General features: G+C 46.3%; 1 protein-coding gene across 5 annotated transcripts; it reads right to left on the minus strand.

Annotated features, from left to right (window-relative positions):
• Window positions 1–44,104: 44,104 nt before the first annotated feature.
• Window positions 44,105–487,256, minus strand: LOC123757626 (maltase A2). Of its 5 annotated transcripts, none has more exons than XM_069326926.1 (15): window positions 487,055–487,130; window positions 464,086–464,343; window positions 434,547–434,674; window positions 428,645–428,743; window positions 428,356–428,525; window positions 404,439–404,492; window positions 352,920–353,087; window positions 326,447–326,593; window positions 299,429–299,636; window positions 298,754–298,893; window positions 252,604–252,810; window positions 226,651–226,863; window positions 174,577–174,744; window positions 152,347–152,418; window positions 44,105–44,364 (listed from the first exon to the last, which is right to left on the minus strand). In XM_069326926.1, exons 2-15 carry the CDS (start codon window positions 464,337–464,339, stop codon window positions 44,293–44,295), a joined length of 2,100 nt encoding a protein of 699 aa, XP_069183027.1. In that variant the 5' UTR covers window positions 464,340–464,343; window positions 487,055–487,130; the 3' UTR covers window positions 44,105–44,292. The 5 variants fall into 5 exon arrangements, with proteins under 5 accessions (XP_069183027.1, XP_069183026.1, XP_069183023.1 ...); XM_069326925.1 differs by lacking the exons at window positions 44,105–44,364; window positions 487,055–487,130 and adding exons at window positions 117,058–118,322; window positions 487,188–487,256; XM_069326922.1 differs by lacking the exon at window positions 44,105–44,364 and adding an exon at window positions 117,058–118,322.
• Between the last annotated feature and the right edge of the window lie 39,830 nt (window positions 487,257–527,086).

The raw sequence follows: 527,086 nt of genomic DNA on the forward strand, positions 1-527,086 counted from the left end.
AGCACTTCCACCATATCATTTGAGGTGTTTAGCAGCTCAGTACAGATGAGTGTGTCTTTGATGTAGAGGCTGACCCCACCCTGAAGCCGGTGTTTCCTATCACATCTGAAAAGATTGTACTCTGAGATCCATATTTCACCATCATGGTAGTCCTTTGTGTGGGTTTCCGTTAGGGCTGCAAACACTGCATTTGCTTCATGAAGGAGACCATCTATAAAGTGAACTTTGTTGGATTTGCGTGTTTTTATACCCTGGATGTTGGCAAATATAAATGATGTTATCGTGTTAGTGGAAGTGCTGGAAGCCTTACTTGGTGTTAATATCCGAGGCTCTGGTAAGGAGGCCACTGTGTTTGCGTCTAGGGTGTGTTGTTTTGGAAGTGATTCGTCCAGTTTTGGTAGTAGGACGGATGTTGTCTGGTGTAGTACCTGTGTGCTTGTTGATAATTTGAATTCCAGTCTTGTGGGTATCTCCGTTCCCCTCTGTAATCCTGTAGTGGTTCCATCTGACTGTTCCTCTCTTATATTTACTACTCTGTTTCTGCCTTCCTCTAAAAAATTTCCTGTAGTGTCATATTGATCTTCCCGTCTATAACGCTCTGTACCTCTCACATGGAATTCCGGACACTGAAGATTGTAGCATTTTTTGTCCCTAATTGAAAATTGACATAATTTAGGGTGGAAGTATCTACACCCTGTTCCAAAACGGCATGTACCCCTTTCCAACATGTTCCTGCATTTTCGATGATGCAGAAAATGGCATTTTGCTCCTAATTTTCCATATTTGCATATTCCTTTAGCGTAGAATTTGCAAATGTGTTCCGGTTTTGCGTTTTTCAAGGTATTTATATCTGTGACTGTCTTCTCTACCTCTTTATTGGAGCCATCTCCGTTTTTCGTCCCAATTCCTTCATCTATGCACTCTGCCTCACTGTTGCTCTCATCGTTTATATCATCTGGCTCTGCAATATTGCTGTTATTTTGTACCACAATAGTCTCCTCCTCCACACTACTGCTGCGGTTCTCCAAACTATCTGTTCCTGAGTTTTGGTCGTTATCCAATGTTGACCTTTCCCAGTCCGCATATATCACTGGTAGCCTGTCTGTGAATGATAATCTCTGTGACTCGGGAATGTTTTTCATCAGTTTAGTTATGTTCTCTAACATTAATCTGTCATCTTTGCAAACCCAGTAAATTCCTTGCCTTTTTATGCATCCTGGAGCTAATTCTGTACAGCCCAGGTGGAATCTTATGTTACAGATGCAGCACGTTACGCCTGCATTTCGTTTTCCCAGTACTCCCGAACACTCGCCACACCTCTCCATTGTCTGGTGTAGTGTGTTGTATTTGAGAGTCACTGTATGGATCACTTGTTGATGTCAGTCCTTTTAACTCTTTATAAAATTATATGTATATATATTTATATGTTTAATATTTATAATATTATATGTATACCGTATTATATTATATGTATTATATGTATTATATGTATTATTATTAGTAATATTATGTATGTTATTTTGTTCAAACTTTATGGCAGGTACTTAGCGTAGGGTAGCGAAGCTGGTCCCCCGGTGAATACAGGTGACCTCTTGTTGTCCCAGGTTGATGTCACCAGTTTCTAGTTACCCGATTTATAACCACTGATGCCGCCTCTTGCCACTATTCTATATTTCTAGTATTCTATATTTATAATATTCTATGCACGATTTTCCTTCACTTCCAACTTATATGTTGTTGTGATACCCGCTCCACATCACTGTTCCACGAATCACCGTTCACTATTTTTTTTCCTAATACACGCATGTACACAAAGCCTCGTTCACTGGCTCACACGTGTCTCCCGTTTATTCTCTATTTAACACAAAGTTCTATTGTTAATGACTATTTTCAATTTTCCAGCGGGTCACTATGCACTTTGTTATGTCTGTAATCAGTAATCCATGGCAAATCTTACCTAAATAAACATTTGATTTGATTTGATACTAATCTCTCTCATCTCATTTTTTTTCTTGCAATGTATTTGTTATCATTTTATTAATTCTGCTAGAATTTACCTACTTAAAATTATCTGTTAGATTAAGGACCCGCCCGAAACCCTGCGCGTACTAGTTTACAAGATTGTAAATACTACGCTATGTATTCTCACAAACCCAATGTACCTTCTTGTATATAAATAAATAAATAAATAAATAAATAAAAGCTGACTTTACCTAAACTCAATGGCGAAAGCTAATCAAATATACATAATTGAGAACCCGGGATACGAAAAGAAACAGGTAGCCTGGACAAATCATGAATTGGAGAACAGTTGCTGAGGGAGGACGAAACGTGATAACACGTCCAGGGTAGGCTTAAAGCCGGGGCATGACAATGCTAAAATTTCTTTTAATTAAATTGCAAGGCATAACACATCGTAACTAAAAGTGCAATAATATAAAAAAATTATATAGCCAGCGTTTAGAGTATAGACAAACAGCAGCACTAAATAAGAGTTGACTTGAACATTAAATATCCTGAAACAGCAATAACAGCACTATCAAATATATAAACATAGGCATGAGGTAAAACAAATGGCATCTGCTTTGCAATACAAAGCGATGTTTCTGAAAAGGGGGACAAAGAAACAATTGTTCAGCGCAAGTCTGGGGCCATAAATTCCGGGGCAGAGAGGGGCTCTGCCTCACTCTGCCCGCCACCGTCGCTGCACGCGAAACTCCCACCCGCCTCCCCTTCATGCAAGTGGCAGTTCCCTGTCATGCTTTGTGCCAGTGTTCCTCTAGTCTTCCCCAGCGCAAGTGGGGAAGGGGGGTGCAGCGCCGGTCCCCAAGTGTCCCCCTGTCTGCAGCTAATACTTTGCCCAGTCTAGGTGCTATAGTAAGCCCTACCTTTAGTCAGGAAACCCTTCTCCTTATTTCTGAGGTTGGAAGAAAACGTGCTCAGATTGGGGACTTGTTTATTTTATAATGGTAAATAATAAATTAATATATAATAAATTAATATATAATAAATTAATATATAATAAATTAATAAATAATAAATTAATAAATAATAAATTAAATAATAAAATAATTATTATTATATAATAAATAATAATAATAACAAATAGTATAATGATAAGCAATTATTTTTAATGAATCAAATAGCTAATTAGTATGCATGATAAATAATTATTGACTAGTGCATAACAATAAAGTATTAAGGAATAATTATAATGAATAATCCTTAATGATAAAGTAGAAATCAATTACAATTAATAACTACATCCATAGGTAGTAAATGAAAGTTGCATTAATTTAATTAGACTAATTACAATTCATGGGAATATTTCTTAGCTATCTGCAGGCTTATCACTTTGGGGGTTCCGGCGGAGCACCCCCAATCCCGCGAGGGCCAGCGGGAGAAGGATTAAGGAGAAAATTCCTTACTCTTACTAGCACGTAGACTGGGCAAAGGATTAGCTGCGGACAGCGGGACACTTGGGGACCGGCGCTGCACCCCCACCGCAGGCCAGCTGGCCGGACCCCACCCCCCCCCCCCCCCCCGAAGGGCGCGGCCCGGTGGCCGCAAGGAGGCCTCAGAGTGGCGGAGCAACAACGTCCCGGGCGTAGTCAGCTGGGGGTTTCAGCTGGTTGCTGGACCCGCCATTATCTCCGTTGGCGAGCCCGTCAAGAGAGCTGAGTGGCCCTACCAATTCTAAAGGTAAGAGGGCGTGGTTGGCTGGAGGCGAGCTTAGCTCAACCCCCAACCCCGAAGGGCAAACTCGGCGGCTGGCCGCTGTAACTAGGAATGTGTGTCGACCTCATGGGTGCAGTAGTCTGCCCTCGGGCTCCATCCCTTTTCCTTGTTCATCAATGGTGTACCTTGTGCGCCTTCCGTAGTCGGTTCTGGAAGTATTAAGGCAGTAAGGGTGGGCAGAAACGGGCATGCAGTATGAACGTGACGGGCAAGGAACCTACCCCTTAAGGGTACTGCTGGAATTAGTTTCTAAGAGGAGAGGGACATTTCCGGAAGCGAACTGGGCAAGTGTCATTAATGGATAAAGCCAGGGTTATACGCTGCAGAAACTCTGAAAAGAAACACTGGCACAGGGAATAGGAGTGACTAGAGGGGAAAGGAAGAGAAAAAAGGTCTTCCAGGAAACTAGTCTGTAGCGAAGTGAGGTAACTATCAAACCGAGCAGAGCTTTAGCGGGAAAAAAACCCAGACAAGTAAAAAAGGTTGGGGAAACCAGTTACCGTAACTGGGTCAAGGGCAGACGTTTATCCAGGGGGAGGGATCTAGCAAGTAATAATTCATTTCAAAATAATCCAATAGAATAGTATAGAACAGCCCAACATAATCAATATTTATATGACCACTATGTATACAATATCAAATCAATATATAAATAAAACCATAAATCAATTATAAGAACAGGTCTTAAGGCGTAACTGCAACATGCTTGCGTCCAGAGTGACATGAATTATAAGGATGGTAACCGAGTCCGTTACAGTGATCTCCATTGTAAGTTGGCCTCCGAAAAGCATGTTAAGAGCTCAATAGTTAGCCTAAGAAACTGCCTTATGAGGCGTAAATGAGTTTAGTCTGAGTGTCAATGAGCATTCTGCGAGCAGCAGTACCCCAAGAACTTCAAGATCTGGGGATCTGAGGCAAAGAGAAATGGACACCAGGAAGGCTAGGGATCCGTAAATGTAAAATAATTAATGTAATTAATATAGTAAAATAACAGAAATAAGGACGAAAATAGTAAACCAACTCCCAGACTCATAATAAATTTCTACGGACAAGATGGAAATAAAAATTGAATGACAGTACTATAAATTAGTATAGCAACTAATGAAGATATACATACACATACACATATATATATATATATATATATATATATATATATATATATATATATATATATATATATATATATATATATATATATATATATATTTATATATATATATATATATATATATATATATATATACATATATATATATATATATATATATATATATATATATATATATATGTCGTACCTAGTAGCCAGAACGCACTTATCGGCCTACTATGCAAGGCCCGATTTGCCTAATAAGCCAAGTTTTCATAAATTAATTGTTTTTCGACTACCTAACCTACCTAACCTAACTTTTTCAGCTACCTAACCTAACCTAACCTATAAAGATAGGTTAGGTTAGGTTAGGTAGGGTTGGTTAGGTTCGGTCATATATCTACGTTAATTTTAACTCCAATAAAAAAAAATTGACCTCATATGTAATGAAATGGGTAGCTTTATCATTTCATAAGAAAAACATTAGATCAAATATAATAATTCAGGAAAACTTGGCTTATTAGGCTAATCGGGCCTTGCATAGTAGGCTGAGAAGTGCGTTCTGGCTACTAGGTACGACATATATATATATATATATATATATATATATATATATATATATATATATATATATATATATATATATATATATATATATATATATATATATATATATATATATATATTAGTATATTTTGGTAGCAGTCTTTCCTGTAGACATATATTATTAAATATGACCGAAAAAGTAAGATTAATAATTCTAACACGAATTTTCTCAATCTTTCGTACATTTCTTTTCACTGTTGGAGGTAAATAAAAAATCAATTCTCCAAAATTCATTTTTATTTCTAGTCTGACGCGACACGAGCGCGTTTCGTAAAACTTATTACATTTTCAAAGACTTTAGTTCACAAATACACAACTGAATAGAACTTACGCATCTCCGATTTTATATCTACATTTGAGTGAGGTGGAAGGGGTGATGTGGCATTAACACAAGACAGAACAAGATGTGGCATTAATAGGGTATTAATTTCATCAACACAAGACAGAACAAGAGTATTAATAGGGTATTAATTTCATCAACACAAGACAGAACACGAAACAATGGATATTGAATAGAAGTGTTTGTAGAAAGCCTATTGGTCCATATTTCATGATGCTTCTATATTGGAGCGGAGTCTTGAGGTGGGTAGAATATAGTTGTGCAATAATTGGCTGTTGATTGCTGGTGTTGACTTCTTGATGTGTAGTGCCTCGCAAACGTCAAGCCGCCTGCTATCGCTGTATCTATCGATGATTTCTGTGTTGTTTACTAGGATTTCTCTGGCGATGGTTTGGTTGTGGGAAGAGATTATATGTTCCTTAATGGAGCCCTGTTGCTTATGCATCGTTAAACGCCTAGAAAGAGATGTTGTTGTCTTGCCTATATACTGGGTTTTTTGGAGCTTACAGTCCCCAAGAGGGCATTTGAAGGCATAGACGACGTTAGTCTCTTTTAAAGCGTTCTGTTTTGTGTCTGGAGAGTTTCTCATGAGTAGGCTGGCCGTTTTTCTGGTTTTATAGTAAATCGTCAGTTGTATCCTCTGATTTTTGTCTGTAGGGATAACGTTTCTATTAACAATATCTTTCAGGACCCTTTCCTCCGTTTTATGAGCTGTGGAAAAGAAGTTCCTGTAAAATAGTCTAATAGGGGGTATAGGTGTTGTGTTAGTTGTCTCTTCAGAGGTTGCATGGCTTTTCACTTTCCTTCTTATGATGTCTTCGACGAAACCATTGGAGAAGCCGTTATTGACTAGGACCTGCCTTACCCTACAGAGTTCTTCGTCGACTTGCTTCCATTCTGAGCTGTGGCTGAGAGCACGGTCGACATATGCGTTAACAACACTCCTCTTGTACCTGTCTGGGCAGTCGCTGTTGGCATTTAGGCACAATTCCTATGTTTGTTTCCTTAGTGTAGACTGCAGTGTGGAAACCTCCGCCCTTTTCCATGACTGTTACATCTAGAAAGGGCAGCTTCCCATCCTTTTCCATCTCGTAAGTGAAACGCAGCACGGTATGTGTACATATATATATATGTACACATACATATATATATATATACACATACATATACATATGCACACACACACACACACACACACACACATACATTCACAAGAAATAAATAGTACCTTACAAATATAAGAAAGGTTTCACTAAGAAATGTAAACGAAACATAAGCGCTAGAAGGGTAGGGAAAAACATAAAATACTCCTTCCAAAGTACGAGGTCGCAGGACCATTAGCCGGCTAACATTGCGGGCCCGCCCAGCTAAGGGCTCCACAGGGGCCCCGGCTAAGGGCATAACGGCTGGCCCAGCTAATGGGCTTAGTACGGGCCGACCGAGGGCATGGCGAGAAATGCCAGAGAAAACGATAACAAGTAAAGCAGAGGGAGGGTAGGAGTAAGGCGACTAAAACCCGGACCTAATAATAAAGAACTTAAATAAGTAGTAGTATGATACAGTAGGAACTGTATAAATAGATAAATAAGTAAATGTCCCACACTGGGGAGGAGGAAGTAAGCAGGGAAACCCTAACCTTAACAAACCAACGATAACGTAGCATGCACAACACAAACACTAGTGGTCAACAAGGGCAAAATAAGGGCTTAACAAACAACAGTTGCCAAATGTAAACTGTAAAATCCTGCCTCTGAACCTCAGCAGCTGGAACACCCGCAGCTGGACATTGGCAACTGGTGCATCGACATCTGCCAAAGATAAATAAATAGTGGCAACTGGCCACCAGGGAAAACTTCGGATATAAGTAGAAATCCAACTGCAAGACAATTAGGGACCATATAGAACCTGGGAGCCAACAAGGGAATGATGAGTATCTTCGGCCGCTGCCGAAGATACAAAATTAGCGGCAACGGGCCAAGGGGAAAACTGCAGCGGTAAGGGAAGTGCGACTGCAAAACAGATCATGCTCAAAATAATGCTGGAATATAACTCTTTAGAGAAAACGGGATTAATGCATGGAGCTGAAATAAATTACAATCAAATACAATAAACTGAAAAGAGTGCTAATAGTCTCCACGTCGGCTGGAACGCTTCTGCTGGAACTTCGGGGCTGGCGCGTCGGCAGCTGGACCCTTGGGAGCTGGAACGCAGTAGGATGGGCATTATCAGTTGGGACTGCTTCAACTGGAACATCAGGAACAACTTCAGCCGTAGCATGGGGGCTGGTCCAACAACCGCTGATACGCCGGCAGCTGGACCATGTTGCACCTGGACAGCAGCAAGCTGGGACAGCAACAGCTGTATCCACAGCAGCTAGAACACCGACTGCCGGGAATGTCAGCAACCGGAACACCAACAGCTGCAGCAGCTGGACACCAATATTGAGGAACAACGTAGTAAGGGAGTGGCGGCTCGGACACTAGGGCAGACGGCTGGACCAGCTGCAACAGACCCAACCGAGCATCGGCCGCTAGAACACAGTGACACGTCGCAGGAAGAACGTCGGCCGCACAACCCCTGAACGAAGCCAGCAAAGACATCGGTGGCTGTGAAAACGTTCCGGGCTACACCGGCAGACAAAACGTCTGGATAAACCAGCGGCCTGTGGGGGCCACTGTGACTTCCGGGCTACACCGGGCAGACAACACGTCTGGATAAACCAGCGGCCTGGGAAGCAGCAGTATCTTCCGGGCTACACCGAGCAGACAATACGTCCGATAACCAGCGGCCTGGGAGGCCACACATGTCTGGATAAGCCAGCAGCCGGGAGGCTGCAGATTTTTCCGGGCTACACCGGGCAGACAAAACGACTGGAAAACGTTTACTGTTACTGGTAAACGAAACTGGTACTGTCTAGCTGTCAGTACTTAATAACTTTATGACAAAGTCAAGAAAACAAGTATAAAGGTAAAACAGTAAGTAAAATGACATGCACTTAGGCAATGCATAGTTAGCAATAAATTGCGGATGGAACTAATCATAATACGAGTCCAAGATAAACTTAAAGGGAGAGGCATGAGGCCCGAAGACAGCGTCTAGGACATCCTAGCTGACTTTACTTAACTTAAAGGTGAAGCATAAGTTAAACAAACAATTGTAAACCAGTAAAGTAAAAACATGCAGCAAGAGCGATGTAAAATGCGGGAAATTTGCTGAGAAAACTAAACGTAAATGCAGGGGCCAGAATAAACTTAAAGCAAGAGGCAAGGGCCCCGATCCCTACAACTATCACATCCTAGCTGACTTTACATAACTTAAAGGCAAAGCAGAGGTTAAACAAACATAAATGTAAAACCAGCAAAGAAACACGCAGCTTGACACTGCATAAAATTCATTAATAAATTAAGGAAACTTATGGAAAATACAAGTCCATAAAACTTAAAGCTAGAGGCCGGAGGCCTGTGACACAGCAGCTAGCATAACCTAGCTAACGTTACCTAATAACTTAAAGGCAATAAGCAAAAGTTAAACAAACCTAAATGTAAAACCAGCAAAAGAAAACATGCAGCTTGACACTGCATAAAATTCATTAATAAATTAAGGAAACTTATGGAAAAACAAGTCCATGAAAACAAAGCTAGAGGCCGGAGGCCTGTGGCACAGCAGCTAGCCTAACCTTGCTAACTTTACCTAATAACTTAAAGGCAATAAGCAAAAGTTAAAACAAACCTAAATGTAAAACCTGCAAAAGAAAACATGCAGCTTGACACCATTAAATTCATTAATACATTAAGGAAACTTATGGAAAATACAAGTCCATGAAAAATTAAAGCTAGGGGCGAAAGCAAAGGTAGAATTACAGTAAATATTGTAGCGTGAGGAAACACGCCATGACTAACAATCAGACTGTAAAGAAGGACTTATATAAAGAACGTAAATAATAAATAACGGCACAACAGAAGTCCCCCAAGCAGCATACCTCACGTCGACTGGGTGAGGGAGCTTAAGGTACAGGGCTGAGCAGTTGGGGGAGGTGGGGTGGTGGACAGGCCTCCTCCCGATTGTGCTGCAAATAACAACCACCTACTGGAGAAAAACCAGTGCCCCATAACCCCGAGGATCACCTCCCCCTCTAGGACCACTGCACCTGCATTTGGTCACCAAGGCTGAACCAACAGGCGTGCTTCAGGGCGCGAGCACCAACACAGAGACAAACACTGGTCCGGCGCGCCAACAACACAAACACTGGTCTGGCGCGCCAACAACACAAACATGGTCCGGCGCGCCAACAACACAAACACTACCTTAAATGTTGAGAAGGGCAGGACGCCCCTGATGGGTCGGTCCGAGTCGTTGTCGGTAGGAACTGGTGTAGGGTCCATGCTGGGGGAACAGTTGAGCGGGCTAAACTTCTGTGTTTACGACTCGCTGAGCAGCAGTGAGCCGTTATGTAAGAGCAGCTGCTGGCTTGGGAAGAGGAGCCCCGCAGTCTCCGTCCAGGTTTATATAACCTCGGCTCGTTGCGCGCGCAGCTTGGGGCGGTTAAAGTCAGCTTCCAGACATACATTCTCTTCCACTCAGAAAACCCACCGTTTTTGGGAAAAACAGTGTTCTTTTCCTTGGCGGCACGGCCTCACGCCCTGGGAAAAACTTCTCCCATTGTCATATTAGTTTTTCCCCAGTCACTAGGTATTTTCTGCCCGCCTGTTAATTCTAGGATTTACCATTATGTCTTGGTCAGGCTCCGTTAAGTGTTATGTGATCTATTCACTTTATTTCCCCTTTGTGTCTTGACTGTTATACCTAGTTCTAATTACATTTCTTCTGCCATTAGGTTTCTGCAGAACGTGTTTGCCATGTCACTAGGCTAAGCTTACTTACTACGGGGAGTACATTTTAAGTTAAATATTAGTATTCAGACATGGACATGTTACATTTGTTAATTCCAACTTATATATTTACATGTTCTGCAGAATTTAATTTACTAATAAATTAAGCCTCCAACCTGGCTGTGTCTTTTTCCCCCTGATCAGAAAAGGAACATTTCAGTAATACATTGTAGCGTGAGTAAGCACGCCGTGACCAACAGTCAAACTGTAAAGAAGCACGTTTATAAAGAATATAAATAAATAATAATTAACGGCTACACATAAGCCGGCCAAGCTGCAGACCTCACGTCGACTGGGTGAGGGAGCTTAAGGTACCAGGGCTGAGCGGAGGGGGAGGGGAAGGGGGTGTTGGGCTGGCCTCCTCCCGAATGTGCTTCGAATAACAACCACCTGCTGGAGAAAACCCGGTGTCCCAGACAACACTGAGGGGCACCTCCCCCTCTAGGACCACTGCACCTGCATTTGGGCACCAAGGCTGAACCAACGTCGAGAGTGACATCATCTGGCATCGTCGGCTGCAACGTCGATGCCTGCTGTTATAAATTATATGTGTGTGTGGGGCTTCTATGGGGGACTTGGTATTATTAAGGGGTAAGGGTAGTTAGAAGACAGAGTATCAAATATGGGAGAGCTAAAAGGCCCGGCCCCCAAAATAAACTATCCACAGTAGTAATAACTTGCTACTAGACCATATATGTTAGTCTAAGGGTTGATCAATGCGCTCCCACATAGGAAGAAGGGATACTCTGTAATTCATGTACTTATTTATTAACCCCTTAACAACCCCCCATATACACTCACACCAATAACAATAATAATAATAACTTTACCACACTATCTTACGTTAAAAGCCTTGGTCCACTTAGGCAGGATACAAGGTTTACACTAATAACAAGCTAGGGTAAAATACTACTGGATAAGCACTGAAACTGGATGCAGCTTAGGGTAGGGAAACCACGTGGGACCCTAATACAAAACACAACACTTAGGGGTACCCAAAACACTGGCAAATACTACCCCCAGGTCTCACCAGTCGTTACTACCAGAGTAGGTACACTTAATAATGCCCCGTACTTAACTTAAGGATACAGGAACTTCAGGTATTGAAATAAGTAAGAGGAGAAGGGAGAAGAGTAGGGGTGCAGCCACAGAGTAGATCTCGTCCGCACGAACGCCAGCCAGAGAAGAGGCAGCTCCTAGCGACCAGCTAGCCTCCCTCATGTCGTGGTGCCAGGAAGGAGCCTAATTGATCGTGCAGCTAAGCACATTAAAGACCTTCCCCTATGCAATGTATTGTTACTTTACAAATGATTAGAAAGTATTAGTAAGCAAAGTTGGTGCCTATGTTATTATTTAATAATCAACCCCCAGCTCAGTCTTTAAATGCTCTTTGAGAAACAATAATAGTCTTACGTCTGGCAGGGAAGATACAAACAATTGCCGCTCGCGATGCACTCAACTGTACTACTAGAAAGTTTAATAGTTCAGTTTTGACCTCTGGTTTCCACTGGAGAACCCAGGGTCGTAACACTCCTCCCCCCTTCAGAGAAAAAAAAATGTGACTACTAGAATAGTAGTCATATTTTTTTGTAAGAGTATACAGAGAATAAAAAGAAAAAACATATGACAAAAACAAAAAATCAATCAAAAACAATTTCTCTGCAAAAAAAAAAAAAAATACAAAGGAGTTCTCTGAAAGAAAAAAAACAAACACAAAAAATTAAAGAACAGGGAAGTAAAGAAATTGGACATGGAATATTTAATGTCACAGGAGAACCTAAAAAAAAATTAACTAAAGCATGACAGTTGGTAAATGGCTTTCTGTGGCTCAGATGAATGTTATTCAGGCAACCTGGGACAGAGCGTCGGCTATCACGTTGAGTCTGCCCGGTAGGTGAGTAATGGAAAGATTGAAGTCCTGTAGGTACAACGCCCACCTGAGGATGCGTTTATTCTTACCCTTCATCTGAGTCAGGAAGACTAGTGGGTTATGGTCCGTGTACACTTCAACTATATTACCTGTGAGGTAAACTTCGAACTTTTTACATGTTAACACTAGCGCCAATGCCTCTTTTTCTACCACTGAATAATTGCGTTGCGCCTTGTCGAATTTCACAGAGTAATAATATACTGGGTGTTCCACCTGATCATCCCCCGTTTGCAACAACACTGCACCAGCACCCGAGTCAGACGCGTCAACATGAATTTTAAACGGTCGGTCGAACCTTGGACTAGCAAGCACTGGGGCGGAAGCTAAGATCAATTTCAAATTTTGAAATGCCTCTGCACAGTCTGATGACCACTTAAATTTAACGACTTTCCGCAACAAGTCTGTGAGAGGAGTGGCAACACTGGAAAAGTTCTGACAAAAACGTCGATAGTACGCACACATACCGATAAATCTTTGAACGTCCTTTTTAGACTTTAGTACTGGATACTCCAGAATGGCACTGATTTTATCTTGCCGAGGTAACACTTTTCCTTGGCCCACTTCATAACCGAGGTACGTCACTGTGCCTTGGCCAAAATGACGCTCGAACGCTCATCCGCTCCTGACGACCCTGCTCCCCCTCCAACTTTATCAGCTGCTCCTTGAGCCCACAACATCCCTAACATGATGTAACAACCCCAGAAGGCAGCTAAGTACCCAGTGACCTAAATGTGACCGAAATATTCGACAAAACCTAACCTACTACCTCATCTCGACCTCATTAGTGTTGCTCCCTGGAGGAAGCTAACCTGACATTTGCTGCTGCCATATCAACAAGTCTACCCCATCTGCTGCATACATCTCTGCTGCTACCATGCTAAACAATTCTAAGCTCGGCAAGGCCGTAAAGAATGATAGCACACCTATCAGGATGAACCCAACCAGCCAAGCTAGCAACAGGAATAATGCGGCTGTCTCCCCCTTAGGGGCTACCGGGGGGAGTACCGACCCTCCCTGCGTCAACAATAACAAACCTTCCCAGCTGATTGAAGCGTCGTCACTGACTCGAGCCTTACAACAGTTATGTAACCATATGGAGCAACTTAAACGAGCTGCCTCCCCATGTACTGACTTTAAGCGTCCCGCTGATAATCCATGGCTCAGATTATTGACTCAAATACATGATGACCAAAAGTCTATAATCCGAGAGCAGTCGGACCTGATAATGAAGCTTCAGAGTGATGCTTTGGCAATGCACAAGGCTAACCAAGATCTGTCTGCCAGAGTCGGCCACCTCGAACATGAATTAAGCTCTCTTCGGATCTCGGTTACTAACTTTAAACCAGCAGAAACCTCTAAGAAGCAAGAAGAGATGTTACAAAAGTTAGAGAACCACTTTAACTCCCTACAACAGCAACACACTGCAACCCAAGACGAATCAGACCAACTTAAGCTCCTTGATTCTGTCATCATCTCATCACAGGATTTTCCCAATGAAACTGACTGAGAAGACTGTACTGCCATCGTGATCCAGGAATTGCGTACTAAGTTGAATTATTCAATCGAAGCAAGAGACATTAAGTCAGCTTATAGAGTGGGTACCAAATCATCTGGTGCAAACAACAGAAGGATACACGTGAAGTTAGATAGCTGCTCCCGCAAGTCAGACCTTATCACTGCTGCAGTCGCTAGGAAATCCAAGGTTTATGTGAACGAATGTCTTACCAGATTCAGGCAAAATCTCTTATTTAAACTACGTGGAATTCGCAATAGATCCACTGCTATTAAACATTGTTTTGTGCGCGATGGTAAAATAATAGCTAGGAAGACTGACTCTGGAAAAACTTATGTCATAACCACTGAAGCACACCTCACTTCTTTCCTGGATGACTGTGGGATATCAGCTGAATAACCAGAACATAATTTGTAGTCTCACATACAAGCCAAAGTGTACTTAAGCTCTGCCTTTCCTTTCCAAAGGTGTTTATTTTTATTTTTATTTTAATTTTTACTTTATTTTTTGTTTGTCATCTTTGCCTGTTTTATACTCTTAATTATTTGTTCTTAGTTAATCCCCTTGTCACTAAACCTAGGGCTTTTTATTACCCTGTTAATTAACCATTACTAAGCTAATTATCTTCAAGACCATTTTTTTTTATGATTATTATTTTTCTTATTATTTTTTATTTTACATTTATATTGTCAGTCTCTACTGATTTTTTGTGTTTTATTTTATGTAATTTCTGTGTCCTCCCTGGCTATCTATTGGATCTTTATTTTACTTCTAAATTGTTACTATTTTATTGTATCTGCTCTTATTCTTGTGTTTTGCTTTATCGTGTATCTTGTATCGTGATCCCTCTGCATCTCTATGCACACTGATATTGATCCTGATCAAAATCTTCTGTCTCATATCTATACCAACCAGCACATTGATCATCATTATTGTAAGTATTTCACAGCACACCAGGCTAAAAACAAACTCCAAAATAGCACCTGTCTATCAGTTTATAACCAAAATGTTAGATCACTTGGTAAACATTTTGACGATTTAAATGCACTACTCACAGCACTAGGTACTAACCTATCGTTCATTATTTTAACAGAAACTTGGCTAAATAAAGACTATACCCAACTCTACAACTTAGCTGGTTATAAAGCCATTCATAACTGTAGGCCTAATAAAAAAGGTGGTGGCACAGCTATATATTACAGAGATACATTTATCTGCAACAGTGTTATTAGTGACAGAGATGACTACTGTGAATATACTTTTGCTCAGTTTACAATTAAATCCCTTAAATCCTCTTTGACTATTGGAGCCATCTATAGATTTCCTAATACTAACATAGCTTCCTTCTCAGATAACCTAAGGTATCTTATTATAAACAACAATCTCAACAAAAACCACATCATTCTGGGAGGAGACTTTAATATTGACCTGGGTCAACAAAACTGCTCTCAAGTTACAATACAATACAATACAATACAATTTTATTTAGGTAAGGTACATACATACAATAAATATTTACAAGGATTGTTTAACTTATAGGTATAGCTAGTACATACAATGCCTAAAGCCACTATTACGCAAAGCGTTTCGGGCATGATAAACTTAAATGACAAGCTTGACTATTGACTATTGACTAAGTTGACTATTTCCTTAATAGCATGAACTCCTGTATGCTAATCCCCACTATCACCAAACCTACCCGAGTCACTCAAACATCAGCCACTACCTTGGACCACATATGGACAAACATAACAGCTCCCCTTGTATCTGGTATAATCTACGACAGAACAACTGACCACTATCCTACCTTTCTCATAGCGAACATGGACATAACACCACCAAAAAGCAAGAAACTTTCATTTAGGCTACACAGTGAATCAGCTTTAGACAATCTTACAGAGGCACTTCACAATATTAACTGGGATTCTGAATTCAATAATACCCATGATATAAATTCATTAGCTAACCTCTTCCTCTCCAAAACTCTAAGCCTCTACAACCTTCATTGTCCCCTTCTTACAAAGCAAGTAACTGACAAAAGATTAAACAATCCATGGCTCACAAGTGGCATTCTCAACTCAATCAACAAGAAACATGAATATGAAAAGAAAGTTAGGATTGGCCTAGTTTCAAAGGAAGTAGCTAAAAGGTACTCATCAATGCTTACCAGTATCATAAGAAAGGCAAAACTTGCATATTATGTGAATAGATTCAATGAAGCAAAAGGCAACATGAAAAACACTTGGAAAACTATCTCTAGTATCCTAGGAACTAAACAACACTCACATAACCAAATAAAACTCTACAAGGATGGGGATATACCGTCAACTGATTTAGAAATGGAAAATGAATTTAATAGTTTCTTTTCATCGGTTGGTGCTAATCTTGCCAGTAAAATCCCACAGACTCAGACACATATTAACACATATCTCTCAGGCAGCTATCCAAACTCTCTTCTCCTTTCACCAATCAGCCCGGCAGATGTTGTGTCCATCATACACTCTCTAAAACCCAAGGCAGGGAACACCAGTGAAATTCCGTCCATTGTGTACAAGAGAGCCTCCCATGCCCTTGCCCCACCCATAGCACTACTGTTCAACAAATCTATAGAGTGTCACACCTTCCCTGATATCCTCAAAAAAGCAAGAGTAACGCCAGTCCATAAAGGAGGCAATCCGGCGGACATAAACAATTATAGACCAATATCAAATCTACCCATTCTATCAAAAATATTTGAAAAAATTATTTACAAACAGCTCTATTCCTACCTCGTAAAATTCGACATACTCAGCCCCTGCCAGTTTGGCTTCCGGTCCCAAAAGAGTACCAATGATGCAATCATTAGTCTCCTTGACATTATCTACTCAGCCCTTGACAAAAATGAGTTTCCGATTGGATTCTTCATTGACCTAAGAAAAGCCTTTGATACTGTTAATCACAACTACCTCTTACTTAAACTCCAGCATTATGGAATCCGAGGCCTTGCCCTTGACTACATCCGATCCTATCTTAGTGACAGACACCAATATGTAACCATCAATGATACAACTTCTTCCACTCTACCAATTACCGTTGGAGTGCCACAGGGCAGCATCTTAGGACCTCTTCTATTTCTTATATATATAAACGATCTGCCTAATGTCTCTAATATTCTCAAACCTATATTGTTTGCTGACGATACTACCCTTATCTACTCAAACCTCAACCCACATACACTAAATAATGTTGTGAATAATGAATTAAAAAAAGTCCACTTATGGATGTCAACGAACAATCTAACATTAAACATCGAAAAGACTTACTACATCTTATTTGGAAGCAAATCATCAAATGGAATTCAGCTACAGATAGACAACATTAACATCAGTAATAAAAATGATGGCAAGTTTCTTGGCCTATTCCTAGACAAGAGACTCAACTTCAGCACCCACATTCAACACATAACTAAGAAAGTCTCTAAGACAGTTGGTATACTCTCCAAAATCAGATATTATGTTCCTAACTCTGCTCTCCTCTCACTATATTATGCACTAATCTACCCCTATCTTAATTATGGTATCTGTGCATGGGGGTCTACCACTGCAAACCACCTTAAGCCCATCATCACACAGCAAAAATCTGCTATCAGAATAATAACTAACTCTGCTTTCAGACAACACTCAGCTCCCTTGTTTAAATCTCTAAACTTGCTAAATATTAACTCCCTCCACACATTCTCTTGTGTCAACTACATTTACAAAACCCTGTTCTTAAATGCAAACCATGCTCTGAAACTCTCCCTGGACAGATGTAATAGGACCCATTATCACCACACCAGAAATAAATATCTCTTTGATATCCCCAGGGTCAAACTTAATCTGTGTAAACACTCTATGCAAATTAAGGGACCTAGTCTATGGAACTCACTCCCTAGTGAATTGAAAAACTGTAAAACTTTTGCCTTATTTAAAAGCAAAACCAAAAAGTACCTAACTTCATCTATTTAGTTTCCTACACTGAGCTTTAAATTTGCTCTGTACCTAGTGGTACCCAATCTCATAATTTTTATGTAATATCAAACAACCTTATCATTGTGTTCATTGCTGTCTTCTTTTATGTGCTAGCCATATGCTGTATTGTGACTACCAATTTTTGTCAACTACCATTCAAGCTGTCATTGCAATCAATCTTATATTGTTTCTGCTGTATTGTGCCTACCAATTTGTTGTCAACTACCATTTTAAGCTGTCATTGCAATCAATCATAGCTACCTATGTGCTTTAATATACTGTACCTATAATTTTCTCTCATCTTTTTTTTTTTCATTCCATGTAATCTGTTATCATTTTTTTGTCTATAAATTTTGCAAGTATTTACCTCCTTAAAATTTTCTTAGATTAAGGACCTGCCCGAAACGCTGCGCGTGCTAGTGGCTTTACAAGACTGTAATTACCATAATTGTATCCTCACATTCCTTATGTACATTCTTGTATATGCATAAATAAATAAATAAATAAATAAATAAATGACACTTTTTAGCATTTAAGGTAAGATTTGCCCTTTTCAAGATTGCAAACAACTGGCGTAACCTAGCTATGTGGTCAGCCCAATTACTGTCAAAGAGCACGATATCATCTAAATACGCCCGACAATTTGGCACCTTAGCGAGCAGAGAGTTCATGAGTCTCTGGAACGTGGCAGGGGCATTACGCAAGCCGAACGGTAACACTTGATACTCAAAAACACCCTCGGGTGTCACAAACGCCGTTAGCTGTTTAGCACGTTCAGTGAGTGGGATTTGATAATACCCCCTCGAGAGGTCGAATTTCGAAACGTACTTGGCATTTCCCAACTCGTCGATGCAGTCCTCGAGGAGGGGCAGCGGATAGGCATCCACAATGGTCACCTTGTTGAGCTGCCGATAGTCGGTGCATAATCGCCAGGAGCCGTCTGGTTTGGGGACCAAAAGACAGGGCGAGCACCAAGAGCCCTGGCTCGGCCGGATGAGGCCGTGCTGGAGCAAGAAGTCGACCTCCTTCCGTACGATGGCCTTCTTTTCTGGACTCATCCGATAGGGTTGAAGGCGAATGGGAGTGTAGTCCGTCAACTCGACATCATGGCAAATGGCATCAGTCTGGGTCGGGACCTCCCCGAACAGACTGGAGAATTCATCAACCAACGACTGCACCTCTTTATGTTGGGCCATCTGCAAATGGGACAGTCCCTCCTCCACAGCATTCACAGAACTAGAATTATTGAAAATGAGATTAGTTGGGACCCCAGAACAATCATCCCCTCTCTCACTGGAAATGGAAACATTGGTTAGTGCAATGGGCCTGGGGCCCTGGAACTTCTTCAGTCGATTTACATGTATGAGCATTACCTGGTTACGTTTGTCAGAGTGCCTCACTTTGTACGTGAGGTCCCCAGTCTTTTCTGTCACAATGTAGGGGCCTTCGTACTTGTGGGACATAGTGTTCCCTAGTCGAGGCTTTAATACCAGGACAGGGTCGCCAGGCTGAAATACCCGTAACTTAGATTTAGCATCGTTACGTTCTTTCATCTTTTCTTGGGTCTTGCCAAGATACTTTAATGCAGCCGCCTTGCAGTCCTTGAGTCTCTGGTGGTGTTGCGCAAAGAAAGCCGAACCTTCGGTTAACGTTACGTTCCCTAACAGATTCTCCTGTAACATTTGCAAGGGTCCACGAACTTTATGGCCAAAGACTAACTCAAAAGGAGAACAACCCAGTGAACTTTGTAATCCCTCTCTAGCCGCAAACAAAACATACGGTAAATTCTCATCCCAGAAGGTGTGGGAACTCTCGCATGATGTCTTCAACATCTGCTTCAGAGTTAGATGGAAACGTTCAATTACCCCCTGACTCTGTGGATGGTATGGGCTGGAAACCTTATGAGTTATTCCATGTTCCTTACAAAATTGCTCAAAAATATCAGACTTAAAATTAGTACCATTGTCAGTTTGCACGACCCGAGGCAGTCCAAAAGTGGAAAAAAATTGCAACATACGAGCAACAACAGTTTTTGCTCGGATGTTCCTTACAGCAAAAGCCTCTGGGTAACGAGTAGTGATACACATCATTGTGATTAGGTAAATATTACCAGACTTAGTTCTAGGTAATGGTCCAACACAGTCCATTACCACATGAGAAAATGGTTCCTCTGGCACGACAATAGGCCTTAGAGGAGCTTTAGGTGGAGTCTGGTTTGGTTTCCCAACCAGTTGACAAACAATACACGCATTACAAAATTTTGCCACATCGCTTTTCAGCTTGGGCCAGAAAAAATACTTTAAAATTTTGTGATACGTAATATTAATACCTTGATGTCCCCCCATAGGATCATCATGAGCAGCTGCCAAAACTCTCTGTCTATAGCAGGTCGGCAACATAACCTGGTGGACTACCTCCCACTCATTTGACAAGGGAGCACTCTGTGGTCTCCATTTTCTCATCAAAATCCGATCATTGTAGTAGTACCCAGTTGCTGCGTCTACAATTTCCTCCATAGAGACGGCTGTTTCATGACAATCTGCAAGAGTGGGGTCAGCTTTATGTAACTCACTAAAGGAGGCATCTAGGCCTTGGTCAGATGCCATTGGCCGAGGTTCAACAGTGTTCTCCTCCACCTCCCCACTACTCTCGGTAGATGGCGGTGGCAGGCTCTCCACAATGTCCTCGGCCACGTCATCGAGTCGGGCCATGAATGTGTCCGCGAGGTCCACTTGGTTTTCACCACTCGGAAAGCTCCTCGTGACCTCGGGATTTACCACCTTGGCAAGCACAGGGCTGCCCTTACATTTAAGTCCCATAGACCTGGTCACCGCGCACGCAGGGTACACAACATTATCCTCTGCGGCGGGTGGATCCAGGCAAACCTTAGGGGTAGGCAACATAATAGGCAGTCTGGAGTCCCCTACCTTATCCCCTGCTAAATCATTACCAACTATTACATCAACATTAGGGAAAGGTAGGTATGAAGTGACTCCGACTGTACAAACACCCTTGTGGAAATCAGATTCCATGGTAACCGTATGGAGGGGTACTGCTCGAGTATCACTAGTGACACCCTCGACCAGTACCACCTCTCCAGTGTCGAGAGTGTTGGCACCTTGCAATGCACTCTCTAAAATTAAAGTCTGGATGGCACCGGTGTCTCGGAAGATCACCACGTCCTTCCAGGAAGAACCCTCAGACAAAAGTAGTCTCCCTTTCGATAAGAATGGGGTAAGCAAGTCCAACCACTGTGGGTTGGAGGTCTTACTCCCTAACCCTTCTGAAGGCCTCAAGCCCTGTGTCACAACTAGAGCATTGGGTCTTTTTTCCGGGTACAGTTGCCAACAACGGCTAATAGTGTGGTTTGGACGATTACAGTGACCACAAAAACGTCGGGGAGAAGAGACATTACTAACAGAATTACCCTTCGGTTCACCCTTAGGTGCCGTGGGGCTAGACACTTTAACAGGGTTAGTTATGTCTGAAACAGAAGGTGCATTAGGTAAAGGGTTAGAATGAGCTGGTCTGGACTGGCTGTGGGTATAAGTTTTGTTACTCTGTGGGGTACAATTATTTTTATTGGGCCTTTTGCCCGCCAATTGGTAGTTTTCTGCCAACTTGGCCAAATCCCCTATTTTAGAATTTACCTCTACCCTTCCTCTAATATACTGTGAAACATTCTCTGGCATAATATCTATAAAATGCTCCATTAAAATTAAGTTCCTGAGAGCCTCGTATGTTTCGGCTTTCGCCGAGCGAATCCATCTATCAAACAATCGAATTTGATCATTCACAAATTCAGTGAGCGGTTGGTTGTGAGTAGGCCTAAGGTTGTGATAAACTTGGCGGTGAGCTTCAGGAGTAATTTCATATGCCCGCAAAATACATTCCCTGACTTTATCATATTCAGAACACTCGTCGTCAGGCATGTTTATAAAAATATCTTGTGCTTTACCCATAAGTCTTCCCTGTAGGATTTTCACCCACTCTTCCTTTGGCCAGTTCATGGACATGGCCAATCTCTGAAAATGGTTGAAAAACCTTTCAGGGTCCGACTCGGAAAATTCAGGCAAATTATGCTTTTTCTCATAATGCCTGGGGTTTGAATCCCCGGCAGGTGGAGGTCCACTGGCATTCGCTCTAATTCTAGCCTCCTCGGTTTTGAGTCTTTGCTCCTCTAATTTTATTTTTGCTAACTCTAAAGCTAATTCTCTATCCCTATGAGTTGCACTTTCTGCTTGGCTAGGCTGGCATAAAGGTGTATCACTTGCCAATAGTTCTTCATCAATACAATGTTGTAATATTTCATTCACCAAAGTCCACTTTTTATCCGCGTCATTTAATTCTAGGCCAAATTCCTTGCCTAACAATACTAAATTAGACTTTTTAAGTTTCTTTATCTCTACCACTGAAGGCTCGCTTGCCAGTCTCTGCATTTCAGAAGACATCACTAATAATTTTAGCTCCCAGCCAAAGAAAAAATTAAAAAATAAAAATTGGAAAAAAACAAAAATTTGCACGGCCCCTAACACAAGGCCACACTAACCTTAATCGTGAAGGGATCCAGCTGGGTGTCCAGTCAGTGCAAGAATGTCCTTTGCTAGATGAGCTGGACCCTAGGCTAGCACACAACCGTTCTGCGGAAATAAAAAATTTTAGTTTTGGCACCCAAGAATCTAATTTTTTACACTTATAATGTTCCTCCCGGACTGGCCAACCACTTGTTATAAATTATATGTGTGTGTGGGGCTTCTATGGGGGACTTGGTATTATTAAGGGGTAAGGGTAGTTAGAAGACAGAGTATCAAATATGGGAGAGCTAAAAGGCCCGGCCCCCAAAATAAACTATCCACAGTAGTAATAACTTGCTACTAGACCATATATGTTAGTCTAAGGGTTGATCAATGCGCTCCCACATAGGAAGAAGGGATACTCTGTAATTCATGTACTTATTTATTAACCCCTTAACAACCCCCCATATACACTCACACCAATAACAATAATAATAATAACTTTACCACACTATCTTACGTTAAAAGCCTTGGTCCACTTAGGCAGGATACAAGGTTTACACTAATAACAAGCTAGGGTAAAGTACTACTGGATAAGCACTGAAGCTGGATGCCGCTTAGGGTAGGGAAACCACGTGGGACCCTAATACAAAACACAACACTTAGGGGTACCCAAAACACTGGCAAATACTACCCCCAGGTCTCACCAGTCGTTACTACCAGAGTAGGTACACTTAATAATGCCCCGTACTTAACTTAAGGATACAGGAACTTCAGGTAAGGGAAATAAGTAAGAGGAGAAGGGAGAAGAGTAGGGGTGCAGCCACAGAGTAGATCTCGTCCGCACGAACGCCAGCCAGAGAAGAGGCAGCTCCTAGCGACCAGCTAGCCTCCCTCATGTCGTGGTGCCGGAAGGAGCCTAATTGATCGTGCAGCTAAGCACATTAAAGATCTTCCCCTATGCAATGTATTGTTACTTTACAAATGATTAGAAAGTATTAGTAAGCAAAGTTGGTGCCTATGTTATTATTTAATAATCAACCCCAGCTCAGTCTTTCAATGCTCTTTGAGAAACAATAATAGTCTTACGTCTGGCAGGGAAGATACAAACAATTGCCGCTCGCGATGCACTCAACTGTACTACTAGAAAGTTTAATAGTTCAATTTTGACCTCTGGTTTCCACTGGAGAACCCAGGGTCGTAACACCTGCCCTGTTCCTGTGAGCCTTACAGTTAGGACGAAATCTACCGTACCGTCGTCCGGGATGCCAGCGGGGCGTCACTAGGTGAAACTCGAGGCCGTGCTCTGACGCCGGCGGACCCTAGCCGGCGTGGAAGGAGTACAGTCCTGCCAGGAAGAAGGGGGGCCCAAGCCACACCCGCCGGCTGCGAGCCTGGGGAACCCAGCTTCTTGGCCCCTGAGAGGGCACCGGGTTACACCAGTCAAACGAACGGTGAAACTTGAAATGGAGGAGGGTACGAGCGTCCTGTGCACACCGGGAGACATAAGACTTCATGGGACACTGCAGCCGAGGAGACACCGGGAAACCCGTGCAACAACGTACAGACGAGGCATCTAGGGACTAACGCGCCGGGCTACACCGGCCAGGCGAAAAACGCCAGGGGACCCACATACGGGACTACACCGGTCAGACGAAACGTCTGGGAACAAAACGGGCTGGCTACCCCAGCAGGCGAAACAAGTAGGAACAACATGCCTGGGGACTCCGGACAGACAGACGACGTGTTACCAATGCACCGGGCTACACCGGCCAGACGTACCGTCTGGGAACAATGTACCAGGCTACACTGGCCAGACGAGACGTCTGGGGACAAAACGGGCTGGCTAAGCCTGCCAGGTGAAACATCTGGGGACAAAGACGCCTGGGGACTCCAGGCTGACGGAACAGCCTAGTACAAACGTGCCGGGCTACACCGGCCAGACAAAACATCTGGGAACAAGCGCCAGCTCCACCGTCCATAGGAACGTCTGGGAACAACGAGCACGCCTGACGCGCGCCCCCGGGAAGGGGCCGCCTGAAAACACAACGGAAAACCCAAAAAAACGGGGCTCCTAGGGCAGCTTAGTCAAGCAAGCCATGTGGCCTAGCTGCGGGACTGAAGTGGGCACCAACCTGGGCCACGGACAGTAGCTGCACAAGAGGCTCACAGCTAAGCCCAACCCGACGTCGAGAAAAGAGGCGGCCCCTAGGCAAGGTAGCCTCATGGCCTGCCCAACGTGAGCACCACTACAATGCATGGGCGTCTCGTGCCCGAGGGCGAGGAAAGCACGTGCAGACCTAGCCCCGAGCCAGTGGGGGCCACGCGCTAATCCACGAGGTTTAACGCCCAAGACAGAATGGAAGGAAGCGAGACACAACCCAGGGCAAGCTCTCCACGTAGCGCCATGCCACGTGGCCAACGCCGCCCAGGGCATGGGTCCTGGGGCAGGCCCTGGCAAAGGACAGGAACCTGGCCACGTGGCGTCGCCGCCTGGGGCGACACCTTGGCCTCTCACAGGAAGCCCGGCCAAGCGCCCGTCCATGTGCGGCGTGAAGCCTGGCCTCTAGGGCAGCCTAGGGTACCCAGCAGACCGGCGTCAGGGAGCACGCGTGGAGGCGGGAAGAGTAGCCAAGGGCAGGAGGGGAAGCCTAGGCTCTCCCTGACGCCCACCCATAGGGACGGCGCCGACGTGGCGTGGGCCCCAGGGTACGGGCCCCCGAGGGCATAGGCCCACCAACGCCAGGCCACGTGGCATCGCCGCCAAGGGCGACGCCGTTCCGGTCACAGAACGGCCAGGTAGGGCTGGCGCCTGGGCCCGGCACGCAGCAGGGCCTCCGGGGCGCGTCCAAGGCACACGTACAGGCCTCTAGGGACATGGCACACACGCCGGCCTTAGGCGTGCACCAGCAGCAAGCTACAGCAGCGGCAGCACAGCACGGGCCAGAAGGGCGCCCCTAAATCCCCCAGGGCAGCATAATGGGCCGAAGGCCCTAGGGAACAAGCTAAGGCCAGTCGGCCAAGCGGACAGCACGCTGGACTAGTGATCCTGTGGTCCTGGGTTCGATCCCAGGCGCCGGCGAGAAACAATGGGCAGAGTTTCTTTCACCCTATGCCCCTGTTACCTAGCAGTAAAATAGGTACCTGGGTGTTAGTCAGCTGTCACGAGCTGCTTCCTGGGGGTGGAGGCCTGATTGAGGACCGGGCCGCGGGGACACTAAAGCCCCGAAATCATCTCAAGATAACCTCAAGATAAGGCGGCTACACGGGCCATGAGGGGACGGCGCTAAGCACACGCCAGCACTGGGGACGGTCCTGACTAAATTTGAACGGAAAACCTCACATTACCTTGGGTTTAGTAGTGTAGGGCAGGAGGCTCCTGCCGTACCAGTCTGGGAGGTCGAGGGTCCCATGATATCGGGGAGAGAGAGGTCGGGGACCGGGGTAGCTGGTGTGATGTCCATCTCCTGAGTAGTCCAAGCTTAGTCCAAGTAGTTTCAAGTGCAGCGGCTGATGCGGGCAAAGTGAGGGCAGAGCCCCTCTTTGCGCCGGGTATTATATGCCCCCAGAACTGCCCGTGCAGCACCAGCGGTTGGCGCTGCGCAATTGTCTCTTTCTTCTCCACCAGAAACATCTCCGCTTCCTTGGAAGCAGAGGCCATATTCATATTTTTTACCTTGATTCCAAGTACCTCTACCACCTCATTGGACGAGTTCAGGAGCTCTGTGCATGCCAGCTCCTCTTTAATATACAGACCTACTCCTCCACTTGACCTAATTACTCTGTCACATCTATATACATTATAATTCGGAATCCAGATTTCACTATCCATGTGGTCTTTTGTGTGGGCTTCTGTAAATGCACCAAATATTGAGTTCGGTTCTATTAGGAGGCCATTTATGAACTTAACTTTATATCTTGATTTTGGTTTCAAGTCTTGTATGTTTGCGAATATGAATAATTTACCACATTGCGTGTCCCTTTTGGTGGGCTTTGGTAGTTCTGAATTTCAGTTCTGTAGCTGAATTGCACTCGATGATTTGCTTCCAAATAAGATGTAGTAGGTCTTTTCTATGTTTAGTGTTAGTTTGTTAGTTGACATCCATAAGTGGACTTTTGTTTAATTCATTATTCACAACATTATTTAGTGTATGTGGGTTGGGGTCTGAATAGATGAGGGTAGTATCATCAGAAAAAAATATAGGTTTAAGAATATTAGAGACATTAGGCAGATCATTGATATATATAAGAAATAAAAAGAGGTCCTTGAGATGCTGCCCTGTGGCACTCCAACGGTTATTGGTAGAGTGGAAGAGGTTGTATCATTGATGGTTACACATTGGTGTCTGTCACTAAGATAGGATCGGATATAGTCCAGGGCAAGGCCTCGGATTCCATAATGCTGGAGTTTAAGTAAAAGGTAATTGTGATTAACAGTTTTAAAATTAAAAGTCAAAGGCTTTTCTTAGGTAAATGAAGAGTCCAATCGGAAACTCATTTTTGTCAAGGGCTGAGTAGATTACGTCAAGGACACTAATGATTGCATCATTGGTGCTCTTTTGGGACCGGAAGCCAAACTGGCAGGGGCCGAGTATGTCGAATTTTACAAGGTAGGAATAGAGCTGTTTGTAGATAATTTTTTCAAATATTTTTGATAGAATGGGTAGATTTGATATTGGTCTATAATTGTTTATGTCCGCCGGATTGCTTCCTTTATGGACTGGCGTAACTCTTGCTTTTTTAAGGATATCAGGGAAGGTGTGACACTATAGATTTTTGAAAAGTAGAGCCATGGGTGTTGTTGTTGTTGAGTTAGGGGCGACGACGATCGTGGGATCGGATGCGCCCCGGCGTGCCCGTGAAGGGTGAATCGCGAAGCCAGGAAAGGCGAAACGTCAAGCCAAAACGCGAAACGAGTGACGCCAAGCACTAGAAACTAATATATGCCACATGGCAAAGAAACGCACAAAGGGAGAGGCAGAAGCACATAATATAACAGGGCAAACAAACAGCTAGAGGGGCACACAGCATGTCATAGAGCAAATACACAGGAAATCAGAGCACATACTTGCCGGGAACCTAGCCCGTGGGAACCGTACATTGAACGCCTCCCAGAGCACCCATTGCCAAAGGTCTCGTCCATCCACCGGGGACGCCATAACATCCGGAACCGGGGCAACAAACACCTGCAAACTGGGGACCCAGATGGTAGTACTCATGAGGCGAGAAGTTGCTATATACTCGCCCCCACAGGAAGGGAACTAGGGGTCCGTCAGACAGCAGTAACTCGGCAATCTCCGAGCAGTGACCCGACGGCATCACAGATGCCGGCAACACGTCCCCCAGGGCCCCAACACACACCCGCACCACAGGGGCACCCGCGGCCCCGGGCACACCACCAGACGACAGCAGGGAACCCGGACGGCGCGCATCCTTCCTTAACGTCACCACCAGGCCACGCCCAGCACCAGAGTCCACACCATCCCTGGCAGAGGAAGCCACCACCCCCCACTGCGGAGAGTTCCCCGGCAGAGAAAGAACCGAAGGCACGTCCGAAACACAGGCACCAGCACCAGCAGGCACGTGGACCTCCGCCAACACGAACTGCGGAGACATCGACGTATCTGTATCCACACCGTCAACACCTGAAGACCCAGTCACTGAAGTTACCAACATCGGCCCAGGCAGAAGACGAACGCCGGGAACGTTTGGGCACAGGCCGGATATCGTCAGAGCCGGAAGCAGACCCAAAAACACGGGTACCTCAAGCCGGATGAACCGATGCCCTACACAGAACGGCAGCAGCCTCTACCACAGGGGAAACCGGGCCACACACAGCAGGAGGCTCCGCAGCCACCCCAGCACCCAGCACATCCGGGGCCCGAGTCACGGACACAGGGCCAGGCGCAGCATCCGAAGACGAGAGAGAAGACAGTGACGTCACACAGGGAGCTTCAGGAAGGCCCACGGGAGCAGCTAGGACAGCGACAGGATCAGGCAGACCAACCGACGGTACCGCAATACCCGGAGGAGGGTCGGCAACAACCTGGAAGAACGTCAGGCATCACCGGGGGAGCTGCAGCAGCAAACGGGACGCACACCTCCTCATTTTTTATTTATTTATATACAAGAAGGTACATTAGGTTTGTGAGAATACATAGCATAGTACAATAATTGCACTCTTGTAAAGCCACTAGTACGCGCAGCGTTTCGGGCAGGTCATTAATCTAACAGATAATTTTAAGTAAGTAAATTCTATCAGAATTAATAATATGATAACAAATACATTGCAAGAAAAAAAATGAGATGAGAGAGATTAGTAAGTATATTAAAGCACATTGGTATATTAAAGCTCTGATTGATTACATTGACAGCTTGATTGGTAATTTAAGCAAGATTAATAGACACCATACAGCACATTGACAGTACATATAAGAAGACAGCAATGATCGCAATGATAAAGATGTTCAGATTGGGTACATAAAGATTCGGAGATTGGGTAGCAATAGATACAGTGCAGTTTTAAAGCAAAAGGTAAAAAACTATGAAGATGAAATTAGGTACTTTTTAGTATTGTTTTTGAATGATGCAAAAGTTGGACAGCTTTTCAATTCAATAGGGAGTGAGTTCCATAGACTGGGTCCCTTTATTTGCATAGAGTGTTTACACAAATTAAGTTTGACTCTGGGTATATCAAAGAGATATTTATTTCTGGTGTGGTGATAATGGGTCCTATTACATCTGTCCAGGAAGAGTTTCAGAGCAAGGATTTGCATTTAAGAACAGGGTTTTGTAAATGTAGTTAACACAAGAGAATTTGTGGAGTGAGATTATGTTTAGCATGTTTATGGAGTTAAACAAGGGGGCTGAGTGTTGTCTGAAAGCAGAATTTGTTATTATTCTGATAGCAGATTTTTGCTGGGTAATGATGGACTTGAGGTGGTTTGCAGTGGTTGAACCCCATGCACAGATACCATAATTAAGATAGGGATAGATTAGTGCATAATGTAGAGAGATGAGAGCAGAGTTAGGTACATAATATCTGATTTTGGAGAGTATACCAACTGTTTTAGAGACTTTCTTAGTTATTTCTCGAACGCTCATCCGCTCCTGACGACCCTGCTGCCCCTCCAACTTTATCAGCTGCTCCTTGAGCCCACAACATCCCAAACATGATGTAACAACCCCAGAAGGCAGCTAAGTACCCAGTGACCTAAATGTGACCGAAATATTCGACAAAACCTAACCTACTAGCTCATCTCGACCTCATTAGTGTTGCTCCCTGGAGGAAGCTAACCTGACGTTTGCTGCTGCCATATCAACGAGTCTATCCCATCTGCCTGCGTACATCTCTGCTGCTACCATGCAAAACAATTCTAAGCTCGGCAAGGCCGCAAAGAAAGATAGCACACCTATCAGGATGAACCCAACCAGCCAAGCTAGCAACAGGAATAACGCGGCAGACTCCCCCTTAGTGGCTACCGGGGGGGGGGGGTACCGACCCTCCTTGCTTAGTTTAGTTCATTTATTATGCACCCCATACCCATCTTGTGGGCGGTAGTGGAAAGGGTTACAGAGGCACATAATGGGCTCAGGGACTGAACCCCACAATTCATTTAGCTAAGCAAGTTACAATCTTGATGAGCTAGTTACAAAATTCAATATAAGTCATCACATCAACAATGGGTTCGAGATCGACCTCAAGTACAGGTTCTAAATTAAGCAACTGACATATGTGGAGAGCTAGTGTCAAAATTTATATGTTTGTCCTGCACACCGCCCCCCATCCAGTGGGCAGCGGTGGATAGGTTACAATCACTTAGTTACTACCTACAGTTAGCAAACTGGGGATATTTGGCTAAAATTTCTGGTAGCAGATCATTTTGAATGAAATATTGACACATCGCTGGAACATTGGTTATAGAATTGTCTCTAAATTCACGTATCTTTTCGCACTCCATCACATAGTGACGGAGGGTGTGCGAATAATTTTGTTGACACAGTTTACATTTGGTCAGGTCTACATCAGCAGATAATGAGAATTCCCAGAGATACTTGTAACCGAGTCTAAGCCGAGCAGTAGTAACATCTAGAAGTCTGCTGATTTTATTGGATGATCCATAGATGTGTGGCTCCTCTTGCATGATAGTATGATGATAGATGGAATTACTGGTGTCAATTTCACTCTGCCTCAGATCTACAAGATCTTGTTGAAGTTCTCGGTGTACAGCTGCTCTCAGATTGCTCATTGACAATCCAAGGTTACACTCAACGGCTCCTTTAAAGGCAGATTCTTTGGCTAACTTATCAGCTCTATCATGCATTCGGAGGCCAACATGAGATGGAGACCACATGAAATGGACTCTGTTACCATCCTTAATAATTTTGTTGTATTTGTGTCTAGCTTCGGACACGAGCATGTTACAGTTATGTCTTAAAGAGTTGAGAGCATTTAAGGATGATAAGGAGTCACTTACAATTAATGTATCAAGTTTTGAGACTTGTACACATTTCAGTGCAAGGATCAAGGCAAATAGTTCACTTGCGTCAACAATAACAAACCTTCCCAGCTGATTGAAGCGTCGTCACTGACTCGAGCCTTGCAACAGTTATAAAATAATAATAATAATAATAATAATAATTTTTATTTAGGTAAGGTACATACATAAAGAGATTTTACAATGTTTGTTGGCTTTATAGATAGAGCTAGTACATACAATGCATAAAGCCACTATTACGCAAAGCGTTTCGGGCAGGAAAAACATTAATGACTAAAGCTTAAAACTAATGGGTAAAAAGAATAAGATGTGTTGAGTACAAATAAAAATAGAGGTAAAAGAGGGGGGAACATTGTTGAAAAAGCAGCACAAATACAATTACAAATTATTACAGAAAATTACATTCAAACAGCGTTGATTTGAAAAACAAAAACAAACAAAAAAAACATACATGGGTTGACAACAGAGGGGTAAGGTGAGTTACAGGGAATTTATTAGGTAGTGCTTCGTTTTTAACTTAAACTGGTTGAGAGAGGTACAGTCTTTAACATGGTTGGGAAGGTCATTCCACATTCTGGGCCCCTTGATTTATAGAGCATTTCTGGTTTGATTAAGTCGTACTCTAGGAATATCAAAACTGTATTTATTTCTGGTGTGGTGCTCATGGGTTCTGTTACAACCTTCTATGAAGCTTTTGAGATCAGGATTGGCATTATAGTTTAGCGTTTTATATATGTATAATACACATGAGAGAATGTGCAGTGACTTAATAATGTCTAACATATTCAGAGATTTGAGTAGGGGTACCGAGTGATGTCTGGGGCCAGAATTGGATATTGTCCTAATAGCAGCTTTGTGTTGAGTAATTAGAGGACGTAAGTGATTTTGGGTAGTAAATAATAAATAAAGTAACCATATGGAGCAACTTAAACGAGCTGCCTCCCCATGTTCTGACTTTAAGCGTCTCGCTGATAATCCATGGCTCAAATTATTGACTCAAATACATGATGACCAAAAGTCTATAATCCGAGAGCAGTCGGACCTGATAATGAAGCTACAGAGTGATGCTTTGGCCATGCACAAGATTAACCAAGATCTGTCTGCCAGAGTCGACCACCTCGAACAGGAATTAAGCTCTCTTCAGATCTCGGTTACTAACTTTAAACCAGCAGAAACCTCTAAGAAGCAAGAAGAGATGTTACAAAAGTTAGAGAACCATTTTAACTCCCTACAACAGCAACACACTGCAACCCAAGACGAATCAGACCAACTTAAGCTCCTTGATTCTGTCATCATCTCATCACATGATTTTCCCCATGAAACTGACAGAGAAGACTGTACTGCCATCGTGATCCAGGAATTGCGTACTAAGTTGAATTATTCAATCGAAGCAAGAGACATTAAGTCAGCTTATAGAGTGGGTACGAAATCATCTGGTACAAACAACAGAAAGATACGGGTGAAGTTAGATAGCTGCTCCCGCAAGTCAGACCTTATCACTGCTGCAGTCGCTAGGAAATCCAATGTTTATGTGAACGAATGTCTAACCAGATTCAGACAAAATCTCTTATTTAAACTACGTGGAATTCGCAATAGATCCACTGCTATTAAACATTGTTTTGTGCGCGATGGTAAAATAATAGCTAGGAAGACTGACTCTGGAAAAACTTATGTCATAACCACTGAAGCACACCTCACTTCTTTCCTGGATGACTGTGGGATATCAGCTGAATAACCAGAACATAATTTGTAGTCTCACATATAACCAAAGTGTACTTAAGCTCTGCCTTTCCTTTCCAAAGGTTTTTATTTTTATTTTTATTTTATTTTTTGTTTGTCATCTTTGCCTGTTTTATACTCTTAATTATTTGGTCTTAGTTAATCCCCTTGTTACTAAACCTAGGGCTTTTTATTACCCTGTTACTTAAAGTATCTTGGTATTTGTTTCTTGTAATCATTTATTGGAATTAATTAATAGTATAATTGTTTATATAAGCATCTACCTCAGTATCTTAGTAAAATCTTCCACATGAATATACTCTCACCCTGTTTAATTTTACACTTATTAGATTATATTAGAGTAAATTTCAAGATTTAATTAGATTTACATGTCATCTTTTTTTTCTTTTCTTTTTTTCTCTCGGAATTATCTATTTGAGCTCACTGTTTTCTTAGGTTCATACCAATTATAGGATTTTAATTAACCATTACTAAGCTAATTATCTTCATGATCATTTTTTTATGATTATTATTTTTCTTACTATTTTTTATTTTACATTTATATTGTCAGTCTCTACTGATTTTTTGTTTTTTATTTTATGTAACTTCTGTGTCCTCCCTGGCTATCTATTGGATCTTTATTTTACTTCTAAATTGTTACTATTTTATTGTATTTGCTTTTATTCTTGTGTTTTGCTTTATCGTGTATCTTGTATCGTGATCCCTCTGCATCTCTATGCACACTGATATTGATCCGGATCAAAATCTTGTGTCTCATATCTACACCAACCAGCACATTGATCATCATTATTGCAAGTATTTCACAGCACACCAGGCTAAAAACAAACTCCAAAATAGCACCTGTTTATCAGTTTACAACCAAAATGTTAGATCACTTGGTAAACATTTTGACGATTTAAATGCATTTCTTACAGCACTACGTACTAACTTATCTTTCATTATTTTAACAGAAACTTGGCTAAATAAAGACTATATCCAACTCTACAACTTAGCTGGTTATAAAGCCATTCATAACTGTAGGCCTAATAAAAAAGGTGTGGCACAGCTATATATTACCGAGATACATTTATCTGCAACAGTGTTATTAGTGACAGAGATGACTACTGTGAATATACTTTTGCTCAGTTTACGATTAAATCCCTTAAATCCTCTTTGACTATTGGAGCCATCTATAGATTTCCCAATACTAACATAGCTTCTTTCTCAGACAACCTAAGGAATCTTATTATAAACAACAATCTCAACAAAAACCACATCATTCTGGGAGGAGACTTTAATATTGACCTGGGTCAACAAAATTGCTCTCAAGTTGACTATTTCCTTAACAGCATGAACTCCTGTATGCTAATCCCCACAATCACCAAACCTACCCGAGTCACTCAAACATCAGCCACTACCTTGGACCACATATGGACAAACATAACAGCTCCCCTTGTATCTGGTATAATCTACGACAGAACAACTGACCACTATCCTACCTTTCTCATAGCGGACATGGACATAACACCACCAAAAAGCAAGAAACTTTCATTTAGGCTACACAGTGAATCAGCTTTAGGCAATCTTACAGAGGCACTTCACAATATTAACTGGGATTCTGAATTCAATAATACCCATGATATAAATTCATTAGCTAACCTCTTCCTCTCCAAAACTCTAAGCCTCTACAACCTTCATTGTCCCCTTCTTACCAAGCAAGTAACTGACAAAAGATTAAACAATCCATGGCTCACAAGTGGCATTCTCAACTCAATCAACAAGAAACATGAATATGAAAAGAAACAAGGGATTGGCCTAGTTTCAAAGGAAGTACCTAAAAGGTACTCATCAATGCTTACCAGTATCATAAGAAAGGCAAAGCTTGCATATTATGTGAATAGATTCAATGAAGCAAAAGGCAACATGAAAAGCACTTGGAAAACAATCTCTAGTATCCTAGAAACTAAACAACACTCACATAACCAAATAAAACTCTACAAGGATGGGGATATACCGTCAACTGATTTAGAAATGGAAAATGAATTTAATAGTTTCTTTTCATCGGTTGGTGCTAATCTTGCCAGTAAAATCCCACAGACTCAGACACATATTAACACATATCTCTCAGGCAGCTATTCAAACTCTCTTCTCCTTTCACCAATCAGCCCGGCAGATGTTGTGTCCATCATACACTCTCTAAAAACCAAGGCTGGGAACACCAGTGAAATTCCGTCCATTGTGTACAAGAGAGCCTCCCATGCCCTTGCCCCACCCATAGCTCTACTGTTCAACAAATCTATAAAGTGCCACACCTTCCCTGATATCCTCAAAAAAGCAAGAGTAACGCCAGTCCATAAAGGAGGCAATCCGGCGGACATAAACAATTATAGACCAATATCAAATCTAACCATTCTATCAAAAATATTTGAAAAAATTATTTACAAATAGCTCTATTCTTACCTCGTAAAATTCGACATACTCAGCCCCTGCCAGTTTGGCTTCCGGTCGCAAAAAAGCACCAACGATGCAATCATTAGTCTCCTTGACGTTATCTACTCAGCCCTTGACAAAAATGAGTTTCCGATTGGACTCTTCATTGACCTAAGAAAAGCCTTTGATACTGTTAATCACAACTACCTCTTACTTAAACTCCAGTATTATGGAATCCGAGGCCTTGCCCTTGACTACATCCGATCCTATCTTAGTGACAGACACCAATATGTAACCATCAATGATACAACTTCTTCCACTCTACCAATTACCGTTGGAGTGCCACAGGGCAGTATCTTAGGACCTCTTCTATTTCTTATATATATAAACGATCTGCCTAATGTCTCTAATATTCTCAAACCTATATTGTTTGCTGACGATACTACCCTTATCTATTCAGACCTCAACCCACATACACTAAATAATGTTGTGAATAATGAATTAAAAAAAGTCCACTTATGGATGTCAACGAACAAACTAACATTAAACATCGAAAAGACTTACTTCATCTTATTTGGAAGCAAATCATCAAATGCAATTCAGCTACAGATAGACAACATTAACATCAGTAATGAAAATGATGGCAAGTTTCTTGGTCTATTCCTAGACAAGAGACTCAACTTCAGCACCCACATTCAACACATAACTAAGAAAGTCTCTAAGACAGTTGGTATACTCTCCAAAATCAGATATTATGTTCCTAACTCTGCTCTCCTCTCACTATATTATGCACTAATCTACCCCTATCTTAATTATGGTATCTGTGCATGGGGGTCTACCACTGCAAACCACCTTAAGCTCATCATCACACAGCAAAAATCTGCTATCAGAATAATAACTAACTCTGCTTTCAGACAACAATCAGCTCCGTTGTTTAAATCCCTAAACTTGCTAAATATTAACTCCCTCCACACATTCTCTTGTGTCAACTACATTTACAAAACCCTGTTCTTAAATGCAAACCATGCTCTGAAACTCTCCCTGGACAGATGTAATAGGACCCATTATCACCACACCAGAAATAAATATCTCTTTGATATCCCCAGGGTCAAGCTTAATCTGTGTAAACACTCTATGCAAATTAAGGGACCTAGTCTATGGAACTCACTCCCTAGTGAATTGAAAAACTGTAAAACTTTTGCCTTATTTAAAAGCAAAACCAAATGAACCTAATTTCATCTTCTTAGTTTCCTACACTGAGCTTTAAATTTGCTCTGTACCTAGTGTTACCTAATCTCCTAATTTTTATGTAGTATCAAACAACCTTATCATTGTGTTCATTGCTGTCTTCTTTTATGTGCTAGCCATATGCTGTATTGTGACTACCAATTTTTGTCAACTACCATTCAAGCTGTCATTGCAATCAATCTTAGCTACCTATGTGCTTTAATATACTGTACCGACAATTTTCTCTCAACATCTTTTTTTCATTTCATGTAACTGTTATCATTTTTTTGTCTATAAATTTTGCAAGTATTTACCTCCTTATAATTTTCTTAGATTAAGGACCTCCCCGAAACGCTGCGCGTGCTAGTGGCTTTACAAGACTGTAATTACCATATTATGTATCCTCACATTCCCAATGTACATTCTTGTATATGCATAAATAAATAAATAAATAAATAAATTATGTGTTGTATGTGGGTACTGAAGTTGAGTCTCTTGTCTAGGAATAGGCCAAGAAACTTTCCATCATTTTTATTGCTAATGTTTACATTGTCTATCTGAAGCTGAATTGCATTTGTAAATTTACTTCCAAATAAGATGTAGTAGGTCTTTTCTATGTTAAGTGTTAGTTTGTTGGTTGACATCCATAAGTGGACTTTTTTTAGTTCATTATTAACAACATTATTTAGTGTATGTGGGTTGGGGTTAGAATAGATGAGGGTAGTATCATCGGCAAACAAAATAGGTTTAAGAATGTTAGAGACGTTAGGCAGATCAATGATGTAAATAAGAATTAAGAGAGGTCCCAAAATGCTGCCCTGTGGCACTCCAACGGTTATTGGTTGAGTGGCAGAGGTTATATTATTGATGGCTACACATTGGTGTCTATCACTAAGATAGGATTGGATATAGTCCAGTGTATGGCCTCGAATTTCATAATGATGGAGTTTACGTAAGAGGTAATTGTGATTAACAGTATCAAAGGCCTTTCTCAGGTCAATGAAGAGTCCAATCGGAAACTCATTTTTGTCAAGGGCTGAGTAAATTATATAAAGGAGACTAATAATTGCATCGTTGGTACTCTTTTGGGAGCGGAAGCCAAACTGACAGGGGCTAAGAATGTCAAATTTTACGAGGTAGGAGTAAAGCTGTTTGTAGATAATTTTTTCAAATATTTTTGATAGTATGGGTAGGTTTGATATTGGTCTATAATTGTTTATGTCTGCCGGATTACCTCCTTTATGAACTGGCGTTACTCTTGCTGTTTTAAGGATATCAGGGAAGGTATGACACAAGGGATTTGTTGAACAGCAGAGCTATAGATGGGGCAAGGGCGTGGGAGGCGCTCTTGTATATAATGGATGGTATTTCACTGATGTTCCCAGCTTTGGTTTTTAGTGAGTGTATGATGGACACAACATCTGTCGGGCTGACTGGTGAGAGGAGAAGAGAGTTTGGATAGCTGCCTGAGAGATATGTGTTGATATGTGTCTGAGTCTGTGGGATTTTACTGGCAAGGTTAGCACCATCCGATGAAAAGAAACTATTAAATTCATTCGCCATTTCTAAATCAGATGACGGTGTAAGGCCATCCTTAGAGAGTGTTATCTGGTTGTGGGAGTGTTGTTTAGTTCCTAGGATATTAGAGATGGTATTCCATGTGCTTTTCATGTTGCCTTTTGCTTCTTTGAATCTAGTCTCATAATATGGAACTTTAGCTTTTCTTATGATACTGGTAAGCACTGATGAGTACCTCTTAACTACTTCCTTTGTAACTAGGCCAAACCTAAATTTCTTTTCATATTCATGTTTTTTGTTGATTGATTTGATTATGCCACTTGTGAGCCACGGGTTATTTTTTCTTTTATCAGTTACTTGTTTGGTAAGGAGGGGACAGCGTGTGTTGTAAAGGTTTAGAGTTTTGGAGAGAAAGAGGTTAGTTAATGAGTTTATATCCTGTGTATTATTAAATTCAGATTCCCAGTTAATATTGTGAAGTGCATTAGAAAGATTGCCTAAAGCTCATTCACTGTGTAGCCTGAATGAGAGTTTCTTGCTTTCTGGTGGTACTGTGTCCATGTTTGCTATGAGGAAGGTAGGATAGTGGTCAGTTGTTCTGTCATAGATTACCCCAGATGTAAGGGGAGCTGTTATATTAGTCCATAAGTGATCCAAAGTAGTGGCAGATGTTTGAGTGACTCGGGTGGGCTTGGTGATTGTGGGGATTAGCATACAGGAGTGCATGCTGTTACGGAAATAGTCAACTTGAGGGTTGTTTTGAAGACCCAGGTCAATATTGAAATCACCTCCTAGAATGATGTGATTTTTGTTGAGATTGTTATTTATGATAAGATTCCTTACATTGTCAGAGAATGAAGCTATGTTGGTATTAGGAAATCTATAGATGGCACCGATAGTCAGAGAGGATTTAAGGGATTTACTGGAGAACTTGGCAAAGGTATATTCACAATAGTCGTCTCTATCACTGATGACACTATTGCAGATGAAGGTATCTTTGTAATATATTGCTGTGCCACCTTCTTTTTTATTAGGCCTGCAGTTATGAATGGCTTTATAACCAGCTAAATTGTAGAGTTGGGTATAGTCTTTACTTAGCCAAGTTTCTGTTAAAATGATGAATGATAAATTAGTATCATTTATCTCATCATCACCGGAGACTGCAGCCAGTGGGAGTGGCGGGAAATCCTCTTCTCGGAACAAGTTGACAGGAGCAGCTGGGGCCTCAGAGCACCCGGCAGCCTGATGCCCCAACAGGCCACACCGGAAACAGGTATGAGGCTGCCGGGCATAATACACCCGGACGTAGTATCCCATAAGCCGGACAGAAGAAGATATATCCGACCACAGACGCATCCCCAACGTGCGAATGTTCGTTCGCCTCCCAGTGTACCTGAGAGTACTTGTAAGCAATCTACCTCATTTTTCATTTTTGCTCAATTTGTTTTTGTATTGCTTAGTCTTGTTTATATTTTTGTTTTGTATTTCTATATCTTGTATTTTGTATAGTCCATGTTTATATGTTTTTTCGTTAATCTCATTTATTACCTAGGTTGCCTAGCCTAGCCATACTCCCTTACTCCATTGTACCCCTGTAAGCCCCTTTTGAGTTTGCTTTGTTCTGTATTGTGTACATCTTTTTCCCTATTTTATAGCTTATTTCTACCTTGTTATTTGCCTTTCTTCCCTTGTTTTTCCTGCAATCAGCTTTTTTTATGCAGACAAGTATAGACCCTGAACTTAACCTCTTATCCACTATCTATGACAATTATCACTTTAATGATCTAAATTGCAGATATTTTGCAGCACATGATGTAAACAATGTATTAACTCATAATCACAATATCTCTGTAATCAATTTGAACGTTAGATCCCTAGGTAAACACTTCGATGATGTTAGTGCCTTGATTGAAGCTATTGACAACAAATTCTCTTTTATTATACTTACTGAAACATGGTTGAAAGAGGATACTACTCAGCTCTTTAACATGCCTAACTACTCAGCAATTCACAACTGTCGTCAACTTCAGAGAGGTGGTGGCACTGCTCTTTACTACCACCAAGAACTAACAAATGCTTAAAAGAAATTAGAACCAGAGACTGCTATGGGGAGTATATCTTCGCCAGCTCAGAGTCAAGGGTGCCGAGTCTGTCCTGACTGTGGGTGCAGTTTATAGAATTCCTAACACTGATGTGTCCGAATTCAACTCAAACCTTAGAAATCTAATACCTGATAACAGACTGAACAAAAACCACCTAATAATCGCAGGGGACTTTAATATTGACCTCTGCGAGCCTGAACACCCCACTGCTGTTAGCTTCCTCAACTGTATGAATTCCTGCTTCCTCATACCCTTAATCACTAGACCTACTAGAATCACTGATAGAACTGCCACGACGCTCGATCACATCTGGACAAACATAACCTCTCCGCTTACCTCAGGTATAATCACCGATAGCACTACAGATCATTACCCCACATTTCTCTTAACTAACATTAGCAAACCACCTCTTGAGTCAAGAGCGATACGTTTTAGACTACACAATGAAACTCCTATAGACAATTTTATAACTGCTGCTGATAATGTCAACTGGGAGTCCGAGTTAGGTAACATAGTGGACATCAACCTAGCAGTGCAATCTTTTCTTCAAAAAACTCTTAGCCTTTATAATACCCACTGTCCTATGCTTACAAAACAAGTCACAGCCAAAAGGCTTAACAATCCCTGGCTTACAAAGGGAATACTTAAATCTATTAATAAAAAACATGACCTTGAGAAGAAGTATAGGTTAGGAATTGTCTCCAAAGAATTCTCAAAGAATTACTCATTATTGCTGTCTAAGATAATTAGACGAGCCAAAACTAAATACTACGAAGATAAATTTACCCAAATAAAGAGCAACATTAAACAAACTTGGAGAACAATTTCTCAAATATTGGGATCAAAGAAGTCTTTAAATAACAAACCGACTCTCCTGTCTAATAACGATGGTCAGCTTTCAGCCTCTGATTCTGCTATTGAGTTCAATAGGTTCTTCTCTTCCATTGGTTCATCCCTTGCAAATGATATTCCATCTTCCAGTACAGACATTAATGACTATCTTTCAGGTAACTATCCACAGTCTCCGTACCTAAAGCCTATTAATTCCACTGACGTCAATGAGATAATCCTTTCCCTTAAAACCAAGTCTGGTGCCCTTGAGGAGATACCAACTTTAATTTACAAAAAAGCCTCCAGATCTTTAGCCCCTGCTATTGCTTTGCTCTTCAACAAGTCACTTGAACTCCAAACCTTCCCAGATATTCTAAAAAAAGCGAGAGTAACGCCTGTCCACAAATGTGGTAATCTCACAGATGTTAACAACTACAGACCTATATCTATCCTGCCAAACTTGTCAAAAATTTTTGAAAAACTAATCTATAAGCAGCTTTACTCATATCTAGCCAAACTCAATATACTTAGCCCTTGCCAATATGGCTTCAGACCCAAAAAAAGCACTAACGATGCACTTATTAGTATGCTTAACTCGATTCATACAGCTCTTGATAAAAATGAGTTCCCTGTTGGGTTGTTTGTGGACCTGTGTAAAGCTTTTGATACTGTCAACCACCAAAACCTTCTTCTTAAATTACATCATTATGGAGTCAGAGGACACTCCCTACAATACCTCAAATCCTACCTTACTGACAGGCTCCAATATGTTTCTGTGAATAATACAATTTCTCCCACCCTACCCATCAACATTGGTGTTCCCCAGGGCAGCATACTTGGCCCTCTCCTCTTTCTCATCTACATTAATGACCTTCCAAATGCCTCCCAACACCTCAAACCAATTCTATTTGCTGACGACACAACCTTCATTTACTCCAGTCCTGATCCCCTTGCTCTAAATGCCACAGTAAATACTGAGCTAAATAAAGTCCATCTGTGGCTAACTGCCAACAAACTCACCCTTAACATTGACAAAACCTTCTATATTCTGTTTGGCAATAAATCCTCTAATCAAATAAATCTCAAAATAAACAATACCCAAATTTGTAACAAATTAGATGGCAAATTCCTTGGCATTCTCATTGACCACAAGCTTAATTTCCAGGGACACATTCTAAACATATCAAAAAAAGTTTCAAAAACTGTGGGCATTCTTTCTAAGATCAGATATTATGTACCACGCCCTGCCCTGGTGACTCTCTATTACTCCCTTATCTATCCATATCTCAACTATGGTATTTGTGCTTGGGGCTCTACTACCCAAAATCACTTACGTCCTCTAATTACTCAACACAAAGCTGCTATTAGGACAATATCCAATTCTGGCCCCAGACATCACTCGGTACCCCTACTTAAATCTCTGAATATGTTGGACATTAAGTCACTGCACATTCTCTCATGTGTATTATACATATATAAAACGCTAAACTATAATGCCAATCCTGATCTCAAAAGCTTCATAGAAGGTTGTATCAGAACCCATGAGCACCACACCAGAAATAAATACAGTTTTGATATTCCTAGAGTACGACTTAATCAAACCAGAAATGCTCTACAAATCAAGGGGCCCAGAATATGGAATGACCTTCCCAACCATGTTAAAGACTGTACCTCTCTCAACCAGTTTAAATTAAAAACGAAGCTATACCTAATAAATTCCCTGTAACCTACCTTACCCTTCTATTGTCAACCAATGTCTGTTTTTTTCTTTAAAGAGCGCTGTTTGTCGACATAATTGTATTTGTGCTGCTTTTTCATCTGTTTTCATTTCTTGTTTTCATTCTACTCATTATGCTCAATTAGTATTAAGCTTGTCATTTAAGTTTATCATGCCCGAAACGCTTTGCGTAATAGTGGCTTTAGGCATTGTATGTACTAGCTCTACCTATAAGTCAAACAATCCTTGTAAATATTTATTGTATGTATGTACCTTACCTAAATAAAATTGTATTGTAAAATTGTATTGTATTGTATTGTATTGTATACCGCCCTGAGGAGAGCGTGTTCACCGCACGCTGACAACAGTACCAACCCCCCCCCCCCCGAAGTAATGCCAGAGGAGGTCTTCAGGGAACTCCAGGGAAGTCATGGAGTCAGTGTCCAAGTCACTGACTTATGTCAGTGTCATGGACACTGACATAAGTCAGGGCACCACTGCGGTCCGAAATCGCCACAGAGCCGGCATCATCCGGCAACGGCAACATACGCCCCTCGTACCGACAGAGGAAGTCCCGGTACTCCTCCTCCTTCACAAACTTAACAACCCGGTGGGCCATAACAAGCTCCACACCGTAGATAGCCTCCACCGGGATACGAAGCATGTCACACATCACCATCTCGATGGTCGTATAACCAGCCTTACAAGTGAACTTCAGGCCCACGGAATTCACACGCGCAACAGGAGGAAGATGGCCCCCCCCATGTCAGAACCGCCACGTAAACACGCAGCCAGGCAGGCAATAAAACTGGGAGGGCAGAGACGCCCACACCACCTCGCGACCAAAACGGCAAACAACCCCAACAGCCACGGAGGGTCGGTAAACGTCCTCACTCCACGGCTGTTGGCAGTCGACTCCTCGAGCTATGGGTGGCGCAAGGGCATGGGAGGCGCTCTTGTATACAATGGACGGAATTTCACTGGTGTATCAGAATGCAGTGAACGTGTAGATGAAGCTGACGAAAGAGCAGCTTTCGTGGGAGTCCCTGTAGAACAAGCAGTGCCCTGGCAGCGACGGAGAGTCGGCAGGACAGGCTGTGGATCTCACATGATGTAGTTGCTGATTAAACTGTCAGATGAGTAAGTAACGCTCGCGGTGCAGCAAGCTGTAGTTGATGAAAATGCAGAGATGATTGCGGTGAAAATCATAGCTGTAGTGAGGTTGTTGGGAGCGTTCCATGGCAGGTGGCAGCGGTCCACACCATGCAACAGCAGCAGTAGAGGTCCAGTGAGAATCCATGTTGTAGTCGGTCGTGGCTGGGTATCGTCGCAACACTCTGGGGTCACCAATGTAACGTACGATTATGTTATGTTGTTGAGTAGATTAGATACACAGTATTTAGTGGGTTTTCATATTTATTTAGTAGTCTTGGATACAGCAGTGTCCTAGTTGTTGAAACGGAGCTTGGAGCAGAGCAGAGCTGAGTGAGGCCGGAGTCGCGGAGCTCTATGTGGGAGAGCGTTGTAGCTCGACGCGGTCCTAGTCTGCTGCCTGTTCTATGTCGAAGCTGTAACGTCTTGTAGACGATTAGAACTGCCTATGCTAAGTGCTACATTCTTGACTGGAAATTATACTGTCCGCTATTCCTCATATCGCTTGCTTATATGGTGACTACACCTCAGCTCCCTCCAACAAGATGGGAAGAGTATTACCTGTAATTGGAGAAAGGATTGTAGCTTCTGTAATTAGTGCTAATTAGTTATGCTATCAAGATAATGAGATAATGGATAGAGTATAAGATTAACTCGCTACACCTGGCACAGGAGCGGTGGAGAACCCCGACCTTTGCAGGTGCACTTTAAGTAATCCCTGCTCGTTGCACGCGCAACTTAGATGCAACTCTTAGTCATAAGTTTTATTCTCACAGAAAACCCACCGCTTTTGGCAAGAGGAGGGTTCATTTCCTTGCAGACTTTTCTTCGCACTCCCACTCTATTTTCTTCTCAGATGGGTCCAAGTCTGCAGATGGTGTAAGCTACTCTGTTGTTTTTCCTGACCACACATATATGTGTCGCCTGGCTCAATAGACTAGCATCTTCACAGCAGCACTTTTGTTCTTTTTTATGCTCTTTGTCAACTGCTTTCTCGCTGTCATCTTCAATTGTTGTTGTAGTTGACTCTTGCAGTGCACTCGTGACTATGGAGTCTTTTTAATCCAGTCCATCCTGTGATAGTTGAAATTCAACATATTGGCTGTTTCTTCTCTCTTATTGACCTGCCAGAAACTGTGTGTGTGTGTTGGTAGCTTTACAAGAATGTAAAAATATCAATGCTATGTACTCTCATAAACCCAATGTACTTTCTTGTATATATATTGTGACGATAATCTCTTTCAAGAGAGATTGAGCCTGCTCTTCCCTACACATTCACGTCATTCAAGTACAAGATACTATATTGAAGATACGTCCACCAGTATCGCCAAACGTTTTGCCCAGGAAGCAAAGCGTACCATGCACAACCCGACACACCGGCTACCGCCCGCCGTCAACCAGCAAACTACTCATTCTCCGCCTGCCTGTTGCTGATTGGCTGGTGTGTCACCGCACCTGCACTCACGCCACTACATGAGTCGACGTCTGGGCCAGCAGCACGCCGTCTCCTCAGAATATCCCTGTGCTCCTTGGAGTTGACATCTCTCTATAGTAGACAAGCCTTGGCTGTCGTGTACTAAGGGAGGTGGCAGCTTGAAGCCAGTATTCTCAACACCTGACCTGCTTTGATTTATTTTACTTGCACTTACTTGTCTTAGAGTAATTTTTCACTGCCAGTAATTATTCATGTTGTTTTGTTTGTTGACTTGTTTTGAATTTTACGAGATTGTCTTTATTCATATCTTGTTTTCTAGAGTAATTAAAATTTCATTGTTTATACTTTGTGTTTTGTGTGTCTTCCCATTACCTTACCACAGACAAAAGGACAAACTTCTCTTTTTTTTTTTTTGTTATGTGACGAGGCCCTGCCCCCAGCTTTTGAAACAGCTGAACACCAACACTTTACCGTCATATTTCATGGGGGCCTGTCTGGGAGCTTCACTCAGGTACTGGTACCAGATTGTAAATTTGTGGTAAGCGTACTTGGCTTTGGTAAAGTAGCTTTTCACTATTTTCAATATTCAATTTTATTTTCATATGGTGCTGTATGTATTGTGCATTTCGAGAGTAGCATATGGTGAAGGTGAGACAACTTTGGATTACGTGGTGACTGTAGGCCGCAGTCATTCTCTTAATTGGTCATCTCTCCCTCCGTGTTATTACTCGTGTTTACCATCTTTTGTCCCTAGGATATTTCTCATATTTTCGGCAGATCATCATATTGGTACCCTGGTACTGTGGTCTGTCCCCGGGTCAAGTGCACCTAATCTTCTGCAATCTGACGGTAGGAGGATAAAGAGGGCCATAGTTCCTCTCGCACGAACTTTAGTTGCTGAATTGGGACCTCAGCAGCAGTTCTCGTCACCAGTTGACACCTCGCACCCCTACACGTCGGTCAGAGATGATGATATTTACATTGGTAGGGAATTAGCCATCTTTTTCAGAGCACAAAAGTTCGCTAATTCTGTAAGTATCATATTAATTTCAGTGGGAAAAACTTGCTTATGTCCTATAGACTCGGCAAGGTATGCCTACATTCTTGGACTACCTAATTCACTTTTGAGGCAATTAACTGTTTCATTTGTTTTAGAAACTCAGTTTCGCTTATTTAGTAGGATTTTCTTGCCCTTATCCTCTTACATGAGTACCGGGTACAAGATTTCCTGCGATCTTGATTTATTAATCATTTACCATCTTGAAATTAACATTAATTGTTAACGATTCCACAGGATAGGTACCAGTTGCCACGTAGTCCTGTTTCTGACATTCACCATATCACAACAGTATGTTTTTTCTCTTGTAATGTATCTTTATCATTTATCAATTCTGATTGAAATTACCTACTTAAAATTATCTGCTAGATTAAGGACCTGCCCGAAACGCTGTGCGTACTAGTGGCTTTACAAGAATGTAAATACTGTACTATCCAATGTATTCTCACAAACCCAATGTACCTTCTTGTATATATATAAATAAATAAATAAAAATAAATAAAAAGTATATTCGTTGTGCATTTATTTGCTAATTTCACCATGTTTCGTCTCCAAGCTTTCCGTGCAGATCCAGCAGGTGAAATAGGGACCTTAAGTCGTGCCAAGAGGACTGAATTACAAACTCTTGCACATGAGTATCAACTAGAAGTTCCCTAGCTAAAAAGCCCACAAAAATGAAATACATAACCTGTTACTGGATCATCTCTTAGAGGAAGGTAAGATTAACTCTGAAACTCACAAAACTTACTTTATTGCAGATAAAACTGATTTGGCAACGATGAAACTCAAAATAGACCTGGCCAAGATCGAACGAGAACAGCAAAAAGAAGCCCTCGAGCAACAAAGAGAAGCAGCTGCCATAAGAAAGGAAGAACAAGAACGTGAGATTGCAATACTCCGTGAGCGGGAACGAATACAGCTTGAAACAAAACAACGCCAATTGGAGATGCAACGCGAGCATGACAAACAACAAGCAGTTCTGGCTATGGAATGTCGTCAACAAGAATTCGAGTTGGAAACTACACACCTCGCTCAACGCCAGCAAGCTACCGCCAGTCTTCCTGTCAGTTTCAATATCTCGCATGCAAGTAAGTTAATGCCACCATTCGTAGAGACAGAAGTTGATGTATTTTTTACCACCTTTGAGACCCTTGCTAATCAACTTAGTTGGCCTGCCGACCAATGGGCAACCCTTCTCAGAGTACATCTCACAGGTAGAGATGCAGTTACACTCAGTACTTTGGCGTCTGAGAATGACTACCAGACTCTGAAACAATTAAGCAGTGTTGGACGCCTACCTTCTCTCCACCGAGAGCTATCGAAGAAAATTCCGTGACCACCTGAAGGCAAGTACCACTACCTTTCTCGAATTTGCTAATACCAAAAGGAGATAGTTTATGAAATGGCTGGAAGCAGCACATGTCTCTACCTTTGCAGAACTCGTCAACCTCATGCTAGTTGAAGAATTCTTGAGGCGTGTGCCGCCTCCTGTCCGTTTATATTTAGCAGATAAAGAAGAGACCGACTACCTAAAGTAATAAAATAAAAAATAAAATAAAATGTTTATTTAGGTAAGGTACATACATACAATAAATTTGTACAAAGTTTGGTTGACTTATAGGTAGAGCTAGTACATACAATGCCTAAAGCCACTATTACGCAAAACATTTCGGGCATGATAACCTTAAATGACAAGCTTAATACTAATTGAGCATAATGAGTAGAATGAAAACAAGAAATGAAAACATAGATGAAAAAGCAGCACAAATACAATTATGTCGACAAACAGCGCTCTTTAAAAAAAAACTGACATTGGTTGACAATAGAAGGGTAAGGTAGGTTACAGGGAATTTATTAGGTATAGCTTCGTTTTTATCTTAAACTGGTTGAGAGAGGTACAGTCTTTAACATGGTTGGGAAGGTCATTTCACATTCTGGGCCCCTTGATTTGTAGAGCATTTCTAGTTTGATTAAGTCGTACTCTAGGAATATCAAAACTGTATTTATTTCTGGTGTGGTGCTCATGGGTTCTGTTACAACCTTCTATGAATCTTTTGAGATCAGGATTGGCATTATAGTTTAGCGTTTTATATATGTATAATACACATGAGAGAATGTGCAGTGACTTAATGTCTAACATATTCAGAGATTTGAGTAGCGGTACCGAGTGATGTCTGGGGCCAGAGTTGGATATTGTCCTAATAGCAGCTTTGTGTTGAGTAATTAGAGGACGTAAGTGATTTTGGGTAGTAGAGCCCCAAGCACAAATACCATAGTTGAGATATGGATAGACAAGGGAGTAATAGAGAGTCACCAGGGCAGGGCGTGGTACATAATATCTGATCTTAGAAAGAATGCCCACAGTTTTTGAAACTTTTTTTGATATATTTAGAATGTGTTCCTGGAAATTCAGCTTGTGGTCAATGAGAATGCCAAGGAATTTGCCATCTAATTTGTTACAAATTTGGGTATTGTTTATTTTGAGATTTATTTGATTAGAGGATTTATTGCCAAACAGAATATAGAAAGTTTTGTCAATGTTAAGGGTGAGTTTGTTGGCAGTTAGCCAAAGATGGACTTTATTTAGCTCAGTATTTACTGTGGCATTTAGAGTGTGCTAAGTCGGCTGACACCTACAGCCTCATCCACCGGCTGACACCAGAACCACCTTCCAGTAAGAAGTCTTGGTACAGTTACGAGAAAGTGAGTACCGATCAAGCTGGCTCGCAATTGTACTGTAAGTATTGTAGACTCTATGGACATACCATAGATAAATGTGGTAAGTCTCAATACAAAGGAAATACTGAATCCACTAAACCCAAACAGACTCCTCCTAAGTCCGGTAAGCCTGTGATGAATGTTGGTGTTCATGTTAATGATCTTTCTCTTTTTCAGTAAACACCTGTATACTGGAACTGTCTCTACCAACGGTTCAAATCCGGAGGGACGTTTCAAACTGAAGATCTTGAGGGACACAGCGGCTCTTCAATCAATTATTTTGAAATCAGCTGTGCCCCATATCGCCTACACCGGAGAAACTGTCTTCATCACTGACCTCACTGCTACCACTCCTTATCCTCTTGCCAGAGTCCACCTGGATTGTCCCTTCGTGACCGGAGAAGTCCAAGTCGCCATCAGGGAAAAGCCTTTTCCCATGCCTGGAGTGCAACTTCTCCTGGGCAACGACTTGGCAGAAGACCTGCAACCGACCAACCTGATCGTCATGGACAAACCCCAGGTGTGTACCTCTGTAATGGATAATCCCATCTTTGAGTATGTTCCAGCAAAGGTTCAAAAGAGTGATGAAGTTTCTCCTCCGGTTTTAGTGACCACCCGTGCACAAGCTGCACGACCACAGCCAGCTGACTCTACTGCTACCGCTGTCCCTCAAGACCCTCAGAAACTACCCCCGAATCTGACCAAGTTGGAGTTCCGTAAGTTACAGAGGGAAGATCTTACCTTGACACCATTATTTTTCCAGGCTGAGACTCAACCTGACAGTATTCCTGGGTTCTTCCTAGAGAACGAGTTGCTCTACCGCAGATATAGACCCAGTAAACTGAAGGAGGAGGACGATTGGGCCAACGTCGAACAACTAGTGATTCCTGCCAGCCTGCGGCCCACTGTTCTACACCTGGCCCACGGAGCACTCTCACACTGCGGATTTAACAAGACCTACCACGGAATCCGTCAAGACTACTACTGGCCAGGTATGGTAAATAGCGTCAAACAGTACGTCAAACAGTGTCATACATGTCAGATGGCAGGTAAACCGAACATCTCTATCCCCAGAGCACCGCTGACTCCCATACAGGTGCCTGCAGAACCTTTCCACAGACTTATTATAGACTGTGTTTGTCCTTTACCTCGGACCAGTTCAGGTAACGCCTATATCCTAACCATCCTGTGTCCTACCACCAGATTCCCCATAGCAGTTCCAGTAAAGAACATTACGGCTGCTACGGTTGTGAAACACTTACTGAAGATCTTCACCCAGTATGGATTTCCAAGGGAGGTTCAGAGCGACTGTGGCACCAACTTCACCAGTGATCTCTTCAAGAGGACACTGGAAGAGTTCAACATCAAACAGGTATTGTCCAGCCTCTATCATCCTGCTTCACAGGGTTCTCTTGAGCGTAGTCATCAGACTATTAAAGCACTCCTGAAGAAGTTTTGCAATGAAACCTCTAAGGATTGGGATAAGCAAATTGATCTGATGATGTGTATCTATAGAAGTCTTCCCAATGAGTCTCTAGGAGTATCTCCTTATGAGATGCTCTACGGACGTAAGTGCCGTACTCCTCTCAAGGCTTTCAAAGACTCTCTACGTGATGCCACCTTCAGTGAGCATCAGAATGTGCCCCAGTTTCTTCAAAACCTACAACACATTCTAGAGAGGGTACACAGTTTTGCCAAAGATAATCTATTGAAAGCACAGGAGAGGATGAAGACTCATTACGACCAGACCAGCAAAGTAAGGACATTTAAACCTGGGGACTTCGTGCTTGCCTATTTCCCTATCCCAGGTTCTCCTTTGCAAAACAGGTTTTCAGGACCCTACCGCATCAAGGAGTGCAGAAACAACCACAACTACGTTCTAGAGACTCCAGATAGGCGGCGGAAGACCCAGTTGTGCCACGTCAACCTCCTGAAGCTATATAACGGTACTCCTCCCACTATAATGATAACATATTCTTCCTTTAAAGTTCCATACATCCACAGTGAGACCTTCCCTGCTTCTCCTCCCGAAAGCACTGACACTGAGTCAGCGCTTTCCAATTCGGAAATCCTAACTGATCTTCATAATTGTTTTCAGGACAATCATAGTGCACCTCTCATCAAAATCTTCAAAGAACATCAGGAGTTGTTCCGAGATGATCCACAAGAGTATAATGTTACCCAGCACGACATCCAACTGCTCCCTGACACCCGGCCGATTCGTCAACCCTTCTACCGAATCAGCCCTAGCAAGAAGGAAGTCATGCGTGCTGAGGTACAGTACCTCTTGGATCATGGACTGGCTACACCTTGTGAGTCCCCCTGGGCCTCACCCTGTATCTTGGTGCCAAAACCCCAAGGTAAGGTTAGACTTTGCACGGACTACCGTAAATTAAATAATGTGACTGTCAAGGATGCATACCCCTTGCCAAGGATAGATGACATCCTTGACGCCATTGGTAATGCCCAGTACTTGTCCCAAGTGGACTTGCTCAAGGGGTATTATCAAGTGTGTCTAACAGAGCGAGCCAAAGAAATATTTGCCTTTATCACTCCCTTTGGACTTTTCAGGTATGAACGCCTTCCTTTCGGACTATGTAATGCCCCGGCCACCTTTCAGAGAGCTGTCAACCGTGTCATCCAGGGCTTGGATAACACCTACGCCTATTTGGATGATATTGTGACTACCAATTTTTGTCAACTACCATTCAAGCTGTCATTGCAATCAATCTTATATTGTTTCTGCTGTATTGTGCCTACCAATTTGTTGTCAACTACCATTTTAAGCTGTCATTGCAATCAATCTTAGCTACCTGTGTGCTTTAATATACTGTACCTGCAATTTTCTCTCATCTTTTTTTTTTCATTTCATGTAATCTGTTATCATTTTTTTGTCTATAAATTTTGCAAGTATTTACCTCCTTAAAATTTTCTTAGATTAAGGACCTGCCCGAAACGCTTCGCGTGCTAGTGGCTTTACAAGACTGTAATTACCATATTTGTATCCTCACATTCCTTATGTACATTCTTGTATATGCATAAATAAATAAATAAATAAATAAATAAATAAATAAATATCGTTGTAGCATCCAACACCTGGAGCGAACATCTGCAACGACTGTTCACCAAGCTCCTGACAGCCGGCCTCACCATCAACCTGGGCAAGTCCACCTTTGCCAAAGGTAAAGTGCGTTATCTGGGTCATGTAATTGGGAGTGGCAGCCTAGCTCCGTTAGACACACACACTCAAGCCATCAAGCATTATCCACAGCCTACCACCAGGAAGCAGCTCCTGCGCTTCCTTGGTCTTGCCTCCTACTACCGTAGGTTTGTGAAGAATTTTAGTACGGTAGAAACACCATTGATCACTTTAACCAGTCCCAAGCAACGGTATAATTGGACCATGCAGCAAACCGTTGCTTTCGAACAACTCAAATTCCTCCTCTGTTCTAATCCTATTCTCGCCTCGCCAGATATCACCAAGCCTTTCATCCTTCATGTCGACGCCAGTGGTACCGGCATCGGGGATGTCCTGATGCAGCAACGAGGCGAGGAGGTTCTACCTGTCAGCTACTACAGCTACAAGTTGAAACCCCACCAGAAGAATTACAGCACTATCGAGAAGGAGCTACTCTCCATCGTCCTGAATCTCCAGCACTTTGCTCCATACCTACAAGGTGCCAGGTCTACCACCATCTTCTCAGACCACAATCCTCTCCGCTTCTTACATCAAGCCCAATTCAATAACCAACGTCTTCTACGATGGGCTTTATATCTGCAAGATTTCAACCTGGAGATCCGCTATATCAAGGGTTCTGACAACATCATAGCCAACGCCCTCTCCAGAGTCTATGAAGTAGAAGCAACTCCAACTATCACTCTACCACATGAAGACGTAACTTCTTCCAGAACCGCAGGCTTCGGGGGAGAGTTGTGACGATAATCTCTTTCAAGAGAGATTGAGCCTGCTCTTCCCTACACATTCACGTCATTCAAGTACAAGATACTATATTGAAGATACGTCCACCAGTATCGCCAAACGTTTTGCCCAGGAAGCAAAGCGTACCATGCACAACCCGACACACCGGCTACCGCCCGCCGTCAACCAGCAAACTACTCATTCTCCGCCTGCCTGTTGCTGATTGGCTGGTGTGTCGCCGCACCTGCACTCACGCCACTATATGAGTCGACGTCTGGGCCAGCAGCACGCCGTCTCCTCAGAATATCCCTGTGCTCCTTGGAGTTGACATCTCTCTATAGTAGACAAGCCTTGGCTGTCGTGTACTAAGGGAGGTGGCAGCTTGAAGCCAGTATTCTCAGCACCTGACCTGCTTTGATTTATTTTACTTGCACTTACTTGTCTTAGAGTAATTTTTCACTGCCAGTAATTATTCATGTTGTTTTGTTTGTTGACTTGTTTTTGAATTTTACGAGATTGTCTTTATTCATATCTTGTTTTCTAGAGTAATTAAAATTTCATTGTTTATACTTTGTGTTTTGTGTGTCTTCCCATTACCTTACCACAGACAAAAGGACAAACTTCTCTTATTTTTTGTTATGTGACGAGGCCCTGCCCCCAGCTTTTGAAACAGCCGAACACCAATGCTTTACTGTCACAATATAAATACAATAAAAAAGAACTCCAGCAGGTTTAAGACAGTAGAGTTTTGCTGGGTTCCCAGTTATATTGGTGTCCTTATATGAGCGTGCGGATGATAGCCACCGCTAAGGTGGCTATCTGCACTTGTCCCATGTCCTGCAAAGGTGTTCCTTATTCCGAATTCTACCCGGTTATTCATTCTTCAATCCTTACCCATTGGCAGGGTCGTTCATCTGTTACTGGTAACAAACCGTGTGCTCTTAAGGGTAGTGTGTACCCATGGCCTTCCTTCTACCACCGAAACCAGCAATGGGAAACGGCTCTGACGAGGTTACTCATTGGCCATACATATTTAACTCACAGGCACTTAATGTAGCTCTGCCCAGCTACTTATTGGCCCTCTTATGGTCATGCATATTCTTATTGAATGTTCCGACTTCCAGAACGTGTGTGTGTCTAGCTTCCCGACCGTCCCTCACAGTCACTTGTCCTTCCAAAGAATCTTTGGTGAATCGGATACCTTTGCTATTGTTTGCCTTATGCAATTTTGTTCTCGTATTGGCATCCTTAGTGATATTGAGTGACTTTTGAATATCCCACACATTTGAAGGTGCTACATAGCCTTCCAGGCTTGGTTCTTTCTTTTGATAATTGCTTACTTGAGTATCAAGTCTCAAGTATTACAGTCTCCGTGGTGTAGTGGTAAGACACTCGCCTGGCGTTCCGCGAGCGCTATGTCATGGGTTCGTATCCTGGCCGGGGAGGATTTACTGGGCGCAATTCCTTAACTGTAGCCTCTGTTTAACGCAACAGTAAAATGTGTACTTGGATGAAAAAACGATTCTTCGCGGCAGGGGATCGTATTCCAGGGACCTGCCCGAAACGCTACGCGTACTAGTGGCTGTACAAGAATGTAACAACTCTTGTATATATCTCAAAAAAAAAGAAAAAAAGTCCAGGTTCCTTTTAATTTAAGCAATACTAGTGCCATGCCAGGACTCTTTCAGTTCATATTAAAATTATAATTCCCAATATGCAGCTTTTTTTATTTTTTAATCATTCATAATGATCTGTTTTTGTTTCATGTTGATTGTTTTTGGTCTGTAAATTCCTTTAACCCTTCCACTGCTCAGGGGTCCTGGGGATATATACACCCCTGTGCGCAAGAAAAAAAAATTCAATTTTTTTTTTCGTCTTCTAAACATTTTAATTTGTGTCCCTTGAGCACGGGAAAAATAAAAAATAAATCTTAGGCGACATATTTTGGGCGCAATTGACAGAGGAAGTCTGGCAAAAAGTGGGCGTTGACAGAGCGGTCGTCAGACCCGGTCAGCGTCACCCGCGTTGACAGGTGGGAGTTGCCACAAAGATATTATTACCTAATTGTTTCAATGTCTCCGATTGATTTTTTCTTTGTTTTTTTTGCAGTAATATTATTCAATAGTGTGTATTCTAATATATTTATATAATAAAAGTGGCGAATAATCGCTATACTCAAAAGTATGGTGTGCATATTAGTGATTCAATTATTATGTTCATAAAACAATAAACAAATAGTTTCGCTGCTATTACACTCTATACACAGGTTATATATAAGTATCTGCATGTTTTGTTCACCATAACAAACCACTAAGTTGGTATTGAGAGTCGAAAAGCAACGAGGAGTTACCGCCACACACTCGCTGCCACTCCCTACCTTACCTTGAGGTTACCTTGAGGTGCTTCCGGGGCTTAGCGTCCCCGCGGCCCGGTCGTCGACCAGGCCTCCTGGTTGCCGGACTGATCAACCAGGCTGTTGGACGCGGCTGCTCGCAGCCTGATGTATGAGTCACAGCCTGGTTGATCAGGTATCCTTTCGAGGTGCTTATCCAGTTCTCTCTTGAACACTGTGAGGGGTCGGCCAGTTATGCCCCTTATGTGTAGTGGAAGCGTGTTGAACAGTCTCGGACCTCTGATGTTGATAGAGTTCTCTCTCAGAGTACCAGTTGCACTTCTGTTTTTCAACGGGGGTATTCTGCACATCCTGCCATGTCTTCTGGTCTCATGTGATGTTATTTCTGTGTGCAGGTTTGGGACCAGCCCCTCTAATATTTTCCACGTGTAAATTATTATGTACCTCTCCCGCCTGCGCTCAAGGGAGTACAGTTTTAGGCTCTTTAGTCGGTCCCAATAGTTTAGATGTTTTACTGAGTGGATTCTAGCAGTAAAGGATCTCTGCACGCTCTCCAGGTCAGCAATTTCTCCAGCTTTGAAAGGTGCTGTCATTGTGCAGCAGTACTCTACTCTAGAGAGCACAAGCGTTTTGAAAAGTATCATCATCGGTATAGCATCTCTAGTGTGAAAAGTTCTTGTTATCCAACCAGTCATTTTTCTTGCAGTTGTGACGGCTACTTTATTGTGTTCTTTAAAGGTAAGGTCTTCCGACATGAGTACACCCAGATCCTTTACATTGCCTTTTCGTTCTATGTTATTCTCAGAATGTTTGGTAACAGGTTTATTGTTTGTGATGTGTGTCTATGTATGTACTAACACGTTGTACTGAACGGGGTGAGAATAGCTTGAGCTACCTCATCCCTTTGTGTGTATTTTACCTCAATAAACTTATTTCAATTTCAATTTCAATTCAATTTCTATGTTATGATTTGCCTGAGCTTTGTATGTGGTTTCCGTTTTTATATTTTCATTTTTTCCATAGCGCATGAGCTGGAACTTATCTTCGTTAAACACCATATTATTTTCTGTAGCCCATAGAAAGACCTGATCTACATCTGACTGGAGGTTCGCCGTGTCCTCTATGTTGCCTACTCTCATGAAAATCCTAGTGTCATCTGCAAAGGATGATACAGTGCTATAGGTTGTGTTCTTGTCTATGTCCGAAATGAGGATGAAAAAAAGTACTGGAGCAAGCACAGTACCCTGGGGGACTGAGCTCTTCACGGTTGATGGGCTGGATTTTATTTTGTTGACTATTACACATTGGGTTCTGTTGGTCAGGAAATTGTAGATCCATCTGCCTATTTTTCCGGTAATTCCTTTTGAACGCATTTTATGTGCAATAACACCATGGTCACATTTATCAAAAGCTTTTGCGAAATCTGTGTAAATTACATCCGCGTTATGTTTGTCTTCCATAGCATCTAATACCATATCATAGTGGTCCAGCAACTGCGACAGGCAAGAGCGCCCTGTTCTGAAACCATGTTGTCCGGGGTTATGGAGATGCTGTGATTCCATGTATTTTGTGATTTTACTTCTTAGCACTCTCTCAAAGATTTTTATGATGTGCGATGTTAGTGCTATCGGTCTGTAATTTTTTGCCTCTGCCTTATTTCCTCCTTTATGAGGTGGTGCTATCTCTGCTGTTTTTAGTATGTCAGGAATAACGCCAGTATCTAGGCTTTGTCTCCACAGAATGTGGAGGGCCTGCGATAGTGGTTTTGTACAGTTCTTTATGAATATGGAGTTCCAAGAATCCGGGCCTGGTGCAGAGTGCATAGGCATACTGTTTATGGCTTCTTCAAAATCCAGTGGGGATAGGGTGACGTCTGATATATGATTTGATGTTGGTATCGTATCCATGAAAAATTCATTTGGGTTATCAATCTTTAGTGTGTTTAATGGCTCGCTGAAAACAGAGTCGTACTGCGTCCTCAGTAGCTCGCTCATTTCTTTGTTGTCATCGGTGAAAGTTCCATCTCCCTTTCGCAGGGGCCCGATACTAGATGTGGTTTTTGATCTTGATTTTGCATAGGAGAAAAAATATTTCGGATTTCTTTCTATTTCCCTGATGGCCTTTTGCTCTCTTTGCCTCTCCTGGGTTTTGTATGATTCTTGTAGCTTCCGTTCAATTGTTTCTATTTCTCTACCTAACCTTCTTCGCCGATCTTGAGATAGGGTGCGACTCTCAAGTTGTTCCGCGATTCGTTTTCTTCGCCTATATAGGGAACGACGTTCCCGTTCCAATCTGCATCTCTTCCTCTTTTTTTCTTAGAGGTATGCGGTTTGAACATATTTTTAGTGCTACTGAGCTTATTTTTTCCAGGCACTGGTTCAGGTTTGCATTTTCTAGCTGTTCTTCCCAGTTTATTTCTGTGAAGTCCTGGTTTATTTGCTCCCAGTTTATCTGTTTATTATTGAGGTTGAATTTGCTGAAATCTCCTCCACCGGGAATCTGGACTGGTTTTGAAGGTCTACTCCCCATGGTTGTCATAACTTCAATTAAGTTGTGATCTGAGTAACAGGTATTTGTAATCATTATGTTCCTGATCAATTCATCATTATTAGTGAAAATGAGGTCCAGCGTGTTCTCCTTCCTAGTTGGTTCTACTATTTGCTGGTTTAAGGCAAACCTGTCGCACATCCGTAGCAGGTCATTTGCATGTGCCTGTTCATTTAGGCTACTTCCTGGTATTCTTTCTGATATTACTGTATTAGCCAGGTGCTTCCATTTCAGGTGCCGTAGGTTGAAGTCCCCAAGCAGGATGATGTTCGGAGCTGGATTTGTGAGGTTTTCCAAGCAGTGTTCTATTTTCATTAGTTGGTCTTTAAACTGCTGAGGGTTTGCCTCCGGTGACTTATATACAAGGATAATAACTACATTTAAAATCTCTATTTAGATTATCAGCACTTCCACCATATCATTTGAGGTGTTTAGCAGCTCAGTACAGATGAGTGTGTCTTTGATGTAGAGGCTGACCCCACCCTGAAGCCGGTGTTTCCTATCACATCTGAAAAGATTGTACTCTGAGATCCATATTTCACCATGATGGTAGTCCTTTGTGTGGGTTTCTGTTAGGGCTGCAAACACTGCATTTGCCTCATGAAGGAGACCATCTATAAATTGAACTTTGTTGGATTTGCGTGTTTTTATACCCTGGATGTTGGCAAATATAAATGATGTTATCGTGTTAGTGGAAGTGCTGGATGCTTTAATTGGTGTTAATATCTGAGGCTCTGGTAAGGAGGCCACTGTGTTTGCGTCCAGGGTGTGTCGTTTTATTTATTTATTTATTTTTTTATTTTATTTATTTATGCATATACAAGAATGTACATAAGGAATGTGAGGATACAAATATGGTAATTACAGTCTTGTAAAGCCACTAGCACGCGCAGCGTTTCGGGCAGGTCCTTAATCTAAGAAAATTTTAAGGAGGTAAATACTTGCAAAATTTATAGACAAAAAAATGATAACAGATTACATGAAATGAAAAAAAAAGATGAGAGAAAATTGTAGGTACAGTATATTAAAGCACATAGGTAGCTAAGATTGATTGCAATGACAGCTTGAATGGTAGTTGACAAAAAATTGGTAGGCACAATACAGCAGAAACAATATAAGATTGATTGCAATGACAGCTAGAATGGTAGTTGACAAAAATTGGTAGTCACAATACAGCATATGGCTAGCACATAAAAGAATACAGCAATGAACACAATGATAAGGTTGTTTGATATTACATAAAAATTAGGAGATAGGGTAACACTAGGTACAGAGCAAATTTAAAGCTCAGTGTAGGAAACTAAGAAGATGAAGTTAGGTACTTTTTGGTTTTGCTTTTAAATAAGGCAAAAGTTTTACAGTTTTTCAATTCACTAGGGAGTGAGTTCCATAGACTAGGTCCCTTAATTTGCATAGAGTGTTTACACAGATTAAGTTTGACCCTGGGGATATCAAAGAGATATTTATTTCTGGTGTAGTGATAATGGGTCCTATTACATCTGTCCAGGGAGAGTTTCAGAGCATGGTTTGCATTTAAGAACAGGGTTTTGTAAATGTAGTTGACACAAGAGAATGTGTGGAGGGAGTTAATATTTAGCAAGTTTAGGGATTTAAACAAGGGAGCTGAGTGTTGTCTGAAAGCAGAGTTAGTTATTATTCTGATAGCAGATTTTTGCTGTGTGATGATGGGCTTAAGGTGGTTTGCAGTGGTAGACCCCCATGCACAGATACCATAATTAAGATAGGGGTAGATTAGTGCATAATATAGTGAGAGGAGAGCAGAGTTAGGAACATAATACCTGATTTTGGAGAGTATACCAACTGTCTTAGAGACTTTCTTAGTTATGTGTTGAATGTGGGTGCTGAAGTTGAGTCTCTTGTCTAGGAATAGGCCAAGAAACTTGCCATCATTTTTATTACTGATGTTAATGTTGTCTATCTGTAGCTGAATTGCATTTGGTGATTTGCTTCCAAATAAGATGTAGTAAGTCTTTTCGATGTTTAATGTTAGTTTGTTCGTTGACATCCATAAGTGGACTTTTTTTAATTCATTATTCACAACATTATTTAGTGTATGTGGGTTGAGGTTTGAATAGATAAGGGTAGTATCGTCAGCAAACAATATAGGTTTGAGAATATTAGAGACATTAGGCAGATCGTTTATATATATAAGAAATAGAAGAGGTCCTAAGATGCTGCCCTGTGGCACTCCAACGGTAATTGGTAGAGTGGAAGAAGTTGTATCATTGATGGTTACATATTGGTGTCTGTCATTAAGATAGGATCGGATGTAGTCAAGGGCAAGGCCTCGGATTCCATAATGCTGGAGTTTAAGTAAGAGGTAGTTGTGATTAACAGTATCAAAGGCTTTTCTTAGGTCAATGAAGAGTCCAATCGGAAACTCATTTTTGTCAGGGGGTGAGTAGATAACGTCAAGGAGACTAATGATTGCATCGTTGGTGCTCTTTTGGGACCGGAAGCCAAACTGGCAGGGGCTGAGTATGTCGAATTTTACGAGGTAGGAATAGAGCTGTTTGTAAATAATTTTTTCAAATATTTTTTATAGAATGGGTAGATTTGATATTGGTCTATAATTGTTTATGTCCGCCGGATTGCCTCCTTTATGGACTGGCGTTACTCTTGCTTTTTTGAGGATATCAGGGAAGGTGTGACACTCTATAGATTTGTTGAACAGTAGTGCTATGGATGGGGCAATTGGGCATGGGAGGCTCTCTTGTACACAATGGACGGAATTTACTGGTGTTCCCTGCCTTGGTTTTTAGAGAGTGTATGATGGACACAACATCTGCCGGGCTGATTGGTGAAAGGAGAAGAGAGTTTGGATAGCTGCCTGAGAGATATGTGTTAATATGAGTCTGAGTCTGTGGGATTTTACTGGCAAGATTAGCACCAACCGATGAAAAGAAACTATTACATTAATTTGCCATTTCTAAATCAGTTGACGGTATATCCCCATCCTTGTAGAGTTTTATTTGGTTATGTGAGTGTTGTTTAGTTCCTAGGATACTAGAGATAGTTTTCCAAGTGCTCTTCATGTTGCCTTTTGCTTCATTGAATCTATTCACATAATATGCAAGTTTTGCCTTTCTTATGATACTGGTAAGCATTGATGAGTACCTTTTAGGTACTTCCTTTGAAACTAGGCCAATCCTAATTAAGTTTCTTTTCATATTCATGTTTCTTGTTGATTGAGTTGAGAATGCCACTTGTGAGCCATGGATTGTTTAATCTTTTGTCAGTTACTTGCTTGGTAAGAAGGGGACAATGAAGGTTGTAGATGCTTAGAGTTTTGGAGAGGAAGAGGTTAGCTAATGAATTTATATCATGGGTATTATTGAATTCAGAATCCCAGTTAATATTGTGAAGTGCCTCTGTAAGATTGTCTAAAGCTGATTCACTGTGTAGCCTAAATGAAAGTTTCTTGCTTTTTGGTGGTGTTATGTCCATGTTCGCTATGAGAAAGGTAGGATAGTGGTCAGTTGTTCTGTCGTAGATTATACCAGATACAAGGGGAGCTGTTATGTTTGTCCATATGTGGTCCAAGGTAGTGGCTGATGTTTGAGTGACTCGGGTAGGTTTGGTGATTGTGGGGATTAGCATACAGGAGTTCATGCTGTTAAGGAAATAGTCAACTTGAGAGCAGTTTTGTTGACCCAGGTCAATATTAAAGTCTCCTCCCAGAATGATGTGGTTTTTGTTGAGATTGTTGTTTATAATAAGATTCCTTAAGTTGTCTGAGAAAGAAGCTATGTTAGTATTGGGAAATCTATAGATGGCTCCAATAGTCAAAGAGGATTTAAGGGATTTAATTGTAAACTGAGCAAAAGTATATTCACAGTAGTTATCTCTGTCACTAATAACACTGTTGCAGAGAAATGTATCTCGGTAATATATAGCTGTGCCACCACCTTTTTTATTAGGCCTACAGTTATGAATGGCTTTATAACCAGCTAAGTTGTAGAGTTGGATATAGTCTTTATTTAGCCAAGTTTCTGTTAAAATAATGAAAGATAGGTTAGTACCTAGTGCTGTGAGTAATGCATTTATATCGTCAAAATGTTTACCAAGTGATCTAACATTTTGGTTATAAACTGATAGACAGGTGCTATTTTGGAGTTTGTTTTTAGCCTGGTGTGCTGTGAAATACTTGCAATAATGATGATCAATGTGCTGGTTGGTGTAGATATGAGACAGAAGATTTTGATCAGGATCAATATCAGTGTGCATAGAGATGCAGAGGGATCACGATACAAGATACACGATAAAGCAAAACACAAGAATAAGAGCAGATACAATAAAATAGTAACAATTTAGAAGTAAAATAAAGATCCAATAGATAGCCAGGGAGGACACAGAAGTTACATAAAATAAAACACAAAAAATCAGTAGAGACTGACAATATAAATGTAAAATAAAAAATAGTAAGAAAAATAATAATCATAAAAAAATGATCTTGAAGATAATTAGCTTAGTAATGGTTAATTAACAGGGTAATAAAAAGCCCTAGGTTTAGTGACAAGGGGATTAACTAAGAACAAATAATTAAGAGTATAAAACAGGCAAAGATGACAAACAAAAAAAATAAAATAAAAATAAAAATAAAAATAAACACCTTTGGAAAGGAAAGGCAGAGCTTAAGTACACTTTGGTTGTATGTGAGACTACAAATTATGTTGATTGATTGATTGATGAAGATTAAGCCACCCAAGAGGTGGCACGGGCATGAATAGCCCGTAAGTGGTGGCCCTTTTGAGCCATTTACCAGTATCAAAAGATGATACTGGAGATCTGTGGAGGCGCAACTGCACCCTGCGTGACGGGAGATGTCTCCCGGACCAAATGGTGACCAAATGGTGAAAATTATGTTCAGGTTATTCAGCTGATATCCCACAGTCATCCAGGAAAGAAGTGAGGTGTGCTTCAGTGGTTATGACATAAGTTTTTCCAGAGTCAGTCTTCCTAGCTATTATTTTACCATCGCGCACAAAACAATGTTTAATAGCAGTGGATCTTTTGCAAATTCCACGTAGTTTAAATAAGAGATTTTGTCTGAATCTGGTAAGACATTCGTTCACATAAACATTGGATTTAATACTAAGTGTAATAAGTACACTTTTGTACTGTCATAACCAGTGCATAATTGTACTTATGGGGCTGTTACATTTACCCAACTCCCTCCCCTGATTTAATTTTCCCCGTTTTCTGTTAACACACTCAGAATTTTAGGATGCAGTTTTCAATTTCAATTACCAATACACAAGTTTTAAATATCAGGAATTTCTTTTTCAGGTTTATTAAACAATATTGATTTTATACAAAATTTTAAAATATCCTTAGTTACTTTACAATTTATTGATATATTTTAGTTTTGTTTTATTAGTTTTATAAAACTGTAATATCAATATAGCTATAGGTTAAGTACTAATTGTAATTAAGAAGCAATAAAATTATTATCTTCAAAAACTAAGACGGTTAGGTGAGGTCGTGGTTTTCTATTCAGTTTTTTAGGGAAACTCAAATATTCACAATATATTTGACTACGATTTAATACTAAGTGAAAATAAGTACAATTTCTAACTGCTATGAATAGTACATAATTGCACTTATTTGTCTCCTTACATTTACCACCCCATTTTTGGAGGACGGGCTGATCTGTGACTGTCTTGTCTACCTCTTTATTACAATACAATACAATACAATTTTATTTAGGTAAGGTTTATACATACAATAAATATTTACAAGGATTGTTTGACTTATAGGTAGAGCTAGTACATACAATGCCTAAAGCCACTATTACGCAAAGCGTTTCGGGCATGATAAACTTAAATGACAAGCTTAATACTAATTGAGCATAATGAGTAGAATGAAAACAAGAAATGAAAACATAGATGAAAAAGCAGCACAAATACAATTATGTCGACAAACAGCGCTCTTTAAAGAAAAAAACAGACATTGGTTGACAATAGAAGGGTAAGGTAGGTTACAGGGAATTTATTAGGTATAGCTTCGCTTTTAACTTAAAGTGGTTGAGAGAGGTACAGTCTTTAACTTGGTTGGGAAGGTCATTCCACATTCTGGGCCCCTTGATTTGTAGAGCATTTCTAGTTTGATTAAGTCGTACTCTAGGAATATCAAAACTGTATTTATTTCTGGTGTGATGCTCATGGGTTCTGATACAACCTTCTATGAAGCTTTTGAGATCAGGATTGGCATTATAATTTAGCGTTTTATATATGTATAATACACATGAGAGAATGTGCAGTGACTTAATGTCTAACATATTCAGAGATTTAAGTAGGGGTACCGAGTGATGTCTGGGGCCAGAATTGGATATTGTCCTAATAGCAGCTTTGTGTTGAGTAATTAGAGGACGTAAGTGATTTTGGGTAGTAGAGCCCCAAGCACAAATACCATAGTTGAGATATGGATAGATAAGGGAGTAATAGAGAGTCACCAGGGCAGGGTGTGGTACATAATATCTGATCGTAGAAAGAATGCCCACAGTTTTTGAAACTTTTTTTGATATGTTTAGAATGTGTCCCTGGAAATTCAGCTTGTGGTCAATGAGAATGCCAAGGAATTTGCCATCTATTTTGTTACAAATTTGGGTATTGTTTATTTTGAGATTTATTTGATTAGAGGATTTATTGCCAAACAGAATATAGAAAGTTTTGTCAATGTTAAGGGTGAGTTTGTTGGCAGTTAGCCACAGATGGACTTTATTTAGCTCAGTATTTACTGTGGCATTTAGAGCAAGGGGATCAGGACTGGAGTAAATGAAGGTTGTGTCGTCAGCAAATGGAATTGGTTTGAGGTGTTGGGAGGCATTTGGAAGGTCATTAATGTAGATGAGAAAGAGGAGAGGGCCAAGTATGCTGCCCTGGGGAACACCAATGTTGATGGGTAGGGTGGGAGAAATTGTATTATTCACAGAAACATATTGGAGCCTGTCAGTAAGGTAGGATTTGAGGTATTGTAGGGAGTGTCCTCTGACTCCATAATGATGTAATTTAAGAAGAAGGTTTTGGTGGTTGACAGTATCAAAAGCTTTACGCAGGTCCACAAACAACCCAACAGGGAACTCATTTTTATCAAGAGCTGTATGAATCGAGTTAAGCATACTAATAAGTGCATCGTTAGTGCTTTTTTTGGGTCTGAAGCCATATTGGCAAGGGCTAAGTATATTGAGTTTGGCTAGATATGAGTAAAGCTGCTTATAGATTAGTTTTTCAAAAATTTTTGACAAGTTTGGCAGGATAGATATAGGTCTGTAGTTGTTAACATCTGTGAGATTACCACATTTGCGGACAGGCGTTACTCTCGCTTTTTTTAGAATATCTGGGAAGGTTTGGAGTTCAAGTGACTTGTTGAAGAGCAAAGCAATAGCAGGGGCTAAAGATCTGGAGGCTTTTTTGTAAATTAAAGTTGGTATCTCCTCAAGGGCACCAGACTTGGTTTTAAGGGAAAGGATTATCTCATTGACGTCAGTGGAATTAATAGGCTTTAGGTACAGAGACTGTGGATAGTTACCTGAAAGATAGTCATTAATGTCTGTACTGGAAGATGGAATATCATTTGCAAGGGATGAACCAATGGAAGAGAAGAACCTATTGAACTCAATAGCAGAATCAGAGGCTGAAAGCTGACCATCGTTATTAGACAGGAGAGTCGGTTTGTTATTTAAGGACTTCTTTGATCCCAATATTTGAGAAATGGTTCTCCAAGTTTGTTTAATGTTGCTCTTTATTTGGGTAAATTTATCTTCGTAGTATTTAGTTTTGGCTCGTCTAATTATCTTAGACAGCAATAATGAGTAATTCTTTGAGAATTCTTTGGAGACAATTCCTAACCTATACTTCTTCTCAAGGTCATGTTTTTTTATTAATAGATTTAAGTATTCCCTTTGTAAGCCAGGGATTGTTAAGCCTTTTGGTTGTGACTTGTTTTGTAAGCATAGGACAGTGGGTATTATAAAGGCTAAGAGTTTTTTGAAGAAAAGATTGCACTGCTAGGTTGATGTCCACTATGTAACCTAACTCGGACCCCCAGTTGACATTATCAGCAGCAGTTATAAAATTGTCTATAGCAGTTTCATTGTGTAGTCTAAAACGTATCGCTCTTGACTCAAGAGGTGGTTTGCTAATGTTAGTTAAGAGAAATGTGGGGTAATGATCTGTAGTGCAATCGGTGATTATACCTGAAGTAAGCGGAGAGGTTATGTTTGTCCAGATGTGATCGAGCGTCGTGGCAGTGCTATCAGTGATTCTAGTAGGTCTAGTGATTAAGGGTATGAGGAAGCAGGAATTCATACAGTTGAGGAAGCTAACAGCAGTGGGGTGTTCAGGCTCGCAGAGGTCAATATTAAAGTCCCCTGCGATAATTAGGTGGTTTTTGTTCAGTCTGTTATCAAGTATTAGATTTCTAAGGTTTGAGTTGAATTCGGACACATCAGTGTTAGGAATTCTATAAACTGCACCCACAGTCAGGACAGACTCGGCACCCTTGACTCTGAAGCTGGCGAAGATATACTCCCCATAGCAGTCTCTGGTTCTAATTTCTTTTAAGCATGTTAGTTCTTGGTGGTAGTAAAGAGCAGTGCCACCACCTCTCTGAAGTTGACGACAGTTGTGAATTGCTGAGTAGTTAGGCATGTTAAAGAGCTGAGTAGTATCCTCTTTCAACCATGTTTCAGTAAGTACCCCTACTCGGTACCCCTACTCAAATCTCTGAATATGTTAGACATTAAGTCACTGCACATTCTCTCATGTGTATTATACATATATAAAACGCTAAACTATAATGCCAATCCTGATCTCAAAAGCTTCATAGAAGGTTGTAACAGAACCCATGAGCACCACACCAGAAATAAATACAGTTTTGATATTCCTAGAGTACGACTAAATCAAACCAGAAATGCTCTACAAATCAAGGGGCCCAGAATGTGGAATGACCTTCCCAACCATGTTAAAGACTGTACCTCTCTCAACCAGTTTAAGTTAAAAACGAAGCTATACCTAATAAATTCCATGTAACCCACCTTACCCCCCTGTTGTCAACCCATGTATATTTTTTGTTTTTTTGTTTTTCAAATCAACGCTGTTTGAATGTAATTTTCTGTAAGAATTTGTAATTGTATTTGTGCTGCTTTTTCAACAATGTTCCCCCCTCTTTTACCTCTATTTTTTATATGTACTCATCACATCTTTTCTTTTTACCCATTAGTTTTAAGCTGTAGTCATTAATGTTTTTCCTGCCCGAAACGCTTTGCGTAATAGTGGCTTTAGGCATTGTATGTACTAGCTCTATCTATAAAGCCAACAAACTTTGTAAATCTCTTTATGTATGTACCTTACCTAAATAAAGATTATTATTATTATTATTATTATAAGTATAATAAAAGAGAATTTGTTGTCAATAGCTTCAATCAAGGCACTAACATCATCGAAGTGTTTACCTAGGGATCTAACGTTCAAATTGATTACAGAGATATTGTGATTATGAGTTAATACATTGTTCATATCATGTGCTGCAAAATATCTGCAATTTAGATCATTAAAGTGATAATTGTCATAGATATTGGATAAGAGGTTAAGTTCAGGGTCTATACTTGTCTGCATAAAAAAGCTGATTGCAGGAAAAACAAGGGAAGAAAGGCAAATAACAAGGTAGAAATAAGCTATAAAATAGGGAAAAAGATGTACACATTGTATTGGAGCCATCTCCGTTTTTCGTCCCATTTCCTTCATCTATGCACTCTGTCTCACTGCATGTTGCTCTCATCGTTTATATTATCTGGCTCTGCAATATTGCTGTTATTTTGTACCACAATAGTCTCCTCCACACTACTGCTGCGGTTCTCCAAACTATCTGTTCCTGAGTTTTGGTCGTTATCCAATGTTGACTTTTCCCAGTCCGCATATATCACTGGTAGCCTGTCTGTGAATGATAATCTCTGTGACTCGGGAATGTTTTTCATCAGTTTAGTTATGTTCTCTAACATTAATCTGTCATCTTTGCAAACCCAGTAAATTCCTTGCCTTTTTATGCATCCTGGAGCTAATTCTGTACAGCCCAGGTGAAATCTTATGTTACAGATGCAACACAGTTACGCCTGCATTTCGTTTTCCCAGCGCTCATATTTTCCCTCAACACACGCACTAAACTTTCTCCCCCAACAATACCATTTGTGGTGTTATTACACTATATACAGACGTTATATATAAGTATGCATATGTTTTGTTCACCACAACTCTATAGCTAAGCTGATATAGTTAGTTCAGGCACTAAGAGTCGTCGCTATACACAGCTGGCGGCTCCCTAAATCATTCAAGGTCACACGGACTAAACTTTCTCCCCCAACAATACTGTTTGCAGTGTTATTACCCAATATACACATATTATATATAAGTATCTACATGTTGTAAGCATTGTAATTGTACACCTAAGCTTGTAGTGCGCCCAAAGAGCATAGTGGCCACCCTCTAAACAGCTAGACAAATCATGCAGACGACGTCACCTCCGTCACCCATATGACTCCTCCCAGCATAATCCTTTTGCTGTTATTACGATTGATGAAGATTAAGCCACCCAAAAGGTGGCACGGGCATGAATAGCCCGTAAGTACTGGCCCTTTGGAGCCGATTGATTGATTGATGAAGATTAAGCCACCCAAAAGGTGGCACGGGCATGAATAGCCCGTAGGTGGTGGCCATTTTAAGCCATTACCAGTATCAGAAGCTGATACTGGAGATCTGTGGAGGTGCGAATGCACCCTGCATGACGGGAGATGTCTCCCTTGTGAATGTGTTAAGATGAAGATGAAGCCACCCAAAAGGTGGCACAGGCATGAATAGCTCGTAAGTGGAGGCCCTTTTGAGCCATCACCAGTATCAATAGATGATACTGGAGATCTGTGGAGGTGCGACTGCACCCTGCGTGACGGGAGATGTCTCCCGGACCAAATGGTGACCAGATGGTGTCTTTGGAGCCATTACCTTCGATGTTAGTAGTAGTTGTGAAGGTGAGGAGAAAGAAAAAATGTTACGGTGTTGGAAGGAAGTTTCTAAGGTACTCTTGTATCTCATGGAATGTGACGGACAGGGCAAAGGTAGTTTTATTATTAATCATGGATGAAAGTAAATTGAGAATATTATCTTGGAACATTAATGGATTAAAAACTAGAGCGGTGGATGTACACTATTATACTCTTAGAGAGGATATTGACATAGTAGCACTCCAGGAAACTGGGGATAGGGATGGTAGCATACTGAGGCTAAATGGCTATAGAGGCTTTCATTTATATGCTGATGGAAGAACTAGGGGGGTCTCATGTTATGTCAAAAGTACCATACCTGCCGAGATAACTGGAATCCCTCAAAGATATAGAGGTATTGAAAGTATTAGCTTGCGGATACAATTAAAGGACCGAGAGTTAAATTTCATTAATCTATACATCTCTGATAGCTCCCTTGATTTACGATACTTGCCAGATTCCTTCTTTTCTGAAGATACACTTGTGGTAGGGGATTTTAATGCCAGACATCCAGCTTTAGGATCAAGGGGTAAAGCAAATAGGAATGGTTGCAGATGGTACCAGTTTTTGCAGGAACATGAAGATGTTCAACTGCTGGGCGAGCCCTCTCCTACTCATTTGAAGGGAGGGAGATTAGATTATGCTTGTTTAATAAATGCTGAGGGCATAGAGGGGAATTGTCTTACTGTGGATGAAATGCTAAGTGATCATTTTGCATTACAAATACAGCTTAAACTAGATAAAAAGCATGCCTGCCTTCAGAGGAAAAGGTTAAAGTTTAATGAGGGAGAATTAAGGGGTGTTGTTGGCCATATTAAGTCTTGGTATGATACTTATAAGCCGGTATCGGCAGAAGCATTTTATGAAGATTTAATTAAGGAGGTAGATGTGTTTAATGCAACATTGAACCGGAAACCATCTAGTATAAAAAGGCATCCCCCCAGAAAAGAAAATTATACACATGACAAGATGCTTAAGGGGTGGACATTAACAATGAGGAGAGCTCACAGGGATTGGAATAAGAATGGTAGGACTGAGGAAGGGAAGCATGCTTTACTGGCAGTTGCTAGGCTGTGTGGGGAGAAGAGAAAGGAAATTAGGAGCAAGTATTGGCAGGAATTTGCAGAGAAAGTTGGGAGTAACAGAAACTTGAAGGAAATCTGGCAAGACGTAAATAAAATAAGAGGTAAAAAGCACAATTTTGTTGCACATCCAGACCCGCAAGGAATTGCAAATGGGCTCGTAAATAAATGGGCGGAAGCTGCCAAACTTAGTTCATTACCCGCTGTAACGAGAGAGTCATTAGATTCTTGGAAAGATCTAAGAAAGGATTTTATACTTATAGCAGGTAACAGTGGTGATGTCACTTGCACAGGTATTACCAGAGAAGAACTAATAACGGCGATTAAAGTTGGGAAATCTACCGCACCTGGGGAGGATGGAGTAACTTATGAAATACTTAATGAACTTGCCACTATGACGAAAAGCCCACTTTTAGACCTCTTTAATATTAGTTATAAAGAGGGCAGTATTCCCAGTAAATGGAAAAAGCTATGATCATCCCTATCCCTAAAGCCAATGGAGAGTATAGACCTGTGTCTTTAACCTCGTGTTTTTGTAAAATGACGGAGAGGATCATTTTAAATAGACTTTTATATATAATAGGTGATCAGCGGTCTAGTAATTTGTTCGGGTTCCTCAAAGGAAAAAGTACCTCTGATTGTATTATTAAATGTCTAGCTAATGAAAATGATTATTATAGAATTTTCATTGATTTACAAGGAGCTTTTGATAAAGCCAACAAAGAGGTTATTTTATATGAATTAGCTAGTCTTGGTGTTAAATGGAAATTATTGCGCTGGATAGGGGATTATCTTTACGAAAGGAAGGCTCAGGTGTGGTATCAAGGTTGTATGTCAGGTGTGAGGTCTTTTGAACTCGGCACACCTCAGGGAGGAGTGTTGAGTCCCACCCTGTTTAATGTACTAATGAATAAGATAGCATCTGAGAGATACTCAAATGGGGTAACTCCGATCATATATGCCGATGATATTTTGTTTCAGGGCAAAGATATTTCAAAGGTTCAAACAGTGTTGGACAATTTCGGAAACCTGTGTCACCATATGGGATTGGTGGTTAATGAAAACAAAACTAAGTTTGAATGTAGAAGTCGGAGCCCCATTGTTTTGAAAATAAATGATAAAAATATAGAGAGAGTTAATATATATAAATATTTAGGCATATATGTTGGATATACCCATGAGAGTTTGGAAGCTGAGATGAACAGACTGTTGGGTCAATGTCGGAAGAGATTACAACCTCTGAAGGCTTTGGCATGCTGTGGAAAGGGAGTGGGAGTCCCTGTGCTACGAATGTTATACTTGAGTACTGTAAGATCTCTTATTGATTATGCTGCACCTGTCATTTCTTGTTTTGGTAAAGGTAGGATGGGCAAGTTGGAGAAGGTACAAAATGAAGCAATGAGAATTATCTTAGGATGCCCAAGAAATGCTATGATTGAGATAATGAGGATGGAGTTGAATCTGCAGAGTATTGGGGATAGAATTTCAGAGATAAATGTAGCCTCTGCCATTAGATTAATGAGAGGTGGGGGAGCTAATGAATTAATCCTCTCGGTTCAAAAGGTGGGAAGTAGTGAACAGTGTATGATGAAGAAGAGAGTATATATGAATAAATTATGTTATAATGTTATAAAGTATGATGTTATTACAGAGTGTGTTGCTGTGCCCAAGAGAAAATTTACACCACCATGGGAGGATTGTAATGTAGATGTAGTAATTACTCCCTTGCATAAGAAAAAAAGTATGTATGAAATAGGAGAGCTGAGGGCAACATATGATTGTATAATTAGAAAACTGCCTACGGAAAACACTCTACATGTATATTGTGATGGGTCAGTAGCTAGGGATGGGAAGGCAGGATGTGGAGTCTTGATCAGGGAGTACACTGACATCGGCACTGTAGATACTGTTATTGGACGCCGCTTAACTGACAATGTCTCTTCAACGCAGGCTGAACTCCAAGGAGTATTAGCAGGATTACAGGAAGTAGTCAAATGTGGTAAAAATGCTTGCTTCTTTATTGACAGCAGAGGAGCGTTAGAGTCTTTAAATAGCAGACGCCCAGTATATCAGAATATTGTGATAGAGTGTAGAGAGAATGTTAAGAGACTAGAAAAAACTGGGTATAAAGTAAGATTCATGTGGATCCCTTCACATGTGGGAATACTGTTGAATGAGGTAGTTGATGTACATAGCGAAGAGAGCCACTGAAAAAACTCTTGTTGATGTTGTATGTCAGTTATCCTTGAAACAAATAAAAACAAGACTCAAGGTGATTCAGGAGGGTGAAGAAATGATAAAGAGAATGGCAATGGTGGACAGTAGTAACACACTTAAGAATTATTCAATAATAAATACAAATTCGTCCTTCACTTATGGTAAAGGAAAGTCTACTTGGAAGGATTCAATTTACATGAGATTACGATTAGGATATAAATATATCTGGCAATACGGTGTTGATGTCAGTGAAAAAGATAAGGAGTGTAAATTATGTAGTATGCCGTACGCCCACACCTTAGAACATTATGTATTAGAGTGTCACCTTATTGAAAAATATAGAAATAAGGAAATAAATAGTGTACCACATCAAATTGTTTGGATGTGTGATAATGGTATAATAGACAGTATACTTAGGAGCTACAAGAATTTTGCCCCAAGAATGTAACAATTATATGCTGTACTTGCTGTATGCAATGTTAAATGGGATTCTTGTACTGTTATATGTCTATTTGTACTCACTGAATTTGTGCGCCCCTTGAGGGACTTGAAGTAGAGGGGGGTAGAAATAGCCTAAGCTACTCTATCCCTTTGAGATGTATTTATTGCTTATCTCAATAAACATACTGTACTTGAACTTGAATTACCAGTATCAAGAGCTGATACTTTTGATCTGTGGAGATGCAACTGCACCCTGCGTGACGGGAGATGTATCCCGTCGCTGTTATTACACTAATACACACATTATATATATAAGTATCTACATTTGTGTTCACCATAGAGAACCACTGAGCTGGTATGGTGAATGCAAACAATAACAGGTGGCCACACAGTCAGTAAACGATGCTGTAATTTTTTTTTTGTTTAATCAACACTGTTTGTCAACCTATTGTATTTGTGCTGCTTTTTCAGTCTTGTTCCCCCCTTTTTTTTATTATCTGTATTTGTATTTGTTCTTAACACTTTTTATTCTTTATGCTCAATTAGTATTAAGTTCTAGATATTAATGTTTTTCTTGCCCGAAACGCATTGCGTAATAGTGGCTTTAGGCATTGTATGTACTAGCTCTATCTATATATCAATCCATTAATGTAACATCACTTGTATGTAAGTATGTACCTTACCTGAATAAACATATTTATTTATTTATTTATTTATCTCCCTCCGTCTCTCAGCATCACTCCTCCCACAGCGCTAATTATTACAACAATCCTGCTATTATCACAACCCTGGTTATTTATATCACAGTCAGGGGTCATCTGTAATATTGTCATCGCTAAATAATAACAATTATATATTTATTTTGATATTTTTCGGCGATGCTGTGGTCACAAGCTGAACAGCAATGCTGTTCGCTCATGCTGCGTGCGCCAGCCTTGGTTGCTCCAACAGTACTGTGCCTCTCACACCTGAGAATATTGCCCACGATTTAAAAAAAAAAATGGTGTCTGTTTACAAGAGCCCTGAGGAAGCTAATGTGAACCCCATGTAGCCGCGGGCCATTTGAATCGGGCCTGGCACCCTATGGCGTACTGTATATATACGCCATGCGCACCGTGGGACATGTTACTCAGGGCGTATATATACGCCATGCACACCGTGGGACATGTTACTCAGGGCGTATATATACGCCATGCGCACCGTGGGACATGTTACTCAGGGCGTATATATACGCCATGCGCACCGGTGGGACATGTTACTCAGGGCGTATATATACGCCATGCGCAATTTAAGGGTTAACTACTACAATTGCAAATACCCTCTGCCATTTATTTACAATAAATATTAGATGTACAGTTAGATGACTACATGAATAGTCTTAGTATTGTATTGTACAATACTATAAACTGTGTTGTGCTGCCACTGAATTAACAAGACCAGCTTGTGCTACAAAAGCATGACAAAATATTATTTTTTGTACATTTTTACATTAAAAATAATGTGTATGCCACCAAATCCAACTTATATATTGTCTAAATATGCAAAAACATTTATCATTGATAAAAGAAATGTTCACAATTTTGTTTAGATAAATAGCTGACAAAAGGAAATTTGTCAGAAATAGAGATTTACATTAACCCTTACACTGCTACAGCCTGGGCAGTAAATGAGGGTGTAAACTGGGGCTGGGCAAAAAAAAATATTTTAAGTTTAAATTAATATTAAATGTTAAACAAATCTTCTACTTATTGGCTTCAGCGTCGTGAAAGTTTCATCCCAATTTTTTCAGAAATAGATTTTAGACAATTTTTTTAAAAAGAAGAATGTTTTGTTGATAAGGAGAACAGCTCCTATGGCACTGGCACTGAAGGATAATGCAGCAATATAGAGATGCAAGCACCTTTCCGATGCAAAAAAAATTAGTTAGAAGTCTCCACAAAGTGGATATGCAGCTGGTGCTTCTATAGCATTGCTGAGTAATACATAATAACACAAATAATAAGGAGTATGTTATTATGCTCTATTTTTTTATAAATCATACAAATACATTGTCCAATGGTAATATCTGTTACTTTCACCAATGTCCACAAATTTTATTTTTTAAGAGATTTTTTTTTAAATATTTCTTTGTTTATTATCTGATTTTGTTGTAACCTCTACATCCTGGAGAATGCATACCCGTCCCTAACTATGTGAAGATAGAATTAAATTGGTCAACAAATAAATCAGTCATAACTGGCAAAACTTGGGACTTAGAATTTTTTTTAGCAGATTTTTTCACAGATTTCAAACTCTATTTTCCTTGTTTCTTTAGATTGTTTTGATGATTAGGAACCAGATTAGGGATTTTTTACTTAAATAAAGTATACCCTAAATAATTATAATTATTATAATTATCCCTATATTTTGTTTTTTTGGGTGATTATTTTTTCTTGATTTCATGTCAACACATATTGACCTACAACTTTCACATATTTGAGTACGAATGCCAAACAATGTTTATTAAAACATACAAGTAAATTAATGAATTAGAACTACCTTATACATTGTCGATAACTTCAACTTCAATTATCTCTAAAACTAGAGTTTCAACTTTGAGTTAGCTTAAAAAAATCCAGTTTCAAACCAATTCTCACCATTTTTACATACAGTGTTCGAAGTTGTCTGTTCTACAATACTATTAGAATAGAAATTTCATAAACCCTAAACGTTTGGTGTTATAAATTTTGTTGTCTGAATTTGGTGCATATTATAAATGCCATATTGAGGATTTTTTTTAAAGTAAACTAAACTGAAAATCTATATTCTAAATCTATTAAAATGAAGACCATATACTATTCTGAGAATATAATAACACCTAATGAACAATTGGTGATATTTAATAATTTTGCAGCTGATCTGAAAATCTGAAATTTTCAATGTTTAATTTTATAATTATTTTTAATTTTCTTCGTTTTCAAGTTATGTTGGTGATCATTTAGACGAAGTTGGAGTGTTTGCCTAGCAGATTATGCACAAACAATTGGAAAGCGTTAGAGCAAATTTGAGAAATTTAACTTATGGTGTAATCGGGTCTTGTCGTATTTATACGCCATGCGCAGCTTAAGGGTTAAGCCAGATCAGGTCCAGAACGATATAATCTGGACTTTTTCAAGGGGACACTATTATTTAGTGGGGAAATACAGTAAAGTACTTTCAACAATGGTAAGGGAGTGATCATGTCAACTGAACCTCACTGCCAACTGAGAGCCTCGAAGGACTCGTTGGAAATAATTTCCACATTTAAAGTTGGAGAGGCTTTAACTGTAAATAACCAGCGTTGAATGTAATGAAACGCCATTTTCTGGGTGAGACCCGGAGGCTCCCCGGAGCTTTACCGGCTGATATGCTAATGTCAGACTTTGGCATCAGTCATGTGTATGGAGTTCTAGGGCCTATCGGGGACCACGAGCCAGAACCTGGCCCCCTCAGAGAGGCAAGGGGAGCAATGGCCTATAGAAACCCCCGTGTGGTTGGAAGCAGTCTATATCTGCCATCAACCGGGTCAAGCATCCAGAAAGGTAAGCATTCCAAAACAAACCCCTATTCTGGTGAAAATTGCTACCTAAGCCGAACTAGGGGATAGAACTCTTCAACAGAAAACAAGGAAACTAGTATGACGTCATACGTCACCGCGCCGCTGTCTGCGCAGCTCCCCCCTCCCCGGGAGGGGGAAGGGGGAGCCCCAGACCTCCCACGCCGGCTATCCACCCATCAGTTCTGAGGCTGGATGTCAAAACACCCGAAAAACGCCAACCGGAGGGAGGGAGGGTTGCCGGGGAGCCTCCGGGTCTCACCCAGAAAATGGCGTTTCATTACATTCAACGCTGGTTTTCTGGGGGGAGCCCCGTTGGCTCCCCGGAGCTAACTACCCACAGAGGAAGGTCTAAAGGGACAAAATCGGGAGGCGGACACCGCGCACCCCCCAAGGAGGCGAGACAACCGGCAGCAAACGCCAACCCAAGGCGCCACAGCCCCGAAAATCCTGGGAACAACACGAGAACCACGAGCAGCAAGGCCCCTGCACGAACACCAAAAATCCATGCCCGAAAGACTGCAAGGCCACGTCGCCCAGATGGCAGCGAGAGCAGCGAAGCCACAAACGCCACAGGCATGAGGGAAGAACACAGGCAGCTTAGCCGCAAGAACACGGCTGACCACCCGGGACACTATCACCCGCGAACCGGGAAGAACAGAACCGGATGAACGCAAAACGCGCTCCGGACCCAAACGCCGTGGCACGCAAACAACAGCGGAGGGCCGCCACTGAACACAAAAACGACACACCCCCGGCCCAACCAACGAAGCACCAACAAACCCTGGACCCCTCCAGAATGCAGCAGCCCCACCCAGCGCCAGAAAAGATGGAGACTGCTGCCATCAAACAACCAAAACGCTAAAACCGAAGGAGCAAGAAAACTCAGCGACTCGACCCCCAGAGGCAAAGGCCCAAAGGAAAGAGCCGACGAAAAAACACACCAGAACCGAAGGGGCACTACCAACCGAGGAGAAGACAGAGCACGCTGACCAGAGACCAGGATGGTGCAAACGGCGCACAAACAGGCTGGAGGTGAAACGACGCACAAGACAGCTGACTAACGGTGCAGAAGCAACACCAAGACCGAAAGCAAGCTGAAGCGGCTCCGCCTGCGCCGCACGAAAAGAGGCGACCGTATGTGGCAAGACGACGGCCCCCAACCCCCACTAGAAAACCAAGCGAACAAGAGTAACCACCTAAGAAGGGACAGGAAAAGGAAGGACCGCCAAAATACCCCATACTGCCGCCAAGAGAAGCACGCAGGTGGGACACCTACCACGAAGCCACCCGACCACCAACCGGAGGCGAGACCACGAGGCAGAACATAAGCAGCCCCGACAAGGCCCCCCCGAGCCCAGGAAAAGGTGGAGCCGCGAGAAGATCTCGGGCGCGACCACCGAAACCCAGGCGGCACAAGGAGATGGAACGTCTGCGCAACAGAAAAACTCCCCAAAGCATGCAAGCCCGCCAGGAGTTCAGAAACGACGGGTCCGACGCGAGACATCGCAAGACCCCCCCCCCAAAAAAAAAACAACTGGCAGGGCAAGCTAGGAAAACCAAAGAAGGTGGAAGGGTCGCCGCCAAAACAGGACCCGAACCAAGGGGCACGAACAACTGCAATAGACCGAGACAAAGAAGCACATCACAGGACACAGGCTGACCAACGCCTAAGAACACACGCAGAACATCCCTGCTGCAGAGGAGGCAGGAAGAAAGAGCAGAAGCACAAAAAAAAAAAAAACCAGGAGAACAACCAGGGGTGGACAATCAGGCAGGGACAAAAACCCCATGCAAACCCCAGGCACAAAACGGCAGCAAAGTGCCACTCCACAACCGGACACAGGAACAAGGACACGCCACCGTGAAACACGGTACCAATGCACACGTGCAGCAGCAGCAACAGGCACCACTGCAACATGCAACATGTAAATAGCAACTCCCCTCTGCAAAGGCAGAGAACGGAGCAGGCAGACCCCAGACAAGGCCAACGGAGACAGGACAAAACCCTGCAGGCCCAGAAACCTGCACCAGGCGACCGACGGCGGAGAAACCCCACTCGATACCTGCTGGATGAGGTACTGGGAGCTCTTTTACATTTGAAGCCCGGCCCAAGGTCAGGCCAGACCGGCCAGAGGATGGCCCACCAGGCAGCTGCGAGGAGCATTCCACCGGCCCACATACCCCGACAACCAGGACGGGCTGGAACTGCCATTACGAAAACAGGCCAGTGCGCCCTGGAAGTCCACGGACGAACCAGCAAGAAGGCTTATGCTCGCAAGTAGGTCGTGTAACAAGCACAGACCACTGATGGTAATACAGTGTTCCCCAAAAGTGCCAACAGCACCACTGCACTCCACTGGTACTATCCCGCAAGTTCTACCAGATAGGCGGGACCCAAGAGCCAGAGCTCAAATCCTGCAAGCACAGCCAGGAGCCTTACCAGGTGAGTACAGAACCAACCCTACAACCCCCACACCTCACAACATTAAAAAAGGAGGGTCCCCTGAATGACTCCAGCATGGGTTGGACATGCACATGAGGGGGACAGGAAGGGGTGATAAAGGGACAGTCACTGGTGTGCGAACGGTCTCAGTCGTACAAAAATATACCTAAATAAAGACAGGTATATAAACACCGCCGCATCCAGCGCCCGGCCAAAAGACGCCAGACCGCAGAAACTCACCTGGCGAATGGTGGCACGAACTTGACACGACTCAACCGTGCCCAGAAGAACTTGGGAGCACCGCCAGGTGAAGACGCCAGAGCCAGACCCTGCCGGACCCGCAGGAGAACAGGGAGAGGCGAAGGAGGCGGTCCACACCCATGACACAGGGAAAACCGCGGTGTCCTCCCCACAACTGGGAACCAGGACACCCCCGGCACGAAGGGGCACATACCGCAGCCAGGGAGAAGAACGAGAGGCGAAGCACTGTAGCAAAAAAGGGCGCAAAACCCCAGCACTGAAACACCGCCCAGACCAAAACAAACTCCACGGCGCATGCGCATAACACGCTGGCCGAACCGCACACCCTCCCTGCGGGAAGGCGCCAGCCAGGACTACTGCACGAGAAAAGGAGCCAAAAGAGGAAGCAGGAACAATAAAACCGGCCAAAGAAGCAAAGAGCCCAGAAAGGAACCCAACTGGGCGACAAGTAGCCCAACCGGGCGACAAGTAGCCCAACCGGGCGACAAGTAGCCCAACCGGGCGACAAGTAGCCCAACCGGGCGACAAGTAGCCCAACAGGGCGACAAGTAGCCCAACCGGGTGACAAGTAGCCCAACCGGGCGACAAGTAGCCCAACCGGGCGACAAGTAGCCCAACCGGGCGACACGTAGCCCAACCGGGCGACACGTAGCCCAACCGGGCGACAAGTAGCCCAACCGGCCGACAAGTAGCCCAACCGGGCGACAAGTAGCCCAACCGGGCGACAAGTAGCCCAACAGGGCGACAAGTAGCCCAACAGGGCGACAAGTAGCCCAACAGGGCGACAAGTAGCCCAACAGGGCGACAAGTAGCCCAACAGGGCGACAAGTAGCCCAACAGGACGACAAGTAGCCCAACAGGGCGACAAGTACGAGGAGCCGACAGACGTTCCAATAATGCGGGAAGTAGCGAAAAACCTTCCCGTACCCTCGAGAACACAGAAGCCAACACTAGTCCCGAAGGCACACGAAGGCGCACCCGAGATCAGAAGTCACGCAGAACCCCATCGAACGGGGAAACATGTCAAAACACCGTCCCAAAAAGGGGGGGGGGGGGAGGAAACATCCACCCACAGGACGGAACCAACCGACTCAAAGGCCAAGGAAACGAGCCCGGGGAGGGGCCGACGTCCAACAGCACGTACGGCGAGTGGGAAGGAAAGACCCCACTCCGCGTAACCACAAGCCCCGCCTAGAGGGGGATAAAACCCCCCACGGGGTCTAACGGGGCCAAGGCCCCAAGTCAGCCCCTCCCCAGCCCCGGGAACCTACACGACAGGCCCCGGGGCCAAGCCGTTCCCCCAAAGCCCCGGCCGTACCAGAAAACCGGGGCAGCCGTGAAAACACTAAGGAAGGGAGCCCACTGGCAGACTCATACAACACGGCTGGAGGAACAGGCCCAAATGCCCCCGTCACTACCCCGGAAGGGGAATTCCCCGAGACTGCCCGAGTCTCAACACCACCAAAAACCCCGCCCTGAACCTACAGACGGTAAGGAACCGGATGCAGGCAGGAAGGGTGAACCAGGGGAAAGACAAGGGGGCGTGGATGGAACCGAAGCAACCAACACCCCCAAGTCCCAAAACGAACTACAACGGGGCAGCCCCGGGGCTCCCGGGGAGGAAACCACGAGAACGTTGCCACCAACAAGGCTCAAGTGCAACGCCCCTGCTGCCCGCACCCGCTTTGTTAGCACAACTGGGTAACCGAGCCACAACAAGCAAGCAAACTCGCAGGACTCCGGGTCGAAGGTGTCACCGACCCCACAGGCAGCAGACGGAGGCAAAACAGAGAGTCACCCAGAGACAAAAGGTGAGAGCAACTCTCAAACTCGCTGGAAGCGAGGGGGGGGACTCTGGGGTCACATCCATCGGACCCGCGCGCCCCCAGGGGTTTCCCAGGGTCCCGAGCGTTTACTTTAAGAGGACTCGCGCTCAGGTAATCCCAGGCAGGGTACTGCTAACCGGCACCCAAAGCTACCAAACAACTTTCTAAGAGCTGAACCCCCGGGACGTGTACACTCACGGGGACCTAGCAGGGGTACCACCAGAAAATACTCAGAACACAAGGGACACAAGGGGCAAGAACGAAGGCAGACCCTCCCACCAGGTAGATAAACAAAAAGAAAAAGAAAACCCCGCAAGAGGACAGCGTACCCAAGCGGAACAGAGCCGGCCGCTATGATTGGTAAAGACAAGCTGCATAGTACCCCGCGCCCCACCAGTGCAAACACTGCCCCTTACTCTAAGGCGAACAAGGGAGACAGAACACCCGAGCACACAAAGAGCGGCCGAAAACCAAGCAGGGGCAGGACCCAAGGAACTTGTGGAAGGTGGCCCCAAGCCCCAAGGGCAGTACTTACAGGGCACCTAGGGAAGGGATCCCTAGGCGCATGCAGCCCGAGTACTGAAGAATCACTCCCGGCTCACGCACCACCTAGAAAACAGACACCACACTCTAGGTACAGTGCTGAAACAACCACTGGAGCCGGAGCACATAACCATTGCCTATAGCATCAGCCAAAGAACTGATGGGTGGATAGCCGGCGTGGGAGGTCTGGGGCTCCCCCTTCCCCCTCCCGGGGAGGGGGGAGCTGCGCAGACAGCGGCGCGGTGACGTATGACGTCATACTAGTTTCCTTGTTTTCTGTTGAAGAGTTCTATCCACTAGTTCGGCTTAGGTAGCAATTTTCACCAGAATAGGGGTTTGTTTTGGAATGCTTACCTTTCTGGATGCTTGACCCGGTCGATGGCAGACATAGAATGCTTCCAACCACACGGGGGTTTCTATAGGCCATTGCTCCCCTTGCCTCTCTGAGGGGACCAGGTTCTGGCTCGTGGTCCCCGGTAGGCCCTAGAACTCCATACACATGACTGATGCCAAAGTCTGACATTAGCATATCAGCCGGTAAAGCTCCAGGGAGCCGACGGGGCTCCCCCAGAAAACACTTAAATATTAAATACATAAATAAATTAATATGACACTTAAATATTATATACATAATTAAATTAATATGAAGCTTGTCTTTTGTTTACCATAACATATAATTAATAATACATAATGCCAAGGAGGATAATGCAATACCCTTTTCTGGGGGGAGCCCCGTCGGCTCCCCGGAGCTATCCCAGGGTGATATGCTAATGTCAGACTTTGGCATCAGTCATGTGTATGGAGTTCTTAGGCCTACCGGGGACCACGGCCAGAACCGGGCCCCCTCAGAGAGGCAAGGGAAGCAATGGGCCTATAGAAGCCCCCGTGTAGTTGGAAGCATTCTATGTCTGCCATCGACCGGAACAGGCACCCAGAAAGGTAAGCGCCCCAAAACAAACCCCTATTCTGGTTAAAATTGCTACCAAAAACCGAACTAGTGGATAGAACTCCCCAACCGAAAACAAGCAAACTAGTGTGACGTCACACACCGCCGCGCCGGTGTCTGTGCAGCTGCCCCCTCCCCGGGAGGGGGAAGGGGGAGCCCCAGACCCCCGCGCCGGCTACCAACACCTCAGTTCTTGAGGCTGATGCTATAGGCGATGGTCGTGTGCTCTGGCTCCGGTGTCGCTACTGCACTGTGCTTTGCGTGTGGTGTTGGTTTTGTGGGTGCGAGAGCCAGGAGTTATCTTCAGTACTCGGGCTGCATGCGCCTAGAGCTGCCTTCCCTAGGTGCCCTGTGAGTACTGCCCTTGGGGCTTGGGGCCACCTTCCACAGGCTCCTCGGGGTCTGCCTCTGCTGGTCCGGTTTACCTTTCGGTTTTTCGGCCGCCTGTTGGGCTCTTGGGTGTTCTGTTCTCCCTTGTTACTGGCAGGTAAGAGGCAGTTTGCACTGGTAGGGGCGCAGGGTGCTGCTCAGCTTGTATTTCCCGACATCGCAGCCGGCTCTGTTCCTTGGGGTTCGCTGTCCTCTTGCGGGGTTTTGTTTTTCTTTTTGTTTTTGCCTGGTGGGGGGTTCTGTCATTTTATTGTTTGTTTTTGCCCTTCCACTGTTCTCCTCGGTGGCGCCCCCTGCTAGGTCCCCCTGAACCCCACGTCCCTGGGGTTCAGGGTGCTGCCAGGTAGTCCCAGGCAGCACCCTGCCTGGGACTACCTGAGTGCGAGTCCTCTTAAAGTAAACGCTCAGGACCCTGGGAATCCCCTAGGAGGCGCGTGGGTCCGATGGATGTGACCCCGGAGTCCCCACTCGCTGTGTGCGAGTTTGAGGGTTGCTCGGTCCCCTTGTCTCAGGGTGACCCTCATTGTTTTTGCCTCTGCCACGCTGCCTGATGGGTCGGTGATACTTTCGACCCTGAGTCCTGTGAGTGTTGCTGCTTGCTTGTGACCCAATCCTCTGATGATTCTATTCGGGTACAGGCGGCGCGTGCGTTGCAGTCTAGGTTTCGTCTGTTGCAACGCGCTCGGTTGGTTGCTTCCCCGGATGCCCCGGGGCTGCCCCGCTTTGCTTTTCGAGACCCGGACATGGGGGTGGGGGTCGCTTCGATCCTGGTTCAGTCCGCACCTCCTCGTCCTTCCCCTTCTGTTCGTTCTGGTCCCCCGCCCCTGCTTCCGGCCCCGAAGCGTCTGAGGGTTTCGGGGTCGGAGCAGGGGTTACTTGATCTCGAGACTCGGGCAGCTTCGGGGGTTGCCCCTTCCGGGGGGGGCAGCAGAGGCATTCGAGTCTTGTCTCCCGGCCGAAGCTTCAGGGTCTGACCAGTGGGCCCCCCTTCCTCCAGCTTTTCCGGCTGCTCCGTCCTTGTCTTGTGGGGTCGGGGCTTGGGGAGAGGACTCGGCCTCGGGTCCTGTGGTGACGGACCTCGAGGCTGGGGAGGGGCTGACTTGGGGGCCTTGGGCCCCGCCTGGGTTTTTCTTCCCACTGAGCGGGGCTTATTGTTACAAGGAGTGGGGTTTTCTTTTCCCCCCTCTGCGTACGAGTTGGATTTGGTGTCGGCCCCTCCCCGGGTTCGGTTCCGTGTTCCCCTGGGTACGTCGGTTCCGTCCTTCCGGAGGTTTTCGGCTTATCGCATCCAGCCTGGTGTGGTGCGAGCGGCCTTTGCAGCTTACCTCCTGCGTGACCCGGATTATGCCTCGGAAATGGATCCGTCCACGTTCAGGTTTGGGACTTCGTTCCCTTTCTGGCTCCGTTACGAGGTTCCGGAGTCGTCCTGGCTAGCAGACTGCCCCTTGTTTGGTCTGGATTCCTGGCATTCCTTCTGTCGTTCCCGCACGCTGGAGTGGCGGGAAGCTTCCACGGTGCTTCAGGTTTTCCTGGGGGGCGAACTTGAGTACCTGAATGAGTGCTTGTTTGCCCCTGCTCTTCCCCGCGATGTGGGCGTTATTCAGCTCCATGTGCAGGTTCCCTCCCTTTCGGCGGCGCTCGTTGCGGAGGACTTGCGCGCCCAGGGCCTTTTGTGTTCGGCCTTGCGGTTCTTTTCCCTCCTGGAGCTGTCTTCGGATTGGCTCATGGAGGATGTGGGGAAGCTTGGGTCCGTCCCGGGGTCCGGGACCTTGTCCTCGGCTGCGCGTTCGTCGGCTGCCTTGTTGAAGCTGTTCACGCCGATTTTGCGGGATGCGGTTTCCCTGTTTTATGCTTCCCGTCTCGCGTGTCGGCAGGCGGTGCTGGGTTCCTCCGTGGAATCTGCTTGGGCTCTGGCTCTTAGGCGTTCTTCACCTTTTTGTCCTCTCCTGTTTGGGGAGTCGGCCGTGGCGCAGTTTATTCAGGCTGCGTCGGCGGCTTGTCGTCCGATGTCGGACTTGTTGGTTTTCCGGGGGTCCCGGGGTGGGTCTTCCCGGAAAGGTCGTGCCAGGGCTCGAGGTTCCTCTCGTCGTGGTAGGCCTCTGGTGTCAGGTTTGGGGTTGGCTCCTACTGCAGGACCCTCCCTCGTCTGGTCGGCGCGGTGTTCGCGCTGTGCGGGGTTCTGGGTCTCGTAAGGGTCGCCGGCCCTTTCGCGGTTTGCCCCCTTGACGGGGTGATGGGGGGGGGGGGCGGCTTGCGCTGTTCGCCCGCGCCTGGTCCCACGATTCGTGGGCCTTTCGGGTCGTGTCTTGCGGCCTGCAGTGGCGTTGGGTGGCCTCTCCCCCCTTTGGGGGGTCGGGGCTGGCAGGGCAGGTTTCTTCCCCTACGCTCTGTCGAGTCGTCTTGGAGTGGGTACGCTTGGGCGTCGTCGAAACGACGTCGTCCCTCAGATGGGTTTCCCGTCTGTTTCCGGTTCCGAAACGGGACTGCGCGGACCTGCGGTTCATTCTGGACTTGTCCCGTCTGAACCCCTGGGTTCATTGCCCCTCCTTTCGGATGACTACGCTGTCGCAGGTTCGGCTCCTCTTGGAGCCGGGTGCTTGGATGGTGTCCCTGGACCTCCGGGACGCTTATTGGCATGTCCCGATTCATCCGCGGTTCAGGGACTGGCTCGGTTTTGTTGTGGGGCGTCTGAGTTACCGCTTTCGTTGTCTCCCGTTCGGGTTGAACCTGGCACCTCGCGTGTTCACGCACCTTACACGAGTTGTGGTGGCTCGTTTGCGTCTCCTAGGTGTTCGGGTGTTGGCCTACCTCGACGACTGGCTGGTTTGGGCTCCCAGCCGGTCAGCTTGCTTGCTAGCCAGGGATTTGGTTCTTTCCCAGCTCGCCGAGTTCGGGTTCATGGTGAACTGGAGGAAGTCCCATCTGGTTCCCTCTCAGGTTCGGACTTGGCTGGGTCTCGTTTGGGACTCTCGAGCCGCCTCCTTGTCTCTCCCTCCGGAGTCTCTCCTGCGGCTGCGGTCCCGCCTTCGTCTGTTTCTGGAGGGCCCTCGGGTCACCCGGCGGTTGCTCGAGGGGCTGTGCGGGAGCCTGAACTTCGCGATGGTGGTCTACCCGCCGGGTCGGGTTTGGCTTCGACGGCTGTTCTGGTTCCTTCGGGGTTCCCCCTTCCGCCTCTCTCGCGATCGCAGAGTTCGACTCCCGGGGGCCTTGCGTCGGTTGCTGCGTCACCGGCTTCCTCTTCGGGTTTTTCGGGGTTCAGTGCCTTGGCGCCTACCCGAGCCCTCGCTCGATGTGTACACGGATGCGTCGTCTCTCGGCTGGGGTTTTGTGACCAGTGTTCACCAGGCCGGCCAGGGGCGTTGGGATCCGTCCTTCCGTCGAGCTCACAGCACGGTGCGGGAGTTCGCGGCAGTGTGGTTTGCTCTGGGGAGGATTCGGGTGGCCCGCGGATCGACGATTCGGCTCCATTCGGACTGCTCTCCGGTGGTTCATTGCCTGAACCGCGGGGGTTCGATGCGGTACTTGTCTCTTTGGGGTTGGTCGCTTCGGGTGATTCGTCTGCTGAGTTCTCGGGGTTTGGCTCTCCTGGCGGTTCACGTCCGGGGCGTGTCCAATGTCTTGGCCGACGCCCTGTCTCGCTTCGTTCCCCTCTCCACGGAGTGGACGGTCGACGACGAGTCCTTCCGTTGGCTTTGTCAGACGTTCGGGCGCCCCGAAGTGGACCTCTTCACGTTGGCGTGGTCGCGGCGTCTTCCCGTTTATGTGGCGCCCTTCCCCGATCGCGAGGCCGTCGGGGTCGATGCCTTTCGGCTAGACTGGTCGAGGTGGGGGTTCCTGTACCTCTTTCCCCCGGTTCAGCTGTTGCTCCAGGTCCTGACTCGCTTAGAGACTTACCAGGGGAGAGTTGTCCTTCTGGCCCATTGGTGGCCGGCCCAGCCTTGGTTTCAGGCGCTGGTTGCTCGGTGTCCGAACCCGAGGGTTTTCCCGCGGCTCCGCCTCTTTCAGCAGATCGGGCCGGTCCGTCACGTGGCTGGTTCGATCTTCTCCTCGAGTCTTCGCGTATGGTTTTTCTGATTCGAGTCTATCATCATCTCTATGGTGATCAGGTGGCCTCCTTGTTGGTGTCCCACCTGAGGGCTTCTTCTCGGCGGCAGTATGAAGTTTCCTGGCGGTCCTTCCGTTTCTTTTTGCGTCTTCGTCGTGTTAGCTCCTTGTCTGTTCGGGTGGTCTTGTCCTTCCTCTCGTGGTTGTTTCAGGACCGTCATCTTATGCCTAACACTGTCGCTTCGTATCGTGCGGCGCTGGCGGAGCCGCTTCAGCTTGCTTTCGGTATCGATGTTACGTCTGCGCCGTTTCGCAAGCTGTCTCGTGCATTGTTTCACCTCCGGCCTGCTCATGCGTCGCCTGAGCCGTCCTGGTCTTTGGACAGAGTGCTTGCTTTCCTTTCATCTCCTCGTTTCGTTGTGGCCCCTTCGGTCCAGGATTGTTTTTCCAAGGCACTTTTCTTGTTGGCTTTGGCCTCTGGGGGTCGGGTAGGGGAGCTTCATGCTCTCCTCCGGCGCAGGGGTTTCTGCTCTTTTGGTCGTGGTGATTGTTTTGTTCGTTTGCAGCCGTCTCCTTCTTTTCTGGCGAAGAATGAGACTGCTGCGTTCCGGAGGGGTCCATGGGTGGTTGATGCTTGGTTGGTCAGGCCGGGGGTGCATCATGTTTTGTGTCCGGTTGCGGCGCTTCGCCGTTATTTGCGCGCCACAGCTTCTGTGTCCGGGGACGCGCTGTGGGTTGATCCGGTTTCCCTTCTTGCCTGTTCGCGGGTTCGGGTCTCTCAGGTCGTCCGCAGGGTTATTAGGTCTAGCCAGCCTGCGGTCTATCCCCGTGCCCATGACGTTCGTAAGTTCGCGGCTCTTGCTGCCGTCTTTGGGAATATGTCTTGGTCTGATATTCGGGCGCGGGGATTTTGGCGGTCGAACAGGGTCCTGGCTGCTCGTTACCTTGTAAATGTCCCTGGGCCTCGTCGGGCTTGTGTTGCTTTGGGTCGGCGGTTGCAGCCAGTTGTCTCGGCTTCGAGTTGAGGGGTGAGCGACGACCGCCTCCCGGGTAAGTCCCTCTTTTTTCTGTCTGTGGGTAGTTAGCTCCGGGGAGCCGACGGGGCTCCCCCCAGAAAACCAGCGTTGAATGTAATGAAACGCCATTTTCTGGGTGAGTCCCGGAGGCTCCCCGGCACCCCTCCCTCCCTCCGGTCGGCGGTTTTTCGCGTTTTTGACATCCAGTCTCAAGAACTGAGGTGTGGGTAGCCGGCGCGGGGGTCTGGGGCAACCCGCTTCCCCCTCACGGGGAGGGGGGAGCTGCGCAGACAGCGGCGCGGCGGTGTGTGACGTCACACTAGTTTGCTTGTTTTCGGTTGGGGAGTTCTATCCACTAGTTCGGTTTTTGGTAGCAATTTTAACCAGAATAGGGGTTTGTTTTGGGGCGCTTACCTTTCTGGGTGCCTGTTCCGGTCGATGGCAGACATAGAATGCTTCCAACTACACGGGGGCTTCTATAGGCCATTGCTCCCCTTGCCTCTCTGAGGGGGCCCGGTTCTGGCCGTGGTCCCCGGTAGGCCTAAGAACTTCATACACATGACTGATGCCAAAGTCTGACATTAGCATATCAGCCTGGGATAGCTCCGGGGAGCCTCCGGGACTCACCCAGAAAATGGCGTTTCATTACATTCAACGCTGGTTTTTTGGGTGTCATCAGCTTCTCCTGCCTCGCCACAAGACGATTGAAAACCTGAAGTTTATTTCTGTTGTCTCATTAATAAATTAAAGTGAGAAAATAATCAATACTTTATTAATTCATTGAATTTATAATATAGTTTGATTTTCTAATTAATTAGAATTTAGAGCCCAACTCAGAATTATTAGTCCTGGCTCTAATGAGAAAGTCAGGGGGAGTGGGGAAGAAGGCTCACCATTATGGATGAACAAAGTCCACATTGGTGACATATCTTGTTGACATTAACAATATATCTGCATTAGCTGCCAAAAAGCTGAATAGCTTCATTGAGGGCAATTTTTGCTTTTCTCTGCCTCACAATTGACAAGTATCTAACATATAACTTTAAATTTGGCTATTTCTTGTGTTATTCAAATCTGCATTTGAAACTGTGTATGGAGTCTGCCTCTACCACATCACTACCTAATGCATTTCATTTGTTAAATACTCTGGCACTGGAAGGAAGTTCCAGTGTCAGTGTTAACACACTGTAGTTCAGAGTGCCACACTCACTTCCTTACTGTGAGGAAGTGAGTGTGATTATGCTTCAAGACATCCCCATAATCAAATGCGAGAATAATGATTCTTTAGCTTCAAAATGACGTTAACAATTGCCGAAATGTGGGATTCTTTAATAACAAAACACCTTATAAGATCCCAACGTTAATTAATAATTTACCAGCAGGAGAGAGGTGGTTCCAGCAGTGATGAGTCTTAATGGAGGCAGCCATTTAACCCTTGATGCACACTCTGGTCTACAGATTTCTTTAACAGCTAAGCTCTTTTAAGGTTTACTAACAATTTAGATAATCTAGTGTTTTCAACAAATAAATAAATTGAACACATTTAATTATGAAATCAAACAGAACTTAAAGCACTATATAATCTGATCTTAATATAATAAATTACCCCAGTATGGGAACTGTGTGGAACAAATAATTATGGAATACAGTCTACTTGCTTTTAACTAAACTAACAATTAACTTATCCACATAACACCACAATTCTCTACATACACTCGCTTTTCCTGCAAGTGATGGATCATACATTTATGAAGACAAATATTGTTAATGTAGGATAAAACCAATATAAGTGCTGCATTAATAAAATATTGTACAATTTTGATTCAACTCCTGCAAAGCTGTGAAGACTTGTCACCCTATGCACTTAGCAAAAATGTACTTGTTACAGTAGTGTGCTTGTGTGCAGTACAATACAATATAGTCTATGCTGTTCATATTTCTGTACAAGGATTCTATCAACCACTTTATAAAACTATTCTATACAGAACTGTGTGTAAGAATTCACTTCACATTAAAGTATAGTAGGCTACATACTTTACTGGATTATACGTGTCTATCAGCTGCAACATTATACTTATTACTAAACATTCACTACAATATTTAAATATGAATTGTCAGAAGTTTAAGAATGGTTTGTTGAGTCATTCACAAACAACTGGAACCATGATATATTTAAAAGTTTTGTCAGAATTGAATTGTATCTTGCTTAGTTGTGTACTGCTTGAAAGTCATTAAGTGTACATAAAACTTTTTGACAATGTCATGTTTACATTTCTTTTGAATGCCCACAATTTGCTGTAACAGTATCATATAACAGATATCTTCAGCCAAATCTGGCTTTCATCACCAGTGTTCCTCCTCATTCCCAAGACCATCAAGCTTGGCCAATTCCTTCATCAGTTAACAATTGATACTTTATTGTACCTACTAATTTAATGTACCAAATTTTACTTTAATGTACCTACTAATCTTTGTCAAATTTTCTTACAATGTATCTGTTAACATTTTTTAAATTTTGCTAGAAATTACATACTTAAACTTATCTGTTAGATTAAGAACCTGCATGAAACACTATGCATGCTAGTGGCTTTACAAGAATGTAAAAGCATCAATGCTATGTACTCTCATAAACCCAATGTACCTTCTTGTATATATATAAATAAATAAAATAAATAAATAAATAAATTGACAACCTGAACCATGATCATTGGCTAACCATTTATTGAAGCCATCCACTCTTGCCTCCTGACCAGCCTGAAGGAACATATTATGGATCTATTCTTAAAAACCATAAAATTCACAAGGAGATGTTTCTTCAGCATTTATAACTTTCAATTAAACGCTTCCTCCGAGAATTTTTGTTTACGTTTTCTTCTTTTTTATATTTCTTGAGATTCTCTATTGATCTCTTGACTACTATGTTTCTTCTGTTAATATATTCTTCTTGCTGAGTAAAATAATCAAAACATCTTCCAACATTGCTGTTTGGTACATCCTTTAGTGACAAGGCTAAAAACTGTCTTGACCTTTCAAAATTCATTTTCAAACTGTACACAAATATTGCTCACATAAACCACGTATTCTGTGAACTGCAGTAATTACTGGTAGTAATTGCATGATATTCCTTAAGGCACTAGGCATTATAGCCTTCCCTATGACTGCACACTTTCTCTTATGAGAGGTAAGTACAGTGAGATCAAGTTCAGTTTGTTGAGTGTGAGACACTAAAGAACTAAAATGTCAGAGAGCCAACAAGAAGCAAGACAAATATTACGGAAATTTTTACTCTCCCTGCAATGCTTCAGTCTCTCAATGGATTCCCTATGAGTGACATAGTTCTTTTTCAGAATCTTTGTGATCTGTATAGAACACTTCCTGGATACCTTAGCTGTCTAGTGCATTGCATCATGCAGTGAGCCACAACTCAAAGAATGAAAGTTAATAGGGAAGGTGTAACTTATCAACTGTTTCAATGTCCCCATTCTCTTCAAGATTATATTGCAAAGCATATTTAATATCCAACAGGATAGGATCACTCTTTCCCAAGGGAGGAAGGTACTAGATGTCAAATATCTCTTCTTCTCTCCTGGTGAATATTAGATCCGGTATTGACGGAACATCCCATTCCCTCATTCATGTTGCCTGCTTAACACTATCGCGTGCAGAGCGTGCGCGCTGCAGACTTTGATGTCATGGGCCTGGCGGTGCAGGTGAGCGTGCGGTCGAGCGTGCTGTCGAGCGTGCGGCGACACCAAAATGTGTATACTCGTTTTAGTTTTCTCACCTTAATTCTTGTGCTACGTCGTTCGTTTTGGTATCATTGTGTTAGAAATAGAATTGCCTACAGGTGTATATGCATATAATGTCCAAAAGCCCTGTGTAACTCCCCACAGCAAAGCTCAAAGTCGGCAAAAGTTACCCGTGAGCGAACAAAATTAGTAAAATGTGAATACTCACTTCAGTTTTGTCACCTTAATTCTTGTGCTACGTCAGTCGTTTTGGTATCATTGTGTTCGCAATTAAATTCCCTGCAGGTTTATATGCATATAATGTCCAAAAACCTGGCAAGACTTCCCGCAGCAAAGCCTAAAGTTACCGTGAACAAGCACCAATTTGCACACCATAGCCTAATGTATATACTCGTTCAGTTTGATAACCTCAATACGTTGCTCGTTTTGGTATCACATTGTTCACAATATAAAGGCACATACAGTGGCACCTCGACTTACGATTGCCCCTACTTATGATAATTTCGAGTTACGATGTAAATTTCATCAAAAAATGCGACTCGACATACAATGGTGTCGTCGACTAACGATATTTGTTGGTACATGTTCGGGTCGACCGAGCGCGTGGTTCCCGGTCACGCGGTCCGACCTGCCTCAGTTTACTACAGCTACCCACTTAGTGATGATTGCGCCTATTGTGTTTGTGGTGATTTTTTGCATTTTGAACATTAAAGTAATTATTATATATCATGCCATGAGTCACAGGAAAGTCAGTGGTAACGCTCAACATATGAGATCCCATGTAAGGATGACCATAGAGCAGAAACAAGAGATCATTCGTAAATATGAAGATGGTGTGCGGGCTGTTGGACTGGCTAGGCAGTACAACAAATCTCAGTCAACGATATCCACCATACTGGCTAAGAAAAAGGACATTATGGGTGCTAAAGTGATGCATCATTACAGACAAATGTTAAAATGAAGGGAAAAACAAATGTATCTTGACAAATTTGTAGTGAGACAAACAAGCAGTGAACCACAACCAGGTCCTAGTGGTATTCAGGCAAAACGTAGGAGAGAGAGTACCCCAGAGAAAACATCACTGCCTGATGTAATAATGGAAGAGGACTCCCCTTCCGAACAGTAACAACTCTCCTCCTCCCCTCTCATCACCATCTTCCATATGCCATTAAGAGCCCTCCATAAAGGTAAGATAAACTTAGGTACTGTATTGTAGTTAGAAAAAACATTGTATTCAATATAAAATGTATTTGTATGTTAATATTTTGGAGGGTGGGGAACGGATTAATTCAAATCTCTTTATTTCATATGGGAAAAATCGCTTCGACTTACGATGCGTCTCTGGGAACGGATTAGCATCGTAAGTCGAGGCCCCATTGTATTTTAAAACTAGTCCCATAATAATAGAGCAATAACTGGAATTTTAACAAATATTTTAATTTTAGAGGCTCATCATGACAAAATTATTTATATCTTTCCAAAATTATTTATATCTTTCTGACATAAATTTTCGTGTTACATATTTCATTTTGGTATCAAATTGTTTGTAATCTAAAGGCATGCATTTTAAAACTACTCCCATAATAATAGCACAATAAATAGAATTTTAACAAACATTTTAAAATTTTGACCAAAAACGTATTTATAATCTTTTACGTGTTTTGACATCAAGTTTTGTGTTACATCTTTCATTTTGGTATCAAATTGTGCACACTCTAAAGGCGCTCATTTTGAAACTATCCCGAAGTTGATCAGATAAAAAATGAAGTTTATACAAATATTTTTGTATTGGAGACGAGCACAGTCCACGGCTAGGACTCGAGAGAAAAAAGTGGAAGCGAGCGGTGTCCAAAGAGATCGATAGTGTTAACGTGTTAATACATGAATGTCTCCAGAATGAGGTTTACAAATCTGCCTATCCAAATGTCCTCCGTTCTTGCTTCGTAGGCCTCCCAGTCTATTGCTTTCAAGTTGAAGTCCCCCAGTACTGTACCAACAATCGTGATTTATCTTTATCTGCTGTTACTATAATCTCTCTCATGACCATTATGAGGCCCTCTCATTTGTCATCTAGTTCCTCCTTTGTCCATGTGTTGCTTGCTGGTGGGCTGTAGGCATTCATGATTATCAGTTTATTACACAGAGAAATCATATTAATGTGATATATCAAAGAACAAATCCACAGGAGCCTTGATGAGGGTTCGAACTTATGCGCTGATTGTTCCCAGAGGTGGTGCAGTCAACTGTACCACGACATGGTAAAAGAATTGCAACCTGGAGTGCTGCTGCCCCCCACCCCCGAGGGGTCCCAAGGCTTCCACTGAAGCCTAACCGGGGTTTCACACAATTCCCCCATGCACTTGGGCTCTGTCAACCAATAGTACTACCTCTGATGCTCCTAAAGACCTGCAATGCCATTATGTCAACTTCTTGAGGGTTTTTGGTTATTAACTCTCATACCATCAGGTGTTTTTTCACCAGCACAGCCACTCCTTTTGCCTTCTAATTTTCCTGTTATGTCTCCAAACTGAGTAGCTCCTTGGAAATATAACCTCATTTAAAATATTATATTCAAGTTTTGTCTCTGTTAATGTGATAATATCTGGGACCTTAAGCTGAATTATATCTTTTCACTTCAGTATTTTTTATCTCACTCCATCTATGTTGATATAAAAAAATTCAGGAACATGTTCCCTTTTCCTTTGTCTTTTACTCCCACATTTTTCTAATGATTTTTTTTTGGTTTGTTTTTGTGTACTAGCTAGCCAGTCTCTAACACTTTGTAGTAAAAATAATTTATTTTTTCTTAATTTCTATTTTCATTTAGACGTTTCGCTTCATCGAGGTTTGTTTTCAGTTTTTCTCTGTTCTTTTGAGAGGTTTTGTCTTAATGACCAAAGTTTGCCATCCTCATCACTCTGCAATTTTATGGCATTTCTAAGCACTTCTGTCATTTGTTTCACTCCATTAAATGTCACCCTTAAGGGGCTATTTTTGTCTTTCTCATATTTTCCTATCCTAAAATCACTGACATTTTCCTTTGAATTAAGGCCTTCTCCTAAACTTACTATTTTCTCAATGATTTTCATCTCTTCTGCTGCTCTGTCCACTCTAGATGATATTTCATTTTCTAAACATCCAAAAATGATTACGAACTTACTTCCATAATCTAATTCTATCTGCAGTGTTTTGTACTAATTTACTGTTGGTAACCAGTTCTTTCCTAATTGCTTGTCTGATTTCTGCCTCTAGTGTAGGGGGTATAGGTGTATGTAGGGGTGTAATTATCTAAGGGTAGCTACAGGATGAGAGCTATGCTCGTGGTGTCCCGTCTTCCCAGTACTCTTAGTCATATAATATTTATATTATATTGTCACACTGAAAATATTATTATCAATATGATATTGTCATATTGAAACTACGACGGTTTTGGCCTCTACCACCTTCCCACTTAACTTGTTCTAACCGTCTACCACTCTGCAAAAGAAAACTTTCTCATATTTCTTCGACACCTTTGTTTCTTTAACTTAAATCTCTGTCCTCTTGTTCTTGAAGTTGCTGGTTTCAGGAACACCTCTTTGTCAATTTGGTCAATTTCTGTGAGTATTTTGTAAGTGGTGATCATATCACCTCTTTTTCTTCTATTTTATAGTTTGGTATATTTAACGCCTCTCCTTGTTACTCTTATACTCTTATTTTTTAGTTCTGGAAGCCATTTTGTAGCATGCCTTTGCATCTTTTACATGTTTACTGATGCACTTCTTGAGATATGGGCACCAACAACTGCTGTATATTCCAATTTTAGCTTCACAAAAGTCATGAACAGTTTCTTTAGTATTTCACAATCCATGTAACACAGTATTCTGTATGTGTTCCTCTGGTGACAATTTACTATTCAAAACCACCCCCAGATCTCATTCTTTATTAGAGTTCTTTAATTTCTGACCACATAATTTTGTGAGGGTGTAGATGTGCGATTAAGTTAGTGTGTGCATTTAACAGTGAGTATAGAATACAGTATGTAATTTAACCCTTAAACCGCTAAGGACTTTTTGCCCTGCAACACCGTCAGGCGGAAAAAAAAAAAAAAATCTTTCGTCTTATGTGTTAATTTGTGTTCCCTAATCACAGGAAACATAACAAAAAATCGTGGTTGCATATTTTGACCGCAATAGGGCAGGGAAGTCTGGCCAAAAAGAGGCATTGACAAAGGAGGCGCCAGATGAGGTCTGCTCTGCCCTAGCTATCAGGCAGGAGTTGCCACAAAGATATTATTACCTAATTATTTCAGTGTCTGATTTTTTTTTTAAATTTTTGCAGTAATATTATTCAATAGTGTGTAGTGTGATATATTTATATAATAAAACGGGTGAACCATCGCTATACTAAAAATTATGGTGTGCATATTATTGATTCAATTATTATGTTCATAAAACAATAAACAAATAGTTTTGTTGTTATTACACTATATACACAGGTTATATATAAGTATCTGTATGTTTAGGTCACCATAACGAACCACTAAGTTGGTATGGTGAGTCAAAAAGCAACGAAGAGTGGCCACCACACACCAGCCAGCCACTGGCCGCCACTCCTTTCCTCACCTCCTCACTCACCAACATTCTCCTTCCACAATACTGTTTTTGCTTTTATTCACTATATACAGACGTTATATATAAGTATCTACCTGTTTTGTTCACCATAACTATACATCTAAGCTTGCATAGTGAGTTCAGGTAATAAAAGACGTAGCTACACACACAGTCAGCTGGTGGCTGCCTCTTCTCACCCCCCCCCTTACACACAATGTGTTACTAAAACATACCCTATGCTACACTTGCAATGGATGATTACTTTTTTATACTAGATCTCCAAAATAATAAACTATGCTTATGCTGTATGTTGTAACTTGCCAGAGTAGGTATGGACGGTCATGTCTGCCAGAGGCCTGATCATGGCACTAACTCACTTTGTACAGAGTACACCTATAATTAAACTAATTTTTACTAATAATAATGTCTTGAGAAATAAGAGACAGCAGCTATCTAAATTTTTTAAGTCTAAATATTTTAGACTAATATATCAAAATAACCATAATTTTAATATAAAAATACATACTGTATCCTGAAATCTTTGGCTTACAACCAAAGTAATGTGTATTTTCAATTATTAAATATAATTTAAGTGTTAATATATGATTTAACTTGTTTAACCCCAGCACTGCACCATGCGGCATATTGAAGAGTGTGGTGGTGCACCAGCCAACATGTGATGATGTTAGTTTATCATAAGAATTTAACCCTTAAAGTGCGCATCACGTCATATGACGTGTTGGAAGTTATTCCAGTCAACTGCGCATCACGTCATATGACGTGTTGGAGTACTACCCAAGATTTAAATGGCCCGCGGATACACAGGGTTCACCACACCTTCATCAGGGCTCTTGTAAACAGACGCCATTTTTTAAAAAAATCGTGGGCCAAACTCCCGGGTGTTATTGGCCTCAGTATTGAGTGAGCAATCAAGCCTGACGCATGCAGCATGAGCTAACAGCACTGCTGTTCAGCTTGTGACCACAGCATCGCCTAAAAATGCTAAAATATACTTGTTCATGCTATTATGTAGCGATGATAATATTACAGAAGACCCCTGACTGATAAAACTGACCAGGGTTCTGATAATAGCAGGATTGTGGTGATATTTAGCGCTGTGCACCATGGAAGGAGGAGTAATGCTGTGGGAGGGAGGGTGGTGGCGATGTCTTCTGACTGTGTGTGGCCAATTTTTATTGACTGCACTCACCATACCAGCTTAGTGGTTCGCTATGGTGAACACAAATGTAGATACTTATATATAACGTGTGTATAGAGGGTATAAACAGCAAGAGAAAGTTGGGAGCCGCCATTTTGGTGAGGGCGGTGGCGTCGTCTGCATGACGCCACCGTGCAGAAGACGGTGTTGTTTACTGGTTACCACGATGGTCTTTGGGCACCATACCAGTTTATTTGTACAAGTATGGTGAATAAAACAGGTAGATATTTATATATAATGTGTGTATATAGCGTAATAACACCACACAGTATTGTTGGAAGAGAAATATTAGTGCGTCTGGCCTTGAGGGCGGCAGCCATCAGCTGACTGTGTGAGGTCCTACGTCTTTGTGCCTTTACTCACCATACAAGCTTAGATGTACAGTTATGGTGAATAAAACATGTAGATACTTATATATAACGTCTGTATATAGTGAATTATAGCAAAAATAGTATTGTGGGAGGAGAATGTGGGTGAGTCAGATGACTTGAGGGAGGGCGGGAGTGGCTGGCTGGTACACGGCGGTCACTCCTCGTTACATTTTTACTCATAATAGCTACTTAGTGGTTCGTTATAGCGAACAAAACATGCAGATACTTATATATAACCTGTGCTTATAGTGTAATAACCGACAAAGTATTTGTTCACTGATTGATGAACATAATTGAATCAACAATATGCACACCAAATTTTTGAGTACAGCAATGATTCACTCATTTTATTATATAAATATATCAAACTACACACTATTGAATAATATTACAGCAAAAAAACTATGAAAAATCAATCAGAGACATTGAAATAATTAGGTAACTATCTCTTTATGGCAACTCCGGCCTAACAGCTGGCAATCAACAGACTGCCTGGGACGCACGCTGAGTCAGCGCCTATTTTTTGCCAGACTTCCCCGCCCTATAGCGGGCAATATATGCCACTTACAATTTTTTTATTATTTTTCCCGTGATCAGTGAACACAAATTAACAGGTTAGGAAGAAAAAATATATATTTTTTTTTCAAAATTACATGCGCCTGTGGAGAAGAAAGGATATTATACCCCTAGCATGTTAAGGGTTAAACTCTCATGCATACAAGGGAGCTCACATTTGCTTCCTCAGGCCTCCAGTAACCATCCCCCATCTTGAAGAAAAAAATCCTGAATCCTTCACTTTCCTTCCATGGCCTACGTTATTAAGGCCTACATAATGCTCCTAAGGCCTTAGGAACATACAAGGCAGCCATACTATGAGCCACTGAAATTTTAACAGCAGCCAGTGAGTGAGTACCATCATATATTTCAGGCAAAATGTATGCTATGTCCAATTATAAGATTTAGACTTATATATATTAGTATGAATAAATACATGGTGTGCATGTATTTATACACATATATCTGAATATATATATATTTTCAAAGTTATACATAATGAACACCATCTTTGACACTTTGATACAACTTGTTAAAACAAAAAAATCAGCTTTGAATGTAATGAAACACCAATATTCTGGGCAAGCTCCGGATAGGTTCCCCTGAATCTATCAAACTGACATGTGCCACATTAGATTGGTGCCATCAGTCCCTGGAGTTCTAGTGCTTACCGGGGGCCACGAGCCAGAACCTAGCCCCCTCAGAGAGGTGCAGGGAGCAATGGCCATTTGAGTACTCTACATTCAGAGTTTGTCATGTTTGCCATCGACTGGGGAAGGCCCCCGAAAATGGTGTTTCATTACATTCAACGCTGGTTTTCTGTGGGGAGCCCTGTCGGCTTCCTGAAGCTAAATACCACGCAGATAAGTAAAAACAGGGAATTACCCGGAAGGTGGCAGTACCGCAGGCCTCACGACGAATATGAGAAACAGGCCATCCCAAAGTAACACGAGGCCACAGAAGGCCTGGCATGTTGACAAGATATCTGGCAGCCAGGACCCTGTTTAATTTCCAAAACTCCTGTGCCTGAATGTCGACCTAAGACATATGACCAAAGACAGCATCAACAGCTGCAAACTTCCACACATCATGGGCACGAGGATAGTCCATAGGCTGCCTAGACTTAATAACCCTGCAGACAACCTGAGAGACACGAGCCCTGGAACAGGGAACCAGAGAAACCGAGTCTACCCAGATCAAGTCCACTATCGCTGAACTAGTAGCGCGCAGGGAGCGATGTAAAGCCGGAACCGGACACAAAACAGGATGCACCCCCGGCCTAACTAACCAAGCATCATCAACTCATGGAACCCTCCGGAAACCAGCCGTCTCATTCTTTGCCAGAAATGAAGGAGAAGGCTGCAAACGAACAAAACAACTCCCAGGACCATAAAAACAGTGCTTTCTATGTTGGAATCTTCACGTTCCAGTCTTGATCTTACTAGAACAATACCAGAACAAGTAAGAACTACTATTTGTTCTTAGCAAGAACAAGACTGGAACGTAAAGATGCCAACATAGAAGACACTGCTCGACATGCCATGCCCACTACGCCCGATTAATCTTTGTATGCGATTCGTACACTTTTTGCGACTTATTCTTCACACTTTTATGCCTTACTCTTCACCCCTTTATGCCTTAGTCTTCACCTATAGGAGGTAGGTAGGGAGGAAGGGAGGGAAGTAGTGAGGGAGGGGGAGAATTAGTGAGAGAGGGAGGGAGTTGGTATGGAGGGAGGGAGGGAGGCAGGCAAGGAGAGGCTGGGAGGGAGGGAAAGGCAGGCAGGGGAGGGAGACAGGTAGGCAGGGGGAGACTGGGAGGTAGGCAGGGAGTTATCGGGAGGTAGGCAGGCAGGCAGGCAGAGAGGGAGGGAGGGAGGGAGGTAGGCACACACGGAGGGAAGGGGGGATGTTGAGTTGAACTACATAACCTTGAAGCATAGAGTGTTTATGGGATGTAGGGTGGGGGAGGTCTGTCGGTGGTGGGGGAGGGCCGGGCTGACTCTGATAAGCTTATCACACTATACCCCATTAGCCAGATTTGTTTCTTAAATTCTGGATGTACATCATCATATCTGGTTACAAATTTTGTTTAGTAATATTATTCCAGGTACTCAGGTATGGTAAAAATGAGGACCTTAAACATAATACAGGGTACAAAACACAATCAAATGTGCCCATAGTAGGAAAACAGCATGTAAAGGATTTGGGAATAATGATGTCTGACGACCTAACGTTTAGGGAGCATAACCAAGCAAATGATGTGTCAGCCAGAAAAATAATCGGATGGATTACGAGAACTTTCAAATCCAGGGATCCCATTACAATGGTTGTACTCTTCAAGTCACTTGTGTTTTCCTGTCTTGAGTAATGCTCAGTACTCACTTCCCTCTTCAGAGCAGGAGAGATTGTGGAAACAGAGGGAATACAGAGAACATATATGGCACGCATAGACATGATAAAGCACCTAAATTATTGGGATCGTCTCAAAGCTCTCCAAATGTACTCACTAAAAAGAAGACGAGAGAGATATCAAATAATACACACGTGGAAAATACTGGAGGGTCAAGTACCAAATCTACACAATAAAATAACAACGTACTGGAGTGAACGATATAGAAGAAAATGCAGAATAGAACCAGTGAAGAGCAAAGGTGCCATAGGCACAATCAGAAAACACTGTATAAACATCAGAGGTCCATGGTTATTCAACACCCTCCCAGCGAGCATAAGAAATATTGCTGGAACAACCATGGACATCTTCAAGAGGAAACTAAATTGTTTCCTCCAAGGAGTGCCGGACCAACAGGGCTGTGGTGGGTATGTGGGCCTGCGGGCCGCTCCAAGCAACAGCCTGGTGGACCAAACTCTCACAAGTCAACCCTGGCCTCAGGCCGGGCTTGGGGAGTATAAGAACTCCCAGAACCCCATCAACCAAGTATCAACCAGGTATCAACCAGACTCACTGGAACCCTATGAGGACACAACGGCTGTGAGGGGTTCGTTGATGCTACCTGTAGAGAGAGAAGGCCTACAGGTCCCCCAGGCAGCTCCACACATCCCAGCTAACTTCCTGTCATTAGATGACCTCCTGGAGACAATCAACATCCACCACCAGAACTCTTCCCCACATTCCAAAAGTGGCAGGGAAATATACAGCCCATTTGCAGCAGGGAAATATACAGACCTTCTTAGGAAAGTGAATGAACAGTCTGTAAATCTTAATGCCCCGAGCCACCATCAAAGTATGGCATAATTTGCTCTTGTTTGGCAATATTTGCTTTGGCATACCTGCAAGAGGAGGCAAGTCACTAGCCTCATCAGTCACTAGGGCAATAAATAATTTCCCCAGAGCTGACAACTTGATCCCCCATCCCTTCTCAACGCAAAAACTGCCATGACAGACCGAAGAGTTCCAATGACAATTTTAAACCAGGAACCCATGTGACCAAAAAAAATGAAGAGGGCAACACAGTAGGGGCAATTAGATTTCTTACCAGTGAAGATACAATCGCACGTAGACATACCACTACTGCCGACTCACTGAGAGAGAAGCACCCTCCCAGAGTACCATGGGAACCCACTTCATGGGACACAAATGCCCCAGACCTGGGACTTCTATTTCTTCAAGTGTCAAAGGTATACAAAGTTATCATGTCATTTTTGCCAGGCTCAGCAGGGAGGGACACTGGAGTAAGGCCTCAGAACCTCGAGGAGATGGCAAATCCAGTTCTCGGCAAAGTTGCCAAGGCACTACTGTCAGAGGTCACGATGTTTGTCAACAACTGCCTCTCTGGGTTGATCCTGGATACAAATAAACCCTTCTTCTTTGGAGCATCTCTTTGTGCCCTTAAGAAGAAGGATGGAGTCAGACCCATTGCCGTGGGTAACGCACTTCGGTGCCTCTTTGCTAGGGCAGCTGTCAGAAACATCCGCACGGAAGCTGTAACGATGTTTCGACCCCATCAACTAAGTTTTGGTGTCCCCCATGGCTATGAAGCAGCAGCTCATGCAGCACGAGCCTATATTAAGCACCTTACAGAAAATAGGGCATTAATTTAATTAGGCTTTTTACATGGTTGAAAGCATTTTTAATGGGATGTGGTACTGGAAGCAGTTCAAACAAGGTTTCCTTGTCTACTCCTCTTCCTTTTAGCAGGGTACAGTAGGGAGTCGACACTGTTGTTTGGGGAACATGAAGTTGTTTCCGCAGAAGGTGTCCAGCAGGGAGACTCACTTGCCCCTTTTCTTTTCTGCATGGCTGCTAAAGAGATCACAAGCAGGTTGACCAGCAAACTCAACATCTGGTTCCTAGACGATGGCACCCTGGCAGGGACACAGGAGTCCCTGCTAAGAGATCTACAGCTGGTGAAATCTAAGGGAGAGGAGTTAGGATTCACCCTAAATCCATCAAAGTGTGAAATCATCTCATCTAGCCAACCAATCATAGATGCAGTACGAACCGCGTTGCCAGGAGCCCCAGTAATCGCTTCCACCAACCGTGTGCTACTAAGGGCACCTCTGGGCTCTAGTGCCATTGAAGTAATCCTCGAAGAAAAGCTGAACGACCTGAGGAAAATGGAGGGAAGAATAGGGGCTTTGGATGCAAACGATGCTTTGTTCCTCCTCACTAGATGCCTGGCTTTGCCCAGACTTACCTGTTTCCTAAGGTGTGCTCCCTCCTTCGACAGTCCAAAATTAACAGAATATGAGGCACTTCTAAAATAAATTACCATGAAAGTATTAAACCTCTCCCTGCAAGATGACCAATGGGACCAAGCAACGCTCAGAGTTAGACTTGGGGGTACAGGTATTCGCAAGGCAACAGAGCATTGCCAGCATTCTTATCCTCAACCAGTGCTACAGGTAAATTAGGGAATGAAATACTACCAGAATACCTAAGAGACTCCATTGGGATTTATGATCCCAAATTTTCTTCAAATTCAAATTTTCCTGCCCGAAACGCTGCGCGTGCTAGAGGCTTTACAAGACTGTAATTACCATATTTGTATCCTCACATTCCTTATGTACATTCTTGTATATGCATAAATAAATAAATAAATAAATAAATAAATAAATAAATAAATAATTTGCAGATGGAGTCAGCCAGTGGGACAACCTTGCCAACTCTCAAATTCGACCAACTTTTACAAACGATTGCAAACAGGCCAGATGGGACAACCCCATAGTGGAGAACATTGCCACAGCATTGCTGGAGGCAGGTTCTGGGAAGGACAAAGCACATCTTCTAGCCATGCAAGCTCCCCATGTTTGCTGACTTCCTGTTGGCTGTTGCTAATTCTGCCTTGGGCACCCTTCTGGACCATCGGGCCCGAAGTATTGGTGTTGCCCTGTGCCTTGCTGCCCCTATCTCCACCGAACAGCGGTGTAGCTGTGGCAATGCATTGACAGACCAATATGGCAGCCATAGTCTCTCATCTGTCGTAAGTCACTGGGGATAGATTGGCAGACAAGAAGCAGTCAGTGACATCCTCAAGAAGCTTGGCTACAGCTGGGTGTCCAGCACGAAGGGAATCTCAGATGTGCAGACCTGACAACAGTAAAAAATGCCCAAATGGAGTCACCCTGCAGCCATGAGGGATGGTAGACAGGTCATGTGGGACTACATGTGTGCGTCTACATTGACTGATATCTATCTGCCTCACAGTACAGCTGAGGGAGGCGGGGCAGCCACCTTTAGGGAGACTCAAAAAACTAATAAGTACAGGAACCTAGAAAGTTGTTACAGGCTCGTGCCGATAGGCTCTGAGACCCTGGGAATCTAGTGTAAATGTGTACTTACGTTTCTAAAGAAACTGAGTGAGGAACTCATCAGGCAAACTAAAGACTGAAGAGTGGCCAGTTTCCTGTTCCAGCGCCTCAGTGTCACGATCGACAGAGGAAACGTTTGCTGTCTCTTGGGCACGTACCCCACCTTCGAAGAGCTGGATGAGGTCTTCGAAAAGTGATTGTTATATGTGTGTGTGTTTTCTGTAAACTGTAACACAATGTAATGAAATTAATAAAAAAAAAAAAAACAGCGTTGAATGTAATGAAACGCCATTTTCTGGGTGAGCCCCGGAGGCTCCCTGGAGCTTATCGGGCTAATCTGTTATATTAGACCGGGACATTAGCTAAGGAGTTCAGACCTACCAGGGACCAGCGCCAGAATCTGGCCCCTTCAGAGAGGTTTCAGGGGAGCAATGGCACTGGAAAACCCTCTTGTGGTTGGGGGTTTTCCTTATCTGCCATCGACCGGGGTCAGGCACCCAGAAAGGTAGGCATGACAAAACAAACCCCACATGGTAAAAACTAAAACAAAAAAACGAACAGAAAGGTAGAAACTCCCTACAATCCCAAAGAAACAAGCAAACAAGCAAACATCACACTTTACTGCCGTGCCGATCGCTCGCGCAGCCCTCCCCGCCCCGAGAGGGGGAGGGGGAAGCCCCAGACCTACCGCGCCGGTTGCCAAGCTTCATTTCGGAAGCTAAGCTTCAACCAACGTGAAAAAAACGCCGACCGGTGGGAAGGAGGGTTGGCAGGGAGCCTCCGAAGCTCACCCAGAAAATGGCGTTTCATTACATTCAACGCTGGTTTTCTGTGGGGAGCCCCTACAGCTCCCTGGAGCTTCATACCCAAACAGAAGGAAAAGAAAGGGCTAACCCATGAGGCGGCCGCCACAAACTCCGCAACGCGAAGCCGAGACAACAGGATGCAACCTGCGACCCAAGGCAACAAGAACGCACTAGAGCAGATGCGCATAAAGAATGGGCGGCCAAGAACCTGTGCAACCCTCAATTCCCTGCGCCCAAAAAGAGCCCTAGACGTCACCAACACAGCAGCAAAAGCTGCAAACGTTTGAACAGCACGGGCACAAAGACAGATCGCAGGCTGGAAGACTGAAAAACTCTGAGGACGACCTGGCAGACCCGAGCCCTGAAACAGGGAACGAGGGGAACCGGAACAAACCAAAGCGCATCCCCAGACACGGTACGCAGGTAACGGCAAAAAACGCAACCGGACAACAGAGGACGAACCCCCAGCCAAACCAATCAAGCATCAAAAACCCAAGAACCCCTCCGGAAACCAGCCATCTCGACCGTCGCCAGGACGGAGAAAGGCTGCACACGTACAAATCTACCGCCAGTACCAAGGAGCAGAAAACTGAACTGAAGGTGCTGCCACAAACTGAGGAGGAGAAGGCACCCTGATCAAGGACCAGGACTGCGCAGGTGACGCATGAGCAGGCCGGAGGTGAAACAAAACACGAGAAAGCATACGAAATGGGGCTGATGTGACGTCCACCCCGAACGCAAGCCGGAGCGGCTCTGCCAGTGCCGCATAAAACGAGGCAACAGTACGAAAACATCAAATAACTGTATTCCAGAAAAACCCAAGAAGGACAAGACAACCCGATGCGAAAGAGAAGACAACGTACAAAGAGCAAGAAAAAGTGCATAGAAACACCTGGAATGTCATACTGTCGCCAAGACGAAGCTCACAGGTTGGACATCGTCAACAAGGCCACCTGAACACCACAGAGATGGTGATACCCGCGTCAAAATACCAGACGCGAAGAGCCGAGGAGAAGGCTGAACCAGTCACATACAGGATTGATCCGACCTGCCGAAAGAGGCGGAGCCGCGGGAAAACGCCCCGGGTTCAGACACCTATCAAGCAGCGTCTGAAAAGAAGCTGGGCCGGCCACCAAGGAACCATAAGGACTGCTCTCGTGGGAATGGGCTGCAACCGAGCCAGAACCCGAAGCAACAGCTGGACCGGGAGAAGAGGAACAGGTACCCCCACCTTGACCAGTCCTGCCGAAAAGCATCCAACATGAACAGCTCGCAGGTGGGTAAGGGCACCACATAAAATGGGCGACGCCTAGACCACGCCGACTCGAAGAACGTCCATGGCCAGGAGTCCATATGTCCGGCAGAGCCAACGAAACGAGTCGGCGACGACTGGCCAATCCATGAAGGAATGAACCGAGACAGCTGTCCGCCAGGACACAGGACACACCCCGGACATGAAACTCACGGTTAGCCAAACCCCGAGAATCCAGCAAACGAGCCACTCCAAGGAACCAACCCCAAAGGTCAACACCTAAGAGAAACCCTGTGGTTCCGGCAAGAACTGGCAGAAAACAGTCCTAATGGAGCTGAATGGTAAAGCACCGAGTGACCCAAACCCTCCGAAGCGCAAACCAGACAGCCACGAACTCCCGAACCGTGTTGTGAGCCCGATGGACGGATAGACTCCACCATCCCAGGCCGACCTGGTGAACACTGGTCACAAAGCCCCAGCCGAGAGATGACCCATCTGTGAACACATCGAGCGAAGGCTCGAGGAGGTGCCAAGGCACGGAACCCCGAAAACCCCAAAGAGGAAGCTGGTGACGCAGCACCAACACAAGATCCCCGGAGGAACGAACCCAACGATTGCAAGAGGCGGAAGGGAGTCTCCGAAGGAACAAAACAGACGCTGAAGCCAAACCTGACCCCGCGGGCAGACCAGCATGTCGAAGTTCAGACTCCCGCACAACCGCTCGAGCAACCCGGGACCCCCTCAGGCACAGCCGAAGGCGGGACCACAGCCACAGTAACACTTCTAGAGGGAAAGACTAGGAGTGCCCCAATAGCTTTAATTAATGCCCAGGTCTGAACCCGGGATGGAAACAGAAGGAATGGTCTCCAGATCACCAGGAAACCAAACCCGGCGATCTGGAAAAAACCACACCCCTGGTGAGCAGACAAGCAGACCGACGGAGCCCACACCAGCCAATCGTCGAGGTAGGCCAGACACCGAATTTCAAGCAGACTCAGACAGGGCACCAAGATTCGGTAAAGATGCAAAAATACACCAAGTGCCAATAATTGACCTGGAGGTCCAGGGCCACCATCCAGGCACCCGGCCCCAACAGAAGCCGGACAGGAGACAACAGTCCTTCTAGGAGGGCATAGAAACCAGGGCGCAGACTGAAGAAGTCTAGAAGAACCGCAGATTCGAAGGCCCATGTCTGCAATGAGCAGACGGGAACCCCAGAAGGATGGGGCGGATCGACCACGACCAACACACCCACCAAGATGACATGATGAAGCGCAGGGAAAGAAGCCCACCCCGCCAGCTCTGAACCCCCTAAAGGGGAGAAGCCGTCCACCGCCGCCACCAGAGGCCGGAAGACAACCAAAAGCGCCCACCAACAGCAGGACCATACTAGAGTCAACAGAGCAAGCTGCTCCCCCAGCGTCCCATCAACAGAGAAGGGAACAGAGCCCCTTCCGAAAGAAAAAGTATATATACATATCATGTATATACACATACATATACACATACACACATGGTATGTGACACACACGAGCGTATGCACAGACACATGTGCACACACACACACACACAGTGTACACATGTACATGCGTACACACACACACATACACTTGAAAACAAAAATTACAAGCCACCGACCAGTGGGCAGAGCACACACCGGCCTGGCAAAGAAGGCACAAAACTGCATCAAAAGGCCCACCTTGACAAAACCTCAAAGATCCCAACAAGACCACAACACGTGAAAAGATCCAAAAAGATCAGTCTGCAAGCCAGGAAGACCCCGGAACCCCAGAAGGCAGAAACCGGGTCACACACGAGGAAACAAAGCCCCCAGAACCCACAAAGAGGCCCAAGAGAAAGAAACCTCTGGAACGAAACCAAAGAACCCAAAGGAACCCGGAATCGAACCAGGGGGAGCCCAAACCACCACATTTTGCCGGCGGAGAAACCCCACAGAAAGGCAAAACACAGCCCCCACACAGAACCCCCTGGAAAAACGGTCATAACAGACCGAAAACCGAGGGACAAGGTGTGGGAGAAAGCATAACAGCCAAGGACACTGAGCCCAAACCCAAAGGCCCAGACTCAAAACAGACAAAATGGAAAACCCGGTGTAAAATCAACACTCAAACGTTCCCAGAGGAACAGGAACGGGCAGAAAACACCAGGAAATCAAAGAAACGACAACAGGAGAATAAAACCCCTGAAAAAAGGTGAAAACTCACCCAAGAAGCTCGGTCGCACACCGAGTCGCATGTAAACAAACCGCAACGCCGCCCTGGTGGCCACGCCGGGAACCCAGCAGACGAAAATGACCACCAGAACAGGGGCTGTGACTGACGCTAAAGATACAAAAACACGCCAGCAAAAGTGGGAAGCAAGCAGACTGGATGGGCGAAAAATGCCGCCCAAAAGCAGAAAACCCAGGCATGGGCAAACTGCCCCAGAACTGCTAGCAGGCATCCCCCACAGCCCCGGGAACCAGCAACAGAGGCCCTGGGGCAGAGCCGTCCTCCAAGCTCTCCGCCCTTAAAGAAAAGCAAGAGTCCATGGGAAAGGCAGCAAAAAAAGGCCGCTGGTAAGACCCAGAAGCCTTAGCAGGAGGAACTGGCTCGAAAACCTCCATCCCCCAACCCAAACAGGGCAGCCCCCGAAAACTGCCCAAGTCTCGGCCCCAACTAAACCCTGCCCCGACCCCAAAACCCGCAAACGGTCCAGAGCCGGGAACAGGGAGGGAAAGGGGCGAACAGCACCTAACCAAAACGGGGCAGCCTCGGGGCATCCGAGTGGGAAACCAACCTAGCATGTTGCAGCAACCTAACCTAGCTTGCAACATGGATGCCGCCTGTACTCTGAACAGTAATAACATCAGGAGAGTACTGGAGAACAAGCAGAGAAAATCTCTCGCAAGACTCCGGGTCAAGGTATCAGCTAGTGACCCAACAGGCAGCATGACGGAGGTAAAAGTGGTGACTGTCACCCGGAGACAAGGGCACAGTAACCAACGATCCCGTACAAGACGGGTTGGAACACGGAGACACATTCAATGGTCCCCCGAGCCCAGACAGGGGTTTCCAGGGCCCGTAGGCTGACTGCTATGGGAAGCCCGGGCAAGGTGTGGCTAAACCGGTAGGGGTTAGCACTGAAAATCCCTGAGACGTGTACAATCACGGGAGCCTAGCAGAGGGCCACCAAACACTACCAGTGGAACTATAGCCACACTGAGCAGACCCCCACCAAGCAATTGAAAATAAAAACAAAAGAAAAACCCCGCAAAAGTACACCGTCTCCAGAGGCAACAGGAACCGGTCGCCGCTTAGGTGGCAGTCTGTGCAACACTTTGACACACTAACCAGGACAATACCAGTCCCTGCCGGGGCCATACAAGGGCCCCAAGCCCCAGCTGGCCCTATGGGCGAGGCAAATGCCGAGCAGCAAGAACCTCTACAGGAATGGTTCCTGAACGCCACAGGGAAGATAACCCTGTTATGCAAGGGCAGTACTCACAGAGTGCTTAGGGAAGTCAGCCACTAAGCGCATGCAGCCCCGGCACTAATGAGGTACTCCTGGCCACCGCACAACACAACACACGGCAGTGAACGCCATACAAGGCAAACACCGCCTAGGAAACTGAGGCCAGAGAAGCGTCTATCCCGGTTAACATTAGCTTACGAACTAAAGATTGGCAGCCGGCGCAGTAGGTCCGGGGGCTCCCCCACCCCCCTCTCAGGACGGGGAGGGCTGCGCGGCAGTAAAGTGTGATGTTTGCTTGTTTGCTTGTTTCCTTTGGATTGTAGGGAGTTTCTACCTCTCTGTTCGGTTTTTTGTTTTAGTTTTTTATCATGTGGGGGTTGTTTTGTTATGCCTACCTTTCTGGGTGCCTGACCCCGGTCGATGGGAGATAAGGAAAACCCCAACCACAAGAGGGTTTTCCAGTGCCATTGCTCCCTGAAACCTCTCTGAAGGGGCCAGATTCTGGCGCTGGTCCCCGGTAGGTCTGAACTCCTAAGCTAATGTCCCGGTCTAATATAACATACATTAGCCCGATACGCTCCAGGGAGCCTTAGGGGCTCCCCACAGAAATAGGGGGCGGTAGGAGAAAAAAATATTAACGCTATCGTGTGCCCGGCACACAGCCCCACTTGCACCTGAAGGTAGGCAGAGCATTGAGCGTGAACTCACCGCTACATAAATATGATTATACTCTTTTCAGCTTTGTGACCTTAATTTTCATGCTATGTCGTTCAATTTGGTATCAAACTGTTCGCAATAGAATACTCTAAGGGAATATTTGCATATAAGAACATATAAGTTTTACTTTTCTATACTTTACATCTGCTGCCCACCGCCAGGTAGTCCGCGCGTTACCCGTGAGCTCACCCCTACATTCAAATGTTTATACTCTGATCAGCTTTCTGACGTCAATTTTCGTGCTACATCGTTCAATTTGGTATCACATTGTTCGCAATAGAATGCCCTAAAGGAATATTTGCATATAAGAACAAATATTAGAACAATGTTAGCAATTGTATAAGATAACGTTCATCGTCATGTGAACAACACCTGCTTTTCTTCATTGTTTCCAGTCATTATTCATTCCCGACTGCGGGGTGGGGATGCCACATGGGATATACAGAGCATGGGAAGATGTTGGTGTGCATTTTAAAACAAGTCCCACAGTATTCGAACAATAAATGTAATTTTTTACAAATTTTAAAATATTTGATGCCGTTTGCGTCATTGGGCCTACTCCGTATCTTGGTTTTATGACGTTGACACCTTCATCGGGCTGTGAAAGTGTTGGTGCTCAGTGAGAATCTACAAGGTTTTCTCTGAATACTCCTTATTTTCTTTATCAAGGCTATGGGTCCCTACAACTGCACCAGAGGTGGTACCCTTATATATATATATATATATATATATATATATATATATATATATATATATACAGTGGAACCTCTATTAACGAGTGGCTCTATTAACGAGTTTTTCCAGTAACGAGCAAGCCACTCGCAGCAAATTTGTCTCTATTGACGAGCTCGCCTCTATTAACGAGTGAAACCACATGGCGCTTCCTAGCGTCTCGCGGGTTCTCGCAAATTCTCGGACGCCTCCAACGCCAGTGTTGTTGTTGTATCTCACACGACAAGCATCCCTCTGGATTTATTTGAGCTTTTCTTTGAGTTTTTAGTGGTTTTGCGACTACAATTTGTAACACACGATGTCTCCAAAGAAGCTGCTTGCTAAAGATAGTGTTGTCAAGAGGAAGAAAGACACACTTACTGTGGATTTAAAGAAGGAAATTATAGCAAAGCATGAGTGTGGTGTCTGTGTGATTGATCTCACAAGGAAGTATGGCAGGTCCTCATCAACAATTTACACCATTAGTAAGGGAATGAGGAGGTAAGGGAGGATGCTGCCTCTTCCACTGAGATCAGGGAAGTGTTTGGAATGTTTGAAAAGGTGAACACATTCTTGGAAAAGCTGCCCTGATAAAGCAGTGACATCCCGGTGTGTGAAAATGTTTAATTAATTTATCACTTTGTGATAACACTTTATGAAAGTGTTATCACTTTCGCAGGTATATGTCGCTTGAACGTAACACACTTTTTTTCTATTGAATGCACCCAAACACCGCGCTCAAGCGTCATTTGAGCAAATATTTCTATAAAATCCAATTCTTATCCGATCGACTTGGGGATTGTATACATGTTTGCCATGAAATTTCCGTTTTCTTTAATAACCACATTGCCTATTTGAGAAAACGGCATTGTATTGTATCTTCGTGGGAAGACTATTATATTGTTGACACAACGAGTGTAATCAACGTAGTTTTTTATTTGGTGCTGGTCTAACGCATCCTTGTGTGACATTTGAAATGAAATTTGGGTGAAATTCCCAAGAAGAGAGAGTCCGCCTGACTCAGAGGTGGATTCTCCTTCCACACCATAACCCCTCTCCTCCTTCCCACCTCTCCATCATCTCCCTCAAGCCAGCAACTACTCTTCATAAGGTAAAGTAAATATTAAAACACTACAACAAAACATTTATATTTACATGTGCAGTATTATATTTACATAAAAAAAGTCATACAAGTATGGATGTTTTTGGGAGTGGAACGGATTAAATTTATTTCCTTTATTTTAAATGGGGAAATTTGTTTCCAAAGACGAGTTTTCCAGGTAACGAGCTCGGTGCCAGAACGGATTAAACTCGTTAATAGAGGTTCCACTGTATATATATATATATATATATATATATATATATATATATATATATATATATACACAGTGGTACCTCGGTTTAAGAGTTTAATCCGTTCCTGGAGACAGCTCGTATTCCGAAAACTCGTATTCCGAAGCTAATTTCCCCATAAGAAATAATGGGAAATGAATTAATCCGTTCGTGACTACCCAAAAACCCCCTTCAAACTAAATTTTATACCTAATTCATCTAAATAAACCTACAAAACTATGTTCAAGTTATTATTTACCCTTGTTGATGAATGCTGTAGGCGTATGGAAGATGGTGAGGAGGGGGGAGGAGGAGAGGTGTTACTGTTTGGAAGGGGAGTCCCCTTCCATTATCACATCAGGCAGTGAGGACCTTTCTGGTGTGCTCTCCCTGGCACGTTTTGCCTGAGTGCCACTAGGTCCTGATTGTGGTTCACTGCTCGATTTTCTCACAACAAATCTGTCCATGGAAGCTTGTTTTTCCCTTCTTCGCAAGCTGTCTCTGTAGTAAGGCATCACATTATCATTGAAAAGATTAAGGCAACGGCCTACAACAGCTTTCTCTGGGTGAGTCTTTTCAATAAAAGTCTGCACCTCTTCCCACATCTGACACACCATCTTAATTTGTGCAGAAGGGACATTCGCTACTGCCTCCTCCTCCTCCACTGGAGAAACATCATCAGCTGGGTCATCTTGCTGTTCCTTTTGAAGGGCTTGGAGTTCTCCGGTGGCCAGTTCTTCGTTGTGTTCTTCCACCAACTCCTCCACATCATCACCATCCAATTCCAAGCCCATTTGCCGGCCCAGAGTAACAATTTCCTCAACAATAGGTGCATTATTTACAGGCTCAAACCCCTCAAAGTCTAGTTCTGTCACACATTCAGGCCACAATTTTCTCCAGCCAGAGATCAGGGTTCTTTGAGTCACTTCTTGCCAGGCTTTGTCAACGAGTTTTAAAGCACTACAAATGTTAAAATGGTCTTTCCAGAACTCTTTGAGAGTGAGGTTTGTGGCTTCAGTCACTTCAAAACATTTCCGGAAAAGTTTCATAAAGTTTCTTAAAATTCGCTATGATTTTCAGGTCCATAGGCTGAATTAGAGGAGTGGTGTTAGGAGGAAGGAATTTAACTGTGAGGAATTTATTGTATCTGGGCAACAAATCATCTTCCAAGCCTAGAGGATGAGCAGGAGCATTGTCGAGGAGAAGCACGGCTTTGAGTGGCAAATGTTTCTCCTGCAGATATTTTTCTATGGTAGGGCACAGCACTTCATTCACCCACTCCGAAAAAATAATCCTAGTCACCCATGCTTTTTTATTAGGCTTCCACATCACACACAAATGGGTTTTCTGCACTTTATACTGTTTGAAAACTCTTGGATTTTCAGAATGATACACTAGCAAGGGTTTAATTTTCAAATCGCCACTCGCATTTGAACACAGCACAAGTGTAAACCTATCTTTCATAGGCTTGTGTCCAGGCAATGCTTTTTCCTCCTTGGTAATGTATGTCCTCTTAGGCAATCTTTTCCAAAACAGTCCTGTTTCGTCACAATTAAACACTTCTTGCGGTAGGTATCCCTCAGCCTCTACAAACTCTTTAAATTCTTCACTAAATTGTTCAGTGGCTGGTTTGTCTGAGCTGGCTGCCTCCCCATGCCTTGCAACACTATGGATACCACTTCTTTTTCTAAATTTTTCAAACCAGCCCCTGCTTGCCTTAAAGTCTATCGTATCTGCATCACTCATTCCAGGGGTTTTCTTTACAAGGTCTTCGTGCAATACCCTGGCTTTCTCACAAATGATGGCCTCCGAAACACTATTACCCCTTAATCCCTTGTCGTGTATCCAAATTAATAACAACTTTTCCACTTCTTCAAGTATTTGTGGTCTTTGTTTCGTCATTGTTCTTACGCCTTTTGCCACTTTAGCACTCATAATCTAATTTTTCTTCTTAAGTATAGTGCATATTGTTGATGTGGCTTTATTGTACTGCCTACAATGTTCAATAACACGTGTCCCATTTTCATGCTTCTGAATGATCTCTTGTTTCTCCTCTATTGTCATCCTCACATGAGCTTTCTTGTCTTGATCCTTACTACTGGCTTTCTTGGGACCCATGGTGAGATACATAATAACAACTTTTATGGTCAAATGACCAAAAATCCAACAAAACACTGAAAATCCGGGTGAAGAATTTACGTGGGATAGTCACTGGGCGCGAGGCACTGATAAACTGAGGGGCGGAGGGGCGATGATCGCCGTACCACCACTTGATAGGTCGGCCTGTATGCATATGAACAAACTTGTGTTCCGAGGTAACCCTCGCCTTCCGAGGCACATTTTCCGAGGAAATCCGGCTCGTATTCCGAAATACTCGTATACAGGGACACTCGTATTCCGAGGTACCACTGTGTGTATATATATATATATATATATATATATATATATATATATATATATATATATATATATATATATATATATATATATATATAATGTCGTACCTAGTAGCCAGAACGCACTTCTCAGCCTACTATGCAAGGCCTGATTTGCCTAATAAGCCAAGTTTTCATCAATTAATTGTTTTTCGACTACCTAACCTACCTAACCTAACCTAACTTTTTTGGCTACCTAACCTATAAAGATAGGTTAGGTTAGGTTAGGTAGGGTTGGTTAGGTTCGGTCCTATATCTACAGTACGTTAATTTTAACTCCAATAAAAAAAAATTGACCTCATACATAATGGAATGGGTAGCTTTATCATTTCATAAGAAAAAATTAGGGAAAATATATTAATTCTGGAAAACTAGGCTTATTAGGCAAATTGGGCCTTGCATATTAGGCTGAGAAGTGCGTTCTGGCTACTAGGTACGACATATATATATATATGTATGTATGTATATATATCTATATATATATATATATATATATATATATATATATATATATATATATATATATATATATATATATATATATACAGTGGCACCTCGACTTACGATTGCCCCTACTTACGATAATTTCGAGTTATGATGTAAATTTTATCGAAAAATGCGACTCGACATCCGATGGTGTCATCGACTTCCGATATTTGTTGGTAAACGTTCGGGTCGACCGAGCGCGTGGTTCCCGGTCACGCGGCCGACCTGCCTCAGTTTACTACAGCTGCCCGCTAAGTGACGATCGCGCCATATAAGAAATTCCGCATTTGTGGTGTTTTTTGCATTTTGAACATTAAAGTACAGTAATTATTATATATCACACCATGAGTCCCAGGAAAGTCAGTGGTAAGGCTCAACATATGAAAACCCATGTAAGGATGACCATAGAGCAAAAACAAGAGTACAGAATGTCTCTTCCTCAACAATTAAGAAAATGTGTGCAGCATGGGAAGAATTGCAAACCTTTGCTAAAACGACTCGCCCAAATTAAGTTGCAGTAGGCCGTTGCCTTAACCTATTCAATGACACTGTGATGCATCATTACAGACAATCGTTAAAACGAAGGTAAAAAACAAATGTCTCTTGACAAATTTGTAGTGAGACAAGCACTGAACCACAACCAGGTCCTAGTGGCATTCAGGCAAAATGAAGGAGAGAGAAAACATCACTGCCTGATGTAATAATGGAAGGGAACTTCCCTTCCGAACAGTAACAACTCTCCTCCTACCAACTCATCACCATCTTCCATATGCCATCAAGAGCCCTCCATAAAGGTAAGATAAACTTAGGTACTGTATTGTAGGTAGAAAAAAAACATTGTATTCAGTATAAAATGTATTTGTATGTTAATATTTTGGAGGGTGGGGAACGGATTAATTCAATTCCCTTTATTTCTTATGGGAAAAATCGCTTCGACTTACAATATTTCGAGTTACGATCCATCTCTGGGAACGGATTAGCATCGTAAGTCGAGGCCCCATTGTGTAATTACCTAATTGCCTAAGTGTAGTTACAGGATGAGAGCTACGCTCGTGTGTGTGTAATTACCTAAGTGTAGTTACAGGATGAGAGCTACGCTCGTGTGTGTGTAATTACCTAAGTGTAATTACCTAAGTGTAGTTACAGGATGAGAGCTACGCTTGTAGTGTCCCGTCTTCCCAGCACTTGTGTGTGTGTGTGTGTGTATATATGTATATATATATATATATATATATATATATATATATATATATATATATATATATATATATACATATATATATATATATATATATATATATATATATATATATATATATATATATATATATATGTATATATATATATATATATATATATATATATATATATATATATATATATATATATATATATATATATATGTCGTACCTAGTAGCCAGAACTCACTTTCTCAGCCTACTATTCAAGGCCCGATTTGCCTAATAAGCCAAGTTTTCCTGAATTAATATATTTACTATAATTTTTTTCTTATGAAATGATAAAGCTACCCATTTCACTATGTATAAGGTCAATTTTTTTTTATTGGAGTTAAAATTAACGTAGATATATGACCGAACCTAACCAACCCTACCTAACCTAACCTAACCTATATATATAGGTAAGGTTAGGTTAGGTAGCCAAAAAAGCTAGGTTAGGTTAGGTTAGGTAGGTTAGGTAGACGAAAAAACATTAATTCATGAAAACTTGGCTTATTAGGCAAATCGGGCCTTGCATAATAGGCTGAGAAGTGAGTTCTGGCTACTAGGTACGATATATATATATATATATATATATATATATATATATATATATATATATATATATATATATATATATATATATATATATATATATATATGTCGTACCTAGTAGCCAGAACGCACTTCTCAGACTACTATGCAAGGCCCAATTTGCCTAATAAGCCAAGTTTTCATGAATTAATTGTTTTTCGACTACCTAACCTACCTAACCTAACCTAACCTAACTTTTTTGGCTACCTAACCTAACCTAACCTATAAAGATAGGTTAGGTTAGGTAGGGTTGGTTAGGTTTGGTCATATATCTACGTTAATTTTAACTTCAATAAATAAAAATTGACGTCATACATAATGAAATGGGTAGCTTTATCATTTCATAAGAAAAAAATTAGAGAAAATATATTATTTCAGGAAAACTTGGCTTATTAGGCAAATCGGGCCTTTCATAGTAGGCCGAGAAGTGCATTCTGGCTACTAGGTACGACATATATATATATATATATATATATATGCGAGTGTAACTGTGTGTCCCAGCCAGGTGTGTCATCCTCCAATGACATGGCACAACTTCTCCTTACTCAAGTTCTCAGCCATCATTTCTTTGGCTATTTATGAATTAATAAGATGTTTACCAGTACAGTAGAAGAAGCAGTAGTAGTCAGGTTAAGCAAGATAGGAGGAACTGTGGCCCATGTCAATGATAGCCTGAGAGGAGGGTTGTGTTCAGGGTAGGTCACACCTTGGCTTGAGGAATGACTTGGGGCAATCTCGCTCAGATAATTAGCAGGGAATATTGATAAATGGTTAAATGTTTGACAGGATTTTCCTCCTTTGTGAAACAGAATAGGTCCTTGTGAAAATTATTCCATTCCATGAGGTTACATTGTACTCTAGATCTGTACTGTTAGAAAGAAATTTTGTAGTGTTACAAGTAGTATAGAATGAGTCATGTGGCTGAAAGTTATGCTGGGTGAGTACAGTATATAAATACCACACACTTTCCCTATAATAAAATACTTGGTTAAACTGACATTAATAAATATTTCATAAAATACTGAAGCTTGAAGTTATGTTGCCAGTTTGATATGGCACATTCATTATCATAACAGCATTTCTGAAGGTCATACACTCAATAAACTAGCAGTTTACAATTTACATATAACACTATACAATATTTATAAATCCAATATACATGCTAGAGCTTCTCCTGGTTGCAAACTAATGTTCCTGAACATTACATAACCAGATTGTCCATGTGAAGATGCAAGGACGGAGCCTCCAAAGTAGAAATGTGACAGGTCTTGATCAATAGTGTTATGACCGAGATTTGCAACAACAGCATACTGATTTCGTCGAGGGTAAAAACGATCTATAATGATCAGTTCATGATCTGAATGCCTCACCTGAAAATGAAAATAACATATTTAAAATTTATGAATATTTAAGCCACAAAAAACCAGCTTTGAATGTAATGAAAAGCCAGTTTCTGGGTGATCTTACTGATACAGTGGTATCCTATTTATGGTCATCAGTCACAGATTCCTTTTAGTTGCCTACCGGGAACCAGAGACAGAACCTGGCCCATTCAGAGAGATGCAGGGAGCATTTAACCTCTGGGATTTGCTTGAGGGTTATAGCCTGCAACACTGCTAGGCACAATAAAACAAAAAACCAGTGTTGAATGTAATGAAACGCCATTTTCTGGGCGAGCCCCGGAGGCTCCCTGGAGCTTATCGGGCTAATCTATGTTATATTAGACTGGGACATTAGCTAAGGAGTTCAGACCTACCAGGGACCAGTGCCAGAATCTGGCCCCTTCAGAGGTTTCAGGGAGCAATGGCACTGGAAAACCCTCTTGTGGTTGGGGTTTTCCTTATCTGCCACCGACCGGGGTCAGGCACCCAGAAAGGTAGGCATGACAAAACAAACCCCACATGGTAAAAAAACTAAAAACAAAAAACCGAACAGAGAGGTAGAAACTCCCTACAATCCCAAGGAAACAAGCAAACAAGCAAACATCACACTTTACTGCTGCGCCGATCGTCTGTGCAGCCCTCCCTGCCCCAAGAGGAGGAGGGGGAGGGGGGAGCCTCGGACCTACAGCGCCGGCTGCCAAGCTTCAGTTCGGAAGCTAAGCTTCAACCAACGTGAAAAACCGCCGACCGGTGGGAGGGAGGGTTGCCAGGGAGCCTCCGGGGCTCACCCAGAAAATGCCGTTTCATTACATTCAACGCTGGTTTTCTTTGGGAAGCCCCTACGGCTCCCTGGAGCTTCATACCCAAAGAGAAGGAAAAGAAAGGGCTAACCCGGGCGGTGGCCACCACAAACTCCGCAACGCTTAGCCGAGACAACAGGATGCAACGTGCGACACAAGGCAACAAGAACGCACAGGAGCAGACGCGCATAATGAATGGGCGGCCAAGAACCTGTGCGACCCTCAATTCCCTGTGCCTAAAATGAGCCCTAGATGTCACCAACACAGCAGCAAAAGCTGCAAACGTCCGAACAGCACGGGCACAAGGACAAACCGCAGGCTGGAAGACTGAAAAACTCTGCGGACGACCTGGCAGACCCGAGCCCTGAAACAGGGAACGAAGGGAACCGGATCAAAGCAAAGCGCATCCCCAGACACGGTACGCAGATAATGGCAAAAAACGCAACCGGACAACACAGGACGCACCCCCGGCCAAACCAATCAAGCATCAATAACCCAAGAACCCCTCCGGAAACCAGCCGTCTTGACCGTCACCATGACGGAGAAAGGCTGCACACGTACAAAATCTTCCGCTGTACCAAGGAGCAGAAACCTGAACTGAAGGTGCTGCCACAAACTGAGGAGGAGAAGAAGGCACCCTGATCAAGGACCAGGATGGCATAGGCGATGCATGAGCAGGCCGGAGGTGAAACAAAACACGAGAAAGCGTACGAAACGGGGCAGATGTGACATCCACCCCGAACGCAAGCCGGAGCGGCTTCGCCAGCGCCGCATAAAACGAGGCAACAGTAAAAAAACATCAAATAACTGTAGTCCAGAAAAAACCCAAGAAGGACAAGACAACCCGATGCGAAAGAGAAGACAATGTACAAAGAGCAAGAAAAAGTGCATAGAAACACCAGGAACGTCATACTGTCGCCAAGACGAAGCTCGCAGGTGGGCCGCCGTCAACAAGGCCACCTAAACACCACAGAGATGGTGATACCCGCGTCAAAATACCAGATGCGAAGAGCCGAGGAAAAGGCTGAACCAGTCACGTACAGGACCGATCCGACCTGCCGAAAGAGGCGGAGCCGCAGGAAAACTCCCCGGGTTTGGACACCTATCAAGCAGCGCCTGAAAAGAAGCTGGGCCCGGCCACCAAGGAACCATAAGGACTGCTCTCGTGGGAATGGGGCTGCAACCGAGCCAGAACCCGAAGCAACAGATGGACCGGGAGAAGAGGAACAGGTACCCCCACCTTGACCAGTCCTGCCGAAAAGCATCCAACGTGAACACCTCGCAGGCGGGTAAGGGCGCCACATAAAATGGGTGATGCCTAGACCACGCCGGCTCGAAGAAAGTCCATGGCCAGGAGTCCATACGTCCGGCAGAGCCAACGAAACGAGTCGGCGATGACTGGCCAATCCGCGAACAGAGGAATGAACCGAGACAGCTGTCCGCCAGGACACAGGACACACCCCGGACATGAAACTCATGGTTAGCCAAACCCTGAGAATCCAGCAAACGAGCTACTCCAAGGAACCAACCCCAAAGGTCAACACCTAAGAGAAACCCTGTGGTGCCGGCAAGAACCGACAGAAAACAGTCCTAATGGAGCTGAATGGTAAAGCACCAAGTGACCCAAACCCTCCGAAGCGCAAACCAGACACCCACGAACTCCCGAACCGTGCTGTGAGCCCGACGGATGGACAGACTCCACCATCCCAGGCCGACCTGGTGAGCACTGGTCAGAAAGCCCCAGCCGAGGCTTTCCGTCCGTGAACACATCAAGCGATGGTTCGGGGAGGTGCCAAGGCACGGAACCCCGAAAACCCCAAAGATGAAGCTGGTGACGCAGCACCAACACAAGATCCCCAGAGGAACGAACCCAACGATTGCAAGAGGCGGAAGGGGAGTCTCTAAAGGAACCAAACAGACGCCGAACCCAAACCCGACCCCGCGGGCAGACCAGCACGTCGAAGTTCAGACTCCCGCACAACCGCTCAAGCAACCTGAGCGGACAAGGAACCGGTTGGCCGAGCGGACAGCATGCTGGACTTGTGATCCTGTGTTCCCGTGTTCGATCCCGGGCGCCGGCGAGAAACAATGGGCAGAATTTCTTTCACCCTATGCCCCTGTTACCTAGTAGTAAAATAAGTACCTGGGTGTTAGTCAGCTGTCACGGGCTGCTTCCTGGGGGTGGAAACCTGGTCGAGGACCGGGTCGTGGGGACACTAAAGCCCCAAAATTATCTCAAGATAACCTGAAGATAACCCAGGACCTCCTCATGCACAGCCGAAGGTGGGACCACAGCCGCAGTAACACTTCTGGCGGGAAAGACAAGGAGTGGCCCAATAGCTCTAATCAAGGCCCAGGTCTGAACCCGGGATGGAAACAGATGGAATGGCCTCCAGATCACCAGGAAACCAAACCCGGCGATCTGGAAAGAACCACACCCCTGGTGAGCAGACAAGCGGACTGACTGGGAGCCCACACCAGCCAGTCGTCGAGGTAGGCCAGACACCGAATCTCAAGCAGACTCAGACAGGGCATCAAGATCTGGTAAAGATGCAAAAGTACACCAAGTGGCAATAATTGACCTGGAGGTCAAGGGCCACCATCCAGGCACCCGGCCCCAACAGAAGCCGGACAGGAGACAACAGTCCTCCGAGGAGGGCATAGAAACCAGGGCGCAGACTGAAGAAGTCAAGAAGAACCGCAGATTCGAAGGCCCATGTCTGCAAAGAGCAGACGGGAACCCCAGAAGGATGGGGCGGATCGACCATGCCCAATGCACCCACCAAGATGACATGACGAAGCGCAGGGGAAGAAGCCCACCCCGCCAGCTCTGAACCCCACAGAGGGGAGAAGCCGTCCACCGCCGCCACCAGAGGCCGGAAGACAACCAAAAGCGCCCACCAACAGCAGGACCATACGAGAGTCAACAGAGCAAGCTGCTCCCCCAGCGCCCCGTCAACAGAGAAGGGAACAGAGCCCCTCCTGAAAGAAAAGTACACATACACATATACATATCATGTATACATACACATACACATACATATACACATACACACAAGGTATGTGACACACACGTGCATATACACATACACATGTGCACACACACACAGTGTACACATGTACATGCGCGCACACTGTACATGGTGAAAGGAGGAGCTAGATAGTAAACGTGAAGGTCTTATAACAACAATGAGAGAGATTATAGCGAGAGCGGATAACGATAGATCACGACTGTTGATAGTCGGTGACTTCAACTTGAAATCCATAGACTGGGAAGCATATGAAGCTAAAACAGAAGATTTTTGGACCTGTAAATTTGTAGACCTCATCCTGGAAACATTCTTGTATCAACATGTTAAACAAGCTACGAGGATGAGGGAACGGGACGTTCCCTCCATGCTAGATTTGATATTTACCAGGAAGGAGGAAGAGATATTTGACATTCAGTACCTTCCTCCCTTGGGTAAAAGTGACCATGTCTTTTTGGGAATAAAGTATGCAATGCGTTATAAGCTGGAAGAAAATAAGGAGGTTGAAGCAGTTGAAAAACCAGACTTCAGGAGAGGACATTATGGTGACCTTAGAAATTTTTTTAGTGAGTATAATTGGACAGACTTGATGCTAGGCAAGGAAGTGAATGAGATGTATGTCAAGTTTTGTGAAATATATGATAAAGGCACAACAAAATTTATACCAAAACAGAGATGCAGAACTAGGAAACAGGATTGGTTCAATAGAAATTGTGAGAGGGCTAGAGACCAAAAGACACAAAAAAGGAATCAATACAGGAAGAGGCCGAACCCCCAAACATACCAGCGATACAAAGATGCGAGAAACAACTACACGGCAGTGAGGAGAGAGGCAGAAAGAAATTTTGAAAAAGGGATTGCAGACAAATGTAAAACAGAACCAGGTCTATTCAATAAATTCATAAACAAAAAATTGCAGGTAAAGGATAATATTCAGAGGTTGAAAATGGGAAATAGATTCACGGAAGATGAAAAGGAAATGTGTGAAACACTAAATGAAAAGTTCCAAAGTGTGTTTGTACAAAATGAAATCTTTAGGGAACCAGATACAATAAGAATTCCAGAGAACAACATAGAGCACATAGAGGTGTCTAGAGACGAAGTGGAAAAAATGCTCAAGGAGCTCAGTAAGAACAAAGCAGCTGGCCCAGATGGCGTTTCACCATGGGTTCTGAGAGAATGTGCATCTGAGCTCAGCATTCCACTTCACCTGATCTTTCAGGCATCCCTGTGTACAGGAATCGTAGCAGACATGTGGAAACAGGCTAACATAGTTCCAATCTACAAAAGTGGCAGCAGGGAAGACCCCCTCAATTATAGACCTGTATCATTGACAAGTGTAATAGTGAAAGTATTGGAAAACTAATCAAAACTAAATGGGTAGAACACCTAGAGAGAAATGATATAATATCAGACAGACAGTATGGTTTTCGATCTGGAAGATCCTGTGTATCGAATTTACTCAGTTTCTATGATCGAGCCACAGAGATATTACAGGAAAGAGATGGTTGGGTTGACTGCATCTATCTGGACCTAAAAAAGGCTTTCGACAGAGTTCCACATAAGAGGTTGTTCTGGAAACTGGAAAATATTGGAGGGGTGACAGGTAAGCTTCTATCATGGATGAAAAATTTTCTGACTGATAGAAAAATGAGGGCAGTAATAAGAGGCAATGTATCGGAATGGAGAAATGTCACAAGTGGAGTACCACAGGGTTCAGTTCTTGCACCAGTGATGTTTATCGTCTACATAAATGATCTACCAGTTAGTATACAGAATTATATGAACATGTTTGCTGATGATGCTAAGATAATAGGAAGGATAAGAAATTTAGATGATTGTCATGCCCTTCAAGAAGACCTGGACAAAATAAGTAGATGGAGCAACACTTGGCAAATGGAATTTAATGTGAATAAATGCCATGTTATGGAATGTGGAACTGGAGAACATATACCCCACACAACCTATAAATTATGTGAGAAATCTTTAAAGAATTCTGATAAAGAAAAGGATCTAGGGGTGGGTTTTAGATAGAAAAATGTCACCTGAGGACCACATTAAGAACATTGTGCGAGGAGCCTATGCTACACTTTCTAACCTTAGAATTGCTTTTAACCCTCAAACCGCGCATATCATATATAAATGATATCAGTGACAAAACTGAAACCGCGCACATCATTTATATATGATTTCGTGTCTAGCGCTATAATTTAAACTCCCCGTCTGGGATAGGGGCAGCTATAGTACAGCCACGACCGATAGTTGCCAGATGCCACCTACAAAAAAAATCCAGGCCAACATTCTTGGGTGTTACAGCTTCAGTATTGAGCAAGCCACCAAGGCTGGCGCACGCAGCACGAGCTCACAGCACCGCTGTTAAGCTTGTGACCACAGCATCGCCTACAAATACCATAATACATATGATACTGCTATTATTTAGCAGTGATAGTATTACTGAAGCCCCCTGACTGTGATAAAACTGACCAGGATTCTGATAATAGCAGGATTGTGGTGATATTTAGCGCTGTGCTCCATGGAAGGAGGCGTAAGGCTGTGTGAGGGAGGGTTGTGGCGTCGTCTTCTGACTGTGTGTGGCCACCATTTATTGACTGCACTCACCATACCAGCTTAGTGGTTCGATATGGTGAACACAAATGTAGATACTTATATATAACGTGTGTATAGAGTGTGATAACAGCGAGAGGAGTAGGTTGGGAGCCGCCATTTTGGTGAGGGAAGAGCGTCGTCTGCACGTCTTGGCATGGTGTTTACTGATGGCCACTATGGTCTTTGGGCACCATACCAGCTTATTTGTTCAGGTATGGTGAATAAAACAGGTAGATACTTATATATAATATGTGTATATAGCGTAATAACACCACAAACAATATTGTTGAAGGACAAATATTAGTGCGTCTGGCCTTGAGGGCGGCCACCGATCAGCTGACTGTGTGAGTAGCTACGTCTTTGTGGCCTTTACTCACCATACAAGCTTAGATGTACAGTTATGGTGAACAAAACATGTAAATACGTATATATAACGTCTGTGTATAGTGAATAAATACGGAAAGAGTATTGTAGGAGGTGAATGAGGGTGAGTGAGGTGTTGAGGGAGGGAGTGGCTCGCTGGTGTTTGGCGGTCACTCCTCGTTGCTTTTTGACTCACAAGACCAACTTAGTAGTTCGTTATGGTGTACAAAACATGCAAATACTTATATATAACCTGTGTATATAGTGTAACAACAGCAAAACTATTTGTTTATTGTTTTATGAACATAATAATTGAATCACTAATATGCACACCATAATTTTGAGTACAGCGATGGTTCACACATTTTATAATATAAATATACCACAATTCCCTGTATGGAATAATATTACTGCAAAAAAACTAAGAAAAATCAATCAGAGACATTGAAATAATTAGGTAATAATATATTTGTGGCAACTGCCGTCTGACAGCTCGGGCAGAGTAGACCTCGTCTGGCGAAGGCTCTGCCAACGCCCCTTTTTTGCCACACTTTCCTACCCTATTGCGGCTAAAATATGCCACCTACGATTTTTTTGTTATTTTTTCCGTGATCAGGGAACAAAAATGAACACTTCTATAAGACGAAAGAATTTTTTGGTATTTTTTTTTTTGTTGCGCCTGTGGGTAAGAATTCCATTTGGGCCCCTAGCGGTTTGAGGGTTAAATACATGGATAGAGAAATACTAAAGAAATTGTTCACAACTTTTATTAGACCAAAGCTGGAATATGCAGCGGTTGTATGGTGCCCATATCTTAAGAAGCACATCAACAAACTGGAAAAGGTGCAACGACATGCCACTAAGTGGCTCCCAGAACTGAAGGACAAGAGCTACGAGGAGAGATTAGAGGCATTAAATATGCAAAAACTAGAAGATAGAAGAAAAAGAGGCGATATGATCACTACGTTCAAAATAGTAACAGGAATAGATAAAATTGATAGGGAAGAATTCCTGAGACTCGGAACTTCAAGAACAAGAGGTCATAGATTTAAACTAACGAAACAAAGCTGCCGGAGAAATATACGAAAATTCGCTTTTGTAAACAGAGTGGTAGACGGTTGGAACAAGTTAAGTGAGAAGGTGGTGGAGGCCAAAACTGTCAGTAATTTCAAAGCATTATATGACAAAGAGTGCTGGGAAGACGGGACACCACGAGCGTAGCTCTCATCCTGTAACTACACTTAGGTAATTACACTTAGGTAATTACACACACACACACACTTGAAAAGAAAATTACAAGCTGCCGACCAGTGGGCAGAGCACACGCCGGCCAGGCAAAGAAGGCACAAAACTGCATCAAAAGGCCCACCTCGACAAAACCTCAAAGTACCAGCACGACCACAACACATGCCAAGACCCAAAAAGATTAGTCTGCAAGCCAGGAAGACTCCGGAACTCCAGAAGGCAGAAACCGGGTCACACATGAGGTAAGAAAGCCCCCAGAACCCACAAAGGGGCCCAAGAGGAAGAAACCTCCGGAAAGAAACCAAAGAACCCAAAGGAACCCGGAATCGAACCAGGGGAAGGCCAAACCACCACATTTTGCTGGCAGAGAAACACCACAGAGAGGCAAAGCACAGCCCCCAGACAGAACCTCCTGGGAAAACGGTCATAACAGACCGAAAACCGAGGGACAAGGTGTGGGAGCAAGCATAACAGCCAGGGACACTGAGCCCAAACCCAAAGGCCCAGACCCAAAACAGACAAAATGGAAAACCCGGTGTAAAATCAACACTCAAACATTCCCAGAGATACAGGAAATGGGCAGAAAACACCAGAAAAGCAATGAAACAACAACAGGAGAATAAAACCTCTGGAGAAAGGTGAAAACTCACCCAAGAAGCTCGCTCGCACACCCCGGCGCATGTAAACAAACTGCAACGCTGCCCTGGTGGCCACACCGGGAAACTGGCCGCCAGAACAGGGGCTGTGACTGACGCTAAAAATACAAAAACATGCCAGCAAAAGTGGGAAGAAAGCAGACTGGATGGGCGAAAAACGCCGCCCAAAAGCAGAAAACCCAGTCAGGGGCAAACCGCCCCGGGACTGTTAGCAAGCATCCCCACAGCCCCGGGAACCAGCAACAGAGGGCCCGGGGCAGAGTCGTCCTCCAAGCCCTCCGCCCTTAACCCTTAAATGGCGCATAACTATATATCATTTGACACCTACAGGCGCATACCAAAAAAAAAAAAAAAAAAATTATTTTTTCTTCCTAACCTGTTAATTTGTGTTCACTGATCACGGGAAAAATAATAAAAAAATCGTAAGTGGCATATATTGCCCGCTATAGGGCGGGGAAGTCTGGCAAAAACAGGCGCTGACTGAGCGTGCGTCCCAGGCGGTCTGTTGATCGCCAGCTGTCAGGCCAGAGTTTCCACAAAGAGATAATTACCTAATTATTTCAATGTCTCTGATTGATTTTTCGTAGTTTTTTTTTGCAGTAATATTATTCAATAGTGTGTAGTGTGATATATTTATACAGTGGAACCTCTATTAACGAGTGGCTCTATTAACGAGTTTTTCCAGTAACGAGCAAGCCACTCGCAGCAAATTTGTCTCTATTGACGAGCTCGCCTCTATTAACGAGTGAAACCACATGGCGCTTCCTAGCATCTCGCGGGTTCTTGCAAATTCTCGGACGCCTCCGACGCCAGTGTTGTTGTTGTATCTCACACGACAAGCATCCCTCTGGATTTATTTGAGCTTTTCTTTGGGTTTTTAGTGGTTTTGCGACTACAATTTGTAACACACGATGTCTCCAAAGAAGCTGCTTGCTAAAGATAGTGTTTTCAAGAGGAAGAAAGACACAATTATTATGGATTTCAAGAAGGAAATTATAGCAAAGCATGAGTGTGGTGTCTGTGTGATTGATCTCACAAGGAAGTATGGCAGGTCCTCATCAACAATTTACACCATTAGTAAGGGAATGAGGAGGTAAGGGAGGATGCTGCCTCTTCCACTGAGATCAGGGAAGTGTTTGGAATGTTTGAAAAGGTGAACGCATTCTTGGAAAAGCTGCCCTGATAAAGCAGTGACAACCCAGTGTGTGAAAATGTTTAATTAATTTATCACTTTGTGATAACACTTTATGAAAGTGTTATCACTTTCGCAGGTATATGTCGCTTGAACGTAACACACTTTTTTTCTCTTGAATGCACCCAAACACCGCGCTCAAGCATCATTTGAGCAAATATTTCTATAAAATCCATTACTTATCAGATCGACTTGGGGATTGTATACATGTTTGCCATGAAATTTCCGTTTTCTTTAATAACCACATTGCCTATTTGAGAAAACGGCATTGTATTGTATCTTCGTGGTAAGACTATTATATTGTTGACACAACGAGTGTATTCAACGTAGTTTTTTATTTGGTGCTGGTCTAACGCATCCTTGTGTGACATTTGAAATGAAATTTGGGTGAAATTCCCAAGAAGAGAGAGTCCGCCTGACTCAGAGGTGAATTCTCCTTCCACACCATAACCCCTCTCCTCCTTCCCACCTCTCCATCGTCTCCCTCAAGCCAGCAACTACTCTTCATAAGGTAAAGTAAATATTAAAACACTACAACAAAACATTTATATTTACATGTGCAGTATTATATTTACATAAAAAAAGTCATACAAGTATGGATGTTTTTGGGAGTGGAACGGATTAAATTTATTTCCTTTATTTTAAATGGGGAAATTTGTTTCCAAAGACGAGTTTTCCAGGTAACGAGCTCGGTGCCAGAACGGATTAAACTCGTTAATAGAGGTTCTACTGTATAATAAAATGAGTGAATCATCGCTGTACTCAAAAATATGGTGTGCATATTGTTGATACAATTATATGTATCAAACAGTGAACAAATACTTTGTCGGTTATTACACTATATACACAGGTTATATATAAGTATCTGCATGAGTTGTTCACCATAATGAACCACTAAGTTGGTATGCTGAGTGGCAGTGGCAGTGGCAGGCAGTGACTGGCTGCCACTGGCTGCCACTCCCTCCCTCACCTCACCTCACCTGACTTGCTACCATTCTCCACCCACCATACTGTTTTTGCTTTTATATACAGACGTTATATATAAGTATTTACATGTTTTGTTCACCATAACTGTACATCTAAGCTTGTATGGTGAGTAAAGGCACAGAGACGAAGCTACTCACACAGTCAGCTAGTGGCGGCCGCCCTCAAGGCCAGACGCACTAATATTTCTCCTACAACAATACTGTTTGTGGTGTTATTACGCTATATACACACATTATATATAAATATCTACCTGTTTTATTCACCATACTTGTACAAGTAAACTGGTATGGTGCCCAAAGTCCATCGTGGTCATGAGTAAACAACATGATAAGTCCTGCAGACGACGCTCCACCCTCACCAAAATGGCGGCTCCCAACCTCCTACTCTCGCTGTTATCTCACACTAAACACACGTTATATACAGTGGAACCTCTATTAACGAGTTTAATCCGTTCTGGCACCGAGCTCGTTACCTGGAAAACTCGTCTTTGGAAACAAATTTCCCCATTTAAAATAAAGGAAATAAATTTAATCCGTTCCACTCCTAAAAACATCCATACTTGTATGACTTTTTTTTATGTAAATATAATACTGCACATGTAAATATCAATGTTTTGTTGTAGTGTTTTAATATTTACTTTACCTTATGAAGAGTAGTTGCTGGCTTGAGGGAGACGATGGAGAGGTGGGAAGGAGGAGAGGGGTTATGGTGTGGAAGGAGAATCCACCTCTGAGTCAGGCGGACTCTCTCTTCTTGGAAATTTCACCCAAATTTCATTTCAAATGTCACACAAGGATGTGTTAGACCAGCACCAAATAAAAAACTACGTTGATTACACTCGTTGTGTCAACAATATAATAGTCTTACCACGAAGATACAATACAATGCCGTTTTCTCAAATAGGCAATGTGGTTATTAAAGAAAACGGAAATTTCATGGCAAACATGTATACAATCCCCAAGTCGATCGGATAAGAATTGGATTTTATAGAAATATTTGCTCAAATGACGCTTGAGCGCGGTGTTTGGGTGCATTCAAGAGAAAAAAAGTGTGTTACGTTCAAGCGACATATACCTGCGAAAGTGATAACACTTTCATAAAGTGTTATCACAAAGTGATAAATTAATTAAACATTTTCACACACCGGGTTGTCACTGCTTTATCAGGGCAGCTTTTCCAAGAATGCGTTCACCTTTTCAAACATTCCAAACACTTCCCTGATCTCAGTGGAAGAGGCAGCATCCTCCCTTACCTCCTCATTCCCTTACTAATGGTGTAAATTGTTGATGAGGACCTGCCATACTTCCTTGTGAGATCAATCACACAGACACCACACTCATGCTTTGCTATAATTTCCTTCTTTAAATCCACAGTAATTGTGTCTTTCTTCCTCTTGACAACACTATCTTCAGCAAGCATCTTCTTTGGAGACATCGTGTGTTACAAATTGTAGTCGCAAAACCACTAAAAACTCAAATAAATCCAGAGGGATGCTTGTCGTGTGAGATACAACAACAACACTGGCGTCGGAGGCGTCCGAGAATTTGCGAGAACCTGCGAGACGCTAGGAAGCGCCATGTGGTTTCACTCGTTAATAGAGGCGAGCTCGTCAATAGAGACAAATTTGCTGCGAGTGGCTTGCTCATTACTGGAAAAACTCGTTAATAGAGCCACTCGTTAATAGAGGTTCCACTGTATAAGTATCTACATTTGTGTTCACCATAGCAAACCACTAAGCTGGTATGGTGAGTGCAGTCAATAAAAGGTGGCCACACACACTCAAAAGACAACGCCACCATCCTCCCTCCCACAGCATTACTCCTCCCTCCATGGCGCACAGTGCCAAATATCACCATAATCCTGCTATTATCAGAACCCTGGTCAGTTTTATCACAGTCAGGGGTCTTCTGTAATAATATCATCGCTACATAATAGCATGAACAAGTATATTATGGCATTTTTAGGCGATGCTGTGGTCACAAGCTGAACAGCAGTGCTGTGAGCTCATGCTGTGTGCGTCAGGCTTGGTAGCTGACTCAATAGTGAGGCCCCTAACACCCGGGAGTTTGGCCCACGATTTTTTTTTAAAATGGCGTCTGTTTACAAGAGCCCTGATGAAGGTGTGGTGAACCCCGTGTATCCGCGGGCCGTTTAAATCTTGCGTAGTACTCCAAAGCATCACATGATGCGATGCGCAATTTACTGCAAGTCGGTCAAAGCATCATATGATGCGATGCGCAATTGAAGGGTTAAAGAAAAGCAAGAGTCCATGGGAAAGGCAGCAAGAAAGGGCCGCTGGTAAGACCCAGAAGCCTTGGCAGGAGGAACAGGCTCGAAAACCTCCGTCCCCCCCAACCCGAACAGGGCAGCCCCCGAAAACCACCCGAGTCTCGGCCCCAACTAAACCCCGCCCAGACCCCGAAACCCGCAGACGGTCCGGAGCCGGAAACAGAGAGGGAAAGGGGCGAACAGCACCTAACCAAAACTGGGTGGCCTCGGGGCATCCGAGTGGGAAACCAACCTAGCATGTTGCAGCAACCTAACCTAGCATGTTGCAGCAACCTAACCTAGCATGTTGCAGCAACCTAACCTAGCTTGCAACATGGATGCCGCCTGTACTCTGAACAGTAATAACATCAGGAGAGTACTGGAGAACAAGCAGAGAAAATCTCTCGTAAGACTCCAGGTCAAGGTGTCAGTGACCCAACAGGCAGCATGACGGAGGTAAAAGTGGCGACTGTCACCCGGAGACAAGGGCACAGCAACCAACGATCCCGTACAAGATGGTTTGGAACCCGGAAGACACATCCAATGGTCCCCCGAGCCCAGACAGGGGTTTCCAGGGCCCGTAGGCTGACTGCTAGGGGAAGCCCGGGCAAGGTGTTGCTAAACCGGTTGGGGATAGTACTGAAAACCCCTGAGACGTGTACAATCATGGGGGCCTAGCAGAGGGCCGCCAAACACCACCAGTGGAACTATAGCCACACTGGGCAGACCCCCACCAAGCAATTGAAAATAAAAACAAAAGAAAAACCCCGCAAAAGTACACAGTCTCCAGAGGCAACAGGAACCTGTCGCCACTTAGGTGGCAGGCTGTGCAACACCTTGACGCCCTAACCAGCACAATACCAATCCCTACACAGGGCCAAACAAGGGCCCCAAGCCCCAGCTGGCCTCAAGGGCGAGGCAAATGCCGAGCAGCAAGAACCTCTATGGAAATGGTTCCCGAACGCCCCAGGGAAGTTAACCCTGTTACGCAAGGGCAGTACTCACAGGGCACTTAGGAAAGTCAGCCACTAAGCGCATGCAGCCCCGGCACTAATGAGGTACTCCTAGCCACCGCACAACACAACACACGGCAGTGAACGCCACACAAGGCAAACACCGCTTAGGAAACTGAGGCCAGAGAAGTGTCTATCCCGGTTGACATTAGCTTACGAACTGAAGCTTGGCAGCCGGTGCAGTAGGTCCGGGGCTCCCCCTCCCCCTCTCGGGGTGGGGAGGGCTGCGTTGATGATCGGCGCAGCAGTAAAGTGTGATGTTTGCTTGTTTCCTTGGGATTGTAGGGAGTTTCTACCTCTCTGTTCGTTTTTTTGTTTTAGTTTTTTACCATGTGGGGTTTGTTTTGTCATGCCTACCTTTCTGGGTGCCTGACCCCGGTCGATGGCAGATAAGGAAAACCCCAACCACAAAGGGGTTTTCCAGTGCCATTGCTCCCTGAAACCTCTCTGAAGGGGCAGGTTCTGGCGCTGGTCCCTGGTAAGTCTGAACTCCTTAGCTAATGTCCCGGTCTAATATAACATACATTAGCTCGATAAGCTCCAGGAAGCCGTAGGGGCTCCCCACAGAAAAATCTATTTTTTTTTCTTCTAAGATTGTTAAAATATGTTCCCTGATCATGAGATACCTGGTGGCGAGAACCCTGTTCGACCTCCAAAACCCTCCATGCACGAATATCATCCAAAGGCATACTGTCAAACACAGCCGGAAGAGTAGTATACAGAACAACCTTGATTTGGCAAACTATATGGGACTAACTTTTCCTGTTATGTATGCTGTTAGGGGCCTGACAGCTGAGTGGACAGCGGTTAGGATATGTAGTCCTCAGGTTTTAGGTTTGATCCCCAGTGGAGGCGGAAACAAATGGGCAGAGTTTCTTTCTCCCTGATGGGGCATCAGGGTGAAAGAAATGTTACCTAGCAGTAAAGAGGTACCTAGGAGTTACACAGATGCTACAGGCTGCTTCCTGGGGGTATAACAAAAAGGAGGCTTGGTCGAGGACCAGGCCGCGGGGACACTAAGCCCTGAAATCACCTCAAAATTACCTCCCAAGATAACCCCCGGTTCGTTGCGAGAGGTGACCTTTAGGTGGCGTTTGCATCAGTGTCTTTTTTTTCTTGCACACAATAAAAATGTATTATCATACTATATACTGTACCTATATATTACTACTCTCTACTAAAAAATACTGTGTTGTAGTTTTGTATACCTTATTGTAGGAGTATGTCCATCTTGAATTCTCACAGAGTTGTAACTACAGTATTTTAAATAAGTACAGTACTGTATTATGCCATTAGCACTGTATTGATTATGTAGTTCTGCTGTATGTTGAGTACTACAATACAGTTTATGAAAACTATTGTACACTAAAATTAGTGCGACTTCAGTTTTAACACTTTAACACTATGTACAGAATGTTCATCTTTGAATACCAATCACATCATCCATGGATCGATTAGTGTCTGAATGGTGGGCAGGCTTTGGCAGGTGGGCAGTTATTTTCATGGGCGGTGTGGATGGGTGGCTATTCTGGCGGGTTGGGTGGATTTGGACAGACGGATGGGTAGTTATTTAGGTGGACGGTTGGGTGGATTTGGGCAGGCGGATGGGCAGTCACTTGGGGGGGGGGCAGTGTGGGTGGGCAGTGATATTTTGCTAGTTTTGGCATATTTAATGCTTCTAACCTCTCCTCGTAGCTCTTGCCCTTCAGTTCTGGGAGCCACTTAGTAGCATGTCTTTGCACCTTTTCCAGTTTGTTGATGTGCTTCTTAAGATATGGGCACCACACAACAGCTGCATATTCTAGCTTTGGCCTAACAAAAGTCATGAACAATTTCTTTAGTATATCGCCATCCATGTATTTAAATGCAATTCTGAAGTTAGAAAGCATAGCATAGGCTCCTTGCACAATATTCTTTATGTGGTCCTCAGGTGATAGTTTTCTATCTAGAACCACTCCTAGATCTCTTTCTTTATCAGAATTCTTTAAAGATTTCTCACATAATATATAGGTTGTGTGGGGTCTATGTTCTCCTATTCCACATTCCATAACATGACATTTATTAACATTAAATTCCATTTGCCAAGTGGTGCTCCATATACTTATTTTGTCCAGGTCTTCTTGAAGGGCATGACTTGTGTGGGCAGCATGTGTGGGCAGCTATCTTTTGTGGGTGGGCAGCTATTTGGGAGGCTATTTGGGTGGGCGGCTATTCGTCAGGCGATGTGGGTTGGCAGCTATTCGGGCAGAGGTGTGTGGATTTAGGCAGGCAGATGGGTGGCTATTTGGGCGGGATTTTGGGCAGGCGAATGGGCGGCTAACACCTAAGAACTAGGTTTAACACCCTACAGTAGGACGAAGTTTAAGCCAGATCATATAACAAATTTCTATCAAATATTAGATTTAGATCATATTATATATTTTTGGGTTATATATTTAGTTTAGCAACATTATTAGGATAATAAGAACTATAAAAATACCTATTTTAGAACTGAGTTATTAATTTTATTATTTCGAGGCTGTAGGCCACTGAACTGTGGTGATGAAATTGAATGAAACACGCATGATGCTGTGTGTACACAGATTAGACACGTCCATTCGTGCTGGAGTTGTTGTGCCAATAACATAAATAATTTCTCAAATAACAGATGTCTATCATATTACAGTATATTTTTGGGTTTATTTAGTTTATAAATATAATTAAGATAATAAAACCCAGTGTTGAATGTAATGAAACACCATTTTCTGGGTGAGACCCGGAGGCTCCCTAGAGCTATATCTGCTGATGTGTATTCACCTGATGTGTACGGGCTGATGTGTACTCACCTGGTTGTGCTCACCTAGTTGTGCTTGCGGGGGTTGAGCACTGGCTCTTTGGTCCCGCCTCTCAACTGTCAATCAACTGGTGTACAGGTTCCTGAGCTTACTGGGCTCTATCATATCTACATTTGAAACTGTGTATGGAGTCTGCCTCCACCACATCACTGCCGAATGCATTCCACTTACTTAGTACTGACATTGAAAAAGTTCTTTCTAACGTTCCTGTGGCTCATTTGGGTACTCAATTTCCACCTGTGTTCCCTTGTTCGCATACCACCCATGTTAAACAGTTTATCTTTATCTACCCTGTTAATTCCTCTGGGAATTTTGTAGGTAGTGACCATGTCTCCCCTTACTCTTCTGTCTTCCAGTGTCGTGAGGTGCATTTCATGCAGCCTGTCCTCGTAATTCATGCTTCTTAGTTCTGGGACTAGCCTGGTGGCGTACCTCTGAACTTTTTCAAGCTTTGCCTTGTGCTTGACAAGGTGCTGGGGCCGTATACTCCAGAATTGGTCTCACATATGTGGTATACAAGGTTCTGAATGATTCTTTACACAGGGATGACAGGGAGCCTTCGGGTCTCACCCAGAAAATGGTGTTTCATTATATTCAACGCTGGTTTTATGGTGGGGGAGCCCCCTTCGGCTCCCCAGAGCTAACTACCCACAGAGGAAGAACGTAGGGATGTACCCGGGAGGCGGTTGTTGCTCACTCCACAACTCGAAGTCGAGACAACTGGCTGCAACCGCCAACCCAAAAGTACACAGGCCCGACTAGGCCTAGGGGCGTGCACGAGGTAACAAGCAGCCAGGACCCTGTTCGACACAAAAGCCCTGTGCCCGAATGGCAGCCCAGGACATGGTGCCAAAGATGGCAGCAAGCGCAGTGAACGTATGAACGTCATGGGCACGGGAACAGAACGCAGGCTGGCTAGCCTTAAGAACTCTGCGGATGACCTGGGACACCCGCACCTGCTAACAGGGAAGAAAGGGAAACTGGATTAACCCAAAGCGCGACCCCCCGGACACAGAGACCGAAACGCGCAAGTAACGGCGAAGAGCCGCCACCGAACACAAAACATGATGCAACCCCCGGCCCAACCAACCAAGCATCAACAACCCAGGGACCCCTCCAGAAAGCAGCAGTCCCAGTGTTCGCTAGAAAAGAAGTAAGATGGCTGCAGATGAACAAAACCATCACGAAGACCAAAAGAGCAGAAACACCAGCGCTGGAGGAGAGCATGAAGCTCCCCAACCCGACCCCCAGAGGCCAATGCCAACAGAAAAGGAGCCTTGGAGAAAAATCCTGTACCGAAGGGGCCACAACAAACCGAGGAGAAGAAAGAAAAGAGCACCCTGTCCAATGACCAGGACAGCTTAGGCGGCGCAAGAGCAGGCCGGAGGTGAAACAATGCATGAGACAGCTTGCGAAACGGCGCAGAATTAACATAAAAACTGAAAGCAAGCCGAAGTGGCTCCGCCAGAGCCGCACGATACAAGGCGACAGTATGGGGCAAGATGACGGCCCAAACCTCCACAAGAAAAGGACAAGGCCACGCCAACAACTCAGCTCAGCTACCGAAGAAGGGACAGAAGAAAGAGGAAGGACCGCCAAAAACCCCACACTGCTGCCAAGAAGCACACAGGTGGGACACCATCTGCAGGGGATGAGTCACAATAACGTGGCTGAAGTATGTTGACCAGACCACACACTAGAAAGTGAAGGGACGAGGACATTTCGGTCCATCCTGGACCATTCTCAACCCGATTGTTCATCAACGAAGCCACCCGACCACCAACAGAAGGCGAGAGACTCGTGGCAGAACTGAACCGGCTCCGCCACGGGCCAATCAAGCCTTGGAAGAGGCGGAGCCGCGGGAAGGTCTCGGGTGTGACCACAGAGCCAGTAAAGCCGGATAACTCAAGCCGGCAAAGGAGAAGGAACATCCACCGCCAACAAGCCTCGCCAACAACACAGGCTTGTGACATATCGCAAAACAAGACGAAAAGGAAAAAAGGTGCAAAGGTACGCCAACAGACCAGTACCCTGAACCAAGGAGTACGAGCTACGAGGATATGATCACCACATCGAAGATTCCCAAAGGAAGCGATAAGGTTGAGAAAGACCGACTATGGAACTCCTGGGGCACACGCACCAGGGGACACCGGTGGAATGAGAACCCAAACGAGCCAAAACGAAATGGGAAAGAAGTATAAGAAGAAGACCCCCCCTGCCCGAAACGCTTTGCGTAATAGTGGCTTTAGGCATTGTATGTACTAGCTCTATCTATAAAGCCAACAAACTTTGTAAAATCTCTTTATGTATGTACCTTTATCTAAATACAAATTATTATTATTATTATTATTATTATTATTATTATTATTATAAGTGTCTGTAGTAGACAAACGGAATGCATAAGGAAGTGATGTGGTAGAGGATGACACCACACACAGCTTCAAGCGCAGATATGAGAGAGCTCAGCAGGCCCAGGAACCTGCACATGAACAAATGACAGGTGAGAAGTGGGACTAAAAAGTCAGAGCCCAACTCCCGCAACACAACTAGGGGAGCGCAACTAGGTAAGTACCGTACAGAGAATCCAATGTATATGGAAGGTCTAAGCCAGGCACTGCAAGACGTGCAAGGAAAGTGTGACCCAGATAAGGCCATGAAAAATGGGGCCATGACCCCCCCTTGCAACCATTAACCTAGATGAACAAGTAAGGCCCCAGGAAGAAGCACGGAAGGGCCAAACAAAATTCCACAACCAATCCCCAACACACATCCACAGCATGAAAACTGCTGCAAAATGTCACCTCTGAACATTCCGACAGGAACACTTACCCCATAACATATACCCCCACCATTATACCTCGTAACCTGGTGGAGGTAGGGTCCCTATCTGGACTCAAGCATGTGCTGGACATGCAGAAAAATGGGCCTGGATGGGTATAAATAGGAGCTGCCTTGTATGGCCCAATAGGCCTGCTGCAGTCACCTATGTTCTGATGTTCATATATTCATATCCAAAAATCATTAACCAGCACCTGGCCAAAGCGAAGCCAGACCGCATAAACTCACCTGCAGAACATAGGCACGAACGCGTCATGACACAACATAGCCGAGAAGATCCCGGGAGCACTGCCAGTGGAAGAAGGCAGAGCCGCACATGCAGGAGAAGAGAGTAGAGGCGACAGAGGAGCCCCACACCCATACGCAGGGAAAACCCCGCGTCTGCCCCATAGCAGCAATCCAGAACACTCCCAGGAGCTACCGGGCACGGACTGGAAAATGGTGAAGAGCGAGAGGTGAAGCACTCGAGAGAAAAGGTTCGCAAAACACTAGCACACGTGCACACCACCTGTATCAAAATAAACAACCATGACACATGCGCAGCAGGGATGCTATACGTGGGTCGCCCAAAGTTGCGAGCTGAAGAAAGAAACCACGAATGTGACTAGAAAATAGACAAAATAGTATCGTTAACGGCCGAAACCCATATGAGAGCACACAGAGCAGCCGCCAACCGTAGTCAAAAAGAGCAGAAAAGAAACACGGCACAGTGTCCAATTTGGGCTACAAAGAGCCCAACCAGGCTACAAGGAGCTCAATCAGGCAACCCTGTGCAGCACAGGGCAGTGCACGGAGAGAAGAGACAAACACGAAAGAACGAAACAGGACAGAAAAACGAAAAGCTTGGAGAAGGACCAGCAAGCCCCAGAGAGGACCGGAAGACGATAGACGGTCCAAGAATACGGGAAGAAACAAAACCTTCCCGATCCTCCTAGACCATAAAGAAGCAAGCGTGAAGCACGAAAGCATGAAAGGCAAAGTCGCACCTGAGACCAAAAGTTCCCTCCCTGAGAAGAGGGAAACACGACTGTGAAGGCCCGTCCCAAGATGAAGGTTAGAGAAACGTACCCACTGATAGGACAGACCTGACGGATCTATGGGACGAAGAACCGATCCCCGGGGAGGAGCCGACTCCCAAAAACATGCACGGAGAGGGGTGGGGGGAAGAAAAAACCCCACTTCTCGTAACTGCAAGCCCCGCCTAAAGGGTAGAAAAACCCTGGAGGGGTCCAAACGTCAGCCCCTCACTAACCCCTGGAACCCACAAGGCAGGCCCCGGGGCCGAGCCGTTCCCTCAAAGCCCCAGTCTCACAAGAAAAAGCCTGGGCAACCGGACAAATACTAAGAAAGGGAGCCCACTGGCAGACTCATACAACATGGCTGGAGGAACAGGCTCGAATGTCCCCCGTCGCTACGCCAGAAGGGGGAAATCCCTGAGACCGCCCGAGTCTCAAGCCCAGCGAAGCCCCGCCCTGACCCCAAACCCACAAACGGTAAGGATCCGGATGCAGGGAGGAAGGAGCGGGGGACCATAACAGGGAAAGACCAGGGGGCATGGAAGGAACAAAACCGAAGCATCCAACACCCCCAAGCCCCGTCACACCAACCAAAACGAGGCGGCCCCAGGGCTCCCGGGGAGCAAACGACTGAGCACGTTGCACCACTGAAATGTAACTTGCAATGCCCGTGCTGCCTGCACCCGCATAGTCAACATAAGACAGGGTAAACGAGCCACAAAGAAGCAACAAAACTCACAGGGCTCCGGGCCGAAGGTGCCACCGACCCCACAGGCAGCAGACGGATGCAAAACAATGAGAGTCACCCTGAGACAAGGGAACAGAGCAAAGCTCGAACTCGCACAAAGCAAGAGGGGACTCTGAGGTCACATCCATCGGATCCATGCGCACCCACGAGGTTTCCCAGGGTCCTGAGCATTTACCAACAGGGACTAACGCCCAGGTAATCCCAGGCAGGGTACTGCTAACCGGCACCCAAGTCTACCAAACAACATTCTAAGAACTGAACCCCCGGGACGTGTACACTCACGGGGACCTGGCAGGGGGAACTACCGGAAGAAAGAAGAGTGCTCAGTACACAGGGGGCAAGAACCAAGGCAGACCCCCTCACCAGGTAGACAAACAAAAAGAAAAAAAAAAAACCCGCAAGAGGACAACGTACCCAGGCGGTACAGAGCCGGCGCTATGATTGGTGAAAACAAGCTGCGCAGTACCCCGCACCCCTACCAGTGCAAACTGCCCCTACCCCAAGGCAACCAAGGGAGACAGAACAGCCGAGCACACACAGGGCGACCGAAAACCAAGCAGTAAACAGCCTAGCAGGGGCAGAACCCAAGGAACTTGTGGAAGGTAGGCGCAAGCCCCAAGGGCAGTACTTACAGGGCACCTAGGGAAGGAAACCCTAGGGGCATGCAGCCCGAGTACTGGAGAATCACTCCCGGCTCAAGCACCACCTAGAAGACAGTCACCACACTCTAGGTACAGTGCTGAAACAACCACTGGGGCCAGAGCACACGACCTCAGCCTTTAGCATCAGCCTTAAAACTGACAGGTGGATAGCCGGTGTGAGGAGTCTGGGGCTCCCCCTTCACAATCCCGGGGAAGGGGGAGCTGTGCAGACAGCGGTGCAACAATGTGTGACGTCATGATTGTTTGTTCGTTTCCTTTAGGGGAGTTCTATCCACTTGTTCGGCTTTTGTAGCAATAATTTCACCAGAATAGGGGTTTGTTTTGGGATGCTTACCTTTCTGGGTGCCTGACTCGGTCAATGGAAGACATAGAATGCTTCCAACCACACGGGGGGGGTTTCTATAGGCCATTGCTCCCCTTGCCTCTCTCAGGGGGCAAGGTTCTGGCTCGTGGTCCCTGGTAGGCCCACAGAACTCCATACACATGACTGATGCCAAAGTCTGACATTTGCATATCAGCCTAGTAAGCTCCGGTGAGCCAAAGGGACTCCCCCCAGAAAACAGCCGACTTGAGAGAGGGAGGGATGCCAGGGAGCCTTCGGGTCTCACTCAAAAACCAGCGTTGAATGTAATGAAACGCCATTTTCTGGGTGAGCCCCGGAGGCTCCCTGGAGCTTATCGGGCTAATGTGTGTTATGTTAGACCGGGACATTAGCTAAGGAGTTCAGACCTACCAGGGACCAGCGCCAGAACCTGGCCCCTTCAGAGAGGTTTCAGGGAGCAATGGCCCTGGAAAACCCCATATGGTTGGGGGTTTTCCTTATCTGCCATCGACCGGGGTTAGGCACCCAGAAAGGTAGGCGTAACAAAACAAACCCCACATGGTAAGACACTACAACAAAAACCGAACAGAGAGGTAGAAAACTCCCTACAATCCCAAGGAAACAAGCAAACAAGCAAACATCACACTTTACTGCCGCGCCGATCGTCCGCGCAGCCCTCCCCACCCCGGGAGGGGGAGGGGGGAGCCCCGGACCTACCGCGCCGGCTGCCAAGCTCCAGTTCGGAAGCTAAGCTTCAACCAACGCGAAAAAACCGCCGACCGGTGGGAGGGAGGGTTTCCAGGGAGCCTCCGGGGCTCACCCAGAAAATGGCGTTTCATTACATTCAACGCTGGTTTTCTGTGGGAAGCCCCTACGGCTCCCTGGAGCTTCATACCCAAAGAGAAGGAAAAGAAAGGGCTAACCCGGGAGGTGGCCGCCACAAACTCTGCAACGCAAAGCCAAGACAACCGGTCGCAAACCTGCGACCCAAGGCAACAAGAACGCCCAAGAACAGACGCACACATGGATGGGCGGCCAAAAACCTGTGCGACCCACAATTCCCTGCGCCCGAAATGAGCCCGAGACGTCACCAACACAGCAGCAATTGCTGTAAACGTCTGAACAGCACGGGCGCAAAGACAGACCGCAGTAAGAAGGAAAACACTGCGGACGACCCGGGAGACCCGAGCCCTGAAAACAGGGAACGAAGGAACCGGATCAACCACAGCGCATCCCCAGGCACGGTACGCCGGCAACAGCAAAAAGCACAACTGGACAACACAGGACGCACCCCCCGGCCAAACCAAACAAGTACCAATACCCCAAGAACCCCTCCGGAAAGCAGCCGCCTCGACCGTCGCCAGGACAGAGAAAGGCTGCACACCAATAAAGCTACCACCAGTACCAAAGAGGAGGAAACTGAAACCGAAGGTGCTACCACAAACTGAGGGGAAGAGAAGAAGGCACCCTGAACAAGGACCAGGATGGCTCAGGCGACTCATGAGCAGGCCGGAGGGGAAACAAAACGCGAGAAGACGTAATAAACGTCATACAGTCTCCAAGACGAAGCTCGCAGGTGGGACACCGTCAACAAAGCCACCTGAACACCATAGAGATGGCGATACCTGCGTCAAAATACCAGACGCGAAGAGCCAAAGAGAAGGCCGAACCAATCACGGACAGGACCGATTCGGCCTGCTGAAAGAGGCGAAGCCTCAGGAAAAACGCCCCGGGTACGGACACCTATCAAGCAGCGTCTGAAAAGAAGGCCGGGCCGGCCACAGTGGAACCATAAGGACTGTTCTCGTGGGAATGGGCTGCAACTGAGCCAGAACCCGAAGCAACAGCTGGACCGGGAGAAGAGGTACAGGTACCCCCCACCTCGACCAGGCCTGCCGAAAGCCTCCACCGTGAAGTCCTCGCAGGTGGGAAGGGCGCCACAAAACGGGCAACGCCTAGACCACGCTGACCCGAAGACGTCCATGGCCAGGAGTCCATAAGCCCAACAGAGCCAACAAAACGAATCGGCGACGGCTGGCCAACCCACGAAGAGGAATGAACCGAGACAGCTGTCCACCAGGACGCAGGACACACCCCGGACACGAACCACACGGTTAACCAAACCCCCCTGTGGTTCCGGCAAGAACCACCAGAGAACAGTCCAAACAGAGCTGAACGGTAGAGTACCTAGTGACCCAAACCCTCTGAAGTGCAAACCAGACAGCCATGAACACCTGAACCGGGCTGTGAGCCCGACGCACAGACAGACTCCATCAACCTCGGCCGACCTGGTGAGCACAGGTCACAAAGCCCCAGCCGAGAGACGACCCGTCCGTGAACACATCGAGCGAAGGCTCGGGGAGCCGCCAAGGCACGGAACCCCGAAAACCCCAAAGAGGAAGCTGGTGACGCAGCACCAACACCAGATCCCCAGAGGAACCCAAGGAATGCAAGAGGCGGAAGTGGAGTCTCCGTAGGAACCAACCGACGCCGGAGCCAAACCCGACTCCGCGGGCAGACAAGCACGCCGAAGTGCAAACTCCCGCACAACCGCCCAAGCAACCGCTGAGCAACCCGGGACCCCCTCCTGAACAGCCAAAGGCGGGACCACAGCCACAGTAACACTTCTGGAGGGAAGACAATGAGGGGCCCAAGAGCCTGAAACAAGGCCCAGGTCCGAACCCGGGACGGAAACAGAAGGTAAAACCTCCAGATCACCAGGAAACCAAACCCAGCGATCTGGAAAGAACCATCCCCTGGCGAGCAGACAAGCGGACTGACTGGGAGCCCACTCCAGCCAGTCGTCGAGGTAGGCCAGACACCGAATCTCAGACGCAGACAGGGCACTAAGATCCGGTAAAGATGCAAAGAGTATACAAAGTGCCCTTCACAAAATAGGGAATGCAATAAAAACAGCAAACCTGAAGCCCCACCACCAAAGCATTGTATGACAATCATATGAAGACATATTATGACATATGACAATCATTATATGACAATATGACAATTATAATCAAAGCATTATATGACAGAGTGCTGGGAAGACGGGACACCACGAGAGTAGCTCTCATCCCGTAACGATACTTAGGTAAGTACACATAGGTAATTACCAACCGTGCTAGCCCCAGAAAAACTGGAGAGGAACGTGCCAAGAAGTGACCCGGAGGTCCAGGTCCACCATCCATGCACCCGGCCCTAACAGAATCCGAACAGGAGACAACAGTCCTCCGAACAGGGCAGAGGATCCAGGGCGCAGACGGAAGTAGTCCAGAAGAACCGCAGACTGGAAAAGCTCATGACTGCAAAGAGCAGACGGGAAGCCCAGAAGGATGGGGCGGATCGACCACGCCCCACGCACCCACGAAGAGGAAATGACGAAGCGCAGGGAAGAAGCCCACCCCGCCAGCTCTGAACCCCACCAAGGGGGAGAAGCCGTCCTCCGACGCCAGCAGAGGCCGGAAGACAACCCAAAGCGCCCACCAACAGCGGGACCAAGCGAGAGGCAACAGAGCAAGCTGCTCCCCCAGCGCCCAGTCAACAGAGAAGGGAACAGAACCCCTTCAGAAAGAAAAAGTACACTACCGAAGTCATGAGGAGAGACTACGGAAATGAAACCACACTTCGCTGGAAGAGGAAGTGAGGGGAGACCTGATCACCACATACAAGATACCCAAGGGAATCGACAGGGTTGAGAAGGACAAGATATGTAACACAAGGGGCACACGCACTAGGGGACACAGGTGGAAACTGAGTACCCAAAAGAGCCACAGATAGAATTAGTTTTTTTTTTTTTTTTTTTTTTTTTTTTTTTGAGTGTCAGAATGGGAACGGGAAAGCACTAAGAAGTAATGTGGCGACTCCTCACACAAGTAACGAGGCTGACCCCCATACAATGTCACATGTAGACATGACAGAGCCCAAGAGGCACAGGAACCGACACACCTGTTGACGGACGGTTGAGAGGCAGGACCAAGGAGCCAGAGCTCAACCCCCACAAGCACAACTAGGTGAGGACATATATTGTAAAAGCACAAGCCGCCGACTAGTGGCAAAGAGCACTACGCCGGCCAGGCAAAGAAGGCACAAAACTGCATCAAAAGGCCCACCTCGACAGCAAAACCACAAAGTCCCAGCACAACCACAACATGTGCCAAGACCCAAAAAGCTCAGTCTGCAAGCCAGGAAGACCCCGGAACCCCAAAAGGCAGAACCGGGTCACACGAGGAAACAAAGTCCCCTGAACCCACAAAAGGGGGCCCAAGAGGAAGAAACCTCCAGAACGAAACCAAGGAACCCAAAGGAACCCAGAATCGAACCAGGGGGAGCCCAAACCACCACATTTGCCGGCGGAGAACACCACTAAAAGGCAAAGCACAGACCCCAGCAGAACGCCCTGGGAAAACGGTCCCAACAGACCGAAAACCGAGGGGCAAGGTGTGGGAGCAAGCATACCAGCCAGGGGCACTGAGCCTAAACCCAGAGGCTCAGACCCAAAATCAACACCCAAACGTTCCCAGAGGAACAGGCAACGGCAAGAAAACACCAGAAAAACAAAGAAACGACAACAGGAGAACAAAAACCCTGCAAATTTTTTGAAAACTCACCAGAGACGCTCGCTCGCACACCCAGACGCATGTAAACAAACCGCAACGCCGCCCTGGTGGCCACGCCGGGAAACCGGCAGACGAAAATGGCCGCCAGCAGGGGCTGTGACTGACGCTTAATACACAAAAACACGCCAGCAAATGTGGGAAGCTAGCAGACTGGAAGGGCGAAAAACGACGCCCAACAGCAGAAAAACCCCTGAAGGGGCAAAACCGCCCCAGAACTGCTAGTAGGCATCCCCCACAGCCCCGGGAACCAACAACAGAGGCCCCGGGGCAGAGCCGTCCTCCAAGCCCTCCGCCCTGAAAGAAAAGCAAGAGCCCATGGGAAAGGCAACAAGAAAGGGCCGCTGGTAAGACCCAGAAGCCTTGGCAGGAGGCACAGGCTCAAACCTCCATCCCCAACCCGAACGGGGCATCCCCCGAAAACCGCCCGAGTCTCTGCCGCAACTGAACCCCGCCCCGACCCAGAAACACGCAGACGGTCCGGAGCCGGGAACATGGAGAGAAAGGGGCGAGCAGCACCTAACCAAACGGGGCGGCCACGGGGCATTCGAGTGGGAAACCAACCTAGCATGTTGCAGCAACCTAACCTAGCTTGCAACACGGATGCCGCCTGTACTCTGAACAGTAATAACATCAGGAGAGTACTGGAGAACAAGCAGAGAATCACTCGCAAGACTCCGGGTCAAGGTGTCAGTGACCCAACAGGCAGCATGACGGAGGTAAAAATGGCGACTGTCACCCGGAGACAAGGGAACAGCAACCAACGATCCCGTACAAGACGGGTTGGAACCCGGAAGACACATTCAATGGTCCCCCGAGCCCAGACAGGGGTTTCCAGGGCCCGTAGGGTAACAACTACGGGAAGCCCGGGCAAGGTGTTGCTAACCGGTTAAGAAACCCAAACATAACAAGAGGGTAGATTATAGCACTGAAAACCCCCGAGACGTGTACAAGCACGGGGGCCTAGCAGAGGGCCGCCAAACACTACCAGTGGAACTATAACCACCTTAGGCAGACCCCCACCAGGCAAGAAAATGAAAAACAAAAGAAAAACCCCGCAAAAGTACACCGTCTTCAGAGGCAACAGAAACCGGCCGCCGCTTAGGTGGCAGGCTGCGCAACACCTTGACGCCCTAACCAGCACAATACCAATCCCTACCCAGGGCCAAACAAGGGCCCCAAGCCCCAGGTGGCCCCAAGGGCGAGGCAAATGCCGAGCAGCAAGAACCTCTACGGGAATGGTTCCCGAACGCCCCAGGGAAGATAACCCTGTAACGCAAGGGCAGTACTCACAGGGCGCTTAGGGAAGTCAGCCACTAAGCACATGCAGCCCCGGCACTGATGAAGTACTCCTGGCCACCGCACACCACAACACACGGCAGTGAACGCCACACAAGGCAAACACCGCCTAGGAAACTGAGGCCAGAGAAGCGTCAATCCCGGTTGACATTAGCGAACGAACTGGAGCTTGGCAGCCGGCGCGGTAGGTCCGGGGCTCCCCCCTCCCCCTCCCGGGGTGGGGAGGGCTGCGCGGACGATCGGCGCGGCAGTAAAGTGTGATGTTTGCTTGTTTGCTTGTTTCCTTGGGATTGTAGGGAGTTTTCTACCTCTCTGTTCGGTTTTTGTTGTAGTGTCTTACCATGTGGGGTTTGTTTTGTTACGCCTACCTTTCTGGGTGCCTAACCCCGGTCGATGGCAGATAAGGAAAACCCCCAACCATATGGGGTTTTCCAGGGCCATTGCTCCCTGAAACCTCTCTGAAGGGGCCAGGTTCTGGCGCTGGTCCCTGGTAGGTCTGAACTCCTTAGCTAATGTCCCGGTCTAACATAACATACATTAGCCCGATAAGCTCCAGGGAGCCGTAGGGGCTCCCCACAGAAAATGGAGTTTCATTACATTCAACGGTGGTTTTCAGGTTTTTCTTCAACGAGGGTGAAGCGAGAGAGAGGTAAAGAGGCATGGGGAGAGCGACTGGAAGTGAGAGAGGGGGGGTAAAGAAGCATGCAGAGATTGTCGAAGTAAGAGAGGGGTAAAGAAGCACAGGGAGAGAGACAGGAAGTGAGAGAGGGTAAAAAGGCACAGGGAGAGTGACTGGAAGTGAGAGAGAGGTAAAGAGGCACAGGGAGAGAGACAGGAAGTGAGAGAGGGGTAAAGAAGCACAGGGAGAGAGACAGGAAGTGAGAGAGGGGTAAAGAAGCACAGGGAGAATGACTGGAAATGAGAGAGGGGTAAAGAAGCACAGGGAGAGAGACAGGAAGTGAGAGAGGGGTAAAGAGGTACAGGGAGAGAGACTGGAAGTGAGAGATGTGTAAAGAGGCACAGGGAGAGTAACTGGAAGTGAGAGAAGGATAAAGAGGCACAGAGAGAGTGACTGGAAGTGCAAGGTAAAGATTCACAGGGAGAGTGACTGGAAGTGAGAGAGAGGGGTTGTTATAAATAAATGTATGTTCTATGGGGAGTCTAGTATTAAATGGATGTAGGGGCAGTAGTTAGCATTAAGAGTTATCCAATATGGGAGATCTAAAAGGACCGGCTCCCAAAATAATATATCCACATTGAATATTAATTTGCTACTAGATCATGTCAGCCTAGAGGTTGATCATAGATCTCCTACACAGGAAGAATGGATACTCCTTCAACTAACTTACTTATTTATTAACCCCTTAACAACCCCCCATATACACTCACACCAAAAACAATAATAATAATAACTTTACCACCCTATCTTACGTTAAAAGCCTTGGTCCACATAAGCAGGATACAAGGTTTACACTGTGAACAAGCTAGGGTAAAGTACTACTAGTGAAGAACTTGAAGCTTGAGTCAGCTTAGGGTAGGGAGGCCACGTGGTTCCACTGGGACTCCCTTAGAATAACTAGGACTATAAACACTAGGAACACCTAATTCATACAAAGTATAATATTCTACACATTAGAACACGCCTATGCCAGACAATGAGGACACAATACGGTATACTTAACTCGGTAGTTAACCACAGAAATAGAGAGACAAGAGGTAGAGGAGGAAGTACTTTTCACCACAACGCCAACAGAGAAGAGGAAGCGTCTCCACTCTCCTCCCTCAGTTCACTCGCTGTCAGCAGACTACTCAACTAATCATACAGCATTCCTATCCCAAGTTTACTCAGGTTTACTTTACAAATGATTAGAAAGTATTAGTAAACATAGTTGGTGCCTATTTTATTATTTAATAATCAACCCCAAGCTCAGTCTTTAAATGCTCTTTGAGAAACAAGAATAGTCTTACGTCTGGCAGGGAAGATACAAACAAGTGCACCTCGCCATGCATCTCCCTACTAAAAGGTAGTTTATTTTACTCAATTTTGACCTCTGGTTTCCACTGAGGAACCCAGGGTGGTAACAGGGGTAAAGAGGCACAGGGAGAGAGACAGGAAGTGAGAGAGAGTGGTATAGAGGCACAGGGAGAGATAGGAAGTGAGAGAGAGGAGTAAAGAAGCATAGGGAGAGACAGGAAGTGAGAGAGGAGTAAAGAGGCACAGGGAGAGACAGGAAGTGAGAGAGAGTGGTATAGAAGCACAGGGAGAGACAGGAAGTGAGAGAGGAGTAAAGAAGCATAGGGAGAGACAGGAAGTGAGAGAGGAGTAAAGAGGCACAGGGAGAGACAGGAAGTGAGAGAGAGTGGTATAGAAGCACAGGGAGAGATAGGAAGTGAGAGAGAGGAGTAAAGAAGCATAGGGAGAGACAGGAAGTGAGAGAGGAGTAAAGAGGCACAGGGAGAGAGACAGGAAGTGAGAGAGAGTGGTATAGAAGCACAGGGAGAGATAGGAAGTGAGAGAGAGGAGTAAAGAAGCATAGGGAGAGACAGGAAGTGAGAGAGGAGTAAAGAAGCATAGGGAGAGACAGGAAGTGAGAGAGGAGTAAAGAAGCATAGGGAGAGACAGGAAGTGAGAGAGGAGTAAAGAGGCACAGGGAGAGACAGGAAGTGAGAGGGGTAAAAAGGTATGGGGGGGGGGGAAGATAGTGGAAGAGGGCAACAGAGAAAGAACGAGAATACAAGAGATAATATGTATTTATAAGCTAAATTAAAATACAAGTCAGGATATGGCCAAGTGTAATTTGCAATAAACACATTGTGCAGCTTTAGGCTGCACAATGAAACTGCTATAAACAATTTTATAACTGCTGCTGATAATGTCAACTGGGAGTTCGAGTTAGGTAACATAGGGGACATCAACCTAGCAGTGCAATCTTTTCTACAAACAACTCTTAGCCTTTATAACACCCACTGTCCTAGGCTTACAAAACAAGTCACAAGCAAAAGGCTTAACAATCCTTGGCTTACAAAGGGAATACTGAAATCCATTAACAAAAAACACGACCTTGAGAAGAAGTATAGGTTAGGAATTGTCTCCAAAGAATTCTCAAAGAATTACTCATTATTGCTATCTAAGATAATTAGACGAGCCAAAACTAAATACTACGAAGATAAATTTACTCAAATAAAGAGCAACATTAAACAAACTTGGAGCACAATTTCACAAATATTGGGATCAAAGAAATCTTTAAATAACAAACCGACTCTCCTGTCTAATAACGATGGTCAGCTTTCAGCCTCTGATTCTGCTATTGAGTTCAATAGGTTCTTCTCTTCTATTGGTTCATCCCTTGCAAATGATATTCCATCTTCCAGTACTGACATTAAGGACTATCTTACAGGTAACTATCCACAGTCTCTGTACCTAAAGCCTATTAACTCCACTGACGTCAATGAGATAATCCTTTCCCTTAAAACCAAGTCTGGTGCCCTTGAGGAGATACCAACTTTAATTTACAAAAAAGCCTCCAGATCTTTAGCCCCTGCTATTGCTTTGCTCTTCAACAAGTCACTTGAACTCCAAACCTTTCCAGATATTCTAAAAAAAGCGAGAGTAACGCCTGTCCACAAATGTGGTGACCCCACAGATGTTAACAACTACAGACCTATATCAATCCTGCCAAACTTGTCAAAAATTTTTGAAAAACTTATATATAAGCAGCTTTACTCATATCTAGCCAAACTCAATATACTTAGCCCTTGCCAATATGGCTTCAGACCCAAAAAAAGCACTAACGATGCACTTATTAGTATGCTTAACTCGATTCATACAGCTCTTGATAAAAAGGAGTTCCCTGTTGGGTTATTTGTGGACCTGCGTAAAGCTTTTGATACTGTCAACCACCATAACCTTCTTCTTAAATTACATCATTATGGAGTCAGAGGACACTCCCTACAATACCTCGAGTCCTACCTTACTGACAGGCTCCAATATGTTTCTGTGAATAATACAATTTCGCCCACCCTACCCATCAACATTGGTGTTCCTCAGGGCAGCATACTTGGCCCTCTCCTCTTTCTCATCTACATTAATGACCTTCCAAATGCCTCCCAACACCTCAAACCAATTCTATTTGCTGACGACACAACCTTCATTTACTCCAGTCCTGACCCTCTTGCTCTAAATGCCACAGTAAATACTGAGCTTAATAAAGTCCATCTTTGGCTAACTGCCAACAAACTCACCCTTAACATTGACAAAACTTTCTATATTCTGTTTGGCAATAAATCCTCTAGTCATATAAATCTCAAAATAAACAATACCCAAATTTGTAACAAATTAGATGGCAAATTCCTTGGCATTCTCATTGACCACAAGCTGAATTTCCAGGGACACATTCTATATATATCAAAAAAAGTTTCAAAAACTGTGGGCATTCTTTCTAAGATCAGATATTATGTACCACGCCCTGCCCTGGTGACTCTCTATTACTCCCTTATCTATCCTTATCTCAACTATGGTATTTGTGCTTGGGGTTCTACTACCCAAAATCACTTACGTCCTCTAATTACCCAACACAAAGCTGCTATTAGAACAATATCCAACTCTGGCCCCAGACATCACTCGGTACCCCTACTCAAATCTCTGAATATGTTAGATATTAAGTCACTGCACATTCTCTCATGTGTATTATACATATATAAAACGCTAAACTATAATGCCAATCCTGATCTTAAAAGCTTCATAGAAGGTTGTAACAGAACCCATGAGCACCACACCAGAAATAAATACAGTTTTGATATTCCTAGAGTACGTCTTAATCAAACTAGAAATGCTCTGCAAATCAAGGGGCCCAGAATGTGGAATGACCTTCCCAACCATGTTAAAGACTGTACCTCTCTCAACCAGTTTAAGATAAAAACTAAACACTACCTAATAAATTCCCTGTAATCTACCTCACTCCTCTATTGTCAACCCATGCCTGTTATTTTCTTTTTTTTTTTTTAATCAACACTGTTTGTCAACCTATTGTATTTGTGCTGCTTTTTAAGTCATGTTCCCCCTTTTTTTATCTTTATTTGTATTTGTTCTCAACACTTTTTATTCTTTATGCTCAATTAGTATTAAGTTCTAGATATTAATGTTTTTCTTGCCCGAAACGCATTGCGTAATAGTGGCTTTAGGCATTGTATGTACTAGCTCTATCTATATATCAATCCATTAATGTAACATCACTTGTATGTATATACCTTACCTGAATAAACATCTGAATCTGAATCTGAATCTAAACATATCACTGCTTTCTTATATTTAAAAATATTATTAACATTTTTTAGGTATGAGACCATTTAGACTTGAGTAAGTACAGTAGCATTAGATGATGGACTGTTGAAGCTCATATATGTCAAATCACTAACATATTGGTTACTGTTATAGTATTGAATTAATTGAATAATTTTTTTTTTGTTAAGAAATAAAACTTTAATTTGAAATTAGAGAGTGATCATATTAAAGCCATCACATACCCTGTAATTAGCTGCCTTGGATGGGTGGTAGTCACCTTCATAGTCAAAGATGCCATTAATGTATATAGGGACCTGCAAGAGAAACACAGTATTGTTACTGTATATTAACATTACTCTTGGCTTTATTGATATATTATGGGCTACCTGCTCACGAGAACAATGTTTCACACAGTTCACACCTAATGTAATAACTCATTTTTCTCTTTCCAATCAGAATTTCTTCATCTTTATTATAGGAATACTTTTTAAATGTGTTTCGTGTGTATAGAGGAGCTGGTCAGCCATCTTAATACTTCATTCACTGGTAACTGTTCTTGGGGACTAACCCTTGTGTTGCTCAGGGCTAATTAGCATTTGTCACCCACAGGCGCATACCAAAAAAAAAAAAAAAAATTTTTTCTTCTAAACCTGTTAATTTGTGTTCTCTGATCATGGGATAAAAAAATAAAAAAATTGTAAGTGGCATATATAAGTGGCATATATTGCCCACTATAGGGCGGGAAAGTCTGGCAAAAAACCCAGCGTTGAATGTAATGAAACGCCACTTTCTGGGTGAGCCGCGGAGGCTCCCTGGAGCTTATCGGGCTAATGTATGTTATGTTAGACCGGGACATTAGCTATGGAGTTCAGACCTACCAGGGACCAGCGCCAGAACCTGGCCCCTTCAGAGAGGTTTCAGGGAGCAATGGCCCTGGAAAACCCCATATGTTTGGGGGTTTTCCTTATCTGCCATCGACCGGGATCAGGCACCCAGAAAGGTAGGCATAACAAAACAAACCCCACATGGTAAAAACTACAACAAAAACCGAACAGAGAGGTAGAAAACTCCCTACAATCCCAAAGAACAATCAAACAATCAAATTACTGCAGCGCCGGTCGTACGCGCAGCCTGTCCCCCCCCCGGAGGGGGAGGCCCTGGACCTCACCGCGCCAGCTGCCTTCAGTTCCGAAACTAGGCTTCAACCAACGCGAAATAACCCGCCGACCGGATGGGAGGGAGGGTAGCCAGGGAGCCTCTGGGGCTCACCCAGAAAATGGCGTTTCATTACATTCAACGCTGGTTTTCTGTGGGGAGCCCCTACGGCTCCCTGGACCTACATACCCAAAGAGAAGGAATTAGGGACTTACCCGGGAGGCGGCGGCCACAAACTCCTCAACGCGAAGTCGAGACAACTGGCTGCAACCTGCGAACCAAAGGAACACAAGAACGCCGAGGAGCAGGGACATTCACCAAATAACGGGCGGCCAGGACCCTGTTCGACTTCCAAAATCCACGTGCCCGAATATGAGCCCAAGACATGTTACCCAACACGGCAGCCAAAGCTGCAAACTTCCGAACGTCATGGGTGCGAGGATAGACCGCAGGCTGGCTAGACTTAATAACCCTGCAGACAACCTGGGAGACCCGACCCCTGGAACAGGGAACGAGGGAAACCGGATCAACCCAAAGCGCATCCCCAGCAACCCCAGCTGAAGCGCGCAGGTAACGGCAAAGTGCTGCAACCGGACACAACACATGATGCACCCCCGGCCGAACCAACCAAGCATCAATGACCCACGGACCCCCTCCGGAAAGCAGCCGTCTCGTTCTTCGCCAGAAAAGATGGAGAAGGCTGCAATCGGACAAACGTACCCCCCCAGGACCAAAAGAGCAGAAACCCCTGCGCCGGAGAAGAGCATGAAGCTCCCCTACCCGGCCCCCAGAGGCCAATACCAACAAAAAGAAAGCCTTGGAAAAACAATCCGGAACCGAAGGGGCCACCACAAAACGAGGAGAGGAAAGATAGGAGAGCACCCTGTCCAAAGACCAGGACGGCTCAGGAGGCGCATGAGCAGGCCGGAGGTGAAACATAGCACGGGAAAGCTTACAAAACGGGGCGGATGTGACGTCCATCCCGAACGCTAGCTTGAGCGGCTCCGCCAGCACCGCATGATACGAGGCGACAGTATTAGGCATCAAATGACGGTCCTGAAAAAGCCAAGAAAGAAAGGACAAGACAACCCGATCCGAAAGAAGAGACAACCTACGAAGAGCCAAAAAATGGCGAAAAGAACGCCAGGAAACTTCATAATGTCGCCGAGACGAAGCTCTCAGGTGGGACACCATCAACGAAGTCACCTGATCACCATAGAAATGGTGATACACCCGCGTCAAAAAGACCAGACGCGAAGAGCAAAGAAGAAGTTTGAACCAGCCCTGTACCGGACCGGGCGGACCTCCTGAAAGAGGCGGAGTCACGGGAAACAGTAGTCCTTGTGGCCGGCCACCAAGGGGTCACAAGGACTACTCTCCCTGGGAATGTCTTCAACCGAACCAGAACCCGAAGCAATAGCTGGACCGGGGACAAGAGGTACAGGTAACCCCACCTCAACTAGTCCTGCCGAAAGGCATCCACCGCGAACGCCTTGAAGTCATGGAAGGGCGTCTCATAGATTGGGAGACCACGCCGACGCGAAGAGGTCCACATCTGGGAGACCGTACGTCTGGCAGATCCAACGAAAAGAGTTGTCGTCGACCGTCCACTCCGTGGACAGGGGATGGAAGCGTGACAGACCATCCACCAGAACGTTGGACACTCCCCGGACATGAACCGCACGGAGAGCCAAACCCCGAGAATCCAGCAGACGAACCACTCGAAGAGACCAACCCCAAAGAGCCAAGGACCGAGGAGAACCAGCGGTTCAGGCAATGAACCACCGGAGAACAGTCCGAATGGAGGTGAATGATCGATCCCCGAGCGACCCAAACCCTCCGAAGTGCAAGCCAGACTGCTGCGAACTCCCGAACCGTGCTGTGAGCCCGACGGAAGGACAGACCCCACTGTCCCTGGCCTGCCTGGTGAGCACTGGTCACAAAGCCCCAGCCGAGAGACGACGCATCAGTGAACACATCGAGCGATGGCTCGGGAAGGCGCCAAGGCACCGAACCCCGAAAACCCTGAAGAGGAAGCCGGTGACACAGCAACCGACACAATGACCACGGAGGACAAACCCAACGATTGCAAGCGAGGCGGAAGGGACGTCCCCGAAGGAACCAAAACAGACGCCGAAGCCAAACCCGACCAGACGAGTAGACGAGCACGGCGAAGTTCAGACTCCCACACAACCGCTCGGGCAACCGCCGAATGACCCAGAACCCCATTAGAAACAGCTGACGGCTGTCCCGCAGCCACAACAACGCCTCTGGAGGGAGAGACAAGGAAGCGGTCCGAGAATCCCAAACAAGACCCAGCCAGGTCCGAACCTGGGACGGAACCAGATGGGACTTCCTCCAGTTCACCAGGAACCCGAACCTGGTGAGCTGGGAAAGAACCATGTCCTTGGCGAGCAGACAAGCCGACCGACTGGGGGCCCACACCAGCCAGTCGTCGAGGTAGGCCAAAACCCGAATCCCTAGAAGACGCAGACGGGTCACCGCAACCCGAGTCAGAAGCATGAAAACGCGAGGTGCAAGATTCAAGCCAAAAGGTAGGCATCGAAAACGGTAAGCGTGACGCCCCACCACGAAACCTAACCAGTCCCTGAACCCTGGATGAATAGGAACGTGCCAATAGGCATCCTTGAGGTCCAGACACACCATCTAGGCACCCGGCTGCAACAGAAACCAGACCTGAGACATAGTAGTCATCCGAAAGGAGGGGCAAGGAATCCAGGGGTTCAGACGGGACAAGTCCAGAATGAACCTCAGATCTGCACAGTCCCGTTTCGGTACTGGAAACAGAAGGGAAACCCACCTGAGGGACGTATTCGTTTCGACCACGCCCAAGCGCACCCACTCCAAGATGACTTGATGAAGCGCAGGAGAGGAAACCTGCCCTGTTAGCCCCGAACCCCCCAAGGGAGGACGAGGCGCCCAACGCCATCGCAGGCCGGATGACACGACCAAAGAGGCCCACAAATCGTGGGACCAAGCGCGAGCAAACAGAGCGAGCCTTCCCCCCATCGCACAGTCAACGGGGCGAACCACGAAAGGGCCGACTCCCCTTACGAGAACCTAAATATCGAACAGGGTGATCACCGCGCCGACCAGACGACGCCGGCCCCGAAGGAAACAACGGCTCAGAAACTGGCACCAATGGCCCACCTCGACCAGCGGAACCCTGAACCCTGGCACGACCCCCTCTGAAACTGCCGAGAACGACCGCTTCGGAGAATCAACAAGTCCGCCATAGGACGACAACTGGACGAAGCCGCGTGCAGAAACTGAGAGACCACAGTCTCTGCAAACAGCAACAGACAAAATGGAGAAGAAAACCTAAGAGCCAGGGCCCATGCGGATTCCAAAGAGAGAGCGAGCGCAGCCTGATGGCACGCGAGGCAAGAAGCAAAAACAGAGACACCGCTTCCTTCAGGATGGGCGCAAAGAGCTTCAACAGTGCAGCCGACGCCCTAGCTGCCGAAGACAGCGCCCCGGCCAAAGGCCCTTCACTCAACGCTCCCACATCCTCCTCAAGCCAAGAAGAAGACAGTTCAAGAAGGGAAAAGAAATGCAAGACTGAAGCCAAATGTCCATGGGAGCGCAGCCCTTCCCCCCCCATGCGGGGGGGGGGGGGTTCCACGGACGACTGGCACGGCAGTAATTTGATTGATTGATTGTTCTTTGGGATTGTAGGGAGTTTTCTACCTCTCTGTTCGGTTTTTGTTGTAGTTTTTACCATGTGGGGTTTGTTTTGTTATGCCTTCCTATCTGGGTGCCTGACCCCGGTTGATGGCAGATAAGGAAAACCCCAACCACGAAGGGGTTTTCCAGGGCCATTGCTCCCTGAAACCTCTCTGAAGGGGCCAGGTTCTGGCACTGGTCCCTGGTAGGTCTGAACTCCTTAGCTAATGTCCCGGTCTAACATAACATACATTAGCCCGATAAGCTCCAGGGAGCCGTAGGGGCTCCCTACAGAAACCAGCGTTGAATTTAATGAAACGCCATTTTCTGGGTGAGCCCCGGAGGCTCCCTGGAGCTTATTGGGCTAATGTATGTTATATTAGACCGGGACATTAGCTAAGGAGTTCAGACCTACCAGGGACCAGCGCCAGAACCTGGCCCCTTCAGAGATTTTTCAGGGAGCAATGGCCCTGGAAAACCCTCTTGTGGTCAGGGTTTTCCTTATCTGCCATCGACCGGGGTCAGGCACCCAGAAAGGTAGGCATGACAAAACAAACCCCACATGGTAAAAAACTAAAACAAAAAACCGAACAGAGAGGTAGAAACTCCCTACAATCCCAAAGAAACAAGAAAACAAGCAAACATCACACTTTACTGTCGCGCCAATCTTCCGCGCAGCACTCCCCGCCCCGAGAGGGGGAGGGGGAGCCCTAGACCTACCGCTCCGGCTGCCAAGCTTCAGTTCGGAAGCTAAGCTTCAACCAACGCGAAAAAAATGCCGACCAGTGGGAGGGAGGGATGCCAGGGAGCCTCCGGGGATCACCCAGAAAATGGCGTTTCATTACATTCAACGCTGGTTTTCTGTGGGGAGCCCCTATGGCTTCCTGGAGCTTCATACCCAAAGAGAAGGAAAAGAAAGGGCTAACCCGGGAGGCGGCCGCTACAAACTCCGCAACGCGAAGCCGAGACAACAGGATGCAACCTGCGACCCAAGGCAACAAGAACGCACAGGAGCAGATGCACATAAAGAATGGGCGGCCAAGAACCTGTGTGACCCTCAATTTGCTGCGCCCAAAATGAGTCCTAGACGTCACCAACACAGCAGCAAAAGCTGCAAACGTCCGAACAGCACGGGCACAAAGACAGACCGCAGGCTGGAAGACTGAAAAACTCTGCGGACGACCTGGGAGACCCGAGCCCTGAAACAGGGAACGAGGGGAACTGGATCAAACCAAAGCGCATCCCCAGACACAGTACGCAGGTAATGGCAAAAAGTGCAATCGGACAACACAGGACGCACCCCTGGCCAAACCAATCAAGTATCAATAACCCAAGAACCCTTCCGGAAACCAGCCGTCTCGACCGTCGCCAGGACGGAGAAAGGCTGCACATGTACAAAGCTACCGCCAGTACCAAGGAGCAGAAACCTGAACCGAAGGGGCTACCACAAACTGAGGAGAAGAAGAAGGCACCCTGATCAAGGGCCAGGACGGCGCAGGCGATGCACGAGCAGGCCGGAGGTGAAACAAAACACGAGAAAGCGTACGAAACGGGGCAGATGTGACGTCCACCCTGAACGCAAGCCGGAGCGGCTCCACCAGCGCTGCATAAACCGAGGCACAACATACAAAGAGCAAGAAAAAGTGCATAGAAACACCAGGAACGTCATACTGTCGCCAAGACGAAGCTCGCAGGTGGGACGCCGTCAACAAGGCCACCTGAACACCACAGAGATGGTGATACCCGAGTCAAAATACCAGACGCAAAGAGCCGAGGAGAAGGCCGAACCAGTCACATACAGGACCAATCCGACCTGCCAAAAGAGGCGGAACCGCGGGAAAATGCCCCAGGTTCGGACACCTATCAAGCAGCATCTGAAAAGAAGCTGGGCCAACCACCAAGGAACCATAAGGACTGCTCTCGTGGGAATGGGCTGCAACCGAGCCAGAACCCGAAGCAACAGCTGGACCGGGAGAAGAGGAACAGGTACCCCCACCTAGACCAGTCCTGCCGAAAAGCATCCAACATGAACAGCTCGCAGGTGGGTAAGGGCACCACATAAAATGGGCGACGCCTAGACAACGCCGACTCGAAGAACGTCCATGGCCAGGAATCCATACGTCCAGCAGAGCTAGCAAAACGAGTCGGCGACGACTGGCCAATCCGCAAATAGAGGAATGAACCGAGACAGCTGTCCGCCAGGACAAAAGGACATATCCTGGACATGAAACTCACGGTTAGCCAAACCCCGAGAATCCAGCAAACGAGCCACTCCAAGGAACCAACCCCAAAGGTCAACACCTAAGAGAAATCCTGTGGTTCCGGCAAGAACTGCCAGAGAACAGTCCGAATGGAGCTGAATGGTAGAGCACCGAGTGACCCAAACCCTCCGAAGTGCAAACCAGACAGCCACGAACTCCCGAACCGTGCTGTGACACTGACGGGCGGACAGACTCCACCATCCCAGGCCGACCCGGTGAGCACTGGTCACAAAGCCCCAGCAGAGAGATGACCCGTACGTGAACACATCGAGCGAAGGCTCGGGAGGTGCCAAGGCACGGAACCCCGAAAACCCCAAAGAGGAAGCTGGTGACGCAGCACTAACACAAGATCCCCGGAGGAACGAACCCAACGATTGCAAGAGGCGGAAGGGGAGTCTCCGAAGGAACCAAACAGACGCCGAAGTCAAACCCGACCCCGCGGGCAGACCAGCACGTCAAAGTTCAGACTCCCGCACAACCGCTCGAGCAACCCAAGACCCCCTCATGCACAGCCGAAGGCTGTGCATGAGGGGGTCTTGCAGCCACAGCCGAAGGCGGGACCACAGCCGCAGTAACACTTCTGGAGGGAAAGACAAGAAATGACCCAATAGCCCTAAACAAGGCCCAGGTCCGAACCCGGGATGGAAACAGATGGATTGGCCTACAGATCACCAGGAAACCAAACCCGGTGATCTGGAAAGAACCACACCCCTGGCGAGCAGACAAGCGGACCAACTGGGAGCCCACACCAGCCAGTCGTCGAGGTAGGCCAGACACCGAATTTCAAGCAGACTCAGACAGGGCATCAAGATCTGGTAAAGATGCAAAAATACACCAAGTACCAATAATTGACCTGGAGGTCCAGGGCCACCATCCAGGCACCCGGCCCCAACAGAAGCCGGACAGGACAACAGTCCTTCTAGGAGGGCATAGAAACCAGGGCGCATACTGAAGAAGTCCAGAAGAACCGAAGATTCGAAGGCCCATGTCTGCAAAGAGCAGACGGGAACCCCAGAAGGATGGGGCGGATTGACCACACGCCCAACACACCCACCAAGATGACATGATGAAGCACAGGGGAAGAAGCCCACCCCGCCACCTCTGAACCCAACAAAGGGGGAGAAGCAGTCCACCGCTGCCACCAGAGGCCGGAAGACAACCAAAAGCGCCCACCAACAGCAGGACCATACGAGAGTCAACAGAGCAAGCTGCTCCCCCAGCGCCCCGTCAACAGAAAAGGGAACAGAGCCCCTTCACGAAAGAAAAAGTACACATACACATATATACATATCATGTATATATACACATACACATACACATACACAGAAGGTATGTGACACACATGTGCGCATACACATACACATGTGCACACACACACAGTGTAATTACCTAAGTGTAATTACTTAAGTGTAGTTACTGGATGAGAGCTACGTTCGTGGTGTCCCGTCTTCCCAGCACTCTTTGTCATATAATGCTTTGAAACTACTGACGGTCTTGGCCTCCACCACCTTCTCACTTAACTTGTTCCAACCGTCTACCACTCTATTTGCGAAGGTGAATTTTCTTATATTTCTTCGGCATCTGTGCTTAGAAGGATCAGGTGAAGTGGAATGCTGAGCTCAGATGCACATTCTCTCAGAACCCATGGTGAAACGCCATCTGGGCCAGCTGCTTTGTTCTTACCGAGCTCCTTTAGCATATTTTCCACTTCATCTCTAGACACCTCTATCCGCTCTATGCTGTTCTCTGGAATTCTTATCGTGTCTGGTTCTCTTACGATTTCATTTTGTACAAACACACTTTGGAACTTTTCATTTAATGTTTCACACATTTCCTTTTCATTTTCCATGAATCTGTTTCCCATTTTCAACCTCTGGATATTATCCTTTACCTGCAATTTGTTGTTTATGAATTTGTAGAATAGGCCCGGTTCTGTTTTACATTTATCCGCTATCCCTTTTTCAAAATTTCTTTCTGCCTCTCTCCTTACTGCCGTATAGTTGTTTCTCGCATCTATGTTTGGGAGTTTGGCCTCTTCCTATACTGATTCCATTTTTGTGTCTTTTGGTCTCTTGCCCTCTCTCAATTTCTGTCGAACCAATCCTGTTTTCTGGCCCTGCATCTCTGTTTTGGTATGAATGTTTGTGTGCCTTCCTCGTATATTTTTAAAAATTTGGCATACATTTCATTTACTTCCCTGCCTAGCAACAATTCTGTCCAATTACACTCGTTAAAAAATTCCGAAGTTCCCCATAGTGTCCTCTCCTTAAATCGAGTTTATCAACTGTTTCAATGTCCCCATTTTCTTCTAGATGATATCTTAAAGCATAATCAATGTCTAACAGGACATGATCACTCTTTTCCAAGGGAGGAAGGTACTGGATGTCAAATATCTCTTCTTCTTTCCTGGTGAATACTAGATCCAGTACTGACAGTACATCTCCTTCCTTCATTCTTGTGGCCTGCTTTATGTGTTGATACAAGAATGTCTCCAGAATGAGGTTCACAAATCTGCATGTCCAAAAGTCCTCCGTTCTTGCTTCATAGGCCTCCGAGTCTATTGCTTTAAAGTTGAAGTCCCTCAGTATCAACAGTCGTGATTTATCTTTATCTGCTTGTACAATAATATCTCTCATGACCATTATGAGGCCCTCTCGTTTGTCATCCAGTTCTTCCTTTGTCCATGTGTTGCTTGCTGGTGGGCTGTAGGCATTTAAAATTATCAGCTTATCATCCTGATTCCAGACCTGCAATGCCATTATGTCAATATCTCGAGGGTTTTCAAATATTAACTTTCTTACCTTCAGGTGTTTTTTCACCAGTACAGCCACTCCTCCTCCCTTCCTAGCTTTCCTGTCACATCTCCAACACACACACATGTACATGCGCGCACACGCACACACTTGAAACGAAAATTACAAGCCGCCGAACAGTGGGCAGAGCACACGCCGGTCAGGCAAAGAAGGCACAAAACTGCATCAAAAGGCCCACCTCGACAAAACCTCAAAGTCCCAGCACGACCACAACACGTCCCAAGACACAAAAAGTTCAGTCTGTAAGCCAGGAAGACCCCGGAACTCCAGAAGGCAGAAACCGGGTCACACACGAGGAAACAAAGCCCCCAGAACCCACAAAGGGGCCCAAGAGGAAGAAACCTCCGGTGCGAAACCAAAGAACCCAAAGGAACCCGGAATCGAACCAGGGGGAGGCCAAACCACCACATTTTGCCGGCAGAGAAACACCACAGAAAGGCAAAGCACAGCCCCCAGACAGAACCCCCTGGGAAAACGGTCATAACAGACCGAAAACCGAGGGACAAGGTGTGGGAGCAAGCATAACAATCAGGGACACTGAGCCCAAACCCAAAGGCCCAGACCCAAAACAGACAACATGGGAAACCCGGTGTAAAATCAACACACAAACGTTCTCAGAGGAACAGGCAACGGGCAGAAAACACCAGAAAAGAAAAGAAACGACAACAGGAGAATAAAAAACCCTAAAAATAGGTGAAAACTCACCCCAGAAGCTCGCTCGCACACCCAGTCGCATGTAAACAAACCGCAACGCCGCTCTTGTGGCCACACCGGGAAACCGGCAGACGAAAATGGCCGCCAGCAGGGGCTGTGGCTGACGCTAAAAATACAAAAACATGCCAGCAAAAGTGGGAAGCAAGCAGACTGGATGGGCAAAAAATGTCGCCCAACAGCAGAAAACCCAGGCAGAGGCAAACCGCCCCAGAACTGCTAGCAGGCATCCCCCACAGCCCCGGGAACCAGCAACAGAGGCCCCGGGGCAGATCCGTCCTCCAAGCCCTCCGCCCTTAAAGAAAAGCAAGAGTCCATGGGAAAGGCAGCAAGAAAGGGCCGCTGGTAAGACCCAGAAGCCATGGCAGGAGGAACCGGCTCGAAAAACCTCCGTCCCCCAACCCGAACAGGGCAATCCCTGAAAACCGCCCGAGTCTCGGCCCCAACTAAAACCCCGCCATAAGTACACCGTCACCAGCGGCAAGCGGAACTGGCCGCTGCTTAGGTGGCAGGCTGTGCAACCCCTTGACGCCCTAACCAGCACAATACCGATCCCTACCAAGGGCCAAACAAGGGCCCCAAGCCCCAGCTGGCCCCAAGGGCGAGGCAAATGCCGAGCAGCAAGAACCTCTACGGGAATGGTTCCCGAACGCCCCAGGGAAGATAACCCTGTTACGCAAAAGGGCAGTACTCACAGGGCGCTTAGGGAAGTCAGCCACTAAGCACATGCAGCCCTGGCACTGATGAAGTACTCCTGGCCACCGCACAACACAACACACGGCAGTGAATGCCGCACAAGGCAAACACCGCCTAGGAAACTGAGGCCAGAGAAGCGTCTATCCCGGTTGACATTAGCTCACGAACTGAAGCTTGGCACCTGGCGCGGTAGGTCCGGGGCTCCCCCCTCCCCCTCTCGGGGCGGGGAGGGCTGCGCGGACGATCGGCGCGGCAGTAAAGTGTGATGTTTGCTTGTTTGCTTGTTTCATTGTGATTGTAGGGAGTTTCTACCTCTCTGTTCGGTTTTTTGCTTGTTTTTACCATGTGGGGTTTGTTTTGTTATGCCTACCTTTCTGGGTGCCTAACCCCGGTCGATGGCAGATAAGAAAACCCCCAACCACAAAGGGGTTTTCCAGGGCCATTGCTCCCTGAAACCTCTCTGAAGGGGCCAGGTTCTGGCGCTGGTCCCTGGTAGGTCTGAACTCCTTTGCTAATGTCCCGGTCTAATATAACATACATTAGCCCGATAAGCTCCAGGGAGCCGTAGGGGCTCCCCACAGAAAAGGAGCGTTGGCAGAGCTTTCGCCAGACGAGGTCTACTCCGCCTGAGCTGTCAGACGGTCAGACGGCAGTTCCCAGTATACACAGGTTATATATAAGTATCTGCATGTTTTGTTCACCATAACGAACTACTAAGTTGGTCTTGTGAGTCAAAAAGCAACGAGGAGAGACTGCCACACACCAGCCAGCCACTCCCTCTCTCAACAACACCTCACTCGCCCTCATTCTCCTCCCACAATACTGTTTTTGCATTTATTCACTATACACAGACATTATATATACATATTTACATGTTTTGTTCACCATAACTGTACATCTAAGCTTGTATGGTGAGTAAAGGCACAAAGACGTAGCTACTCACACAGTCAGCTAGTGACGGCCGCCCTCAAGGCCAGACGCACTAATATTTCTCCTCCAACAATATTGTTTGTGGTGTTATTACTCTATATACACACATTATATATAAGTATCTACCTGTTTTATTAACCATACCTGTACAAATAAACTGGTATGGTGCCCAAAGTCCATAGTGGCCACCAGTAAACAACATGACAAGTCGTGCAGACGACGCATCTCCCTCACCAAAATGGCGGCTCCCAACCTACTCCTGTTGCTGTTATCTCACACTATACACACGTTATATATATAAATATCTACATTTGTATTCACCATAGCGAACCATTAAGCTGGTATGGTGAGTGCAGTCAATAAAAGGTGGCCACACACAGTCAGAAGACGACGCCACCACCATCCCTCCCACAGCATTACTCATCCCTCAATGGAGCACAGCACTAAATATCACCACAATCCTGCTATTATCAGAATCCTGGTCAGTTTTATCACAGTCAGGAGTCTTCTATAATACTATCATCGCTAAATGCTAAATAATAGCAGTATCATGTATATTATGGCATTTGTAGACAATGCTGTGGTCAAAAGCTGAACAGCGATGCTGTGAGCTCGTGCTGCGTGCTCCAGCCTTGGTGGCTTGCTCAATAATGACGCTCTAACACCCAAGAATGTTGGCCTGGATTTTTTTTCTAGGTGGCATCTGGCAACTATTGGGCGTGGCTGTACTATAGCTGCCCCTATCCCAGGCGGGGCGTTTAAATTATAGCGCTAGACGCGAAAGCATATATAAATGTTGTGCGTGGTTTCGGTTTTGTCACTGATATCATATACAGAGCACCACTTGGTTTCCGAACTTTAGTTATCCGAAACTTGCAGTTTCCCGATTGGGGTTGGGGAGTCATGCTGGTAGGAAAGGGTCCGCCAAGCGGCGCACCGGCCTGTGGTGGTGGGTGGAAGATGGTCCAGTTTGCCCACTGTGACTTCACAGATTCACGGTCTAGTATTCATATTATTTTGAATTGTCATGAGGCTGGAATGTTCATTCTGTGGTTATGTTTTACGTATGCCCGAAACGCATTGCGTAATAGTGGCTTTAGGCATTGTATGTACTAGCTCTATCTATATATTTAAATAAAATAAAATAAAATAAATAAAATAAAATAAAATAAAATGTTTATTTAGGTAAGGCACATACATACAATAAATTTTTACAAAGATTGGTTGACTTATAGGTAGAGCTAGTACATACAATGCCTAAAGCCACTATTACGCAAAGCGTTTCGGGCATGATAAACTTAAATGACAAGCTTAATACTAATTGAGCATAATGAGAAGAATGAAAACAAGAAATGAAAACATAGATGAAAAAGCAGCACAAATACAATTATGTCGACAAACAGCGCTCTTTAAAGAAAAACAGACATTGGTTGACAATAGAAGGGTAAGGTAGGTTACAGGGAATTTATTAGGTATAGCTTCGTTTTTAACTTAAACTGGTTGAGAGAGGTACAGACCATTAATGTATTTGATCCATTAATGTAACATCACTTGTGTGTATGTACCTTACCTGAATAAACATATTTATATTTATTTATTTATCTGCACAATCAAGAAACATCTGTGCACTATGTCGGCTCCAAATGCACGCATTGCGTCAGTGATGGCTGACCGGTGGGTGGATGGATGAGGGAGCTTAGGTGGGAGGCAGTATGAGAGAGAGGGAGAGAATCAGTGAGAGAGGGAGAGAATTAGTGAGAAAGGGAGGGAGGGGGAGGTAGGGAGAGATGCTAGGAGGTAGGCAGGAAGAGAGGAAAGTAGTGAGGGAAGATGGGAGAATTAGGGAAGGAGGGAAAGGCAGGCAGGCAGGCAGGCAGGAAGGCAGGTAGGTAAGCCGACTGGCCGGCTGGCAGGCAGGCTAACAGACAGGCAGGCTGGCAGACAGGCAGGCTGGCAGGCAGGCAGGCAGGCAGGTAGGCAGGCAGGCAGGCAGGCAGGCAGGCAGGCAGGCAGGAAGGCAGGTAGGCAAGCCGACTGGCTGGCTGGCAGGCAGGCAGGCAGGCAGGCAGGCTAGCAGACAGGCAGGCTGGCAGACAGGCAGGCAGGCTGGCAGACAGGCAGGCTGGCAGGCAGGCAGGCAGGCAGGCAGGCAGGCTGGCAGGCAGGCAAGCTGGCAGGCTGGGAAGGAGGCAGTCTGGCAGGCAGGCAGGCAGGCAGGAAGGGATGGATGGGTATTGAGGTGAGCCACGTGACCTTTGAGAGTGTGTAATTACCTAAGTGTAATTACAGGATGAGAGCTACGCTCGTGGTGTCCCATCTTCCCAGCACTCTTTGTCATATAACGCTTTGAAACTACTGACGGTCTTGGCCTCCACCACCTTCTCACCTAACTTGTTCCAACCGTCTACCACTCTGTTTGCGAAAGTGAATTTTCTTATATTTCTTCGGCATCTGTGTTTAGCCAGTTTATATCTATGACCTCTTGTTCTTAAAGTTCCAGGTCTCAGGAAATCTTCCCTATCAATTTTATCAATTCCTGTTACTATTTTGTATGTAGTGATCATATCACCTCTTTTTCTTCTGTCTTCTAGTTTTGGCATATTTAATGCCTCTAACCTCTTCTCGTAGCTCTTGCCCTTCAGTTCTGGGAGCCACTTAGTAGCATGTCTTTGCACCTTTTCCAGTTTGTTGATGTGCTTCTTAACACTCAAACCGCGCATATCATATATAAATGATATCAGTAACAAAACCGAAACCGCGCACATCATTTATATATGATTTCGTGTCTAGCGCTATAATTTAAACGCCCCGCCAGGGATAGGGGCAGCTATAGTACAGCAACGACCGATAGCTGCCAGATGCCACCTAGAAAAAAAATCCAGGCCAACATTCTTGGGTGTTACAGCTTCAGTATTGAGCAAGCCACCAAGGCTGGCGCACGCAGCACGAGCTCACAGCACCGCTGTTCAGCTTGTGACCACAGCATCGCCTACAAATACCATAATATAAATGATACTGCTATTATTTAGCAGTGATAGTATTACTGAAGCCCCCTGACTGTGATAAAACTGACCAGGATTCTGATAATAGCAGGATTGTGGTGATATTTAGCGCTGTGCTCCATGGAGGGAGGAGTAAGGCTGTGGGAGGGAGGGCTGTGGCGTCGTTTTCTGACTGTGTGTGGCCACCATTTATTGACTGCACTCACCATACCAGCTTAGTGGTTCGATATGGTGAACACAAATGTAGATACTTATATATAACGTGTGTATAGTGTGAGATAACAGCGAGAGGAGTAGGTTGGGAGCCGCCATTTTGGTGAGGGAGGAGCGTCGTCTGCACAACTTGGCATGTTGTTTACTGATGGTCACTATGGTCTTTGGGCACCATACCAGCTTATTTGTTCAGGTATGGTGAATAAAACAGGTAGATACTTATATATAATGTGTGTATATAGCGTAATAACACCACAAACAATATTGTTGAAGGACAAATATTAGTGCGTCTGGCCTTGAGGGTGGCCGCCGATCAGCTGACTGTGTGAGTAGCTACGTCTTATGGCCTGTACTCACCATACAAGCTTAGATGTACAGTTATGGTGAACAAAACATGTAAATACGTATATATAACGTCTGTGTATAGTGAATAAATACAGAAAGAGTATTGTGGGAGGTGAATGAGGGTGAGTGAGGTGGTGTTGAGAGAGGGAGTGGCTCACTGGTGTTTGGCGTTCACTCCTCGTTGATTTTTGACTCACAAGACCAACTTAGTAGTTCGTTAAGGTGTACAAAACATGCAAATACTTATATATAACCTGTGTATATAGTGTAACAACAGCAAAACTATTTGTTTATTGTTTTATGAACATAATAATTGAATCACTAATATGCACACCACAATTTTGAGTACAGCAATGGTTCACACATTTTATAATATAAATATACCACAATTCTCTGTATGGAATAATATTACTGCAAAAAAACTAAGAAAAAATCAATCAGAGACATTGAAATAATTAGGTAATAATATATTTGTGGCAACTGCCGTCTGACAGCTCGGGCGGAGTAGACCTCATCTGGCGAAGGCTCTCCCAACGCCCCTTTTTTGCCACACTTCCCTACCCTATTGCGGCTAAAATATGCCACCTACGATTTTTTTGTTATTTTTTCCGTGATCAGGGAATAAAAATGAACACTTCTATAAGACGAAAGAATTTTTTGGATTTTTTTTTTGTTGCGCCTGTGGGTGTGAATTCCATTTGGGCCCCTAGCGGTTTGAGGGTTAAGATATGGGCACCACACAACCGCTGCATATTGTAGCTTTGGCCTAACAAAAGTCGTGAACAATTTCTTTAGTATATCGCCATCCATGTATTTAAAAGCAATTTTGAAGTTAGAAAGCGTGGCATAGGCTCCTCGCACAATATTCTTTATGTGGTCCTCAGGTAATAGTTTTCTATCTCTTTCTTTATCAGAATTCTTTAAAGATTTCTCACATAATATATTGGTTGTGTGGGGTCTATGTTCTCCAATTCCACATTCCATAACATGGCATTTATGCAGTGTGTATGGGGGTGGAAGTGTGTCGGTGGTGGGGGAGGGACTGGCTGGCTCGGGTAAGCCTAACCACACTCAACCCTTAGCCAGATTTGTTTCTTAAATATACATCATATATATTTTTGGTTACAAGTTTCGTTCAGTAATATTATTAGGATAACAAAAAGTTATAAAAATACTTATTTCATGAATGCTTTATTGTATTAGATGGGGAGGGCAGCAGCAGTGAGGGTGTTCTCACATAGTTGTACTCATCTAATTGTCCTTCCAGGGTTGAGCTTTGGCTCTTTGGTCCTGTCACTCCTGAGGGAGAAGTGGATCAAGACTTCTCTAATTGGCGAGTGCAAACAAAATACTGTCGCATTCATGCTATGAACCTATCGATTTGTTTCCCTTAGATTTTTTATCTCTCCATTTTCCTCCATTTCTCGTTTACGAACTTACACAATAACCGATGGGTCTCGTCCCCAAGGGGTTCGGAAACCAAGTGGTGCTCTGTATACTGTATATGATATGCGCGGTTTAAGGGTTAAGGGTTAAGGTACCCATTACATTACTTTAACTTAATTAATTAGCAAGTGGAAATCTCCCAGAAATCTGGACGACTAAACACAAAGTGCCTATATTCAAGACAGGAAGCCTTTTTCTGACATGCATTCCTTATAAAGCACAGGAAAAACATGGATGATTGTGGAACATTCTGAAGTGACAAACTTTGTAACTCTTGAGACAATAGGCTTAGAGGGGGTTATTTTATGCCTGATAAACCTATTTGTTCTAACACTGAGTAATATTGAAGACTGAGGATTACATGTTTATACACTGCCAAAACTGTTGATACTGTTCCTCATAAATCAAGTGTTGAATGTAATGAGACATCTTTCTGGGTGGCCTCAATAAGCATTCTATTTATGCAATGTTTCTTATTATTTAGGATGGGATGGATTTATTTGATGGGAGATATAAACAGCAGCTATCAGCAATGTGTGTGAGAGCGTGCCTGCTGCTGTCAATCCTAAATACATCCCTCTCTACCATATTCAAAATCAAATGCAAATTCCCATGTCACATTGTTTTTCATTTTCAATCACTTTATTTAAGATGAGGTAACTTGGAGATACAAATATTATACCTGCTTGATCAGGTATCAGGACAGGGTTTAGCTCAGAGTGTAGATCAACCTTTTTTAAGGGTAGCTATCCACAGTGACAGCAGAGGCAGTCCAGCCTTCTGGTCCTACCTAAGTTTTGGAGCAATTACCTAGTTGATGGGGTTCTGGGAGTTCTTCTACTCCCCAAGCCCGGCCCAAGGCCAGGCTTGACTTGTGAGAGCTTGGTCCAACAGGCTGTTGCTTGGAGCGGCCTGCAGGCCCACATATATCTAATTACCCTATCACACCTGTATAGATTATATCCTGGTATCCAGATCTCACTGTCCAAGAATTCCCCTGCATGGGTTTCTGTAAAAGATCCAAATACTGCATTTGACTCCGTGAGGAGGCCACTTATGAATTGTACTTTGTTGTTTGTTCTTGTTTTTAGTCCTTGTATATTGGCAAAGATGAATGAGGTTACTCTATTAGGGATAGTTTGACTGGGAGACTTTTTTGGCAAGCCTATTATGTGTGGACACATTGAGTTTGTTCTGACCAGAGCTGATTGTTGTAGGGCAGTTGCCTGTCGTATTTGTAGTTCCTTTTTGGTGTGTAATTGTATCTTTAATTCTGGTATGCAAGTGGGTCTGGCATCCAGTTCCATACATTATCTATGCTTCTAGTTCCATCCAGATTAGCGAGTGGAGACAGTAATTTGTTCACTTGATATTAAGGTATGTTATCTTAATTTTTACAATTGACACAGTTGTTTACATAGAGAGTTTAGCATTGTGGACAACTATGATTTCTTGATGTTTCAATAAGGAGGGATGTGATTTTTTTCTGTTTTTGTTTTTAAACGTCTTGGCAACTTTTGCGTCCAACTCCTGGCACCACGAGGGCAGGCAGGCGGTGGACTTGTTGACTTCACTCGAAATTCACTTGTTATTTCCTTAAAATCACCAAAATTGGATGGCAATCACTATCGTATATTGCTTAATATGTTGAGATGCGCTTTATGAGATATCTGACTGTGTTTAGTTCCTGTATCACTGAAATATCCCTAGATATATATTGTTTTTCGCGGAGCTCGTGCTTACATGGCCCTTCCCCTTTCACACCCCAACTTGGATCAACTTGGCTTGGTGTGGCTTTTGTCGTACCCGCACGCTTGAGTGGCGGGAGGTTTCCACGGTGTTGCATGTGTTCTTGGGGTGCTCTCTGGAGTCTCTCAGCAAGTGTCTCTTTGCCCCTGTGTGCTTCCTTAGGTTGTTGATCTTGGTGCTGCTGCATGCTCAGTTCCTCTCTTTCAGATGCTTTGGTGGCCAATGACTTCGGCGTCGCGGTCTTTGGCCTCTGTCTTGCGTTTATTTTGTTTTCTGGAACTGTCTTCAGATTGGCATTCAGAAAGGTGTGGGGGTGGACAGTGGAGGGCCCTTGGCTGGGGTGTCAGTTGCTTCTGTGTCATCTGACTTGCTGAGACTGTTTGTGCCAATCTTCTAGGAGGCGGTTTCCATATTTTTCACCTGTTTCTCATGTTGGGAGGTGGTGCTGGTTCTCTCCTTGGATTTGGCTTGGGCCCAGGCTCTTCAGTCTTCTTTGCCATTTTGTTTTCTTTTGTTTCCTTAGAACTGTGTGTCAGTTTTTGTCAGCAGCTTTGGCTAGTAGCCGGCCTATTTCTGATCTGTTGATTCTCAGGGGGAAGGGTCCCTCCCAGTTCTCTCGGCAGGTTCAGGCCTGGGCTCAGGCTTTGTGGGGTCGGGATAGGCCTATGGTGGCAATTTCTGTGTGGGAAGTGTCACCGCTTCTAGTCGGCGCGGTGTTCACTCTGCACGGAGGTTGAGATCTCAGGGTTTGCATCGCCCCTTTTGCAGGTCATCCCATTGACGGGGCGATGGGGAAGGGGGGAGGTTATCTGGAGGTGATTTCAAGGCTAAGCATCCTTGTGGCCCGGTGCTCGATCAGGCCTCCTTTTTGTTACACCCCCCCTCCCAAGAAACAGACTGCAGCAGCTGTCTAACTCCCAGGTACCTATTTACTGCTAGGAGAACAAGTGCATGAGGGTGAAAGAAACTCTGCCCATTTGTTTCTGCCTCCACCGGGGATCGAACCCGGAACCTCAGGACTACGAATCCAAGGCGCTGTCCTCTCAGCTGTCAGGCTCACAGGTCAGGGAGGCTGGCTCTTTTTGGCCACATCTGCTCCCATGCTTCGTGGTTTTTTTGAGTCGTTTCTTCTGGCCTTCAGTGGCGTTGGGTGGACTTTCCTCCCTTTGGAAGGAGGGGGGTTTCAGGTCTCTTTTTCCCTCCATCCATCAGGTCATCTTGGAGTGGGTTCGTCTGTGCGTGGTCGAACGACCTCATTTCTCAGGTGGGTTTCTCGCCTGTTTCCAGTTCCAAAACAGGACTGTGCAGATCTCCGGTACATTCTAGGCTTGTCTCGACTGTCCTGGTTGCTTCTTTGCCCCTCCTTTCAGATGACTAAGTTGTCTCAGGTCCGGCTTGTTCTCGACCCAGGCGCTTGGATACTTTTCCTGGACCTCACGGATGCATACTGGCACATCCCTATCCATCCAGGGTTCAGGGATTTGTTAGGTTTTGTCGTGGGGGCAACAGGCTTACCGCTTCCGTTGTCTCCCTTTCAGGTTCAATCTGGCACCTCACAATTTTTAAGCATTTGGATAGGGTCATGGTGGCCTATCTTTGTCTGCTATGGCTTTGGGTCTTGGCCTACCTCGGCAACTGGTTGGTTTGGGCTCCCAACTCGTCTAGGGATCTGGCTCTCTCCCAGCTCACCAGGTTCAGGTTCCTGGTGAGCTGGTGGAAGTCCCAGTTGGTTCCATCCTGGGTTCAGATTTGACTGGGCCTTGTGTGGGATTGTCGGATTGCATCCCTTTCTCTTCCTCCTGTGGCCTTGCTCTGGATGCAGTCCTGTCTTTGGCTGCTTGTGAAGGGGACCCGGGTCACTTGGAGGTTGCTCAAGCAGCAACCTCCAAGTGGTTGGCTTATCCTCTGGGCACGGTTCAGCTTCTGAGGCTGTTATTGTAATTTTGGGGCAGCCTCTTTCCCAACTCTCACGATCACTGGGTTCATTTCCCGGTGTCCTTACGTCAGTTGCTGCGTTACTGGCCTCTTCTTCGGGGTGTTCAGGGTTTGGTGTCATGGCGCTTTCCTCCTCCCTCGCTCAATGTTTGTGACCAGTGCACACCAGTCCGGTCAGGGATGTTGGCGGCTGTCCGTGTATCAGTCTCACAGCATGGTGCGGGAGTTTGCAGCTGCGTAGCTAGTGCTGCAGGGTTTCAGCTCCCTCGGGGCTTGGTGTTCCAGCTCAATTCAGACTGCTCCCCCTATGGTTGCTCGTCTCAGACAGAGGGGGGGGGGGGGTCGCTTTAGTTCGTGGCTTTTTGGAGATGGTTGCTTCGGGTAGCTCTTCTGCTGAGTTCAGAAGCTGGTCTCAGCTGGAATTCCATTGGGACATGGTTCCTTTCCCTGGCCCTATTGTCACCTGCCCAGCCTTGGTTTCAGATGTTGCTTACTCTGTGTCTGAACCCGGGTGTTTTTCTACAGCTCTGCCTCTTTCAGCAGGTCAGGTAAGTGAGGTACCTCGCTGGGTCGATTTATTCCTCCACAATATTTCTGACGCATGTGTATCGCCAAGTTATGGTGATCAGATGACTTATATGACGGTGTCCCCCCCTGTGGTCGTCTTCTCAGCAACAGTCCTAAGTTTCTTGGTGGCCTTTCCGGCGTTTTCTTTCTTTTCGTACAGGTTTCGTCGGTGTTGGACAGGGTTGTCTTGTCCTTCCTCTCTCTTTGCTTTTCCTGGATCTGCATCTCATGCCAAGTATTATGATTTCTTATCGTGCGGAGTTTGTGGAGCCGCTGCAACTTGCATTCGAGGGGTGTGTCGCTTCCGCTGTGTTCCGCAACATGTCTCGTGCATTTTTCACCTTCGCTCTGTTCATGCGCCACCTGAGCCTTCTTGATCTCTGGACCGGGTTTTCTCCTTTCTCTCTTTTCCTCGCTTCGTGCTCTTCTCTGGTGCTGGGTGCTTTCTTTGTTTGGTTCTGATGACCGTTTTGTTCGTTTCTAGCTAATTCCTCCTTTTCTGGTGATGAGTGGGATGACACGCTTCTGGCGGGGTCTGTTGATTGTGGATGCTTGGTTGGTTAGGCCGGGGTGCATCACGTGCTGTGTCTGGTAGCGGCTTTCTCCTCTACTTGCGGGCCACCAGTTCTGTGTCAGTGGACCCGCTCTGGGTTTATCTGGTTTTCCCTGGTTCCTTGTTCCATGGTTCGTGTGTCTTGGGTTGTCCGCAGTGTACGTAACCCTTAAACTGCGCAAATTGTATTTATACAATTTTGGTATAAGTGGCTGAATGGCACACATCGTATATATATATATATATGTACATTTTAAGGACCTGCCCAAAATGTTATGCGTGCTAGTGGTTTTACAGGATTGTAAGAACTTTTGAATATATAAATAAACAAATAAATAATAAACTCATTATGCTATATTGTACTGTTCACTATAATACAAGTTATTATGATAACATGGAGAAAACTGACCTTCTCTTGTCGAGCAGAAATCATGGTGGCGAGAGTGGAGATGGTATTGTTCTGAACCTCTATATTGTCATTTTCCCATCCCACACTTAAATCATGCCAAGGCTTAACTGAGCTGAAGCCTGCATGCTTGCCTCCATTCCAACGCATGACAGTCGACCAACTTCTTGCCTGCGTAATAACAGAAATATTGAAGTTAACAAACACCGTACCATAGTCACATATATTATTATTCTCATTATATTCTTCTAACTGTTAAAGAGCATAAACATGAAGAAAAATAATTGTTAAAGCATATTATACATGTACCCTCAATAAAACTTGAGGAGGAGGAGGAGGAGGAGGAGGAGGAGGAGGAGGAGGAGGAGGAGGAGGAGGAAGAGGAGGATGATGAAGAGGCACAGAAAGAGGAGGTGGAAAAAGAGGAGGTGGAAAAAGAGGAGGTGCAAGAGGAAATATTCTGAGAGTATTGGCTTAAAGTAACTAAGAAACAAGCCTAACCCTTAAACTGCTAAGGACTTTTTGGCCTTAGCGGTTCTTAGCTCAGGCACAACAGCAGTGTCGGTGTTGAGGGAAGTGCCAAGCACACTGAGTAAGCGTCGGTGCTAAGGGAAGTGCCAGGCACACTGAGTAAGTGTCGGTGTTGAGGGAAGTGCCAGGCACACTGAATAAGTGTCGGTGTTGAGGGAAGTGCCAAGCACACCGAGGAAGTGTCAGTGTTGAGGGAAGTGCCAAGCACACTGAGGAAGTGTCGGTGTTGAGGGAAGTGCCAGGCACACTGAGTAAGTGTCGGTGTTGAGGGAAGTGCCAGGCACACTGAGTAAGTGTCGGTGTTGAGGGAAGTGCCAAGCACACTGAGTAAGTGTCGGTGTTGAGGGAAGTGCCAAGCATACTGAGTAAGTGTCGGTGTTGAGGGAAGTGCCAGGCACACTGAGGAAGTGTCAGTGTTGAGGGAAGTGCCAGGCACACTGAGTAAGTGTCGGTGTTGAGGGAAGTGCCAGGCACACTGAGGAAGTGTCGGTGTTGAGGGAAGTGCCAAGCACACTGAGTAAGTGTCGGTGTTGAGGGAAGTGCCAGGCACACTGAGGAAGTGTCGGTGTTGAGGGAAGTGCCAGGCACACTGAGTAAGTGTCGGTGTTGAGGGAAGTGCCAGGCACATCGAGGAAGTGTCGGTGTTGAGGGAAGTGCCAGGCACACTGAGTAAGTGTCGGTGTTGAGGGAAGTGCCAGGCACACCGAGGAAGTGTCGGTGTTGAGGGAAGTGCCAGGCACACTGAGTAAGTGTCGGTGTTGAGGGAAGTGCCAGGCACACTGAGTAAGTGTCGGTGTTGAGGGAAGTGCCAGGCACACTGAGGAAGTGTTGGTGTTGAGGGAAGTGCCAGGCACACTGAGTAAGTGTCGGTGTTGAGGGAAGTGCCAGGCACACCGAGGAAGTGTTGGTGTTGAGGGAAGTGCCAGGCACACTGAGTAAGTGTCGGTGTTGAGGGAAGTGCCAGGCACACCGAGGAAGTGTCGGTGTTGAGGGAAGTGCCAGGCACACTGAGGAAGTGTTGGTGTTGAGGGAAGTGCCAGGCACACTGAGGAAGTGTCGGTGTTGAGGGAAGTGCCAGGCACACTGAGTAAGTGTCGGTGTTGAGGGAAGTGCCAGGCACACCGAGGAAGTGTCGGTGTTGAGGGAAGTGCCAGGCACACTGAGTAAGTGTCGGTGTTGAGGGAAGTGCCAGGCACACCGAGGAAGTGTCGGTGTTGAGGGAAGTGCCAAGCACACTGAGTAAGTGTCGGTGTTGAGGGAAGTGCCAAGCACACTGAGGAAGTGTCGGTGTTGAGGGAAGTGCCAAGCACACTGAGTAAGTGTCGGTGTTGAGGGAAGTGCCAAGCACACTGAGGAAGTGTCGGTGTTGAGGGAAGTGCCAAGCACACTGAGTAAGTGTCGGTGTTGAGGGAAGTGCCACGCACACTGAGTAAGTGTCGGTGTTGAGGGAAGTGCCAAGCACACTGAGTAAGTGTCGTGACTGTGTCTATCTGGACCTAAGAAAAGCTTTTGACAGAGTCCCACACAAGAGGTTGTTTTGGAAGCTGGAATATGCTGGAGAGGTGACATGGAGACTGCTGACATGAATGAAAAATTTTCTGATAAAGATGAGGGCAGTAATTAAAGGTAATGTATCTGACTGGAGGAGTGTTACTAGCAGCAGAGTATCACAGGGTTTAGTTCTTGCATCACTATTGTTCACTGTCTGCATAAATGATCTACCAGAAGGAATACAGAATGTACATGAATATGTTCGCTGATGATGCTAAGCCACTAGGGAATATAGGAAACCTAGACGATTGTCATGTTTCAAATTGACATGGATAAAATTAGTGCTCAGATGTGGCAAATGGAATTCAGTGTGAATAAATGCCATACTATGGAATATGGAATAGGAGAAAATTGACCACACACAACTTATATATTAAATGGAAAAAAATTAAAGCACTCTAACAAAGAAAGAGATCTGTGAGTGGTTCTGGATAGTAGACTGTCACCAGAGGAACATATAAAAAACATTGTATGAGGAGCGTATGCGTTGTTTTCCAGCTTCAGAATCGCTTTAATTACATGGATGGTGAAATTCCAAAGAAACTGTTTATGACTTATGTGAGACTAAAATTGGAATATGTAGCAGCTGTATGGTGCCCATATCTCAAGAAGAACATTAATAAACTGGAAAAGATGCAAAGGCATGCTACAAAATGGCTTCCAGAATTTAAAACAAGAATTGCAAAGAGAGGCTAGCGGTGTTAACCCTTAGACCGCGAAATACATACTGTATATGATTTGACACAAAATAATTTAACATAAGTTTTTAAAACTTGCACAAACAACTTCCATTTCTGTGGGGAGCCCCTACGGCTCCCTGGAGCTTATCGGGCTAATGTATGTTATGTTAGACCGGGACATTAGCTATGGAGTTCAGACCTACCAGGGACCAGTGCCAGAACCTGGCCCCTTCAGAGAGGTTTCAGGGAGCAATGGCCCTGGAAAACCCCATATGGTTGGGGGTTTTCCTTATCTGCCATTGACCGGGGTTAGGCACCCAGAAAGGTAGGCGTAACAAAACAAACCCCAAATGGTAAGAAACTACAACAAAAACCGAACAGAGAGGTAGAAAACTCCCTACAATCCCAAGGAAAACAATCAAACAATCAATTTACTGCCGCGCCGGTCGTCTGCGCAGCCCTCCCCTCCCCGGGAGGGGGAAGGGGGGGGCCCCGGACCTCACCACGCCGGCTGCCGTCAGTTCGCAAGCTAGTGTCAACCGGGATAGACGCTTCTCTGGCCTCAAATTCCTTGGCGGTGTTTGCCTTGTGTGGCGTTTTCTGCTGTTTTTGTGGTGTGCGGTGGCCAGGAGTACTTCATCAGTGCCGGGGCTGCATGCGCCCAGGGGCTTCCTTCCCTAGGCGCCCTGTGAGTACTGCCCTTGCGTGTCAGGGTTATCTTCTCTGGGGCGTTCGGGAACCGTTCCCGTAGAAGTTTTTGCTGCTCGGCATTTGCCTCGCCCTTGGGGCCAGCTGGGGCTTGGGGCCCTTGCTTGGCCTTGGGTAGGGAGTGGTATTGTGCTGGTTAGGGCGTCAAGGTGTTGCGCATCCTGCCACCTAAGCGGCGACCGGTTCCTGTTGCTCTGGGGACGGTGTACTTTTGCGGGGAATAGCTCAACTGACAGCTGACGCTTACAAGGTCTGCTTGAAGCACGTACCTGTGAGGAGGGGCAGAAAGAGGACCACTCTAGAAAGAGAACGCAGACGACTGTACAGGAGAAGGAAAAAAATAACGGAAATGCTTCGGCAGACACAACTATCACAAGCAAGGAAAACAAGCCTAAGCAGGAAGATTGAGGAAATAGAACAAACGTTGAAGCGATCATATGAGTCTGAGGAAATGGAATTGGAACAGAAAGCTATACAAGAGATAAGGAAAAATCCGAAATATTTTTTCACATACGCAAAATCAAAATCCAAAACCTCGACCAGTATTGGACCGTTAATTACAAATGAAGGTACGTACACAGAGGACAACAAAGAGATTAGTGAAATTCTAAGAAGCCAGTATGAGGCTATGTTTAGCACACCAATAAACAACATGAAAGTTGATGACCCAGACAGCTTCTATATGAATGACATTCAAGCTGCAGATAATATAACGGATATTACCACAAACTCGGAAGACTTTGAAAGAGAAATTGATAATATGCCTATGCACTCAGCTCCTGGGCCTGACTCATGGAATTCAATATTCATAAAGAAATGTAAAGTACCAGTAGCGAGAGCACTCAGCGTAATATGGAGAAAGAGCCTGGATACAGGGGAGATACCAGCAGCACTTAAATCTGCAGATATAGCTCCGTTGCACAAGGGGGGGAGTAAAGCCTTGGCAAAAAATTATAGGCCAGTTGCACTAACATCACACATAATAAAAGTGTTTGAAACAGTGATTAGGAATCAAATTTCTAGTTTTATGGAAAACAATGAATTGCACAATCCAGGACAACATGGATTTAGAGCGGGAAGATCCTGTCTGTCACAGTTACTCAACCACTATGACAAAATCACAGAAGCCCTAGAAGAAAAGCAAAATGCAGATGTTGTATACACAGACTTTGCAAAGGCGTTCGACAAATGTGACCATGGGGTGATAGCTCACAAAATGAGGTCAATGGGAATAACTGGAAAAGTAGGACGCTGGATACTCAATTTCCTGTCGAACAGAACACAAAGAGTAACAGTCAATCAGATAAAATCGAGTCCAAGCGATGATAAAAGCTCTGTACCTCAAGGTACAGTCCTTGCACCGCTACTGTTCCTTATTCTCATATCTGATATAGACAAAAATACACGCCACAGCTTCGTGTCGTCCTTTGCAGATGACACAAAAATCAGCATGAAAATTACCTCTGCTGAAGACATTGAAAAACTACAAGCAGATGTCAACAAAGTTTTTGATTGGGCAGCAGAAAATAACATGATGTTTAACAGTGATAAATTTCAGGTACTCAGGTACGGCAAAAATGAGGATCTGAAACATAATACAGGGTACAAAACACAATCGAATCTTCCCATAGTAGAAAAACAGCATGTCAAGGATTTGGGAATAATGATGTCCGACGATCTAACGTTTAGGGAGCATAACCAAGCAAATATCGCGTCAGCCAGAAAAATGATCGGATGGATTACGAGAACTTTCAAATCCAGGGAACCCATCACAATGGTTGTACTCTTCAAGTCACTTGTGTTGTACCGTCTCGAGTACTGCTCAGTACTCACTTCCCCCTTCAGAGCAGGAGAGATTGCTGAAATAGAGGGAATACAGAGAACATATACGGCACACATAAAACGAGATAAAACACCTAAATTATTGGGATCGTCTCAAAGCTCTCCAAATGTACTCTCTAGAAAGGAGACGAGAGAGATACCAAATAATATACACATGGAAAATACTGGAGGGTCAGGTCCCAAATCTACACAGTAAAATAACAACGTACTGGAGTGAACGATATGGAAGAAAATGCAAGATTGAACCAGTGAAGAGCAGAGGTGCCATAGGCACAATCAGAGAGCACTGTATAAACATCAGGGGTCCGCGGTTGTTCAACGTCCTCCCAGCGAACATAAGAAATATTGCCGGAACAACCGTGGACATCTTCAAGAGAAAACTGGACGGTTTTCTAAGAGAAGTTCCGGATCAGCCGGGCTGTGGTGGGTACGTGGCCCTGCGGGCCGCTCCAAGCAACAGCCTGGTGGACCAAACTCTCACAAGTCGAGCCTGGCCTCGGGCCGGGCTTGGGGAGTAGAAGAACTCCCAGAACCCCATCAACCAGGTATCAACCAGGGGTTTTTCTTTTGTTTTTGTTTGCCTGGTGGAGGTTCTGCCTCGTGGGCCTATAGTTCCCCTGGTATTGTTTTGGTGGCCCTCTGCTAGGCCCCCGTGCTTGTACACGTCCCAGGGGTTTTCAGTATTATCATTTACCCTTGTTTGTTTGGGTTTCTTAAACCGGTTAGCAACACCTTGCTCGGGCTTCCCGTAGTTGCTACCCTACGGGCCCTGGAAACCCCTGTCGGGGCTCGGGGACCCATGGATGCGTCTCCCGAGTTCCAGCCTGCCTTGTGCGGGTTTGAAGGTTGCAGTGTGCCCTTGTCTCAGGGTGACAGTCACCTGTTTTGCCTCCGTCATGCTGCCTGTTGGGTCAATGACACCTTTGACCCAGAGTCTAGCAAGTCCTATTCTCTGCTTGTGCTCCAGTTTTACTCTGAGGATGTTCCTATTAGAGTACAGGCAGCATCAGCGTTGCATGTTAGATTTAGGTTATTGCAACGTGCTAGGTCGGTTTCCCGCCTGGATGCCCCGAGGCTGCCCCGTTTTGGCTTTAGGGACCCTGACCTGGGGGCGTTGGTTGCTATGGCTTTGGCTCCTGCCGCGCCCTCATGTCCTTCCCCTGTGGTTCTTCCTGCACCTCCCCCCCCCCCCCGTGTCCGGCTCCGAAACATATGCGGTTTTCGGCCTTGGCACAGGATTTAGTTGGTGGAGAGACTCGGGCTGCTTCGGGGGCTGCCCCATCCGGGTCGGGGACGGAGGCATTTGAGCTGGTTCCTCCTGCCGAGGCTTCTGGGTCCCACCAGCAGGCCCTCTTCTTGTCTGCCTTTCCCTTGGACTCTACCTTTTCTTCAGGGGTAGAGGGTTTGGAGGACGGCTCTGCCCCGGGTTCCGACGTAGGGGATCCTGGGGCTGGGGAGGAGTCGGCCTGGGGGCCTTGGGCCCCCTGTGACCCCGCTTGGGTGCTTTTGCCTTCCCCACGGGGTTTATTGTTGCAGGGGGAGGGGTTTTCTTACCCTCCCTCCCTGTATGAGTATGATTTGGGTTCGGCTCCTCCCCGGGTTCGGTTCCGGGTGCCTTTGGGTACCTCGGCTCCGTCTTTCCAGGGGTTTGCTACTTCCCGTCTCTCCGCGAAGGTGGCACGGAAAGCTCTTGCTGCATACCTCTTGCGAGACCCGGGTTATGCCTCCCCAATGGATCCGTCCTTGTTTGAGTTCGGTTCTTCTTCCCGATTTTGGGTGCTTTTGGAGGTTCTGGGGTCTTCCTGGCTAGCAGACTGCCCTTTCTTTTCGTTGGGGGCGTGGCATGGGTTCTGTCAGACTTGCACGCTTGATTGGCGGGAGACTGCTACTTTTATGCAGGTTTACCTGGGGGGCGAGTTTGAGCACCTTAATGCGTGCTTATTCGCTCATGTGCTTTCTCGGGATGTTGGCCTTTTCCAGCTTCACGTGCAGGTTCCTCAGCTTTTGGCTTCCTTGGTTGCGGAGGAGTTGCGCTCCCGTGGGCATTTGGCTTTGGTCTTGTGTTTCTTTTCCCTTCTCGAGCTCTCTTCTGCTTGGCTTGAGGAGGATGTGGGAGCGTTGAGTGAAGGGCCTTCGTCCGGGGCGCTTTCTTCGGCAGCTAGGGCATCGGGTGCACTGTTGAAGCTCTTTGCACCCATCCTGAAGGAAGCGGTGTCTCTGTTTTTTGCTTCTCGCCTCGCGTGCCGTCAGGCTGTGCTCGCCCTCACTTTGGAATCCGCTTGGGCCCTGGCTCTTAGGTTTTCGTCTCCTTTTTGTCCGTTGCTGTTTGCAGAGTCTGCAGTGTCCCAGTTTCTGCATGCGGCTTCGTCTAGTTGTCGTCCTATGGCGGACTTGTTGATTCTCCGGAGCCGTCATTCTCGGCAGTTTCGGAGGGGTCCTGCCAGGGTTTCGGGTTCCGCTGGTCGAGGTGGGCCATTGGTGCCAGTTTCTGACCCGTTGTTCCCTTCGGGGCCAGCGTTGTCTGGTCGGTGCAGTGATCGCCCTGTTCGACGGTTGGGTTCTCATAAGGGGCGTCGGCCCTTTCGCGGTTTGCCCCGTTGACGGGGCGATGGGGGGGAGGCTCGCTCTGTTTGCCCACGCATGGTCCCACGATTTGTGGGCTTTTTCGGTCGTGTCATCCGGCCTGCGGTGGCGTTGGGCGACTCGTCCTCCTTTGGGGGGTTCGGGGCTAACAGGGCAGGTCTCTTCTCCTGCGCTTCGTCAAGTCATCTTGGAGTGGGTGCGCTTGGGTGTTGTCGAAACGGCTACGTCCCTCAGGTGGGTTTCCCGCCTGTTTCCAGTGCCGAAACGGGACTGTGCGGATCTGAGGTTCATTTTGGACTTGTCCCGTCTGAACCCCTGGATTCCTTGCCCCTCCTTTCGGATGACTACTCTGTCTCAGGTCCGGCTTCTGTTGGAGCCGGGTGCCTGGATGGTGTCCCTGGACCTCAAGGACGCGTATTGGCACGTTCCTTTTCATCCGGGGTTCAGGGACTGGTTAGGTTTCGTGGTGGGGCGTCACGCTTACCGTTTTCGATGCCTACCTTTTGGCTTGAATCTGGCACCTCACGTTTTCACTGCGTCTGACCCGGGTTGTGGTGACCCGTCTGCGTCTTCTAGGGATTCGGGTTTTGGCCTACCTCGACGACTGGCTGGTGTGGGCTCCCAGTCGGTCAGCTTGTCTGCTCGCCAGGGATATGGTTCTTTCCCAGCTCGCCAGGTTCGGGTTCCTGGTGAACTGGAGGAAGTCCCATCTGGTTCTGTCCCAGGTTCGGACCTGGCTGGGTCTTGTTTGGGATTTTCGGAACGCTTCCTTGTCTCTCCCTCCGGCGGCGTTGCGGCGGCTGCGGGACCGCCGTTTGCTGTTTCTGAGGGGGTCCCGGGTCACTCGGCGGTTGCTCGAGTGGTTGTGCAGGAGTCTGAACTTCGCCGTGCTAATCTACCCGCCGGGTCGGGTTTGGCTTCGGCGTCTGTTTTGGTTCCTTCGGGGACGTCCTTTCCGCCTCTCTCGTGATCGTTGGGTTCGCCCTCCGGGGATCTTATGTCGGTTGCTGCGTCACCGACTTCCTCTTCGGGCTTTTCGGGGTTCGGTGCCTTGGCGCCTTCCCGAGCCCTCGCTCGATGTGGTCACGGACGCGTCGTCTCTCGGCTGGGGCTTTGTGACCAGTGCTCACCAGGCAGGCCAGGGATGGTGGGGTCCGTCCTTCCATCGGGCTCTCAGCACGGTTCGGGAGTTCGCGGCTGTCTGGTTCGCGCTTCGGAGGATTTGGGTCGCTCGGGGATCGACCATTCGCCTCCATTCGGACTGTTCTCCAGTGGTTCATTGCCTGAACCGCGGGGGTTCTCTTCGGTCCTTGGCTCTCCGTGCGGTTCACGTCCGGGGAGTGTCCAACGTTCTGGCGGACGGTCTGTCTTGCTTCCTTCCCCTGTACACAAAATGGACGGTCGACAACGACTTGTTTCGTTGGATCTGCCAGACGTACGGTCTCCCAGATGTGGACCTCTTTGCGTCGGCGTGGTCCCGGTGTCTCCCTATATATGTGACGCCCTTCCCCGACTGCGAGGCGTTCGCGGTGGATGCCTTTCGGCAGGACTGGTCGAGGTGGGGTTACCTGTACCTCTTTCCTCCGGTCAAGCTGTTGCTTCGGGTTCCGGTTCGGTTAGAGACATTCCCGGGGAGAGTAGTCCTCGTGGCCCCTTGGTGGCTGGCCCAGCCTTGGTTTCTGGTGCTTTTGGCTCGGTGCCCGAACCCGGAACGTTTCCCGTGGCTCCGCCTCTTTCAGCAGGTCGACCCGATCCGGTACGGGGCTGGTTCGACCTTCTCCTCTGCTCTTCGTGTCTGGTCTTTTTGACGCGGGTGTATCACCATTTTTGTGGTGATCAGGTGGCTTCTTTAATGGTGTCCCACCTGAGAGCTTCGTCTAGGCGACAGTATGAAGTTTCCTGGCGTTCTTTTCGCCATTTTCTGGCTCTTCGTAGGTTGTCTTTTCTTTCGGATCGGGTTGTTTTGTCCTTTCTTACTTGGCTTTTTCAGGACCGTCATTTGATGCCTAATACTGTCGCCTCGTATCGTGCGGCGCTGGCGGAACCGCTCAAGCTAGCTTTCGGGGTGGACGTCACATCCGCCCCGTTTCGTAAGCTTTCCCGTGCTATGTTTCACCACCGGCCTGCTCATGCGCCTCCTGACCCGTCCTGGTCCTTGGACAGGGTGCTCTCCTATCTTTCCTCTCCTCGGTTTGTGGTGGCCCCTTCGGTTCCTGATTGTTTTTCCAAGGCTTTGTTTTTGTTGGCATTGGCCTCTGGGGGCCGGGTAGGGGAGCTTCATGCTCTCCTTCGGCACAGGGGTTTCTGCTCTTTTGGTCCTGGGGGTAGGTTTGTCCGTTTGCAGCCTTCTCCATCCTTTCTGGCGAAGAACGAGACGGCTGCTTTCCAGAGGGGTCCGTGGGTCATTGGTGCTTGGTTGGTTCGGCCGGGGGTGCATCATGTGTTGTGTCCTGTTGCTGCACTTCGTCGTTACCTGCGCGCTTCAGCCGGGGTGGCTGGGGATGCGCTTTGGGTTGATCCGGTTTCCCTTGTTCCCTGTTCCAGGGCTCGGGTCTCCCAGGTTGTCCGCAGGGTTATTAAGTCTAGCCAGCCCATGACGTTAGGAAGTTTGCGGCTTTGGCTGCCGTGTTTGGTAATATGTCTTGGGCACATATTCGGGCGCGTGGATTTTGGAAGTCGAACAGGGTCCTGGCCGCCCGTTATTTGGTGAACGTTCTTGCTCCTCGTCGTTCTTGTGTTGCTTTGGGTCGCAGGTTGCAGCCAGTTGTCTTGACTTCGCGTTGAGGAGTTTGTGGCCGCCGCCTCCCGGGTAAGTCCCCTTTTTTCCTTCTCTTTGGGTATGTAGCTCCAGGGAGCCGTAGGGGCTCCCCACAGAAAACCAGCGTTGAATGTAATGAAACGCCATTTTCTGGGTGAGCCCCGGAGGCTCCCTGGATACCCTCCCTCCCATCCGGTCGGCGGGATTTTTCGCGTTGGTTGAAGCCTAGTTTCCGAACTGACGGCAGCCGGCGTGGTGAGGTCCGGGGCCCCTCTCTCCCCCTCCCGGGGAGGGGAGGGCTGCGCGGACGACCGGCGCGGCAGTAAATTGATTGTTTGATTGTTTTCCTTGGGATTGTAGGGAGTTTTCTACCTCTCTGTTCGGTTTTTGTTGTAGTTTCTTACCATGTGGGGTTTGTTTTGTTACGCCTAGCTTTCTGGGTGCCTAACCCCAGTCGATGGCAGATAAGGAAAACCCCCAACCATATGGGGTTTACCAGGGCCATTGCTCCCTGAAACCTCTCTGAAGGGGCCAGGTTCTGGTGCTGGTCCCTGGTAGGTCTGAACTCCATAGCTAATGTCCCGATCTAACATAACATACATTAGCCCGATAAGCTCCAGGGAGCCGTAGGGTCTCACCCAGAAAATGGCGTTTCATTACATTTAACGCTGATTTTCTGGGGAGATCCATGTCGGCTCCCCGGAGCTAACTATCCACAGAGGAAGGTCAAAGGGACGGAACTGGGAGGCGGACACCACGTACCCCCCACGGAAGCGAGACAACCGGCAGCAAACGCCAACCCAAGGCGCCACAGCCCCGAAAATTCCCGGGAACAACGAGCAGCAAGGGCCTCCGTACGAACACCAAAGATCCATGCCCGAAAGACTGCTAGGACACGTCGCCCAGACGACAGCGAGAGCAGCAAAGCCACGAACGCCACGGGCATGAGGGAAGAACACAAGCAGCTGAGCCGCAAGAACACGGCCGACAACCTGGGACACCATCACCCGTGAACTGGGAAGAACAGAACCGGATCAACGCAAAATGCGCTCTGGACACAGATGCCGTGGCATGCAAACAACAGCAGAGGGCCGCCACTGAACACAAAACACGACACACCCCCGGCCCGACCAACGAAGCACCAACAAACCATGGACCCCTCCAGAATGCAGCAGCCCCACCCCGCGCCAGAAAAGATGGAGACTGCTGCCACCGAACAACCAAAACGCTAAAACTGAAGGAGCAAGAAAACTCAGCAACCAGACCCCAGAGGCAAATGCCAAAAGAAAAAAGAGCCGACGAAAAACAAACCGGAACCGAAGGGGCACTACCAACCGAGGAGAAGACAGCACGCTGACCAGAGACTAGGATGGTGCAAGCAGCGCACGAACAGGCCTGAGGTGAAACGACGCACGAGACAGCTTACTAACGGCGCAGAAGCAACACCAAGACCGAAAGCAAGCCGAAGCGGCTCCGCCAGCGCCGCACAAAAAGAGGCGACAGTATGTGGCAAGACGACGGCCCCCAACCCCCACCAGAAAACCAAGCCGACGCTAACTAGAGTAACCACCTAAGAAGGGACAGGAAAAGGAAGGACCGCCAAAATACCCCATACTGCCACCAAGAGAAGTATGCAGGTGGGACACCTACCACGAAGCCACCCGACCACCAACCAGAGGTGAGACTGCGAGGCAGAATGTAAGCAGCCCCAACAAGGCCCTCCGAGCTCAGGAAAAGGTGGAGCCGTAGGAAGATCTCGGGCGTGACCACCGAAACCCAGGCGACACAAGGAGATGGAACGTCTGCCGAACAGAAAAACTCCCCAAAGCAAGCAAGCCCGCCAGGAGTTCAGAAACGACAGGTCCGACGCGAGACATCGTAAGACCCCGAAAAACCAACCGGCAGAGGTAGCTAGGAAACCAAAGAAGGCCGAAGGGTTGCCGCCAGAAACAGTACCCGAACCAAAAGGTACGAGCAACTGCAACAGACTGAGACAAAGAAGCTTACCACAGGACACAGGCTGAAAAATGCCCAAGAAGCCAAGGAACACACGCAGAACACTCCTGCGGCAGAGGAGGAAACAAGGGAACGCACAAGAAAATGAAGCGGTGGAAGCCGACCACGCCCCCCAACAGAGCAGCAAGTGCAGGCAAACCCAACCAAAGGAGATGCCAGGAAAACGACTGGGGAGAGACAGGACGAAAGAGCAGAAGCACAAAAACCCCAGGAAAACAACCAGGGGTGGACAATCAGGCAGGGACAGAAAAATCCCACGCACATGAGAGGGCCAAACCAGGGACCCGAAGACCACGAAAAACTACAAGCAAACCTCCATACGCAAACTTTAGGCACAAAACAGCAGCAAAGTGCCACACCACAACCGGACACAGGAACAAGGACACGCCACCGCGAAACACGGTACCATTGCACACGTGCAGTAGCAGCAACAGGCACCACCACAACATGCAACATGTAAATAGCAACTCCCTTCTGCAAAGGCAGAACGGAGCAGGCAGACCCCAGACAGGGCCAACGGAGACACGACAGAACCCAGCACGCCCAGAAACCTGCACACCAGACGACCGATGGCGGAGAAACCTCGCTCGATACCTGCTGGATGGGGTACTGGGAGCTCATTTACACCCCAAGCCCGGCCCAAGGCCAGGCTAGACGGCCAGAGGGAGGCCCACCAGGCAGCTGCATGAAGTGGCCCGCAGGCCCACATACCCCCACAACCAGGATGGGCCGGAACTTCTATTCGAAAACAGGCTAGTGTGGCCCGGAAGTCCATGGATGTACCAGCAATTAGGCGTATGCTCGCAAGTAGGTCGTGTAACAACCGCAGACCTCTGACGGTTATACAGTGTTCCCCTATGGTGCCTATAGCACCACTGCACTCCACTGGTACTATCCCGCAAGGTCTACCAGATAGGCGGGACCCAAGAGCCAGAGCTCAAAACCTTGCAAGCACAGCCAGGAGCCTTACCAGGTGAGTACAGAACTAACACCACAACCCCCACACCTCATAACACGAAAAAAGATGGGTCCTCTGAATGACTCTAGCATGGGTAGGGCATGCACATGAGTGGGACAGGAAGGGTTGAATAAAGGGACAGTCACTGGTGTGCGAACGGTCTCAGTCGTACAAAATATACCTCAATAAAGACAGGTATATAAACATCACAGCATCCAGCGCCCGGCCAAAAGACGCCAGACCGCAGAAACTCACCTGGCGAACAGTGGCACGAATGTGACACGACTCAACCATGCCCAGAAGAACCTGGGAGCACCGCCAGGTGAAGACGCCAGTGCCGGACCCGCAGGAGAGCAGGGTAGAGGCGAAGGAGGCAGCTCACACCCATGACACAGGGAAAACCTCGGCGGCCTCCCCACAACTGGAAACCAGGACACCCCCGGAGCGAAGGGGCACATACTGCAGCAAGGGAGAAGAGCAAGAGGCGAAGCACTTTAGCAAAAAACCAGCGTTGAATGTAATGAAACGCCATTTTCTGGGTGAGTCCCGGAGGCTACCCGGAGCTATTCATGGCTGATATGGATACCCTAACTATTTTGCATCAGTTGATGTGGGTGGAGTTCTAGGCCTACCGGGGACCACGAGCCAGAACCTGGCCCCCTCAGAGAGGCACGGGGAGCAATGGCCCATAGAAATGCACATGTGATTTGGAGCATTCTATATCTGCCATCGACCGGGACAGGCACCCAGAAAGGTAAGCGCCACAAAACAAACCCCTATTCTGGTTAACAACAAAAATCGACAAACGAGTGGACAGAACTCCCCCAGGAAAACGAACTAACAAGCATGACGTCACACGAGCCACGCCGCATGTCTGCGCAGCTCCCCAATTCCCGGGAGGGGGAAGGGGGAGCCCCAGACCCCCGCGCCGGTGATCCCCGCCCCAGTTCTGAGGCTGGATATCAAAACCGCGAAGAAAACGCCGACCGGAGGGCGAGAGGGTGCCGGGGAGCCTCCGGGACTCACCCAGAAAATGGCGTTTCATTACATTCAACGCTGGTTTTCTGGGGGGAGTCCCTACGGCTCCCCGGAGCTACCTCACCAAAGACTACCTAAGAAAACAAGGGGATATACCCGGGAGGCGGTCGGTGAATCACTCCCCAGCACGAAGTCGAGACAACAATCCAAGGTATATCATTCGCCAGAAAAAAGGGAGAACGGCCGCAGACGAAGAAACCTATGATCATGACCATAGGAGCCAAAAACCACTGCATTTGAGAAGAGCAAGAAGCTCTGCCACACGACCCCCAGAGGCGAATGCCAACACAAAAAGAAAACCGAGGCAAAGCAAACCTGACCCCAAGGAGCCACAACCACCAAGGAGAAGAAAAACAGGAGAGCACCCTGCCCAAAGACCAGGACGACACAGGCAGTGCATAAGCAGGCCGGAGGTGTAACAATGCGCGATACAACCAGCGAAACGGCGCAGAAGGAATATCTATACCGAAAGCTAGCAGCAGAAACCAAGGTGCCAGACCCAGAAACGGCCCCAAGCGCCTCTACATCCTCCGCAAGCCAATCCAATGACAGCCCCAGGAGGGAAAAGAAAATGCAGGACCAAAACAAAAATGCCACAAGTGTGCAAGACCACCTCCACAAGTGCAGCTGACAGGGAAGGAACTCGCATAAGGAGCCGCCCCGCACCAACATCCCGCAGAAGGGCAGGAGCGAAAAGATTCATGAGGAGGAGCAAAATCGCTCCCAGGAAAACTAGTAGCGCCGAGACAGTGTGAAGAGAAGAGATATTCACAAAAGAACAAAAAGGCCAACACCCAGAAGCTGCCAGGAAGAGGACCCACAAGCCCTAGAAAGGACCGGAGGGAAGCTCAACCGAATGACGACAGACGCACCAGAACACGGGAAGGAGCAAAACCGTCCCGAACCTTCGAGAACAAAAAGAAGCAAACACAAAGGACGAAAGCCCCAAAACCCCGTCGCACCCAAGACCAAAAGTCATGCAGAAACTCTAAGAAGAGGGGGGACATGACGGAAGAAGGCCCGTCCCGGAAAAAAGGGGTGAAGATCGTAGAAAAGCACCCACCAACAGGACGGAAACAACGGGTACAACAGACAAGGAAACCGAGCCCAGGGAGGGGCCGACGCCCATAAAGCACGTGCAGAGAGGGGGAACGGAAAACCCCACACCACAAAACTGCAAGTCCCCCCAGAGGGGTAGAAACACCCCGGCGGGGACCAACGGGGCCTGAGGCCCCTCACGTGAGCCCCACCCCAGCCCCGGGAACCCACCCTGCAGGCCCCGGGGCCGAGCTGTCCCCTCAAAGCCCCAGTGCCAAGAAAAACCCCGGGGCAGCCGTGAAAAACACGAAGGAAGGGAGCCCACTAGGCTCTGGAACTTGAACCGAAACCGGAGGATAGGCGAGGGGTGAGACGAAGACCCCAAGCCCATCCCCAGCCAGCACAATGAGGCGAGGACAAGACAGGGAAACCAAGGAACATGGAAAAACCAGGCCCGGCACAGCAAGACAGGCAAGGAAGGAGAGCCCCAGAGGGAGCACGGAAGGGCCAAACATAACGCCACAACCAACCCCGACACGCAGCTGCAGTACCAAAACCGCAGCAAAACGTCACCACATTCCCCGAGGAAGCGACAGAAGATAGAAAATCGTACACAAGTGGCACACAAGGGGACATAGGCGGAAACCGAGCACCCAACTGAGCCACAGGGACGGTAGAAGAAACGTATGCAGCGTAACAGGCTATCAAAGGAACACAGTAGGCATACACATACATACACAGCCCATACACCCCATACACAGCCCCAAGAGCAGAGATGAGAGTACCCAAGAAGCACAGAATCCGCCTGACAGGCAAACGACAGGGGAGAGGCGGAAACAAAGCCAGAACTCAACCTGCAAGCACAAGGAGGCGAACACAAAACCTCCGACACAGGAAAACTTACTACCAAACAGGCACCCCCACCGTTGCACTGCGGAACAAGGTGGAGGCGGGGCCCCGAACTCAAGCAAGGTTAGACAAGCATAGAAGAGAGGCAGGAGGAGGACAGGCAGGAACCTCCACGGAAGGGACAAGGGGCCACCCGCAGACACCCGTGAACCGAGTTAGGAATCAGATGGAGAGAACAAGATCTGCCCAGTATGGGCTAATAGCCCTGCAGTAGGCACCTCGGGTGATACCGTCCACGTTCTCAAGTACGTATGTACACCCATTCCTACTCCCAAAAACAAAAAAAGCGTCAGGACAAAGGAGACGCCAAAACCGCACCAACTCACCTGCAGAACATAGGCCCTGAAGGGCCATGACGCAAGCGTTCGAGTCCGTATCCGCCGGAGGCGGCCAGTGTGCCCATGCTGGAGAGGAGGGGAGCAGCGAAGGAGGCGCCCCACCCTAGAATGCAGGGAAAAACCTCATGATTTCCCCACAGCGGCACCCCAGAACACCCCTAAAGCAACGGGGCACGGATTGGATTAAGAAAAGAGCGAGAGGCGAAGCCCCCCGAGAGAATTGGAAGCAGAACACGTGTGCACACCGCCTGGAACCAAAAACTCCCACGGCGCATGCGCAGGATGCGAAGTAGCCCAACCAGGCGAGAAGTAGCCCAACAAGGCGCGAAGTAGCCCAACAAGGCGAGAAGTAGCCCAACCAGGCGCGAAGTAGCCCAACCAGGCGCGAAGTAGCCCAACCAGGCGAGAAGTAGCCCAACCAGGAGCGAAGTAGCCCAACCAGGCGCGAAGTAGCCCAACCAGGCGCGAAGTAGCCCAACCAGGCGCGAAGTAGCCCAACCAGGCGAGAAGTAGCCCAACAAGGCGAGAAGTAGCCCAACCAGGCGAGAAGTAGCCCAACCAGGCACGAAGTAGCCCAACAAGGCGAGAAGTAGCCCAACAAGGCGAGAAGTAGCCCAACCGGCTACAAGGAGCCCAAACTGGCTACAAAGGAGCCCAAACGGCTACAAAGGAGCCCAAACAGCCACAAAGGAGCCAAAACGGCCACAAAGGAGCCCAAAAGGCAACAAGTAGCCCAACCGGCTACAAGGAGCCCAAACTGCTACAAGGAGCCCAAACGGCTACAAGGAGCCAACCTGTCCAAAACAGAATGAACCAGTATGGAGGCAAACTCCGGGACACGCAGGAGGAAGCCGCAAAGGCCAACCGCACCGCAGGCGAAAAGATGCGGTTAGCCGAAAACCTCCTGAAGACGGAACTGAACCCGGGGAGGAGCAGAACCCAAGCCCAAATCGTACGCAGAGGGGGGAAGAAAACCCCACTCCTCGCAACAGTAAGCCCCGCTCAGAAGGACGGAAATCCAGGCGGGGCGCAATGGAGCCCAAGGCCCCCAAGGCCGCTCCTCCCCAACCCCAGGAGCCTCTGCACCAGGCCCCGGGGCCGAGTCGACCTCCAAAGCCCCGGCCTCACAAGAAAAAGCCGGGGCAGCCGAGAGAGCTGAAAGAGAAGGGGCCCACTGGTCAGACCCCGGAGCATCGGCTGGAGGAACAGACTCGAATGCCTCCGCAGCTACCCCGGACGGGGCCACCCCCGAAACTGCCCAAGTTTCAGAACCTCTAACCCCGCCCAGACCCCGAAGCCTGCAGATGCGTAGGGGCCAGAAGCAGGAGGGGGAAAAACAAGGGGGGCTTGGAAGGAACCAAGGCCGAAGCGACCAAAACCCCCCAAGTCTGGGTCCCTACACAAGCGGGGCAGCATCGGGGCGTCCGGGGAAGCGACAAACCTGAGCGCGTTGCAACAACCTACCCTGCAACGCGCGAGCTGCCTGCACCCACGGGAATTCATCAGCAGACTGGGTGAATAGAGTCACGAACAAGCAACAAAGCTCGCAGGACTCAGGGTCGAATGTGTCACCGACCCAACAGGCAGCATGACAGAGGCAAAAACAAGGAGAGTCACCCTGAGACAAGGGGACAGAGCAACCCTCAACTCGCACAAAGCGAGAGGGGACGCAAGGGTCTCCACTACCGGACCCGAGAGCCCCTGGGGGGTTTCCCAGGGCCCCTAGACTGGGTCTGCTAAGGGTTATCCCAGGCAGGGTACTGCTAACCGGCGCCCCAAACTACCAAGCAAACTGCTAAAGCTGAACCCACGGGACGTGTCCACTTGCGAGGGCAAAGCAGGGGGTGCCACCACACAAACAAACCTAATATAAGGGGGGGGGGGGGAACACAAGGCAGACCCCCCTACCAGGCAAAAACAAATATAAAAGAAAAAACCACACAAGTGGACAACGTACCCAGAGGGAACAGAGCCGGCCGCTGTCATAGGTGAAAACTAGCTACGCAGTACCCTGCTCCCCACCAGTGCGATAACTACCACTTACCCCAAGGTAAACAAGAGAGTGAAACCCCCAAACCCTTGGGGCGGCCAAACGCCAAGCAGCGAAAAGCCAACAGAGGTAGACCCAAGGTGACTTGTGGAAGGCAACCCCAAGCCCCAAGGGCGGTACTTACAGGGCACTCAGGGAAGGTGACCCTAAGCACATGCAGCCCGAGTACCTGAGAATACTACTCCCAGCTCACACGACCACCGTAAGAGCAGCACTGCAAACAAGTCACAGCACTGAGACAAGACCGGAGCTGGAGCCACACAACCGTGCATTATCCCATCAGCCGAGGAACTGAGGCAGGGATCGCCGGCGCGGGGGTCTGGGGCTCCCCCTTCTCCCTCCCAGGGAGGGGGGAGCTGCGCAGACATGCGGCACGGCTCGTGTGACGTCATGCTTGTTAGTTCGTTTTCCTGGGGGGAGTTCTGTCCACTCATTTGTCAATTTTTGTTGTTAACCAGAATAAGGGTTTGTTTTGTGGCGCTTACCTTTCTGGGTGCCTGTCCCGGTCGATAGCAGATATAGAATGCTCCAAATCACATGTGCATTTCTATGGGCCATTGCTCCCCGTGCCTCTCTGAGGGGGCCAGGTTCTGGCTCGTGGTCCCCGGTAGGCCTAGAACTCCACCCACATCGACTGATGCAAAATAGTTAGGGTATCCATATCAGCCATGGATAGCTCCGGGGGAGCCGTAGGGGCTCCCCCCAGAAAGGGCGCCAAACACCAGCACTGAAACACACCGCCCAGACCAAAACAAACTCCACGGCACATGCGCATGACACGCAGGCAGAACCGCACAACCCTCCCTGCGGGAAGGCGCCAACCAGGACTACTGCACTAGAAAAGTAGCCAAAAGAGGAAGCAGAAACAATAAAACTGGCCAACAAAGCGAAGACAGAGCCCCAAAAGGTACCCAACCGGGCCACAAGCAGCCCAACCGGGCCACAAGCAGCCCAACAAGGCTACAAGCAGCCCAACAAGGCTACAAGTAGCTCAACAGGGCTACAAGTAGCCCAACCGGCCCACAAGTAGCCCAACCGGGCCAAAAGTAGCCCAAACCGGGCCACTGGCCACAAGCAGCCCAACCACAAGTAGCCCAAAACGGCGACAAGGACAAGGAGCCGACAGACGTTCCAATAACGCGGGAAATAGCGAAAACCTTCCCGAACCCTCGAGAACACAGAAGCCAACACTAGTCCCGAAGGCACACAAAGGCGCAGGCGCACCCTAGACCAGAAGTCACGTAGAACCCCAAGAACGGGGAAACATGACAAAAACACCGCCCCAAAAAAGGTGGGAGGAAACATCTACCCACAGGACGGAACCAACCGACTCAAAGGCCAAGGAACCGAGCCCGGGGAGGGGCCGACGCCCAACAGCACATACGGCGAGTGGGGAGGAAAGACCCCACTCTGCGTAACCACAAGCCCCGCCTAGAGGGGGATAAAAAAAAAACCCACAGGGTCCTACGGGGCCAAGGCCCCCCAAGTCAGCCCCTCCCCAGCCCCGGGAACCGACATGACAGGCCCCGGGGCCGAGCTGTCCCCCCAAAGCCCCGGCCGTACCAGAAAACCGGGGGAGCCGCGAAAACACTAAGGAAGGGAGCCCACTGGCAGACTCTTACAACACGGCTGGAGGAACAGGCTCAAATGCCCCCGTCACTACCCCGGAAGGGGAATTCCCCGAGACTGCCCGAGTCTTGGAGAATCACTCCCGGCTCATGCTCCACCTAGAAGACAGACAAGAAGTTGACATAATAGGACTAGAGATCTGCCATGAGGATGATAAACTAGTGATCATAAATGCATACAGCACCCCGCTAAGCAGCACATGGTCAAAGGAGCAGCTAGATAGTAAAAGAGAAGGTCTTATAACAATAATGAGAGAGATCATAGCGAGAGCGGAAAACGATAGTTCACGACTGTTGATAGTCGGCGACTTTAACTTGAAAGCCATAGACTGGGAAGCATATGAAGCTAAAACAGAAGATTTCTGGACCTGTAAATTTGTAGACCTCATCCTGGAAACATTCTTGTATCAACATGTTAAACAAGCTACGAGGATGAGGGAAGGGGACGTTCCCTCCATGCTAGATTTGATATTTACCAGGAAGGAGGAAGAAATATTTGACATTCAGTACCTTCCTCCCTTGGGTACAAGTGACCATGTCTTTTTGGGAATAAAGTATGCAATGCGTTATAATCTGGAAGAAAATATGGAGGTTGATGCAATTGAAAAACCTGACTTTAGGAGAGGACATTATGGCAACCTTAGAAATTTTTTTAGTGGGTATAATTGGACAGACTTGTTGCTAGGCAAGGAAGTGAATGAGATGTATGTCAAGTTTTGTAAAATATATGATGAAGGCACAAAAAAATTTATACCAAAACAGAGAAGCAGAACTAGGAAACAGGATTGGTTCAACAGAAAGTGCGAGAGGGCCAGAGACCAAAAGACACAAAAATGGAATCAATACAGGAAGAGGCCAAACCCCCAAACATACTGTACCAGCGATACAAAGATGCGAGAAACAACTACACGGCAGTGAGGAGAGAGGCAGAAAGAAATTTTGAAAAAGGGATTGCAGACAAATGTAAAACAGAACCAGGTCTATTCTATAAATTCATAAACAACAAATTGCAGGTAAAGGATGATATACAGAGGTTGAAAATGGGAAATAGATTCACGGAAAATGAAAAGGAAATGTGTGAAACATTAAACGAAACGGTCTCCGTGGTGTAGTGGTAAGACACTCGCCTGGCGTTCCGCGAGCGCTATGTCATGGGTTCGTATCCTGGCCGGGGAGGATTTACTGGGCGCAATTCCTTAACTGTAGCCTCTGTTTAACGCAACAGTAAAATGTGTACTTGGATGAAAAAACGATTCTTCGCGGCAGGGGATCGTATTCCAGGGACCATAGGATTAAGGACTTGCCTGAAACGCTACGCGTACTAGTGGCTGTACAAGAATGTAACAACTCTTGTATATCTCTCTCTCAAGAAAAGTTCCAAAGTGTGTTTGTACAAAATTAAATCTTCAGGGAACCAGATACAATAAGAATTCCAGAGAACAACATAGAGCACATAGAGGTGTCTAGAAACGAAGTGGAAAAAATGCTCAAGGAGCTAAATAAGAACAAGGCAGTTGGTCCAGATGGAGTTTCACCATGGGTTCTGAGAGAATGTGCACCTGAGCTCAGCATTCCTCTTCAACTGATTTTTCAGGCATCCCTGTTTACAGGAGTTGTAGCTGATGTGTGGAAAAAAGGCTAACATAGTTGCAATCTACAAAAGTGGAAGCAGGGAAGACCCCCCCTTAATTATAGACCGGTATTATTGACAAGTGTAATAGTCAAAATATTGGAAAAATAATTAAAACTAAATGGGTAGAACACCTGGAGAGAAATGATATAATATCAGACCGACAGTATGATTTTCGATCTGGAAGATCCTGTGTATCGAATTTACTCAGTTTCTATGATCGAGCAACAGAGATATTACAGGAAAGAGATGGTTGGGTTGACTGCATCTATCTGGACCTAAAAAAGGCTTTTAACAGAGTTCCACATAAGAGGTTGTTCTGGAAACTGGAAAATATTGGAGGGGTGACAGGTACACTTCTAAAATGGATGAAAAATTTTCTGACTGATAGAAAAATGAGGGCAGTGATCAGAGGCAATGTATCGGACTGGAGAAATGTCACAAGTGGAGTACCACAGGGTTCAGTTCTTGCACCAGTGATGTTTATTGTCTACATAAATGATCTACCAGTTGGTATACAGAATTATATGAACATGTTTGCTGATGATGCTAAGATAATAGGAAGGATAAGAAACTTAGATGATTGTCATGCCCTTCAAGATGACCTGGACAAAATAAGTATATGGAGCACCACTTGGCAAATGGAATTTAATGTTAATAAATGCCATGTTTTGGAATGTGGAATAGGAGAACATAGACCCCACACAACCTATATATTATGTGAGAAATCTTTAAAGAATTCTGATAAAGAAAGAGATCTAGGGGAAAGAGATCACCTGAGGAACACATAAAGAATATTGTGCGAGGAGCCTATGCCACACTTTCTAACTTCAGAATTGCTTTTAAATACATGGATGGCGATATACTAAAGAAATTGTTCACGACTTTTGTTAGGCCAAAGCTAGAATATGCAGTTGTTGTGTGGTGCCTATATCTTAAGAAGCACATCAACAAACTGGAAAAGGTGCAAAGACATGCTACTAAGTGGATCCCAGAACTGAAGGGCAAGAGCTACGAAGAGAGGTTAGAGGCATTAAATATGCCAAAACTGATAGACAGAAGAAAAATAGGTGATATGATCACTACATATAAAATAGTAACAGGAATTGATAAAATCGATAGGGAAGATTTCCCGAGACCTGGAACTTTAGGAACAAGAGGTCATAGATATAAACTAGCTAAACACAGATGCCGAAGAAATATAAGAAAATTCACTTTCGCAAACAGAGTGGTAGACGATTGGAACAAGTTAGATGAGAAGGTGGTGGAGGCCAAGACCGTCAGTAGTTTCAAAGCGTTATATGACAAAGAGTGCTGGGAAGACGGGACACCACGAGCGTAGCTCTCATCCTGTAACTACACTTAGGTAATTACCACACTCTAGGTACAGTGCTGAAACAACTACTGGAGCCAGAGCACATAACCGGTGCCTATAGCATCAGCCGAAGAACTGATGGGTGGATAGCAGGCGTGGGAGGTCTGGGGCTCCCCCTTCCCCCTCCCGGGGAGGGGGGAGCTGCGCAGACAGCAGCACGGTGACGTATGACGTCATACTAGTTTCCTTGTTTTCTGTTGAAGAGTTCTATCCACTAGTTCGGCTTTAGGTAGCAATTTTCACCAGAATAGGGGTTTGTTTTGGAATGCTTACCTTTCTGGATGCTTGACCCGGTCGATGGCAGACATAGAATGCTTACAACCACATGGGGGTTTCTATAAGCCATTGCTCCCCTTGCCTCTCTGAGGGGGCCAGGTTCTGGCCGTGGTCCCCGGTAGGCCTTAGAACTCCATACACATGACTGATGCCAAAGACTGACATTAGCATATCAGCCTGGTAAAGCTCCGGGGAGCCGACGGGGCTCCCCCCAGAGAAGAGAATCAAAATTAATTTTAAAATTGAAAATTGAAAACTTCAGATTTTCAATTCACTATAAAAAATATGAACTATCACTAATTGTTCATTTATTGTTATTATTCTCTCAGAATAGCATGTGATCTTCATTTTCATCAAATTAGAATATATAAGTTTTCAGTACAATTTACTGTAAAAAAAATCGTCCATAGGGCTTTTGAAATATGGGACAAATTTAGAGCAAAAAAAAATTATAACTCCAAATGTATAAAGTTTATGAAAAAATCTATTCTGAAGGGATTGAAGAACAGACAGCTGAGCACACAATACTATATGTCAAAATAGTGAGAATCGGTCAAAAAACCAGCATTGAATGTAATGAAACGCCATTTTCTGGGTGAGTCCCGGAGGCTCCCCTGAAGCTATCCAGGCTGATTGGATATGTATAACTTTCTGGCATCAGTCAATCCATGGAGTTCTTGCCTACTGGGGACCATGAGCCAGAACCTGGCCCCCTCTAGAGAAGCACAAGGAGCAATAGCCTATAGAGACCTCCCTGTGGTTGGGACCATTCTATGTCTGCCATCGACTGGGATAGGCACCCAGAAAGGTAGGCACCTCAAAACAAACCCCCTATTCTGATAAAAGTATTGCGACCTAAAGCCAAACAGGTGGACAAAACTCCCCAACGAAAATTAGCAAACTAGCATGACATCATCACGTCGCCGCGCTGCTGTCTGCGCAACCCCTCCTCCCACCCTTCCCCAGGAAGGGGAAGGTGGAGCCCTAGACCTCTCTGCCAGCGACCCAACCAAGAGTTTTTAGGCTGAATGTCCAAAAAACGCAAAAAACACCACCGACTGGAGGGAGGGAGGGATGCTGGGGAGCCTCCGGGACTCGCCCAGAAAATGGGATTTCATTACATTCAACGCTGGTTTTCTGGGGGGAGCCCCATTGGCTCCCCAGAGCTAACTACCCAGAGATAAGGAAAAACAGGGACTAACCTAGGAGGCAGTTCGTCTTCACTCCTCAGCACGAAGTCTAGACAACTGGCTACAACTGCCGACCCAAGGCAACGCAGGCCCTACCTGGCCCCGGAATATTCACCAGGAAGAGAGCTGCCAGGACCCTGTTCAACCTCCAAAAACCCCACACCCAAATGTCAACCCAAGACATGTTGCCAAAGACGGCAGCCAATGCAGCGAACTCACGCACGTCGTGGGCACGGGGATAAACCGCAGGCTGGCTAGACTTAATAACCCTGCGGACAACCTGAGAGACTCGAGCCCGGGAACAGTGAAAAAGGGAAACCGGGTCAACCCAAAGCGCATCCCCGGCCACCGAAGCCATGGCGTGCAAAGAACGGCGGAGAGCTGCAATTGGACACAACACATGATGCACCCCCGGCCTGACCAACCAAGCATCAACAACCCAAGGCCCCCCCTCCGCAATGCAACCGTTTCATTCTTCGCCAGAAAAGAAGGAGATGGCTGCAACCAAATAAAACGACAACCAGGACCGAAGGAGCAGAAACCCCTGTGCCGGAGGAGAGCATGAAGCTCTCCAACCCCTAGAGGCTAAAGCCAACAGGAAAAGGACTTTATAAAAACAATTCCGAATGGAATGGGCCACAACAAACCGAGGAGAAGAGAGAAACGAGAGCACCCGATCCAGAGACCAGGATGGCTCAGGAGGCGCATGAGCAGGCCGGAGGTGAAACAACACCTGAGACAGCTTGTGGAACGGGGCAGAGGTAACATCAACACCGAAAGCAAGCTGAAGCGGCTCCGCCAGCGCTGCACGATATGAGACGACAGTATTGGGCATAAGATGACGGTCCAGGAACAACCAAGAGACAAAGGACAGAGCAACCCTATCAGAGACCAAAGAATACCTACACAGTGATAGGAAGAACCGGAAGGAGCGCCAGGAAACCTCATACTGTCGCCGAGACGAAGCACGCAGGTGGGAGACCAACAACGAGGCCACCTGCACACCATACAAGTGAGGATAAGCCTGAGTCAAGAACTCCAGACGCGAAGACTTGAGGAGAAGACCAAACAAGCCTCATACCAGGCTGGACCGAACCGCTGAAAAAGGCGGAGCCGTGGGAAGACCTTCGGGTTCGGACACCGAGCAAGCAGCGCCTGAAACCAAGGCTGGGCCGGCCACAAAGGGGCCAGAAGGACAACTCTTCCCTGGTAAGTCTTCAAGCGAGCCAGGACATGGAGCAACAGCTGAACCGGGGGTAAAGAGGTACAGGTAACCCCACCTCGCCCAGTCCTGCCTGAAGGCGTCAACCCCAACAGCCTCGCAGTCGGGAAGGGCACCACATATACCGGGAGACGCCTCGACCACACCAATGCAAATAGATCCACGTCCAGAGTCCCAAACGTCCAGCACAACCAACGAAAAGAGTCGGTGTCGACCGTCCATTCCGTGGGAAGGGGAAGGAAACGAGACAGGCCGTCTGCCAGGACGTTGGACACCCCCAGGAGGTGAACTGCCAGGAGAGCCAAATCCCAAGAACTCAGCAGACAAGTCACCCGAAGAGCCAAGGACCGCATCGAACCCCCTCGGTCCAGGCAATGAACCACCAGGGTGCAGTCCGAATTTCATACCCAAAGAGAAGGAAAAGAAAGGGCTAACCCGGGAGGCAGCCACCACAAACTCCGCAATGCGAAGTCGAGACAACAGGCTGCAATCTACGACCCAAAGCAACTCAAAAACACCCAGGAGCAGACATGCTCACAAAATAACGGGCAGTCAGAACCTGTACGACCGCCAAATCCCTGCACTCGAAATGAGCCAAGACATGTTACCAAACACGGCAGCAAAAGCTGCAAACGTCAGAACATCATGGGCGCGACGATAGACCGCAGGTTAGCTAGACTTAATAACCCTGCGGTCAACCTGGGAGACCGGAGCCCTTGGAACAGGGAACGAGGGAAACAGGATCAACCCAAAGCGCAGCCCCAGCCACGGCACGCAGGGAACGGCGAAGAGCCGCAACCGGACACAACACATGACTCAACCCCAGCCGAACCCACCAAGCATCAATAACCCAAGGACCCCCTCCAGAAAGCAGCCGTCTCGGCCTTCACCAGAAAAGACAGAGAAAGCTGCAAACGTACAAACCTACCACCAGAACAAAAAGAGCAGAAACCCCTGCGCTGGAGGAGAGCCGGAAGCTCCCTGACCCGACCCCCAGAGGCCAATGCCAACAAAAATAGGACCTTTGAAAAACAATCATGAACTGAAGGGGCTACCTCAAACCAAGGAAAGAAAAGATAAGAGAGCACCCCGACCAAGGACCAGGACATCTCAGGCGGCGCATGAGCAGGCCGGAGGTGAAACAGTACGAGCAAGCATACGAAACGATGCAGAGGTGACATCCACCTCGAATGCAAGCTGGAGCGGCTCCACCAGCGCCGCACGATACGAGGCAACAGTGAGAAGCATAAAATAATCGTCCGAAAAAACAAAAAAAGAACAAGACAACCAATACGAAAGAGAAGACAACCTATGAAGAGCAAGAAAATGGCAAACAGAAACACCAGGAACTTCATACTGTCGTCGAGATGAAGATCGCAGGTAGGACACCATCAACGAAGCCACCTGCTCACCATGGTGATACACCCGCGTCAAAAGACCAGATGCGAAGAGCCAAAGAGAAGGCTGAACCAGCCACGTACCAGACTGGTCCGACTTGCTGAAAGATGCGGAGCCACGGGAAACGGCCCTGGGTTCGAACACCGATCAAGCAGGGGTCTGAAAACCAAGCTGGGCCGGCCACCAAGGGGCCACGAGGACTACTCTCCTTGGCAAGGATTCCAACCGAGCCAGAACCTGAAGCAACAGCTGGACTGTGGGAAGAGGTACAGGCGCCACATAGAATGGGAGATGCCGAGATAACGCCAACGCGAAGATGTCCACGTCCGGCAGAGCCAACAAAACGAGTTGCCGACGACCGGCCCATCCGTGAACAGAGGAATGAACCGAAGGCCATCCGCCAGGATGTAGCACACTCCCTGGACATGAAACACACGGAGAGCCAAATCCCAAGAATCCAGCAGACGAGCCACCCGAAGGGACCAACCCCAAAGGGGCAAGGACCGAAGAGAACCCTGTGGTTCTGGCAATGAACCACTGGAGAACAGTCCGAATGGAGCCGGATGATGGAGCCCCAAGTGATCCAAACCTTCCGAAGCGCAAACCAGACAGTCATGAACTCCCGAACCGTGCTGTGAGCCCGATGGAAGGACGGACCCCACCGTCCCCGGCCGGCCTAGGTGAGCACTTGTTCACAAAGCCCCCAGCCGAGAGACGATCCGTCCGTGAACATATCAAGCGAAGGCTTGGGGAGGTGCCAAGGCACAGAACCCCGAAATCCCCAGAGAGGAAGCCGGCGATGCAGTATGAACACAAGGTCCCCGGAGGACAAACCCAACGATCACAAGAGAGGCGGAAGGGAACTCCCTGAAGGAACCAAAACAGACGACGAAGCCAAACCCAACCAGGCGGATAGACCAGCACGGCAAAGTTCAGACTCCCACACAACCGCTCGAGCAACCGCCGAGTGACCCGGGACCCCCCTCAGAAACAGCCGAATGTGGGACTGCAGCCGCAGCAACGCCTGTGGAGGGAGAGACAATGAAGCGGTCCAAGAGTCCTAAACAAGACCCAGCCAGATCCGAACCCGGGACGGAACCAGATGAAATGGCCTCCAGTTCACCAGGAACCCGAACCCAGCGATCTGTAAAGAACCACACCCCTGGCAAGTAGACAAGCGGACCAACTGGGAGCCCACACCAGCCAGTCGTCGAGTTAGGTCAGAAACCAAATCCCGAGCAGACGCAGACAGGTCACCAAGATCCGGTAAAGATATGTAAATACATTAAGTGACAATTACAAACTAGGGAAGGCAACAAAAGTGGCAAGCCTGAAGCCCCACCGCCAGCTGTGTCAGTCCCGGACCCTGGAGAAGAATGTGCCAAGAAGTGACCCGGAGGTCTATGGACACCATCCAGACACCTGGCCCCAACAGAAGCCTGGACCGGAGACAACAGTACAGAAGAACCGAAGATCTGCAAAGTCCTGTGTAATGCACTAGAACAGGAGGAAACCCCGGAAGGATAGGGTGGATCGACCACATCCAAATGCACCCACACCATTGATGACATGACAAAGCGCAGGGGAAGAAGCCCACCCCGCCAGCCCCGAACCCCTCAAAGGGGAAGAAGCCGCCCGATGCCACCAGAGGCCAAAAGACAACCAAAAAACTCCCACGAACTGCGGGACCAAGCAAGAGTCAACAGAGCAAGCTGCCTCCCCCCCCCCCAGCACCCCATCAACAGCGAAGGGAACAATGCCCCTTCCGAAAGAAAACGTATTAATATAAATACACAAGCACACACATATACAGATATACAGAGCACTACATGGTTTCCGAACTTTAGTTATCCGAAACTTCCAGTTTCCCGATTGGGGTTGAAGAGTCACGCTACACGAACTAAGTTCGGGTAGGAAGCAGTCCGCCAAGCCTCACGCCGGCCGGGGTGGGAGTTACCCTACACGAACCAAGTTTGGGTGAGGAAGTGGCCAGACAAGCGTTGCGCCGGCCTGTGGTAGTGGGTGGGTGGGTGGGAGATGGTTTAGTTTGCCCACTGACCATGTCGGGTGCCACCACTCTGGTGCCTGCTACCCTGTGACGTCGCAGATTCACGACCTATTGTTCCCATTGTTTGAGTTTGTCACGAGACTAGAGTGAATAAATCCACAAGGGCCATGACGAGGATTCGAACCTGCGTCCGGGAGCATCCCAGACACTGCCTTAATCGACTGAGCTACGACAGGGTAAAAGGGTTGAAACCAAAGTTCTACTGAACTTACTGGATCCCGTAGCCTCTTCGAGGCACAAACCAGACTTTTACACAACCCCCCCCCCCCTGCACCCGAGCTATGTCAATAGGCCGTTCTCCCTCTTCGCCCTTACATCATCACACACAGAGATCACACTAACGTGATGCATCAAATGAACAAATCCACAAGGGCCATGACAAGGATTCGAACCTGTGTCCTGGAGCATCCCACACACTGCCTTAATCGACTGAGCTACAACAGGGTAAAAGGGTTGAAACCGAAGTTGAAACTTCGGTTTCAACCCTTTTACCCTGTCGTAGCTCAGTCGATTAAGGCAGTGTCTGGGATGCTCCCGGATGCAGGTTCGAATCCTCGTCATGGCCCTTGTGGAATTTTTCATTTGATGCATCACGTTAGTGTGATCTGTGTGTGAGACTAGAGTGTTCATTCCGTGACTTTGTTTTACATATCAGCACAATCAGGGGAACATCTGTGCACCATGTCGGCTCCAAATGCAAGCATTGTGTGAGTGAAAGCATCAACAAGCAGGTTATGTAAAAGAACAAGGTCAGTGATCACATTTGAGAAGAAAGTTGAAATAATTAAGAAGGTGGAGAGTGGTGTCGCGTGCGCTGAATATGGCATTAGCAAAAGTACTGTTTTTGATCTTAAGGCTAAACCTATCATTTTTTACTATTTCTCTAAAAGTGAAAGTTGTAAAGCAATACGAAATAGAAAGGTAGTAAGTAAAGCAAAGGTGGAGAGTGTTGATAACACAGTGTGGGAGTGGTACAAAAAGAGGTGTGAGGTGACAAAGAAGCCAGTGGCATATGATATCACAAACAAATGTCAATTAAAGTCTTTTGCAATGGCTTCCAAGAAAGCTCGCATTGCATCACCTGCATCTGACTCATCACATGTTGACCCAGTCAACTCAACAACTTCAGTCAACCCAACACCATCAACATCCACCACCACCTCTTCCATGTAAATAACTATGCTTCATCAACATCGATTATCAACATAAACGGATCAGGACTTCACTTATTGGTGAATACAAACAAAATACGGTCGTATTTACGCTATGAATCTGTCGATTGTTTTCCCTAGAGTTTATTCATAAAATTTCAATATTTTTTTTTTTTTTTTACATTTCTACTTTATTTTCTGTAGGGAGCCCCTACAGCTCCCTGGAGCTTATCGGGCTAATGTATGTTATATTAGACCGGGACATTAGCTATGGAGTTCAGATCTACCAGGGACCAACGCCAGAACCTGGCCCCTTCAGAGAGGTTTCAGGGAGCAATGGCCCTGGAAAACCCCATTATTGTTGGGAGTTTTCTTTATCTGCCATCAACCAGGGTTAGGCACCCAGAAAGGTAGGCATAACAAAACAAACCCCACATGGTAAGAAACTACAACAAAAAAACGAAAAGAGAAGTAGAAACTCCCTACAATCCCAAGGAAACAATCAAACAATCTATTTACTACCGCGTTGGTCGTCCGCGCAGCCCTCCCCTCCTTGGGAGGGGGAGGGGGGCCCCAGACCTCACCGCACCGGCTGCCTTCAGTTCGTAAGCTAGTGTCAACCGGGATAGACGCTTCTCAGGCCTCATATTCCTGAGCGGTGTTTGCCTTGTGTGGAGTTCTCTTCTGTTTTTGTGTGTTGTGCGGTGGCCAAGAGTACCTCATCAGTGCCAGGGCTGCATGCGCTTAGGGTCTTTCTTCCCTAGGCGCCCTGTGAGAACTGCCCCTGTGTATCAGGGTTATCTTCCCTGGGGCGCTTGGGAACCGCTCCCATAGGGATTCTTGCTGCTCGGCATTTGCCTCGCTCTTGTTTGGCCTTGAGTAGGGAGTGGTGTTGTGCTGGTTAGGGCATCAAGGTGTTGCGTGACCTGCCACCTAAGCAGCGACCGGTTCCTGTTGCTCTGGGGATGGTGTACTTTTGCGGGGTTTTTCTTTTGTTTTGTTTTTGTTTGCCTGGTGGAGGTGCTGCCTCGTGGGCCCATAGTTCCCCTGATATTGTTTTGGTGGCCCTCTGCTAGGCCCCCGTGCTTGTACACGTCCCAGGGGTTTTCAGTATTATCATTTACCCTTGTATTGTTTGGGTTTCTTAACCGGTTAGCAACACCTTGCCCGGGCTTCCCATAGTTGTTACCCTACGGGCCCTGGAAACCCCTCTTTTTTTTTTTTATCTCTTTTCCAGTGAGATGAGCCGCATGAAGGTTCGTTTGGTGTACAATATATTCCATGAGCGGCTCATTATAGAATGCTGTCAAATAATCCAATTCACACATGTCCTCTCCATTATTAGGGAAAATCTCTGTAATCCCAACGTCTTTATTGTCAAAGGCAGGAATTCGAGGAATAAAACCGGCACCATCACTCCACACTAGTACACCTGGTGTCCTGCGAGACGCAACAGGGGCACGACAGTGAGGAAGCGATGCACACCGTGGACCTGGAGCTGAAGCCTGTCTACGCACAGTACAGCCGCTACGTGCACGTGAGGTGGAAGCACAGTAAACATGAGGCTCTTGGTGCCTCATGTTACTGTATTCCATGCGGTGGCGCTTGGCTGGGCAAGACGCTGCTGATGCAACAATTTCTCGCCCAGTAACACCACTGGTACTGGCAACAGGCTCGGTAATACTATGCTCTGATTCCACTTCACTAAAACCAGAAAAAATGAGTCACCTTACTCTGATTCGTCACCCAAAATATCCTCAGACTCTAAATAATCACAGGGACTGTGTGGTCAGGGATGAATTGGAGTAGACCTGGGCGAGGTGGCATGGGTGAGTGTATAGGCCTCACCATGGGAGGAGGCTGTATCTCATTTTCACTGTCGGTGCTACTATCATTGGTTAATTGTGTGTAGTCCCTTTCATTGTCAGAGTTATCAAAATCACTTTCCTCACCATCAGAAAATAATTCACTAGTTATTTGCTCTTGGGTAAGTGATTGCGTAGTGCGCACCCAGAAGGCGTTCAGCCGTACGCTCGACATGGTGGCTGCTGGTTAACTGATGCTTCCCATGCTATGGAAGCATGAGCTGGATTTTTTTACAAAATGGCGGCTGTTTACTATAGCCCCTGGGCAGCAAATGGGGGCCCCCCACCTCTACCCTGCTGGCCATTCAAATCTTGCGCGGTACTCCAAAACATCACATGATGTGGTGCGCACGTTATTGCAAGTTACTCAACACATCATATGACGTGTTGAGTAACTTACCCAAAATTGCGCCTCATGTCATATGACGTGTTGGAGTACTAAGCAAGATTTAAACGGCCTGTGGATACACAGGGTTCACCTCACCATCCTCAGGGCTCTTGTAAACAGACTCCATATTTTTTTAATCGTGGGCAACATTCCCGGGTGTTAGACCTCAGTACTGAGTGAGCCACTAAGGCTGGTGCACAGCAGCATGAGCTCACAGCACTGCTGTTCAGCTTGTGACCAAGCATTGCCTAAAAATGTGAAAATATATAAATACATACTATGATTTAGCGATGATAGTATTACAGAAGACCCCTGACTGTGATAAAAATGTCCAGGATGCTGATAATAGCAGGATTGTTGTGATAATTAGCGCTGTAGTGGGAGGAGTAATCTTGGTGGAGAGGGAAGGTAGCATTATCTGCTGACTCTGTGTGACCACCTTTTACTGTCTGGACTCACTATACCAGCTTAGTCGTTCGCTATGGTGAACAAAACAAGCAGATACTTACATATAAAGTCTGTATATAGTGAGTAAAAGCAAAAAACAGTATGGTGGGAAGAGAAGGTTGGCGAGTCAGGTGAGGTGCCAACACACACTAGGGAGGGAATGGCAGCCAGTGGCGGGCTAGCTAGTGTGTGGTGGTCACTCCTTGCTGCTGTTTGACTTAACATACCAACTTAGTGATTCTTATGGAGAACACAAATGTAGATACTTATATATAACGTGTATATATAGTGTAATGACAGCAAAAGGAGTGTTGAGAGAAGCCATTTTGGTGAGGGAGGTGGCAACATCTGCATCATTTGTCATGCTGACTTGTCATGCTGGGTAAGGGTGGCTACTATGCTCTTTGAGCACTATACCGCCTTAGTTGAACAGTTATGGTGAACAAAATATGTAGATACTTATATATAATGTGTGTATATAGGGTAATAACACCACAACAGTATACTTGAAGGAGGAATGTTAGTGTGTCTAGCCTTGAACCAGTGACAATGGGAGGGAGGGAGGGAGGGAGCATGAGTTGTGTGTGGCCACCTGTTACTGTCTGCCATCACCATACAAGATTAGTGGTTCACTATGGGGAACACAAATGCAGATACTTATATATAATGTGTATATATATATAGTGTAATACCAGCAAAAGGAGTGTTGGGTGAAGCCATTTTGGTGAGGGAGGTGGCATCATCTTCCTGACTTGTCATGCTGTGTATGGGTGGCCACTATGCTCTTTGTGCACTATGCCAGCTTAGATGAACAGTAATGGTGAACAGAACATGTAGATACTTATATATATCGTCTGTATATAGCGAATAAAAGCAAAAACAGTATGGTGGGGAGGAGGAATTTGGAGAGTGAGAAGTTTTTGGGGGAGGGAGTAATAGCGAGTGGCTGGCTGGCCACACCTCGTTGCTTTTTGATTTCCATTATCTACTTAGTGGTTTGTTATAGTGACCAAACATGCAGATACTTATTTATAACCTGTGTATATAGTGTAATAACTGACAAAGTATTTGTTCACTGTTTTATGAACATAATAATTGAATCAATAATATGCACACCATAATTTTGAGTACAGCGATGATTCACACATTTTATTATATAAATATATCACACTACACACTATTGAATAACATTACAGCAAAAAACCCAGCATTGATTGTAATGAAACACCATTTTCTGTGTGAGTCCCAGAGGCTCCCTGGAGCTTACCAGGCTGATATGCTAATGTCAGACTTTGCCATCACTCATATGTACGGAGTTCTTATGGGCCTACAGGGGACCACGAGCCAGAACCTGGCCCCCTCAGAGAGGCAAGGGGAGCAATGGCCTATAGAAACACCCCCGTGTGGTTGGAAGCATTCTATGTCTGCCATCGACCAGGTTAGGTACCCAGAAAGGTAGGCGTCCCAAAACAAACCCCTATTCTAGTGAAAATTGTAACCAAAAACCAAACGAATGGATAGAACTCCCCAAACAAAAATGAGGAAACTAGTATGACGTCACCCATCATCGCGTTGTTGTCTGCAAAGCTCCCCCCTCCCCGGGAGGGGGAAGGGGTAGCACTAGACCTACCACGCCAGCGATCCACACCCCAGTTCTGAGGCTGGATGTCAAAACACGCGAAAAACCGCCGACTGGAGGGAGGGAGGGAATCCGGGGAGCCTCCGGGACTCACCCAGAAAATGGCGTTTCATTACATTCAACGCTGATTTTCTGGGAAGGTTTTCCCTACGGCTCCCCGGAGCTAACTACCCACAGAGGAAAAGAATAGGGACTGACCCGGGAGGCGGTCGCCGCACACTACTCAACCCGAAATCGAGACAACTAGCCGCATCCTCTGACCCAAAGCGACATAGGCCCAACTGGGCCCCAGGAACGTGTACAAGGTAACGAACAGCCAAGGACCCTGTTCAAATGCTAAATTCCCCACGCCCAAATGTCCTCCCAGGACACAGTACCAAAGACAGCTGCAAGAACCGCGAACTTGTGGACGTCATGAGTATGGAGATAGACCTCAGGCTGGAGAGCCTTAAGAACACCGCGGACGACCTGGGAGACCCGCACCCTCGAACAGGGAAGAAGGGAACTGGAGCAACCCAAAGTGCGACCACAGACCCAGAAGCCGTGGCGTGCCAACAACGGCGGAGAGCCGCAACCGGACAAAAACAAAATGCACCCCCGGCCCAACTAACCAAGCATCAACAACCCAGGGACCCCTCTGAAAAGCAGCAGTCTCATTCTTCGCCAGAAAAAAAGGAGAAGGCAGCATACGACCAAACCGATCACCCCAACTGAAGGAGCAGAAAACCCCTGCGCAGGACGAGAGCATGAAGCACACCTACCCGACCCCCAGAGGCCAATGCCAACCAGAAAAAGAGCCATCAAAAAACAAACCGGAACCGAAGGGGCCACAAGAAAACGAGAAGAAAGAAAAGAGCACTTTGTCCAATGACCAGGACGGCTCAAGCGGCGCAAGAACAGGCACGAGACAGCTTACAAATGGCGCACATGAAAGTCCGAAAGCAAGCCGAAGCGGCTCCGCCAGCACCGCATAAAATGAGGCGACAGTATATGCAAGTCAACGGCCCCCAACCTCCAGCAGAAAATCCAAGCCAACACCAACAAACGCAGCCACCGAAGAATGGACAAAAGGAAAAGGAAGGACCGCCAAAACGCCCCATACTGCCGCCAAGAAGCACACAGGTGGGACACCAACAACGAAGTTCTAAGAGCTGAACCCCCGGGACGTGTACACTCACGGGGACCTAGCAGGGGAAACCACCGGAAGAAGGAAGAGAACCCGACACAAAGAGGGGAAGAACCAAAGGTAGAGCCCCCCACCAGGTAGACAAAGAAAAAGAAAACTCCGCAAGAGTACCCAGGCGGAACAGAGCCGGCCGCTATGATTAGTGAAAACAAGCTGCCCAACACCCTGTGCCCTGCCAGTGCAAACTGCCCCTTACCCTAAGGCGAACAAGGGAGACAGAATCCCCTATCACACAAAGGGCAGCCGAAAACCGAGCAGCAAACGTCCTAGCAAAAGCAGGACCCAAGGAACTTGTGGAAGGTAATCCCAAGCCCCAAGGGCAGTACTTACAGGGCACCTAAGGAAGGTAAACCTAGGCACATGCATCCCGAGTACTGGAGACTCACTCCTGGCTCACGCACCACTTGGAAGACAGACACCACACTCTAGGTACAGTGCTGAAACAACCACTGGAGTTGGAGCACACAACCGGTGCCATTAGCATCAGCCGAAGAACTGAGGTGTGGATCGCCGGCGTGGTAGGTCTGGGGCTACACCTTCTCCCTCCTGGGGATGGGGGGAGCTGCGCAGACAGTGGCGCGATGATGGGTGACATCATACTAGTTTGCTCGTTTTTGTTTGGGGAGTTCTATCCACTCGTTCGGTTTTTGGTTGCAATTTTCACCAGAATAGGGGTTTGTTTTGGGACGCCTACCTTTCTGGGTGCCTAACCCGGTCGATGGCAGACATAGAATGCTTCCAACCACACAGGGATTTCTATAGGCCATTGCTCCCCTTGCCTCTCTGAGGGGGGCCAAGTTCTGGCTCGTTGTCCCTGGTAGGCCCATAAGAACTCCGTACACATGACTGATGCCAAAGTCTGACATTAGCATATCAGCCTGGTAAGCTCCGGGGAGCCATAGGGGCTCCCCACAGAAAAAAAGAAAAATCAATCAGAGACATTGAAATAATTAGGTAATTATATCTTTGTGGCAACCCCCCGCCTGACAGCTTCGGCGAAGTAGAACTTCCCCGATGCTTGCTGAGTCAGCGCCTCTTTTTTGCCAGACTTCCCTAACCTATTGCAGCCAAAATATGCCACTCACGATTTTTTTTATTATTTTTCCCATGATCAGGGAACACAAATTAACAGGTTAAGAAGAAAAACTATTTTTTTTGGTTATGCACCTGTGGGTGACAAAGACCAAATTGCCCTTAGCAACACAAGGGTTAAGTAGCGAACGACTACAACGAATAATGTTAGTTAGTATCTATATAACAAAATTATTGTCCTGTGGAGTTGATTTATCTCCTAATTACACTTAGGAGTTTCTTAAATAAATATGAAATATTTTGTGGCTATTTATTAAAGATATTATTATAAATACCCTGGTTGATACCTGGTTGATGGGGTTCTGGGAGTTCTTCTACTCCCCAAGCCCGGCCCGAGGCCAGGCTCGACTTGTGAGAGTTTGGTCCACCAGGCTGTTGCTTGGAGCGGCCCGCAGGCCCACATACCCACCACAGCCCGGTTGGTCCGGCACTCCTTGGAGGAATAAATCTAGTTTCCTCTTGAAAATGTCCACGGTTGTTCCGGCAATATTTCTTATGCTTGCTGGGAGGACGTTGAACAACCGCGGACCTCTGATGTTTATACAGTGTTCTCTGATTGTGCCTATGGCACCTCTGCTCTTCATTGGTTCTATTCTACATTTTCTTCCATGTCGTTCACTCCAGTACGTTGTTATTTTACTGTGTAGATTTGGTACTTGGCCCTCCAGTATCTTCCAGGTGTATATTATTTGATATCTCTCTCGTCTTCTTTCTAGTGAGTACATTTGGAGGGCTTTGAGACGATCCCAATAATTTAGGTGCTTTATTGCGTCTATGCGTGCCGTATATGTTCTCTGTATTCCCTCTATTTCAGCAATCTCTCCTGCTTTGAAGGGGGAAGTGAGTACTGAGCAGTACTCAAGACGGGACAACACAAGTGCCTTGAAGAGTACAACCATTGTGATGGGATCCCTGGATTTGAAAGTTCTCGTAATCCATCCTATCATTTTTCTGGCTGTCGCAATATTTGCTTGGTTATGCTCCTTAAACGTTAGGTCGTCCGACATTATTATTCCCAAATCCTTTACATGCTGTTTTCCTACTATGGGTACATTTGATTGTGTTTTGTACTCTGTATTATGTTTAAGGTCCTCATTTTTACCGTACCTGAGTACCTGGAATTTATCACTGTTAAACATCATGTTATTTTCTGATGCCCAGTCGAAAACTTTATTAATATCAGCTTGAAGTTTTTCAATGTCCTCAGCCGAGGTAATTTTCATACTGATTTTTGTGTCATCTGCAAAGGATGATACGAAGCTGTGACTTGTATTTTTGTCTATATCTGATATGAGAATAAGGAAAAGCAGTGGTGCAAGGACTGTACCCTGAGGTACAGAGCTTTTCACTGCACTTGGACTAGATTTTATATGGTTGACCGTTACTCGCTGAGTCCTGTTTGACAGAAAACTGAGTATCCAGCGTCCTACTTTACCGGTTATTCCCATTGACTTCATTTTGTGTGCTATCACGCCATGGTCACATTTATCGAAGGCCTTTGCGAAGTCCGTGTATATCACATCAGCATTCTGTTTCTCTTCTAATGCCTCAGTGACTTTGTCGTAGTGCTCAAGTAGCTGTGAGAGGCACGATCTTCCCGCTCGAAATCCATGTTGGCCTGGGTTATGAAGGTCATTGGTCTCCATGAAATTGGTGACCTGACTCCTAATCACTCTCTCAAATACTTTTATGATGTGCGATGTTAGTGCAACTGGTCTATAATTTTTTGCCAATGCTTTGCTCCCTCCCTTGTGTAGAGGGGCTATGTCTGCTACTTTAAGTGCATCTGGTATCTCCCCCGTGTCCAAGCTCTTCCTCCACACTATACTGAGTGCCTGTGCTACCGGCACTTTGCATTTCTTTATAAATATTGAATTCCATGAGTCTGGACCTGGGGCCGAGTGCATGGGCATGTTTTCAATTTCTTTTTCAAAATTTAGTGCGCTCGTGTTTATATCAGTTATATTTACCGGGGTTTGAATATCCCGCATAAAGAAAATGTCTGGATCTTCCACCTTCATGTTGTTTATTGGAGTGCTAAACATGTCCTCATACTGCTTTTTTAGGATTTCACTAATTTCTTTGTCATCCTCCGTGTATGAACCTTCACTTGTACGAATAGGTCCAATACTGGCAGTGGTTTTTGCTTTTGATTTCGCATATGAGAAGAAATATTTTGGATTTTTCTTTATTTCCTGAATTGCTTTCTGTTCTAACTGCCTTTCTTCAGTTTCATATGAGTGTTTCAATTTCCGCTCGATTTCTTCAATCTCCCTATTTAAATTATTCCTTCTTTGACGGGAAATTCGTGTCTGCATAAGCAGTTCCGTTATTTTTTTCCTGCGTTTATAGTGTCGTCTGCGTTCTCTTTCTACGTTAGATCTCTTTCTGGCTTTCCTCAAAGGAACATGTTTCAGACAGACTTGATACGCTTCTGAAGTAAGTTTTTCTATTCCTTCTGTAGGACTTGTATTATTTAGAACAGTTCCCCATGGAATGTTTGTAAGTTCCCTGTTTATTATCTCCCAGTCTATCCTTTTATTATTAAAATTGAATTTACTGAATAGCCCCTCTCGCTTTATCAACGTTTTAGGTCTATTCTGAGTATTGATGGTCGTTTGCACTTCAATGAGTTTGTGATCTGAGTATGTGGTATCTGATATCGTAATGTCTCTGATAATGTCTTCATTGTTCGTAAAGACCAGATCTAGAATATTTTCATTTCTCGTTGGCTCCGATATCTGCTGATTGAGTGAAAATTTGTCACAGAATCTAAGTAGTTCTCTAATCTGTGGTTGGTTGGGTCCTGATAGATTTCCTGGTATAATATTATTGTTTGCTATTTTCCACCTGAGACTAGGCAAGTTGAAGTCACCTAGGAAAATAATATCAGGTATCGGGTTCTCCAAATTATCAAGGCTATTCTCTATTTTGCTTATCTGTTCTGTGAATTCCTCAGCCGTTGCATCTGGCGGTTTGTATATTAGTATAATCACTAAATTTATTTTCTCTATTTTTAATCCCAGTACCTCTACCACCTCATTTGTAACGTTTAGGAGCTCCGAGCATACAAGGTCTTCCCTAATATACAGACCCACTCCTCCATGTGACCTAATTTTCCTATCACACCTGTATAGGTTATATCCTGGAATCCAGATCTCACTGTCCAACAATTCCCCTGCATGGGTTTCTGTGAAAGCTCCAAATACTGCATTTGACTCCGTGAGGAGGCCATTTATGAACTGTACTTTGTTGTTTGTTCTTGTTTTCAGTCCTTGTATGTTGGCAAAGATGAATGAGGTTACTCTATTAGTGATAGTTTGAATGGGAGACTTTTTCGGCACGTCCATTAATCGTGGACATAATGAGTTTGTTCTGACCAGTACTGATTGTTGTAGGGCAGTTTTCTGTCGTAGTTGTAGTTCCCTTTCGGTGGGTAATTGTATCTGTAATTCTGGAATGCCAGTGGATCTGGCATCCAGTTCCATACACTCTCCATGCTGCTCCTTTTGAATTCTCTGCCGGTCTGGTATAAAAAATTTATAGAGTTTCCTCCAAATTCATTATCCTGCTTGCCACTCTTTATGTAGCGTTCCGTGCCTTTCACGTGAAAGTGTGGGCAGCTAAGGTCATAGCATTTTCTGTCCTCCAGTGAGGTTTGGCACATGTCAGGATGGAAAAACCTACATATTGATCCAAATCGACACTCACCTTTCCTAAGCATATTTAAACATTTTTTGGGATGTTGGTAACTGCATTCTAATCCTTTCTTATTACCAGCATATCTATGTCTGCATATGCCCTTTGCATAAAATTTGCATAAGTCTGTCCTTCTGTTCTGAATTGCTCTATCGAGAACCGTCGTGGTGTCTGTACCTATCGAGCTGTCAGGTACACTTTCTAGTTTAATGTCATCTACATCCAGGCCTACTGAGTCAGAGTTTGCAACTTCCTGAGTTTCAGCCTCAGTTTCATCCCTGACTATAGCCTCCGCCCCTTGTATATTAGAATTGTTGTTCCTTTCCCACTCCTTCTGGATGGCTGGTAGGCTTCCAATGAATGATGTTTTCCGTTCATGCGTCATGTTATCTAGAAGGTTTTTTAGGATATTCCAAGCTGGCAGGTCATTTTTACACACCCAGAGCAAGTGGCCATCTCTCAGTGCTGTAGTGTTACTCACTTACCCATATTACGTGTTAATATCACCAATTAAATTTGCAAAATTTTCAGCAAAAAGCTGCGACGATTGGATCACTGTGTACAGGAGGTTGATATGGCAGCAAACACACTCCAGGTGAACATATATCTTGGAAAATGTCACTCCACAACATTGTCGCTTGGACCGTCGACTTCCTGTGGTGTCACCTGCTTCATATTTACTTCTAATTTTGTTATGAAATTAGATTATTTCAGAGTAAAAATAGGTTTGATCATGTTCTGCATTCAGCACCAAATTTATAGTGAGTAAATATACCATATTTCAGGCGATGAGTCACAATAACGTGGCTGAAGTATGTTGACTAGACCACACACTAGAAGTTGAAGGGACGACGACGTTTCGGTCCGTCCTGGACCATTCTCAAGTCGATTGTGATGAGGAGGTAGAGACAGGCAATAAATAGACAAGAGAGAGCTGAGGAGGAAAGTAAGGTGTAGGGGATAGTAGTAATAATGAGAACTGCAGAGGGCCTATTGGGCCATACGAGGCAGCTCCTATTATAACCACCGAATGAGAAGGAGGTAGTAATAGGAAAAAGAAGAGGATAGCAAGGGAGCGTAGGAGAAGACAATGAACAGAAAAAGGGGAGAAGAGAGAAAGAAAAGGAAAGAGAAAGAAAGATAAATGGAAGGGGTAAGCTTATGTTAAGTCACGTTTGTTAGAAAGATTAGAACATTTGAGTATATACTGTGAAAGGGAAGAGTCCACAGCAACAAAGCCAGGACTCAAGTTCATGTTGGATACATTGTGTATCAGAGCCGATTCTACAAGACGGCGTCTGTGTAGAGTAGAGGCAGGAAAGATTATTTTGGAGGAAGACCAATCAATGGGATGATTAGAATCCCTCACATGGCAGAAGAGAGCATTGTTAGTGTCTGCAGACTTAACACTTCTCTTGTGTTCCTTAAGTCTGTCATTCAGTGTACGGCCAGTTTCGCCAAAGTATTGGAGAGGACAGGATGAACAGGAAATAGAGTAGACACCAGCAGCATTAGAAGCAGGAGGAGCAGTGTGAACAAGACTGCTATGAAGTGTGTTAGTTTGTCGAAAGGCGAGTTTAATGTCAAGAGGACGAAAGGTATTGGTAAAAGTTTTGAGTTCAGATATGAAGGGAAGGCATAGTACTAGTGTTGGAAGCAGGTTTAGGATGAAAGAAATTTCGTTTAGCTTGAGAGTAGGCAAGGTTGATGAAATGCAAAGGATAACCAAGGCGAGAGAATGATATGTAGATAAAGGCAATTTCAGAATCAAGAAACTGAGGGTTGCGGATGCATAGCGCGCAGAGGAAGAGGGAGACGAGGACACTTTTCTTAACAGAAGGAGGATGGTAGGAAAAGAAGTGAATGTACATGCCACTATGCATGGGTTTACGGTAGACAGAGAAAGAGAACCCAGACACAGAGCTGTGAACATGAACATCAAGAAAAGGAAGGAGGGAATTAGATTCCCACTCAACATTGAAATGGATAGAAGGAGCCAGATTGTTAAGAGAGGTTATCTTGAGGTTATCTTGAGATGATTTCGGGGCTTTAGTGTCCCCGCGGCCCGGTCCTCAACCAGGCCTCCACCCCCAGGAAGCAGCCCGTGACAGCTGACTAACACCCAGGTACCTATTTACTGCTAGGTAACAGGGGCATTCAGGGTGAAAGAAACTTTGCCCATCTATTTCTGCCTCGTGCGGGAATCGAACCCGCGCCACAGAATTACGAGTCCTGCGCGCTATCCACCAGGCTACGAGACCCCTCGAGGGTCTACGAGAGGTGAGGAAAGGCTAGAAAAGATTAAGGTCATGAGGCCATAAAGCAAAAATGTCATCAACATAGCGAAGCCAGAGAGAGGGATGAGTATCAATAGAAGGAAGAAGAACAGTTTCGAAGTATTCCATGTAGAAATTAGCAAGAACAGTGGAGAGAGGGGAACCCATAGCGACACCGAAAGTTTGAGTGTAATATTTACCGTTGAAAAAGAAAGAGTTAGAGTCAACACAGAGTCTAATGAGATCGAGGAAAACATTTTTTTTTCCAATTGCATTTGACACTGCTCACGTCTCCTCTTCTCACCACTCCTCCACACTATACAACAAACTTCAACACCTGATCTCCAACAGTCCTTGGGCCAAATACTCTCTCTCTGATTGTGTTACCAACCTTTCGTCCTACTCTCTTTCTAAGCACCAGCAAGAACTTCTTGGTCTTGGTCTGTCTTTTGCTCCTTCCCCTGGCCCACGCTGTGGCATTGATCTCATTAGTTCCTTTGACAGGTTTGTCAATTCTAACTCTAGTACTCTTTCAGACCTGTCTGCCTTTAGAGGGGCCCTTATCTCCGTTCTTGACAGCTTGTTTTCTAAAAATCACCACCTTCTTCGTCGCTTCCAGCTTGCCCTTGCCTCCCTAAAATCTAACAACTCTATTCTTATCCTTCCTTCCGACAAAGGCAATTCGGTGGTTGTCCTTGACTGTGAGGACTACCTCCGAAAAGCAGATGTCTTGCTCTCTGACTCTCGCACTTATGCTCCTCTGACTTCTAACCCTTTGGATCGCCTCAAAACTTTCTTTAACCGCAAACTAAGACAGCTCTCTAGTCTTTGCCCTCCAGACTTTGATCTCATTAAACGTTTCCGTGTCATCTGCCCTTCTCTTCCTTATTTCTATGGTCTTCCTAAGACTCATAAACCTGGTGTTCCTCTTCGTCCTATCATTTCTTCACGGGGCTCTGTCAGCTATCCTCTTGCCTCCTGGCTCGCTAAAACCCTGACACCTTACCTTGGCACTTTTTTCCCTGCCCACCTTCGTCACTCTCAGGACTTCATAGAAAAACTGCGCCTGCAGCCCTTTTGTAAGATGCTTAGTCTTGATGTTGACTCTCTGTTCACTAATGTTCCGCTCGATGACGTTCTCTCTTTCCTCAGACAGAAGGCGTCAGAGGGCCTCCTTCCTCTCCCGCTTCCCACTGACGTTTTCCTCGATCTCATTAGACTCTGTGTTGACTAACTCTTTCTCTTTCAACGGTAAATATTACACTCAAACTTTCGGTGTCGCTATGGATTCCCCTCTCTCCCCTGTTCTTGCTAATTTCTACATGGAATACTTCAAAACTGTTCTTCTTCCTTCTATTGATACTCGTCCCTCTCTCTGGCTTTGCTATGTTGATGACATTTTTGCTTTATGGCCTCATGACCCTAATCTTTTCCAGCCTTTCCTTGCCTCTCTTAACAATCTGGCTCCTTCTATCCATTTCAAAGTTGAGTGGGAATCTAATTCCCTCCTTCCTTTTCTTGATGTTCATATTCACAGCTCTGTGTCTGGGTTCTCTTTCTCTGTCTACCGTAAACCCATGCATAGTGGCATGTACATTCACTTCTTTTCCTACCATCCTCCTTCTGTTAAGAAAAGTGTCCTCGTCTCTCTCTTCCTCCGCGCTCTACGCATCAGCGACCCTCAGTTTCTTGATTCTGAAATTGCCTTTATCTACAAATCATTCTCTCGCCTTGGTTATCCTTTGCATTTCATCAACCTTGCCTACTCTCAAGCTAAACAAAATTTCTTTCATCCTAAACCTGCTTCCAACACTAGTAGCACTGTACTATGCCTTCCCTTCATATCTGAACTCAAAACTTTTACCAATACCTTTCGTCCTCTTGACATTAAACTCGCCTTTCGACAAACTAACACACTTCGTAGCAGTCTTGTTCACACTGCTCCTCCTGCTTCTAATGCTGCTGATGTCTACTCTATTTCCTGTTCATCCTGTCTTCTCCAATACTTTGTCGAAACTGGCCGTACACTGAATGACAGACTTAAGGAACACAAGAGAAGTGTTAAGTCTGCAGACACTAACAATGCTCTCTTCTGCCATGTGAGGGATTCTAATCATCCCATTGATTGGTCTTCCTCCAAAATAATCTTTCCTGCCTCTACTCTACACAGACGCCGTCTTGTAGAATCGGCTCTGATACACAATGTATCCAACATGAACTTGAGTCCTGGCTTTGTTGCTGTGGACTCTTCCCTTTCACAGTATATACTCAAATGCTCTAATCTTTCTAACAAACGTGACTTAACATAAGCTTACCCCTTCCATTTATCTTTCTTTCTCTTTCCTTTTCTTTCTCTCTTCTCCCCTTTTTCTGTTCATTGTCTTCTCCTACGCTCCCTTGCTATCCTCTTCTTTTTCCTATTACTACCTCCTTCTCATTCGGTGGTTATAATAGGAGCTGCCTCGTATGGCCCAATAGGCCCTCTGCAGTTCTCATTATTACTACTATCCCCTACACCTTACTTTCCTCCTCAGCTCTCTCTTGCCTATTTATTGCCTGTCTCTACCTCCTCATCACAATCGACTTGAGAATGGTCCAGAATGGACCGAAACGTCGTCGTCCCTTCAACTTCTAGTGTGTGGTCTGGTCAATATACCATATTTCTTCATTACTTACGTAATCCTGGCAGGATTTGGGTAGATTTGTGTGGATTTATGTAAATTTGGGTGGATTTGGGTAGATTTGGGTAATTCTAAGGACTCGTTGGTGAGGGAGGGAAGGAGGTGGCATTTGCTGGCAGGTGTGTTGGCCACTCGTTATTGTTTTGACTCACCATACCAACTTAGTGGCTCGTTACAGTGAACACAAATGTAGATGCTTATATAGCATGTATATACTGTAGAAGCTCGCTAATCTGGGACCCGCCAATCCAGAAAACACCCTATTTCTGCAAAAATCGTGACCGGATAAAGTTATCTTCACCATCCGGCCAAAATGTCCATAAAAGCCGGACTAGCAGATATTTGGCCGGATCAGCGTATACTGTTAGAGAGTTGAAATCTAAGCAGGTAAACTTCCAAACGATGTTGCCTAATCCGGACAGTAAGCCGGACAATGGGAGATTTGGCTGGATCAGCGTATACTGATAGAGAGTTTGAAGCCTAAAAATCTCTCCAAAACTAAAGGCCAACTTGCATCTAAATATAAACATGTGAACGTTTACCACTGAGAGATAAACGAGTGAAACACCCGGCCTAATACTTGCTGTACACCACCAAGATGATGTCAGAAGATAGGATTTTCTGACCAAGACAGTTGAGAAAGTGGTAGAGACCAAAACCATCAGTAATTTCAAAGTGTTATATAACAAAGAGTGCTGGGAAGACGGGACACCATGAGCATAGCTCTCATCCTGTAACTACACTTAAGTAATTACCACCAGGGAGGGAGAGAGGCAGGGAGGGAGGGAGAGAGGCAGGGAGGGAGGGAGGGAGGAAGCCAAGAAGAGAGGGAGGGAGGGAGCCAGGAAGGGAGTCAGTCAGGAAGGGAGGGAGTTAGTCGGGAAAGAAGGGAGAGTCAGTCAGGGAGGGAGGGAGGGAGTCAGGAAGGGAGAGAGTCAGTCAGACAGGGCAGGAGGGAGAATGTGTATGTAGCATATGTGACTGGCATTAACCTCCCCCCCCAATCAAGGGGTGGCGACGGTTGGAGGTGTTGTAAGAGGTGTTGAATTAAACTGTTTTCTTATTGCCATGAAGAGCTAATTATGAATATATATATTTTTTTTTTTTTTTTGAGATATATACAAGAGTTGTTACATTCTTGTACAGCCACTAGTACGTGTAGCATTTCGGGCAAGTCCCTGGAATACGATCCCCTGCCGCGAAGAATCATTTTTTCATCCAAGTACACATTTTACTGTTGCGTTAAACAGAGGCTACAGTTAAGGAATTGCGCCCAGTAAATCCTCCCCGGCCAGGATACGAACCCATGACATAGCGCTTGCGGAACGCCAGGCGAGTGTCTTACCACTACACCACGGAGACTGTTATGTTAGACTATTAAATAACACACTATAATATTTGAACAGTACAGTATTTGGTTGGGTATTTATTTATTTAAATAGTTACAAGAAAATAAAATGAGTTTTAACAGAGCTTAACCACTTAACTGCGCCAACCGAGTATTCTCGGTCGGCGGGAAACTGCGCCAACCGAGAAAACTCTTTTTGATTTTTCGGTACCAATTCTGTGTACGAGGTTGGTTGTGTACAAAATGGACTCGTAGGACCTCCAGTGAGAGGCAGCCATCTTCGAAAAAATTCCCAGAATGCCCTAGGGCTGCTGGCTGGGTTAGTACTGAATGAGCAACCATGGGTGGCGCACGCGCCTCTGGCTCCCAAACACCTGTTCGACGCGGTGTTGAAAGATAACGCTCTGTCGGTGAAATTCAAACCTTATTGTTTGAAAAACATAAGGGTCATAATATTGGTGAAGCTAGGAGCAATAAGGACCTAACACAAAGGTCGGATGCAAGTGATACAGCACCTATGAGGACGATACAGCCAGCGTATCCAGTTGTAGCTCTGAGCGTCACCCTTGGAATCCTATGCTATCTGCAATTTATTTAGATGATACATAGATGAACTGTTTTCTGCATTCAGTAATGATGTATCTGATACAAGTAGCATAGATGAACAGTGTTAGTGGTTTCCATGGTGATGTTTTCCATAGATATTTTCAAGAATACCTGAATCTCTTCCTAACTGATGGACACTCTTTGAAGCTGTTAGCTGAATCTCTTTCTGACTGATGGACACTCTTTGAGGCAAGCTGAATCTCCTCCTGTGTGGGACAATACAAAGCAATCTTTTCAAGACTACCTTACAAATTGATCTTTTCCTATAATCTTTTCAATACTACCTTATGCTTTACAAACTTGGCTACATACAACCTACAAGTACTAAAGCCAAGGGTGTATGTGAGTGCATTATTTGCAAGCACACAGAATGAAGAAACAGGAAGCGAAAATTTATCTATACCTGGTGCACTGAGAACGAAGTCGCGCTGTGTACCATGGCTACTTCGCTGATTATTACTCACTTCCGAAGTATTGAGTGTGTAATACAGTGTGTTACTGTGTAAATAGTGTGTAAAACTGTACATATTGTAATTTTAGTGAATTTTTAACAGGTAATATTGCTACAATAAACATTTATTGTGGACACATTACTGACACATGTATCACAGTTCCGTGGAACATTATGAACGTTCTACTGCATACATATTGTAAAGGACACAAATATGCATCATATACGATAAAAAAAATAATAAAACCGCATTGGAAATATATAAAACAAATAATTGAAAATATATTTGTGGCAACACCCGGTGCTTGAATGACCCGCGCGACCGTGTCTGAGCGTGTCACACACAGGCGACCAGGCCCTGATGACATCACAGCGCACCTTGTCCACGTCCCCACAGCCAAAGTAAGTGGAATTTGGTATTTATTTTTACATAGACATGTTCAGGGAAGGGAATTTATCATTTTATGAAGACAAATGAATTTTTTGGGAACACTTTATTTCATTTGCACAGAGGGAATTTCACGATAAACTCGGCGCAGCACGGTGGTTAAAGCACATATGTTAGTCATCGTACAGCGTGTCAACACCCATATGTTGACATTCCTGGGGGGGTGAGTTGGGATGGGCTTGTGTGAGGTAGGGGGGGGGGGGGTTTGAACAGGAAGGAGACGTGTAATCTGTCTGTCCAGTGTTTTTTAAATTTTGACCCAAGGGGCGAGTTTATTGGGCAGCGCCACTTATCCTGTGAGTGGACACACCTGTCATAGCAGCATGTAAAGCATTCCCCAATGTTGTCTTGCCCACCCACCCAAATGCTTGCCCACCCATCCACCTGTTCACCCACCTGCCCTGCTCACCCATCTACCCACCTGTTCACCCACCTGCCTGCTTGCCCACCCACCCACCTGTTCACCAATCTGCCTGCTTACCCACCCACCTGCCTGCTCGCCCACCCACCTGCCTACTCGTCCACCCACCCGCATGCTCGGCCACCCACCCACCTGTTCACCCACCTGACTGCTCGCCCACCCACCCACCTACCTGCTCACTGACCCACCTACCTGTTCACCCACCCACCAAGCTCATCTGCCTGTCATCCACCCATCAAAACCTGCCTGCCTGCCTGCCTGAACCTGCCTGAAGCCACTTATCCCTGCCTGCCTGCCTGCCTGAACCCACCTATCCCTGCCTTCCCACCGACCAAGCTCATCTGCCTGTCATCCACTCATCAAAAACCTGTCTGCCTGAACCTGACTGATGCAACCTATCCCTGCCTGCCTGCCCGCCCACTTGCCCTGCCCACCCACCCACCTGCCTGCCTGCCCACCCACCCACCTGCCTGCCCACCCACTTGCCCTGCCCACCAACCCACCTGCCTGCCCGCCCACTTGCCCTGCCCACCCACCCACCTGCCTGCCCGCCCACTTGCCCTGCCCACCCACCCACCTGCCTGCCCACCCACTTGCCCTGCCCACCAACCCACCTGCCTGCCCACCCACTTGCCCTGCCCACCCACTTGCCCTGCCCACCCACCCACCTGCCTGCCCGCCCACTTGCCCTGCCCACCCACCCACTTGCCCTGCCCATCTACCAGCCAGGCAGATAACCACCCACCTAGCCCCACACACTAATTAGTGTGGAAATTCAAATTATGTTGTTTGTGGTACAAACTTTTTTGTCAATGTTCACTTTTGTTCTTCCCCGGTGAAAAGTCAGTTAATCCGGAAAACCTGCTCATCCGGTAAGGGGGTCTTTCCCATATAGTCCGGATTAGCAAATTTCTACAGTATAGTGTAATAACAGCAAAAGAAGTATGTTGGGTGGAGCCATTTTGGTGAGGGAGGTGTTGGTGAAGGAGGGAGGGAGGTGGTGTCTGCTGGCTGGTGGGTGGAGGCCACTCGTTGTTCTTTGGACTCACCATACCAACTTAGTGGTTCATTATGGTAAACAAAATATGCAGATACCTATATATAACCTGTGTATAGTATAATAACAGCAAAACTATTTGTTTATTGTTTTATGAACATAATAATTGAATCACTAATATGCACATCATACTTTTGAGTATAGCACTGATTCACACATTTTATTATATAAATACAATGGAGCCGCGGTTAACGAATTTAAATTGTTCCGGCACCGAGCTCATCATGTGAGAAGCTCGTCTTTCAAAACGAATTTCCCCATTTAAAATAAAGGAAATAAAATTAATCCATTCCACCCCCCTCCCCAAAAAAACATCAATATGATATTTTATAATGGAAATATAATACTGTAAATGTAATTATAATAAATGTTTTGTTTTACTGTTTCCAATTGTACTTAACCTTATGAAGAGTCGTTGCTGGCTTGAGGGAGACGATGGGGAGGTGGGAAGGAGGAGAGGGGTTACGGTGTGGAAGGAGAATCCACCTCTGAGTCAGGCGGGCTCTCTCTTCTTGGGAATTTCACCCCACTGGGACCGGGTTGTGGTTCACCATCACTTGCTCCTCTTTTCTCTATTCCAAAGAACGTATCTATTGACATCTGCTTTTGTCATCGTTTTAGGATGTCCTTAAAATGAGACAGCAAATTGTCAGTAAACATGTTCACACACCGGGTTGTCAATGTTTTATCAGGGTGATGCTTTTTCAAGAATGCGGTCACCTTTTCAAACATTCCCAACACCTCCCTGATCTCACTGAAAGAGGCGGCATTGCTATGATTTCCTTCTTTAAATCTACAGTAATTGTGTCTTTCTTCCTCTTGACAACACTATCTTCAGCAAGCAGCTTCTTTGACGACATCGTGGGTTACAAATTGTAGTCACAAAACCACACAAAAAACAAAGAAAAGCACAAATATATGCAGAGGGATGCTTATCCTGCGCAATACAACAACAACACTGTTGTCGGAGGTGTCCGAGAATTTGCGAGAACAAGCGAGAACGCTAGGAAGCACCATGTGGTTTTCTCGTTAATCGAGTGAAAGCTTGTTGATCAGGACAAATTTTCGGGGAGTGGCTCGCTCGTTACTCAAAATGCTTGTAGATGGAGCTGCTCGTCACTCGAGGTTCCACTGTATATCACACTACACACTACTGAATAATATTAGTGCAAAAAAATAAGAAAAATCAATCAGAGACATTGATATAATTAGGTAATAATATCCGGAGCTGACCACCTCCGTCGATTACCATGTCAATTCCTCAATTTTGCCAGACTTTCTCGCCCTATTGCAGCCAAAATATATCACCTACAATTTTTTTTTTCCCGTGGTCAGGGAACACAAATAAACACTTTTATAAGGCAAATTTATTATTATTTTTTTTTTTTTGTGCCTGGCAGAGTTGAAGGTCATTAGGCCCATAGCAGCATAAGGGTTAAAAATCTTTTTGTTATTCATACCTTGTCTTCCTCTGCAAGAAAATTTTTAGCTGATAAATTAATTATAAAAATCCATTACAGTAAAGCGTCACATACCTGTGAGGTTTGGGAGAGGCCGCCGAGCTCATCTCCATAATAGAGAGTGATGGTCCCAGGAAAGAAGAGCAGCAGCAGAGCACGGCCAAGTGGGTGATGTCGAGTCAAGGTGGCAACGCGTTCCCTCTTCACTCCTCCCATATTCCAATTAATCCATGGTAACGATACATGACTATCCCAAGCAGTAGCCGACTTCAAAACTTCCGGAATCGTCTGTAATTATACAAAATTACAAAATAATTATCAAAACAAATTACAAAGTCCTATCTTCCAATATACATTACAGAATAACAAAAGCTGTGAAGAAATTTTGCAGGTAGTTTTTACATGTGGCACTCAAGTTAGCTGGCCCAGTGGTTGACACTCCCTTGTTAGTTGGCTCAAGTGACAGACACTTGTGTTAACAGGCCTAAATACCTGACACTCTTGCTAGCTGGCGCAGTGGTTGACACTCCCTTGTTAGTTGGCTCAAGTGACAGACACTTGTGTTAACAGGCCTAAATACCTGACACTCTTGCTAGCTGGCCCAGTGGTTGACACTCCCTTGTTAGTTGGCTCAAGTGACAGACACTTGTGTTAACAGGCCTAAATACCTGACACTCTTGCTAGCTGGCCCAGTGGTTGACACTCCCTTGTTAGTTGGCTCAAGTGACAGACACTTGTGTTAACAGGCCTAAATACCTGACACTCTTGCTAGCTGGCCCAGTGGTTGACACTTGTGCTAGCTGGCCCAGTGGTTGACACTCCCTTGTTAGTTGGCTCAAGTGACAGACACTTGTGTTAACAGGCCTAAATACCTGACACTCTTGCTAGCTGGCCCAGTGGTTGACACTTGTGCTAGCTGGCCCAGTGGTTGACACTCTTGTTAGTTGGCTCAAGTGAGAGACACTTGTGTTAACAGGCCTAAATACCTGACACTCTTGCTAGCTGGCCCAGTGGTTGACACTTGTGCTAGCTGGCCCAGTGGTTGACACTCGTGCTAGCTGGCCCAGTGGTTGACACTTGGACACTTGTGCTAGCTGGCCCAGTGGTTGACACTTGTGCTAGCTGGCCCAGTGGTTGACACTCTTGTTAGTTGGCTCAAGTGACAGACACTTGTGTTAACAGGCCTAAATACCTGACACTCGTGCTAGCTGGCCCAGTGGTTGACACTCCCTTGTTAGTTGGCTCAAGTGACAGACACTTGTGTGAACAGGCCTAAATACCTGACACTCTTGCTAGCTGGCCCAGTGGTTGACACTTGTGCTAGCTGGCCCAGTGGTTGACACTCCCTTGTGAGTTGGCTCAAGTGACAGACACTTGTGTTAACAGGCCTAAATACCTGACACTCTTGCTAGCTGGCCCAGTGGTTGACACTCCCTTGTTAGTTGGCTCAAGTGACAGACACTTATGTTAACAGGCCTAAATACCTGACACTCTTGCTAGCTGGCCCAGTGGTTGACACTTGTGCTAGCTGGCCCAGTGGTTGACACTCTTGTTAGTTGGCTCAAGTGACAGACACTTGTGTTAACAGGCCTAAATACCTGACACTCTTGCTAGCTGGCCCAGTGGTTGACACTCCCTTGTTAGTTGGCTCAAGTGACAGACACTTGTGTTAACAGGCCTAAATACCTGACACTCTTGCTAGCTGGCCCAGTGGTTGACACTTGGACACTTGTGCTAGCTGGCCCAGTGGTTGACACTTGTGCTAGCTGGCCCAGTGGTTGACACTCTTGTTAGTTGGCTCAAGTGACAGACACTTGTGTTAACAGGCCTAAATACCTGACACTCGTGCTAGCTGGCCCAGTGGTTGACACTCTTGTTAGTTGGCTCAAGTGACAGACACTTGTGTTAACAGGCCTAAATACCTGACACTCGTGCTAGCTGGCCCAGTGGTTGACACTCCCTTGTTAGTTGGCTCAAGTGACAGACACTTGTGTTAACAGGCCTAAATACCTGACACTCTTGCTAGCTGGCCCAGTGGTTGACACTTGTGCTAGCTGGCCCAGTGGTTGACACTCGTGCTAGCTGGCCCAGTGGTTGACACTCGTACTAGCTGGCCCAAGTGACCAACACCCCATGTTTGCTGGCCCAAGTGACCAACACCCCGTGTTAGCTGGCCCAAGTGACCAACACCCCATGTTTGCTGGCCCAAGTGACCAACACCCCATGTTAGCTGGCCCAAGTGACCAACACCCCCATGTTTGCTGGCCCAAGTGACCAACACCCCATGTTTGCTGGCCCAAGTGACCAACACCCCATGTTTGCTGGCCCAAGTGACCAACACCCCCATGTTTGCTGGCCCAAGTGACCAACACCCCATGTTTGCTGGCCCAAGTGACCAACACCCCATGTTAGCTGGCCCAAGTGACCAACACCCCGTGTTAGCTGGCCCAAGTGACCAACACCCCATGTTTGCTGGCCCAAGTGACCAACACCCCATGTTAGCTGGCCCAAGTGACCAACACCCCATGTTAGCTGGCCCAAGTGACCAACACCCCATGTTAGCTGGCCCAAGTGACCAACACCCCATGTTTGCTGGCCCAAGTGACCAACACCCCATGTTAGCTGGCCCAAGTGACCAACACCCCATGTTAGCTGGCCCAAGTGACCAACACCCCATGTTTGCTGGCCCAAGTGACCAACACCCCATGTTAGCTGGCCCAAGTGACCAACACCCCATGTTAGCTGGCCCAAGTGACCAACACCCCATGTTAGCTGGCCCAAGTGACCAACACCCCATGTTTGCTGGCCCAAGTGACCAACACCCCATGTTAGCTGGCCCAAGTGACCAACACCCCATGTTAGCCGGCCCAAGTGACCAACACCCCATGTTAGCTGGCCCAAGTGACTGACACCCATGTTAGCTGGCCCAAGTATTAAGTCACTGCACATTCTCTCATGTGTATTATACATATAATATGTATTATATATATGTATATGTGCCGCAACCCTCGCCGATGTTTGTAAACACAGCATCTGCTCCCCCTCCTCACTCGCCCCCTTCAACTCACCTCGGATCTCTAGCTTTAGAATTCACTCAATCTATGGCTCCCTGTTTAAACTTCAAACCTCTCCGAAGTAATCCATGGCTCCAGAAACTGCACAACCTTGTGAAAATGCAATCAGAAGCTATTTTGGCCCTCCAAGACACAGTCACCCGACAACAACATACCATAGACTGCCTCCTTAAATCGTCGATGAACAACAACCAAGAAATTCTCAACTTACAAACTGTTGCAAATGATGCAATGGATCAAATACGTAAGATTCAGGCTGAAGAAACCCTCACAGCTCAAAGTGACCTCCTTAAAAAGCTGGAAAAACAGATCAATCTCCTTCAGACTCACCAGGCGGCTTCCAAAGATGACCAAGAGCAACAACAACTTCATGACTCCCTGATAATTAGCTCTACTGATCTACCTGTTGAACAACAAGGTGAGGATTGCTGTAACATAGCCAACACCCTAATTAATTCAAAGATCAGTGTCAATGTTCAAATCAAATCGGCTATTAGGATAGATAAAAACAATCCCCGTAACTGTAGGAGAATGCTCATCAAACTTGCAAATCCCTCTGCGAAGTTTGACCTCATGCAAACAGCTGCTAAGCAAAAAACCAACCTCTATATAAATGAGTGTCTTACTAAGCAGCGTGGATCCCTCCTCTACAGGCTGCGCCAAGTTCGCAAACAAAACCCTGGTCTTATCAAGCAGTGCTACACAAGGAATGGTACGATTTTTGCGAAGAAAGAAGCTACAGGAAAAAGATATGAAATAAAATGTGACCAACAACTCCTGGCCTTCTTAAGTGATTGTGGTATAACTGAAAACCTGAACCCGACCAATGCCAGTACTTAAAATAACTCTTTCAGTGCCTGAGCCTAACCTAACTTAATCTAACTTTGTCTAAGGTGCTGTCTCTGCCTTACCATTTACCTGATGTTCTCCTATTCATATAATTTCCTAAATAATCCATCAAGTCTCCATGCACTTATGCAAGCATCTACCTCAGTTTCATTGTAAAATTTTACTCTTAAATCTAATCTTACCCTATTCCATTTATATTTTAAATTTATTTGTATTGATCTATGTCATTTATTGAAATCAATTATTGATCTCATTTTTGTTCTTTTAATTAAGTTCATACTAATTATAAGTTAAAACTAAGCTTAATAAAATTTATTATCTTTAAGATTATTTTACTTTACAATTATCATTTGTCAAATTTTTTTATATATTCATCTTGACAGTCTCTACTGATTTTTTGTTCTCTCCACCAAACTTGTGTATCCTCCATGGCTATCTAGTGACCTTAATTCTACCTCTAATTGTTTCAATTCCTTGTTTGCTTGCATTTATTGTTGTGTCTTGCCATAATTATTCTCTAATTTAGCAGACTCAATACTTTGTAAGCTCTTATTGTATTGTTATATTATTATATTGTGTTTTGCTATAATTACTTCCTATTTTACAGCAGATTTGTTTTTCATCTGTTCATGTAATTGCTTATCTTATTGTATTGTGACATTCTTTTCTATATTGATATATATTTTCTGTCTATTGTTACTTACAGTGTACCTGAGAGTACCTGTAAGCAATCTACCTCATTTTTCATTTTTGCTCAACTTTTTTGGTATTGCTTAGTCTTGTTTATATTTTTGTTTTGTATATCTATATCTTGTGTTTTGTATAGTCCATGTTTATATGTTTTTTTCTTTAATCTCATTCATTACCTAGGTTTCCTAGCCTAGCCATACTCCCTTACTCCATTGTACCCCTGTAAGCCCCTTTTGTGTTTGTTTGCTACAGTATTGTGTACATTTATTTCTTTTTGTTTTTCTTGTTTTTCCGGCAATCAGCTTTTTTTATGCAGTCAAGTATAGACCCAGAACTTAACCTCTTATCCACTATCTATGACAATAATCACTTTAATGATCTAAATTGCAGATATTTTGCAGCACATGATGTAAACAATGTATTAACTCATAGTCACAATATCTCTGTAATCAATTTGAACGTTAGATCCCTAGGCAAACACTTCGATGATGTTAGTGCCTTGATTGAAGCTATTGACAACAATTTCTCTTTTATTATACTTACTGAAACATGGTTGAAAGATGATACTACTCAACTCTTTAACATGCCTAACTACTCAGCAATCCACAACTGTCGTCAACTTCAGAGAGGTGGTGGCACTGCTCTTTACTACCACCAAGAACTAACATGCTTAAAAGAAATTAGAACTAGAGACTGCTATGGGGAGTATATCTTCGCCAGCTTCAGAGTCAAGGGTGCCGAGTCTATCCTGTCTGTGGGTGCAGTTTATAGAATTCCTAACACTGATGTGTCCGAATTCAACTCAAACCTTAGAAATCTAATACTTGATAACAGACTGAACAAAAACCACCTAATTATCGCAGGGGACTTTAATATTGACCTCTGCGAGCCAGAACACCCTACTGCTGTTAGCTTCCTCAACTGTATGAATTCCTGCTTCCTCATACCCTTAATCACTAGACCTACTAGAATCACTGATAGCACTGCCACGACTCTTGATCACATCTGGACAAATATAACCTCTCCGCTTACTTCAGGTATAATCACCGATTGCACTACAGACCATTACCCCACATTTCTCTTAACTAACATTAGCAAACCACCTCTTGAGTCAAGAGAGATACGTTTTAGACTACACAATGAAACTGCTATAGACAATTTTATAACTGCTACTGATAATGTCAACTGGGAGTCCGAGTTAGGTAACATAGAGGACATCAACCTAGCAGTTCAATCTTTTCTTCAAATAACTCTTAGCCTTTATAATACCCACTGTCCTATGCTTACAAAACAAGTCACAACCAAAAGGCTTAACAATCCCTGGCTTACAAAGGGAATACTTAAATCTATTAATAAAAAACATGACCTTGAGAAAAAGTATAGGTTAGGGATTGTCTCCAAAGAATTCTCAAAGAATTACTCATTATTGCTATCTAAGATAATTAGACGAGCCAAAACTAAATACTACGAAGATAAATTTACCCAAATAAAGAGCAACATTAAACAAACATGGAGAACAATTTCACAAATATTGGGATCAAAAAAGTCTTTAAATAACAAACCGACTCTCCTGTCTAATAACGATGGTCAGCTTTCAGCCTCTGATTCTGCTACTGAGTTCAATAGGTTCTTCTCTTCCATTGGTTCATCCCTTGCTAATGATATTCCATCTTCCAGTACTGACATTAAGGACTATCTTACAGGGAACTATCCCCAGTCTCTGTACCTAAAGCCTATTAATTCCATTGACGTCAATGAGATAATCCTTTCCCTTAAAACCAAGTCTAGTGCCCTTGAGGAGATACCAACTTAAATTTACCAAATAGCCTCCAGAACTTTAGCCCCTGCTATTGCTTTGCTCTTCAACAAGTCACTTGAACTCCAAACCTTTCCAGATATTCTAAATAAAGCGAGAGTAACGCCTGTCCACAAATGTGGTGATCTCAGATGTTAACAACTACAGACCTATATCAATCCTGCCAAACTTGTCAAAAATTTTTGAAAAACTAATCTATAAGCAGCTTTACTCATATCTAGCCAAACTCAATATACTTAGCCCTTGCCAATATGGCTTCAGGCCCAAAAAAAGCACTAACGATGCACTTATTAGTATGCTTAACTCGATTCATACAGCTCTTGATAAAAATGAGTTCCCTGTTGGGTTATTTGTGGACCTGCGTAAAGCTTTCGATACTGTCAACCACCAAAACCTTCTTCTTAAATTACATCATTATGGTGTCAGAGGACACTCCCTACAATACCTCAAATCCTACCTTACTGACAGGCTCCAATGTGTTTCTGTGAATAATACAATTTCGCCCACCCTACCCATCAACATTGGTGTTCCCCAGGGCAGCATACTTGGCCCTCTCCTCTTTCTCATCTACATTAATGACCTTCCAAATGCCTCCCAACACCTCAAACCAATCCTATTTGCTGACGACACAACCTTCATTTACTCCAGTCCTGATCCCCTTGCTCTAAATGCCACAGTAAATACTGAGCTAAATAAAGTCCATCTGTGGCTAACTGCCAACAAACTCACCCTTAACATTGACAAAACTTTCTATATTCTGTTTGGCAATAAATCCTCTAATCAAATAAATCTCAAAATAAACAATACCCAAATTTGTAACAAATTAGATGGCAAATTCCTTGGCATTCTCATTGACCACAAGCTGAATTTCCAGGGACACATTCTAAACATATCAAAAAAAGTTTCAAAAACTGTGGGCATTCTTTCTAAGATCAGATATTATGTACCACGCCCTGCCCTGGTGACTCTCTATTACTCCCTTATCTATCCATATCTCAACTATGGTATTTGTGCTTGGGGCTCTACTACCCAAAATCACTTACGTCCTCTAATTACTCAACACAAAGCTGCTATTAGGACAATATCCAATTCTGGCCCCAGACATCACTCGGTACCCCTATTCAAATCCCTGAATATGTTAGACATTAAGTCACTGCACATTCTCTCATGTGTACTATACATATACAAAACGCTAAATTGTAATGCCAATCCTGATCTCAAAAGCTTCATAGAAGGTTATAACAGAACCCATGAGCACCACACCAGAAATAAATACAGTTTTGATATTCCTAGAGTACGACTTAATCAAACCAGAAATGCTCTACAAATCAAGGGGCCCAGGATGTGGAATGACCTTCCCAACCATGTTAAAGACAGTACCTCTCTCAACCAGTTTAAGTTAAAAACGAAGCTATACCTAATAAATTCCCTGTAACCTACCTAACCTATTGTCAACCCATGTATGTTTTTTTTTTTTTTTTTTTTTTTTTTTTTTACAAATCAACGCTGTTTTAATGTAATTTTCTGTAATAATTTGTAATTGTATTTGTGCTGTTTTTTCAACAATGTTCCCCCCTCTTTTACCTCTATTTTTATTTGTACTCAACGCATTTTTTTCTTTTTACCCATTAGTTTTAAGCTTTAGTCAGTAGTGTTTTTTCCTGCCCGAAACGCTTTGCGTAATAGTGGCTTTAGGCATTGTATGTACTAGCTCTTATCTATAAAGCCAACAAACTTTGTAAAATCTCTTTATGTATGTACCTTTGCCTAAATAAAAATTATTATTATTATTATTATATATAAAACGCTGAACTGTAATGCCAATCCTGATCTCAAAAGCTTCATAGAAGGTTGTAACAGAACCCATGAGCACCACACCAGAAATAAATACAGTTTTGATATTCCTAGAGTACGACTTAATCAAACCAGAAATGCTCTACAAATCAAGGGGCCCAGAATGTGGAATGACCTTCCCAACCATGTTAAAGACTGTACCTCTCTCAACCAGTTTAAGTTAAAAACGAAGCTATACCTAATAAATTCCCTGTAACTCACCTTACCCCTCTGTTGTCAACCCATGTATGTTTTTTGTTTTTTTTGTTTTTCAAATCAACGCTGTTTGAATGTAATTTTCTGAAATAATTTGTAATTGTATTTGTGCTGCTTTTTCAACAATGTTCCCCCCTCTTTTACCTCTATTTTTATTTGTACTCAACACATCTTATTCTTTTTACCCATTAGTTTTAAGCTTTAGTCATTAATGTTTTTCCTGCCCGAAACGCTTTGCGTAATAGTGGCTTTAGGCATTGTATGTACTAGCTCTATCTATAAAGCCAACAAACTTTGTAAAATCTCTTTATGTATGTACCTTTACCTAAATAAAAATTATTATTATTATTAAGTGGCCGACACTCATGTTAGCTGGCCCAAGTGACTGACACCCATGTTAGCTGGCCCAAGTGGCTGACACCCATGTTAACTGGCCCAAGTGACTGACACCCATGTTAGCTGGCCCAAGTGTCTGACACTCATGTTAGCTGGCCCAAGTGGCCGACACTCATGTTAGCTGGCCCAAGTGGCTGACACTCATGTTAGCTGGCCCAAGTGGCCGACACTCATGTTAGCTGGCCCAAGTGACTGACACCCCATGTTAGCTGGCCCAAGTGACTGACACTCATGTTAGCTGGCCCAAGTGGCTGACACTCATGTTAGCTGGCCCAAGTGGCCGACACTCATGTTAGCTGGCCCAAGTGACTGACACCCCATGTTAGCTGGCCCAAGTGGCTGACACCCATGTTAGCTGGCCCAAGTGGCCGACACTCATGTTAGCTGGCCCAAGTGGCCGACACTCATGTTAGCTGGCCCAAGTGGCCGACACTCATGTTAGCTCGCCCAAGTGACTGACACCCCATGTTAGCTGGCCCAAGTGGCTGACACCCATGTTAGCTGGCCCAAGTGGCTGACACCCATGTTAACTGGCCCAAGTGACTGACACTCATGTTAGCTGGCCCAAGTGGCTGACACCCATGTTAGCTGGCCCAAGTGGCTGACACCCATGTTAGCTGGCCCAAGTGGCTGACACCCATGTTAGCTGGCCCAAGTGGCCGACACTCATGTTAGCTGGCCCAAGTGGCTGACACTCATGTTAGCTGGCCCAAGTGGCTGACACCCATGTTAGCTGGCCCAAGTGGCTGACACCCATGTTAGCTGGCCCAAGTGGCTGACACCCATGTTAGCTGGCCCAAGTGGCTGACACCCATGTTAACTGGCCCAAGTGACTGACACCCATGTTAGCTGGCCCAAGTGGCTGACACCCATGTTAGCTGGCCCAAGTGACTGATATTTGTATCAGCTCACCCAAGTGACACCAAGTTACTCACCCAAGTGACACCTGTGTTACTCACCCAAGTAACACCTGTGTTACTCACCCAAGTGACACCTGTTACCCAAGTAACACCTGTGTTACTCACCCAAGTGACACCTGTGTTACTCACCCAAGTGACACCTGTGTTACTCACCCAAGTGACACCTGTGTTGCTCACCCAAGTGACACCTGTGTTGCTCACCCAAGTGACACCTGTGTTACTCACCCAAGTGACACCTGTTACCCAAGTAACACCTGTGTTACTCACCCAAGTGACACCTGTGTTGCTCACCCAAGTGACACCTGTGTTACTCACCCAAGTGACACCTGTGTTACTCACCCAAGTGACACCTGTGTTACTCACCCAAGTGACACCTGTGTTACTCACCCAAGTGACACCTGTGTTGCTCACCCAAGTGACACCTGTGTTACTCACCCAAGTGACACCTGTGTTACTCACCCAAGTGACACCTGTGTTACTCACCCAAGTGACACCTGTTACCCAAGTAACACCTGTGTTACTCACCCAAGTGACACCTGTGTTGCTCACCCAAGTGACACCTGTGTTACTCACCCAAGTAACACCTGTGTTACTCACCCAAGTGACACCTGTGTTACTCACCCAAGTAACACCTGTGTTACTCACCCAAGTGACACCTGTGTTACTCACCCAAGTGACACCTGTGTTGCTCACCCAAGTGACACCTGTGTTACTCACCCAAGTGACACCTGTGTTACTCACCCAAGTAACACCTGTGTTACTCACCCAGGTGACACCTGTGAAGCTCGCCCAAGTGACACCTGTGTTACTCACCCAAGTGACACCTGTGTTACTCACCCAAGTGACACCTGTGTTACTCACCCAAGTGACACCTGTGTTACTCACCCAAGTGACACCTGTGTTACTCACCCAAGTGACACCTGTGTTGCTCACCCAAGTGACACCTGTGTTACTCACCCAAGTGACACCTGTGTTACTCACCCAAGTGACACCTGTGTTACTCACCCAAGTAACATCTGTGTTACTCTTGACCAGACCACACACTAGAAATTGAAAGGACGACGACGTTTCGGTCCGTCCTGGACCATTCTCAAGTCGATTGTGATGAGGACAGGTAGGGACAGGCATTAAATAGGCAAGAGAGAGCTGAGGAGGAAAGTCAGGTGTAGGGGATAGTAGTAATGAGAACTGCAGCAGGCCTATTGGCCCATACGAGGCAGCTCCTATTATAACCACCGAAGGAGATAGTAATAGGAATAAGAAGAGGATAGCAAGGGAGCGTAGAAGACAATGAACAGAAAAAGGGAGAAGAGAGAAAGAAAGGGAAAGAGAAAGAAAGAAATGGAAGGGGGAAAGCTTATGTTAAGTCACGTTTGTTAGAAAGATTAGAGCATTTGAGTATATACTGTGAAAGGGAAGAGTCCACAGCAACAAAGCCAGGACTCAAGTTCATGTTGGGTACATTGTTAATAAGAGCCGATTCTACAAGATGGCGTCTGTGTAGAGTAGAGGCAGGAAAGATTATTTTGGAGGAAGACCAATCAATGGGATGATTAGAATCCCTCACATGGCAGAAGAGAGCATTGTTAGTGTCTGCAGACATAACACTTCTCTTGTGTTCTTTAAGTCTGTCATTCAGTGTACGGCCAGTTTCGCCGAAGTATTGGAGAGGACAAGATGAACAGGAAATAGAGTAGACACCAGCAGCATTAGAAGTAGGAGGAGCAGTGTGAACTAGATTGCTACGAAGTGTGTTAGTTTGTCGAAAGGCGAGTTTAATGTCAAGAGGACGAAAGGTATTGGTAAAAGTTTTGAGTTCAGATATGAAGGGAAGGCATAGTACAGTGCTACTAGTGTTGGAAGCAGGTTTAGGATGAAAGAAATTTCGTTTAGCTTGAGAGTGGGCACAGTTGATGAAATGCAAAGGATAACCAAGGCGAGAGAATGATTTGTAGATAAAGGCAATTTCAGAATCAAGAAACTGAGGGTCGCTGATGCGTAGAGCGCGGAGGAAGAGAGAGACGAGGACACTTTTCTTAACAGAAAGAGGATGGTAGGAAAAGAAGTGAATGTACATGCCACTATGCATGGGTTTACGGTAGACAGAGAAAGAGAACCCAGACACAGAGCTGTGAACATGAACATCAAGAAAAGGAAGGAGGGAATTAGATTCCCACTCCACTTTGAAATGGATAGAAGGAGCCAGATTGTTAAGAGAGGCGAGGAAAGGCTGGAAAAGATTAAGGTCATGAGGCCATAAAGCAAAAATGTCATCAACATAGCGAAGCCAGAGAGAGGGACGAGTATCAATAGAAGGAAGAAGAACAGTTTCGAAGTATTCCATGTAGAAATTAGCAAGAACAGGGGAGAGAGGGGAACCCATAGCGACACCGAAAGTTTGAGTGTAATATTTACCGTTGAAAGAGAAAGAGTTAGATTCAACACAGAGTCTAATGAGATCGAGGAAAACGTCAGTGGGAAGTGGGAGAGGAAGGAGACCCTCTGATGCCTTCTGTCTGAGGAAAGAGAGAACGTCATCGAGCGGAACATTAGTGAACAGAGAGTCGACATCAAGACTAAGCATTTTACAAGAGGGTTGCAGGCGCAGTCTTTCTATGAAGTCCTGAGAGTGACGAAGGTGGGCAGGGGAAAAAGTGCCAAGGTAAGGTGTCAGGGTTTTAGCGAGCCAGGAGGCAAGAGGATAGCTGACAGAGCCCCGTGAAGAAATGATAGGACGAAGAGGAACACCAGGTTTATGAGTCTTAGGAAGACCATAGAAATAAGGAAGAGAAGGGCAGATGACACGGAAACGTTTAATGAGATCAAAGTCACGAGGGCAAAGACTAGAGAGCTGTCTTAGTTTGCGGTTAAAGGTCCATTTCTTTCTTTCTCTTTCCCTTTCTTTCTCTCTTCTCCCTTTTTCTGTTCATTGTCTTCTACGCTCCCTTGCTATCCTCTTCTTATTCCTATTACTATCTCCTTCGGTGGTTATAATAGGAGCTGCCTCGTATGGGCCAATAGGCCTGCTGCAGTTCTCATTACTACTATCCCCTACACCTGACTTTCCTCCTCAGCTCTCTCTTGCCTATTTAATGCCTGTCCCTACCTGTCCTCATCACAATCGACTTGAGAATGGTCCAGGACGGACCGAAACGTCGTCGTCCTTTCAATTTCTAGTGTGTGGTCTGGTCAACATACTTCAGCCACGTTATTGTGACTCATCGCCTGCATCTGTGTTACTCACCCAGGTGACACCTGTGAAGCTTGCCCAAGTGACACATGTGATACCCAAGTGACATATCTGTCACTTGGGTGACAAATGACATATTTTGGACTTGTTGGTTCTTCGGGGCGGTCATTTCTGGCCCTCATCGAAAGGTCTTGCCAGGGCTTGGGCCTCGTTGGTCAGGGTAGGCCTCTGATGCCAGTTTCTAAGTCTGTGGGCTCGCTGAGGCAATCTTTGTCTGGTCGGCGCGGTGTTCCCTCTGTCCGGAGGTCGGCTTCTCGGGGTTTCCATTGGCTTTCTCGCGGGTTGACCCATTGATATGCCAAGGGGAAGGGGGTGGCTGGCTCTTTCTGCCCGAACCTCGTCTCACAATTTGTGAACTTTTTTGAGTCGTTTTTGTAGCCTTCAGTGGCATTGAGTGGTCCCTCCTCTCTTCGGGGGTTCGGGCGGGCCAGGTCTCCTCATCCATCCATTGAGTCATCTTGGACTGGGTTCGTTTGGGCATTGTCAAAATGACCTTGCCTCTCAGGTGGGTTTCCCGCTTGTTTCCAGTTCCGAAACGAGCCTGTGCAGCTCTCCGGTTCATTCTGGATTTATCTCGTCTGAACTGGTTGATTCCTTGCCCCTCCTTTCAGATGACCATGTTGTCCCAGGTCAGGCTCGTTCTCAATCCACGCACTTGGTTGATTTCCCTGGACCTCAAGAATGCGTATTGGCATGTTCCTATCCATCTGGGGTTCAGGGATTGATTAGGTTTTGTGGTGGGGAAACAGGCTTACCGCTTATGGTGTCTTCTGTTTGGGTTTAACCCTTAACATGCTAGGGGTATAATATCCTTTCTTCCCCACAGGCGCATGTAATTTAGAAAAAAAAAAAAATATTTACTCTTCCTAACATGTTAATTTGTGTTCACTGATCACGGGAAAAATAATAAAAAAAATCGTAAGTGGCATATATTGCCCGCTATAGGGCGGGGAAGTCTGCCAAAACATAGGCGCTGACTCAGCGTGCATCCCAGGCGGTCTGTTGCTCGCCAGCTGTCAGGCCGGAGTTGCCACAAAGAGATAATTACCTAATTATTTCAAAGTCTCTGATTGATTTTTCATAGTTTTTTTGCTGTAATATTATTCAATAGTGTGTAGTTTGATATATTTATATAATAAAATGAGTGAATCATTGCTGTACTCAAAAATATGGTGTGCATATTGTTGATTCAATTATGTTCATCAATCAGTGAACAAATACTTTGTCGGTTATTACACTATAAGCACAGGTTATATATAAGTATCTGCATGTTTTGTTCACTATAACAAACCACTAAGTAGCTATTATGAGTCAAAATGTAACGAGGAGTGACCGCCGTGTACCAGCCAGCCACTCCCGCCCTCCCTCAAGTCATCTGACTCACCCACATTCTCCTCCCACAATAATGTTTTTGCTATAATTCACTATATACAGACGTTATATATAAGTATCTACATGTTTTGTTCACCATAACTGTACATCTAAGCTTGTATGGTGAGTAAAGGCACAAAGACATAGGACCTCACACAGTCAGCTGCCGCCCTCAAGGCCAGACGCACTAATATTTCTCCTTCAACAATACTGTGTGGTGTTATTACACTATATACACACATTATATATAAATATCTACCTGTTTTATTCACCATACTTGTACAAATAAACTGGTATGGTGCCCAAAGACCATCGTGGTAACCAGTAAACAACACCGTCTTCTGCACGGTGGCGTCATGCAGACGACGCCACTGCCCTCACCAAAATGGCGGCTCCCAACTTTCTCTTGCTGTTTATACCCTCTATACACACGTTATATATAAGTATCTACATTTGTGTTCACCATAGCGAACCACTAAGCTGGTATGGTGAGTGCAGTCAATAAAAATTGGCCACAGTCAGAAGACATCGCCACCACCCTCCCTCCCACAGCATTACTCCTCCTTCCATGGTGCACAGCGCTAAATATCACCACAATCCTGCTATTATCAGAACCCTGGTCAGTTTTATCAGTCAGGGGTCTTCTGTAATAATATCATCGCTACATAATAGCATGAACAAGTATATTTTAGCATTTTTAGGCGATGCTGTGGTCACAAGCTGAACAGCAGTGCTGTTAGCTCATGCTGCATGCGTTAGGCTTGATTGCTCACTCAATACTGAGGCCAATAACACCCGGGAGTTTGGCCCACGATTTTTAGAAAAAATGGCGTCTGTTTACAAGAGCCCTGATGAAGGTGTGGTGAACCCCGTGTATCCGCGGGCCATTTAAATCTTGGGTAGTACTCCAACACGTCATATGACGTGATGCGCAGTTGACTGGAACAACGTCCAACACGTCATATGACGTGATGCGCACTTTAAGGGTTAAATCTCACACCTCACGTTTTTATGTGCCTGACTCAGGTTGTGGTGGCCCATCTGTGTCTGGTAGGTCTTCGAGTCTTGGCCTACCTCGACGACTGGTTGGTGTGGGCTCCCAGCCAGTCTGCTTGTCTGCTAGCCAGGGATCTGGCTCTTTGCCAGCTTGCCTGGTTCGAGTTCCTGGTGAACTGGCGGAAGTCCTAATTGGTTCCGTCCCAGGTTCAGTCTTGGCTGGGCCTTGTGTGGAATTCTTGGACGGAGTCTCTTTCTCTCCCTCTGGCGGCCATGTTCTGGTTGGAGTCCCACCGTTGGCTGTTTTTGAGGGGTACCCAGGGTCACTCAGTGGTTGTTCAAGCAGCTGTGTGAGAGCCTGAACTTTCTCTGTTGGTTTATCTGCTGGGCAAGGTTTGGCTTCAGAGGCTGTTCTGATATCTTCGGGGCAGTCTCTTTCACTGTTCCTACGATCACTGGGTTCAACTTCTGGTGTGTCGAACAGGAAGTATTTGTATTTGTGTTGTATTTTGTTCGAACAACAACGCTATAAATGTTTCATCCACATACTACAAATACAAATAATCGCCAACTGAACCTAAACACCTAACCTAACCTATGCCTATATATGGACAATATGCTAATATATTATAATATTCATTAATATTTAAGAAAATTCCCATTTTGACTGAACACAATGTATAAGTTTATGAATGCGTCTGTAGGGTCGACTGCTGGATGTAATGGACTTGAGTTGAGGATGGGTTGGTCAATGCTACTTCCTCCCTTCGGCTTTGCCTAACGTACGGGTGCCCAGAGGTGGACCACTTCATGTTGGCGTGGTCTCGGCGTCTCCCATTGTACGTGGGGCCGTTCTTCGACTGTGAGGCCCTTGCAGAGGATGCTTTTCGGCAGGACTTGTCTAGGTGGGGATTTCTGTACCTCTTCTCCCCAGTCCAGCTGTTGCTCCAGGTTCTGGCTCGGCTAGAATCCTATCAAGGAAGATATCCTGGCCCCATGGTCGCCTTGGTTTCAGGCACTGCTTGCTCGGTGTCCGAATCTGGGCGTTACTCCACAGCTCTGCCTCTATCAGCAGGTTGGGCTGGTGAGGAACCTCGCTAGTTCACCTTACTGCTTCGTAATACGCATCTGGGCTTTCTGACGTATGTGTATCGCCATTTGTATGGTGATCACGTTTGGGTTGGGTAGCTTCATGCTCTTCTCCAGCTCCTGGGGATTTGTTTCTTTGGTCCTGGTGGTTGTTTTGTTCGTTTGCAGCCGTCTCCCTTTTTTCTGGTGAAGAATGATACGGTGGTTTTCCAAAGGGATCCGCTGGTTGTGGATGCTTGCTTGGTTAGGCCTGGGGTGCATGTTGTGTGTCCGGTAGCTACTTTATGCTGCTACCTGCTGGCCACTGGTTCTGTGTTGGTGGACAAGTTTTGGGTTGATCTGGTTTCCTTGGTTTCCTGTTCCAGAGCTCCTGTTTCTCAGGTTGTTCGCAGTGTCATTAACCCTTGTGTTGCTAAGGGCTAATTAGCCTTTGTCACCCACAGGCACATACTAAAAAAAAAAAAAAAAAAATTATTTCTAACTTGTTGTGTTCCCTGACCACGACAATATATTTTTTTTTAATTGCACTTACCAATGACATAATTGAGCCGACAAGATGGGCGATGACGTTACAACCTGCATGACTGCTCATGCATGGTGCGTCTCAGAGGCAGTTGCGTGCGGTCTTCAAGCAGCCATAGTTGCCACTGAATTTATTTTTGCGGAATTATTTACAGTGTCTAGGCGTATTTTATCACTAATATTATTCACTAATTGTGTTGCATATACAGTAATGTTACATAATAGTCAATGGCAAAAATGTTGCATACATTGAGCATACACATGCGCACACAAATGTTTTCCATTATGAGAATATAATATGTATTCACATTGTTCATTATTATATTTACACACATACACGCACTATTTACAAGTTTTTGCACAATTATTGCACATGTAGAAGTCTTGGAGAGAGTGGTAGTCGTTGAAGCAGTCGACAGCTCACAAAGGGACTACACACGCTTCACACCATGTTCACACAAGTTTAAGTTTCTGATCTCTCCTTTTTGTTGTTTTACAAACTAAGCAATCATGTTGGCCTATTGCACGCTTTCTAGTTGGTGGCAAATGTTTTAGTCTGCGTCCTTGCCAAACTTTGCTAAAAACTGTGTCCCAAGTGTAAAAGCAAACGAACGGAAACTTGGTTTACGTCCAGTTTTCACCAGATACATATTGTAGCAGTTCAGCATGCTCATATCATACCTACGGGCTCACCATAGCCCGTGCTACTTTGAACCGTTTGTTCCAAGTAGCGAATCTTTAACAACAACAATCATATCATCAAGATGAAAAAACACTTTTCTGGGGGGAGCCCCCACGGCTCCCCAGAGTTTACTAGGCTGATATGGTAATGTCAGACTTTGGCATCAGTCACGTGTATGGAGTTATTATGGGTCTACCGGGGACCACGAGCCAGAACCTGGGCCCCCTCTAGAGAGGCAAGGGGAGCAATGGCCAATAGAAACTCCCGTGTGACTGGAAGCATTCTATGTCTGTCATCGACCGGGTTAGGCACCCAGAAAGGTAGGCGTCCCAAAACAACCCCTATTCTGGTGAAAATTGCAACCGAAAGTCGAACGAGTGGATAGAACTCCCCAAACAAAAATGAGTAAACTAGTATGATGTCAACCGTCATTGCGCCGCTGTTTGAGCAGCTCCTCCCTCCCCGGGAGGGGAAAGGGGTAGCCCCAGACCCACGGGGCTGGTGATCCACACCCCAGTTCATGAGGCTGATGCTATTGGTTCTGTTGTGTGCTCTGGATTCAGTCTTTTTGCGGCGCTGTGCCTTGTGTGTGGTGGCTGTCCTCCAGGGGTGTGACATGCGCCTAGGGTTTCCTTCCCTAGGTGCCTTGTAAGTACTGCCCTTGGAATTTGGGGTTACCTTTCACAAGTTCCTCGGGGTCTGCCTCTGTGGGTCCGTTTAACTGCTCGGTTTTTCGGCCACCCTTTGGGTACTTGGGTGTTTTGTCTCCCTAGTTTACCTTAGGATAAAAGGCAGTTTTTGCACTTGTAAGGGGCGCAGGGTGCTGCGCAGCTTGTTGTCATCTCTCACAGCGGCCGGCTCTGTTCCTTGGGGCACATTGTCCTCTTGCAGGGTTATGTTTTTGTTTTTGTTTTTGCCAAGGTGGAGGATTCTCCCCTCTTTGCCACTGGTGTTTGGCCCTCACCCTGATACTTGGTGGTGCCCCCTGCTTGGTCCCCGTGAATGTACACGTCCCTGGGGTTGAGCTTTAGACAGTTTGTTGGGTAGTTTTGGGCGCCAGTTAGCAGTACCCTGCCTGGGTTTACCTGAGCATGAGTCCTCTTCAAGTAAACACTCAGGACCCTGGGAATCCCCTAGGGGACAAGTGGGTCCGATGGATGTGACCCCATTGTCCCCCCCCCCCACCCCCCTCGCTTCATGCGAGTTTGAGAGTTGTGTGTCCTGCCTGGGTTTTTCTGCCCTTGGAGCGGGGCTTACTTTTACAAGGAGTGGGGTTTTCTTTTCCCCTCTCTGCGTACGAGTTGAACTTGGTGTCTGCCCCTCCCCTGGTTCGGTTCCATGTTCCCCCGGGTGCTTCGGTTCCGTCTTTTCGGAGGTTTTCGGCTTATCGCATCCAGCCTGCTGTGGTGCGGACGGCAAACCTCCTGCGTGATCCAGTTATGCCTCAACAATGGATCCCTCCTCGACTTTCAGGTTTGGGACTTCGTTCCCTTTCTGGCTCCGTTATGAGGTTCCAGAGTCGTCCTGGCTGGCGGACTGTCCTGTCTTTGCCTTGGAGGCTTGGCACTCCTTCTGCCATTCCTGCATGCTTGAGTGGCGGGAGGCTTCGACAGTGCTTCAGGTTTTCCTGGTGGGCGACCTTGAGCACCTCAAAGAGTGCTTGTTTGCTCCTACCCTTTCCCAGGATGTTGGTGTTGTTCAGCTCCATGTGCAGGTTCCCTCTCGGCGGCACAGGTGGCAGAGGACTTGCGTGCTCGGGGCCTTTTGGATGTGCAGTATATACAGGCTGCTTCGGCTTCTTGCCGTCCTATGTCGGACTTGCAGGTTCTCTGGGGGGTCCCGTGGTGGACCTTCCCGGAAGGGTTGTGCCAAGCCTCGGGGTTCCTCTCATCGTGGTAGGCCCCTGGTGCTGGGTTCGGGTTCCGTTCCTCCTTCGGACCCGCCTTCATCTGGTCGACGAGGCGTTCGCTCTGTGCGAGGTTCTGGGTCTCATAAGAGGCGCCGGCCCTTTTGCGATTCGTCTCATTGACGGGGCGATGGGGGGGAGGCTTGCGCAGTTCGCTCATGCCTGGTCCCACGATTTGTGGGCGTTTCAGGTCGTTTCACACGGCCTCCGGTGGCGTTGTGTTGCCCATCCCCCTGCTCCCTGTGGGGGGAGGGGGGTTTTTGGGACTGGCAGGGCAGGCTTCTTTCCCCGCGCTCTGTCAGATCATCTTGGAGTGGGTTTGCTTGGGCGTGGTCGAAACGACGACGTCCCTCAGATGGGTTTCTTGTCTGTTTCCAGTCCCGTTTGCAGTTCATTCTGGACTTGTCCCATCTGAACCCCTGGGTTCATTGCCCCTTCTTTCGGATGACCATGCTGTCCCAGGTTTGGCTCCTGTTGGAGCCGGGCGCTTGGATGGTGTCCCTGTATCTACAGGACACTTATTGGCACGTCCCAATTTATCCGGGGGTTTTGGGACTGGCTCGGTTTTGTTGTGGGCTTCGTGCTTACCACTTTTGTTGTCTCCCGTTCGGTTTGAATCTGGCACCTCGCGTTTTCACGTGCCTCACGCAGGTTATGGTGACCCGTCTGCGTCTGTTAGGTATTCGTGTGTTGGCCTACCTCGACAACTGGCCGATTTGGGCTCCCACCCAGTCCGCTTGTCTGGTGGCCAGGGATCTGGTTCTTTCTCAGCTCGCCAGGTTCAGGTTCTTGATGAACTGGAGGAAGTCCCATTTGGTTCCCTCCCAGGTTCGGACCTGGCTGGACCTTGTGTGGGACTCTCGGACTGCTTCCTTGTCTCTTCCTCCAGAGTTTCTCCTGCGGCTGCGGTCCCGTATGTGCCTGTTTCTGGGGGCTCCCAGGTCACCCGGCGGTTGCTCGAGGGTCTGTGCGGGAGTTTGAACTTCGCGATGCTGGTCTACCCGCCGGGACGGTTTGGCTTCGTCGGGTGTTCTGGTTCCTGCAGGGACGTCCCTTCCGCCTCTCTCACGATCACTGGATTTGGACCCCGGGGGCTTAGCGTCGCCGGCTTCCTCTTTGGGTTTTTCGGGGTTCAGTGCCTTGGCGCCTACCCGAGCCCTCACTCAATGTGTTCACGAACGCGTCGTCTCTCATCTGGGGCTTTGTGACCAGTGCTCACCAGGCCAGCCAGGGATGGTGGGGTCCGTCCTTCTGTCGAGCCCACAGCACTGTGCGGGAGTTCGCGGTGGTATGGTTTGCTCTTCAGAGGCCTCGAGTCGCTTCGGTTGACTCGTCTGCTGAGTTCTTGGGGTTTGGCTCTCCTGGCAGTTCACGTGCGGGGAGTGTTCAACGTCTTGGCCGACAGCCTGTCTCGTTTCGTTCCCCTCTCCACGGAATGGACAGTCGACACAGACTCCTTCCGTTGGCTTTGCCAGACGTTTGTACGCCCTGAGGTGGACCTCTTTGTGTCGGCGTGGTTATGGCGCCTTCCCCTTGTATGTGACGCCCTTTCCTGACTGCGAGGCCGTTGGGGTTGACGTCTTTTGGCAGGACTGGTTAAGGTGGGGGTTCCTGTACCTCTTTCCCCCGGTTCAGCTATTGCTCCAGGTCCTGACTCGCTTGGAAACTTATGGCAGGAAGGGTTGTCCTTTTGGCCCCTTGGTGGCCGGCCCAGCCGTGGTTTCAGGCGCTGCTTACAATGTGTCTGAACTAAGAGGGTTTTTCTGCAGCTCCGCATCTTCCAGCAGATCGGACCAGTACGTCACGTTGATGGTTCGATCTTCTCCTCGAGTCTTCACATATGGTATTTTTGACTCGAGTTTATCATCATCTCTATGGTGATGAGGTGGCTTCCTTATTAGTGTCCCACCTGAGGACTTCATTTCAGTGGCACTATGAAGTTTCCTGGCGGTCCTTCTGGTTCTTCTTACGTCTTCGTCGTTGTACTTCGCTTTCTGTTAGGGTGGTGTTGTCCTTTCTCTCTTGGTTGTTCCAGGACCGTCTCCTTATGTCTAACACTGTCGCCTCGTATCGTGCGGCGCTGGCGGAGTCGCTTCAGCTTGCTTTCGGTATTGATGTCACGTCTGAGCCGTTTCGCATGCTGTCTCGGGCATTGTTTCACCTCCAGCCTGCTCATGCGCCGCGTGAGCCATCCTGGTCTTTGGACAGAGTGCTCTCTTTTCTTTCTTCTCCTCATTTTGTTGTGGCCCCTTCTGTTCCAGATTGTTTTTCGAAGGTTCTTTTCCTGTTGGCGTTGGCCTCTGGGGGTCGAGTTGGTGAGCTTCATGCTCTCCTCCGACGCAGAGGTTTCTGCTCCTTCGGTTGGGGAGATAGGTTTGTTCGTTTGCAGCCTTCTTCTTTTCTGGTGAAGAATGAGACTGCTGCTTTCCGGAGGGGTTCCTGGGTTGTTGATGCTTGGTTGGTTAGGCCGGGGGTGCATCATGTTTTATGTCCGGTTGCGGCTCTCCGCCGTTATTTGCACTCCATGGCTTCTGTATCCGTGGACGCGCTTTGGGTTGATCCAGTTTCTCTTCTTCCCTGTTCGAGGGTGCATGTCTCCCAGGTTGTCTGCTGGGTTATTAAGGCTAGCCAGCCTGTGGTCTATCCTCGTGCCCATGACGTCCGCAAGTTCGCGGCTCTTCCCACCGATTTTGACATTTTGTCCTAGGCTGACATTCGGTCGCGGGGATTTTGGCGGTCAAACAGGCTCCTGGCTGCTCGTTACCTTGTAAACGTTCCTGGGCCCAGTCGGGCCTGTGTCGGTCACTTTGGGTCGGCGGATGCGGCCAGTTGTCTCAACTTCGGGTTGAGGAGTGAGCAGCAACTGCCTCCCAGGTAAGTCCCTATTCTTTTCTTCTGTGAGTAGTTAGCTCTGGGGCGTCGTAGAGGCTTCCCCCAGAAAACCAGGGTTGAATGAAATGAAACGCCATTTTCTGGGTGAGTCCCGGAGGCTTCCTGGCATCCCTCTCTCCCTCTGGTCGGCGTTTTTTTTCGCGCATTTTGACATTCAGCATCAGAATTGGGGTGTGGATCACCGGCGCGGTGGATCTGGGGCTACCCCTTCCCTCTCCCAGGGAGGGGGGAGCAGCGCAGACAGCGGCGCGACGACGGGTGACGTCATACTAGTTTGCTCGTTTTTGTTTGGGGAGTTCTATCCACCCGTTCGGCTTTTGGTTGCAATTTTCACCAGAATTGGGGTTTGTTTTGGAACGCCTACCTTTCTGGGTGCCTAATCCAGTCGATGGCAGACATAGAATGCTTCCAATCACATGGGGGTTTCTATAGGCCATTGCTCCCCTTGCCTCTCTAGAGGGCCCAGGTTCTGGCTCGTGGTCCCCGGTAGACCCATAAGAACTCCATACACGTGACTGATGCCAAAGTCTGACATTAGCATATCAGCCTAGTAAGCTCCAGGGAGCCTCCTGGACTCACCCAGAAAATGGCATTTCATTACATTCAACGCTGGTTTTTTCGTCCACTTCAATGTTTTCCACACACACTCGACAGTGCCCACCATCATGTCAGATTTATCAACCAAATGCATGTTGATATTATAGTCAAGAACACAATCTGGCTTATATACTGGTTCTTGCTTTACTCGGTTCACCTTGCCACTGTTCACCATTGTACCATCATGAACGGTTGTCAGCATGTTCACTTCTCTCTTGTCTTTCCACCTAACTGAGAGTATTTGATCACATCCTTTTAGCTTGCAGTCACCAACTTCAAGTTTATTGTCAAACATTGGCATTTCTCTTCTACTTGGCTTTATTGTGTCGGCCAATCCAGTTCTATTTTCAATCAGGAACCTAGCTAGCAAGGGACTTGTATAGTAGTTATCTGAGTACAAAATGTGACCGTTGTTCATCCATGGTGCCATCAGTGACTTCACCACATTACCTGAGAAACCATGTTCGTCGTTACCGGGAATGTCTACATTGCTAGCAGAATACAGAATCATGTGTAACACGTATCCTTTTTCAGTCACAAAGAACAAAGAATTTCAACACGTTCTTTGAAAAGCACAAGGGATTCGTCAATCACCAGCTTCTGTGCTGGTACGTAGAAATCTCTGTACTTTCCAATCACTCCATTCATATAGTGCCTGACTCTCCAAAGTCTATCATCCTCTGTCCGGTCCTCATTACTTGCAAAATGTAGACACCTGAGGAGTATCTGAAACCTGTCTCGGGACATATATTTCCCGAAGAAAGGTGTTGGAACAGTCTGGGCTTTGCTCCAATAATCAGTGATAGCGTGTTTGACACAATGCTTCATCAACATACATATTGCTAAAAATACATACATTTCACCTACAATTGTGTTTTTCCAGCGCTGCAATCATGAATATTCTGTTACCTCTTTTCCAATGAGATGAGCCGCATGAAGGTTCGTTTGGTGTACAATATATTCCATCAGCGGCTCATCATAAAATGCTGTAAAATATTCCATTTCACACATGTCCTCACCACTATTCAGGAAAAGGTCTGTAATCCCAACACATTATTGTCACAAGCAGGAATTAGAGGAATAAAAATTGTCACCATCGCTCCACACAAGTACACCTGGTGTCCTGCGAGACACAACAGCGGCACGACGGCGAGGAAGCATTGCAGACCATGGACCAGGAGCTGAAGCCCATCTACGCAAATTACGGTCCCTACGTTAACGTGAGGTGAAATCACGTGAACATAAGGGTCTTGGTTCCTCATGTGGTGCCATGCGGTGGTGCTTGGCTGGGCGAGATGCTGCCGACGTGACAAATTCTCGCCCAGTAACACCACAGGTACTAGCACACAGAGGCGATAACACTATACTCTGAATCCACTTCACTAAATCCAGAAAATGAATCACCTTCCTCTGACTCATCACCCAAAATATCCTCATACTCTAAATAAGCACAGGAACTGTGTGGTCGTGGGTGGATTGGAGTAGACACTGGGCGAGAGTGTGGCATGGGTGAGCAGTAAGGCCTCGCCATGGGAGGAGGCTGTATCTCATTTTCACTGTGCTACTATCATCTGTCCATTGTGTGTAGTCCTTATCATTGTCAGAGTCATTAAAATCACTTTCCTCACCATCAGAAAATAATTCACTAGTTATTTGCTCTTGGGTAAGTGATTGCGTGGTGCGTGCCCGGGAGGCGTTCGGCTGTGTGCTCGCCATGGTGACTGTTGGGTAACTGGGGCCTCCCATGTGTTGGTAGCGTGAGCTGGATTTTTTTACAAAATGGCGGCTGTTTACTATAGCCCCTGGGCAGCGTATGGGGGGACCCCCCCTACCCCACTGGCCATTCACATCTTGTGCGGTACTCCATCACGTCATATGACGTGATGTGCAATTTAACGGTTAAGTCTAGACAGCCTGCAGTCTACCCTCACACCCATGATGTTTGAAAGTATGCCACCCTTTCGGCTGTCGTTGATAATATGTCTTGGGAAAATATTTAGGTGCGAGGGGTTTTGGAGGTCAAACAGGGTCCTGGCAACCAGGTATCTCATAAACATTCCAGTTCCTCTGCGGCATTGTGTGGGCTAGGGGTACCCGTCACAGCTGTCTGTCTCTTCCTCGTTTTGAGACCTGTGGTGCGGCTGCCTTCTTGGGTAAGTCCCCGTTTGCCATCTCTGTGGGTAGTTAGCTTCACAGAGCTGACGGGGCTCCCCACAGAAAACCAGCGTTGTATGTACTGAATTGCCTGTTTCTGGGTGAGCCCCGGAGTCTCCCTGACACTCTCCCTCCCTTTAGTCGGCAGCTCTCATCATTTCAGAATTGAAGTGGTACATTGCCGGCTCACCGGGGCTGGCTCCCCCTTCACCCCGTGGAGGGGAGAAGTGCTAATGAGCATGGGGGCTAGTTGAATGAATTGTTACTTGCTTGTTTACTTTATGGGGAAGCTCTTTTGCTATTTTCAGAACGTAGCTCACAATTTTCAACCAGACAGTTGTCTGTTTTGATTCACCTACCTTTCTGGATCCTTCCCCAGTTGATGGCAAATATGACATACTTTAAATGTAAAGTGCTCATTGGCCATTGCTCCCTGCACCTCTCTGAGGAAGCCAGGTTCTGGCTCATGGTCCCCGGTAGGGATAAGAACTGTGACTGATAACCCCAACTAATATAGCACTATATCAGTTCAGATAGCTCCAGGGAGCCTCCGGGGCTTACCCAGAAACCAGCGTTTCATTACATTCAACGCTGCTTTTTTTGCAACCTGACTTTTCATAAACACCAGGCACAGTTAAAAGCAATTTTCAATAATAGTAAACACTGTTATTCTATAACAAGTTTAGCAGAATGTACACAAGATAAATCATCATTTTTACAGAAGAAAAGAAACACCCTTAAATATTTTCAAAGCTTCTACAGTATCAACTCATACCTCAGCTGATCCAGTGAGGTTAACAGGAACATCAATGAGGTCCACGAGCTGGAGAAGGTGGTCAAGGTGTGGAAACTCCATGGACTTCAAGTTGTTGAGCAAGGCTACAGGAACCATCATTACTTTGTGCTCCATGCCCTTACTGAAGCGGTCCAGTATATTCCTCCACTCATGCATGGCCTCCACAAGACCTGGCTCACTTGTGAACTGATCAGAGAAATACTTTACACTGAAATGCTGGAACAACTTTGTATCAAAGAACATACATTACAGTTGTAAGACTTACAACTGCAGTCTTACAAGTCTTACAATATAACTCTTACGCATTATCCTGTTGAAACTAATTGCAATGACTGATCAGTACATAATAATTTAAACAAATACAGTACTGTACTTTACTCTGCATGTACCTTCTGGTACATGAATGTGACTAGCTTAGTTTGCTAAAAACCTTTATGGAAGAACAGCAATCTTAAACTATGTCAATGTTATCATTTTATTTCATTTGGAACTCTCACTGCATGTAGAATGTTATCTTGAGGTTATCTTGAGATGATTTCAGGGCTTTAGTGTCCCCGCGGCCCGGTCCTCGACCAGGCCTCCACCCCCAGGAAGCAGCCCGTGACAGCTGACTAACACCCAGGTACCTATTTTACTGCTAGGTAACAGGGGCATAGGGTGAAAGAAACTCTGCCCATTGTTTCTCGCCGGCGCCCGGGATCGAACCCGGGACCACAGGATCACAAGTCCAGCGTGCTGTCCGCTCAGCCGACCGGCTCCCGGCTGTTCCTCAGTTATTTTAAATATTTTGAGGTGTAAAAATGATGGTCCAAAGAGCATGTGAATATTGTTAAAAACTAATGCTAAATATAATGAAACATCAATTTCTGAGGAAGCCCTGATTGCTCCTTGAAGCTATATGCTGAGATAGATACCATCTACTAGGTCAAACTAGCCATACAGTTCTAGAGGTCTACAAGGACCAGAGCCAGAACTCAGCCCACCTCACAGAGGTGCAGGCAGAAGTAACATTTATTTTTGCCACCTAACTGGGGAAGGTAACTAGAAAGTCAGCAAGCCAAGCGAACTATTGCTGGATTCAAGAGAGACCGAAGCCAAATGAATTCTACCCATCTATGTAAACAAATGATATTCTTCTCTCGGAACTAGAGCGAGATCGTTCGCTCCACCTTCCCCACTTGTTTACACCACCAGCCAGCATCACCAAACTAAGTTTTAGGGTAGATGTAGGCATCCACCCAACTAAAAAGGAGGAAGGGAAGAGGATCAGGGACCCTCTGGGGCTCACCCAGAAACTGGCATTTCATTACATTCAACACTAGTTTTCTAGCAAGAACCTCATTTGTGGCTCCCAAAAGCTAAATACCCACAGAGAAGGAAGAAAATGTGGGAACCTGCCGGGAGGAGGGAGCACTGTACGAATCAGGATAAGAACGAGACTCCCACCAAGAGACACGACTCACGAACATACAAATGCACCGAGGTTCGGAAATATTCACCAAACACTGGGACATCAGAACCATTTTCTGGAGGGAGCCCCGTCGGCTCCCTGGAGCTATCCAGGCTGATATGGATATATAACTTTCTGGCATCAGTGAATGTGCATGAACTTCTTGCCTACCGGGGACCACGGCCAGAACCTGGCCCCTCTCAGAAAGGCACGAGGAACATTGGCCATTGGCTCCCAACCCCTGTGTGGTTGGGAGCATTCTATGTCTGCCATCAACCGGGTCTGGCACCCAGAAAGGTAAGCACCCCCGTGAGTGGACATGTCCCAGGGGTTGAGCTTTAGAAGTTTGCTTGGTAGTTCTGGGCGCCGTTTCACAGAACCCTGCCTGGGCCTCCCTTAGTGTGCAGCCTGTCCTCCAAACAAAGATCCAAAAGTGATTCCATGCACCCGCCAAACCCCCTGTTTATGAATGAAAAGCGGTTTACACACGACTCACAACTGCTGACGTTCGAACATATCCAGAACAAGTGTTTCACTGACGAATTTTGTTTGAATCACAACGCTATAAATGCTTCACCCATGTACTACAAATACAAATAATCGCCAACAGAACCTAAACACCTAACCTAACCTAGCCTATGCCTATATATGCACAATATGCTAATAAATTATAATATTTATTTATACTTGAGAAAATTCCCGTTTTGAATGAACAGCATGTTAAAATTTATGAATGCGTCTGTGGGGTCGACCGCTGGATGTAATGGACTTGAGTCGAGGACGGGTTGTAGTGTGTTACTAAGGCTAAGGGCCCTGGAAAACCACGCAGGGGCTCTGTGGTCCGATGGATGTGACTCTTGAGTTCCCTCTTCGCTTTGTATGAGATTGGTGATTGCTCTGTCCCCTTGTCTCAGAATGACATTCACTGGCTGTGCCTCTACCATACTGCCTGTAGGGTCGGTGATTCTTTTGACCCGAAGTCATGCGACATTTGTTGTTGGTACATGCTCCAGTTAACCCTCACAACTGATCATGTTCTGAGGGTGCAGGCAGCAGCTGCATTGCATGCTAGATTCTGGTTGGTGCAACTCACTGGGTTGGTTGCTTCCCCGGATGCTCCACAACTGCCTCATTTTGGTTTTAGGGACCCGGACTTGTGGGTGGGAGTTGCTTCAACTTTGGTACCTTCCTCCCTTCCTCTCCCTTCTGTTGTGCGTCCAGTCCCCCTCCCCCTTCTGCTTCCGGCTCCGACCCATCAGTGGGTTCGAGTCAGCACAGGATCTAGATGGTGTCGAGACTCGGGTGGTTTCGGGGGTGTCCTCTCCCAGGTTGGCGGCGGAGGCATTCTAGCTTGTTTCTCCTGCCAATGCATATGGGTCTGACCAGTGGTCTATGGTTTGGGCCAGTGGTGCGGTATTCATGCCTTCAGTTCTGTTCAGCGGGGGGATCGCCCTTCGTGCAGTTAGGGTACTTGTAGGTGCATTAGTTCTTTCGTGGGCCTCTTCTCCTGTGCTCTGTCGGATTTTTGTCAGTGTGGTTCATTTGGGTGTGGTCGATATGACCTCGTTCCCCCAGTGGGTTCCCACCTGTTCAAGTCCTGACACGGGACTGTGCGGACCTCCATTCATTCTGGACTTGTCCCATCTGGTTTGTGGGTTTTTGCCCCTCCTTCGGATGGCTACACTGTCCCATGTTCATCTTCGGTTGGAGCCGGATGCTTGGGTGGTGTCCTTGGACTTCTCGGACGCGTCTTGGTGCATCTTGGGTTCATCCTCGGTTCAGGGACTGGTTCAGTTTTGTTGTGGGGCGTCAGGGTTACCGTTTTCTTTGTCTTCCGTTCACTTTGTATCTGGCGCCTCGCGTTTTCACACGCCTTACTCGGGTCGTGGTGGCTAGCTTGCATCTGTTAGGCGTTCAGGTTCTGACCTACCTGAGTCTGGTCCTGTCTTATTATCAGGTTTGGTCTTAGCTGGGTCTTGTGTGGGGACACTCGGACCACTTCCTTATCTCTTCTTCCAGCAGATCTGCTTTGCCTGCATTCTCGCCTTCGTCATTCCTGAGGGGCTCCTGGGTCACACGACGGTTGTTCGAGGGTTGTGCGAAAGCCTGATCTTCGCCATGATGGTCTACCCACCGGGTCAGGTGTGGCTTTGTCGGCTATTCGGGTTCCGTCGGGGACGTCCCTTCTGCCTCTCGCGACTGCTGGGTTCGGTCTCCGGGGACTTTGCTGCGTTGCTGGCTTCCTCTTTAAATTTCGGGGTTAAGTGGTTAGGCGCTTAGGAGGGGTGATGGAGTCTATCCTTCCGTCAGGCTCACTGCACAGTGTGGGAGTTCGCGGCTGTGTGGATGTCACTCCGTAGGATTCCGGTTGCTCACGGATCAACAATCCGGCTCCAGCTGGATTGCTCCCCAGTGATTCTTTCCCAGCATTGTGGGGATTCGATGCAGTACTTGGCTTGGGGCTGGTTGCTTCGGGTGACTCGTCTGCTGAATTTTTGGGGTTTGGCTCTCCTGGCAGTTCACATTTGGGAGGTGTTCATGGTCCTGGTGGACGGCCTGTCCCGCTTCCTTCCCTTCCACATTGTGGACGGTATACTTCGCGTCGGCATGGTCGTAACATCTCACGGTACTTGTGGCGCCCTTCCCCGACTGTGAAGTTGGGGTCGATGCCTTCAATTAGGACTGGGCTAGGTAGGGTTCCCTGTTTATCTTCCCTCCAGTTCTGCTGTTGTTCCTGGTCCTGGCTTGCTTGGGGACTTCCCAGGGAAGAGTTGTTCTTCTGGTGCCTTGGTGGCCGGCCCAGCATTGGTTTCAGGCGCAGGCTGGGCCTGAAAGTGCTGGCTTGGTGTCCGAACCCAAAGGTCTTCCCGCGGCTCCGCCTCTTTCAGCGGGTAGGTCCAGCCTGTTCTGAGGCTGGACTGTTCTTCTTGAGTCTTCGCGTTTGGAGTTTCTGACGCGTGTCTATCACCACTTGTATGGAGTGCGGGTCATTGTTATTCTCCCACCGCCTTGCTTCGTCTTGGCGGTAGTGTGAAGTTCCTGGGGGTCCTTCCGGTTTCTTTTCGTGGTTGTTTCTGGACAGTCGTCTTCTGCCAGATACTGTCGCCTCATATCATGCGGCGCTGGCGAAGTCGCTCCTGCTTGTGTTCAGTATTGATGTTACGTATGCTCCATTTCCTCAGCTGTCTCGTGCATTGTTTATCCTCCGGCCTGCTCATGTACCGCCTGAGCCGTCCTGGTCTTTGAACTGGGTGCTCTCTTTTTTTCTTCTCTCCTCAGTTTGTTGTGGCCTCTTTGGTTTGGGGTTGTGTTTTCTTTAGCACCTTTCCTGTTGGCATTGGCCTCAGGGGGGTCTGGTTGGGGAGCTTCATGCTCTCTTCCAGCTCAGGGGTTTCTGTTCTTTTGGTCCTGGTCATAGGTTTGTTTGGTTGCAGCTATCTCATTTTCTGGCAATGTATGAGTCTGCTGCTTTCCAGAGGGGTCCTTGGGTTGTTGATGCTTGGTTGGTCAGGCCAGGGTGCATCATTTGTGGCCAGGTTCTGGCTGTGGTCCCCGGTAGGCAAGCACTCCATGTACATTGACTGATGCCAGAAAGTTATACATATCCATATCAGCCTGGAAAGCTCCGGGGATCCTCCGGGACTCACCCAGAAAATGGCGTTTCATTACATTAGACGCTGGTTTTCTGGGGGGAGCCCAGGTGGCTCCCTGGAGCTATCCAGGCTGATATGCTAATATTAGACTTTGGCATCAATCACTGAATGGAGTTCTTAAGGCCTACCTGGGACCATGAGCCAGAACCTGGCCCCCCTCAGAGAGGCATGAGGAGAAATGGCCTATAGAAAACCCTGTGTGGCTGGAAGCATTCTATGTCTGCTATCAACCGGGTCAGGCACCCAGAAAGGTAAGCATCCCAAAACAAACCAAAGGCAGACCCCCCTCACCAGGCAGACAACAAAAAGAAAAAAAAACAAAAAACAAGAGGACAGCATACCCAGGCGGAACAGAGCCTGCCGCTATGAATGGGCCTGATGGAACAAGGGAGCCCACTTTCCCTGGCCGGCCTGGTGAGCATTGGTCACAAAGCCCCAGCCGAGAGACGTGGCATGTGTGAATACATCAAGCAAGGGTTCCAAAAGGCGCCAAGGCACCGAACCCCAAAAAACCCGAAGAGGAAGCCGGAGATGCAGCAACCGACACAAGGCTTCTGGTGGACGAACCCAGCAATCGCGAGAGCGGTGGAAGGGATGGCCCCAAAGGAGCCAGAAAAGACACCAAAGCCAAACCCAACCCAACGGGTAAACCAGCACGGTGAAGTTCAAACTCCCGCACATCTGCTCGAGCAGCCGCCGAGTGATCTGGGACCCCCCCCCCCCTCAAAAGCAGATGAAGGAGGGACTGCATCCGGAGCAACGCTGCAGGAGGGACAGACACGGATGCCGTCCAAGAATCCTAAACGAGGCCCAGCCAAGTCTGAACCTAGGATAGGACCAAATGGCATTTTTTCCAGTTCACCAGGAGCCCAAACCTGGGAAGTTGGGAAAGAACTAAACCCCTGGTGAGCAGACAAGCAGACTGGCTGGGAGCCCACACTAACCAGTCAAAGTCAAGGTAGGACAAAACCCGAACACTTAGAAAATGCAGACAAGCCACCACAACCCTGGGTAAGATGTGTGAAAACACGAAGTGTCAGATTCAGCCTGAAGGAAAGGAAATCGGTAAGTCTGCCAACCAACCACAAAACCTAACCAATCCCTGACCTTCCGGTTAATGGGGACGTGCCAATACGCATCTCAGATGTCCAAAGACACCATCCATGAACCCAGTTCTAACAGAAGCTGGACCTGGGACAGTGGTCATCCAAAAGCAGGGCCAAGGAATCCAATGGGTCAGATGGGACAAGTTCAGAATGAACCAAAGATTTTCACAGTCCTGTTTTGGAACAGGAAACAAGCGAGAAACCTACTTGAGGAACAAAGTCTCTCAAGTAGACAGTGCACCCACTCTAAGATGACCTAACGGAGCAAAGAGGAAGAAGCCTGCCCCACCAGCCTCGAACCTCCGAGAGGAGGAAGAGCCGCCCACTGCCACCACAGGACAGAGGACATGACCCCCACAATGACCATAAATCGTAGGACTAAGCACTGGGCAAACAGAGCCAGCCACCCCCTTCCCCCAGGGCCCCATCAACGGGGCGACCCGCGAAAGGGCCGGTGCCCCTTCTGAGAATCCGACGTATGAGCAGAGCGAGCACCATGCAGACCAGATGAAGATGGCCCCAGAGGAGGCACCCGCTCAGAAGCTGGCACCAAGGGGCCCACCTCGACCTGCAGAAACCCGAGCCCTGGAATGACTCTTCTGAGAAATGTGAAAATGCCCACCCTCGGATCACCAACAAATTAGAAAATGGACAGCAACTGGCAGAAGCCGCCTGCAAAAACTGAGAAACAATCGTGTCCGAAAACAGCAACGGACAGAGAGGAGACGAAAACTGAGGAGACAGGGCCCAAGCTGAATCAAAAGAGAGAGCAAGGATGGCCTGCTGACACGCAAGGTAAGAGGCAAAAAACAGAGACACCACCTCCCGGAGGATCGATGCAAACAGTTTCAGCAATGCTGCCAACACCCTAGCAGCTGAGGCCAATGCCTCAGACTCAATGCCCCTCAGATCCTCCACAAGCCAGTCTGAGGACAACTCTCGAGAAGGGAAAAAATGCAAGACCAAGGCCAGATGTTGATGCGAGCGTGATGATCCTTCGCATCTAAGGCAGCCGAAAGAGAAGGGATCTGGGCGTGCAACTGGAGCAAGCCAACCTCATGAGTAAGCACAGGGGCGTAAAGGCACACATCGAGGTGGTCAAAAGTGCCTCCCCCCCCCCAAGTAAACCTATAACACAGTAGTAACCTACCGCCAATCCAGCATTCGGGTATTACAAAACTCGTGCCATGCCCCAAGCAAAAAAGAAAGGGCAGTATGACAGCCAGGAAGGACGCCAAACCTCATAATGCACCCAATACAGGGAAGAAGAATCGAATTCAAAAGAGACCGGGTCCATCCCAGAGGCAAAGTCCGGGTCTCACAGGAGGTACTCACCAAGGGCCTCCTAAACCTCCACAGGGGTAAATCAGAGAGTTGGAAAGCCTCCGGAAGGATGGAGCCATGGAACCCAAAGGAACCGGGAGGGAGAGGGGGAGGAAGCCGAACTCATATCAGACTCGTACAGGGAAGGGAGGTACGAAAGCCTCGAACCCTGCAACAGCAATCCCAGCCCCGAGGGCACTAAGGCCCAGGCGGGATCGATCAGGACCCAAGAGCCCCAAGCAGACTCCCCCCCCCCCAGCCCTGGAAGCCTCAGACCCATGCCCCAGGATAGAGCCACCCTCCACCCTTGATGAAAAAGCATAGTCCAAGAAAAAGACAGCAAAGAAGAGGGGAGGGGGTTCCGCTGAGAAGACCCAGAAGCCTCGGTGGGAGGATCAGGCTCAAAGGCCTCCATCCCTGCAGCAAATGGGGCGGCCCCCTGAGCCAACCGAGTCTTATCCCCAACTAAACCCTGCTCCAACTTCGAAACCCTCAGATGAAACCCAACCGAAGAGCCAGAGCTCAACCCCTGCAAGCACAACTAGGTGAGTAAATTTGGGAGTTGGCAGCAGGGAGGGAGGAGCAGGGGGAACCATGCCAACTTGGGATGGACTTGAGGGTGTAGACTGTATCGAGGTCAAGGTGGCCAATGCGCCCAAGTCCGGATCCCTAAAACCAAAACAAGGCAGCCCTGGGTTATTCGAGCGGGTAACCAACCTAGCGCATTGCAACAACAAAAACCTAACATGCAATGCAACAGCCGCTTGACCCCTAAGAACTTCCGAGGAGAAAGTGTAAATTGGAGAAAGAGGGGTGAACAAGTCTCGCACGACTCCAGGTCGAAGATGTCACTGACCCAACAAGCAGCATGGCGGAGGCAATACAGATGATCGTCACCCTGAGACTAAGGCAACGAACAACACTCGAACTCGTAGAAAGCGAGGGATGGGGGGGGCTCGGAAGAATGATCCATAGTAAACCCCAAGCCCTGACAGAGGTTTCCAGGGCCTGCAGGGGGATGTGTCCTTATGGGCAGAACAGGCACTGGTGCTGCAAAGCCGGTAGATCCCCATCTATTACCGGGCAAACTGACCCCTGTGAAGGGTGCAACTTTTGGGTCCCAGGGAAGGACTACCGAATGGAACCTAGGCATACCTAATTGGAAGCCAGGCATCCTGCCACCGGGCAGAAAAGAATTTTAAAATAAATGAAAACAAAATTCCAAAAGTGCACAACAACAACAGGAGGCCAGAGAGAAACTTGGCTGCCGCTAGGTATGCGAGCTGCGCAGCACCGTGTGCCCCAACCAGCAACAAACACTCCCTATCCAGGGCCAAACAAAAGCACCAAGGCAGACCCCAAGGGCGAAGCCAATGCCAAGCGACAGCAACCCTTATGGGAGTGAAAACCCGAAAGCTCCAGGGGAAATCCTGAGAGCCAAGGGAAGTACAGTGGAACCTTGGTTGACAACTGCCCTAGAGTACCATTTTTTTTTGGTGTACTGAAGTCAAATTCATCGCTAAAATTCTAATTGGTGTACGACGGTTTATTTGGAACACGACGTCTGTTCGTACACGTATGGGTCAAACGTGTGTGGTGCTGGGGGGCACAGGGTGAGGCACTCTCAGTTTGTTTAAAAGTCTATCCCCGCATAGTGATAACCACGGCTGTACTTGAATTCTTTGTGAAGAATTTCATTGTTTGCCTGCTTTTCTGTGGGAAGCCCCTACAGCTCCCTGGAGCTTATCGGGCTAATGTATGTTATGTTAGACTAGGACATTAGCTATGGAGTTCAGACCTACCAGGGACCAGCGCTAGAACCTCGCCCCTTCAGAGAGGTTTCAGGGAGCAATAGCCATTGGAAAACCCCTTTATGGTTTTTTTTTTTTTTTATCTGCCATTGACCTTGGTCAGGCACCCAGAAAGGTAGGCATAACAAAACAAACCCCACATGGTAAAAAACTACAACAAAAAATGAACAGAGAAGTAGAAACTTCCTACAATCCCAGGGAAACAATCAAACAATCAATTTACTGCAGCGCCGGTCGTCCGTGCAGCCCTCCCCTCCCCGGGAGGGGGAGGGGGGGCCCTGCACCTCACCACGTCGGCTGCCTTCAGTTCGTAAGCTAGTGTCAACCGGGATAGACGCTTCTCTGGCCTCAAATTCCTGGGCAGTGTTTGCCTCATGTGGCGTTCTCTGCTGTCTTTGTGTGGTGTGCGGTGGCCAGGAGTACCTCATCAGTGCCGGGGCTGCATGCGCTTAGGGGCTTCCTTCCCTAGGCGCCCTGTGAGTACTGCCCCTGCGTGTCAGGGTTATCTTCCCTGGGGCGTTCGGGAACCGCTCCCGTAGGGGTTCTTGCTGCTCGGCATTTGCCTCGCCCTTGGTGCCAGCTGGGGCTTGGGGCCCTTGTTTGGCCTTGGGCAGGGAGTGGTGTTGTGCTGGTTAGGACGTCAAGGTGTTGCAGTGACCTGCCACCTAAGCGGCGACCTGGTTCCTGTTGCCTCTGGGGATGGTGTACTTTTGCGGGGTTTTTCTTTTGTTTTGTTTTTGTTTGCCTGGTGGAGGTTCTGCCTCATGGGTCTATAGTTACCCTGATATTGTTTTGGTGGCCCTCTGCTAGGCCCCCGTGCTTGTACACGTCACAGTAGATTTTCAGTATTATCATCTACCCATGTTTGTTTGGGTTTCTTAACCAGTTAGCAACATCTTGCCCGGGCTTCCTGTAGTTGTTACCCTACGGGCCCTGGAAACCCCTGTCGGGGCTCGGGGACACATGGATGCATCTCCTGAGTTCCAGCCTGCCTTGTGCAGGTTTGAAGGTTGCAGTGTGCCCTTGTCTCAGGGTGACAGTCACCTGTTTTGCCTCCGCCATGCTGCCTGTTGGGTCAACGACACCTTTGACCCGGAGTCTTGCGAGTCATGTTCTCTGCTTGTGCTCCAGTTTTACTCTGAGGATGTTCCTGTTAGGGCACAGGCAGCATCAGCGTTGCATGTTAGGTTTAGGTTATTGCAACGCGCTAAGTTGGTTCCCACCCGGATGCTTCGAGGCTGCCCCGTTTCGGTTTTAGGGACCCTGACCTGGGGGCATTAGTCTCTTTGGCTCCTGCCACGCCCTCTGGTCCTTCCCCTGTGGTTCTTCCTGCACCTCCCCTCCCCTTCCCCCTGTGTCCGGCTCCAAAACGTCTGAGGGTTTCGGCCTCGGTTTAGTTGGTTAATGAGACTCGGGCTGCCTCGAGGGCTGCCCATCTGAGTCGGGGACGGAGGCATTTGAGCCGGTTCCTCCTGCCGAGGCTTCTGGGTCCCACCAGCAGACCCCCCTCTTGCCTGCCTTTCCCTTGGACTCTGCCTTTTCTTCAGGGGTAAAGGGTTTGGAGGACGACTCTGCCCCGGGTTCCGACGTGGGGGATCCTGGGGCTGGGAGTCAACCTGGGGGCCTTGGGCTACCTTTGACCCCACTTGGGTGCTTTTGCCTTCCTCGCAGGGCTTATTGTTGTAGGGGGTAGGGATTTTCTTACCCCCCCTTCCCTGTATGAGTATCATTTGGGTTCGGCTCCTCCCCGGGTTCAGTTCTGGGTGCCTCTGGGTACCTTGGATCCGAGGTTTCCAGAGGTTTTCTACTTCCCGTATCTCCGCGAAGGTGGCTTGGGAAGCTCTTGCTGCTTACCTCTTGCGAGACCCGAGATATGCCTCTGCAATGGATCCGTCCTCGTTTGAGTTTGGTTCTTCTTCCCGTTTTTGGGTGTATTTGGAGGTTCCAGAGTCTTCCTGGCTGGTAGACTGCCGTTTCTTTTCGTTGGGGGCATGGCATGGGTTCGGTCGGACCCGCATGCTTGATTGGCGGGAAACTGCTACTTTTATGCAGGTTTACCTGGGGGCGAGTTTGAGCACCTTAATGTGCGCTTGTTCGCTCCCTTGTTTTCTCGGGATGTTGGCCTTTTCCAGCTTCACTTGCAGGTTCCTCAGCTTTCGGCTTCGTTGGTTGCGGAGGAGTTGTGCTCCCATGGGCATTTGGCTTCAGGTCTTGCGTTTCTTTTCCCTTCTCGAGCTGTCTTCTGCTTGGCTTGAGGAGGATGTGGGAGCGTTGAATGAAGGGCCTTCGTCTGGGGCGCTGACTTCGGCAGTTAGGGCATCCGCTGCACTGTTGAAGCTCTTTGCGCCCATCCTGAAGGAAGCGGTGTCTCTGTTTTTTGCTTCTCGCCTCGCGTGCCATCAGGCTGTGATCACCCTCTCTTTGAAATCAGCTTGGGCCCCGGGCTTAAGTTTATGTCTCCGTTTTGTCTGTTGCTGTTTGCAGAGGCTGCGGTCTCTCAGTTTCTGCATGCGGCTTCGTCCAGTTTTAGTCCTATGGCAGACTTGATGATTCTCCGAAGCGGTCGTTCTCGGCAGTTTCGGAGGAGTCGTGCCAGGGTTCCGGGTTCCGCTGGTCGAGGTGGGCCATTGGTGCCAGTTTCTGAGCCGTTGTTCCCTTCAGGCTAGCGTCTTCAGGTCGGCGTGGTGATCGCCCTGTTCGACGTTTGGGTTCTTGTAAGGGGCGTCAGCCCTTTCGTGATTCGCCCCGTTAACAGGGCAATGGGGGGGAGGCTCGCTCTGTTTGCTCACGTTTGGTCCCACGATTTGTGGGCCTTTTCGGTCGTGTCATTCGGCCTGCAGTGGCGTTGGGCGACTCGTCCTCCTTTGGGGGATTTAGGGCTAACAGGGCAGGTTTCTTCTCCTGCGCTTCGTCAAGTCGTCTTGGAGTGGGTGCGCTTGGGCGTGGTTCAAACGACTATGTCCCTCAAGTGGGTTTCCCGTCTGTTTCTAGTACTGAAACGGGACTGTGCGGATCTGAGGTTCATTCTGGACTTGTCCCGTCTCGGATTTGGATTTTGGCCTACCTCGACGACTGGCTGGTGTGGGCTCCCAGTCGGTCAGCTTGTCTGCTCGCCAGGGATATGATTGTGTCCCAGCTCGCCATGTTCGGGTTCCTGGTGAACTGGAGGAAGTCCCATCTGGTTCTGTCCCAGGTTTGGACCTGGCTGGGTCTTGTTTGGGATTCTCGGATCGCTTCCTTGTCTCTCCCTCCAGAGGTGTTGTTGCGGCTGCGGGACCGCCGTCGGCTCTTTCTGAGGGGGTCTCGGGTCACTCAGCGGTTGTGCAGGAGTCTGAACTTCGCCGTGCTAGTCTACCCACCTGGTTGGGTTTGGCTTCGGCGTCTGTTTTGGTTCCTTCGGGGACGTCCCTTCCGCCTCTCGCAATCATTGAATTCGTCCTCTGGAGGCCTTGTGTCAGTTGCTGCATCACCGGCTTCCTCTTCGGGGGTTTTCAGGGTTCAGTGCCTTGGCGCCTTCCCGAGCCGTCGCTTGATGTATTCACGGACGCATTGTCTCTCGGCTGGTGCTTTGTGACCAGTGCTCACCAGGCAGGCCAAGGACGGTGGGGTCCACCCTTCAGTCGGGCTCACAGCACAGTTCTGGAGTTTGCGGCAGTCTGGTTCGCGCTTTGGAGGGTTCTGGTCGCTTGGGGATCGACCATTCGCCTCCATTCGGACTGATCTCCAGTGGTTCATTGCCTGAACCGCGGGGGTTCTCTTCGGTCCTTGGCTCTTTGGGGTTGGTCTCTTCGAGTGGTTCGTTTGTTGCATTCTCGGGGTTTGGCTCTCCATGCGGTTCATGTCCGGGGAGTGTCCAACGTTCTGGCGAACAGTCTGTCATGCTTCCATCCCTTGTTCACAGAGTGGACAGTCGATGACGACTCGTTTCGTTGGATCTGCGAGACGTACAATCTCACAGATGTGGACCTCTTCGCGTCGGCGTGGTCTCGGCGTCTCCCAATCTATGTGACGCCCTTCCCCGACTGCAAGGCCGTTCGCTTTGGATGCTTTTCAGCAGGACTGGTCAAGGTGGGGTTACCTGTACCTCTTCCCCCGGTCCAGCTGTTGCTTCGGGTTCTGGTTCGGTTGGAGACATTCCCAGGGAGAGTAGTTCTTGTGGCCCCTTGGTGGCCGGCCCTGCCTTGGTTTCTGGTGCTATTCGGCTTGGTGCCCAAACCCGGGATGTTTCCCGCGGCTCCGCCTCTTTCAGCAGGTCGGCCCGGTCCAGTACAGGGATGGTTCGAACTTCTCCTTTGCTCTTCGTGTCTGGTCTTTTTGACGCGGATGTATCACCAATTCTATGGTGATCAGGTGGCTTCATTGATGGTGTCCCACCTGAGAGCTTCGTTTCGGCAACAGTACGAAGTTTCCTGGCATTCTTTTTCGCCATTTTCTGGCTCTTCGTAAGTTGTCTTTTCTTTCGGATCGGGTTGTCTTGTCCTTTCTTTCTTTCTTGGCTTTTTCTGGACCGTCATTTGATGCCTAATACTGTCGCCTCGTATCGTGCGGCGCTGACGGAGCCGCTCAAGCTAGCGTTCGGGATGGACTTCACATCCGCCCCTTTTAGTAAGCTTTCCTGTGCTATGTTTCACCTCCGGTCTGCTCATGCGCCTCTTGAGCCGTCCTGGCCCTTGGACAGGATGCTCTCCTATTTTTTCTCTCCTCAGTTTGTGGTGGCCCCTACGGTTCCGGATTGTTTTTCCAAGGCTTTGTTTTTGTTGGCATTGGCCTCTGGGGGCAGGGTAGGGGAGCTTCATGCTACTCCTCCGGCGCAGGGGTTTCTGCTCTTTTGGTCCTGGGGGTAGGTTTGTCCGTTTGCAGCCTTCTCCATCTTTTCTGGCGAAGAACGAGACGGCTGCTTTCCAGAGGGGTCCGTGGGTCATTGATGCTTGGTTGGTTCAGCCAGGGGTGCATCATGTGTTGTGTCCGGTTGCTGCACTTGGACATTACCTGTGCGCTTCAGCTGGGGTGGCTGGGGATGTGCTTTGGGTTGATCCGGTTTCCCTCGTTCCCTGTTCCGGGGCTCGGTTCTCCCAGGTTGTCCGCAGGATTATTAAGTCTAGCAAGCCTGCGGTCTATCCTCGCGCCCATGATGTTCGGAAGTTTGCAGCTTTGGCTGCCGTGTTTGGTAACATGTCTTGGGCTCATAATTGGGCGCTTGGATTTTGGAAGTCGAACCGGGTCCTGGCCACCCGTTATTTGGTGAACGTTCCTGCTCCTCGGCGTTCTTGTGTTGCTTTGAGTCGCAGGTTGCAGCCAGTTGTCTCGACTTCGCGTTGAGGAGTTTGTGGCCACCGCCTCCCGGGTAAGTCCCTAATTCCTTCTCTTTGGGTATGTAGCTCCAGGGAGCCATAGGGGCTCCCCACAGAAAACCAGCGTTGAATGTAATGAAACGCCATTTTCTGGGTGAGCCCCGGAGGCTCCTTGGCTACCCTCCCTCCCATCTGGTCAGCGTTTTTTTTTCGCGTTGGTTGAAGCTTAGTTTCCGAACTGAAGGCAGCCGGCGTGGTAAGGTCTGGGGCCCCCCTTCCCCTCCCAGGGAGGGGAGGGCTGCACGGATGACCGGCGCAGCAGTAAATTGTATGATTGTTTCCTTGGGATTGTAGGGAGTTTCTACCTCTCTGTTCGTTTTTTTGTTGTAGTTTTTTACCATGTGGGGTTTGTTTTATTATGCCTACCTTTCTAGGTGCCTGACCCCAGACGATGGCAGATAAGGAAAACCCCAACCACAAGAGGGTTTTCCAGGGCCATTGCTCCCCTGAAACCTCTCTGAAGGGGCCAGGTTCTGGCACTGGTCCCTGGTAGGTCTGAACTCCTTAGCTAATGTCCCGGTCTAACATAACATACATTAGCCCGATAAGCTCCAGGGAGCCTCCGGGGCTCACCAAGAAAATGGCGTTTCATTACATTCAACGCTGGTTTTTTGTTTTTTTTAACGCAAAAGTTCTTATAATATTTAACACCTATGGGACCCAAGAAAGTCAGTGGTAAAGTTCATCCTAAGAAAATAATTGTGAGGATGACCTTAGATGTAAAAGAAGAGATCATTCGTAAACATGAAAATGGTACGAGGGTTGTTGATGTAGAGTAGAGGATGTTCTTTCCTCATTTATTAAGGAAATGTGTGCAGTATGGGAAGAATTGCAAAGTTTTGCTGAAAAATGGCACACAAATCAAGCTTGAGCAGACCATTGTGTTAACCTTTTTAATGACAATGTGTTGTCTCACTTCAGACAAGTGTTACAAAGTAGTGAAAAACAAGTGTCACTAGACAGGTTTTTAGTGAGAAAAGAAGCAGTGAACCACAAGCAGGTGCTAGTGGTATGCAGGCAAAACATAGGAGAGTGAGTACCCCTGAAAGGTCATCACTGCCTGATGTTATAATGGAAGGGGACTCCCCATCCATACTCTAACACCTCCCTCTCCTCCTCACCATCTTCCTTAAACCAACAAGAGTCCTCATTCAAGGTATGATATACTGTATTGTAGCTAGTACAAAACGAGTGTTATTCGGTATAAAATGTATATTTAAGTTAATATTTTTGAGGGCGTGGAACGGATAAATTCAATTTACATTAGTTTTTATGGGAAAATTTGTTTTGGTTGACGACGTGTCTCTGGGAACGGATTATGATCGTAAATGAATTTTCCACTGTACAGTGAAGTGAAGTGAACTTCACTAGGTGCCCTCTTCACTAGGGCACCTAGTGAAGAGAACCCTAAGTGTATGCAGCCCAAAGTGCAGCTTACTCCTGGCCACCTTACCATCCACACAGCAGGTACAACTGCAAGGGTGAAACTTTGACAGGAAATTGAGGCGAGAGGAGACATCAGCCCCACTCGTCTTCAGTTAACAAACTGGTGGGCAAGCGGTGGCTCAAGTTTGCGGGCCCCACCCCACTCCTCTTCCCAGGGGGTGGATGTGATATCAGTTTAATGATGTTTTGCTTGTTGCATTGTTTTTCTTAGGGGGAGTTTTTGGGCTCCGTTTGGTTATGGGTTGCAATTTTCTTCCAGACACTATCCAAGAACCTGGCTCCAAGAGAAGCCAGACCTGGGACAGAGCGCTCATCCGAAAGGAGGGGCATGGCATCCAGCAGTTCAGATGGAACAAGTTCAGAATGAACCGAGGATCCGCACAGTCTCGTTTCGGAATAGGAAACAAGCGAGAAACTGGACCAAACCAGTTGTGGTTTATTTTGGGGTACCTACCTTTCTGGGTGCCTAACCCTGGTCGATGGCAGACATGAATATACTCTCAAAGAGTGGAGTTTTCATAGGCCATTACTCCCTGCGCCTCTATGAGGGAGCCAGGTCCTGGCTCGTGGTTCCCGGTAGGCAGAACTCTATGTGAATGAAGCCGCAGACTAATATAGCATATATCAGTCCGATAGCTCCAGGGAGCCGATGGGGCTCTCCACAGAAAAATACACAATTGGCATTCCAGTTAAAGAACACCTCTCCTAAACTACTGATGAATTCACTCGGTTTCAAAATGTTCATGCTAAACCGTAAAAAAAAAGGACCTGGTTCTTTATTAATGATCCTCAACCAGCAAAAAAACAGCGTTGAATGTAATGAAACGCCATTTTCTGGGTGAGCCCCGGAGGTTCCCTGGAGCTTATCGAGCTAATGTATGTTATGTTAGACCGGGACATTAGCTAAGGAGTTCAGACCTACCAGGGACCAGCGCCAGAACCTGGCCCCTTCAGAGAGGTTTCAGGGAGCAATGGCCCTGGAAAACCCTCTTGTGGTTGGGGTTTTCCTTATCTGCCATTGACTGGGGTTAGGCACCCAGAAAGGTAGGCATAACAAAACAAACCCCACATGGTAAAAAACTAAAACAAAAAAGCGAACAGCGAGGTAGAAACTCCCTACAATCCCAAGGAAACAAGCAAACAAGCAAACATCACACTTTACTGCCGTGCCGATTGTCCGCTCAGTGCTCCCCGCCCCTAGAGGGGGAGCCCCGGACCTACTGCATCGGCTGCCAAGCTTCAGTTCAGAAGCTAAGCTTCAACCAATGCGAAAAAAACGCCGACCGGTGGGAGGGAGGGTTCCCAGGGAGCCTCAGGGGCTGACCCAGATAATGGCGTTTCATTACATTCAACGCTGGTTTTCTGTGGGGAGCCCCTATGGCTCCCTGGAACTTCATACCCAAAGAGAAGGAAAAGAAAGGGCTAACCTGGAAGGCAGTCACCATAAACTCTGCAACGCAAAGCCGAGACAATAGGATGCAACCTGCGACCCTAGGCAACAAGAACGCACAGGAGCAGACGCGCATAAAGAATGGGCAGCCAAGAACCTGTGCGACCCTCAATTCACTGCACCCAAAATGAGCCCTAGACGTCACCAACACAGCAGCAAAAGCTGCAAACGTCCGAACAGTACGGGCGCAAAGACAGACCTCAGGCTGGAAGACTGAAAAACTCTGCGAACAACCTGGGAGACCCGAGCCCTGATACAGGGAACGAGGGGAACCGGATCAAACCAAAGCACATCCGCAGACACGGTACGCAGGTAACGGCAAAAAGCGCAACCGGACAACACAGGACGCACCCCGGCCAAACCAATCAAGTATCAATAACCCAAGAACCCCTCCGGAAACCAGCCGTCTCGACCGTCGCCAGGACGGAGAAAGGCTGCACACGTACAAATCTACCGCCAGTACCAAGAAGCAGAAACCTGAACCGAAGGGGCTACCACAAACTGAGGAGAAGAAGAAGGCACCCTGATAAAGAACCAGGACGGCGCAGGTGACGCACGAGCAGGCCGGAGGTGAAACAAAACATGAGAAAACGTACGAAATGGGGCAGATGTGACGTCCACCCCGAACGCAAGCCGGAGCGGCTCCGCCAGCGCCGCATAAAACGAGGCAACAGTAAGAAAACATCAAAAACTGTAGTCCAGAAAAAGCCAAGAAAGGACAAGACAACCCGATGCGAAAGAGAAGACAACCTACGAAGAGCAAGAAAAAGTGCATAGAAACACCAGGAACGTCATACTGTCGCCAAGACGAAGCTCGCCGGTGGGACACCGTCAACAAGGCCACCTGAACACCACAGATTGATCAAGGTAGTATTCAAGAGCGAGGACATCAAAGAGGACATCCTAGTAAAGAAGAGCAAACTGAGGTATACAAGGAACTACAAAGAGGTATATGTTCAGAGGGACATGACCAGAGATGAGATAGTAAGGGCAGCAGATGTAAGGAAAAGGCACAATTAGAGGGAAGGGAGCCAGGGAACCTCAGCCTCCAACCCAGCAATCCCAGAGGGGAGTGAGGAACCCCAATCCAGCAACCCAGGAACCCCAGGGGGGAATGCAACACCCCAGCCCACCACCCAATAGTGCCCTCCCTATCCCCCAGCACAAACCCTTCCTTGCCCCTGCATAATGCCCATCATGAAACCCAAATCCTCCCCCTCCCCTTACCCCAAGTAGCCCCTGCTTTCCCAGCCCCTGGTCTTCTCCCTGCCCCAAGCAGGCCTGAGCAAGACCAAAGCCCTCTATCCCCCACTCCATCTCCCTCCAAACCCCTGTCAACTACACCGCAGGAGGGCGTGCCCTTTCCCCAAGCAATCCCTGCCCCCTCACCCCCAGGACTTCTTCCTGCCCCAAGCAGGCCTGAGGAAGACCTAAGCCCTCCATCCCCCACTCCACCTCCCCCTGAACCCCTGGCAACTACCTCACAGGAGGATGAGCCTACCCAAGTAGCAATGACCATGGAACAACTTCCTACACTTGTGGGGAATGAGGGTGAAAATGGATATAAGAAAGTGAGCTTCAAGGTAATGTACTCAAACATTGATGGGATTATCAATAAAGTAAGTGAACTGGCAGAAAGGGCGCAAGAAGAAAACCCTGATGTAATAGGACTAACGGAAACAAAATTGTCAGGAGTCACAACAGATGCTGTGTTTCCAAAGGACTACTATATAGTAAGGAAAGAGAGGGAAGGGAGAGGAGGTGGAGGAGTGGCCCTGCTGATAAGGAAGGACTGGAGTTTTGATGAGATGGATATTCCAGGCTGTGACGGATTCAGAGATAACATAACAGGAACTATAACAATGGGTGGACCTAAGATAATAGTGGCAGTCATTTAAAACCCTCCCCTAAATGACAGAAGACCTAGACAGGAGTTTGATAGGAACAACATGGCAACCATTAATATAATAGAGAGAGCAGCTTCAGTTGCCTGCAGGAATGGCTCAAGACTCTTAATCATGGGTGATTTCAACCATGGAAAGATAGACTGGGAGAATGGGGACCCACATGGTGGTGCAGATACGTGGCGAGCTAAACTCTTGGAAGTGGCAACAAGGAATTTTCTGAGCCAGCATGTCAAGGAACCCACAAGAGTGAGAGGCAATGATGAACCAGCTAGACTCGACTTGATATTCACCCTGAATGAGTCAGAAATAAGGGAAGTCAAAGTTGAAGCCCCCATAGGAATGAGTGACCACAGTGTACTGACCTTTGAGTACTTGGTGGAGGTAGGGATAACTTATCCAAGGATGGGAGCGGAGGGAAAAAGACTGAATTACCGAAGAGGAAAATATGACGAGATGAGGAACTTCCTCGGGGAAATACCATGGGAAACAGAACTTAGAGACAAGAATGTGCAGGTCATGATGGATTTTGTCACCCAGAAGTGCCAGGAAGCTGCAGACAGGTTTATCCCCGCCCAAAAGGAGAAAAACAAGAGAAAAACCCATGGTTCAACCAGGAATGCAAGGTAGCGAAGCAACTGAGTAAAAGAACATGGAGAAACTACAGAAATAACAGAACACCAGAGAGCAGGGAGAGATACCAGAGGTACCTCAGAGTGAGGAGGGAAGCAGAGAGACAGTTTGAAAATGACATCGCGAGTAGAGCCAAGACCCAACCAAAGCTGCTCCACAGCCACATCAGGAGGAAAACAGCAGTGAAGGAACAAGTGATGAAGCTGCGAAAAAGGGGAGAACAGATACACAGAGAATGACAAGGAGGTGTGTGAAGAACTCAACAAGAGATTCCAGGAGGTCTTCACAATAGAACAAGGAGAAGCCCCTGCACTAAATGAGGAGGCGGCAAACCAAGCAACCTTGGAGGAATTTGACCTCACCAGTGATGAGGTCAAAAGGTGCCTGCTGGAGCTGGATGTGACAAAGGCTGTTGGGCCTGACAGAATCTCATCATGGATACTAAAGGAAGGTGCAGAAGCACTAAGTGTGCCACTCTCTATGGTGTATAACAGGTCACTGGAAACAGGAGACTTACCAGAAAGTTGGAAGAAAGCTAACGTGGTCCCAATATACAAAAAGGGTGACAGGCAAGAGGCACTGAATTACAGGCCAGTTTCCTTAACTTGTATACCATGCAAGGTGATGGAGAAGATCGTGAGGAAAAGGCTCGTAGAGCATCTGGAGGGAAATAACTTTGTAACGCACCACCAACATGGGTTTAGAGATGATAAATCGTGCCTCACAGGTTTAATAGAATTTTATGACCAGGCAACGAAAATTAGGCAGGAAAGAGAAGGGTGGGCCAACTGCATTTTCCTGGATTGCCAAAAAACCTTTGACACAGTACCCCATAAAAGGCTTAAAAATAGTTGGAGCAACAGGCAGGAGTAAAAGGGAAGGTGCTCCAGTGGATAAGGGAGTACTTAAGCAACAGGAAACAGCGAGTAACGGTGAGGGGGGAGACATCAGAGTGGCGAGATGTCACCAGCGGAGTCCCACAGGGCTCAGTACTTGGACAAATCCTGTTTCTAATATATGTGAATGATCTTCCAGAGGGTATAGACTCATTCCTCTCAATGTTTGCTGATGATGCAAAAATTATGAGAAGAATCAAGATGGATGAAGATAGACAGAGACTACAGGATGACCTGGATAAATTGGAGGAATGGTCTAGAAAATGGCTGCTAAAGTTCAACTCAGGAAAGTGTAAGGTGATGAAATTAGGCGAAGGGAGCAGGAGGCTGAACACAAGGTATCATCTGGGAGGGGAAATCCTGCAAGAGTCAAATAGAGATAAGGATCTGGGGGTTGATATCACACCGAACCTGTCCCCAGAGGCCCACATCAAAAGAATATCATCAGCGGCATATGCTAGACTGGCCAACATAAGAACTGCCTTTAGAAACTTGTGTAAGGAATCTTTCAGAACCCTGTATACCACTTATGTAAGACCAATCCTGGAGTATGCAGCTCCAGCCTGGAGTCCATACCTAGTTAAGCACAAGACAAAGTTAGAGAAGATTCAGCGGTATGCCACCGGCTCGTCCCGGAACTAAGAGGATTGAGCTACGAGGAAAGGCTAAAGGAGCTGAACCTCACATCCCTGGAAAACAGAAGAGTAAGGGGAGACATGATAACCACCTACAAAATTCTCAGAGGAATTGACAGGGTGGACAAAGACAAACTCTTCAGCACGGGTGGGACACGAACAAGGGGACGCAGGTGGAAACTTAGTACCCAGATGAGCCACAGAGACGTTAGAAAGAATTTTTTTAGTGTCAGAGTAGTTAATAAATGGAATGCATTAGGCAGTGATGTGGTGGAGGCTGACTCCTTACACAGTTTCAAATGTAGATATGATAGAGCCCAATAGGCTCAGGAATCTGTACACCAGTTGATTGACAATTTTTTTTTTTTTTTTTTTTTTTTTTTTTTTTTTTTTTTTTTTTTTTTTTTTTTTTTTTTGAGTAAAGAGGAAGGAGAGGCATAGGTGAAGGGAAGTATAGAAGTGGGAAATACAGTGAGAGGTATGAAAGCAGGCGGGCTGTCTGCCTTGCTGACACGATGTGTGGGTGTTGGCAGCTAAGCTAAGCTGGCTCCCTCTTGTCAGGGAGCTGTAAGTGTGTGAGAGGTTCTTCACATGTGTTTCACCATATATGGATGTCCATAGATGAATACTGTGTAGCATTCATATATACACACTTCTATGCTTCCACACATGTTATTCTGTTTAACCCTTAACATGCTCGGGGTCTAATATCCTGCCATCCGCACAGGCGCATGTCATTTTGAAAAAAAAAAAATTTTTTTTTTTTTTGCTAATCTGTTAACACTTTCGCGCTCTCGGCGCTCAAAAAAAAACAATACCCCAGATGCTTTCGGAACTTCGCGCGCCTACGCGGTAAGACCGAAAAAGTGTACACTCTTTTGACTGTCCTGACAATAATTGAAGGCGCACGTATTTAAATTTGGTATCACTGTGTTCGCAATGAAATTGTCTATAAGAGCATACCTATAAAATGCCGCCCAAGCATAAGGAGTATCAACACCAAATAAAAAACTATGCAGATCACTCGCCCAGAGCGCCAAACAGCAACAAAATGTTTCCACTCTCTTAATGGTTGCGAAGCCTACAGTTGTCCTACATCGCTAATTTTGGTATCAGTTGGAATCGCAATACAATTCTCTACACGGACATATGCATATGAATGTTTAATATAGGTAATTGCCCACCCGCAAGAGTGTGTGAAGTGGAGAGTACTGTAGTTAGCCGCGAGCGCACTGGCGAAAACACAGGGGGGAAATCATGCTTGGAAAGTTTATACGTTTCCTGACCCTACTTTTCTATGTACATATTTCTTTTTTATACCAATGTGTTCGCAATAAAATTTTCTATAAGATGAACTGTATAACATTTGTACAAAGCATGTGTAAGAGAAGCGCCAAATATAGAACCACGTCGCTCAGTATGCGTTCGCGGCAGAAACGAATGCATTGTTTTCGTTCGTTTGATGTTTGTCATGTTTATACTTGTTGAAACATTTTATATTTTGTATGACAGTGATCGCAGTAAAATTCCCTACACAGACATATACATAACACATACAAATATTTCCCACGCGTTGGATATATCAACGGCTAAAGGGAACCCACTGCCACACGCTCGCCACACCCCCAAACATACTTTGTGTATTTTTTTTTTTACTCATAGAAGTTTATGTGATATAATATTCATTCTGGTACAAAAAAATTCGCAAATAAATTCTCTACAAAACAAAAGTATCCCCATCCATTTCGGTTAAAAAATGGAATTTATAGAAATATTTTTTCAATGGACAACGTTTTCAAAAAACGGCGACGAGTTATCTCTAATCTAAAGCGCGAAAGTGTTAAGTTCTGTTCACTGATCACGGGGAAAATAAAAAAAAAATTCTATTGTACTTACTTTTGTTGCAATAGAGCCGAAAAGCTCGGTGATGACGTCACAATCTGCATGTTCGCTCATGCAGTACGCGCCCGGGAGGTGTTGCGCGCGGTCCTCAAACAGCCAGAGTTGCCACAAATATATTTTCGCGCTATTTATTTACAATGTCTAAGCGCATTTTATCTAATTTTTTTTCACTAATTGTGTTTCAAATACTGTTTGAACATATTTTGTATCAATAATTGTTGCATATTTGAGTATACACAGGCGCACACAAATGTTTTCAATTACGGCAATATAATATGTCATTACAGTCTATTATATTGTATGTTCTGCTTATATTTGTATATATTTACACACACGCACACGCTATCTGCTTATATGTTTACATATTTACACACTCGCACACGCTATACACACTTTGAAGCACACTTAGAAGATTTCTAGACTGTGGTAGTCATTGAAGCAGTCGACAGCACATAATGGGATACCACACGTTTCACACCATGTTTGCACAAGCTTCCGTTTCTTGTCTCTACGTGTCGTTGTTTTACACACCAAGCAATCACGTTGGGCTATTGCACGCTTCACACCAGGTGGCAAATACTTTAGTTTGTGTGCTAGGAAGCCTTCAGTGTGAGCGAGGCGTGGAGTACCAGCATGCTGCAACAGTGGGTTTATGATGGGCCGCTGAATACCTGGGACATCTTTTGCAAACTTTCCTAATAACTGTATTGCAGCATCAAATACAAAGTCACGGAAAGTGGGCTTACGTCCAGTTCTCACAAGGTACATGTTGAAACAGTTCAGCATGCTCATGTCCACAAGATGGAAGAACACTTTTTTCGTCCACCTACATGTCTTCCGCACACACTCTGCAGTGCCAATCATCATGTCTGATTTATCAATCAACCGCATGTTGATATTATAGTCTAAAACACAGTCTGGCTTATATAGTGGTGCGTTTGTTTTATGGCTCACTTTCCCACTGTTCACCATTGTTCCATCATGAATTGTTGTCAACAAGTTCACCTCTCTTTTGTCTTTCCACCGAACTGACAGAATGTTATCACTTTTCCTTCTCTGACACTCACCAACTGCAATGTCGTTGTCAAACACAGGCATTTCCCTTCGTTGTGGCTTTACTGTATCAACCAATCCGGTTCTATTTTCTAGCAAGAACCGAGCTAGCAAGGGACTTGTATAGTAATTATCTGTGTATAAAATGTGTCCCTTGTTCATCCACGGAGCCATGATGGTCTTCACTACACTCCCCGAGAATCCATGTTCGTCGTTACTGGGAATGTCTACATCACTAGCCGAGTACAGAATCATGTGTAACACGTATCCTGTCTCACAATCACAAAGAACAAAAAATTTCAGGCCAAATCGGTTTCGTTTTGAGGGAATGTACTGTTTGAATGGAACACGTCCCTTGAAAAGTACGAGAGATTCATCAACCACCAGCTTCTGTGCTGGTACGTAAAAATCTCTGAATTTTCCAATAACATCGTTCATGTAGTGCCTCACTCGCCACAGTCTATCATCAGGTGTTCGGTCCTGAACACTTCCAAAATGTAGACACCTGAGGAGTATCTGAAACCTGTCTCGTGACATATATTTCCCGAATAAAGGTGTTGGTATTGTCTTGTCCTTGCTCCAATAGTCACTTATTGCATGTTTGTGACAGTACTTCATCAACAAACAGAGTGCCAAAAACACATACATTTCTGCAACTGTGGTATTTTTCCAATGCTGCAGTCGTGAAAATTCTGTGATTTCCCTCTCAATCAGGTAAGCAGCATGCAGGTTCATTTGGTGTACAATGTATTCCATGAGTGGTTCATCATAGAATGCTGTAAAATATTCCATCTCAGCCATGTCCTCACCTTGATTAGGGAAAAGGTTTGTAATCCCTACATCTTTATCGTCAAAGAGAGGAATATTAGGAATAAAATCGTCACCATCACTCCACTCAAGTACACCAGGCGTCCTGCGAGATGCAGAGGAAAGACGGCGAGGAAGCGATGCATACCGGCGACCAGGAGCTGAATACCGTCTGCGAGAAGCACGGCGGCTACGTGCACGTGAGGTGGGTGCAAGTGAGGTGGGTGCACGTGAGGTGGATGCACTTGAGGTGCATGCACGTGAGGTGGATGCACGTGAGGTGGATGCACGTGAGGTGGATGCACGTGAGGTGGATGCACGTGAGGTGGATGCACGTGAGGTGGATGCACGTGAACACGAGGGTCTTGGTCCCTCATGTGGTGCCATGCGGTGGCGCTTGGCCGGGCGAGATGCTGCTGACGCGACAATTTCTCGCCCAGTTACACCACTGGTACCAGCCACAGGCTCAATAAAACTTTGATCTGAGTCACTAAACCCAGAAAAGGAGTCACCTCCCTCTGACTCGTCACCCTCAAACAGAAAATATCCACAGGAACTGTGAGGTCGTGGTAGAATTGGGGTAGAAACTGGCCGAGGAGGCATGGGTGAGCGTAGAGGCCTCGCCATGGCATGGCGGTCATTCTCACTCTCACTGCTGCTGCTACTATCACCCGACAACTGTGTATAATCCTCATCGTTGTCTGAATCATCAAACACACTTTCTTCACCTTCAGAGAATAATTCGTGGGCTATTTGCTCTGGGGTGAGGGACTGAGTGGTGCGTGCCCGTGAGGCGTTTGACCGTGCGCTCGCCATGGTGACTCTCGCTAAACTGAGGCCTCCCATGCCTTCGGTTCGTGAGCGGGAATTTTTTTCAAAATGGCCGCTGTTTACTAGAGCCCCTGGGCAGCGTATGGGACCCCCAGCTACACCGCGGGCCATTCAAATCGTGCGCGGTACCCATAATCGTCATATGACATGACGCGCAGTTGACTGGTAAAACGATTTACACTTCATATGACGTGATGCGCACTTTAAGGGTTAAGGCTCTTTATTTTATTATTATTATTTATCGAGTTGTCATACATATTATTTATCGTGTTGTTCATACATACACATATATGAACTGTCCATATATATACATATATAACTCATCTGGGGATTATATACTGTGGGGCGGGGTTTTCGACCAGAGAATCGAGGCTCTTGGGCCACCAGCTGTGGGAGCGGGGCGTCTCATCTTGGAGTAATCTTTCAAACACTGGGTCCTCTAACATTTCGATGGTGTTCCATACCCTGATGGCTTGGTGCTGCAGTCTGATGTTTAGTGTAATTACCTAAGTGTAGTTACAGGATGAGAGCTACACTCGTGGTGTCCCGTCTTCCCAGCACTCTTTGTCATATAACGCTTTGAAACTACTGACGGTCTTCGCCTCCACCACCTTCTCACTTAACTTGTTCCAACCGTCTACCACTCTATTTGCGAAGGTGAATTTTCTTATATTTCTTCGGCATCTGTGTTTAGCTAGTTTAAATCTATGACCTCTTGTTCTTGAAGTGCCAGATCTCAGGAAATCTTCCCTGTCGATTTTATCAATTCCTGTTACTATTTTATATGTAGTGATCATATCACCTCTTTTTCTTCTGTCTTCTAGTTTTGGCATGTTTAATGCTTCTAACCTCTCCTCGTAGCTCTTACCCTTCAGTTCTGGGAGCCACTTAGTAGCATGTCTTTGCACCTTTTCCAGTTTGTTGATGTGCTTCTTAAGATATGGGCACCACACAACAGCTGCATATTCTAGCTTTGGCCTAACAAAAGTCATGAACAATTTCTTTAGTATATCGCCATCCATGTATTTAAATGCAATTCTGAAGTTAGAAAGCATAGCATAGGCTCCTTGCACAATATTCTTTATGTGGTCCTCAGGTGATAGTTTTCTATCTAGAACCACCCCTAGATCTCTTTCTTTATCAGAATTCTTTAAAGATTTCTCACATAATATATAGGTTGTGTGGGGTCTATGTTCTCCTATTCCACATTCTATAACATGACATTTATTAACATTAAATTCCATTTGCCAAGTGGTGCTCCATCTACTTATTTTGTCCAGGTCTTCTTGAAGGGCATGACAATCGTCTAAATTTCTTATCCTTCCTATTATCTTAGCATCATCAGCAAACATGTTCATATAATTCTGTATACCAACTGGTAGATCATTTATGTACACAATAAACATCACTGGTGCAAGAACTGAACCCTGTGGTACTCCACTTGTGACATTTCTCCATTCCGATACATTGCCTCTGATTATTGCCCTCATTTTTCTATCAGTCAGAAAATTTTTCATCCATGATAGAAGCTTACCTGTCACCCCTCCAATATTTTCCAGTTTCCAGAACAACCTCTTATGTGGAACTCTGTCGAAAGCCTTTTTTAGGTCCAGATAGATGCAGTCAACCCAACCATCTCTTTCCTGTAATATCTCTGTGGCTCGATCATAGAAACTGAGTAAATTCGATACACAGGATCTTCCAGATCGAAAACCATACTGTCTGTCTGATATTATATCATTTCTCTCCAGGTGTTCTACCCATTTAGTTTTGATTAGTTTTTCCAATACTTTCACTATTACACTTGTCAATGATACAGGTCTATAATTGAGGGGGGTCTTCCCTGCTGCCACTTTTGTAGATTGGAACTATGTTAGCCTGTTTCCACACGTCTGCTACGATTCCTGTACACAGGGATGCCTGAAAGATCAGGTGAAGTGGAATGCTGAGCTCAGATGCACATTCTCTCAGAACCCATGGTGAAACTCCATCTGGGCCAGCTGCTTTGTTCTTACCGAGCTCCTTTAGCATATTTTCCACTTCATCTCTAGACACCTCTATCCGCTCTATGTTGTTCTCTGGAATTCTTATTGTGTCTGGTTCTCTGAAGATTTCATTTTGTACAAACACACTTTGGAACTTTTCATTTAATGTTTCACACATTTCCTTTTCATTTTCCGTGAATCTGTTTCCCATTTTCAACCTCTGGATATTATCCTTTACCTGCAATTTGTTGTTTATGAATTTGTAGAATAGGCCCGGTTCTGTTTTACATTTATCCGCTATCCCTTTTTCAAAATTTCTTTCTGCCTCTCTCCTTACTGCTGTATAGTTGTTTCTCGCATCTTTGTATCGCTGGTATGTTTGGGGGTTTGGCCTCTTCCTATACAGATTCCATTTTTGTGTCTTTTGGTCTCTTGCCCTCTCACAATTTCTGTCGAACCAATCCTGTTTTCTGGCCCTGCATCTCTGTTTTGGTATAAATTTTTTTGTGCCTTTATCATATATTTCACAAAACTTGACATACATCTCATTCACTTCCTTGCCTAGCATCAAGTCTGTCCAATTATACTCACTAAAAAAATTTCTAAGGTCACCATAATGTCCTCTCCTGAAGTCTGGTTTTTCAACTGCTTCAACCTCCTTATTTTCTTCCAGCTTATAACGCATTGCATACTTTATTCCCAAAAAGAAATGGTCACTTTTACCCAAGGGAGGAAGGTACTGAATGTCAAATATCTCTTCCTCCTTCCTGGTAAATATCAAATCTAGCATGGAGGGAACGTTCCCTTCCCTCATCCTCGTAGCTTGTTTAACATGTTGATACAAGAATGTTTCCAGGATGAGGTCTACAAATTTACAGGTCCAAAAATCTTCTGTTTTAGCTTCATATGCTTCCCAGTCTATGGATTTCAAGTTGAAGTCACCGACTATCAACAGTCGTGATCTATCGTTATCCGCTCTCGCTATAATCTCTCTCATTATTGTTATAAGACCTTCACGTTTACTATCTAGCTCCTCCTTTGACCATGTGCTGCTTGGCGGTGGACTATATGCATTTATTATCATTAGTTTATCATCCTCATGGCAGATCTCTAGTGCTATTATGTCAACTTCTTGTGGATTGGCAGTCATTATTTCGTTCACCTTTAGGTGTTCTTTTACCAGCACAGCAACGCCACCGCCTTTCCTAATTTTTCTGTCCCGTCTCCAAATTGTATGGTGGACGGTGTTTTGCTGCTCTCCTAAGCGCCTTATTTTGTACTGCTTGCAGTTTCTGCATGTTAGTTTTCTTTATGGTGTGTAGTGGTACTGGGGGATATTCTAGATGCGGCCGAACTAGAGCCTTATATAGGTGGATCTGAATGTTAGTACTGAGGCTTCGGAATCTTCTCAGTTTTCCTAATGCTGCTTTGGCTTTGTTTAGTCGGTCCCTTACATGAATTTGTATCCCTGTTCTATTTATCATAAGTCCCAGTATTCTGCCTACCTCCGCATATTGGATCGGCTGGTTATCAAGGATGATGGGGTCCGGGTTTCTTTTCGCAATGTGTATTATTTGGAACTTTTGTTTGTTGGTGCTAATTTTCCATTGCTTCTCAAAGTTGTTTATGAGTTCAATTGCTGCCTTGGTCTTGTCGGCTAGTAGCGGCTTTGATGGGCCCGGTAGGCATATTATTTGGGTAACATCATCAGCGTATGTGATGTATTCTCCATGTTGGGGTTGGGGTAGGTCAGCTGTATATATGTTGAATGGAGTGGGGGAGAGGCAGCTTCCTTGTGGTACTCCACTTTTCAGTTCTATTACGTCACCCAAGTAGCTGCCGATATTAAGCCTAGCAGTTCTATTGTCTATAAAGCTGCAGAGAGTAGCAGTAAATCTCTCAGGAAGCCCTAGTTCAGATATCTTATATTTTAGGCCTGTGTGCCACACTTTGTTGAAGGCTTTCGAGACGTCCCTAAGCACTATATTACACTGATCTTTTTTCGACACTGCGTTGGCTATATGCTCGTAGATCAGGGCTATAGCTGTATGGGCCCCTCTGCGGTTTCTAAACCCATGCTGCCTGGTGTTATACTTCCCTTCCTCTTCCATGTACTTCACCAGTCTCTGATTGATAATTTTTTCGAATATTTTACCTGATACTTCGAGGAGGGAAATTGGCCTGTAGTTTTCAGTTTGGGTTGGGGGTTTACCTTTCTTGGGGATTAATCTTATTGTGGCATTCTTGAAGTATGTGGGGAATAGTCCAGATGCAAGAGCTGCATTTAAGATACATGTGTATTGATGGAGTGCAATCACTGGTAGGTTGGATAATACCATCTTATTTATTTTGCTGTTGCCCGGCGCCTTGTTCTTGAAACCCATAATTGTTTTATGGACCTCCGCAATGGTTATGTGTTTCATAAGGTGGCAGTCATCGCGTATGTTGTTAAGGTCTATTGTTTGTGTCAGGAGTAGTGCGGGGGGTGTGGGAGCGTTATGTGGTGAGCTATGGGAATGTGATCAGTCATGCATTTTTCTATGGTGTTAATCCATGTATTTAACTCGGCGTTTATGCATGATGTTTCCTTTCCATTAAAATCTGTGACACTGATTTCCTGTGCACTGTTTTTGAACGCTTCCCAGTCAGTTTTAGTGTATTGAAGTCTTGGTGGTGAGGGTTTCTGAATGGGGTTAGTTGATAACGTCATTATTATTGGTAGGTGGTCGCTTGTGCTCACAGGGCCCCTTTCTATGTGGGTATTTAGGAAGTGGTGGTTGTTTGACAGTATTATGTCTGGTTTACCACTATGGCCTTGTCTGACGTAAGTTGGGAAGTCTGGGCCCAGGTGGGTTAGATTTCCGTACCTTATCATATTGTGGATGGCTTCTCCTGCTTGGTTGTTCTTTCCATGTCCCAGTGTTCTGTGCTTGGCGTTCAGATCACCCAGAAAGTAGGCAGGTCTGTTCCTTCTGGTAAGTTTCATGATGTCGGCAAGGGGAAGGTAAGGACGTCTTGGTGGTTGGTAGCATGTTCCTATGAAGATTATACCTTTCGTAGTTTGGAGTTCAATTGCCAGGAAATTTTCCTGGAAGTTATCTAGAATTTTGTGAGGAATATTTCTTTTAACGGCAATTGCCGCTCCATCGTTGGCCTGGTCAGCTCTGTTGACCTGGTAAATTTTGTAATTGAAGATCTTGATCTTCTCGCTGTTCTTTTTTCCATGGCTGTTAATGAGTATTATATCAGGGTCTATTTCTCTGTACAAGTTGCTGAGTTCCAATGCTCTGTGCGGAGTCCAGCATAGAACATTGTGTTGAATTATTGTTAATGACTGGATGGCTATGTTGAATCTGATGGGTTTCTTCCACCTTGTGGATTGTTTGGGATCATTCCATAATCATTGCGCATTGCGTCAAAGTCCTCGCTGCTTATCTGTTGAATGTTTATGGGTTTTCGGTTTGAGGTAAAAGTATTTGACATTATCCGGTCGTACACGTCACTCGTAGAGACACCGGGAATGTTGTGTTGGAATTTTATTTGATGGGTTTGTATTTGCTCTTTGAGGATCCTGTGGGGAACCTGGTGGGTTGTTTTGCTTGAGTAGAAATTGATTGTGTTTGGGGTCACTACTGAGGCTTGGGTGACATTTTGTGTGGGTGTGCGGGAATCAGTGAGAACCGTTGTGGGTCCCTGGTCCTGTGGTACTTGTATGTTTTGTTGTTTATGTGTGGCCCGTCTCTGGGGGTCCTGAGTGGTAGTTGCTGGTGTTGTATCATCTTCCTCTGGCTTGTTGGTGGTTGCTGGGGTCGTGGGTGTTGGCACTTGTTGGGAGTTAGTCACAGTTGGGGTAGTGCTGGCTACATTGCTGTCCACCAGGGCTTTTATGATGTTAGTGGAGTTGGTGTCTGGTAATTCCATCAATGGGAGACTATTCATCTTGTACATTTCTTTAATTACAGATCTAAATGACCCTGGGTTTGCTATGTTTTCTAAATGAGCAAAGAGCATACTGCTCAGGATCTTTGTGGATAGGTCCCCATTTACCTGTGAAGTCATGTTTGTTGGAGTGTGTGGGGTAGTGTTTGCTGGATTATGTGATATCTTGTTAGACCAAGCATTGGTGGTAGTTATACCTGCATAAGTATTATTGGCCATTGCTGTCTTTTTTGCTAAGGCATCGGCCCTTTCTTGTTTTAGAATGTCCTTCCTAATGGGACATATTGATGCCAGTGTGCGGTGGGGACCCTCACAGTTGAGACATTTGGGGTTTGATTTATTTATGCAGTCACTGTATGTGTGTCCCTGCCCGGCACATTCTGAACATACTTTGCCCGTTTGTTTGCACTCTGCGGCTGTGTGATCGTATTTACAGCATGTCCAGCAAGGGGTAATGTTATAGTATTCCTCCTGCTCAAGGTTGTTGTTGTCCGTGCTAAGGTGATAGTAGTTGCAATGGATATTTTGGCTGAGGGCTTTCTGTGCCATGGAGATTTCTTCAAACCTTATTTTCATCATGTTAGACAATCTCGGCATGAGGATTACCTCTTCCACCTTGGCCCAATCATTCCTATATTCTATATCGTGTTTAATATTTTCTGGGGTGTCGTCAGTAATTCCTGCATCAAGTCTCTTCAAGATTATTGTCTTCCTGGCCTGCAGCTCAGGGGGAATAATAGCCTGGAAATGTTTATCCTTCAACATACGTATGTTGTCTCCCTTGATGATTGTGTCAACATCTTCATCCTGGTAGCATAGTGCTATGAAAGAGGAGTCCTTTGTGGGTATTAGTTTAGAAAATCTTACTTTGAGAGTTGATAACAGATTTGCTAGTTCCTTCTGTTTCTCATTGCCTGTGTCCCCCCCCCCCACCGCTGAGGGGCGGATTTTTACCCGGTGTCCTCTCATTGTCTCAGTTCCTGTACATTTTATCTTGTATAGTTGTTTTTCTCAGCAATTCCCTTCCTAGGAATAAGTTCTCCTAAGCCGAGGGCTATGCCCTCCGTCCTTCCACTTGGTTGGTTGGGACTCGCAGAGGGTAGCCCTCAGTGACTTATTCTCCTATGTCCTATGTGTGGACAGAATGTCCCCTAAGGCAGCCTAACCCTGCTACAAGGGTGAACAGATGCCCAGATCAAGTGGCCCCCCAGATTTTACAGATAACCGCATGGGCCACTGGACCGTTCCACTTGACCTGTTGAAATGGCGAAATGAGAAGAGTAAGAGAAAGTGGGGAAAATACGTCTTACAACTAGGAGTGTACAGTTGCTCTGTACAAAGCTGGCATCATCATATGTTGGCGGCTATGTCACCCTCCTGTCAGGTAGGGGGAAGGGGAGACCGTTGGGTCAGTACTGACCGTAAAGGTCAGGTCAGTAGGGTCAGGTTACGGACCCACCACTCTCCTTGCTTGTTGCTCCTCTAGGTTCTTGCTAGGGAATCTTCCATTGAGTTCCAAGTACTCTGTGTAGGTAATGCTGTGTTGTTACCTGCAATACACCAACCACTACTGCTTGGTAGGCTTCCCCTATGGGAGCAGTAGGCCTCCTCCAAGCCACAAGTGCCTAGGCCAGGCGATCTCCCAGGGTATTAGTTCACTCTATGGTTTCTTTAATACTAGTGACTTATGCAATAGTGTAATGACACTCAGCAGCACAATAGTATTGTTATAATACCGCCCTGGCAAACGCAGCACAGGGTTGAGGACTTATTCCCTAGAAGGGAGAGCAGACGCGCACATCCTCTCAGCCCAAGGCCTGGTCCGCGAGGTGATTGACAGTTGAGAGGCGGGACCAAAGAGCCAAAGCTCAACCCCCGCAAGCACAATTAGGTGAGTACAGAGATGGTGATACCCGCGTCAAAATACCAGACGCGAAGAGCCGAGAAGAAGGCCAAACCAGTCACGTACAGGACCGATCCGACCTGCCGAAAGAGGCGGAGCCGTGGGAAAACGCCCCGGGTTCGGACATCTATCAAGCAGCGTCTGAAAAGAAGCTGGGCCGGCCACCAAGGAAACCATAAGGACTGCTCTCGTGGGAATGGGCTGCAACCGAGCCAGAACCCGAAGCAACAGCTGGACCGGGAGAAGAGGAACGGGTACCCCCACCTCGACCATTCCTGCCAAAAAGCATCCAACGTGAACGCTCCGCAGGCGAGTAAGGGCGCCACATAAAATGGGCGACGCCTAGACCACGCCGACTCGAAGAACGTCCATGGACAGGAGTCCATACGTCCGGCAGAGTCAACGAAACGAGTCGGCGACGACTGGCCAATCCGCGAACAGAGGAATGAACCGAGACAGCTGTCCGCCAGGACGCAGGACACACCCCGGACATGAAACTCACGGTTAGCCAAACCCCGAGAATTCAGCAAACGAGCCACTCCAAGGAACCAACCCCAAAGGTCAACACCTAAGAGAAACCCTGTGGTTCCAGCAAGAACCGCCAGAGAATAGTCTGAATGGAGCTGAATGGTAGAGCACCGAGTGACCCAAACCCTCCGAAGTGCAAACCAGACAGCCATGAACTCCCGAACCGTGCTGTGAGCCTGACGGACGGACAGACCCTACCATCCCCGGCCGACCAGGTGAGCACTGGTCACAAAGCCCCAGCCGAGAGATGGCCCGTCCGTGAACACATCGAGCGAAGGCTCGGGGAGGAGCCAAGGCACGGAACCCCGAAAACCCCAAAGAGGAAGCTGGTGACGCAGCACCAACACAAGATCCCCGGGGGAACGAACCCAACGATTGCAAGAGAGGCGGAAGGGGAGTCTCCGAAGGAACCAACCAGATGCTGAAGCCAAACCCGACCCTGCAGGTAGACCAGCACGTCGAAGCTCAGACTCCCGCACAACCGCTCGAGCAACCCGGGACCCCCTTATGCACAGCCGAAGGCGGGACCACAGCCACAGTAACACTTTTGGAGGGAAAGACAAGGAGTGGCCCAATAGCCCTAAACAAGACCCAGGTCCGAACCCGAGACGGAAACAGATGGAATGGCCTCCAGATCACCAGGAAACAAAACCCGGCGATCTGGAAAGAACCACACCCCTGGCGAGCAGACAAGAAGACCGACTGGAACCCCATACCAGCTAGTCGTCGAGGTAGGCCAGACACCGAATCTCAAGCAGACTCAGACAGGGCATCAAGATCCGGTAAAGATGCAAAAAAAAAAAAAAATACACCAAGTGCCAATAATTGACCTGGAGGTCCAGGACCACCATCCAGGCACCCGGCCCCAACAGAAGCCGGACAGGAGACAACAGTCCTTCGAAGAGGGCATAGAAACCAGGGCGCATACTGAAGAAGTCCAGAAGAACCGAAGATTCGAAGGCCCATGTCTGCAAAGAGCAGACGGGAACCCCAGAAGGATGGGGCGGATCGACCACGCCCAACGCACCCACCAAGATGACATGACGAAGCACAGGGGAAGAAGCCCACCCCGCCACCTCTGAACCCAACAAAGGGGGAGAAGCAGTCCACCGCCGCCATCAGAGGCCGGAAGACAACCAAAAGCGCCCACCAACAGCAGGACCATACGAGAGTCAACAGAGCAAGCTGCTCCCCCAGTGCCCCGTCAACAGAAAAGGGAACAGAGCCCCTTCCAAAAAGAAAAAGTACACATACACATATATACATAACATGTATATACACATACACATACATATACACATACACACAAGGTATGTGACACACACGTGCGTATGCACATACACATGTGCACACGCACACACAGTGTACACATGTGCACACGCACATAATCCTGATAATTGTAAATACCTACAGCCCACCAGCAAGCAACACGTGGACAAAGGAAGAACTGGATGACAAACGAGAGGGCCTCATAATGGTCATGAGAGATATTATTGTACAAGCAGATAAAGATAAATCACGACTGTTGATACTGGGGGACTTCAACTTTAGAGCAATAGACTGGGAGGCCTATGAAGCAAGAACGGAGGACTTTTGGACATGCAGATTTGTGAACCTCATTCTGGAGACATTCTTGTATCAACACATAAAGCAAGCCACAAGAATGAGGGAAGGAGATATACCGTCAGTACTGGATCTAGTATTCACCAGGAAAGAAGAAGAGATTTTTGACATCCAGTACCTTCCTCCCTTGGGAAAGAGTGATCACGTCCTGTTAGACATTAAATATGCTTTAAGATATCATCTAGAAGAAAATGGGGACATTGAAACAGTTGATAAACTCGATTTAAAGAGAGGCAACTATGGGGAACTTCGAAATTTTTTTAATGAGTGTAATTGGACAGAATTGTTGCTAGGCAGGGAAGTAAATGAAATGTATGCCAAATTTTTAAAACTATACGAGGAAGGCACACAAACATTCATACCAAAACAGAGATGCAGGACCAGAAAACAGGATTGGTTCGACAGAAATTGTGAGAGGGCAAGAGACCAAAAGACACAAAAATGGAATCAGTATAGGAAGAGGCCAAACCCCCAAACATACCAGCGATACAAAGATGCGAGAAACAATTATACAGCAGTAAGGAGAGAGGCAGAAAGAAATTTTGAAAAAGGGATAGCAGATAAATGTAAAACAGAACCGGGCCTATTCTACAAATTCATAAACAACAAATTGCAGGTAAAGGATAATATCCAGAGGTTGGAAATGGGAAACAGATTCACGGAAAATGAAAAGGAAATGTGTGAAACATTAAATGAAAAGTTCCAAAGTGTGTTTGTACAAAATGAAATCTTCAGAGAACCAGACACAATAAGAATTCCAGAGAACAACATAGAGCGGATAGAGGTGTCTAGAGATGAAGTGGAAAATATGCTAAAGGAGCTCGGGAGGAACAAAGCAGCTGGCCCAGATGGCGTTTCACCATGGGTTCTGAGAGAATGTGCATCTGAGCTCAGCATTCCACTTCACCTGATCTTTCAGGCATCCCTGTGTACAGGAATCGTAGCAGACGTGTGGAAACAGGCTAACATAGTTCCAATCTACAAAAGTGGCAGCAGGGAAGACCCCCTCAATTATAGACCTGTATCATTGACAAGTGTAATAGTGAAAGTATTGGAAAAGCTAATCAAAACTAAATGGGTAGAACACCTGGAGAGAAATGATATAATATCAGACAGACAGTATGGTTTTCGATCAGGAAGATCCTGTGTATCGAATTTACTCAGTTTCTATGATCGGGCCACAGAGATATTACAGGAAAGAGATGGCTGGGTTGACTGCATCTATCTGGACCTAAAAAAGGCTTTCGACAGAGTTCCACATAAGAGGTTGTTCTGGAAACTGGAAAATATTGGAGGGGTGACAGGTAAGCTTCTATCATGGATGAAAAATTTTCTGACTGATAGAAAAATGAGGGCAGTAATCAGAGGCAATGTATCGGAATGGAGAAATGTCACAAGTGGAGTACCACAGGATTCAGTTCTTGCACCAGTGATGTTTATTGTGTACATAAATGATCTACCAGTTGGTATACAGAATTATATGAACATGTTTGCTGATGATGCTAAGATAATAGGAAGGATAAGAAATTTAGATGATTGTCATGCCCTTCAAGAAGACCTGGACAAAATAAGTATATGGAGCACCACTTGGCAAATGGAATTTAATGTTAATAAATGTCATGTTATGGAATGTGGAATAGGAGAACATAGACCCCACACAACCTATATATTATGTGAGAAATCTTTAAAGAATTCTGATAAAGAAAGAGATCTAGGAGTGGTTCTAGATAGAAAACTATCACCTGAGGACCACATTAAGAATATTGTGCAAGGAGCCTATGCAATGCTTTCTAACTTCAGAATTGCATTTAAATACATGGATGGCGATATACTAAAGAAATTGTTCATGACTTTTGTTAGGCCAAAGCTAGAATATGCAGCTGTTGTGTGGTGCCCATATCTTAAGAAGCACATCAACAAACTGGAAAAGGTGCAAAGACATGCTACTAAGTGGCTCCCAGAACTGAAGGGCAAGAGCTACGAGGAGAGGTTAGAAGCATTAAATATGCCAAAACTAGAAGACAGAAGAAAAAGAGGTGATATGATCACTACGTACAAAATAGTAACAGGAATTGATAAAATCGACAGGGAAGACTTCCTGAGACCTGGAACTTCAAGAACAAGAGGTCATAGATTTAAACTAGCTAAACACAGATGCCGAAGAAATATAAGAAAATTCACCTTCGCAAATAGAGTGGTAGACGGTTGGAACAAGTTAAGTGAGAAGGTGGTGGAGGCCAAGACCGTCAGTAGTTTCAAAGCGTTATATGACAAAGAGTGCTGGGAAGACGGGACACCACGAGCGTAGCTCTCATCCTGTAACTACACTTAGGTAATTACACTTAGGTAATTACATACTGCTGGATACTGGGGGACTTCAACTTTAAAGCAATAGACTGGGAGGCCTATGAAGAAAGAATGGAGGACTTTTGGACATGCAGATTTGTGAACCTCATTCTGGAGACATTTTTGTATCAACACATAAAGCAGGCCACAAGAATGAGGGAAGGAGATGTACCGTCAGTACTGGATCTAGTATTCACCAGGAAAGAAGAAGAGATATTTGACATCAAGTACCTTCCTCCCTTGGGAAAGAGTGATCACGTCCTGTTAGACATTGATTATGCTTTAAGATATTATCTAGAAGAAAATGGGGACATTGAAACAGTTGATAAACTCGATTTAAGGAGAGGCAACTATGGGGAACTTCAAATTTTTTTTAATGAGTGTAATTGGACAGAATTGTTGCTAGGCAGGGATGTAAATGCCAAATTTTTAAAAATATACGAGGAAGGCACACAAACATTCATACCAAAACAGAGATGCAGAGCCAGAAAACAGGATTGGTTCGACAGAAATTGTGAGAGGGCAAGAGACCAAAAGACACAAAAATGGAATCAGTATAGGAAGAGGCCAAACCCCCAATTTGGTTTTTTGTTTTAGTTTTTACCATGTGGGGTTTGTTTTGTCATGCCTACCTTTCTAGGTGCCTGACCCCGGTCGATGGCAGATAAGGAAAACCCCAACCACAAGAGGGTTTTCCAGGGCCATTGCTCCCTGAAACCTCTCTGAAGGGGCCAGGTTCTGGCACTGGTCCCTGGTAGGTCTGAACTCCTTAGCTAATGTCCGTGTCTAATATAACATACATTAGCCCGATAAGCTCCAGGGAGCCGTAGGGGCTCCTCACAGAAAAGATGGTCCCATGTACAAACTGAGAAGTTCCTTGGTATAGAGTACAGTACTTTAACACATCTCAGGTAACAAGTACATACTGGAAACCTAGCTACAGGTGAACATGCAAATAAACATCTCAATCACATGAAATTAGTTTGACTGACTGTTGACGATGCTAACCCAGAACCTGTAAGTGACATCATAGCAACTGACCCTACCATTGTGACCTCCACTTCAAATTCAGACATGAAAACTGAGTTAGCGGGTGATAGTGTTTCAGAGGCCATCCTTTGTGAGAAAGCCAGGGTATTGCACGAAGACTTTGTAAAGAAAACCCCTGGAACGAGTGCAGAAAGAGACTTTAAGGCAAGCAGGGGATGGTTTGAGAAATTTAAAAAAAGAAGCGGTATTCATAGTGTTGTGAGGCATGGGGAGCCTGCCAGCTCAGACAAACCAGCCGCTGAGAAATTTATTGAAGAATTTAACACTTTGGCGCGTTAATGACTGAACCTCTCGTCAATCATTTTTCTCCCGATTCCTTTCCGACGACGCGGTGCTGAGTCACTCATTAAAATATTTGTTAAAAATTTAAATTTTATCAGATCAATCTGGTAGTGGTTTTAAAATGAGCGCCTTTAGATTGCGCACAATTTAACACCCATGTGTCACTTGAGCAAGACATATATTTTTCCCTTGAATGCACCTCAAGCAGCATTTGAAAAAAATATTTCTATGAAATCCAATTCTTATCCGATCGACTTGGGGATAATTTAAGCATGTTTGCCATTAAATTTTCGTTTTCTCTAATAGTCACATAGCCTATTTGGGAGAACGGAGTTCGCTTGTATCTTCGTGGTAAAACTATTGTAAAATGTTGACCCGACGAGTGTAATCGACGAAGTTTCTTTATTTGGTGCCAGTCAAACGCATCCTTGTGTGACATTTTATACATATGTTCTTCCAGAACATTCTATTGTGAACATATTGGTACAAAATTTAAGTATGTACATTGAAAATTAAGGTCAGGACTGTGAAAAGAATATACACTTTTCAAAAGGTGTTTCGCCCATCTGGCGTCGCGTGTGCCGTAAGAGGTAACACTTCAGCCACTTCCCACACTCTTGCGGGTGGGCTACGATCATGATTCTACATTTATATGCATATGTCCGTGAAGGGAATTTTATTGCGGTCACAGTGATACCAAAATTAACGACGTAACACAATTCTGGGATTGACAAACATGAAAAGATCATAAACATTTCAGTGCGGTTTGACGCTCATGGCTAACGATTGGCATAGTTTTTTATTTGGTGCGGGTCTCATGTCGGGTTTGGTGAAATTTACATATATATTCCTCTAGAGCATTCTCTTGCGAACAAATTGATACCAAATTTAAATACATACATGGAATATTAAGGTGAGCAGACCGAAAAGATTATAAACATTTTAGTGTTGACGCACAGTCGCCCGAAACGAACGGCAAATTCTCCACATAGTATTCAGTTAACTCCCCGGCGCGCTAAAGTGTTAAGGAGTTTGCAGAGGCTGAGGGTTACCTACCGCAACAGGTGTTTAATTGTGATGAAACAGGAATGTTCTGGAAAAGATTGCCTAAGAGGACATACATTACCAAGGAGGAAAAAGCATTGCCCGGACACAAGCCTATGAAAGATAGGGTTACGCTTGTGCTGTGTTCAAATGCGAGTGGCGATTTGAAAATTAAACCCTTGCTAGTGTATCATTCTGAAAATCCAAGGGTTTTCAAACAGTATAAAGTGCAGAAAACCCAAATGTGTATGATGTAGAAGGCTAATAATAAGGCATGGGTGACTAGGATTTTTTTTACAGAGTGGGTGAATGAAGTGGTGTGCCCTGCCATAGAAAAATATCTGCAGGAGAAACATTTGCCACTCAAGGCCCTGCTTCTCCTCGACAATGCTCCTGCTCATCCTCCAGGCGTGGAAGATGATTTGTTGCCCAGATACAATAAATTTTTCACAGTAAAGTTCCTTCCTCCTAACACCACTCGTCTAACTCAGCCTATGTACCAGAAAATCATAGCAAATTTTAAGAAACTTTATAAAAGGGCACTTTTCCAGAAATGTTTTGAAGTGACTGAAGCCACAAACCTCACCCTCAAAAGAGTTCTGGAAACACCATTTTAACATTTGTAGTGCTTTAAAACTCGTTGACAAAGCCTGGCAAGAAGTGACTCAAAGAACCCTGATCTCTGGCTGGAGAAAATTGTGGCCTGAATGTGTGACAGAACTAGACTTTGAGGGGTTTGAGCCTGTAAATGATGCGCCTATTGTTGAGGAAATTGTTACTCTGGGCCGGCAAATGGGCTTGGAATTGGATGGTGATGATGTGGAGGAGTTGGTGGAAAAACACAACGAAGAACTGACCACCGGAGAACTCCAAGCCCTTCAAAAGGAACAGCAAGACGACCCAGCTGATGATGTTTCTCCAGTGGAGGAGGAGGAGGTAGTAGCGAATGTCCCTTCTGCAGAAATTAAGAAGGTGTGTCAGATGTGGGAAGAGATTCAAACTTTTATTGAAAAGACTCACCCAGAGAAAGCTGTAGTAGGCAGTTGCCTTAATCTTTTCAATGACAATGTGATGCCTCACTACAGAGACATCTTGCTCAGAAGGGAAAAACAAGCTTCCATGGACAGATATGTTGTGAGAACATCAAGCAGTGAGCCACAACCAGGACCTAGTGGTATGCAGGCAAAATGTGCCAGAGAATGCACTCCTTAGAGGTCCTCACTGCCTGATGTTATAATGGAAGGGGACTCCCCTTCCAAACAGTAACTCCTCTCCTCCTCTCCTCTCCTCACCATCGTCCATATGCCTACAGCATTCATCACCAATTGTAAATAATAACTTGAACATAGTTTTGTAGTGTAGATTTAGTTGAATTAAGTATAAAATTAGTTTGAAGTGAGGTTTTTGGGTAGTCTGGAACGGATTAATTCATTTCCCATTATTTCTTATGGGGAAATTAGCTTAGAGTTTTCGGGTTACGAGCTGTCTCCAGGAATGGATTAAACTCTTAAACCGAGGTACCACTGTAATTATATTTTGTTACAATAAAGAAGAAAATGCCATGGGTGTTTTGTACTACTGTACATTGCTTCCCAATGAGAAGCAAACTACAAGCAAGTATTAACACAAGGGCAATGCTAGGGAGCACACAAAGAAAACTTTCTGCACATGCAGCTCCAAGCACCTTATACTGCTGGCTCACACAGCAAGAACGTGTGTTGGAACAGCCACAAAGGCAAGAAACCACCACTTAGCTGCAGTAGAACATGGGAGCCAGAGAGAGAGAGAGAGACACACACAAAGAAGGTACCTCAGAAGTCTACCATGAGCTGGTGACCCGGTCTGCCCCCTTCCCCCTCCTCCCTACAAATGAGGTAGGGTGAAGATCATGCTAGTTTCATGAATTTTTGATCATTTGTTTACATTGTTGGAGGAGTTCTCTTGGTGATATTGAGGTATTGATCTCACTTCAAACCAGAAGCGGTCTGTTTTGTTTTACTGACTTTCTGGGTGCTTCCCTGGTAGTGGTGATGATTAAAATTCACAGACAATTTATCATAATGACACCGGTTCCTGCGCCTTTCTGGAGGGGTCCCTGTAGTAATTATGTAATTATAACAGAATTTTATACAATGACAATTACTGTATTTGCATATTAACATTTGTGACGATAACTGCATTCACATAGTAAGGTAACCATGAAATAATAGCAGGATTTTTTCATGTGTGTGAAAGTAAACTCTATTACATCCACATAGAGCTATTATAGTCTATGGAACTCACTCCCTAGTGAACTGAAAAGCTGTCAAACTTTTGCCTTATTTAAAAACAAAAACAAAACGTACCTAATTTCATCTTCTTAGTTTCCTACACTGAGCTTTAAATTTGCTCTGTACCTAGTTTTACCCAATCTCCTAATTTTTATGTATTTAACCCAAACAACCTTATCATTGTGTTCATTACTGTCTTCTTTTATGTGCTAGCCATATGCTGTATTGTGACTACCAATTTTTGACAACTACCATTCAAGCTGTCATTGCAATCAATCTGAACTACCTATGTGCTTTAATATACCTACAATTTTCTCTCATGTTTTTTTTTTTTTTGCCTTGTAACTGTTATCATTTTTTATAAATTTTGCAAGTATTTACCTACTTAAAATTTTCTTAGATTAAGGACCTGCCCGAAACGCTGTGCGTACTAGTGGCTTTACAAGACTGTAATTACCATATTATGTATCCTCACAATCCCAATGTACCTTCTTGTATATACATAAATAAATAAATAAATAAATAAATAAAATAAATAAATAAATAAATTATATCGATATTAGCATCATACATATAAAACCTAGACAATAATAGTTTAAATCAACATATGACGATAACTGCATTACCCCATGAATCAACACAGGACAATAACTGAGGGGACCAAAGTGTCAAAGCTCAACCCCCCCACAAGCGCAACAAGGCGAGTAGTATTGCACTTTAACCCTTAAATTGCGCATGGCAACATATGATGCTTTGACCGACTTGCAGAAAATTGCGCATCGCATCATATGATGCTCTGGATTACTACGTAAGATTTAAACGGCCCGCGGATACACGGGGTTCACCGCACCTTCATCAGGGTTCTTGTAAACAAACGCCATTTAAAAAAAAAATCGTCGGCCAAATTCCCGGGTGTTAGGGGCCTCACTATTGAGTGAGCTAAAAAGCCTGACGCACGCAGCATGAGCTCACAGCACTGCTGTTCAACTTGTGACCACAGCATCGCCTAATAATGCCATAATATACTTGTTCATGCTATTATGTAGCGATGATATTATTACAGAAGCCCCCTGACTGTGATAAAACTGACCAGGGTTCTGATAATAGCAGGATGTGGTGATATTTAGTGCTGTGCTGCATGGAGGGAGGAGTAATGCTGTGGGAAGGAGAGTGGTGGCATTGTCTTCTGACTGTGTATGGCCACCTTTCATTGACTGCACTCACCATACCAGCTTAGTGGTTCGCTATGGTGAATACAAATGTAGATACTTATATATAACGTGTGTATTGAGGGTATAAACAGCAAGAGGAGTAGGTTGGGAGCCACCATTTTGGTGAGGGCGGTGGCATCGTCTGCAGGACTTATCATGTTGTTTACTGATGACCACGATGGTCTTTGGGCACCATTTACTTGTACAAGTATGGTGAATAAAACAGGTAGATATTTATATATAATGTGTGTATATAGCGTAATAACACCACAAACAGTATTGTTGGAGGAGAAATATTAGTGCGTCTGGCCTTGAGGGCGGCCGCCACTAGCTGACTGTGTGAGTAGCTTTGTCTCTGTGCCTTTACTCACCATACAAGCTTAGATGTACAGTTATGGTGAACAAAACATGTAAATACTTATATATAACTCCTGTATATAAAAGCAAAAACAGTATGGTGGGTGGAGAATGGTAGCAAGTCAGGTGAGGTGAGGTGAGGGAGGGAGTGGCAGCCAGTGGCAGCCAGTCACTGCCTGCCACTGCCACTGCCACTCAGCATACCAACTTAGTGGTTTGTCATGGTGAACAAAACATGTAAATACTTATATTTAACGTCTGTATATAAAAGCAAAAACAGTATGATGGGAAGAGAATGGTGGCAAGTCAGGTGAGGTGAGGGAGGGAGGCAGTGGCAGCAAGTGGCGGGCTGCCTCTGGCTTCCACTGCCACTGCCACTCAGCATACCAACTTAGTGGTTCCTTATGGTGAAGGCAAATGTAAATACGTATATATAGCATCTGTATATAGTGAATAAAAGCAAAAACAGTATTGTGGGAGGAGAATGTGGGTGAGTCAGGTGACTTGAGGGAGGGAGCAAGTAGCAGCCAGTGGCGGGCTGCCACTGCCACTGCCACTCAACATGCTAACTTAGTGGTTCATTGTGGTGAACACGAATGTAGATACTTATATATAACGTCTGTATATAGTGAATAAAAGCAAAAACAGTATTGTGGGAGGAGAATGTGGGTGACGTGTTGAGGGAGGGCGTGAGTGGCTGGCTGGTACACGGCGGTCACTCCTCGTTACTTTTAGACTCATAATACCAACTTAGTGGTTCATTATGGTGAACAAAACATACAGATACTTATATGTAACCTGTGTATATAGTGTAATAACTGACAAAGTATTTGTTCACTGTTTGATGAATATAATTGAATCAACAATATGCACACGATATTTTTGGGTACAGAAATGATTCACTCATTTTATTATATAAATATATCAAACTACACACTATTGAATAATATTACAGCAAAAAAACTATGAAAAATCAATCAGAGACATTGAAATAATTAGGTAATTATCTCTTTGTGGCAACTCCGGTCTGACAGCTGGCAAGCAACAGACCGCCTGGGACGCATGCTGAGTCAGCGCCTGTTTTTTGCCAGACTTCCCCGCCCTATAGCGGGCAATATATGCCACTTACGATTCTTTTATTATTTTTCCCATGATCAGTGAACACAAATTAACAGGTTAGGAAGAAAAAAAATTTTTTTTTTTTTTGTTTGCACCTGTGGGTGTCAAATGGTATATTGCCATGCGCCATTTAAGGTTTAAGGAATAACAAACACATTAAATTTATATTTTGGCAACAAGTTGAAAAAATAACAAATAACCATTATAAATGGCACACAGACCTGAGTGATGTCTGTGAAAAAGAAGCCATCAACACCAAGAGACAACCAGTACTGCAGCACGGGGTACACCTCCGCAAGACTCACACTATGGATACTTTTTGCATTTCCTACCCCTTCTTCATTTGCAATGTTTCCCATAACTGTAATGAGAAAAGATAAATAAAGCACTTATTTTTTTCAGTTCAGCATAAATTCATTACAATACATACATATACTGTACACATTAATTTAAGTAATATGAGGAAACATGCAGATATAATTTTATTATACACCATAATGGAGAAACATTAGGCTCAGGATTCTCTGTTTAATTATTTTGACCACTCATTAGCAGTGGTCTGTTTTGTTTCACTGACTTTGTGGGTCCTTCGCTAGTGGTAGCCGACATGATAAATTTGGTTATTATAGCGCCACTACCTTCTGCACCTCTCTGATGAGGACCATGTTCTGACTCATGGTTCCTGGCAGGCCAAAAACAGGTTCACAAAGAAGTCCACAAGGGGCTCCCCCAGAAAGTTTCATATATTTGAAAATAAATTAAGCAATTTTTATATAGAAATGTCTGTTGTGGCCTCTCTTTTATGGGGAGCTATCAGGTGATAGAAGGACAATGGGGTAATATAGAAATAGAGAGAGATTTACAGGAAAGTTAATAAATAAAAAATACTGACTTGCCTGGAACAGTGACTTGCAGAGAATTTAGTGGCATGTCCATTAACAAATACATTCCCTTCTGGTGTAAAAGAGCAGCCAACAGCTTGACGTCATTTGAGTCTCCCAGCAGCGGGTCCACAGCAGTGTAGTTGGTGATGGAGGTCAAGTTGTTCAGGTAGTCGCTAGCTTCCATAATTGAATTGAGCCTCACTGCTTTGATCCCCAAATTCTGATAGTGCAAGAACAGTGAAACATTTGACTGCTTACTTAGGAGATTTTTATTTTACAATATTCTGCAAAAAGTAATCACATGACACTTGATAAAGTTTTACTGTAAGTATCCACTCAATTTAACGGCCTCTTTTATACCGATCTGCCGGTAATAATGACCGGTTTGGGAGACTGGTATCTAGAGCCTCATATGCCGGTCTGGCGGTCGATATTACCGAAGGTCGGTACTGAGTTTGTTTTGGCATCGGGGGTCCTCACATGGCAAGCAGGCTGCCTACCTCTTTCATCCCCTCCCTCACCCCTCACTGAACCTCTCCCCCCCCCCCCCATCCCCCGCCAGCCAGAGAATCTCCATCTAATACAATATAGCATTCATGAAACAAGTATTTTATAACTTTTTATTATCTTAATAATATTACTAAACAAAATCTGTAACCAAAAATATATATATATGATGATGTACATCCAGAATTTAACCCTTTAACTGCGCAATGCGCCTGCAGGCCCAGGCTTCGGGTCTGTTTTTTTATTTTTCATGTTCCATTCAAAACTCCCACAGCTACATGGGGTTCACATCAGCTTCCTCAGGGCTCTTGTAAACAGATGCCATCTTAAAAAAAATCATGGTCCACATTGCTGGGTGTCAGAGCCTCAGTAGTGAGTGAGCAACCAAGGCTGGCGCTCGCAGCATGAGCGCACAGCACTGCTGTTCAGCGTGTGACCACAGCATCGCCTAATTTTGTCAAAATATATATATAATCTGTTTTATTTAGCCATGATAGTATTATAGAAGAGCCCGAGTGTGATAATGACTGGGTACAATGTTCAAATATCAGTGATTCAATGCTGTTCACGATGTTCACAGCGCTAGCCACAGCACCACAGCATTATTTCGTCCATCTAGGAATCTTCAAACGACTTTTTAGGTTCCTTTTCAAAATAAACTTGTGGTCAATTATTCATTTACAGGTATTAGTGACCAGGATTGTGGTTATAATGAGCGTTGTGCATAGGAAGGAGGAATTTTGGTGAGGGAGGGAGGAAGGGGGAGAATTGAGGTAGCCTCACTGTCAATCAATCAATCAATCAACTGGTAATTACCTAAGTGTAATTACCTAAGTGTAGTTACAGGATGAGAGCTACGCTCGTGGTGTCCCGTCTTCCCAGCACTGTGTGGCAGTAACTCTTGTTTTGCTCACCGTACTAGCTTCGTGGTTCACTATGGGGAACACACATGTACACGGGTATATACAGTGTGTGTGAATAGTGTAATAACAGCACCAGGAGTATGTTGTGAGGAGCTATTTTGGTGAGGGAGGTGACGTCGTAATCGTGGCGTCGTCTGCTGTCTGCTGTGTGATTTGTCATGCAGTGTATGGTGGCCACTGTACTGTTTGGACACAATACTGGCTTACTTGCATAGTTCTGGTAAATAAAACATGTAGAAAGGTATATATAACATGTGTAAATCGTGTAATAAATACAATAACAGTATGGTGGGAGGAGCAATGTTGGCAAGTAAGATGTTGGAGTGAGGGAGGGCTGGCTGGGTGTGGCTGCTCACACTCGCGGTGTTCTGAATGTGTTGATGGTGAATGTATATAGTGTGTGACAGTGTATAGTGTGTACATATGTTGTAAATATACATAAATGAACATGAAACATTGGTGTGAATAACTGTATGATGGAAGGAGCAATGTTGGCGAATACAATGTTGGAGGAGTGAGGGAGGGCTGGCTGGGTGTAGCTGCTCACACTCGTGGTGTTCTGAATGTGTTGATGGTGAATGTATATAGTGTGTGACAGTGTATAGTCTGTAAATTAGATTGTATATATACATAAATTAGCATGATGCATGGTAAATATGTGCAACATATGTGTACACAAGTGTCATGCACCTAACAGAGTGTCCTCAGACAGTACGGATGTTTTACTGCCATAATATAGTGTACGTGTTCATTATACAAAGGATTAGCACGTAAACACAAATAAAATGTATTTGGAACTGTGCGCAAAAAATGAACAAAAATATATTCGCGGCAACTCGCGCTCCCCGCCCCGGGCGCCCCACCGGCCCCGGGAGCTTACTGCACGGGCGCACGGGGAATGATGACGTCACACGCCATCTTATGGACCCTATAGCAGCCGAAGTAAGTACAAGTTCAAATTTGTTTTGACATACCCATACTGGGGGAAGGGTTTTTGACACTTTAAAAAAACTAAAGAATTTTTTCAGGATAATTTATTTCCTGCGCACTAGGGGAGTGCCATATTTATAGGCCGCGCAGTTAAAGGGATAAGAAACAAATCTGGTTAACTGGCTCAAGTGTGTTAGACTTATCAGAGTGAGGCGGTCCTTCCCCACCACTGACACACCTCCCCCACCCGCAGCCCCCCCTACATCCCATACACACTCTCTCTCTGCTTCACCTCAACTCAACATCCATCCCTCCATAATTCATCCATCTCTCCCTCCCTCCCTCCTTCCTTCCATCCCTCCCTCTTTCCATCCATCCCTCCCTCCCTCCCTCCCTCCTTCCATCCCTCCCTCCCTCCCTCCTTCCTTGAATCCCTCCCACCTTCCATCCCTCCCTCCCTCCCTCCTTCCATCCCTCCCTCCCTCCCTCCTTCCATCCCTCCCTCCCTCCCTCCTTCCATCCCTCCCTCCCTCCCTCCTTCCATCCCTCCCTCCCTCCCTTCCTCCATCCATCCATCCCTCCCTCCCTCCCTCCCTCCCTCCCTCCCATCCCTCCCTTCCTCCCTCCACTCCATCCCTCCCTCCATCCATCAATCCCTCCCTCCCTCCATCCTTCCATCCACTCATCCATTCATCCATCCATCCATCCCCCTTCTCCCTCCATCCATCTTCTCCCTTCCTCCATCCATCAATACATCCATCCCTCCCTCCATCCAACCCTCTCTCCATCTCTCCCTCCATCCATCCATCCCTACCTTCATCCCTCCATCAATCCAATCAATCCATCCATCCATCCATCCATCCATCCATCCATCCATCCCTCTCACCCTCCATCCTTCCATTCCTACCTCCATCCTTCCATCCATCCCTCCCTCCATCAATCAATCCATCCTCTCCCTCCCTGCCTACCTCCCAGCCTTCTGCCTGCCTGCCTACCTCCCAGCCTCTGCCTGCCTGCCTACCTCCCAGCCTCTGCCTGCCTGCCTCCCTGCCTGCCTCCCTCCCTGCCTACCTCCCAGCCTCCCTCCCTGCCTCCCTCCCAGCCTCTGTCTGCCTGCCTCCCTCCCTGCCTCCCTCCCAGCCTCTGTCTGCCTGCCTCCCTCCCTGCCTACCTCCCAGGCTCTGCCTGCCTTCCTCCCTTCCTGCCTACCTCCCAGCCTCCCTCCCTGCCTACCTCCCAGGCTCTGCCTGCCTTCCTCCCTTCCTGCCTACCTCCCAGCCTCCCTCCCTGCCTCCCTCCCAGCCTCTGTCTGCCTGCTTCCCTCCCTGCCTACCTCCCAGCCTCTGTCTGCCTGCCTCCCTCCCTGCCTACCTCCCAGCCTCCCTCCCTGCCTACCTCCCAGCCTCTGTCTGCCTGCCTCCCTCCCTGCCTACCTCCCAGCCTCCCTCCCTGCCAACCTCCCAGCCTCTGCCTGCCTGCCTCCCTCCCTGCCTACCTCCCAGCCTCCCTCCCTGCCTACCTCCCAGCCTCCCTCCCTGCCTTCCTCCCAGCCTCTGCCTGCCTGCCTCCCTCCCTGCCTACCTCCCAGCCTCTGCCTGCCTGCCTCCCTCCCTGCCTACCTCCCAGCCTCTGTCTGCCTGCCTCCCTCCCTGCCTACCTCCCAGCCTCCCTCCCTGCCTACCTCCCAGCCTCTGCCTGCCTGCCTCCCTCCCTGCCTACCTCCCAGCCTCTGCCTGCCTGCCTCCCTCCCTGCCTACCTCCCAGCCTCCCTCCCTGCCTACCTCCCAGCCTCTGCCTGCCTGCCTCCCTCCCTGCCTAACTCCCAGCCTCTGTCTGCCTGCCTCCCTCCCTGCCTACTTCCCAGCCTCTGCCTGCCTGCCTCCCTCCCTGCCTACCTCCCAGCCTCTGCCTGCCTGTCTCCCTCCCTGCCTACCTCCCAGCCTCTGCCTGCCTGCCTCCCTCCCTGCCTACCTCCCAGCCTCTGCCTGCCTGCCTCCCTCCCTGCCTACCTCCCAGCCTCCCTCCCTGCCAACCTCCCAGCCTCTGCCTGCCTGCCTCCCTCCCTGCCTACCTCCCAGCCTCCCTCCCTGCCTACCTCCCAGCCTCCCTCCCTGCCAACCTCCCAGCCTCTGCCTGCCTGCCTCCCTCCCTGCCTACCTCCCAGCCTCCCTCCCTGCCAACCTCCCAGCCTCTGCCTGCCTGCCTCCCTCCCTGCCTACCTCCCAGCCTCCCTCCCTGCCTACCTCCCAGCCTCTGCCTGCCTGCCTCCCTCCCTGCCTACCTCCCAGCCTCTGCCTGCCTGCCTCCCTCCCTGCCTACCTCCCAGCCTCTGTCTGCCTGCCTCCCTCCCTGCCTACCTCCCAGCCTCCCTCCCTGCCTACCTCCCAGCCTCTGCCTGCCTGCCTCCCTCCCTGCCTACCTCCCAGGCTCTGCCTGCCTGCCTCCCTCCCTGCCTACCTCCCAGCCTCTGTCTGCCAGCCTCCCTCCCTGCCTACCTCCCAGCCTCCCTCCCTGCCTACCTCCCAGCCTCTGCCTGCCTGCCTGCCTCCCTCCCTGCCTACCTCCCAGGCTCTGCCTGCCTGCCTCCCTCCCTGCCTACCTCCCAGCCTCTGCCTGCCTGCCTCCCTCCCTGCCTACCTCCCAGCCTCTGCCTGCCTGCCTCCCTCCCTGCCTACCTCCCAGCGTCTGCCTGCCTGCCGCCCTCCCTGCCTACCTCCCAGACTCCTTCCCTGCCTACCTCCCAGCCTCTGCCTGCCTGCCTCCCTCCCTGCCTACCTCCCAGCCTCCCTCCCTGCCTACCTCCCAGCCTCTGCCTGCCTGCCTCCCTCCCTGCCAACCTCCCAGCCTTTGCCTGCCTGCCTCCCTCCCTGCCTACCTCCCAGCCTTTGCCTGCCTGCCTCCCTCCCTGCCTACCTCCCAGCCTCTGCCTGCCTGCCTCCCTCCCTGCCTACCTCCCAGCCTCCCTCCCTGCCTACCTCCCAGCCTCTGCCTGCCTGCCTCCCTCCCTGCCAACCTCCCAGCCTTTGCCTGCCTGCCTCCCTCCCTGCCAACCTCCCAGCCTTTGCCTGCCTGCCTCCCTCCCTGCCTACCTCCCAGCCTCTGCCTGCCTGCCTCCCTCCCTGCCTACCTCCCAGCCTTTGCCTGCCTGCCTCCCTCCCTGCCTACCTCCCAGCCTCTGCCTGCCTGCCTCCCTCCCTGCCTACCTCCCAGCCTTTGCCTGCCTGCCAACCTCCCTGCCAACCTCCCAGCCTTTGCCTGCCTGCCTCCCTCCCTGCCAACCTCCCAGCCTCTGTCTGCCTGCCTCCCTCCCTGCCAACCTCCCAGCCTTTGCCTGCCTGCCTCCCTCCCAGCCTACCTCCCAGCCTCTGCCTGCCTGCCTCCCTCCCTGCCTACCTCCCAGCCTCCCTCCCTGCCTACCTCCCAGCCTCTGCCTGCCTGCCTCCCTCCCTGCCTACCTCCCAGCCTCCCTCCCAGCCTCTGTCTGCCTGCCTCCCTCCCTGCCTACCTCCCAGCCTCCCTCCCTGCCAACCTCCCAGCCTCTGCCTGCCTGCCTCCCTCCCTGCCTACCTCCCAGCCTCCCTCCCTGCCTACCTCCCAGCCTCCCTCCCTGCCTACCTCCCAGCCTCCCTCCCTGCCTACCTCCCAGCCTCTGCCTGCCTGCCTCCCTCCCTGCCTACCTCCCAGCCTCTGCCTGCCTGCCTCCCTCCCTGCCTACCTCCCAGCCTCCCTCCCAGCCTCTGTCTGCCTGCCTCCTTCCCTGCCTCCCTCCCTGCCAACCTCCCAGCCTCTGCCTGCCTGCCTCCCTCCCTGCCTACCTCCCTGCCTACCTCCCAGCCTCTGCCTGCCTGCCTCCCTCCCTGCCTACCTCCCAGCCTCTGCCTGCCTGCCGCCCTCCCTGCCTACCTCCCAGCCTCTGCCTGCCTGCCTCCCTCCCTGCCTACCTCCCAGGCTCTGCCTGCCTGCCTCCCTCCCTGCCTACCTCCCAGGCTCTGCCTGCCTGCCTCCCTCCCTGCCAACCTCCCAGCCTTTGCCTGCCTGCCTCCCTCCCTGCCTACCTCCCAGCCTCTGCCTGCCTGCCTCCCTCCCTGCCTACCTCCCAGGCTCTGCCTGCCTGCCTCCCTCCCTGCCTACCTCCCAGCCTCTGCCTGCCTGCCTCCCTCCCTGCCTACCTCCCAGCCTCTGCCTGCCTGCCTCCCTCCCTGCCTACCTCCCAGGCTCTCCCTGCCTGCCTGTCTATATTTCAGCCTCTCCTTCACTGCCTGCCTCCCTCCCTGCCTACCTCCCAGGCTCTCCCTGCCTGCCTGCCTATATTTCAGCCTCGTCCTTCACTGCCTGCCTGCCTGCCCATCCACTCACCAGTCAGCCATCACTGACACAATGAGTGCATTTGGAGCCAACATGGATGCACGGATGTTCCTTGATTGCACAGATATGTCCAACAAAGTCACGGAATGAACACTCCAGCCTCATGACAAATCAAAACAATGTGCCGCGAATCTGTGACGTCACAGGGTAGAAGGCACTACAGTGGTGGACCAAGTGGCTGTCTGTATGAAAATATATCTTACCTGAATGTTACCTGAAAAATTACCAACACTTCACTTTGGAAATACCGGAGCTCCAGAAATAACAACCAGGGTGTAGCCCAATATAAGCCGTTAAATCGAGTACATACTGTACTTAAATACAGATAAAAGGCAGTCAGCACAGCTATCTGATTTAAAAGATTAATAGCTGAATTATTAGCCATTATTAGAATATAATCATGGTACAAGTTCATTTTAAATTACCTTAATCAAGTAAGAATTATGAGCTAAATTGCTAACACTTGTTTAATCATTTTCTGAATGTTTGTGTGATGACAACCATTTAGGAATAATGTGATCTATGTATGTCTTGTGATTTCCTGTTTCCTTTGATACTTCAAATAGAATCTAAGAAAAGCATTTCAACAACCTATGTGGCAGCATACAAAATGTTCACTAAATAATTTTCTGTCACATTAGCGAAACATTATATTAGCCAGTTGTTTGCACTGCAAAGCTGGTACAGAGTTGGCAAGGAAGTGAATGAGATGTATGTCAAGTTTTGTGAAATATATGATAAAGGCACAAAAAAATTTATACCAAAACAGAGAAGCAGAACTAGGAAACAGGATTGGTTCAACAGAAAGTGCGAGAGGGCCAGAGACCTAAAAGACACAAAAATGGAATCAATACAGGAAGAGGCCAAACCCCCAAACATACTGTACCAGCGATACAAAGATGCGAGAAACAACTACAGTACATGGCAGTGAGGAGAGAGGCAGAAAGAAATTTTGAAAAAGGGATTGCAGACAAATGTAAAACAGAACCAGGTCTATTCTATAAATTCATAAACAACAAATTGCAGGTAAAGGATAATATTCAGAGGTTGAAAATGGGAAATAGATTCACGGAAAATGAAAAGGAAATGTGTGACACACTAAATGAAAAGTTCCAAAGTGTGTTTGTACAAAATGAAATCTTCAGGGAACCAGACACAATAAGAATTCCAGAGAACAACATAGAGCACATAGAGGTGTCTAGAAACGAAGTGGAAAAAATGCTCAAGGAGCTACATAAGAACAAAGCAGTTGGTCCAGATGGAGTTTCACCATGGGTTCTGAGAGAATGTGCACCTGAGCTCAGCATTCCTCTTCAACTGATTTTTCAGGCATCCCTGTATACAGGAGTTGTAGCTGATGTGTGGAAAAAGGCTAATATAGTTCCAATCTACAAAAGTGGAAGCAGGGAAGACCCCCTTAATTATAGACCGGTATCATTGACAAGTGTAATAGTCAAAATATTGGAAAAAATAATTAAATCTAAATGGGTAGAACACCTGGAGAGAAATGATATAATATCAGACAGACAGTAATGGTTTTCAATCTGGAAGATCCTGTGTATCGAATTTACTCAGTTTCTATGATCGAGCAACAGAGATATTACAGGAAAGAGATGGTTGGGTTGACTGCATCTATCTGGACCTAAAAAAGGCTTTCGACAGAGTTCCACATAAGAGGTTGTTCTGGAAACTGGAAAATATTGTAGGAGTGACAGGTACGCTTCTAACATGGATGAAAAATTTTCTGACTGATAGAAAAATGAGGGCTGTGATCAGAGGCAATGTATCGGACTGGAGAAATGTCACAAGTGGAATACCACAGGGTTCAGTTCTTGCACCAGTGATGTTTATTGTCTACATTTAAGATCTACCAGTTGGTATATAGAATTAGAATTATATGAACATGTTTGCTGATGATGCTAAGATAATAGGAAGGATAAGAAACTTGGATGACTGTCATGCCCTTCAAGATGACCTGGACAAAATAAGTATATGGAGCACCACTTGGCAAATGGAATTTAATGTTAATAAATGCCATGTTATGGAATGTGGAATAGGAGAACACAGACCCCACACAACCTATATATTATGTGAGAAATCTTTAAAGAATTCTGATAAAGAAAGAGATCTAGGGGTGGTTCTAGATAGAAAACTATCACCTGAGGACCACATAAAGAATATTGTGCGAGGAGCCTATGCCACGCTTTCTAACTTCAGAATTGCTTTTGAATACATGGATGGCGATATACTAAAGAAATTGTTCACAACTTTTGTTAGGCCAAAGCTAGAATATGCAGAGGTTGTGTGGTGCCCATATCTTAACACTTTGTGTGGATCAGGACTTCGCCCGGAGTCCTGATCCGCCTACCCGCTTCCGCGATGTGGACATAAAATGATGTCCTGAAAAAAATATTTGTATAAAATTCAATTTTAATCCGATTTACTTTGGGTTTGTTTCAAACTGCGCGCCATGAGGCTCTCTTTCTCACCACCAGGCTGCATGGTACAATAAGTTCATGAAAGGTGTGGACCACTTCGATCAAATGGTATTACCATTTTACCAGGAAAACTCACAAGTGGACCTAAAAGATAACGTTTTATTTCCTGCAAATGGCTTTGCATAATGCCTTTGTTTTGTACAAATACAACACAACTGATCAAAAAAAGCTAACATTGATACAGTTCCACGAGGTGGCAAATTGGGCCCTATTGTGCTGGGACCCGGAAGATTGACCTCAAACAACAACAGTATCTCAACACTTGCGGCACGCTCCAGACATATATGATGACACAGGTCCTGCCTATGCTGACGCCATGCAAACTCCTGGACCATCTGGTGTGAGGCGGCCCTTGTTCACTTCAACACCTCAAGCTGAAGCAGCAACCGAATCAGAACCCGAGATGTCTGGCACACTGCCATTTGACAAGACGGTTTTGTCAGATGACTCTGACTCTGACTCAAATGTTGAACCTCCAGCGATTCAGTTGATTCTGAAAATCGCATGAACTACAAACTGAAACGAGTATTTTGATACCAGAATGAACACTGTATCACATAAACTGCCATAAGTAGACTCGAACCTTCATAGAATTTTTTTTGGGTGTAGCATGTGTCTGCATGAGTGTCCCAAACGGGTTGCAGATGGGTGACTTTAGCCGTTTATACTGGTAATGTATTTTGTATTTTGATACCAGAATGAACACTGTATCACATAAACTGCCATAAGTAGACTCGAGCCTTTATAGATTTTTTTTTGGGTGTAGCGTGTGTCTGCATGAGTGTCCCAAACGGGTTGCAGGTGGGTGACTTTAGCCGTTTATACTGGTAATGCTTCCCCCATATCATGTATTATATGCATATGTCTGTTTAGGGAATTTTATTCCGATCAATGTACAACCAAAAATAACTGTGTGCAACAAGTATAAACTTGACAAACATAAGAAAAGTAAAAACATTTCGTGTGTGTTTGACGCTCACTGATATGTTCCAGCGTTGTTTTATATTTGGCGCTATTTTATATTACGCTTTGTTGATCTTTTTTACCTACGGGCTCATAGAACATTCTATTGCGAATGCATTGACACAAAAATGAATGACGTACATAGAATAATAATGTCAGGACAGTGAAATAAGTATAAACTTTCAAAGCGCCGTATCGCACATGTGTGTCCCGTCACCGATACCGGATAACAATTTCACCACTTCCAATACTCTTGCGGGTGGGCCGCGATCATTATTCTACGTTTATATTCATATCACCGTGTTGGGAATTTCATTGCGAGTCCATTGATACCAAAATTAACGCTGTAGGACAAGTGTGGAGGTGATAACAATCCCAAGAGTAAAAATATTTTGTTGCTGTTGGGCGCTCACGGCGAGTCATCTTCGTAGTTATTTATTTCGTGCTGGTATCCTTATACTTTTCATGACTTTTTTTTACTGATGTTCTTCTAAAGAATTTTATTGCGAACACGTTGGTACCAAAATGAAACATGTAGCTCGAGAACTAAGGTCAGGAGAGTAAAAAGAGTATACACATTTTTGTTTTTATGCTTACGCGACAAAAACGCCGCGCGCACATACCGCTTTTTTTTTTACCTTCGCCGGGCGCGTGAAAGTGTTAAGAAGCACATCAACAAACTGGAAAAGGTGCAAAGACATGCTACTAAGTGGCTCCCAGAACTGAAGAGCAAGAGCTACGAGGAGAGGTTAGAGGCATTAAATATGCCAAAACTAGAAGACAGAAGAAAACGAGGTGATATGATCACTACATACAAAATAGTAACAGGAATTGATAAAATCGATAGGGAAGATGTCCTGAGACCTGGAACTTTAAGAACAAGAGGTCATAGATATAAACTAGCTAAACACAGATGCTGAAGAAATATAAGAAAATTCACTTTCGCAAACAGAGTGGTAGACGGTTGGAACAAGTTGGGGGGAGAAGGTGGTGGAGGCCAAGACCGTCAGTAGTTTCAAAGCGTTATATGACAAAGAGTGCTCGGAAGACGGGACACCACGAGCGTAGCTCTCATCCTGTAACTACACTTAGGTAATTACAGAGCATCACTTGGTTTCTGAACTTTAGTTATCCGAAACTTCCAGTTTCCCGATTGGGCTTGGAGAGTCATGCTACATGAACTAAGTTCGGGTAGGAAGCAGTCCGCCAAGCCTCACGCGGACTGGGGGTTGGGGGTTACCCTACACAAACCAAGTTCGGGTGAGAACCAAGCATCGCTCCAGCCCGTTGTGGGTGGGTGGGTGGGAGATGGTTTAGTTTGCCCACTGACCATGTCGGGCGCCACCACACTAGTGCCTGCTACCCTGTGACATCACAGATTCATGGCCTATTGTTCCCATTGTTTAAATTTGTCACGAGACTGGAGTGTTCATTCCGTGACTTTGTTTTACATATCAGCACAATCAAGGAATATCTGTACACCTGTCGGCTCCAAATGCAAGCATTGTGTCAGTGAAAGCATCATCAAGCGGGTTACATAAAAGAAAGAGGTCAGTGATGACATTTGAGAAGAAAGTTAAAATAATTAAGAAGGTGGAGAGCGGTGTCCCAAGAAGTGCCGTGTGCGCTGAATATGGCATTAGCAAAAGTACTGTTTTTGATCTTAAGGCTAAACCTATCATTTTTTACTATTTCTCTAAAAGTGAAAGTTGTAAGGCAATACGAAATAGAAAGGTAGTAAGTAAAGCAAAGGTGGAGAGTGTTGATAACGCAGTGTGGGAGTGGTACAAACAGAGGTGTGAGGTGACAAAGAAGCCAGTAGCAGGCTGGCTGCTCGTGGAAAAGGCATGTGAATTTCACCAAGCAATGAAAATTACTCAAAAGTGTGTATACAGTGATGGATGGCTCAGAAGTTTTAAAACCCGTCATGGCATTAGGTTCATTAAAGGTGCATGGTGAAAGACAATCTGCTGATATTGTTGGTGCTGATGAGTATGCAAGTAAATTTGTGGAGATAGTACAGGAACAAAATTTATCTCCAGAGAAAATTTATAATACTGATGAGACAGGTTTGTACTGGCATATGCTACCCACAGACACGATGGCTCATAGTGGTGAGGACAATCCTTCAGGTGGTTATATACAGAACAGAGAATTTATTTTGTTGTGCTGTGCAAATGCAGCTGGCATGCACAAATTAAAATTACTTGTGATTGGAATTAGCAAAAACTCCAGGGCTTTAAAGTCAGCCAGGTGCCTCCCTGTGATTTATAGGGACCAGCCAAGTGCGTGGATGTCTCGAGTAATATTTGTCAAGTGGTTTAATAAGAACTTTGTACCCGAGGTGAAGGAGCACCTGAAAAGTGTTGGTCTCCCGCAAAACAGCAAAGTTGTGCTGCTGCTAGATAATAGTTCAATGCTTCCACGAGGTGATGAGCTAGTAAATGGCAATATTATTGGAACGTTCTTGCCACCCAATACAACTTCAGTGATCCAACCCATGGATCAAGGAAGAATTAAGAACCTTAAACACCACTATAAGAGGATGTTTGCCAGACGTCTTAATAATCAGCTAGGAACAATTAAGGACTTTAATAAAGTCTTCACAATAAAGTCAGCGATCTGGTCTATTGCTAGTGCATGGGATGAGGTACAGCAGGCAACACTAAGAAATGGTTGGAAAGAACTTTGGCCCACGTCAAAACTGTTTCTTGAGCAAGATGACGAGGCAGATTTTGAAGGATTTGCGGCGAAGAAAGTTAGCGAGAGGAAAAAATTAAGAGAGGAACTCCTAGCCTATGTCAAGGAGATTAAGTCCCCTAAGCTGAGAGCAGAACTGGTGACTGAAACAATAGAAGATGACATAGATAGGTGGAAAGATTTTGATGAAAAAGCCTCAAACAATCGAAACACAACTAATGATGAAATTATAGAATTAGTATGTGCAGCAAAAAAGCCAGAAGAGTGCAATGAAGAAGATGGCAAGGAAGAGGATAAAGAAAGGTTAGAGGAAAAATGTAATATGGAAAAAGTTCAGCAATATTTTGAAGGCATTCTGGCATTTATGGACACGAGTTACAGCGAGTTTGAAACAGGATATGATGAGTCAGTACAATTTGCATATGAAATTTTTAAAAACAAGATCAAAGGGAATGAAACATATGTCAATTAAAGAGTCTTTTGCAATGGCTTCCAAGAAAGCTCGCATTGCATCACCTGCACCTGACTCATCGCATGTTGACCCAGTCAAGCCAACAGCTTCAGTCAACCCCAACACCATTAACATCCACCACCACCTCTTCCATGTAAATAACTATGCTTCATCAACATCGATCATCAACATAAGCAGATCAGGACTTCACTTACTGATGAGTACAAACAAAATACGGTCGCATTTATGCTCTGAACCTGTCGATTTTTCCCCTAGAGTTTTTCATATATTTTTTATCCATTTTTTTTTACATTTCTAATTTATTCTTTCCCTCCATTTCTCGTTTACGAACTTACATGAAAACCCGACAGGTCTCGTCCCCAAGGAGTTCGGAAACCAAGTGGTGCTCTGTATATAAACATTGAAAACAATTTGGGCTAACATAAGAAGATAGCCATGTATGAAAGTGTTAACTACTGTAGAATTATATAACAGGGCATTACTTACTAGGCAATCTAGTTACTATGCATAGTATAACTATTACTTTAATTGTATTCTTAGTGTCTATTTGGTCATCTGATTCTGCATAGCTCTCAACTCCTGTTGGACTCGTACATTATTTTTTTTATTACAGTACATCCACTGGTACTTTGTCGTCATCTCTAAGTGTTTGTCGATAGCAGCACATGGTAGTTGAATGGGCTCTTGAGCATCTCTTGGGCTTTCTTAACCTTGTTGCTTGTGTTGTTTACTTACTGGGATGGGTATAGCTCAAGAATTTGTATCACTTTCTGCACTACAGGACTCACTTATGCTAGAATCATCTTGTGTGAGTTTCTCTGCACCTACAGTGGATCCTATGTTGCTACTTTCATCAATGATGTTTTGGGGTTCAGTTCTGTGGCAATCTTTCCCTCCATTGCTCAAGTAATATACAGTTAGTTCAAACCTCAGATGAGACGCCATATACTGCACACACACCAAACCGGTCAGGAATATGGTCTCTTCACCAGCAGCTCATTCTCATTTGTCTGTATGTTTGCTGCAGATTGATTGGCTATGCATTATCTCTATCTATCACTGGGCATGACTCTCTGGCTTCAATTGGACTGCATATTTAAGGTTCATTACCTGATCTAGGATTGTTCCTTCCACCCATTCTTTCACTTTCGGATGGACTCTAAGGATGGCCTCGCTTCTGGCTTCTCAGGCTTTAACTCTTAAACTGCTAAGCTTAAGGGGCCAGGAAACAATAAACCAGCGTTGACTGTAATGAAATGCCATTTTTTGGGTGAGACCCGGAGGCTCCCCAGAGATTACTAGGCTAATATACTAATGTCAGACTTTTACATCAGTTATGTGTATGGAGTTCTGCGGGCCTACCGGGGACCACGAGCCATAACCTGGCCCCCCTCAGAGAGGCATGGGGAGCAATGGCCAATAGAAACCCCCGTGTAGTTGGAAGCATTCTATGTCTGCCATTGACCGGGTCAGGCACCCAGAAAGGTAAGCATCCCAAAACAAACCCTTATTCTGGTGAAAATATTGCTACCAAAAGCCGAACAACTGGATAGAACTCCCCTAAAATAAACAAGCGAACGAGAATGACGTCACACGCCGCCGCGCCACTGTCTGCGCAGCTCCCCCCCTCCTTGGGAGGGGAAAGGGGGAGCCCCAGACCCCTCGCGCCAGCTATCCACCCTTCAGTTCTGAGGCTGGATGTCAAAAATGCGAAAAAACGCCGACCAGAGGGAGGGGGGGGGATGCAGGGGAGTCCCCGGGTCTCACCCAGAAAATGGCGTTTCATTACATTCAATACTGGTTTTCTGGGGAAGCCCCTTCGACTCCCCCGGAGCTAACTACCCACAGAGGAAAACATAGGGACATACTTATGCCTTGGAGAGCCTTGGAGAAACAATCCTGAACCGAAGGGGCCACAACAAACCGAGGAGAAGAAAGAAAAGAAAGCACTGTTCAAAGACCAGGACGGCTCAGGAGGCACATGAGCAGGCCGGAGGTGAAACAACGCACGAGACAACTTGCGAAATGGCACAGAAGTAACATCAATACCGAAAGCAAGCTGAAGCAGCTCCGCCTGCACCACACAATACGAGGCGTCATTGTTAGGCATAAGGGAGCCGGTCGGCCGAGCGGACAGCACGCTGGACTTGTGATCCTGTGGTCCTGGGTTCAATCCCAGGCGCCGGCGAGAAACAATGGGCAGAGTTTCTTTCACCCTATGCCCCTGTTACCTAGCAGTAAAACAGGTGCCTGGGTGTTAGTCAGCTATCACGGGCTGCTTCCTGGGGGTGGAGGCCTGGTCGAGGACCGGGCCGCGGGGACACTAAAAGCCCCGAAATCATCTCAAGATAACCTCAAGAAGAAGGTGACGGTCCTGGAACAACCAAGAGAGAAAGGACAACACCACCAAAACAGAAAGCGAAGCACAATGACGAAGACGTGAAAAGAACTGGAATGACCGCCAGGAGACCTCGTACTGCCACCGAGACGAAGCCCGCAGGTGGGACATCAACAAAGAAGCCACCTGATCACTAGAGAGATGATGATAAAACCGAGTCAAAAAGACCATATGCGAAGACTCGAGGAGAAGATCGAACCAGCCACGTGACGCACCGAGCCGATCTGTTGGAAAAGGCGGAGCTGCGGGAAAACCTCTGGGTTCGGACACCGGGCAAGCAGAGCCTGAAACCACGGCTGGGCCAGTCACCACGGGGCCAAGACGACTACTCTTCCTTGGTGTGTCTCCAAGCAAGTCAGGACCTGGAGCTACAGCTGAACCGGAGAAAAGAGGTACAGGAACCCCCACCTCGGCCAGTCTTGCATTAAAGGCATCGACCCCGACGGCCTCGCAATCGGGGATGGGCGCCATATACTGGGGGAGGCTCTGCGACCACGATGACGCAAAGAGGTCCACCTCGGGGCGCCCGAACGTCTGGCAGAACCAACGGAAGGAGTCGGCATTGACCGTCTATTCCGCGGAGAGGAGAACGAAACGAGACAGGCCGTCAGCGATGACAATGGACACTCCCCGCACATGAACAGCCAGGAGAGTCAAACACCGAGAACTCAGCAGACAAGTCACCAGAAGCACCCAACGCCAAAGAGCCAAGGACCACATCGAACCCCCGCGGTTCAAGCAATGAACCACCAGGGAGCAGTCCGAATGGAGCCGGATCGTCGATCCGCGGGCGACCAGAACCCTCCAAGGTGCAAACCACACCGTCGTGAACTCTCGCATCATGCTGTGAACTCGACGGAAGAACGGACCCCACTGCCCCTGGCCGGCCTGGTGAGCACTCTCGGCTAGCGGAGAGACAAAGCATTTGTGAACAAATCGAGTGAGTGCTCGGGCAGGCACCAAGGCACTGAACCCCGAAAAACCCAAAGAGGAAGCTGGTGACGCAGCAGCCGACGCAAGGTTTCCGGAGGTCGAACCCTGCGATCTCGAGAAAGGCGGAAGGGATGCCCCGAAGGAACCAGAACAGCCGACGAAGCTAAACCCAACCCTGCGGGTAGACCATCATTTAGAAGTTTAGGTTCCCGCACAAACCCTCCAGCAGCTGCCGAGTGACCCGGGAGCCCCCCAGAAACAGGCATAAGCAGGACCGCAGCCGGAGGAGAGACTCCGGAGGAAGAAACAAGGAAGCGGTCCGAGAATCCCACATCAACAAACTGGAAAAGGTGCAAAGACATGCTACTAAGTGGCTCCCAGAACTGAAGGGCAAGAGCTACGAGGAGAGGTTAGAGGCATTAAATATGCCAAAACTAGAAGACAGAAGAAAAAGAGATGATATGATCACTACATACAAAATAGTAACAGGAATTGATAAAATCGATAGGGAAGATTTCCTGAGACCTGGAACTTTAACCCTTAAACTGCGCATGGCGTATATATACGCCCTGAGTAACATGTCCCATGGTGCCCATGGCGTATATATACGCCATAGGGTGCCAGGCCTGATTCAAATGGCCCGCGGCTACACGGGGTTCACAGTAGCTTCCTCAGGGCTCTTGTAAACAGATGCCATTTTAAAAAAAAATCGTGGGCAATATTCTCAAGTGTGAGAGGCACAGTACTGTTGGAGCAACCAAGGCCGGCGCACGCAGCATGAGCGAACAGCATTGATGTTCAGCTTGTGACCACAGCATCGCCGAAAAATGTCAAAATAAATATATAATTGTTATTATTTAGTGATGACAATATTACAGATGACCAATGACTGTGATATAAATAACCAGGGTTGTGATAATAGCAGGATTGTTGTAATAATTAGTGCTGTGGGAGGAGTGATGCTGAGAGATGGAGGGAGACAGCATCGTTTACTGACTGTGTGGCTAGCTGTTATTGTTTGCATTCACCATACCAGGTCAGTGGTTCTCTATGGTGAACACAAATGTAGATACTTATATATAATGTGTGTATTAGTGTAATAACAGCAAAAGGATTATGCTGGGAGGAGCCATATGGGTGACGGAGGTGACGTCGTCTGCACGATTTGTCTAGCTGTTTAGAGGGTGGCCACTATGCTCTTTGGGTGCACTACAAGCTTAGGTGTACAGTTACAGTGCATAAAACATGTAGATATTTATATATAATATGTGTATATAGGGTAATAACACTGCAAAAGGTATTGTTGGGGGAGAAAGTTTAGTGCGTGTGACCTTGAAAGAGTGAGGGAGCCGCCAGCCGCCATCTGTGTATAGCGACGACTCTTAGTGCCTGAACTAATTATATCAGCTTAGCTGTACAGTTGTGGTGAACAAAATATATACATACTTATATATAACGTCTGTATATAGTGTAATAACACCACAAATGGTATTGTTGGGGGAGAAAGTTTGGTGCGTGTGTTGAGGGAGTGGCAGCGAGTGGCTGGCTGGTGTGTGGCGGTAACTCTTCGTTGCTTTTCGACTCTCAATACCAACTTAGTGGTTCGTTATGGTGACCAAAACATGCCAATACTTATATATAACCTGTGTATAGAGTGTAATAGCAGCAAAACTATTTGTTTATAGTTTTATAAACATAATAATTGAATCACTAATATGCACATCATACTTTTGAGTATAGCGATTATTCACCACTTTTATTATATAAATATATTACAATACACACTATTGAATAATATTACTGCAAAAAAACTAAGAAAAAATCAATCGGAGACATTGAAACAATTAGGTAATAATATCTTTGTGGCAACTCCCATCTGTCAGCGCGGGTGACGCTGACCGGGTCTGACGACCGCTCTGTCAACGCCCACTTTTTGCCAGACTTCCTCGGTCAATTGCGCCCAAAATATGGCACCTACAGTTTTTTTTTTTTTTTCCGTGCTCAGGGGACACAATTTAACATGTTTAGAAGACGAAAAAAAAATTTTGAATTTTTTTTTTCTTGCCCACAGGAGTGTAAATGTCCCAAGGACCCCTGAGCAGTGTAAGGGTTAAGAACAAGAGGTCATAGATTTAAACTAGCTAAACACAGATGCCAAAGAAATATAAGAAAATTCACTTTCGCAAACAGAGTGGTAGACGGTTGGAACAAGTTAGGTGAGAAGGTGGTGGAGGCCAAGACCGTCAGTAGTTTCAAAGCGTTATATGACAAAGAGTGCTGGGAAGACGGGACACCACAAGCATAGCTCTCATCCTGTAACTACACTTAGGTAATTACACTTAGGTAATTACAAGACCCAGCCACGACTGAACCTGGGAGGGAACCAGATGGGACTTCCTCTAGTTCACCAAGAACTCGAACCCGGCAATCGGGGAAAGCACCAAATCCCTGGCTAGTAGACAACTGGACCAGCTTGGAGCCCAAACCAGCCAGTCGTCAAGGTAGGCCAACACCCGAACACCTAACAGATGCAGACGGGCTACGACGACCCCCGTAAGGCATGTGAACATGCGAGGTGCCAGATTCAACCCGAACAGGAGACAATGAAAGCGGTAACCTTGACGCCCCACAACAAAACCGAGCCAGTCCCTGAACCCCGGATGAATCAGAACGTGCCAATAAGAGTCCCAGAGGTTCAGGGACGCCATCCAAGAACACAGCTCCAACAGGAACCGAACCAGAGACAACATCGTCACCCGAAAGGAGGGGCAATGGACCCAGAGGTTCGGTACTGGAAACAGACGGGAAACCCATCTGAGGGATGATGGCATTTCGACGACGCCCAAGCAAACCCGCTCCAAGACAACTCGACGGAGCGGAGGAGAAGAGACCTGCCCCGCCAGCCCCGAACCCCCCGAAGAAGGAGGGGACACCCAACGCCACCGCAGGCCGAAGGAAACAACTCGAAATGCCCACAAATCGTGGGACCAGGCGTGAGCGAACAGCACAAGCCTCCCCTACATTGCCCCGTCAACTGGGTAAACCACGAAAGGCCTGGTGGCGCTTACGAGACCCAGAACCTCGCACAAAGCGAGCACCCCGCCGACCAGACAAAGGCAGGTCCGAAGGCAGAGCCGAACCCGAAACTGGCACCAGTGGCCTACCATGACGAGTGGAACCCTGAGCCCTGGCACGACCTCCTATGGACCCACGGAGAACCAACAAGTCAGCCATAGGACGGCAACTGGCTGAAGTAGCCTGAATATACTGCGCCACGGCTGAAGCAGCAAAAAGCAAAGGACAAAAAGGCGAAGACATTCTAAGAGCCAGGGCCCAGGCCGATACCAAGGAGACAAGCATCGCCTGCCGACACGCAAGCCGGGAAGTGTAGAACACGGAAACCGCATCCCGCAAGATCGGTGCAAACATCTTCAACAAGGCAGACGACGCACGCGCCACCGACTCCAAGGCACTGGACAGCGGAACGGGCCCAAGCACCCCCACATCCTCCCCCAAGCCAGTCCGATGTCAGATCCAGGAGGGAAAAGAAGCGCAAAGCTGAAACCAAGAGGCCCCGGGTACGCAAGTCCTCGGCCACCTGCCCTCGGTTCCTCAAAATAAGCCATTTTTTATATAAATATATCACACTACACAATATTGTCATTTTACTAAATGTCACACTACACACTATTGAATAATATTACTGCAAAAAACTAAGGAAAAATCAATCAGAGACACTGAAATAATTAGGTAATAATATCGTTGTGGCAACTCCCGCCTGACAGCTCAGGGGAAAGCAGACCCCTCTCCGACGCTTGCTCTGTCAACGTCTCTATTCTGTGGGGAGCCCCTACGACTCCCTGGAGCTTATCGGGCTAATGTATGTTATGTTAGACCGGGACATTAGCTATGGAGTTCATATCTACCAGGGACCAGCGCCAGAACCTGGCCCCTTCAGAGAGGTTTCAGGGAGCAATGGCCCTGGAAAACCCCATATGGTTTGGGGTTTTCCTTATCTGCCATCGACCGGGGTTAGGCACCCAGAAAGGTAGGCGTAACAAAACATACCCCACATGGTAAGAAACTACAACAAAAACCAAACAGAGAGGTAGAAAACTCCCTACAATCCCAAGGAAAACAATCAAACAATCAATTTACTGACGCGCCGGTCGTCCGCGCAGCCCTCCCCTCCCCGGGAGGAGGAGGGGGGGGGGAACCCGGACCTCACCACGCCGGCTGCCGTCAGTTCGCAAGCTAGTGTCAACCGGGATAGACGCTTCTCTGGCCTCAAATTCCTTGGCGGTGTTTGCCTCGTGTGGCGTTCTCTGCTGTTGTTGTGGTGTGCGGTGGCCAGGAGAACTTCATCAGTGCCAGGGCTACATGCGCCTAGGGCTTCCTTCCCTAGGCGCCCTGTGAGTACTGCCCCTGCGTGTCAGGGTTATCTTCTCTGGGGCGTTCGGGAACCGCTCCCGTAGAGGTTTTTACTGCTCGGCATTTGCCTCGCCCTTGGGGCCAGCTGGGGCTTGGGGCCTTGGGTAGGGAGTGGTTTTGTGCTGGTTAGGGAGTCAAGGTATTGCGCGGCCTGCCACCTAAGCGGCGACCGGTTCCTGTTGCTCTGGGGACGGTGTACTTTTGCGGGGTTTTTCTTTTGTTTTGTTTTTGTTTACCTGGTGGAGGTTCTGCCTCGTGGGCCCATAGTTCCCCTGGTATTGTTTTGGTGGCCCTCTGCTAGGCCCCCGTGCTTGTACACGTCCCAGGGTTTTTCAGTATTATCATTTACCCTTGTTTTGTTTGGGTTTCTTAACCGGTTAGCAACACCTTGCCCGGGCTTCCCGTAGTTGCTACCCTATGGGCCCTGGAAACCCCTGTCAGGGCTCGGGGACCTATGGATGCGTCTCCCGAGTTCCAGCCTGCCTTGTGCGGGTTTGAAGGTTGCAGTGTGCCCTTGTCTCAGGGTGACAGTCACCTGTTTTGCCTCCGTCATGCTGCCTGTTGGGTCAATGACACCTTTGACCCGGAGTCTTGCGAGTCCTATTCTCTGCTTGTGCTCCAATTTTACTCTGAGGATGTTCCTATTAGAGTACAGGCAGCATCAGCGTTGCATGTTAGATTTAGGTTATTGCAACGCGCTAGGTCGGTTTCCCGCCTGGATGCCCCGAGGCTGCCCTGTTTTGGCTTTAGGGACCCTGACCTGGCGGCGTTGGTTGCTATGGCTTTGGCTCCTGCCGCACCCTCTGGTCCTTCCCCTGTGGTTCTTCCTGCACCTCCCCCTCTGTGTCCGGCTCCGAAACATATGCGGTTTTCGGCCTTGGCACAGGATTTAGTTGATGGAGAGACTCGGGCTGCTTCGGGGGCTGCCCCATCCGGGTCGGGGACGGAGGCATTTGAGCTGGTTCCTCCTGCCGAGGCTTCTGGGTCCCACCAGCAGGCCCCCTTGTCTGCCTTTCCCTTGGACTCTTACCTTTTCTTCAGGGGAAGAGGGTTTGGAGGACGGCCCTGCCCCGGGTCCCGACGTAGGGGATCCTGGGGCTGGGGAGGAGTCGGCCTGGGGGCCTTGGGCCCCCTGTAATTACCTAAGTGTAATTACACTTAGATTACAGGGGGCCTTGGGCCCCCTGTGACCCCGCTTGGGTGCTTTTGCCTTCCCCACGGGGTTTATTGTTGCAGGGGGAGGGGTTTTCTTACCCTCCCTCCCTGTATGAGTATGATTTGGGTTCGGCTCCTCCCCGGGTTCGGTTCCGGGCGCCTTTGGGTACCTCGGCTCCGTCTTTCCAGGGGTTTGCTACTTCCCGTCTCTCCGCAAATGTGGCACGGGAAGCTCTTGCTGCATACCTCTTGCGAGAACCGGGTTATACCTCCCCAATGGATCCGTCCTCGTTTGAGTTCGGTTCTTCTTCCCGTTTTTGGGTGCGTTTGGAGGTTCCGGGGTCTTCCTGGCTAACAGACTGCCTTTTCTTTTCGTTGGGGGCGTGGCATGGGTTCTGTCGGACCCGCACGCTTGATTGGCGGGAGACTGCTACTTTTATGCAGGTTTACCTGGGGGGCGAGTTTGAGCACCTTAATGCATGCTTATTCGCTCATGTGCTTTCTAAGGATGTTGGCCTTTTCCAGCTTCACGTGCAGGTTCCTCAGCTTTCGGCTTCCTTGGTTGCGGAGGAGTTGCGCTCCCGTGGGCATTTGGCTTCGGTCTTGCGTTTCTTTTCCCTTCTCGAGCTCTCTTCTGCTTGGCTTGAAGAGGATGTGGGAACGTTGAGTGAAGGGCCTTCGTCCGGGGCGCTGTCTTCGGCAGCTAGGGCGTCGGCTGCACTGTTGAAGCTCTTTGCGCCCATCCTGAAGGAAGCGGTGTCTCTGTTTTTTGCTTCTCGCCTCGCGTGCCGTCAGGCTGTGCTCGCCCTCATTTTGGAATCCGCTTGGGCCCTGGCTCTTAGGTTTTCGTCTCCTTTTTGTCCGTTGCTGTTTGCAGAGTCTGCAGTGTCCCAGTTTCTGCATGCGGCTTCGTCTAGTTGTCGTCCTATGGCGGACTTGTTGATTCTCCGGAGCGGTCGTTCTCGGCAGTTTCGGAGGGGTCGTGCCAGGGTTTCGGGTTCCGCTGGTCGAGGTGGGCCATTGGTGCCAGTTTCTGAGCCGTTGTTCCCTTCGGGGCCAGAGTCGTCTGGTCAGCGCAGTGATCGCCCAATTCGACGGTTGGGTTCTCGTAAGGGGCGTCGGCCCTTTCGCGGTTTGCCCCGTTGACGGGGTGATGGGGGTGAGGCTCGCTTTGTTTGCCCACGCTTGGTCCCACGATTTGTGGGCCTTTTCGGTCGTGTCATCCGGCCTGCGGTGGCGTTGGGCGACTCGTCCTCCTTTGGGGGTTCGGGGGCTAACAGGGCAGGTCTCTTCTCCTGCGCTTCGTCAAGTCATCTTGGAGTGGGTGCGCTTGGGCATGGTCGAAACGACTACGTCCCTCAGGTGGGTTTCCCGCCTGTTTCCAGTGCCGAAACGGGACTGTGCGGATCTGAGGTTCATTCTGGACTTGTCCCGTCTGAACCCCTGGATTCCTTGCCGCTCCTTTCGGATGACTACTCTGTCTCAGGTCCGGCTTCTGTTGGAGCCGGGTGCCTGGATGGTGTCCCTGGACCTCAAGGACGCGTATTGGCATTTCCTATTCATCCGGGGTTCAGGGACTGGTTAGGTTTCGTGGTGGGGCGTCACGCTTACCGTTTTCGATGCCTACCTTTTGGCTTGAATCTGGCACCTCGCGTTTTCACGCGTCTGACCCGGGTTTTGGTGACCCATCTGCGTCTTCTAGGGATTCGGGTTTTGGCCTACCTCGACGACTGGCTGGTGTGGGCTCCCAGTCGGTCAGCTTGTCTGCTCGCCAGGGATATGGTTCTTTCCCAGCTCGCCAGGTTCGGGTTCCTGGTGAACTGGAGGAAGTCCCATCTGGTTCCATCCCAGATTCGGACCTGGCTGGGTCTTGTTTGGGATTCTCGGACCGCTTCCTTGTCTCTCCCTTCGGCGGCGTTGTGGCGGCTGCGGGACTGCCGTTTGCTGTTTCTGAGGGGGTCCCGGGTCACTCGGCGGTTGCTCGAGCGGTTGTGCGGGAGTCTGAACTTCTCTGTGCTAATCTACCCGCCGGGTCAGGTTTGAATTCGGCGTCTGTTTTGGTTCCTTCGGGGACGTCCTTTCCGCCTCTCTTGTGATCGTTGGGTTCGCCCTCCGGGGGTCTTATGTCGGTTGCTGCGTCACCGACTTCCTCTTCGGGCTTTTCGGGGTTCGGTGCCTTGGCGCCTTCCCGAGCCCTCGCTTGATGTGTTCACGGACGCGTCATCTCTCGGCTGGGGATTTGTGACCAGTGCTCACCAGGCAGGCCAGGGACGGTGGGGTCCGTCCTTCCATCGGGCTCACAGCACGGTTCGGGAGTTCGCGGCTGTCTGGTTCGCGCTTCGGAGGATTCGGGTCGCTCGGGTATCGACCATTCGCCTCCATTCGGACTGTTCTCCAGTGGTTCATTGCCTGAACCGCGGGGGTTCTCTTCGGTCCTTGGCTCTTTGGGGTTGGTCCCTTCGAGTGGCTCGTCTGCTAGATTCTCGAGGTTTGGCTGGACCTCTTCGTGTCGGCATGGTCCCGGTGTATCCCTATATATGTGACGCCCTTCCCCGACTGCGAGCCGTTCGCGGTGGATGCCTTTCGGCAGGACTGGTCGAGGTGGGGTTACCTGTACCTCTTTCCTCCGGTCCAGCTGTTGCTTCGGGTTCTGGTTCGGTTAGAGACATTCCCGGGGAGAGTAGTCCTCGTGGCCCCTTGGTGGCCGGCCCAGCCTTGGTTTCCGGTGCTTTTGGCTCAGTGCCCGAACCCGGGACGTTTCCCGCGGCTCTGCCTCCTTCAGCAGGCCGGCCCGATCCGGTATGGGGCTGGTTCGACCTTCTCCTCTGCTCTTCGCGTCTAGTCTTTTTGACGCGGGTGTATCACCATTTCTATGGTGATCAGGTGGCTTCTTTGATGGTGTCCCACCTGAGAGCTTCGTCTAGGCGACAGTATGAAGTTTCCTGGCGTTCTTTTCGCCATTTTCTGGCTCTTCGTAGGTTGTCTTTTCTTTCGGATCGGGTTATTTTGTCCTTTCTTACTTGGCTTTTTCAGGACCGTCATTTGATGCCTAATACTGTCGCCTCGTATCGTGCGGCGCTGGCGGAGCCGCTCAAGCTAGCTTTCGGGGTGGACATCACATCCGACCCGTTTTGTAAGCTTTTCCGTGCTATGTTTCACCTCCGGCCTGCTCATGCGCCTCCTGAGCCGTCCTGGTCCTTGGACAGGGTGCTCTCCTATCTTTCCTCTCCTCGGTTTGTGGTGGCCCCTTCGGTTCCTGATTGTTTTTCCAAGGCTTTGTTTTTGTTGGCATTGGCCTCTGGGGGCCGGGTAGGGGAGCTTCATGCTCTCCTCTGGCGCAGGGGTTTCTGCTCTTTTGGTCCTAGGGGTAGGTTTGTCCGTTTGCAGCCTTCTCCATCCTTTCTGGCGAAGAACGAGACGGCTGCTTTCCAGAGGGGTCCGTGGGTCATTGATGCTTGGTTGGTTCGGCCGGGGGTGCATCATGTGTTGTGTCTGGTTGCTGCACTTCGCCGTTACCTGTGCGCTTCAGCCGGGGTGGCTGGGGATGCGCTTTGGGTTGATCCGGTTTCCCTCGTTCCCTGTTCCAGGGCTCGGGTCTCCCAGGTTGTCCGCAGGGTTTTTAAGTCTAGCCAGCCTGCGGTCTATCCTCGCGCCCATGACGTTAGAAGTTTGCGGCTTTGGCTGCCGTGTTTGGTAATATGTCTTGGGCACATATTCGGGCGCGTGGATTTTGGAAGTCGAACAGGGTCCTGGCCGCCCGTTATTTGGTGAACGTCCCTGCTCCTCGTCGTTCTTGTGTTGCTTTGGGTCGCAGGTTGCAGCCAGTTGTCTTGACTTCGTGTTGAGGAGTTTGTGGCCGCCGCCTCCCGGGTAAGTCCCCTTTTTTCCTTCTCTTTGGGTATGTAGCTCCAGGGAGCCATAGGGGCTCCCCACAGAAAACCAGCGTTGAATGTAATGAAACGCCATTTTCTGGGTGAGCCCCAGAGGCTCCCTGGATACCCTCCCTCCCATCCGGTCGGCGGGATTTTTCGCGTTGGTTGAAGCCTAGTTTCCGAACTGACAGCAGCCAGCGTGGTGAGGTCCGGGGGCCCCCCCTCCCCCTCCCGGGGAGGGGAGGGCTGCGCGGATGACCGGCGCAGCAGTAAATTGATTGTTTGATTGTTTTCCTTGGGATTGTAGGGATTTTTCTACCTCTCTGTTCGGTTTTTGTTGTAGTTTCTTACCATGTGGGGTTTGTTTTGTTACGCCTACCTTTCTGGGTGCCTAACCCCGGTCGATGGCAGATAAGGAAAACCCCCAACCATATGGGGTTTTCCAGGGCCAATGCTCCCTGAAACCTCTCTGAAGGGGCCAGGATCTGGTGCTGGTCCCTGGTAGGTCTGAACTCCATAGCTAATGTCCCGGTCTAACATAACATACATTAGCCCGATAAGCTCCAGGGAGCCGTAGGGGCTCACCCAGAAAATGGCGTTTCATTACATTCAACGCTGGTTTTTTGGACAGACTTCCTTGCCCTACTGTGGCCAAAATATGTCACCTACAATTTTTTTATTATCTTTCCCATGACCAGGGAACACAAATGAACACTTTTATAAGAAAAATATTTTATTTTATTTTTTCTATTTCTTGTGCCTGGGCATGTTGCAGGCTATACAGTAATTGCAAGAGCAGCCCAAGGGGTTAAATACAAATTTGTTAAAAAAACTATTCTTATTGCAAATTCTTGGGATACATAAAAAGTATACTGGTATATACCTGGATGTACTCAAGTTTCGATATAAGGCCAGGTAAATCTCCAACTCCATCTGCATTGGAGTCTTGAAAACTTGGAACATAAATTTCATACATGACTGAGCCTTGCCACCAGGCATGAGCAGGATCACACTCAGACCCTTGGGGCATCTGTTAACAAATAATAAATGTCAGTATCTGCATCATGCACTGAAATAAATTGCATAATTAATTTATAAAACCTAAGGATAAACTTTAATTTAACTAATAACATCTTAACACTAACAATACAGGTACTTATTTTTTAATCTGGAGAGGCCATATAACTGGTATATAATATATGAAGCATATAGCATCAATACAAAACATTAGAAGTCATAGTTAAATGACTCGTAAAACGTTGTTAAACGACTTGGCGGCTCGTATTCCGGGGAATATTACAATTAAGAACTTGCCCGAAACACTATGCATGCTATGTCTGCCATCGACCGGATCAGGCACCTAGAAAGGTAAGCGTCCCAAAACAAACCCCTATTCCAGTTAAAATTGCTAACAAAAGCCGAACTAGTGGATAGAACTTCCCCAACAGAAAACACGCAAACTAGTATGACGTCACGCGTTGCCACGCCACTGTCTGTGCAGCTCCCCCCCTCCCCAGAAGGGGGAAGGGAGAGCCCCAGACCCTTCACGCCGGCTACTCACACCTCAGTTCTGAGGCTGGATGTCAAAAACGCGAAAAACTGCAAACCAGAGGGAGGGAGGGATGCCGGGGAGCCTCCAGGACTCACCCAGAAAATGGCGTTTCATTATATTCAACGATGGTTTTCTAGAGGGAGCCCCGTCGGCTCCCCTGAGCTAACTACCCACAGATGGAAAAAGAGGGACTTACCCTAGAGGCGGTCGTCGCTCACTCCTCAACTCAAAGTCGAGACAACCAGCTGCAACCGCCGACCAAAAACAACACAGGCCCAACGGGGCCCAGGGACATTTACGAGGTAACAAGCAGCCAGGACCCCTGTTCGATCGCCAAAAACCTCACGCCCGAATATCAGACCAAGACATGTTCCCAAAGCTGGCAGCAGGAGCCGCGAACTTACGGACATCATGGGCACGGGGATAGACCGCAGGCTGGCTAGATTTGATAGCCCTGCAGACGACCTGGGAGACCCGAACATACGAACAGGGAAGAAGGGAAACCGGATCAACCCAAAGTGCGTCCCCGGACACAGAAGCCGTGGCGCGCAAATAATGACGAAGTGCCGCAACCGGACACAAAGCATGATGCACCCCCGGCCTGACCAACCAAGCATCAACCACCCACGGACCCCTCCGGAACGCAGCAGTCTCATTCTTCGCCAGAAAAGAGGGAGACAGCTGCAGGCGAATAGAACAATCGCCACGACCGAAAGAGTAGAAACCCCTGCGCCGGAGGAGAGCATGAAGCTCCCCGACCCGACCCCCGCCAGAGTCTAATGCCAACAAGAAAAGAGCCTTGGAAAAACAATCCTGGACTGAAGGGGACACGACAAAACAAGGAGATGAAAGGTAAGCGAGCACTCTGTCCAAAGACCAGGACAGGTCAGGCAGCGCATGAGCAGGCCAAAGGTGAAACAAAGCACGAGACAACTTGCGAAACGGTGCACACGTAACATCGATACCAAAGACAAGCTGAAGCAGCTCCGCCAGCGCTGCTCGATACAAGGCGACAGTGTTTGCCATAAGATGACAGTTCTGAAACAACCAAGAGAGAAAGGACAAGACCACCCTAACTGACAGCGAACTAAAATGACGAAGACCCAAAAACAAACAGAAGGACCGCCAGGAAACTTCATACTGCCGCCGAGAAGAAGCCTGTAGGTGGGACACCAACAAGGAGGCCACCTGATCACCATAGAAATGATGATAGACTCGAGTCAAAAAAACCATACGCGAAGACTCTACGAGAAGATCGAACCAGCCATGTGATGTACTGGCCCGATCTGCCGAAAGAGGAGATCAATTCCAAGGAGAATTTTGTAGGTGGTTATCATGGCTTCCCTTACTCTTCTGTTTTCCAGGGACGTGAGGTTCAGCTCCTTTAGCCTTTCCTCGTAGCTCATACCACTCAGTTCCGGGACAAGCCTGGTGGCATACCGCTGAATCTTCTCTAACTTTGTCTTGTGTTTAAGGAGCATTACTTATGGACACATAAAGTTGTTCAATGTCAACCATTATTTTTTGACTAGTTGTATATTAAAACAACCCGTCCTCTTAAAAATAACGTCACTTTTCGCTCGTATGCGCACTATGGCCAAATTTGGACATAATTTGAAATGAAATCGACTCACGAAAGTGACGTTCTGTTCCATTTTCTATTTGAGTCGTCTGGCGTATGCGCAGAGGTTAAGAGGACACTTTAAATTAACGTTTTTCATACCGTTTTGAAACTTTATGAGAATTTTCTGCCCACCTAACCTATCAGAGGACCCTTAACTTACTGTTGTTGAAAAAAAAATCCCAAATTCATTTTCATTTTTTTTTCATTTTCAAATTACGTCCAAATTTGGCCATACGGGCAAACGGCCAAAAGCGACGTTCTTTTTAAAAGGACAGATTGATTAAAAGGGCTGCAAATGTTCTAAGTTTCAATACTGTAGCCTAAATAGTAAGGGAGATTTTTAATTTTTGTTATTTTTTCAACAAATTTTATACATTTTCAGGTGTAAATTTACAACCACACCTTTCAGATATAATCATTCAATGACACTTTTCTGACACATTAGCATATAATAAAGGATCTATAGGAGGGGATTTTCCAAAACGTCTTTAGTTTTCCTAAAACAAATAGTCAAAGTTCCCAAAAAACTATGCAAATATATCATGTTTATTGCTGTTTAAAAAATCAATAAATGAACTCAGGAAAAAATGCTTCCTTAAGAGTTTAGAGACATAAACTTTACATATAAGGTTTAAGTTTCATGTAAATTGAATAAAAAATGAAAGAGATATTTGAACGTTTATGTTACTCGCAAATAAATAAATAAAAAACCAGCGTTGAATGTAATGAAACGCCATTTTCTGGGTGAGCCCCAAAGGCTCCCTGGAACTTATCGGGCTAATGTACGTTATATTAGATTTGGACATTAGCTAAGGAGTTCAGACCTATCACGGACCAGCGCCAGAACCTCGCCCCTTCAGAGAGGTTTCAGGGAGCAATGGCACTGGAAAACCCCCTTGTGGTTGAGGTTTTCCTTATCTGCCATCGACCGGGGTCAGGCACCCAGAAAGGTAGGCATGACAAAACAAACCCCACATGGTAAAAAACTAAAAACAAAAAAATGAACAGAGAGGTAGAAACTCCCTACAATCCCAGGGAAACAAGCAAACATCACACTTTACTGCCACGCCGATCGTCCGCGCAGCCTCCCCGCCAAGAGAGGGAGAGGTGGGAGCCCCGGACCTCACCGCGCCGGCAGCCTAGCATCAGTTCGGAAGCTAAGCTTCAACCAATGCGAAAAATATGATGACCAGTGGGAGGGAGGGTTGCCAGGGAGCCTTTAGGGCTCACCCAGAAAATGCCGTTTCATTACATTCAATGCTGGTTTTCTGTGGGAAGCCCCTACGGCTCCCTGGAGCTTCATACACAAAAAGAAGGAAAAGAAACGGCTGACCAAGGAGGCAGCTGACCAAGGAGGCGGCTGACCAAGGAGGCGGCTGACCAAGGAGGCGGCTGACCAAGGAGGCGGCTGACCAAGGAGGCGGCCGCCACAAACTCCACAACGCGAAGCCGAGACAATAGGCTGCAACCTGCGACCCAAGGCAACAAGAACGCACAAGAGCAGACGCGCGCATAAAGAACGGGTGGCCAGGAACCAGTGCGACCCTCAAATCCTTGCGCCCGAAATAAGCCCTAGACATCACCAACACAGCAGCGAAAGCTGCAAATGTCTGAACAGTATGGGCGCAAGGATAGACCGCAGGCTGGAAGACCTATAAACTCTGTGGACGACTTGGGAGACCCGTGCCACACTTCTGGAGGGAAGGACAAGGAGCGGTCCAAGAGCCCTAAACAAGACCCAGCCGGGTCCAAACCCAGGACGGACAGAGATGGAACGGCCTCCAGATCACCGAGAAAGCAAACCCGGCGATCTGGAAAGAACAACACACCTGGGGAGCATACAAGCGGACCGACTGGGAGCCCACACCACCCACTCATTGAGGTAGGCCAGACACCCGAATCCCAAGCAGACTCAGACAGGGCACCAAGATCCGGTAAAGATGCGTAAATACACCAAGTGCCAACTACAAACTAGGGAAGGCAACAAAAGCGGCACGCCTGAAGCCCAACCACCAACTGTGCCAGTTCCGGAAAACTGGAGAAGAACGTGCCAAGAAGTGACCTGGAGGTCCAGGGCCACCATCCAGGCACCCGGCCCCAACAGAAGCCGGACCAGAGACAACAGTCCTCCGATGAGGGCATAGAACCCTGGGCGAAGACTTAAGAAGTCCAGAAGAACCGCAGATTCGCCAGGCTCGTGTCTGCATTGAGCAGATGGGAACCCCAGAAGGATGGACCGGATCGACCACGTCCAATGCACCCACTAAAATGACATGGCAAAGCACAGGTGAAGAAGCCCACCCTGCCAGCCCTGAACCCCCCCAAAGGGGGGAGAAGCCGTTCGCCGCTGATATCAGAGGCCGGAAGACAACCAAAAGCGCCCACTAACTGCGGGACCATGCGAGAGTCAACAGAGCAAGCTGCTCCCCCAGTGCCCCATCAACAGCGAAGGGAACTGAGCCCCTTCCAAAAGAAAAAGTATACAAACATGTATACACACACACACACACACATATATATATATATATATATATATATATATATATATATATATATATATATATATATATATATATATATATATATATATATATATATATATATATAGACAAGGTGTATTACACACACACAAGGTGTATTACACACACACAAGGTGTATTACACACACGTGCGTATGCACATACACATGTGCACACACACACACAGTGTACACATGTACATGCACATGTGCACACACACATACACATGAAAAGAAAATTACAAGCCGCCGACCAGTGGGCAGAGAGCACCACACCGGCCATGCGAAGAAAGCACAAAAATACATCAAAAGGCCCACCTCGACAACAAAACCCCAAAGTCCCAGCACGACCACAACACATGCCAAGACCCAAAAAGATCAGTCTGCTAGCCAGGAAGACCCCGGAACCCCAGAAGGCAGAACCAGGTCACACACGAGGAAATAAGGCCCCCTGAACCCACAAAGGGGGCCCCAAGAGGAAGAAACCTCCAGAACGAAACCAAAGAACCCAAAGGAACCCAGAATCGAGCTAGGGGGAGCCCAAACCACCACATTTGCTGGCAGAGATACACCACAGAAAGGCAAAGCCCAGCCCCCAGTCAGAACCCCCAGGGAAACGGTCAAAACAGACCGAAAACCGAGGGACAATGTGTGGGAGCAAGCATAAACAGACAGGGACACTGAGCCCAAACCCTAGGGCCCAGACCCAAAACAGACAAAACGGAAAACCCGGTGTAAAATCAACACTCAAAGGTCCCCAGAGGAACAGAAAACAGGTAGAAAACACCAGAAAAGCAAAGAAACGACAACAGGAGAAAAAAGCTCCTGAAAAAGGTGAAAAAACTCACCCAAGACACTCGCTCGCACACCCAAGAGCATGTAAACAAACCGCAACGACGCCCTGGTGGCCACGCCGAGAAACTGGCAGAAGAAAATCACCATCAGAACAGAGGGCTGTGACCAACGCAAAAGATACAAAAACACGCCAGCAAAAGTGGGAAGCAAACCGCCCCAGGCAGGAGCAAACCGCCCCAGAACTGGTAGCAGGCATCCCCCACAGCCCCAGGAACCCGCAACAGAGACCCCGGGGCAGAGCCGTCCTCAAAGCCTTCCGCCCTTAAAGAAAAGAATAAGTACATGGGAAAGGCAGCAAAAAAGGGCCGCTGATAAGACCCAGAAGCCTGGGCAGGAGGAACATGCTCGAAAACCTCCGTTCCCAACCTGAACGGGGCAGCCTTCGAAACCGATCGAGTCTCGGCCCCAACTAAACCCTGCCCCGACTCTGAAACCCGCAGACGGTCTGGAGCCGGGAACAGGGAGGGAAAGGGGCGAACAGCACCTAACCAAAACGGGGCGGCCCCGAGGCATCCAAGTGGGAAACCAACCTAGCGTGTTGCAGCAACCTAACCTAGCTTGCAACACGGATGCCACCTCTACTTTGAACAATAATAACATCAGGAGAGTACTGGAGAACAAGCAGAGAATACCTCTCGCAAAGCTCCGGGTCAAGGTGTCAGTAACCCAACAGGCAACATGATGGAGGTAAAAGCAGCGACTGTCACCCGGAGACAAGGGCACAGCAACCTACGATCCCGTACAAGACACGTTGGAACCCGGAAGACACATTCAATGGTCCCCCGAGCCCCGACAGGGGTTTCCAGGGCCCGTAGGGGTAACAACTACGGGAAGCCCGATCAAGGTGTTGCTAACCGGCTAAACACCCAAAAATAACAAGGGGGTAGAGTACAAAACTGAAATCCCCTGCAACGAGGGGATCACGGGGACCTAGCAGAGGGCCACCAAACTCTACCAGTGGAACTATAGCCACACTAGGCAGACCCCCACCAGGCAAAAGAAAAACCCCGCAGAAGTACACCGTCTCCGGAGGCAACAGGAACCGGTCGCCGCTTAGGTGGCAGGTTGCGCACCACCTTGACGCCCTAACCAGCACAATACCAGTCCCTACCCAGGGCCAAACAAGGCCCCTAAGGCTCAGCTAGCCCCAAGGGTGAGGCAAATGCCGAGTAGCAAGAACCTCTACGGGAATGGTTCCCGAACACCCCAGGGAAGATAACCATGTCACGCAGGGGTACTACTCACAGGGCGCTTAGGGAAGGAAGCCTCTAAGTGCATGCAGCCCCGGCACTGATGAGGAACACCTGGTCACCGCACAACACAACACACGGCAGTGAACGCCACGAAAGGCAAACACCGCCTAGGAAACTGAGGCCAGAGAAGCGTCTATCCCGGTTGACATTAGCTTACGAACTGATGCTAGGCAGCCGGCGCGGTGAGGTCCGGGGCTCCCCCTCCCCCTCTCGGGATGGGGGGCTGCGCGGACGATCGGCGTGGCAGTAAAATGTGATGTTTGCTTGTTTGCTTGTTTCCTTGGGATTGTTGGGAGTTTCTACCTCTCTGTTCGTTTTTTTGTTTCAGTTTTTTTACCATGTGGGGTTTGTTTTGTTATGCCTACCTTTCTGGGTGCCTAACCCCGGTCGATGGTAGATAAGGAAAACCCCAACCACAAGGGGGTTTTCCAGGGCCATTGCTCCCCTGAAACCTTTCAGCAGGGGCGAGGTTCTGGCGCTGGTCCCTGGTAGGTCTGAACTCCTTAGGTAATGTCCCGGTCTAATATAACATACATTAGCCCGATAAGCTCCAGGGAGCCGTAGGGGCTCCCCACAGAAAAGCCACCTGAGGAATTGGGTTGTTTCGACCACATCCAAGCGCACCCCACTCCAAGATGACCCAATAGAGTGAAGGAAAAGAAGCCTGCCCCGCCAGCCCCAAACCCCCCGAAGGAGGAGGGGAGGAGGAGCTACCCAACGCCACCACAGGCTAGAGCACACGACCCGAAATGCCCACACATCGCAGGATCAACTTAGAAACTGGCACCATGGGCTCACTCCAACTGGAAGAACCATGAGCTACAGCACGACCCTTCCGAGAGGCCCCGAGAACGGCCACCCCGGAGAAGCAACTAATCCAACATAGGACAGCAACTAAACGAGGCCGCCAGCAGAAACTGGGTGGCAGCACTGTCTGCAAACAGCAACAGACAAAAAGGCGACGAAAACCTAAGAGCCAGGGCCCAACCGAATTCTAAGGAGAGAGCGAGCACGGCCTGGGGACACGCAAGGCAAGAGGCAAAGAACAGAGACACCGCCTCCCTAAGAATTGGCACAAGCAGCTTCAATAGTGCAGCCGATGCCCGAGCCGCCAAGGCCAGCATCCCAGATGAAGGCCAGAACCTAGATTCAGGAAGCTCCGTGTATTTCTTCGTAAGTGGGTTTGCTACGAAGGTTCCTAAGTGTGCCCTAAGAAGATGCTTAGGTGCAATTTAAGTACGTCCACTTAGGAAGAAATTTGTTGGTTCACCTGCGTGCCGATAGAGGTCACTACCGTGTTTCGTTTGGCCAATCAGAAAGCAGCAACATTCTTCATATTGAAGATTTAGCGCTGGCTTATCGGAGCTCTACTGCCTCCTATTTATGTCGAATTTTCTTATAAAATTAGTATATTTCGAAGTAAAACAATGTTTTTTCAACTTCTACAGCCAGCACCGACATTGTAGTAAAGAAATATGTTACATTTGTTGTTTACCTACGTAATTCTAAGAGATACTGTGTAGCTGTCCTTGTTGCTCGGAAGATGCGCTGACAATTATTGTATATATTTACTGAATTTACCCAAGGGCCACTAACTATCTAGTGGCCTCAAAGAGGACAGAAAGCCAGCGGCTTGTTAAAGGGCCCGCCAATTGTCTTAATGATATTTTTTAGCTGGAATTTGGCATTTACGGCTTCAGCGGGTAGGCAGTTCCATGGGTTTATAGCCCTCTTGGTGGAAAAAAACATCTGTTTTCAGTCCTACTTGAGAGAACATGCTCTCCAACACTATATCTGTGATTGTCCTGTTATCAGTCATTTCATACCAAATGGTATGAGGTATTTTGAGCTCTGTAATTACTTCATACACTCAGGAATATTGGAACATATTCTTGTGCTGCACCTGCTGCACCCAGATTTTGCCAGTGGAGGCTAATAGATCAGCATTAAGTATTTTGTTCGCTCCTAATTCCATGTATGACTGGCCATCCTGTGAGGTGAGGATGTTGGATGAGCTTGTAGCTGGTTTTTGATCTACACTGTGTGGTCCTTTATACAGAATAGGGAAGCAGCACATTGCTGTGTATATACCTAAACATGTTTAAAAATACATTGTTTGAGAGGAGTCTTGTAGAAACTGGTAAGAGTAATTATAATATAATGTTTCCATGATTCAGTGCTTACCTCTTGTGAAAAAATCGCGAAGAGTTGTTTAGTCAGAAGCAGAAAGCACTAAGAAGCTATGTGGTGGAGGCAGACTCCACCCACAGGAGCAAACGGAGAGAAGACAGAGCCCAGGAGGCTCAGGAAACTGCACAACTGTCAACTGACAGGAGAGGCAGGGCCCAAGAGCCAGAGCTCAACCCCTGCAAGCACAACTAGGCAAGCACCCCACCAAAAAGTGAGAACCAGCCCTTGGCCGACAGAGGTGCCAGACATGGCAACCTCACCTGCAGAGCATTAGCAGACTACTAGTGTAAAGGAGGAAATGTATATGTTTATCTCTCAGAATGTTTGGGAATATGTTTATTGTTTGTGATGTGTGTATATGTATGTATTAACACAATGTACGGAATGGGGTGAGAATAGCTTGAGCTAACTCATCCCTTTGTGTGTATTGTACCTCAATAAACTTATTTCAATGTCAATTCCAATTTCACCTGCAGAACAGACACACGACCGTGCCACAACACAGGCGAGCCAAGTAACATACCAGGAGAGCGCTAAAGGTGTGCCCGAAAGCCAAGCATACTCGAGGCAGTAGGCATGGTATGTACCGTTACCTGAATAAAATTCGGAAGTCGAAGGAGAAATACATCCAGAGGCGCGCGCCCCGCAAAAGATGGAAGAGTACAGAGGGGGAGGAGGCGGCGCCACGCCGAGCCATCCCACACCCAGAAGCAGAGGAAAAACGAAGTAACACCCCCAGATATAAATCCAGAACACCCTCAGGATCCAGAGGGCTACGACCAGAGGGAGAAAACAAGCAAGAAGTCGTAGAGAAACCATGAGAAACTACGCGAACACACGAGCATACCGCCCAGAAACAAAACGCACACCGTGGCCCCAGCACACAAGGCACGAACGCACCACCCGTCCACCGCAAGGCGTGGCTCATACACCAGGGGGACACACATATCGTACACACACAATGTACAGACACATCGTAAACACACATCGTACAAACACCAGGAAGGCGTGCGTAACAAACACGAAGAACGCCGAAAATGGAAGTAGAGACGACGCGAAAACAAAACAAGGCGAAAACGAAGCAAAAGAAAACAGATGACAGAAGGTAACCAACGAGGCCGACAAAAGACCAGAGGGAAACCACATCGAAAATCAACAGACGTTCCAATAATGTTGGAAGGTACGAAGAGACTCGCGAACCAACGAGAACAACGACAAGCACCCCTGATCAAGGGACACGCAGGGACAACGATACGAAGTGGTGTAGGCATTGTATGTACTAGGTCAATATATAAATCCATCAATGTGTGTTTCACACCTTGTATGAATGTACCTTACCTGAATAAACTTTTTTTTTTTTTTCAGAACAGTATTGTGACGTAAGAGCAAAAAGGGTAAAGAAAAGGGGGTGAAACACACCCCCAGGAACGACGGGACCAACGAACCCGAAGGAACACGGAACCGAATCCAGGGAGGGGTATACCCGAAAACAACAGGAACACAGAAAGGGAAGGAACAACCCCACTCTGAGGAACTGCCAGCCCCTCACCAAAGGTACAAAGATCCAAGAGGGGCAAAAGGGGATAGGGAGGGGTTGCCCCCGGGCAACCCCTCGGGCAACTCCTCCCTAACCTCGGGAACGACATGACGACATGACATGACCCAGGGCCGAGCCGCACCCCCAAAGCCCCAGCTTAACAAGGAAAAGCCGGGGCAGCCGTGCAAACACTAAGGAAGGGAGCCCACTGGTCAGACCCCATACGGCACGGCTGGAGGAACCGACTCGAATGCATCTGCCACCACCCCGGAAGAGGAAACCCTCGAGACCGCCTGAGTCTCAACCCAACCAGACCCCGCCCCAACCCCGAAACCCGCCTATGGTTCGGAGCAGGAAGCAAGGGAGGAAGTGTGCAGAATAGAAGGGGAAGGACAAGGAGCGGAAGGAGCCAGAGCCAAAGCGACCCCCCACCCCCAAGTCCGGACCCCAACCACCAAAACGGGGCAGCTTTGGGGCATCCGGGGCCGCAAACAACCAAGAGCGTCGCAGCAATCAGCAAGCAACGCCGCAGCCGCCTGCACCCGATTATCAAGACCAGTGGCCTGGGTGAAAGAGAGCGCGTACCGACAACAATCATCGGACTCCGGGTCCGATGTTCTTGTGACGACTCCAGGTCACAAGAACAAGGACCCAACAGGCAGCATGGCGGAGGCACAACAGGTGAGTGTCACCCTGAGACAAGGGGACAGATCAACCGTCAAACTCGCAGGACGCGAGAGGGACGCTGGGGACACACCTATGGGACCACGGAGCCCCTGTGGGGTTTTCCAGGGACCTTAGCTGTTGGTACACGCTAAGGGAAGCCCAGGCAGGGTACCACGAACCGGCGGCCAATTCTACCAACAAACTGCTAAAGCTGAACCCCCAGGACGTGTCCACTCACGGAGGCCAAGCGGGGAGTACCATAAACAGAAGGAATCGAAAGAAATCACCTAGAACAGAAATGGGGGACCATAGTAAAGGCAGACCCCCCACCAGGCAAAAACAAAAACAAGAGAAAAACCCCGCAAGAGGACAACGTACCCAGGCGGAACAGAGCCAGCCGCTGTTATGGTGAAAACTAGCTGTGCAGTACCCCGCGCCCCTACCAGGGACGAAAACTACCACCTACCCAGAGACAAACCAGGGCAACAAAATCCCAGGCGACTCCAAGGGCGGCCCAGTACCGAGCAGTAAAGGACACAGTGGAGGCAGAACCCAAGGCGACTTGTGGAAGGTGGCCCCAAGCCCTAAGGGCAGTACTTACAGGGCACCTAGGGAAGATAGCCCTAGGCACATGCAGCCCGAGTACCGTGGAATCTTACTCCTGGCTCACACCCCACCGGTAGAGACAGTCCACACCATAAGGCACAGAACTGAAACAAAAACCAGCGCCAGAGGCACTCGACCAGCCAGTAATTCCATCAGCCAAGAACTACCAGTTGGATCGCCAGCATGGAGGGTCTGGGCTCCCCCTTCCCCCTCCCGGGGAGGGGGGGGGGGATGCGCAGACGGTGGTGCAGCGACATGATGACATCATGCTAGTTAGATAATTTTGTTTGGGGAGTTCTGCCCACTCGTTCGGCTTTCGGTAGCAATATTTTTACCAGAATAGGGGTTTGTTTTGGGGCGCCTATCCCGGTCGATGGCAGACATAGAATGTTCCCAACCACAAGGGGGTTTCTATAGGCCATTGCTCCTCGTGCCTCTCTGAGGGGGCCAGGTTCTGGCTCGTGGAGCCAGGTAGGCAAGAATTCCTAGCACTTTGAAGCCAGAAAGTTATACATATCCATTCAGCCTGGATAGCTCCGGGGAGCCGACGGGGCTTCCCCCAGAAAAAGACACTGAGGCAAACGCCTCCTGCAGGCATCACCTATTGCAACGAATCCACCACCGCAACGAACGGGGTTGGTCCCATATTGTTCGCCGAAACAAGATTACACTGAATGTATAAGCAAAGTTATTCCACACTGTTTAAACCAAACTAAATCAGCACATATAAGCCCTCTAACATTACCATCATAGCCTTACTTGGCATGTCAACAATATTGTTACATCAGTCCAGGGACCAAATGACCCCCCTCTCATCCAGCATCCTCCTAATGTGCAGAACACTAAAAAACCAGCGTTGAATGTAATGAAACGCCATTTTCTAGGTGAGCCCCAGAGGCTCCCTGGAGCTTATCGGGCTAATGTATGAGACCGAAACATTAGCTAAGGAGTTCAGACCTACCAGGGACCAGCGCCAGAACCTGGCCCCTTCAGAGAGGTTTCAGGGAGCAATGGCCCTGGAAAACCCCTTGTGGTTGGGGTTTTCCTTATCTGCCATCGACCAGGGTTAGGCACCCAGAAGGGTAGGCATAACAAAACAAACCCCACATGGTAAAAACTAAAACAAAAACAGAGCATAGAGGTAGAAACTCCCTACAATCACAAGGAAACAAGCAAACAAGCAAACATCACACTTTACTGCCATGCCGATCATCCGCGCAGCCCTCCCCGCCCCGGGAGGGGGAGGGGGGAGCCCAGGACCTACCGCGCCGGCTGCCAAGCTCCAGTTCGGAAGCTAAGCTTCAACCAATGCGAAAAAAACGCCGACCGGTGGGAGGGAGGGTTGCCAGGGAGCCTCCGGGGCTCACGCAGAAAATGGGGTTTCATTACATTCAACGCTGGTTTTCTGTGGGGAGCCCCTACGGCTCCCTGGAGCTCCATACCCAAAGAGAAGGAAAAGAAAGGGCTAACCCGGGAGGCGGCCGCCACAAACTCTGCAACGCAAAGCCAAGACAACCGGTCGCAAAAATGCGACCCAAGGCAACAAGAACGCCCAAGAGCAGACGCGCATAAGGATGGGCGGCCAAGAACCTGTGCGACCCACAAATCCCTGCGCCCGAAATGAGCCCGAGACGTCACCAACACAGCAGCAAAAGCTGCAAACGTCTGAACAGCACGGGCGCAAAGACAGACCGCAGGCTGGAAGAATGAAAACACTGCGGACAACCTGGGAGACCCGAGCCCGGAAAACAGGGAACGAAGGAACCGGATCAACCACAGCGCATCCCCAGACACGGTACGTAGGCAACAGCAAAAAGCACAACCGGACAACACAGGACGCACCCCCCGGCCAAACCAATCAAGTACCAATACCCCAAGAACCCCTCCAGAAAGCAGCCGTCTCGACCGTCACCAGGACAGAGAAAGGCTGCACACCTATAAAGCTACTACCAGTACCAAAGAGCAGGAAACTGAACTGAAGGGGCTACCACAAACTGAGGGGAAGATAAGAAGGCACCCAGAACAAGGACCAGGATGGCTCAGGCGACGCATGAGCAGGCCAGAGGGAAAACAAAACATGAGAAAACGTATGAAACGTCATACTGTCGCCAAGATGAAGCTCGCAGGTGGGACACCGTCAACAAAGTCACCTGAACACCATAGAGATGGTGATACCCGCGTCAAAATACCAGACGCGAAGAGCCAAGGAGAAGGCCGAACCAGTCACGGACAGGACCGATTCGGCCTGCTGAAAGAGGCGGAGCCTCAGGAAAAACGCCCCGGGTACGGACACCTATCAAGCAGCGTCTGAAAAGAAGGCCGGGCCGGCCACCATGAAACCATAAGGACTGTACTCGTGGGAATGGGCTGCAACCGAGCCAGAATCCAAAGCAACAGCTGGACCGGGAGAAGAGGAACAGGTACCCCCCACCTCGACCAGTCCTACCGAAAGCATCCACCGTGAAGTCCTCGCAGGTGGGAAAGGGCGCCACAAAATGGGCGACGCCTAGACCACGCTGACCCGAAGACGTCCATGGCCAGGAGTCCATACGCTCGACAGAGCCAACAAAACGAATCGGCGACGACTGGCCAACCCACGAAGAGGAATGAACCGAGACAGCTGTCCGCCAGGACGCAGGACACACCCCAGACATGAACCTCACGGTTAGCCAAACCCCTGCGGTTCCGGCTAGAACCACCAGAGAACAGTCCGAACAGAGCTGAATGGTAGAGTACCTAGTGACCCAAACCCTCCGAAGCGCAAACCAGACAGCCACGAACACCCGAACCGTACTGTGAGCCCGACAGACAGACAGACTCCATCAACCTCGGCCGACCTGGTGAGCACTGGTCACTGGTCGCCGAGAGACGACCCATCCGAGAACACATCGAGCGAAGGCTCGGGGAGGTGCCAAGGCACAGAACCCCGAAAACCCCAAAGAGGAAGCCGATGACGCAGCACCAACACAAGATCCCCGGAGGAACCCAATGAATGCAAGAGGCGGAAGGGGAGTCTCCGCAGGAACCAACAGACGCCGAAGCCAAACCCGACTCCGCGGGCAGACAAGCACGCAGATGTGCAGACTCCTGCACAACCGCTCAAGCAACCGCTGAGCAACCTGGGACCCCCTCCTGAACAGCCGAAGGCGGGACCACAGCCGCAGTAACACTTCTGGAGGGAAGACAATGAGGGGCCCAAGAGCCTTAAACAAGGCCCAGGTCCAAACCCGGGACGGAAACAGATGGAAAAACCTCCAGATCACCAGGAAACCAAAGCCGGCGATCTGGAAAGAACCATCCCCTGGCGAGCAGACAAGCGGACTGACGGGGAGCCCACACCAGCCAGTCGTCGAGGTTGGCCAGACACCGAATCTCAGACTCAGACAGGGCACTAAGATCCGGTAAAGATGCAAAAAGTATACGAAGTGCCCATTACAAAATAGGAAAGGCAATAAAAACAGCAAACCTGAAGCCCCACCACCAACCGTGCCAGTTCCAGAAAAACTGGAGAGGAACGTGCCAAAAAGTGACCTGGAGGTCCAGGGCCACCATCCAGGCACCCGGCCCCAACAGAATCTGAACAGGAGACAACAGTCCTCCAAGGAGGGCAGAGGATCCAGGGCGCAGACTGAAGAAGTCCAGAAGAACTGCAGACGGGAAAAGCTCATGACTGCAAAGAGCAGACGGGAACCCCAGAAGGATGGGGCGGATCGACCACGTCCAACGCACCCATGAAGAAGAAATGACGAAGCGCAGGGGAAGAAGCCCACCCCGCCAGCTCTGAACCCCCCCAAAGGGGAGAAGCCGTCCTCCGACGCCAGCAGAGGCCGGAAGACAACCAAAAGCGCCCACCAACAGCGGGACCATGCGAGAGGCAACAGAGCAAGCTGCTCCCCCAGTGCCCAGTCAACAGAGAAGGGAACAGAACCCCTTCGAAAAGAAAAAGTACACCACCTAATTCATGAGGAGAGACTACGGGAATTAAACCACACTTCGCTGGAAGACGAAGAGTGAGGAGGGACGTGATCACCACATTCAAGATTCCCAAGGGAATCGACAGGGTTGATAAGGACAGGCTATGTAACACAATGGGCACACGCACTAGGGAACACAGGTGGAAACAGTACCCAAAAGAGCCAAAGAGATATTTTTTTTTTTTTTTTTTTTTTTTTTTTTTTTTTTTTTTTTTTTTTTTTTTTTTTTTTTAGTGTCAGAATGGTAACGGGAAAACACTAGGAAGTAATGTGGTGACTCCACACACAAGTAACGAGGCTGACCCCCATACAATGTCACATGTAGACATGATAGAGCCCAATAGGAACAGGAACCTATGCTAAGATAATAGGAAGGATAAGAAATTTAGATGACTGTCATGCCCTTCAAGAAGACCTGGACAAAATAAGTATATGGAGCACCACTTGGCAAATGGAATTTAATGTTAATAAATGTCATGTTATGGAATGTGGAATAGGAGAACATAGACCTCACACAACCTATATATTATGTGAGAAATCTTTAAAGAATTCTGATAAAGAAAGAGATCTAGGAGTGGTTCTAGATAGAAAACTATCACCTGAGGACCACATAAAGAATATTGTGCAAGGAGCCTATGCAATGCTTTCTAACTTCAGAATTGCATTTAAATACATGGATGGCGGGATACTAAAGAAATTGTTCATGACTTTTGTTAGGCCAAAGCTAGAATATGCAGCTGTTGTGTGGTCCCCATATCTTAAGAAGCACATCAACAAACTGGAAAAGGTGCAAAGACATGCTACTAAGTGGCTCCCAGAACTGAAGGGCAAGAGCTACGAGGAGAGGTTAGAAGCATTAAATATGCCAAAACTAGAAGACAGAAGAAAAAGAGGTGATATGATCACTACGTACAAAATAGTAACAGGAATTGATAAAATCGACAGGGAAGACTTCCTGAGACCTGGAACTTCAAGAACAAGAGGTCATAGATTTAAACTAGCTAAACACAGATGCCGAAGAAATATAAGAAAATTCACCTTCCCAAATAGAGTGGTAGACGGTTGGAACAAGTTAAGTGAGAAGGTGGTGGAGGCCAAGACCGTCAGTAGTTTCAAAGCGTTATATGACAAAGAGTGCTGGGAAGACGGGACACCACGAGCGTAGCTCTCATCCTGTAACTACACTTAGGTAATTACCTGTTGATAGACGGTTGAGAGGCGGGACCAAGGAGCCAGAGCTCAACCCCCGCAAGCACAACTAGGTGAGGACATATATTGTAAAGTACAAGTCGCCGACTAGTGGGCAGAGAGCATCACGCCGGCCAGGCAAAGAAGGCACAAAACTGCATCAAAAGGCCCACCTCGACAGCAAAAGTGCAAAGTCCCAGCACGACCACAACACGTGCCAAGACCCAAAAAGAACAGTCTGCAAGCCAGGAAGACCCCGGAACCCCAGAAGGCAGAACCGGGTCACATGAGGAAACAAAGTCCCCTGAACCCACAAAAGGGGGCCCAAGAGGAAGAAACCTCCAGAACAAAACCAAGGAACCCAAAGGAACCCAGAATCGAACCAGGGGGAGCCCAAACCACCACATTTTGCCGGCAGAGAACACCCCTGAAAGGCAAAGCACAGCCCCCAGCAGAACCCCCTGGGAAAACGGTCCCAACAGACCGAAAACCGAGGGACAAGGTGTGGGAGCAAGCATACCAGCCAGGGGCACTGAGCCTAAACCCAAAGGCTCAGACCCAAAACAGAAAAATTGGAAAAACCCAGTGTAAAATCAACACCCAACAGTTCCTAGAGGAACAGGCAACGGCAAGAAAACACCATGTGTTTATGAGCTGGAGGAGGCAGAAGTCACACTGCAGCAAGCTCCTGGAAATATCGAATTACCTAAGTATTGGGCACAGGTTGAGTGCTACAGTGGTGTCCCAGGTTGCATAAAAGTTCAGGGAAGAATAAAAGCAAATAAAATACAATAAACAAGTAAAAGTGAGTGAAAATAGCCGAGTGGAAAAGTTTGTTTTGGTCTAGAACAAAAACAAAGATGGCCGCCGCCACCACCCCCACTGAGAATGTAGACACACCAACAGATGATGGTTTCAAAGGATTCTCACCACAAGATATAAGGAAAGGAGGTGTTCTTGGCAGGTTAGAGATAATTGAGGATATGCAAAAGAAGTATGAAGAAAAAGTGCTTAAATTGGAAGAGGACAATGGAGCTCTTTGGAGTGAGCTTTGCACTCTAAAAGGGAGTATGCTGCAACAAGGTAAGATTATTACTGCATTAACAGACAAGGTAACAAATCAGGAGGAGCAAATCAAGGAACTAGTGAAAGAAAATGAGGCATGGAAAGTGAAGTGTGGTGACTTTGAAGAAATAAACAAGAAAATAGACTCATATGGTGAACAACTCCAAGCAAACCTAAGGGCTAACATAGAGTTAGGCAAGGATCTCCAACTGGAAACTTCACTGACAACTCACATAGAGGAGGTGAATAAAGAACTAGAAAAGTATAAAGAAGAAATAAAAGCGACATATGCTGAAGTTGTAAAAGAGAAAGAGACTATCAAAGAAGTGTGTTCGGAAGTCAAAACCAGAAATGACCAACAAGAAGCAGAAATTAGGCAAGCAATTAGGAAAGAACTGGTTACCAACAGTAAACTGGTACAAAACACTGCAGACAGAACTAAGTCCATAATCATTTTTGGATGTTTAGAGAAGGAAATTTCATCTAGGGTGGACCGAGCGGCAGAAGAGATGAAAATAATAGAGAAAATAGTAGGTTTAGGAGAAGGCTCAAAGGAAAATGTCAGTGATTTTAGAAGAATAGGAAAATATGAGAAAGAAAAGAACCGCCCCTTAAGGGTGACCTTTAATGGAGTGAAAAACATGATGGAAGTGCTAAGAAATGCCAGGAAACTGCAGAGTGATGAGGTTGGCAAATTTTGGTCAATAAGACAAGACCTCTCCAAGGAAGACAGAGAAAAGCTGAAAATGAACCTAATTGAGGCAAAACGTCTAAATGGGGATAGAAATAAAGAAGACAGAAATTCTTTTTTTTACAAAGTGACAGGGACTGGAAAGCTTGTGAAATGGTACATAAAAACAAAGCAACAAGATCAGTAGTGGAAGGGGGAGTAAAGAGCAAAGGAAAAGGGAACATGTTCCTGAAAATTGTATATACCAACATAGATGGTGTGAGGTCAAAAACTTTGGAGTTGCAAGATATAATCCAGCTTAGGGTCCCAGATATTGTTGCATTATCAGAGACGAAACTTGAAGGAAATATAATAAATGAAGTCATATTCCCAAGAGGCTACTCAGTTTGGAGACGTGACAGGAAAACTAGGAAGGGAGGAGGAGTGGCTGTACTGGTGAAAAAACACCTGAAGGTAAAAGAGTTAATATCTGAAAACCCTCGAGATATTGACATAATGGCATTGCAGGTCTGGAATCAGGATGATAAGCTGATAATTGTAAATACCTACAGCCCACCAGCAAGCAACACTTGGACAAAGGAAGAACTGGATGACAAACGAGAGGGCCTCATAATGGTCATGAGAGATATTATTGTACAAGCAGATAAAGATAAATCAGGACTGTTGATACTGGGGGACTTCAACTTTAGAGCAATAGACTGGGAGGCCTATGAAGCAAGAACGGAGGACTTTTGGACATGCAGATTTGTGAACCTCATTCTGGAGACATTCATGTATCAACACATAAAGCAAGCCACAAGAATGAGGGAAGGAGATGTACCGTCAGTACTGGATCTAGTATTCACCAGGAAAGAAGAAGAGATTTTTTACATCCAGTACCTTCCTCCCTTGGGAAAGAGTGATCACGTCCTGTTAGACATTAAATATGCTTTAAGATATCATCTAGAAGAAAATGGGGACATTGAAACAGTTGATAAACTCGATTTAACCCTTAAACTGCGCAACGCGCCTGCAGGCTCATGTCTGGTTTGCGCAACGCGCCTCCGGGTATTTGTATTTTTCACGTTCCATTCAAAACTCCCGCGGCTACATGGGGTTCTCATCAGCTTCCTCAGGGCTCTTGTAAACAGACGCCATCTTTAAAAAAAATCGTGGTCCACATTCCCGGCTGTGGGAGCCTCAGTAGTGTGTGAGCAACCAAGGCTGGCGCTCGCAGCATGAGCGCACAGCACTGCTGTTCAGCATGTGACCACAGCATCGCCTAATAATGTCAAAATATATATATAACTTGTATTATTTAGATATGATAGTGTTATATTAGAGCCTGAGTGTGATAATGACTGGGTACAATGTTCAAATATCAGTGGTTCAATGCTGTTCACAATGTTCACAGCGCTAGCCACAGCACCACAGCATTATTTCGTTCATCTAGGAATCTTCAAATGATTTCTTAGGTTCCTTTTCAAAATAAACGTGTGGTCAATTATTCATTTACAGGAATTAGTGACCAGGATTGTGATAATAGCAGGAATGTGGTTATAATTAGCGTTGTGCGTAGTATTGTGGAAGGAGGAATTTTGATGAGGGAGGGAGGGCGAGAATTGAGGTAGCCTCATTGTGTGTGTGGCTGCCACTCTTGTTTTGCTCACCATACTAGCTTAGTGGTTCACTATGGGCGACACATATGTACATGGGTATATATAGTGTGTGTATATAGTGTAAGAACAGCAACAGGAGAATGTTGAGAGGAGCTATTTTGGTGAGGGAGGTGACGTAATCGTAGCGTCGTCTGCTGTGTGATTTTTCATGCAGTGTATGGTGGCCACTGTACTGTTTGGACACAATACCGGCTTACTTACATAGCTCTGGTAAATAAAACATGTAGATAGGTATATAGAACATGTGTAATAAGAACTATAACAATATGGTGGGAGGAGCAATGTTGGCAAGTAAGATGTTGGAGTGAGGGAGAAAGGCTGGGTGTGGCTGCTCTCACTCGAAGTGTTCTGAATGTGTTCATGGCCAAATGCTCCTGTTGGCCCATACGAGGCAGCTGCTATTGGCCCATACGAGGCAGCTGCTATTGGCCCATACGAGGCAGCTGCTATTGGCCCATACGAGGCAGCGGCTATTGGCCCATACGAGGCAGCTGCTGTTGGCCCATACGAGGCAGCTGCTGTTGGCCCATACGAGGCAGCTGCTGTTGGCCCACACGAGGCAGCTGCTGTTGGCCCACACGAGGCAGCTGCTGTTGGCCCATACGAGGCAGCTGCTGTTGGCCCACACGAGGCAGCTGCTGTTGGCCCATACGAGGCAGCTGCTCTTGGCCCATACGCGGCAGCTGCTATTGGCCCATACGCGGCAGCTGCTATTGGCCCATACGGGGCAGCTGCTATTGGCCCATACAGGGCAGCTGCTATTGGCCCATACGGGGCAGCTGCTATTGGCCCATACGGGGCAGCTGCTATTGGCCCATACGAGTCAGCTGCTGTTGGCCCATACGGGGCAGCTGCTATTGGCCCATACGAGGCAGCTGCTGTTGGCCCATACGAGGCAGCTACTGTTGGCCCATACGAGGCAGCTGCTGTTGGCCCATACGAGGCAGCTGCTATTGGCCCATACGAGGCAGCTGCTGTTGGCCCATACGAGGCAGCTGCTGTTGGCCCATACGAGGCAGCTGCTGTTGGCCCATACGAGGCAGCTGCTGTTGGCCCATACGAGGCAGCTGCTGTTGGCCCATACGAGGCAGCTGCTGTTGGCCCATACGAGGCAGCTGCTATTGGCCCATACGAGGTAGCTGCTATTGACCCATTCGAGGCAGCTGATATTGGCCCATACGAAGCAGATGCTACGCGGTGTTCTGAATGTGTTGATGGTGAATGTATATAGTGTGTGACAGTGTATAGTGTGTAAATAGATTGTATATATACACAAATTAACATGATACATAGTAAATATGTGCTGCATATGTGTACACAAGTTTCATGCACGTAACACAGTGTCTACGAACAGTACGGATGTTGTACTGCGATATTATAGTGTACGTGTTCATTATACATTGGATTGGCACATAAAAACAATGAAAATGTATTTGGAAAGGTGCGCAAAAATTGAACGAAAATATATTCGCGGCAACTCGCGCGCCCCGCACCGAGCGCCCCACCGCCCCCGAGAGCTGACGGCACGGGCGCACGGGAAATGATGACGTCACGCCCCAACTTCCGGACCCCATAGCAGCCAAAGAAAGTACAATTTCGACTTTTTTTTTACATACCAATACTGAGGGAAGGGTTTTTGACACTTTAAAAAGAAAAAAGAATTTTTTCCAGAGAATTTATTTCCTGCGCACTGCGGGGGTGTCACATTTGGAGGCAACGCAGTTAAGGGGTTAAGGAGAGGCAACTATTGGGAACTTCGAAATTTTTTTAATGAGTGTAATTGGACAGAATTGTTGCTAGGCAGGGAAGTAAATGAAATGTATGCCAAATTTTTAAAACTATACGAGGAAGGCACACAAACATTCATACCAAAACAGAGATGCAGGGCCAGAAAACAGGATTGGTTCGACAGAAATTGTGAGAGGGCAAGAGACCAAAAGACACAAAAATGGAATCAGTATAGGAAGAGGCCAAACCCCCAAACATACCAGCGATACAAAGATGCGAGAAACAACTATACAGCAGTAAGGAGAGAGGCAGAAAGAAATTTTGAAAAAGGGATAGCAGATAAATGTAAAACAGAACCGGGCCTATTCTACAAATTCATAAACAACAAATTGCAGGTAAAGGATAATATCCAGAGGTTGAAAATGGGAAACAGATTCACAGAAAATGAAAAGGAAATGTGTGAAACATTAAATGAAAAGTTCCAAAGTGTGTTTGTACAAAATGAAATCTTCAGAGAACCAGACACAATAAGAATTCCAGAGAACAACATAGAGCGGATAGAGGTGTCTAGAGATGAAGTGGAAAATATGCTAAAGGAGCTCGGGAAGAACAAAGCAGCTGGCCCAGATGGCGTTTCACCATGGGTTCTGAGAGAATGTGCATCTGAGCTCAGCATTCCACTTCACCTGATCTTTCAGGCATCCCTGTGTACAGGAATCGTAGCAGACGTGTGGAAACAGGCTAACATAGTTCCAATCTACAAAAGTGGCAGCAGGGAAGACCCCCTCAATTATAGACCTGTATCATTGACAAGTGTAATAGTGAAAGTATTGGAAAAGCTAATCAAAACTAAATGGGTAGAACACCTGGAGAGAAATGATATAATATCAGACAGACAGTATGGTTTTCGATCTGGAAGATCCTGTGTATCGAATTTACTCAGTTTCTATGATCGAGCCACAGAGATATTACAGGAAAGAGATGGTTGGGTTGACTGCATCTATCTGGACCTAAAAAAGGCTTTCGACAGAGTTCCACATAAGAGGTTGTTCTGGAAACTGGAAAATATTGGAGGGGTGACAGGTAAGCTTCTATCATGGATGAAAAATTTTCTGACTGATAGAAAAATGAGGGCAGTAATCAGAGGCAATGTATCGGAATGGAGAAATGTCACAAGTGGAGTACCACAGGGTTCAGTTCTTGCAGCAGTGATGTTTATTGTGTACATAAATGATCTACCAGTTGGTATACAGAATTATATGAACATGTTTGCTGATGATGCTAAGATAATAGGAAGGATAAGAAATTTAGATGATTGTCATGCCCTTCAAGAAGACCTGGACAAAATAAGTATATGGAGCACCACCTGGCAAATGGAATTTAATGTAAATAAATGTCATGTGATGGAATGTGGAACAGGAGAACATAGACCCCATACAACCTATATATTATGTGAGAAATCTTTAAAGAATTCTGATAAAGAAAGAGATCTAGGTGTGGTTCTAGATAGAAAACTATCACCTGAGGATCACATAAAGAATATTGTGCAAGGAGCCTATGCGATGCTTTCTAACTTCAGAATTGCATTTAAATACATGGATGGCGATATACTAAAGAAATTGTTCATGACTTTTGTTAGGCCAAAGCTAGAATATGCAGCTGTTGTGTGGTCCCCATATCTTAAGAAGCACATCAACAAACTGGAAAAGGTGCAAAGACATGCTACGAAGTGGCTCCCAGAACTGAAGGGCAAGAGCTACGAGGAGAGGTTGGAAGCATTAAACATGCCAAAACTAGAAGACAGAAGAAAAAGAGGTGATATGATCACTACATACAAAATAGTAACAGGAATTGATAAAATCGACAGGGAAGATTTCCTGAGACCTGGCACTTCAAGAACAAGAGGTCATAGATTTAAACTAGCTAAACACAGATGCCGAAGAAATATAAGAAAATTCACCTTCGCAAATAGAGTGGTAGACGGTTGGAACAAGTTAAGTGAGAAGGTGGTGGAGGCCAAGACCGTCAGTAGTTTCAAAGCGTTATATGACAAAGAGTGCTGGGAAGACGGGACACCACGAGCGTAGCTCTCATCCTGTAACTACACTTAGGTAATTACTTAGGTAATTACCAGAAAAACAAAGAAACGACAACAGGAGAACAAAAACCCTGAAAAAAATATGAAAACTCTCCCGAGACGCTCGCTCGCACACCCAGACGCATGTAAACAAACCGCAACACCGCCCTGGTGGCCACGCCGTGAAACCGGCAGACGAAAATGGCCGCCAGCAGGGGCTGTGACTGACGCTAAATACACAAAAAACACACCAGCAAATGTGGGAAGCTAGCAGGCTGGATGGACGAAAAATGCTGCCCAACAGCAGAAAAACCCCGGCAGGGGCAAAACCGCCCCAGAACTGCTAGCAGGCATCCCCCACAGCCCCGGGAACCAACAACAGAGGCCCTGGGGCAGAGCCGTCCTCCAAGCCCTCCGCCCTTAAAGAAAAGCAAGAGTCCATGGGAAAGGCAACAAGAAAAGGCCGCTGGTAAGACCCAGAAGCCAGGCAGGAGGCACAAGCTCAAACCTCCGTCCCCAACCCGAACGGGGCAGCCCCCGAAAACCGCCCGAGTCTCTGCCGCAACTAAACCCTGCCCCGACCCCGAAACCCGCAGACGGTCCGGAGCCGGGAACAGGGAGGGAAAGGGGCGAACAGCACCTAACCAAACGGGGCGGCCACGGGGCATTTGAGTGGGAAACCAACCTAGCATGTTGCAGCAACCTAACCTAGCTTGCAACACGGATGCCGTCTGTACTCTGAACAGTAATAACATCAGGAGAGTACTGGAGAACAAGCAGAGAATCACTCGCAAGACTCCGGGTCAAGGTGTCAGTGACCCAACAGGCAGCATGACGGAGGTAAAAATGGCGACTGTCACCCGGAGACAAGGGAACAGCAACCAACGATCCCGTACAAGACGGGTTGGAACCCGGAAGACACATTCAATGGTCCCCCGAGCCCAGAAAGGGGTTTCCAGGGCCCGTAGGGTAACAACTACGGGAAGCCCGGGCAAGGTGTTGCTAACCGGTTAAGAAACCCAAACATAACAAGAGGGTAAATTATAGCACTGAAAACCCCTGAGACGTGTACAATCACGGGGGCCTAGCAGAGGGCCGCCAAACACTACCAGTGGAACTATAACCACCTTAGGCAGACCCCCACCAGGCATGAAAAATTAAAAGCAAAAGAAAAACCCCGCAAAAGTACACCGTCTCCAGAGGCAACAGAAATCGGCCGCCGCTTAGGTGGCAGGTTGTGCAACACCTTGACGCCCTAACCAGCACAATACCAATCCCTACACAGGACCAAACAAGGGCCCCAAGCCCCAGCTGGCCCCAAGGGCGAGGCAAATGCCGAGCAGCAAGAACCTCTATGGGAATGGTTCCCGAACGCCCCAGGGAAGATAACCCTGGTACGCAAGGGCAGTACTCACAGGGCGCTTAGGGAAGTCAGCCACTAAGCACATGCAGCCCTGGCACTGATGAGGTACTCCTGGCCACCGCACAACACAACACACGGCAGTGAACGCCACACAAGGCAAACACCGCCTAGGAAACTGAGGCCAGAGAAGCGTCAATCCCAGTTGACATTAGCGAACGAACTGGAGCTTGGCAGCCGGTGCGGTAGGTCCGGGGCTCCCCCCTCCCCCTCCCGGAGCGGGTAGGGCTGCGCGGAGGATCGGCATGGCAGTAAAGTGTGATGTTTGCTTGTTTGCTTGTTTCCTTGTGATTGTAGTGAGTTTCTACCTCTATGTTCGGTTTTTGTTTTAGTTTTTACCATGTGGGGTTTGTTTTGTTATGCCTACCCTTCTGGGTGCCTAACCCCGGTCGATGGCAGATAAGGAAAACCCCAACCACATGGGGTTTTCCAGGGCCATTGCTCCCTGAAACCTCTCTGAAGGGGCCAGGTTCTGGCGCTGGTCCCTGGTAGGTCTGAACTCCTTAGCTAATGTCCCGGTTTAATATAACATACACTAGCCCGATAAGCTCCAGGGAGCCGTAGGGGCTCCCCACAGAAAATACTTGGATATTTCTATTTTTGGCTTTTCCTTACATTTTTACATGAGGTGCACCTTTGATCATAGTCACACTTTAGGGGTTAAAATCACACGCACTACATCTACTGCGTGTAACTACAATATTTAAAATACTTGATAGTTTTAGTACTTAATAAAATATTTGATGTCCCTCACCTGAATGAGGAGCCCCACACCCACACACAGAAGACTGAGAAGAACAGACATATTGAGCAGCACACAAGTCTGACGAATGCGACCCCAGTTCCAGTTAACATAGGGAGCATCCTTGTACTTAGCATCAATATGAACATCTGAGCCCACCATCAGACGTCCAAGCAAGGGCTGTATATATATTATAATAAATTAGTAACTTTGTTTACTTAATAGGTAAGACAAGCAACTGCATTGCACTTAAAAAATCTTGTTAACTATAAGAATTTAAGTTCTATACTACACAGTACTGTATATTATACATGGCAGTTTTATGACTGTGGTGAATATGACAATGTTAATTTTCATAATGAATTTAGAATTAAAGATTATATTCAAGTTTATTGCATTATTTTAAAATTGCAGTTATTCTAGATTTTGTTTTAGACAATATCGTTAACTTTAAATTAAATTTCATATATTGCAATTTGCCCATCAACTTCCATTAAATAAAAATAAGGCTTTGAGCTTCATGAAAACCCTTTTTGCATTGTACCATTTGCCTCCTGCTGGTCAGTTGTCGTTTGCCTGGGTGGTTACTTGACTTCCTCATATTGGTGTGCTTTCTTCTGGGTGCTTGCTGGGTTACTGTAGCTTGCTGGGTTACTGTAGCTTGCTGGGTTACTGTAGCTTGCTGGGTTACTGTAGCTTGCTGGGTTACTGAAGCTTGCTGGGTTACTGGTGCTTGCTGGGTTACTGTAGCTTGTTGGGTTACTGTAGCTTGCTGGGTTACTGTAGCTTGCTGGGTTACTGTAGCTTGCTGGGTTACTGTAGCTTGCTGGGTTACTGTAGCTTGCTGGGTTACTGTAGCTTGCTGGGTTACTGTAGCTTGCTGGGTTACTGTAGCTTGCTGGGTTACTGGTGCTTGTTGGGTTACTGTAGCTTGCTGGGTTACTGTAGCTTGCTGGGTTACTGTAGCTTGTTGGGTTACTGTAGCTTGCTGGGTTACTGTAGCTTGTTGGGTTACTGTAGCTTGCTGGGTTACTGTAGCTTGCTGGGTTACTGTAGCTTGCTGGGTTACTGTAGCTTGCTGGGTTACTGTAGCTTGCTGGGTTACTGTAGCTTGCTGGGTTACTGTAGCTTGCTGGGTTACTGTAGCTTGCTGGGTTACTGTAGCTTGCTGGGTTACTGTAGCTTGCTGGGTTACTGGTTATCTTGAGGTTATCTTGAGATGATTTCGGGGCTTTTTAGTGTCCCCGCGGCCCGGTCCTCGACCAGGCCTCCACCCCCAGGAAGCAGCCCGTGACAGCTGACTAACTCCCAGGTACCTATTTACTGCTAGGTAACAGGGGCATTCAGGGTGAAAGAAACTTTGCCCATTTGTTTCTGCCTCGTGCGGGAATCGAACCCGCGCCACAGAATTACGAGTCCTGCGCGCTATCCACCAGGCTACGAGGCCCCTGGGTTACTGTAGCTTGCTGGGTTACTGTAGCTTGCTGGGTTACTGTAGCTTGTGGGTTACTGTAGCTTGCTGGGTTACTGTAGCTTGCTGGGTTACTGTAGCTTGCTGGGTTACTGTAGCTTGCTGGGTTACTGTAGCTTGCTGGGTTACTGTAGCTTGTTGGGTTACTGTAGCTTGCTGGGTTACTGTAGCTTGCTGGGTTACTGTAGCTTGCTGGGTTACTGTAGCTTGCTGGGTTACTGTAGCTTGCTGGGTTACTGTAGCTTGCTGGGTTACTGTAGCTTGTTGGGTTACTGTAGCTTGCTGGGTTACTGTAGCTTGCTGGGTTACTGTAGCTTGTTGGGTTACTGTAGCTTGCTGGGTTACTGTAGCTTGCTGGGTTACTGTAGCTTGCTGGGTTACTGTAGCTTGCTGGGTTACTGTAGCTTGCTGGGTTACTGTAGCTTGCTGGGTTACTGTAGCTTGCTGGGTTATTGTAGCTTGTGGGTTACTGGTGCTTGTTGGGTTACTGTAGCTTGCTGGGTTACTGTAGCTTGCTGGGTTACTGTAGCTTGTGGGTTACTGGTGCTTGTTGGGTTACTGTAGCTTGCTGGGTTACTGTAGCTTGTTGGGTTACTGTAGCTTGTGGGTTACTGTAGCTTGCTGGGTTACTGTAGCTTGCTGGGTTACTGTAGCTTGCTGGGTTACTGTAGCTTGTGGGTTACTGTAGCTTGTGGGTTACTGTAGCTTGCTGGGTTACTGTAGCTTGTGGGTTACTGTAGCTTGTGGGTTACTGTAGCTTACTGGGTTACTGTAGCTTGTTGGGTTACTATAGCTTGCTGGGTTACTGTAGCTTGCTGGGTTACTGTAGCTTGTGCGTTACTGTAGCTTGTGGGTTACTGTAGCTTACTGGGTTACTGTAGCTTGTTGGGTTACTATAGCTTGCTGGGTTACTGTAGCTTGCTGGGTTACTGTAGCTTGTGGGTTACTGTAGCTTGCTGGGTTACTGTAGCTTGCTGGATTACTGTAGCTTGTTGGGTTACTGTAGCTTGCTGGGTTACTGTAGCTTGCTGGGTTACTATAGCTTGCTGGGTTACTGTAGCTTGTTGGGTTACTGTAGCTTGCTGGGTTACTGTAGCTTGCTGGGTTACTGTAGCTTGCTGGGTTACTATAGCTTGCTGGGTTACTGTAGCTTGTTGGGTTACTATAGCTTGCTGGGTTACTGTAGCTTGCTGGGTTACTGTAGCTTGTTGGGTTACTGTAGCTTGTTGGGTTACTATAGCTTGCTGGGTTACTGTAGCTTGTTGGGTTACTGTAGCTTGCTGGGTTACTGTAGCTTGTTGGGTTACTGTAGCTTGTTGGGTTACTATAGCTTGCTGGGTTACTGTAGCTTGTTGGGTTACTGTAGCTTGCTGGGTTACTGTAGCTTACTGGCTCTGTTATCTCTTATCAATATTAATATTATAATAATAATGATGATATTATTATTATTATAATATTTGAGTTGTGTGTTGTTGTGAGTGTGGTAGTCCCCAGAGGATTCCCAGTCCTTCCCCGGGAGGTTGTGTAGGGCCCCTCAGCAAGGCTACCAGCCTGCTGCAGGAGTAGTACCAGGGGTGGCCCTTCAGATCCTTGTGCCTCTGCTGCCTTACAACCTGCTGCTCCGGGTAGATGGGACTCGACAGCCTAGGACGGCAGCTCATTTAGAGAAAGGAAAACCCTGATCTCATACCAACGCTGCTTCGCGGCCACACCAACTTTTGGGATGAGCTTCAGGAATCAACCTCGAGGAAAAATCCCGAGCTGGAGCTTCTAAGGCTGTTTGCTGTTGACTTCAATCTCGTTCTGGCAGCTCCTGCGACGGAGCTGGAACCAAGCGTATTGGGGTTTGCCTTTTCACTGGACAATTTCAGCAATTTGAAGAGGAGGCGTTGGAACCTGCTGCATGGTTAACAGCTTCTCCTCCATATCGACCTACCCAGGCTTTGTGCCCTGGAGAGAATACCCAGCCTCGGCAACCAGAGTGCAACTCCATAGTCTCCCAAGACTGCAGGATGCCTATCTACCTATCTCTCTTATAAGTTTCGGTCTCATGTACATGAGCAGTAGTGTTAACTTCTCATTATTTTGTCTGTTCCCCCCCCCCCCCCCCCAGAATGGTTCCCATTGCTTGAGTGTGTTTTCTGGTTTGTTGTTCCTTCAGCATGATCAAAACTGTTAATTTCCATTGGGTGGCAATTATGTATTTTCTGTCCCATCTGTGGAGTCTGTTCTGTACAGGGCGGCCCCTTCTTAAGAAGGATTTAGTGCAGGTGTGCAGCATGGTTACTAGCTTTTGGGACTCTTGTGTTCTGGCGGTTGGGTTGCTCCGCATTTCTCTTCCATATGGCTCCATAGCATGCCTCGGGAAGTAGGCCGTAGCTTCAGAGTACAGTTCGTGAATTAGTCCTTTTTGTTCCGGATTGTTCCTCATTCAAAGTACCATAGGGAAAAGCTTTAGGAAGCTACTGAGAGGGGCACAATGGCTACAGAACATTCAGTGTAATCAAATGCCCCTATCAAGGGGCTCCGCTGTGGCTCCCCTTTCCCCATCCCTTACTCCCCTATTCATGTCCAATGGGCTTCTTGGGTGGCTGGTGCTGCAATCTTGTGGCAATCAAGGACGTCGGTGAGGTCGAGTTTCGGTAGTTCAGCGTTTAATTTAGCAATTTTGTTTCAAATATCTTTCTAATGTGTTTTGTGACCTTTCACCCATTTGGATATGGGAGAGGGAGAGCATTTTCCCGGGTTGATCCATGATTCCAAACATACTCTTTGCCACTATGAAAGGGCAAGATTCTGGCACATGCTCACAGAGGCAGATATGGCCACAGGTGCCTGGTAGGTCATGCTTAGCTCTAGAGTGCCAGTGCATAAGGGATAGAGAGCCACTGAGGACCCGACAGAATAGGGCAGTATTATCAGATATTATCATACATACTAAATTTGACTTTAGCATATAAAACAGTGCAAAAACAATTAAAAATACCACTGCCATGAATTCTTTTTTATATTCTTAAAATTCTGTGTAACTCAGATGGTTGTGGTGAGAATACTGAGAGTCTTATATCATTATTGCCAACTTCACTTTATCAATGGAGGAAAACTAATTTTCTAGTTCTAATCAACTACTGCAGTAAGAAGCTTAAAACCTGAAGCAAAGTCTTCATTGTTTTATATCAGAGAATTAGAATTCAGTAACAGTATACATAGAAAAGTTTAAAATACACACTAGCTGATGCTTAAACATCATATGGGAATGTAAACAAGTGCAGTACTGCTTAAAAAAAAAACATGGAATGTAATGAAATGCCAGTTTCTGGGGGGGAGCCCCGGAGGCTCCCCTGAAGGTATCCCACTGATATAGTGCTATAATATTTGGGGTCAGCAATCACAGAGTTCTTATTTCTTACCAGGGACAAGCCCCAGAACCTGGCTCTATCAGAGAGGTTGCCATCGACCAGGGAAGTCACCCAGAAAAGTAGGCAAAACAAAACAGACCTCCATCGGTTCCCTGCAGCTAACTACCTACAGAAAAGAAAAAACCAGCGTTGAATGTAATGAAATGCCATTTTCTGGGTGAGACCCCAGAGGTTCCCTGGAGCTATCGAACTGATATACGATATATTAGACTAAGGCGTTAGTCAATGGAGTTCAGCCTACTGGGCACCACAAGCCACAACCTGGCCCCCTCAAAGAAGCACAGGGAGCAATGGCCTCTGGAGAAAACCCTTGTGGATGGGGGTAATCCTTGTCTGCCATCGACTGGGGTATATAAAGGTAGGCATAACAAAACAAACCCCACTTGGTAAGAAAACTGCAACCGAAGAACGAACAAGGAGGCAGAACTCCCCAACTCGTAAGGAAACATTGAAACAAGCAAACGTCGCACACACTGCCACCACGCCACTTGTCCATGCAGCCCTCCCCTCCCAGGGAAGGGGGAGGGGGAGCCCCGGACCCGCCTCACCGGCTACTCACACCCCAGTTCGTAGGCTGAGCATCAAAAGCAAAACAAAAATGCCAACTGGAGGGCAGGAGGGTGTAAGGGAGCCTCAGGAGCTCACCTAAAAAATGCTGTTGCACTATATTCCATGCTGGTTTTCTGTGGGGAGCCCCTTTGGCTCCCTGGAGCTACATACCTCAAGATAAGTCAAAGAGGGACTTACCCAGGAGGTGGCCACCACACGCTCCTCTATTCAAAGTCGAGACAACTGGCTACAACCTGCGACCCAAAGCCACACACGAACGAGCAGGACTAGGAATGTTGACCAAATAACGGGCGGCCAGGACCCTGTTCGACCTCCAAAATCCCTGTGCCCGAATGTTAGCCTAAGAGATATTGCCAAAGACAACACCCAAACCAGCAAGCTTACAAACGTCATGGGCATGAGGATAGACCGCAAGCTGGCTAGGAATCCTGCGGACAACCTGGGAGACCCAAACCCTGGAACAGGGTTCGAGGAAAACTAGATCAACCCAAAACCATGTCCCTGGCCACTGAAGCCGAGGCATACAAATAACAGCAAAGAGCCTCGACTGAACACAACACATAATGCACACTAGGCCTGACCAACCAAGCATCAATGACCCAAGGACCCATCCGGAAAGCAACTGTCTCGTTCTTCTTCAGAAAAGGAGGAGACGGCTGCAACTGAATAAACCGACTACTAGGACCGAAGGAGCAGAAACCCCTGCATTGGAGAACAGCATGAAGCTCACCATCCCAACCCACCAGAGGCCAATGCCAACAGAAACAGGGCCCAGGAAAAACAACCTTAAACTGAAGGAGCCACCACAAACTATACGATAAACGATTCTTCGTGGCAGGGGATCGTATTCCAGGGACCTGCCCTAAAAGCTACGCGTACTAGTGGCTGTACAAGAATGTAACAACTCTTGTATATATCTCAAAAAAAAAAAAAAAAAAAAAAAAAAAAAAAAAAAAAAAAAAAAAAAAAAAAAAAAACTGAGGATTAACCCTCAAACCGCGCATATCATATATAAATGATATCAGTGACAAAACCGAAACCGCGCACATCATTTATATATGATTTCGTGTCTAGCGCTATAATTTAAATGCCCCGCCTGGGATAGGGGCAGCTATAGTACAGCCACGACTGATAGTTGCCAGATGCCACCTACAAAAAAAATCCAGGCCAACATTCTTGGGTGTTACAGCGTCAGTATTGAGCAAGCCACCAAGGCTGGCGCACGCAGCACGAGCTCACAGTACCGCTGTTCAGCTTGTGACCACAGCATCGCCTACAAATACCATAATATAAATGATACTGCTATTATTTAGCAGTGATAGTATTACTGAAGCCCCCTGACTGTGATAAAACTGACCAGGATTCTGATAATAGCAGGATTGTGGTGATATTTAGCGCTGTGCTCCATGGAGGGAGGAGTAAGGCTGTGGGAGGGAGGGTTGTGGCGTCGTTTGCTGACTGTGTGTGGCCACCATTTATTGACTGCACTCACCATACCAGCTTAGTGGTTCGATATGGTGAACACAAATGTAGATACTTATATATAACGTGTGTATATAGGGTATAAACAGCAAGAGGAGAAGGTTGGCAGCCGCCATTTTGGTGAGGGAGGAGCGTCGTCTGCACAACTTGGCATGTTGTTTACTGATGGCCACTATGGTCTTTGGGCACCATACCAGCTTATTTGTTCAGGTATGGTGAATAAAACAGGTAGATACTTATATATAATGTGTGTATATAGCGTAATAACACCACAAACAATATTGTTGAAGGACAAATATTAGTGCGTCTGGCCTTGAGGGTGGCCGCCGATCAGCTGACTGTGTGAGTAGCTACGTCTTATGGCCTTTACTCACCATACAAGCTTAGATGTACAGTTATGGTGAACAAAACATGTAAATACGTATATATATAACGTCTGTGTATAGTGAATAAATACAGAAAAAGTATTGTGGGAGGTGAATGAGGGTGAGTGAGGAGGTGTTGAGGGAGGGAGTGGCTCGCTGGTGTTTGGCGGTTACTCCTCGTTGCTTTTTGACTCACAAGACCAACTTAGTAGTTCGTTATGGTGTACAAAACATGCAAATACTTATATATAACCTGTGTATATAGTGTAACAACAGCAAAACTATTTGTTTATTGTTTTATGAACATAATAATTGAATCACTAATATGCACACCATAATTTTGAGTACAGCGATGGTTCACATTTTTTTTTTTTTTTTTTTTTTTTTGAGATATATACAAGAGTTGTTACATTCTTGTACAAGAATGTACATTCTTGTACATTCTTGTACAACACCTTGTACAATATTATTTTATAATATAAATATACCACAATTCACTGTATGGAATAATATTACTGCAAAAAAACTAAGAAAAAATCAATCAGACATTGAAATAATTAGGTAATAATATATTTGTGGCAACTGCCGTCTAACAGCTCGGGCGGAGTAGACCTCGTCTGGCGAAGGCTCTGCCAACGCCCCTTTTTTGCCACACTTCCTTACCCTATTGCGGCTAAAATATGCCACTTACGATTTTTTTGTTATTTTTTCCGTGATCAGGGAACAAAAATGAACACTTCTATAAGACAAAAGAATTTTTTGGATTTTTTTTTTGTTGCGCCTGTGGGTGTAAATTCCATTTGGGCCCCTAGCGGTTTGAGGGTTAAAGAGAGCACCTGTTCAAGGACCAGGATGGCTCAGGCGGCGCATGAGTAGGCCAGAGGTGAAACAAAGTACGAACACAAGCTGAAGCAGCTCCATCGCCATAATCGCCAGCACCGCACGACACAAGGTGAAAGTATTAGCCATCAAATGACGGTCCCGAAAAAACCTGCGTTGATTGTAATGAAATGCCATTTTCTGGGTGAGCCCCGGAGGCTTCCTGGAGCTTATCGGGCTAATGTATGTTATATTAGACCGGGACATTAGCTATGGAGTTCAGACCTACCAGGAACCAGCCCCAGAACCTGGCCCCTTCAGAGGGGTTCCAGGGAGCATTGGCCCTGGAAAACCCCCTTGTGGTTGGGGGTTTTCGTCATCTGCCATCGACCAGGGTTAGGCACCCAGAAAAGTAGGCATAACAAAACAAACCCCACATGGTAAAAACTAAAACAGAACACCGAACAGAGAGGTAGAAACTCCCTATAATCCCAAAGAAACAAGCAAACAACACACTTAACTACCACGCCGCTCGTTCGTGCAGCCCTCCCCTCCCCAAGAGGGGGAAGGGGCCCGGACCTCACCGCACCGGCTGCCTAGCACCAGTTCGGAAGCTAAGCTTCAATCAACGCAAAAAAAAAACGCCAACCGGTGGGAAGGAGGGTTGCCAGGGAGCCTCCGGGGCTCACCCAGAAAATGGCGTTTCATTACATTCAACGCTGGTTTTCTGTGGGGAGCCTCTATGGTTCCCTGGAGCTACATACCCAAAGAGAAGGAAAAGAAAGGGCTGACCTGGGAGGCGGCCGCCACAAACTCCGCAAACGCGAAGTCGAGACAACAGGCAACAACCTGCAACCCAAAGCAACAAAAAAAAATGCACAGGAGCAGACAAGGTCACAAAATAATGGGTGGCCAGAAACCTATGCGACCCCAAATCCAAACGCCCAAAATGAGCCCAAGACGTCACCAAACATGGCAGCGAAAGTTGCAAACGTCTGAACATCACGGGCGCAAGGATAGACCGCAGGCTGGTAGACATAAGAACCCTGCGGATGACCTGGGACACTCGAGCCCTGAAACTGGGAATGAGGAGGAATCAGATAAACCCATCCCAGCCACGGCACACAGATAATGGCTAAGAGCCGCAACCAGACACAACATGTGACGCACGTGTTGTGTCTGGTTGCGGCTCTTAGCCATTATCTGTGTGCGAGGAGCCTATGCCATGCTTTCTAACTTCAGAATTGCTTTTAAATACATGGATGGCGATATACTAAAGAAATTGTTCACGACTTTTGTTAGGCAAAAGCTAGAATATGCAGCAGTTGTGTGGTGCCCATATCTTAAGAAGCACATCAACAAACTGGAAAAGGTGCAAAGACACACTACTAAGTGGCTCCCAGAACTGAAGGGCAAGAACTACGAGGAGAGCTTAGAGGCATTAAATATGCCAAAACTAGAAGACAGAAGAAAAAGAGGTGATATGATCACTACATACAAAATAGTAACAAGAATTGATAAAATTGATAGGGAAGATTTCCTGAGGCCTGGAACTTTAAGAACAAGAGGTCATAGATTTAAACTAGCTAAACACAGATGCCAAAGAAATAAAAGAAAATTGACTTTCGCAAACAGAGTGGTAGACGGTTGGAACAAGTTAGATGAGAAGGTGGTGGAGGCCAAGACCGTCAGTAGTTTCAAAGCGTCATATGACAAAGAGTGCTGGGAAGACGGGACACCACGAGCGTAGCTCTTATCCTGTAACTACAGTTAGGTAATTACACTTAGGTAATTATCCCCGGCCGAACCAACCAAGCATCAATAACCCAAGGACCCTTCCGGACAGCAGCCGACTCAGCCGTCACCAGAAGGACAGAGAAAACTGCAAACGTACAAACCTACCACCAATACCAAGAGAGCAGAAACTCCTGCGCCAGAGGAGAGCCGGAAGCTCCCCAACCCGACCCGCAGAGGCCAATGCCAACAAAATATGGCCTTTGAAAAAAATTCTTGAACCAAAGGGGCTACCACAAACTGAGGAGAGGAAAGAGAAGAGACCACCCTAATCAAGGACTAGGATGGCTCAGGTGGTGCATGAGCAGGCCAGAGGTGAAACAAAGCACAAGAAAGCGTGTGGAACAGGGTGGATGTGATGTCCCACTCCGAATGCAAGCCGGAGCGGCTCCACCAGTGCTGCACGATACGAGACGACAGTAAGAAGCATCAATTAACGGTCCTGAAAAACCAAGAAAGGACAAGACAACCCGATGCGAAGGAGAAGACAACCTACAAAGAGCAAGAAAATGGCGAACAGAAATGCCAGGAAACGTCTTACTGTCGCCGAGACGAAGCTCGCAGGTGGGACACCATCAATGAAGCCATCTGATCACCACAGAGATGGTGATACATCAGCATCAAAAGACCAGATGCTTAGAGCAGAGGAGAAGGCCGAACCAGCTATGTACAGGACCGGTCCGACCTGCCAAAAGAGGTGGAGCCGTGGGAAACACCTCGGGTTCGGACACCTATCAAGCAGCGTCTGAAAACAAAGCTGGGCCAGACACCAAGGGGCCACGAGACTACTCTCCTTGGGAAGAACTCCACCCGAGCCAGAACCCGAAGCAACAGCTGGACCAGGAGAAGAGGAACAAGTAGCTCCACCTCGACCAGTCCTGCCGAAAGGTATCCACCGCGAACACCTCACAAACAGGTAAGGGCGCCACATAGAATGGGAGACGCCGAGACCACGCCGACGCAAAGATGTCCATGTCCAGGAGTCCAGCAGAGCCAATGAAATGAGTCGGCGAAGACCGGCCAATTCGTGAACAGAGAAATGAACCGAGAGAGGCCATCCGCAAGGATGTAGGACACGAATGGATAGTCAAACCCCGAGAATCCAGCAGACAAGCCACTCGAAGGGACCAACTCCAAAGGTCAAGGACCTATGAGAACCCACGTGGTTTCGGCAAAAACCACCGGAGAACAGTCCAAATGGAGTAGGATGGTACAGCCCTGAGTGACCCAAACCCTCCAAAGCGCAAACCAGACAGCCACGAACTCCCAAACTGTGCTGTGAGCCTGACGGACAGACGGACCCCACCATCCCTGGCCGGCCTGATGAGCACTGGTCACAAAGCCCCAGCCGAGAGACGACCCATCCGTGAATGCATTGAGTGAAGGCTGGGGGAGGCGCCAAGGTACAGAACCCTGAAAATCCCAAAGAGGAAGCCGGCAATGCAGCACCAACACAAGATCCCCAGAGGACGATCCCAACGACCACGAGAGAGGCGAAAGGGGAGTTCCCGAAGGAACCAACAGACACTGAAGCCAAACCCTACCCGGCGTGCAGACGAGCATGGCGAAGTTCAAACTCTCGCACAACCACTCGAGCAACTGCCGAATGACACGGGACCCCCTCATAAACAGACGAAGGTGGGACCACAGCCGTAGCAACACTTCTGGAGGGAAAGAAAGAAGCGGTCCAAGAGTCCTAAACAAAGACCCAACCAGATCCGAACCCGGGACGGAATCAGATGGAACGACAGGAACCCGAACTCGGCAATCTGGAAAGAACCACATCCCTGGCGAGCAGACAAGCAGACCGACTGGGAGCCCACACCAGCCAGTCGTCGAGGTAGGCCAGAAACCAAATCCCGAACAGACGCAGACAGGTCACCAAGATCCGGTAAAGATGTGTAAATACACTAAAGTGCCAATTACAAACTTGGAAAGGCAACAAAAGTGACAAACCTGAAGCCCCACCACCATCTGTGCCAGTCCTGGAACCCTGGAGAGGACGTGCCAAGAAGGAACCCGGAGGTCCAGGGACACCATCCAGGCACCCGGCCCCAACAGAAGCCGGACCGGAGAAAACAGTCTTCCAGCAAAGAATCCAGGATGCAGACTGAACAAGTCCAGAAGATCCCCAAGGTCCGTATCTGCACTAGAACAGGAGGGAACCCCGGAAAGATGGAGCAGACCGACCATGTCCAAATGCACCCCACACCAAGAAGACATGAAGCGCAAGGGAAGAAGCCCACCCCGCCAGCCCCAAACCCCCCAAAGGGGGAGAAGCCGCCCGACACCACCAGAGGCCGAAAGACAATCAAAACGCCCACTAACTGTGGGACCAAGCGAGAGTCAACAGAGCAAGCTGCCCTCCCCCCCCTCCCAGCGCCCTGTCAACAATGAAGGGAATAAAGCCCCTTCCGAAAGAAAATGTACATATATATATAAATACACACACACACACAATGTACATATATACATATATCTACATATATACAGTGGTACCTCGGAATGCGAGTGTCCCTGTATGCGAGTTTTTCGGAAGACGAGCAGTATTTACTCCAAAAATTTGTCTCGGAAGGCGAGGGTTACCTCGGGACGCGAGTTTGTTGATACGCGTACAGGCCGACCTAGCGCGTGGTGGTTCGGCGATCGTCGCCCCTCTGCTCCGCCGCCCCTCAGTTTACCATTGTCTCGCGCTCAGTGACTACCCCCACATCAATTCTTCTCGCGGATTTTCAGTGTTTTGTTGGATTTTTGGTGAACTGTCTATACAATTTGTTATTATATATCTCACCATGGGTCCCAAGAAAGCCAGTGGTAAGGATAAAGGCCAGAAAGCTCATGTGAGGATGACAATAGAGGAGAAACAAGAGATCATTCGGAAGCATGAGAACGGTACACGTGTTGTTGAACTTTGTAGGCAGTACAACAAAGCCTCATCAACAATATGCACTATACTTAAGAAGAAAAATGAGATTATGGGTGCTAAAGTGGCAAAAGGAGTAAGAACATTAACGACACAAAGACCACAAATACTTGAAGAAGTGGAAAAGTTGTTATTAATTTGGATACACGACAAGGAGTTGAGGGGTGATAGTGTTTCGGAGGCCATTATTTGTGAGAAAGCCAGGGTGTTGCACGAAGACCTTCTAAAGAATACCCCTGCAACGAGTGATGCAGATACGAAAGAGTTTAAGGCAAGCAGGGGCTGGTTTGAAAAATTTAGAAAGAGAAGTGGTATCCATAGTGTTACAAGGCATGGGGAGGCAGCCAGCTCAGACAAACCAGCCGCTGGACGATTTATTGACGAATTTAAAGAGTTTGCAGAGGCTGAGGGATACCTACCGCAACAAGTGTTTAATTGTGACGAAACAGGACTGTTTTGGAAAAGAATGCCTAAGAGGACATACATTACCAAGGAGGAAAAATCCTTGCCTGGACACAAGCCTATGAAAGATAGGTTTACGCTTGTGCTGTGTTCAAATGCGAGTGGCGATTTGAAAATTAAACCCTTGCTAGTGTATCATTCTGAAAATCCAAGAGTTTTCAAACAGTATAAAGTGCAGAAAACCCATTTGTGTGTGATGTGGAAGTCTAATAAAAAAGCATGGGTGACTAGGCTTATTTTTTCGGAGTGGGTGAATGAAGTGCTGTGCCCTGCCATAGAAAAATATCTGCAGGAGAAACAATTGCCACTCAAAGCCGTGCTTCTCCTTGACAATGCTCCTGCTCATCCTCCAGGCTTGGAAGATGATTTGTTGCCTAGATACAATAAATTCCTCACAGTTAAATTCCTTCCTCCTAACACCACTCCTCTAATTCAGCCTATGGACCAGAAAATCATAGCGAATTTTAAGAAACTTTATGAAAGGGCACTTTTCCGGAAATGTTTTGAAGTGACTGAAGCCACAAACCTCACCCTCAAAGAGTTCTGGAGAGAGCATTTTAACATTTGTAGTGCTTTAAAACTCGTTGACAAAGCCTGGCAAGAAGTGACTCAAAGAACCCTGATCTCTGGCTGGAGAAAATTGTGGCCTGAATGTGTGAGAGAACTAGACTTTGAGGGGTTTGAGCCTATAAATGATGCGCCTATTGTTGAGGAAATTGTTAGTCTAGGCCAGCAAATGGGCTTGGAATTGGATGGTGATGATGTGGAGGAGTTGGTGGAAGAACACAACGAAGAACTGACCACCGAAGAACTCCTAGCCCTTCAACAGGAACAGCAAGCCAACGCAGCAGCGAATGATTCTGCAGTGGAGGAGGAGGTGGCAGCAGCACCAGCGAATGTCCCTTCTGCAGTAATTAAGAAGGTGTGTCAGATGTGGGAAGAGATTCAAACAACTGTTGAACAGACTCACCCAGAGAAAGCTGTAGTAGGCCGTTGTCTTAATCTTTTCAATGACAATGTGATGCCTTACTACAGAGAGAGCTTGCGAAGAAGGGAAAAGCAAGCTTCCATGGACAGATTTGTGGTGAGGAAATCGAGCAGTGAGCCTCAACCAGGACCTAGTGGCACTCAGATAAAACGTCCCAGGGAGAGCACACCAGAAAGGTCCTTACTGCCTGATGTGATTATGGAAGGGGACTCCCCTTCCAAACAGTAACTCCTCTCCTCCTCCCCCCTCCTCACCATCTTCCATACGCCTACAGCACTCGACAGCAAGGTAAGTAATAACTGGAACATAGTTTTGTAGGTTTATTTAGATGAATTAGGTAAATTAGGTATAAAAATTTAGTTTGATGTGGGGTTTTTGGGGTAGTCAGGAACGGATTAATTCATTTCCCTTTATTTCTTATGGGGAAATTAGCTTCGGAATGCGAGTTTTCGGAATACGAGGCGTCTCCAGGAACCAATTAAACTCGTAAACTGAGGTATGCCTGTACACATAATAAAAATATAAAAAAAATAAAGAAAGAAAAGAAAAGACAAGCTGCCGACCTGTGGGCCAAGAGCACCACGCCTCCCACACAAAGAAGGCACCAAGAGAGCACAAAAACCCCATCAAAAGGCCCACCTCAACAACAAAACCTAAAGCCCCAGCATGGCCACAACTCGTGCCAAGACCCAAAAAGATCATCCTGCAAGCTAGGAAGACCCCGGAATCCCAGAAGGCAGAACCGTGTCACACATGAGGTAACAAAGCCCCCTGAACCCACATAGGTGGCCCAAGAGGAAGAAACCTCCGGATCGAAACCAAAGAACTTAAAGGAACCCGGAATCAAACCCGGGAGAGCCCAAACTACCACATTTGCCAGCAGACATACACCACAGAATGGGCAAAACACAGCACCCAGACAGAACCCCCAGGTAAGTGGCCAAAATGGACCGAAAACTGAGGGACAAGGTGTGGGAACAAGCATAAACAGACGGGACACTGAGCCCAAACACCTGGGCTCAGACCTAAACACAGAAAATGCAAAAACTGGTGTAAAAACCAACACCCAAGACGTTCCCAGAGGAACAGAAGAAGGGCAGAACATCCCAGAAAAAAAAGCAAAGAATTGACAACAGGAGGATAAAACCCATAAAAGAGGTGTAAAAACTCACCCAAAATGAGAGCTCCCACACCCAGGCACATGTAAACAAACCGCAGCGCTGCCCTGGTGGTCAAGTGAGGAAACCCGCAGAAAAAAATGGCCACCAGAAACAAGGAGCCGTGACCGACGCAACAGATCCGAAAACATGCCAGCAAATGCAGGAAGTAAGCAGACTAGAGGGACGAAAAACCCCACTCAGAAGCAGAAGACCCAGGCAGGGGCAAACAGCCCCAGAACTGCTAGAGGGCATCCCCCACAGCTCCAGGAACCCGCAACAGAGGTCCTGGGGCAGAGCCGTCCTGTGCTCTTAAAGAAAAGGAAAAGTCCAGGGGAAAAGGAAGCAAAGAAACGGCCGCTGGTAAGACCCAGGAGCCTTGGCAGGAGGAACAGGCTCGAAAACCTCCGTCCCAAATGGAGCAGCCCTGAAGCCGCCTGGGTCTCGGCCCCAACTAAGCCCTGCCCCGAGCCCGATACTCGCAGACGGTCAGGAGCTGGGAACAGGGAGGGAAATGGGTGAACAGCACCTAAGCAAAACGGGGCAGCCCCGGGGCATCCAGGTGGACCAACCTAGCGCGTTGCAGCAACCTAAACCGAGCTTGAAACGCAGATGCCGCCTGTACTCTGAACAGTAATGACATCAGGAGAGTACTGGAGAACAAGCAGAGAACACAACTCGCAGGACTTTGGGTAAAGGTGTCAGTGACCCAACAGGCAGCATAACGGAGGTAAAAGTGCGCTCATCTGCACAGCCCTCCCCCTCTTGGGGAGACTGCGCAGACGAGGGGAGGGGGAGGGCTGTGCAGACGAGCGGCGTGACAGTAAAATGTGATGTTTGCTTGTTTCATTGGGATTGTAGGGAGTTTCTACCTCTCTGTTCGTTTTTCTTCTTTTAGTTTCTTACATGTGGGGTTTGTTTTGTTATGCCAACCTTTCTCGGTGCCTAACCCCGGTCAATGGTAGATAAGGAAAAACCCCAACCACAAGGGGGTTTTCCAAGGCCATTGCTCCCTGAAACCTCTCTGAAGACCAGGGGCCAGGTTCTGGCGCTGGTCCCTGGTAGGTCTGAACTCCATCGCTAATAACCCGGTCTAATATAACATACATTAGCCTGATAAACTCCAGGAAGCCTCCCCACAGAAAAGGACAAGACAACCCAATCAGAAATAGAAGACAACCTACAAAGAGACAGAAAATAGCAAAAAGATCGCCAGGACACTTCATACTGTCACTGAGACAAAGCTCCCAGTTGGGACACCATCAACAAAGCCACCTGATCACCCTTCAAGTGGTGATAAATCTGCTTCAAAAAGACCAGACAGAAGAGCGGAGGAGAAGACCGAACCAGCCATATACCAAACCGGTCCGATCTGCTGAAAGAGGCAGAACCACGGAAAACGCCCTGGGTTCCGTCACCGAGCAAGCAGTGCCTGAAACCAAAACTAGGCCGGCCACCAAGGTGCCACAAGGACGACTCACCCCTGGTAAGTCTCCACCCGAGCCAGGACTCAAAGCAACAGCTGTACCGCAAGAAAAGATGTTTAGGTAACCCCACCTCGATCAGTCCTGCCAAAGGGCATCCACTGTGAAGGCTCCGCAGTCTGGGAAAGGTGCCATATATATCTGGAGATGCCGAAACCACGCCGACGAGAAGAGGTCCACCTTCAGGAACCCTTACATCCGGCAGAGCCAACTGAAGGAGTTGGTGGCAAATGTCCATTCCACGGACAGGGGAATGAGCCGAGACAGGCTGTCCGTCAGGACGATGGACACTCTCCAGATATCACCCACACAGAGAGCCAAACCCCGAGAATCTAGCAAAGAGCAATGGTCAGGCTCCTGCATAGCTGCTTGAGGAACAAGTGACCCCAGTCAAGCGACCCCAGTCCCCTCAAAAACAGCCGACAGAACAACTGCAACTGTAGCAAGGCCACGGGAAGGAGAGAAAAAAACGCAGTCTGAGAATCCAACACAAGGCCCAGCCAAGTCTGAACCCAGGATGGAACCAACTACGACTTCCACCAGTTCACCATGAATCCAAACCCAGCAAGCTTGGAAAGAACCAAATCACTGGTTAGCAGACAAGCAAACTGGATGGAAGCCCACACCAACCAGTTGTCGAGGTAGGGTAAGACCCAAAGCCCTAGCAGACGAAAATGGGCCACCACGACCCGAGTAAAACACACACAAACAGGGGTGCCAGAGTCAACCCGAAAAGAAGACAATGAAAGCAGTAAGCCTGTCACTCCACGACAAAACCGAATCAATCCCCAAACCCCGGATAGATAGGGACATTCCAATACGAGTCCGTGAGGTCCAGGGAAATCAACCAAGCACCTGGATTAAGAACGATCTGGATCTGGGACAATCTGAAAGGAGGGGTAAAGAATCAACCAGTGTAGATGAGACAAGTCCAGAATATACCGAGATCTGCAGTCCTATTTCGGAACCAGAAACGTGCAAGAAACCCACCTGAGTTGGTGGATTTCTCGCCCATTGGTTCAAGCATGGCCAAAGAGCCCACTCCAAGGTGACCCAATAGATAGACGGGGAAGAGACCCGACCCCAGAGCCCTCCCAGACCCAACTCCCCAAAGTGAGGAAGGTCTGCCCTACACCATTAAAGGCCGCAAGAAACGACCCAAAAAGCCATAAATTGTGGGACCAGGCATGGGCAAAAAGAGCCAGCCTCCCCCCGAGACCAACTCAGACCAACCAGACTAACTCAACTCAGACCAACTCCCCCCCATTGCCCTGTCAATGGGACGACCCGTGAAAGGGCCGACATGAACCCCAAGAGCTCGACCTCTGGCAGAGTGAATACTGCGCTGACCAGACGAAGAAGGCACTGGAGACACTATCAGCTCAGAAACTGGCACCACTGGCCTACCCCCGACCCAAAGGAAGCCCGAGCCCTGGTCCGACTATTTCAAGAGGGCCGGGAGCGACTCCCTCCTGGAGAATCAACAAAAAAGAAATAGGCTGCCAACTAGTCAAAGCCACTGACAAAAACTGAGACACAGTCCTCAGGGAACAAAAGAGAACAAAAGGGAGAAAACTAAAGAGCCAGGGCCCAAAGCGAATTCAGGGAGAGAGCCAGCACAGCCTTCCGACAAGCGAGATGGTAGGTGAAAAACATGGAAACCACCTCCCGGAAGATCGGTGCACAAACTGCTTCAGCAAGGCAGACGACACGAAAGCAGCCAAGACAAAGACCCCAGCTAAAGGTGCCCCCACATCTTCTGAAAGCCAATCCAAAGACAGCTCCGGAAGACCAAAGAAATGCGAGACAGATGCCAAATGACTTGAGTCCAAAAGTCATCAGACACCAAAACAGCCAAAAGAGAGGAAACATCCCAAGGAAGTATATGGGCGATGAGGCACTCATCGCCTCCAAAAAGCCCCCTCAAGAAAAACCTGCAACACTGAAAACCTCTCGCCACTGATGGTCTGGGGCTCCCCCCCTTCCCCCTCCCGGGGAGGGGGGGTTGAGCAGACAGCGGCGTGGCGACATGATGACGTCATGCAAGTTTGATAATTTTGTTTGAGGAGTTTTGTCCATTCGTTTGACTTTCAATAGCAATATTTTCACCAGAATAGGGGTTTGTTTTGGGGCGCCTACCTTTCTGGGTGCCTATCCCGGTCGATGGCAGATATAGAATGCTCCCAACCACAGGGGGGGTTTCTATAGGCCATTGCTCCTCGTGCCTCTCTGAGGGGGCCAGGTTCTGGCTCGTGGTCCCCGGTAGGCAACAACTCCAAGCACTTTGACTGATGCCAGAAAGTTATACATATCCATTCAGCCTGGATAGCTCTAAGAAGCTGACGGGGCTCCCCCCAGAAAATGCCAGTAAAAAGAAAACACAAGAAACCCTTGAAACCCCACAAAAGTCAATAATCAGTCGGAGAGAAACGTCGACTGCCGTGTGACAGCAGATGCAGGTTCCGCCAGCCGCAGTGTGCCTCACGAGCCAATAAACACCTCCTACCCGGGGCAAGGCAGCAAGATCAAAAGAGCCCCCTGCTTGACTCCAAGGGCGAGGACAACCACAAGAGAGGAAGTCCTCTCCTCTTCCCCTGACCACACAATGGCAGTACTCACGGAGTGCCTGGGGAAGGTGTCCCTAAACGCATGCAGCTTCAGTATACAGGAAATCCAGGCCAGCACACACCGAAGTGCAGGAACAGCTGTGCAAGGAAAAATCCCAGAACAGGAAACTGAGGCCTGAGGTGATGTCCGACTGCCAGCACATCAGTTCAAGAACTAACAGGTGAGAAGCCCGGCTGACTCAGGCCGCCTGCACCTCCCCCTTTAGGCATGGCCGCCTGCACCTCCCCCTTTGGGCATGGGGGTGGTGGCGCTAAGAACCAGGGGGTGAGTTGGACAAAGTGTTGCTTGTTTGTTTTCTTTCTGAGGGAGTTCTTTTGCCTTTGAAGACATAGCACGCACTTCTAACCAGACTTTGGTCTGTTTTGTTTTGCCTACTTTCTTCCCTGGTCTATTGCAAGTATGATATACTGTATGAGCTCGATTATCCGGACAATATGGGAAGGACCCCCATCCGGATAAGCCCAAAATCCTGTGATAAACTCTCCCAACCCATACCTCCCCATGCACCCCCACCCTACCTTTGCCCTCCCTCCATCCACCACCCTTCCAAGCCTCATCATTACCAAATCCTCTCCCTCCCAACCCATGCCATGCTCCTATTCTCCCCCTCCTAGCTCTCCCTACCACTATGCACTCTCACCCAACCATTGTCCTCCCTCCTTCTACCACCCAAGGCGTATGTTTGCAAGGCTGGTAAACATAAGAACTGCCTTCAGAGACTTGTGTAAGGAATCATTCAGAACCTTGTATACCTCATATGTCAGACTAATAATGGCATATGCAGCTTCAGCATGGACATCTAGTCAAACACAAAATGAAGTTAGAAAATGTTCTGAGGTATGCCACCAGGCTAGTCCCCGAGCTGAGAGGTATGAGCTACGTGGAAAGATTGCTGGAACTGAACCTCGTGACACTGGAAGATACAAGAGTTAGGGGAGACATGATCACTATCTATAAAATTTTCAGAGGAATTGACAGGGTAGATAAAGATAAACTGTTTAGCACGGGTCGTATGCAAACAAGGGGACACAGGTGGAAACTTAATACCCAAATGAGCCACAGGAATGTTAAAAAGAACTTTTTCAGTGTCAGAGTAGTTAACAGATGGAATGCATTAAGCAGTGATGTGGTGGAGGCTGACTCCATACACAGTTTCAAATGTAAATATGATAGAGTCCAATGGGCTCCAGAATTTGTACACCCACAGTTGATTGACAGTTGAGAGGCAGGAGCAAAGAGCCAAAGCTCAACCCCTGCAAGCTCAACTAGGTGAGTAAAATTAGGTGAGTACCCATCCAACCCATGCCATCACTCAATACTCCCCCCTCCCTCCTTACCCATGCCATGCTCCTATTATTTCCCTCCCAGCTCCCCCTACCTCCATGCTCCACCTCCCAACCATCACTCTTCCCCCATCCACCACCCTCGCCATCACTCAATCATTTCCCTCTCTCCCCACACCATGCCCTCATCCTCAAACCTCCCTCCACCTACCATGCCCCCATCCTCCCCCTGCCCTCCCCATACCATGCCCCATCCTCAAACCTCCCTCCCCATACCATGCCCCCATCCTCCCCACACCATGCCCCCATCCTCCCCCTGCCCTCCCCATACCATGCCCCCATCCTCCCCCTGCCTTCCCCACACCATGCCCCCATCCTCCCCCTGCCCTCCCCATACCATGCCCCCATCCTCCCCTGCCCTCCCCATACCATGCCCCCATACTCCCCCTGCCCTCCCCACACCATGCCCCCATCCTCCCCCTGCCCTCCCCATACCATGCACCCATCTTCCCCCTGCCCTCCCCATACCATGCCCCCATCCTCCCCCTGCCCTCCCCATACCATGCACCCATCCTCCCCCTGCCCTCCCCATACCATGCACCCATCCTCCCCCTGCCCTCCCCATACCATGCCCCCATCCTCCCCCTGCCCTCCCCATACCATGCCCCCATCCTCCCCCTGCCCTCCCCATACCATGCACCCATCCTCCCCCTGCCCTCCCCATACCATGCACCCATCCTCCCCCTGCCCTCCCCATACCATGCCCCATCCTCAAACCTCCCTTATCATACCATGCACCCATCCTCCCCTCCCCGCTCTTTCCGTAAGACAGGTTGTCAAGATGCTGACAAGCTAGACAGACTGTCAGGATGCTGACAAGCTAGACAGGTTGTTGTCAAGATGCTGACAGGCTAGACAGGTTGTCAAGATGCTGACAGGCTAGACAGGTTGTCAAGATGCTGACAGGCTAGACAGGTTGTCAAGATGCTGACAAGCTAGACAGGCTGTCTAGATGCTGACAACCTAGACAAGTTTTCAAGATGCTGACAAGCTAGACAGGCTGTCAAAATGCTGACAGGCTGTCAGGATACACAGACTGCACAAAGTCTGTGCCACAGACTGCACAAAGTCTGTGCCACAGACTGCACAAAGTCTGTGCCACAGACTGCACAAAGTCTGTGCCACAGACTGCACAAAGTCTGTGCCACAGACTGCACAAAGTCTGTGCCACAGACTGCACAAAGTCTGTGCCACAGACTGCACAAAGTCTGTGCCACAGACTGCACAAAGTCTGTGCCACAAACTGCACAAAGTCTGTGCCACAGACTGCACAAAGTCTGTGCCACAAACTGCACAAAGTCTGTGCCACAGACTGCACAAAGTCTGTGCCACAGACTGCACAAAGTCTGTGCCACAGACTGCACAAAGTGTGTGCCACAGACTGCCAGACAAGACAACACAGGGCAGATAGACAGATGATTACATGTCTCCTTCTTGTTCATCACCCCTGTGCCCCCTTCCCCCCATGCTAGCACTTTCCCAAATCACCTACGTGTGTTAACACTTGCTGTATGATAATAATGCACCTTAAACTGTGTTAAAATCTATTTAATTTTTTTGTAAATATTTCAATAAATAGCCAACCAAATATTGTTCAAATATTATGTTGTTATTTAAAATTCGTAACTAGTCCTCCATGGCAAAAATAAAAAACCAGCGTTGAATGTAATGAAACGCCATTTTCAGGGTGAGCCCTGGATGCTCCCTGGAGTAATAGGACTGATATACGTTATATTAGTCTGAGGATTCAGTTCTGCCTACCGGGGACCAGAGATGGAACCCTGGCCCACTTAGAGAGACACAGGAAGCAATGGCTTAAGACTCACCTTGTATTTAGAGGTATTCCTTGTCCGCCATCGACTGGGATTAGGTACCCAGAATGGTAGGCATCTCAAAACAAACCCCACATGGTAGAAATTGTAAAAACCCAAGATCGAACAGAGAAATAGAACTCCCCCCAAAAGAAAACAAAGGTAACCAGCATGAAAGCAATTGTCATTCACCGCCACCACACAGCCCTCCCTTCCCTCGGGAGGGGGAGGGGGGGGGAGCCCCAGATCCACACACTGGCCCCCTTACACCTCAGTTTATTGGCTGAGCATGAAAAACGAAGGAGGGAGGGGTGCCAGGCAGTCTCCGGGGCTCACCCAGAAAATGCCGTTTCATCACATTCAATGCTGGTTTTCTGTAGGGAGCCTCTTCAGCTCCAGGAAGCCGAAGGGACTTCTTACTATAAATCGAGGAGAAAAGAGAAAATAGAGAGAGCATCTGGTCCAAGTACCAGGACGGCTCAGGCAGCGTATGAACAGGCAGGAGGTGAAACAAAGTACAAGAAAACTTACGGAACGCAAGCTGAAGCAGCTACGCATGTGCCGCACGATACGAGGCGACAATATTCAGCATAAGATGGCCCTGAAAGAGCCAAGAAAGAAAGGCCAAGACAACCCAAACAGAAATGGAAGTAAACGATGAAGAGAAAGGAAATGGCAAAAAGATGACCAAGGCACCTCATACTGTCGTCAAGTCGCAGACCGCAGGTGGGGACACCATTAGAAAAGCCACCCACGTCAAAAAAAACAGGCACAATAAGCGGAGGAGTAGATCGAACCAGCCATGTACCAGACTGGTCCGATCTGCTGGAAGAGGTAGAGCAGCGGAAAATGTCCCAGGTATGGACATCGAGCAAGCAATGCCTGAAACAAAGGCTGGGCTGGCCACCGCGGGGCTACAAGAACGACTCTCCCACGAGAAGACTCCAACCGGGACAGAGCCCGAGGCAATAGCTGAACCGGTGGAAAGAGGTACAGGGAACCTCACCTTGACCAATCCTGCCAAAGAGCATCCAATGCGATAGCTCCGCATTCGGGGAAGAGCGCCCCGTAACTCAGGGAAACACCAAAACCCCGCTGACGCGAAGAGTTGTACCTCCGGGAGCCCATGCGACCCGCAGAGCCAACTGAAGGAGTCGAGGATGACCGTCCATTCTGTGGACAGGGAAAGGAAATGGGACAGGCCTTCCACCAGGATGTTGGACACCCCAGATGTAAACTGCATGAAGAGCTAAACTCCAAGAAACTAGCAGATGGGTCACACGAAGAGACCAGTCCAAGAAGCCAAAGGACCAACGGGAACTCCCGCGGTTCAGACAGTGAATCACAGGAGCACAGTCTGACAGGAGCCTGACAGTAGAGCTCCAGGTGACCTGAACTCCCTGCAGTGAAGGCCAGACCACCACAAACTTCCACACCGAAAAAGGTGACACTCCTAGGGTCAACACTTGCATCAGAGGAGCAACAGCGTATTTCAACAGTCCTAAGTATTGTAGTACAGGTTGATGATAGTGAGTGGTGTCCCAGAGAACATAAAGGTATAGTGCTCTTGAAAAATAGGTGAGATAACAGGAATGTGCTAAGTGAAGTGAAAAAATTGGATGAGAAAAAGTTGCCCTAGTGTTTCCTGTGCAGAGAAGAACATTCAAGATGGCCGCCGCCAAGAGGAAAAACAAAACAGAGCTTGATTTTGAGGGATTCAATGAAGAAAGCATTGATATTAGCCGTCTACATAACAAGTTGGTAAAATTATATATTATAGTGAACTCTCATGTAGAAATAATTAGTAAATTGAAAGAAAGTAATGACCATTTGAATAGCAAAGTTTTATGTCTTGAGGGTTTAGTGAAAGACTTGTGCAAGAATAAGAATCAATTTAAAACAAATTGCAAAGCCATGGAAGAAGAAAATAAATGCTTAAAAATAGCTTTGGAAGAAGTTAAAGTAAATTTAAACATAAATGACTACAATAGGTTCGGTAAGGAAATTCAACAGGAGAAACAGTTTTTGTCAGCACAGATGGAGGAAGTTACACAGGGAATAGAACAGTACAAGATATGAAACTCACCTATGCACAAGTGGCCAAGGAGAAGGAAAAAGTTGAAGATGCAGTAAAGGAAGCCAAACACTGCAGCAATCAAGATAAAACAAACATTAGGCTGGAAGTGAGAAAGGAATTGGCATCTTACCCGAAGTTGGTGCAAAACACAGTTGATCGGAGTAAGTCCCTGATAATCTTTGGTTGCAAAGAAAAGGTGATAACATCTAGGTCAGAAAGAGCTGTAGAAGAAGCGAAAGTAGTAGATAAAATTGTTGGCCTCGTAGAAGGACTTACTACCATAGAGAATGTGTGCGACTACAGGAGAATAGGCAGATACGTAAAAGGGAAAGATCGACCTTTGAGGATCACCCTAAATGGTGTCAAACAGATGGAAGAAGTACTAAGGAATGCTAGAAAATTACAAAGTGATGAGGATGGGAAAGTGTGGTCGTTAAGAAGAGATCTTTCAAAAGAAGATAGAGAGAAGCTGAAACTGAACCTCGCCGAGGCAAAACGTTTAAATAAGAGCAGGAATGAAGAAGAAATCAATTCTTTTTTCTACAGTGATAGGGGTAGGCAGACCAGTAAAGTGGTACATAAAGGCAAACCAACAAAACCAATAGAGAGAGGGGGAGTGAAGAATAAGGAGAGGGGGAACAAGTTCCTGAAGATTGCATACACCAACATAGATGGAGTGAGATCGATGATACTGGAGTTAAGTGATGTAATACAGCTGCAGACACCAGACATTGTTGCACTCACGGAGACAAAACTTGAAGATGTTATTTTAAATGAGGTCATATTCTGTGCTGGTGAAAGAACACCTAAAGGTGAACGAAATAATGACTGCCAATCCACAAGAAGTTGACATAATAGCACTAGAGATCTGCCATGAGTATGATAAACTAATAATCATAATGCATATAAATGCATATAATCCACCGCCAAGTAGCACATGGTCAGAGGAGGAGCAAGATAGTAAACGAGAAGGTCTTATAACAATAATGAGAGAGATTATAGCGAGAGCGGATAACGATAGATCACGACTGTTGATAGTCGGTGACTTTAACTTGAAATCCATAGACTGGGAAACATATGAAGCTAAAACAGAAGATTTTTGGGCCTGTGGATTTGTAGACCTCATCCTGGAAACATTCTTGTATCAACATGTTAAACAAGCTACGAGGATGAGGGAAGGGGACGTTCCCTCCATGCTAGATTTGATATTTACCAGGAAGGAGGAAGAGATATTTGACATTCAGTACCTTTCTTTCTTCCTTGGGTAAAAGTGACCATGTCTTTTTGGGAATAAATTATGCAATGCGTTATAATCTGGAAGAAAATAAGGAGGTTGAAGCAGTTGAAAAACCTGACTTCTGGAGAGGACATTATGGCAACCTTTGAAAATTTTTTAGTGAGTATAATTGGACAGACTTGTTGCTAGGCAAGGAAGTAAATGAGATGTATGTCAAGTTTTGTGATATATATTATAAAGGCACAAAAAAATTTATACAAAAACATAGATGCAGAACTTCAATAGAAATTGCGAGAGGGCCAGAGACCAAATGACACAAAAATGGAATCAATACAGGAAGAGGCCAAACCCCCAAACATAGAAGCAATACAAAGATGCGAGAAACAACTACACGGCAGTGAGGAGAGAGGCAGAAAGAAATTTTGAAAAAGGGATTGCAGACAAATGTAAAACAGAACCAGGTCTATTCTATAAATTCATAAACAACAAATTGCAGGTAAAGGATAATATTCAGAGGTTGAAAATGGGAAATAGATTCATGAAGAATGAAAAGGAAATGTGTGAAACATTAAATGAAAAGTTCCAAAGTGTGTTTGGACAAAATGAAATCTTTAGGGAACCAGACACAATAAGAATTCCAGAGAACAACATAGAGCACATAGAGGTGTCTAGAGACGAAGTGGAAAAAATGCTCAAGGAGCTAAGTAAGAACAAAGCAGTTGGTCCAGATGGAGTTTCACCATGGGTTCTAAGAGAATGTGCACCTGAGCTCAGCATTCCACTTCAACTGATTTTTCAGGCATCCCTGTGTACAGGAGTTGTAGCTGATGTGTGGAAAAAGGCTAACATAGTTCCAATCTACAAAAGTGGCAGCAGGGAAGACTTCCCCCCCTAATTATAGACCTGTATCATTGACAAGTGTAATAGTGAAAGTATTAGAAAAATTAATCAAAACTAAATGGGTAGAACACCTGGAAAGAAATTATATAATATCAAACAGACAGTATGGTTTTCGCTCTGGAAGATCTTGTGTATCGAATTTACTCAGTTTCTATGATCGAGCCACAGAGATTTTACAGGAAAGAGATGGTTGGGTTGAGTGCATCTATCTGGACCTAAAAAAGGCTTTTGACAGAGTTCCACATAAGAGGTTGTTCTGGAAACTGGAAAATATTGGAGGGGTGACAGGTAAGCTTCTAGCATGGATGAAAATTTTTTTGACTGATAGAAAAATAAAGGCAGTAATCAGAGGGAATGTATCGGACTGGAGAAATGTCACAAGTGGAGTACCACAGGGTTCAGTTCTTGCACCAGTGATGTTTATTGTCTACATAAATGATCTACCAGTTGGTATACAGAATTATATGAACATGTTTGCTGATGATGCTAAGATAATAGGAAGGACTGCTCCCAAGCTGGGAGCTGGGAGAAGCTCCCAAATTGGGAGCCGGTCGGCCGAGTGGACAGCACACTGGACTTGTGATCCTGTGGTCCCGGGTTCGATCCCGGGCGCCGGCGAGAAACAATGGGCAGAGTTTCTTTCACCCTATGCCCCTGTTACCAAGCAGTAAAATAGGTACCTGGGTGTTAGTCAGCTGTCACAGGCTGCTTCCTGGGGGTGGAGGCCTGATCGAGGACCGGGCCGCAGGGACACTAAAAAAGCCCCGAAATTATCTCAAGATAGCCTCAAGAAGGATAAGAAACTTAGATGATCGTCATGCCCTTCAAGATGACCTTGATAAAATAAGTATATGATGCACCACTTGGCAAATGGAATTTAATGTTAATAAATGCATTGTTATAGAATGTGGAATAGGAGAACATAGACCCCACACAACCTATATATCATGTGAGAAATCTTTAAAGAATTCTGACAAAGAACATTGAGAGGAGCCTATGCCACGCTTTCTAACTTCGGAATTGCTTTTAAATACATGGATGGTGATATACTAAAGAAATTGTTCACAACTTTTGTTAGGCCAAAGCTAGAATATGCAGCGGTTGTGTGGTGCCCATATCTTAAGAAGCACATCAACAAACTGGAAAAGGTGCAAAGACATGCTACTAAGTGGCTCCCAGAACTGAAAGGCAAGAGCTATGAGGAGAGGTTAGAAGCATTAAATATGCCAAAATTAGAAGACAGAAGAAAAAGAGGTGATATGATCACTACATACAAAATAGTAACAAGAATTGATAAAATTGATAGGGAAGATTTCCTGAGACCTGGAACTTCAAGAACAAGAGGTCATAGATATAAACTAGCTAAAAACAGATGCCGAAGAAATATAAGAAAATTCACTTTCGCAAACAGAATGGTAGACGGTTGGAACAAGTTAGGTGAGAAGGTGTTGGAGGCCAAGACCGTCAGTAGTTTCAAAGCGTTATATGACAAAGAGTGTTGGGAAGACGGGACACCACGAGCGTAGCTCTCATCCTGTAACTACACTTAGGTAATTACCGTGCTGTGAACCCTACAGAAGGAAGGAACAGACCGCCCCAGGCCTGCCTAGTGAGCACAGGTCACAAAACCCCATCTGAGAAAATGAGCCATCTGGGAACACAACGAGCGAGGGCTCGAGGAGGCGCCCAGGCACCGAACACCAAAAGCTCTGAAGAGGAAACTGGCGAAGCAGCGACTGAAGCAAGACCCACTAGGTTCGAACCCAGCAGTTATGAGAGGGGCGGACGGGAAGCCCCCATAGGAACTAGAACAGGCACCGAAGCCTGACCCTACAGGTAAATCAGCACAGCTAAGTGCAGACTCCCTCACCTGCTCGAGCAACCGCCAAGTGACCCTGGACACCCTCCCCTCCCTGCCCCAGGAACAGCGGAAGGTGAGATGCAGCAGCCACAATGCCTCATGAGGGAGGGACACGGAAGTGGTTGGATAGACCCATACGAGGCCCAGCCAAATCCGAACCTGGGACAGAACCAGATGAGACTTCCTCCAGTTCACCAGGAACCCAAGCCCGGCAAGCTGGGAAAGAACCACCCCTCTGGCGAGCAGACAAGCAGACTGGCTGGCAGCCCACACCAACATTGAGGTAGACCAAAAGGGAGGCAATGAAAACAAGAGGCATGCCACCCCACCATGAAACCTAACCAGTCCCTGAACCAGGATGAAGTTGGATGTGCCAATAAGTGTCCCAGTGGAGCAGAGACATCCTCCACCAACCCGGCTTCAAAAGAAGCTGGAGCTGGGACAGAGAGGTCATCCGATAGAAAGGGCAAGGAATCCAGTGGTGCAAACGGGACCAGTCCAGAAGAACTGAAGATCCACACAGTCTCGTGACGACACCGGAACAAGCAAGAAACCCACCTGAGGGATGAGGTCGTTTCGATCCCGCCCAGGTCCACCCACTCCAAAATGACCAGACATGGTGACCCCGCGAAGGGGCCGAAGCCCTCTCCGAGAATCCAACCAGCAAGCAGAGCGAGCAATACACCAACAAGGCAAAAATGCCCCAGAGAAGGCATCGGCACAGAAGCAGGCAGCAAAGGCCCACCTCGACTAGCAGAAACTGAAGCTCTGGCACCACTAAAACCAGTACCAAGCCCCAAGATGAAAAATCGTCTGCAAGCCAGGAAGACCCAAGAACCCCACAACGCACCCAAAATGGGGACGAGGACCCAAACGCAAATGATGCCAGGTCAAATGTGGCAAATTCCAGGTCATATAGGAGGAAATCACCAAGGGCCTCCCAAACCTCCACAGGGAAAACCCAAGAGGAAGAAAAACCTCCTTAACGCAACCGAAGAACCCAAAGGACCCCCCAGAAACGTACCAGGAGGGAGCCCAAACCACTACATTTGCCGGCGGAAGATACACCACGAAAAAGAAGAGCCAGACACATGACCCTGACCAAACGATGGCAAAAACGGCCAAAAAAATGAACCGAAAACCGAAGGCCAAAAGCATGGGAGCTAGCAAAGCATTCAGGGCACAGACATTGGGCCCAAAACTAGGGCCCAGAACCCAAACACAGAAAACACAAGACCGGGTGAAAAGGCAAACACCCAAATGTTCCTAGAGGAGCAAATGGGGCAGGAAGCCCCTAAAGAAAGAACAAAACCGAGAGACAGCAACAGGAGCATAAAAACAAAATCTCCCGGCAGAGGTGAAAAAATGCCCCCAAAACACATGCTCACACACTCAGCAGTCATATGCAAACAAACCGCAGTGCCGCCGTGGTGGCCAGGTGGGGAAAACGCCCACCGAAAAGCAAGAAGATGGCCACCAAAACAAAAGGAGAAGCGTTTGGTGAAAAGTGGAAATCATGCCAGCATATGAGGGAAAACAAAGCAGATGGGAAGGAGGGACAAAAAGTGAGCCATGCCCAGAAAGCACAAGGCCTAAGCAGGGGCAAACAGCACCAGAACTGCTAGTGGGCTCCCCCCACAGCCCTGGGAGCCCCCAAGAGACCTCAAGGCAGAGCTGCCCTCCATGCCCACCACCCTAGAAGAAAGGCAGAGTCCAAGGGAAAGGCAACCAGGAGGAGGCATGCTGGTAAGACCCAGACGCCTCGGCGGGAGGAGCAGGCTCAAAGGCCTCCATCCCCGCAACGAATGGGGCAGCCCCCGGAGCCGCCCGAGTCTCATCCCCAACTAAACCCTGCTCCAACTCTGAAACCCTCAGATGGTAGAGAGCAGGCAGCAAAGGGGGAAATTGAGCAGTAGAGGACCCATGGGTGCGGACTGAACCAAGACCGAAGTAACAAAGGCCCCCAGGTCAGAAACAACCAAAACGGGGCAGCCCTGGGACATTCGACTCGGCAACCAACCTAGTGCATTGTAACAACCAAAACTGGTGATGCAAAGCAGACGCTGCCTGGTCCTGAAGAACTTCCTTAGAAGAATAGGAAAACCGGAGTACGAGCTGGGAACATGTCTCGCAAGATTCCGGGTCGAAGGTGTCACCGACCCCCCCAAAGCCCTGGGAACAGCTCCCTCCACCCATGGGAGCCGGTCGGTCGAGCGGACAGCACGCTGGACTTGTGATCCTGTGGTCCTGGGTTCGATCCCAGGCACCAGTGAGAAACATTGGGCAGAATTTCTTTCACCCTATGCCCCTGTTACCTAGCAGTAAAATAGGTACCTGGGTGTTAGTCAGCTGTCATGGGCTGCTTCCTGGGGGTGGAGGCCTGGTCGAGGACTGGGCGTCGGGGACACTAAAAAAAAAAAGCCCCGAAATCATCTCAAGATAACCTCAAGATAACTGACCCAACAGGCAGCACGACAGAGGCACAACAAGTGACTGTCACCGAGACAAGTTGCCCTTGAGACAAGGGGAACAAACAACCATCAACCTCGCACAAGGCGAGATGGGACTTGGAAGACACATCCATGGGTCCGTCAAGCCCCAACGGGGTTTTCCAGGGCCCATAGGGGGATCAGCCTATGGGAAGCCTAGGCAACGGGGCTGCAAAGCCAGTTGAGCCCATGTATGTCAAAAAGAAGAAATAAGGCTATAACTGGACCCCTGAGAGGTGTACAAGCACAGAGCCCTAGAGCAGGGCCACCAAAATACTTAAGGGGGACTAATACTGTAGTCAAACCAGGCAGACCTCCTCCAAGTAAAAAGAAAACCCCTGCAAAAACACAACCACAATAGAAGGAACAGGGAACATGGCCGCCTCGTTGGTAAGCATGCTGAGTAGCACCTCATGGCCCAAACCAGCAACAACACCACTTCCTACCGAAGGCCAAACAAAGGCCACTAAACCCCAGTTGGCCCCAAGGGTGCGGCAACTGCCGAGCAGCAGGAACCCCAACAGAAGTGAAGCCCAAGAGCACCAAGGAAGGTAACCCAAGGGTAGTACTCACAGAGCGCTTAGGGAAGGCAACCCTAAGTGCATGCAGCCCTCGGTACAGTAATTACCTAAGTGTAATTACCTAAGTGTAGTTACAGGATGAGAGCTACGCGCATGGTGTCCCGTCTTCCCAACACTCTTTGTCATATAACGCTTTGAAACTACTGACGGTTTTGGCCTCCACCACCTTCTCACCTAACTTGTTCCAACCATCTACCACTCTGTTTGCAAAAGTGAATTTTCTTATATTTCTTTGGCATCTGTGTTTAGCTAGTTTATATCTATGACTTCTTGTTCTTAAATTTCCAGGTCTCAGGAAATCTTCCCTATCGATTTTATCAATTCCTGTTACTATTTTGTATGTAGTGATCATATCGCCTCTTTTTCTTCTGTCTTCCAGTTTTGGCATATTTAATGCCTCTAACCTCTCCTCGTAGCTCTTGCCCTTCAGTTCTGGGAGCCACTTAGTAACATGTCTTTGCACCTTTTCCAGTTTGTTGATGTGCTTCTTAAGATATGGGCACCACACAACCGCTGCATATTCTAGCTTTGGCCTAACAAAAATCGTGAACAATTTCTTTAGTATATCGCCATCCATGTATTTAAAAGCAATTCTGAAGTTAGAGAGCATGGCATAGGCTCCTCGCACAATATTCTTTATGTGGTCCTCAGGTGATAGTTTTCTATCTAGAACCACCCCTAGATCTCTTTCTTTATCAGAATTCTTTAAAGATTTCTCACATAATATATAGGTTGTGTGGGGTCTATGTTCTCCTATTCCACATTCCATAACATGGCATTTATTAACATTAAATTCCATTTGCCAAGTGGTGCTCCATATACTTATTTTGTCCACGTCATCTTGAAGGGCATGACAATCATCTAAGTTTCTTATCCTTCCTATTATCTTAGCATCATCAGCAAACATGTTCATATAATTCTGTATACCAACTGGTAGATCATTTATGTAGACAATAAACATCACTGGTGCAAGAACTGAACCCTGTGGTACTCCACTTGTGACATTTCTCCATTCCGATACATTGCCTCTGATCACTGCCCTCATTTTTCTATCAGTCAGAAAAATTTTCATCTATGTTAGAAGCTTACCTGTTACCCCTCCAATATTTTCCAGTTTCCAGAACAACCTCTTATGTGGAACTCTGTCGAAAGCCTTTTTTAGGTCCAGATAGATGCAGTCAACCCAACCATCTCTTTCCTGTAATATCTCTGTTGCTCGATCATAGAAATTGAGTAAATTCGATACACAGGATCTTCCAGATCGAAAACCATACTGTCTGTCTGATATTATATCATTTCTCTCCAGGTGTTCTACCCATTTAGTTTTAATAATTTTTTCCAATATTTTGACTATTACACTTGTCAATGATACCGGTCTATAATTAAGGGGGTCTTCCCTGCATCCACTTTTGTAGATTGGAACTATGTTAGCCTTTTTCCACACATCAGCTACAACTCCAACAGTATGTTACTCCAGGCACCACACACCACAAAAAACAGTTAACACTGCATAACAGTAAACACTGTTAACACACACAAAATCCAGCAAATTCTGAGGCCAGAGTTGACATCTGCCCCAGATGCAATTCAGGCAAAAATCTGAGGTGTGAGGGGCCGGTGTGTGGGGTCTGGGACTCCTCCTCTTCCCCATTCCGGAGAGGGGAGGGCTGTGCGAACAAGCTGCATGGTGGCGGTGAATGACAATTGCTTGTTTGCTGGTTATCTTTGTTTTCTTTTGGGGAGTTCTATTTCTCTGTTCGAACTTGAATTTTTACAATTTCTACCATGTGGAGTTTGTTTTGAAATGCCTACCTTTCTGGGTGCCTAGCCTCAGTAAATGGCAGACAAGGAATAACCCCAAATACAAGGGGGTCTACTTACCATTGCTCTCTGTGCCTCTCTGAGGGGGCCAGGTTCTGGCTCTGGTCCCAGGTAAACAAGAGTCCATTGACTGAAACCCAAGACTAATAGAGTGTATATCAGTCCTATAGCTCCAGGGAGCCAAAGGGCCTCCCCACAGAAAACAAATATGACTAAACAACTCATGCACCGCCTCTGACCCTCCCACCCTACTGAGACCCAACCCTACCCACCCTCCCCAACCTCCACCCACCCTCTTGCTAGGGTTAATATAGTGTCCAACCCTCTGGTACACAAGGACTGACATGCAACACTCCCCCAGTTGCAACACTCTCTACATGTCAACACCAATAAATTTAGACACCCACATGCCAATACCTTCACAACATTCAAAGACCCACCCAAATGCCTATGCCTACTCCAGACACCCCCCCCCCCCCACATCCACTCCAGCCCACTGACCCTGGCTTCCTCTATCCCTGCCTGCCTGCCTGGCTGTATCCCTGTTTTTCTTCTTTCCTGTCTGCCACCCTGCCTCCCCCCCCCTCCTTCCCTGCCTCCTCCGCCCTTCCCACCTTCCCTGCCTCCTTCCCTGCCTTCCTTCCCCTCCCACCTTCCCTGCCTCCTCCCCCTTCCTCCCTCCCTTCCCTCCTTCCCTCCCTCCCTCCCTCCCTCTCTGCCTGCCTGCCTGCCTGCCTGCCTGCCTGCCTGCCTGCCTGCCTGCCTGCCTGCCTGCCTGCCTGCCTGCCTGCTTGCCTGCTTGCCTGCTTGCCTCCCTCCCTCCCTCACCAGTTTGCTGAGAAATTTAAATAATTTCACAAGTGAAATTATCTAAATAATTGTGATGGGCTGCGAGAGTTATGACAAGTACTCACCTGTTTGTGCTTGCGGGGGTTGAGCTCTTTGGTCAGTGGTGTACAACGAGTGTTAGGCCAGGTGTTTCACTTGTCTATCTCTCAGTGACAAAGGTTCACATTTTATATTCGGCGGTAAGTCGACCCCCTTGTTTTGGAAAGAGTTTTTTAGGCTTCAAATGTTGACTTCTATTCCAGCATATACGGTAAACTCTCTGCCTGTCTATTTGTATCCAGACAAACCTCCAGTCATCTGTATTCTATGGACATACATCCGGATATGGATATAAAATTATCCAGATGCAATTTTTTACTTCCTGCTATCCGATTTAGCAGAATTCGAATAATCGAGTTCATACAGAACTTTAAATGTAAAGCGTTCATTGGACATTGTTCGCTGCGCCTCTCTGAGGGGGTCCAGTTTCAGGCGCTGGGCCCTGGTAGGTAACAGGAACTCTGTGACTGATGACCCCAAATAGGATAGCACTGTATCAGTAGGATAGCTTTAGGAAGCCAATGTGGCTCCCTACAGAAAAAGCAAGCAATTAAATACTATACCTTTGCAAGAGGTGCTACTAACACAGATAGGGAGGATCCAGCAGGGTTTCATAGAGGTGCATCAGTGACAGTGGTTAAGTACACATGTAAACACACAAAATCTACATGCAATTATCTGTCAATAATGAAAAGAAAAAACACTAATTCATGCATCTAACACACCTACTTGTGCATAAATATTTATATAACCATATGTTATCTTTAATTCAGCAGGCTCTGTTTACCTAAACAAGCCATTGTTACACAAAAATACAAAATCTAATGTGCACAAGCTATTTAATATGTAATGTCTTGTGACTGCACGGCAAGGCTAAGTGTAAGGACATAATAGTGTGCTGCAATTAGGCTAGAGTTTTCTCCTGTTGCTTGTTGCATTAACCTCCTTTTCCAGTCCCCTGGGATTGAGATCAACACTCCTTTTAATGCCTTAATACTGGGTTTCTTTATTAGTTTTTTACTGTTACAAAATTAATAAAAGTCTGATCTTCAATTATATTTTCATTATACAATACTAGATGAGGTTCCAGGTGGTGCCCGGGTCTTGGTCTGTCTGTCTGTCTGTCTGTCTGTGTTATTTGCAAGTAAGCTGTGTAGGTTGTAACTACCTAAGTGTAGTTACAGGATGAGAGCTACACTCGTGGTGTCCCATCTTCCTAGCACTCTTTGTCATATAACGCTTTGAAACTACTGACGGTTTTGGCCTCCACCATCCTCTCACCTAACTTGTTCCAACCGTCTACCATTCTGTTTACGAAAGTGAATTTTCTTATATTTCTTTGGCATCTGTGTTTAGCTAGTTTAAATCTATGACCTCTTGTTCTTGAAGTTCCAGGTCTCAGGAAATCTTTCCTGTCGATTTTATCAATTCCTGTTACTATTTTGTATGTAGTGATCATATCACCTCTTTTTCTTCTGTCTTTAGTTTTGGCATGTTTAATGCTTCTAACCTCTCCTCATAGCTCTTGCCCTTCAGTTCTGGGAGCCACTTAGTAGTGTGTCTTTGCACATTTTCCAGTTTACTGATGTGCTTCTTAAGATATGGGCACCACACAACCGCTGTACATTCTAGCTTTGGCCTAACAAAAGTCGTGAACAATTTCTTTAGCATATCGCCATCCATGTATTTAAAAGTAATTCTTAAGTTAGAAAGCGTGGCATAGGCTCCTCGCACAACGTTCTTTATGTGGTCCTCAGGTGATAGTTTTCTATCTAGAACCACCCCTAGATCTCTTTCTTTATCAGAATTCTTTGACCCTTTAACTGCGCAATACGCCTGCAGGCCCAGGCATCGGGTGCGCAACGCGCCTCCGGGTGTTTTTACTTTTCACATTCCATTCAAAACTCCTGCGGCTACATGGGGTTCACATCAGCTACCTCAGGGCTCTTGTAAACAGACACCATCTGTATATAGTATATGTGTATATAGTGTAATAACAGCAACAGGAGTATGTTGAGTGGAGCTATTTTGGTGAGGGAGGTGACGTCGTAATCGTGGCGTCGTCTGCTGTCTGCTGTGTGATTTCTCATGCAGTGTATGGTGGCCACTGTACTGTTTGGACACAATACTGACTTACTTGCATAGTTCTGGTAAATAAATCATGTAGATAAGTATATATAACATGTGTAAATAGTGTAATAAAAACAATAACAGTATGGTGGGTGGAGCAATGTTGGCGAGTAAGATGTTGGAGTGAGGGAGGGCCTGTGTGGGTGTGGCTGCTCACACTCGCGATGTTCTGAATGTGTTGATGGTAAATGTATATAGAGTGTGACAGTGTATAGTGTGTACATATGTTGTAAATATACATAAATGAACATGAAGCATTGGTGTGAATAACTGTATGATGGAAGGAGCAATGTTGGCGAATACAATGTTGGAGGAGTGAGGGAGGGCTGGCTGGGTGTGGCTGCTCACACTCGCAGTGTTCTGAATGTGTTGGTGAATGTATATAGTATGTGACAGTGTATAGTCTGCAAATAGATTGTATATATACATAAATTAGCATGATACATGGTAAATATGTGCAACATATGTGTACACAAGTGTCATACATGTAACACAGTGTCCTTGAACAGTACAGATGTTTTACTGCCATAATATAGTGTACGTGTTCATTATACATAGGATTAGCACGTAAAAACAAATATAATGTATTTGGAACTGTGCGCAAATAATGAACAAAAATATATTCGCGGCAACTCACACGCCCCGCCCCGGGCACCCCACTGGCCCCGGGAGCTTACAGCACGGGCACACGGGCAATGATGACATCACGCGCCACCTTACGGACCCCATAGCAGCCAATGTAAGTACAATTTCGAAATTCCATTGCTATACCCCATATACAGGAAGGGGTTTTTGACACTTTCAGAACAAAAAATATTTTTTTCCCGAGAATTTATTTCTTGCGCACGGGCGGGGGGGTGTCATATTTATAGGCCGCGCAGTTAAAGGGTTAAAGATTTCTTACATAAGATATAGGTTGTGTGGGGGTCTATGTTCTCCTATTCCACATTCCATAACATGGCATTTATTAACATTATATTTCATTTGCCAAGTGGTGCTCCATATACCTATTTTATCCAGGTCTTCTTGAAGGGCATGACAATCATCTAAGTTTCTTATAGTTCCTATTAACTTAGCATCATCAGCAAACATGTTCATATAATTCTGTATACCAACTGGTAGATCATTTATGTACACAATAAACATCACTGGTACAAGAACTGAACCCTGTGGTACTCCACTTGTGATATTCCTCCAGTCCGATACATTGCCTCTGATTACTGCCCTCATTTTTCTGTCGGTCAGAAAATTTTTCATCCATGTTAGAAGCTTACCTGTCAGCTCTCCAATATTTTCTAGTTTCCAGAACAACCTCTTATGTGGAACTCTGTCGAAAGCCTTTTTTTTTAGGTCCAGATAGATGCAGTCAACCCAACCATCTCTTTCCTGTAAAATCTCTGTGGCTCAATCATAGAAACTGAGTAAATTCAATACACAGGATCTTGCTGATTGAAAACCATACTGTCTGTCTGATATTATATCGTTTTCCTCCAGGTGTTCTACCCATTTAGTTTTGGTTAGTTTTCCAATACTTTAACTATTACACTTGTCAATGATACAGGTCTATAATTGAGGGGGGTCTTCCCTGCTGCCACTGTTGTAGATTGGAACTATGTTAGCCTGTTTCCACACATCTGCTACGATTCCTGTACACAGTGATGCCTGAAAGATCAGGTGAAGTGGAATGCTGAGCTCAGATGCACATTCTCTCAGAACCCATGGTGAAACTCCATCTGGACCAACTGCTTTGCTCTTACTTAGCTCCTTTAGCATATTTTCCGCTTCATCTCTAGACACCTCTATATGCTCTATGTTGTTTTCTGGAATTCTTATTGTGTCTGGTTCTCTGAAGATCTCATTTTGTACAAACACACTTTGGAACTTTTCGTTTAATGTTTCACACAGTTCCTTTTCATTTTCCGTGTATCTGTACCCCATTTTCAACCTCTGAATATTATCCTTTACCTGCAGCTTACTTTTAATGAATTTATAGAAAAGGCCTGGATCTGATTTACATCTGTTTGCTATACAGTTCTCAAAGTTCCTCTCTGCCTCTCTCCTTACTGACGTGTAGTTGTTTCTTGTATTTTTGTATCGCTGGTATGTTTGGGGGTTTGGCCTCTTTCTATAATGATTCCATGCTTGTGTCTTTTGATCTCTGGTCCTCTCTTAATTTCTGTTGAACCAACCCTGTTTCCTAGGTCTGCATGTCTGTTGTGGTATGAATGTTTGTGTGCCTTTATCATATATTGTCCAAAATTTGGCATACATCTCATTTACTTCCTTGCCTAGCAACAAGTCTGTCCAATTATACCCACAAAAAATTTTTCTAAGTTCCCCATAGCGTCCTCTCTTGAAATCGAGTTTAACAACTGTTTCACTGTCCCCATTCTCTACTACCTTACCTTACCTTGAGGTTACCTTGAGGTGCTTCCGGGGCTTAGTGTCCCCGCGGCCCGGTCGTCGACCAGGCCTCCTGGTTGCCGGACTGATCAACCAGGCTGTTGGACGCAGCTGCTCGCAGCCTGACGTACGAGTCACAGCCTGGTTGATCAGGTATCCTTTGGAGGTGCTTATCCAGTTCTCTCTTGAACACTGTGAGGGGTCGGCCAGTTATGCCCCTTATGTGTGGTGGAAGCGTGTTGAACAGTCTCGGACCTCTGATGTTGATAGAGTTCTCTCTCAGAGTACCAGTTGCACCTCTGTTTTTCAACGGGGGTATTCTGCACATCCTGCCATGTCTTCTGGTCTCATGTGATGTTATTTCTATGTGCAGGTTTGGGACCAGCCCCTCTAATATTTTCCATGTGTAAATTATTATGTACCTCTCCCGCCTGCGCTCAAGGGAGTACAGTTTTAGGCTCTTTAGTCGGTCCCAATAGTTTAGATGTTTTACTGAGTGGATTCTAGCAGTAAAGGATCTCTGCACGCTCTCCAGGTCAGTAATTTCTCCAGCTTTGAAAGGTGCTGTCATTGTGCAGCAGTACTCCACTCCAGAGAGCACAAGCGTTTTGAAAAGTATCATCATCGGTATAGCATCTCTAGTGTGAAAAGTTCTTGTTATCCAACCTGTCATTTTTCTTGCAGTTGTGACAGCTACTTTATTGTGTTCTTTAAAGGTAAGGTCTTCCGACATGAGTACACCCAGATCCTTTACATTGCCTTTTCGTTCTATGTTATGATTTGCCTGAGTTTTGTACGTGGTTTCCGTTTTTATATTTTCATTTTTTCCATAGCGCATGAGCTGGAACTTATCTTCGTTAAACACCATATTATTTTCTGTAGCCCATAGAAAGACCTGATCTACATCTGACTGGAGGTTCGCCGTGTCCTCTATGTTGCCTACTCTCATGAAGATCCTAGTGTCATCTGCAAAGGATGATACAGTGCTATAGGTTGTGTTCTTGTCTATGTCCGAAATGAGGATGAGAAAAAGTACTGGAGCAAGCACAGTACCCTGGAGGACTGAGCTCTTCACGGTTGATGGGCTGGATTTTATTTTGTTGACTATTACACATTGGGTTCTGTTGGTCAGGAAATTGTAGATCCATCTGCCTATTTTTCCGGTAATTCCTTTTGAACGCATTTTATGTGCAATAACACCATGGTCACATTTATCAAAAGCTTTTGCGAAATCTGTGTAAATTACATCCGCGTTATGTTTTTCTTCCATAGCATCTAATGCCATATCATAGTGGTCCAGCAACTGCGACAGGCAAGAGCGCCCTGTTCTGAAACCATGTTGTCCGGGGTTATGGAGTTGCTGTGATTCCATGTATTTTGTGATTTTACTTCTTAGCACTCTCTCAAAATTTTTTATGATGTGCGATGTTAGCGCTATCGGTCTGTAATTTTTTGCCTCTGCCTTATTTCCTCCTTTATGAAGTGGTGCTATCTCTGCTGTTTTTAGTATATCAGGAATAACGCCAGTATCTAGGCTTTGTCTCCACAGAATGTGGAGGGCCTGCGATAGTGGTTTTTTACAGTTCTTTATGAATATGGAGTTCCAAGAATCCGGGCCTGGTGCAGAGTGCATAGGCATACTGTTTATGGCTTCTTCAAAATCCAGTGGGGATAGGGTGACGTCTGATATATGATTTGATGTTGGTATCGTATCCATGAAAAATTCATTTGGGTTATCAATCTTTAGTGTGTTTAATGGCTCGCTGAAAACAGAGTCGTACTGCGTCCTCAGTAGCTCACTCATTTCTTTGTTGTCATCGGTGAAAGTTCCATCTCCCTTTCGCAGGGGCCCGATACTAGATGTGGTTTTTGATCTTGATTTTGCATAGGAGAAAAAATATTTCGGATTTCTTTCTATTTCACTGATGGCCTTTTGCTCTCTTTGCCTCTCCTGGGTTCTGTATGATTCTTGTAGCTTCCGTTCAATTGTTTCTATTATTAGATTCTACTAGATATATAATCTAGCAATATAATCTACTAGATTATATTGCATAGCATATTTAATATCGAAGAGGATATGATCACTCTTTCCCAAGGGAGGAAGGTACTGGATGTCAAATACCTCTTCTTCTTCTTTCCTGGTGAATACTAGATCCAGTACTGACGGAACATCCCCTTCCTTCATTCTTGTGGCCTGCTTGACGTGTTGATACATGAATGTCTCCAAGATGAGGTTTACAAATCTGCCTGTCCAAATATTCTCTGTTCTTGCCTTGTAGGCCTCCCAGTCTATTGCCTTAATGTTAAGTCCCCCAGTGCCAACAATTGGGATTTATCTTTGTCAGCCCTTACCATAATCTTTCTCATGACCATTATGAGGCCCTCTCGTTTGTCATCCAGTTCTTCCTTTGTCCATGTGTTGCTTGCTGGTGGGCTGTAGGCATTTAAAATTATCAGCTTATCATCTTGATTCCAGAGCTGCAATGCCTTTATGTCAATATCTCGAGGGTTTTCAAACATTAATTCTCTTACCTTCAGGTGTTCTTTCACCAGCACAGCCACTCCTCTCACCTTCCTAGTTTTCCCTGTCATGTCTCCAAACTGAGTAGCCCTTGGGAATACGACCTGATTTAAATATTTTCTTCAAGTTTTGTCTCTGTTAATGTGACAATATCTGGGACTTTGAGCTTGACTATATCCTTCAACTCCAATATTTTCGATCTCACTCCATCAATGTTGGTGTACATTATTTTCAGGAACATGTTCCCCTTCCCTTTGTTCTTTACACCCCTTACCTTTAATGATTTTGTTGCTTTGTCTTTATGTACCATTTCACAAGCTTTCCAGTCCCTGACACTTTGTAGAAAAAATAATTTCTTTCTTCTTCATTTCTATCCCCATTTAGACGTTTGCTTCAATGAGGTTCATTTTCAGCTTTTCTCTGTCCTCCTTTGAGAGGTCTTGTCTTATTGACCACAGTTTGCCATCTTCGTCACATTGCAATTTTCTGGCATTCCAAAGCACTTCTGTCATATACTTCACTCCATTAACGTCACCCTTAAGGGGCGGTTCTTGTCTTTCTCATATTTAACTCTTCTCCTAAAATCACTGACATGCTCCTTTGAATTTAGGCTTTCCCCTAATCCTACTATTTTTTCTATGATTTTCATCTCTTCTGCTGCTCGGTCCACCCTAGATGAGATTTCCTTCTCTTCACATCCAAAAACTATTATGGACTTAATTCTATCTGCAGTGTTTTGTACCAGTTTACTGTTGGTTACCAGTTCTTTCCTAACTACTTGCCTAAGATCCACGTCTTGTTCGTCATTTCTGGTTTTGACTTCCAAACACACTTCCTTAATCGTCTCTTTCTCTTTTACAACTTGCGCATATGTCTCTTTTATTTCTTCTTTATATTTTTCTATTTCTTTATTGGCTTCCTCTATTTGAGTTGCCAATGATGTTTCTCATTGCATCTCCTTACCTAACTCCATGTTAACCCTCAGGCTCCCTTGGAGTTGTTCACCATACGAGTCTATTTTTTTGTTTATTTCTTTAAAATCCCTACTCTTCATTTTCTTTGCCTCATTATCCTTTACCAGTTCCTTGATGTGTGCCTCCTGTATCCTTACCTTATCAGTCAATTTACTTACCTTGCTGGTAAGTACTTCCTTAACTTTTAACTTTATAACTTTTAACTTTTAAAACTTTACTTACCTTCCTTTTAAATTACAAAACTCAATCTTGAGACCTTCATTTTTCCTTGTTCTAATTTAATTACCTTTTCTTCATATTTCTTTAGCATGTTCTCAAGAATCACTAACCTGCCAAGAAAAACCACCTTTCATTGCATCTTGTTGAGAGAAATCTGCAAAATATTCAATTGATGGGGTACTGTCCTCCCCAGTGGTGGCGGCCATCTTTGTTGACATTCTGCTGTTTTGAAAGATCAACTTTTCTACCACAGATTTTTCATTCACTAACACTTATTTCTTGTTTCTTAGTTTCTTTTCAAATTCCCTACACCTTCATGTATTCTGGGACACCACTTGCAGCTCTCACCCTATTCTCAACACTTAGATAATTTGAATTCTCCTGGAGCCTGCAGCAGTGTGACTCCTCAGTGTGATGCTCCACTCCACTCAGGACCATAAACACTCAGTGTGTGTGTGTGTGTGTGTCTGTATGTCTCTGTCTGTGTGTGTGTCTGTATGTCTCTGTCTGTGTGTATCTTTATGTCTGTCGGTCTGTCTTTGTCAAGAATTTTGGTTAACCAATTCCAGTCTTTCTTTTAGCAGTTTTTGCCATGTCTGCTTCCAGCTATTGCAGATTGTTCCTTCCTTCCTTCTAAGACTGGTTCCTTCTTAGCAATTTGACCTCAGAGTGTTTCTATGGTGTTGGCATTTTTCCAACCACACCTCTATCATACGAAACTCTACTGACATTCAGCACCCCCCATGAGAGGAGGTTTACATGTATTGGACATTTCTTGTTCAGTGTGCATCCTCTTCTGCCTCAACCTAGCTCTTACTACCTCAGCCTTGTTCCCATATATGTTTGCCATATTTTTTCTGATAACCTATTTCTTGTATCTATTTGATCTATTCCACTAGTTATGCACAAGATACTAATAGCTAGACCTAGTAGAATATATTTTTTTAAAAGCCAATGCTTTATTCTCTAATGCACATTAAATGGTAAGTGGATGTGTGTGCGTGTGAGTGTGAACAGCAGAGTAGCACATTATAGATTTATTACACTGTACATTAGGTTATTGCTATTAAAATAATACCTAAAGTATTTATCATACCAAAAAATATAACATTTAAAAAAAAATACATCTAAATTATAAATTACAGAGCTTAAGGGGGAACAAACACCAAAAAATTAAAGTTTTTAAATAATCAAGCTTTATTTGCTAGATGTATATGAAAAGGACTTCAACTGGTCCAAGTCTCAGCATTGTAGCATAAATAGGAAAGGAGAAAAAAATAAAAAACCAGCATTGAATGTAATGAAACACCATTTACTGGGTGAGTCCCGGAGGCTCCCCGGAGCTATCCATGGCTGATATGGATACCCTAACTATTTTGCATCAGTCGATGTGGGTGGGGTTCTAGGCCTACCAGGGACCACGAGCCAGAACCTGGCCCCCTCAGAGAGGCACCGGAAGCAATGACCTATAGAATTGCACATGTGATTTGGAGAATTCTATATCTGCCATCGACTGGGACAGACACCCAGAAAGGTAAGTGCCACAAAACAAACCCCTATTCTGGTTAACAACAAAAATCGACAAACAAGTGGACAGAACTCCCCCAGGAAAACGAACTAACAAGCATGACGTCACACGAGCCACGCCGCATGTCCCGTGCCGACAATCCCCGCCCCAGTTCTGAGGCTGGATATCAAATCCGCGAAAAAAAACGCCGACCGGAGGGCGGGAGGGTGCCGGGGAGCCTCCGGGACTCACCCAGAAAATGGCGTTTCATTACATTCAACGCTGGTTTTCTGTGGGGAGCCCCTACGGCTCCCCGGAGCTACTTCACCAAAGACTACCTAAGAAAACAAGGGGACATACCCGGGAGGCGGTCAGTGAACCACACCTCAACACGAAGTCGAGACAACAACCCAAGGACCCCTCTGGAAATCAGCAGGCACATCATTCGCCAGAAAAAGGGAGAACGACTGCAGACGAAGAAACCTATGACCACGACCATAGGAGCCAAAAACCACTGCGCCTGAGAAGAGCATGAAGCTCTGTCACATGACCCCCAGAGGCCAATGCCAACATAAAAAGAGAGCCGAGGCAAAGCAAACCTGAACCGAAGGAACCACAACATCAAGGAGAAGAAAAACAGGAGAGGACCCTGTCCAAAGACCAGAACGGCACAGGCAGTGCATGAGCAGGCCGGAGATGAAAAAACGCACGAGACAGCCTGCGAAACGGCGCAGAAGGAACATCGATCTATCTTGAGTTATCTTGAGATGATTTCGGGGCTTTAGTGTCCCCGCGGCCCGGTCCTCGACCAGGCCTCCACCCCCAGGAAGCAGCCCGTGACAGCTGACTAACACCCAGGTACCTATTTTACTGCTAGGTAACAGGGGCATAGGTTGAAAGAAACTTTGCCCATTGTTTCACGCCGGCGCCCGGGACCGAACCCGGGACCACAACATCACAAGTCTAGTGTGCTGTCCGCTCGGCCGACCGGCTCCTATACCGAAAGCTAGCAGCAGAAATCAAGGTGCCAGACCCAGGAACGGCCCCAAGCGCCTCTACATCCTCCGCAAGCCAATCCTATGACAGCCCCAGGAGGGAAAAGAAAACGCAGGACCAAAACCAAAATGATACAAGCGTGCAAGTTCACCACCACAAGTGCAGTCGACAGGGAAGGAACCCGCATAAGGAGCCGCCTCGCACCAATATCCCACAGAAGGGCAGGAGTGAAAAGTCTCATTAAGAGGAGCAAAATCGCCCCCAGGAAAATGAGTAGCGCCGAGACAGCGCTAAGAGAAGAGATATGAACAAAAGAACAAGAAGGCCAAACACCCAGAAGCTGCCTGGAATAGGACCCACAAGCCCTAGAAAGGACCAAAGGGAAACTCAACCGAATGACGACAGGCGTACCACAAAACGGGAAGAAGCAAAACCGTCCCTAACCCTCGAGAACAAAAAGAAGCAAACACAAAGGATGAAGGCACAAAAACCCCGTCGCACCTGAGACCAAAAGTCATGCAGAAACCCCAAGAAGAGGGGGACATGACAGAGAAGGCCCATCCCGGAAAAAAGGGGCGAAGACCGTAGAAAAGCACTCACCGACAGGACGGAAGCAACGGGCACAATGGACAAGGAAACCGAGCCCAGGGAGGGGTCGACGCCCACAAAGCACGTGCGGAGAGGGGGAATGGAAAAACCCCACACCACAAAACCGCAAGCCCCGCCCAAAGGGGTAGAAATACCCCGGCGGGGACCAACGGGGCCTGAGGCCCCTCACGTTAGCCACGTCACGTTTGTAGCGCAAACGGCTACAAGGAGCCCAAACGGCTACAAGGAGCCCAAACGGCTACAAGGAGCCCAAACAGCTACAAGGAGCCCAAACAGCTACAAGGAGCCCAACCTGTCCAGAACAGAAGGAACCAGTATGGAGGCAAACTCCGGGACACGCAGGAGGTAAGCCGCAAAGGCCAACCGCACCGCAGGCGAAGAGATGTGGGTAGCCGAAAACCTCCGGAAGACGGAACCGAAGAACCACAGGGACACGGAACCGAACCCGGGGAGGAGCAGAACCCAAGCCCAAATCGCACGCAGAGGGGGGAAAGAAAACCCCACTCCTCACAACAGTAAGCCCCGCTCAGAAGGATGGAAATCCAGGCGGGGCGCAATGGAGCCCAAGACCCCCAAGGCCGCTCCTCCCCAACCCCAGGAGCCTCTACACCAGGCCCCGGGGCCGAGTCGACATCCAAAGCCCCGGCCCCACAAGAAAAAGCCGGGGCAGCCGAGAGAGCCGGACGAGAAGGGGCCCACTGGTCAGACCCCGGAGCATCGGCCGGAAGAACAGACTCGAATGCCTCCGCAGCTACCCCGGACGGGGCAACCCCCAAAATTGCCCAAGTCTCAGAACCTCTAACCCCGCCCCGACCCCGAAGCCTGCAGATGCGTAGGGGCCGAAAGCAGGAGGGGGAAAAACAAGGGGGGCGTGGAAGGAACCAAGGCCGAAGCGACCAAAACCCCCAAGTCTGGGTCTCTACACAAAGCGGGGCAGCATCGGGGAGTCCGGGGAAGCGACAAACCTGAGCGCGTTGCAACAACCTACCCCGCAACGCGCGAGCTGCCTGCACCCATGGGAATTCATCAGCAGACTGGGTGAATGGAGTCACGAACAAGCAACAAAGCTCGCAGGACTCAGGGTCGAATGTGTCACCGACCCAACAGGCAGCATGACGGAGGCAAAAACAAGGAGAGTCACCCTGAGACAAAGGGACAGAGCAACCCTCAACTCGCACAAAGCGAGAGGGGACGCAAGGGTCTCTACTATCGGACCCGAGAGCCCCCGGAGGGTTTCCCAGGGCCCCTAGACTGGGTCTTATAAGGGTTATCCCAGGCAGGGCACTGCTAACCGGCACCCCAAACTCCCAAGCAAACTGCTAAAGCAGCAGTCTCATTCTTTGCCAGATAAGAAGGAGACGGCTGCAGACAAACAAACCTATCGCCATGACCAAAGGAGCAGAAAACCCCAGCGCCAGAGTAGAGCATGAACCTCTCCTCCACATGGAGGAGAAGGAATGGACAAGCGGAATGCATGGGTTAGCAATGTGGTGGAGGATGACACCACACACAGCGTCAAGCGCAGATAAGATAGAGCCCAGCAGGCACAGGAACCTGCACATGAGCAATTGACAGGTGAGAAGCGGGACCAAAAAGCCCAAGCTCAACTAGGTAAGTACTGTACAGAGAATCCAGCGTATATGGAAGGGCTAAGCCAGGCACTGTAAGATGGGCAAGGAATGAGTGACCCAGATAAGACCATGAAAAATGGGGCCGTGACCCCCCTGGCAACCATTAACCCAGACGAACAAGGAAGGCCCCCAGGAAGAAGCACGAAAGGGCCAACAAAACGCCACAACCAAACCCCAACACGCATCCACAGTATGAAAACTGCAGCAAAATGTCACCGCAGAACATCCAGACAGTAACACTAACCCCATAACATACACCCCCACCATTGTACCTCGTAACCTGATGGAGGTGGGACCCCTAGCTGGACTCAAGCATGGGATGGACATGCATAAGAGTGGGACTGGATGGGTATAAATAGGAGCTGCCTCGTATGGCCCAATAGGCCTGCTGCAGTCACCTGTGTTCTGATGTTCTTATATTCGTATCCAAAAACCCCGAACCATCGCCTGGCCAAAAAAGATGCCAGACCGCATAAACTTACCTGCAGAACGTGTCGTGAGCATGTCATGACACAATGTAGCCGAGAAGATTCTTAAAGTACTGCCAGTGGAAGAAGGCAGAGCCGCACATGCAGGAGAAGAGTAGGGTAGAGGTGAAGGAGAAGCCCCACACCCAAATGCAGGGGAAAACCCAGCGGCCTCCCCATAGCAGCAATCCAGAACATCCCCAGGAGCTACGGGGCCTGGACTGGAGAATTGAGAGGAGCGAGAGGCAAAGTGCCCGAGAGAAAAGAACGCAGAACACCAGCACACGTGCATACCGCCCACTTCAAAACAAACAACCACAGCGCATGTGCAGCAGGGATGCCAGATGTGGGTTGCTAGAAGTCACAAGCTGAAGAAAGAAACCACGAATGTGACTAGAAAACCAGATGAAATAGTGTTGTTAACGACCAAATCCCAGATGAGAGTACACAGGGCAGCCGCCAACCGTAGTCGAAAAGAGCAGTAAGGAGCGAAAAGAAACATAGCACAGCTTCCCATTTGGGCTACAAGGAGCCCAATCGGGCTACAAGGAGCCTAATCGGGCTACAAGGAGCCCAATCGGGCAACAAGGAGCCCAATCGGGCTACAAGGAGCCCAATCTGGCAACCCTGTGCAGTGCAGGTCAGTGCACGGGGAGAAGGGAAACACGAAAGAACGAAACAAGACCGAAAACCAAGAAGCTCGGTGAAGGACCAACAAGCCCCAGAAAGGACCGGAAGACGACAGACATTCTAATAATACGGGAAGAAAGAAAACTTTCCCGATCCTTCTAGAACAGAAAGAAGCGTGAAGCATGAAGGCACAGAAGGTAAAGTTGCACCCGAGACCAAAAGTCATGCAGAACCCCGGGAAGAGGGGAACATGACGGTGAAAGCCCGTCCCAAGAAGAAGGGTGAAGAAACGTACCCCACCGACAGGATGGCCCTGACAGATCCAAGGAACAAGGAACCGATCCAGGGAAGGGGCTGTCTTCCAAAAACATGCACAGAGAGGGGGGGGGGGGGGAAGAAAAACCCCACTCCTCATAACTGCAAGCCCCCGCCCAGAGGGTAGGAAAACCCAGGCGGAGGTCCAACATCAGCCCCAGGAACCCACAAGGCAGGTCCCAGGGCCGAGCCGTTCCCCCAAAGTCCCAGCCTCACAAGAAAAACCAGGGCAGCCGGACAAGTACTAAAGAAGGGAGCCCACTGGTAGACTCTTACAACACGGCTGGAGAAACAGGCTCGAATGCCCCCATCACTGCCCCAGAAGGGGAATTTCCTGAGACCGCCTGAGTCTCAAGACCACTACAGGGAAAGAACAAGGGGGTGCGGAAGGAAAAAAAAACTGAAGCAACCAACACCCCCAAGCCCCGCCACACCAACCAAAACGGACCAGCCTCAGGGCTTCCGGGGAGCAAATTACCTACCGCGTTGCCACCAGCGAAACGCAACATGCAACTCCTGTGTTGCCTGTACCTGCATAGTCCGCATAAGACAGGGTAACCAAGTCACAAACAAGCAACAATACTTGAAGGACTCTGGGCCGAAGGTGAAACCGACCCCACAGGCAACAGACGGAGGCAAAGACAGTGAGAGTCCCCTTGAGACAAGGGGGACAGAGCAACACTCGAATTTGCACAAAACGAGGGGGGAATCCGGGGTCACATCCAATGAACCCACACGCCCCCTAGGGGTTTCCCAGGGTCCTGAGCTTTTACGGAATTCATGACCAGGTAATCCCAGGCAGGGTACGGCTAACCGGTGCCCAAGTCTACCAAACAACCTTCTAAGAACTGAACCCCTGGGACGTGTACACTCACAGGGACCAAGCAGGGGGAACCACCGGAAGAAGGAAGAACACCCAGTACACAGAGGGCAAGAACCAAGGGAGACCCCCCACCAGACAGATAAACAAAACGAAAAAGAAAACCCCGCAAGAGGACAGCGTACCCAGGCGGAACAGAACCGGCCGCTATGATTGGTGAAAACAAGCTGTGCAGTACCCTGCGCCCCAGCCAGCGCAAAACTGCCCCTCACCTGGATAAGCACCTCCAAAGGATACCTGATCAACCAGGCTGTGACTCGTACATCAGGCTGCGAGCAGCCGCGTCCAACAGCCTGGTTGATCAGTCCGGCAACCAGGAGGCCTGGTCGACAACCGGGCCGCGGGGACGCTAAGCCTCGGAAGCACCTCAAGGTAACCTCAAGGTAACCACCCTAAGGCGAACAAGGGAGACAGAACACCCAACCATACAAAGGGCGGCCGAAAACCAAGCAGTAAATGGCCTAGCAGAGGCAGAACCCAAGGAACTTGGGGAAGGTGGCCCCAAGCCTCAAAGGCAGTACTTACAGGACACCTAGGGAAGGAAACCCTAGGCGCATGCAACCCGAGTACTGGGGAATCACTCCCGGTTCACGCACCACCTAGAAGACAGTCACCACACTCTAGGTACAATACTGAAACAACCACTGGAGCCAGAGCACACAACCGTTGCCTATAGCATCAGCCTCAGAACTGAAGGGTGGATAGCCAGGCAGGGGTCCTGGGGCTCCCCCTTCCCCAGGAGGGGGAAGGGGGGAGCTGCGCAGACAGCGGCGCAGCAACGTACGACGTCATTCTCGTTTGCTCGTTTCTTTTTGGAGAGTTCTATCCACTTGTTCGGCTTTTGGTAGCAATATTCTCCAGAATACGGGTTTTGGGACGCTTACATTTCTGGGTGCCTGACCCGGTCGATGGTAGACATAGAATGCTTCTAACCACACGGGTGGTTTCTATAGACCATTGCTTCCCATGCCTCTCTGAGGGGGCCAGGTTCTGGCTTGTGGTCCCCGGTAGGCCCACAGAACTCCATACACATGACTGATGCCAAAGTCTGACATTAGCATATCAGCCTGGATAAGCTCCGGGGAGCCGAAGGGGCTCCCCCCAGAAAATATTTTTTTTACTCAATTTTTTGGGGAAAAACTGATTATTAAAAATACTTTATTATATGCTATTGTGATAGCTTAGTCATATTAAAATACTTTATTATATGCTATTGCGATAGCTTAGAGTTATAGACATGATTTCAGTTGACACTTATGTTTGATGTAAGTTTTTTGCTATTTTGGAAACTTGTTGACACATAATTCAATATTTTTTCTCCCTTCCTATTTATGCTACAATGTTGAGACTTGGACCAGTTGAACCCAATTTCATATACAACTAGCCAAAAAAATTTGATTGAAATCGAACCAGTTTTCATTTATTGCATTTTTTGGTGTTTAGCCCCCCTTAAGTATTAACAATGAATTCCATTATAAATTTAAGTATTTACAGTTGAACATAATTCAACTGTTCATTGAATTAGACATATGCATTTATGCCATTATTTTGTATAAATATTTTCATAAACTTAAAACTGTCAAATAATTTATTATAATAATTACCAGTCCACACCCCACTTGCTAGACAAAGACACTAGATTAGCACTATTGACAATCAATACTTTAGAAACAAATTACCTGAATTTTGATTGGGATATCCTTCACATCCACAAATATGTCAAGAGGGTCATGCTGGGAAAGAAATAAGTTGTGAATAACATGACATGCATTTTAGGTACACATACAGTTAGCCTTCATACAACAACAGACAATTATATGTGAAGTTATGACTAACTCTTGAACATGACATTTCTTTAAAAAAAACTGAGTCTATTAACATCATATATGCAGTGATATAAGCATTTAAAATTGCTGTTTGGTACTACAAAGAAATGTATTTCTACTTGCCCCAGAAAAGAACACAAGATATGGTACACACACACACAAGTTTGACCGAGAAAGAAATTCATGGACTGCTTTATCTCATGAAATGTGTGAACTGGATGTGATAAATCATGTACTTGAATTTGATTTTCCAGCTTTATTCAACTTGGTTCCCAGCATGATATTTTAAATAACACAAATCAAAGGTATCAGAAGAGAATTACAAATCATCATATTAATGAACTAAACAACAAAAACAAATGAATACAATCTAATGAATTAGATATTCAGGAATATAAATTCTTCCCTCCTTTACATGAGAAATGGCACCGAGGTATTATCAATTCCTAACACAAGCTGCAGAGGCTTTGCCAGCACCACACAATATGAGGTGACAGTATTTGGCATGAGATGCCGATCAAGAAAAAGCGAAGACAGAAAGGAGTGCACCATATCTTAGGAGTGCACCATATCTTAGGAGTGCACCATATCTTAGGAGTGCACCGCTCTGTGGGGGGAGTGGCTGGCTTGGTGGGGAGGGGGGGATGGTTGCAAACAAGGTTATCTTGTGATAATTTCTGGGCTAAGCGTCCCCGTGGCCTAGTGGCCTTGTCCTACCAGTTTGATTGAAATCGAACCAGTTTTCATTTATTGTGTTTTTTGGTGTTTAGCCCCCCTTAAGTATTTACAATGAATTCCATTATAAATTTAAATTTAAGGCTGGTCCTCAACCAGGCCTCCTTTTTGTTACATACACCCCAGGATGCAGCCCATAGCAGCGCTCTAACTCCCAGGTACCTATCTACTGCTAGGTAACAGGGGCATCAGAGTGAAAGAAACTGCCCACTTGTTTCTGCCTCTACCAGGGATTGAACCCGGAACCTCAAGACTACGAATCTGAAGCGCTGTCCACTCAGCTGCCAGGCCTCCTGACCATACGCTCAGTTATTGAAAAACAAGGATGAAGAAAAAGAAAATGGCGAAAGGAGCACTACAAAACTTTATACATTTGCAGAAAAGTCAACTACAGGTGGGACACCATCAAAGTAGCCACCTACTCACTGCAAAAATGGAGATACAGATGTGTCAATATGACTAGACAAATAGCAGAGAAGAAGGTTGAACAGCACAGTATGTAACCAGGTCAATCTTCTGGAAGAGGTGGAGCTGTGGAAAACACCTGAAATCAAATGCCAACGAAATACCTCCTGAAACCAAGGACCACCTTACCCTGGTAGGACTCCAACCTGGCAAAGACCCAGAGCAACAGATGGACTGGGAAAATAGCATACAGGAACTCCCCACCTCAGCCACTACAGCCAAAATGCATCCACCATGAAGACCTCACAATCAAGAAATGAAGCCGTGTAAAGAGGAAGATGAAGATTCCAAGCCGATGCAAGAGAGTCACATCGGGGTTACCTAACCTTGACGTTACCTTGAGGTGCTTCCGAGGCTTAGCGTCCCCGCGGCCCGGTCGTCGACCAGGCCTCCTGGTTGCCGGACTGATCAACCAGGCTGTTGGACGTGGCTGCTCGCAGCCTGACGTATGAGTCACAGCCTGGTTGATCAGGTATCCTTTGGAGGTGCTTATCCAGTTCTCTCTTGAACACTGTGAAGGGTCGGCCAGTTATGCCCCTTATGTGTAGTGGAAGCGTGTTGAACAGTCTCGGACCTCTGATGTTGATGTACTCTCTCAGAGTACCTGTTGCACCTCTGCTCTTCAACGGGGGTATTCTGCACATCCTGCCATGTCTTCTGGTCTCATGTGATGTTATTTCTGTGTGCAGGTTTGGGACCAGCCCCTCTAATATTTTCCACATGTAAATTATTATGTACCTCTCCCGCCTGCGCTCAAGGGAGTACAGTTTTAGGCTCTTTAGTCGGTCCCAATAGTTTAGATGTTTTACTGAGTGGATTCTAGCAGTAAAGGATCTCTGCACGCTCTCCAGGTCAGCAATTTCTCCAGCTTTGAAAGGTTTTGTCATTGTGCAGCAGTACTCCACTCTAGAGAGCACAAGCGTTTTGAAAAGTATCATCATCGGTATAGCATCTCTAGTGTGAAAAGTTCTTGTTATCCAACCTGTCATTTTTCTTGCAGTTGTGACGGCTACTTTATTGTGTTCTTTAAAGGTGAGGTCTTCCGACATCAGTACACCCAGATCCTTTACATTGCCTTTTCGTTCTATGTTATGATTTGCCTGAGTTTTGTACGTGGTTTCCGTTTTTATATTTTCATTTTTTCCATAGCACATGAGCTGGAACTTATCTTCGTTGAACACCATATTATTTTCTGTAGCCCATAGAAAGACCTGATCTACATCTGACTGGAGGTTCGCCGTGTCCTCTATGTTGCCTACTCTCATGAAGATCCTAGTGTCATCTGCAAAGGATGATACAGTGCTATAGGTTGTGTTCTTGTCTATGTCCGATATGAGGATGAGAAAAAGTACTGGAGCAAGCACAGTACCCTGGGGGAATGAGCTCTTCACGGTTGATGGGCTGGATTTTATTTTGTTGACTATTACACATTGGGTTCTGTTGGTCAGGAAATTGTAGATCCATCTGCCTATTTTTCCGGTAATTCCTTTTGAATGCATTTTATGTGCAATAACACCATGGTCACATTTATCAAAAGCTTTTGCGAAATCTGTGTAAATTACATCAGCGTTTTGTTTGTCTTCCATAGCATCTAATGCCATATCATAGTGGTCCAGCAACTGCGACAGGCAAAAGCACCCTGTTCTGAAACCATGTTGTCCGGGGTTATGGAGATGCTGTGATTCCATGTATTTTGTGATCTTACTTCTTAGCACTAACTCAAAAATTTTTATGATGTGCGATGTTAGTGCTATCGGTCTGTAATTTTTTGCCTCTGCCTTATTTCCTCCTTATGAAGTGGTGCTATCTCTGCTGTTTTTAGTATATCAGGAATAACGCCAGTATCTAGGCTTTGTCTCCATAGAATGTGGAGGGCCTGCGATAGTGGTTTTTTTACAGTTCTTTATGAATATGGAGTTCCAAGAATCCGGGCCTGGTGCAGAGTGCATAGGCATACTGTTTATGGCTTCTTCAAAATCCAGTGGGGATAGGGTGACGTCTGATATATGATTTGATGTTGGTATCATATACATGAAAAATTCATTTGGGGTGCTGCAACATCTTGCAAAGCCAAAAGGATAAGGCAGCATCGGTGGTCCATTCTATGAGATGGGAAGGAGCCAGCACAGATTGTCCGTGAGAGCACTGAATACTCCCCAAACATAAATCACTCAGAAAACTTAACACCGAGAATCCAGCAGAAGAGCTACTCGCAGTGCCCAGCTTCAATAGGCAACAGATGAAAGAGAGCCCACAGTTTAGACAAGAACCACTGGGGCACATTCTGAATGGAGCTGGAGCACAGAAACCTCCTCAGGGCATGCCACATGGATGTAAACTCCCACACCATACTACAGTTTAAGTCCCCAGTAAAAACCTGGATGGAAACAACTGGAACTTCTGTCAGTTCATCATGAACCCAAACCCGGTGAGCTGAGAAAGAACTAGATCTCTGGATAGCAGACATGCAGATTAACTGGGAGCCCACACCACCAAGTCATCAAGATATGCCAGAACACAAACCTCCAACAACCAAAGATGAGCCACCATGACTCGAGCCAAACTGGTAAAAACTGGAAAGCCAGATTCAGGCCAAAGGGTAGAACCCAAAAATGGAAAGCCTGACAACCCACTACGAAATCTAATCAATCCCTGAACCTCAGATGTATATAAACTTGCCAATATGCATCCCATAGGTCCAGGGAGATCATCCAAGTGCCTGCATCCAAGACCAGGTAAGCATACATACCTGGAGCATACCTGGAGAGGGTTCTTCTACTCCCTAAGCCCAGCCTGAGGCCAGTCTCGACTTGTGATAACTTGGTCCAACAGGCTGTACCAACAGGTGGAAACTCCCTCGTTTCCACCATACCTAGGAATACCTGGAAACTGTCACTGTTAAACATCATGTTATTTTCAGTTGCCCAATCGAAGACCTTATTAATATCTGCCTGCAGTTCTTCAGTGTCTGCTACAGAGGAAATTTTCATCCTGAATTTTGTATCATCTGCAAAGGATGGGACGAAGCTGTGACTAATATTTTTGTCTATATCCAAGATAAGAATGAGAAACAGCAGTGGTGCAAGGACTGTGCCCTGGGGTACAGAGATTTTCACTGCACTAGGGCTTGATCATATTTGACTGAATGTCACTCTCTGCATTCTGTTTGACAATACGTTGAAAATCCAATGCTCCACTTTACCCATTATTCATATTGATCTCATTTTATGATCTATCACTCCATTGTCACATTTGTTGAATGTCTTTGCAAAAGCTGTGTATACAACATCTGCATTTTGCTTTTCTTCTAAGGCTTCTGTGATTTTGTCATAGTGGTTGAGTAACTGTGACAGACAGGATCGTCCTACTCTAAATCCATGTGTTGTCCTGGGTTGTGTAGTTCATTATTTTCCCGTAAAACTAAAAAACCAGTGATGAATGTAATGAAACACCATTTTCTGGGTGAGACCCCGAGGCTCCCCGGAGCTTACTAGGCTGATATGCTAATGTCAGACTTTGACATCAGTCATGTGTATTGAGTTCTGTGGGCCTACCGGGGACCACGTGCCAGAACCTGGCCCCTTCAAAGAGACATGGGGAGCATCGGCCTATAGAAACCCCCGTGTGGTTGGAAGCATTCTATGTCTACCATCGACCGGGTCAAGCACCCAGAAATGTAAGCATCCCAAAACAAACCCCTATTTTGGTGAAAATATTGCTACCAAAAGCCGAGCAAGTGGATAGAACTCCCCTAAAAGAAACGAGCAAACAAGCATGACATCATACGCCGTCGCGGCGCTGTCTGCTCAGCTTCCCCCTCCCCGGGAGGGGGAAGAGGGAGCCCCAGACCACCGTGCCGGCTATCCACCTATCAGTTCTTAGGCTGAATGTCAAAACATGAGAAAAAACCCCGACCGGAGGGAGAGAGGGATGCCGGTGAGCCTCCAAGTCTCACCTAGAAAATGGCGTTTCATTACATTCAACACTGGTTTTCTGGGTGGAGCCCCTTCAGCTCCCCCAGAGCTAACTACCCACAGAGAAAAACATAGGGATTTACCCGGTAGGCGGTCGCTGCTCACTCCTCAACTCGAAGTCGAGACAACTGGCTGCAGCCACTGACCCAAAGCGACACAGGCCTGACGAGGCCCAGGGACGTTCACCAGGTAACAAGCAGCCAGGACCCTGTTCGACCTCCAAAAGCCCCGTGCCCAAATGTCAGCCCAGTACATGTTGCCAAAGACGGTAGCCAGAGCAGCAAACTTACGAACGTCATGGGCACATGGGATAGACCGCACTCTGGCTATCCTTAATAACTCTGCGAACGACCTGGGAGACCCGCACCCGCGAACCGGGAAGAAGGGAAACCAGATCAACCCAAAGCGCGTCCCCCGGACACAGAAGCCGTGTGGCGCAAGTAACAGCGAAGAGCCACAACCGGACACAAAACATGATGCACCCCCGGCCTGATCAACCAAGCATCAACAACCCAGGGACCCCTCCGGAAAGCAGCAGTCTAATTCTTTGCCAGAAAAGAAGGCTGCAACCAAACAAAACCACCATGAAGACAAAAGTAGCAGAAACCCCTGCACTGGAGAAGAGCATGCCTAACCCGACCCCCCAGAAGCCAATGCCAACAGAAAAAGAGCCTTGGAGAAACAATCCTGAAAATAAGGGGCCACAACAAACCGAGGCGAAGAAAGAAAAGAGAGCACTCTGTCCAAAGACCAGGACGGCTCAGGCAGCGCATGAGCAGGCCAGAGGTGAAACAATGCACGAGACAGCTTGCGAAATGGTGCAGAAGTAACATCAATACCGGAAGCAAACTGAAGCAGCTCCGCCAGCACCGCATGATATGAGGCGACAGTGTTAGGCATAAGGTGACGGTCCTAGAACAACCAAGAGAGAAAGGACAACACCCGAACAGAAAGCAAAGCACAACGATGAAGACGTAAAAAGAACCGGAAGGACCATCAGGAGACCTCATATTGCTGCCGAGACGAAGCCTGCAGGTGGGACACCAACAAAAAAGCCACCTAATCACCATAGAGATGATGATAAACCCGAGTCAAAAAGACCATACGCGAAAACTCGAGGAGAAGATCGATTTAGCCCCGTGACGCACCGGGCCGATCTGTTGGAAGAAGCGGAGCCGCGGGAAAAACTCCTGGTTCGGACACTAGGCAAGAAGCACCTGAAACCATGGCTGGGCCGACCACCATGGGGCCAAGAGGACTACTCTCCCCTGGTAGGTTTCCAAGAGAGTCAGGACCTGGAGCAACAGCTGAACTGGGGGAAAGAGGTACAGGAACCCCCACCTCAACAGTCCTGCCGAAAGGCATCGACCCCATCGCCCCTGGCCGGCCTGGTGAGCACTGGTCACAAAGCCCCAGCCGAGAGACGAAGCATCCGTGAACACATCGATCTTGGGCTTGGGTAGGCACCAAGGCACTGAAAAAAAAGGCACCAAGGCACCCCGAAAAACCGAAGAGGAAGCCGGCGATGCAGCAGCCGACGCAAGGCCCCCGGGGGCCGAACCCAGCGAAAGCGAGAAAGGCGGAAGGGATGTCCCTGAAGGAACCAGAACAGCCGACAAAGCCAAACCCGACCCGGCGGGTAGACCATCATCGCGAAGTTCAGCTCCCAGACAAACCCTCGAGCAACCGCCAAGTAACCCGGGAGCCCCCAGAAATAAGCGCAAGCGGAACCGAAACTGTAGGAGAGACTCTGGAGGAAGAGACAAGGAAGCAGTCCGAGAGTCCCACACAAAACCCAGTCACGACCGAACTTGGGAGGGAACCAGATGGGACTTCCTCCAGTTCACCATGAACCTTGAGGTTATCTTGAGATGATTTCGGGGCTTTTTAGTGTCCCCGCGGCCCGGTCCTCGACCAGGCCTCCACCCCCAGGAAGCAGCCCGTGACAGCTGACTAACACCCAGGTACCTATTTTACTGCTAGGTAACAGGGGCATAGGGTGAAAGAAACTCTGCCCAATGTTTCTCGCCGGCGCCTGGGATCGAACCCAGGACCACAGGATCACAAGTCCAGCGTGCTGTCCGCTCGGCCGACCGGCTCCCGAACCTGGCGAGCTGGGAAAGCACCAAATCCCTGGCTAGCAGACAACTGGACCAGTTGGGAGCCCAAACTAGTCAGTCGTCGAGGTAGGCCAACACCCGAACACCTAACAGATGCAGATGCTACACAACGACCCGCATAAGGCGTGTGAACACGCGAGGTGCCAGATTCAGCCCGAATGGGAGACAACGAAAGCGGTAACCTTGATGCCCCACAACAAAACTGAGCCAGTCCCTGAACCCCGGACGAATCGGGACATGCCAATAAGCATCTCAAAGGTCCAGGAACATCATCCAACAACCTGGCTCTAACAGGAGCCGAACTTGAGACAGCGTAGCCATCCAAAAGGAGGGGCAATGAACCCAGGGGTTCAGACAGGACAAGTCCAGAATGAACCTCAGATCCGCACAGTCCCATTTCGGCGCTGGAAACAGACGGGATACCCATCTGGGGGACGAAGTCCAAGCTAACCCACTCTAAGACGACGTGACGGAGTGCAGGAGAAGAGGCCTGCCCCACCAGCCCCGACCCCCCCCCCCTCCCAAAGGAGGAGGGGCCACCCAATGCCACTGCAGGCCGAAGGAAACGACCAGAAACGCCCACAACGCAAGCCCTTCCCCCACTCCCATCGCCCCGTCAATGGGGCGAACCACAAAAGGGCCGGCGCCCCTTATGAGACCCAGAACCTCGCACAGAGGAAGTGACTGGAGCTGGAGAAGGCAGGAGTTACACTGCAGCTCCTGAAATATTCGAATTACCTAAGTACAGTGGTACCTCGCATAACGATTGCCCCAAAAGACGAACATTTTGGGTAACGAACAGCCCAATCGGCGTCAAATCGTCCCGTATGGTGAACGCTCGTTTGAGTAACGTCAACACCACATGGTGGGGTCGCGCTGCTTCTTGCACATTCTTAGACGCCTCCGACGATGCACATAAATTATGTTGTTCTTGTTTAAAGATGCTAATGATGCTGGGATATAAAAGGGTGACCACTGAGATGTTGCAAAGCATTGACGTTTTTGTCGGAAAAAAGAAATTAAATGTCTGATATACAACAAATGTCAAAAATGTTCGTTTGGTGTTCGGCAGGTAGGCTGCTCCATTATAACAATCTTTCTTTGTTTCAAATATGTTCCATTTGTTTTGTATTTGTCATTTACGTCTCAATAATGGAGAAGCCTACCTTACATACACTCAACAAACCATTATGACATTTTCCTTTTTTTCAAATGTGTTCAATATTTATTTTTCATTTGTCTTATAGCAAAAGGTTCGTTCAGTGGTCGGCAGGTAGGCTGCTCCATGTTTCTTACATAAAAAAACGTAAATAATACAAAAAAATTAAGAATTTTGAAAACCAGAACAAATATCAAAAAAGTTTGTTCGGTGGTTTACAGGTCGGCTGCTCCATGTTTCTTAAATACAAAAAAATACAAAAAATAAAAAACTGTTGAAACAATTTGAAAAATGGACAAATGCTATAAAGGTTCGTTCAGTGTTTGTCGGGTAGGCTGCTCCATTATTGAGACGCAAGTGATAAATACAAAACAAATGGGACACATTTGAAACAAAGATAGATTGTCATAATGGAGCAGCTTACCCGACAAACACTGAACAAACCTTTTGCTATAACGAATATGAAAGATAAGGGCTGCTGGCTGGGTTAGTACTGCGTGAGCAACCATTTGTGGCACATATACCTCTGGCTCCCAAACACCTGTCCGACGCGGTGTTGATAGATTGCGCTCAGTCGGAGAAATTCAAACCTTATTATTTGAAGAACATAAGGGTCATAATATTGGTGAAGATAGGTGCAATAAGGGCTTAACACAACGGTCGGATGCAAGTGATACAGCACCTATGAGCATGATACAGCGAGCGTATCCAGTTGTAGCTCTGAGCCCCACCCTTGCCATCTCCAATTTATATAGATGATACATAGATGAATTGTTTTCTGCGTTCAGTGATGATGCATCTGATGCTACAGATGAACAGTGTTAGCGGCTTCCATGGTGGTGTTTTCAATAGATATTTTCAAGAATACCTGAATCTCTTCCTGACTGACGGACACTCATTGAGGCTAGCTGAATCTCTTCCTGTGTGGGACCTTACAAAGCGATCTTTTCAAGACTACCTTACAAATTGAGCTTTTCCTATAATCGTTTCAATACTACCTTATGCTTTACAAGCTTGGCTACATACCACCTACAAGTACTAAAGCCAAGGGTGCACGCAACTGCGTTATTTGCAAGCACACAGAACGATGAAACCCAGATTTCCCAAGGGCTGCTGGCTGGCTCAGTTCTGAATGAGCAACCAAGCACGTCACACACGCTTCTGGCTCCCAATCCCATTGGACGTGGTGTTGAAAGTTCGCTTTCTGTCAGTGAAATTCACACCTTATTGTTAAAAGAACCTAAGGATCATGATATTGATGAAGGTAGGCACAATAAGGACCTAACATAAGGATGCTGTATCATACAAGTGATACAGTATCGATGAGGACGATACAGTAGTGGCTGAGCGCCACCCATGATCACCTGTATTATCTCCAATTTTTATAGTTGATGCTATAGATGATTCATTTTCTGGGTTCAGTGATCATGCCTCTGATACAAGTAGCATAGATGAACAGAGTGTTAGCAGTTTCCATTGTGGTGTTTATTGCCAGTGGTGGTGGTGGCAATACAAGGAGCACAGGTGAATTTGCGAGGGAGGACTGTGATAATTTTATAACACACAAACCACAATTTGTGGTGATGTTGCACCCCGTTGATGATTCTGATGGTGGTGTTGCACCCCAACAAGATATGAGTGATAGCAGGACAGAATTTTGTCTTTGAGCTTTATATTATATAGATATTTTCAATAATAACTGGATCATTTCAATCCTACTTTACAAAGTGTTTCTCAAGAATACCTGAATCTTTTCAACCCTACCTTACAAAGCAATTTTTTTCAAGACTACGTTACAAATTGTTCTTTTCTTATAATCTTTTCAATACTACCTTACACTTCACAAGCTTGGCTACATACCACCCACAGGTACTAAAGCCAAGGGTGTAGGTGAATGTGTTGTTTGCAAGCACACAGAACAAAGAATTGTGTTCAGCTACCTCAATTGCCCTGCTACTCATCCATCCACTCTTATCACCTGCCCACCCACTCACCCCCCACATGTTCTTCCCTTACATGATTCTAGGGCTGGTGTTTCTAAAAGATTTTCTTTCCTGTCCCTCCCCCACCCAGCATCCCTGTCCCGCCACCAATCTATCCATCTAGTTTCCTCACCATCCATCCATCCAGTCCCCTCACCATCCATCCATCCAGTCCCCTCACCATCCATCCATCCAGTTCCCCCACCATCCAATTCCCTCACCATACATCCATCCATCCAATCGCCTCACCATCAATCCTGTCCTCTCACCATTCATCCATTCAGTCTGCTCACCATCCATCCATCCATCCAGTCCCCTCACCATCCATCCATTCAGTCTCCTCACCATCCATCCATTCAGTCCCCTCACCATCCATCCATCCAGTCCCCTCACCATCCATCCATCCAGTCCCCTCACCATCCATCCATCCAGTTCCCCCACCATCCAGTTCCCTCACCATACATCCATCCATCCAATCGCCTCACCATCAATCCTGTCCTCTCACCATCCATCCATTCAGTCTGCTCACCATCCATCCATCCATCCATCCAGTCTCCTCACCATCCATCCATTCAGTCTCCTCACCATCCATCCATTCAGTCCCCTCACCATCCATCCATCCAGTCCCCTCACCATCCATCCATCCAGTCCCCTCACCATCCATCCATCCAGTTCCCTCACCATACATCCATCCATCCAATCGCCTCACCATCAATCCTGTCCTCTCACCATCCATCCATTCAGTCTGCTCACCATCCATCCATCCATTCAGTCCCCTCACCATCCATCCATTCAGTCCCCTCACCATCCATCCATTCAGTCCCCTCACCATCCATCCATTCAGCCCCCTCACCATCCATCCATCCAGTTCCCCCCACCATCCATCCTGTAGTCCTCCCAAATACAATATTCAAGCGTGATCGTCACTAGGCGGGAGACACTGGTAAACTGAAGTGTGCCTCACCCATGCCACCAAGAATCTCATGCTCGGTCGACCCTTACGTGTATCAGCAAACTCGCAAAGTATGGCAAAGCTCGAAAACCAATTCAAATTTTATGAAGAAATTGAGCTCGTATTCCGAAAAATTTGTAAAGAAAATTTGTTCCTTACCCGAGGTTTCACTGTATATTCATAATACTTATATTATCAATGAGGGACGTCTTTTACATTGGGAATAGGCCTTGTGGCTGGTGTAAACAAATCCTAGTGTGTTGCCACATTCTGGCACTCTTATATTTTCTAATTTTCCATATGCAATTTACCTATACTTTCAACTTGTATATGTGTTGTGTTACACGTTCCACTTCACTGTTCAATGTATTACTGTTCACTATATTTCAGATATATCAACTATGAGCCTCATGGCACTAGTTCCCACGTGATCTCACGTTTATTCTCTATTTAATACAAAGTTCCATTTTTAATCACTGTACAGGGGTACCTCAGTTTACGAATTTAATCCTTTCCCAGAGACGGCTCGTAACCGAAAATTTGTAGCAAATTTCCCCATAAGAAATAATGGAAAATGAATTAATCCATTCCAGACTCCCCCAAAAAACAGCGTTGAATGTAATGAAACGCCATTTTCTGGGTGAGTCCCAGAGGCTCCCCAGAGCTATCCAGGCTGAACGGATATGTATAACTTTCTGGCATCAGTCAAGGTGCATGGAGTTCTTGCCTACTGGGGACCATGAGCCAGTACCTGGCCCCCTCAGATAAGCACGAGGAGCAATGACCTATAGAAACCTCCCTATGGTTGGGAGCATTCTATGTCTACCATCAACCAGGACTAGCACCCAGAAAGGTAGGCGCCCCAAAACAAACCCCTATTCTGGTGAAAAGATTGCTACCGAAAGCCGAACGAGTGGACAGAAATCCCCAAACAAAAACAGCAAACTAGATATGATGCCATCACATCGCTGCGCTACCATCTGCGCAACCCCCCATCCCTCCCGGGAGGGGGAAGGGGGAGCCTCAGACCCTCCGCGCCGGCTATCCAACTGGCAGTTCTTAGGCTGGATGTCAAAATACACGAAAAACACCGCCGACCGGAAGGAGGGAAGGATGCCGGGGAGCCTCCGGGATTCACCCAGAAAATGATGTTTCATTACATTCAACGCTGGTTTTCTGGGGGGGAGCCCTTACAGCTACCTGGAGCTACCTTACCAAAGATAAGGAAAAAGAGGGAAGGAACCAGGAGGTGTACACAATGCACCCAAACCAAAAACAAAAACCACAGGACAAACCAAAGGACACTGCAGACGACCCATGAGACCCTCACCCCCGAACAGGAAGGAAGGAAGGAAGGGAACCCGGGCAAAGCAAAACGCGCCCACAGCCCCAGAGGCCACGATGCGCAAAAAACAGCTAAGAGCCGCAACCAAACAACACACGAAGCAACCCCCGGCGTGACCAACCAAGCTGCAACCCAAGGACCCCACTGGAAAACAGGATACCCAAACATCACCCGAAAAGAAGGGAACTGCAGCAAAAGAACAACCTACCACCAGGACCAAAGTAGTAGAAAAACGGGCAGGTAATGGCGAAGAGCCGCAACCGGACACAACACATGATGCACCCCCGGCTTAACCAACCAAGCATCAATAACCCAAGGACACCTCCGTAAAGCAGCCGACACGGCCGTTGCCAGAAGGACGGAGAAAGGCTGCAAACGTACAAACCTATCACCAGTACCAAAAGAGCAGAAACCCCCTGCACCGGAGGAGAGCCGGAAGCTCCCCAACCAAACCCGCAGAGGCCAATGCCAACAAAATATGGCCTTTGAAAAACAATCTTGAACCAAAGTGGCTACCACAAACTGAGGAGAGGAAAGAGAAGAGAGCGCCCTGATCAAGTACCAGGACGGCTCAGGCAGTGCATGAGCAGGCGGAGGTGAAACAGAGCATGAGAAGGCGTGCAGAGTGGGGTGGATGTGACATCCACCCCAAACGCAAGCCGGAGCGGCTCTGCCAGCGTTGCATGATGCGAGACGACAGTAAGAAGCATCAATTAACGGTCCTGAAAAACCAAGAAAGGACAAGACAACCCGATGCGATAGAGAAGACAACCTACGAAGAGCAAGAAAATGGTGAATAGAAATGCCAGGAAACGTCATACTGTCGCCGAGACGAAGTTCGCAGGTGGGACATCATCAACGAAGCCACCTGATCACCATAGAGATGGTGATACACCTGCGTCAAAAGACCAAACGCGAAGAGCCGAGGAGAAGGCTGAACCAGCCACATACAGGATCGGTCTGACCTACCGAAGGAGGCAAAGCCGCGAGAAACGCCCTGGGTTCGGACACTTATCAACCAGCATCTGAAAACAAAGCTAGGCCAGTCACCAAGGAGCCATAATGACTACTCTCCTTGGGAAGGACTCCAACCAAGCCAGAAGCCGAAGCAACAGCTGGACCGGGAGAAGAGGAACAGGTACAGTGCTTCCTCACTCTAAAGAACCCCACTCTAGTGAATTCCTGGAAGAGTTCAACAAATTGAATTCAGTACTAAATGTTCAGTGGAACATACAAATGTTCGATTAATCCTTGTGTTGCTCAGGGCTAAGCCTTTGTCACCCACAGGTACATACCAAAAAAAAAAATTTTTTTTTTCTTCTAAACCTATTAATTTGTGTTCTCTGATTATGGAAAAAATAATAAAAAAAATCGTAAGTGGCATATATTGCCCACTATAGGGCGGGGAAGTCTGGCAAAAAACAGGCGCTGACTCAGCGTGCGTCCCAGGCGGTCTGCTCCTCCCCAGCTGTCAGACAGGAGTGGCCACAAAGAGATAATTACCTAATTATTTCAATGTCTCTGATTGGTTTTTCTTCATTTTTTGCTGTAATATTATTCAGTAGTATGTAATGTGATATATTTATATAATAAAATGTGTGAATCATCGCTGTACTCAAAATTATGGTGTGCATATTCTTGATTCAATTATTATGTTATCAAACAGTGAACAAATACTTTGTCGGTTATTACACTATATACACAGGTTATATAAGTGTCTGCATATTTTGTTCACCATAACGAACCACTAAGTTGGTATTATGAGTCAAAAAGCAACAAGGAGTGACTGCCACACACCAGCCAGCCACTCACTGCCACTCACCCTCTCAACACCTCACTCGCCCACATTCTCATCCCACCATACTGTTTTTGCTTTTATTCACTATATACAGACGTTATATGTAAGTATCTACATGTTTTGTTCACCACAACTGTACAACTAAGCTGATATTGTTAGTTCAGGCACTAAGAGACGTCACTACACAGTCAGCTGGCAGCTGCCTCCCTCACACATTCAAGGTAAGACGCACTAAAATTTCACCCCCAACAATACTGTTTGTGGTGTTATTACCTTATATACACACATTATATATAAGTATCTACATGTTTTGTTCACCATAACTGTTAAACTAAGCCGGTATAATGCCCAAAGAGCATAGTGGCCACCCCTACCAACATGACAAATCCTGCAGATGTTGCCACACCCATCACCAAATTGGCTTCTTCACCACACTGCTTTTGCTGTTATTACACTGTATATACACGTTATATATAAGTATCTACATTCGTGTTCACCATAACGAACCACTAAGTTGGTATGGTGAGTGGCAGTGGCAGTGACAGCCAGTGGCAACCAGAGGGTGTCACTGCCGGGTGAAGCAGTGATCACTATCATAGTAATCACTGTCTCCCATCCCTCCCATTGAGGGAGGGATGGGAGACAATGATGGAGGGAGGGATGGGAGGCAGTGATGGAGGGAGGGATGGGAGGCAGTGATGGAGGGAGGGATGGGAGGCAGTGATGGAGGGAGGGATGGGAGGCAGTGATGGAGGGAGGGATGGGAGGCAGTGATGGAGGGAGGGATGGGAGGCAGTGATGGAGGGAGGGATGGGAGGCAGTGATGGAGGGAGGGATGGGAGACAATGATGGAGGGAGGGATGGGAGGCAGTGATGGAGGGAGGGATGGGAGGCAGTGATGGAGGGAGGGATGGGAGGCAGTGATGGAGGGAGGGATGGGAGGCAGTGATGGAGGGAGGGATGGGAGGCAGTGATGGAGGGAGGGATGGGAGGCAGTGATGGAGGGAGGGATGGGAGGCAGTGATGGAGGGAGGGATGGGAGGCAGTGATGGAGGGAGGGATGGGAGGCAGTGATGGAGGGAGGGATGGGAGACAATGATGGAGGGAGGGATGGGAGGCAGTGATGGAGGGAGGGATGGGAGGCAGTGATGGAGGGAGGGATGGGAGACAATGATGGAGGGAGGGATGGGAGGCAGTGATGGAGGGAGGGATGGGAGGCAGTGATGGAGGGAGGGATGGGAGGCAGTGATGGAGGGAGGGATGGGAGGCAGTGATGGAGGGAGGGATGGGAGGCAGTGATGGAGGGAGGGATGGGAGACAATGATGGAGGGAGGGATGGGAGGCAGTGATGGAGGGAGGGATGGGAGGCAGTGATGGAGGGAGGGATGGGAGGCAGTGATGGAGGGAGGGATGGGAGGCAGTGATGGAGGGAGGCATTGAGGGAGGGATGGGAGGCAGTGATGGAGGCATTGAGGGAGGGATGGGAGGCAGTGATGGAGGGATGGGAGACAGTGATGGAGGGATGGGAGACAGTGATGGAGGGAGGCAGTGATGGAGGGATGGGAGACAGTGATGGAGGGAGGCATTGAGGGAGGGAGGCATTGAGGGAGGGATGGGAGGCAGTGATGGAGAGAGGCATTGAGGGAGGGAGGCATTGAGGGAGGGATGGGAGGCAGTGATGGAGAGAGGCATTGAGGGAGGGATGGGAGGCAGTGATGGAGAGAGGCATTGAGGGAGGGAGGCATTGAGGGAGGGATGGGAGGCAGTGATGGAGGGATGGGAGGCAGTGATGGAGGGATGGGAGGAGTGATGGAGAGAAGCATTGATGGAGGGATGGGAGGCATTGAGGGAGGGATGGGAGACAGTGATGGAGGGAGGCATTGAGGGAGGGATGGGAGGCAGTGATGGAGGGATGGGAGGCAGTGATGGAGGGAGGAAGTGATGGAGGGATGGGAAGCAGTGATGGAGGGAGGCAGTGATGGAGAGAGGCAGTGATGGAGGGATGGGAAGCAGTGATGGAGGGAGGCATTGAGGGAGGGATGGGAGGCAGTGATGGAGGGATGGGAGGCAGTGAGGGAGGGATGGGAGGCAGTGATGGAGGGAGGCACTGAGCGAGAGGCAGGGAGGTGTTTGGTTAATATGGTTCACTTACTGTGTGGTCCACTTATCAAGTGGATACTATATATATATATATATATATATATATATATATATATATATATATATATATATATATATGTCGTACCTAATAGCCAGAACGCACTTCTCAGCCTACTATTCAAGGCCCGATTTGCCTAATAAGCCAAGTTTTCATGAATTAATGTTTTTTCGTCTACCTAACCTACCTAACCTAACCTAACCTAGCTTTTTTTGGCTACCTAACCTAACCTTACCTATAAATATAGGTTAGGTTAGGTTAGGTAGGGTTGGTTAGGTTCGGTCATATATCTACGTTAATTTTAACTCCAATAAAAAAAAATTGACCTCATACATAGAGAAAAGGGTTGCTTTATCATTTCATAAGAAAAAAATTATAGTAAATATATTAATTCAGGAAAACTTGGCTTATTAGGCAAATCGGGCCTTGAATAGTAGGCTGAGAAGTGAGTTCTGGCTACTAGGTACGACATATATATATATATATATATATATATATATATATATATATATATATATATATATATATATATATATATATATATATATATATATATATACAGTATCCACTCAATTTAACGGCCTCTTTTATACCGATCTGCCGGTATTAACAACCGGTTTGGGAGACCGGTATCTGGAGCCTGCTATACCGGTCTGCGGTCGATATTACCGACGGTCTGTCGGTATTGGGTTTGTTGTGGCATCAGCGTCCCCTCACATGGCGACCAGGCCACCGACCTGGATCGTCCAGAGTCATATATTACATCTTAATTTTCTTTTAAAATGATTCACTTTAATGAAGAAAATTGTAAATTATTATTAATAAAATATTTTGAAACAGTTTTTATTAAGCAAAAGTCTTTGTTTTCTTATTAAATACCTTTTATAGTATAGGCACTAGGTATTTTTTTTCCCACGGACCTAGAATGTACTCCGCCGGGCCATGTGATTCCATTGTTTACTCTGAACACGCGCGGCTAGCTTCAATTGTGAAGGATATTACTGTACTGTAATTGTGATCTTCTTTTTAATTTACAAAAATGCCAAAAGTTACCCAAAAGAAGCGCCTGACGGTTGCACAGAAGCTGGAGTTAATTAAGAAACTTGATAAAGGATATTCTCATGCACGACCAGCAGCAGAGTTTAACATCGGGAAAAGTACAGCAAGTGACATCAAGAAACAGAAGGATACTCTATTAAAATATGCCTGAAAATAAGTGTACATACAGTATGTACCCTGTATACAATATAAACAATATAAAACAAGCGCTGCAGAGGATGACGTAATCTTCACAGCTTCGTAATCTTCAGCTTCATTAAAAGTAAGTCAATTTACCAATTTTATTATAGTATTACAAGATATTAATTGTTTTTTTTCAACAAAAGCTACATATTAGTCTCTGCAAATGTATATTCTATCGTCAGCAGAGAATAGGTGAGCTCAAAATATTTCGTCTTGGCTAGCTCTCAGTGACAAGGCTCGATCGCCATTGTTATGGCATGGCCGCCACAGCCTGTGTTGTAACATTAAAAATACATTACCTGCACTGTTCAGGGTAAATCAAAACACATCTCTAAAATATTATTGAAAAAATATTAACTTGCTGATTGATACATGAAATATTTTGCAATACAAAGGAATGAATCAATTTTTTCCCACCCATCTGGGCTTGATCAGACCGTGTTCACACATCATCCATGCAGCAGCCAGCAACTGGCTTAATCGTCGGTGTGGTACTAAATTGGAATGCAATTACACAATGAACTTTATTTAATTTTAGTTATACAGTATAAAATATATCCTACCTGAATGTTACTTGAAAAATTACCCGACCCGACTTAACTTCGGAAATAACGGAGCTCCGTAAATAATGACTAGGGCTCAGCCCCATATAGGCTGTTAAATTGAGTGGATACTGTATGTATATATATATATATATATATATATATATATATATATATATATATATATATATATATATATATATATATATATATATATATATATGCCAATTTAATGGCTTCCTTTTTACCAATCTGCCGGTAATAACGACCGGTTTGGGAGATCGGTATCTGGAACCTCGTATACTAGTCTGGTGGCCGATATTACCGACGTTCGGTATTTGATTTGTTTTCACATCGGCAGCCCCTCACATGGTGACCAGGCGATCATCCAGAGTGGTATATTAAATCTTAACTTTCTTTTAAAATGATTCAGTTTTATGAAGAAAATTCTAAATTATTATTATTAAAATATTTTAAAACAATTGTTATTAAACAAAATTCTTTTTTCTTATTAAATACCTTTTATAGTATAGGCAATAGGTATTTTTTTTCCCACGGACCTAGAATGTACTGCGCCTGGCCATGTGACCGCATTGTTTACTGTTAACTCGCGCGGCTGAGAGCAGTGTCTCAGAATATTAGCCAGAGAATATCAGATTCAGACAAAAATAGATAAATTCATGATTTCAACGGTTCGTGAAAGCACCCACTGGGAATTCAACAAGTCATGCAGCATCCGCTAGCAACGAGTGCCCTACAAGCCATGCTGCACCCGCCGATGCTGAATTCCCATCAACAAGTTGTGCAGCCTCCGCCGGCAACGAATGCTCTGCAAGCTATGCTGAATTCCCATCGATAAGTCGTGCAGCCTCCGCCGGCAACGAATGCTCTGCAAGCCATGTTGCACCCGCTGATGCTGAATTCCCATCGACAAGTCATGGAGCATCCGCCAGCAACGAATGCTCTACAAGCCATGTTGCACCCGCTGATGCTGAATTCCCATCAAATGTCGTGTAGCCTCCACTAATGATATAAAATATGATTGAAAGGCATATAAATTAGTGTAAAAAGTGTTGATAGAATACAGTATTGTAAGTGTTAATGATTATTTAAACCTTGACAATAAGATACTGTACAATGTAAATATACAGCAGAAATAATTTTCAATTGTGAATTAGAATTAGAACTCATGTGAATTAGTAGTAAGGCTAGCTGTTGTGTGAAGTGAATGCCTGAAAATAAGTGTACATACTGTATGTACCCTGTATACAGTACTGAACAATATAAAACAAGCGCTCCAGAGGATGACGTAATCTTCACAGCTTCGTAATCTTCAGCTTCGTTAAAAGTAAGTCAATTTACCAATTTTATTATAGTATTTCAACATAGCTTTTTTTCAACAAAAGCTACATATTAATCTCTGCAAATGTATATTCTATCATTAGCTGAGAAAGGGTGAGCTCAAAATATTTCGTCTTGGCTAGCTCTCAGTGACAATGCTCGATCGCCATTGTTATGGCCTGGCCGCCACAGCCTGTGTCATAACATTAAAAATACATTACCTGCACTGTTCAGGGTAAAACAAAACACATCTCTAAAATTTTAGTAAGAAAATATTAACAATCACTGATTGATACATGAAATATTTTGCAATACAAAGGAATGAACCAATTTTTGCCCACCCATCTGGACTTCATCAGACCGTGTTCACACATCATCCATGCAGCAGCCACCAGCTGGCTTAATCGTCGGCGTGGCATTAAATTGGAACGCAATTACACAATGAACTTTATTTAATTTTAGTTATTCAGTATAAAATATATCCTACCTGAATGTTACTTGAAAAATTACCCGACCCGACTTAACTTCGGAAATAACGGAGCTCCGGAAATAACGACCAGGGTACAGCCCCATATAGGCCGTTAAATTGAGTGGATACTTATATATTTAAGTTGTTGGAGCCGGATGGATGGAACGAATTTCACACTGGAACAAATCAGCTTCGCCCCATATAGTTTGTTCAAGTGAGGACACACTGTAACTCCACCTTGACCAGTCCTGCCGAAAGGCATCCACTGTGAACGCCTCGCAGGTGGGTAAGGGTGCCACATAGAATGGGAGACGCCAAGACCACGCCGACGCGAAGATGTCCATCTTCGTCCAGGAGCCCGTACGTTCAGCAGAGCCAACGAAACGAGTCGGCGATGACCAGCCAATCCGTGAACAGAGAAATGAACTGAGATAGGCCGTCTGCCAGGACGTAGGCCACACCCCGTTTCATGAAACGCACGGATAGCCAAACCCCGAGAATCCAGCAGATGAGCCACTCGAAGGGACCAACCCCAAAGGTCAAGGACCTAAGAGAAGCCCCGTGGTTCCGGCAATGAACCACCAGAGAACAGTCCAAATGGAGCCGGATGGTAGAGCCCCGAGTGACCCGAACCCTCCGAATGTCACAACAGCCACGAGTCGTGGCTGTCGTGACCAGACAGCCACGAACTCCCGAACCGTGCTGTGAGCCCGACAGACCCCACCATCCCCGGCCGGCCTGGTGAGCACTGGTCATAAAGCCTCAGCCCAGAGACGACCCGTCAGTGAACACATCGAGCAAAGGCTCGGGAAGGCGCCAAGGCATGGAACTCCGAAAACCCAAAAGAGGAAGCCGGCAACACAGCACCAACACAAGATCCCCGGAGGATGAACCCAACGATCACTAGAAAGGTGGAAGGGGAGTCTGTCTCGGTTGACATTAGCTTACTAACTGCTGCGAGGCAGCCGGCACAGTGAGGTCTGGGGCCCCACTCCCCCTCTTGTGGAGGGGAGGGCTGCACGGACGAGCAGCACAGCAGTAAAATGTGATGTTTGCTTGTTTTCTTGGGATTGTAGGGAGTTCTACCTCTCTGTTCGTTTTTTTATTTTAGTTTTTTACCATGTGGGATTTGTTTTGTTATGCCTACCTTTCTGGGTGCCTAACCCCGGTTGATAGCAGATAAGGAAAAACCCCAACCACAAGGGGGTTTTCCAGGGCCATTGCTCCCTGAAACCTCTCTGAAGGGGCCAGGTTCTGGCGCTGGTCCCTGGTAGGTCTGAACTCCATAGCTAATGTCCCAGTCTAATATAACATATATTAGCCTGATAAGCTCCAGGAAGCCATAGGGGCTCCCCACAGAAAACCCTGCAAAAGTACAGCATCCCCAGAGGAAACAGGAACAGGCCACCATGTAGGTAGGCAGGCTGCACAACATCATGATGCCCCAACCAGTACGATACCACTTCCTACCCAAGGCCAAATGAGGGGTCCGAAAACCCCCGCATGTCCCAAGGGTGAGGTAAATGCCAAGCAGCAAGAACCTCTACGGAAATGGTTCCCGAACGCCCAAAGGAAGAAAACCCTAACCACGCAAGGGCAGCACTTACAGGGCGCTTAGGAAAGGCCCCTAAGTGTATGCAGCCCCGGTACTGATGAGTAACTCGTGGCCACCATACACAACAGTAACGGCAGATGGCACCACGAAGGCAAAACACTGCCAAGGAATTTGAGGCCAGCAAAGCGTCTGTCCCGGTTGACATAAGCTTACGAACTGAAGGCCTGAGTAGCCGGCGAGGGGAGGTCTGGGAGCCCCCCCCTCCTCGGGAGGGGAGGGCTGCACGGACGAGCAGCGCGGCAGTAGAGTGTGACGTTTGCTTGTTAGCCTGTTTCCTTGGGATTAGAGGGAGTTCTACCTCTCTTTTGGTTTTTGTTGTTAGTTTCTTACTATGTGGGGTGTTTTTTCTTATGCCTACCTTTCTGGGTGCCTAACCCCAGTCAATAGCAGATAAGAAAAAACCTAACCACAGGGAGGTATTTTCCAGGGGGTCACTGCTCCCTGAAACCTCTCTAGAGGGGTCTGGTTCTGGCTCCTGGTTACCTGGTTGATGGGATTCTGGGAGTTCTTCTACTCCCCAAGCCCGGCCCGAGGCCAGGCTTGACTTGTGAGATTTTGGTCCACCAGGCTGTTGCTTGCAGCAGCCCGCAGGCCCACATACCCACCGCAGCCCGGTTGGTCTGGCACTCCTTGGAGGAAACTATCTAGTTTCCTCTTGAAGATGTCCACGGTTGTTCTGGCAATATTTCTTATGCTTGCTGGGAGGATGTTGAACAACCGTGAACCTCTGATGTTTATACAGTTCTCTTTAATTGTGCCTATGGCATCCCTGCTCTTCACTGATTCTATTCTGTATTTTCTTCCATATCGTTCACTCCAGTATGTTGTTATTTTACTCTGCAGATTTGGGACCTGGCCCTGCAGTAATTTCCACGTGTATATTATTTAATATCTCTCCCATCATCTTTCTAGCGGGTATATTCGGAGAGTTTTGAGACGATCCCAATAATTTAGGTGCTTTCTCTCGTTTATGTATTCCGTATCTGTTCTCTGTACTCCCTCTATTTCAGCAATCTCTCCTGCTCTGAATGGGGAAGTGAGTACTGAGCAGTACTCAAGACGGGACAGCAAAAGTGACTTGAAGAGTACAACCGTTGTGATGGGATCCCTGGATTTGAATGTTCTCATAATCCATCCTATCATTTTCCTGGCTGCTGTAATATTTCCTTGGTTATGCTCCCTAAAATTTAGGTCATCAGACATCATTATTCCCAAATCCTTTACATGTTGCTTTCCTACTATGGGCAAATTTGATTGCGTTTTGTACCCTGTATTATGTTTAAGTTTCTCATTTTTACCATATCTGAGTACCTGGAATTTATCGCTGTTAAACATCATGTCATTTTCTGCTGCCCAGTCGAAAACTTTATTAATATCTGCTTGTAGTTTTTCAATATCTTCAGTAGAGGTAATTTTCATGCTGATTTTTGTGTCATCTGCACAGGATGATACAAAGCTGTGCCTTATATTTGAGTCTATATCTGATATGAGAATAAGGAAAAGCAGTGGTGTAATTACTGTACCTCTCAAGGCTCATGGTCCCTGGTAGTTAAAACTCCATAGATAATGTCCCGGTCTAATATTACACACATTAGCCCAGGAAGTCATAGGGGCTCCCCACAGAAAAGTATGCCTACTGGGGATAATGAGTGAATTTGGGCACTTAATCAATCATATGTACAGTATGTATGTATTTGTGATCAATATAAAATAAATTCAAATATTAATTAGATCTTGCAATTTTTAAAGATTATTAAAAATCACATCAAAAACAAAACAAAAATTGTTAAGATGTAATGAAAAATAATTAGAATCCACTATTGTTAAAAGCATCCATATACAGCTGACATTTGAAATGCATGAGTAGACAAACCATTTTTCCTCTAGATATGGTGTGGTCATGAAGAGGTTCATACTCAACACCAGCATAATCCTCAAAATCTGGTAAGGTATGATATTCGGGTAACAGAGGCTGCTGTGCCTCAGGAGATGACCCAGATGACGCTGAAGATACACTGGCACTTCTCTCATATGTACGTCCCTCTGTAATCACAGTACACCAATGCATAATTTGGGCTGCCATTATGTTTTGGTATTATTGATTATCATTTTAACTCATATTTTATATGCTTCATATGAAAAGAAAAAGTATGTAATATTACCAGAATGCACACCAAGGTGAGGACTACCGACAAATCCATGGCATTCAGGATCTTTCTGCAGATCCAGGTCATCTACCATTCCGATGTCGGAATCTAAACCTGTAGCCAATATAGTACTAGTATTAAAACTATTCCAAATAACATTAACACATAGAACATACACTTATTAACAATATTTACAGTAATAATGTTGCACACAGTAAAATATTTCTAGGACAAACACTAATCTACTGCAGTACTCTGTATATACAGCATTTTAAATGACAAATGTAGGACCACTGTCATACAAGTGGTCCTACAGCCACACCAGGCAGACCCTCACCAGGCAAAGCAAAACAAAAGAAAAACCCCGCAAAAGTACGTCTCCAGGAACAGAACCGGTCGCTATGCGTATGTCAGACAGCTGCACTGTACCTTGCGACCCAGCCAGTGACGATACTACCTCCTACCCAAGGCCAAACAGGAGTAAGAAACCACCCCAGCTGAACCCCAAGGGTGGGCAATCACCGAGCAGCAACAGAACTACACAGAGGTAGTGTCCCGAACAGCTCATAGAAGTTAACCCTAAACCACAAGGGCAGTACTTACAGGGCACCTAGGAAAGGTGGCCCTAGGTGCATGCAGCCCCATTACTCTTGTGTTACTCCTGGCTCCCACACCACCAACACAGAAGAACAACATTGCCTTGCAGCATTGCTTAAAAGGATGGAGCCAGAGTCGATCGATCACCACCAACACAACAGTTTCTTGAACTGAGGTTGGCTAGCTGGCACGGGAGGTCTGGGACCCCCCTCCTTCCCCTTCCTGGGGGAGGGGAACGTTGCGCAGACAGTGTCACAATGGTTGTGGTGACATCATGCTTGTTTTCTTGTTTTCAATTGGGGAATTCTGTTTGCTAGTTCAAATTTTGGTTTGAAATTTTTAACCAGCTGTAGTTTGTTTTGGAATTCCTACCTTTCTGGGTGCCTGACCTGGTAGATGACAGACAGACTGCTTCCAATTACATTGTGGTGTCTATAAGCCATTGCTCCTTGTGCCTCATACGATGGGGGCCAGGTTCTGGCGCTGATCCTCGGTAGGCCTAGAACTCCATCGATTAACTGTTGCCAAGGTTTAATATATGCACATCAGCTCAGTACAGCTCTGGGGAGCCGAAGGGGCTCTCCACAGAAACACCATTAACCTTTAGACCGCGCAATAAATATATAGATGATTTCAGTAACAAAACCGGTACCGCACAATACATTATGGTTGTTTTTGAGTCTAACACTATAATTTAAATGCCCCGTGTGGGATAGGGGCAGCTATAGTGCAGCCACGACCAATAGTTGGCAGACGCCACCTAGAAAAAAAATCGTGGCCAACATTCCTGGGTGTGAGAGCCTCAGTACTGAGCGAGCCATCAAGGCTGACACATGCAGCATGAGCGCACAGCACTGCTGTTCAGCTTGTGACCACAGCATCGCCTAAAAATGTCAAAATATATATGTACATGCTATTATTTAGCGATAATAGTATTACAGAAGACCCCTGACTGTGATAAAACTGGCCAGGATTCTGATAATAGCAGGATTGTGGTGATATTTAGCACTGTGCTCCATGGAGGGAGGAGTAAGGCTGTGGGAGGGAGGGTGGTGGCGTCGTCTTCTGACTGTGTGTGGCCAACTTTTATTGACTGCACTCACCATACCAGATTAGTGGTTTGCTATGGTGAACACAAATGCATAAACAGTAAGGTAGGAGGAGTATGATGGCAAGTGAGGTGGTGAGTAAGGGAGTGGTGGCGAGTGGCTGGCTGGCTGGCTGGTGAGTGTCGGCCACTCTTCGTTGCTTTTTGACTCACAATACCAACTTAGTGGTTTGTTATGGTGAACAAAACATGTAGATACGTATATATAACATGTGTATATAGTGTAATAACAGCAAAACTATTTGTTAATTGTTTTACAAACATAATAATCGAATCACTAAAATGAACACAATAATTTTGAGTACAGCGATGGTTCAAACATTTTATTATAAAAATATATCACAATACACACTATTGAATAATATTACTGCAAAAAAACGAAGAAAAACTCAGAGACATTGAAATAATTAGGTAATAATATCTTTGTGGCAACCCCCGCCTGACAGCTCGGGCGGAGCAGACCTCGTCTGGCGACTGCTCTGTCAACGTCTCTTTTTTGCCACACTTCCCCGCTCTATTGCGCCCAAAATATGTCACCTACGATTTTTTTTCCCCGTGATCAGAGAACACAAATGAACACTTTTATAAGATGAAAGAATTTTTTGGAATTTTTTTTTTTTGCGCCTGTGGGTGTTGAAGCCATTATGACCCTTAGCGGCCCAAGGGTTAAAGAAAAATCAAAACCTCAAAGATACAACAAACAAACTGGCAGTCAGAGAGAAACATCGACCACTGCTTCGAAGTATAGTTAGCTGCGCCGGCCGCGGTGCGCCCCACCCAGCCAATAACACTTCCCCTACCTGGGACAAGACAGAAAGCCCCAGACTCCTAAGAGAGAAGACACTGAGTAGCGACGAAGTCCTCAAATGCGGACTGATTCCTGAACACCCCAAAGAAGATAACCCTGACAAGCAAGGGCAATATTAATGGGGAAAGTCGTCCAAGATGCATCCAGCCCCTGCACTTTAAGACACCTAGCCACCACACCACACACACAGCTGAAACAGCCACAAAGGGCAAAAATCAAGAACTGGAACTTGAGGCCAAAGTTGACTAGTCTGACTGCCAGCACATCAGTTTAAGAGCTGGGATGGTGGGCTGCCGCTCTGGTGAGCCAGCTCACCGGAGCTGGTATCACTATTGAGTAGGAGTGATAGTTGCATGAAGGGTTGCCTGTTTGGATTCTTTCTAGGGGGAGTTATTTTGATCTTTTAGGTGGTAGATTGCACAGGTTAACCAAACAGTGGTCTGTTTTGATTCGGGGTCCTTTCCCTGCCGATGGCAATTATGATATACAGTACTTTAAATGTAAACTGTCTCATAGGAAATTGCTCCCTATGTCTCTTAGAGGGGGGCCAGGTTCTGGCTTGTGGTCCCCGGTAGGCAAAAGAACTCCTGTGACTGATGACCCCAAACTAATATAGCACCTATCAGTTCAGATAGCTTTAGGAAGCCGACGGGGCTTCCCCATAGAAAAAAGGAAGTGGCGAAACAAATGCCACTACACCTCATACTGCTGCTTTTAATGAGGACTTCAGATGGGACACAATCAATGCAGCCAATTGATCACCACAGAGATAGCAATAAATATGCATCAAAAAGTTCAGACACTGACCAGAGGTCGAACCAGTGAAGTACATCACTGTGCCGAACTTCTGACTGAGTTAGAGCCACGGAAAAATGCCTGGGTTTGAACACCAAGCAAGCAGTGCCTTAAACCAAGGCTGAGACAACCACCAAGGAGCCAATAAAATTACTCTTTCCCTGTAGGATTCCAAACGTGCCAGGGCCCGAAGCAGCAGCCAGACTGGGGGGAAGAGCCACAGGAACCCCCCACCTCGATCAGTCCAGTGGAAAGGTATCCACTAATTTCACTGCTATGTATAGTAATTACCTAAGTGTAATAACAGGATGAGAGCTATGCTTGTGGTGTCTCCCCAGCACTCTTTGTCATATAATGCTTTGAAATTACTTTTGGTTTTGGGCTCCACCACCTTTTCACCTAACTTGTTCCAATTGTCTACCACTCTGTTTACAAAAGTGAATTTTCTTATATTTCTCCAACAGCTTTGTTGCGTTAGTTTAGATCTATGACCTCTTGTTCTTGAAGTTCTGGGTCTCAGGAATTCTTCCCTATCAATTTTATCGATTCCTGTTACTATTTTGTATGTGGTGATCACATCGCCTCTTTTTCTTCTATCTTCTAGTTTTTGCATATTAATGCCTCTAACTTTTCATCATAGCTCTTGTCCTTCAGTTCTGGGAGCTGCTTAGAGGCATGACTTTGCACCTTTTCCAGTTTGTTGCTGTGCTTCTTAAGATATGGGCACCACACAACCGCTGCATGTTCCAGCTTTGGTTTAACAAAAGTTGTGAACAATTTCTTTAATATTTCCCTATCCATGTATTTAAAAGCAATTCTGAAGTTAGAAAGTGTAGCATAGGCTCCTTGCACAATGTTCTTAATGTGGTCCTCAGGTGACAGTTTTCTATCTTGAACCACCCCTAGATCTCTTTCTTTGTCAGAATTCTTTAAAGATTTCTCACATAATATATAGGTTGTGTGGAGTCTATGTTCTCCAGTTCAGCATTCTATAACATGGCATTTATTCACATTAAATTCCATTTGCCAAGTGGTGCTCCATATATTTATTTTGTCCAGGTCTTCTTGAAGGGCATGACAATCATCTAGGTTTCTTATCTTCCCTATTATCTTAGCATCATCAGCAAACATGTTCATATAATTCTGTATTCCATCTGGTAGATCTTTTATGTAGACAATGTACATTACCGGTGCAAGAACTGAACCCTGTGGTACTCCACTTGTGACATTCCTCCAGTTCGATACATTGCCTCTGATTACGGCCCTCATTTTTCTATCAGTTAGGAAATTTTTCATCTTGCCATGGCCATTCAATGACCATCTTAAATGTTGTTGTCTGCTCTGTGAACACTAGGGCAAATTTTTCTCATCCAATTTTTTACTTCATTTGGCACATTCGTGTTTTCTCACCTATTTTACCAAAGCACTACACCTTTATGTTCCTTGGGACACCACTCACTATCATCAACCTGTACTACAATACTTAGGAATTATGAAATATTATGGAGCTCCTCTGATGCAGGTGTTGACACTAGGGGTGTCACCTTTTGAATTCGATCTAAAATTCGATGAATTTTAATGAATTCGGTGAAAGTGGTCTACCTCTGGAACCCATACATCATGCAAAACCACAGGAAGGAGGCAGCATCGATGGTTCACTCCGTGGAAATGGGACAGACCATCATTGAGAATGTTGGACACCCCCTTAACATGAACAGTGCGGAGACCTAAACACGGAAAACCTAGAGGAAGAGCTACTCGAAACATCCAGCTCCAAAGAGCAAGGGACCAAAGTTAACCTCCCCTTCCCTGGTTAAGATAATGAACCATGGGGAACAGTCCAAATGGAGCAGGAGCACGGAGCCCAGAGGAATACAAACAATCCACAGCACATGCCACACGGCCACAAGCTCTCAAACTGTACTGTGAGTCTGACAAAGAAGAGGAGACAAATTACTATGGCCAGCTTGATCACAAAGCCCCCAACCCAGAGTCATGACATACATGAAGACGCTGAGCAAAGATGGAGGATGGCACCAGGGAACCGAACCCCGAAATGCCCGAAGAGGAAGGAGACACAGCAGCAAGCAAAGAGCCAACGGGGCCCACACTCAACAATTACAGCGATAGCTAAAGGGACTGAACCAAAGATACCAAAACAGCCACCAAAGCCACACCTTGCCCAGTAGATAAACTATGCAGGCAAAGTTTAGGCTCCCATACAACTGCTTGAGAAACCACCGAGTCACCCAAAGCTTACTCATCACGAACAGACGGCGGCCCTGCAGCCGAGTCAAGGCCACTAGAGGCAGGAAAAGCAATGCTGACTGGCGTTTGACTTACTAATTTTCTGTTTGAGAAAAGGTGAGCTAGTGAAACATCAATGCTCCCTATGCCTCTGTGAGGGGCTCCAGGATCTGGCTCTGGTCCCTGGTAGGCCTATAGAACTCCACAGCTGATGCAGCCAAGTAGATGGGAGCTCCCTCAGTGTATAGCTTCAGGGAGCCACAAGGGGGCTTCCCCTCAGAAAACATATTCATGGATGATCATGTGTGATAAAGCTGCATTAGTTCCACATGGGCAATAATAATTACATGAGAGTGACTCACCTGTACTGAAAGTTACAGCAGCCAGAGGATGAGACACAGCAAAGCAAGTATCTGGCTGAGGAGAAGGCTGAGGGCTGGGACACTCTGAATCTAACAGCAACCTATGCGACCCCTCATCATCTTGTATCCTAAAATAAATAAAGCTTTGAATTAATATAAAAAACTAGTTTCAAAGGAGGTAACTTGGGTGCTAAGACAAGATCCCACTAGATCTATTGATCGGATCATGAACTAGACAAGCCCCGTGCACAACCACAAATCCCAACATCTTACAACTAAGTTCCAAGGAGCCACAAATGTAATGGTAAATTAACCAGCGTTGAATGTAATGAAACGCCATTTTCTGGGTGAGCCCCGGAGGCTCCCTGGAGCTTATCGGGCTAATGTATGTTATATTAGACCGGGACATTAGCTAAGGAGTTCAGACCTACCAGGGACCAGCGCCAGAACCTGGCCCCCTTCAGAGAGGTTTCAGGGAGCAATGGCCGTGGAAAACCCCCTTGTGATTCCAGAAAGGTAATCATAGCAAAACAAACCCCACATGGTAAAAACTAAAACAAAAAACTGAACAGAGAGATAGAAACACCCTACAATCCCAAGGAAACAAGCAAACATCACACTTTACTGCCGTGCCGATTGTCTGCGCAGCCCTCCCCGCCACAAGAGGGGGAGGGGGAGCCCCAGACCTACCACACCAGCTGCCTAGCACCAGTTCGAAACGCGAAAAAAATGCCGACTGGTAGGAGGGAGGGTTGCCAGGGAGCCTCTGGGGCTCACCCAGAAAATGGCGTTTCGTTTCATTACATTCAATGCTGGTTTTCTGTGGGAGCCCCTACGGCTCCCTGGAGCTTCATACCCAAAGAGAAGGAAAAGAAAGTGCTGACCCGGGAGGCGGCCGCCACAAACTCCGCAACGCAAAGCCGAGACAACAGGATGCAACCTGCAACCCAAGGCAACAAAAACGCACTGGAGCAGACGCACATAAAGAATGGGCAGCCAAGAACCTGTGCGACCCACAAATCCCTGCGCCGGAAATGAGCCCTAGACGTCGCCAACACAGCAGCAAAAGCTGCAAGTGTCTGAACAGCACAGGCACAAGGACAGACCGCAGGCTGGAAGACTTAAAAACTCTGCGGACGACCTGGGAGACCCGAGCCCTGAAACAAGGAACGAGGGGAACCAGATCAACCCACAGTACGCAGTACTGTGACACACAGTACAAGACACAGTACGCAGGTAACGGCAAAAAGCGCAACCAGACAATACAGGACGCACCCCGGCCAAACCAATCAAGCATCAATAACCCAAGAACCCCTCCAGAAAGCAACCGTCTCGACCGTAGCCAGGACGAAGAAAGGCTGCAAACATACAAACACACCACCAGTACCAAAGAGCAGAAACCTGAACCGAAGGGGCTACCAAAAACGGAGGAAAAGATAAGAAGGCACCCTGATCAAGGACCAGGACGGCTCAGGCAATGCATGAGCAGGCCGGAGGTGAAACAAAACACAAGAAAGCATACGAAATGGGGCAGATGTGACGTCCACCCTGAACGCAAGCCGGAGCGGCTCCGCCAGCGCCGCACAAAACGAGGCGACAGTAAGAAACATCAAAACTAGTCCTGAAAACCAAAGAAAGGATATGCCAACCCGATGTGAAAGAGAAGACAACCTACGAAGAGCAAGAAAAAGTGCATAGAAACACCAGGAACGTCATACTGTCGCCAAGACGAAGCTCGCAGGTGGGACACCATCAACAAAGCCACCTGATCACCACAGAGATGGTGATACCTGCGTCAAAATACCAGACGGGAAGAGCCAAGGAGAAGGCCGAAGCAGTCACGTACAGGACCGGTCCGACCTGCCGAAAGAGGCGAACCCGCGGGGAAACGCCCCGGGTTTGGACACCTAACAAGCAGCGTCTGAAAAGAAGCTGGGCTGGCCACCAAGGAACCATAAGGACTGCTCTCGTGGGAATGGGCTCCAACCGAGCCAGAACCCGAAGCAACAGCTGGACCGGGAGAAGAGGAACAGGTACCCGCACTTCGACCAGTCCTGCTGAAGGGCATCCACTGTGAACGCCTCGCAGGTGGGTAAGGGCGCCACATAAAATGGGCGACGCCTAGACCATGCTGACTCGAAGACGTCCATGGCCAGGAGGCCATACGTCTGGCAGAGCCAACGAAACGAGTTGGCAACGACCGGCCAATCCGTGAACAGAGGAATGAACCGAGACAGCTGTCCGCTAGGACGCAGGACACACCCCGGACATGAACCTCACGGTTAGCCAAACCCCGAGAATCCAGCAAACGAGCCACACTAAGGGACCAACCCTAAAGGACAAACACCTAAGAGAAACCCTGTGGTTCCGGTAAAGAACCGCCAGAGAACAGTCTGAATGGGGCTGAATGGCAGAGCACCGAGTGACCCAAACCCTCCAAAGCGCACACTAGACAGCCACGAACTCCCAAACCGTGCTATTAGTCCGACGGACGGACAGACCCTACCATCCCCGGCCGACCTGGTGAGCACTGGTCACAAAGCACAGCCGAGAGATGACCCGTCTGTGAACACATCCAGTGACGGCTCGGGGAGGTGCCAAGGCACGGAACCCCGAAAACCCCAAAGAGGAAGCTGGTGACGCAACACCAACACAAGATCCACAGAGAAACGAACCCAACGATTGCAAGAGGCAGAAGAGGAGTCTTCGAAGGAACCAAACAGACGCCAAAGCCAAACCCAACCCTGCGGGCAGACCAGCATGTCGAAGTTTAGACTCCCGCACAACTACTCGAGCAACTGCTGAGCAACCTGGGACCGCCCTCATGAACAGCTGAAGCCGGGACCACAGCCGCATCAATACTTCTGGAGGGAAAGACAAGGAGTGGCCCAAGAGCCCTAAACAAAACCCAGCCAGGTCTGAACCCGGGACGGAAACAAATGGAGCGACCTCCAAATCACCAGGAAACCAAACCCGGTGATCTGGAAAGAACCACACCCCTGGCGAGCAGACAAGCAGACCGACTGGGAGCCCACACCAGCCAGTCGTTGAGGTAGGCCAGACACCGAATCCCAAGCAGACTCGGACAGGGCACCAAGATCCGGTAAAGATGAGTAAATACACCAAGACAAAATAGGGAAGGCAACAAAAGCGGTAAGTCTGACGCCCCACCACCAACTGTGCCAGTCCCGGAAAACTGGAGAGGAACGTGCCAAGAAATGACCTGGAGGTCCAGGGCCACCATCCAGACACCCGGCCCGAACAGAAGCCGGACAGGAGACAACTGCCCTCCGATGAGGGCATAGAATCCAGGGCGCAGACTGAAGAAGTCCAGAAGAACCGAAGATTCGACAGGCCCATGTCGGCATAGAGTAGATGGGAACCCCAGAAGGACGGGGCGGATCGACCACGTCCAATGTACCCACGAAGATGACACAACGAAGCGCAGGGAAAGAAGCCCACCCCGCCAGCCCTAAACCCCCCAAAGGGGAAGAAGCCGTCCACCGTCGCCACCAGAGGCCGGAAGACAACCAAAAGCGCCCACTAACTGCGAGACCATGCGAGAGTCAGCAGAGCAAGCTGCTCCCCCAGCGCCCCATCAACAGAAAAGGGAACAGAGCCCCTTCCGAAAGAAAAAGTATACATACACATATATACATACATATTATGTATATACACCTACACATACATATACACATACACACAAGGTATGTTACACACATGTGCATATGCACATACACATGTGCACACTGTCGGGGTGTCTCTTTCTCTAGCCAGTCACCACCAAGTATTAGTAGTGATAAACGTTACTTACGGTAGCCCCCACGGGTCTGCACTCGATCCTCACGGTGCCACTGTTCACCAGGAGAGTCTCTCAGTCTGTCTCCAGCTGGCCTCGTAGCCTAAAGACGAGTGAGAACACGATCACTTCACTTGATCATGTGCCCGTTGCGACAGAGGGCTCTACCGCTCACTATAGGTCGCCAACTGGTGTTTACTGTGTTCAGTAACACCTCAGTGGAATAGTAGTAATATAGTAGTGGCCCCAGGGAATACTAATCAATTTGGTAACAGGTAAGTATATGTTTAAATCACTCACTCTTAGATAGTCTCAATAGCAACAAGGTAATGGAGGGTTGATACAAACACGGCGGTGGTTTTGTAGTTTACTTAAAAGATCAAAGAATCATAACTCTGCATCAACAACATGGCAAAGAAATAAATGAGCAGCCTTCTCTCTGCTTCTTCACAATTCTGGAACACTCCGGGAAAGGCAACACTCCCAGTTGACGTGCGTTCCCACGCTCCACATGCAGTGTTATCGAACGTTTGGCAACTCGCGAGATGCCACGCCCACTCACACTCCTCACTGTTCCTCACACTGCTCACTTCCTCACTATACTCACACTATTGGCGTGAGGCGCCTATTATTCCCTCGTATTCACAGTATATCACAACACTGGCATAATCACAGTTAACCTCTAGACATATGAATATACTATTTAATAACTCCAGTATATATAGTTCACTTAATCAATATTTATAATAACGAGGTAACTCTAGGCACACAGCCTTACACTATTAAATTGTATATTTATATATATAACCTCTGGCACGAACTTATAATATAAATGACATGTAAATATAAATGTCCTCGTCACAGTAATCTCTTCATCAAACCACAGGTGCAATCACACATCATATATATATCTCATGAGAGCTCTATAGCATCTCCCTTCACAACTCTGTCTTACTAGAAACATAGACATTGGTGAGCCCTGCTCACGACATAGCAGATACTCTGGCTAATCGCTAACTAAAGGGGAATGGGAGGGAAAACTGAATTACCTACTTCCACCATAAATGATGTGGACTCGTCCTCTGTTGAGGGTTTAATTGAAGCTCTTGGTCCCGGCTCACGACTTGCTGTAGGGAACACCCCCACACACACTGATGCTCTTCCCAGGACCTCAACCAACACCCAAAAACGCGTCTTCTCTGTACTGCTTCTCTCTGCAGGCTCCGTGCTCCTCCACAACCTCTTGAAGGGTTGGAGTCGGTCTCCTGGCTGTCGCCTCCTCCTCCTCCTACGTCTGCAGTCCTTACTCCCGGTTGCAGTCGTTCGTATTCCCAGCTAGTTTGTTCTCCTTCTTCCTCATGGTGAACCGGCCCAGCCACTACATCATCACCTGACTGGTGAAACTGTACAGTCGTCCCTGACGTCACTGCCCAGGCTTCACTCTTGCTAAGCACCTGTCACTGGAGCACTTGTTGCTCGTTTCCCGTCAATTCCTTCTTCTGTCCACCTCACGGAGTTCAGGAAGACCTCACAGGATGCTCGCAGACTACTGGTGATGCGTATATTCACCGGAGAGGGGCGAATACTGTCAGACAGACAGCACCCCCCTCCCCCTATCACACGTCCGCCCTTGACAACGTGTCGTATCTAACTCCTGGCGCCACGGGTCGCACGGCCCGGACCTACCTCCACTCGTGACGTCACACTTGCCAGGGGCGTTTCTCATTGGCTCCCTGTACCATGTCACCGTTCTTGACCAATCTGGTGCCACTAACGTCATAACATTTTGGCGCGAAAACGTAGGAGTTGGCGCCATCTTGGCATCCAAAAGGGCCTAAGCCACTGGCCAAAATACTCTTCTTTAGTTAATTTCTCTCCTATGCGAGAACACCTCATGCTCCCACATATGTCAAATTGTTCTCTGGAAGGCAGAGAACGTACTAGTAAAGTAGATATGACTCTTACAGCTGGCGTGGGAGAAATATAAGGGGGAAACACCGTCACAACATGTACACGTGAAAAGAAAATTACAAACCGCCGACCAGTGGGCAGAGAGCACCATGCCGGCTAGGCAAAGAAGGCACAAAACTGCATCAAAAGGCCCACCTCGACAACAAAACCCCAAAGTCCCAGCACGACCACAACACGTGCCAAGACCCAAAAAGATCAGTCTGCAAGCCAGGAAGACCCCGGAACCCCAGAAGGCAGAACCGGGTCACACACGAGGAAACAAAGCCTCCCTGAACCCACAAAGGGGGCCCAAAAGGAAGAAACCTCCAGAACAAAACCAAAGAACCCAAAGGAACCCAGAATTGAACCAGGGGGGAGCCCAAACCACCACATTTGCCGGCGGAGATACACCACAGTAAGGCAAAGCACAACCCCAGACAGAACCCCCAGGGAAACGGTAAAAACAGACCAAAAACCGAGGGACAAGGTGTGGGAGCAAACATAACAGACAGGGACACTGAGCCCAGGGCCCAGACCCAAAACAGACAAAACGGAAAACCCGGTGTAAAATCAGCACTCAAACATTCCCAGAGGAACAGGAACGGGCAGAAAACACCAGAAAAGCAAAGAAACGACAACGCGAGAATAAAACCCCTGAAAAAAAGTTTAAAACTCACCCGAGACGCTTGCTCGCACACCCAGGCGCATGTAAACAAACTGCAACGCCGCCCTGGTGGCCACGCCGGGAAACCGGCAGAAGAAAATGGCCACCAGAACAGAGGGCTGTGACTGATGCAAAAGATACAAAAACACGCCAGCAAAAGTAGGAAGCAAGCAGACTGGATGGGCGAAAAACTCAGCCCATAGGCAGAAAACCCAGGCAGGGGCAAACTGCCCCAGAACTGCTAGCAGGCATCCCCCACAACCCCGGGAACCAACCACAGAGGCCCCGGGGCAGAGCCGTCCTCCAAGCCCTCCGCCCTTAAAGAAAAGGAAGAGTCCATGGGAAAGGCAGCAAGAAAGAGCCCCTGGTAAGACCCAGAAGCCTTGGCAGGAGGAGCAGGCTCGAAAACCTCCGTCCCCAACACCCAACAGGGCAGCCCCTGAAAACCGCCTGAGTCTCTGGCCCCAACTAAACCCCGCCCCGACCCCGAAACCCGCAGACGGTCCGGAGCCAAGAACAGGGAGGGAAAGGGGCGAACAGCACCTAACCAAAACGGGGCGGCCCCGGGGCATCAGAGTGGGAAACCAACCTAGCGTGTTGCAGCAACCTAACCTAGCTTGCAACACGGATGCCGCCTGTACTCTGACCAGTAATAACATCAGGAGAGTACTGGAGAACAAGCAGAGATCTCTCTGGCAAGACTCCGGGTCAAGGTGTCAGTGACCCAACAGGCAACATGACGGAGGTAAAAGTAGCGACTGTCACCCGGAGACAAAGGCACAGCAACCAACGATCCCGTACAAGACGAGTTGGGACCCGGAAGACACATTCAATGGTCCACCGAGCCCCGACAGAGGTTTCCAGGGCCCGTAGGGGTAAGAACTACTGGAAGCCCGGGCAAGGTGTTGCTAACCAGTTAAACACCAAAAATTAACAAGGGGTAGAGTATAACACTGAAAACCCCTGCGACATGTACAATCACGGGGGCCTAGCAGAGGGCCACCAAACACTACCAGTGGAACTATAGCCACACTAGGCAGACCCCCATCAGGCAAATGAATATAAAAACAAAAGAAAAAACCAGCAAAAGTACACCGTCTCCAGAGGCAACAGGAACCGGTCGCCGCTTAGGTGGCAGGTCGCGCAACACCTTGAAGCCCTAACCAGAACAATACCAGTCCCTACCCCAGGGCCAAACAAGGGCCCCAAGGGCGAGGCAAATGCCGAGCAGAAAGAACCTCTACGGGAATGGTTCCCGAACAACGCAGGGAAGATAACCCTGTTATGCAAAGGCAGTACCCACAGGGCGCTTAGGGAAGTCAGCCATTAAGCGCATGCAGCCCCGGCACTGATGAGGTACTCCTGGCCACCGCACAACACAACACACGGCAGTGAACGCCACAAGGCAAACACCGCCTAGGAAACTGAGGCCAGAGAAGCGTCTGTCCCAGTTGACATTAGCTTACGAACTGGTGCTAGGCAGCCGGCGCGGTAGGTCCGGGGCTTCCCCCTCCCCCTCTCGGGGCGGGGAGAGCAGCGCGGCAGTAAAGTGTGATGTTTGCTTGTTTCCTTGGGATTGTAGGGAGTTTCTACCTCTCTGTTCGGTTTTTTGTTTTAGTTTTTACCATGTGGGGTTTGTTTTGTTATGCCTGCCTTTCTGGGTGCAAACCTCGGTCGATGGCAGATAAGGAAAACCCCAACCACAAGGGGGTTTTCCAGGGCCATTGCTCCCTGAAACCTCTCTGAAGAGGCCAGGTTCTGGCGCTGGTCCCTGGTAGGTCTGAACTCCTTAGCTAATGTCCCGGTCTAATATAACATACATTAGCCCGATAAGCTCCAGGGAGCCGTAGGGGCTCCCAACAGAAAATAAAGGAAAATAACCACAGCCTTTGCATTATCAAACTAAAAACCCAGCATTGACTGTAATGAAATGCCTCTTTCTGGTGGAGCCCCTAGTTGCGTCCTGAAATTATCTCACACAGATGGCTTCTCCTACTAAGTCATATTAGCTATAGGTGTCCTGTTAACCTACTGGGGACCAGAACAAGAACCTGGGCCCCCTCATAAACGTGCAGACAGCTGTGGATTGTTATAATGAACCTAGACTGAGAAAGCATCCATAAAGTCATTAAAGTAATACAGTTAACCGCAAGGTTCACAGTAAATAAAAAACTGACACAACTAAGCGACTCGGCAAACAATTCATCCCAAACAATTGGTACAATTTAAACTAGTTTGAATGCCCTAGTGTAAACGATCACCAACAGGTGGCATCCCAGACCTGCCAACTGTCAGTTGGGTCCCAGTCAGTCTGGAGCTTATAGACCATAAACTGATGAACCTGGTAGGGAGGGTGAGTCAAGGAGCCACATTGACTCAACTAGAACGAGGCATTTCCTTACTTTCAACGCAGGTTTTTTGGAGGGATCCCCTAGGTGGCTCCTTGACTCACCTCCCACAACCAGTACCTCCCATTATTTTGTGATCTATCAGCTCTGGATTGACCAGGAGCCAGTTGATAGCAAAGAGCTGTGGGATACCATCTTGACAATCAAAACTCAACATATAAAACCCACGTTGAATGTAATGAAACGCCATTTTCTGGGTGAGCCCCGGAGGCTTCCTGGAGCTATCAGGCTAATGTGTGATATATTAGACCAGGGCATTAGTCAAAGGAGTTCGACCAACCGGAGACCATGAGCCAGTACCTGGCCCCCTCAGAGAGGTTGCAGGGAGCAATGGCCCTGGAACCCCCCCCCCCTCCCTGTGGTTGGGGTTTTCCTTATCTGCCATCGACTGGGGTTAGGCACCCAGAAAGGTAGGCATAACAAAACAAACCCCACATGCTAAGAAAATTACAATTAAAAACCGAAAATAGAGGTAGAACTCCCTCTAATCCCAAGGAAACAGCAAACAAGCAAATGTCACACTCTACTGCCGCGCCACTCATCCACGCACCCCTTCCCTCCCCACGCTGGCTACCCAGCACTCCAGTTCGGAAGCTAAGCATCAAACAACGTGAAAAACTGGAGGGAGGGAAAGTTGCCAGGGAGCCTCTGGGACTCACACAAAAAATGGCATTTCATTACATTCAACGCTGGTTTTTCTGTGGGGCGCCCCTTCAGCTCCCTTTAGCTACATAACCAAAGATAAGGAAAAGACGGACTTACCCGTGAGGAGGCAGCCACTAACTTCTCGATACAAAGTCGAGACAATGGGCAGTGATCCAAAGCAACACAGGAATGCAGAGGAGCAGGAATGTTACCCAAATAACAGGCAGCCAGGGGCCTGTTCACCCTCCAAAATCCCTGAGCCCGAATATCAGCCCAAGATATGTTGCCAAACACGGCAGCCAATGCCGCAAACTTCCTAACATCATAGACACGAGGATAGACCGCAGGCTGGCTAGACTTAATAACCCTGTGAACGACCTGGGAGACCTGAGCCTTGGAACAGCGAACGAGGGAAACCGGATCAACCCAAAGCGCATCCCCAGCCACTGAAGCCAAAGCACAATGCATCCCCCAGCCTGACCAACCAGGCATCAATGACCCAAGGACCCCTTCAAAAAACAGCTGTCTCATTCTTCCCCAGAAAAGAAGGAGAACGCTGCAACAGAACAAACCTACCACCAGGACTGAAAGAGCAGGAAACCAATGTGCCAGACGAGAGCATGCAGCTCCCTGACCCGACCCCCAGAGGCCAATGCCAACAGAAACAGAGCCTTGGAAAAACAATCTTGAACCAAAAGGGCCACCACAAACCGAGGAGAGGAAAGATAGAAGAGCACCCTGTCTAAGGACCAGGACGGCTCAGGTGGTGCATGAGCAGGCCGGAGGTGAAACAAAGCACAAGAAAGCTTACGAAACCGGGTAGAAGCAACATCCAATCCAAAATAAGCTGGAGAGGCTCTGTCAGCGCCATACGATACGAGGCAACAGTATTAGGCATCAAATGAGTCCTCAAAAAGTCAAAACAGAAAGGATAAGACAACCTGATCCGAAACAAAAGAAACTTACAAAGAGAGAGAATATGGCGGAAAGAGTGCCAGGAAACTTCATATTGTTCATGAGACGAAGCTTTCAGGTGGGACACCATCAACGAAGCCACCTGATCACCATACAAATGGTGATAACCAAGATTATCACCATACAAATGGTGATAAACCAAGATTTTCACCATACAAATGGTGATAAACAAGCTTCAAAAAGACCAGACACAAAGAGCAGAGGAGAAGACCAAACCAGCCGTGTACCAGACCGGTCTGACCTGCTGGAAGAGGCGGAGCCGCAGGAAACATCCCAGGATCAGGATCGCACACCAAGCAAGTAGGACCAGGAACCAAGGCTGGGCCGGCCACGAGAACCACTCTCCCCTGAAAGGACTCTAACCAAACCAGAACCCAAAGCAACAGCTTGACCGGGGGAAAAAAGGTACAGGTATCCCCACCTCGACCAGTCCTGCTGAAAGGTATCCACCGCGACAGCCTTGCAGTAAGAGAAGATCATAGATCGGGAGATGCCAAGACCATGCAGCCGGGAAGAGGTCCACATTCAGGAGTCCGTGCGTCCGGCAGAGCCAACAGAAGGAGACGGCATCAACAGTCCACTCCGTGGACAGAAGAATGAACCACACAGGCTGTCCGCCAGGATATTGGACACGCCCCGGATATGAACTGCACGAAGAGCCAAACCCCGAGAAGCCAGCAGACGAGCCACTCGAAGCAACCAGCCCCAGAGATGCAAGGACCAAAGAGAACCCCTGCAGTTCAGGTAATGAATCACCAGAGAACAGTGCGAATGGAGCCGGATGGTCAAACCCCGAGCGACCCGAACCCTCAGAAGCGAAAACCATATAACAGAGAACTCCCGCACAGTGCTGTGAGCCCAATGGAAGGACGGAACCCATCACCCCTGGCCAGCTTGGTGAGCACTGGTCACAAAGCCCCAGCCAAGAGACCTACCCCAGTTGGGTAGGCACCAAGGCATTGAACCCCAAAAACTTTGAAGAAGAAGCCGGCGATGCAGCAACCGACGCTAGGCCCTCGTTAGGACGAACCCAGTGATCGCGAGAGAAGCAGAAGGGGATCCCTCAAGGAACCAGAACAAATGCCAAAGACGTACCCAACCCAGTGAGTAGACCAGCACAGCGAAGTTCAAGCTCTCACACAACTGCTTGAGCAACCACCTCGTGACCCGGGACCACCCCCCCCCAGAAACAGCAGAAGGAGAGGCTACAGCCGCAGCAATGCCTTCTGAGGGAGAGACATGAAAGCAGTCTGAGAGTCCCAAACAACACCCAGCCATGTCCAAACCTTGCACAGAACCAGATGGGACTTCCTCCAGTTCAACAGGAACCTGAACCCAGCAAGATGGGAAAGGACCACACCCTTGGTGAGCAGACAAGCGGATCGACTGGAAGCCCACACCAGCAAGTCGTTGAGGTAGGCCAGGACCCAAACCCCTAGCAGAAGAAGAAGATGGGTCACCATGACCCAGGTATGACGCCTGAATACACAAGGTGCCAGATTCAAACCAAAAGGAAGGCAATGAAAGTGGTAAGCCTGACGCTAGAAATCAGGTAAGTCTGACTGGAATCCTAACCAATCCCCGAACCCCAGATAATTAGGAACGTGCCAATACGCACCCTTGAGGTTCAAGAACACCATCCAGACACCCAGCTTCAAAAGAAGCCAGACCTGAGACAGAGTGATCATCTGAAAGGCAAGGAATCCATGGGTTCAGACAGGAAACAGGTGGGAAACCCACCTGAGGGATGGGGTTGTTTAGACCACCCCCAAGTGCACCCACTCCAAGATGACCAGACAAAGTTCAGGAGGAAGAAGCCTGCCCTGCCACCCCCGAACCCCCCAAAGGAGGGTTCGGGGCAGGGGGGGGGGGGGAATTGAAGCAGAGCGAACCACACCAACCGAAAAAGGACCGGAAGACGCGGACTGAACCAAGGTCGAAGCGACCAACACCCCCCACGTTCCGTCCCTAAAACCAACACGGGGCAGCCCCAGGGCATCCAAACGGGTAACCAACCTAGCGCATTGCAACAACCTATACCTACTATGCAACGTGTAAGCCGCCTGACCCCTAAAATCTTCCGAGGAAGAATGGTTAAACTGGAGCACGAGCGGGGAACTTGACTCGCTCAGGTACACGATGGAGACAAAACAGGTGATTGTCACCCTGAGACAAGGGGGCAACAAACAACCCTCAAACATGCACAGAGCGAGATGGGACTCAAAAGACGCATCCATTGGCCAACCAAGCCCCAACGGGGTTTTCCAGGGCCCATAGTGGAGCGTTTCCTATGGGAAACCCAGGCAATGGTGCTGCAAAGCCAGTTGAATCTGAATGATAATGTCAACAAAGAGGGAAATGGGCTATACTGGACCCTTGTGAAGTGTATAATCATGGGGCCTAGAGGAGAGCCACCCAAAATACCCTAGGTAGACAAATAGTCAAACCAGGCAGACCTTCTCCATGCAGAAAAACAAAAAGAAAAGAAAACCCCCACAAAAGTACAACAACAACAGAGGAACAGGGAAACACATTCGCCGCTAGGTAGGCGAGCTGTGCAGTACCTTGCGCCCCAACCAGCAACAACAACACTCCCTACCCAGAGCCAAACAAAGGCCACAAATAAAAGCTGACCCCCAGGGCGGGGAAAATGCCAAGCAGCAGAAACCCCTACAGGAGCAAGGTCCCAAAGGCCCAAGGGAAAATAACCCTAGAACCCAAGGGTAGTATTTACAAGGCACTTAGGGAAGGCAGCCCTAAGTGCACGCAGCCCCAGTACACTACGTTACTCCTGGCCACTGCACCACAAACAGCAGGCAACATCACAAGGGCAAAAATCCCGGCAGGAAACTGAAGCCAGAGTCGACAACCACTCCAGACATCTTCAGTCTACAAACTGAGGAGTGGGCAGACGCTGACAGGGTCTGGGGCTCCCCTCTCCCCCTCCCCGTCTCTGGGAAGGACAGCTGTTCGGACAAGTGGCGGTGGTTGATGAAGTTTGCTTGTTTCTGTGTTTTCTTTTAGGGGGAGTTCTGCAATTTCCTACCAAGTGGGGTTTGTTTTGGAATGCCTACCTTTCTGGGTGCCTAACCCCAGTCAACAGCAGACATGGAATACTCCCAAATACAAGGGATTTCCTTAAGCCAATGCTCCCCGTGCCTCTCTAAGAGGGGCCAGGTTCTGACTCGTGGTCCCCAGTAGGCAGAACTCCTTTGACTAAATCCCCAGACTAATATAAGCTAAATATCAGTCTGATAGCTCCAGGGAGCTGAAGGGGCTCCCCACAGAAAGGTTTAGACTGCGCATCACATAAAATGATGTAGTAAAGTACAGCATAAAATTTAAATGTCTTGTACATACATGGGTCTCACAGCTGCTTCCTCAGGCCTCTAGTAACACTTCCCCATTTTGAAAAAAAAATCCTGAGTCCCTCACTTTTTTTCTAGGGCCTTAGTAAACAAATGAGGACCATATCTGGCAACATGGCCATCCAGTGTGTGAACGTGCAGGGCAGCCATACTAAAAGCCACTGAACTTTTGTCAATAACAAATGAGTGATTACCATTACATATTTCAGGCAAAATGTGTGCTATATCCAATTATAAGATTTAAGCTTATAAATATACATTATTATGAATAAATACATGGTGTGCGTATATTTATACACATATATCTGTACATACTTATATTTTAAAAGTTATACCTAATGAACCCCATCTTCGACACAACTTGTTAGAACCAAAAACCCAGCGTTGAATGTAATGAAACGCCATTTTCTGGGTGAGACCCGGAGGCTCTCTGGAGCTTATCCAGGCTGATATGCTAATGTCAGACTTTGGTATGAGTCATGTGTATGGAGTTCTGTGGGCCTACCGGGGACCACGAGCCAGAACCTGGCCCCCCTCAGAGAGGCAAGGGGAGCAATGGCCTATAGAAACCCCCGTGTGGTTGGAAGCATTCTATGTCTGCCATCGAACGGGGTCAGGCATCCAGAAAGGAAAGCATCCCAAAACTAACCCCTATTCTGGTGAAAATTGCTACCAAAACCCGAACAAGTGGATAGAACTCCACCAAAAAGAAGCGAGCAAACGAGCATGACGTCACACGTTACCATGCTGCTGTCTGCGCAGCTCCCCTTCCACGGGAGGGGGAAGGGGGAGCCCTAGACCCCCGCCTGGCTATCCACCCTTCAGTTTTGAGGCTGGATGTCAAAACATGCAAAAAACCCGCTGACCGGGGGGAGGGAAGGATGCTGGGGAGCCTCTGGGTCTCATCCAGAAAATGGCGTTTCATTACATTCAACGCTGGTTTTCTGGGGGGAGCCTCTCTGGCTCCCCAGAGCTAACTACCCACAGAAGAAAATTAGAGGGACTGACCCAGGAGGTGGTCGCTGCTCACTCCTTAACGCGAAGTCAAGACAACTGGCTACAACCGCCGACCCAAGGGTAGTATTTACAGGGCACCTAGGGAAGGAAACCCTAGGCGCATGCAGCCTGAATACTGGAGAATCTCTCACGACTCAAGCACCACCTAGAAGACAGTCACCACACTCTAGGTACAGTGCTGAAACAACCACCGGAGCCAGAGCATACGACCTCAGCCTATAGAATCAGACTTAGAACTGACGGGTGGACAGCCGGCACGAAGGGTCTGGGCCACCCCCTTCTCCCTCCCGGGGAGGGGGGAGCTGCGCAGACAGCAGTGCGGTAACGTGTGACGTCATGATCGTTTGCTCGTTTCTTTTAAGAGAGTTCTATCCACTTGTTCGGCTTTTGGTAGCAATAATTTCACCATAATAGGGGTTTGTTTTGGGATGCTTACCTTTCTGGGTGCCTGATTCGGTCGATGGCAGACATAGAATGCGTCCAACCACATCTGGGTTTCTATAGGCCATTCCTGCCCATGCCTCTCTGAGGGGGCCAGGTTCTGGCTCGTGGTCCCCGGTAGGCCCACAGAACTCCATGCACATGACTGATGCCATAGTCTTACATTAGGATATCAGCCTGGTAAGCTCCGGGGAGCCAAAGGGGCTCCCCCCAGAAATCCCCACGCTGTAGCCCGGGACATATTGCCAAAAAACCAGCGTTGAATGTAATGAAACGCCATTTTCTGGGAGAGTCCCGGAGGCTCCTCGGAGCTATCCATGGCTGGTATGGATACCCTAACTATTTTGCATCAGTCGATGTGGGTGGAGTTCTAGGCCTACTGGGGACCACGAGCCAGAACCTGGCCCCCTCAGAGAGGCATGGGCAGGAATGGCCTATAGAATTGCACATGTGATTTGGAGCATTCTATATCTGCCATCGACCGGGACAGGCACCCAGAAAGGTAAGTGCCACAAAACAAACCCCTATTCTGTTTAACAACAAAAATCGACAAACGAGTGGACAGAACTTCCCCAGAAAAGCAAACAAACAAGCATGACATCACGTTAGGTGAGAAGGTGGTGGAGGCCAAGACCGTCAGTAGTTTCAAAGCGTTATATGACAAAGAGTGCTGGGAAGACGGGACACCACGAGCGTAGCTCTCATCCTGTAACTACACTTAGGTAATTACACTTAGGTAATTACACGAGCCACGCTGCATGTCTGCGTAGCTTCCCCCCTCCCCGGGAGGGGGAAGGAGGAGCCCCAGACCCCCGCACCGGCGATCCCCGCCCCAGTTCTGAGGCTGGATATCAAAACCGTGAAAAAAACGCCGACCGGAGGGCGGGAGGGTGCCGGGGAGCCTCCGGGACTCACCCAGAAAATGGCGTTCCATTACATTCAACGCTAGTTTTCTGGGGGGGAGCCCCTAAGGCTACCCGGAGCTACTTCACCAAAGACTACCTAAGAAAACAAGGGGACATACCCAAGAGGCGGTCGGTGCACCACTCCTCAACACAAAGTCGAGACAACAACCCAACGACCCCTCCGGAAGCAGCAGGCACATCATACGCCAGAAAAAGGGAGAACGGCTGCAGACGAAGAAACCTATGACCACGACCATAGGAGTCAAAAACCACTGCGCCTGAGAAGAGCATGAAGCTCTGCCACACGACCCCCAGAGGCCAATGCCAACATAAAAAGAGCCGAAGCAAAGCAAACCTGAACCGAAGGAGCCACAACAACCAAGGAGGAGAAAAACAGGAGAGCACCCTGTCCAAAGACCAGGACGGCACAGGCAGTGCATAAGCAGGCCGGAGGTGAAACAACACACGAGACAGCCTGCGAAACGGGGCAGAAGGAACATCGATACCAAAAGCTAGCAGCAGAAACCAAGGTGCCAGACCAAGGAACGGCCCCAAGCGCCTCTACATCCTCTGCAAGCCAATCCTATGACAGCCCCAGGAGGGAAAAGAAACGCAGGACCAAAACCAAAATGCCAGAAGCGTGCAAGTCCACCACCACAAGTGCAGCTGACAGGGAAGGAACCCTCATAAGGAGCCGCCCCGCACCAACATCCCGCAGAAGGGCAGGAGCGAAAAAGACACTCATTAAGAGGAGCAAAATTGCCCCCATGAAAACGAGCAGCGCCGAGACAGTGCTAAGAGAAGAGATATGAACAAAAGAACAAGAAGGCCAAACACCCAGAAGCTGCCTGGAATAGGACCCACAAGCCCTAGAAAGGACCGGAGGGAAGCTCAACCGAACGACTACAGACGTACCAGAAAACGGGAAGGAGCAAAACCGTCCCGAACCTTCGAGAACAAAAAGAAGCAAACACAAAGGACAAAGGCACAAAAACCCCATTGTACCCAAGACCAAATGTCATGCAGAACCCCAAGAAGAGGGGGACGTGATGGAGAAGGCCCGTCCCGGAAAAAAGGGGCAAAGACCGTAGAAACGCACCCACCGACAGGACGGAAGCAACAGGCATAATGAACAAGGAAACCAAGCCCAGGGAGGGGCCGACGCCCACAAAGCATGCGTGGAGAGGGGGAACAGAAAAAACCCACTCCACAAAACTGCAAGCCCCACCCAGAGGGGTAGAAAAACCCCGGCGGGAACCAACGGGGCCTGAGGCCCCACACGTTAGCCCCACCCCAGCCCCGGGAACCCACCCTGCAGGCCCCGGGGCCGAGCTGTCCCCTCAAAGCCCCAGCATCAAGAAAAACCCCGGGGCAGCCGGGAAAAACACTAAAGAAGGGAGCCCACTGGGCTCTGGAACTTGAACCGAAACCGGAGGATAGGCGAGGGGCGAGACGAAGACCCCAAGCTCATCCCCAGCCAGCACAACCAGGCGAGGACAACGAGGACAGGACAGAGAATCCAAGGAACATGGAAAAACCAGACCCGGCACAGCAAGACCGGCAAGGAAGGAGGGCCCCAGAGGGAACACGGAAGGGCCGAACAAAATGCCACAACCAACCCCGACACGCAGCCACAGTACCAAAACCGCAGCAAAACGTCACCACATTCCCCAAGGAGGCAACAGGGAAGATAAAGATAAATCGTAACACGAGTGGCACACAAGGGGACACAGGCGGAAACCGAGTACCCAACCGAGCCACAGAGACGGGAGAAGAAACATGTGCAGTTTAACAGGCAATCGAAAGAACACATTAGGCAGCCCAACTTGGGCTGACCCCATACACAGCCCCAAGAGCAGAGACGAGAGCGCCCATGAAGCACAGAATCCGCTCGTCAGGCGAACGACAGGGGAGAGGCAGAACCAAAGAGCCAGAACCCAATCCTGCAAGCACAAGGAGGCGAGCACAAAACACCCTCGACACAGGAAAACGTACCACCGAACAGGCACCCCCACCGTTGCACCGTGGAAAAAGGTGGAGGCGGGGCCCCGAACTCAAACAAGGTTAGACAAGCATAGGAGAGGGGCAGAATGAGTACAAGTAGGAGCCGCCTCGGAAGGGCCAAGAGGCCACCCGCAGTCACCCTGTGAACTGAGGAAGGAATCAGGTGGTGAGAACAAGAGCTGCCCTGTATGAGCCAATAACCCTGCAGTAGGCACCTCGGTTGGTACGGTCCACGTTCTCAAGTACGTATGTACACCCATTCCTACTTGCAAAAACAACAACAGCGTCAGGACGAAGGAGACGCCAGACCGCACCAACTCACCTGCAGAACATAGGCGCTGAAGGGCCATGATGCAAGCCTATGAGAACGTAGCCGCTGGAGGCGGCCAGGGCGCCCATGCTGGAGAGGAGGAGGAGGGGAGCGGCGAAGGAGGCTCCCCACCCTAAAATGCAGGGAAAAACCTCGTGACTTCCCCACAGCGGCACTCCAGAACACCCCCATAGCAACGGGGCATGGATTGGAGAAAGAAAAGAGTGAGAGGCGAAGCCCCCCCCGAGAGAAAATGGATGCAGAACACCAACACGTGTGCACACTAGTTTCAAAGCGTTATATGACAAAGAGTGCTGGGAAGACGGGACACCACGAGCGTAGCTCTCATCCTGTAACTACACTTAGGTAATTACACTTAGGTAATTACACCGCCCGGAACCAAAACAAACTCCCACGACGCATGCGCAGGACACAAAAGGAAAGTAGCCCAACAAGGCGAGAAGTAGCCCCAACAAGGCCAGAAGTAGCCCAACAAGGCCAGAAGTAGCCCAACCAGCGACAAGCAGCCCAACTGGCGACAAGTACCCCAACCGGCTACAAGTAGCCCAACCGGCTACTAGGAGCCCAACCGGCGACAAGGAGCCCCAAACGGCGACAAGGAGCCCCAAACGGCGACAAGGAGCCCCAAACAGCTACAAGGAGCCCAAACGGCTACAAGGAGCCCAAACGGCTACAAGGAGCCCAAACGGCTACAAGGAGCCCAACCTGACCAGAACAGAAGGAACCAGTATGAAGGCAAACTCCGGGACACGCAGGAGGTAAGCCGCAAAGGTCAACCGCACCGCAGGCGAAGAGATGCGGGTAGCCGAAAACCTCCTGAAGACGGAACAACAGGGACACGGAACCGAACCCAGGGAGGAGCAGAACCCAAGCCCAAATCGTACGCAGAGGAGGAAAAAGAAAACCCCACTCCTTGCAACAGTAAGCCCCGCTCAGAAAGACGGAAATCCAGGCGGGGCACAATGGAGCCCAAGGCCCCCAAGGCCGCTCCTCCCCAACCCTAGGAGCCACTACACAAGGCCCAGGGGCCGAGTCGACCTCCAAAGCCCCGGCCCCATAAGAAAAAGCCGGAGCAGCCGAGTGAGCTGGAAGAGAAGGGGCCCACTGGTCAGGCCCGGGAGCATCGGCCAGAGGAACAGACTCGAATGCCTCCGGAGCTACCCCGGACGGGGCAACCCCCGAAACTGCCCAAGTCTCAGAACCTCTAACCCCGCCCCTACCCCGAAGCCTGCAGATGCGTAGGGGCCGGAAGCAGGAGGGGGAAAAACAAGGGGGGCGTGGAAGGAACCAAGGCCGAAGCGACCAAAACCACCCAAGTCTGGGTCCCTTAACACAAAGCGGGGCAGCATCGGGGCGTCCGGGGAAGCGACAAACCAGAGCGCGTTGCAACATCCTACCCTGCAACGCGCGAGCTGCCTGCACCCACGGGAATTCATCAGCAGACTGGGTGAATGGAGTCACGAACAAGCAACAAAGCTTGCAGGACTCAAGGGTCGAATGTGTCACCGACCCAACAGGCAGCATGACGGAGGCAAAAACAATGAGAGTCACCCTGAGACAAAGGGACAGAGCAACCCTCAACTCGCACAAAGCGAGAGGGGACGCAAGGGTCTCCACTATCGGACCCGAGAGCCCCCGGGGGGGTTTTCCAGGGCCCCTAGACTGGTTCTGCTAAGGGTTATCCCAGGCAGGGCACTGCTAACCGGCGCCCCAAACTACCAAGAAAACTGCTTAAGCTGAACCCACGGGACGTGTCCACCCGTGAGAGCGAAGCAGGGGGTGCCACCACACAAACGACCCTAATATAAGGGGGGGGGGGACACAAGGCAGACCCCCCTACCAGGCAAAAACAAATATAAAAGAAAAACCAGACAAGTGGACAACGTACCCAGAGGGAACAGAGCCGGCCGCTGTCATAGGTGAAAACTAGCTACGCAGTACCCTGCGCCCCACCAGTGCTATAACTACCACTTACCCCAAGGCAAACAAGGGAGGAAAACCCCCAAACGCCAAGCAGCGAAAAGCCAACAGAGGTAGACCCAAGGTGACTTGTGGAAGGCAACCCCAAGCCCCAAGGGCGGTACTTACAGGGCACTCAGGGAAGGTGACCCTAAGCACATGCAGCCCAAGTACCTGAGAATACTACTCCCAGCTCACACGACCACCGTAAGAGCAGCACTGCAAACGAGTCACAGCACTCAGACAAGACCGGAGCTGGAGCCACACGACCATGCACTATCCCATCAGCCGAAAAACTGGGGCGGAGATCGCTGCGCAGACATGCGGCGCGGCTCATGTGACGTCATGCTTGTTAGTTCGTTTTTCTGGGGAAGTTCTGTCCACTCGTTTGTCGATTTTTGTTGTTAACCAGAATAGGGGTTTGTTTTGTGGCGCTTACCTTTCTGGGTACCTGTCCGGGTCGATAGCAGATATAGAATGATCCAAATCACATGTGCAATTCTATGGGCCATTGCTTCCCATGCATCTCTGAGGGGGCCAGGTTCTGGCTCGTGGTCCCCGGTAGGCCTAGAACTCCACCCACATCGACTGATCCAAAATAGTTAGGGTATCCACATCAGCCATGGATAGCTCTGGGGAGCCGTAGGGGCTCCCCCCAGAAAATGCAGCAAGACATCGAACCTAGCAACGTCATGGCCACGGGGATAGACCACAGGCTCTCTAGCCGAAAAACCCTGCGGACAACCTGGGAGACCCGCACCCGCGAAAAGGGAAGAAAGGAAGCCGGAGCAACCCAAAGTGCGTCCACGGACACAGAGTCCAAGGCATGCAATTAACTGGAGGGCCGCAACCGGACACAAAAATTATGCACCCCCCGGCCCAACCAACCAAGCATCCACAACCGAAGAACCCATCCGGAAAGCAGCAGTCTCAACCACCACCAGAAAAGAAGGAGACGGCTGCAGACGAACAACCTATCGCTATGACTGAAGGAGCAGAAAACCCCTGCGCCGGAGGAGAGCATGAGGCTCACCAAATCGACCCCTAGAGACCAATGCAAACAGAAAAAGAGCCTCCGAGAAACAATCCCGAACCGAAGGGCCCACAACAAACCGTGGAGAAGGAAAGAAAAAAGAGCCCTCTGTCCAAAGACCAGGACGGCACAAGCGGTGCAAGAGCAGGCCGGAGGTGAACAACGCACGAGACAGCTTGGGAAACAGCACAGACAGAACACCAATACCGAAAGGAAGCTGAAGCGGCTTCGCCAGCACCACAGAATATGAGGCGACAGTATGGGGGGCAAGATGATGGCCCTGATCCTCCACAAGAGAAGGACAAGACCACGCCAACAAACGCAGCTACCGAAGGGACAGAAGGAAAAGGAAGGACTGCCAAAAAACCCCACACTGCTGCCAAGAAGAAGCACGCAGGTGGGACACCATGAACGAAACTACGCGACCACCAACAGAAGGCGATTTACTTGCAGTAAATTGCGCTTCACATCATATGATGCTTTGAAGTACTACGCAAGATTTAAATGGCCGCAGATACACGGGGTTCACCACACCTTCATCAGGGCTCTTGTAAACAGACGCCATTTTTTTTTTAAATCGTGGGCCAAATTCCCGGGTGTTAGGGGCCTCAGTATTGAGTGAGCTACCAAGCCTGACGCATGCAGCATGAGCTCACAGCACTGCTGTTCAGCTTGTGACCACAGCATCACCTAAAAATACCATAATATACTTGTTCATGCTATTATGTAGCATTGATATTATTACAAAAGACCCCTGACTGTGATAAAACTGACCAGGGTTCTGATAATAGCAGGATTGTGGTGATATTTAGTGCTGTGCGCCATGGAGGGAGGAGTAATGCTGTGGGAGGGGAGGGTAGTGGCATTGTCTTCTGACTGTGTGTGGCCACCTTTTATTGACTGCACTCACCATACCAGCTTAGTGGTTCGCTATGGTGAACACAAATGTAGAAACTTACATATAACGTGTGTATAGAGGGTATAAACAGCAAAAGGAGTAGGTTGGGAGCCGCCATTTTGATGAGGGAGGTGGCGTCATCTGCACGACTTATCATGTTGTTTACTGGTAACCACTATGGTCTTTGGGCACCATACTAGTTTACTTGTACAAGTATGGTGAATAAAACAGGTAGATACTTATATATAATGTGTGTATATAGCATAATAACACCACAAACAGTATTGTTGGAGGAGAAATATTAGTGCGTCTGGCCTTGAGGGCGGCCGCCACCGGCTGACTGTGTGGGTAGCTACGTCTCTGTGCCTTTACTCACCATACAAGCTTGGATGTACAGTTATGGTGAACAAAACATGTAAATACTTATATAAAACATCTGTATATAAAAGCAAAAACAGTATGGTGGGAGGAGAATGGTGGCAAGTCAAGTAAGGTGAGGGAGGGAGTGGCAGCCAGTGGCGGGCTGCCACTGGCTGCCAATGCCACTGACATTCAGCATACCAACTTAGTGGTTCGTTATGGTGAACAAGAATGTAGATACTTATATATAGCATCTGTATATAGTGAATAAAAGTAAAAACAGTATTGTGGGAGGAGAATGTGGGTGAGTCAGGTGACTTGAGGGAGGGAGGAAGAAGCAACCAGTGGCGGGCTGCCACTGCCACTGCCACTCAACATGCTAACTTAGTGGTTCGTTATGGTGAACACGAATGTAGATACTTATATATAACGTCTGTATATAGTGAATAAAAGCAAAAACAGTATGGTGGGAGGAGAATGTGGGCGAGTGAGGTGTTGAGGGAGGGAGTGAGTGGCTGGCTGGTACACGGCGGTCACTCCTCATTACTTTTTGACTTATAATACCAACTTAGTGGTTCATTAAGGTGAACAAAACATGCAGATACTTATATATAACCTGTGTATATAGTGTAATAACCGACAAAGTATTTGTTCACTGTTTGATGAACATAATTGAATCAACAATATGCACACCATATTTTTGAGTACAGTGATGATTCACTCATTTTATTATATAAATATATCACACTACACACTATTGAATAATATTACAGCAAAAAACTACAAAATATCAATCAGAGACATTGAAATAATTAGGTAATTATTTCTTTGTGGCCACTGCGGCCTGACAGCTGGAGAGCAACAGACCGCCTGGGACGCACACTGAGTCAGCGCCTGTTTTTTGCCACTTCCCCGCCCTATAGCGGGCAATATATGCCACTTACGATTTTTTTATTATTTTTCCCATGATCAGTGAACACAAATTAACAGGTTTAGAAGAAAATATATCTATATATTTTTTTTTTTTGGTATGCGCCTGTGAGTGACACATGCTAAATAGCCAGGGGCCATACAAGGGTTAAACAGCCTGCGTATACACAAGGTTCACCACACCTTCATCAGGGCTCTTGTAAACAGACGCCATTTTTTTTTTTAAATCGTGGGCCAAATTCCCGGGTGTTAGGGGCCTCAGTATTGAGTGAGCTACCAAGCCTGACGCACGCAGCATCTCACAGCACTGCTGTTCAGCTTGTGACCACAGCATTGCCTAAGAATGTCATACTATACATGATCTTGCTAAATTCACAGCACTGCTGTTCAGCTTGTGACCACAGCATCGCCTAAGAATGCCATAATATATACATGATCTTGCTATTATTTAGCAATGATATTATTACAGAAGACCCCTGACTGTTATAAAACTGACCAGGGTTCTGATAATAGCAGGATTGTGGTGATATTTAGTGCTGTGCACCATGGAGGGAGGAGTAATGCTGTGGGAGGGAGGGTGGTGGCGTTGTCTTCTGACTGTGTGTGGCCACCTTTTATTGACTGCACTCACCATACCAGCTTAGTGGTTCGCTATGGTGAACACAAATGTAGATACTTATATATAACGTGTGTACAGAGTGTAATAACAGCAATAGGAGTAGGTTGGGAGCCGCCATTTTGGTGAGGGAGGTGCGTCGTCTGCACAACTTATTATGTTGTTTACTAGTGACCACTATGGTCTTTGGGCACCATACCAGCTTACGTGTACAAGTATGGGGATTAAAACAGGTAGAAACTTATATATAATGTGTGTATATAGCGTAATAACACCACAAACAGTATTGTTGGAGGAGAAATATTAGTGCGTCTGGCCTTGAGGGCGGCCGCCAACGCTCCGTCTAATTACCGCAAGCTACCACAAGCTACACAAGCTTCACAAAGCTTCCTGGCAATACGTTAGTAATGAATAAATATGATATATTTACTTATTATAATGTTGGTGCTGAATGTACAACACGAAAAAACAATTTTAATCTGAAAAAGTATCTTTTTATAAAGAAATTAGACGAAAATAAAGAGCTAGTGATGCCAAATCAAATCATCAATCCAAGCTTCGGTTAGGTTAGGTTAGGTTAGGTTAGGTTAGGTTTGGTTTGGTTTGGTTTGGTTTAATTAGGTTAGGTTAGGTCAGCCTAACCTAACATATCATATTTATTCATTACTAACGTATTGCCAGGAAGCTTTGTGAAGCTTGTGTAGCTTGTGGTAGCTTGCAGTAATTAGATGGACCCGCCGCCACCAGCTGACTGTGTGAGTAGCTACGTCTTTGTGCCTTTACTCACCATACAAGCTTAGATGTACAGTTATGGTGAACTAAACCTGTGAATACTTATATATAACGTCTGTATATAAAAGCAAAAACAGTATGGTGGGAGGAGAATGGTGGCGAGTCAGGTGAGGTGAGGTGAGGGAGGGAGGGAGTGGCAGCCCGCCACTGGTTGCCACTGCCACTCAACATACCAACTTAGTGGTTTGTTATGATGAACACGAATGTAGATACTTATATATAATGTCTGTATATAGTGAATAAAAGCAAAAACAGTATTGTGGGAGGAGAATGTGGGTGAGTCAGGTGAGTTGAGGGAGGGAGGAAGAAGCAGCCAGTGGCGGGCTGCCACTGGCTGCCATTGCCACTCAGCATACCAACTTAGTGGTTCATTATGGTGAACACGAATGTAGATACTTATATATAACGTCTGTATATAGTGAATAAAAGCAAAAACAGTATGGTAGGAGGAGAATGTGGGCGAGTGAGGTGTTGAGGGAGGGAATGAGTGGCTGGCTGGTGTGTGGCAGTTACTCCTCGTTACTTTTTGACTCATAATAGCAACTTAGTTGTTCGTTATGGTGAACAAAACATGCAGATACTTATATATATAACCTGTGTATATAGTGTAATAACCGACAAAGCATTTGTTCACTGTTTGATGAACATAATAATTGAATCAACAATATGCACACCATATTTTTGAGTACAGCGATGATTCACTCATTTTATTATACAGAGCACCACTTGGTTTCCGAACCCCTTGGGGACGAGACCCGTCGGTTAACATGTAAGTTCGTATACGAGAAATAGAGGGGAAAAAATAAACTAGAAATGTAAAAAGAAATTTTTCCGAAAAAATTCACGAAAAAACTCTAGGGGAAAAAATCGACAGGTTCATAGCGTAAATGCGACTGTTTTGTTTGTACTCACCAATAAGTGAAGTCCTGATCCGCTTTATAAAAGTCCTTAATTGTTCCTAACTGATTATTAAGACGTCTGGCAAACATCCTCTGGATGTTTCCTGCCAGCCTGCAGGCACATCCTGCCTAAAATATACGATGCTGTACTGTACATTTAAGAAACAAATCTGGGTCACAGGTCTGTGGAGTGTGGTTAGGCTTACGGAGTCAGCCGGTCCCTCCCCCACCACCGATACACCTCCCCCTCTCCCCCCACCCCAAACCCATACACACACACACACACACTCAAAGGTCACGTGGTTCATGGTTCACTTCAACACCCATATATCGCTTCCTGCCTGCCTGCCTCCTTCCCAGCCTGCAAGCCTGCCTGCCTGCCTGCCTCCTTCCCAGCCTGCAAACCTGCCTGCCTGCCTGCCTCCTTCCCAGCCTGCAAGCCTGCCTGCCTGCCTGCCTCCTTCCCAGCCTGCAAGCCTGCCTGCCTGCCTGCCTCCTTCCCAGCCTGCAAGCCTGCCTGCCTGCCTGCCTCCTTCCCAGCCTGCAAGCCTGCCTGCCTGCCTGCCTCCTTCCCAGCCTGCAAGCCTGCCTGCCTCCTTCCCAGCCTGCAAGCCTGCCTGCCTGCCTGCCTGCCTCCTTCCCAGCCTGCAAACCTGCCTGCCTGCCTGCCTCCTTCCCAGCCTGCAAGCATCCCTGCCTGCCTGCCTCCTTCCCAGCCTGCAAGCCTGCCTGCCTGCCTGCCTCCTTCCCAGCCTGCAAGCCTGCCTGCCTGCCTGCCTCCATCCCAGCCTGCAAGCCTGCCTGCCTGCCTGCCTCCTTCCCAGCCTGCAAGCCTGCCTGCCTGCCTGCCTCCTTCCCAGCCTGCAAGCCTGCCTGCCTCCTTCCCAGCCTGCAAGCCTGTCTGCCTGCCTGCCTCCTTCCCAGCCTGCAAGCCTGCCTGCCTGCCTGCCTCCTTCCCAGCCTGCAAGCCTGCCTGCCTGCTTGCCTGCTTGCCTCCTTCCCAGCCTGCAAGCCTGCCTGCCTGCTTGCCTCCTTCCCAGCCTGCAAGCCTGCCTGCCTCCTTCCCAGCCTGCAAGCCTGCCTGCCTGCCTCCTTCCCAGCCTGCAAGCCTGCCTGCCTCCTTCCCAGCCTGCAAGCCTGCCTGCCTGCCTCCTTCCCAGCCTGCAAGCCTGCCTGCCTGCCTGCCTCCTTCCCAGCCTGCCAGCCTGCTTCCTTTCCAGCCAGCCTGCCTCCCTCCCTGCCATCATGCTAATGGGTAGTGTGTGTTAGGCTTATCTTCGGGAATGAGCCGGTCTCACCCCCACCACCAACAAACCACCCGCCCCCCTACATCCCATCTCTCAAGGTCACGCGGTTCAACCGCGTGACTACCACTCACTCCCTGCTGCGCCTGCCTGCCTGCCTGCCTGCCTGCCTGTGCCTGCCTGCCTGCCTGTGCCTGCCTGCCTGTGCCTGCCAGCCTGCCTTTCCCTCCCTAATTCTCACTACTTCCATCCCTTCCTGCCTACCTCCTAGCATCTCTCCCTACCTCCCCTCCCTCTTAGCATCTCTCCCTACCTCCTAACATCTCTCCCTACCTCCCCCTCCCTCCTAGCATCTCTCTCTCCCCCTCTGTCACTGATTCTCCCCCCCTCCTCATTCATACTGCCTCCCACCTAAGTTGCATCGTTCATCCACCCACCAGTCGGCCATCACTGATGCAATGCGTGCATTTGGAGCCAACATGGTGCACAGATGTTTCTTGATTGTGCAGATATGTAAAACAAAAGCACAGAATGAACATTCCAGCCTTATGGCAATTCAAAATAATAGGAATAATAGGCCGTGAATCTGTGAAGTCACAGTGGGCAAACTGGACCATCTCCCACCCACCACAACAAGCCGGCGTGACGCTTGGCGGACCCCTTCCTACCCGAACTTTGTTCGGGTAGCATGACTCCCCAACCCCAATCGGGAAACTGGAAGTTTCGGATAACTAAAGTTCGGAAACCAAGTGGTGCTCTGTATAAATATATCACACTACACACTATTGAATAATATTACGGCAAAAAAACTATGAAAAATCAATTAGCGACACTTGAAATAATTAGGTAATTATCTCTTTGTGGCCACTCCTGTCTGACAGCTGGCGAGCAACAGACCATCTGTGACGCACGCTGAGTCAGCGCCTGTTTTTTGCCAGACTTCCCCACCCTATAGCGGGCAATATATGCCACTTACGATTTTTTAATTATTTTTCCTATGATCAGTGAACACAAATTAACACTTTCGCACTCGTGGCGCTCAAAAAAAAATAATACCCTAGATGCTTTCGGCGCTCCGCGCACCTACGCGGTAAGACCGAAAAAGTGTACACTCTTTTTACTGTCCTGACAATAATTGAAGGCGCACGTATTTAAATTTGGTATCACTGTGTTCGCAATGAAATTGTCTATAAGAGCATACCTATAAAATGCCGCCCAAGCATAAGGACTATCAACACCAAATAAAAAACTATTCAGATCACTCGCCAAGAGCGCCAAACAGCAACAAAATGTTTCCACTCTCTTAATGGTTGCGAAGCCTACAGTTGTCCTACATCGCTAATTGTGGTATCATTGGAATCGCAATAAAATTCTCTACACGGACATATGCATATAAATATAGATTCAATGTCGTAGCCCACCCAAAACAGTGTGGGAAGTGGCCGAAGTGTTACCCGCGGCAGCATATCGGCGAAACTCGCTTTGAAAAGTGTATATTCAATTCACTGTCCTGACATTATTTGTCGATGTATGTATTTCATTTTTGTACCAATGTGCTCGCAATAGAATGTTCTATAAGATCATAAGTATTAAAGGTCACATAAGGATGCGTTCGACCGGCAACATATATAAAAACTACGTCGATTACACTCGTCGTGTCAATAATACAATTGTTTTACCACGATGATTCACTGCCACGCCGTTTTCTTTTATAAGCTGTTCGGCTATTAGAGAAAACGTAAATTTCATGGCAAACATTTGTATACTATTCCCAAGTTGATCGGATAATAAATGGATTTTATACAAATATTTTTGCTCGTGACGCCCCCGAGGGGCACGAGTGCTGTGTGCTTAAAATATTGATGACGAGTCACGTCTACTGGAAAGCGCGAAAGTGTTAACAGGTTTAGAAGAAAAAATATTTTTTTTTTTTTTGGTATGCGCCTGTGGGTGACAAATGCTAAATAGCCCGGCGCCACACAATGGTTAAGGTGATCTAGAATTCAATTCTCCTTGCACCTCCTTAGAGGGAAAACCAGGTTCTGGCCTCTGGTCCCTGGTAGGCTTAAAAATATATATATATCTTGCAAGGGCCTGGTGTTGGGATTGGACTGGGCAGAGCTGGCCAGACATCAAGCACCAAGGAGCCCTCTCCAAAAATTACCTTATATCTACAATTACATAACAACAGTCATCCATCAGAAGTTTAACAAAGTTCAGCTTAACAGAATATACAGCCAGGAGAAGGTCATGTAACATTACTGACTAACAATGGATAAGTAATATATATATATGACTTACTGCACATTGTGAGCAATGTATCCCATTCCCTCAGAGTCTATACAAGTACTGTCAGACTGGCCTACATCTGCTGAATCGTCAGAAGTGTAAATAATACAGGGAAGACCTTCGTTCTCATTGTCATCTGAGCGAGAGATGCTGGATCGTGAGTCATCAGAGTCTGAACCTCCAATCTGGGAGTATTCACCACCACTAATACCACTTCCACCAGTTCCTCCACCTGCACCGAAAGGTCGCAGATGTGGCTTGTCCATTATTCTGAAATCAAGAAGTGAAATTGTACTGGTAATTAGAAAATGTATCAACTTTTTTATTCTCTCATATACAGTAGAGTATTATCTGAAATAATGTGCGGGAGTGCTTGTTTATCCATGATGCTATACAGATTATTATAGTACAGAATAATGAATGTCCGAGCGATATTTTAATTATTTTATTATTTAATATCTAAAACCTTTTATTATTATTATTGCAGTTTTATTTTGTATCAGAGATGATGCTTGCCCACCCGTGAAAATTAAAATGTTCTAATGATGATGTATGTACTATATGATATATATGTAGCGAGTAAACTTATACTCACTCCATTATCTCATCATCTTAATGGCATAACTAGTTAGCACTAACTACACAAGTTATAATCCTATCCCTATTTACAGGTAATGGGTTTTCCACCCTCCTATCTTATTGTGAGGTGTAGTCACCGTATATAAGCAAGCGATTTGAGAATAGCAAACCAGTACAATTTCCAGTCAAGAATGTAGCACTCGGCGTAGGCAGTTCTAATTGTCTCTAAGATGCTACAGCTTCGACACAGAACAGGCAGCAGACTAAGACCGCATCCAACTACAACGCTCTCCCACATAGAGCTCCGCGACTCCGGCCACACTCAGCTCTCTGCTCCAACCTCCGTCTCAACATCTACGACACTGCTGTATCCAGGATTACTAAATAAATATGAAACTCACTAAACACTGTGTATCTAATCTGCCCTACAACGTAACATAATCGTACGTTACATTGGTGACCCCGGAGTGACCGTGGGTCACTCCAGGGTCTTTAGTAGTCCTGGATACAGCAGTGTCGTAGACGTTGAGACGGAACTTGGAGCAGAGCAGAGAGCTGAGTGTGGCCGGAGTCGCAGAGCTCTATGTGGGAGAGCGTTGTAAAACAAACTTCTAATCTAATCAACTGTTTACATCATTTATCATTTAGATTCATATTCACAACTCTATAGGGCTCAGATTTAAATACTGTACAGTAGTTAGGACACTACAATATCACATGAACACTCAACTCTCAAACTGAAGTGAGACCAGTCAATGCTTTAGCTTGATGAACTAAAATGTATAGGCATTGAATATTAAACTATATTAATCACTCATGCAAAAAAGTAATCAAATAAATCTTTATATAATGAAATAATTTAAATAAACCAGCGTTGAATGTAATGAAATGCCATTTTCTGGGTGAGTCCTGGAGGCTCCTCGGAGCTATCCAGGCTGATATGCTAATGTCAGACTTTGGCATCAGTCATGTGTATGGAGTTCTTAGGCCTACCGGGGACCACGGCCAGAACCGGGCCCCCTCAGAGAGGCAAGGGAAGCAATGGCCTATAGAAGCCCCCGTGTGGTTGGAAGCATTCTATGTCTGCCATCGACCGGAACAGGCACCCAGAAAGGTAAGCGCCTCAAAACAAACCCCTATTCTGGTTAAAATTGCTACCAAAAGCCGAACTAGTGGATAGAACTCCCCAGCCGAAAACAAGCAAACTAGTGTGACGTCACACACCGCCGCGCCGCTGTCTGCGCAGCTCCCCCCTCCCCGGGAGGGGGAAAGGGGAGCCCCAGACCCTCCACGCCGGCTACCCACACCTCAGTTCTTGAGGCTGGATGTCAAAAACGCGAAAAACCGCCGACCAGAGGGAGGGAGGGATGCCGGGGAGCCTCCGGGACTCACCCAGAAAATGGTGTTTCATTACATTCAACGCCGGTTTTCTGGGGGGAGCCCCGTCGGCTCCCCAGAGCTAACTACCCACAGACGGAAAAAGAGGGACTTACACGGGAGGCGGTCGTCGCTCACTCCTCAACTCGAAGCCGAGACAACTGGCTGCAACCGCCGACCCAAAGCAACACAGGCCCGACGGGGCCCAGGGACATTCACAAGGTAACGAGCAGCCAGGACCTTGTTCGACCGCCAAAATCCCTGCGCCCGAATATCAGACCAAGACATATTCCCAAAGACGGCAGCAGGAGCCGCGAACTTACGAACGTCATGGGCACGGGGATAGACCGCAGGCTGGTTGGACTTAATAACCCTGCGGACGACCTGGGAGACCCGAACCCGCGAACAGGGAAGAAGGGAAACCAGATCAACCCACAGCACGTCCCCGGACACAAAAGCCGTGGCGCGCAAATAACAGCGAAGCGCCGCAACCGGACACAAAACATGATGCACCCCCGGCCTGACCAACCAAGCATCAACCACCCATGGACCCCTCCAGAACGCAGCAGTCTCATTCTTCACCAGAAAAGAGGGAGACGGCTGCAAACGAACAAAACAATCACCACAACCAAAAGAGCAGAAACCCCTGCGCCGGAGGAGAGCATGAAGCTCCCCTACCCGACCCCCAGAGGCCAAAGCCAACAAGAAAAGTGCCTTGGAAAAACAATCCTGCACCGAAGGGGCCACAACGAAACGAGGAGACGAAAGGAAAGCGAGCACTCTGTCCAAAGACCAGGACGGCTCAGGCGACGCATGAGCAGGCCGGAGGTGAAGCAATGCACGAGACAGCTTGCGAAACGGCGCAGACGTAACATCGATACCGAAAGCAAGCTGAAGCGGCTCCGCCAGCGCCGCATGATACAAGGCGACTGTGTTAGGCATAAGACAATGGTCCTGAAACAACCACGAGAGGAAGGACAAGACCACCCGAACAGACAAGGAACTAACACGACGAAGACACAAAAAGAAACGGAAGGACCGCCAGGAAACTTCATACTGCTGCCGAGAAGAAGCCCTCAGGTGGGACACCAACAAGGAGGCCACCTGATCACCATAGAGATGATGATAGACTCGAGTCAAAAAACCCATACGCGAAGACTCGAGGAGAAGATCGAACCAGCCACGTGACGTATTGGCCCGATCTGCTGAAAGAGGCGGAGCCGCAGGAAAACCCTCGGGTTCGGACACCAAGCAACCAGCGCCTGAAACCAAGGCTGGGCCGGCCACCAGGGGGCCAGAAGGACAACTTTCCCCTGGTAAGTCTCTAAGCGAGTCAGGACCTGGAGCAACAGCCGAACCGGGGGAAAGAGGTACAGGAACCCTCACCTCGACCAGTCTAGCCAAAAGGCATCGACCCCGACGGCCTCGCGATCGGGGAAGGGCGCCGCATAAACGGGAAGATGCCGCGACCACGCCGACGCGAAGAGGTCCACCTCGGGGCGCCCGAACGTCTGGCAAAGCCAATGGAAGGACTCGTCGTCGACCGTCCACTCCGTGGAGAGGGGAACGAAGCGAGACAGGGCGTCGGCCAAGACGTTGGACACTCCCCGTACGTGAACGTGAACCGCCAGGAGAGCCAAACCCCGAGAACTCAGCAGACGAGTCACCCGAAGCAACCAACCCCAAAGAGACAAGGACCGCATCGAACCCCCGCGGTTCAGGCAATGAACCACCGGAGAGCAGTCCGAATGGAGCCGAATCGTCGATCCGCGGGCCACCCGAATCCTCCCCAGAGCAAACCACACTGCCGCGAACTCCCACACCGTGCTGTGAGCTCGACGGAAGGATGGATCCCAACGCCCCTGGCCGGCCTGGTGAGCACTAGTCACAAAACCCCAGCTGAGAGACGACGCATCCGTGTGCACATCGAGCGAGGGCTCGGGTAGGCGCCAAGGCACTGAACCCCGAAAAACCCGAAGAGGAAGCCGGTGACGCAGCAACCGACGCAAGGCCCCCGGGGGTCGAACTTTGCAAGCGCGAGAGAGGCGGAAGGGGGAACCCCGAAGGAACCAGAACAGCCATCGAAGCCAAACCCGACCCGGCGGGAAGACCACCATTGCGAAGTTCAGGCTCCCGCACAGCCCCTCGAGCAACCGCCGCGTGACCCGAGGGCTCTCCAGAAACAGACGAAGGCGGGACCGCAGCCGCAGGAGAGACTCCAGAGGGAGAGACAAGGAGGCGGTTCGAGAGTCCCAAACGAGACCCAGCCAAGTCCGAACCTGAGAGGGAACCAGATGTGACTTCCTCCAGTTCACCAAGAACCCGAACTCGGCGAGCTGGGAAAGAACCAAATCCCTGGCTAGCAAGCAAGCTGACTGGCTGGGAGCCCAAACCAGCCAGTCGTTGAGGTAGGCCAACACCCGAACACCTAGGAGACGCAAACGAGCCACCACAACCCGTGTAAGGCGCGTGAACACGCGAGGTGCCAGGTTCAACCCGAACGGGAGACAACGAAAGCGGTAACTCAGACGCCCCACAACAAAACCGAGCCAGTCCCTGAAACATGGATGAATCGGGACATGCCAATAAGCGTCCCGGAGGTCCAGGGACATCATCCAAGCTCCCAGCTTCAAGAGGAGCCGAACCTGAGACAGCGTAGTCATCCGAAAGGAGGGGGCAATGAACCCAGGGGTTCAGACGGGACAAGTCCAGAATGAACCGCAGGCTCGCGCAGTCCCGTTTCGGAACTGGAAACAGACGGGAAACCCATCTGAGGGACGACATCGTTTCGACGCCGCCCAAGCGTACCCACTCCAAGACGACTCAACAGAGCGCAGGGGAAGAAACCTGCCCTGCCAGCCCCTCCCCCCCTCCCCCCAAGGGAGGAGGGGCCACCCAACGCCACCGCAGGCCGCGAGACACGACCCGAAAGGCCCACAAATCGTGGGACCAGGCGCGGGCGAACAGTGCAAGCCGCCCCCACCATCGCCCCATCAATGGGGCAAACCGCGAAAGGGCCGGCAACCCTTACGAGACCCAGAACCCCGCACAGCGCGAACACCGCGCCGACCAGACGAGGGAGGGTCCGCAGGAGCCAAACCCGAACCTGACACCAGAGGCCTACCACGACGAGAGGAACCCCGAGCCCTGGCACGACCTTTCTGGGAAGACCCACCCCGGGACCCTCGGAAAACCAACAAGTTCGACATCGGACGACAAGCCGCCGACGCAGCCTGAATAAACTGCACCACAGCCGACTCCTCTAACAGAAGAGGACAAAAAGGTGAAGAACGCCTAAGAGCCAGAGCCCAAGCAGATTCCACAGAGGAACCCAGCACCGTCTGCCGACACGCGAGACAGGAAGCATAAAACAGGGAAACCGCATCCCGCAAAATCGGCGTGAACAGCTTCAACAAGGCAGCCAACGAACGCGCAGCCGAGGACAAGGTGCCGGACCCCGGGACGGACCCAAGCGTCCTCACATCCTCCACGAGCCAATCCGAAGACAGCTCCAGGAGGGAAAAGAACCGCAAGGCCGAAGCCAACGAGGCCAAAAGGCCCCGGGCGCACAAGTCCTCCTCAACAAGTGCCGCCGAAAGGGTGGGAACCTGCACATGGAGCTGAATAACGCCCACATCGCGGGGAAGGGCAGGGGCAAACAAGCACTCATTCAGGTACTCAAGCTCGCCCCCCAGGAAAACCTGAAGCACCATGGAAGCTTCCCGCCACTCCAGCGTGCGGGAACGACAGAAGGAATGCCAGGAATCCAGAACAAACAAGGGGCAGTCTGCTAGCCAGGACAACTCCGGAACCTCGTAACGGAGCCATGTTACGGCTCTCTCGGGTCGCAACTGGGTTCTTTCTCTGATGTTGTTAGAGGTAGGGTATCCGGCCCCAAGCTAGTAGTGGCTTTCAAGGGATGTGATCCGTAACGCAAGTAAATTAAAGGGGAAGGGAGACAAAGGCAAAAACTTAAACATATAATTATCACCATCACCATAAATAATATATAAATTATCACTCGGGGGAGGTATAAACACTATTATGTACAATCTTGTCTTCTTCTGAAGACACAGGATGCCCTGCTTAACAGTGCTCAAGACGAGTAGCCCTGGTTCTCTTCTTGTGGCCTCTCGACGAATCCTTAGATTCTCTTAACGAGTCTACCCTGGCCACAGGCCAGCCAAATCACAATCCCACTGGGTGCGCAGTCGTGGAGGCCGTCAACCACAAATCCAGCCTGTAGCTGGCAAGTTCCAATCAGTTCTGCAGGTTAGGCCACCGTAGTGGAGGTCTTCAACCACAAATCCAGCCTGTAGCTGGCAGGTTCCGATCAGTTCCGCAGGTTAAGCCACTCCACGACCGATACTAGGGTTGCGAGCCCTAGGCAGGAGCCTCGTGTGATCCCACAGATCACTCTCCTCACCACAACACCCCAGTGGTTAGTCTTCTCCACCAGTCAGTCCCAGGTACGACAATTCCTCAACTGCCACGTCACAGGCAGGCTAACACCACAGTGTTCATCCGGGGGGGGCGACTCACAGCTGCTGCAGCAAACACGTGGAGATTCTTCGACTGCCTTGGGTAGACTGATCCAACGTTCATTACAGCAGTCCCAGGTCGACTCTGTAATCAGACACGTCATCAGTACTGGTTACACTCTAGGGCATCTCACTTACCGGCTTAGACACAAACGCCCACCCATCTACTCCATAGATGGCGTTGCTGTCTAAGCGTCACCTCACCAGAGGTCAGCAGCGGCTACGTCACGAGTTGATTAGGACTGGAAACTAGCCCTTGTGGCCAGTATACCTCGTCCTCACTAGGTGGCGTCGTCCATTTGGAGGGGGTTTCGGGAGCTGACCCACAGATGGCGCTGTCGTCACTGCTCCGTGCTCGGACGCTGGGCTCGGGTCCGTAACAAGCCAGAAAGGGAACGAAGTCCCAAACCTGAATTCGGACGGATCCATTTCCAAGGCATAATCCGGGTTACGCAGGAGGTAAGCTGCAAAGGCCGCTCGCACCACACCAGGTTGGATGCGATAAGCCGAAAACCTCCGGAAGGACGTAACCGACGTACCCGGGGGAACACGGAACCGAACCTGGGGAGGGGCCGACACCAAATCCAATTCGTACGCAGAGGGGGGAAAAGAAAACCCCACTCCTTGTAACAATAAGCCCCGCTCAGAGGGAAGAAAAATCCAGACGGGGTCCAGCGGGGCCCAAGGCCCCAAAGTCAGCCCCTCCCCAGCCTCGAGGTCCTTCACCACAGGACCTGAGGCCGAGTCTTCTCCCCATGCTCCGACCCCACAAGACAAGGACGGAGCAGCCAGAAAAGCTGGAGGAAGGGGGGCCCACTGGTCAGACCCAGAAGCTGCGGCCGGGAGACAAGACTTGAATGCCTCTGCCGCCCCCCCCCCCCCCCGAAGGGGCACCCCCCGAAGCTGCCCGAGTCTTGAGATCAAGTAACTCCTGCTCCGACCCCGAAACCCTCAGACGCTTCGGGGCCGGAAGCAGGGGGGGGGGGACCCCAGAACGAACAGAAGGAGAAGGACAAGGAGGTGCAGACTGAACCAGGATCGAAGCGACCCCCACCCCCAAGTCTGGGTCTCGAAAAGCAAAGCGGGGCAGCCCCGGGGCATCCGGGTGAGCAACCAACCGAGCGCGTTGCAACAGACGAAACCTAGACTGCAACGCACGCACCGCCTGTACCCGAATAGAATCATCAGAGGATTGGGTAAATTGAGTCACAAGCAAGCAGCAACACTCACAGGACTCAGGGTCGAAAGTATCACCGACCCAACAGGCAGCGTGGCAGAGGCAAAAACAATGAGGGTCACCCTGAGACAAGGGGACCGAGCAACCCTCAAACTCGCACACAGCGAGTGGGGACTCTGGGGTCACATCCATCGGACCCACGCGCCCCCTAGGGGATTCCCAGGGTCCTGAGCGTTTACTTTAAGAGGACTCGTGCTCAGGTAGTCCCAGGCAGGGTGCTGCAAACCGGCGCCCAAAACTACCAAGCAAACTTCTATAGCTGAACTCCAGGGACGTGTACACTCACGGGGACCTAGCAGGGGGCGCCACCGAGGAGAACAGTGGAAGGGCAAAAACAAACTAAATAAAATGACAGAACCCCCACCAGGCAAAAACAAAAAGAAAAACAAAACCCCGCAAGAGGACAGCGAACCCCAAGGAACAGAGCCGGCCGCGATGTCGGGAATACAAGCTGAGCAGCACCCTGCGCCCCTACCAGTGCAAACTGCCTCTTACCTGCCGGTAACAAGGGAGAACAGAACATCCAAGAGCCCAACAGGCGGCCGAAAAACCGAAAGGTAAAACGGACCAGCAGAGGCAGACCCCGAGGAGCCTGTGGAAGGTGGCCCCAAGCCCCAAGGGCAGTACTTACTGGGCACTTAGGGAAGGCAGCCCTAGGCGCATGCAGCCCGAGTACTAAAGATAACTCCTGGCTCTCGCACCCACAAAACCAACACCACACGCAAAGCACAGTGCAGTAGCGACACCGGAGCCAGAGCACACGACCATTGCCTATAGCATCAGCCTCAAGAAATGAGGTGTGGGTAGCCGGCGTGGAGGGTCTGGGGCTCCCCCTTCCCCCTCCCGGGGAGGGGGGAGCTGTGCAGACACCGGCGCGGCGGTGTGTGACGTCACACTAGTTTGCTTGTTTTCTGTTGGGGAGTTCTATCCACTAGTTCGGCTTTTGGTAGCAATTTTAACCAGAATAGAGGTTTGTTTTGAGGTGCTTACCTTTCTGGGTGCCTGTTCCGGTCGATGGCAGACATAGAATGCTTCCAACCACACGGGGGCTTCTATAGGCCATTGCTCCCCTTGCCTCTCTGAGGGGGGCCCGGTTCTGGCCATGGTCCCTGGTAGGCCTAAGAACTCCATACACATGACTGATGCCAAAGTCTGACATTAGCATATCAGCCTGGAATAGCTCCGAGGAGCCAACGGGGCTCCCCCCAGAAAAAAAATTATATTTTGCATTATAAAATACTGGTATGCTTTTATGACTTGTTAACTTCAGCATCCCTAACATAAAACTCAACCTCCAAATTTGGATCATATCATTCAGGACCCAATCTAGATTTTTAAATGCCATTATTGTCCTTTTTCTTGTTATTTATAACCAAATTTTCCATATTTATAATGCCCCAACATCAAAACCATATTTTCAAAACCTAGTGAGGTCCACACCTTGGTGAATGAAAATTATGCGAGCTCAAAATTTACCTAAACTTACTTGAGGGCCACTAACACTCTATTGGTCTCAATGAGGACAAGGAGGCCTGTGGCTTGTGAAAGCCCCCCCCCCCCACACCATTTGTCATGATGATCTTTTCCAGCTGGATTTTAAAATTGTACAGAGTTTAGGCATTTATGGCTAAGGTGGGTAGGCAGTTCCATGAGTTTATAACCCTGTGAGTAAAAATGCATCCCCTGTTTTCAGTCCAACATTGTGGCTTGTTGAGATTGAAATCGTTGCTCCTTTTTTGTGATACATCTGACATTTAGAAGAAATTGTCTGGATCAACATCCTCCAAATTCTTTATTATTTTAAAGGTTTAATGAGATCAGTTCTGTTATGACTGGTTTGCAGTGTTGTTAGCCCTGTGGCCCTCAACCGTTTCTGGTACGAGAGTTGACTTAGTTTTTTTTTTTTGAGATATTTTTTTTTTTTTTTTTTTTTTTTGAGATATATACAAGAGTTGTTACATTCTTGTACAGCCACTAGTACGCGTAGCGTTTCGGGCAAGTCCTTAATTCTATGGTCCCTGGAATACGATCCCCTGCCGCGAAGAATCGTTTTTTCATCCAAGTACACATTTTACTGTTGCGTTAAACAGAGGCTACAGTTAAGGAATTGCGCCCAGTAAATCATCCCCGGCCAGGATACGAACCCATGACATAGCGCTCGCGGAACGCCATGTCATCCAGTTCTGGGATGATTTTTATTACCCAGTGTTGTACTGTACTTTCTCCAAAGCAGATATGTCATTCTGAAGAGAAGGACTCCATGCTTGGATACAATAATCCAAGTGAGGGTGAGATTTATCCAGCTGAATCACTACCTTCTTTTCCTTAGTCAATGGTACAATTGATTATTCCCAGGATTTGGTTAGTTTTTTTTTTAATGAAATCAAAATGAAATCAAATCCTAGAATATTGCATTTAATATACTCATTGACATTCAAAAGGCGCCAACTGAGGCAGTTATCTACAACAAATTTTAAAATGTAATCAGAGCCATATTAAAGGAGTTAACATTAAAACTTTAGTTTTTCCACACACTATGGCAAAATTTTACTGAATTTATTTTTAATTTTAACCTATCCTACAATGGACATCTACAGGAGAACCTAACTAAAGAGAATTTACCATCATCTTCAGTATTTTCCAGTATTAAGCCCTTTAACCCTTAAACTGCACAACAGGTCATATGAAGTGTTGAGTAACTTGCTATAAATTGTGCATCACGTCATATGACGTGTTGGCGTACTACGCAAGATTTAAACGGCTCACGGATACACAGGGTTCATTTCACCTTCATCAGGGCTCTTGTAAACAGACGCCATTTTTTTTAAATCGTGGGCCACATTCCCGGGTGTGAGGTCCTCAGTACTGAGTGAGCCACCAAAGCTGGCACACACAGCATGAGCTCACAGCACTGCTGTTCAGCTTGTAACCACAGCATCCCCTAAAAATGTCATAATATACATGAACATGCTATTCTTTAGTGATGATAGTATTACAGAAGACCCCTGACTGTGATAAAAATGACCAGGATTCTGATAATAGCAAGATTGTTGTGATAATTACCGCTGTAGTGGGAGGAGTAATCTTGGTGGGGAGGAAGGTAGCGTTGTCTGCTGACTCTGTGTGACCACCTTTTACTGTCTGGACTCAATATACCAGCTTAGTTACCTTGAGGTTACCTTGAGGTGCTTTCGGGGCTTAGCGTTCCCGCGGCCCGGTCGTCGACCAGGCCTCCTGGTTGCTGGAATGATCAACCAGGCTGTTGGACGCAGCTGCTCGCAGCTTGACGTATGAATCACAGCTGGTTGATCAGGTATCCTTTGGAGGTGCTTATCCAGTTCTCTCTTGAACACTGTGAGGGGATTGCCAGTTATGCCCCTTATGTGTGGCGGAAGCGTGTTGAACAGTCTCGGGCCTCTGATGTTGAGAGTTCTCTCTCAGAGTACCTGTTGCACCTCTGCTTTTTGACGGGGGTATTCTGCACATCCTGCCATGTCTTCTGGTCTCATGTGATGTTATTTCTATGTGCAGGTTTGGGACCAGCCCCTCTAATATTTTCCACGTGTAAATTATTATGTATCTCTCCTGCCTGCACTCCAGGGAGTACAGATTTAGGCTTTTTAGTCAGTCCCAATAGTTTAGATGTTTTACTGAGTGGATTCTAGCAGTAAAGAATCTCTGCACGCTCTCCAGGTCAGCAATTTCTCCAGCTTTGAAAGGGGCTGTCATTGTGCAGCAGTACTCCACTCTAGAGAGCACAAGCGTTTTGAAAAGTATCATCATCGGTATAGCATCTCTAGTGTGGAAAGTTCTTGTTATCCAACCTGTCATTTTTCTTGCAGTTGTGACGGCTACTTTATTGTGTTCTTTAAAGGTAAGGTCTTAGTTATGTAGTTAGTTATGTACGTATTATGTATAATGTACCTTGCCCTGCCCTGGTGACACTATTACTCTCTCATCTATCCTTATCTCAACTATGGTATTTGTGCTTGGGGTTCTACTACTACCCAAAATCATTTACGTCCTCTAATTACTCAACACAAAGCTGCTATTAGGACAATATCTAACTCTGGCCCCAGACATCACTCGGTACCCTTATTCAAATCTCTGAATATGTTAGATATTAAGTCACTGCACATCCTCTCATGTGTATTTTATATATATAAAATGCTGAACTGTAATGTCAATCCTGACCTTAAAAGCTTCCTAGAAGGTTGTAACAGAACCCATGAGCACCACACCAGAAACAAATACCTATTTGATATTCCAAGAGTACGACTTAATCAAACTAGAAATGCTTTACAAGTCAAGGGACCCAGAATGTGAAATGACCTTCCCAATTATGTTAAAGACTGTGCCTCTCCCAACCAGTTTAAGATAAAAACTAAGTACTGTACTACCTAATTAACTCCCTGTAACCTACCTCATCCCCAAAATGTCAACCCATGTCTATTTTAAACAATGCTGTTTGTTGACCAAATTGTATTTTTTGCTATTTTTTCTGCGATGTTTCTCCCCCTTTTATTTTTTTTTTTATTTTCTCAACACAATTTATACTTTAATCTCAATTAGTATTAAGTTTTAGTCTTAGTGTTTTTCCTGCCCAAAACACTTTGTGTAATAGTGGCTTTAGGCATTGTATGTACTAGCTCTATCTATAAATCCATCAACTTTTTGTATCTCACCTTGTATGTATATACTTTACCTGAATAAATATTTGTATTTGTATATTTTTATTTGTACAGTATTTGTATTATGTTCAATGCTGTCTTCTTTTATGTGTTAGCTATATGCTGTATTGTGCCAATTAATTTTTTTAAACTACCATTCAAGCTGTCAATGCAATCAATCAGAGGTACCTATGTGCTTTAACATACCTACAAATTTCTCTCATCTTCCATTTTTTTCTTCATATGTACCTGTTATCATTTTTATAAATTTTGCTAGTATTTACCTACTTAAAATTTTCTTAGGTTAAGGACCTGCCCGAAACGCTGCGCATACTAGTGGCTTTACAAGAATGTAATTACTATGCTATGTATCCTCACAATCCCAATGTACCTTCTTGTATGTATATAAATAAATAAATAAATAAATAAATAAATAAATTAGTTGTTCGCTATGGTGAACAAAACATGCAGATACTTATAACGTCTGTATATAGTGAATAACAGCAAAAACAGTATGGTGGGAGAAGAATGGTGGCGAGTCAGATGAGGTGAGGGCGGGAGGGAGTGACAGCCAGTGGCGGGCTGCCACTAGCTGCCACTGCCACTGCCACTCAGCATACCAGCTTAGTGGTTCGTTATGGTGAACACAAATGTAGATACTATATAATGTGTATATATAGTGTAATAACAGCAAAAGGAGTGTGAGGACATGCCATCTTGGTGAGGGAGTTGGCAACATCTACATGATTTATCAGTATGGTAGGAGTGGCCACTATGCTCTTTAGGCACTATACCAGCTTAGATGAACAGTTATGGTGAACAGAACATGTAGGTACTTATATAAAATGTCAGTATATAGTGAGTAAAAGCAAGAACAGTATGGTGGGAGGAGGATGTGGGTGAGTGAGGAGTCACTGAGGGAGGGAGTGGCAGTGAGAGGCTGACTGGCAGATGTGGTGGCCACACCTCACTGCTTTTTGACTTGCAATATCAACTTAGTGGTTTGTTATGGTGAACAAAACATGCAGATACGTATATATAACCTGTGTATATAGTGTAATAACCGACAAAGAATTTGTTTATTGCTTTATGAACACAATAATTGAATCAATAATATGCACACTATAATTTTGAGTACAGCGATGATTCACACATTTTATTATATAAATATATCACACTACACACTATTGAATAATATTATAGCAAAAAAAAAGAAAAATCAGAGTTATTGAAATAATTAGGTAATTATCTCTTTGTGGCCACTCCTGCCTGACAGCGGGGGCTGAGCAGGCCGCCTTGGACGCACACTGATTCAGTGCCTCTTTTTTGCCAGACTTCCCCAACCTATAGCGTGAAAAATATGCCATTTACGATTTTTTTATTATTTTTTTCCGCGATCAGAGAACACAAATTAACAGTATTGCGCCCCAGGCGTGCACTCCACGCATGCACGAAGTAGGCCTAGCGGTGCGGGCGGGTGCTCGGCAACACTAAATGTGTATACTCATTTCAGTTTTCTCACCTCAATTCTTGTGCTACGTCGCTCGCTTTGGTATCATTGTGTTCACAATAGAATTCCCTACAGGTGTATATGCATATACTGTAAGGTCCAAAAACCAAGCTTGACTCCCCACAGCAAGGCCTAAAGTCGGGAAAAGTTACCCGTCAGCGCACAAAATCAATAAAATGTGTATACTCGTTTCAGTTTTCTCACCCTAATTCTCGTGCTACTTCATTCATTTTGGTATCAATGTTTTCGCAATTAAATTCCCTGCAGGTGTATATGCATATATTGTCCAAAAGACCAGTGTGACTCCTTTAGCAAAGCCTAAAGTTACCCATGAACGAGAACCAATTATCACACCCGCAACCTAATGTGTATATTCGTTCAGTTTGATAACATTAATTTTCGTGTTACGTTGCTCGTTTTGGTATCAAATTGTTCACACTATAAAGGCGCGTATTTTAAAACTAGTCCAATAATAATAGAGCAATAACTGGAATTTTAACAAATATTTTAATTTTGGACGCTCATCATCACAAAATTATTTATATCTTTCCAGTGTTCTGACATAAAATTTTGTGTTACATCATTAATTTTAGTATCAAATTGTTTGCAATGTAAAGGCATGCATTTTTAAAACTAGTCCCATAATAATAGCATAATAAATAGAATTTTAACAAATATTTTTCAATTTTGACCAAAAATGTTTTTAGAATCTTTCAAGTGTTCTGACATCAAGTTTTGTGTTACATCTTTCATATTGATATCAAATTGTACACACTCTAAAGGTGCTTCTTTCGAAACTATGCCAAAGTCGATCGGATAGAAAATGAATTTTATACAAATATTTTTCGTATTGGACGCGAGCAGTGTCCAAAGCTAGGACACGAGAGAAAAAAAGTGGACATGAGGGGTTTCCAAAGAGAGCGATAGTGTTAACAGGTTTAGAAGAATTTTTTTTTATGAGCCTGTGGGTGACAATGGCTAAATAGCCCTTACCAACACAAGGGTTAAAGCTTCTTTTTTAAATGTAGGGAATATGACCCCTAAATATCAATGACTTAAGCCCATTAAAAAAAAATCAACTGGAGCTCTGAGGAGACTTGAACCTCGCAACTGAGAGACTCCCAGCTGTTGACACTAACCACTGGACCACCTTGACTTGCTATGAGTTATACAACCAGATTTCTACTGAAATCACTTGGGGGTTATTCATAAAACCAACGCATCCTCCGAATAGACAGTATGTTTTAATACTATATGTAATAAGTACATTTCCTGGCTGTCCTACATAGTACATAATTACACTTATGGGACTGTTATATTTACCTCCCCATATATTCTCCTCATTTTCTGTTAAGACACTCAAAATTTTAGGATGAAGTTTTCATGTTTAATTTTTGTGTTTTCATACACAAGTTTTAAATATAAAGAATATCTTTTTCAGTTTTATTAAACAATAGAGATTTTAAACAAAATTTGAAAATATCCTGAGTTACTTTATAATTATTGAAAGATTTTAGTTTTGTTTTATTAGTTTTATAAAACTGTAATATCAATATAGCTGTAGGTTAAGTACTAGCTGTAATTAAGAAGCAATAAAATGCTTGTCCTCATACATTAAGAAGTGTATGAGGACAGGTTATTCAGGTTAGGTCATGGTTTTCTATTCAGCTTTTCAGGTAAACTCTAACATTCACAATATTTTGGTGCAATTCTGGCAATTTAGTGTATTTATGTACTAAGCCTGTAGTTCGGATTGTACTTATTACATTTAGTATTAAAATGTACTGTCTATTCGGAGGAGGGGCTGCATAAAACTTGGACTGGCTTCAGTAGAAGCCACCAGACTTCCTGTGATTTCAGTATAACTATTTCAGTATGTGGTTGTATAACTTTTACTTTTTTTATTTTATTTATATATACAAGAGTTCTTACATTCTTGTAAAGCCATTAACACACATAGCATTTCGAGCAAGTCCTTAATCTTAATTCTCCCTAGAATAAGGCCCACTAAATCATTTAACAACCAGGTACCCATTCACTGGTGGATGAATAGAGGTGTACAGTTAAGGACTGGCGTCTAATCAATCCTCCCCGGTCAGGATACGAACCCAGACGAAATTGCTCGCAAAGTGCGGGGCGAGTGTGTTACCACTGCGCCACGGGAACTTATACCAAGTCAGGGTGGTCTAGTGGTTAACATCAGTGGCTGGGAGTCTCGGTTTGATAATCGAAGCTTATCGAAACTTGCCACTCTCAAAAGAAAACCAGACACACAATTTCTTCCACTGGCCCAATAACTTTACCATAACTAATTGTTTCTACAGGTAAAGATATTATACAGTATTATATTTTATAATTAACTCTAGAAAGCAGTCTTTAGCTCCTGAAACAGCATTGCTCTACAATAAATCACTGGAGCTCCAAGCCTTCCCAGATGCTCTTAAAAGGGCTAAAGTCATTCCAGTCTATAAGAGTGATCTCACTGAAATAAACAAAATTAGACCAATATCAGTCTTTCCCACCATGTCCAAAATCTTTGAGAAACTCATATACAAACAGCTCTATTCCTTTCTCAATAAGCACAATATACTCATTTCTAACCAATATGGCTTCAGGGCCCATAAAAGCACTAATGATACTCTTATAAAAATTATTAACCAAATACATGCAGCTCTTGACAAAAATGAGTACTCCATAGGTCTGTTTGTTGACCTACATATGCTTTTGACACTGTTAACCACAATAACCTTCTTCTCAAACTCCAACACTATGGAGTCTGTGGTCACTTCCTTCAGTACTTGCAATCTTATCTCAGTGACAGGTAGCAGTATGTTTCAGCGAATGAGGCTACTTCTCCCAGTCTCCCAATTAACATTAGTGTTCTGCAGGGTAGCATACTTGGTCAACTCCTTTTTCTCATGTATATCAATGATTTTTCAAATACAACTCAACATATGAAGCCAATTCTATTTGCTGATGATACAGCCTTCATTTATAGGTCATTTGTGGTTGACTGCTAACAAACTTACTTTAAACATTGACAAGACTTTTACATTTTGTTTGTTAACAAGTCCAAAAATCAAATTGATCTAAGAATTAACAATATCCAAATTGTGAGTAGAGTAGATGGGAAGTTCCTAGGTGTTTACATTGACAATAAACTAAATTTTCATTGCCATATACAAGATATTATCAAAAAAGGTTTCTAAAACAGTAGACATTCTCCCCAAAGTTAGTTACTATATTCCTCACCCTGCCCAAGTTACTCTGTATAACGGCATTCACTTTTTTATCCATATCTCACCTATGGGTAACTGTATGTGCCTGGGGATCCACAACCCTTAACTACCTCCAACTTCTAATTACTCAACAAAAATCAGCAATTAGAACAATCACAAATTCCAGTCCCAGACACCACTCTGCTCCCTTACTGAAATCCTTGAACGTGTTAAATATTAAATCTCTGCACTTACTCTCAAGTGTTCACTATATCTATGACACTCTGAATTGCAATGCCAATCCTGACCTTTAGCGCTTCCTAGAAGGTTAGGATTGGCATTGCAATTCAGAGTGTTATAGATATAGAGAACACTTGAGAGTATGTATGTAGACTTAATATTTAACATGTTCAAGGATTTCAGTAAGGGAGCAGAGTGGTGTCTGAGACTGGAATTTGTGATTGTTCTAATTGCTGATTTTTGTTGAGTAATTAGGGGTTGGAGGTACTTAAGGGTGCTGGATCCCCAGGCACATATACCATAGGTAAGATATGGATAAAAAAAGTGAATGCCGTTAGAACTCGCGGTCACCACATGAGAAACAAATATCTCTCAGATATTCCTAGAATGAGATTCGATCAAAGCAGAAATGCAACGCAAATCAAGGGTCTCAAATTGTGGGATGACCTTCCATATGTAATTAAAAGCTGTACGTCTCCCAACCAGTTTAAAAGAGAGACTAAGAAATATTTACTTAATATCATGTAATTATTATCAGGGGGGAAGTATTAATTTCATAGATGCCGGAGCTCTAGTTGGCCTGACAAAAGCCTGTCATTTCCAATCCTGTTTCTATATACATCACACGATTAGGTATTTCATGTTTGTACTCACTAATTATCATAAAATATAATTATCAAACAAATAAAGAAAAAACATCAATCATGAATTTATCAATTAAAAAACTCAAACACTTAATGCCCACAAAATACAACCAGTGAGAAGTTTCACAAAAGTTTCCACAAAGGGTCAAGTGTGAGATGTTTTGGGGGAAGTGAAGCAACTCTTGTCCTGATGTCATGTGCCACAGCCATGATATGGCATATGGCTCAAGATTCCATTGAACTAGAGGAGGTTCATGCAGTTTTAACAAACGTAAGTGCTGAAACATGATTTATGAGAATTCTTGAGGAGGATGTTTGTTAATTATCAGGTTCATGTGACTGAACCCCCTCTCACACTCAGCAGTACTAATAGGAATAACTTGTAAACAGGTTAGAGGCACATTCAGATAGTTCCTTTTGATCTAGATGTGATCAACTGTAAACTGAGTACAATTTGTCCATAAATGCTTGAAAATTATGAATTCCATGAACTTCTCTCACTGAATCACTTACTGCAAGTTCTAATCTGTGATTAAGACAGTGCCAGATTATTATATCAGGGTAATGTTCTTTGAAAACTGTTGCAACGTCAGATTTGACACCAAGCATGACACTTGCCCCATCACTAGCAAATGCTGCAAGGCTCTGTTTCACATATAAGTCATCAAACCCATGATAATTGAGACAGTTCAATAGATACCTAGCAATAGTTGCTGCTTTCTGATTGGGAAGTTCAATTACATCTAAGAACATGAAATGGAGATTACCTTTCTTATCACTTTCACATTTCAAGTAAACTATCAAAGTTGTTTTAATGCTCAGGCTTGTTGATTCATGAATGAGAACAGAAATTTTGCAATTTATCTGCTTGATATGCTGGCAACTTTTATTTTCATATTAATGGCTATGTGATTAATTATCTCTGTGGCACTAGTGTGGGAATGCAGTCCTATTACAATGTCAACACCATTTTGCTTTTGAAGTTGCAACAAGCCAGAGTGATCATTCCATCATCCATCTTGCAGAGGTGCTGGAGCGGCGCTCCAGCGAGCTCCAGCAGTACTGTACCACTGATTATTATCCTATAATCAGTTCCATGCAACTAGTTTCACTCACATTTTCCCTTATAATAAATTATTTTTGTGTTACTCTTGTCTTAAATTTGTATTTACTGAGTATTATGTACTTTCTGCATGTACTGTCGTCTAACTTCTTGTATTTCTTTATTAAAGTGATTACTCATGTCCTTTATGTTCCTTATTCATTTTCAATGTTGGTCCCATTGACCTTATCTTACTATATTAGTTTATGTTCTGTTATGTTCCAAACAAAATGTTACGAGAAAGAGTCCAGTTACTTTTCTTAACTACAATGCACCCTGTATTTCTTTTCTGTTACTACTGTAAATAAACTACAGTACAGTACTGTACTATTGCTACTACTACTGACTCCATATTGTACTAGTCTTGCCTCTCATCCTTATGTGTCACCTTTTGTGCATTCATTTGTTATTTTCTATAAACATTCTCACTTTGTTTGCTTATTTCTTCTTTAGTATTAAGTGCCTTACCCCTTCACACATTTGTTAATTTTTTTTGTCTATTTTTATGTTTTTGCCCAAAACGCTTTGCATAACAGTGGCTTCATTGATTATGTAACTCCTGTCCCCACAACATGTACATTACTCCTATGTCCTGTGTACACATTCTTTTGAATAAACATTGCAATGTATTGTTTCTAAGGATATATGAGACACTATACATAATTTTTTGCTTTCAAAATTAAAACTACCGGTAACTATATGAACTTCATAAAACCAAAACCATCCACTTTTTCCCTAAGCGTAAAATTTTGTTTATGGACATGTTCACATGCTAAATATCTTGGGAACTAAATTAATAATTTAGGAGTTATGGCTTTCAAACTTTTCCAGAGAAATCAAAATTTGGAGGGAAGATCTAAAGGCAAATATGTACATTATTTTGGGAAATCCGTTATACAGAGGTCTGGAATTTTAAGGTTGTAGTACATATACATCACACAAATACTGTATATCACTATTGCCAAGTCACATAATAATACCAAGTCACATTCCAGATTATAATTAAACCTCACTTTACACATAAGTGTACTGCACTATTTGTACTCAAGCTCTCAAGGGCACTGGACTGTTTGGACAAAAACCCTTGTAGCACTGCACTCTTTGGAGACGGTACTTTGGAGGCACTGCACTCTTTGTATGCGGGTCCTTGTGGAGTGTGTACTGCAGTGGACAGTGTAGTCAGTTCACAATTAAAAGCTCTAGATTTGATTATTGCACAGAACAGACACACTTGGACATGTTTCCTTTCATCTGATATCTTTGTTTATGTGGCAATACTGTAAATAGGTACCCAGGAGTTATGCAACTGTTGTGGGTTCCTTCCTGGGGAATGTCAGTCATATGCCTAGACTTGAGGGACCTCCATAAGCATAGCAGTCATCCTGTCCCAGATATTGGGAACTGGCAACAGAAAATCAGCGTTGATTTTAAAATTTCAGTTATATTATCCTACATTATAGTGTACTATATCCTTATACTGTACTATATCCTAACAGTGATCTGTCTCATGGGCTTATGTCCAATGAAGCCACATTACTCAAGTTAGATAAATAGATTGTTATTCAGACATTTGTTAAATTACTGATGAGAGGACTGGGCTTCCTACAATATGGTTTATTCAACATATCAGAGCAATGTTTACCCATATTATATATATAAAAAATAAACAATACTAGTCAATAATTTATTTATTTATTTATTTACAATAAGGTACAATGGGTTTGTGAGATTACATAATATTAGTATTTTTACAAGCTTGCAAAGCCATTAACATGCATAGCATTTTGGGCAGGTCCTTGATCTAACAGCTCAGGTAAGATGACTAGTTCATTTTACCTATTCAGAAATAAGTGCTTAAATCAGAAACAAAAGATTGGGCTTTATTAAAAAAAATTAGGCTAGGCTACCTAATAGACCCAAAGAATTACCAAAAGACAATCAAATAACCCAATCCAGCTTAAATAAGTGCACTGTGAACCTAGAGAGGTACAGTATTACCTAACTATAGTATGATGAATGATGAATTCATCACTGTTGTTAAAAAAAAATCAATTTTGCTAGAAATCACCTACTTAAAATTATGTTAGATTAAGGACCTGCCCGAAGTGCTATGTGTGCTAGTGGCTTTACAACAATGTAAAAACAGCAATGCTATGTACTCTCATAAACCCAAAGTACTTTCTTGTACTGTATATAAATAAATAAATAAATAAATAAATAAATAAATAAATAAATAAATCATTCAGATAAGTATTGTTTGGTCAGGCCAATAACTGAGTAGGTGACCCTGTGGAGAGTCTGATATTTTACTAGAGACCTTTGGTAAAGCTAACAGGACTCCAGACCCCACCAATGGTGTGACCTGAATGTTACAAACAAATACAAATATTTATTCAGGTAAAGTATATACATACAAGGTGAGATACAAAAGTTGATGGATTTATAGATAGAGCTAGTACACACAATGCCTAAACCACTATTACGCAAAGTGTTTCGGGCAGGAAAAACACTAAGACTAAAACTTAATACTAATTGATATTAAAGTATAAATTGTGTCTAGAAACAATAAAAAAAAATGAGAAAAAAAGGGGGGGGGAACATGGCAGATAAAAAAGCAAAAATACAATTTGGTCAACAAATAGCATTGTTTAAAATTGTAGACATGGGTAGACATTTAGGGGTGAGGTAGTTTACATTGAGTTAATTAGGTAGTACTTAGTTTTTATCTTAAACTGGTTGGGAGAGGTACAGTTTTTAACATAATTGGGAAGGTCATTCCACATTCGAGGTCCCTTGATTGGTAAAGCATTTCTACTTTGACTAAGTCGTACTCTTGGAATATCAAATAGGTATTTGTTTCTGGTGTGGTGCTCATGGGATCTGTTACAACCTTCTAGGAAGCTTTTTAAGGTCAGGATTGACATTACAGTTCAGCGTTTTATATATATGAAACACACATGAGAGGATGTGCAGTGACTTAATATCTAACATATTCAGAGATTTGAGTAGGGGTACCAAGTGATGTCTGGGGCCAGAGTTAGAGATTATCCTAATAGCAGCTTTGTGTTGAGTAATTAGAGGACGTAAATGATTTTGGGTAGTAGAGCCCCAAGCACAAATACCATAGTTGAGATAAGGATAGATGAGAGAGTAATAGTGTCACCAGGGCAGGGCATTCAGCCGTTCAGCCAAGGGGTGACCGCAGCCTGGTTATATATACAATAATAATGTTAAATCGTGGGATTAAGGTAGGTTTTAAAATTTGTTGGCAAACCATCTTGGGTCCAAAGTGACCTGCACTCATCCTGACTCATCCTGACTCATCCTGGGGCAGCACAGACACCAGTACCTGGACTGGTGGTACTCTTATCTTGCCACACTCAATAAACTAGGAATAAACTGCCAATGTATATAACAGGCTCATCAGTGTTGTAACTGGCATACCTAAAGGAATGCTGCTGGGGTTTTAGGCCAATTAACATGCTCTTTACCTTTCCACCAGTTCACAAGATGGGTAGGCCTATGGAGTTCACAATATATTAATTTAAGTTAGGCCCTAACACGTGTCGCTCACAATTATTAGTATGTCTATTTTCATGAACATATAACATACTCTCAAGTTTGTGTGGTGTATATACACACACATATATATAAATACATATATGTATCGGGAGACACAAGCGTCAACTCTGATGACATATTATTGTAATACAAGTTACGTGCACTTTTACAGCTTTCTAAGTATATAATTGAATATGGTACACGTTTACAAGTGTGGTGGTGCAGGAGGTGTGTGGCAGCGCGGGGTAATATGCCAGTGTGCACCGCCACGCCAAAATACGCCATATATAAATAGTACTGACCAGCGGGTCTCTGCTCCCAGCCACAGCTCCTTCCGCCTCACCTGCCTCCCCCTCACTCCCCTCACCTGCCTCCCCCTCACTCCCCTCACCTGGCTCCCTCACTCCCCTCACCTGGCTCCCTCACTCCCCTCACCTGGCTCCCTCACTCCCCTCTCCTGGCTCCCTCACTCCCCTCACCTGCCGACGGGGACTGGTCAAATCGACTACTGCCGTTTCGTATACCGTCGGTTAACACCAGAAACAAGTTCTTTCACTAACAAGTTTTGTATATAGTAACTCTTTCGTATAAACATATGCGCTCGTTGGTGTTCGCTGCTGTTCTCGTCTTACAAGACACTATTAGTAAAGTAAAGTAAAGTAAATTTTATTCAGGAAAGTACATACATAGTTGATTCATAAACATAATGTTGGATTTATAGACAGAGTTAGTACATAAAATATCTAAAGCCACTAGTACGCATAGCGTTTCGGGCAATTATTATTACCAAAATTAGTAATTAATATTACCAAAATTATTATTTTACCAAATATATTGTTATACCAAATTATTATTACCAAAATTAGTAATTATTATTACCAAAACGAGACAATAGACGTTGATATCTACAACCAGCCTTCTTATGCAAACAAGTATAGACCCAGAACTAAACCTCTTATCCAGTATCTATGACAATCAGCACTTTAATGATCAAAATTGTAGATATTCTACAGCACATGATGTAAACAATGTATTAACACATAATCACAATATCTCTGTAATTAACTTAAATGTAAGATCTCTAAGCAAACACTTATAAATAAATAAATAAATAAATAAATAAATAAATAAATAAATAAATAAATAAATAAATAAATAAATAAATAAATGTTTATTTAGGTAAGGCACATACATAAAGAGATTTTACAAAGTTTGTTGGATTAATAGATAGAGCTAGTACATACAATGCCTAAAGCCACTATTACGCAAAGCGTTTCGGGCAGGAAAAACATTAATGACTATAAAGCTTAATACTAAAGGGTAAAAAGAATAAAATGTGTTGAGAACAAATAAAAATTGAGGTAAAAGAAGGGGAAACATGGCTAAAAAAGCAGCACAAATACAATTACAAATTATTACAGACAATTACATTCAAACAGCGTTGTTTTGAAAAAAAACAAAAAAACATACATGGGTTGACAACAGAGGGGTAAGGTCAGTTACAGGGAATTTATTAGGTATTGCTTCGTTTTTATCTTAAACTGGTTGAGAGAGGTACAGTCTTTAACATGGTTGGGAAGGTCATTCCACATTCTGGGCCCCTTGATTTGAAGAGCATTTCTAGTTTGATTAAGTCGTACTCTAGGAATATCAAAACTGTATTTATTTCTGGTGTGGTGCTCATGGGTTCTGTTACAACCTTCAATGAATCTTTTGAGGTCAGGATTGGCATTACAGTTCAGCGTTTTATATATGTATAATACACATGAGAGAATGTGCAGTGACTTAATATCTAACATATTCAGAGATTTGAGTAGGGGTACCGAGTGATGTCTGGGGCTAGAGTTGGATATTGTCCTAATAGCAGCTTTGTGTTGAATAATTAGAGGACGTAAATGATTTTGGGTAGTAGAACCCCAAGCACAAATACCATAGTTGAGATATGGATAGATGAGGGAGTAATAGAGAGTCACCAGAGCAGGGCGTGGTACATAATATCTGAACTTAGAAAGAATGCCAACAGTTTTTGAAACTTTTTTTATATATTTAGAATGTGTCCCTGGAAATTCAGCTTGTGGTCGATGAGAACGCCAAGGAATTTGCCTTCTAATTTGTTACAAATTTGAGTATTGTTTATTTTGAGATTTATTTGATTGGAGGATTTATTGCCAAACAGAATATAGAACGTTTTGTCAATGTTAAGGGTGAGTTTGTTGGCAGTTAGCCAAAGATGGACTTTCTCTAGCTCAGTATTTACTGTGGCATTTAGAGCAAGGGGGTTAGGACTGGAGTAAATGAAGGTTGTGTCATCAGCAAATAGAACTGGTTTGAGGTGTTGGGAGGCATTTGGAAGGTCATTAATGTAGATGAGAAAGAGGAGAGGGCCAAGTATACTGCCCTGAGGAACACAAATGTTGATGGGTAGGGTGGGAGAAATGGCCACTGCTTGATCGCAAGCGGGGATGTTTCTGATGGGGGAGAAAGAAACATTTGCGCAGCGCGTCCCACGGCGTTGCGCGGGCAGTCTGGGCCCGTATAAATACGGGGGCACAGAGGGGCTCTGCCCTCACTCCGCCTGCCCCCGCCGCTGCCCACGCAACCACTCCCCGGCCGCCCGACTTCGCACGAGATGGACAACACGCCAGCTGCCTCGGTACCTGACCTCTCACGGACATCCTGGGGCCCTCGACACCCCAGACTGTTCCGGCAGGGCCCTCCTGCCCTACACTTTTAAACCCAAGGTGAGGTTTTCTGTTCAATTCTAGTCAGGTCCTCCCCAGTGCGGCGTGTGCCAAGCGCCATCCCCTCGCGGTACGTGTGTGCCGCCTTAGTTAGTCCTTTGGGCTCTCTGCTGTTAGTTCCCGGAGAGCTGGGGCGCCCTCCTTGGGCCTGTGTCGGGCGCCCCCGTGACGTGCAGGTCGCGTGGCTGGCTTAGGGTCGGCGTGCCCCGGGACTCGTCCCTAGTGGCCTGCGTTCGGTCTCCTCTCATGTGGGGCCCCGTCCAGCCGTGCCCGTATGTGTCCAAGGGGCCCCGCAGCGCGGCGTGCCTAGGCGCGCGCCCTGCCCGGGGCCCCGTCGGCGGCCAGGCGTTCCCTTACAATACAATACAATACAATTTTATTTAGGTAAGGTACATACATACAATAAATATTTACAAGGATTGTTTGACTTATAGGTAGAGCTAGTACATACAATGCCTAAAGCCACTATTACGCAAAGCGTTTCGGGCATGATTAACTTAAATGACAAGCTTAATACTAATTGAGCATAATGAGTAGAATGAAAACAAGAAATGAAAACATAGATGAAAAAGCAGCACAAATACAATTATGTCGACAAACAGCGCTCTTTAAAGAAAAAAACAGACATTGGTTGACAATAGAAGGGTAAGGTAGGTTACAGGGAATTTATTAGGTATAGCTTCGCTTTTAACTTAAACTGGTTGAGAGAGGTACAGTCTTTAACATGGTTGGGAAGGTCATTCCACATTCTGGGCCCCTTGATTTGTAGAGCATTTCTAGTTTGATTAAGTCGTACTCTAGGAATATCAAAACTGTATTTATTTCTGGTGTGATGCTCATGGGTTCTGATACAACCTTCTATGAAGCTTTTGAGATCAGGATTGGCATTATAGTTTAGCGTTTTATATATGTATAATACACATGAGAGAATGTGCAGTGACTTAATGTCTAACATATTCAGAGATTTGAGTAGGGGGTACCGAGTGATGTCTGGGGCCAGAATTGGATATTGTCCTAATAGCAGCTTTGTGTTGAATAATTAGAGGACGTAAGTGATTTTGGGTAGTAGAGCCCCAAGCACAAATACCATAGTTGAGATATGGATAGATAAAGGAGTAATAGAGAGTCACCAGGGCAGGGCGTGGTACATAATATCTGATCTTAGAAAGAATGCCCACAGTTTTTGAAACTTTTTTTGATACGTTTAGAATGTGTCCCTGGAAATTAAGCTTGTGGTCAATGAGAATGCCAAGGAATTTGCCATCTAATTTGTTACAAATTTGGGTATTGTTTATTTTGAGATTTATTTGATTAGAGGATTTATTGCCAAACAGAATATAGAAGGTTTTGTCAATGTTAAGGGTGAGTTTGTTGGCAGTTAGCCACAGATGGACTTTATTTAGCTCAGTATTTACTGTGGCATTTAGAGCAAGGGGATCAGGACTGGAGTAAATGAAGGTTGTGTCGTCAGCAAATAGAATTGGTTTGAGGTGTTGGGAGGCATTTGGAAGGTCATTAATGTAGATGAGAAAGAGGAGAGGGCCAAGTATGCTGCCCTGGGGAACACCAATGTTGATGTGTAGGGTGGGAGAAATTGTATTATTCACAGAAACATATTGGAGCCTGTCAGTAAGGTAGGATTTGAGGTATTGTAGGGAGTGTCCTCTGACTCCATAATGATGTAATTTAAGAAGGTTTTGGTGGTTGACAGTGTCAAAAGCTTTACGCAGGTCCACAAACAACCCAACAGGGAACTCATTTGTATCAAGAGCTGTATGAATCGAGTTAAGCATACTAATAAGTGCATCGTTAGTGCTTTTTTTGGGTCTGAAGCCATATTGGCAAGGGCTAAGTATATTGAGTTTGGCTAGATATGAGTAAAGCTGCTTATAGATTAGTTTTTCAAACATTTTTGACAAGTTTGGCAGGATAGATATAGGTCTGTAGTTGTTAACATCTGTGAGATTACCACATTTGTGGACAGGCGTTACTCTCGCTTTTTTTAGAATATCTGGGAAGGTTTGGAGTTCAAGTGACTTGTTGAAGAGCAAAGCAATAGCAGGGGCTAAAGATCTGGAGGCTTTTTTGTAAATTAAAGTTGGTATCTCCTCAAGGGCACCAGACTTGGTTTTAAGGGAAAGGATTATCTCATTGACGTCAGTGGAATTAATAGGCTTTAGGTACAGAGACTGTGGATAGTTACCTGAAAGATAGTCATTAATGTCTGTACTGGAAGATGGAATATCATTCAGATTCAGATTCAGATTCAGATTCAGATGTTTATTCAGGTAAGGTATATACATACAAGTGATGTTACATTAATGGATTGATATATAGATAGAGCTAGTACATACAATGCCTAAAGCCACTATTACGCAATGCGTTTCGGGCAAGAAAAACATTAATATCAAGAACTTAATACTAATTGAGCATAAAGAATAAAAGATGTTGAGAACAAATACAAATAAAGATAAAAAAAAAGGGGGAACATGACTGAAAAAGCAGCACAAATACAATAGGTTGACAAACAGTGTTGATTAAAAAAAAAGAAAAAAAAAAAAGAAAATAAAAAGAAAATAACAGACATGGGTTGACAATAGAGGAGTGAGGTAGATTACAGGGAATTTATTAGGTAGTGTTTAGTTTTTATCTTAAACTGGTTGAGAGAGGTACAGTCTTTAACATGGTTGGGAAGGTCATTCCACATTCTGGGCCCCTTGATTTGCAGAGCATTTCTAGTTTGATTAAGACGTACTCTAGGAATATCAAAACTGTATTTATTTCTGGTGTGGTGCTCATGGGTTCTGTTACAACCTTCTATGAAGCTTTTAAGATCAGGATTGGCATTATAGTTTAGCGTTTTATATATGTATAATACACATGAGAGAATGTGCAGTGACTTAATATCTAACATATTAAGAGATTTGAGTAGGGGTACCGAGTGATGTCTGGGGCCAGAGTTGGATATTGTTCTAATAGCGGCTTTGTGTTGGGTAATTAGAGGACGTAAGTGATTTTGGGTAGTAGAACCCCAAGCACAAATACCATAGTTGAGATAAGGATAGATAAGGGAGTAATAGAGAGTCACCAGAGCAGGGCGTGGTACATAATATCTGATCTTAGAAAGAATGCCCACAGTTTTTGAAACTTTTTTTGATATATTTAGAATGTGTCCCTGGAAATTCAGCTTGTGGTCAATGAGAATGCCAAGGAATTTGCCATCTAATTTGTTACAAATTTGGGTATTGTTTATTTTGAGATTTATAAGACTAGAGGATTTATTGCCAAACAGAATATAGAAGGTTTTGTCAATGTTAAGGGTGAGTTTGTTGGCAGTTAGCCAAAGATGGACTTTATTTAGCTCAGTATTTACTGTGGCATTTAGAGCAAGAGGGTCAGGACTGGAGTAAATGAAGGTTGTGTCGTCAGCAAATAGAATTGGTTTGAGGTGTTGGGAGGCATTTGGAAGGTCATTAATGTAGATGAGAAAGAGGAGAGGGCCAAGTATGCTGCCCTGAGGAACACCAATGTTGATGGGTAGGGTGGGAGAAATTGTATTATTCACAGAAACATATTGGAGCCAAACATATCATTTGCAAGGGATGAACCAATGGAAGAGAAGAACCTATTGAACTCAATAGCAGAATCAGAGGCTGAAAGCTGACCATCGTTATTAGACAGGAGAGTCGGTTTGTTATTTAAAGACTTCTTTGATCCCAATATTTGAGAAATTGTTCTCCAAGTTTGTTTAATGTTGCTCTTTATTTGGGTAAATTTATCTTCGTAGTATTTAGTTTTGGCTCGTCTAATTATCTTAGACAGCAATAATGAGTAATTCTTTGAGAATTCTTTGGAGACAATTCCTAACCTATACTTCTTCTCAAGGTCATGTTTTTTATTAATAGATTTAAGTATTCCCTTTGTAAGCCAGGGATTGTTAAGCCTTTTGGTTGTGACTTGTTTTGTAAGCATAGGACAGTGGGTATTATAAAGGCTAAGAGTTTTTTGAAGAAAAGATTTCACTGCTAGGTTGATGTCCACTATGTTACCTAACTCGGACTCCCAGTTGACATTATCAGCAGCAGTTATAAAATTGTCTATAGCAGTTTCATTGTGTAGTCTAAAACGTATCACGCTTGACTCAAGAGGTGGTTTGCTAATGTTAGTTAAGAGAAATGTGGGGTAATGATCTGTAGTGCTATCGGTGATTATACCTGAAGTAAGCGGAGAGGTTATGTTTGTCCAGATGTGATCGAGCGTCGTGGCAGTGCTATCAGTGATTCTAGTAGGTCTAGTGATTAAGGGTATGAGGAAGCAGGAATTCATACAGTTGAGGAAGCTAACAGCAGTAGGGTGTTCAGGCTCGCAGAGGTCAATATTAAAGTCCCCTGCGATAATTAGGTGGTTTTTGTTCAGTCTGTTATCAAGTATTAGATTTCTAAGGTTTGAGTTGAATTCGGACACATCAGTGTTAGGAATTCTATAAACTGCACCCACAGTCAGGACAGACTCGGCACCCTTGACTCTGAAGCTGGCGAAGATATACTCCCCATAGCAGTCTCTGGTTCTAATTTCTTTTAAGCATGTTAGTTCTTGGTGGTAGTAAAGAGCAGTGCCACCACCTCTCTGAAGTTGACGACAGTTGTGAATTGCTGAGTAGTTAGGCATGTTAAAGAGCTGAGTAGTATCCTCTTTCAACCATGTTTCAGTAAGTATAATAAAAGAGAATTTGTTGTCAATAGCTTCAATCAAGGCACTAACATCATCGAAGTGTTTACCTAGGGATCTAACGTTCAAATTGATTACAAAGATATTGTGATTATGAGTTAATACATTGTTTACATCATGTGCTGCAAAATATCTGCAATTTAGATCATTAAAGTGATAATTGTCATAGACAGTGGATAAGAGGTTAAGTTCAGGGGCTATACTTGTCTGCATAAAAAAAGCTGATTGCAGGAAAAACAAGGGAAGAAAGGCAAATAACAAGGTAGAAATAAGCTATAAAATAGGGAAAAAGATGTACACAATACAGAACAAAGCAAACTCAAAAGGGGCTTACAGGGGTACAATGGAGTAAGGGAGTATGGCTAGGCTAGGCAACCTAGGTAATAAATGAGATTAACGAAAAAACATATAAACATGGACTATACAAAACACAAGATATAGAAATACAAAACAAAAATATAAACAAGACTAAGCAATACAAAAACAAATTGAGCAAAAATGAAAAATTAGGTAGATTGCTTACAAGTACTCTCAGGTACACTGTAAGTAACAATTTGCAATTTGAGATGCAGGCAAAGCCAGGGGTACAATGGAGTAAGGGAGCATGGCGAGGCTAGGCAACCTAGGTAATAAATGGAATCAAAGAAAAGTTGAATAATAAGCATAGGCAAATTTAAGCTAATGATTATTAACTATAAATAGTTCAGTTATGACTGTATAATTAATAAGACCTGAAGAACTATTTATGCACTCAATTAAATAATTTCAGTAAATGACTAGTTAAGAGTAAGTTAAAAATTAAGTCAGAAAATGAAACAATGAGACTTAGGAAACCTAGCCCCACTAGTTGACAGGGGGTTAATTAAGTTAATTCACTGGGAGTGATAATGAGCTGAGACAGACCACATTGTGCCGCCTTAGTTAGTCCTTTGGGCTCTCTGCTGTTAGTTCCCGGAGAGCTGGGGCGCCCTCCTTGGGCCTGTGTCGGGCGCCCCCGTGACGTGCAGGTCGCGTGGCTGGCTTAGGGTCGGCGTGCCCCGGGACTCGTCCCTAGTGGCCTGCGTTCGGTCTCCTCTCATGTGGGGCCCCGTCCAGCCGTGCCCGTATGTGTCCAAGGGGCCCCGCAGCGCGGCGTGCCCAGGTGCGCGCCCTGCCCGGGGCCCCGTCGGCGGCCAGGCGTGCCCTTGCCGGCGTCGCCATGTGGCCAGGCGTGGTGGGCCCTACGCCCTTTGTGCTCTGCCTTGGGGCCCATCCCTCGCCGCCATCGACCACGTGTCTGGTCGTCTGGGCATGCTTCGGCGTCCTTCCCGCCTTTCCTTCGGGGCTCCCTGTCGCCGGCCCGCCGGGTTCCCTGGGTGTCCCAGGGGGCCAGGTTTCGCCTTGTCCGAGGACATGTGTCGCCGTCGGCGACGGATTGTGGCCAGGTTCGGTCCTACGCCCGGGGCGCATGTTCTCGGCGGCGGCGACACGTGGCCAGGCGTGGGCGGCCCTATGGCGGGCCCCGCCTTGGGGCTCATGCATGCCTTGCCGGGTCGTCACGTGCCTGGCCGGCAGGGCGTGCTTCTGCGTCTTTCCTGTTTTCCCTCGGGTGTTCCCTGTTGCCGGTCTGCCGGCTTCCCTGGGATGTCCCCAGGGGTCGGGTCTCCCTGAGCGGACAAGCGTCGCCCCTGGCGACGACTCGTGGCCAGGTTCCGGCCCTCCGCCCGGGCCTGCTACGGGGCACACGCCTGGTCGTGCTGCCACGTGGCACGGCGTTCCGTGGAGCGCGCGGTTGGGCTGTGTTTTGCCCTTCCTGTTCCCTTATTTGGGTGCTAATCCACGTGGCTTTGCGCCACGGCTTCCCCACGTCGGGGCTCGGGCTGCCTTGCGCCCGTTCGGGCGCGCCTGTGTGCGGCCCCCCCCCCCCTCCCTTTGGCTAGGCCCTGAGCATGCCGTGTGGCAGCGCGTGGTTGGTAGGCCACGGGGTCCTTGCCGTGTGTGGTGTGTTCTCCGCTAGGCACGTCGCCCTCGGACGTCTCGCCCGGCCGTGTTGCCCGGGGTGTTAGTCCCAGGACCCTTTGGAGTCCCGGAGTCCCCAGGTACGTCTTCCTCGCGGCGAGGAAGAGAACGCGAGCCGGATATTCCTCTTATCACCATTGCAACGCACGCAGCGGTGCCGGGATGCAGCCGCCCAGGGCCTACGTTAATACTATTATCTTCCCTTATTTGCTGGGCTATATGGTAGTATTAATATTATTCCGTATCGTTACTGCCATTCCAGTATTATTTTATTAAAAAAAATAAATTGTTATTATGGTTTGGCGTTGCTTTCTTAATTTCTTCCATTCTGCGGCACTTGCCGTCATCGGTTATTTACGATATTACATTGTATTCTTCATTGTACGATTATTTACGACATTGTATTTTTATTATTATCCTTATTACAGTTACTGGATGACAGTTCCCTGCCGTCGATTTCACTTTGCTCCTGTTCTAAAAGATGTAGCCGAAGTTCACGGCGTACTAGCTGCGGCTTGCAGACGCTCATTGACAACACAAGACTACACTCAGCGGCCACTTAAGGCAGACTCCTTGGCTTCTATCCAGCCCTATCACCCGTCTGGAGGCAGAGATGGGATGGAGACCAAGGGTAATGTTCCCCGCTCACATTCTACATCCGCTTAGGACACAAGCATATTATAGATTTGGCTTTAAGAATTGGTTCTTATTCCATTTTATTGTTTATGTATATATTGCTTAGTTGTATATACCCGTTCTTGGTATATGTATTGTTTATATTCCAGATTTATAGTGTTTCGTATTACCCTGTTATAGTTGCTTTGTGCTTCCTTGCTGTTCTCCTACTGGCTTTCTCCCACCTTTGCTCTTAGCAAAGGTACTTCCCCCTTCCGTTTGCTGGAAGATTCTTAGAATTGTTAGCCCCCTTCATTGCTACAGTATAATTATTCGGAAAACTCTTTATTCATCCAGGATTGTTAATTAAGGAATCTCTTAATTCCTGCTGCCGGGCTCCCTCCCCCCGTTTTTTCGTCTCCGTATTGATTCAGCTAGGGTTTTCCTCTCGTCTGTGCTCTTGCCTGTCACGATAACACTGCATGCCGCTTCTGCCCACCCTTACTGCCTTATATCTTTCAGCCCGGGGGAGGTGATCTACGCGACAAAAAATCGACGCACGCTCCGACTGGACCAGGTATCGCTTACATGGTCAGGAATCAACACTCTTCGGATCCTACAAGCACAGATCCTACAAGCGCTCCTGTCACCAGGCGAGATTTCTCCAGGATCCTACGCGCTGCCCTCTCGGCGCTAGGCTTGCCTCCAGATGACTACGCCCCGCACCCAGCTGTCTCGGGACGGGCTCGCCACATCAGAAATAATTGGAAGATGGAAGAGTAGGTGGAAGAGTAGTGCTCTCACATCCTACGTCAGACGGGACGTTGTTGCTCTGCCACTTTGAGTGCCTCACGCGGCCAGCTGGCACTCGCCCTTCGGGGGGGGGGGGGGGGGGTCCGTCCGGCCGCTGGCCTGCGGTGGGGGTGCAGCGCCGGTCCCCAAGTGTCCCGCTGTCCGCAGCTAATACTTTGCCCAGTCTAGGTGCTAGTAAGCCCTACTTGTAGTCACACCCCTTCTCCTTATTCATTAGGTCTTTTACGGCCTCTTGGCCGGGTACATTACGTGTTATGTGGTCTCTCACTTATTAGTTATTCTTTGTGTCCTGCCTGTTATATCCTAGTGTTATATAATTACTACACATTTGCACTCGGCCTTAATTCTAGTACCAGTTAACCTTTAGGTTTCTGCAGAATTAGTTTCCATGTCACTATAGGCTAAGGTCTCATACTTACTACGGGTGTACCTTTTAAGTTAAATATAGTCCTCGGACTTGGAATTGTTACTGTTAATTCTTACTTTATATATTTACTTTATATATTTTAATATAAACTTTATATATTTACTTACTTTATATATTTGAAACTTTATATATTTACATGTTCAATATTAAGTTTAATATAATATAAACTTTGTTTATATGTCTATAATATAAACCGTGTTTAATATAAACTTTATATATTCACTTACTTTATATATTTGAAACTTTATATATTTACATGTTCTGCAGAACTTAATCTTCAAAAATTTAAAGCCCCATACTGCCAGTATCTTTCTCCCCCTGATCAGAAAATGGCCACTGCTTGATCGCAAGCGGGGATGTTTCTGATGGGGGAGAAAGAAACATTTGCGCAGCGCGTCCCGCGGCGTTGCGCGGGCAGTCTGGGCCCGTATAAATACGGGGGCACAGAGGGGCTCTGCCCTCACTCCGCCTGCCCCGCCGCTGCCCTCGCAAAGCCCACCCACCTCCCCTTTGCAAGCGGCTGTCTTTGTACCCCCGTCATGCTTTGCTCAGTTGTCCCCTTTTCTCCCCACTGCATGTGGGAAGGGGGGTACAGCGCCGGTCCCCAAGTGTCCCGCTGTCCGCAGCTAATACTTTGCCAAGTCTAGGTGCTAGTAAGCCCTACTTGTAGTCACACCCCTTCTCCTTATTCATTAGGTCTTTTACGGCCTCTTGGCCGGGTACATTACGTGTTATGTGGTCTCTCACTTATTAGTTATTCTTTGTGTCCTGCCTGTTATATCCTAGTGTTATATAATTACTACACATTTGCACTCGGCCTTAATTCTAGTACCAGTTAACCTTTAGGTTTCTGCAGAATTAGTTTCCATGTCACTATAGGCTAAGGTCTCATACTTACTACGGGTGTACCTTAAGTTAAATCTAGTCCTCGGACTTGGAATTGTTACTGTTAATTCTTACTTTATATATTTACTTTATATATTTTAATATAAACTTTATATATTTACTTACTTTATATATTTGAAACTTTATATATTTACATGTTCAATATTAAGTTTAATATAATATAAACTTTGTTTATATGTCTATAATATAAACCGTGTTTAATATAAACTTTATATATTCACTTACTTTATATATTTGAAACTTTATATGTTTACATGTTCTGCAGAACTTAATCTTCAATAAATTTAAAGCCCTATACTGCCAGTATCTTTCTCCCCCTGATCAGAAAATTGTATTATTCACAGAAACATACTGGAGCCTGTCAGTAAGATAAGATTTGAGGTATTGCAGGGAGTGTCCTCTGACTCCATAATGATGTAATTTAAGAAAAAGGTTTTGGTGGTTGACAGTGTCAAAAGCCTTACGCAGGTCCACAAATAACCCAACAGGGAACTCCTTTTTATCAAGAGCTGCGTGAATCAAGTTAATCATACTAATAGGTGCATCGTTAGTGCTTTTTTTGGGTCTGAAGCCATATTGACAAGAGCTAAGTATATTGTGTTTGACTAGAAAAAAGTAAAGCTGCTTGTAGATTAGTTTTTCGAATATTTTTGACAAGTTAGGCAGGATTGATATACGTCTGTAGTTGTTAACATCTGTGAGATCACCACATTTGTGGACAGGGGTTACTCTTGCTTTTTTTAGAATGTCTGGAAAGGTTTGGAGTTCAAGTGACTTGTTGAAGAGCAATGCAATAGCAGGGGCTAAAGATCTGGAGGCTTTTTTGTAAATTAAAGTTGGTATCTCCTCGAGGGCACTAGACTTGGTTTGAAGGGAAAGGATTATCTCATTGACATCAGTGGAATTAGTAGGCTTTAGGTACAGAGACTGTGGATAGTTACCTGTAAGATAGTCCTTAACATCAGTACTGGAAGATGGAATATCATTTGCAAGTTGATGAATATGATAGCATCAACTTCGATGATGTTAGTGCCTTGATTGAAACTATAGGCAACAAATTCTCTTTTATTATACTTACTGAAACATTGTTAAAAGAGGATACTACTCAACTCTATAACATGCCAAACTACTCAGTAATTCACAACTGACGACCAATTCAGAGAGGTGGTGGCACTGCTCTTTACTACCACAAAGAACTAACATGCTTAAAAGTAATTAGAACTAGAGACTACTGTGGGGAGTATATCTTCGCCAGTTTCAGAGTCAAGGGTGCTGAGTCTGTCCTGTCTGTGGCAGTTGTCTATAGAATTCCTAACACTGATGTGTCCGAATTCAATTCTATCCTTAGAAATCTAATACTAGATAACAGACTGAACAAAAACCCATCTAATTATGCAACCCGTTCTCACACAAGACAGCACATATATGACTTAATGCTTAAAGTCAATATGTTGAATATGAATTAGTAAATATGTGATATATTCCCAGTTACTTTTTTTACCAAGGCCCAAACTCTTCCTCACGTACCAATTTACGTGTCACAGTACCCGTCCGTCAACATAGATAGCAGAATATTCGTGATTGGCTCAATTATAAGGAAAATTGTAGTTTTCAGGTCCCACATGGGTTGTGAAATTTACCTACTATTGTCCATGCTCTTAGAATATTACAGATCAGCTACTTCCTATTGAAGGCTCGTAGTTTTGTTTTGAGAAATATTAGTTGTTCTTAGTAAATTATAATAAGCACTAAAAATTATTACATAGAATAACAGTCCTTCACCAATCAATATTATATACCATAGTTTGTGCTTTACAAATCTTTAAAGGATGTTTTGTAGGAACGCTAACAGAAAACGATGTTATGTTGGAATGTCTAAGGGGTAAACTACTGCAAACAGGACGGTATTGTGTCTACTATAAAAGCTATAGCTAGGATGGGTATATTGCCACCTACCGCCTGTTAGGTGGGAAAGGGGTCCAATACCACCCACAGGATGGGTATGAGGGTCACATCCACCCACAGGATGAGTATGGGGATCACATCCACCCACAGGAAGGGTATGGGGTCCAATACCACCCACAGGATGAGTATGGCGTCCACTACAACCCACAGGATGGGTATGGGGCTCCAACCACCCATAGAATGGGTATGGGGCTCCAACCACCCATAGAATGGGTATGGGGCTCCAACCACAAATAAAATGGGTATAGGGTCCAATAACACCCACTGGATGTGTATTGCGTCCATTGCCGCGCGTCGAGCTCGAAAACCGCAGCATTCATCTCAGAACCATGCCTATTTCACACAGATTCCTTAATAAACGTAAGAGTTTTATATGTCACAAGAAAGATAGAAATATAAGCTTCATTCTAAATACCTTACCATGGGCATATTTAAATTTAAAGCGAAGATACGTGTACTTTTATAATAGCCGAGCTTTAACCCCGGACAGATTGATCGACCGAGCATCTCTCTCTCAGAACAATGTTTATTTCACGTGAATTCGTTAATAAACATATATGTTTTATATGTCTCAAGAAAGGCAGACATATAAGCTTCACTTTAAACACTTTACCATAGACATATTTAAAGTTCTAATGAAGATACATGTATTTTAAAAATTACGGAGCTCCCACCCCGTACAGACTGAACGACAGAGCAACTCTCTCAGATCAATGTTTATTTCACGTAAATTCGTTAATAAACACAAATGTTTTATGTCTTAAGCAAGATAGAAATAAGAGCTTCATTTTAAATACATTACAATAGACATATTTATAGCTCAAGTGAAGATACATATGTTTTTATAGTAGCGCTCAGTAGCTTGTCGGGCATGGAGTGCAGACGCCTACGCACTTGCCGATATATTGTATAATTAACAAAGATACGCTAATAAAGCCTAAAATCTTATATGCCTCCAGAAAGATCGAGATATGAACATTATTATGATTTCACCAAATGAAATATATCATGTTCGAGAACAAAGATATATCAATTTTAAATTAAGTTTCGACTCTTGCTCGGGCGAGAGAGAGGGAGCGACTCTCGCCCCATCTATTGGAGATTCTGTCCACTAAAGACCCAAAGCTACTCAAACCCTCCTATCATTATTTAAGTAATGAAGTAATATGGTATATTTACTATAATGTGGGTGCTGAATGCAGAACATGAGAAAACATATATTTACTCCAAACTAATATAATTTCATTATGAAATAAGTAAATTATGCTTAACTTATGTTTAAGTTAAGTTTTATGTTTTATGAAATGCTTAACTCGATTCATACAGCTCTTGATAAAAATGAGTTCTCTGTTGGGTTGTTTGTGGACCTGCGTAAAGCTTTTGACACTGTCAACCACCAAAACCTTCTTCTTAAATTACATCATTATGGAGTCAGAGGACACTCCCTACAATACCTCAAATCCTACCTTACTGACAGGCTCCAATATGTTTCTGTGAATAACACAATTTCTCCCACCCTACCCATCAACATTGGTGTTCCCCAGGGCAGCATACTTGGCCCTCTCCTCTTTCTCATCTACATTAATGACCTTCCAAATGCCTCCCAACACCTCAAACCAATTCTATTTGCTGACGACACAACCTTCATTTACTCCAGTCCTGATCCCCTTGCTCTAAATGCCACAGTAAATACTGAGCTAAATAAAGTCCATCTGTGGCTAACTGCCAACAAACTCACCCTTAACATTGACAAAACCTTTTATATTCTGTTTGGCAATAAATCCTCTAATCAAATAAATCTCAAAATAAACAATACCCAAATTTGTAACAAATTAGATGGCAAATTCCTTGGCATTGTCATTGACCACAAGCTTAATTTCCAGGGACACATTCTAAACATATCAAAAAAAGTTTCAAAAACTGTGGGCATTCTTTCTAAGATCAGATATTATGTACCACGCCCTGCCCTGGTGACTCTCTATTACTCCCTTATCTATCCATATCTCAACTATGGTATTTGTGCTTGGGGCTCTACTACCCAAAATCACTTACGTCCTCTAATTACTCAACACAAAGCTGCTATTAGGACAATATCCAATTCTGGCCCCAGACATCACTCGGTACCCCTACTTAAATCTCTGAATATGTTAGACATTAAGTCACTGCACATTCTCTCATGTGTATTATACATATATACAACGCTAAACTATAATGCCAATCCTGATCTCAAAAGCTTCATAGAAGGTTGTATCAGAACCCATGAGCATCACACCAGAAATAAATACAGTTTTGATATTCCTAGAGTACGACTTAATCAAACTAGAAATGCTCTACAAATCAAGGGGCCCAGAATGTGGAATGACCTTCCCAACCATGTTAAAGACTGTACCTCTCTCAACCAGTTTAAGTTAAAAGCGAAGCTATACCTAATAAATTCCCTGTAACCTACCTTACCCTTCTATTGTCAACCAATGTCTGTTTTTTTCTTTAAAGAGCGCTGTTTGTCGACATAATTGTATTTGTGCTGCTTTTTCATCTATGTTTTCATTTCTTGTTTTCATTCTACTCATTATGCTCAATTAGTATTAAGCTTGTCATTTAATTTGAACAGAACAACTGACCACTATCCTACCTTTCTCATAGCGAACATGGACATAACACCACCAAAAAGCAAGAAACTTTCATTTAGGCTACACAGTGAATCAGCTTTAGACAATCTTACAGAGGCACTTTACAATATTAACTGGGATTCTGAATTCAATAATACCCATGATATAAATTCATTAGCTAACCTCTTCATTTCCAAAACTCTAAGCCTCTACAACATTCATTGTCCCCTTCTTACCAAGCAAGCAACTGACAAAAGATTAAACAATCCATGGCTCACAAGTGGCATTCTCAACTCAATCAACAAGAAACATGAATATGAAAAGAAAGTTAGGATTGGCCTAGTTTCAAAGGAAGTAGCTAAAAGGTACTCATCAATGCTTACCAGTATCATAAGAAAGGCAAAACTTGCATATTATGTGAATAGATTCAATGAAGCAAAAGGCAACATGAAAAGCACTTGGAAAACTATCTCTCCTAGGAACTAAACAACACTCACATAACCAAATAAAACTCTACAAGGATGGGGGTATACCGTCAACTGACTTAGAAATGGCAAATGAATTTAATAGTTTCTTTTCATCGGTTGGTGCTAATCTTGCCAGTAAAATCCCACAGACTCAGACACATATCAACACATATCTCTCAGGCAGCTATCCAAACTCTCTTCTCCTTTCACCAATCAGCCCGGCAGATGTTGTGTCCATCATACATTCTCTAAAAACCAAGGCAGGGAACACCAGTGAAATTCCGTCCATTGTGTACAAGAGAGCCTCCCATGCCCTTGCCCCACCCATAGCACTACTGTTCAACAAATCTATAGAGTATCACACCTTCCCTGATATCCTCAAAAAAGCAAGAGTAACGCCAGTCCATAAAGGAGGCAATCCGGCGGACATAAACAATTATAGACCAATATCAAATTTATCCATTCTATCAAAAATATTTGAAAAAATTATTTACAAACAGCTCTATTCCTACCTCGTAAAATTCGACATACTCAGCCCCTGCCAGTTTGGCTTCCGGTCCCAAAAGAGTACCAATGATGCAATCATTAGTCTCCTTGACATTATCTACTCAGCCCTTGACAAAAATGAGTTTCCGATTGGACTCTTCATTGACCTAAGAAAAGCCTTTGATACTGTTAATCACAACTACCTCTTACTTAAACTCCAGCATTATGGAATCCGAGGCCTTGCCCTTGACTACATCCGATCCTATCTTAGTGACAGACACCAATATGTAACCATCAATGATACAACTTCTTCCACTCTACCAATTACCGTTGGAGTGCCACAGGGCAGCATCTTAGGACCTCTTCTATTTCTTATATATATAAACGATCTGCCTAATGTCTCTAATATTCTCAAACCTATATTGTTTGCTGACGATACTACCCTTATCTACTCAAACCTCAACCCACATACACTAAATAATGTTGTGAATAATGAATTAAAAAAAGTCCACTTATGGATGTCAACGAACAAACTAACATTAAACATCGAAAAGACTTACTGCATCTTATTTGGAAGCAAATCATCAAATGCAATTCAGCTACAGATAGACAACATTAACATCAGTAATAAAAATGATGGCAAGTTTCTTGGCCTATTCCTAGACAAGAGACTCAACTTCAGCACCCACATTCAACACATAACTAAGAAAGTCTCTAAGACAGTTGGTATACTCTCCAAAATCAGATATTATGTTCCTAACTCTGCTCTCCTCTCACTATATTATGCACTAATCTACCCCTATCTTAATTATGGTATCTGTGCATGGGGGTCTACCACTGCAAACCACCTTAAGCCCATCATCACACAGCAAAAATCTGCTATCAGAATAATAACTAACTCTGCTTTCAGACAACACTCAGCTCCCTTGTTTAAATCCCTAAACTTGCTAAATATTAACTCCCTCCACACATTCTCTTGTGTCAACTACATTTACAAAACCCTGTTCTTAAATGCAAACCATGCTCTGAAACTCTCCCTGGACAGATGTAATAGGACCCATTATCACCACACCAGAAATAAATATCTCTTTGATATCCCCAGGGTCAAACTTAATCTGTGTAAACACTCTATGCAAATTAAGGGACCTAGTCTATGGAACTCACTCCCTAGTGAATTGAAAAACTGTAAAACTTTTGCCTTATTTAAAAGCAAAACCAAAAAGTACCTAACTTCATCTATTTAGTTTCCTACACTGAGCTTTAAATTTGCTCTGTACCTAGTGTTACCCAATCTCCTAATTTTTATGTAATATCAAACAACCTTATCATTGTGTTCATTGCTGTCTTCTTTTATGTGCTAGCCATATGCTGTATTGTGACTACCAATTTTTGTCAACTACCATTCAAGCTGTCATTGCAATCAATCTTATATTGTTTCTGCTGTATTGTGCCTACCAATTTGTTGTCAACTACCATTTTAAGCTGTCGTTGCAATCAATCATAGCTACCTATGTGCTTTAATATACTGTACCTATAATTTTCTCTCATCTTTTTTTTTTCATTCCATGTAATCTGTTATCATTTTTTGTCTATAAATTTTGCAAGTATTTACCTCCTTAAAATTTTCTTAGATTAAGGACCTGCCCGAAACGCTGCGCGTGCTAGTGGCTTTACAAGACTGTAATTACCATATTTGTATCCTCACATTCCTTATGTACATTCTTGTATATGCATAAATAAATAAATAAATAAATAAATTTAAGTTTATCATGCCCGAAACGCTTTGCGTAATAGTGGCTTTAGGCATTGTATGTACTAGCTATACCTATAAGTTAAACAATCCTTGTAAATATTTATTGTATGTATGTACCTTACCTAAATAAAATTGTATTGTATTGTATTGTATTGTATAAATAAGTAGCATCAAAGGAAGTCGACGGTCCAAGCGTCAATGTTGTGGAGCGACTTATCCAAGATATATCGTTGTTTGGAAAGTGTTTGTTGTCATATCCAGTTGTCGCACTTCTCTGCACAAATTATCACAAATTTAAATTATAATGTTAACAAGTAGAATACGTATTTTTAATAAAATCTAACATAACTAGCCAGAAAACATTTAACATTTATTAAAAAAATATATGTTTGGAAGTTAAATCGACTTCATAGGACAATTGTTTTGTTATATCAACCAATATATCTTTGTTATATTGTTTTTGTTATATCAACCAATCCTTGTAAAAATTTATTGTATGTATGTACCTTACCTAAATAAAATTGTATTGTATTGTATTGTATATATACTCGTTATTCGTTGACATGCATTCGCTACTTAAACTACCATGTACTGTACTTATGTAAAATCTCCCATGTCTCTTCGCTCATCTCACCGAACCCTACAGGCTCTTTGATATATTGTTTAATTAATTGAGCTTCACAAATAAAGCTTATAATTGTATATGTTATCAAAAAGGCAGAGCTTATTTTAGTTCATTTATTATATGCACCCCATACCCATCCTATGAGCGATAGTGGAGTGTTACAGAGGCACATAATGGGCTCAGGGACTGAGCCCCACAATTCATATAGCCAAGCAAGTTATACTCTTGATAAGCTAGTTGCAAAAGTCAATGCACATTGTCACATCAACAATGGGCTTGAGACCGACCACAAGTACAGTTTATAATTTAAGCAACTGACATATATGGAGGGCTAGTGTCACAATTGATATGTTTATCCTACACATAACCCCCTCTCCCCCATCCAATGGGCAGGGGTGGATAGGTTACAATCAAGTCGTTTTTTGCGTTTTATTCAGAGATTAGATCTTATTGGGTGAGGAAAGATATTCATATTTTAAAGAAGGCTTCTTGGCTGATGCTCTCCATTGATGGAAAATATACAACCTTTTGAAAATCAATGTTAGTTTGATCTAGATATTGTAATTAACGAAAGTATTTATGTCATCTGAAAGGTAGAAATATAGGCTACATTTAAAATCCTTTGTCATAAATATAACTGAAGTGAAAACGAAGATATATGCGTTTTGATAGTTACTTGATGGCTAGCTCTGAGAGTGTGAAGCCCTGCACACCAGCCAATAAATTGTATAATTAGTTTCCATATATTTTAATTAATCTTAAAAATCTATATGTCAGAAGAAACGAAGATGTAGCCGTTAATGTGACAACATTTAAAAATATATATATCTTAAGTTAAATAAATAATACCACCTTATCGCCGGTGTCCGGACACATGAAAATTACCTAGGTATCAGTATCCAGCCAGGCGGGGATCACAGGCTGCACAATACTGATAAATTATGTAATGCACTACTTGTGGTCCATCTCGAACCCATTTATGATGTGACGACTTATAGTGAATTTTGTAACTAGCTCATCAAGATTGTAACTTGCTTAGCTAAATGAATTGTGGGGTTCGGTCCATTCATTTTCTTTCTTTATTATGCACCCCATAATACACATCCCGTGGGCGGTGGTGTAAAGGATTACAGAGGCACATAATCGGTTCAGGAACTGAACCCTCTAGTTCGTTTAGCTAAGCAAATAACAATCTTTTGACGCTAGTTACAAAATTATTAATGTACACATACTTATGCATACATGTACATATTCATACGTATACATATATACATACACATACATATTTAATCACCACCACAAATACACACATCAGTAATCTTTTGTGTCACAAGTGATTCAACAAGAGGCTCACAACAGTCACTATACAAGGCACTTTACATTTATGGTGAGTCACACAGTTACTAGTCTTGCTGCACACCCACCCAACTGGGCGGCAGCTTTACAGTCATGTGCTCCACACCCACCCAACTGGGCGGCAGCTTTACAGTCATGTGCTCCACACCCACCCAACTGGGCGGCTGCTTTACAGTCATGTGCTCCACACCCACCCAACTGGGCGGCAGCTTTACAGTCATGTGCTCCACACCCACCCAACTGGGCGGCAGCTTTACAGTCATGTGCTCCACACCCACCCAACTGGGCGGCAGCTTTACAGTCATGTGTATGCATTACCTACAGTAATGCCTCCCAACACCTCAAACCAATTCTATTTGCTGACGACACAACCTTCATTTACTCCAGTCCTGATCCCCTTGCTCTAAATGCCACAGTAAATACTGAGCTAAATAAAGTCCATCTGTGGCTAACTGCCAACAAACTCACCCTTAACATTGACAAAACCTTTTATATTCTGTTTGGCAATAAATCCTCTAATCAAATTAATCTCAAAATAAACAATACCCAAATTTGTAACAAATTAGATGGCAAATTCCTTGGCATTCTCATTGACCACAAGCTTAATTTCCAGGGACACATTCTAAACATATCAAAAAAAGTTTCAAAAACTGTGGGCATTCTTTCTAAGATCAGATATTATGTACCACGCCCTGCCCTGGTGACTCTCTATTACTCCCTTATCTATCCATATCTCAACTATGGTATTTGTGCCTGGGGCTCTACTACCCAAAATCACTTACGTCCTCTAATTACTCAACACAAAGCTGCTATTAGGACAATATCCAATTCTGGCCCCAGACATCACTCGGTACCCCCTACTCAAATCTCTGAATATGTTAGACATTAAGTCACTGCACATTCTCTCATGTGTATTATACATATATAAAACGCTAAACTATAATGCCAATCCTGATCTCAAAAGCTTCATAGAAGGTTGTATCAGAACCCATGAGCATCACACCAGAAATAAATACAGTTTCGATATTCCTAGAGTACGACTTAATCAAACTAGAAATGCTCTACAAATCAAGGGGCCCAGAATGTGGAATGACCTTCCCAACCATGTTAAAGACTGTACCTCTCTCAACCAGTTTAAGTTAAAAGCGAAGCTATACCAAATAAATTCCCTGTAACCTACCTTACCCTTCTATTGTCAACCAATGTCTGTTTTTTTCTTTAAAGAGCGCTGTTTGTCGACATAATTGTATTTGTGCTGCTTTTTCATCTATGTTTTCATTTCTTGTTTTCATTCTACTCATTATGCTCAATTAGTATTAAGCTTGTCATTTAAGTTTATCATGCCCGAAACGCTTTGCGTAATAGTGGCTTTAGGCATTGTATGTACTAGCTCTACCTATAAGTCAAACAATCCTTGTAAATATTTATTGTATGTATGTACCTTACCTAAATAAAATTGTGTTGTATTGTAGTAAGCAAATTTTGGATACTTCGCTAAGATTTCGGGCAGCACATCATTATGAATGAAGTACTTACACATTTCATGGACACTATTGATGTTGTTATCTTTAAATTCCGCGATTTTTCACATTCCATTATATAATGACGCAAAGTATGCGAATAGTTCTGCTGACAGAGTTTACATTTAGTCAAATCTACATCAGCAGATGTTACAAACTCCCAGAGGTACTTGTAGCTGAGCCTAAACCTAGCAGTGGTAACATCTAGAAGTCTGCTAACATTATTGGATGACCCATAGACGAGCGATTCATCAAAGTTTATGCAATATTGTGAAATTGAGAGTCAGTGTAGTAACATAAATTAGTAAATCATAAATATTGTAAGTTGACCAGACCACACACTAGAAATTGAAGGGACGACGACGTTTCGGTCCGTCCTGGACCATTCTCAAGTCGATAGTGAGACTTGAGAATGGTCCAGGACGGACCGAAACGTCGTCGTCCCTTCAATTTCTAGTGTGTGTTCTGGTCAACATACTTCAGCCACGTTATTGTGACTCATCGCCTGCATAAATATTGTAAGTTAAGAATCTGATGCATGTGTGTGTGTTGGGGGGGGGGCGGGGGTTATACCCTTGGTAAGCGAGAGTGGAAAGTAACCTTAGACGTACTGCGGTCAATGTGGGGGGGGGGGGGGGGGGGAGTTGTAGGGAGGGTGGGAGAGTCAAATCCACCCTCCAACATCTGGGCATAGTACCACCAGCCTCCACAACACTCCATCAGCCTCCAGCTGCTGCTTGTAGATGCCTCATCTAACCTCACTTATGTCACACATTAACCTACAGTTCCTGTGATATTTAAACTCCTCATCACAGTGGCGTCTCACCAATATAAACTGTATTGGATTTTGTCCCGAAATAGCTATATGCTGACTGGACGTGTATGTATGTATGAATGTATGTATGTATGTATGTATGTATGTATGTATGTATGTATGTATGTATGTATGTATGTATGTATGTATGTATGTATGTATGTATGTATGTATGTATGTATGTATGTATGTATGTATGTATGCATGCATGCATGTATGTATGTATGTATGTATGTATGTATGTATGTATGTATGTATGTATGTATGTATGTATGTATGTATGTATGTATGTATGCATGCATGCATGTATGTATGTATGTATGTATGTATGTATGTATGTATGTATGTATGTATGTATGTATGTATGTATGTATGTATGTATGTATGTATGTATGTATGGATAGATGGATGGATGTATGTATGTACGCATGCATGCATGTATGTATGTATGTAATGTATGTATGTATGTATGTATTTATATACGCATGTATATACGCATGTATTTATATACGCATGTATGTATGTATGTACTCGCCTAATTGTACTCACCTAATTGTGCTTGCGGGGTTGAGCTTTGGCTCTTTGGTCCCGCCTCTCAACTGTCAATCAACTGGTGTACAGATTCCTGAGCCTACTGGGCTCTATCATATCTACATTTGAAACTGTGTATGGAGTCAGCCTCCACCACATCACTTCCTAGTGCATTCCATTTATTAACTACTCTGACACTGAAAAAATCTTTCTAACGTCTCTGTGGCTCGTCTGGGTACTAAGTTTCCACCTGTGTCCCCTTGTTCGTGTCCCACCCGTGCTGAAGAGTTTGTCTTTGTCCACCCTGTCAATTCCCCGGAGAATTTTGTAGGTGGTTATCATGTCTCCCCTTACTCTTCTGTTTTCCAGGGATGTGAGGTTCAGCTCCTTTAGCCTTTCCTCGTAGCTCAATCCTCTCAGTTCCGGGACGAGCCTGGTGGCATACCGCTGAATCTTCTCTAACTTTGTCTTGTGTTTAACTAGGTATGGACTCCAGGCTGGAGCTGCATACTCCAGGATTGGTCTTACATAAGTGGTATACAGGGTTCTGAAAGATTCCTTACACAAGTTTCTGAAGGCAGTTCTTATGTTGGCCAGTCTAGCATATGCCGCTGATGATATTCTTTTGATGTGGGCCTCTGGGGACAGGTTCGGTGTGATATCAACCCCCAGATCCTTCTCTCTATTTGATTCTTGCAGGATTTCCCCTCCCAGATGATACCTTGTGTTCAGCCCCCTGCTCCCTTCGCCTAATTTCATCACCTTACACTTTCCAGAGTTGAACTTCAGCAGCCATTTTCTAGACCATTCCTCCAGTTTATCCAGGTCATCCTGTAGTCTCTGTCTATCTTCATCCGTCTTGATTCTTCTCATAATTTTTGCATCATCAGCAAACATCGAGAGGAATGAGTCTATACCCTCTGGAAGATCGTTCACATATATTAGAAACAGGATGGGTCCAAGTACTGAGCCCTGTGGGACTCCGCTGGTGACATCTCGCCACTCTGATGTCTCCCCCCTCACCGTTACTCGCTGTTTCCTGTTGCTTAAGTACTCCCTTATCCACTGGAGCACCTTCCCTTTTACTCCTGCCTGTTGCTCCAACTTTTTTAACAGCCTTTTATGGGGTACTGTGTCAAAGGCTTTTTGGCAATCCAGGAAAATGCAGTCGGCCCACCCTTCTCTTTCCTGCCTAATTTTCGTTGCCTGGTCATAAAATTCTATTAAACCTGTGAGGCACGATCTACCATCTCTGAACCCATGTTGGTGGTGCGTTACAAAGTTATTTCCCTCCAAATGCTCTACGAGCCTTTTCCTCACGATCTTCTCCAGCACCTTGCATGGTATACAAGTTAAGGAAACTGGCCTGTAATTCAGTGCCTCTTGCCTGTCACCCTTTTTGTATATTGGGACCACGTTAGCTGTCTTCCAACTTTCTGGTAAGTCTCCTGTTTCCAGTGACCTGTTATACACCATAGAGAGTGGCACACTTAGTGCTTCTGCACCTTCCTTTAGTATCCATGGTGAGATTCTATCAGGCCCAACAGCCTTTGTCACATCTAGCTCCAGCAGACACCTTTTGACCTCATCACTGGTGAGGTCAAATTCCTCCAAGGTTGCTTGGTTTGCCGCCTCCTCATTTAGTGCAGGGGCTTCTCCTTGTTCTATTGTGAAGACCTCCTGGAATCTCTTGTTGAGTTCTTCACACACCTCCTTGTCATTCTCTGTGTATCTGTTCTCCCCTTTCCGCAGCTTCATCACTTGTTCCTTCACTGCTGTTTTCCTCCTGATATGGCTGTGGAGCAGCTTTGGTTGGGTCTTGGCTTTACTCGCGATGTCATTTTCAAACTGTCTCTCTGCTTCCCTCCTCACTCTGATGTACTCATTTCTGGCCCTCTGGTACCTCTCCCTGCTCTCTGGTGTTCTGTTATTTCTGTAGTTTCTCCATGTTCTTTTGCTCAGTTGTTTCGCTAACTTACATTCCTGGTTGAACCATGGGTTTTTCTGTTGTTTTTCGTTTTTCTCCTTTTGGACGGGGATAAACCTGTCTGCAGCTTCCTGGCACTTTTGGGTGACAATATTCATCATGACCTGCACATTCTTGTCTCTAAGTTCTGTTTCCCATGGTATTCCCCTGAGGAAGTTCCTCATCTCGTCATATTTTCCTCTTCGGTAATTCAGTCTTTTCCCCTCCACTCCCGTTCTTGGATAGGTTATCCCTACCTCCACCAAGTACTCAAAGGTCAGTACACTGTGGTCACTCATTCCTATGGGGGCTTCATCTTTGACTTCCCTTATTTCTGACTCATTCAGGGTGAATATTAAGTCGAGTCTAGCTGGTTCATCATTGCCTCTCATTCTTGTGGGTTCCTTGACATGCTGGCTCAGAAAATTCCTTGTTGCCACTTCCAAGAGTTTAGCTCGCCACGTATCTGCACCACGATGGGGGTCCCCATTCTCCCATGTATGTATGTATGTATGCATGCATGTATGTATGTATGTATGTATGTATGTATGTATGTATGTATGTATGTATGTATGTATGTATGTATGTATGTATGTATGTATGTATGTATGTATGTATGTATGTATGGATGGATGGATGTACGCATGCATGTATGTATGTATGTATGTATGTATGTATGTATGTATGTATGTATGTATGTATGTATGTATGTATGTATGTATGTATATATGTATGTATGTATGTATGTATGTATGGATGTATGTATGTATGTACGCATGTATGTATGTATGTATGTACGTATGTATGTACGTATGTATGTATGTATGTATGTATGTATGTATGTATGTATGTATGTATGTATGTATGTATGTATGTATGTATGTATGTATGTATGTATGTATGTATGTATGGATGGATGGATGGATGGATGTACGCATGCATGTATGTATGTATGTATGTATGTATGTATGTATGTATGTATGTATGTATGTATGTATGTATGTATGTATGTATGTATGTATGTATGTATGTACGTATGTATGTACGTATGTATGTATGTATGTATGTATGTATGTATGTATGTATGTATGTATGTATGTATGTATGTATGTATGTATGTATGTATGTATGTATGTATGTATGTATGTAGGTATGAACGTATGTATGTATGTATGTACGTATGTATGTACGTATGTATGTATGTATGTATGTATGTATGTATGTATGTATGTATGTATGTATTCCCAATCACGTTAAAGACTCCCCCTCTATCATCCAGTTTAAGAGAAAAACAACTATGTACTAAATAATCGACTCCTTGTAACTTTAATTATGCTGACCTTCCTATCTGTATTCAGACTGAGCCTACCATCATTAGAGGTGATTATAACGCTAGCCATAGGAATATTGGTAATTCGCAGTTCAGTAATCGTAACGGCAACCAACTGGTGTCACTATTAGGTAGTCACGATGATGCACAGATTGTGGGTGACCTTGAACCGACGCATATCTACGGAGGTATTCCTGATCTATGTCTCGGTTTCAACGTCTCTCACACCGTGTGCGCCTCGTCAATAGTGCCAGTTATGGCGTCTGATCATCTGGCCATATTAGCCACTGTAAGCATTGGAAGCTCTATCCTCCCTGGTGGAGTGTTCAAGCGGAAGAGGCTGGCTGTGCCCACCGATCAACGAGACAATCTTGTTGCTCATGTGTCAGATTGGTGCAGTTCATCTGAGCCTTCATCAGTTGAAGATTTTAACAATGAGCTCACAGGTACTATCGAACAGTTTATAGAATCACTTGATTCATCGTCCAGGCCACGTAACCCAAATTACACTGGTCATAGCACTTATGTTTATTATAATGATTCTAAATTGCAGACACTAAAACGCACTGCCAGAATAATTGGACTAGCTTGTAGAAGGACCCGCACTGCTGAAATGCTTCGGCTCTTTCAAGCGGCTCTGGCTAAGGCCAGGGAACGTATGGTGGAGCTGAGGCAGACAGACTGGGAAACTTTTGTCCGTGGTCTCAATTCTCACACGCCACTAAGTCGGGCATGGAAGGATATCAACAAGATCAAAGGGAAAAATGCTGCAGAGATCTCGTACCCAAATCCTCTGCACAGAGCAAATGAGCTTGTTGGTGCTTGGGCCACGACTTCCAGCTTTGACAGTCTTCCTCTACCCTCACAGAATGAATTAAATGATAGATATACTGATAGGGCAAGGTTCCTTGACTTCATGCTTCATCAAGAGGATGACTGTGACATGCTTTTACTGAATACGAACTAGATTCTGCTTTACATAAAGGCAAAGCTACATCACCCGGGGAGGATTGAGTTACTGACGGCATACTGCATATGCTTCTGCTAGTTCCAGGGAATACCTTTCTTCAATTGTATAATATGTGCTATGTAACTGGGGAGCTTCCTAAGTCATGGACCAACAGTGTTATTATTCCAATTCCTAAACCTCACCAGCCGAGTGCTTTTCGCCCAATCTCCCTCACTAGTTGTCCCTATAAGTGTCTTGAGAGGATGGTTCTCAACCGTCTCCTTTACAAAATTATTAATATGTTGTCTCCCCAGATATATGGCTTTATGCATGGAAAGAGTGTACATCACTGTATTACCACATTCCTCACCCTGCATACTGATAGGTCATATACCACTTTCCTAGATCTTAAATCAGCCTTTGACATTGCTAACCCACACGTCATTCTGAGAGAACTTGCTAAAATGAATGTTGGAATGTTAATGTTAAAAATTGTTCAAACTGAAATAAATATATAACACTGTACAGTACAGTTGTGTTTAATTATGTTTTGCGATTCCTTTGCAAAAGGTATTTGTGCACCAAGTACTACTAGGTCATTATGAGATATGCTGAATGTTGTCAATATACCATCTGAATACGCTTCACTTTGCGTTAATCATTGGACGTCCTAATGATTAAGGTCCCCAAAAGGATTTAATCAGACCTCAGTGGATAATTTTACTCTCCCTCTCTCTCTCTCTCTCTCTCTCTCTCTCAGAACATCCCCTTATGTGTTGTATGTGGGTGCTGAAGTTCAGTCTCTTGTCTATGTATAGGTGAAGGAACTTTCCATAATTGTTATTGCTAATGTATACTTGTAATACTGGGTATACATCCGGTGTTCTTACCCTCGACCGCGGCGAGGGTAAGCCGTGGTCGTATGGTCTGAAACCCACAAATATTTACAATGGGGGTGGGGGGGGGATAACATTTCCTCTTCAAGCACGCGCACACAAATGAACTATGTTACTTAACTGGAAGCACTCGTACAACATAATTTACACGATTTCTCAGGATAATTATACTTCTTACCAGCATATATACACTATAGTACCTAGGAGGTTCTCTTCAATGATATCTAAGATAATTAAAAGAACCCAAGCAAACCACTGTGGAAATGTGCAGGACAAACATATCAATTGTGACACTAGCTCTCCACATATGGCATTTGCTTAATTTAGAAACTGTACTTGTGGTCGATCTCGAACCCACGTTGTTGATGTGACGATGTGTTATGAATTTTGTGGCTAGCTCCTCAAGATTGTAACTTGCTTAGATAAATATATTGTGTGTTCAGTCCCTGAACCCATTATGTGATAAATTAACTAAACTAAAAACTATAGTCTGGCGACGAAACCTGAACTGCATAATGTAAATAGGGATTAACCAGAAAAAGATATAGGTGAAGAATAACACCAGGTAACTGCGTTAATTACAATATCTAGATCAAACTAACATTGATTTTCAAAGATTGTATATTTTCCATCAATGGTGTGCATCAGCCAAGAAGCCTTCTTTAAAATATGAATATCTTTCCGCACCCAATAAGATCTAATCTCTAAATAAAAAGCAAAAAACGACTTGATTGTAACCTATCCACCGCTGCCCATTGGATGGGGGAGAGGGGGTTATGTGTAGGATAAACATATCAATTGTGACACTAGCCCTCCATATATGTCAGTTGCTTAAATTATAAACTGTACTTGTGGTCGGTCTCGAGCCCATTGTTGTTGTGACAATGTGCATTGACTTTTGTAACTAGCTTATCAAGATTATAACTTCCTTGGCTATATGAATTGTGGGGCTCAGTCCCTGAGCCCATTTTGCAACCCGTTCTCACACAAGACAGCACATATATGACTTAATGCTTAAAGTCAATATGTTGAATATGAATTAGTAAATATGTGATATATTCCCAGTTACTTTTTTTACCAAGGCCCAAACTCTTCCTCACGTACCAATTTACGTGTCACAGTACCCGTCCGTCAACATAGATAGCAGAATATTCGTGATTTGTTCAATTATAAGGAAAATTGTAGTTTTCAGGTCCCACATGGGTTGTGAAATTTACCTACTGTTGTCCATGCTCTTATAATATTACAGATCAGCTATATCCTATTGAAGGCTCGTAGTTTTGTTTTGAGAAATATTAGTTGTTCTTAGTAAATTATAATAAGCACTATAAATTATTACATAGAATAACAGTGCTTCACCAATCAATATTATATACCATAGTTTGGCTTTAAAAATCTTTAAAGAATGTTTTGTAGGAACGCTAACAGAAAACGATGTTACATTTGAATGTCTATGGGGTAAACTACTGCAAACAGGACGGTATTGTGTCTACTATACCAACTATAGCTAGGATGGGTATATTGTCACCTGTCATGTTCACAGAAAATGGTACCATCCGTTTTCTATGTGCGGCGGCTGGGACGCCAGAGAGAGATTGGAGGTAAACAGGATTGCAGTCTCCGTGGTGTAGTGGTAAGACACTCGCCTGGCGTTCCGCGAGCGCTATGTCATGGGTTCGTATCCTGGCCGGGGAGGATTTAATGGGCGCAATTCCTTAACTGTAGCCTCTGTTTAACGCAACAGTAAAATGTGTACTTGGATGAAAAAACGATTCTTCGCGGCAGGGGATCGTATTCCAGGGACCATAGGATTAAGGACTTGCCCGAAACGCTACGCGTACTAGTGGCTGTACAAGAATGTAACAACTCTTGTATATATCTCAAAAAAAAAAAAAAAAAAAAAAAAAAAAAAAAAAAAAAGGAGAGCGTACAGGACGCCCGCCAAGCTTGGTAGCTACTAGTCATGTAATCATATTAAGTATTAAAGTCAGTAACCAAGTCATGACTTTACATCAACCCTACAACCAAGACTTCCTCAGTAACACACAAACACCACATTGGCGACGAGGATGAACTGTGAACGCAGGTATTTGTTCAGTTTCAAACACAAGAGAGAAGCATGCTGCCTGGAGGAGGAAGAGAAGCTGTGAGCGCCATACCCGATGCTGTATGCTAACCGATGCTGTGTGCTAACCAATGCTGTGTGCTAAACGATGCTGTGTGCTAACCAATGCTGTGTGCTACCCAAGCTGTGTGCTACCCAAGCTGTGCTGAAGAAACAGTACTGAGGAATCTGCCGACGTTGTGTACGAAACGACGCATTGATGTGTACAAAACCTGATGTTTTGGTTACGAAACGACGCTTCGTGCTACAAAATTCATCACACTGAATTGACTGCTGTACCAACTGCTGCACCAACTGCTGTACCAACTGCTGTACCAACTGCTGTACCAACTGCTGCTGTACCAACTGCTGTGCCAACTGCTGTGCTGCTGCTGTGAGTAGGAACAACACATGTACACAAGGGCTAGGTAAGAAGTCAGTTGCTGCTATATTGTGCACTGTTGTGAACTTCTGCATTAAAATGCTTGTGTGCTTTGCAAAATTAAAGTAATTACAGTGAATTCTTGACTAACATATTCAGTGCAGTAAGTGTTTAATATTCTGAGGAACATTTAAGTGATAAGTTTACATTTATTCAGTAAAAAATGGCAAATATACCTCAGTTTCCTGCATTTGATCCTGACTGTGACCAGACAAACCTGTCACAGAGGTGGGTCAAATGGCTTAAAAGGTTTGAAAATTTGTTGATAGTTTCTGACATCAAAAGTGCTGAAAGAAAGCGTGCCTTTCTACTTCATTATGCAGGTGATAGAGTTTGTGACATCTTTGACACACTGAAAGACACTGGTGGTGCCAAAGATTATGACACTGCCAAAGCCAAACTAACAGAGCATTTCAAACCAAGGCAAAATACTGCAATGGAAATTATGCATTTCAGGAGAGCAAAACAACTCTCTAATGAAACTGTGGATCAATACCACACACGTCTGCAGGGTTTAGCAGCCCATTGTGAGTTTGCTGATGTTGACAAAGAAATCAAACAGCAAATAATTGAAACATGCACATCTACACGTCTCCGTCGAAGAGCTCTAGAACTTGTTGATGATGATAGTTCTCTTACCAAGATACTGGATATGGCTCGTCGAATGGAAGATGCTGCACGTGATGCTCGTGTCATGGAGTGCAGTGCCAATAACGGTTCTGCCACTTTTACTAACAGTGATGAGGTACGTAAGGTTCAGGGAGGACACCGTGATCAAAGAAGATATCATGGCAAACCTAACAGTAAATTTAGCCGAGAACCACGTCACAACTGGGGTCAAGGAACAAGGCTCAAGCAGTCACAACGACCCACATCAGAGGGTGTCAACAATAAATGTTACAATTGTGGAGGAGACTACCCACACCAAGATAATGTTTGTCCTGCTCAAGGTAAGAAGTGCTATGAGTGTGGAAAACTAGGTCATTTTGGTGCTATGTGTCGTTCAGCACTAAAGAAACCACAGTCAATGAATAAAAGCACTGTACGAGGATCAGGTCATAGGGGTCGAGGTGGTAAACACAATATTGCACCTCAAATCAAGAATGTTAACAATGTACAAGACAACATTTCATTACAACCAGTCTCAGATGACAGTGAATGTGATTATACTTATGGAGTACAAGCAATCACAGAATGGAATGATCTTCCAAACAACCCAGAGACATGTGTATACATTGCTGGTATTTGTCTCAAGGTTCTCATTGACACTGGATCAAACATTGATACCATTGCTGAGTGCCACTATAAAAAATTTAAAAAACAGTTCTCAAAGCTTGAGAACTATAATGGCAAAGCCACTGCCTATGCTTCAAAGGTAGCCTTGCCAGTGATTGGAACTTTCACTGCAGAGATTAAGTCAAAGAATGCAATGCTCATTACTACATTCCATGTTGTTAGGAATGCAAAGGAGTCTTTACTCAGTTACAAGACTTCAACCAAATTGGGGCTACTTCAGCTTTCTAATGCTGTAGCAGTGGAATCTGCAAACAATGTTGATGGTATTGTTGCTGAATTTTCTGATCGATTTAAATCCATAGGTTGTTATACTGATAGCAAAGTACATCTGCATATCAACCCAGATGTAATTCCAGTTGCCCAACCACATCGCCGACAACCATTCCATACTCGCAAGAAAGTCGATGCCGAACTGGATAGGCTGATCGACCTAGATATCATTGAACCAGTAACAGGTCCAACACCATGGGTAAGCCCAATTGTCACTCCACCAAAGCCGAAGAATCCAGATGAGATACGCATTTGTGTGGACATGCGTGTTCCCAACAAGGCAATAATGCGTGAACGCCATCCTACACCGACTGTAGATGATATGATCTACCGCTTGAATGGTGCAACTGTATTCAGCAAGTTAGATTTAAACAAGGGCTATCATCAGCTTGAACTTGATGAGGAGAGTCGATTCATCACAACGTTTACGACACATCGAGGTCTGTATAGGTACAAGCGCCTGAGTTTTGGTATTAACAGTGCTGCCGAGGTATTCCAGCACATCATCAGCCAGGTATTGCAAGACATACCTAATGCTGACAACATGTCTGATGACATCATTGTTTATGGCCGTACCCAAGCTGAACACGACAAAGCTCTTCGTGCAACATTGCAATGCTTACGAGAAAAGAATTTGACGCTAAGCCGAGCAAAGTGTGAGTTCAATCAACATAAAATTGAATTCTTTGGACATGTACTTAGTGACAAAGGTCTGTCTCCAGATCCTAAGAAAGTTGCAGATATCAAGAATGCTGCACCTCCTTCAACATCCACTGAAGTACATAGTTTTCTGGGAATGGCAAACTACTGTTCTCGCTTCATTCCAGATTTTGCTACCATTACGAAGCCTCTACGTGAGTTCCTGAAGAAAAATGCATCATGGTACTGGAGCGATATCGAGCAAAATGCATTTGATGCTGTGAAAGATGCACTAGTAGAGAATGCGACTGCTGCATACTTTGATCCATCAATGGACACTGAATTAACGGTGGATGCTAGTCCTGTTGGATTAGGTGCTGTTTTAGCCCAACACAAACCTGGTCAACCAGATTCCAGAGTAGTAATTGCCTACGCCAGCCGTTCTCTCACAGATGTTGAGCAACGATACAGTCAGACAGAGAAGGGAGCTCTTGCTCTTGTATGGGGCTGTGAACACTTCAATGTGTATCTGCTTGGTGCACCCTTCACCACGATAGTCACTGACCACAAACCGTTGGAGACCATCTTCAATAATCCAAAGTCCAAACCACCAGCTCGCATTGAGAGATGGGCTCTTCGTCTGCAACCATACAACTTTACGGTGAAATACAAGCCGGGTGCAGGCAATCCCGCTGATTACATCAGTCGACATCCTGCAAACAGTTTCACCATCACCAAGCATCAGCAAGTTGCCGAGGAATATGTACACTCTGTAACCTGTGATGCAGTCCCTAAGGCTCTTACTCTTGATGAAATCCGTACTGCAACCCTAGAGGACCCAACTCTGCAAGCAACAGTGGATGCATTGACTAAGAAAAAGTTTCCACGCATCCCACCCTCAGGAGTTGACCAAGATGCATTCAAAGCACTTGAACGCATCCAGACAGAATTAAGTGTTACGCAACAACGCGACACTGTGCTGCGAGGTACTCGTATCGTGATTCCAGCTGTTCTCCAGCAACGTGCTCTGAAGCTTGCACATCAAGGACACCAAGGTCTTGTTAGGACGAAACAGCTGCTACGAGAAAAGGTGTGGTTTCCTGGCATTGATCGTCAAGCAAAGGATATGCATGATGCCTGTGTCCCTTGCCAAGCTGCAGTGGATACTTCAAGACCAACACCTCTACAACCTTCACCACTACCTGCTGCACCATGGACGGAAGTATCGATGGACTTCTGCGGACCACTACCAACTGGAGAGTACTTGATGGTAGTCATTGATGATTACTCACGTTATCCAGAAGTAGAAATCATCAATTCCACATCTGCAAAGGCCGTCATCCCGAAACTCGACAAGATCTTTTCAAACTTTGGCATTCCTGAAGTTGTCAAGACAGACAATGGACCGCCATTCAATGGACAAGACTTCGTCAACTTTTCTGAGCATATTGGATTCAAACACCGCCGTGTGATGCCACTACATCCTCAAGCAAATGGAGAAGTTGAGAGATTCATGCAACCTCTCATGAAAGCGGTACGCTGTGCTCATGCCGAAGGACGATCCTGGAAACAAGCTATGTATTCTTTTCTCAGGAACTACCGTGCAACACCACATGGAACACTGGGCAAGTCGCCTGGCGAACTTTTATTTGGACGTCCTATGAGAATCGCACTACCCGTCATGCCAGCCGAGGTAACGGATAAACGTCTCGCTCAGAAGGATGCACTAGCCAAGGGCAAAATGAAAATTGCTCATGATCAACGTGCAAAGGAACAGTTCATAAAGGTTGGAGACACTGTTCTCGTTAAAAAGAAAAAAGAGGGAAAGTTAGATATGCCGTATGATACAAAACCATATAAAGTGATTAGTGTAAAAGGAACTATGGTAACAGCTAGTAATAGAGATCATAGTATAACACGTAATATGGCTTATTTCAAAGTGATTCCAACTAGTGTAGAAAATGATCGATGAAGTGCAAAGTCGTGCAAAAGAAAAAGAAAAAAATAGTTATAACCCGACAAACAATTCATCAAGGGATGTTATTGCATTTAAGGACTCTCGTCCTAAACGTCATGTTAAACGCCCTACACGATTTGATGATTAATTGTGTTCCTATGTAATGCAAAATATTTACTTGTCATGCTGAACTAAATTTAATATTGTTTGAATAATGCAGTTATCTCATTCAATATTTTGTAACTTTGTATTACAGTTTCTTTCATGTTTGTTTAACATTGCATATGTATTTTTAACATTGAAATCCTTTGTGGAAAAGATTAAGTTGTTTAAATTCTTTGTGTGCTTAATTAATGTTAAATGTAAGCAGTATCTCTTGATATGGTAATAACTTACTTTGTGTCAATAACTTTGCTTTGTGCTACAAGCATGGTAGACATCCTGTATTCATTCTTTTTAAAGAAAAGGAGGGATGTCATGTTCACAGAAAATGGTACCATCCGTTTTCTATGTGCGGCGGCTGGGACGCCAGAGAGAGATTGGAGGTAAACAGGAGAGCGTACAGGACGCCCGCCAAGCTTGGTAGCTACTAGTCATGTAATCATATTAAGTCATCAACAACACTGTTTGTCAACCTATTGTATTTGTACTGCTTTTTCAGTCATGTTCCCCCTTTTTTTTATCTTTATTTGTATTTGTTTTCAACACTTTTTATTCTTTATGCTCAATTAGTATTAAGTTCTAGATATTAATGTTTTTCTTGCCCGAAACGCATTGCGTAATAGTGGCTTTAGGCATTGTATGTACTAGCTCTATCTTTATATCAATCCATTAATGTAACATCACTTGTATGTATGTACCTTACCTGAATAAACATATTTATATTTATTTATATATTTAAGTATTAAAGTCAGTAACCAAGTCATGAGTTTACATCAACCCTACAACCAAGACTTCCTCAGTAACACACAAACACCACATCACCTACCGCCTGTTAGGTGGGAAAGGGGTCCAATACCACCCACAGGATGGGTATGAGGGTCACATCCACCCACAGGATGAGTATGGGGATCACATCCACCCACAGGAAGGGTATGGGGTCCAATACCACCCACAGGATGAGTATGGCGTCCACTACAACCCACAGAATGGGTATGGGGCTCCAACCACCCATAGAATGGGTATGGGGCTCCAACCACAAATAAAATGGGTATAGGGTCCAATAACACCCACTGGATGTGTATTGCGTCCATTGCCGCGCGTCGAGCTCGAAAACCGCAGCATTCATCTCAGAACCATGCCTATTTCACACAGATTCCTTAATAAACGTAAGAGTTTTATATGTCACAAGAAAGATAGAAATATAAGCTTCATTCTAAATACCTTACCATGGGCATATTTAAATTTAAAGCGAAGATACGTGTACTTTTATAATAGCCGAGCTTTAACCCCGGACAGATTGATCGACCGAGCATCTCTCTCTCAGAACAATGTTTATTTCACGTGAATTCGTTAATAAACATATATGTTTTATATGTCTCAAGAAAGGCAGACATATAAGCTTCACTTTAAACACTTTACCATAGACATATTTAAAGTTCTAATGAAGATACATGTATTTTAAAAATTACGGAGCTCCCACCCCGTACAGACTGAACGACAGAGCAACTCTCTCTCAGATCAATGTTTATTTCACGTAAATTCGTTAATAAACACAAATGTTTTATATGTCTTAAGCAAGATAGAAATAAGAGCTTCATTTTCAATACATTACAATAGACATATTTATAGCTCAAGTGAAGATACATATGTTTTTATAGTAGCGCTCAGTAGCTTGTCGGGCATGGAGTGTAGACGCCTACGCACTTGCCGATATATTGTATAATTATCAAAGATACGCTAATAAAGCCTAAAATCTTATATGCCTCCAGAAAGACCGAGATATGAACATTATTATGATTTCACCAAATGAAATATATCATGTTCGAGAACAAAGATATATCAATTTTAAATTAAGTTTCGTCTCTTGCTCGGGCGAGAGAGAGGGAGCGACTCTCGCCCCATCTATTGGAGATTCTGTCCACTAAAGACCCAAAGCTACTCAAACCCTCCTAGCATTATTTAAGTAATGAAGTAATATGGTATATTTACTATAATGTGGGTGCTGAATGCAGAACATGAGAAAACATATATTTACTCCAAACTAATATAATTTCATTATGAAATAAGTAAATAAGTAGCATCAAAGGAAGTCGACGGTCCAAGCGTCAATGTTGTGGAACGACTTATCCAAGATATATCGTTGTTTGGAAAGTGTTTGTTGGCATATCCAGTTGTCGCACTTCTCTGCACAAATTATCACAAATTTAAATTATAATGTTAACAAGTAGAATACGTATTTTTAATAAAGTCTAACATAGCTAGCCAGAAAACATTTAACATTTATTAAAAAAATATATGTTTGGAAGTTAAATCGACTTCATAGGACAATAGTGTTGTTATATATACTCGTTATTCGTTGACATGCGTTCGCTACTTAAACTACCATGTACTGTACTTATGTGAAATCTCCCATGTCTCTTCGCTCATCTCACCGAACCCTACAGGCTCTGTGATATATTGCTTAATTAATTGAGATTCACAAATAAAGCTTATAATTGTATATGTTATCAAAAAGGCAGAGCTTATTTTAGTTCATTTATTATGCACCCCATACCCATCCTATGGGCGATAGTGGAGTGTTACAGAGGCGCATAATGGGCTCAGGGACTGAGCCCCACAATTCATATAGCCAAGGAAGTTATAATCTTGATAAGCTAGTTACAAAAGTCAATGCACATTGTCACATCAACAATGGGCTCGAGACCGACCACAAGTACAGTTTCTAATTTAAGCAACTGACATATATGGAGGGCTAGTGTCACAATTGATTTGTTTATCCTACACATAACCCCCTCTCCCCCATCCAATGGGCAGCGGTGGATAGGTTACAATCAAGTCGTTTTTTGCGTTTTATTCAGAGATTAGATCTTATTGGATGAGGAAAGATATTCATATTTTAAAGAAGGCTTCTTGGCTGATGCTCTCCATTGATGGAAAATATACAACCTTTTGAAAATCAATGTTAGTTTGATCTAATATTGTAATTAACGCAGTTACCTGATGTTATTCTTCACCTATATCTTTTTCTGGTTAATCCCTATTTACATTATGCAGTTCAGGCTTCGTCGCCAGACTATAGTTTTTAGTTTAGTTAATTTATCACATAATTGGTTCAGGGAATGAACACACAATTTATTTATCTAAGCAAGTTACAATCTTGAGGAGCTAGCCACAAAATTCATAACACATCGTCACATCAAGAACATGGGTTCGAGATCGACCACAAGTACAGTTTCTAAATTAAGCAAATGCCATATGTGGAGAGCTAGTGTCACAATTGATATGTTTGTCCTGCACATTTCCACAGTGGTTTGCTTGGGTTCTTTTAATTATCTTAGATATCATTGAAGAGAACCTCCTAGGTACTATAGTGTATATATGCTGGTAAGAAGTATAATTATCCTGAGAAATCGTGTAAATTATGTTGTACGAGTGCTTCTAGTTAAGTAACATAGTTCATTTGTGTGCGCGTGCTTGAAGAGGAAATGTTATCCCCCCCCCACCCCCAATTGTAAATATTTGTGGGTTTCAGACCATACGACCACGGCTTACCCTCGCCGCGGTCGAGGGTAAGAACACCGGATGTATACCCAGTATTACAAGTAAACATTGGCAATAACAATTATGGAAAGTTCCTTCACCTATACATAGACAAGAAACTGAACTTCAGCACCCACATTAAACACAAAAAGGGATGCTCTGAGAGAGAGAGAGAGAGAGAGAGAGAGAGAGAGAGAGAGAGAGAGAGAGAGAGAGAGAGAGAGAGAGAGAGAGAGAGAGAGAGAGAGAGAGAGAGAGAGAGAGAGAGAGAGAGAGAGAGAGAGAGAGAGAGAGAGAGAGAGAGAGAGAGAGAGAGAGAGAGAGAGAGAGAGAGAGAGAGAGAGAGAGAGAGAGAGAGAGAGAGAGAGAGAGAGAGAGAGAGAGAGAGAGAGAGAGAGAGAGAGAGAGAGAGAGAGAGAGAGAGAGAGA

Source organism: Procambarus clarkii, chromosome 19, assembly GCF_040958095.1.
Source record: "Procambarus clarkii isolate CNS0578487 chromosome 19, FALCON_Pclarkii_2.0, whole genome shotgun sequence".
Classification (NCBI taxonomy): domain Eukaryota; kingdom Metazoa; phylum Arthropoda; class Malacostraca; order Decapoda; family Cambaridae; genus Procambarus; species Procambarus clarkii.

What these genes read in the sequence shown, in the direction of transcription:
- LOC123757626 (XM_069326925.1), bottom strand. Translation starts at nt 464,339, where the DNA reads ATGGACAAGCCACATCTGCGACCTTTCGGTGCAGGTGGAGGAACTGGT. An exon ending in ACCTCACTGGATCAGCTGAG is followed by an intron (nt 226,864 to 252,603) that starts GTATGAGTTGAT and finishes GTATAATTACAG; the next exon opens with ACGATTCCGGAAGTTTTGAA. An exon ending in TTTCTGCTCGACAAGAGAAG is followed by an intron (nt 152,419 to 174,576) that starts GTCAGTTTTCTC and finishes TTTCTCTTGCAG; the next exon opens with GTCCCTATATACATTAATGG.